Source organism: Carassius gibelio, chromosome B9 (genome assembly GCF_023724105.1).
Source record: "Carassius gibelio isolate Cgi1373 ecotype wild population from Czech Republic chromosome B9, carGib1.2-hapl.c, whole genome shotgun sequence".
NCBI classification, from domain to species: domain Eukaryota; kingdom Metazoa; phylum Chordata; class Actinopteri; order Cypriniformes; family Cyprinidae; genus Carassius; species Carassius gibelio.
The window spans coordinates 7697234-8273949 of record NC_068404.1 but is presented as its reverse complement, the minus strand read 5'-3'; the positions used below and the strand labels follow the sequence as shown (position 1 = coordinate 8273949).

Genomic DNA, 576716 nt, shown 5'->3' with positions numbered 1-576716 from the left:
CAGAAAGTATGAATCATTGACATAAACAGACTTTTTTTCTCTCATAAACGAGTGTCCAAAGACAGTAAAGTCTTGTCAGTGAAGCATGTAAACACATAATATATTGTCCTTAAGCGCAGATACATGAGATGCACACATCTTCAAAGCTCCTTATCAAATCAGCTTTCCAATTTTTGCAACAGACATCACTGTAATAATATTAGCGAGAGACTTTACGAGAGGCTTTATTTAACTATGCCATTTACAATAAGCACCACTGGCTTCACTGTATGCATGTGTCTGTGAGGGTAATAAATTAGGCATAAAAATTGCTTATTGCAGGTTCATGACATAAAGTGTAGAAAATTGGGTGTTATCGGATTAGACAAGACCTACAGTAATAGCAGCGGCCTTGGACAGAGAACACACAAGTAAATACATGATAAAGCAGAGCCAAAATCAAGGTTATGCTTCCTATGATTCATTTAGCTCTATTGACTGATTGGATTTGTGAAAACATGCTGTATGATTTAAATGAGATGATCCCTCAGCAAATGGCTGTATGTATATATATCATTTTTTAAGCAGTCATTGTAGAGACATGATACAACGGTAAAATAATGGTTTCATGGTTTCATTTGTGTTGTGTTATATAAATTGACACCTGAGTTATTTTTTTTTAAACAACGTAACTGCCATAGCAGTGACTATTCATTCTCAGAAAAAACGAAAAGAAAAAAAGTTACAAAAGCTGTCACTGGTTTGGTACCATTTCAAAAGGTAAAATTCTTTACCTAATAGCCTAAATGGTATGACTGCTTTTGTGCCCACCTTTTTTTTTTTTTTTTTTTTTTTTGGAGAGTGCTTGTCAGTTTCATTTACGATACACATTACTGTCAGTGGTCCATGAGTAATCTATCACAGGCCAAAAGCTGGGAACTAGCTTGTTAGCCTTGAACATGTACAATGTAAACAGTCCTGTTTGGAGTGACAGGAGGGAAGCTTTTGTTAAGACTGCATTAGATCACAACAACACTTTTGTCAGTGTCCAAACCTGGCTCAACTTCAGAGAAAGAGGAACTCACAGCACAGATGATCAGACAAAATATGAGATCAGAGGCAAAGCAGTCATCGCAAACAGATTCAAGTCACATGGTCTCATTGAGATAAATGGTTGAAGTTTTGAGCCTAGCAGCTTGAATCATAAATCTATTGTCCATGTGATGCTTTGATGCTCTACGACAAACAACCTTGACTTAAAGGGGATCACGAGGCTGTTTTTACAGGATTGTAGTCTGGAGGAAAGACAATGCTAAGACACTTTGATAGACTTGTCATGTGATGGCTGTGGTAGCAGTAATCACTGCTGGAGAATAAAAAAGTAAAACTAAACAGAACTAAATCCAAACCTGACAAGAACAACTATATGCTTTCATAATTACAAACATAATTATTATTTTTACATCATTATTATAAGTAACATAATTATTTTTTTTTTTGCATATTTTCTTAGTTCAAGGCACCACAAATTGAGATAACACATTTTTTCAATAGTAGCCACAAAGAAGACAAAATCCAAAATCCAGCCTGACAATTAACAAATCAAATGTGGTATGCCAAATCGACGTCCATCACTAATTTTCTGCTATGCTTGAGTGAGTGGAAATGATAACAAAAACAATGTTTTAGGAAATGTCCACCCGCAGAGCCTCGTCTCACTTGTACGTTTTCTACCCTTCTCCTGCTGTGCTATTGAGGCTTTATTTGAGCGGGATAAGCACTCCACTGCTTTCCCACAACTCTCTGTTTGAATTTCCCAACATGCAGCAGGCTCATAACCATAAAGAGCTCCTTTCAAAAATGGAGAATACACATGTGTGACAGTGTGACGTTCTGGGCTGTATATATATATATATAGGAAGAAGGGAATCAAAAGACATTCACTCACTTGGGCAAAAGTGAGATAAAAAGAGCAAAAACATGTATAGACTTTTAATGAGTTATAATTTCACTTCAAAACAAATCTATCCTTAAATCAATAATGGAGAGAGAATAGGAAATGACAGGAGGAAATGTGAAAACAGTAGCCCAAATGAGCTCCGCGGGTGGAGGTTTCAAATCATGTCTCTCTAAGCTTTCTTACTGTGCACTCATGCCATTGACGTTTTATTCCCATTTATTCTGCCTGGGCCCCGGTTGTCTTATACATGCTCTTTTCTCACACACACAGCCTTCCTGTAACCTCATCACACCCCATTTGGGCTTGGTAAAAGCTTTGGGCTTTATCTGGCCACATTGATTTACAATGTTTACAACTGGCTTTCTTCAGTGTGAGCAGAGAGAAGCTGAGAGAATTGTAGTCTGGAAAAATGGCAAATTCTTTTATTTCCCAGGTAAGGTAGCCACACGCTTAAATGCGACAAACGCAAAGTATTGTAGTGCTTCAAAACGTGCACTTTTATAAATCCAAAACAGACTAAAATTTAAAAGAACCGTTCACTAAACATTGCTGAGTGTAATTTATTCATCCTCAAGTCATTCCAAATCCATAAGACTTTTGTTCATCTTCGAATCACAAATGAAGATATTTTTATTGAAACCTGTGAGATTTATGCCGCTCAACTGCAAGTCCATTCCACCAAAACGTTGACATTACAAACTATTCATAAAGATATTGAAAATGTAATCCATATGAAACTTCTGAAAAGAACTGCAAAGTAAAAAGATACTTTACTTGATGTACAGATGTAATTTAGACTTTTATACACATACAAACTTTGATCAATTCACAAATAGGGCACATTAAATATGGTGAATGGAAGCTCAAATGCTCCAGTTTGATTTGCGAGAACCAATGATTTGTTGTTTCGTGTCAAACAAGCATGTTTGAGCTTCCACAAGAACCAGTGAGATTTGTTTTTGCCAACCCAGGCTCATTGGAAATGCGTGCCTCTAAATACATTTCTGCAGACCCACTATTATGTAGCTTACTGCACAAGTGAAATGTCAAATGTGTATTGCTGTGTTTTTATTGCGTTTCTTTAGGTACGTATTGCGGTGTCTTAAAATTCAAATATCCGATGAGTGTCACTTAAAGTTAATGCTCTATCTTGTTGGAAATATCCCCTACACCAAACCCATCCCTGAAACCTACCAGATAGTTTTTCAACATAATATTCCTAAAGTAATTATGGAAAAATGTGGCTTTATTAATCGAAACTGTGGACCTGCAAATCATACTTTGTGTGAAAAGGAATAGGAATAAAAGTTGTGGGCGTTTTACTCCCTCTAGTATTCATTTCAACTTCCAACTGCAGCGATAAGTCCATTTTTTTAGTTTTGCAGAAATGTGCATTGATCATGTTTATAAGATCAATGTTCTTTCAATGAATAAGGACATTTTCATAGTTGGGTTTATATTTAAATGTTTGCCTAATTTACTGGAGCTCTGTTGTAGTTCTCCAATTAACCCTTGCATTTTGGGGATTTTTATTCAACACAGTTACAAAATGTATGTTAAAATAGTCTACTCAGCAGATGTTTACTTCCTCCCAATTACAAGCAATATAAACAGCATATATGGATGATATATGCCTTTTTCATTTGCTAGATCACATTTATATTTAAAGTGCTACAACCTTGTGCAGGAATGGCAGGGGCAGAAACACAATACTCCCACTCTCACAGACTCTCTCTCACACCGTTAATGCCGCATTCTAGAGCTCCATCCATATTTTAACTTTCCCTTACTCTATTGTGAATTGACTGACATTCACCAGCATAACTCGTGTACACAGTTTGCACATTGCTTGACCCCTCCCCCATTAAAAACAGTTGTTTATAGGCCACATTTGACACCAAAAAAAAAAAAAAAACAGGAACAAAGGGTTTACACCTTTACACTTTTTTTTTTTTTTTTTTACTATCCACCTAAGTATTGACGTACTTCCTTATAATGTGTTAAACATCTGTTTCACTTAGCCAGTAGGTAAAGAGTGTATGATGTGGTGGGAGCACACACAGAACAGTCACAGAGTGGTGGAACTATGATGTCACGTCGTTGGTTAAAACCCGGAAGTGAGTAAGGATTTTAGCACTTCCAGTTCCATCTTCCCAGAGTCAATGGGTTTCCTGAATAGGAGTTTGGTTAAATCTCCTAAAATAAAGTCTGTGGTTCACACAAGCTTAAGATACTTTCATGTTTTATTTTACGACATAAAACACACCAGTTACATTTATTTTTTAAAACTGTTTTTTGTATTATTATTATTATTATTATTACGTTTTGCATATGGATATTTTTCTTACAAAAACACATTGATACACTACAGAAGGCCTTTGTTCAGCCCCTGGAGCCATGTGACACTTTTTAATGGATGGTACTTTTTATTTAACTTCTTTTGGACTGATGCATTGAAACACCCTGCTGAGTGCCATGAAACATCTTTAAAGATCATAGACAATTTTTATATGACTCTGACTGGATTCGTCCGAAAGAAGAAAGTCATATACACCTAGGATGACTTGGGATGTGTAATTTATAGGCTAATTTATATTTTTGGGTGAATTAACCCTTTAAAATGGTTTCTGTACAACATTTTATACTGTAAATGTGGCCCCCGGTGCCTGGATTATGGTCAAAACAAATTTCTTGCAGGTATTTTTTTATGCTTGAACCACGTTTTATGACACCCCCTAATTACACAAAGTACTCCAGTCTTTCTGTGGTCCAAGGTAAACTAGCCTGTAAAATCTACACAGTGAACGCAAAACTACGGAATCACAAAACAACTAGTACTAGCAGAATGTGCTTTACCAGAAATCTGAAACATTATAGTTTGAAAATGTGTGAAAAATAAGGTGGATAGCCCCGTCAAGCCCCACCCTAGCGTGGCTACTGAGCACTGCACAGCATGTTATGATAGTAGAGATGTGGGTCAGCTCTGGGGCACGTCCAATCTTACATAAGCAGCCATTGTGCCACACAGCCACACAATCACACTCATGAACCCATTAACACCAGTGAGAGCGTGTGAGCTTTATTTTTTCTGTATAAGACATGGCAAGATCAGTGGCTCACTCTGTATTGTGTTGCACTCTTTCACAATGAAGGACTCTCACTAAAACGTCCATGATTAGAGAGATTACATACACATTTAAAACAATATGTGCAGAACATAAGGCTATCATATTAGTACATCTTGCTTAAGATCCTTAAGAAAGAGAAAAAAAATATCCCCATGAATGCACATATGTTCAGATGAGTAGTCAAACATGCATAAATGCATCCATTAATTGCTTCTGTACTGTCACTTGAGTCTTGTGTTTACCCACCCCACTATCAGATATTGAAAAACACTGGGAGAAAGAGAGAGAGAAGCAAAAGAAAATGAAAGAGACTTCCTTGTCGATGAAAGTTGCACAACTACCTTAAGAATGTAGTAAACAAGACAATTTCCTTGGTTTCATCAGACCATTGTCACTGCGATCACAACAACATTAATCACATGCAGAGACAAATAACAAATGATTCAGAAACTTGTTATTGGAGTGTGTTGTTGATTAAAAAGGTATCAGAATGCAACCACATATTTACTCCCTCATGAACAACCCTCAATGGAATCTTTGGACATTTTATTTATTTATTTATTATTTCTATTTTTTTGCACTGATTTTAAATGACAGTCAAAACCCATATACAATCTTAAGTAGCACAGTCATATTTCTAGCAATAGCCAAACCATACGTGGTATGGGTCAAAATTATCTATTCTTTTATTCTTTTATGCCAAAAATCATTAGGATATTAAGTAAAGATCATGTTCCATTAATATATTTTGTCAATTTTGTATTGTAAATATATAAAAACTTAATTTTTGATAAATTATATGCGTGGCTAAGGACCTTAGTGATTTTCTCAATATATATATATATATATATATATTTTTTTTTTATATATATATATATTTTTTTTTTTTTGCAACCTCAGATTCCAGATTTTCAAATAGTTGTACAGTATCTTGGCCAAATTGTATCCTAACAAAGCATACATCAATGGAATACTGTAAATAATAACAAAACCCTGGTTTTGTGGACATGGGTCATACATACATATGCACATCGATTTAAAAAAGTGTGCATTGGATACGAGTTGGCATTTGTATTGTGATGCATCGTTTTTAACATATTTGCATCCATTAAGAAATTATTCACTTATACCTAATTATTAGTGGATGCTCTATACTTTAATTATTTAGAAAGTGACCAACTAAACTCCAAGTCACTTGTGTGTGTTTACGGCATTAATGTACAAAGTACAGGGTCTGTTAAGAAGAAAATAAAATGATAACCATCATAAATATGTTATAGCTCATGCTCATATAGCTATTTTTTTTTCCTTCACAGTAATATTGCCCCATGCCTACAGTTGTTGACCCTTGTACTAGTCCACTACTGGCAAAAAAGTTTAAAATATACACATGATGCATAACAGGTAACCCAGTGCTTTCTGGGGCAGATGAACCTGTTTATCACTTTGGTTTGCCTTGACTACAATTCCGAGGAGCTGTTTGAATGAAGAACATTTCAGAAAAAAAGTTAAAAGATAAATAGGGATGGGTTAGTGGTTCAGCTTGATGTGATAATGGCTTTTGTAAATGGGTGGATGTGGTTGTGGGTCATCCGTTATTGTTTCTGTGCTGGACTGGGCGTGTGAGAGAGATCGGAGTCTGGACATAGCCCCCCGGAAACAGCAAACATTCCCACTTATCACAGTCAGGCCTGGGAAAGAGCCACAGGCTGCGGCCAGGCGTAAACAAGCAGGAAAGAAGGAGCCACTGAAGAAGAGAGAGGCCACATTCCATGACTTGTCTGAGCAAAGAGAAAGAAAGCGAGAGAGAGTTAGTGAGTGATTATTGGTTAATTCCAACATATTTTCTCAAAGAATTTCCTGTAAACTCCCAGAGAGTCAACATGTTTGTGAGACACATGAGGCTGTAAGCTGACACAGAATTTCATCTGAATTTGTGACTCATGGACGATGCCTTATCAGCCTGATTGATTTCAGATGTCTAGTCATTTTTTTTTGTCCTTTAAACCAATTATCCCGTGTTTGTTTTTGTGGTTGTTCTCTGCAGCTGGCTGGTTTTATGTTTAGGAGAGAGTGGGATAAGATCAGAGCTGTGTCACCCCTAATCTAGCAAACTTTGCATAATATTTATAAAATACCATATATTTGGAAAGGCCCACTCATATACAGCTGACTGCAATTCAGTGTTTTTTTTTTTATGCATATGAAATCAAAAAACCAAATGAGTTTCATTTCATAGAAAATGTATGCAGCTCTACATTTCATTTGTAAAAGGAATGTATATGTTTGGGTGTGTGTTATAATGTAAAGGTTTGGGATTGGCAAATACTTATTAGTGTTTTTTTTAATTAAGCCTCTTATGATTACAGGAATGCATTTATATGAGCAAAAATACAGTAATTTCCTATTCAGATATATTTAAAAAATTAATATATTAATTTAATGTCAAAGCTGAATTTTTAGCATCATTACTCTAGTCTTAAGTGTCCCATGATTCTTCAGAAGTCATTCTAATATGCTGATCTGATAGAAATATTTTAAATAATAACACTAATAATAATAATAATTATTATTTATTTAATAATATAATTCCACTTTTTAGAGGAAAATCATATTACTATGTAATAGATGCTAAATTCTTATTGGACAGTTTAAATGAAATATATAGCACAGTTTACTCCTCCGCTCTACACTATGTGCCCTGTTTCACCCCTTTTCAACTGTGCACGCTGTCATACACACAAGCACATGAAGTCCATGTTGTTTATATGATAAAGCAGGTGAGCTGTGGGGCGGGTCAAATCTAAACCCCGCCCTCCCTGCTGCTACTGCTACTGTGAGTTCTGGGAAAACAACAAAGGCAAAAGAGGAAAACGAGAGGGGGGGGGAGGGGGACCATGAGCTCACCCCCTGAATACTGGCCAAGTTGATGGTGAGTCATCCCAGGTGTGCTCAGGTGTTTGTGTTTGTCTGTTTTCAGTCTCATGAGCTCTTTGTAAGCCTCAAGCTGTCTTTGTTCATCGCATGCTTGTATGGAGCAACCCTATTACTCTGTCTGACCTATCAGCATCTGTTTGCCAGACAGACAGAAAGAATAAAGCAAAGAGTGAAAAAGGGTGTCTTTGATAGGACATCTGTCTGCCTGGCGAGTTTCTGCAGGTCAGATCTGGAGAGACAGAGAAAAAGCGCGAGAGGGAGGGTGGGAGAGGACTAATCCTTCTGCTGAGTCTGCCTTCACAATATCAGCAGAAATATATATATATATATATAATCCAGTGCTTACGCAATGCTGAAAGTTCAACATGAATCAGCTGAGAAACACTTGGCGTCTCACCTCAGCCTCGCCATTACTTTCAGTACACCAGCACACTTACTGAGCAACTCATTACTTTCATATATCTCACAGAAGAATGAAAATGCAGTTCTCTAATTCAATGAAAAATTTCATGGGCAAAAATAAAACGTCCATTGTCTATTGTCAAGAGATTATGTGACTTTTTGACCAAGCAGTTCAACACAGTGAATCCGTATGAATAACTTGAATCTGTGGCTAAATTAATAAATCTTTGCTCTCAAACAAAATTCCCGGTCTTGTGGAATCCTATAGAAATGCCTGGATTTCATCTGTGTAAATTCGCTGAACAAGCAATATGTGATGACAGTATTTTTCAGCACGTTTAAAAGTGTGATTGTTGCAACCCGATCTTAATTCATTCATATTTTACGAGGTCGCTAATTCAAATAAATTTGTACGACCATACCTGTACGAATTCATGCGTTTTGTGAAAAATCGGAAGTATTTTATGAGTTGGCAGATTCGTAGGAAATCGTATGAAAGACCACCCCTAACCTCACCCCTAAACCTATAAACCTAAACCTAAGTGAAGTCGCATGAATTAGTCACCTCATAAAATATGTACAAATTGGTTGTGAGACACATAAGCGTCGATTGTTGATTTAAAAATTTCATACAAAAATGATTGCACTTTATTTTACAGTACGTGTACTTACATGTACTTATACTGTACTTACAGTATTTATCTAAGAAAGTTCTAGTAATACAAGTTAACTGCATGGGGTAAGGTTAGGTTTAGGGATAGGTTCAGGGTTAGTACCTAGTTATTACATAGTTATTGTAATTACTATAATAAGTACATAGTATGTACATGAGGGTCAGGACTGTAAAATAAAGTGCTACCGATTTTTTTCTCTTGTTTAAATGTTTAGCCTGTGAATTTAAATATCTTTTAATCAAGTTAGCATTTCGCTGACACAGTAGCTGAATTTAAGTCAATTGTAACACTAGTTACTTTTCAGTATTCTTAAAGATTTAATATAGCTTAAACATTTATAACTATGGGTCTTAGTTTAAAATTGATTCAGGACCAATCTGAGAGCAACTCTGAGCGAGGAAAAGACAAACTTTTATTTTAGTGAGGAGGCGGGGCTGACCCTGTTGCTAGCGATGACACAGTCTTTTGAAGACTGTGATTGGTTGGTCGTCCAAGAAGTAAATAAAATAGCGCTTTTAAGAGTAGTAAACAGTTTAAGCCCTATAAGCCTTTATTTAAATAAATAAATAAATAAATATGCTGTGCTGTAATTGTTTGTGTTATCAATTTGGTTATAGAAGGTTATGACAGACCCAAATCATCACTGCTGCTTAGTTGCATTTTTATAGTTGCTAAATATGTTAATGTAGTTAGTGCAGTGATTACTTCCATTTCTGGCACTATGGCTTTTCTGCGTGGTGTTGGAGATGTTAGCGTGTCTCTAATAAGATCAGTCACGAGCATAATCCCTGTGTGATCTAATAGCATCCTATTAACTCACTGTCATGCATTGTGCAACACATTTCTTCTCCCTCATGTTTCGTCCATTTTCACCACTGCTAAAGAAACTCTTAAACCTTAAGTCCTTGTCCATACTCCTAACAATTTTGGACCTCTATTAAGGGTTTAAGATGCTTTCTGAATTACTTTTTTCGTTACTAGGATATTTTCTTTACTATAATCTTTTTATGAGGAAAATAATTTCCTAAGAATTCCTAAGAATTTTCTAAGAATTTCCGAGAATTTTGTTACTTGGAGCAACTTTTAGCACTAAGATTTTTAATGAGTTCATGCCCAGAGCTCTTCTGACTAAAATTTCAGGCTGTGAAAACAATAATTTGACCTGTTTCTGCAGTATGTAAGATAAAACAGCAGTGTACACCTATATTTCACACATATGCACAGTGGAAAACACATTCATACACTCAGAAACCTTGATTTCTTCTGCACCATTGGGTCTTCCAGCTCATCAAGTCCCTCCAAGGTACAGTGCAGTATATATGATATGTGGTCATTTAGGGACCACGTCTAACCAAATAATATCTATTTAATATGTTGCACTTTAGCATGTCTCAAACACTTAACATGATTAGTTTAACCCTCAGATGGCTTGTACTCTCTCTCTCTCATTATTAAAGCTCATTAAGCCCCTCAGTAGATCAGTATGCTACAGCAGTATCAGTGCAAGTTTCAATATAACCTGCATAGGGATATAATATGCAACTAAAAATGACTCTAGATCAGCACTGTTACTCTAATGAGTTTTATAGATTTGACCTCAGTACAATCAGGAGCCCTGCTTTAAAAGGGTTTTCATTCAAGGGGCTTTTCTCTTCCATGGAAAAGAAAAAGTGTGTCTCTGATCATTTTAGGAGAGATTTTCAACTAACTAACTATCTATCTATCTATCTATCTATCTATCTATCTATCTATCTATCTATCTATCTATCTATCTATCTATCTATCTATCTACCTACCTAAATAATTGCGTGGTAGATCTCAAAAACACTTTAAACACATATAAAAACACGGGTGAAAGAATAATGGCCATATAAAATGAAAAGTAAATATTAAAGCAATCATAGTTTAACTGATTTAATTGTCCCAATACAATTATATAATGTATATTGACATTTTTAAGGATATCCTCACTACTTTTCTGGGCCATGAACATATCAGTTGCATTGCTGTCTATGGAGAGTCAGAAAGCTCTCGGATTTCATTAAAAATATCTTAATTTGTATTCTCAATGGAGGTCTTACGGGTTTGAAACGACACGAGGGTGAGTAATTAATGACAGAATTTTCATTTTCGGAAGAACTGTCCCTTTAAGTGCAAAATGAGAATAGTTTATTGCCACAACACTACAGTGTATCACTCTGTTATGTGTGGTGTGTCCACTTGTAAATCTTAAACCAGGGATTTAAATGTTTTTGTATTTAAAAAAAAGAAAGAAAGAAAAAAAAAAAAAAAAACACTGGCACAGTGTTGCCGTATTTATAGTAAACACTGTCGGCTCTCCAACATCAAGCCTGAGTAGCCATTCTCCCATCTGCAATATGATTTTAATCACCCATTACTTTTTATTATTTAATATGATCAATTAGTGTGTTTAATTGGTCCAAACGAACTGTTTTTAGCTGATGAGGGCTGTGATGGATGAGGGGATTGTCAGCAAATTAAGGAAAGCTGTTTCTCTCAGGGACTTTCTCCCTACTCTCATTCAGGCCTCCCGGGTCTTTCCTGGTCTCAATCATATACACACACAGTATCTCCAAAAAAGTGAGTCTGAATTGCCCGGTTGTTCCCGTCAGTCTAATCGCTTACTGATTCTGACATTGTGCAGACATCGGTGGGAAACTACCAGGATTCACGTAAGCAGAGAGAGCTTTAAATGAGACATGAGTCAAAGTGCTGCTCAAAGCTGGCTTGATTATGCATAAATCTGTCTAATCGGTCAGGACATGCTGACCGAACATATCAGGGAGTCTTGACACAGAAAGCCAGCCCGTCTCAACTCAGTGGGATCCCAGGAACCCCTGCATCTGCTGAGGAAGGCCAGAGGGAAGGATCCCAGACCTGTTTATTTTGATCATTTTGTCGCCCGTCCCAAACCTCCACACTGTTGGCACTGACCAGGCTGTGCAGTACCATCTTACCCCAAGACTTCATTACCATTTTAATTAGCAGGGGCTTGAGAATTAATAATCCTTCATCATATGGCTTTGGGCATTAGAATTCATAATCCCTTTAGTCAGTTATGTATTCTGGGTCAGACAGTAGATCAGACCATTGTGAGTGTCTTCATGAACTATTTGTTTAGTCTGCGTTTAATTGACCGCACAGACTCCTTGAACGTTACATCACTTAGGTAGAATGGATTCCGAGTGTTTGTGTGTGACATGTCTGGGATGTTGCTCATCTGCTGTCTGGCCGAGCCGTGTCAAGTCGTGTCATTTGTAAGCTATGAAACAATTATGAGCAGAGACGCTGGGTTTCTTAATGTTACTTTTTTTATTGCATGTGGCTATTCAGAATCAATACAGTTCTAAAGCAATGCTAATTACACAAAGTTTAAATTATCATTTCTAAGTAGCATCACAATGCAAAGAATATGAAATATATACAATGGAAGACACAGGAAAAAAAATAAAATAAAATCGCACAGGCATTGACGTATTCAAGCTTTCCATACTGAGAAACAGCATTCACAAAAGAACACTGCTGAAATTACTGTTAGGATTCAACAGCAAAAAAGAACAATAAGGAAAAAAAGAAAAAGAAAAGAAAAAACACTTTTCCATTTAAAAGTTGGCAGAAAAAAGGAGTACAGCAAAAAAACGTTAAGGTTTTAAATATATTAACACAGTATTTATACATTTGGTTCCTTTCTGTAAACTAATCTTTAAAAAAATGTAAATATATTGCATATGCCGTTTGTGAATTTGTACCTATTTTTGCAATATCAAGTATTATTCACTGAATTTTTTTTTATTTTTATATCATAGCGTTATCAAATATCCTCGAAGTGGCATTTATCATACAGTGTACATACTTTTACAAACGTACTGAAGAATTAGAAAAGAAAAGCGCCAGGCCAGAGTTCAGCCTTTGGCAAGTACCTTCATTAGTGCTTTAGTTGTTTCGGGGGAATTCATTCAAACACATACCATATTTATATATCTATATACAAAAAGACATAAGTTATCATCTTTAACTTAAAAACATCAGTTGCAATCTCTTTATACACTATGTACAGCTTTCTAGGCAAACGTTTTTCATATACTTAAGTCAAGTTGTGTGTGTTATGTTGTACTTTGTTTTCGCTTGCTTGCGTACGACTCTGCCTCTATTGGTGGATGTGTAGGCCGCGTGTTTGGTCTCCTGCGGAGATCACCACAATACTCTACATTCAAAAGTGTCTTGTGTTACAATCTAAGGAGTTTGTAAGTGCAAGACAAAGCATTGGTTCTGACGAGTCTATCCCTGTCTGACGGTAGGGAGCAGCATTAATGGTGTCAGGCCTTCTGAGACGTCCCTGAATCTATCACTCTCTCTTGAGCTGACGGGTACGGGTGTAAGGCGAAGGGAAGCCTGTGTGTTCAGAGCAGTGAGAGAGGGGCAAGTCAGCAGAGGCTTCTGGGTTGTTAAAGACAGTGAGTTAAAGTGTGCTAGCATGCCTAGGCTTGAGGTGAGGAACTCCTCTCTCTGACCTGAGGCGCACGACATCATTCATCTAGCGTACCGTAAGGGTTGTGTGTTAATCGCGTGTGGCTTCGTTCCAGAACTGATAACTCCTCTGCTCTGGATGCCTGCTTTGCATATGTGCGGGGTGGTGGGCAGGCGGCCACCCGTGCGGTCCTTTACCAGCTCCGATAAATAGTATTATATTAAAATCCTTTAAATATCTGTGTAGAATGCAAAATAACATTAATAGATCTTTGAATGCAACGCGAGACTTTTCTCCGCTGCAGCACAAGACATTCAGGTAGCATGGCAAACAGTAATCTTTGATACTTTCGTGAGTGTATGCAGGTCCTCCAGAAAACACTGTTTGACAGTACAGTCAGTAAGGCTTTGGATTGGTGGGTTTTTTCCGTTTTGTTAAGTTTTTTTTTTTTTTTTTAAGAAAACATTCACTTGTAAAAATAAATTAATTTCTCAATATATATTCTTTTTGTAAGTCATGACCTGGCTCGTTCTGAGGTAGGTTTTTTTTTTTTGTCTTTTCTGATTTCCAATTGTTGAGTGAATTTCTGAAATGCCACCACTGTGCAGTGTTGCGAACACATGCGCGCATGTGCGGATCGGATGTCTCTCCTCGTGTTTGGTTCACAGGTTTTCGGGGAGGGTTTGAGGGACACCGGCCACTCCAAGTCCAGAGCTCGTAACAAAACCAGTGAAAAAAAGGTCCATAACACAAAAACTGAGGGAAGGGATTGTAGTGAGTAACAGATGGACACGAAATCCCGCCTATGTGTCTTTGAGTTATCGTCATGCCTCGCGCTGTGGTCAAGTGTCCGTGTTGCTTTGACGACAGCCATTCAAATGGATTCGGGAGGTCAAGGGTCAGCAAAGAGCTGAAGAAGAAGCAGCAGCATCAACGTGGTCCATCTGTCCACATGAGCGCCTCCTCTTCTCCTCTCGATGGAGATGAAGGAGCTTTAATGAAGAGACTGGCTCTGTTTAGTCTGCAAGACATAAGAGAGAGAGAGAGAAAGAAGCACATTAATGCGATGTCTATAAATATCCAGACAGAGAAAGCACACGAACCAATAAAACACAATGTTCCTTGAGATCAACACGGTCATGCTGCTGTCACATACCACAACAGCCTTCTATGGGCATTCACTAATGTTTCTGCATTTTTCTGCAATACTATTATATTCCTCTGTGCCTTGTCTGGAAAATCGTTCCTTTTTCACAGAGCGGTGTGTGTTTTTCCATGACCATCCGTATGTGATTTATACATGAGGAATGAAGCAGACTAGTGGGGGGATAAAAGGTCACACGCTCCCCCTCTCTCATTCTCTCCTTTACCAAGTAAGGAATGTGCGCTCTTTTGCTACGAGCAACAGAAGTGGCAGGTGCTCAGAGACAGACGAGGGGAACACTCGCTGACATTTAGCACTTATGCAGCTGACGGAAAGAGCACAAAAATACAACACATTCACTACCAGGCCACACAGCTTTAAATGTTCAGCAACATCCATGTAAGATGTCATTTAATATTTCAATATTTAAATGTTGAATTTCTCGCTCTAAAGATGCAGTTCCAACATGGGACTTTATAGACAGGTTTCTCCTGGCGAACTCTACATGAGACATTAGTGAGACTGAAACAATAGTTTGTGTGCACACATACAATTATTAAAACATCTATACAATTCTTGCCAGTGTAAGAATCCATCTGTGTGAATGGTCTCATAAAAAATAAAAATTTTGAAATGTAAATATCAAAGTGTCATTTGACAGTTTGCTTCTCTCTTGCTGCTGTCTGGGTTCTGTTTACAAGACTAGATGGCTATCCTGACCTCTCACCCGTTGTACTTGTTTGTGAGGTTTCATTTGCAAGTAGGCCTCACACTGGGCGGAAGTCTCTGCAAACACAAACCCCTCATGGGCCTGTACTCTAGCGCCGCCCCCCTCTGTGCTCCTCCTCCTGCTTTTCATCCGCCTAGAACAAGAGGTGTTTTCACAGAGCGAGACTCACTCTCACACACACTTAACAAACCCTTGATTCACGGCCTTCGGCTATACAGCACGCCATAATCGCTCCCATTATCTGGACTGCCCGCACACATTCCCAACACTTCCGCATGTGAGCCCGATATCACAACATCCACTCCAACGGGGATGGAAGCAATTCCCATGACCGTCAGAATGGCTGTATTCGCTCACGTAGAGCTGGGTAAAGTCAGGGAGGAGGGGCCAGCGAGAGGTCAAGCGTTTCACGGTCGTAAAGAGCCTCATCTTTTCCTGCTCTTTGATACCTCCCTCTGTGTGCTATTACGAGGTATTACTCTTCCAGTTAAGTGCTGACAGAACTGTTTGCCCATGGCCAACTAGTGAGGACAGAGAAAAAGTTCAATACAGCAGCATCTTGAAGATCTCTAATCCGTTAAATAGCAGAAGATATTATTTCACCACATGCATGTGACGTCATTTACAATGGCCCTGAACTAATGTGGTTCAAATGAAGGAGATGTGACCATGTTCAGGAAACATATACCACAATAATGCATCGGTACTATGGTGGTTAATCAGCAAGTTACATTGTTGAATGGGAAATGCACCCCTGCATAGGTTGGGTCCTATTCTTTATTTATTTATTTGTTAATTTACTGTGTTACATTATGTTATAAAGTCAGAAGCTACACTTTAATATCTGTACTATTACCTACATTTTTTAGGCCTAATGGAGGCTGTAATGCATGTCTAGCTTCTAGTAGCCCATGAATGGATAATGACATTATATGACCTAACCTACTTTACTGTCACCAATGAGTGCTTCAGAGACACCAACTCTAAAACAACGGCACCATATTGACTACAGAAACATCAGTGTAACCTCTAACATGACAGCGCAGTGGAAACCTTGATGTGAACTTGAGCCTGGCTGCTCGTATCCATACTATGACATTACCATGTCGGGTGGTCTGCTTCCGTCATGTGTATAAATAGACTCAAAACAGACAAGAGATCTCTTTCCCTCTCTCGCTGATTCTCACATTCACACTGATGCCACGGGGCTGGAGTCATGTGAGACGGTGTGTGTGTGTGTGTGTGTGGAGGTCAGAGAGGCAGCTTGAATTTCACACAGCTAATTAAGCAAGAGGAAGCTTGGCAATTCCATGGATGTCCCATTCTGATCCGGAAAGGCAGAAAAAAAATGCACCAATGAACGAGGGGAAAGAAAGAAAGAGCCATGAGGTCATGGGACAAGCACTCAACAAAGATTCAGACAGATGAATGAGCAGTGGGAGGAACTGGATATATTTCATCCGTCTTTTTCTTAAACTTTGATCCAGCTTTATTCAGTGTGTCCTACAGTAATCAACAGCACCACATAAAAAAAAAATATATAAATATATATATATATATATATATATATATATATATATATATATATATATATATATATATATATATATATATATATATATATATATAATTTTTTTTTTACTTGAGCTATGCTATATTATAGCCGAACAGTGTTATCTTAGCATAAACTATATCATAGTTTTTTCTTAATATTTAGTTTTTACTGTTAATAATTTCATTTTTAATAATTTCTAAATACATTTATTTTCAGCTTTTCAGATGTATATATATACATATATATATATTATTATTATTTATTTTTTTTTCAGTTGTAGGCTTAGTAATTTTAGTACTTTGACTTACACTTATTTTTTCATTAGTTGACAATGCAACATTTCTAAACTTTGTCCAAGTTTTTTTTTTTTTTTCTCCTTTTAATAATTGTATTTTATTTTAAATTAACAATGACAATACAGAGTTAAATTGATGAACAAATGACTTATCTGAGCTGGTTGTTTTAACAAAAGAAAAAAAAAAAGATACAATTGCTCAACTGAATGAACTGATTTATATTAAGTAATGACACTGTTTAATTAAAATTACTCAAATTAAGTATCAATATCAAATCATTACTAAAATTTAATAAAAATAATAAATAAATAAATAAATAAATAAAAAAAATCCAAAAAACAGAATTCTGCAGGATATGCAGAATACTGCTTGATCTTACAGCTGAATGAGTATATAAAAATCAAATCAACAAATATAAAAGCTAAATGTAAATATGCTCAAATTCTATTTTCAGTAAGAGCAGATGGAAACCAGAAGTAGGAGGTCTTGTTGGACCCTCTGACCTCAAATTCCCTCCCCCATCTCTCTCCCTCTTGTTTTGTCTCTCAGAGTGATCTCTTAACTTCTAAACATCTTCAGATCTACATAGCTGAGTGCAACATATTGCTTCCTAAACACATTTATGACATTGAATCTTTCCGATGTCTGTGTGAGAAATCGATGCAGGTATTTAAAGCAGCTGAAATCCGGACCCCGCTGGTTCAAGTCAACAGCCTGTGAACCCGCTGCCCCCATACCCCAAAAACTATCCCCACTCCACACACATTTGTCCCACGACTCATTTTTTATTTATTTCACAAAGGTTAAATTTAGCCCCCTGTAGCCAGGCCGGGAACAGTCTGGCGTTCTCACACACATAAAACACACAACTGTTCTCACACACCAGGCATACAGTAGTGAGGAAAGCAGCTGAGTGACTGACCGTACTGTAAACATGTGCTAGTGTTACTAATTTATTTATCTACGCCAGTCTCATATATCATAGATGGGGGGTATCAGTTTTAACCCGTGGGGTAGAAATAATGTTTCTGCTCATCTTCACTCTCCCACTAGGGATGTTCACACTGTCAGCAATTTGCAGTCATTCATTTTTAGTGAGAGTTAAAGGTAGCAAGTAACACACAAAATAAAATGTAAGGCATTCACTCATTTAAACGTGTCTGTCTGTGTTACAACAAAGTATGTGGACTACTGTACGAGTTAAGGAACGATTTGTAAACACATCTATGACGGATTCTCAGCTCAATGCCAACCTGCAACAGTCTGGACATCGGATCATCAGCTATGGGAAGAGAGGCAGAGAGATGTCTGGGCAAAACGTTATACTGTATGCGTGGTGTGATGATCTTCTTGTGTAAATGTCACAGTCTAATCTCATAACACTACAGCCAACTAAGCCAACACAAATCGCCAGCCATGAATAAGAAAGTGTGTGCATAAGGATGTGTGAGCTCAGCAGATCTCACAGTCATTCCCTTTTAAACAAATCCAAAGAGCAGTAGCAAAGATAATGCCCAAGGAGCCATTTAAATTCATTTGATGACAGTAAAGCATCACTATATATTCTGCTCCCCTGCCACACACACACACACACACACTCAGATCACTTAGCTCAGCAGGGGAGAAAAGGAGTATTCATTCAGAATCAGGCCCCATGCCATGCAATTATTCCCACACATGGCATGTGCTCTTAAAGAGCATCCTATGCTGATTTCAAATGATATTTTCCAGCCACATCCCATTCATTGCCATCATTATACAGATGTTAAGTGTATAGGACGTTAACAAAGTACTGTATGTTACATTTTATATACTTTACATGCATATATGGAAATGGTGGATGGTGCTGAATATACTGTGTCCTTTAATCCAGGAAGTCAAGAACAAAGGTACAGAAAGTACAGTTATCTTTTCTACAGATACATTCCATCCCAAGAAAAACAGAAGGGGTACAAGATGAAGGTAACATTTGTGAGAAAAAACCTCAAAAACATAAAAAGTTAATTGTTTTAGTGGTGATTATTATGTATTGGGGTATTTTTATATTAAAATAAAATGACAGCAGTACAACAGATATTACTGTCATAGGATGTTTTTTTTTTTTTTCCCATATTGGAGGAGTAGGTATTTGTCATAGGATTGCAAAATAATAATAATAATAATAATAAATTAAAAACAAATATATATATATATATTTTTTTTTTTGATATTGTGAAAATCACCTATGTGTGTGTGTGCGCATGTATGCTGTTTACTTGGTCACCAAATAAAGCTTCTCAACAATGTCTAATCTGTGGCAGCATGTAATCCGCCTTATCTGTGCTGCTAAATGTAGGGAGCAGTGAGAGCATTTAACAGAACATCTTGGATGAGTTTAACACTATAAAATCTGTTACAATAGCAGGTACTTACAGAGTCAACAACAACAAGACTGAGAGGTGAAGGAGGACATGAAGAGAGAGAAAGAACTGGGCTGCAGATTCAGAGTGATGATTGGTGAACGACAAAGAAAGCAAGAAATTAAAAGAATCCCTCAAATATGAAAATAATGAGAGGAGAAGTTAAACCCCAGAAAGACAGAATGATGTTGGGCTAGGATTCAATGGAATAGGTGTGCGTTGTGATGGGGGATGGTCGTCTGAGTCTGTTCTCTAGAAATAAAAGCAGGACAATTGATAGACACAATTTCTCTTTCACTGCTGCACTTTTCAATTCAATCAAGTCTATCAAAGCAGAAAGGGGCGGGCTCGGTGTGTCTGCAACAAAAGAGAGATTTCACTTCTATTTCAAGCTTGTGCCAAATGTTTTCACTGGCTATCTGACTGTATCTCCTGTATCTCTCTCTGAGCTGTTGTGTGGGGCAGCAGATGGTTGCTAATCATTAGTGTATTGTCAGGGCTCTGATGGGCCTGATAACCACTGTGCACTGCTTGGAATGGCAGGTGCACGACCCTGGCCCCCACCATCTGCTGGCCCAGCCCCTCACACACAATCTTCTCAGGGGGGAGGCTTCTCTGGAAGTCCACTCGCAGACACACTTATCTCTCTGAGATGAGTTCTTGGGATGTCCTAATTGTAAAAATTTTAATAAAACGTTGTTTGCTCTCCCCTCTAGTGCTATTATTATGTAGGAAGAAATGGAAAGAATACAATCTAAGGAAAAGCTTCAATGCCCAAAGCGCTCTCAATGCTTATCTCTATAGCCCTCTATATGCAAGGCCAGGTCAGAGGTAACCAATTTGACAAATTTTAACGTTCAATGACTCAGTGAGGATGCAGATATTAAAAAAAACACACAAAAAAAAATAAATAAAAAAAAAATACTGAACTAAATACACCAGAGCGTGACAAAAACCAATCAGTCCTAGCAAAATGAGGCTTCGTCATACACCAGAGTCAAACATCCGGCACACTATGTAAATATGTAGTCGTGTTTGTCAAAGTATGCGTCTGCGTCCCATTCACAAACGTACTATTCAAATCAGTGTGTAAATGTGACGGGAGGAGGGAAGGAGTGGAATGTGGCATTACAGACGCTGGCGTAGTAAACAGAGCGCAGCCTATCCGTGCTCTCGACTCATGCTCAATGGATCCCGGGCTGGTGCAAGTTCCTATCGGCAAGACTATCAGGCCATTCTACACAAATACGAGCTCTGTTCTGTCTCTGTGGCTCATCTTTTGTTTTGGTGGAATGTTGTCAGTGGCCAATCACAGGGCAGGATGGCTGAGCTCTTGCAAGTATGTGTCGATGTTTATGTGAGTGTTCTTTGTGGTCTCCTCCCACTGTTCTAGGGCTTCCGTGGCCTCTGGCTACGCATTTCTGCTCTGTCCACTTGTGGAGGTAAACAGAGAACTGCAGAAACACCTGCTCCACCAGCACAAATTCTCTCACACACACCCTTAAGATCATAACTGAGCTTCTGATGTTGTCTATTTGCTTTCTGTGGTGTGTGCTTCTGCTTCTAGACTCTTTTGTGAAGTGTCATTCATCAGACAAGTCGCTCTGTTCTTCAAGTGCAATCTTTCACCTAGATATTTTGTCTCAGTAAAATGTAGAGTTCTCTTTTTAACACTTATACATAATGCAATCCCACTTATATAAAAAGTGACGCTCAACAAGAACCACACCTCCTATCTTGCATCTCATTTCAATGCGCGAGTCTACATGAGTCTATATCGGTCTATCAGCCCACATGTTTGTCTCTGAGCTACACAAACAACTTTGTTTTTCAAGTCGTGCCGAAAAACAAAAGGTGGGTCGTTCCTTTAAAGAAACCTGGCAGGTCAGAAAAACAAGCCGACGTTAACCTCACTGAACGACCTTTGCACACGTTCTGCATTCCAGCCCTGAAACCCTCGACCTGCAAACTGATAAACAACTGACTCACTTGTTTTTATCTGAGCTACTGTTCACTCAAGTATGACACAATGACTAATTCTGATTCAGAGAACAAGTCTAGGTATGATGCAAATATTGGGAACGATTTCTCTTTGCTGGATTATTGAAATGCGGATATGAGCTCGCTCTTTCTCTTTTACATTTACATCCTCTTAACCTCACCCCATCCCAAAGAGTCATCACGCTATTGTCAGCAAAACGAACATTTCAACTAATAAGCAATCCAGTACAGAGGAATAAACCCTTTAACCATGCTGTTTTCATCCTAAACACTTTGCAGGCACAGATGAAACGATCAGTCTCTATGAATAAAAACTGCGCCACAGCTTTTAAAGAGGCTTCTCCATCATTCTGACACTCAAGTTGCTCAATTAGCTCTCTAACATAAGAGGGAAATCTGTCATGTGCCACCTTCATCTGGTGCACGGGTAATATGCTGTTGTTATTTTAGCAAAACAAACGGTCATGTCATATTTTGGCACATTAATACAGCATAATAATCATTCTAAATAAACAATTCAGAACATAGTAATATGAAAGGAATGACTGTAAATATTAACTAATGAAGGTAGTGAGCTTGCACATCACCAGTTATTAAATTTACAAAGCTTACCTTTTACTGTTGTTGCCGTCTCCTTGAACCCAAGGCTGGCATACGGACTGGCGTGTATTCCATTGATGCCCTCTTTACAGCAGCTGGCAGCTTTGAACCGGACAAGAGCATCACAGCTGGCAAGTCCTCCATCCATCAAGTTTAAGGCAATGTAGTTAAGTCCATTCTGAAAGCCAGCCGACGTCTCCCTGCACATGGGACTGTTATACTCTTCATCCGATCCTTCGCTGCTCCTCACAGAAACGGACACGTTCTCCACAGAGGCCGAACCATGCCGCCTGGCGTCGTGTGCGAATGAGGGAAAAACTGGTGTTACGGTGGTGGTTGAGGAGAATGTCTCTGAACTGTGCCGCCTGCGCCCCTGGGGGTCGGCACGAATCACCTTGGCCCCCCGGTCAGGGTCCACCAAGGCCAGAGTGGTGCCATGCAGCAAAAAAGCCTCAACGGCAGGGACTTCTACAGCCTCTTCCACGGTCAGCCTCTGCATGCAGGAGGAAGGGCTGATGGTCTGCCCACCTTCTGAGAGCTGTGAGACAGGCTGCGGAGGGGAAGTGGGCACGCCGAACGTCATCTCTGTGTAATCGTCTTTAGCTTTGTCGACCGGGCCTACCGGTTCCACCTGTGCAGTGAGGTGGTACCTCTCATCTTCCTCGGGGTGGGCGGGGCAGGATGTGAGTTCAGGAAGGGGCTCCAAACGATTAGATGGAGCAGTGTTTCCAGATTTGGGCGACTGCGAACTCACATCAATGTTCATATAATCGGAGATGGGGGACGTCCTGTGATCGGCGCAGGATCCGAGGGATGAGGCTGGGCTCTCGGAGGAAACAGTGGAGGGGGGAGTGCAACTTTCAGCAACATGTCCAAAGTCTATGTTTATGTACTCGCCAGGGCTTTTTGGCTCGGAGGGGAGGGGATGCTCATTCATGCTAGGTAATGTCCGGCACGTGTCAAGGGAGAGGCGGGTTGGCCGGTTGATCCTGTGCCGGAGGATGAGGCCGTCTGTGCGGCTTTGTCTTAGAGGAGATGGGGATGCTGTTTTTACGGACTCCTCTATTATCCTGTGACTTTGAGGATTCATGACCACATACTGATCATTGTCTGCATCCTTTAGCATTTGCTGGGGCTTATGACAGCGGGGCAAAGAGTTAAACGAGTGAAGCTGTCGGAGACAGGGAGACTGCTCTAAACCCACAGGGCTCAGGTAGTAGTCTGGTGGCGTGACCGAATCTGCAGGCGACATGTTGAGGTACTCACCATTCATCAGTTTCCCATCTGAGCTGTCTATGGAGAACTTAGAGCCGCACAGCATCCTCATGTAGCCGCTGTCATCCAGAGAACAGCTGCTGGGGGAATTGGTTTTGTAACCATTAGCTATAGTGAGGGGGTGCATCCTGGGGTTGATTATCTGCTTCGGAGCAGAAACGCACATTGGGCTCATAGGCATGTAGTTGTCAGTCTTCCCCCCTTGTGGAGCCACACCTGGCGTCATTGGCATGTAGCCATCGTCGCCCAGATTACTGCTGGAACTTTTCAGTAATGATCCGATTTCAATGTCCCCGTAATCCTCGGGGTATGTGACTTTTGGGGATGCGGTCTCAGAGCTACGCCCCGAATGGCCTCCAGTTGTGTTAGTTGCTCTCATGAGCGTGTACTCGTCCAGTGAACCTGAGGACACTTGTGATGGCACCCTCTTCTGGTAAGGCATGGTGAGAGAGTGGGTCCTCTTCCTGTAGGCATTCTCCAGATCTCCTCTGCTTTCCTCAACTGCTGCCTGGATGCTTTTCCGTCCACAGCTATTGGGCCTCTCCATGATCATGTATCCGTACATGTCACTGGGTGGGGTGTCAGTGAGTGACTCAGGTGTGTAGCTTCGGTTCGCTGCTAAAAGGTGCCGCATATCACCGGGGCTGGAGCCGCACTCATCACAGGAGATGAAACCGGCATCGCTGGGGGACCCCGGGATGGAAGCGGTGCAGCTGGAGGGGCGAGGGCCACCTTCTATGTTATTGCCACAGGACATGCTGACAGGGCTTGCAGCCGAGGGAGGGGAGTGAGACACAGGCATGCACATGGATTTACTGTGCTGCAGGGATGAAGCCTCAAATGTTCTGCATGGGCGAGCTGTCACTGTGTTGGAGCGGTTCAAATGAGTCCTTTTCACACCTGGGCTGATAGGGCTGCCGTCGCCCTCGCTCGCCGTGCGAATCCTACAAGACGTCAGTTTCGTCACGGGAGACGTCGCTGCCATGCTGTCGGTGCGCGAGCGCCGCTGCAGCCCGGTTTGACTCGGCGGGAGGTTGTTAAAGTGCCGCCTGGTGGGCACTGAGATCGGGTTGCTACCTGAGGACTGGCTTTTGCTGCGCGGGCGGAACTCAGACATCTCTTTCATGGCTTTCATCGCCTCCAAAATAGTCTCGTGAATGTTTTGCGCCACCACCGAGTCGTCCGCCTGCATCCACAACTCGCCGGGTCCGATCGACGCGGACCGGCCCACCTCGATGAAAAAGAAGCTGTCCGAGTGTCCGCATCGGCGGATGTTCATCAGCTGTAAAATCACCGACGCCGCCTCCGTGTTGAGTTTCACGAAGCTGATCGTACGGCTGGATAAACACAGCCTGTGAACGCCAGTTAAGTTCCTGCTCTGTCCGAGTCCTTTAGATTTCAGATTGACCTGCCAAACCTCCTTGTAAGTGGCGGAGACGGGCGTTATCACGCCGTAGCTCGCCTCATCAAACCCGACGAGGGATGACGCCGAATTATTCGCGGAGCCGTCGCTCACTTTCCCCTCGTTCATTAAATCCGTTAAGACCGTGTACCAGTCCTCCTGTTCCTGTTCATTTTCGGCGGCCACGGCAAAATACTCGTCCTTGGTATAAAGGGCGATCAGGTGTTTGTGTTTGGCATCGGCTCTCTTGTTGATGTTCAGGCACGAGTCCAAAGGTATAACCCGTTTAGCAGCCGACTTGTTTTTCCATTTCTTCTCGCTCTCGTAATACTCCAACCGGGCGCGACAGCCCTCGCTCGGCTCCCTCAGCACAAAAAACCGCTTGTGTCCGTGCTTCTGCTTCTTCAGATAGCCGCATTTCTTAACGTGGTTGTTGGTGTTCACGGTCATATTTGAAATCAGCTGTCCTCCCGTCGGCGGCGGACTCGCCATTCTCATATAAACTGTGAAGAAAAACTCTCACTTTTCCTTAACTTGTGCTGTCAGTCCGTTTTAATCCTGTCAGACTCTCTTATGGACCCGGCTCGGAGTGCGCGTTCGCTGCGTGGAGCGGTTTAACAGTAAATAACACATATCCCTAAGTGACTGGAGTGAAGAGGAAAAACAACATGTGACGTCCTACACATCCCAGCTTTGGTTACAAAAAAAAAAAAAAAATAGCAAGAAAAAATACGCACACACAGAAACGAGGCGGTGCAACCTTAGGGGGAAGGCGTACCTGTGAATGCGCCCCCTTTAACAGCTCATTGGGCTCATTGGTGGAAATATCTGACTGACAGAAAAGCGAACCAATCACGTTCTACTCATATTCGTTGCTCCGCCCCCACTGGAGCGACTGAAGCTACGGGAGAATTGTCAGAGGATCTCAACCCTCTGTGAGCGCTGCTCGGAAAGCCGCTCTGTTTTACGGTTTTACATTTTACAAATAGGGAATAACGTGACAGTGAATAGTCTATGGTTAAAATATTCTTGTGTCGTTTTAGGGAACAAACTGGGGGTGGTTAAAACAACCAGTAAGTAGCCTACTGACAGGGGCGCAACTTTTTCTATATTTTGTTATTTGTCATTTAATTACATCGTTTTGTATTCATTTCTGTTATGATTTTGTAAAGTCACGATGTTCATATGTGTGTTCTTCGGATGAAGATTTTGCCTAAAACTTAAATAGCAAATGTACGTCCTGCCTTTTTTTTTTTTTTTTTTTTTTTTTTTTTAAATTTTAAAGCTATTTGGAAATTTAACATAAGCCACTCCCTTTTTTAATTATAGGCTAATACTGTGAATATTATTTTGTACAATTTACTATTGAAAGATCAACCCAGATCACGTCAGAAGCATCATCTCTGCTCTGACGCATCATTCAATTTATAAGCAATGCGCGTGCATCCCTATATTCTGTTGATCTCGTTATATTAACGCATTAGGTGCAATTCGAATCATTTAACCGTGAGACTATTAAAAATAATAATTAAAAAATAATAATATACATATATGGTTTTTGGTGCATCTTCGTTATGTAAAGCAACCGGTGCTCTGTATTTACAAAGTCTGAGTGCGTCTTGTGTTACGCGACTGCCTCTAGCGTTTCCGAATATATTATGTGTGCGTGTGCATTTGTCTTGTGTTTGTCTTCCACTGTAAGATTCTTTCCGGTCATTGCCTTTTCCTCACACTCCTCCTTCACAGTGTAATGTACAATACCCCTCCTACACTGCAAGCGAGCGATGCGACGAAAGACGCTCCCGATATGATGAATGAACTGCAAACACTGCATGCGCACGATAAAGTTAGATTATAGTGCGAGCGGTGTAGTTGGACGCTTCGGCGTCGCTCAGAGCATATCTCATGGTGTATTTATATAACATAAATGAAGCATTTAAACCCAGAATAGAAGGATGTCAGCGAAGCTGTGTTAGTTTGGAAACAGCCGAGCATCAATTCTGCTCTAGTTTCTGGTGGGTATCAGTGATGACGCTGCGATGCAGGTCTGCTGAGGATTGAGTACGTCAGTGACTGGCTGTGTACGTAAAAAGAGAGATGCTTACTACTCTCAGATGAACTCAACTGTACAGTCTGGCTGTGCGTTACCCAATAAGAGCACACACCTCCGGGGGAAAAAATGCAAATGAGACTATAATTCATTTTTTAAAGGAATTTCTCCACCATGTCTTTTTTTTGTTGACTGAAATGCATTGATATATAGGCTAACACATCGTGAATGTGCTCTTAACTTTCACAATGAAAAGACAAAATGTGTGGAGTTCTTAATATGTATATGATCTATATTAAATAACCTGTGTATTTTATATAAGCCCATTATGTATGTTATAAATAAAACTAGCTTGTACTGTCTTCTACACATCATTAAAGTAAACCTTAATATGGGCAGTGTGTTTGTCTCGTCTAATTAATTCTTGATTGTCATTTCACAAATGGTCTCATGTTTATGGCCTTGAAAAAGGTCCCAGAGGAATTCAAGACCTTTCCTTCCTCACGTGTAGTTTTTGCTGTCTCAGCTTTCTAGATCGCCTCCTTATTCGGTGGCAATGTCTGTATCCGTATCCGTATGGGTCAATCAGGGCAACAATCCACAGATTTTACCGGAATGACTGTAAATGAAATCAAAATACCTTATTTACTGTTTCTGTCGTCTGTGAATAACTCAATTCAATAGCTCAGTTGTGGACTAAGAGTCACTGGCCCAGTAACGTAATTAATGTCACTGATTTTCAAACTGTCACCCTCAATAATCAGCAAATGATAAGCTTGAGAGAAGCAGGTATGTATGTCATGTGAGACCTGCTAGAATCAATTGAGAATTCTATTATAATTAGAACCCTATACCCCATTTGTGCAATGCAAAGCAGCTGTGTTCACTGTTAATAAACAAAGCCGGCAGCTCAATATAGTCATATTTTGGGTTATATTTATCTCCAGTTATCTGAATTAAAGGTTTTTGTTGCAGACATTTATTGCATTTATGGTTAACATATTTTAAATTAACTAAGACAATACACGTAAATATGCACTTAAGCACTAATTAAGTGGGACAAAAATATCTTTTAAAATGAATTATTATACCGTTAAACTTAAATCCATTTTATTGTAAATCCCATGCTATGAAATGGCCAAAAACATTTAGTTCACATTTTCTTTTAAAGTATATTATTTTCCTAATAAGTACTCTTTTTTTAAAGCATGCTAAAGTGTACTGTAGTTATTTTTCACAAGGATAGACTGGTAATATAGCCAAAGTCTGGCTCAAACAGCCTCTGATGAATAAAAATGTTTCTTTTAGTTTCTAAGATCCAATGTTCCTTAGTGTTTGCAGTAACTTGAGAAGAACCCCTGATGGGTTCAGTGTTGAAAGAATTTGAAGCCTAACTTGGCAGGCAGGCAGGCCATTGTGAACAATAGCGGCACTTGTCACATTCATTTGTCTGTTATTAAGTGGGAAACGTGCCTACACAGTTCTGCAATAATAAGGCACTGGACAAATGTAGAAGAGGAGGAAACATTCAAAATGTAAAACATACAGTATAATGGGATCAAATGGATGTTTTTAAATGACAAGATGTATGAAGTATGGAGCATAAACACTTCTTCTGGCAATACCCTGAGTGACACGATGACCTGAGGTGGAGGAGCACACATAATGCTTTCCCTGCCTCCTTCTCTCCAGCCCTGTCTGTTTGTGTGGGAAGATGAGAGAATGTGTGTGTGTTTATGTGTGTGTTTATCCATAAAGTCTTCTGGAGTAAAATGCAAATCAAGGCTTCATAAAACTCTGAATTATGCATGTTCACAAACATGCAAAGCAGGTTATGTTTAAAGATACACAAGCACGTGCAAACATGCTTACCTAAAGACTTCCCATTCACGGGGTCATGGTATGCAGCAATAGCAGCAACCTGGACTTTGAGGGTGGAGGGAGACAGCCTTCGCTCCAGCCCTTGCTGCAGAAAGGAAAGCACGACCACACTCAGCCATCTTCGGGGGTCTTCTTGGCGAGAAAAACACCACGCGACGAACAGGTTCCACTTAAAGGCGTAAGCGTGTCTCGTAGACGGTGCTCTTGCCGAAGTGATGGTGTGCACTACCTCCTGGGGCAGGTCACCTAGAACCTCCACATCCCATCCAGGGACCAGACATGGAGTTTCCAAAGGTCTGGACGTGGGTACCAAACGTTGCCCCGTCTCTGAGACAGTAGATACTTCCTCATTGGTTCGTTTAGTTTACATTCGAAGTAAATTGGTCTATTGAAGTGATATCCCAGATATGTGTGTGTTTATCCATAAAGTCTTCTGGAGTAAAATGCAAATCAAAGCTTCATAAAATTCTGAATTATGCATGTTCACAAACATGCAAAGCAGGTTATGTTTAAAGATAAACAAGCACGTGCAAACACACACACGCAAGCACACAAACACACACACACATTTTCGACATAAGGCCCATCTCAGGTCCATCTGCTGTTACTGATCCTTTCAGGTTCATTTTTAAAGCATGCATATGTTTCAGCATGAAATGTATACACTTTGATCCGTTAATTTACTACTTAATTAAATGGCCATCAAATTCTTATTTACGAGGGTGTAAAGTTGATTGTTCCTGACTATTGCCATGAGACTCTCTTTTCTATTTACAATTAAACTACATTTATAACATAACCGAAACACTAAAATTGTAAGTGAAACATATGACAATGTTGAGTTCTGGGAACATGCATAAATATTTCGATAATTTTATAGGATGCACCATGTAATCAATTCAATTCAAGTTGTATATACTTGAATAGTGCTTGTTATGATACAAGTCATTGCAAAGCAACTTTACAGAAAATTAAGTTTATACAATACTTAATACTAGCTTACTTGACTGTCAATTTATGTATATATCATAAATGTATGGAAAAATCAATTAAAGATGTAATCAAACAGATGATGACAGCAATTATTTGGTAGTTCTGTATGCTGTTTCAGCGTTAGCATCATCTGAGGTCCTCTGAGGGGTAGGCATCATCTCTTCTCAAGTATTCTGTATCCAGAGTTAAGCTTGTGTAAATCCTAATTACCACGGGATGTCAATCTTGTGACTGAAACAAATAGAGAATTAATAATCATAGCTGCTGTTCCGACCAAGCAAAATTGATTTGTTTAACACAACCTAAGGAATAATAATGTGTAATTATTAGTAATAATTTGTTCAGATATAACTGCAGTCCAAGATTATCAGATGCATTACTTGAATCTGATTTTGTAACATGGGAAATATGGTTTTCAAAAGGCAAAATAACACCCAGATTTTTAACTGTAGAGGAAGTAACAGTACATCCGTCTAGTTCCAAATTGTAATCTGTGCACTGTTTTTTGGTTCAATAAGTAATATCTCTCTTTTATCCGAATTTAATAGGAGAAAATTATTGGTCATCCTATCTTTAATTTTTTTTAACATACTCTGTTAGCTTAGATAAATTAGAAGTTTCATCTGGTCTTGTTGAGATATATAGTTGAGTATCATCAACGTAACAGTGGAAACTATTTCCATTTTTTTCAAATAATATTACCAAGGGGCAACATGTATATTGAAATTATCAGAGGACCTAGAACAGGTCCTTGTGGCACTCCATATTTTACTGGTGATAATTAAAATGACTCCCCATTTAAATAAACAAAGTGGTAGCGATCAGACTGGTAGGATCTAAACCATCTTAGAGCCTGCCCTTGAATACCTGTATAGTTTTATAAATTAATCTATGAGTATATCATGATCTATAGTGACGAATGCAGCACTAAGATCAAGTAAAACTAGCAATGAGATGCAGCCTTGATCTGACACAAGAAGCCAATAATTTGTCATTTTAACAATCGCAGTTTCTGTGTTATTGGTGTGGCCTGAAACCTTACTGAAATTCTTCATAATACATAATATATATATATATATATATATATATATATATATATATATATATATATATTTTTTTTTTTTTTTTTTTTTTTTTTTTTTTTAATTTGCAGGAAGGAGCACAATTGAGCAGACATTACATTTAAAAAAAAATTAGACAAAAATGGAAGATTTGAAATGGGTCTGTAATTTGCCAGTTCATTAGGATCTAGTTGTGGTTTCTTAATAGGAGGCTTAATAACTGCCAGCTTGAATGGTTTTGGGATGTGACCTAAAGATAATGATGAGTTAATAATATTGAGAAGCGGTTCTTCTGCTACAAGTAACAACTCTTTCATTAATTTAGTGGGTACAGGATCTAACAGGCATATTGTTGGTTTAGTTGCAGTCATAAGTTTATTTAATCGTTCCTGTTTTATAGTTGTAAAGCACTGCAGTTTAACTTCGGGTGCAATGAATAAAGTATTAGACACTGTAGAATCTACATTTGCTATTGTGTTTCTAATGTTATCTGGTTTATCCGTGAAGAAATTCATAAAGTCATTACTATTAAACTGTGAGGAAATATTCAGATTGAGTGATGTCTGGTTATTTGTTAATCTAGCCACTGTGCTAAATAAAAACCTTGGATTGTTTTGGTCATTTTTATATTAGACCCTGTCTGTAGCTGGGTGTACTTTTTTTTTCCCACATAATTAAAAAAACTTCCATGTTTTTCTCCATTTGCACTCAACACTATGAGTTTCTTTCCTGAGAGAGTGAGTCTCACTGTTGTACCACGGCGCAGTATTTTTCAATTTGATGGGGGCAACAGTTTCTAATGTATTAGAGAAGATAGTGCCCATGTTGCTAGTCATTTCGTCTAGCTCATGTGTATTTATGGGTACTCAGAGGAAGATTATTTGTGAATCTAACTTTGATGGCTGGAACAATAGTTTTGCCCGGACGATAACACGAAGCCACATAGTTAATATCAGTAAAACACAGCATGCACGATTAAAGGATACACTTTGAGGTATGGAATGAGGGTATGCAGGGGGGCCGGGAAGGAATTAACCTCCTGGCCCTCTAAGGAACCTAACGATGAGGTCATGCAGTTTTAGCATCATATGTTTTCTTCTTTTGTTGTGTTTCTTGGTTCTTCCTTTGATGGTGGGACTTATAACTCAGAAATTGCTAGTAAACTGTACAAAAATGGCAAAGATTGTATTAAAAGTGAAATTTTAAAATATAAATCCTGAAATAGCATTTTCTTGTAAAACACACTCCAATAATCTCCATACAATCTCCATGAATATTTTTATTTTTATTCTATGATATCTCATAATGTCCCGTATAGCAGTGTTCATTCAGAAGCTCTTCTCTGACCTCAGACCACAGATATTGATAAAAGATAAACATGAATAGATTCATCTTTTTGATGGATTGCTGTTGGATTGTCCCATGTCAGGACCACATAACTCTAATACTAAGCATTTCCATGATTTGACTATTGGACAAGCCCACAAGCATTTGCATTCAGTCATTTATGCATTTAGCAGACGCTTTTATCCAAGTGACAATTCAGACTATAATTATTTTTTTTACCAGTATGTCAGTTAACAGTTCATTTAAAATGTGCTTTTATTTGATTATTTTCCTCTAATGTGAATGCGTTGTACATATTCCACCAGTCTTAGAGAGAGAGAGAGAGAGAGAGAGAGAGAGAGAAGAACAAGGTCACAACCATTTGACACAACCCTGTTTCTTGACATTTAAATTTGGCAAACACTTTTATCCAAATATAAAAATGTACTGTATATTGTATTCAACAAATTGGAATCGAACCTATGACATTCCTTCACACTATGGGCCATGAGCTACTGTAAATGAATGCACAACGATCCAAATACGTTTCAAAATCCCCATTAATAAATGTCCAGTTAATTGTTAAAAATGTGAAAATTTGTAATCTACAATGATCTTGAATGAATGAATAAATATAAAACAATTGATCAGTCCATAAGGTATTTTGTCAAAAATTGACATTTTACAGGTTTTCATTTACAGATTTACATTTATGCATTTGGGACACTTTTATCCAAAGCAGCTTACAATGCATTGAGGGTATACAATCTATAAGTTCATGCATTCCCCAGGAATCAAACCCATGACCTTGGCATTGATAGTGCCATGCTTTGCTTGGAGAGTTACAGGATATATCCAAATTACTCCACATGCACCCATTCTCCCCAAAATAAGCTTTTAAATTATTTAGCTTCTTTTCCAGTTTTTTTTTTTTTTTCTTTCTTCTTTTTCTTCTCATCAGGCCATATCCGGCTACGCATTATGGCGAAAACAACAAAAAGCTCAATTCATGATCATGTAATATGAATTTGATTCAATTACACAGCTGTTAAAGCATTCAGTATCTGTCCTCTCTCATCAGACATTCTTTCAGTGGCATCAATATTCATGCCCATTACAGAGACACGCAATTCTAGAGATGTATAGGTTTAATAACCATGATGAATTCTGTTAGAGGTCATTTGTGTTGTTTAGGGGAAATACGGAACAGAAAAAAAACAACAACAGAAAAAAAGCTTTTTAGTTAGATTTTTCCATTTAATATTGATGCATAGTGTTAAAATGTTTTTGTTCCTATGTCTTAAATATTGTAGCTGAATATTGTTCTACAAGATTGACTGTGTATTTATTTATTTAAACATTTTTGGGGTCCCAAAGAAAGATTCTTTTGGTGAAAATAATAAAATCAAATACAAATACTTTTTTTTATTATTAATTTGTTCCCCCATTTACTTGTTATTGGAGCTTACATGGTTAAACAGAAGGCAATTTAAAGGGGTCATATGATGTGATTTCAGTTTTTCCACTCTCTTTAGAGTGTTACAAGCTCTTTCTGCATAATGAAGATCTGTAAAGTTGCAAAGACTAAAGTCTCAAATCCAAATAGATATTCTTTTTAAAAGTTTAGACTCTGCCACGCTGCACAGAGTATGTTAGATGAGGAGAAAGACTATCCTGTGTCGGGAAAGCAAGACCTTTAACTCGCAGGCAGTACCAGAAATATTTTCTTCTAAATAAAAGCTGTTTCTGTCAAGAAACTCTGCATCACTGGTTTGTGTGCACGTTTCTCTGTCTGTGTGATGCGAAAGCCTGAGTGACAGACAACCTTTAAAACTCTGGCGGAAGAATTATGTTCACCATATATAATCAATGAATGGTAAACATGTGACTTTAAGTGCCAATGATGCATTAAATGTTGCCCAAATCTGCACTAATATAAAGATCAATTGATGGAGTAATATTATGTGCGCAAAAAGGGTTATTGAGAATAATGGGATATGGAAATAATTTTTTTCAAATAAATTCCTCCAAGCGCATCAAAAAAGTGATGTGACTTTGTGCTATGGGACGGCAAATCCTGAATAACCAATGGACTGATCTCACTCCACAACATCTAAATGTTGTTATGATCATTCGGAAATGGCAGAGCAAAGTCTTTCATCAAATTTTTTTCTGTAAAATTGCTTCCCAGAACTGTTAAACGACTGCATTCCCAAACACCAGCATCCACCTCCGAAAGCAATAACCACATCCATTGTGTTTCGTCTGCTCGTTCTGAGGTGCAAGTAATTTATTATATATGAAAATGATTCAATTCAGTAGCTTCTCCTACTTTTCTTAGTGTTGCATAGTGCCAGTATATCAGGAAGTGACCATTTTGTTAGCTTTGACTTGTTGGATTAAATTTTTGTTTGTTCGCAAATGTTTTGTGCGATATTCCAATTTTGAGCATAAGTTATATTCGCATCTTTGGATGGAAACCTCCTCTCCCATGTTGCTTGCTCCTGTTGAACTTGAACTGCGTGTGAGAGCGTGAAGTCGCTGCAAAGCACGGAAAGAGGAGGAGGGCTTGAAAGCATTTTCTACAGTAGCACACATCAACCATACAAGTTTATTATACTTATTTTTAATATAGTGTTTTGTCATTTTCTGTGTTAATTTATCAAATAAAATTATTATTGAAAAAACTCTTACTGGGGTGCGTTTCCCAAAACCATAGTTTTCAATTTCCCATTGCCAACCAATAAACTGCTAACAGGCTAGCAACTGTGGTTTTGGGAAACAAACCCCTGGTGGGGGGGGGGGGGGGGGCAGTGGGGTGGCCAGTGTCATTTTAGGGGTAGCCGTACACCCCCCCCCCCCCAAATGCACCACTGCATAGAGGACCTACAATAACGTACAGTATTTGAAAAATAATGTGTTTTTTTGAACATTAAAGCATCTCAACATATTCTATTACACCAAATACACAAAAATAATGATATTTATCATATCATTTGACCCCTTTAATATGATATACACCAATATTTCTCTTGTTTTTGTTGAATATAGTAAAGTTTGGCAGTAAAAGTTTGGAAGATACAGTGCTCCACAGTTTTACATTCATAGTATCAGGGCAGTCCCATCCTTTTTTTTTTTTTTTTTTTTTTTTTGTAGTTGGTGTTGAAAGAGATTGAACTCTGATTCCATCTCAACTTTCTTCCTTGTTTGTGGGGGTGGATCTGTGCACCTGCCTCTCTCCTCCACACAGTCCCACATCCTCTTCCGCCTCTGCATCCCACTCAGTCCAGGGATGACGAGTGGATGAATCATTCAGTCAGCCAGAGAAAGCAACGAGAGAGTTGGAGTAAAGCAGAGATCATTGATTTCAATCGTCAGACTTAATCTCAGCACAGCACAGATACACATGCTGTTTTTGGGCTGTTTGCATGAGTGGGAGGATGTGCGTGTGTGTCTTATAGAGACAGGAAGTAAAGGATGAAAAAGAGAAAGAAGGAAATGTGAAAGGGCCGGAAGTCAATGAAAGTTAATATGGCAGCCTGCACGTTATGTCACTGATGATAAGATTGTTGACACCATTTAGTGAGATGATTAATATGAAATATAATATCTGGAAAATACACATCGTTCATGATTATTAAGTCCAAAGTTCTACAAAGGACTTTCTCATCGATAAACAATCGTGTATTGAATGTTAATTTGGTGGCCAGAGGTAATTTCTGTGAAGTAATAGAATGGCATTTGGGGTTAAACAAACATTGTTCGCTATTATTCTCCCTGTGTCCTTTGCCTGCAATTATCTTCCTTTTCCCAAGAGGTCTTCATGGCAATGAAAGCGATAGATCAAAAGCATCGATGTGGGAGTCACATGTCCAAAGACAATGCATAATTATGAAAAATGACAAAGGGCGACTTGGTCGAGCCCACGTATGTAGGGCTCTGGCACATTTATTTATTTTTTTGGCCTGTACGTGTATACTTTAAATAAATGCTTTGTGTATGTACACATTAAATAGGTCATAAACTGCATTTTTTTGTACTGTTCTCTGAAGTCCACTTATAATGTTATCAAGATTTAAAAAAATAATTTAATTTAGATAATTTAATACAATTTTGAAGTAAAGTAAATGCCCACTGCTATGATTGGATAATAGTTGTGTATGTTTGACAGTCCTCAAAGATGAATGCTGTTGTGATTTAGGTCAAAAACATATAAAGACCTCAATACTTATCAAACGATATGAAAGTAGAGCAATAGAGCAATAGAGATCACGTAATGAAAACATTACTCACTTGTATTACTGTTGAATCCAATATAATTAGCACATCGTCTTTTAGTTTCAATGTTTTTGAAAATCCTATATATATATATATATATATATATATATATATATATATATATATATATATATATATATATATATATATATATTATTGTTGGTTCATGTTAGTTCACATTGCATTAATCAATGTTAACATTATTAAGACACTCAGGCAAACATCTGACACATCTCTCAATAAACCCTCAGGGACAATTTGCTATAAGAATGATTTGTGTCCGCTTATACAGAGTGATTTATTTGCATATGTTGTCTTTGTTGTTTTAACACCTCAATCACGAAAGGAATTATGCAAATAACATAACGACACGAACACACCCAAATCAAGCATTTTGTGCTGAAAGCAATTTACGCACAACAATTCCCTACCTTACATGAGTTCTGATTGTTGGAACTGTTTACAAATGCATAGATTATCCGGTTTTTACAGGCTTATTAAAAGTGCAGTATTGCTGTGTATTTTCAATGTAATATTTCCTGATTTACCTGAATTGCAGATTTACCCTTGTTTAATACAGTGTAGGAGTCTTAATGACATCAAGAAGCAGTTAAAATATTGTAGAGCAGGTGTATTGTTATTGTTATTTGCAACCAGGGAAGTGGAATAATGGAACAGTTTTAAGGAATACAGTGAAGTAAAAAATCTACCAAACAAACTAAATAAAGAAATACAGTTCTGTAGTGATGTAAAAAATTTAATTACCTGACATAATCCATTTTTTTTCATATTTAATTTACACGTACAGATTGAAAACCCTGTTGTATAATAAAGGAATGAAGGGGGGCCAGGAGACAGGGGACAGGGTATAGGACCTTGTTAAAGGACCTGCCCTCATCTAGATTTCATGCTTAGCTTGTCTCATAAATAAAACGAACACCAGACATAAATAAAACACATTCAACATGAAATTTCTTTAAGATAGGCCTCGTGGGTTTGGGTGAATCTGTTGCTTGACATTTCAGTGGTAATTTCTTTCACTTTAAAGCGGTGGTTGACATAATTAGACACTTGTGCCATCTCCAAGTGATTTGTTTGTTAATGCGTATACAAAATTGTATTTATAACCAACTGAATAAAATAAAATAAATATATATAAATGTATAGTTCAGTCAAAAAAACTCTAGATAATGCTGGCTGGCGGATATTAATGTAACTGATGATTTTCACAGCTTGAAATGATTTGGCACAAGCTGATTGGTTCATGTTGCATATGCGGCCAATGAGCTTACAGTTTTACATTTAAATGACTGGTTAGCAATCACTTGAGCATTTGCAGTGTGCTTTCGGAGTTCCTCTGAAACCCTTTACCTTCCCCAGCTCCAACTCTACAGATTTGCTACTTCATACTTTAAACGTTCTGAGGTGTGCAATTTTTTTCTGGGAAACGCACAGTGAACGTAGTTCCAGGCAGCTCTCCTGACCGCATTACAGTTCCATATGACTTCGCTTATAGTAAAGCTGTAATAACTGAAATAAAAGGACTAAAAAAACAACAATATGACAGATGATTTTCCGAATGTAAATACACATGAAATTTCTCCATAGTGAGATAATAACAGCGCTTTTAATAACAGATACTGCTGCAGCCTATTCACACAAGCTCTCTCTCTCTCTTTCTCTTTCTCTTTCTCTGTATGTCTTTGTCTCTATTGCTCTCTTTCTAATAACTTCATAAATAACTGCATTAGAATGCAATCAACGGCTCAAGGCTCCATTAACAGCTTTAAAATTACATTTTGGAACTAGCGAAAGAGGCGTTGGATGAGAAATAAATAAATAAATAAATAATCCTACTCACAATAGAGATTTAAGTACAAAAATGGGATGGATCCCTTTAAATCATCTGATCGATGTCATGAGGCGTGGTAACTATAGTATAAGTAGAATAATTGACTCCGGGCTTTTGAATTATTAAAAAAGAATGCACACCTGAGGTGTAACAGCCACATCACCACCTCGGGTGTGCATTATTTTTCTAATAATTCAATGACCTGTCGTCAATTATTCCTTACTTATTACATGCCACATGAATCAAAGGTAATAGTAAACATTTAGTCAGAAATTTACAAGTTTTATTAATGAGTCCAACAAATAGAGAAGAAGAATCAAATTATTCACTGTTTGATGGAGTTGTAAATAAATCTTGCAAATTTCATGACAAAAATGACCCATTCTCTGTGCTAGAGTCTGTATGGTTTTGTATAAAATGGATCTGTTGAGAAGTGGAGACCTGAGGTTGAGGTAAATATGGATGAAACCATCTCTGGATCTACAGTAGTGTTTCGTACACTGGCCCGGATTTCAGTATCCTCTATAAGGACACACTAACTCATCTTCTTGCATCTACTCACACAGCACATTCAGTATAGTATTCTAATAAGGGTAAGGGTTATTTTCTATATTTCACCTTTAGCGTGTTCGTAGTGGGAAAAAAATTATAAACCTAATGACTCATAATTCAAGAGGTGGAGCAAGTGTGATGCTGGACTATATTGATCATGTGAATATGGGTCGGCACTGATGCAATGGGGCCACCGCAATGAACGAGGGCCAACGTTTGCATCTAGCTGAGTAGGTGGAAGTCAAGCAGGTTGGATGAAACAGACTGCTACAAAAAACAGTAAATATGTCACTCTTCCATTGTTTTTGCTCATCATGACGTGGCAAGATAAACCAGCTTATATAATTTCTATACAAAGAACTTTTTTATGGAAGCATATGAGTGGCAAAATTCATTTTGAAATGTAATTTGCAAAATGGCAATGCAATATGTAAAATGGCAAAGCATTTGTTTATTTTAATTAACATTTTCCTATCTATCTATCTATCTATCTATCTATCTATCTATCTATCTATCTATCTATCTATCTATCTATCTATCTATCTATCTATCTATCTATCTATCTATCTTAGTGACATGCTAATCATGCTAGTAACATGCTAATCATGCTAGTAACATGCTTATCATGCTAGAAACAGGCTAGCGACATGCTAGTCACTTGCTAATCATGATATCAATATGTTAGTCATTTGTTAATCATGCAAGCGACATGCTAGTCACTTGCTAGTCAAGTGCTAGCAACATGTAAGTAACATGCTAATCATACTAGAAACAGGCTAATCACTTGCTAATCTTGCTAGCAATGTGCTAACAACATGCTAATCATGCTAGAAACAGGTTAGTCACTTGTTAGGTTACTCAGGTTACTCACGGCCCCTTTAAAAACGCGGAGATTAACTTTTATTTCTGTTCTCCCTCTGGCATGGTATGCAGGTGGCGTCACTGTGTCGCAGAAAAATAGGCTACCTAATATGCATTAAGCATTGAGCAAGATAGTAGGCTGCATAAGTGGGAAATTCACTTCTTTTGACTCTTGCCGTGGGCCTGTGAATGTCTAAACATTTTAAGTGTGAACACGGTCGTATTGGTGGCTGTTCTTACCCATCGTACCGAGGGTCAGTCAATTGTGCTGCAGATATCTGCCCGCTGTTGTTTTGCTGCTGTGTGGCGGCTCGTTACGGCAACCAGTGTGTTGCTGTGGAGACCGGAGAAGCTGTGCTGTGCAGGCCCATGGCAGAGCGTGTCATTCTTGTCCTTAGAGTGAGACAATGTTCCATGTTTAGTGGAAGGGATGACGAGGAGGTTTTTGAATGGGTAGAGGAGATTAAGAGTAATTTAAGGGCTCGAAATTTATCAGCAAGGGATGAGGCACTGTTTATTCTTGACCATCTAGGGGGATCTGCCAGAAGTGAACTTAAGTTTAGATCAAGGGAGGAAAGGGAGGATCCTGAAAAAGTGTTTTCTGTTTTAAAGGAGTTATATGGGTGTGCACGCTCGTATATTTCTCTTCAGAAGCAGTTTTTTTTCCTGTAAACAAGAAGAGGGGGAGTCCTTGCAAGACTTCTCACATGCCCTTTTTGCTTTGATGGAGAAGGTAGTACAATGCGCTCCAGACGGCGTACCTAACTCTTCTACTTTACTTAGGGATCAGTTCGTAGAACACGTGATCGATAACAGCTTATGCCGTGAGCTTAAGCGCCATGTCCGGCTCCATCCACAGTCTACCATTTTGGATGTAAGGAAAGAGGCAATTAGGTGGGTTGATGAGGGTTTCCACCCTGATACACGGGAAAGAAGTTACTCTGTTCCATCTCTCGCTACTCAGTATAGAGTCCAAGGAAATAGTTTACCCTCCCGTGGTCAAGAGAATCGGTCGGAGTTGGCTGAATTGAAAGAGATGTTGAGGGCCCAACAAGAGCAGTTAACTCAACTCACCCAAGGTCTACAGCAACTACTGTCGCAGCATGCTTTTACTCAATCTAGGTGAGTTAACACTATAATTTGCAGACGTTGTAACCAACCAGGTCATATTGCCCGAAATTGTGTTTTGGACTTTCGTAGATCTACCAAGCAGCAGGTATCTTTGTCACAGCCAGGTAGCTCTCTGCATCCTAGTAGGCCGGCGGAAAACTTCAACCCCCTGAATTGATGAGCCACACTTCAGGAGGGGTAGCAGTCGGCTCCCAGCCCTCTGAATCAGGTGGGAACCCGGCCCTTTGTAAATTATTAGGTAGCTGTCCTTCTGTCACTATTACCATGGGGGGGTGGAGGTTCCCTGTTTATTGGACACTGGGTCGATGGGGACCACTATATCAGAGAGGTTCTTTCTCCAAAATTATGAGCCTATGGGTAAAGAGAAGTTGCTTGGTTGTGGGTGGCTACAATTGCGGGCTGCAAATGGCTTAGATATACCTTATCTGGGTTATTTGTAGTTGGATTTTGTTGTTCTCGGAAAGAAAATCCAGAATAAGGGGGTACTGGTGGTGAAAGACCTGTCCCACTCTTCTTTGCCGGGTGGGTTACCGGGGTTGTTGGGCATGAACGTTATTCAGGAGTGCTATAGGGAGTTTTTTAGTCAACATGGACATACGCTTTTTGACCTTCCAACCGTGAAAGAGACTCCTGCATGGCTTTCTGCCCTGCAGAATTGTAAGAAAAATGAAACTGATGCCGATGAGACTACTGAACGATTGGCTAGGGTTGGGGGCAGAGAAACTGTGCGAATCCCTGCCAATTCATTGCGATTCTTGCCCGTTACTTTTCCTTGCCTGTAGGCCCTTCACCTGTGTTGCTGTTTGAGCCTTTGGGGAAAGAGAGTTCGCTCCCTGCTGGCCTTGGCCTCGGTATCATTGGTACCAATTGTCCGAGGGTTGGCCTTTGTACCTATATTTAATGTAGGGGAACAGGACGCCTAACTGCAGCCTCATGTTGCGGTGGGAACATTGTGTAAAGTCGAGACCGTTTCACAGTCAGAGGGGTGTGATGTTGTTGTACCATCAGAGGAACCATTCTTCCACCGAGCTACTATTGCATCCCAGGCAGTTGAAGTAGATAAAATGGAGGAAAAAGATGGATTTGTCTCAATTGCCTCAGGATGAGCAGGCTCAAGTTAAGTCCCTTTTGTATGCATATAGATCTGTTTTTCGGCTTATGAGGGTGACTTGGGCTGTACTAAGCTCATTACCCATGAGATTCCTCTGCTCGATACTGACCCAATACGGCAAAGGTATCGGCGTTTGCCCCTTCAGACTATGAGGTAGTTAAGCAGCATATTTACCAATTACTGCAGAGTCAGGTGATCAGAGAGAGTTCTAGTCCCTATGCCTCTCCGATTGTAGTCGTGAGGAAAAAGGATGGTCAGATTCGTCTTTGCATTGATTATAGGCAGTTGAATAGTAAGACACAGAAGGATGCTTTTCCTCTGCCCCGGATCGAGGAGTTCTTGTATGCCCTGTGTGGAGCCCAGTGGTTTTTCACATTGGACCTTGCAAGTGGCTACAACCATTTTCCGGTGGCAGAGGGAGATAAGTGTAAGACCGCCTTTTGCACACCCTTTGGGTTATTTGAGTTCAATTGAATGCCCTTTGGGTTGTGCAATGCACCTAGTACCTTTCAACGGCTTATGGAGCGCATGTTCGGTGACCAAAGGTTCCAGACGTTGTTGCTTTATTTAGACGACATTATCGTTTTCTCATCTACCATTGTACAGCACTTGGAGAGGTTGGAAATGGTCTTCATCCGACTTCAGCAAGAGGGACTTAAGGCCAAGTTAGAAAAATGCTGCTTTTTCCAGCAAGAAGTGGGCTACCTGGGCCATCTAGTGTCTAAAGATGGGATGTCTACTGATCCTGCTAAGATCAGCACAGTTGCAGAGTGGAAGCATCCAACTAATGTGACTGAACTGCAGTCGTTTTTAGGGTTCGCAAGTTATTATAGGCGTTTTGTCGAGGGATTTGCCCAGTTGGCTTCCCCGTTACATCGGCTGGTTGCAAGCTTGGTAGGGACGAAGAAGAAGAGGGGTTCGGGGAAGTCAATTGCAAGCTGTTGGACTGAGGAGTGTGAGCAGGGGTTTCAGACTTTAAAGTAGCAATTGGTGTCTGCTCCTGTTTTGCGTATGCAGATTTCTCCCTCCCATTTGTGTTGGATATTGATGCTAGCCACTCTGGGTTAGGGGCAGTGCTTGGGCAGGAGAGGGATGGTAAGGTGAGGCCAGTAGCATATGCTAGCAGGGGTCTCAGACCCACTGAAAGGAATATGCAAAATTATAGCTCCATGAAATTAGAGCTATTGGCATTAAAATGGGCTCTAACTGAAAAGTTCAGGGATTATCTTTTAGGGCAGAAGTGCTTGGTTTATACCGATAATAATCCCTTGAGCTATTTGAAGACGGCCAAACTCGGTGCTTTGGAGCAACGCTGGGCTTCCCAGCTAGCCGCGTTTGACTTTGATATTCGGTATGGCCCTGGCCGTGCCAACGGTAATGCAGATGCATTGTATAGGCAGTACACTGTGACACCTTCTCCACAGCAAGAGTGTGGAACTGCTCTGCCGGCCACTCTGGTAGAATTGCTGGACAAGGGAAGGCCTGTAGAGGCAGTACAGAGCGCAATTTCTGTTTTTTCTACAACATCGAAAGTAGATTTACGACGGGCACAGGAGCAGGATGCAGTCATTGGTCCAGCTCTTACGTTTTTTTCTTCTAAAGTGTATCCAACGAAGGAACAACGTCAGTCTATGTCTAAAGGATGTTGGTTTGGGTTATATAATTGCATGATGGTGTGATTTGAGGTGGTTTGAATTTAATTTTATTTTCTCATTCCCAAATGCTAACTTATCCCATGGGATATTGATATTGACTGTCGTGTCCAAGATCCGATTTTACAGGTGACCATTGTATAACATCAGTATTTATTTATTCATTTATTTTTGTGTGAATGTAATTGTACTTTTGCATTGTTCCCTCAATTGGTGTGATTTTATAATATATATTTTCTTATCTCCGAGCATCAAATAAATATTGTACACATCTCTGCTTGTACTTTCCATTTGTTTGGAAACCCTGAGGTTGGGAGCGTGTATAAAATACGTTTACCTCTTAGGTGGCATTAGCCGCTGCTCACACTAACAACATGCTAGTAACATGTTAATTAAGCTAGAAACATGCTGGTCACTTGTTAATCATACTTAAACATGCTAATCATGTCAGCAATATGCGAGTAAAAGGTTAATTATGCTAGTAACATGTGATTAACATTTATCTAACCTCAATTTTCAAACTTCAGGTTTTTACAACTGCCTTTAACTCTCAGGCCAGCCTAGGCTTTCTCAAGCAACCTTTTTTTTAAATCTAGTATGGATTGTTCTTATTTTAAAATAGCTTGTTTATATTAATTTAATAATTTTACAATTAATTATTATATTTTCACCAACTCTTCAGCCCCCTGCCGTTTCCTCATAAACTCACAGTTGTTCATAGCCTTTCAAAGAAGGTTAATAATCATGCCATTGCTGCCTACATTTTTTAACATTGGGAGAGATGCCCTAGAATGCTGTCACAGCTGGCCAAGGAGGCAAACAGGCAGATTCAAACAAGCAGGTAAGTTTATTAAAGCAAGTGAGGAGAATCTTCCAACATAGAAATCAAAACTGAGCTGATCAACGGAAGCAGAGTAAACAGTCTTATTTGAGCTGGAACTTCTAGTCCTTCAATAGATAGTAGAGGGACCCAGGACTGACAGGCAGGCATGGGACCCGTTAAGAATCTTGTAACCTTTGAGACAAGCCGACGAGTGAAAGTGGTGAGTGTATTTTTGAATGGTGTGGTAATGGATGCAGGTGTCCCTGATTAATAATCAGGTGATTGTGAATGGGTGTAGGAAGCTGGTTTGGCTGGTGAGGCAGGTGATTCCGTGATATTACCCCCTGCCCCATGGGGGTCACCCGATGCCCGAGACTGAAGGCGAGGACAACCACGATCCCTGGAAACAGGGCGGTCAGGGTGGGCCTGGTGGAGGTCGTTAGGAGGGATGGGTCCATTATGTCATCTCTGTCTGCCCACGATCTCTCCTCAGGACAGTACCTCTCCCAGTCTATGAGGTATTGAATTCAGAAGATGAGGAACTCTTTGAATCTGTAGATGGTTTAATTTGAGACAAAATCAGATGAAGGAGGGGGTACCTCATGCTTTGTGGGAGGAGGGAGAAGAGGATTAGTGAATGGTTTTAGCAGGGAAATGTGGAAGGTGGGTGAGATCCGGTAATAGTCAGGAAGGTGAAAATGGTAAGTGACTTTGTTGATGCGCCATGCTATGGGAAAAGGATCTATGTCTGGGTACTCAGCTTCCTACTGGGCAGCCGGAGGTGAATGTCCCTGGTGGACAACCAGTCGAGGTCCCTGACAGAAACTATGTCTTCCAGAAGACCAAAGTTCCTGAATACGTGTTGGAAGAGGGCTTTTGCCATTTCCGGGGCAGAAGGTACTCTTTGTAGTGGGATTAATTTGCAAGGTTTGGAGAACTGGTCGACGAATATTAGGATGGTCGTGATGGTAAGTGTCCACAAAGTGGAAGCAGGCTAAAGAACAGAGCCCAGCTGGCCTGCCTAGGGTTAAGACACTTGACTTCTCTGAGGTACTGCAAGTTTTTGTGGTCTGCGATCACCTGAAATGGATGCTGGGCACCCTCTAGCCAATGCTGCCCCTCTTCCAAGGCAAACTTGATGGCCAGCAACTCCCGATCCCCCATGTTGTAGTTCTGTTCCTCCGGGGATAGTTTCTGTGAGAAGTATGTGCATAGATAGAGTGCTGGGGGTTTACTCTTCCACTGGGACAGAACGGCACCCACTCCCAGGGTTGCCGCATCCACCTCGACCACAAAGTGGAGATTGGGGTCTGGAATTGCAGTCCCCGGGAACCTCTGCATCTCTTTTACCGTAGTGCGTTTTGGCCAGTTCCGTACCACATCCACATTCCTCTGGTCTGAAACCAGCCGACGCGTGACTGTGGTGAGTTTGTTTTTGAATGGTGTGGTAAGTGGATGAAGGTATCCATAATTAATAATCAGGTGATTGTGAATGGGTGTAGGAGGATGGTTTGGATGTTGAGGCAGGTGATTTTGTGACAAATGCCACCTAGAGTCATCTCTCTAGGTTTTAAGTAATCTTTTCTCTAAAATCAGTTGACTCAAGGACAAGCAGCAAGGCTTTAATTTAATATATCACACTGCATAAACATATATTCAAGAGGAAATATTCAAGATAATCACCTTTTCTGCATGTCTGAACACAGTACTGTTGTCAGTCCTGTGTCTCTGTGATTTGTGCTTTTTCCATTATTGTGCCTTCCCTGCCCAGGATTTCTCCCTCAATGTCCATATTTGGTTTTCCTGTTCCTGTTGCCATTTTAGTTCCATTAGTTTCAGATATGTCCCATTTAATCTCCTTGTTAATTCCTTGATAAATCCCATAATTTAAACTGTGTGTGTTTCCATGTCCAACATTGGAATTGTTTGTCTCACCCCAGTGCTAAGTGTGCTTTCCTGGTGTTCTGGTCATTAAAATTCTGCTATTATTGGAATCTCCTACATCTCTGTGTCTTCAGCACAGTAGGCACGTGTGACACTGGTCTTCATTTGCCTCTGAGATTATCAAAGATGTAAAAATATGAAAAGGTGATTGTAAAACACACCCATTGTTATATGGTGCTGCTGCTGGCGTAACATGACCAGACCTGAAGCTCTAATTGTGCTACTCTGTCAGACTGGCCCCTGTTGTGATCTCAAGAGGGAACTGAGTCTCCGTAATGATGACTGGGATTCCATCCACACTGATATCTCTTCTTTACCTTCTTTTCTCCCTCTCTCCCTCATGACTTAGTGGAGTTCATCCTAGGTCAGGCATAGGTGTCCAATCTTCCTGCCTTTTTACTTTCTACTCCGACTGCTCTATTTTCTTCCTATTTTATGTCTTTGCATGTGATGACCTGGGGCATTCTAAAAAAAAAAAAGAAAAAAAAAAAATTGGAAAAAATATCATCAATGTGAGACTTAAAAAACTGAGAATAACCAAATGTTATTATAAAAGAGTTGCATGTGACCAAATAATTAAAATGCACACCTAGGTTTTAAACAAAACATAAATAATTACTGAATACAATTTGACTATTATACATATTTATTTCAGTACTAAATAACTAAAACTTAAACTGAAATAAAACTAAGTTAAATAGAAATACAAAAAGATAAGAACAATACGAAAAAATAAAAATAACAATATGACATGGAATACTGCATACTGAGTAATAAAAATGCTATTTCAAAATAATAATAAATACTGCAGTATATAAATAATAGTACAGTATATTAATAATACTAACACTGAACTGTTTAAAATAAATCAATAAGTTAATAATTAATTGATTATTAATCATTGTTTCATTGATTTAAAAAATCAAATAAAAAATACAAAATAAACATATTAACAATTTTGAAGGAATGTACAGTTTCAATAATACATTTTCTAACTTCTTAGAAACCCATCATAACCTAGAAGATTTTAAAAGGCTTAAATAGGTGTCTTCAATTAATAATTACTGGATCCTAAACTTCTATTTCGGATGGATGGATTCAATGATATCACCAAAGGATATGTGTAACTTGCTTTTGTGAATTTCCTGAATGTAAGGGTTGCATCAGCAGCATCCCCGTTAAACTCACAGAGAAACTTACTCTTACAGTGTTTATTTAAATGATCTTTTGCACATGATGGTGTGAGTAACTGTACTTTCACTTGTTTTTAACTAAACATAAGTGAATTCATCATTCAGATATGAGCTTCAGATTTGTGCAAGTTATATCATGTCCTTCTGAAACACTGAAATCCTCCACAGACTCACCCTTTCATTTCAAGACACTAAAAAATGCATCTGAACAATGGCATTTTTAGCCAGTGAAGAAAGTAAATGTCTGGACACGACAGTAGACAGTAGCCATGTTTAGCAGACATATACACATAAACACTTGCTTATTTGACATCACAGATTTGCCAAATAAACCCTGAATACTGTTTTTGGTGTAAAAATAGATGGAAAAATAGACGGGTATCATTTTTCAGAGTGTACTTAGGTTCATCCCTCAAAAATAGGTACAGAGAAAACATATACAGGGAAACATGATGGCACAGTGTTTTGGTGGCTCATATTTGTGGGTAGTTTCTCAGACAGTGGCACTTCTGGTTTGGCATAATTACCCCCTTTGGCCTGGGCAATGACTACTGTGCCCCCGTTGTGGGCACTAACTGGTCTTGCAGGGCGCAATGAGTTCTTACAGTTAGATTGCTGAGGATTAAACTAATAAATGAAAAAGACACAAAGAACAGGACTGTGACAAACCCTCAGCAACAACAACAACAATCCCTCATAGTCTGTCATGGTTTTCTGCAGATGCTATGCCAAAATGGCAGAAATGTGAGAGCACTTAGGATGTAATTATATATTTTTAACAGACACGAGCCCTCTTCATTTCAGCTTTTTCTGGAGCATTTTTTATTTTTATTTTTTCATCTCACTTAGGTCAAGTGAGGATATTTCCACCTCTCAGAGAGTCATATTCCTGTAACAAATCTCACAGCACTATAGTCAGCCATTTATGGGGCAACAAATCTGGAGGGTCTTTGTGTATTTTGTGTGTTTGAAAGAACAGGAAGAAGATGACTAGACATAGTAATATGATAAGAGGAAGAACAGGGCTAAATAATGCATTATGAGTTATTAAACAAAATGAATGGGTTGTTAATTAATGTATAGATGAATCACCTGTAATGCCGCTGGGTAAAGACATAGGGCCTTCTGTCACCTAACTCAACATGCTGTGCTATATATCATGCCATCTTCTCTCTCCCTCTTATGCAGTATGCATTACAGAACATGAATAATGGATTATGAAATGCATAATTTCAATATATCATTATTTTTCTGTAGTGCCACAGGTTAGGCTATAACATTTTAGGAACCCAGAACCATCACCTTATTTTAAATTATTATAAGATAAATTATTATCTTACTATATATTTTAAGCATATTTTATTTGAATAATACATGTATTTATCACCCCCTGAGCATTAACCATTATTAAGTGTGATTGCTAAAAATATTGTAGCCTATAAACCTCAACAAGCTTCATTATTTAAGGTCTCATTCATGTCGGTAGCATTGCAGAATGCTACATTCTCCCTGAACGGTTCAGTGTTTTTAAACAAAACATTTTAAAATAATTCAGTTTTTTGAAAGAATTGGTTGAGAGAATTAATCATATAGACAGACATTTTTTCATAACTGAAGGATTCTTTGTTTTTGAACAAACAGGTTGAGTAAATGATTCAATGACTCCTTTATAAAAATAGTTACATTTTCAATCCTGAAAGAATTAGTCATCAGTTGAAAAAGTGATTTAGAGAATGATTTGTTTTATGAGAAGGATACATAAAGATAGCAACTGCATCTGAAATCTCTGAGTAGGTACTTCTTATAAATAAGTAATTACTTTGCCACTGTTTAAAAAAAAAATCTTCTCCCATTGCCTTATGGGATAGTAAAGTGTCCACTGGATGCACACTTCGGAGCAGTAAGTCATCCTGGTGCTTTTTGCTCACTGTTATATGAATACTGAGAATTCAGCCATACTACTTTTTCACATGCTTTTTTTTGTTAATACATACTACATGTAGCCTACTTGACAACAGAATAGTAGCGGTCTGATACACGCAATTACAGATGTAGGTAGACACTTGCTTTGTTCGTGAATGGTGTTTTTCAGCAAATACGCTCATTAAATTATTCAGTGATTCATTGATAAAAAAAGTCCACTGTTTTGTTTATGTTTGATTTTTTTTTTTTTTTTTTTTTTTTTACAAAATAGTCGGCAGAATGATTCAAATGAATCATTCACATATATGCTAGCTGGCGAAATGATGTAACCTGATGCAAAGCCCTCACCATTAATATACAGTCAACAGCCTGCATGGAAGGAGCATACAGTAAAGCATACAGTTAAAAGGTCTTAGTGTTATTGAATTGTCATATCAGTATTCATGGAAGGCAGCGCAACCAATCAGATTTCAGAACTAGAACTAGTGCCATTTTTATGCCAATGGTTTATTCATATCTCTAATCCTTCATATAAGTGATAGAATAAGGCAAGGTTTGCCTCAGCAAGCTCAAATAATAAGTATCCTTCACCAGATATTTGGCAGTGCAGTATAATGAAGTGAATGTTGGCAGGTCATCGTGTAAATGGTAATCTAATGGGTTTGGTGAGCATGTAGACTTTACACAGTCACTTCAACTAACTGATGAATCAAAATAATGTGGATCATAACCCTTCATCTAATTTGAATTGAGTCCTATTCAAGCAAATAATTTGAAAAATGAGCACATTGACTTTCATGTATTATTAGTGTTAATATCAGTGCCACAGCTGACTTTGATAGTCTGTTTAACTGCTGCTGGAGATATAACCTGCACATTATGCAGTTTCAGTCATATGAGGTGTTTGGCTATTAAGATGGTCATTAATACATAATGTTGTCTCTGGTCATAAAAGGCTGCTCTCATTCTTGCCCTCTCAGCCTCTGGCCTTAAATATTAATGCCCTACATATGCTGCCTGGCACGTGGAGCATTATTAGCTTTATATCGCAGGAACAAAGGTTGGGCCTGAGAAAGCGGCACTGGACATGTGGCTTTATAATACTGCTGGATGAGCTGTGGAGGGGTTTTGCATTACAATGTACAGAAAAGCTCTGCTCCCTTTTGTGGAATAATAGAAGTGGTAGTTTTGTACAATTATCACTCGCTTTCTTCATCATAAATCCATTCTTCAAAAGTGGGAGAGCTTTTCCTCTGTATTATTGATCTCTATAAAGAAGCATCTAGTGTCTATTGTAGCTTTTCCTTTAATGATTCTTAGAACACTCATATTCTTTTAAAGCAGATCTTTTACATGCTCACTTTCTGGTAGACTAGTATCCATGCTTTGTTCAGCTGTTCTATGACTCTGAGTGGAGCTTTGCTAGACGGTGGGGGAGGAAGGTACGAGATCTGCCTATAGGGTGAGACCATGTGGGGGAAGATATGGGACTCCCTGATTACTTCGTGGTGAGTCCTCTGGCCATTGGAATGGTATAAATGGAAGCACAGCTGACGGTGGGACCCTGGACTGGCGCTCTTCTACAAAATGGCCTGAGTGAAATTGGGACTAGTCTATCCCTTTTGTTTTCAAGCTGTAAAATCTTCATGGATTTATGTATATTTACGCAAGATTCCTGTAGTGTGTTGATTTCGTTTTTGCCCTGAAATTAATTAGGGACAGATTATTAAATTTTATATGGAGATGCATGTGTTTTCAAAAAGGTGTATTAGATCCAATTTAATATGAGTTTTAAGGCATCATGAATCTCTTTGGAGGCAGAGTCTGCTCCATTTCAGGCATATTTTAAGGCAGAATAGCATATATTCTTGGCAAAGAAGGTAATTGCAGAATGCACTGTGGCAGATAACCCCCCCACCCCCCCCAAAACCCCACCCTTATTAACTTATTTCTAATTGTAATTACATTTCACAGCATTACTGTATTTCTGTATCTTTGATCAAATAAATGCAGCCTTGGTGAACATAAGAGACATCAAAAACAGTAAAAAAATAAAAATAAATAAATAATAATAATAATATAAAAATCACATTTTCCCAAAATGTGTTTGCAGCATATACATTTTTTTATTGTTGGAGTCTCAGGTCATTAGTTTAGCAACATGCAAATGCTGTTGAAATCAATCCAGTAGTGCATCGTTGGGGACACAACTCCATTGCTTTACTATGAGCACTGCTTGTTTGATAACAGCTGCTGCCTATATATGATGCTCCAAATTGATCACTTAAAAGGTAGCTGCCTATGTACCCAGTAGAAAACAATGCAATTTACTAGATTTTGGAAAAGGGTAATGATATGTTCATTATTAATGTGATTAAATATAGCAGTTCAGACACCTTACTTAAAGCTCGCCAAACTTTATTTCAACTTTATTACAACTTTATTCATGAAAGACAGATTTTTGATGGTAGACGTTCGATGGTAGGCAAAATCACTCAGGAATACAGGCACAAACCAGCCCACATGCAGCCCACTCCCATGAATTCCCATTCTTTGCCAGCCAATCGCAGAGACAATGTCCTGCTTCAAGGCATGTGTGCCACTAATATTATTTTAAATGAGACGTCATGTGAATATCAGGCTATATTTAGAAGCTGCGTGAGTGTACAGAGCACCCATATTTGGCAGAGTGCTAAAGACCAGATCTGAGTTTGTGTGTGGGAGAGAGGTCTTAGTCTTTTCCCCAGGCCAAAGTTTCTGGGAAGGGTTCCAGACGAGGAGATCAGGAGATGGAAAGAGAGGCCTGAGGAACCTGAGACCCTCTATGGGAGCGCTGCATGTGGCAAAACATCTTCCCACACTATTCTTGGGGTCTGTTCCTGATGTTTATGCACAGCATCTACAAAAACACATACCAAGGCACATGGTGCATATACACACACACAGTAGTTCACAGGCTACATCTCTGAGATTAAGAGACTTTTTAATCTCATTTAGGGTCATATGAGTTATAATCTACAACTTCAAGATTTCTGACAATGCCAACAGGTTTCCTGTAAATGTGCACCCATTGTGTTTAAGCATTCAGACACACCGCCCAGCGGGTCATGTCCTCTCCCGTTTGTCAAATGCAAGTATATTTTTAGTGTCTGGTGCTAAGCAGTGAAACCTTCCAGGAATCCATCTGGGTGCTGGCAAGAATCGGACTTCAATGTTTATGCTTCTGGGTTTTTGCCAACACAGTGGACCTGAGAGAACTTTTGGGACACCTGAACCAAACTCTAAGACGTTTGCCTTTTGCTGACCCCTATCATTCATCTCTACCTCTAAAGAGCTTCTGACACAACCTTATAATCCTTGATCCATGTGTATGCAATCAATTATTAATCGTCTTCACTTGTCTCTGCATAATTGATCATGACAACTGACGAATCTTAAATGGAATTTTGAGGTTTGCATGCATCGCAGAGAGATCTTTATGAAGACAATATTAAGTATTGATGTTCACGTGTTTTGAACCCCCTGGCACTTTACTTGTTGACTTGTCATCAATCAAAATTAGTTGATGTGAGCCATGGATTTAGTGCGGAACATTACACATACTGCCCTGGAGCGAGATGTTATCATATTACCAAGAAGCATTAAAATACCTGGTATCAAGAACAATCTTAAACATGTATAAACATACATAGTCCATTCAGGCCATCTGTAATAGATCCACCATATAAAGTTCTCAACAAAGCACGGATTTTATTTTTCTTTGGTCTAGTTGCAACCTTAATTCAAGGTTTTAAGGTTTCAACTGGAGGGGTTTTGCAGTGATGCCATTAAAGAACCATTCTGTGTTCCCCAGAGCACCTTCAAGTGGACAGTTTTTAAAAGAACCAGGCTCTCTTATAGTGATTCACATTTTAATAATCTGAAGATTTGTTGTTTTCCCAAACCTTTGTGCAATGGAAAATGTCTATGTATGTAGGCTGCTTTAACAGTTTTGGCATATATTTCTAGTCATAGTTAGTTTTTTGGGAAACCGATTTTCCAGACCTAGATATGCACTAGTGAAAAGTTGATCAGTGATTCATTCAGCAGTTTCATTTAAGTAAATTTTGCTGTAACACTTTACAATAAAGGTAAATGAATAATCATGTACTAATACCTGAATTAATACTTATTCTACATGAACTCACTTTGTCATTAACATTGGATGACACAGGATTAGCTTGTCATTAGTTTGTACGTTCACTGATCCTCCTTATCAAATGTAGGATAAGAAAAAATAAACACTAAGAAATGATTGTAGAAGTTCAAAATCTTATTTGTGTTGTTCTCTTTCCAGTCAAACTCGACATACTTCAACTTATTCAAGTTCAAGTTCAAGTCTGCTTTATTGTCAATTTCCACATGTACAGTACATACATACAGAGAATCGAAATTGCGTTACTCTCAGACCCCGGTGCATACAGATAACATTAACATTAAAGCCTAAAAAAATAACTAGATCAAATATAAAATGTAGATACAATTATACAATAAGGGAATTATAAAAAAAGACATATAATAAAAATAAAAGTTAAAAATAAGGTTAAATAAAGCAGCGCAAGGTAAATGACAGATATAGTGCAAATCAATGAAGTGAACAACAGTGCAGTTAAAAGATTTAATAAGATAAAAATCACTTATTAAAAATATCTTAAGTCTGATTAAAGTGACAAGTGACAAGTGACCAAGAGCAGTTATTTAACTGATTGATGAGGTAGTTCCATGCCGAATGAGGTAGTGAGCGGTGAGTGAGCAGACCAATGCTGCACAAGTGACTCGTGCATGTCATCATATAATTAGTGGGGGGGGGGGGGGTTCATAGTTCAGTGGTGCCTGGGGAAGAAGAGGGGAGGGGGGGCAGGTTCGGGAGGGAGTTCAGCTTCCTGACAGCCTGGTGGATGAAGTTGTCCTTCAGTCTGCTGGTTCTGGCCTGGAGACTCCGCAGTCTCCTCCCTGATGGCAGCAGGCTGAAGAAGCTGTGTGATGGGTGGGTGGGATCACCTGTGATGCAGAGGGCTTTGCGGGTGAGACAAGTTCCATAAATGTCCTGGAGGGAGGGTAGAGAGACACCAATGATCTTCTCAGCTGCTCTTACTATGCGTTGTAGAGTCTTTCGGCAGGACGCGTTGCAGGCGCCATACCACACAGTGATGCAGCTCGACAGGATGCTCTCGATGGTGCCTCTGTAGAATGTGTACATGATGGGGGGTGGGGCTCTGGCTCTCCTCAGTTTGCGGAGGAAGTAGAGACGCTGTTGTGATTTCTTGGCCAGTGCTGCGGTGTTTTCAGTCCAGGAGAGGTCCTCTGTGATGTGCACACTCAGGAACTTGGTGCTGCTCACTCTCTCCACAGTCGCACCGTTGATGCTCAGAGGAACGTGCTGAGTGTGTGCTCTCCTGAAGTCTACAACAATCTCCTTCGTCTTCTCCACATTCAGAGAGAGATTGTTGTCACTGCACCACCCAGCCAGGCGGCTCACCTCACTCCTGTAGTTTGTCTCATCTTTGTTGCTAATGAGACCCACCACCGTCGTGTCATCTGCAAACTTAATGAAGAGGTTGGAGCTGTGTGACGGTGTGCAGTCATGGGTCAGCAGAGTGAAGAGGAGGGGGCTCAGCACACATCCTTGGGGGCCCCAGTGTTCAGTTATACACAGTTAAATAAAACGATTAAAACTCACAAATAACATTTGATGAAGAATAATTTCCAAAAAAAAAAAAAAAAGGCTGCAAACATGCACTAAGGTCAGGGGAGTGTTTGCTGGCTATGAGTACAGATAAAATAATGCATACAGTACATACAGACATACACACATCATCCATCAATCATATAACTGTCTTGTCTTGTCTTGTCACTGCAGCTAACTAAAAGAATAAAAATATCATCTGACAGAGTGGATCAAAGCTGTAAATTGGCTGGTCAGTGTAAATTGGTTTTTCAAATTATGATTACTTTCTTTTACCAATTAAATATTTGCTTGGTTATGACTAAAGATGAATTTGTTGTAGATCATCAGACATTGATGTTATGCTGCCTTGGAATGTGGTCTGAAATGTAAAAAGGCTCCTTTAAGCTAAAACAGTGAGTGATAGGTCAATGAAGGGCTGACTAACTGACAAGGCAGCTGCCTTTGGTTTCAGACGCGTCCTGGGTGTGCCCCAGCTTTCAAGCTGTTTCCCAGCAGGCAACACCAATCGGTAGGTAATTAAAGGTGAGCTGTTAACTACAGCACAGGTTAGAACAGAAAGTGCACAAGGCCTGAGCGGGAAAAGCAAAGGTGTAACATGACATTTAGTATACAGTACTTTAACAGAATGTGCATTACTGAACTCTTGCATAATGCATTGAATGTCTGCGGTGTGGACATAATAAGGACACATAAGTTATCAACAGCTGTCATCTGCCTTGTCAGCCAGGCCTCGTGAGAAATGACAAGTAACATTTCCTCATCTTTAACCCTTTCACACTCACATGCACACGTTTGCACACACGTGGTCATGCACATAAAGATGAAATATGTAACCACATGATGACCAGCTACATACTCTCTGAGCAACACTGTGTGCCTTTTACCATGTAGGTCATATGGAAATAACTGAACTTTAAACTGAAGAATGACTTCCTTGTTCCACATCCAGTACATGTACAACTTTTACATTTTAAAGTACTGCTATTTTAATAAGAGTGCATACCGGGAAGCGACACACTCCTTTGGAGAAAATGGAGAAAAGAGTAGCAATTATGTGAACAATAAAAAGGAGATGGCTGCCAACTTCCAAATAAATCATGATTTATAATATAATATTAACACTTTAGTAAAGGGACCAATTATCACTATTACCTAGTTGCTTATTAGCATGCCTACTATTTGCATAGTGACTGTAAATCACTCATTGCTTGAGCATATTCTACATCCGTAATCCTAAACAATACCTAAATTTAATACCTACCTTACTAAATATTAAAAAGCAGCAAATAAGGAGTTTATTGAGGCAAAATTCATAGTTAACGATTTGTTATTAGTGATAACTGGACGTTAAAATAAGGTGTGACCAATAAAATAATAAAATTAAATTAAATAATTAAAAAATGTGGGCGAAATATTTATTTAACTCTATAAAGCCTATGGTATAATATTTTATAACTGTTTAAATGTAATTTTACAAGCTATCAAAATTAGATATTTCAGAATTTTAGTAATTCATCTCATATATCTGGCCATATAAACATTTTTGCTCCGTTTGGGACTCTAAACCTGGAGATTTTTTCCTCTTTGAGTATGAGTTCAATATTTTGCTGCATCATTGTATAAAACATAACATACTTCTATATCAAAAATACTACTTAGCAAAAACACATGCATTTTATTTTCTGAAAGAATAGAATAAACTGTTCTATGGCCAATAATAATAACAAAAATGTGACTATTTTTATATTTATAAAATGTACAGGGTTAAGAATGATTTAACACAGGTAATGTATCTGCCAACCTGGCCACAGATTAAACACACAGACACATACTCTCATACACATCGCCCACTGTCAATTCCCACTTTTCTCTCCAGCCTGTTGAAGCCCACACCAGTGGTAAAGCTTAAAGAAATTTCTTTCCCAGGTGTAGCTCATGGTTTATTTTGTAGCTAGTCTTTCTGGCTGGTTCATTCTCATGACATTGTCTGGGCCCTCGGGGTCTGTTTGGTTCTCCGGTGTGTCTCAGGAGGGGCTGAGCAGTGAAGTGTGGAGGTAAGGACAGGAATGATTAGGACAGACTGTGTATGTCAGTGTTGGGGTGAGGAAATGATCTGGTCAGGCAAGCGAGACCTTGAGGGTCAGTCGCTCCCTCCTTCACTCAGCCTTGTTATTCACACATACCATCACACTGCTCTGAGTCACTGGCTTTTCTCATCACGTGTAAGGCTAGGCATTCCTTCACCATAAGGCTTCTTAATTTGCCGTTCACATCTTTTGATGTTCAGGAATTTCCAGAAAATGGAAAAAGACCCTAGTTTTTGATATGCATTCCTTCACGCAGTTATCTTCACAGTTATGACAAACAGTAGGTCATCAGTTGAGCATCTCAATGATAAAGTAGTGTGCTTAACATGGATTTTAAACTCTTAAAAGCATGTATTAAAAAAAAAAAAAAAACATTAATATATTTAATATTAATGAAATAATATGTGACTTAAGTGTATTTAAAGAGAACTGTTTATGATTGTTTTGTTGTTGTTGTTTTTTTACTGAAGATTAATTTGAAAGCATGCATTTTGTAATAATGTCAAATATTTTTTTTATGTTTTAAATTATGTTTTTATAATATTTTGTTGAGTTATAAAGAAATACATTCATTTTGATGTGTTGACTGACTAAAGCATGTTTAAAATATTTTTTTAATAATAATTTTAATTATAGTGTGTTATTTGATATTACATTTATAAAAGTGAAGAAAAAAGTGTTTTAAATGTACTAAATTGCAACATCATAACAAACATGTAATTATAAGTTTATATTTCTATACATGATATGCAAGTTTGATTGGAAATTACATTACATTTATACTTTAGTTGACTACAAATGTAGGTAACACTTTATTTTGATAGTCCACTTTAGACATTCTACTAGCAGTAAGTAACTTTGCAACTACATGTCAACTAGCAGTTAGTAGAGTATTAGTAGACTGTCTGCTTAATATCGTCTAACACTTTCTTTGTCAACTTATTGTCAACTAATACTAAGCCTAAACCTACCCTAACAGTCTACTTTGAGAGTTAGTTGACATGTAGTTGCAAATTTCTGAGATTTAGTTGATATGTAGTCGACATGTAGTTACAAAGTTACTTACAGTCAGTAGAATGTCTAAAGTGGACTATCAAAATAAAGTGTAACCCAAATGTATCATTCATCAGTACAATAGAACATACAATAGAATACATACAATAGTTACACAGTGAAAAATCTTAAATATAAAATTTATACAGAACATTATCCATTCATCAACATTGCCATTAACTCTAAAATGCAATGCAATGCAATTCTAAATGCTGGTTAAACACCTGTAAAATAAATGAATAAATAAATATGGAAAAATTTATTCAATTTAAACATTGTTCCTTCTTTTTACAGATTTTTTTTGTTTTTTTTTAATGTGTGGTTTCAAGACTTTTACAAGTGCATAATAATAATACTGTAATAAACAGTAATTTTACAGTAATAAACGAACCTACTGAACTATTAAAATCTTACCTTTATAATACATTGGAAATGTAGAATCACAATTTTTCCACAAGCTGAAATAAATTGCAATATAGAAGGTAAACAGTGGCATATTCACAAACAAAGTGTAACATAGAACCCTTATAAACTAAAAAGCCCTTCTGGTAGATGTCATTAGTATACCATTGACAGCAACTCGGAGTGTATGTGTAGCCTGAAAAAAATTACAAGTAACATATATCACAACGATTTCCTTATATTACAGTACAGTAGATGTTTTTACTGCAAAATTGGCTGCATAGTAATTAGTCACACAACATTTACGGCTCAGGTGATTGACTCAAAAACAGATGTCTCCATAACTGAGAGCCCCAAGAGCAAAGGTGTTTGATTTTAAATCACACTCTACTGTGAAGTCCTGCGTCAGTCAAGCATGTCATTGAGAGGAATGGGAATGCTAATGGATCAGTATCTCTTTATAGACCTCATTGGGTAAATGTAGTATGTTTGAGATGATATTTATTCTACATATCTGTTTACCTACAAAACAGACAATATTAAAGGTCAAAACTACTTGCTGTGACTGTTCAGGGTTACATTTTTTCAGTGCTCCTGTGATCTGTCATTTACAGAATGTTTAAAGCATAAGCAATTATGGGCCTGGCTGTGTCTGGATGCCCATTACAAAATGTATTATGCTTAAGCCTAATGGGTCTCTCTCAATGCCTCCGATCAAACAGGATAATGAGGGCCATCAGCAGAGCAGACCTGCAGCGGTACAAACATGTCTCAACGGGACTTTTCACATTTGCCCGTCTAAAAAGCCATAACACGGCAGGCAGGCTTGGTAAGATTTGGCAGAGCCTTTAACTATGCAGTAAACAATACGATCTGGCCCTTAGGGTGTTGATTCACTCGGCCAATTAGTGCTGGCATAAGTTTCCTTGAAAGATAGAAAGAGAGGGAGAAAGAGAGAGAATGAGAAGAGGTGATAGGTGGCACTGTATGGTGATTTGCACCAGAAACTGAAGGGTGAAATTAGACCTTTTTCTTACTGTTTAATGCGTGTCACATGAGCTTAAACTTCAGATACAGTACTGCTCATTAGAATTGTATTTCTTATTTTTTAAAATAGGTTTATTTTGCTTCAACCTACATTTTTTTTTTTGCAAATCTCCAAAACCATAGCTATTCATACAATTCACTGCAGCTGAAATGAAGAGTGGTGACAGTAAAACACTTATTTTATTGCTTTTCACACAAATTATCATTAAGGGGTAAGATACTATGCTACTACTATGTTATGACATCAAAACACTTTTACAATGCACTTTCTGATGTATGATTTGTAGAATAATACATTTTGTCATAGTCAGATCCATATACATATTTCTTAAATAGTAAACTTGCTCAGTAGCCCACCCAGTACAACATTGCACTTGTGATAAGAAGTGCTAAAATAGCTAAATTCTTACAGAAGTATATAAATATCCATAAATACAATTAAAATAAATAAATATAATTTTTTTCCTACTGTACATAATAATTTTGTGATGCCTAAATTCACTTGTACCATTTAAAATAAATGATTTTAGCTTTTACATTTATATAGATTCATTCCTTCATTACTTCTTTACTTCATTCATCCAAAATAGTATTTTGATATACCTTTTACTGGTTAACAGCCAGAATTAAATATTGGTGCATTCCTAGTAATATTAATAGTAACACATTAATTATTTTTTTAATCTCTTGTCTTTTAAAATAAAGCAAATAAATAAATAAAGCAAGACAGTACACCTAATATGCCATGTATTAATAGACATGTGACATACTGGTTATTTTACATTTGCCAATCACATTGCACATCCAGTCAGATTCCCAAGTAAGAACTTTGCGTTTTACAAGATGGAAGTAACTTGGATGGTACAAACAGCTGAAGCATTAAGAGAGGAAACAGATGATTCTAAAAACAGTGACATGTCCACCCCCTTCTGTGAAGACATGAACAAGGTTGTTATTGTATCTCAGGGCAGCCGTTTACTTAGGGACAGCATATCAGAGACACAGGCAACGTCTCTCTTTGCCTCTCTACCCCACCCCTATCATTTGCATACATTTCCATCCTGCTGCAAGATCTCCACCACGCCATGAGGACAGAGTGTCTATAAGAGAAAGCTAGAGGCTCCAAGAAGGGGAGCTGGAGGAAGACATGTATGGATTTGATAAGGGTAATATATGTGCACGTAAATAGATTTACATGTAACAGTTGAATTAGAAGTGGGATCAATCATCGTCACTGGCTCATGGGAGGCTAAAGAGAAGTGGAGGGGAACAGCTGTGGAGGGAGGACAGGATATTGGAGGACAAGGAGGAGGGGAGAGGTGTTCAGTATGCATCAGTGCCCCCATGTCCCTCCTCTGTGTCTGCCTCATAAAAGGAGCCGAGGAGCCCGATAACTGTCGGCCATCAGACATGCTTGTTTTACTGGTGATTTAGAGCTGTGTGCAGTGTCTTTGATTCTACGGTGAGATCTAAAGCAAATTCAATAGCAAAAATAATTACTGTTTTCAAACAGGTTTTCTGTTTCGTTTGGTGAAATTACAGTATGTATTATGCAATGTTGAATTTCTTGATAATATTATGATTATTTTTCTGAATGGAAATTATGCACTGCAACACATTTATTTTATTTTATAATTTTTTTTATAATTTTTCTTTTTTTTTTATTCCACTGTAAAGGCATAATAGATGATGTTGGGCAAAATATCCCAGCTGCTATTTAATATAGCTACTATGAAAGTGCATAACTATATACACTGTCAAACACAACAACAACAAAAAAAGTATTATTATTATTATTATTATTATTATTATTATTATTATTATTATTATTATTATTATTATTATTATTATTATTATTATTATGTTTTAAAGCCATAAATTAGCTTTATGGGACAAACAGGGTACAATAAATTTCAGTTTGTTGATTAATGACTTAAATGACATATATATATATATATATATATATGTAGAAAATATTGCATAAATCATGTAGACCAGACATTTTTTTATGTCAAAATATGATAAGGGCCTTCATTTATATTAGTCATTTATAGTATTTATAGTATACGGTTAATTTTTACTGTATACAAAATTTGTCTTCTGTATACAAAATTTGTCTTCGAACTTGTTTTACTGCTTTGAGGTCAAAGTAAATTAATAATGGGTCTATATAATATGGATTTTTTTTTATTATTTGTATTAAGTGCATCTCTTTTTATACATATAGAGTGTTGTTAGACTATGAACCTAAACAATCATGAGAAACATTGTCAGTTCCAATGTCAAATCCAATGCGTTGTATAAGGATTTTCACAATTCATAATTTCGAAGCAGTTTTACAGTTAACTTACACAGATAAAAACATTGTTTTTTTTTTCTGTTTTGTTCTGTTACGTGTCCTTTTTTTTTTTTTTTTTTTTTTTTTTTTTACAGACACCTTAGAACCCTCTTGATGTTCCCTGTTTTGGGGTCTCTGGACCCTAGTTTAAAAGCCTCTGATATTGGTCTTTTATGGTTATTTTCTGTTTATTGGAAAGTAATATGGGTTTGGAACTTTGGAATAACGCAAGCAATAATGCTTTTCCGTTATGTATGGGAAATACATGCAGAAATGAGCACACAAGCACATACATCATATGCATGTTCACATTACAGATGGTTGTATATTCATGGTTCCCACTTAAAAATCAAAATTAGTACAGATATTTGCATATGATTTATCTTAGTCATGGCTGTTTTCAGGGTGTGTGTGCTTAAAAGAGACATTTAAATGCATTTGTACTGCATGATTTTGACTGTGAAGAATGGGACCCATAAAAAACAGACAGAGACACAAACATGCATATATTTATGTCTGTGACTGGTCATTTTTTGTGACTGAAATAAATCAAAAAAGAACAACGCCACAAAATCAGCCAGCACGGCATATGAATTATGGAGTCATCCGGTTCAAGGTCCAGCAGGATCATTACAGACACATCCTGTCCTCTTCTGTTCGTCTGAAGGTTAAAGTCTCAAATAAAGGCACAGACAAACAAGCAGCTTTCAAAAGAAGTGATGAATGAACTGAGGCTTTTTACATTGGGAGAAGCTCAATAATTGCTACATTTTCCTGATAGCTATTATTAAAAAATAAAGTTTATTCCAGGCCGCATAATCTCCCGAAAGCATATCTTGGTACCCAAAATCAAATCAAAATCCAAAAACACAAAAGAAGAAGAAGAAGAAGCAGAAGGAGGAGGAGGAGAATTTATATTTAGCATGTAGAAAATGAAACCAATTTTTGGTTTTTCAAATCAAAATCCAAAAACACAGAAGAAGAAGAAGAAGAAGAAGAAGAAGAAGAAGAAGAAGAAGAAGAAGAAGAAGCATAAGGAGGAGGAGAATTTATATTTAGCATGAAGAAAATTAAACCAATTTTTGGACCCTTGTTGATAATTTTATTATTACATTATTTTCATGACAATTAAACATATTCTCCAACCCAACTTTAAGCTTCTTTAAGCATATTAAGCAATATGATTTATTGTTCCTTTCACTTGATTTTATCTTGAAATATGACCTGGACATGATTTTGACAGATTTGAGATCGACCCACCATCAGTTTGTACATTAATTCTGTGTTTTCTTAAAAAAAAAAAAAAAAAAAAAAAAAAAACACAAATGTATTTAAAAAAATCCAATCCTGCACCTGGAGGACCATTGTCCAGCCAAGTTTACCTCCAACCTGCTCAAACACAGCAGCCTGGAGGTTTCTGAAAATCCTAAAGACCCTTGCTGTATCTGAAATGTAATACTTGTCCACTATATAGTATACCAAAAGAGTAGCATACCCAGAATCCTATTATTTACTAAACAGCAGGTGGAAATTATTCTGAAGTGTGCATTCCCATGAGGCCAGGGTATATGAATGGCAGTGAAATGATCCAACTGACACTGGTAGGTCACATGATAAAAACAACATGGTGAATGTAATACGTATTCAATTTATACTTAACATATTGTACTTTTAAAAACATACTTTTTTAACAGTAACAAAGTAGATTCAAATTCAAAGGTAGTACACAAATTTAGTCGCACTGCTTATTTAACTGGTTTAGATGTGTTTAATCACATTTGAAGCTAAACTCCAGGAGCGGCCTGGACCCCTGTAGCATAACATTATTAATATTGTTTCACTGGGAGCTTTAACTGTGAACCCACTCACACTTTCTATCTCCATTTCTTTCTGATCTGTGGAAAGTGGAGGATTAGAGCGGTCACTTTGATCTCTCTGTTTGTGGAAAAAGAGATTCCAGTTATAATCTTAACCTGCGCATTAGTCCAGTCACTTCCACAGGGACACCAGCGGCACTTCATGTTATGGTGGGAGAGTATGTATGTGTGCTTGCACATACATAAATATACAGTATGTGAGGCGACATACAGCATATATGTGTTTGACAGCAAATATGCTAAGAAGAGGTGAGGTAATGAGGGTTTCGTTGTACATTTGTGTCTGGATGATGAGGAGGAGGAGATGGTGGTATAATGGTTGTTGGAGGTAAGTGACAGTCTGAGAAGTTGAACTTTAATGAGGCCTCAGCCTTGTCTCACAAACACACACACTTAAGACACTCCCTCCGTCTAATGCAGTCGTGCCCTTCTGAGTGATCAAATTTAGGGCTCAAATGAACTTGTCACCCATACTGTATTTAAATACACACACTTATGAATGAGTCCCCACATGTTTAAGTGAAGAAGACTTGTCTTATTAACAACTAGATGACTAAATTAAACCACCCCCCATTCCTAAGCCACTCCCTCCACAGATCCCAAACCCCATGGCAATGTGTAAAACTATTCATAGACAGATTCAAAGGTTTAAGTTTTCTGATTGACTAAAGGTGGCGTACCACAAGTCAACTCGAAACAACATGATTTTGGTAGCGGATGTCATGCCTGCTGACTATTTTTTGCTGAAATCTCACCCTCCGCTGTTGGAGGTCTGTCACACTCACTGATTTAGAATGGAAGAGGAGTGACAGACTAAACGACTGCCTGTGACATTTCTCTCCAGCTCCCTGTCATGGATTGCAGAGGCCCATCCTGGCAGCAAATCAATGTGAAGCTTGCTGAAATAAGAATGCTACTGCACCAACATGAACCAAACAGACTCAATTAGGGTGCGATTCATAGAGTACCTTCACCCTGTGAATGTGTATTTGCTGTGGAAGGTAGCCTACTGTATGTTTATGCAAATCATTGAGAAATATTTACAATCAATAAATGCTGAATCACCTGACAGTCATCTACTGTGCCGAAGAGTGGTTATAATATTGGCAGTTATGTTTTAACTAATTAAAAATGGGAGAAGAGTATTTGGTCACAACAAAACATGAACCATTACTAACCAATCTCATAATTTGCTGCTTATTAGTAGTTAGTAAGGTAGTTGTTAAGTTTAGATATTGTATAGGAGTAAAGATGTAGAATATAGTCACGCAAAATGTGTGTATTATACGTACTAATAAACAGCCAATATGTTATTTGAAAAGTATGTCTTAACTAATATCGGATCTGTGTTGTTTGTAGTTTACCCACACCTGATTATTATATCTTGTTTGCTAATTTGCGCTGCTCTTGGTTGGTAATTATGGAAATGATCTGGTAGCATGTGCATTGTCAGTAGATCATCTACAGAAATGTCCACTCCCATTGACACTTTCATGGGATTGCGGTCTCACACTAATTTGCCCTGATTACTAATTCATGGCCTAGGTGTCTAAAAACATTACATGAATATATAGTTTCCATAAAGTGTACTTAATTTCACAAGGTTTTAACTTCCATTAAATCTGACAATGTAACTTTTTTTTATATATATATATATAATGAAAAGTCCTGTTTTAAAGTAGCATGTTATTTATTAAAGTAGTGTTTAGAAAAGTATTCCATTGAAGCAAAGATATGTGGTGTTCAGAGTGTGTGTGTGCATGCATTTTAGATGATATGTGTGTGTGCAGAGGTGTGAAAATGGCAGCTGTGGTCCTTTGACAGAAGACGTCACAGCTCATTTGACATGACAGGTGACTCCAGGGTCAGAAGTTCACGTCCTAAAACACCACACAGCACTAACGTATGAGTGAGCCAGCTGACCACATACCTGTTCTCCTGCCACACTTCGGAAAATACATTCCTCCACTATCCAGTTACCTGACACATTTATTTGTCTCTCTCAATGATGATATGCTAACGTAACTTCCACACATAATAGGGCACAGGCTCGGCCTCGGCCTCTCTGTGCTAAATAAAGGGCCATATTTCCAAGAATGAGTGGCTCTGTGTGTAAAACAAATTGTGTGTTTGAAGGGGTGTAGATTTTAAACTGGGGTAAAAGTTTAAAGAAATTTTGTATATGACAGCTATCCATCCAACTCATGATGTCCCGCCAAGGAGTGTATATAAGCGTTAACCTCATGAAAATAATATCCCTTTCCTTTCAAAAGTTATTGTATTGTATGTAAATAAATAAATAAATTAATTGATTAATTAATCTGTATGATGTTTGAACAGCTACATAATTTAAATAATATATCATTTTGCATTACAGTAATGAAAAATTATTTATATTTGATCTATGCTTATATAATATAATTCATATAATATTTTTACAAATATTTTAAATGAGTTTTTTTCATTTTAGTTTTAAGTGCTTTTGTCATTTTATTCTTTTTTTATTTGTATTAAGCTACAATATATTTTAAGGTTTATTATTATTACTATTATTATTATTATTATTATTATTTATTTTATTTTATTTTTTTTATTAATTCCAGGTAGTTGTTAGGGTAGCGTCTGTTATTTATTTATATATATACATATTAGTCTTCAGTGCTTTTGTCATTTAAAAAAATATCTCGTTATTTGTAATTTTCATTTATGCTTTACCCTCTAATATATATATATATATATATATATATATATATATATATATATATATATATATATATATATATATATATATATTTTATTTTGTTTCATTAATTAATATTTAAATAAAACTGTTTTGTTGAATAGAATAGAATAGAATAGAATAGAATAGAATAGAATAGAATAGAATAGAATAGAATAGAATAGAATAGAATAGAATAATTGGCTATTTCTCTCTTTTGGATTCAAGGGGAAGAGTCACCCGGCCTGAATTCATTGGATTCTATACTGCAGCGCATGACTCACAATGAAGGCCTTGGGCAGTACATGACCATCTCCTGTGTCCTCTCTTTCTCTCTCCTTCTGTCTGTCTCTCATGTGAGAGGTTTATATAAGGCTGAAAGCGAGGAGAGGGGGAGAGAGCGCTATCTATGTTCTGCTGATGAGAGATGGGCTAGAATCTGAGGAATCTGACACTCTGTGAAGCGGCTCTTTCCTCTCTCTCCTGTCATGCCCTTCTGACTGAGAGCATGTGAGGTTCCTCTCACCTCTGGAGGATTATTTTCAAACCACAGCCTGAGTTATACAGGATGTCAACACAAGCTCTCAGCATGGAGAGAGAGAGCAAATGTATCTCATTCAACCAGAATACCCTGCACTGCCAGATGCACATTCATCAGCCCACAAACAGACATCATTATCAGAGCTAAATATAAATAAATAAATAAATAAAAATAAAATAATTTACAATTGGTATTCTTGTATTGTTTTCTTGTAAAAACAAACAAACAAAAAAATCTTAAACAAAAAAGACATTTGATCAGCACAGCAAATTTTAAATATGAACTTATGAAGTGAATGTGATCATTGTGTGTAGGTTTGCCCATAAGAGGCTTAGTATGAATAAGTACTGTACTTTTAACTGGCCTTAAAACATATCCTTCAAAAAAAAAAAAAAAAACATAAAACAAACAGAATCTGGATTAGATCTAGTAGAAAAACATTTCCACAAGCGTTCACAGCTTCGTACTGAGATGGTGCAGTGATTGACAGCTCTGTGTGTGAGTTTGGCAGCATTGCAGAATGTGTTCCTGCACTGCAGTCAGCAGAGCTGTTGTGAGTCTGTTGGACCACTACTACAGAATAAAGCCCTTACACCCTTTCTTTTCGCTCCCCATTCAGGATGAATATTTATCACGCCTTTGTGTTTTTAATTTATTTATTTTTATGTAACTGTAATGAATTCAGTTGTATATTCTTCATGTGGAGGGTACCTGCCCAGGATCGTCCATGGGCTCGCATTGAAGAATAAGGAGTGGGTTGGTTTTCACTAATACATACTGTTGTATGTCAGTATCTCTGATAAAAGCAAAATTCCTTGTGATATCTGTAACTTGCATATAGAGTGAAGTTCAAAAGTTGGAAATGCTTATTATTATTAATATTTTTTATTTTTTTATTTTTTTTATTAAAATTAAAATCTGAGTAGAAAAAAAAATGAATGTTACATTTTTAAATATCTTAGTGTTAATGCACCCCCTTAACTTTAAATTAGATTTTTGGACCCCATATATTTAATAAGCTTCAGATTCAGCAAGTTTATTGTAATAGAGGCACAGAGTAAAGGCTATCATGCGATGAAAAGCTTAATTTGCAGTTCACAAAAGAAAAGAAAAAATAAATAAATAAAACAACCCCTAGGCAAACAAAAAGTTAAAATACATATGTACAACAAATACCTAATAAAGCATGTCATATATGTTATAAAATTACAACAAAATGTAAAAATAGAAATGAAAATAAATGAAACAGACAACTTAAGATTTGATCAGATTGGTGTTGAACAACCCAAAGAGCCAATTCCACAAAGAGGCCCACGATAACAAGACAACGTCATAAATCTGTCCACGATACCCAGGGCCACAAGGCTTAAGTGAGCCTTACAAACTAGCAGCTTTGAGCAGCTCACAGCATTAAAATAAAAGAACACTTATTGATTGTTTCCACTCAAGAAGGAATTTGTCAAATTTGGGGCCAGTCACCAAGATCAAAGGTCAAAGCAAAGCATATCATGACCATCACATGAGGAGAATCATTAGTAGAGACTGCGTTGGGTGGTTTCCGCCCACCTAGAAGACAAAGATCAGACTGAGATTCCTTCTAAACCCTTTTGACCTTTGGTCTTCACAAATAACATGTCCTCAAGTTCACAGAATGGCACAGAAATCGCCTTTGTATATATGTACCAAAATGATGCTTAGAGGACTTCAGTGAATAACTCGATGTCAGTGGTGGCGAATGTCGGTCCTGAAGAGCCGCAGCACTGCAGAGTTTGACTTCAACCCTGATCAAACATACCTGAACATGCTAATCAAGGTCTGAAGGGTTATTAGAAAGCTACAGGCAGGTGAATTTGAATTAGGGTTGGAGCTGAACTCTGCAGAGCTAGGGCTCTCCAGGAACATAGTATACCACCCCAGCTCTATATCATTTATGTAACCCACACATTTGACTATCATGTCCTAATCACTTATTGTGTATGTATTTTGAATAACTATTGAATGTTTTATAGGATTATATTCATTTTGGGTGTGTATTTAGAATTTTCATGCAGTAAACATTTCTATGAATCAATCAATCAATTCAAGTTAATGATTTAAACCGCCGATCTTGTTACTGTGCTTATAAATCTTTTTTTTTTTTTTTTCACTACATTTTGGATATTAATATCCATTCAGAGTTGATGTTGTACTGTATAGGCCGTTTTTAAAGGGACCATAAGTATTTGGACAACTGACTCAAAAGCTATTGCACGGACAGGCGTGGGCTATTCTTTTGTTATTTTTACATCAGTTAAGCAGGTGAAAGGTCTGGAGTTGATCCTATGCGTGACAATTGCATTTGAAGCTGTTGTTGTGAACCCACATCATGTGGTCAAAGGATCTCTCCATGCAGGTGAAACAGACAATTGCTAGGCTTCAAAAGCAAAACAAACCCATCAGAGAGATAGCAGGGACACTGGGAGTGGCAAAAGTTTGACACATACTCAAAAATAAAAGTGCATAAGGATATACTGTCTGCCCAGATTCAGTCAAATGCACCAAAGTTGATTGGATGACGCTTCACAGAACAAAGGGACGATGATCCAAACCATACAGTAAAAGCAACCCAGTAGTTTCTGAAGGTAAAACATGGAATATTCTGCAAAGGCCAAGTCAATGGCCTGATCTTAACCCGATTGAGCATGGACATAACTTGCTGAAGACAAAACTTAAGGCAGAAAATCCAACAAACAAATGACAACTGAAGAGGAAATCCAGTTTCAGAGTTACAGGTTTAAGATTAAGACTTAAAATGGCAAGCAAAGGATTCTCAACAAAATATAAAACATATATATATATATATATATATATATATATATATATATATATATATATATATATATATATATATATATATATATATATATATATTTGTCCAATTACATCTGAGCTCCTGAAAATGGGGGGACTGTGTATAAAATGTAAACTTAAGTGAGTCCATCTAAATGGACCGTTCAATCACTGGCTCACTCAATTCATTCAAAAACTGACACTGTGTTGCTATGCACTGAATGTCATGCTTATGGACTGTCTTTGTGTTCCTGTCTTGTATTTTGCTCTCCATGTCCTAGTTTCTCTCTTGTTTTTGATCATGCCCATATTTGCTTGTTCCTGTGCCCATTGAGTTTCATTTGATTCACCTGTGCTCCCCTAATTATCCTTGTTATACCTTAGTTAAGCCCATTGTTTCCTGTGTCTAGTGTCTAACGTAATTTTTTGTCTCCTGCAGTCCATTTGTTCCCTGCTTTTTGAGTTTAAGTCTGTTTAAGTTTTTTTTTTTTTTTTCACGTCTCCTTGTCTTCCCTCTCCTCAGGACTGTGACATTATGTCAGGGGAATATCTTAAAAATTGTAATCAGGTAGTTTAATACAAAGTCCCTCCTTTCAACAAGTGCAGTCTGCTCTGATTGGCCAACTGACCCAGTGCATTGTGATTGGCCGAACACTGCAAGCACTTGTCAGAAATGTAACACCCCTTTCCATAATCACGAGCTTTATCTTTCAAAATAAATGTAAAGACAGTTAATAATGTCTTTAGTTTTACCATCAGTTAAAGCCGAAAGAGGAACAGACACAGTGATGAAGCTCGTATGTGTTTGCAGTACACAAGCCAAGGACGGTTAAGACAGCTCACTCCACTGTGTGACCCTGTCTCTCTCTCTCTCTCTCTCTCTCACACACACACACACACACACACACAGACATATAGGCTTTCGCCTATATACTGTACACACTGCATCTCCCTGACATGACTGCTTCAACACTAAAACCATGGCTTCTTTCTTTGCGTGAACATTTGGATGGCATTAAGCACATATTTCCACATAGTGACGTAGACCTGTGGGGGCATGTTTAAACGAGCTGTTTTTGGGGGGCGTGGCAGAGTCTTAACTTTGATAAAGAATATCTCTTTGGATTTGAGAGTCTTTGCATCTTCACAGATGTTCTGTAACACTCCAAAGAGAAAGGAAAATTTTAAATAGAATTATATGACCCCTTTAATATAAAGGGGATGGTAAGGGAGGGAGTGGTGGTTTTACCAAGGCAATGTTTTTTGTCATTTTTTTCAACTGGGGATGCCATCCCCCAGCATCCCCCTCAATTCGAGCCCTGGACCTATTATTGTTGTACGGTACATGATGGGATATGAGATTTTAGCAATAAAACTTGCTGCTAGATGATTTTAGAGATCAGCGGCGGCTTGTGGATTTTAAAATAGAGGAGGCAGACTAATTTAACTATTTAAAAGTGGCTTTTTGGTGGCTTTTAGTCAGAAAACATAAAGAAAATGACACACATACAGCAAGATAATATAAATTCACTTACCTGTCCTATCACTTGAAACAAACATCCATCCCTTCTTAAGAGTCTGTGTTAAAAGAGAGCTGCCTGTTGTGCTATTTAATTGGGCCTATTAGTTCTAGCTCCCTTTATTTTTAATTTGTATATATACTGTTTGAATGACAGCTTGGAAAATCAAATATTGGATCAAATATTCAATATCACTACTTCAGTACTTGGTAAATTTTAAGCCCAGCCGCAGCGGGAGACGTTAAAAATAATAGCACGTAATTCATGTCTCTATGATGATTGGTTGATATACCAGAAGGGAGGCTCGCCTCCTCTATGACGTTTCTTTTCTCAGCACTCCTCAGCGCTGAAAGTGAGCACTCAAAGGAGGCATGAGAGCTCATCTCCCCCTCCCCCTCTCTATCACTTAGCGGTTGTATTTACATCAGTAGATTCAGCATATTCGCGATAGAAAAGCGTCGCTTTCATGTTATGATATAACAACTGTAAAATTACAAACAAAAAATCATACATTCTGAGACATAAACTGAAATGAATTGTGAATTTTACAAACCTGATTCCAAAAAAGTTGGGACACTGTACAAATTGTGAGTAAAAAAGGAATGGAATAATTTACAAATATTTTTTTTTTCTCTCTCGGCCAAGGCAAATTTAAAATGGACTGTGGTAAAGTAGAAAACTGTGGACAGACGAATCAAAATTTGAAGTTCTTTTTGGAAAAATGGGATGCCATGTCATTCGGACTAAAGAAGACAAGGACAACCCAAGTTGTTCTCAGTGCTCAGTTCAGAAGCCTGCATCTCTGATGGTATGGGGTTGCATGAGTGCGTGTGGCATGGGCAGCTTACACATCTGGAAAGGCACCATCAATGCTGAAAGGTATATCAAGTTCTAGAACAGCATATGCTCCCATCCAGACATCGTCCCTTTCAGGGAAGACCTTGCATTTTCCAACATGATAATGCCAGACCACATACTGCATCAATTACAACATCATGAATGTGTAGAAGAAGGATCCAGGTACTGAAATGGCCTGCCTGCAGTCCAGGTCTTTCACCCATGGAAAACATTTGGTGCATCATAAAGAGAAAGATGCGACAAAAAAAAAAACCTAAGACAGTTGAGCAACTAGAAGCGCCAAAAAAAATATTCCTAAACTTGAGCAACTTGTCTCCTCAGTCCCCAGACGTTTGCAGATTGTTATAAAAAGAAGAGTGGTAAACATGGCCTTGTCCCAACTTTTTTGAGATGTGTTGGTTCCATGAAATTTTAAATCAACTTAATTTTCCATTAAAATTATACATTTTCTCAGTTTAGACATTTGATATGTTATCTATGTTGTATTCTGAATAAATTACTCAAATTTGAAACTTCCATATCATTGCATTCTGTTTTTATTCACAATTGGTTCAGTGTCCCAGATTTTTGTAATAGGGTTTGTATTAACATTAAATCGTCCTCATTTTCACTTCAACATTTTGGGGAAGCTGTGCCTCCCGCCTCCCCCGACGAGCTGCCACTGTTAGAAATGAGATCCAAAAATTCCATATAAACATGACGCAAATGAACCCACAATGTTTATCAATTCAGATGTTTCTATAATTATCCTTTCGTCGCAGTTGTTTAGGCATTTAGCTAATGGCACACCGAGACCTGTGTGTGAAGTGGTTTTGCCACTGTGTGCCGCAGCTGTGGTTCACTCTGAACACCTTGTGCCTGGCAGTGAGGTGTGACTGTAATCAGAAGAGGCCATAAACACCTCATCTGTTGACATCAGCAACACAGCGTGTCTGAACACGCCAATCCGCCTCACGCTACACAAACACAGGCTGAGACCATAACACTCCACCCAATGCAGGGGCCTCGTTACCTTTGCCAGTTTAGGGACCATAATACAACATATAAGTGAAAAACAGCAGCTCCCACAACACACCATTACTTCAAACACACACAAGCCAAAACAGAGCCACCGAGAGACCAAAACAACCAGGCATTCATGCTAAAACAAAGCAGCGTCCAACTGAAAACTTAAACGCCTCTTGTGATGTGACTCACTCAGTTCAACATGCAGAATTCAAAGCCAAAGTCACCTTTCCAGGAAGAGAGAGAGAGTTTTCTGTAAATGGGAGACGGGTCAGCTTTGCACCCTTACACACTGCTGGGTGTGAAATGGAGGCACCAAAACTGAGCACATGCTCACAGCCAGTCCAAAGTCATTACTGCTAGTTCATCCATCTTGTTTTCTCACTGAAGGCGCATTTGTCACTCTCAGAGGGAGACGAGCGAGCCTCACACCATGCAAGCTCTCATGGGTTGATTTATTGGTTCAGAACAATGACTTCCTATTTGGCTAGTGATCAGTCATGTAATAGGCAGTTGTTCAACTTCTTTGTTAAATTTTTTTTCTCTTGTTGCGATGATGAGAGACAGACTCTTAGATAAGGCTGGACTGGGTCTGTCAGCTTTGTGGTATGATGGATGAAACACTCTGTTTTCTAAAGCTAACCCATGAGCCACACAGGTCAGAGCAGCATGACGGTGATGCACACAATCAGAAAGACGACGCTCTAGTCTGCTGTGTGTCCTATAATATGATGACATTGGTGCACATGCACAAACATCGGATGAACTGGAACGGTGAGGTGTGAGCCAGACCCCATCACCCAATATCATGCCTGAGCTCACTCATGTTCTTGTGGCTGAATGGGAGCGAATCCTGCATCCATGTTACCACATATTGGAAAACCTTCCTAGAGTTGTGGATTTGAAAGGAAGACCAACACTCTCAGTGCCAGTTGTTTTTAATTTAAATGCATGTGCTGTGCTTTGGCTAGTGAGTTGCTTTGGATAAAAACATCTGCTGAATGAATAAAGGTAAATGTTTGGATGTACTACATTTGGGCACCCGCCCACACTGCCAAAAGCACCAAAAGTTGGTTAAATGACCGTAGTGTTGGTGTGCTTGACTGCCCAGCAAACTCACCAGACCTGAACCCCATAGAGAATCTATGGGCTATTGTCAAGAGGGAAATGAGAAGCAAGAGACTATGCAAGTAGTAGTGGTAGTTGTAGTATAAATTAAATAATAATAATAATAATAATAATATATATATATATATATATATATATATATATATATATATATATATATATATATATATATATATATATATATATATATATATATATATATGTATGTATGTATATATATGTATATATCACAATTAACCACTTGGTGCAAATCAGTCATGTGAAAGAAACAATGCACTTAGGAGACCTATTATGCAGAAATCACATTTGAACACAGTTGTGTGGCCCCAGTGTGTAAAAACCAAAAAAAAATCCACTCATTCATTATATATATATATATATATATATATATATATATATATATATATATATATATATATATATATATATATATATATATAATCCCAATAAATTATTAACTGATGATTTCAGATTTCTCCCTTACTATGTGTCATCGTAGGGAAAAAAAGTCCCACCCATTAGTGACGCTTTCTGCACAAACAAAGCCCTGATTGAAAGGAGCAGTTTGCCATTACTGTTGTCTTGCTGTAGCTGTGTAAGATATACAATATCCAAACCCGATTCCAAAAAAGTTGGGAAACGGTACAAATTGTGAGTAAAAAAGGAATGGAATATTTTACAAATCTTAAAAATTTTATTCACAATTGAATATTGATAACATATCAAATGTTAAAAGTGAAAAAAGGTAGTGGAGTAATATCAGAAAGGAGTTTCTCAGAGAAAAATTGCAAAGAGTTTGAAGTTATCATGATCTACAGTGCATAATATAATGCAAAGATTCAGAGAATCTGGAACAATCTCTGTGCGTAAAGGTCAAGGCTGGAAAACCATACTGGATGCCTGTGATCTTTGGGCCCTTAGACGGCACTGCATCACATACAGGAATGTTACTGTAATGGAAATCACAACATGAGCTCAGGAATACTTCCAGAAAACACTGTCAGTGAACACAATGAGTGCGTGTGGCATGGGCAGCTTACAGATCTGGAAAGGTACCATCAATGCTGAAAGGTATATCCAAGTTCTAGAACAACATATGCTCCCATCCAGACGTCGTCTCTTTCAGGGAAGACCTTGCATTTTCCATCATGACAATGCCAGACCACATACTGCATCAATTACAACACCATGGCTGCGTAGAAGAAGGATCCGGATACTGAAATGGCCAGCCTGCAGTCCAGTTTTTTCACTCATAGAAAACACCTGGCGCATCATAAAGAGAAAGATGTGTCAAAGAAGACCTAAGACAGTTGATCAACTAGAAGCCTGTATGAGACAAGAATGGGGCAACATTCCTATTCCTAAACTTGAGCAACTTGTCTCCTCAGTCCCCAGACGTTTTCAGACTGGTATAAAAAGATGAGGGGATGTCACACAGTGGTAAACATGGCCTTGTCCCAACTTTTTCCAGTTATGATGGTTACTGTGGTTAAATTGCATTTTTGAAGGAAATGTTCCGGAAAAATCGGTAAAGTCCTCTGTGTTTTGGAATCAATAGCAATGTGTTGTGCATGAACATCAGCTCCAGACTAAGTAAGTATCACAGATTTTGTTTTCAGAATTGCCTTTCTGAAAGAGATTCACGGCACTCTATGAGGCTAATGTTGTTTAAACTACCATTGTCTGTGTTCACTGATGCTGCCTTCACGTGCTACCAGAACAATTATAAATAGGAATGTGGTAGAAAAAAAATATAAAAGCAATTTGAAGTCAACCACTTGAATTTTCCTAGCTCATATTCACAAGTGGGACTTCTAAAGTTTGTGACAGCACGCGATGGTACCATCCCAGACCAGCTATGTCATTATTTCTATTGTGCAGTGCTCCTGAGTCTGTGTAATTCATGAACATGAATTTATTATGCTGAGTACAATCAACTTTTAAACTGATTCCAGTTCCAATATATATGGCTGAACATCGCTACTGAGAGTTTCTGACTTTTTCAGTGTGTGAGATTGTCCTATTTTGCTTTTGCAGGCTCTTGAAGCTCCACACTCTTCTGAAAAGGAGGCCAGAGCACCAACTCATTTGCATTTAAAGGGACAAACACAAAAATATCCAAACCCTAAAAGAGGCCATTTTAACAAGCTATAAAAATATGCATAATAATTGCTTATTTTGAGCTTAAAGCTGCAGTAGGTAACTTTTGTAAATATATATATATATTTTTTTACATATTTGTTAAACCTGTCATTATGTCCTGACAGTAGAATATGAGACAGATAATCTGTGAAAAAAATCAAGCTCCTCCCAGTGGTCCTATTGCCATTTGCAGTTACGGACCGCTCCCGGTAAGAAATCAACCAATCAGAGCTGTGGTCCGTAACTTTGTTTGTGTTCAAAATGTAGAAAAATGTATATAATAAGCGAGTAAACCATGAATCCATTTTCCAAACTTGCTTGTCCTGAATCACTAGGGTGCACCTATAATAAGTGTTTATATTCTGGCTATTTTAGATTGCTTCGGGGGTACCGCGGCGGAGTAACCCAGTAACTTTGTGATTCTTCATAGACATAAACAGAGAGAAGAAGTTCCGGCTACGATTTTCTTCGGCAAGAAGCAAGCAGTTCTGTTTATTAACCGCTAGAGCGTCAAAAGTTCCCTACCCCAGCATTAAGCTTCACATACAAACTGTGGGAACATCACAGACTTATGTTAGATCTTGTAAAAAAAGGGGCATAGCATGTCACCTTTAAACCAATTTTCACATATATACATTTAAAAAACAAAACATTTATGCTTGTTATAGTACTTGTCTGCTATCTTCTGGTCTGAACATAAGCAGTGGCAGCTGGAACTATAACTCTGGCTCTGTCAACCAGTTCTTTGTTTTCCATCTTGAAACCAATGACAGATTTACTTTAAGAATCCTCCTGAATGACTAACCAATAGCACATGCATGCTGCTTTTCTCCTTGACATTCTGGCCTGATCCTGGAATGCACCAACACCAGCCTTTCAGCCTTGTAGATGCAAAATACATGAGCATACTCAAACAAATTAATGTAAGGGAAAGTTTGCTGCTACAGCAATAAAATGAACCTTATCATAACATCGCATTTGAATGCCGTAAGCATGTTTCAGTCACGTGTTCAGTCAGTTCACGTGAAGTTCTCAGAACTAAAAATAATGCTGTGTGGGCCAAAGACACATGTGGGCGAAATGCACAACAAAACTCAGTTTCTTGGCATTGTAGATGAAAAAATGTTGAGGTCTGGATATGACCATCGTGGTCAGCTGTGAAGCTTTTGATGGAAAAGCTTTTCTTTTTTTGTATCCCATTTCTACCCTAAAAGCTCCTTTGGAGACATTGAGGGACAGCTGGTTGTTGGAAGAGTGTCGAGCCAGCATGTGTTTTTGATTTGTGTAAGCACATTTACTGATCCCCCACCACCCCCCACCCCCTGTCGGCATTCAGCTCCCGGGTAGCTTGTTCATCGTGCGTCCTCCTTTGAGAGCGTGAGGCATGTTCGCTGCCCGTGGTTCAAGGGGAAGTAAAGATTAGGGGAGGAAATGTACAACATTCATTTATCCTGTTGAAGGATTGTAGGTGACTCTCTGCTCCCATGAGACAGCTTGGTAAGAGAGACAGACATACTGGACGAATGCTGATACAAACACCTACATCAACCTCACGTTTCTGATTTTGTAAATCATAAAAAATATTAAAGCGATAGTTTACCCCAAAATGAACATTTTATCATCATGTACCTACTCATTTGCCATTCTGACCCTGTATTATATTCTTTCTTTCATGCAAAACATGTTAGGCAGAATGTGCAGCTCTGTGTAGCTCTTTTCCATGCAACTAAATGCCCCAACATCAGTGATAAGGGTAACGCATTACAAATAATCCGATTATTTTCTTCAAGTAATGTAGAGTCGTGTTTCTCTTAAATTTGCAATGAAATATCTGAGTTACTTTGTTTTCCCATTTATTCATTAACATCTGTCTTGTCCCCATGTTGAGAGAAACTGGGAGTGAGGTGCAGAGGCAGAGGTACTTCCTTCAGCCTGAGGCTTATTCATTTCACTTTTGGGGCAAGATTTACCGTATGCACCAGCCCAAACCGTCTTTTGGCATTAAACTAGCACTGCCAGGATTTACTAAAGATGCGCAGTAACAAATTGGCACTGAAAAGGTGCGGACACAGTTATTTTTGTGCCTGATCTTATTGAATACGCATTTTTGTTCACTTTCAGACAAAAAAAAATGTATTTTAGGAGAGTATTTAAATATATCATGCAATGTGATTTACTAACATTTATGATCGTCAAATTACTGGTGTTTGCGCCATTATTTTAAGCCCCCCCAAAAAAGTGCCTGTGTCGTACGTAGATGAGCATCGACTCTGCTTATTTGCGACTACTCTAATTTGTGATGTGCGTGGTATATTGCATTGTTCCATATGCAAATGAAAGATAATGTCTGTGTTCTTTCATTTGTGCAATGTCAGTTAACCACCCACAGAAATTATACATGAATAATAATAATAATAATAATATGTATTAATTATAATATGTAAATATTTCTTGTGCACTTTCTTCTTAATAATAAAATAAAGGCAACAAAAATGACAGGGGGGAGAAAACAGCAGTTAAGAAAGCATCTGATCATAGAGGTGTGGATATGTTTGGACTAGCTTTGCAATTTAGCACTCCAAGTCATGTTTATTTATAAAGCATGTTATAGATTGCTTCTAAGCAAGCTGCTTTAGCTTATTAAACCTAAAAAAGCTTTTCAGTTTTGATTTCACTTAGAATTCCAACTTCAGTTTTTACAATAAAGCAGCTCTCCCTTGTTCTCTTGACTTGTGAATCTTACTTTGACGGACTGAACAGAAGAAGTGAACTGGAGAAGATTTCCACATCAAAAAGGTGGAACAACAAAGCCTCACCTACCTTTGCATGATGGACATGAACCAGTGGTAGTTTGCAGGTGTTTAACAGTTCACAAAATCCAAATTATTATCATAATTTTTTTTTTTTTTTTAATGATGCCAAATCAGTTTTTGGTTGAAGTGTTTCAAGACCTTTAAGTGGATGGTGATTTTAATATCAGTTCTAATGTGTCTTCATATATATTCAGGCTTCCCAGGTTGAAAGTGGTCACATGACACATTAAATACAATCCCATTTGGGTTCAGTGACATACCTGATCAATCTCAAATATCCCAATTTTTTTTTATTTTACAGTGACTCGTCAGCAAGCTGACATTAAAGTATGCCTCAAACTAATGGATTCAGTTGACTTCATTTAAATCCTGCCTTACTTTTTTCTTTTCTTTTTTATCACATTATGAAAGAAAAAAATGTATCCCTATTTCTGTTGCATTGGGATTTTAGGTATAACTAAAATAGAATAAAATAACAGCTGTATAGATAGCTATTAATGATACTTTTTTTTTTTTTTTTGTAAGGAATGCCTTTAAACATCATCAATGAGACAATGTTACTTTACTAAGAAATGTAATGTTCTTGCTGATTTTTCTTTCTGCTTTTGTTTCACTGAAAAAGAATGGTGTGTCATAAAGGTGCTTAAATGATTAAAATGTTCATTTTCAGGTGAACTATCACTTTAATGAAAACTGGGAGGAGCATGTTCATATAATTCTGTCAATCTGAGGACTAATGGGAAACTACATCCTCTAAATTTCTTACTGTATGGCTGTATCTCTCAAGGGCTACAAATCGTGTCGCACCTCAGGCCCGTTCATTATAGACAGCACACCAGACCTGTCTAGCCTTTCCCACTTCTAATGCATTATGTATTGAAGTGAACTCTTAAATAATTGAATAGCTGTCATGTTTGCACCACACACAAACATGCAGACAATGGGATTTAATGTATAAGCAAGTATAATGTACACTCCCTGACACATGCAATGGTCTACAAACATATGTCTACTGGAATATCACATGAACCAGTATTTCATTTTTTTTTTTTTATCAGGTGAGCCACAGCTCATGTTGTATTTTTTGCCGTTCTTAAATGCTCCACCGATTATTGAGTAAAAGCTTGATTTGTGTTTGTTATTTTCCAACCTTGAGAAAAATGAGCCAATGGGAACATACATTAATTAATTCAGCACACACAAAATTAAAACAACTGTATTATCATAACAGAATACATTTGCTGTGGCCATCTTACACTGCTCTCAGCACAGCTGGTGGTGCAGGACCTCTCAAAGTCACCAGGAAACGAGCTTTTAAAGCCCCAGAGAAAGTACCACACATCTGATTACAAATGCAAGCCAGCATTAGAGCAAAATACACCATAATGCCAGCATTACACACTAGTGAATTAGATACAAAGGGGAGGAAGGTATGGATACAGACTAATGCTAATCACCATGTTTGGAAGGTTCTCCAGGCGGAGGGAAAAAAATAATCATTATAAATGATCATCTAGTGACTGTGGTAATCCTTTGGATGTCTGTCGCTGCTGCTACAGACTTATTGGATTTGTCCCTCTTGCTCAATTTAAGCCCCTATTAGAAATAATGAGCCTTTAGCCGCTAATAAATTGTGCGCCTTTACCCCTGACTCAAGCATTCAGAGAGAAATAGATTTGTGTTTGATGGCTCATCTCTTTTCATGATCTCTTCGGTTTCCACTTTCTTTCTTTCTTTCTTTCTTTCTTTCTTTCTTTCTTTCTTTCTTTCTTTCTTTCTTTCTTTCTCCCAGAGTCCTGTGATAATAGCGTGTTAATTGACATGTACCAAAGTAATTCTATGGTATTCGTTGAAGTACTTTGGAGAACAAGTACATTAGTATGGCAATCATTCAGTATTAAGGTATACAGAAAATACATGGTGTTATCATCTCTGCTCTTGTCTTGTATATATATATATATATATATATATATATATATATATATATATATATATATATATATATATATATATATATATATATATATATGTGTGTGTGTGTGTGTGTGTGTGTGTGTGTGTGTGTGTGTGTGTGTGTGTGTGTGTGTGTGTGTGTGTGTGTAACTGTGGGTAATGGAGCTGAGTGTACAAAGATAGAATGTTGGAGATGGTGGAAGGCGCTCAGCTGAAGTTGAAGGATGATGGTGCTGGGGATGTGAATTAAAATACAGCGATAAAGTAAACGTGAAGTATTATCACATCACTTCCTGTGTATGCAGACATCTGGTATTAGCCAGGTTAATTTAGCATACAGAAAAAACACATCAAAGGCTACAGAGAATCCAGGGGAAAAAGATACAGTTCATCATTCAAACAGTAAAATGCATAAGTGTTTGGGGGTTGCCTATACTGTGGAGCACAAATGCCCCCAAAAGGATAGTAAAACCTAAAATAACCCATATTGTCGGGAGCATCTAACAGCACCCATGAGGAAAATGGCTTCGCAAAGATACTAAACAATGCTTTAATGAACATGTAAAAATGCAGGACATTTCTGAAATGGTTATTTTGGAGTGGGGGGTGAAATAATATAATTTAATAAATCAAATGATCTAAAAGGTGTTTCAAAAAGTGTTTTTAAACTAGGGCTGTCACAACACCGGTATTTCAATACATGATTGTAATGGTCGAAAGAATTCAAGATGACTATATTATTCAAAATATCTTTAGAAAATTTTATGTCAAAATCCTCTTTGGCTTTAGTTTAGTTTGTGTTTTCTCTTTTTTGACCAATAAATCACACTCAAAATATGAGTATACATAGATGGAGAAATAGTTTGTAAACATAACTGTCCAAAAGTGTACAAAAATAACTTACACAATTTCCTGCAGTCTGGGACATTTGATCTGTCTTTTTTTGTGGAATCTAAAAAAAATAAAAAAATGAACTAATTTAACAAGCTCTCATTTGCATGTCAACTCCTCGAACAGCATTTTGTGTGGCAGTGGTAGCTACAAACTGCTTTGCAGCTATCGGCATTGGATTATTTACAATGTTATAATATTTGAATAATTATGATTATTTTCTTTTTTCCATATTATGGTTATTGTTAATATTGTGGTATAATATAACTTTTTGAAAAGAATCTACACTCAGCTACATCACAAGTGTTCACTTAAAGGATGAATGCAAGGGCTAATGGCAGCATTTGGGACAGGCCTTGATCAGTGTTTCCCAGTGCTGTGTGTTTATACCAAGAGTGAGTTCACGCCATAAGGATGTTGACCCTAATGTCTGGGTCAGAGGTCAGAGGTCATCAGTGCTCTGATCCATTTATAAACAGACAGAGAGGAAATCTCCAATTCCTGACCATTACTCTCATCACCCTGCTCTTTGACTTGGCCTCAAACTCTTTACCATGCCCAGTTGATGACAACAGTTCTGTTATATAGATTACTTTTTTACATATATATATATATATATATATATATATATATATGAATATGAATATGTATACGAAAGCTATATATATATATATATATATATATATATATATATATATATATATATATATATATATATATATATATATATATATATATATATATAGCTTTCGGATGAAAGCAAATTTTGCATGTCATTCGGAAATCAAGGTGCCAGAGTCTGGAGGAAGACTGGGGAGAAGGAAATGCCAAAATGCCAGAAGTCCAGTGTGAAGTACCCACAGTCAGTGATGGTCTGGGGTGCCATGTCAGCTGCTGGTGTTGGTCCACTGTGTTTTATCAAGGGCAGGGTCAATGCAGCTAGCTATCAGGAGATTTTGGAGCACTTCATGCTTCCTACTGCTGAAAAGCTTTATGGAGATGAATATTTCTTTTTCAACACGACCTGGCACCTGCTCGCAGTGCCAAAACCACTGGTAAATGGTTTACTGACCATGGTATTACTGTGCTCAATTGTCCTGCCAACTCTCCTGACCTGATCCCCATAGAGAATCTGTGGGATATTGTGAAGAGAAAGTTGAGAGATGCAAGACCCAACACTCTGGATGAGCTAAAGGCAGCTATCGAAGCATCCTGGGCCTCCATAACACCTCAGCAGTGCCACAGGCTGATTGCCTCCATGCCACGCCGCATTGAAGCAGTCATTTCTGCAAAAGGTTCCCGACCAAGTATTGAGTGCATAACTGAACATAATTTTTTGAAGGTTGACTTTTTTGTATTAAAAACACTTTTCTTTTATTGGTCGGATGAAATATGCTTATTTTTTGAGATAGGAATTTTGGGTTTTCATGAGCTGTATGCCAAAATCATCAGTATTAAAACAATAAAAGACCTGAAATATTTCAGTTGGTGTGCAATGAATTTAAAATATATGAAAGTTAAATTTTTATCATTACATTATGGAAAATAATGAACTTTTATCACAATATGCTAATTTTTTGAGAAGGACCTGTATATATATGTTACCTTTTATGTCATTTGTTTCAAACTTAGTACTGAATGTACAATATTGATATAAAAAGCAAAGAGAAAAAAAAAAACTATAATTTCATTTAATAATATTAACATCATTAAATGCATTACACCTTGCATTAAAGCAGGGTTTCCCAAACTAGGCTTAATGTTAGAACTGCAGTGGGTTTGTGAGTTGATAAAAAGCTAAACATTAATTAAACACAAAAAATAGAAATTACCTACATGCCAATGTGACTATTAAAAGACACTGAACTGTAAATATGTGAATGTGTTGTTAAATTAAATACTCACTTCCTCAGGTATATTTTAAGAAAATATTTAATGTCAAAGTGGTTTGGGTTGACAAAACTGTTTGGGAGTCCATTTAAAAGAATAATTAATTGTCACGCCCCTGGACTGTTTTGTTGTGTTTCATGTCCCAGTTTCTCCCCAGATTGATTAGTTTGATTGTTCATTTGATTCCATGTTTGTCTCCTTAGTTCCCTTGTTATCCTGGGTTTAAAAACCCCAGTCCACTGTGCCAGTGTTTGTCGGGTTCTTGAATGTCTTCCATGCAGTGTTGTAGTCGAGACCAGCTCATTCGAGTCCGAGTCCAGATCGAGTCCAGAGAGGGTCGAGTCCGAGTCAAGACCGAGTTCAGAAAGGGTCGAGTCCGAGTCAAGACCGAGTTCAGAAAGGGTCGAGTCCGAGTCAAGACCGAGTTCAGAAAGGGTCGAGTCCGAGTCAAGACCGAGACCAGAGAGATTGGGTCTGAGACAAGACCTAAAGAAATCTTCAAGAGTATGTAAAATGTATGATGGAAACAATAAAGGATAAAAGGGCCACATAGTATGTGGTGTAAAGGTAATTTTATTAGTATTATGAAGTGTTACTTGTCAATATTAAGTGCTCATTTTCACATAACATCGTTGTACCACTATACACATCCATATAACCTTTCTAGTACACATAATATTACTGTACGACTCTATATTGTAATTCTACATAACACTTCTAGTACAAGTAACATTACTGTACCACTATACCTGTAAATGTTCAACTGTAACAGCTTTTACATAACTTTTAACCTTGAAGCTTAACTAATGACTGCTAATATCCTTACAATGTATTGGATTATGTGCACTTTAGATGTTGTGAAGATTACAGATGGGCATAATTACTTTTCAAAAAAATAAGTGAGGACACCATCCAGCTACCCAACCAAGCACGATGTGGTCTCATGATCAATCCACCCCGACTAAAAACACTCTACTGGTGCAGAGGAAGCCGGGACTGACAACAGTTACCATTTTATCACTTTCTGTAACAGCAACGGATAATCTAATGCTAATTTCCCTGGATGGTGCGTTTTAATGCAGGGTAAAATACACACTAGTCGAAGTTTTTTTAGTTACGGAGGCAGGAGGGTAACTTAAGGCCGGTGACACACTGGCTGCGTGGCGTCTCTACTGCGTGCCAGAAACGTGGTGGCTGCTTCGCGTTTTCTGTGTCTTTACACACCAGAAGCGTGTCTGACGCGGCGCTTGGCGCGCTGCTGCGGCTGTAGGTGACATAGAGGGAGGCCGCCAAAAAACCAGGCTCTTTATTTTTTTTATTACAATATCAAATTAATTTTTTTATTTTTTAACACACCTACTGATAAGACACCGTCAACAGTATTGACGGCAAAATAGAGTATGTTTGACAGGTGCAATATTTGAAAATCGACCATTATTAATTTATTTTTAAAATTACATTTATATCTGAATTTATGTCAACCTATAGACTTTCAAATATCAAAATGTCATGAATTAATATGTATTTGTGTACAAAATGACATATAAACATATTTTCCTAGTATATTTTGCCTGGAAACGCTTCCAACATGCACGCGTGTCGCGTGAAAAATAGGCGTCGGTTCTATTTCTAGCATGCACGGGTTTTCCGCGCGTCTCACGCAGGCAGTCTGCAAGATCTAACCTGTTAACATGGGAGCCGAATTAAAAACAGACACGCCACGCAGCTGAGGCGCTTGCGCCACACATCCAGTGTGTTGCTGGCCTAACGTCTCACGTCAAAAGAAAATCACCAGTCATTGGATGTGTCAATCATACATCAATTTAAATAAACATTAACATACAGTAATAATCATGAAATATTTGGATTGGGACTCGAGTGGACTCGGGCATAAGTCCGATTCCTAATATGTTCGAGTCCGAGTCAATACCGAGTCAAAATGCACACGAGTCCATGACAAGACCGAGACCATTAAAATACGGTCTCGAGACCGAGTCCAAGACCGAGTCCGAGTCTCGAGTACTCAACACTGCTTCCATGTGCTGTATGTCCACCATTTGGGTTATAAAAGACTCTTATTTTGTGAATTCATCGTCTCCTCGTTCCTGGCTTCCTTGACTCCTTGTGAAATCTGACATTTCATTGTGTGAATAATGTGTAATCATGTAATCCATAAAAAAGTAACTAATCTGATTATGAGTGTGTGTGTTCATCTGTCCATTGTGTGAGGAGGATTCCAAAGATTGACTCACAACTCTGAGTCCAGTTTTTAATGAATTGTCCTATCTGTAAGCCACTCCTCTCAAACACAGATGAGTCAGTGGCAGTCAAGTGTCAGTTGCATCATGGGGAATGGAACTCAGATATCTTTAGGTTTCAACACCAGAGAAACATTGGAAGAACCCAAGCACACTTCGGTTTAATGGTAGGGTACCTGTAACACTAATTCCAGTCATCCTGAGAGGATAGCCAAAGCCATGTTATTCCATTTCCTAAATCCAAACAAAGCAAAATGTCCCTAAGCTTTCAACCCCAATCACAATGAAGACAAAAATGATAATTTTCTGGTTGTCATACTCACATTAAGTTACAATTTTCATCTGCTCAAACAGAACGTTAACGTCATCTTGTGCTTCAGCTAAGTATATCTGGCTAAAACTAGCTAATGCTAGCATTAAAGTTAGTGAGTCCATACTAATGTACAAACCAATTAGTCCCGTTTACATTGTGATCTGTATTTTTACATATATATATATATGTCCCTCCATGTCACATTTAAGTCCCACTTAGGTCCATCTGTGTCCCAAATTTATCAGAAACATCTTGGAAGAAGGTTTTCACTGACAGCTGTCATTGTAAGACGGTGAGCAACTGTTTGTTTTTCCAAGTGAGCAACACTAACAAAGGGGGGACGGGCTTAACAATAGGTCAAATGAGATTATGTGGGAAACGTTTATTAATGTCTTTTAATATTATATTACACATGAGATGGATTCGTTTGTACTCTGTACTGTACTCTGTACAGTCTGCACTGTAAAATTTCTGCATCCAAAATATCCAAGTCCAGGCGAGTCAGTCTAAGTCCAAGTTCATTCACAACTACAGTCCGAGCCCGAGTCCAAGTACCCCAACTCTGCTTTCCCATATGAAGCAGAATAGTTGCTTTTGCTTTGATCCTTGACCTGCTTTAGGCTCTACTCCGTGACCTGACCCTGGAAATGATAATGAGGTCACAGTCGGGGCAAGGCTGAGCACCAGATGAACAACAACCAAGGTTGTCTTGATGGATGGTAACCTTGAGAGAGCCTCAAGTAACATTAGCATGCACCCTGCCAAATACAGGTCATCTTCCAGAGCAGATCTGCAGAAATTCTGAATATTTCTACAAAAGTCTTGGGGTCAGTCCATAGTGCATTCCATTTCAATGCAGACATGCAGTGTTTCAATTGAAGCTCCATACAAACCATTGTGAATCTTGCAGCAATGTACAAGCTACAGTTGAGCACACCATGTAGAGGACAACTAATGCACACGTCTAGACAGATTGTGTTCTTCCCAGTTCATCTGTCTCACTGTTGTAAGTGTGTGTTTGTATGCATGCTGGTACATGTGCATCTGCTTCCAAACATTTGGTTAAGCATGGGCACCCTAACCATCTGATGGTAGTGGCATAACAGGAGGCTCAAGCAGACTCTCACACATTGAATATCAAATATCAACAAGTCAGAATGGAGGACGCAGCTTATAGGACGGCAGATGCTGACGGTCTAGAAAGCTAAATCTATAGCCATGCCAGACATTAAAGTGATAGTCACCATAACATTTAGATTACTAAACCTCATGACACTTCAAAACACTGTGACTTTCTTTATCCTGTCAGACATTTTGAATGAGGCAAGTGACATTCTGATTTCATTTCCCATTTTCATTTTATATCTATTGTTTGTACCTAGTACGTACAGTTTGTCAGATGGGTAGTCCAAACTTCAGCTATAAGGTAACAAATTACACGGCAGCAATACAGAAAAAGACATATGTAGGATAAAGTGTCAAATTATATTATATTATAATAGTTTGATTACATTAAATGAACTCAAAACACTAGTTCAATTCCGGAACAAAAGATTTATGATAATTTACCCTCCCCTGTCTTCCAAGATGTTCATGTCTTTCTTTCTTCAGTTGAAACGAAATTAAGGTTTTTGTATAAAACATTCCAGGATTTTTCTCCATATAGTGGACTTCTATGGTAGCCAATGGGTTAAAGGTCCAAATTGTAGTTTTTAGTGTAGTTTTAAAGGGCTCTACATGATCCCAGCAAAATTAGTGGTCAGTTTAAAAAAAAAAAAAAAAAATTAAAAATTAACCACAAATACTCGTCTTGCACTAGCTTGACCTCACGCATTATGATTTTCCGTTGGAAAGGTCATGCGTAACAGGTGGAAGAACTAACCCAGTCCGAAACATAAATAATATGGAAAAAATAATTATTCCATCTGATACATATACATGCTGTACAACAGTCATTTACAGCACAGATGGAACAGAAGAACAGACTCACACTATCATATCAACAAATATATCATGTTATATATAAAATTTTACATGTTAGACATGAAAGAACATGAAACGATGAGCTGAAAATGAATTTGTATTCTGACCCAATTCCGAGGGCGGTTGTAAGAAACAGAAGGACCAAGAGCAAAGGAACACACTATACGAGAGCATCAGTGGCAGCAATCCTACTAGACGCCCACTTTCTTTTCCTTTCCTCTCCCACACACACTCTGTTCCTGTGACGTCCACTCAAATCCCCCACACGTCTGCGTGGGCGCCTGCTCCCCCATTCATCCGCACTCCTCCGCTTCACACACTGTTCTCATCCCTGCACATCCTCCTCTCCAGCCTCTCAATGGTTTCCATGAGCAGAAGTGTCACATGCTTTGGGCTTAGAGTTGGAAGAGGAAAGCGCACCATGTTTGGTGGCATAAATGCCCTTCATAAAATGTTTTGATTCTCTAAAGTCAGAGATTTTGTTGTGTAAGCCACATTTCATGCACTTCGGTTCATGTTTGGATTGGGTTGCGATAACAAGGATTCAGGATCCAGAGGTGCTCCCATCTTTCATCAGTGTCCTAATGTTACCTCAAGCTGATCTACCAGGCTTCGATTTCAACTGGCCGCTTTCCAGGAGTTACAGCCTTTTCTGAAGCTCACTCATAATCCTATCAAAACACGCATCATACTTTCCATGGAGACCAGCTTGTTTCTCGGGACAATGTCTCCTGTGGTATTATGGTCACACAATGTTAAGGATTATTGCACCATCACTCATTAATAGCTGTAATTAATGTTGAAGAAAGAGCAACACACTACACATGGCCTTTTTTTGCCCATTACTGAGACTTGGGCTCAACTGTAACATGTAATAATGAGAAATTTCCACTGACTTGACTCTAATGCTGCCTTCACGTGATCCTGCTCCCCACTTCTGAAATCTAATTACTGGTATGTCACATTTAAGTGCTTTATTCTAGCATATTTCTTGGGGAAAACCTGCTTTGACACAGAATCACTGCCATATACTAGCTATACAATACAAAGGAATGTTGTTTACAGTCACATTCAATAGAGAAAAACTCAGGCTAGCAGACTCTCTTCAGTACATTTACACTATTAATATAGTCAGCTTGCTGATAATAATGGAGTTTTGGATAAATACAAGCTATTTACTTTGTTTAATGTGATACAGATATGACCAAAACAACAAGGTGACCATTTAAACTCCTCCATGTTGAAAGGTAATGACTTTTCTCAAATCCAAATTATCTTTTTTTCTGAATCGTAATTACAATGTGAGGAAGTTCATGTGCAATTTCTGTATTTATAATAATCCCAATCGCATGTAAAGGCAGCATAAAGCACATTCACATTTATCCTTTTTTTTATTACCATCGAACCTTTTCAAACATTGTTTGTCCCTGTTTGCGTAATTGAAAATCTCCTCATTTAACCTCTGCTGGTATGCAAAGATGCAGAAGGAGAGTTTTCTAGTTTTCTGCACACATTAACATATTCAATGGACGCTGAAGAGGCAAGGACTGGTGATTGTGATCTCATTAATATGGATGCCAGAGTTCTACCTTTCTAGAGTTCTACCTTCAGTAGAAAACAAACCCTGCGTGCTGTGTGGATGGACATATTTGTAAGTTGGTAGCTGGACTTGTGTGGGTGGACTAACAGTTTTCTTTCAGCTCACGTGCTGTCAGTGTGTGACTAAAAGTTATGAAATTCATGTGGCAGTATGAAGAATATATTTTCATTAAAATAAAAGGCTGAAAAACTACCTAAGGACACAAAAGTAGGATGTAGAAAGCATTGTTTAATAGGAAATATGTGTATATTTGCTTTAGAGTTGAGTATGATTGTTTGTAATTACCGTAATGCACCACATATTCTCTTTACTTTAATCTACAGCACTTGTGCACTACAAGCACAGGTAGGCCTACACATTACATTATCAGAATTGTACAAGGGGTGCTATTGTGGGCAAATCGAAGCGAGCTAGAATTTATGTCTATTAAACAAAATGGCAGAAATGTGTCTATTTAGGACCTAGAATTTTTCATATTTTCTTTATATTATTTAATAGTGTTTCTTAATTTCAGTCTTTCCCCCCCTTTTTATTTCTTTTTTGCTCATTCCCAGGTTAAATTTGGATTTTGAATACCAGATTTGGGATTGTGGCCCCCGCTGTAAACTCTCAGTCTCTAAAGTAAACTCTAAAGTCAACTAACCCCTGCTCTTTGTTTAAGAGGCGGCTCATAAGAAGGAAACTTATGACCTTCTCCTCTGTCTGCTAGTTTCGGCTGCTCTTTGCTCCTCTCTGTTGCTCTTCCCTTGTGGTAGTATATTATATCTTCTATTCATAACAACTCAAAGACGAGCGGGTTATTGTTATGATTTCGGAATGTAACCACTGAAAAGTCATGACACATTACACCTGGGCCAACAGCCCCACCCTGCCCTGAAACCTGTTTACTTTAATATGTGTGTGTGTGTGTGTGTGTGTGTGTTTGCATGTGTGTAAATCTAAACCATGCCTTCTCTTGCCACACCTTGCTTCATTCCTATCTAGAGAGCAATAAATCAACAGGAATTTGTTGGAATCAAAGATCAGGGTAATTTGTTTTCTTTCCCATGCTTTTATATAATTATTTACATCATAGTACTATCTGTACAGCATTTACGCAACCAGTTCAAATGAGACAGCACACTGTAGATAAACACATTAACAGCGGTTAATTTTGCATATTGCAAAAGGTTAAGGTGGCCACACATTTTTTTCCCCTGAATACTGTGTGTCCTTGCCAGGATTTCTAAATTGTCTAAAATGGTTTTGTTTTTCTAATGACATTCTCTCTGTGGTCCTAATACATTATATGTACACATCTTTGCATTGCTTTGACCATTTTCTGTTGTTCCCACCTACTTGCATGCAACAATTGGCTGATTATGTACAATCCAAAATGTCTGTGTCAAGTCAGAGTCCAAGTCCTACTGAGTCTAAGTTCGTATAGTTTCAGTCCAGGTCCGAGTACCCCAGCTCTAATAATAAGCCTCTTATATTGATATTTTTTTCTCAAACCATTTGCCTTTGGCCAGATCATGCCATTAGCTTAGCGACATGCTAACAGCAAACTCAAAGTGCATTTTGAATGAAAGCTCTCTTGATTTGATGAATAGATTCGCAAATCAGTTACTTCAGAGTTTTTATTTCAGTTGGGATGCTATAGGATTCAAGGGCACCTAAGTAAGCAGCAGGGGAGCTCAGTAGGCTTTGAATATATATCAGTTGCACTTGTTCTGACTTGATGTCATCATATTTCACCTTTATAAGGAGGTGTGAGTCTGACTCTCTTGTGTGTTATTGCAGTAAGCAGTAGGGATCTTGAGACACAGCTCTGGTATATCTCACATCCCAGGTCACACACTCGATTGCTGTGCTTGATGTCAAATAGTGTACTTATAAAGTTATATTTTATAACTGTGCTATTTGTCACCCCCTAATTTAAAGACATGCCTGTCAGGTGTTAGCAGGATGGATAGAGGTTTTGATAGCATGTTATACCAAGTGCTGATCTTTGCATTTTAATTCTATTTATTTTGAGTTTTTCTGATGTTAATCGGGCATTTCTTATGTTGATGCGTCACGTAGAAATGACATTTCATCTATTGACATGCTTTCTTGCTGCAGGATTTATTGACATTATACAAATGTCAATTCTGCTAACAAAACAACCCAGTTGTCAAAGCCAATGTGCTGACACACATGACTTTTACACTGACTGTGTCTTCTGTTTGCATGAGCATGAAGTTACGTTTGCTTTGTGTGTCTTCTAACAACCTCTGAGAAAGAATAAAAAGAAAATGAAAAATGTTTTGTCGTTATTTAATTCATGTGCCCTTTTAAAATTTGAATACAATTATTAATCTTGTTGTTCAAATATATTAAGCAATAGAATATTTTTTTACAGGCCGCAGTCCAATCGTCATAAAGCCACTTCAGAGTGATCTGAAGGTTGTTTAATCAGCCAGATAGATGTGAAGCAGTCTTGGTCAATTCAGATTCATTTTTTCTCTCTCCGTTTTTTTTTTTTTTTTTTTGTATTTTCATGTTGGAAAAAAAAAATCTATTATTTTGTATATTTGTTAATTATATTAGCTGGCTTTTGGTATTTCTTTCTTAACAATTTTTTTATTAATAAAAGATAAATTAACAACAACAAAAACAACTAAAACAAACAAACAAAACAATTACTTCAGATGTTACATGAATTAATTTGTAATAGTGTTTATAGTGTATAGTGTATAATAGTGTAACACATCCCAGTATAATGAACATGTGCTTGATCAAAAACAATCATAATCAAAAATATTGTAAAAATAATAATAATAATTAAATTAAAAAAATTGTATATTGCTGCAAGGTTTCGAACTCAAGAAAGGGATCTGTCAAGCAAAATATTTCATCAGATTTTTTATTAAAAAGCAATATAATTTTTTTTTTTTTTGGCAACAGTGTGCTGCTTGTTTTCACATTAATCATTTCAAATATCTTACACTACACTACTGGATAAACAAAAAAATACTAATATTATTATTGGTGATATACTCTATGTTCACATATCTATGCTAAATCTGATGTACTATTACTTGATAAAAGGAGGCCTTGTAATAAAGGTCAATTATCAGTATATCCATGGCAACTACAGGATGTATTATGTGCACTCTAACCTTGCGTGGAGTTTGGCATATACATTTAAATCCCTGGCAATTTTAAAAACATGCGAGCCTTTGAAATTCGATCATGTTGTGATTTGCCATTGCTTTGTATTACCATCCTATGATACACGTTAATTCCTAGAAAGTCTAGACGACACCGATGGTGGGGGGGCACCATCACCTCACCCCCCGTGATGCACTTATGTGACCTTGTGTCAAGCTGCCCTTCCCAGCGTCCCAGCTGTGAGGTGCAACTAAGAAGTTGAAGTGCTATGCAGCATTGAACCCAGTGACATTTCTATCAGATCAGACTGTAATTTCATCCCCATGTGTCCTGAACTTTCATTGCTCACCAGCAGATTTGTGGAATGTGTGTGTGTGTGTGTGTGTGTGTGTGTGTGTTTATGTATGAGAGGGTAATCCCTGGTCAGAAAAACTCAAGTGGCTAGGTTCTGACCCGGAAGATGAGCCTTTCGTTTGATTTGGACTGATCAAAGATCACAGCCTCTCCAATCTGTCACACTGTGTTCACTTCAGAGGTCTGCTGGGATTTTACATATATATATACTGTAAGAGTACACACACTGAATGAGAAAAAAAACCTCATTCATCTTGGTACTGTAGCTTTACACAAGTACGCACAGTAATCACCAATGATTTGTGAGACTTTCTGAGACAAAACCCTCTCAACATGGGACTCATGAATATTTAACAATTTTAATTAATTCAACGGATATTAATGCATACCGCACAAGACGCAATTACTAAGTACACACTTTTCAGTTCACACAGCGGGAGATGCTCTTTAATAGTGTGTGTGCAGCAAGAAAGTTCAGTTTGTTTGTAAGTGTTGTGGGTTCAGCTGTAAAGGCCGTGAACCCATTGGCTGATGTTGTTACGAGGCTGAAAGGGGTTAGAGATCTATTCAACCTGTCCAATCTATCATTGACTTCACTACCAAGCCAAAGAAAATTGTGCTGCATACACAAACATTTATTGAGATATATAACACTCAGTGGGTTGCTTTCTGGATGCTTATTTTTATACAGAATGTGATTGTCTTACTTTGGATTCAAAATGAGTTCAACATGGGTTCAAATGTAGTAGATCATACTCAAAAACAGTGATCGACTTCTTGTAATGGTTACAACAAGCACAACACTGGGCAGAAGCCATTTTATCCAAAGCATCAAAATCTATCGATTAAAGATATTGTGATCTAACTTCTGTCTCGAATTACTCATCCTCATGTTGTTTTAAACCACTGATGTCACATGGACTATTTCAATAATGTCTCTACTACCTTTTAGGGTCTTGAACTTGTCAGTTTGCATTATTGCCTATGCAGAGTCAGAAAGCTCTTGGATTTCATCAAAAATATCTTAATTTGTGTTATGAAGATGAACGAAGGTCTTACGGGTGAAGAACAACATGAGGGTGGGGAATTAGAGACTTTTAACAGAAGTATCATGTCTGTCCTTTGGCTGTGTGAATCACTTTTTCCATAAGATGTGCTGAGTGTTGACAAAGCAATGAGTGGGTTACAGTACTATGTTAAAAAGACCTGCACAAGCTCCAAAATTGACAGTAAATACAACTTATTTGACTAGTTATCAAAAGAACGACAGTCCTATGGATATTTTCAGGACCATTACTCCAGTCATTCCAGTCGGTCATTAAATCATTCTAATTTACTGCTCAAGAAACATTTATTATTTATATCTTACTGATCCCAAGCTATAACATTGTATAGTACGTGTCGTTTACTCTCCATTTGCCCGGTATTTCTGCATAAATTAAATTATTTAAAATAACAACATAAAAACATGAAAACTACCCCAATAAAAACGGATTGTGGATTATGGATCTGCAAGGCCCCTTGCCATACATCTTTGACCAACTTGGTCGACCAGCTTCATTAGAAAACAATGCTGGTTTGTCGTTTTGTAGATGAACACTACAGTATCCCGCTCCACCAGCTGGACCAGTGCCAAACCAGCTTTAACCAGCATAAACCAGCCTGTTGGTCTTTTCAGCACGTGTGCTGGAGGAAGGTTTCTTTCTGGGTATTGCCAACAGCAGAGTTATTTGGCAGACTGAGAGCTGTTTGGCACATACACGTAGCATGTTCCAATAGCTATGGGAGCAATCTTCCAGTCCTGGAACAGCGTGCTCATGCCGAGCTCAAATACCTTGACTGAACCTGGCACTCCTCTGATATGAGACAAAGAGAGAGCTTGTAGGGATACTCTATTTCTGTGACTTGCACACCAGGAAGATGAAAGTCAATAACAATACGTTAAAGAACAAAAGAAAGAAAATCACTTGAGTATTCAGTTGTTCTGAGAGAATGTTTCATAGAATTAACAGACGGGAAGATGAGGAGAAAGAGACGTTGAAGATGATTTATTCTATGGCTAATGCTACACCTGATTAATAATTCAACACAACCAAGTTATCCAGCCATTCCAAATTTCACACATGCGGCTATAGAATCGCTACACATCAACAATGGACCAGAGGCTGTGTGACACTAATGTCTGGATGCTAAATGAAAGGTAGCCTTTAAAACCATTTACAGACCTATTCCGTACACCAGTCACAGAAATCCACAGCTTTAACATGAGAGCATGCTGTAGTGTTATGAGAGCAGGTTGATAGAAAACTGCCATGACACATCCATGTGCACATCATTGTCCTGCAGGATGACCTTGCTTTACAGATTCAGTGCACACACATTCAGTGAATGTTTTGTATCTGGCCGTATAACTGTGATTTGCAGTTGTGGCTAGCACACGCTAGGGGCCATGTGGTCAGAGGGTTATAGAAGGACACGTTCAGTCAGTATAAACTGACCTTGTGTCCACCCGCCCCTAGTAACAGAGCTTAAATTAGTGGAGTCATGCATATACAGACAAATGCACAGGGTCCAATCAACTTCAATGTCACGGGCGTTCACAATTAATTATAATATTCTAATTTGGTGCTCAAGAAACATGTTTTTATTATATTTTATTAATTTGTAATGTAACAATATTGAAAGTTGAGTTCGAAATATCCACGTTTATTTGTCAGTAAAAGTCTGCTGGATGATGTCGGCAGAGTTACTACTTTTTGTATTGCAGATCAATGAATAGGTGACGCCTAGTGCATTGTAGGTGCATTGTAGCTCAATTAAATGTCAAGTCTTTTTTTTTCATTTTCTTCTTAGCGTATAGAATCAATTTCAAACTAATTTATAAGGTAATTTATTAAAAGCCCACCTTGCCAGCAGAGAATTATCCATTAAAATACACATATTTTACCTCAGTGAGATTAATTCTTACTATCGAATTCCAAACTCTGTATTACATTGCAGTACCTTATAAAATTACCTGCCAACTGGCGAAAAAGATGTTTACGCACCAACGCCAGTTTTTTTCTCACATTTGGCAGCCAGTGCGCATTAGTTTTGGACCCCGTCTGGACCCTTTCACTCATATTACACAACTTGAATACTACCTACTTTATAGCTAAACATTTAATTCCATTGCAACTGTCATGCTACTCCCAGACAAGCACTGTATAATGATGGCAATGCTAAAAATGAAGTGTGCACGACACGACTAGCATCATATTTCAGCATCATACACATGATAGTCCAAACCAAACAGATGTTTTTAGCAGAGAAACTGAGATACAAGCTGTAAAGGCACAGCCATATTCTGGAAAAGGGGTGGGAAGCAGCCCTTTCATTTGCATTTAAAGAGACATGCACAAAAATAGTGTGTTTCTGCTTCCACTCAAAATATGTATTTTCAAAATTATATAATACATGATCTGTTGAGTATTTTAAGTATAGATTTAAATAAGCTGATTAAGTTTACAGAAACATTACAGTATGACAATATACATCCAAACAATATAAATCCACCTAAAAGGACACTTCAGAGTTATAACTATCATGGCCGCCATATTGGAAGGAGGTTCCAAATTGAAATGCTCAAAACTGGCTAAGTCTTTCCCAATGGAGAAAATGAAAGGCTTTTTAGTTCCAGAAACTGCACTCTATTGCTTTATAGAGCTTAGATTGTGCCACAGAGCCACTGTTTTTGAGGGAATCAATCCACAAAATGTTTTGTACAGTTTGGCATGGTCGCAATTGTAGAAAATACACACATTTGAGAATAGCCTACAACAATGTTATGGCATAAACACACATTTTGAGAATGTCTTAATAACTGAGGGGATGGAAAAGCTATGGAACAAATCAGATAGTATTCATTTGACATATAGATGGTTGGTGCTGATGTATGTTGGTGTCCATGCCCACAGCAGTCGCAGGCAGTGCCAACAAGCTTCAGGCTACAGCAGACCAAGACTTACCTCAGACTTCCCTCATGACTAACAGCTCCATGAGCATAGGGCAGCAGAAACAGCTCTTTGTTTGGAAGAATGGAGTAACCTTAGGAAAAAAGGAGAAGAGTGTGGAGTGTTGAGACATGCCCTTTGTGCGCTCTTGGCAAAAGATAAGCGGGGGGAAAGAGGAACATGCTGCGAATCCATAGAATGAACATTCATGGCACAGAAACATCATATCAGATAGACCTGCTGTAACACAAGGCTACAGAAGTGCCCAGAGCTTATCAAATGCACAGCAGCACTACCAGAACAAATACAGCCTTAACCAAGGATAGGATATGATTTATTCACAGCATGCAATAATCTGAACAGAACAGTCCTAGTGGAAAACTGATAATTATACATAACAGCCACTACAAAAAAGGGACAAGTTGCAGCTTTACAGATCAAAATAGGATTTTACGCACAGCACATTAATAAATAGGCTCCTACAAAAGAAACACAACCAGTGACAACTAAAGTTTCAGTGGAGGGGGATTTCAGTTCATTTGTGCCCTGTTCCACAACTTTTAACAATACATATAATTGTTTTATAATTTAAAGGAACCGTTCTCCCAAAACTGACAATTCCACCAATTGCTTACTAAAGCTGACTTTTTTCTGTGGAACAAAAACAAAGATATTTTATGTTAAAATATTTATAATTTATATATTTCCATACAATGTGTCAATTTTACTTTTGGGGTAAACTCTCCCTTTAAGGAGGTATTATAAAAAAAGCATTTTCACAGGCCAAAACATAATAAACAAGATATAAAGTGAGCCATTACATTTGGTGAAGTATTATTAGCTTTAACAATATATTTAACATAGGCTGTATATATATATATATATATATATATATATATATATATATATATATATATAATTATTATTATTATTATTATTATATTATTATTATTATTATTTTATGTATGTGCTGCTGTTTTCCCTCCAAAATAATGTAACTTCCAGTTAGCTGATGTCATTAAGCAAATATCTTAAAGCAATATTAGTAAAGATAAAGGTCATGCCCTCAAGAGGACATTGAATAATTTGGCACAGGGCTAAACCCTTTGAAAAGTAATACTGAGAACACAGCACACAATACCTTGATTAGCAATTATACAATATATTAAACGATATTCTAAAAATAATAATCATTGTGCTTGAAAACATTGTGTTTAGATAAAGGACAAAATGGCCAGTTCTTCCGTGTATGCAAGATATGACATAAAACACAGTCAATAATTTGCAATGATTAAAAGTTGTGAATATTTTATCCAACATATTAACCGTTTCCCAAAATGACCTTGAACTGAATATTCGCCAATGCTTCCCTTTCTTGGTCATGTGACCACGTTCATTCAGCTCATTGGCCAGTCACAATCATTTGGTCTTTACTTTTCTTTCTATCTCTCTTCTTCTCTAACAAGCTTTCTAATAAGAGCATGAATCCACAGTTTGGTTCTAATGTTTTTTGTTTTTGTTTTTGTTTTTTGCTCAGTACAGTCTCCTTGAAAAACTGATCCAATCTGATCCATGGCATGTCTATCTCCATTCCTGGAGGTGACAGCACAGACCCCTCACCTCAATTTACTGCCATCCTCTTTTGCAGCGTGTTCCCTTTGACCGATAGAGTTTCACAACTCTACTCAGCTGCTCCTCTCACCCCATAAACACCCACACTCAGATCACTGTGTGCTCAAGGTCATTTTGAAGTGGGACAAGAACTTAAACATATAGCCAAAATAAGATGAGCACAGATCATCTGACATTATATGCATTCCAGTATGTGCATAATGTATAAAGTTGATAAAGATGTTGCAAGAGGTATCGTGAAACTCTTCTAACTAGTTTACGTCACACAAAGGTCAAAGGTCCTCCATTTATACACGTCATTTTAACAACAGCCCATGACTGAATGGGGTAAAAGGCTATGTTTGTCTAACTGCAAACAGAGGGCGAGAAAGAGAATAGGATTTCTATAAAAACAGATGAAGAGATGAAAGAAAAGGTTATCTCTTCTCGTACTCATTGATCTGTGTGCACGGCCCAGAGCCTAAGCGCTCTCACACACCACTTTACACGTATGCTGATAACCCCCCAAAAAACTGAGAACAAGCTCACAGTGGAGCAGATTTGCTAAAAAGTAGCAGACTTCAGTCCTGTCCCCTAATGCAGTCATGCATTCAGACCAGAGGGAGTGTTTTCAAATCTGAGTCAATAATTATGAGCAAGCAAACATGTGGGAACTTAGATATTATCCTTAAACATTTCTAGGAAAACTAACAAGGAAAGCTTTGAAAAAAATGACCTTTCGTGACAGTGTCAGACTGGAGGCCTTTGTTGAAAAAGGTTGTTGTTTTTTCCTCAGCAGAAGGGCACAAATTTCCTATTAATGAAAATGTGAAGTGAGCAAGGTAGTTTCTCATAGTATGAAACAAATATTCTTGGAAATCCAGTTTTAGGCGCACACTTATTGTATCTGGTAGCAATCCTGTCATACAGGGTGAAACATTCTGCATGAGGGATACACGTGTTGTTTTGTGACTCATACTGACTTTTATCATTGGCATGACTTGTTATGAGTACATCGAGGAGGACAGCTGTGTTATCGAGGGTTATCTGAACCCCCATAACTGGTTCAAAATGAATTTGGAAGCTGTAAAGCAATGCAAATATTTGTACTTTTCAGAATAAATCATTTTTAGCCTTGTTTTGTAATAAGATATGCACTCGTAATATGACTGCCAGTTTATGTACAAGTGGATATCATATATTTTGCAATATGATATGCATTTGTACACAAACTGACAGTCACCACTGATAAGCTACTACTAAATATTGTGGAAACTTAAATTCTGTAAAGTTGCTTTGCACTGATTTGTATCGTAAAAAGCGCTACACAAATACACTTGAATTGAATTGAACAGGAGGAATGAGCCTTGTGAGAAACTGAGTGAACTTAGATCGCCCTCTCCAGGCCAATGTAAGTAAGAACATGCATGAACATTACAGTTTGTAATTAGCTGTAGTCAGAAGAAAACCCATAATAAAAGACCTGAAAAGTAATCTTTTATTATTATTATTAATATAGAAATTGTCAAGTTAAATATCTTCCCAACTAAGTCTACTGAAATTATTGCAATTATTATATTTCATATCTTAATTTTGACAACTCTAAAAAATTCATTTGTTCAATTGTTTTCCTTCAAGCTTGCAGCTCCTTGAGGGTCCTCGGATGGCAGACACCAGTCAACAGACAACAGACAAAATCAATACTGACACAACTAACTAACTAACTAACTAACTACCTAACTACCTAACTAACTAACTGACTAACTCACTAACTAAATAGGCTGGCAAGTATGTCAATTGAAATAATGCTATAATCAAAGAAAATATAAATAATAAATGAAACACTTAAACTTCAAGTTAAAGTACTAAAATTACAAAAATTAGACTTGAAGTAAACTAAAGGTCGTTATAAATATATAAAAAAAACTAAATTAAAATGAGCAGAAAAATAAAAGCTAATTCAAAATATTAATAAATACTACAATAGTATATAATAATATATAATAGTACCCCCCCCCCCCCCCCCCCCCAATATATATATATATATATAAAAGCGGTTCGGTCCAAAAAACACTGTCATATAAAATCATGATGTTTGGGACACCTAGAGGGTTGAGTAAATAATGGCAAAATTATGATTTTAGCTATATATATATATATATTCATCACACATTTATACAAACATTTTATTGTATGACAGTATAGGGTGGGGGCATCACTGAAATCATGTGACACTGAAAAAATTATATATATATATTCACAAATTGCTATCAATGTCTGTATTATTCAACATTTTCAAAAACAAGAGCCGTTAATACTTAATGGGCACATCAATGCACAGAGATACAGCGTGTGCGAGATCAGTGACATTAAAGTATGGATATCTGGGCTCACATCCGTGACTGAATCAAGGCACTTTCCAATTTAAACACAACTAACTATTTACTTGGCTAAAGCAGTAGTACAATTTGAAGCTGGAAGGTCAACTATGGGCAAGGTTTTGTAGCAAGCAGTGTAGATTGCATAGTCAAGTATTATCAGTGTAAAATGAAATAATAATAAAAAGAAAAGATCAATAAGTAACAAATCGACTGTGTAAGGGGGACATGTGCAGGTTCTTTGGTCTGGTATCTGAGGGACTGAGACAAAAGAAACTCAGGACATATAACAGAATCCATAGGCAATGTTTAAATGAGCAATGCTTGCTTGAGAAACAGACCCTAAATTCTGGATAACCTCTTGAAGTTTGACATAGATGTGGTTGAAATCAAGTCAGGTGAGTTTGCTGATGTGTTCAAGTCAATAGAGTGATAAAAGAGTCAACGAACAAGGTGTAATAAGCTTGAATTCCTGCCAAAATAAGTTTAAAAGCAACTGACTTACTAGTGCACTTGCTCAACATCTGATGTCTGGTTATATTTATTAGAGCTATAAACAGATACTGAAGGGACTGTATATGTCTATGTGAGAATGGAAACGAAGTTAAATGTCATCATGGGAAAACAGAGACTGAATCTGTGCCATTAAACAAGAGTAATGACAATATTTCTGCACCAAAATGGACCAGGCACAGCCGCAAGCACATATGAACAAGCTTAAACATCTAAACATAGATTCATAAGTGGACATTTTCAGTCCAGAGGCCACATTCTAAAGCACAAAAAAAAAAAAAAAACCTTGCTGATTATTACAGTTTATGTGCCATGATGGTTTTCTGCAGTGGTTAACACAGAGAAATCATTGTAGAAAGGAAAGGCCCTTTGGTGCTTAAATTCTTATCGCATACGTTTTCATAAATAATTAAGCATAACAAAATCAATGGCATTTACCTGAAGAGATTATGGCGACAGAGTGTTAAGTAACTAAATAGAGCACTATATTTACAACAAAGCTTGATCTTTGCTTTTCCTACATCATACTAAGAGGGTGCTGATAAACTTACTGACATGAAGTAGGAAAAAATGAAATATCCAATTCTATAATGTTAGTGTTGCTTGATTATACATTTTAGAGAGAAATAAACAAGGTGTGAGCATCTGATATTGTTGAGTGGCATGATAAATAAAGCTGAAAAAAAAAAAAAAAAAATAAAACCAAGAAGGCCTGGACAGGATAACATCCGATCCATATGGATTCTTGCTGAAGATGGTTACCTGCTTACTAATACATAAACTCAGTGCAAGTGTAAACAAGTGTCATTCATTAGACACAATGGAACAATGTTAGTTAAGCGCTCTGTATGAGGCACATGTGCTATAGTAGATCTTGAGGTTCCATTGCTATAAATGATGAGACGGATATTTTTCTGTGGATTCTTGAAGTTTTTCCGTGGCTTTTCACAGAAGTAGCACCATAACATTTGTTGTTTGTTCGTAAAACTGGGACATGAAGAGCAGACGCAGCGCTGAGGCTCTATACCCTCTTCATGCACACTTGACACCTGCTGATGTTATTTCGTAGACTCCCAGCCTTTAGCGTTGTAGGGACAGGTTTGCTGTAATCACAATACACAAGAGAACAGGACACATTTTTACATATTTTTCATAAGGTTATGGAATTCTGAGTTTTTATCTCTTTTTAGTGGCACCTAATTGTGCAGAGCACAACACAAAAAGTATTTGTCTTTATTTGAAATGTAATTTTAAATCAATGAAATCATATATCGTTATTTTCATTGTTGTGGAAAAGGGCAATAATAGGCTGTTGATCTGTTTAACATTTGAAGGGTAATATTCTAAAACTGCACAGTTTATATGAAAAAAATGAATATTATTAAAAAATATACACATAGATGGAATCATTTTTCGGACCTTTTTTTTTTATTTATTATTATTGCATATTGTTGCTATGCATATTGCAATTGTTGTTTACTTTATAAAAGAAATTGTAGGCCTAAAATGGAACATATAACATAAAACTAGCCAACTATATATTAGCAGTCTCTCAGTTGAGCATAAGAATAAGAAAAACTTTTTTGTTCTTCTAATCTTTTTAAGATGACCTGGTGATTGTTTACATTAAGTGGGATGACTTATTAATGCCTTATACAGCAGTGATGCATAAACACAATACAAAGGCTCCAAAATCACCCAGAAATTAGTGGGCCCTCTTGTGGTAAGAGAGAGGATTTATTGTAGCTTTATAGTACTCCATGAGTGTGGCATATATAGTGCATTCATAAAAATAAATAAAAGGCCAAATGCAAAGCAAATATTTGCACCGCATTACTCGCTCTAGTTCACTCGTGGGATGTTTTCTGCATCACTGACACAAATAAAAACATACAAGCAATAAAAAAAATATATATTCTGTCTGTCAACTGGACGTGTCAATAAGCTCTTCACTGATTGGCTTGCGTACTAAAGTATAATATGAATTTTCAACTTGATTTAAATTGCGTCACCCAATTCGCAAATTTGCATTTATTCGCGTGTTCGCGTGCATTGACTTTGCATGCAATCTACTCAAATAAACTCTACACACAAATAATTCAATTTGCTTTTGGTGTGAATACACCATAACAGTTAATGAATGCATGTAAATGAATAAAAAGTCTGTTAAAGCTTACCTAAACATTTCGTTGTCCTCTATGGTGGCTAACCAGAAGCTGTAGGAGTTAGCGTAATAGTTGCATGTGCCGCGACCGTGACACTCGATGAAGGGAGCCGAGCGGAACTCTTCCAGACAAGAACCCGGAGAGGCCAGAGCCTGACCTGAGCCCTCAGCACCAGCACTGGTGTGCTGTTACACACAGAGACAGATCTTTACACACCAGTCACAGGTTCATATTTTCATATAGTCCTCATTGAAAAATAAGAAAGCAAACAGATTTGGCTTCCAGGCAGTGATTATTTGGTGATATAGTAATGACCTTAGTGTGTGGTTGACAGGGTTAAACATCCTGTACTTTAGTTTGTAAAATCACTTTAGTTTGAAACTGATTTTACAGTAATAAAGCTGACTATCACATATTGCCATTCCAATTTTATTTGAATACATTGTGCAGTCCTAAAAATGCTTCTTTATTCTCCTCACCATGACGAAAGAGTATCCAATCCAGAGAGAATCCCAACCTCGAGGGCAGGCTGGAATCTGGATGCTCTGACTGTGCAGAGCTATCACCATAGCAGGAGCCTCACAAACTGCACATCTGTCACAGGAAAACATGCATGCACATGAGAAGGACGAGGAATTCTTACTCACCGAAATATCAAACGATTCATAAAATATCGCAAACCTGCTGATGAAGGGTTTGATGCTTTCACCGGTAACAGGGGCCATGCTCATGGGCATGGGTTCGGGAGAGGTGAGCCAGTACGAATAGTCATTACGAGAAGCGAAGTTACATACATTGTTGATGTTGCAGAAGAGGAAAGGCATTGGGCTGAACTTCCTTAGGCAGCTACCAGCTGTACCTGTTGGGTAAAGAGCAGAACATCAGGGATTGAGTAACTTTGATTAATGTTTCAGAATAAATACATGATCTGTGTGGCTGTCGTGCTAACCTAGGTCTTGTCCATGTGACCTCTCGTTGCCCTGGACATAAAGCAGCGAATATCCATCATAGATTGGCGTCGTTCCATCTGGACAATCTGGAACATCAACACTCTGACTGTGGCGGGTTACAAGGAAGCCGTGATCCATTGAGGCAGGGCCAGGAGGGCCGATGCCACCTGGGAAACCACTAGGACCTGGAGGTCCAGGGTACCCTCTGGGGCCTACAAAAAAGAGATTTTAGGGAATCAAATAGGGATTTGGCAAGCATAAGCAATCTTATGAATGAAAGGAATTTCAATTCTGCTGAAATTTGCTGAACTTTTCTGCTGTCTGGGATTGGCTCTTAATATTTGATGTGTCCGTGCACCTACCAGAGGGTCCAGTTTGTCCAGGCTCTCCTTTGGCCCCAGGATGTCCATTATAGCCAGGTGTTCCATCGGATCCTTTCATACCCTGAAGTCCCATCACACCTAGGAGGGAGGTTGTGTGTTAGATGTCAAATGACTCTTTTCATAAACTTGTAAGTTCAGATATTTGAAATACTCACCCTGTTGTCCTTTCGGTCCAGGGATGCCTTGAATTCCAACTAGACCTGGGGGACCCTGAGGTCCTGGAACACCAGGATCTCCCTTTATGAATGTGTGTGGCCCAGGGGGTCCAGGGGGGCCTTCGCTACCTTAAATTTAAAAAATGTAAGCATAAATTTAGTACAATGTTTACAATGAATTATAGCATTCACACCTGAACTGTCCATTATTTTTGTGAAGATGTTTCCCCATATACTCAAGCTCAAATAAGGATTTGAAGAAGCAGTTTGGTGGATACACAAAATGTGTTCTGATATTTTGTGTGTGTATATGCAAAATATTTTGTGTGTTCAGATGCAAAAGCCTCTAAGTGCCATTTGAAATTTTCTTCTAGAATTAGCATTTTTGATCAGGTACCTATGTTTATGTTAATTTACTTAATTTAAATGGCAATGAAAAGAACCTATGCACTGCATTTAAAGTAAAATTACTGAACTTACACATAAGAGGCTGAAAAAATGCTAATTGTAGAAGAACATTTTGATTCTTGTTTCTGGTTTTTGTTTATGAACTCTTCATGTATAAATAAATAAATATATATATATATAAATATATATATATATATATATTTCTGGCTGATGACCCTGCAGCTGACCCATGGGCACTGGAGGAGGTGCGACAGGCAGCAATGCCCAGTAACATCTTCCTGTGCAATTACTATATATATGTGTGTGTGTGTGTGTGTATGTGTGTGTGTGTGTGTGTGCCTGTCTGTGTATATGTATATGTACAGAGTTACAAATTCAAAGTAAAAGGGTATGAAATATGAACATGAATAAGTATGAATAAATGTAATATTTAATAATAATGGTTAAACAATAGTAATATTAAATTATTTGATATCTTTAATGATTGTATTATTATTATTGTTGTTGTTTTGTTATAGTTGTAATGTACTGTAAAACAAAGCAATGAATTTAAATGATGCTACCAATGTGATAATATCTATACCAGTTGAAATGTTTTTTTAAATGTGGATAGACACTTATGATAATATTCAAAAGAAATCTGAGTTCAAGTTTTTGTTCATACCTTTGAGACCTGGGAATCCTCTATCACCTCCATCACCCTTAGGACCGATCACTCCTTGCTCACCCTTTGTACCTGGAATGACACAGAGGCACTCGATCTACCATCTCTATTGAGCGTTGTTTTGTTTAGATTCGTTTTTTGACACTTTAAAAAAAAGCACACAGAAATGCACTGTAATATTCTGTCAAGTTAAATTTTATTTGGAGTCTTACCAGGGAAACCAGGAACACCCTGTGGTCCCATCTCACCCTTTTGCCCATTATAACCAGGCAATCCAGGCTCACCCTACAGAGCACAACTGTATTAAATGACCCCATATCATTGTTAAGGGCACACATTTTATTTTTGAGGATGAAGCCTTGACAAACTCACAGGAGTACCAGTGAAACCTTTGTCTCCTTTAAACCCTTGAGAGCCCTGTGGGCCAGGGAAACCAATATCTCCCTTTTCTCCTTTAGCTCCAGCACTGCCAGGTACGCCAGGTGGGCCTGGTTCACCAGTCACACCTGTGGGAAAAATGTGATGTGAGTGTAAGCTGACACAGGCCACATTCAGCAGAAGAGAGATATTATGTGACAGAATGTCCTGTTTGGTGAGGTGTTAAGGCTTCACCTCGTTCTCCTGGGTGTCCCTGACCTCCCCGGTCTCCTTTAGGCCCCTCCATGGATGATCCTGGAAGTCCTCTCTCTCCAGGCCGCCCTTGGTCCCCTGGGAATCCAGGCAGACCCTTCTCACCTTTAATTCCAGGAATACCTGGACTCCCAGGAATGCCAGGTAAACCAGGGTTGCCTTTGTCACCTGTGTGGTGATGAGAAGTATTGATTTAATTTAGTTACTTTTCTCTAAAATATAATTAGATTATACATTGAAAATAATGAACCAAAAATGTAATTTTAAGTAGACCTCCTAATGCTCCACAACCTAATTATTGGGGATATGTGATTCTGACCTTTGTTGCCTGGTTCTCCATGGGCTCCTGGCAAACCTGTACCTGGTTTACCTGAAGAAGAGAAATCATTGTTCGTCTTAGATCACTGTGTGCATGTACAAATTGGTGCATGAAAATGGCATACATGTTTTCACAAATGAAGGGAGAACTGAAACAAAATATATGAATAAAATGAGTTATTCTTGCCTTATAAACGTATAAACGTGAAATGCATGTTGTGCATATAAAAACAAAAAGGTATGCAGCAATTACCGAATTTGATATTAAAAAAAGAGTCTTTTAATAGCCCAAGATATGTGCACTACTCTAAAGCATGTTAAATTAACAGCATTTTCTTTTTTGAGCTACCTTTCACTTAAAGGAGCTACATAATCTTACCAGGTTCTCCTCTCTCTCCTGACAATCCAGGAATGCCATCTACCCCTGGTTCGCCTTTCTCCCCAGGCTGACCTGGTGGACCCTGTAGACCAGGCTCACCTAATCAAAAAAACAAACAAAAAAATCATTAGGATTTTCACCACTAAATGGCATACACATTTTAACAAACAAATCATGATTCATCTGTTATTTGAGTACTTATAAATGTATTCACAGTTCACAAATGTAGGAAGAACTAAAACCAAACCTTTCTTTTAAAAATTGTACTTATTTTCAACACTAAATGATCATGGCCTATTTTAAATTAATTTAGTGCACATGTTTTGTTTTTCTCAGAAGGATTCTAATGTACTGAAAAAGTTTACATGTGTCTAGTGACCTTGCTGAAAAATCAAGCATAAACCAACGTGGATTCCAATCCGGTCCAAACTGATTTATGTTGGTTAGTGCTGGTCCAGAGCTGGTTTATGCTGGTATAGTAGTGGTCCAGGCTGGTTTATGTTAGTATAGTGCTGGTCTAGGCATATTCATGCTGTTATCAAGCAAAATGGAGCTGGTGATGCTGGTTCTCCAGCACTGTCTTGCATGGTTACGTGTCAGTAGTGTTTTAGGGACAAACATTGTTTTTGCTTGAATATTTCTCTATTTATCAAAAAATTATGCAAATGAAACATAACATAAGGTTAAAACATATGATTTAATAAATTATAACATATTTTTGATTATATAATAATATGATATTTGTATATGATATATATGAATTATATTTTGATTATATGATACATTTATTAGGTCCGTTTTCTGAAAGTAGAACTGATATTTTTAATTTAATGTAAGTTCTGGGAGTGGTTGTTTTTAAAGACTTTCATACTTATTTGGGAAGTCACATTCTGTATGTCACAATCCAGCTGTCAGTCAAAAGGGCAAAAAGGGTACACAGTAAAAAGTATGTCAGTGCAGACAGATCCATGAAGTTTTATAATATGTTAAATAGTGATAGCATGCACTTTTAACCATTGTTGAAACTGAATTAAATCAACCAAAGGCAATGGCCAAGTGCCCAACTATAGGAACACTAATCACCATAATGGTAACATATTTCAGCAACCTTTGAATATGAACCATAAGAAAGGAATAAAGCCAAACCAGTTTGTAATAAGTGAATATGGTAAACATGTTTTAAGAGTTAGTTGGGGTTCATCATCCTCTGGTGATATTTTTATATCATCTAAGTCTGTGTGGCTATATGTCAGTTGTAGTTGTTGTGTTTCTACTGACCTGTTCACTTTTTTTGATCTTACTGTTTCACTTATCCTCAGTGATTCTGCTTGTTAACTGCAGGTGTCATCACTAATGCTCCATCATCATTTGTAGATTGAACCTAATTTATTTCACTAACTACAACACTACCTCAGTGCTTCATAAGTTTTATTGTGGTCTTGCTGGGATCATACCAGGACCCAAAAGACAATAAATGCTGGCCACCAGCACCAGAATCCCAAGCTAGTCCCAGCATGCAAAACATCATGCTGGTCCACCAGCACACCTGCTTACCATGCTGTGGACCAGCAAACCAGCATGTAAAACATACCTTATTATGGTGACCAGCAATGCTGGACTTTCAGCAGGGGACATTAAAAGTGTGCCTTAAATAAATCTTAAGGAGAATGTCAGTTTGACTCACCTGGACGTCCTTGAAACCCAGGATCTCCTGGAGACCCCGGCAACCCACTGACACCTTTCTCACCTGGTTTCCCTGGACTGCCTGCTCAGAAAAAATAATAATACAAATATGATTGGTATTACAATAAAATATCACTGGCTGGTACACAAGTATATGTCAATGTCATTTGGATAAGACACTGTAATCATCTTGCCTGGGTAACCAATCAATCCTATGTCTCCTTTAGGTCCTTGAGTTCCAGGAGTCCCTGGGATGCCCATTGTACCTTTCTGTCCCTTCTCTCCAGGTTCACCAGGGAAACCAGGGGCACCCACATCTCCCTGTAAGTAAGAGATATAGGCTATATTAACACTGTCAGTTTTTGGGATTGACAACTGCATTTACATTCAGGTCCCACAGGAACATACAGCTGCATTTGGAATTCTGTCTGAATGAGCATGCAACGGGAGTCAAGCCCATATTCCTTACCAGAAACCATAGTGACAATGAACAAAGTAATGTCAAAGATGTTTATACTAATACAACAAAACAAACCTTCACTCCAGGGGGACCAGGGATGCCTATTCCGGCTGCACCAGGGTCTCCTTTATCTCCTTTGGGGCCATCAGAACCCTTAAATCCAGGGTGACCCGGTGACCCACCAACACCTTTAATTCCTTTTGGCCCCATTGAACCTAAAGAACCACAAAATGTTTACTGATGAACACATATAATGTTCATCAAACGACATAAAAACAACATTACCAGACTTTTTCACATTCAATTTAAACTATAGCTTAATGTAAAAACCATGGTTAAAAATAAATCATTAAATATAACAAAACTGCTTCACTGATTAATAATATTAGAAAAATCGTACTGTGAAAAGTCATGTGATGCAACCAACACACAGGTATATAATACAGGAAATTATACCTGGCAGACCTATTTTTCAAAAACATAAACACAAAGTTAACCCACATGCAGAAATAGAGAGCATTATATTTACCTGGGTATCCCATGTCTCCTCTCTGACCTGGGTCTCCAGGTTCTCCAGTTTGTCCTGGCTCCCCAGGGACTCCAGTGTCTCCTTTATCCCCTGCAGTGAAGCCACAGTAATCAAATAATGCCCTCATTATAACATTATTGAATCATGTTCATGGTGCCAAGATGGCGGCTCATTAGTCTGTTGGTGTTTGTGCAATGTCATTTCATTTTTTATTTTCACCTAAATGGACTGTTGTTTACTGACTATATTTAAACATATATGAACTTGATTTTCAGTGCTAAAATCACTTTAATCCGATCCCTATTCTTTCAGCGTGGATTCGTTTGTGTGGACTTTTAACATTCTACTTTGCTTGTCTGGAATTCGGAATTTCTAACGACTATTCTGTTGCATCATACTCAAGCACTGGATCCAAGACTGGTTGGAAGGGAGAGTACCGCTACGGTCATGGGAGTTCTGTGTTTGCTGCAGGTGTTCACGGGACTGAGCTTTGGTAACAGCGGCATCGCACCTCTTGCAGCTTTTAGTTCAAGTCCATTGGTAGGGGTTTGTTTGCTGTTGCGGTGACTTTATCGGTTTGGTGGGACAAGTTTGTAGAGGTTTTTGCCAGCTGTCGTGTGGGAAAGGTCCCTGAAGGATTGTTGGCATACACTGCCTTGTTTTCCAGCCTTTTCAGAGATCTACTTCGGAGGATAATGTGGTGTTTAATTATTGCATGCACGCCCGTAGCGGGTCTACTTAACTGGTTGCCTTACCAAGTGCACATCAGAGACAGTTGGTCTCTAACCAGGGAAGAGAACAACTGTATTAAATATTCTCCCTGTGTGGGTCCGACTATAAGAAATGATGTAGCAAGTAAATCAGTTAGACGAAAGAGCTTCATAGTTCTTATGCTACTTATATCCTACTAATAGAGGTTCCCCAACTTTTACTACTTCAACTGAACTAAAATCCAGATCAGGCTTGGGTTTTATCCATGTAAACATCCATGGTTTATTACCTAAATTGGATATGGTCCATATCTGGGCAAGAAACACAAATGCAGAAAAATAATAATAATAATAATACAAAAACCCCACACATTTCATTGTTGTTGGTTTATTAGTAATTTAAATAGTAATTTAGTAATATCAATACAGTGCACTCTAAATTTGATCAAAATATTATTTTTCAAGTAGTCTATGCATGACTTCCAGGGTGTTTCCATTTAACATGTTTCTTTGGAATTATATTAATTGTGAAAAGTGCTTTAGAGGTATCTTAATGTAATGTTTTTTTTTTTTTATCTTAATTTGATGTTTAATGTTTTAAATGTCATATGTGTATTTGTATAACTTGGCTGCATATCTTGGTCAGGTCACCCTTTGTAAAAAAGTTAAAAAATAATAATAATAATCTCAGTGGGGTTCTCTCCTGGTTAAATAAATATAGCACCTGCTTAGGATCATGTACAATCTTTTGGGCTTTATGTTTTAGAAATTCCTTTTAGCCTTTTGACATTTGCATATAAATCATAGACATGGCCTCATATTCTACATTTGTATGGGTGCAAAATTGCCAAAAGTCAGGGCATGTCAAAACTTCTCCAGGTCCTCAAAACACCTTTAGACCTCAGAGGGTTAACAACAACTATACTGTTAAATCTAACCTGGCATTCCATCTTTTCCTGGCATTCCATCTTTTCCTGGCATTCCAGGGTCTCCAGGTGTTCCAGGAAACCCCTTTTCTCCAGAAGGACCGGGATCACCTGATATTTAAGATTAAAATACAAAGACTAATAAGTTTATAGTTCACTGAATTTCAACATAAATTAGCACCATTTTTGATGATGATCAGCCACCAATGAAAGCCAACAATCCAGAGCTGTCAGTTTCCTTCAAACTCCAACAAAGATTCATGTTATTTTATTGTATCTGTTTAGATCATCTTCAGAACATAGGACCATTAGTTTAGGTTCTGAAACCTCTATGACAAACCCCTCTTTCTCTCTGTACCTATGTCTCCGATGTCTCCTTTCTCCCCTTTCATGTGTTCCATGTCAACATCACTCATGTTTCCAGGTGGCCCCTGTAGACCCTGCTCTCCTCTCTCACCCTTGGGACCTGGATCGCCAAACACTCCCCTGACCCCAATCAAACCAGGGTCACCTGAAATAGACAGAACATCATCATTAAGATTTAGCGAATGCAACTCTGAATGTGCCTCCGTCATAATAAGATAAAAGTTTATTTGCAGTCCAAATAATAATACCATATTTTCCGGACTATAAGTCACACTTTTTTTCATAGTTTGGCTGGTCCTGTGACTTATAGTCAGGTGCGACTTATTTATCAAAATTAATTTGACATGAACCGAGAGAAATGAACCAAGAGAAAACATTACCGTGTACAGCCGCGAGAGGCTATAGATGGTAATGTTTTCTCTTGATTCTTGGTTCTAAATAAATGCGACATTTAGTCCAGTGCGACTTATATATGTTTTTTTCCTCGTCATGACATATTTTTGTACTGATGTGACTTATACTCAGGTGCGACTTATAGTCCGAAAAATATGGTAATTGTTTTAAATGTGTGTTCTATTACCTTTTGGTCCAGGTTCTCCAGGGTTTCCAACAGGGCCTAAAGGTCCAGGGGGTCCTGACATTCCCATTATTCCAATTTCTCCTTTTAGACCTGAAAAAAACAACAACAACAACATTAAAATTTGAATCATCTTATAGGTATACAAGCATGCGCAAGGAGAATGCCAGGAATAATGGGTGCTCACCACGTTCACCAGGGAAGCCATCTCTTCCTGGAGGTCCTTGTTCCCCAGGCAAACCCCTAGATCCTGATACACCTGGGACACCAGGGCTACCCCTGTCTCCTGGAGGGCCAGGCATGTCTAAACCAGGTAGGCCTTTATAACCTTTCTCACCCTTTATACCGATCCGACCTAAGACATCATCAAAGCTTGTTTCAAACCATGGATCATGTGAACATCTAGGCAGGTATATGAACATACTGTACATCTTTTTGGGTGCTGATTAATAGGAAAACTCACCAAGGGGTCCAGGGTCTCCAGGTGGCCCCATTGGTCCAGGTGGTCCAGGTTCTCCAGGCCCTGGAGGACCCGGCGGCCCCGCTGCACCACGAGCTCCAGGTGGTCCAGGATTACCTGCAAATTCAAAATAATTTTATGTTATTACACACACTGAACTCATCTCATTTGATTTCATGGAAACCATTTCTCCAACACTATCTTCCAGTTTGAGGTGAAAACACTTGAGGCATTTGAAAACATTGTCTGACACCTTCCTGAAAAGATTAGATCCTTCTGTCTGAACTGGCCCTCATAAAAACTGCACCTCATTGGTTAAATCCTACCTTGCAGGCAAATTTATAAAAAACCAAAAAATAAAATAAAAACACAGTTATGCCTTTCAAGACCCCACCGCAGGTCGTCCTGACCTGCCGGACAGGAAGAGGAAAGGGCAAAGTCTCTTAACAGCCAGACCACCCCATATAACTCCAGTTCAGTTCTGGGTGCCGAGGACAATCTGTTTGTTGTAAATGCTGGGCCCGTTAATGCACCCATACAACAAGCTGCTGTGATAGCCGGCAAAATAAATCACAAACATTTACACAAAGAAGGCATACAGAGAGGTTTTGGGGATAATTAAATAAGGTTATTCACTTAAATTAATTCGAAAACCCCACATTTCAGTGGCATGGTCCCCACCTTAGTTCAAAGCAAGGATGCACACGTCCTGCACAGGGCAAAAGGAGCCATGGAACAGTTCCTCCAACACAGAGCGAGTCAGGTTTCTACATTCGTTACTTCCTCGTCCCCCTCCTCGATCTCAGACACCTGAACTGCGCCCTCATGAAACAGTCGTTCAGAATGACTACACTGAAACAGATCCTCTCGAAAATACGGCCACTTTCTGTCAATCCACATTGCCCCCATCACAGACAATTCTTGAGAGCTGCCTTCAAGGGAGAGGCTTATCATCACGTGGTCCTTTTCTTTGGACTGTCTCTGGCTCCTCACACTTTAACGAAGTGCATGGACATGGAATGTCCTCTCTGAGGCAGGTGCACTCTTAACTACAGTACCTCGACAACTGGCTTGTCCTAGCCTAGACAGATGCAGAGCTGCTATCTCAGAGACACGTATGTATCAATGTAGACCAGGCCTGTGTAACAGCTCTGGCCCCTTGGAAAAACTCTCCGTGGATAGAGCAGGGTGTGGCCCTGGGGATAGTATGCAGGAGGAAGACAGATGTTTCCAACATGTTTTGGGGAGCTCTGTGCTATGGCAAACTTACTTTTGGCCATTGGTAAAAAGCAGAGGAAGAGCTACACATCAACTGCCTGGAAATGCTGGCCCTTCAGATCTTCTTGATGGACATAACGGGATACTATGTTCTGGTCCGCTTGGACAGCATGACTGTGGTGTCCTACATAAATCACTAGGGAGGGCTCTCCTTGAAGCCCCTCTTCATTCTGGCAGAGCACCTCTTGGAATGGGCTCAGCTCAACTTGGGTTTAGAAGTTGGAATAAAGAAATAAAATAAGTACTCTGTGACATCTTAAAATCTCAGCACTCTAAATAGGCATAGGCTCATTTTTAGCCTATAAATAGACCAACGCACCAATAAAAACAAGTCACTAGCAGCTGACATTTTAATAAAATAATAATTCCAACATTCGTGTAAATACTCTGTCCACATTATGCATTTAAGACTCAATTAATATTTAGTTATCATTTAAAAAACCTTTACTCACAGAGAATAGGCTAAGCCTACATGTTTTTGTGGAGGAAAATGATTGCATCCACTACAGGGGTGGATCTACCGGGGTGGCAATTGCAATTTTTTACAAAGTATTAATATACTGTAATATTTGTTGTTGTTGCTATAAAAACAGACCCAAAGCCATCAATAGCCTTTAAAATGACTTAAAATGTATTATATAAAAAACAATGAGGCAATAATGATTGGTTAATAATAACACTGTTAAAATACATAATATAGGCAAACACAAAATAAACAATTTATGTACATGCTATTACAAATGCCTGCAACGGGAGCCAAATGCCATGTAAAATCCTTGTTTAGGCTACTGATCAAACATTTAATTCAAATATTCACTTAATCTTTCATTTTTGACCACCTTGTTGCTATAGATCACACAGCCTTTATAATTTCTTCAACAAAAAACATGCAAATCATAACCCTTACAAAAATAAACCATTGTTTTATCACAGTAAAACTGCTTCCTTTTGCATGATTTCTTAATGCTTGAGACTATTAAATAAATTAGAGTCATAATAAAGCTATAGCCATAGGTAAATGTTGAGAGCTACAATTGTAATTTATAAATAATACAATTTATTCATTTATTCATTTACTTTTCTATTTGATTAAAGGTCTATTTTCACCCCTATATAGTAGGTGTTTTTTTTTTCAATCATCATATTTGAGGAAGGGGGGCACAACAATACAGTCCTGCTTAGGGCACCCATTTGAAGGTGTTGTTATACACGTCTCTGGGAATGTGTGCTCTACTACACACACACACACACACACACCCACACTGAAGCACACATGGTGTTTTCAGCTCTTCACTATATTGATGCATGATGTAGGCTACACATGTGCACGCCAGCGCGCTATGAGAGGATTTCACCATTTCATTTGATAAAACTATCATCATTCGTTCGTATCGTATATACAGACTGACAGAAACGGCAATGTCTTTATGACAACCTGTCAAAATAAAATTTCGGGCATAACTTGAAGAAATTCAAACAGAAATATAGTACTATTGCACAGTAGAGTATGCTATACGTCAAGTAGACCTATTAGCCAATAATAATACTAATAGTTTATTAAAAAACACAGAAACTCTGTCTACAACCCACCAAAATAAAAGTTTGCTCTAACTTACTAAATTATATAAGAAATTGCACAGTAAAATATACTTAAGTGGGTTCAGCGTGTTCCTGTGCTCACTAATGTTGTGTCATTATTCACTCATTATTTTCATTATAAACATGGAACTTTTCCACACCTCAGACTTTGCTTTAGTTGCTGGTGCAACCAAAACGTAATCGCCAGAGGCAAGCCTCCATTACACTTACTCAGCATCCATTTTCGCATCTTTCTCACGCTAATCAAAACACATCACATGACCGCTCGTTTACCTCGCAAACCGGAGCGCAAGCCCGAGCCCGCGTAAGATTATATAAATTAAGCCCAAACCCGACCAAACCTGTCGGATCCCGTCGGGTCCCGTCGGGTTCGGGCAAATATCTTCAGCTCTAAAATGAACCATGAAGCAGCATGTTGTCATAGAAAAATGTCCCCACAGAGGAGTGGATGTACCATCTGTAGATTGTTCAGAAATTCTGGGAGATTTAAAAATATATATATATTTACAAAAAAAATTGTTACTTTTCATTTACAAAAAAGCAAGGAGTAGGATCAACAAGCAAGACTGGAACAAAATTTGAGTTGACTTACTTAAATGAACTTTTACTTAACATACTAATTTATTCAGAAGCACCTGTACATCCATCCCCACACCCAGTTACACTTACACTTACAAACACACACACACCCACACACAGAGACAAATCATGTTGGCTCTCATGTATATTTTGGTTATTTTATATTTGATTTGTTAGCTGTAATTATGTTATTTGTTTGCATAATTATAAAAATAAAAAAAGGAAGAAATTCTACGAGATCTTTGGCAAGGCAGAGGTCGACCTCTTCGCCTCAGAAGACAGCTCTCATATCCGACTCATTATTCAAAGGACAGGGAAATTTTGGCCCATGATGCATTGGCAAATCTCCTCCTTTACACTTTTCCCCCAAATGCACTGATCCCACAGGTAATCAGGCAGGTCAGGGAACAAGAACATAAGGTTCTCCTGATGGCCCAGCTCTGGTGAAACCAGCACTGTTTCTCAGAACTGTCTCAGCTGCTCGTAGCCCATTCCTCTGAGCAGGGATCTCCTCTCTCAGGTAAACAGGACAATTTGGCACCCCCAGTCCAAGCTGTGGGCTCTGCACCTCTGGCCTATGGGTGGGAGCCTGCAAACCTCACCAGGCATAATCTAAACACTATTTCTCAGGCTAAAAGAAACCTAGATGCCCCTTAAATAGTCTGTTTTCTCTGCCTGATGCTCAACCTGTGGTAAAGACCCAACCTCCTACGACATATCACTGATTTTGTCCTTCCTGCAAGAACTGCTTGGATAAGGGAAACTCCAACTGGTGGGCAGGAACAAATTAGTTGTCTGTTTCTTGAAGGTGTCCAGCAGACTAAATCCACTTCACCCCCTCACTGTCCCTACTGCCCACTGTTCTCTCTTTGAGCTGCTACAGTCTAGTGACCTTTTGTCCCTGTCCCTCTTCACTCTTTGTATTTTGTCCAAGCCTATGTCATTACAAAAATTAACTGCTACAATGCTCTATGTTCCTTCAAGCATGCTTAACACAACCTATGCAATGTATTCAGAACATGACTAGTCTTCAGTCAGTGGCCCTTCACACCTTTTCCCATTGCTTTAGAGAACTATTCAACTTGTTTTCCACCTTGTTTGTCAGCATCCATACAAGAGTGGAAGTTCACCAGACTTCGTTTGCATTATCTGCAATGACTGTGTGGTATTGAAAATCCCACGGAAATCCATGGTTTGAAACATCCTTCTCACCCAATGTTTGTTTGAAGTGCTTTCTTTAAAAAAGAATTGTAGTGCCAAATTTTTTTATGCCCAAATCTTCCCAGAAGATTAAACTGCTCACGGTTTAGGCTGAAATGAGATGGGACCTAGGGGAATCTTCCCTAGTTCTTTAACTTATTTAATTTAACCACGTTTCCCCAGAGAGTTTTTTTTTTTTTTTTTTTTTTGTAAAGCCACAACAATTATTTTTCTTCTTTGGGCAATCCATCAGTAAAACCAACAGGATATTTTTCAAATGCTCAGATGTTTAAACTCTTTTGTTCACTACTTCAAAACTCAATTCCAATTAACAAAATTGTTTTTTAAAAGTTCCTAAGTGAGCTCAAAAAGTACTTTCAGATTACATGTTAAATAATCTATTCAAAAGTATTACGTGAAGCTAACACAGTAAATGTACCTTTGATTCCCTGTAGTCCAGGTGGCCCAGTACGTCCCTCAGTTCCAGGAACCCCTGGCATTCCAGGATATCCTTTTTCCCCTGGAAATCCTGGAACTCCTTGCTGACCTATGGCACCTTTAGGACCAGGAAGACCCCTGCCAGGTTCACCCTGTATATGATACATTTCGGGTGAGTGAAAAGGTGATATCATTTCTTATCATTTTCTATACAACCATAATACATGAAAAGGTCTAAATGACATCCGCCATCATACTTTTTGCCCAGGTGTCCCTGCACGACCAGGAAAGCCATCCTGACCTGGTCGACCAGGCTCTCCTGGAATCCCAGCAGGACCAGGAATGCCAGAGTGTCCTAGAAGAGGGAAATGGACAGTTAAAAAGATGACAGAGTTTAGATTAGATAAATGAAACATAATTTGTCTCCCATTTATGCAAATGTAATTCTCACAGTCAGCCAGAATAAAGACTAACATTTCAATTCATAGAAGCCTAGGATCTTTGCAACTATAGCTGTTTTATCAATTATGAAATCTTAGGTTTAATAGATAAATGTGCAGAGTATTAGTGCATTTCACCTTAAAACTAAAGTTGACACTTATAGACAATATATACGGCACTTGCCTTTTGGTCCTGGGGGCCCAGGAGGGCCCATTCCTGACTGTCCAGGGTCACCTTTGTCTCCCGGGATTCCTTGATGTCCACGGTCACCTGGGAAACCTATGTCACCTGAGTGATAAAGTGAAAGAGTCGTCAGTACAACCAGCTCTGCATCACAGCACAGTCAATTTTTGAGCCGGAATACATTGGTATAACCTGAATTTACCTTGAAGTCCAGGTCTGCCAGTCTCTCCACGAGGTCCTGGGGCACCCTGAGGTCCAGGTAAACGTATAATTTTACCAGCATCACCTTTAGGTCCTACAAAGATATTTGAGATTGTGATTGTTTTAAGGAGCAGAACAATGACAACCAGTGGATAAGCAAATTTTTAGTCTAAATCACTGACCTGGTAACCCTGGCTTTCCTGGTGCACCAGGGAAACCTGCTGAGCCTTTTTCACCAGGTTCACCTGGCTGACCTATGCCTGAAGCACCTGGGGGACCTCTCTCACCCGGAGGACCAGGAAGTCCACGATCTCCATCCAGGCCACGATCACCCTTAATACCAAATCTAGCCTAATCCCAGAAAAAAGCAAATACTCCATGGTTAATAAAACACTGCAGCATAGACTCAGGGATTCAGATCACTGTAAATTAGATGTAAAAGTGGATACAGCTGATTTGTCACCTTGGAAAGATAAGGTTCTATCTGCATTCTGAGCAATTTTGAGATACTGAGCTTCAAAGTTTTTGCATTCTATATAACAAAACTTATATGGGGAACACGTTTATTTAAAACATGATCCCTAAAATGTATTCTAAATGTATACTATCAAAATCCTTTCAAATCTGTAAATGTGTATTTCTGGAGTGGGTCAATTGCAGACAGAACCTTCTAATTAAAAAAAATTAATATTATGGAATTAGGGAAATAAGAAACAAACGGTTTGCTTATAATTTGTTTTAAAACATAAAATGAGTTATATAACAAGAGAAAGTTAAGTTTAATTTTTTTTTATGAAATGTATTTCATATTTTATCTTGTTCCTGTTAAGCATAAACAAGGCAATGCTAAATATTTTGTCCAGTGAAGGCAGGCAATATGGTGGGTAATTTAACACGTTATTGCAGGAACCATTTAAGTTTAAGTTTCCTTTAGTTTAGAATTTACAAAATTAAGCCTTAAAAGTCAAAAAGTCAACAATTTAACTGATTGGGACTTTACAACAATAAACATTAGCATGTTATTTCAGCCATACTGATGTCTAGAGATAAAGCCATTTAACCTGTCCCACTTTCTGTAGAATAAAGTCCTGGTCGGATGTATTACAGTAGCTGCTGTATGTCTAAAATAAATTTAAGACTAAAAAACTGACGAACAGATAAACTTTGCTTCAGCAAAGATGTCTAACAAAGTTTAATAAATATAGAAAAAAATTTCACTGACATTATATATATATAATCAAAATCTTTCACATTTAAAATGTTAAAATTACTTTAACTATGCAACAACTCAGTGTATACCAACAATGTAAAATGTAACTTCATCGCACATAGTGAAGTATACACTTTAATCCAGTGTGCCATAGCGTGGAGTTTATTGATACATAGTACATATACCTCAGTGCAAGTACACAGGATGGTTCAAGGTTAAAACATATACATAACTTTCCCTCGTATGACAATGACATACTGAAATAAAGCAAATAGACTACAAAACCTGGACCTATCCTCTTAAAGGGATAGTTCACCCAAAAAACTAAATTATGTCATTAATAACTCACCCTCATGTCGTTCCAAACCCGTGAGACCTCCGTTTATCTTCGGAACACAGTTTAAGATATTTTAGATTTAGTCCGAGAGCTCTCAGTCCCTCCATTGAAGCTGTGTGCACGGTATACTGTCCATGTCCAGAAAGGTAAGAAAAACATCATCAAAGTAGTCCATGTGACATCAGAGGGTCAGTTAGTCAGCATCGAAAATACATTTTGGTCCAAAAATAGCAAAAACTACGAATTTATTCAGCATTGTCTTCTCTTTCATGTCTGTTGTGAGAGAGTTCAAACCAAAGCAGTTTTGTGATATCCGGTTGAAACGGTTTGCGTCTCCAATACGCATGAATCCACAAATGACTTAAACTGTTAACTTTTTTATTGTGGCTGACACTCCCTCTGAGTTAAAACAAACCAAATTCCCAGAGTAATTAATGTACTCAAACAGTACACTGACTGAACTGCTGTGCAGAGAGAACTGAAGATGAACAGCGAGCCGAGCCAGATTACGAACAATAGACTGACAAATTATCGAGTCAAGAACCGTTTATGTCAGACGCGTTCGATTCGTGAACCGAGGAGCCGATGATACTGCGCATGTGTTTTTACGAACTGATTCTGTGCTAATGTTATGAGCCCAGGTAAACCGAAGGCTTGCATCTAGGGCAATTATCGCCAATGACGCCATTACGTTGAGCGTGTCAGCCACATTAAAAAAGTTAACAGCTTAAGTGATTTTTGGATTAATGCGTATTGGAGATGTGAACTGTTTAAAGCGATTCAGTTCGATTTGGTGAATTGGTTCAAAAAGGTCCGGTTTCATCGAATGATTCATTCGTGAACCGGATATCACAAACTGTTTTGTTTTGAGCTCTCTCTCACAACAGACACAGAAGAGAAGATGATGATGAATAAAGTCGTAGTTTTTGTTATTTTTGGACCACAATGTATTTTCGATGCTTCAAAAATTCTAACTGACCCTCTGATGTCACATGGACTACTTTGATGATGTTTTTCTTACCTTTCTGGACATGGACAGTATACTGTACACACAGCTTCAATGGAGGGACTGAGAGCTCTCGGACTAAATCTAAAATATCTTAAACTGTGTTCCGAAGATAAACGGAGGTCTCACGGGTTTGGAATGACATGAGGGTGAGTTATTAATGACATAATTTAGATTTTTGGGTGAACGATCCCTTTAATAACACTGCTGGCTAGTGTGGTGTCTAACTGAAAATAATTCATCAATAGCTACAGCAAAACACACAAAAAGACTCTAATTCCTTGGAATATGGGCTGCTGTCATTGACAAGATCATAAATAAAATAGTCAGTCATGAGGTTTCTAATAAACATTGCATTGTGTTAAATTATTTAGTCCTCTCTTCACTGATTTTGCATTTTTCTGCGCTCTCTTCTGCAATCGTGGCACTGTCTGGCGACATGAGAAAGAAAGCTGATCCTGATTGGTCCTTGTGTGTTCATTTAAAGTGCTGATTGGCTCACATAGGTAAAACCTTATAGAACCAAGTTAGAGTTCGACTATGTAGATAAAATGTAAAAGTCCCAAAATTTACACAACTTAAAAACGAAACATCACATAATGTTAATACGTTTGACCAGAATATGAATATGTGAATAACTCAATTTTGACAACAAAAAAAAAAAATGTCTGAGAGAACCTTATAATACTGAGGTGACAATTTGTCAAGACTGTTTTGTTGGATCTTTCAGACTTTGTACTCACAGGCTCTCCCTTTGGTCCAGGTTGCCCTGGCCGGCCATCTTTTCCTGGTAACCCATCAACACCTGGAAACCCTCTGTCTCCAGTAGTACCAGGTAAACCCTTATCTCCTTTCAGCCCTGGAGCCACATAGACATCACCAGGCTCACCGTGAGCACCAGGAGCACCCATTAAACCTGGAGAGCCATTTTGACCCTAAAGATGAAGGAAAAGCAAAAAGAAATTGTCAAATTTATATTGACAGGATTCTGTAGTGTTTACATCCACATTTACAGTGGTCACCAAAGGTGCCGTAATGGAGGGGAAGATTAGGACGATTTCAAGGGCCTGACAAGTTAGATGGGGCCGAAAATGATTTCTACCAAGGTCAATATGCTCTCCATGGGGTCCAGAAATCATGGCAGCACTCCTGGTGAGTACAGTGCATTACTGATGCATATGTATCCAAGGTGTCACAAAAAAACCCTGCAATACTAAGTGATAAATGTTTAATTAGGATGGGAAATCTACATACAGGAACTCCATCAGGCCCAGGTGGTCCTGTCACACCCTTCTCTCCTTTACTCCCTGCTTGTCCAGGATAACCTAAAATGAAAACATCCAGCGTGATGCATAATCTCAGAAAGAACAAACATACCAAAACAAAGCCTTGTTCATTGCTTCTCACCTTGCTGACCCTTTGGCCCTGGAGGACCAGGCAAACCAGGTTGCCCAGAAACAGTGCACTCAGTGCATGTGTCACCTTTAACACCTGAAAGAGCAGAAAAACGTAAATTTTGATTAAACCAAAACTAGAGTAAACTAATGGATGATTGAATGACCTCCTCACCTTTCTGTCCTATCTCTCCTTGCAACCCAAGAGGTCCAGGAGGGCCTTGAGCTCCTTTTTCAATGTCACAGTCTTCATCTAAAATAGAAATAACCACGCCAGTGACATTTTTTGTGTGGAATGATAATACAGCATGACAAAAAAAGTTATTTTTGTTTAAGAGGTTCTTACTGAGCGGTCCTGGTTTTCCAGGGGGGCCAGGTCGTCCATCAGCTCCTTTTGGACCTTCAAGAGACAGTCCATCATCTCCTTTGTCTCCCTTCTGGCCAATCTCTCCAGGACGGCCAGGAAGTCCAGGAGAACCGGGAATATACCGGCCTGCAGTAAACCATGATCATGAAGAAAAAGGATCATTTTTGTAAACTACAATATTATACCGACCTAATTCTAGCAGTTAATCAGAGTGTGCTTTTCTCACCTGGGGGACCAGGATTTCCACGTTCTCCTGGATTACCTGATTAATGAAGAAAACAGATGAACAAATAAAGGCACCGCAGAATTTGAAGGGCAGCCGGATACTGACAAGACATTATTCAGACATCACCTGTCTCTCCTTCTGCTCCAGGGGGGCCAGGAGGGCCAGGAGGGCCAGGAAGACCACCACCCTGTAAGTAAATATTATAATTACCCATTACCAGTCCATAAGATTGTTCTCAAATCTGTGCGGAAGTAGTGTGTGGCTTTGATAGTCTTCAGTAGAGTTTCAATACAGCAGGCATTATCTGGAGCTGGATAACAACTTACATATCCTGGTGGTCCTCTTTCTCCTTTGTCCCCCTAACACGAACAAACGTCATAATAGAAATAAATGAAAAAATATATATAATAATTATGTCTAGAGGCACATCATGACCCTTCAAGAAGTAGTTACATACCTTAAAGCCACCATGTCCAGGAGTACCAGGGAAGCCCCGATCCCCCTATCACAATCAAAGAGATTCAAAAAGAATCTGATTAAAGTATTAGTCAAATTAAGAGAGTATGACTAACTACATCAAAACTGAACAAAATCACATTGCTGATGAGATCGGAAGTCACTATCCAAGATCACCATACCTTCTCTCCATTCTGTCCATCTTTCCCTGGTTTGCCCTTTGAAAACATAAAGTGAAGTTCTGATTTCACATTATATAAATACTATCATATGATGAGATAGTAGGTCAACAATCGTTACTGATAAAAAACAAGATGTACTAAAAGACACTTTATGGCTTAAATGAACACAGATTATTAACCTTGAAATAGTGCACAAAGTGAATGAGTGACATTGATAATGTGGCTCGTTGTACAGAGGTTAAAGATGCTCTATGAAGATGATCATCAGGTTTTATGCAAACTTGTGGAGCTCACTTACGATTGGCCCTGGTGGTCCTGGTTCACCTTTGATTCCATATTGATATGGTGAACAAATACCCTTGGAAATGAGTGCAAAGGCAAAATTAATTATTTTTGCTATCCACTTTTTTACATATAGTTTCAAAGCAGCTATTATTAGCCAAAATCAGAAAGTCAAAGATTCAAACAAAGGTTATATGTTGCTGGCAGGTCAGACTATATTATCATTATTAATAGTAGTAGTAGTAGTTATTACAGACTTGTATGATGTTATAATATATTTTAATATATACAAAATGTATCCCATATTTTTCAGACTATAAGTCACACCTAAGTATAAGTCGCACCTATCTGTACCTATTCTGTACAATGTGGTTCTATTTATATTTGAGTCCACATTTTTGTCCTGCCACTTACCATATCGCCTTTCTCTCCTTGAGAGCCTGTTTCACCCTAGAAAATATGCAAGACACATGGACACTGAACAATGTGACTTAGATAAAAGAAATGTAGCCCTCACATATCTGGACATTTAAAACACACATACAAGTACTGATGATACCATACCGGTGGTCCAGGAACATAAATTGTTGTGCCAGGGCCTTCATGTCCCTCTGATGTCCCTGGTGGACCGGGAGGACCGGTTAAACCTTTTTCTCCCTGAAAAAAGAAAAAAAAGAAAAAGAATGTTTTTATAATTAGTGAGGCTAAACCTAAACCTTTGATCCTCATTCTTATTGTTTTTATCATATTGTCAGCTTCCAGACATGTTCAATAGCAGGAAGTACTTAGATATAGTTTATTACTTTATGTTTGCCTGGCTGCTGTAGGTTCTTATTCCAGATGTTTTTTTTATTTTTTATTTTTAACCCTTGGTTCCTCACCTTTTGTCCTTTCTCACCCTCAAACGTCAGCTTGTCACCCTACAACAAGGACAGTTAAGACAGAGTCTGGTCATTTTACTACGTCTAGACCCAGATGTTATCAGATTTTCTAAAGATTTCAGATGAGTGGAACAGTTACCGGCTCTCCTTTTTGGCCATGTTCACCAGGCAGTCCCTTCAAAGAAAAATTGCATGGTGTGAGATTCAGGAGCAAGGTCACTGATGTTAGTTAGTTGTGCTATAGGCTACACTTTGTTTTAGATATTTTAACATCAGACTTACAGGAGGTCCCATTGGTCCAGGTGGGCCGAATGGCCCTTGTTGTCCGGGATTACCTTTTAGTCCCTAAAAAAATGAGAGAATAAGATTTTAGAGAATAAGAGTTTGGAAACAATAGAATGAAACATGTTAACATATAAAGACAAGATAAGAAGATTTAAATAGTAAATTTTCAACATTAACACAAAGAGGTGCATTAAAATCCTTACTGGTGAACCAGATTGTCCTGGCAAGCCCCTGTCTCCTTTCTGAGGGATGGGTACTCCGATAACACCACCTGGATCTCCCTATGAGAGGAAAATATGAGCGCACACAAACTTCACTACAACATTTTAAAAAAAATCATGTGTTTCTGCTTCAAAGACTGCCAAGTGTAATTAAAAGCCAATGGGGAATTGTTTTAAGAAGACACCATACTTGTGGGAAAATCACTGTAACATATGGCCATTCATGACTTATTGCAAAACTAAGTTTGAATGTGCTCCATACCTTTACTCCCTTCAAACCTGGAATACCCTGTGAAAGATTCAGAACAATATTTGTTAAACTGAGAATCTTTTGTTGGACTGGATTAAAAGCATACAGTGATTTCTAAAACATGATGTTACACATGACATAAAACTACTCGTACCGGTGGTCCCTCCACTCCCGGAAACCCTGGAACTCCGTCAAAACCACGCTCCCCCTGCAAAACACAAATTAAGAAATCCTCTATTCAACCCCACTCAGGATATTCTGAGTAATTTAAGACTGTTGAAGTAGAGGCACATCCCAATAGGGTCAAGTTGCCTTTTAAGGATCAAAAAATTCATTAAAAAAACAACAAACAGGGTGTACCTTTGTTCCATTGCAGCCTGGGATTCCTTGAGGTCCTGGTGCACCTTCTAGACCTGGAAGACCCTGCAGAAAAAATCAAAGCAATAGCAGAAACATACAAAGATGCAGAAAGTTTATGTTTTTCCTAAAATGTATTAATGATGATCAATTTTCTTTGAAAATAAATTCTACTTACTGGAATACCTGGATGTCCTGGGAAACCAGCCACACCAGGTGGGCCCTACAAGAAGAAAAATCTCTATGATGAATAATGCTGTAACAGTTAACTGTATACAGTATACAGTGTTATAGCGTTGCTTTTAAGTAAAATTATTTTTTTTATTTTATTTAGCTGCCTTAAAAATATGACTATATTGTAACATAAGATATTTATTTAGCATTTATGGACACTTACTCTGTTTCCTTTAAGTCCTGGAGCTCCTGGCTGCCCTGAATCTCCCTGGGGGAACACAGAAAAACATATTGAAAGAACACTGAATTCATGTTTGCTTTTGCTCAATTGCATTTGCTAACTACTAGGTCATTACTTAGTCAGTCACTGTGCTGTTATAACTGTACATAAATATAGGGTTATGTATAGCTATAACAGCACAGTGTTTGTCACCATTTGTATAATGGTTGGTACCCTCATGCACGGGGCCCTGTTGCACCCCCCTCCGCAGGATGGCCATGGCTGCCGCTGTTGGTTTTTGCTGTAGTTGTAGATTATTGCTGCTGCTGCTGCAAAGCAAGTACAGGAACTTGCTGGCAATATGGTGCTGAGAGTATTTCAGACATACTGCAGCTGCACAAGTAGCGTATAGAATAACCCTTAACAGATCTATACAAGTGGAGCTGGGGAAGGTGGAGGGTTTCAGAGGAACTGCTCTAGTGAATGCTAACCAGCTATTTAAATGTAAAGCAGTAAACTAATTGGCTGCAAATGCAACATGAACCAACTATCTTGAGCCAAGTAGTTTAATGCTTTGAATATCATCAGTTTGCTTAAATGACCCATCGGCCTGTTTCACGACAAGGCTTACCATTTATTAACTTGTCATTTGTTATAAATGTACTAAATGCTTAACTTTTGTTTACAAATGTTCAAGATAAGTGTTGTTCATCGTTTCTTCAATGTAGTTTATGAAGTCACTTCTTCGGGTAATGTTTTGTACTTAGCTGGACTAATGTGTCCTTCTAAAAAAATAAAATACAATAGCTGGTTCCACACATACTGTGTGAGGTGAGGAGTTTTAATTTTTCCATTATGTAGGAGAGACACACACACACACACACACACACACACACACAGACTCAAAATGTGACATTTTGGATAGCCAATTGTCTTTTAAAATGACTTCAAAATCAGTATAATACTTTACCTTTAGTCCCATTGGCCCTGAGGGGCCCTCAGGCCCTGGTAATCCAGGAAATCCCACAAGCCCCATCATACCAGGGAGCCCAACCTCACCCTAATAAGGATGAACAAAAGAGGATGAATTAAAATAAATTAGTGTTATACACGTTTTCTTTATTAAGCTGCATTTTTTCACAAAGTAAATTCCATATGCATCCCCATAGAAATTCACTGATGATCTTACAGGACAGAGCATGTGCTGTTAACAGAACCAAACCACTAGATGGCGCAATAGATCCTTCTAGGTAAGATTGGTGCTCTGACATTAGGAAAAACCCACTCGATCCCAATTCTAATATTTCCCATCACAACCCAAACCCAGCCCCCAACAGCAATCAGAGCAAAAAATACTCACCTTCGCTCCTTTAACACCACTGCAGTCACATCCACCACATGAAGACCCTGAGCATCCACCCTGCAAGCAGAAAGTCACTGTGAAGTTCCGCACTCAACCACTAGGAGGCGGTAAACACATAATATTGGCATCAGAAAAAGGTTCAGAAGAGTACACGTTTTTCAAAAACAGGACGAGAGCTTTGGACCACATTATGGGTGATGTACGGGTGACATCAGACCAATAAGACAAAACCGGTGTAATATACTTATGATAAGAAATTAACATGACAAATTATTAACAGTTTGCATATATGAACGATTTATGATGTATACTTTAAAAAATTTAAATAAGATAGTTAGAGCTTAAATTTGTGACTCTCACAGTAAAAGGTTTTATTAAATAAGATATGTAAGATATTTTTGCCTAAAAATCCACATACCACATACATTATTTACAGACAGAGAACCAGTCTACATAGATCTCACTCAGCAAAAAACATTTCGTTAACATTTCAGTTAGATGTAGACCCAGGTTGCTCTTTTTGTGGTGATCCTAATGAAACTGCACTTGATATTTTGGGGGGATTTTAAAGGGGCAACATGCACAACAACACCAGTGCAAATAACGCAGTTAACCATTACGGTAGTCTGGATAATTTATTCCTGCACACGCGTAGTGTTGGGAGAAAAACGAATTGACAATTCCAACATTACTAACTTGCCTACATCAGTAGCTGAAAATGACCTCATTTGCTTTCAAAACAGTGTAGCTTTTCCAGAACAATCAACTCTTTCCAACGATTACTGGTGTGAGTGACGCAACCAAGAGCCACTGTAAACTGTAAATTTGTGCAAGCAGCTTCTGAACGAGCAGACGTAAACAAACAAACAACCTTATTAGCTTTCTTTCCAATGTAGCGCTTTGAAGACCAGTTCATTCTGGTGAGTTGTTTTGTTCTAAGCACTTCTCTCTTTTCATTGGAAAGTCTGATTCATTCTACTTAATCGGTTTCGTCCTAAACGATTATCTCTATGGGAAGCACTTGAAGGTTTGATTCTTTCTAATATATCACTTTGTTCGGAGGGTTCCTGTAAAAATATTTATAAAACATTTAAAGATTCAGTTCAATTGTCCTGATATTTTACAGTTAGTTGTGTAGATATAAGTTAAAAGAATGGTTAATAATGTAACATCACAGCAGATATTTCTTCTGCTTCATTTGTTACATGGAAAAGGAAGGTCAAGGCAAGCCAACTGTTTTACAAGTATGTACTGTGTAGTATGTTCAGTATACTCATATACATGTATCCCTCACATTTTAGCAAATTAAATAGATCATCCTTGTGTTCCAAGCAGGAATATTGTTTAAATCTCTTGGGTGAGGCGAGACAAGCTATGGTTCCCTAATTATTCATCCCAAAAGAGAGAGGTCCCATGAATTTTAGCAATTAGAACTGATGTATGCAGAAAATCTTCATACTGTACCATACACAATATGGTGCATACATATGTACATTACATGTTTATTTTACCATGAAGATAAAACAGGTAGTTGGCATGCATACAGATTGTTTGGTCTATCCTGAAAGATGACAGATACCATAGAGAAGGGCCTGTAAATTTAAACAGGGGCATCAAGCCAAGAATTGAACAGACCTGTTCTGCTGTTAAGACTCAGATAAGGGCCTCTAAAGTCCTACTAGATATCACTGGATGGACAGCTGGTCTAAGCATGATACTGGATCCTGGGAACCCTTTTCTTCCATCCATGCATCACTCTATCACTGCAGCCATTCTCTTGCTCACGTGTGAGGCAGGCAGCCAAATGTCTGCACATCTGGAGAAGCAGGCCTGGCGAGGACTAGCACCAGCTGCCGGGGTCGGCCTGAGACCGCGCTGCCCCCGCCCGTGAGCCCTCCTAAAGGCCTAACTAAATCACCATGTGTGTGCGGAGGACCATGAGAATCACTGTTTTCAGTCTCAAATATCGCCTCCGGGCTGACCCACCCTGGCCATTTCTACAAAAGCCCGCCATCCCTGGAGTGTCATTCCCGTATGTGAACAAGCCGATCTCTGGCTACGATGTTAGATCTAACATCCCTAATGCGATCTCAGTGCCAATGAGAGACATTCTTCCAGCAATTCACAGACAAAAGTGTATACAGTACTTTTCTGCAAGGGAACTGAATGTCTTGTAAGGAACCCCCCCCCCCCCCCTCCACACACACACACACACACACACACACATATACACACACACTGTCACTCCTGTTTTAACATAGTCCTGACCTACTTCTTAACAGTCACTCAGTAACACTAAAAGTAAAACAAGTAGGCACTTTCCAGTAACACTTTGGCATTTCAGGACTTTTTAAATAATTTTTAAGAGACACAAATGCTATGTTTTTGTCATCAACACTAAAAGTAGGTCATTTAAGTATGTGCCATCTTGACTGTATCCAATCCTATTTCTACATTTTTACATAGTCTGTTAACAAATATAAACAATTAAATATGTTTTTTTTTTAAATGAATTGTTTATTTCATTTAAATATATTTAAAATAATTGACAACACCATTCAAAAGTTTGTGGTCATTAGAATTTATTTTTTTACAAAATGAATACATTTATGGGTGCATTAAACTAATCAAAAGTGACAATAACAATGTATCATTTGATACATATTGCCATTTCTATTAATTAAAGATTTCAGGCAAATATGTGCAGCGAATCCGAATATTAGAATGATTTCTGAAGGATCATGTGACATTGAAGAGTAATTATGTTGAAAATTCAGGTTTGCATCACAGGAATAATTTACATTGTATATTACATCATATATTCAAACAGAAAGCAGTTATTTTAAATTATACTTTTTTGACCATATTACTGTTTTTACTTTGTTTTTGATTAAGTAAATGTATCCTTGGCAAGCAAAAAAGAACAGATTTTTAACAGTATGTCCAACCAGTTTCAAGAATGTAAACTTGAGTTTACAACCAGCAGATCTCTAAAGGCCAAAGTCGGATCTGTTGAGGATCAGACATTCCAGTTTCTCCAACGCATGACTGAGGTCAGATCCCACCCCTGCCGACATGCATGAGCAGTGTGATCTCTGTACATGTGTATACATTGCTTTATCTTTTTAATGTATGCTTTAGCACTCAGAGATCCTGCGATGGCTATCATCTGCTTCAGACCACAGTATATCTGCAGCCTGGATCAGCAGAGCAGGAGAACTGCTTTAAAATGGGACTTTTGTTTTTCCTTCCCGGGTCAGTCTTGCATCCCAACAAACCCAAACATGACATGAGCAGAATAATAGCAAAAACAGTCAAGAGTGCTGATAAAACTCTTTAAAAATGTAATGCTTTTTATAGAGTCGTTGCTTTAAAAGGCATTATCGTGAGATTTTGTGTTTGGGCTGTGATACATAAACCGTCCCTCTGCTGGTTTTGTCTAGGGTGTCTCTGCATTGCTCTCAGAACAAACAACCCGTGAAAGTGAGAAAAATCAATCAGGCATGAAAACACAAAGACACAACTTGTCCTCACCTTTGTCTCTGTGATGGTCTCTGGTACAAAAAGCGAGATATTTGACACCATCCGTGTGAAAGGAGGCTGTTTCATAAACCCTAATGTAGTTTCTTTGGCTTTTAGAATTGATTTGCTAATATTTTGGATGGAACGACTTCAATAATTGGTTTCAGGCTTCGAAAGATTGTATAATAAACATGTATAGACATTTGCTTCTAAATGAGCCATGATTTTTAGGCTCTGTGAGAATAATAAATAAACGTTGGACTGACTTGTTTTCCACGAATGTATGGAAACAAATGATTAATCGATGGAAACAAACTGTTTTGAATTGCTTGTTTTGTTGTGTGTGCCAGTTTCCATTTCTAACATTTGATTTTCGTCTCTTGCCTCCCTTGAGATTGTTGTTCACATGAATGTGGTGTGAATGTTTGGGATGCAATGGGGAAATACAGATACAGCGAAATATAAATAGCATTATGTTTGACTAATTACTCCATCAATGGGACGCTAGCCACCTGTGCTGCTAAAATAAATTATTTTCTTATTTAGCATTTTGTTTTGTTTTCCAGTGCAAATATCTAAAGATTCAAGAGACAAGTCAAAAGACATGGGATATGAGATATGATGTCTTGTTTTCTGAAAAATGTATCAAAATGAAGTGAGTTTAAACTTAAAACAAGAAAACATATCTACCAATTGGGTAATGCAAAGCACAAATTCTGAGTATAGGTCACCAAACTTGACTGTATGTCACTTCACTTTAAGAAAAATACACTTAATTCAAAGGGAAAACGTTTATTTTTCTGAGACATTCACAGATTTCATTTTTTTTTTTCTTGTTCGAAGCGTAAGTTATTTGGTAGTCCTCCCCAACCCCCCACCATAACATTTTGCTACATTGTTTGTAAAAAAAAAATTCATACACCTTGTTACACTTGTGATGTCCCCATTCAGAAAATGCTTCAAGAAACTGCTTATAAATCTCTCCATATGCTATATTATTACCATGTTGTCTTTAATCTTTTTATCAGCATGTTTACTTTAAATTTGCACAGGTTTCTATGTATTTACAGTTATTTATGTATTGTTTTCTTTTGAAACTGATTGGTTTGAGGAGCTTATGCATATCAATGTTAAGTGAATATTGCCAATATTAAAGAGGAGCTTTCTCTCAGATAAATGATGACTACTACTACCAAAAAGAAATACAATACCTGTGCTAATTGAAAGAAAACATGAAAAAAAAAAAAGGTTGACTCAAAGTTTTGGTGATGGCATAATGAGAGAACACCTTATGTAAAGAGTTTTCAGCACAGCACAAGAGTTGAGAAAGACATTTTTAGTACTGGAAAGCAAGACGAAATCCCTGTTTATGTTCTTAACCATTCCGGAAATCAGCCAGAATGGGTGAAACAGATGAATAAATGATGTTTCATATATTTTAAACTAAACAAAAAAAAAACAAAAAAAACAAACAGCATGTGTACGTGATCTTTAGAGTCTTAAGACATCTTCTGAGAGTTACTTTAAAATCATTAGATCTTAAAAAAGATCAAGGTGAAAGAGGAGTGGGAAGTACAGCACGTTTTTAATTAAAAACTGCAAATAGTCAAACATATTTTGAAATGAATGTCTAAATCCCTGAGGTACAAACAGTTTGGGTGGATTCTTTCGGTTTGGCTTCCCTCCATGTGTATTTCAGCACTGAGAAGCCAGTACAGACTTTCTTTCACTTAAACAGTTTGGAAGACAGATGTAATGTATAATGTATGTAAGAATGAGAGAGAGAAACACCCTGTGTCATCAGTGTGTCAGACTGGCCTTTCTCTTCGACAGGATACAGCAGTGGAAAGAAGGAAGACTGATGCCAGCTGTCTAGTAAAACTAACAGTTAGTGTATAAAATAATTCACGTCATATACATTGTGTAAAAGAGAGAACATTTCTTGTTAATCACATCTGGCGGCTTGACACATGAATCTCAGATATAACCTGAAAGGTCAGCAAATGCTATTTACTAAGGCATTAATTGGGATCACACAGTTATAACAAGTTAACATTATTTTATGATTTATCAAAACATCTTGTGCCTAGGCAGAAGCATCACATGAATCTAGCCTTGGGAAAAACTTAAAAAAAGCAATTCTTCAAAGTAACTGCATACTGCCTAAAAGCTACAGGCCACAACAGCATGATTCATTAAAGATATATCTGGGATCAGCTTGCTCTCCTAAAACAGTGGCCGGGGCACAGTAGGGGGCCTTGGAAATCTTTATTATTTAATTCAGTTAAGTTCCCCTTCAGGAACTCGAGCTGCATCAAAACGCTATGGGAATGCCTTCAGCGTGACCATGCTCAGAATCACGTGTGTGATCAGTCCAATGGGTGGGCAATTCTGTCATTCTGTGTGTCAGTCCCTATCTGTTTGTGCGTCTTATTTAGTGTTGTCTGTCTCTCACTTAAACATGCAAAAGTCATACGATAACAAATTACATTTGGAAGAGAGCAGACAGCGTTTCAGGTTGTGTGCTCCTCTGTGCCCATGCTACATTACAGATGGGGATACAGTACATACAGTCTGTGTGTTGTCTGCTTGTGAACAAGGCAAGCAGAGTCTGCTCTCTAGGGAGCTAACTGCCTGCATTTTCAGTGTACACTTCGCTCCCGGAAGGCTCTCTGTGAGGAGGGAGCTTTCACCATGTTCCCATGATTTACACCAATGTTAAACTGAAATGCAGACAGTGCCAAAGCATGAGAGAGCATTAGCCTGACAGTCACAGACAGAATTTTTATTTATTTATTTTTTTTTTACATGTAAGGGCACTTTCTTGAAGATTGCCTGATTACTTTGGTGACCAATCGGGTGGGGGTGGTTTATCTTAAGAGAATCAAGCGTATTGTTGTTTTTTTTTGTTTTCTGAAACAAAAGCTTTCCTGTTGGTGCCCGGCCAAATGTAACATTCAGTCCCTTTTGCTGCTCATATCTGTAAAGCTTATTGGTGCTTCCTTCCTTTACAGATAGAAATGCACTGACAGACATACTGCGATAAACCTGTTAAACTTCATATGTTCAATAAACTGACATTTTCAGAAGGATTTGAGAATGTCCGGTCTTTATCTCAAACACACCATAACAGTGCAACAAAATCAGGCTTACAGCATGACATTCCTTTCAACAGACCTCTGATTACAGTTGCCATATGGAGCTCATTAAGATAGTGTTACCACATTAAACACCGCTCTGCTAAAGATGTCATTAGCAAGTCAAATCTAAGTGCAACAAATAAGGTTTAAGGTGGCAACGGAGGCTGTAAGACACTCAAACTGCCCATAAAAGTAACAGTCAGGGTTTAGAGGGTGAGAAACTAGGCCATACTCCTAATATGGAGAAGAACAGAGCTGATCATCAAGCATTTCTGTTATGAGAAGTGGATTAGGCTGGAATGATGTTTCTTTTCTTTTGAATTAAAGAAGAAAAAATGGGTGGTTTGTGTGTCAGTCCTTTTTAGTTCATATGTGTTTGTTCCAGTTCACATTTGAGTTTCACATAACTTCATATTGACACAAATTGGTTTAAAGGGTTACACTTGATGTTACAGTGTAATTACACATTTAAGTACTGAGTAATATTAATTAACTACATGTACTTACTATACAGTTAGGGTTATAATTAGGGTGTGGCTTAGGTTTACTTGCATGTATTAATGCATAATTTATTATTATTATTATTATTATTATTATTATTATTATTATTATTATTATTATTATTATTATATTAAGTACATATAACTTATAGTTTATGTAAAAAAAAAAAAAAAACAATAACTGCCTTGATGAGTACAGTTTACTTTACTGTGTTTGAAATGTTTCAGAAAGGATAAGTGAGACATGTTACATGTTACATGTTACACTTACAGGAATTTGGTAGATGCTTTCATCCAATGCAGTTTATGTTGCATTCAATATAAGATGGAAATAAAATGATTGATTTAATGATGTTCATTATGTATACAGAATTAACATATTCTACATATTGCAAAATATGCAAATGCCCATAAATATTGGTGAGCTCTAAATCATTCACGGTGCTTCATGGGACTGGGTAGATGCTAAAGAGTTGTTTTTTGATTCAATTTGCTTGTTTTTGTTCTCTGGTTGGCTCCACTGCTAAACATGATTAAAAAAGAATTTAAGCTTAAACAATGCAAGCTAAAAAAAAAAATATATATATATATATATATATATATATATATATATATATATATATATATATATATATATATATATATATATATATATATATATATATATATATATATATATATATATCTACCACGTATTAACAAGCTTGTATCTCACAATAAGTCTACAAATGTTTATAAGTTATCATTCAAAGTCAATTCCCCTATATAGAAATTTAATGGGATTTTTACTACAACAAGAATTATTATACATACATACATGAATAGTATAATATTTGAAACATTAGTCTATTATGGCTCATATGGTATGATAAGGAACAATATGGAGCTGAAGCAGCTTGCATTATAAATGCCCAGAGGATGCTTCCTACCACTACTTCCACTTTGCTCAATGCAGGACCCTAACATCCTATATTAACAGGAAACATTACTTTCCTGGCCAATCCTGATTCATTACAAGAGCATATTTGTCTCAGCACTTGACAAAAGACTCTAATCTGGCTCTACTACCGCAGCCAAGACTACAGCCAGTGAGGAAAAGGTCTCTCCAGCAAAGGAGAATAGAAGGAAATCTGGTGATTCAGCATTGGGATCATCCCATTTTTGGATGAAATCACTATACCTTATTTATGGCATTGTTTTAATGCTGCTTAATAACATCTGTGCACATCTACACTGTGATCCTCTCCCAGCATTACAGCGGCGCAGTCAGATAGGACATTTCTCACAGTCGCCAACATTTTACACTCACACAGCTATTCAGTGTCCCATTGTTATCACACGTACACATTGACACGCCACTGAAAGCGTCTGAGGCCATAGGCTAAGCATTCCTTCATCAGAGAGTCCACACGCATTGTCCTACACATGCCTGGAATCTCCCTAAGGAGACTGGAAATGACCTCATTATTTAACAATGACAATGCTCCATTGTATGTTTTTGTACATGGTTTATACTGGAACGATGCATGAATCATACTACTGTATCATCTTCATAATTTAAACAAAATCACAAAGAATTACCACGATAACGGAATACAGTTGTCAGCAATGAACAGATTTAACAGATTAGGTATATGCCGGTATCAAATTTTCATGTTGCGATTAATTGCTAATGCTTTTATGACGTTATCACGATATTGAAATTTAGTTTAAAAAAGTGGCCATAATACAGTGTAACAGGTTTAATACTTTTTTTTCTTATAACAAACATAACTATGCAATAAAACAATACATAAAAATATATAAAATTAAGTTTTACACAGATTAAAGTGCAAAAGAACTATAAAGACCAATAGGTATCACTTTACAATAAGATCTCATTAGTTAATCTAAGTTAATTCATTAACAATCACAATGAGAAACATTTACATTTGCTACAGAAGTTATTAATCTTTGTAAAAAAAAAAAATACTTAGCTCATTAAATGACATAGTTGGAACTTTTGATTTTAACAACATGTTATATATTGGAATACCCTAAGATTAATGATTGTTCAGAAGAATTTTTCATTGGCAGTTTATGTTTAAGTGCCCCTATTATGTGTAATGAAAGGTTCATATTTTCATTTTGGGAGTCCCCAACACCAGGTTGACATGCATGCAAGGTCAAAAAACACTTTCATTGTCTTAAAATATGCCTTTATTTTTTCCTTTTTTGCTCAATGACTCCCAAACGATTCGTTTAACAATACATTTTTCCAAACTCCTCCTTTGTGACACTAAACTGCGGTGATTGACCTGATGACCCAGTCTGTCGTGATTGGTCTAGTGCATGCAGCGCAGGTCAATATTTTAAAGGTATTTTGCATGCTACAGTAGGATTCACAGTACATGACGGCAAGTTTTTAAAAGAATTTCTCCACTTTCAGAATAAAAATATCCTGATAACTTACTCACCCCCATGTCATCCAAGAATTTCATGTCTCCCTTTCTTCAGTCGCAAATAATTTATAAGTCACAACTCATTTAACGACACAATCAGTCATTTTATAGAAAAATAAATTAATAAAAATGATACACTTTTTGCTCATCTAGTCTAGCTCTGCAATGCGCATGCATACTCTGTCTACAACACTTCAAGACAGGGTATGTCTTAAAACGCCCAACACTTTTCTCTTCCAAATTCAAAATCGTCCTACTTCTTTGTTAAAAAGATTTTTTTTTTTTTTTTGGAAAGACTTTATTTGCTTTATTTATGGGGTTTCCAGGGTAACGGCTGCATTTTCTGCAGTTTAGCGCCATCTGCTGTCAGAAAGTCAATGTGCTTTCATTCAGCGCGTCTCTAACGTGTGCTTCTCATGCATGCTTCTTTACATCAGAGCACACACGTGTCTTTTAAGCAGCATACAGCGGTGATGGTCATTTTTACCAGTTGATGGGAAAACTATTCTTAAAATGTATTCCAAATTTGGAATAATTTGTAATATATAATTATTAAGAATTGTCCATGATAACATATTTATTTGCATGTGATAGTGGTCTGATGTGGTCACTGCAACCACAGATTCAATAATATTTCTTTATATAATAATATATATATATAAAATATAATATATTTATATAACATTAACATTTATTCATTTAGCAGACGCTTTTATCCAAAGCGACTTACAAATGACAACAATAGAAGCATTCAGGTCAACAAGAGAAGAACAACAGTATACAAGTGCCATGACAAGTCTCAGTTATAATAATGTTGGTTTATAAATAAAAATACATTTGTCTATTTATTGTTCATGTTAATTCACTTTGCAACTAATCAGATATAACTTTTGATTTTAAAGGTAGGGTAGGTGATTTCAGAGGTGCTATAGCAATAGCAAGCTAGCTTTGAAAGCATAAATCCCAACCCTCCATGCAAATCACTCTCCAAAGCCACACCTCCTCCAATAACACATTAAGAGATTCTGTTGGTGGAAGGTTGAATGCAACACTGTCAGATTACCTAATGTTTCATTTAAAAACATGACAAAACGTTACAGTACAAAGCACTTAAAATTACAATGATAATACCATCCATTCTGGCTCTGTCTGTAATAGCATGATGTAATCCAATGATGCGTTATGATATCTGTATGAACAGGTTTCATGGAGATATGCAAATACATATGTTGACAGGAAGTTAGGATAGCCTATCATAATCCTCGGACCAAGGGATATGAGTGAACAAACATTTTATGGTCCTACGCCTTTCACAGAAGACATAAATACATATAGACCACTTAACTTTGTGAGTGGTATCACAATGTGAAGAGACTCTCAACCAGCATATCAAAATAGGTTTTTGAACCAAATCACCCACCCTGCCTTTAAAAATGTATTAGTAAATGTTGAAAATAACATTAAGATGAACTGAATAGATAAAAGAATATTTGATATGCACTGAATAACATCAGCAATATTTAAACTGTTCATATTTCAGAGACTGAAGAAGCTCATTCATGATATCAATACTCGTGGGCGGGTCCCGTCTCATGTTTTATGGAGGGGCCCCACAGAATTACCATACGCCACTGCAGTCTGTGTTTTTTGGTTACATGCCTATGCTGCACATAAGCATGTACCGTATATGTCGTAATGAAAACAGCAGGAATTCATGGCAACCACAAAAACATTGACTTTCTAACACACTCCAGATGTTCTGCAGTTTTGAGCATTTGGCTCACTCATGCTCCTCAGTGCTAAGTGGAATTAAAAACACACTTTAATTGCTTGAGGCCAAGGCTGACAAGAACGGTAATTATATCAGCTCACCTTTCTTCACTTCTTTCTGTTTTCACATGACTCTGGTCAGACCAAAGGGTTAGATGTGACATTAGTTTATTGTAGGTCATCTTGAGTGAAGCAAACCATTACTCTGAAGATCACAGATTAAACCTGCAAGTCACATCCAGCAGTGCATGACTCCATATTAATTTAGGGCAGAGTTATTTTAGCATTATTTATACTATTATATTATTTATTCATATTTGACATTTTTATATTTTCAGTTTGTTTAAATTGTGCTTTAATTTTTAGTAGTTTCTTTTTAGTAGTACATTTTTATTTTATTTAATTGTTAGTTTTAGCAGTATTCTGAATTTATTTCACTTAAACTGCAACATTTCATTCATTTCTTCATTAGTTTCAGGCAACAGGCAAAGTTTTTCATTAAATAATTCAATTTATTTTTTTATTTTTAATTAATCCAAATAATATTAATTCGTTTTAGTCTAATTTCAGTTTGAAATATCAACACTGGTTCTTTATTATGTATGCAAATTGTGTTGTAGCCATCAGAAAAGAGAAAATCTGAGAGCTCTTAATTCTAAATGGGAAAAAAGCCACATCCATCAGCTTTGCCAAAAAGAGGACACTCAATGGAGCTTGTCACGACTCTATTAGGACACAATCCAGTGCTCTAAAAAGTGACAAGACTGCAAAAGCTGTCAACGGCTACAGCCATGTCAAAAAAAAACAAACAATAAAAGTGTATCTCTGAGAGGCGTAGACCATTTCTCATCACATTCTTGCATGTCTGAGCATTCATACTGGAGATAAAACATCTTGCTTATTAACATATAATCAGCAACACATTCCATCTCATAGTCAAGAATATTCTGAAGAACATTCTGGGGAGATGCAGGGGAGGATTGTTAAAAACATGACTTTCAGCCTCACAATATCCTGTTCCAGCCTAGTCAGATTTTCAGCTGTCGCCTGACCTCTGAAGGGCAACGTCCAGCCTGGGATCTATTTATCCAACATCTACAGGTTAACCTGTCAGTACACTGACCCTTAACCATGGCCTTTACAGCTCTGATGTTGACTTCCTTCAGCGTGGCAGGATTTATGTGTTTGTAAGACTTCAGCTCTCTACAAAATTTAATTTCATGTATTTACTTATTAAGAGTATTTTAACAAAGGCTGTTTCATGCATTGCATGTATTCTTCGTTTTATGTCCAATTTTTATATTATTAATTTATTAAAAACAAAACAATACTCATTATATACCAAAATGTAACCACAAATATAATTACATTAATTTAAAATAGCTATTTTAATCTATGTGCGTGTGTATTTTTATGCTTATTAGAGAATTACGTCTTTATTATGTCAGTAAGAAATAATGTTCAACTGGCAGAGCATGGTGCTAGTAATGTCAAGGTCATGGATTTGACTCCCAAGGACCCACAAAAATAAATAAATAAAATGTGTACCTTTATGGCACAGTAAGTTGCTTTAGGTAAAATACGGTTAATTTCTGCAAAATTATATTTTGTTGCTTCTTGCACATACTATTCAGCTGAAACAGATGAACATGAATCTGGCAACATGTTATTTATTATGTCTCCAGTCAGTGGAAAAAGATTCATAAAAATATTAAGTCTCTGTTAACTGATAATCTGTTGTGTGAAACAGAAATAAAAGTTGTTCTTGTTTAACAGCCTCTTGTGTTCATTTTTATAGGTATGTTATGCAAAAGTGTACGTAGATGCATGTGTTTCCAATAAACCTGTGCTGAATTTTATTTTTATTTTTTCTTTGTAGAACCGTTCAGTGAACCACAACTCCCTCTTACCGCCTCCTCAGTCTCATCTGCTGTGTGGCCAGCGATGTGTAGGAGGCCAGCCAGGTCCACAGAAAGGAAGGAACTCCCACACTATTGCTCCAGCCATGGAGGGGTTTCCCTGCCTTAAGAGGATGGTTATTGTTATTTTCTTCTGTCTACAAGCTATCAACAATGAGTAATAGCAGTCTGTCGCAAATACAGCTACACGCTCATGCATGCAAACGCAGACAATCAGATTCTGCTTGTTTGAAGTGTCAAGCTTTAACTGAAACCACATGATGCACAATGAGCCAGTTGAATTTGCCAGTGATTTAGCATTTAAGACTTCTGCACACTGATTAAAACTCATGCATAGCCCATATTATTAGCCAAGCAAGATGTGAATAAAAGTGCCTTGAAGTCTGTTTGCGTGCAAAATAGAGACTGTTAAAAAGGAGACGGACAAAAAAAAAAAAAAAAAAACTTAAATCCAAGATCCATATAATATGTAACATTTTTTTTTTTTTTTGGATTACAATTTTTGCGAAACACAAAAGTGTTTGTTTGAACTGGATTGCAAGATGAGGATTGCAAAAAACTATTATGGTGCTTATTTTAGAAGCTACTCTTATAGACCTCACCCACCGATCTGTAAGGGACAGCGGATTTCCAAAAAAAGTTCACCCATAAATGTCATGTAATTCCAAACCTGTATGAATTTCAAGAATGAAGATATTAAAAGAAGATAAAATTAAATGTCTGTGTTTTGTTTACATACAAGTCAGTGGGCTTCAATGCTGTTTGGTTTCCATTGTTCTTAAAAATTTAGTTTGTTTCACAGAAGAAAGAAAGTCACTCGTGAGGGTGATTAAATAATGATACTCTTTGTGTCTCTACCTGCTGGATGTTCTGACTTGATCAAAGAATACTTCAAAGTTTGTGCACTACTGATAGGATCATTATCAGATCCCTCAGTAACCCACAAGAATCATAATGTTGCACTCTTGTCAAACATCTCATGTTTTGCATGGATATGTGAGATCTTTGAAGATACTGCTTTATTTAAGTGTTTATGAGAGAGCTTTAGTAGGCTCAAATTTGGAGTCATGCCTATGATATTCTGTTGTTACAGCCCACTGAACAGAAATTGTTCCAAACAGTAGGAGAAAACTCCAAAACAGCTCAACATGTCCTTTCTCCAAGTATGAATACTACTCAAAACCCCCTTCTATTAACTGACACTTTGTTTGTCATAAACATCAATGAGATAAATTGGACATGACCTCATTTTATAATGAAACTACATGTATATGATAACAATAATTCCTGCTAATGCAATAATCGATGGCATATGGATGTTTGGAGGTGCTCCATATTTTGCTACGATTCAAAGAGAGGGTAGTAAATGTGATCTCATTTACTGTACTAAATATTTTCCTTGTTCCTGTGGGAAAGTGCAAGATTCTGAGAAAACTCACAGCGAGATCCCACTGGAGCAAGATCACAGGTCAGACTCTAAAAACGGGAGTAAATGCCTGAAGAGTGAGAAGAGAGAAAGGTATGGACAGGGAGAACAAAGCTAAGAAAAGACATGCATTCAGAGACAGGCTTCTGTGTTTAATCTGGCTGTAATAAACCTTGTAGAGCTGCTCTAAATAGAATCGTGTTCCTAAACGGGTGAGAAGATTTAGCAGGGCATCTGGCTGTTTTCTTCACTGAATAAGGCGGCCATCTAAAGTACAGGATTGGAGAAGAGCTGTCAATAATTTAAAATATTTAATTGTGTTTAAACTCATAATGTAAGGTAATGCATAAAAAAAATACATATTAAGAATAAATGCTTCTTAATACACTTATAAAGTTCAATAGCTGTGTTCAGTGTAAGATTGCAATGCCTACATTCACAAACATGACAAATGCACATGCCACACTCTTCATGTACTACAGTAACTCACTTTTTGAAGAGAAACATCTTGACCTTGTTAACTCAGGAATGGGAATCACCAAAAATATCCTATTCTCTTTTTCCACAGGTAGGGCACAACAGAGAACTGAAGTTAAGAATGTCTTGACTTCCTTAGTCAAATGCCACGACTTTCCCTCAGATCATGCATAAGCTAACAATAAACCTACATTGTTTTAGAGGCAGGAAATCTCTATACTTGATGTCCTGAACAGATCAGGAAGGACTGGGATGGAACATCAGGTCATTATGTTTTTTGGAGGAGAAGCAGTTGTTCTGCTCTATATTTAGGGCTGGATGTCAGACGGGCTTCAGGTTTGATAATTAAAATAACATCTGTGTCTCGTTTCAGTCTGGTACGTTTCCAACTGGTTCAAAATTCCAGCTTCTGAGTTCAGAGGTTGCTTCCACTACATCCTCAAAAGTGCAAAACAGAGCGGGTGTCAGAAGTCACCAGAAGTTTATTTCCAGCAGATTAAAAGGTGCATTTAAAAGAAAATGACAAATAAAGCTAAAGCTACATGGAACAGTGGGTGATAAGACAATGTTGTTTCAGTTTTAAAAAAAGAGGATTTTTATCAGATGCATAAAACGAAATAGTTCACAGGGAAGGGTCAACTCTTATTTTAGTTTCAGCCCCCTCAAAACATTCCAGAATATGGCTGATTTGACTTAATATCAAACTTTAATAAAATACTGCATGATTCATGTTCATCTGTTTCAGTTATAAACTGAATGCATTTCTAACAGCACCTATTTTAGATACATTTTGGATAAATGTTGCCACAGGCACGTTTTTCTAATAAGCCTGGGATGTACTCGAAATGGACTCTTTTGACCTGGCCAGTAAGAAGACATGACCTAGAAAAACTTTTTTGGTATGGTCAAGCACTTACATGTTGTAAAAATCTAGTTCAAATCCAATGTTTGTGAGAAAATTATGGTATTTTAGCGTAATGTTACTACACACTCACCATGTGGATCATGTGTTCAAGTTACATGTGTTAAACCATCAACACTGTAAACAAACTCTCTATGCTGAAAAACAATGGGTGGAGCCAGCAATTATTACAATCAAGACCAGACCCAACAGGCAAAGTATAGACCGACTCAGAGGAAGAAATTACATCTGTTTATCTGTCCTCGTGTTTATCACGTTTTATCATGTTGTTCTTCCTTGAATCAAGCTGGAGTGCCAGGCACAGTGCTTTGTCAGTGATTTTAGTGCAGATAAAGGGAGATGATGTCACGGCAATTAAAATCTTATCTGAAATCCCCCAAACAGAAACATGACAATATACAAAAGTATTACTGCTTAAAAGCCAGAAAAGGACACCCACAGGTCCTGAGTTTATGTGCATGCAGTATGGACCTCCATGCGAAACGTGCATGAACCCACCCCTACTGGTCAATTGAACAATAGAGGGATCAAACAGCATTTGAAACACTGCATTCAGAGCGCTGGACAGAGAAGCTGTCACTGACAATAGTTATCTGTTCTCCAAAAAATTGCACAGAAGCCTGTGGGGCCTACTTATAAATGCTCTCCAGATAAAGTGAAGCGAGGTTTCTGTGTCTCTCTGTTGCTTGGAATCACATGAATTCTGAATTGTTTTAATCATAAACTGTATATTATCAGGCTTTGGTGGCTTGTTCTGCCTGCAGCTTGTTCATCTGATATTTAACAGTGATGACAACACGACATTCTTCCTAATGAAGTCAACAGACACCTCCTTGTCTGATGCTCTCCGCAAACACTCCTGTGGCAGAGCTGGCATGAATTTTGGGCTAACGTGGTTCACGTGGCACTGTGAAAGGCCAAAATAGCATGCTGGCATCTAAATCATGGTTCTCCAGCAACAAATTGTGCTCATGTACTATATACCTATGAGAAAGTGCATGTGTTATTTTGAGGCAAAAACAGCAGGTTAAAGATGCAAACTAGGGTACAGAGATTAAACTAGTGCAACCAATTAGCCTAAACATGCACCGATCACAGCTTATCTGACAGTAACCCAAAAGAAAATACTATTTTTAATAATCATATGATATTTTTTTAATTAATAATGACTGTTTATATATATAATGATGTCTAAATCTCTGAGGCTAGTAATGAAATTGGAAAACATGCAGATTTATCCCTTTTTACCACTGTGCATGATTGTAAACTCATACATTTTGATGTTTAAATCACATAAACAGCTCCATATATGTGGTAAATAGTAAACTTGCTTTGTAGCCCACCTGGTACAGCACTGCACTTAACGTGGAGTGTTTTCAGTCCCATGAAACATGGGCAATCATAAATTAACTCAAAGTCTTGTATGTGCAAGCTAAACTCATACATTTGTGGATGTGGAGGAAGACGAAACTTGAAATTCACTATAGCATCTATAAAGACATCCTTCATGCTTTTAATGTGAAACTAGCCACAGCTAGACCGAACTTCTTCTCAAACCTTATAAACAGTAACTTAAATAACACTCGTACTCTTTTTGCCACTGTTGAGAGACTGGCAAACCCCTCAAGTCAGATTCCCAATGATATGCTATCAGACAGCAAATGCAATGAGTTTGCGTCTTTCTTTTCTGAGAAGATCATAAATATCAGGAAGGCAATTAGCACATACTCAAGTAATGCAGAGATCAGACAGATTCGGCCAAAATATCAAAAAGATACTATGTCTATTTTTGAAACAATTGATAGCAAAATTCTGAAAGACATAGTGCAGCAACTAGAATCGTCAACCTGTTGTCTTAACACACTTCCCACATTTTTTTTCAAAAGTGTGCTTGACTGCTTAAAAGCAGATCTCTTAGAAGTGATGAATGCCTCACTTCTTTCTGGGACATTTCCAAACTCCCTAAAAACTGCAGTTGTAAAGCCCCTCCTGAAAAAGACCAATCTTAATAACACAATTTTGAGCAATTTTAGACCAATATCTAATCTTCCTTTAATAGGCAAAATTATAGAAAAGGTAGTTTTTAATCAGCTGAACAAATACTTAAACTCATGGATACCTGGACAATTTTCAATCTGGTTTCCGACCGCATCACAGCACAGAGACAGCACTCATTAAGATAATAAATGATATTCGCTTAAATTGTGACTCTGGCAAAATATCGGTGCTGGTATTGCTAGATCTCAGTGCTGCGTTTGACACTGTCGATCATAACATACTACTAGAGAGACGCTTTCTGGGATGGTACTCAAATGGTTCAGGTCATACTTAAAAAGGAGAGATCATTATGTGAGTATAGGAGAGCATAAGTCTAAGTGGACGTCCATGACATGCGGAGTCCCACAAGGGTCAATTCTTGCACCGCTCTTGTTTAGCCTGTATATGCTTCCACTAAGTCAAATAATGAGAAAGAACCAAATTGCCTACCACAGCTATGCTGATGATACCCAGATTTACCTAGCCTTATCTCCAAATGACTACAGCCCCACTGACTCCCTCTGCCAATGCATTGATGAAATTAATAGTTGGATGTGCCAGAACTTTCTTCAGTTAAACAAGGAAATTAGATTTAGATGTTTTGTTTCCAGTCAAGACTTGGAGAAACTTGTTCATGCCTTTATCACCAGCAGGGTGGACTATTGTAATGGGCTCCTCACTGGCCTTTCCAAAAAGACTATTAGACAGTTGCAGCTCATCCAGAACGCTGCTGCCAGGATTCTGACTAGAACCAGAAAATCTGAGCATATCACACCAGTCATCAGGTCCTTACACTGGCTTCCAGTTACATTTAGGATTGATTTTAAAGTACTTTTACTCGTATAAGTCACTAAATGACCTAGGACCAAAATATATTGCAGATATGCTCACTGAATATAAACCTAACAGATCACTCAGATCACTAGGATCAAGTCAGTTAGAAATACCAAGGGTTCACACAAAACAAGGAGAGTCCACCTTTAGTTACTATGCCGCCCGCAGTTGGAATCAGCTTCCAGAAGAGATCAGATGTGCTAAAACACTAGTCACATTAAATCTAGACTCAAAACGCATCTTTTTAGCTATGCATTTATTGAATGAGCACTGTGCAATGTCCGAACTGATTGCACTATATTTTCACTGTTTTATTTTATTTAATTTTTTATGTAAAATCATTTTCTAACTGTTTTAAATGTTTTAATCATTTTAAAACATTTTAAATTGCTTGTTTTATTTTTGTTATTATTTTTCTTCATGATTATTTTACTTTCTTTTATGTAAAGCACTTTGAATTACCGTTGTGTACGAAATGTGCTATATAAATAAACTTGCCTTGCCTTGCCTTGCCTAAACTCACATGGTTGGTAGAGCAAATGTTTTAATTTCATGTTTCCTTTAGGTTTATGGTAGTTTGGGCTTTTGTAGGTGGTATGTTATTTTCAAATGCGATACAGCATTAATCTTTTATTTGATTTCTGAACTGCCTTGATATGAACAACAAACAGCGTAATAAAATGTTGCCACATCTGTTTCGGATAAAACTGAATGCTCTTAACATTCTTAACACCGCTGACTTAACATTTCAAGTGTAAAGAATGTGCAAGAATCCAAGTAATCTAACTTTACAGAATGTCCAAATATTCCTCTAATGAGCCTGGGTTGGAAAATGCTTCTATTTTTTTATTATTATTATATTCACATTATAAAACTTTAAATAAAATGTTTAATTGAAAGTTTTCAATTAAACATTTGATAAGTTATATAAAATAAGATTTATAAACAAATCCAGATTTATTATTATTTTATTTTTATTTTTTTATGTAGTCTCATCCATGAAGTATTGTTCTTAAAGGCATATGGTAATTTTCCTTTTAGCAGAACTATTCCTTTAAATCTGACCTGATTTTGGTTAGGGTCTGGTCAGACAGCTGCACATTGATTTTCAAGGGTCTTAGGAAGGGAAGAGAAAATGTATAAAATGGCCAATCTGTTAGAGGGTCTGGACATATGCTGAAAAGGCCTATAAAGACTCCTTAATGACAAATGTAACAACCTGTTCACTCCCACTATCTTTTTCTATGATTTATGACCTAGAGTAAAGTTGCTCCTGACCAGTCCGAACTTTTTACTGAATGTTTTGAGATCCACTAAGACAGCTGCATAAACAAACCACTCAGAACAACACAAACTCCTAACAATTTTGATGATTCGGATACATGGTGAGAAACAGAAGGCCCAGTCTTTCACAAAAGAAGAGGTCACCATGTCAGACAGAAGTAAAGTATACTTATATTAGAGCACTTGAGACAAAATAAGGACTACCTGACATTTGCACTTTCAAGGCTCATTTGTGACTTTCATGTAGAAATTTGCTTTGGTAGTGCAACATTGCAGTTTAGTATGCCAAAATATACATTTACTGTATGCTATATCTTGCTTTGATTGATTGATTGATTGATTGATTGATTGATTGACTGATTGAACCATCTGCCCTACAGCTTTTGTGTAGGTACAGTATTTTCACGTCCTGTCGTGCCCTGGCCACCAAGTGTTTCAGGACAGCCAAGAACGATGCCACTTTTTGTAACAAATTAATTAAGATGCATGATATCCTGTTTATAATACTAATAACACATGCATCTTATCTGAGTCATCCTCCATTCCTCTTGATTGACAAGGGCAGATGGTTCTCTCATGCATTATTAAGGATGGCTGAGTCCCAGTTACCGAGACCAAACGATCCGCTATGGGTATTGCCCAGGCTCCAGCCCACATTCCTGCAGAGAAAGCCTGGGATCTGGGACTCCCTATGTGCGATGACTTTCCCCCTTGTTCCAGTGTGAGACAATTAATACCTCAGGGCTCGGACAATGTGAAATAAACAGGATTTACTACAGCAAAAGGGAACCAACTGTCTTCAGGCACAGATTCAGTGGAAAATTTGAGAGATTAGAGAGTAAATTCCAATCGCCTGGTAGTGCCATGTGAAGCAGACAACTTCACAGAGCATTTACCAATCTGGGGTGTGGCTCCTAGATAATTATGAGGGTATGAGGATAAATCAATGCCATGATTATAACCGCTTCACACATTTTCTGGGAAATGAACCCATGACCTTGGCATTGCTAGGGTAATGCTTAAATATTTGAGCTACAGGAAGACTGTTGTGCTTGTATTTTTCTAATCATAAGCCAGCAATAGAGTAGAATAAGGAACTGCAGTACTCCTTCCATTAAGCCATGACAAATTTGTATATGCCTTCTTCTGTGTGCAGTATTAGAAAATACACCACTCATGATCATTTTACAGGTAAAACTTAATGTAATGACAAAACTTGATGCACCTGTGGGCAGCAGATCAATAGGTTAAGGAAGGTGTTTTCCCAGACCACCCATAAAATAATACCCTTACAGCCCATTAAACTGCATTTTAAAAGTTGTGTGTGTGCGGTCAGATTGTTGTAATGCAAGTAAAAAATTTATTTTATACTTCACTAACATAAAAACATGGTCAGTGGTAATAAAATACACTTTCCTTCAAACAACACATTGCTGAGATGATTCTATACTGAATATTCCAAAACAATGATTACCATAATGACCTCTGTGGTTTACCCATATGCCTCTTCCAGTCTTGTTAAGTAGGGTTCATGAACCTTTTATCAGGTCTATATCAGACATCAGATGAAGGTTGTCCCAGGCCCTATCACTAAGGTCTTGGGCTAAGAGGGACAATCAATGGAAATTCTGTCCCAGGCTCTGTGAACTTAAGCTATAGCCCTCTGAAAGGGTCAGGGTTCTTCAGTTAAGCTTGGGACTTTAGCTGGCTATTACTCAAATGGATTTTTTTTTTTAATAAAGGATGCAAATAATATGAAAATCAATCAGTCTGAACTGTGTTTGTAATTTCAGGGCCATTTCTAAATAGTCAGTGAGTTTAAGGTGAAAATGATTGCCAAACTGGAATGGTATGATATCTGATGTTTGTGGTTTCAGTTTAATAGTTTAAGGCTTTTTCATTCACGAAAAAGCTACGCCAAATGCCATAATTGGAACAATTTCATAAAAGACTTGGAAACTGTTCCCACAAGAGTTGTGGGAACTTTGGATAGAGAAAATTATTAAATCTTTATAAAGTTCTCACAAAATTTGACCAAATAATTTTTATTTTTATGTCTAACTTGTCATTTGTACAGAGCCTAAACATGACAGGCTGGAAAGAGAAAAACTAGATATAATGGTCATGAATGTTACATTTGTTTACACATTTATTCCCTTTGTTTTAATCATGGTGACTATCTAACTAAATTAAAATGAGGGAACAAATTAATATGTCAAGACCATGATGTAACTCAAACATGGGAACAAATTATTAAATAAAGAAATAATTCTTAATTAATGGCAGCAGTATCTTTTTTTCTCAGCAATTTCTGTATTTGTATTTTAAATTTGAATTTGCATGACTTGTCCAAGCATGTAAATGACATAAAGTGGAAACCCTTATGCTAAATTCTAGCCAACAATTTGAAGACAATTACATATATATATATATCAAATACTCAGTACCCTATTAAAAAGTGTTTCTTGGGGCTGTCTGGCTGGAAAAAGTAGCACATGCAAGTGCTTTATGAGACTATGGGTTATTTTCTAAAGAGATGAAAACAAATAAAACGGGTAACGAAAAAGGAACAGGGATTCAGCAAGATAAACAACTGAAACTGTTGCTTCCTCTCCACTCGCATTCCATCCACCCTCTCGGGAGATACTAGAACAGTCTGATCTGGCGTAGGAGGAACAGTGTGTAAGCCTAGTGAGGTCTGACATGTTTTTCCCTCCAGTTGGTCCTCGTCCATCCTCCTTCTCCCCACTCACTCTCTCTCACACCCATCACTACATGTGCGGTTTCCAAGAATTGGACAGACAACCCACACACGAGACTCTCATGGGCGGAATCGAGGGGTTGTGCAGGCTTGAGATATACACACTGCACAGAAGTCACTTGAGGAATTTCTTTCACTCTCAGATGGTTTGATAAGACCGATTAAAGCACACAAACTGAGGTGGATTAACTATAAAGTATATAGGGATATTTACACACATCAAAAGTGTTATGATGCTTGAAGACCAGGTATACTTTAGAAAACAGTTTAGCATGTAATTCTTTCAAAGTAGAGTCCACTGACTGTAATCACGGATTTATGCATTCGGCACATGCGCACTACCTTCGTTTTTTTTTTTTTTTTTGAGTGCTCAAATCATTCGCACAGACACAAAAATTGGGATACGTGCAGACTATGTGTGTGGAACCAGCAGGAAATGACAGTGTGTCATGCAGACTGTTGGACTGTTGTGTTTTAGTCCATGTCTTATATTTACAAAATTTAAAATTTACAGACTTTCTATTCTGTAAAATTTACTAAACATATTGATGACTTGTCCTGCACTATACAGATTTTTGTCCAATCAAACGAAGACTGTCTAAAAAGAGAACTTCCCACTTAAAGGGTTAGTTCACCCCAGAAAAATTCCTCATTTCGTTCCAGACCCATAAGCCATTTGTTCATCTTCTTAACACAAATTAAAATATTTTTGATGAAATCCAAGATCTTTCTGACCCTGCATAGACAGCAATGGAACTGCCACATTCAAGACTCAGAAAGATAAATACATTGTTAAATTCATTGTTAAAATAGTCCATGTGACATTACTGATTATACCATAATGTTATAAAGCTACAAGAAAACTTTTGTATGAGATTGCAGCAATGCATGCATGTATTGAGAAGGCGTTCTGGTCTGCCGTAAACTTTTGTAAATGTAAATGTGATATGCACATCCAGTCATATAACAATATCACTGATCAAGGGCAGTCCAAAGAAATGTTACGAGTCCTTGGATTTATCTTTAGGGGTGTACTGGGTGCATGCTGTGGTTTTGGTTGTGAAGTTCACTTAGAGATTACACTACAATCAGATAAGTTTACTGAGTTCACCTTCATTTACTTTGGCTGTTTCTGCACTGCATTCAAGTGGAGAATCTAATCTGTCCTACCGTCCTAATGAAGTGAGTTAACTAAAGGAAGTGCACTTGGGGCAGTCCCACTAATCTGATATCAACTGGAGACATGTGAGACCATGCTAACCTTATAAGAGTCACAACTGATAAACAAGCTTGGAAAAACTGAAATTCATCCATATCACTGGCCTTCCATTAATGCACAAATATAGATGAGGAAGAAGGCGTTTTTTGTGCCACTGAAACAGACGGACAAGCATTGACAATATAAAGAAACATTTGTTTGTTAGGAATATTCTTCACCCCTTCTATTCGCAAGAAACTGCTGAAAGAGTGACATCCCTTTACAGGATTCCCATGACTTTTCCAGTTGTTTGTAATTGCTGGATTTTTATTTTATTTTAATTTTTTTTTAGATTGCACTCACTAATAAAACATATTTTAAGAAAGAAACACAAAGTTTTATTTACTTCGAGATGCCTTCAATGAGCATGGAAACCCCGTCTCCAAAACAAGCCAACAACAACAAATGGTAACACCTTTTGGTGTTTGTCTCACAAGCAAAAACATGATTGTTCTCAGGGTTATTGTTGTTGTCTCTGTATAAACAGTGTTCCCAAGCCTGAATTTTACACCACTCACAAATGGCATCAATTACAATCTAAGGCTGAGGTGACAGAGAGAGGCAGCTGTGGTTGGCATATAACTGGTGTTGCACTAAAAGGTGCTGAGAGATTACAGATAAAGTGTCAATATCTGGAGTTTAAAGTCTAGCTTTGTGATATTGCAGTTTAAATCAAACTAGCATGTCATGTGATAATCCATCAACAAATTCCATTGGAATACAGTTGGAAGGCATGTTCGGGTATTTTAGAGCATTTTTGCTTGTAATTTGCAATGAGGAAACAGTTATTCTTCATACAGATATACTCCAGCAAATATCTGCAGTATCGATAATTTATTAATCCAACAAATGCCAGTATGCATTCAGAAATTCCGCAAAATCACCAGATGTAACAGTTTTGTTAATTCATCATTGTCACAATAAATCATCCTGCTATGTCTTATCACCCAGACACCTGTCTCTTCCCGAACCCTCGCTCTGCACGTGCTTCCCACTGAGAGCTGTCCACAGCCACTCCCCCAGTAATAACACACGTCCAGTATAGCGCTCTCAGATTAAAGCATCTTAATCTTAACGCAACTACGTATGTATGGGGGAAAACTTTGGCTTGGGTAAATACTGCAGTGGAACTCATTCATAAATTATACTGATTTTTTTTAGATGAGCAGTAAAATGCCTTTAACAAAAAGAATACAAAGTCCAGATGGTCAAGAATAAGTTTACAAAAGTTTGTGTTAACTATAGCAGTGTGCACACAAGCGTACAACACACAGAAGCCAAGTTTGTCTGCTGTTTCCCACAGTCTAGCCAAAGAAAAAGTTAGATTCAGACAAACATGGTTTCCTGAGGCAAGACAGAGTGACACATTCTGCTTGTATTTTATAGTACAACAGTGAAATACTTAAAAAATGCGCCATTTCAGGACAGGTTCTCCATAAGTGTCACAAACAGATCAAATGCAGGTGTTACTGGTGTAACGTCCATGTCTTTTTGAATATTAGGACTGTCCCCAGCTGGTGGAACGACCTGCCCATCTCAATCCAAGCAGCTGGGTCTTTAGCCATTTTCAAAAAACTTTTAAAGACACATCTTTTTCGCCATCACCTGACCAATAAATACAAGCATTTACCTATTCTATTCTGTTTTATTCTATTATATTCTGTCTAATTTATTTATATAAAAAACCTTGCCATGTGCACTGTGCTAGACTAACATGAGACTTGTCACAGCACTTGTATATTGTTGCTCTCCCTTTGGTCTGATTGCGGTAACACTTTAGAATAACGTTCCATTAGTTAATGTTAGTTAACTACTTTCGTTAACATGAACTAAGCAAGAACAATCCTTCTACAGCATTTATAAGTCTTAGTTCATGTTAATTTCAACATTTACTAATGCATTATTTAAATCAAAAGTTGTGCTTGTTAACATTAGTTAATGCACTGTGAATTACCATGAACTAACAATGAATAACTGTATTTTCATTAACTAACATTAACGAAGATGAATAAATACAGTAATAAATGTATTATTCATTGTTTGTTCATGTTAATTAATACATTAACTAACATTAACTAATGGAACCTTATTCTAAAGTGTTACCCTGATTGCTTTTACTTTGTAAGTCACTTTGGATAAAATGTAAATGTATTTATGTAATTCTGTTGTGTTCTATATTACTGTTATTCATTATTATTATTATTATTATTATTATTATTATTATTATTAATAACAGCAGTACTGGAAACCTATTATTTCCAGTACTATTATTATATATATATATATTGTCATTATTTTATCTAAAACAATCATGCTAATACTTTGAAATTGAACTGAGAGGGTGGGGTAGGGGTGAAGGAGTAATACAACCCTCAGACAAGACCAAGAGGAGTGGCAAATATAAACTGTTTAGAAAAGTCACAGCACAAATTCACTTCATGACAACACATCAAGATACTAAGTAAGATTTTCGGAAACAATCTCTTCAAATTCGAAGCAATCTGTATTAAACTGTACTAATGAAACAACCAAACCAGCAAAAGCGCATGAATCTACCGAACTACCAAAACAATTCTTGTGCTATAAATTGTGTGAATATACATAATGCCTTTGACAATTATGTACTAGAGACCAATATTCATTACAGCATTTAGGTTGGCTATTCATATAGTTCTGTTTGCAGTTTGGTTTGCTGTTTGCTATTTCAAATCTAACGACAGATTTGACGTTATACACTTAAGTTATATCCCAGCCTTGAACTAAGTCGAGTGGAAATATTATAACGTGAAATCTAAAGTGGAACTTGAGCGCGCGCAAGTTATACGCACTTTTCTGTGCGCTCGATTTAAGACATAACGGTATACTCATGTCCAAACCGACGACATTACTAATAAAACACACATAACTTAACATAACTTAGTTTTTAGTTGGACTTACCTTAGCTGTACTCTGGTCTATACTCAAAGAGACTGTGAGAAGAAAAACGGTGACACATGGAAGCCGCATCTTTAAACATACGAATAATGTCCAAAAGGACACGCTGCTGACGGATTCTTCTCCCTTTCAAGCAATTCTTGCCGCTCTTCTTCCCGAGCTTGAACTATACGTTTGTGTGCATCTTTGCTCGAAACGTTATGTGGCTGTTGTTGAAAGTAATGTCTTGTAGAAGTGCCCACCACACCCCCTGTCATGAACACGACCACCCATCTACGCACCAACATAACCCTGTTTTGAACAACTATCACTCGCGTTTAGGCATTGCTAGGTGAAGCTAAGTTTTAAGGAGTTCAGTAATTCCCTTAAAACAGCTTTGGCAAGGTGGATTTTAGGCGAGACAACCAACTTTCCCTAAGCGCGAACGCATCGGAATTGAGCGCGTGCAACTGAAGCGTGAGATCTGAGGTAAACTTCTGCCGTCACTTCACTTTCAGTTGGACAAGAGGTAGTTTACGACTAAATATATCAAGCTTAAATGTGTGGTATTGTAACTAAAAGAGTTTAAATAATAAGAAAATCTATTTCGTGGAGTTATTTGACACATTAACAAGTCGTACCAAAGGGTAGCTGTGTTTTTAGAACATGTTAGCTAGTTTTTTTTTTTTTTTTTTTATCAAGTCTAAAACGCTTTTCTAAAATACGAATAGCTATACTCGTTTGACCACCTTGATTTAGTGTATTTGCTACTGGTCCATGATGGTCTATATGCTAAAGACAGGTTGCACCAGATGGAAAGCAGCTGGCGCATGTTCCAGTGGATCTATTAACAAGGAACATGAGATTTACAAAGATACCAGTACTTATAATATGCTCTAAATATGAACTAAGGATCCACTGCTGTTCAAATGGGCTTAGAACAGTGAGAATTAACTAGTAACTTAAAGCTCATAAATCTGTAACTTTCAGATCACGGAGTATGCAGTAACAGGATACTGGAATTGGGCAGAAGGAGAGATTGCATCTGTTTTCTGGCTCACATGGAGGGTGAGAACCATCTACAAAACTGGAACACATTTAGGTAAAGTCTGTTGTTTCTTTGTGTTGTAAAAGCATGTGTTTTCCCATTGCACACATTAATTCACTTTCACATTGCAGGTGTTTTCTGTTGTGCATTGCTGTCCTTATCCTTACGACCGAGGTCAACGCAGTAAGTGTGTTTTTAATTTTAAGTGTTCAATATTAAGTGCAGAATGTGGTGTCGTATTTGAGCCTCATTTTTGGTGCAGCACACTGAATGAGCTCCTCGGATGAGTGGGAGTGTCCTTGTTTCTATTACAAGTTTCTCGTGTGCAATTCACAAATGTTTTGCCATTTAGAGATTGTTTGCAGTGTGCATGTTCCTTTCATTAAAAGCATGTTTTGTTTTCATTCCATTGTTATAAATCTGAATGGTAAATAAATAAATATGGTGTAAAGTCCCACATTAATTAGGTATGGTGGTTAGTGGTAATATAACCCACTAACATCCCACTGTAAGAGACCAAACACTGGCCTGATTTTTGGAGAAAATGTGTTCAGAGTCTGTAAGTGGTTATGACAGTATTTGTGTACACATCTGCTTAAATTATTTATTTATTTATTTATTTAAATGTATTACATTTTTTTTTTACCAATGATTTCTCCTAATGCTGGTGTTAATTTGGAAAGCTGTTAGTTTGATATGAATAATGCTTCCTTGGGGTGAACACTTCATTAACTGGATTCAAGTTACTGGGATCTCTATAAATGTAATGTTAAAAAGCAACTCTCTAAGAAGACAGGGTTGTTAAAAGCCATGATGAAACAGAAATATAGCGACAGACATTTATTTCCAAATTGTAATGTATATCCGAGTATTTTGGATTTGTGAAAAAGAAAACTTGTAGGATGGAACTTTTTAATCATCATTCATCAGTTATTGATTGAATGTTGAGATGTGGCCATTGCAGATAAACGCAAGCTTGCAGGGTTTAAAGGAATAGTTCAGCCAATAATGAAAATTAGTTTAGGTTTTTTTTTTTCTTCATCAGAACAGATGTAGCATTACATCACTTGCTCATCAATGGATCCTCTGCAGTGAATGGGTGCCGTCAGAAAGAGAGTCCAAAAAGCTGATTAAAAAAATCACAAATCCAAAAGTAATCCACACAAAAGACTCCAATCCATCAATTAATGTCTTGTGAAGAGATGTGTTTGTAATAAACAAATCCATTATTAGGACTTTTTTTTTCTTCAAACTGTTTCTTTAACTTCTCTATCTGTGACAATGTTGTCTGAATCGGGAGAGAAATGTGCACAGCTCAGGCACTGTTTACAAGCAAAAGCAGTTTTAAACTAATTTGTTGATGGATTATGATATGAGAGGATAACAGGGGATGGATATTGTCACAGCCACACCTTCTACACTCCCGGAATCGGACACTTACGCCACACCCACTCGTCCCCAATCACCCGAATTCTGAACTCCTGTGCATCATCACCAGAACCACATATAAAGCCATCAGTCACCATCACTCATCGTCTGGTCTTGCACCGATCTCCTCACTTGCCTGAACGCCATTATTAAACCTACCTGAACTCTTGAACCCTCTTCATCCTCGTCAGTCTTCCTGTCCCCATCGTCTGTGTCTGAGCACCATCTGGATCACCGTTCACCATAAGGGAAGTTGTGTTGTCACCGTTCTATCCACGTGTCAAGATTCACCTGTGTCTGAAACCTCTGATTCACATTAAACTTCCTAATCACTGAATCCTCTGTGTCCTCGTCTGTGTCTGACAGAAGACCAGACTGCATGCAGAGCTCTTCGGACACGGGCGAGGACCGCACCGCGGATCCCTTCACGCAACTGGTTCACGCTGTACGGTCCTCACTGATGCAACAAACTCCCCCTTCTTCACCGGCTGTCAACAACTCAAACACCGCTACAACTCCGGTCACTTCTTCAGTTGCCCCTGCGAGTCCCATGGCCAAACCAGCGGCATACAGCGGCACGGCGGAGGATTGAAGCGGGTTCCTGCTACAGTGTTCCCTCTATATGGAATCCAACTCTCATTTATTCACCTCCAAACGCAGTCGAGTAGCCTTCATCATCAACCTACTCTCAGGTAAGGCCCTCCAATGGGCTGAATCTCTCTGGGACTCGAACTCACCTGCCCTTGGATCCGTCACCAACTTCTGTTCCCAGTTAAAATCCGTCTTTGGCCATCAAACTTCTGCATTGTCTGTCCATGACCAATTATTTACCATCCACCAACAGAGAGATGAATCTGTGAGTGATTATGCCATACGCTTCCGTACTCTCGCTTACATAAGCGGCTGGAATGAAACTGCCTTAATTACAGCATATCGCCACGGATTGAATGACAAGATACAAAGTTTGATAGTTGTGTACGAAGACTCACTAGGACTAGAGAATCTCATTCAGAAATCCATTCGAGTTGCCCAGAGACTCACTGCCTGTCATCCGCTCACTCCCGCTGTACTTCCTCCGCCCGCTATACCATCTGTCGCTCCTCCAGCACCTGAACCCATGCAAGTGGACTCTCACCATCTGTCCGCATCGGAACGTCAGCGGAGGATCAACGCTGGGCTATGTCTCTATTGTGGGGGAGATGGACACCTCTTACCATCCTGTCCAGTTCGACCTCCACGCCCAGCGGTGAGTACCATCCATATACCTCCTCAAACTGCTCATCTAACTAAGACCTGGGTTACTCTAAGACACCTTTGCTCTTCTGTTTCGGTACAAGCCCTCATCGACTCCGGTTCGGCGGGGAACTTCATCAACCAGCAAACCTTAACTCGTCTCAACGCCAAACATCACCGAAGCCCTGTCGAACTCAAAGTTACCACCATACAGGGAAAGCCGCTGGGCAAGGGTCGTGTCCACTATTTCTCCCCCACAATCATCCTCCGCGTGGGACTCCTGCACGAAGAAGACATCACGTTCATGGTGCTGGAGGAATCCACCGCAGACATCATCCTGGGGCGCCCCTGGCTTAACCTCCACCAACCTCACATCCATTGGCCCACTGGCGAGATCCTGAAATGGGGAATGTCCTGCCATCATACCTGCATCACTCCTCCAGCTAAAATCCCCAAGGTCAGTCCTCCCTTAAGGAAGTCTTCCCTATCGGTCCAGTCCACATCAGTGGAGAGCCCCGACACGAAGATGGATCATATCATCCCTCCTGAATATCGGGCATTCCAGGATGTGTTCAGTAAGCGGTTGGCAACGAAGCTACCACCTCATAGGCCATGGGACTGCGCCATTGACCTCCTGCCTGGAGCTACCCTTCCTAAAGGACGAATCTATCCCCTGTCCATCCCGGAGCAGAAGGCCATGGAGGAGTATATACAGGAAGCCCTCGCTCAGGAGTTCATCCGACCATCTACTTCCCCTGCCGCTTCCAGCTTCTTCTTCGTGGCCAAGAAGGACGGAGGCTTGAGGCCGTGCATCGATTATCGCCACCTCAATTCACAAACCGTCAAATTCAGTTATCCTCTTCCCCTGGTCCCAGCGGCGTTGGAACAACTACGCGGAGCCAGGATCTTCACGAAACTGGACTTGAGGAGCGCCTACAACCTAATCCGCATCCGGAAGGGGGACGAATGGAAGACCGCTTTCATCACTCCTTCCGGGCACTATGAATACCGGGTCATGCCGTATGGGTTATCCAACAGTCCATCCGTCTTCCAAAACTACATGAATGAAGTCTTCAGAGATTACCTTAACAAGTTCGTCATTGTCTACATCGACGACATCCTCATCTACTCCACATCCAAGCAAGAACATATCCATCATGTCACCCTCGTACTCCGAAAACTCCGGGAACACCACCTTTACCTCAAATCCGAAAAATGTGAGTTCCATACGCCCTCAGTCCAGTTCCTAGGTTACATCATCGACCCATGTGGCGTGAAGATGGACCAGGGGAAGGTGGACGCCATCACACACTGGCCTCAACCCGGCTCCATAAAAGAACTTCAACGCTTCCTGGGCTTTGCCAACTTTTATCGAAGATTCATCAAGGACTACAGTTTACTCAGCTCCCCTCTAACTTCTCTCCTCCAGAACCGGCCCAAGTCTCTGTCCTGGAACCCAGAGGCCACTGAAGCTTTCCACCTGCTCAAACAAGCCTTCAAGACTGCTCCAATCCTCGTCCACCCTGATCCCAGCCACCAGTTCATCGTGGAAGTGGACGCCTCATCCACCGGGGTCGGAGCAGTCCTCTCCCAGCGGCAGGGGAATCCACCACGACTCCATCCATGTGCCTTCTTCTCGAAGAAGCTATCCCCGGCGGAGCAAAATTATGACATCGGTAACCGTGAACTACTGGCCATTAAGCTGGCTCTGGAAGAATGGCGTCACTGGCTGGAGGGAGCCCAGTTCCCTTTCGAGGTGGTAACCGACCACCGGAACCTGGAATACCTCTGTGAAGCCAAAAGACTGAATCATCGCCAAGCTAGATGGGCCTTGTTCTTCACGAGATTCAACTTCAAGGTCACCTATCGCCCTGGCTCCCAGAACAATAGAGCCGACGCCCTCTCCCGTCTTCATCAAACAGATCCCGAACCCGAATCTCCAGAACCAATCCTCCCTCCAGCCATGATAGTTAGTCCTATCCAGTTGAGTATTGATCATCTGATTGCACAGGAAAACCTTCAACACCCTGCTCCGCCGGGAGGTCCAGAAGGGAAACTCTTCGTCCCCCCTCAACATCAGATTACCCTCCCGGACTTAGCTCACACCTCTCCGGGCTCTGGACACCCAGGCAGGAGGCGGACCCTCTCGCGCCTACAACAGCGTTACTGGTGGCCATCGATGGCTCTGGATGCGGTCCGCTACCTCAAAGGATGCTCCGTCTGCGCCATAGCAGACACCCCTAGAAGACTCCCGGAAGGTAAACTGGTGCCTCTGCCCATTCCTGAACGTCCATGGACCCATATCGGCATTGATTTCATGACTGACCTCCCTCTCTCTCAAGGCTACACCTGTGTACTGGTAGTGGTCGACAGGTTTTCAAAATCATGTAAACTCATCCCTCTCAAAGGACTCCCCACTGCGTTCGAAGCGGCAGAGGCACTATTCCACAACGTCTTCCGTCACTTTGGCATCCCAGAAGATATCGTCTCCGACAGAGGCCCCCAATTCATCTCTAGAGTCTGGTCAGCTTTCTTCCGTCTTCTAGGGGTGTCCGTCAGTCTCTCCTTGGGATACCATCCTCAGACCAACGGCCAGACGGAGCGTAAGATTCAGGAGCTGGGGAGGTTCCTGAGGATTTACTGCCACCGTAACCAGGACTGTTGGAGCCAGTACCTACCCTGGGCCGAATACGCTCAGAACTCCCTCCAGCAATCTACCACCGGGCTCACCCCCTTCCAATGTGTCCTTGGATACCAACCTCCGCTCTTCCCATGGTCAGGTGAGCCCTCGCAGGTCCCAGCGGTAGATCACTGGTTCCGACAGAGCGAGAGGGTCTGGGACTCGGCTCACGTGCATCTCCAGCGGGCAGTGCGGAGGCATAAGGAGCAAGCGGACGCTCGTCGAGGACCCACGCCGCAATACCAACCTGGACAACAAGTCTGGCTCTCGACGAGGAACATCCGCCTCCGACTGCCCTGCCGTAAGCTGAGTCCCCGATACATCGGACCATTCACTATTGAATGGCAACTGAACGAAGTGACCTATAGACTCCAACTCCCTGCACAGTACCGTATCTCACCTTCATTCCATGTCTCACTCCTCAAACCCTTCACTGAACCTTTGTCTCCTCCATCCACAGAACCTGGTGATGATGCCGTACCTCCTCCTCCGGCCATCGAAGACGACAACGACATCTTCCGGGTGAGAGCTATCCTCGACTCTCGACGACGGGGTCCTCAACTGGAGTACCTTGTGGACTGGGAAAACTACGGCCCGGAGGAGCGTTGCTGGGTTAATCTTAACGACATCCTGGACCCCAGCCTTCTCACTGACTTTCATCAAGACCATCCAGACCGCCCCGCTCCCCGTGGCCGAGGTAGACCCCGTCGTCGCACAAGATCCCAGCCGTCAGGAGCCGCCCGTGGAGGAGGGGGTACTGTCACAGCCACACCTTCTACACTCCCGGAATCGGACACTTACGCCACACCCACTCGTCCCCAATCACCCGAATTCTGAACTCCTGTGCATCATCACCAGAACCACATATAAAGCCATCAGTCACCATCACTCATCGTCTGGTCTTGCACCGATCTCCTCACTTGCCTGAACGCCATTATTAAACCTACCTGAACTCTTGAACCCTCTTCATCCTCGTCAGTCTTCCTGTCCCCATCGTCTGTGTCTGAGCACCATCTGGATCACCGTTCACCATAAGGGAAGTTGTGTTGTCACCGTTCTATCCACGTGTCAAGATTCACCTGTGTCTGAAACCTCTGATTCACATTAAACTACCTAATCACTGAATCCTCTGTGTCCTCGTCTGTGTCTGACAGATATGTTAATTTGAGGAAACATTATGGATTATGTACAGTTTAATAGTTAAAATACCTCAACAAAACGCCTTTGTACCTTACAAACACACAGCTCTTCACATCATAAGATGTTAATTGATGGACTTGAGAAGTGTGGATTACATGTGGATTATTGTGATGTTAGATTTTAGGTTATTCAATAGATCATCATAAATACTGTTATTGTGTTTTGTACAGATCAATGGCTGCCACTGGACAGAACAGTAGTAGGTTTACCTTTGGACAGCAGTCTCTACATGTATGTGTAATGATGCTTGTGTGAGCACCTCTTACAGTCTGAGGATGATTTCAACATGAGAACATCCTCTTTTCCTGTTCCACATGCTGATATGTGTCTCTGGCAACCCCCCATCACCAGCAGCAAACAAGTTCAAAAGAGCTGATACTTTGCCAGGTGCCTGTAAAAGCTCCTTCAGCTGAAACTTCATTCTTTTCACTGTAGATCTAGCTGTGGTATGCACTTGGCACCTTGTTATTTTGAAGAAGATCGCATGCTGTATAAGGTGATTTTATAATAATATTTGGACTCACTCAGTTTAAAAGACAAGTATGCAATCATTCAGTCATTCTCATGATATTCTGCTTTGGTTTGCGCTCAAGTTTCAGTGTGGTCCATTCCAAGGTTGTCTACTGATACAAATATCCATTTTGATATGGCAGTTTGCACTTAAAGAGGTCTTAATGCAGTCAAAGAAAAGGTTTTCCCAAGTTTGACATAGTTTTAACAACACAGCAAACTGAAAACTATAAATGAGTTGTCAATAATTGTATACAGCCATGTGAATAGAGAATGCAGTAACGAAACTTTTGGAAGAAAGTATAAAAGTTCAATCAACATTTATATATTTATCATTTGTTCACATTATTCAAAGGCACTTTTGTATAGCTCTTAGAAAATATGAATACAAAATTGGAAGTATATTTTCAGATACTATTTTCAGATTTAAAATTTTAGTTTTATTAAATGATCTTTCAATTCAAATGTCATACATACACGCACATACATAAGGTGTGTGTGTGTTTCAAATCATAAAGTAAAACATATAAAGACTGAAGTGTTGCCTAATTTAATGAACAAAATCATCCGAAAATACTATGAAAAAATACTTTGATGTACTTTTACAGCATGTGTTTTGCACAAGACCCTGTGAAGTGTTTCTGCCAGAGGCTCTTTCTAAAACAAGGTATTAATATCATATGCAAGTTTTTTTCAGAGCTAAACTGATTTCACTAAATAAAAGAAGAAAAAGCCTTCTTGTCTAAAGCTTTATCAGATTTATGCCTCCATTATCAAAAACCTGTGACAGCAGTAGGCTGAGGCTGTGTATTATGCTGGTACAAGGAGTGTAGTGATTTCAGGTTTCATGCAGGCCAAGCTATTTTTAGACAGGCAATGATCCGGCCTGCAGGGTATGGTCATCGTAGGTGACCTCACTTTGGTAGCAAATACTATGTATAATCCTCCACACAGTTTTGCACTTTTTGAAAGTTTCCCAAAAGTTTGAATTCAATCTAATCTACGTGGTCATACCTATAAACACGCTCAGTCTCTGGCTTTGAGCCTCTTGCAAACCAGAGCAAAATGCACAAATGCCTAAATTTGTCTTAAATGTGTTTGAGAGACGGATATTAATATTTACATGTAGAACAGAGGCCAGCTGGTATGAAGTGGTGCAGGTAAAACAGGTGCAAATACAGTTGGAACTGGTTGCACATGTATCTGCATTTAGCTCTGTATGCAGTTCATCTTGCAAACACATATAAAAGCAGAAATTGCTTAATGCATTGATTTAATTACAGCTCTGACATGATATATCTCTGCTCAGGTCTGTTATATCTAGCTATTTTACAGCATGCAATAACCTTAAATATGTTTTATGGTTATGTCTTAGTGTCACCATGGAGATTAAGCACTTATTTGACCCCTTAGGTCTGATGGAAATGCTTTTAGAATATATTTTTGGAAAGGAATGGAAAACTTTGATTATCCTAGCACTTTTTTGTTGTTGTTGCATGTGTGGGAAGGTTTTGCAATATTATCTTCATCCCTTGAGGTTGATTACTGGCTCTTGTTGTCTGACCTATATTTGGATAGAAAATCAAAGAAAGTGAAATAACTGGTGCATAAAAATGTTCCAAGTGTTATAATGATATACTAGTTTATTTTGCAATAGAGCATTTTAACAATAATTGCATAAAAAAATATATTGTATGAACTGCATGTATATCAGCAGTGTCCTTGGAAATTCCATCGACCACATAAGAGAACAGGAAATGGATATGGTCACAGGGTGGTTCCTGAGGTTGTGCACGAGGATAAGAGTGCACGTGAAGTAAGTGCATTCTATACCCGTTTGAACGGGTGGAGCAGCACCACCACACAAAAGATGTCTGTTGGTGATAAGAACAGGAAAAATGCTGCTACATCGCCTGCCAAAATAATCTGTTCGGTCAAAAAAGCAGAACAATTGGGGGGAAATCTATTGTGTTCGATTAGAGGGATCAAGGCAGGATGTGAAATTGTTCCGAGGGGAAGACCTATGCTGAGGAGCTCTCAGCCCGAGCGACAATCTGCAAGTAGCACTACAAGTAGCTCAGCCTTTGACATTTTTGGGATGTGTTGGTTTTGTAACGGATGTATATTCTTTAGATCTACACAGTGTTTTTGTCTGTGTTGGTATGTAGTTGGCCTTAACTGAAGGGGTAGTTCCCACAAATGAGTTGGAGTGGCTCCACCCATGTCCTGTGTCAAATAGCGACCCTCATGACCTTAGGCTGATATGAAGTTTGTGTCTCGTGTGAACTTTTCTCAAAGCCGGGAAGGAGCACCATGCAAAAAAAAACAGTAAAATACACTTTACATTTTTAGAAAAAGGAACCAAAAAAAAAAAGTAATTTAATCTTCATTTAATGCAAGTCAGGAGACTTGTTGGTATTGAGTAGTTTAGCTTTGTTCAAGCCATATGTGCCAAATCCATAAGTAATATTTTAATATTAATCTTTTCTGTCTCAAATAACCTAAATGACTGACATTTTGCTGACATAAAAATATCTTCTGATTGGCTGTGATTGTGTCACGTTGCACAACATTTTTGTCTTCAGTTCGGAAATTACTTGCCAGAGATTACTTGCCACTGGAAATGTAGTAAAGTAAAACTAAACTAGTGAAAGTAACACTTCACTAAAATAAAATCTTGTGAGAGAAAAAAACTGCTAAATTACATTGAAGCATTTGCTGGTTAGGTATGTTTTGAAGCATGGCTGCTGGTTTCAGCTGGTCATGAGCTGGTTTAAGCTGTTCAAGTGCTAACCTAATGCTGTTTTTTTTTTTTTTTCAACAAGGTGTGCAATTGTAGAGTTCTTCAAGTCTACTTTATTTTTTACTTTATTTACTTAGAGTTCACTTTTATGATTGTTTCTTAACATTAAATTACATTTTATGGTTTTATTTGCATTTAAGTTTTTATTTGCATTTAAATCTTCACTTTATTTAAATTAAGTGTCAGAAAACAACATCAAGTTCATATTTAAATATATTGTATGTACATAATCTGAATGAATGAATGAATAAGCAAACTTTTAAACTCTTTCCTGTCTTTCATGGATCACAAACGGTTAATTAAAGTAACCAAAGTTAAATCATAAAGCAGAGGTCAATTCTGAAATGCCCTTATTACATCACTTTTAAAAGTGCAGCTGTCTTAAAAATGTTAGTATTATTTTTATTACCACTTTTTCATTTCCGTCTTATTATCATCTTCCTGTTTTATCAGAATGGCAAATGTCTTGTAATCTCTGATTGCAACATTATGACATTGCCTGGAAACGAGTGTGTTGAAACACAAATGATCTCAATTGATTGTTAAACTCTTCAAATACTGGATGATTAATTCCCTCATAGAGCCTAAATATTTACTATATCCTCTTTGCTTGTGACTTTTCTGTGCATGTGTGCCCATCCAGAATGCTTAAACATCTCATGAGAAAACATCCTTGTTTTAGTGTAATGCTATGAGCTTGTCACATTGAGCAGAGAATATGGACTTTTGACAATCTAAATGTTCCTGCCTCAGTGACTCAGTGTTTCTACAGCACTTGCCTGTGTAGTGTAGTTCCAAGTAAACACTTGAAATTTAAATGTAATTAACTAGCTACTGAGAATGAAGCAATAACACACTAATGGCTGTGTGTTACAGTGATTTTCCACAAGTAAGGGGTATTGGTTGACTCAATATGATGCAGAGGGCCTCAAAACCTTATAACTTGAACCAAATACCTGCAACAGTAGTAGTTAAATAGCTTAATTTTACTTTGTTTTGGGATATCATACAAAGTAGCATCTAGACACATTAGTTTAGCAATATTACTCTAGAAAGTATGCAGTTACAGTGAATATCATATTCATATTTCATTTCGTATTTTCATTATGTAATATTTTAGTATTTAATATTTTTTCAATTTCTGCACTGATGGGTGTCTGTTAATGGTTCATAAAATCCCCTTACTGCATTAGTTAACTTGAATAGCTCTAAGGTAAACTTTGGCATCATTCATGTGATCACATGCTGGTGTAACACAGGTGGCATTTCACTGAGCATAGTTTGCTACATATTGTACTCATAAAAGCAATGTAGTTTTTGGAAAGGAAACAAAGTAACTGCTGCGGACTGGTCTTCCTGATCCATTGTGCCCACTAGCACTTTAAAAATCCCCTTACTGTTCCAAATTTTAAAGATGTTAAAAAAAACTCAGCTTTAGGGTGAAAAATACGAGAGAAATGAGGTCTGTGGCACTGAAAGGACACTTACATCTTATTCCATAGATAACGTTTGGGTTATGTATTTTAACCCTCATTCCCTGAAGGAAGGAAGGGAGATGTCACGTCAGATGACCGACGAATTGGGATCTCACTTAGAGAGACCAATCCACTTTGAGTGTAAACTAATCGAGCCAATGCACATTGGCATGCAATAACTGCATCCAGCTGCCACTGATCACAGCGTTGCCTTAAGTAGGCAGCAGGTGCAGCACATATTCAAGTTTTCCCTGAGGAGCCGAGCCAGTGGCCTGAGGAGCCGAGCCAGTGGCGGTAGAGTGGCCCTCTACCGGTTCTCACTGATTCATCGAGTGAGGTCCTGGCCACGTCTGGCTGTGGAGGGGATGGAGGAGCTTGACAGGGTCTATGATATAGACTCTGCGGTTTTAGAAAGCTGACCCAAAGCTGGGGCCTTTCAGTGCTGCTACCCATTTGACGTGAGAACCAGCTGCCCGGTTGTACTAACCAGGAATGTGAATGGCACAAAGTGACCTCAGATGCTTCGGACTCCACAGTGGGGGTCAAACCCGCTGAGATCCTCACTGCCATGCCCACCTCTGGACTTGGCCATGGAGCCATTGTTGAAGTGGTCTCATATGAAGCAGCTCCAGTGTTGTGACTGCCACTGCATCTGCCATATGCCCCGGGGCCTCTAAAAAGGTTTCATTGGGACCGTGACCTGCACTTGAACACTTGAACCCGAAGGCTCAACTGGCTGAGGTGCAGGAGCACCAAGTCCCCATATTCACACAACTGATCCTGAGACTGAGTTAGTATGAGCAAGTGGAAAAGGTAGTTGAGAATTGGAATTGCCTGTTCTATCAGGGGAACAAGGGCTGCCTCTACAACTTTCGCGAAGACACAGGCGACAGGGACAGCCCAGAGGGCAGGACTTCATACCGATATGATCGCTGCAAACCAATCTCAGGGGGCGATGCATCCAAAGATGTGTTCCTGCATCAATGTCTTGAAAGGTAACCTGTATACTGGACTGGCTCTATCACATCCTTTACCAGTAGGACTGCAATCTTTGCACACACCACACCCAGACACCACACAATCTGGAACAGCAGGCCCACCATCTGGACAGAGTAGGGGCAGCGAGGTGGAATGCTGGGACCCGAAAAAGGGTCTGAGTGTGCAGTGCAACACTTACCTGGTTCCACGGTTTGGCAGAGGGTGTGTGAGTAGGGCCTTTGACAGCCCTTTGAACCACTCGCTGCTGCCCGCTGATGAGAGAGGAGGATGAATGTGGTTCGGTGTTGATCACCCGTCCCAATGCCTCTTGCTCTTCCACACATCGCCAGGTTCACTGGGGCCTGGAGGGGTGGGAAAGCCTGCCTAAACCTGGCTCTACGGTGCAGCTTGCTTGAGGCTGCTGTGGATGTGACACAGGGGGCTGCCCTCGGCGATGAGCACGCTGGGGCAATGTGGATGGGTGGAGGCAGCAGCTGCCAGGTGGAAGGTCAGACCACCTCAGTCTGATCAGTTGCGGTTTGGAGCTCTTTTAGAACTTTTGGATCATTACCACCCTTGTGCAGCTCCCTCAGTGCTTTAGCCTGAAGAACCCGCAGTAACGACGTGGTGTGTAAGGTGAGGACAGCTTCTCTGCAGGCTGTATAAACATCACTGGCCAGATGAGTACCTACAGACCTGGGAGGGGAGGCACAACTTGGTACTAGGACACAACTGCATTCCAACCGACCACTTCACCGCGGAGACCCCATATACCCCCTAGCTGCACCACCGTCGAGGGCGATTAGGGAGGATGAATCTGTAAATCGTAAAGGTGACGTCCATGACCTGGTGAGCTCCTCATGAACCTCCTGAAAGAAAGGCAAGGACTACCCCAAAGAAACAATCATCCAACCTCGAGGGTTTGGGACATGGTACGCAGTACGCTCCATTGGCAGTTCAACTGGTTGCAGAGTGCGAGAGAAACGCTGGTCCCCTAAGGATTGGTTCCCTGGAGGGTTTGCCACCACTGTTACCCTCAGACCACAAACGCCACCTCAGCATGCTAAATGACTAGGCATGTGAGGCAGCGATCATGACCATCACTCAGCACCATGGAACAACTGCATCCAGAAATGCTTGAGTGATATGTTGTCTATAGTAAGACCCACATTGTCTTTACAAAGACGTAAAGTTGAGTTTGCCAAACAACGTCTTCCTTAAAAAGATGAACCTGTGAATGCTCTTTTAGGGAAAAGCTCTTTTAGTGTGCTGAGGTGCATTGGGGAGATGGCCGCCCACAACACAAACAGGGGGTAGTGAAGCCTGATGTTTGCAAACCACTCGACATAGGAATCCAAAACCACTGAAGCACCATACCGCCAACACGAAGAGCTCTCAAAGAGTGCGCTGAACACATTCAGTCTTCTTTTCCAAGTAGAGTAGTCAGGAGAAGAATGATGTGCCTACTTATGCTCACGCTGTGATCAGTGGAAGCTGGATGCAATAATTGCGTTCCAATGTGCATTGGCTCATTTAGTTTACACTCGAAGTGGATTGGTCTTTCTAAGCGAAATCACAATTCGGTCATTCGATGTGACGTTGAGAGTCCAACCACAGTTTATCAGGACTTATTTACATCCGTCTCATTATTCCATGTATGTGGGACTTTATCTATATTAAAGATTACTGTGAAAGGAGATGTGGGCAGCTCTGAAAAATGACATACTTGTTTCTAAAGTCGACACACTCGTTTCATTGATAAATGCCTGTCTGTTGATGTTCTAGTTGTTCAGTTTTACAATAGCTCTCTGTGACTTTTTCGACTTTTGATTGATTTGAACTTGGATTCCTTGTTGTGTTTATCTTCTTCACACATGTCCTTTCCCTCTTTTCATGTTGACTGGTCATTTATTTATAATTGCTGACCCAAGGCTCTACATTTTTCATTTTACCTTAAAGGTATTTATAGATATTTATAGATATTAGATATTTAATGTAATATTCCCTCTAATGAATAAGCTGAATTTTCAGCATCATTACTCCAGTCCTCAGTGTCACATTATCCTTTAGAAATCATCATAATGTTTATGCTAATTTGTTGCTCAAGAAATAAGAAATCAAAAGTAAAAAAGCTGCATGAACATTCTTCAAAATAATTACTCTGCATTCAACAGAAATATAACAGCATGCCTGCTTAGATTCACACATGGTTGAATAACGGAGTTTTTGTTTTGGGTGAACTGTGCCTTTAAATGGTTGATGTGAACTGCTTTTTGAATGTGTCATAGACACAGACATTCCTTTTTAAGGTAAGATATTTGAACTAATTTCAGCAAGTTCCTGATTGCAGCAGTTATATAACCAGAATACTTCATGTTTGTCACAAACCCCTCATCTTCAGTGTGCTGTATAATAGACCTGAGGACATCTTACTCATTCCTTGCACCCAAGGAGTTTAGACAAAGGCATGTGGAGACTTCACAATGCTAAATAGTCCGGATGTCCATTGCTGTTCTCTCATTTCCTTTTATAGCCTGCTTGCTCCTCTGTCTTCATTTGTGATTTATCTGAAGTCTCTCTCTCTCTCTCTCTCTCTCTCTCTCTCTCTCTCTCTCTCTCTCTCTCTCTCTCTCTCTCTCTCTCTCTCTCTCTCTTTCTATTTTGCCTGTGCAAAGCTGATCATGTTGCTTGTCTTTAGAGAGGCATGTTACATGTCTCCTCTTAAGAGTCTTATTAATGTCCCCAAAAAAATTTATCTTCGGAATTGGCAACAGCGTGGAACCTCAAAAGTGTCTGATCTGCAACACGTGGAATAGAGCATATTTAAAACATCAAGAATCGTTTCTGAATTGTGTATCTAAACCACACACTCAGCACAGCAAAAAGCATCTATTGTGTAGGTGTTTTATTTAACACAGGCTAATTACAAAAACATGGTTCTATCTACATTTTTTAGACTTATTTTCACATGGTTTCTTGCACAATACACATATGTTATGACCTCTTTTAAATATTTGTACCATAGTGCATGATTTGTAAAGTAATACATTTTGACATTTACATCACATAATCAGATCCATGTATATGTCTTTTCTGACATAGTAAAGTTGCTCGGTAGCTCACCTGGTACAGCATTGCACTTTTGATGTGGAATAGTTTGGGCAACCTATGAAACATGAGTCACAAAAAGAGCTCAAAGATTTGTATAAGCAATATATAATGTCATCGTTGGTTTAGCAAATATATCATGTTTGTTAACACTATCAGTTAGATTTGTGTAGTGTAGGTATCTTGTTCTTTTCAAATGCAATACAGCATTAAATGTTTAGCAGCAATCATTGGACATATCATTTCTGAATTGCCTGGATACATTCAAAAGTACAAAGAAATTGGTTCATAGGGCCACAATGCGGAAAACATTTATGGAATTGGATAATCCAGACATAAAAAATGTATTTACTGTATAATGCCGAATGTCACAGAATTTGGAATATTGGATGGATACATAAAAGTAAGTCAGTACACTTAAATCAAAACACGTTATGGACTAGCTTCTTAGAATTTTAAGGTGCAAAAATTCAATTTAAATATGAATCATTCAAGTTCTAAGTGTCTATGAATAGTGCAGAAGCTTGATTATACCCCCAGTACATCCAAGATGCAGGTGACTTTGTTGCTTTTTTCACTCTCAAAGCTATGATTCACATTCTCTTCCATTATATGACTGACAGACTACAACAGTTTGAGTAAAAAAATCGTTGTTTGTGTTCTACTGAAGAAACAAAGTCACCTGCATCTTGGATGCCCCTTGGGGTATTTTTTGGGTGAACTATCCCAATGTTCACTGTTCAGTATTATGTCTGGCTAAGACTAAGGCTGTGTTCAGTAGCAAGCATTGTCATTACTGCATACTATATACAGTGAGGTCATGTGATATTACATGATACATTGCATTTTTAATTTAGCAATTGACTTGATCAAGAAAATTTTACAGTCTATGCTTTATGATGGCTTCACATGGGGCTCATAACATAAATAAAATAAAACAAAATGTAATCATACATAAGTACAGATCATGTCTGTGAGCAGACATTTATACTGCTGGCAAATTAACAATTCTTCCACAATCTGTAAGTTTTCAGAGTCCTAAAGCTTGGCAGCTTTTCTAATTTGTATCTTCCTGTGATATCCCAGTCCTGTCCACACTACCCTTCCCCTTTTCCCATTTCATTCCCCCAGCGCTCTGTCAATCTGTCTCTATCAACCCTTCTTTAATCCATCTGTAATTCTTTGAAGGATTCCTATGGAATTTATACTCCAGAGTGGTTCTAATTGTCACTCCGTACAACAACCGGAACAAAAACAAATCAGTTTTCCATTTTCTCTGCTAATCTCACTATAGGTGTTTTTTTTGTTTTGTTTTTCTGTTTCTCATGCATTTTCCTGCTAGGGAATGAATGGATATAACACATCTGGAAACCATTTTTTCTAATATTTCTAAACAAGGGCAATATCTTCAAAGGATACAGTCCTCTCACTGCAGCAACATAGGTGGAGTGTTTATTGTGATCGATAGCATCACTTTAGCAACACTTTTGGGGTAAATTTAACTAATAATGTCTTACATTTACTTGCCACTGCATATTAAGCTAAACTAAACAAGTTTAACCACAATATGTTATTTTCACGAATTGTTTGATTTCTTTTACATGTTCACTCTTCCATATACGACATGAGCTGAGTGACCGTTTGGTTTCTTTCCAAAGGTTTTCTTGTATTCTCTACTAAATGAATCCATTAGCAGCTCCTCTTCAGTTCATTTTGGATGAAACTGGGTTACCAGAAACTTCCCTTAGGAGCTAAGTCTTAAAACTTGCATTTCCTGTGTACGGACCCACAGCTGTTCACATGAGAGGGCCAAAGGAATGTCCATAGTTTCCATCTGCTGGCATTTTTTTTTCAGCACTTATTCACTTTTGTCAGATGACAGAGTCCAGCCGTTATACCCCTCAGTCTATGAATTATAAAGTTATTGCTTGCTACTCTCTTTCACACATACATACACAGAGACTCTGTTAATGGAATTGTTCACTCACTTCTTCTGTGGAACACAAATTATGAACAATGTTCATGTTGCTCTTTCATACAGCAAAAGCATGCAATACATATATATATATTAGGGCTTGCATAGACTAGTCGAGTAGTTAAGTGATCGACTACTTCAACCACTAGTTGCTGTTGGAAACAATCGACTACTCGAGCATGCCCTGATGCTTACAAAGAGTTTGCAAGTACGACGTGAATTTTAAGATTACAATATTTCTTGTAGCTGTTACTTTCTATGACCTTATTTATGTTGCATGTAAAATTAAAATATGTATATAGGGGTGTGTCTGAAGCCGAATACCTTATTCCGAATGGCACGGATAATGACTTCAAAAATGAATAACAAACAAGGAATAATTCTGCCTGAATACTCGGCTGAAGCTGGCACAGTCCGGAGTTTGCTAGATAACAGATGAGCAGGGGATCAGCGCAGTATTATACAGACACCGCTAAAGTTACGAGTGTGAGGTGAATCAATGTAAACTTTAGGAATGTAAAGGTTTTGCGAATTCGCTGATAAATGCTCAAAATCTGAGGCAAATTGGTCCCCATCACAGTAGGAGTTATCGAAGAACGATTATCACTGACGCCAGTTCAATATTTGACATGCTAAATATATAGACCTGTCGGCGCTTCAAAATCCTTTTGTGTGCATTGAGTTCTTACTGAACATTAATCGGCGAAGACCTACAGCCAATGAGAGAGCAAGATACAGGGCAGAGGGAGGTGTCATTTTGTCAAAATTCTGTTACCTTCAAGTTCTTCCAAACCTACATGAGCTGCTTTCTTCTGCTAAAAGCAAAATAAGATATTATGAAGAATGTAGGTAAGCAAACAGTTGCTTTTTCCCTTTTGATTTCCTTTGTCTGGTTTTGAGATGATGGTCCTGTTCCATTAAATTCATAAAAAAAATATTATCTCCATTTGCGTGTGCCTGTATATGCAGTTTCGTTTTGAGTTTGTGTTATGTGGATATTAGGTACCTGGCATGGACTGGGTTTTTTGTGAAGAATAATTACATCAATGCAATCAGTCATTGTAGACATAACACATGAGCACACACACCCACATAAACATGAATGCACTTTGACTGACTCTGATCCTCTCCTTTATACTCTTTTTTTCCCCTTATGGTTTATGCTTACTCAGAGCACAGTGGTAGGGGCAGTCTATACTTCCAAGCATCCTTAGCTCCCTGTCTTTGTCCCTGGCTAGATGGGAAGGTGGCTGTTGTCAGACTCCTTGTGCAAACAAAAATCTCACTGGGTTATTACAATTAATGGCAAAATGAATGTTTGGAAATGTAAACTGATATTTCGTACTGTCACACTACAGCAAAAGATAGAAATAACTGACTTAAAAACAATGTTAGTTGGTGAAATTACTAGTGCTCTAATAATTTTGGCCACCACTTGTGTACATTACAACTTGCAGTTCCACAAAAGGCTGTGAGTAGCTGCATAATTGAACTTGACTGTGCTAGTCATAAAGATATAACTCTGTAGACTCTACAGACATGTTCTCCATTATTATTTTGTGTAGCCTATATGACATATTTGTTCTGCACATTGCCCTTAGTGGTACCTTCCTTGATTGAAGCAATTGATAAAAAAATAAATAGTAATAATAATAAATCTTTGCATCTTGAGTGGCCAACACTGGTGCACGCAGACTAACCTCACATCATATGCACTTTATTATAAACACAAGCACGCAGGTCCAGTCATGATAATTTGTTTGTGTGGTCAATACCTATTACACAGCCTCATCCATTTTGTTACACAAGAACATTTGTGAATCAGCAGGAGGCTGTGGTGAATTCTTGAACTTTACAGCCCAGCTGCTGCATGCACTCCCTCAGAAATGTCAAACCGCTCAGTCCTTCTGAGCTCCCACTGACCTGTGTGAGGGTCACACTCAAACACACACACACACACACACACACACACACATACATACAGGTCACATTCCTCTCTCATAGCAACTCATTATAAAGTCATTTAATTGGCAGGTGGTATGTCTAGCTCAGTCCGTCAGGCTTCCCCTGAACATGGCCACTTTGGGTCTTTTGGGTCCTCAGTGCAGTGATGATATCGTTTAAAACGGCAAAGGATCTACAATAAATTGTTTATAGTCATAATAACAACAAAACATTGTGCTTTTGTAAAATATAGAAAATAAACAGGGTGCGCTCTCTGCCATATCGGTCTCTGTCACCTCTCTTTACAAACATAAATAAAACATCCTGAATCTCAGCGAATACTTGCCTCAAAGACATGAGAAATATATGCCCAATAGAAAGCTTGAAATTTCTAATTTTAAATGAACTAAGTCACATCCAAAATAAATATTCTCTGTTAAAGTAATCTATATGAAACAAACGCAATGTCCAGTCTTTCCCGTTTAAACTCATTGGGACCTATCATACACCTGGCGCAATGTGACGGTCATTTAAATATAAATGTGCATTAAAGAAAATACTGTATGCAAAGTAAAAATCTGAGTAAAAAAAAAATCCTGAAAACGATCAAGATTTTAAGACTTTTGCCCACAAACTCATAACAGTAGCTCTTGTCTTTTATCATCTTTCTAATCTGTATCTCAAGTCGAGATGAGAGCACAGTTAAGGTGAAAGGTCAACAGAGGGTAAAAAGTCAGTGCTCAGAAAGCTTTAAAGTGATCTGAGATTCTTTAGGGTCACTGTTCAAGCAGACAGCTGACTGGTAAAAAGTTGTATTCAGTTACAAAACATTTCCCTTCAATCAATGACGGGGTACAGCTCCAATTCACATCTGACAGAGTTTAAAGCCAGAAGTGGCTTCATATATGCTCAGACATCAAACATAAGCCCTCATCATCATCCACAGCTTTGCATGTGAAAGATTGTGTTTATACCTCACCTCAGTGTTGTTTTATGTCTATAAACTGAGATTCCATTTCAATGTCTTCCATCATTTTGAGACCTTATGAACACAACAGCTGTTAAATTTTCCCATTAGCCATTAAAAAATTTTTAAATATTTAATATGTAATATTTTACCTTTACAGTAATTTTCAGTAGCTTTAGTTCAAATGGATTTTGCAATGTAGTGATTTTACAGGGATATGTTTTTACAGGGATGCTAGGAAATCCAAATAGCAGGACACATTCTGTCACACACTTAAAACTGTTGTTCTAATTTTTTTATAATTTTGCTACATTAGTGGAAATACTCTATAATTCATATGATTTCTAATAGACAGAAAATGACCAAAAAAAAGTACAGTGGTGATGCCATGGTACAGTGATGGTATCATTTGGCAATACCTTTGTTATACTGTATACCTTGCTACTTGAAATAAAAAACATACCCATGGAACTGGATATTTATACATTATTTCAAGAATATAATGTCCAAAGAAACCGATAATGCTATTCTTGGTGACTTTTTCTTAATGGGAGCTTGATGTGTAAAACATTGCACATACTGAAAAAGAACAAATTGCACTTTAAATGTCTGAGGGAAAATGAAAAACAACTAAGCGTTCGGTTCTGGCTGCTTCCAACCTAGATTTGTTAACAGAAAGGATGTCCCAATTCCCCTTTACGAGGCTGTCATCTGGGAACAGCCATTACCATATTTTTTTCAAACTGCAACCCCTACAGTATTTTGCAATGTTTGCAGAGGAAAGGAATTTTTGTGTTTTATTTGTAATTATTGTTTTGGTTAGAATTTTGGCTAATGGTTCCCAAAAAAAAAAAAAATCTGGAGTGTGTTCCCCATGCTTTGACTTACTTACATTAACTCGCTGCTTAAAGGGTAAGTTCACCCAAACATGAAAATTATGTCATTAATGACTCACATCGTTTCAAACACATAAGACCTCCGTTCATCTTCTGAACACAGTTTAAGATATTTTAGATTTAGTCCGAGAGCTTTCTGTCCCTCCATTGAAGCTGTATGTAGTGTATACTGTCCATGTCCAGAAAGGTAAGAAAAACATCATCAAAGTAGTCCATGCGACATCAGAGGGTCAGTTCGAATTTGTTGAAGCATCAAAAATACATTTTGGTCCAAAAATAACAAAAACTACGACTTTATTGAGCATTGTCTTCTCTTCTGGGTCTGTTGTGAGCATGAATCATTTGATTTAACCGGTTCATCTTGAACCAGTTCACCAAATCGAACTGAATCGTTTTAAATGGATTGCGTCTCCAATAAGCATTAATCCACAAATTACTTAAGCTGTTAACTTTTTTTAACTTGGCTGATGCTCCCTCTGAGTTAAAACAAACCAATATCCCAGAGTAATTCATGCACTCAAACAGTACACTGACTGAACTGCTGTGAAGAGAGAACTGAAGATGAACACCGAGCCGAGCCAGATAACGAATGAAAGATTGACTCATTCATGAGTCAAGAACCGTTTCTGTCAGACGATTCGTGAACCGAGGAGCTGATGATACTGCGTATGCGTGATTCAGCGTAAAGCAGACTGACACATAGGGCGTCTGAACTGAACTGATTCTTTTGGTGACTGATTCTGAACTGATTCTGTGCAAGTGTCATGAGCACAGGTAAACCGAAGGCTTGAATCAAGGGCAATCATTGCAAATGACGCCATTACGTTGAGCGAAAAAGAACCGGTGAACCGTTTTTTTTTTTTTCAACCGGTTTATTGAATCGAACTGTCAGAAAGAACCGTTTTGCGATAATTTTTTACATTTTGTTAGTGTTTATATTCGTAATTCTGCGCTAAGTGCAAATCAACAATTATTTCATTAACAGCATTCATTTTGAAGCAGGTAATGATTTAAACGGTGGTTAAATTAATTATTAACATTTTACATGCAAACAATATGTTCATAAAGAAATTGACTATATTTTGTCATGAATCAGTTACTTGTGTCGTCAGTGCGAAGCAGACAAACCCACCTAATCAGTTTGAATATATCGCTTATCCTGCCCAAAAAGACCCTAAACATGACAGAAAACACCTGAAATAAAAAATTATTTACATAAAACATAAAAAATAATCCAAATCAGGTTTTAATTTTAGAGTAGGTCAGCGGTATGCATGTGACTCAGTGCTCTCTGCTGGTGGGGATTAGTAAAATGGCGGATTGAACACTTCTGGTGGGTTCACTGCCAGTTGGCAGTTTTGAACGCGATGAGCGATCCAGACATATATAGATCAGTGGTCCCTTGCAGCCTTCATTCATCCATGATATATTAACTACCATGACTGAATCAGTATAAATCAAGAACATATTGTATTTGTTTATTTCCTTGTGTTTTTGATCAGTCTTCAAGCCAATTTCACTGACCAGAGGAAAGGGCCTGAATCATCTGGATCCTTGTGCGTACCAGACACCTGTTCAGTGGTTTGGCTAAGGCTGGACAACAGTGTGGAAATGCTTGTGGAAATTATGGTTTTGTGGTTAACCACAGAGAGATATGACTGGTTAATTATGAACAGTATGAGTCATGTTATCGTTGTGTATACAGGCAAATACTGACATCCATAAATGGATGTTTCTTACTCTTTATCGTAATATTGCATTCCTGCCATGTGGCCACACAGTTATGTAAACAGATTGTGCTTAAGTCTTAACAATATCATCAGGGTGTCTAGTAAACACCACAAATGGTGATGTCCAACAAGACACATCAAACCAAATCATGTCTCATTGTTTGGACCACCCAGTGGAACCGCTTGCACTTTAACCACACAACTGATATTAATTTAAAATGATGCTTTCAAAAAAAGTGTCTTGAAGGGGCACTTATTAAAGTTTATGTTATGCCAGTTGATATACAGCATAATGCAAAAGTAATAGTTACCATTTATCAAAATGTTTGAAGAAGGAGCAGTGAACACTCACTCTGTAGTCAAAACAAGGCCATATGGAGCTTGGAGGAGAGGACGGTTGTGTCTCAAGGAGGAAAAGGACACAGATCACTGTTATCTTACTCTTTTCTGTTTATAAGACACATTAATCTCTCTGACACTAAAGGAACTTCATAAAATCTAGGCATAGAGAATTTATAGACTAAACAAGGGTTTCTACGTACTGTCAAATTACCACCCTTTTGAAATAGTGTGCTTAATTGTTATTATTGTGCTCTTCTACTGTTCACCTAATAACACTTAATATAAGCTTTAACTATAATACGTTCAATTAATTGCAATTAACATCCAATTGTCAGAAAACACTGTTCATTTCACACTTGATTAATTATTTTTAAACTAATAATCTCATAATAAATATTCTTTATACAGTGTGCTAAATTGTTGTATGTACTTCAGAATCTCTCTATAGCAACATTTAATAAAAAGGAACACAGGGTTATTTGTTACGTCGTTATTTGCTGCATGTGTTAAAATTCAGCTATTAACAGATAAAGTCTGAGAGACTTTGATTATATGTAATTTGGGCATAATTGTTGAAAGATCATTGCAGATGAATGCAGATAGTTTCAGGCTGAAGTCAGGGCTCTGGAATGGAGCATAGACTTCTCTCTGTCTTTTATTTAAGGAGGCTTAAAATGTCTTTGAATGAATGGAGCCTATTGAACATTCAACTTCCTACTACATAACAACAAGATGCCTTTGAAATATGTACCATAAATATGTCTGGCAATTAAAAAACTCTACATAACATGTACAAGCACATAACATGTTTTCACACTGCAGCTGAGTTCTGTATGGTTTGTTTGAAATAGGCATTTCTACAGAATATAAAGAGAGACTTAAAGGTGAAGTGGCCGGTGGTTGGGTTTTGACTAATTTTGAACCAAGTGTGTGCATGATTTCTCTGCACTGTTTTTTATGAATGTGGCTTTTTGAACCAAGTGTGTGCATGATTTCTCTGCACTGTTTTCTATGAATGTGGCTTTGAGCTTCATAGTTAGACAATTGCCAGTTCTGTCCTCATTTATCTATGCCTTTGTTGTTTAGTTTCATTATTGCTTTTGTGGCCAGTGTCGTCTGGGACATGTCTGACCTGTGCAGTAACAAATCTGTGTCTGTAAAAAATCTGCAGTTACAAATCTGTTTTTGTCTGGTATTGTTTTTCTTTTCTTTTTTATTCATAGCCAAAGGCTTAAGAAACAGACTCCTGACCTTCCTGTGAGAAATGAACAGACTGCACACTCTGACTGTGTGCTTTCTAACATGTGGGCTTGAGTTTTGCCCAAAGTACATTTAAACATTAGAATGTCACTTTTTTCCCCACTTTTTGGGAAATAAATGTATTTATTGTTCACTTTTTATCACACTTTCAATTGTAAAGGGATTTAATTGTGGATTATTTATTTTATTTAGTTTAAAAGTAAAGTGTTTACTTTGTGTTTCTACAAAAATATTAAGCAGTACAACTTTTTTTCAACATTGATAAAAATAATAAATGATTATTGAGCAGCAAATCAGCATTTTAGACTGATTTCTGAAAGATCATGTGAGCCTGAAGACTGTATTGTATGATTTGTGTTTTATTTTTTATATATTTTTTATTTATTTATTTTTGTAATTGTTTTTTGATGCATATAAAGTAAGCCAAAAGGGGTCCAGTGTTTTGTAACCAAACATTATTCAAAATATCTTCTTATGTGCTCCAACAGAGGAAAAACATACAGGTTTAGAATGGCATGAGGGTGAATAAAAGATGATAGCAGTTCACGATCCAACCACAATGTAGAAATAACTCTCAGCTCCTGTCATAGTATTGGCATTGCATGACCGGATGAAAGGAAACTGAGCTACTGTGAGCAAGTCTTTTCTGTCATAATTTAGAGTTGTTACTCATTACCCTTTGTCCTCTAGTGGTTTGATTTGGAAAACCTCGAACCTCCATGCATAAAAACACAAGTCAGAGTGCATACTCCAGACCTTTTTCACGGGCCTGTGTGCGGAGTGGACAAATGTTAATCAGATGATCTTTGTCTCAGGCTTGTTGGGAAATGTTTTTTCCAGGTAGCAGTGGAAAAGGTCATTTTTTGTGGGGAAAGCGTGGGGTGGAACAGGATAGAACACAATACTCCTCTCATCATCTGCTGTAATCATCAACTATTTAGCAATAAGCTGAAACTGGCCAGTCTTACACTCATTGTTTAGGCTGCCACGACGTTTGTGCTACTGTTTAGTTCTACATCTTTCCCACCTCCCAGAAAACAATGCTTCCCTATGGAGTCATCTGCATGCATTGTTTCAAGACTTACAGTGCTCAGAGAAGACCATTAATACAAGTAAAGCCACCATTTGTTTGATATGAAGTCTTCTTAATATTTTATATTTTTGAGAAATATTGAGTATTTAAATGTTTAATTTGATTATAAATCTGGGCTCTGCAGTATGAATATTTGAAAGGAAGGAAATCCAACTTTATTTTCGTCTGTTAGGGGATCATGAATCCGTCTGAGGTCTCATTTAAAAGAATTCTTTGTGACTTGAGGCAGGAGGCTCAATGTGGCCTTTGTTGCTTCCAAAGCTTCTCATATCAGACGAACAAGACAAAATGTCTCTGAATCACTTTGTCTCACAGCAAGGAAAAAAGCAGACAGTTTTGGCTTGAACTTAAATGTTTCATAGACACACAGGACTGTTTCAGCAATCTTTGGGATCAGTGTGTAGGTGTGAGCAGACATGCAGCCATCATAGATGGAGACCCTCTGATAAATAAGGTCCCCCGTCACATTTTTTTTTTTTTTAAATAAGTAATGTATTCATTAGTTCAGTAGTGTTCATTTGCAGACCCTCTAAACTGAATTCTTGCAGTTAATGCATGTCACAAGTTATAAATTAACTTTTCTTTACAACAAAATGCTTTAGTCAGCAATAAGTTCAAGCTATATAGTCCAGCTAAGTCATGTTTTAAATGTGGAGCACTTAAATGTGGAGCACTCCTTGTGCATATACAAATCTCACTGGATTATTACAATTCATGGCAGAATGAATGTTTGGAAACAACTGTTATTTCCTGTTTACACACTACAGCAAAAACAAATAACTGCCTTTTTTTTTATAATAATGGGCACACATTTTGCACAGTACTGTAGATATTTGAAATAACACATTCATCTCATATAGCATCCCTTGCATGTTCTTCAATGACACTAATGTTCACTGTTTAGATTTTAGTTAAAAATATTGTACATTTATATAAATATTGACATAGTGTGGTATTGGGTTAGGCAATAAAACCTATACATAAGTATCAAAAATAATGTGATTAATGTGATTTATACATAACAGAAAGAAAATCTGTTAGTTTTAATAAAAACAAACCATCAATCACTTATTTTCTTCCAAAATAAAAATGCAAGATACTGTAAGTGGTTGATGGATATTTGAATGCGATTGTAGGTAGTTGAGTAGTTTGGCCTTATAAAACCTCATTACATTCTCATAAGTATTTTTGAAAATGATCTTCTAAATGCCCTGCATAAAAAAAGGAAGACAAAAAATGAAGGATGGCTTGCTGAGTGGCATGGTTTGACCATGAGTCATGAGAGTGTCTGGAACATGATGGGGATTCACATCAAGCTGCCACATTAGAAAAACTGAAAGCATTGTGAGAGCCTCTAGCCCTACATAACAACTTTCAGCATTCTTGTCTGTTATGTACAATGCTAAATATGCTATAAATCAAATGCACTTCATCATTTCACACGGCATAACATCTGTTGGCACCGAATAAGCACATAACCCAACTGTGCCATCTTACCATTGTCTTTTTATCTCTCTTTCTCAGGGAGTGAAGAAGAGTGGTGGACCATGTGGGGGGAGAGACTGCAGTGGTGGGTGTCAGTGTTTTCCTGAGAAGGGTGCAAGGGTAAGTTTCATCCTAGCCAGAGACAATTTATTAGATACATGCCACTTCCTCAATCCTCAATACAACTACTGTACATAAGGAAAACCCGTAACGGCCAAGATGGCGGTTGGATGCACATGTCCCGCCCCTCCCGCTGGAAAGCCAATCATCTGCTTTTAACAGTCAAGCCGGGAAACATTTAAGCCTATCGTCTGGTTCCACTGACGTATGCGCATAGTTCAGGAACACGCATGCGTAGTAAAAGTATAACCTGTGGGGAAAAGGCGTTTTAAATCTTATTTTGGGGCAAAGTCATCAACATTTTTCAGCAATTTTTATTATATTTTACTGCTGTTTCTATACATGCAGTTTTTATGTCCCGGTGACCAGTGAAAGTGCAGTTCTGACTCTATGCCCATTCATTTACTGTAGATAGGAGCTGGTCTTGTTAGCCTGAAATAGCTGCCCGGAGGAATTGCCAAGATGGCGTCCGAGTGGCACGACTTGCTTAAAAGGACTTTGTCCTAGCCTATCTCAGCATCTTTATCTCTTCTATTCTACTGTGATGAATTTGAATACACTGCCATTTATCCACAATGCAAAACATAGAATTAGTGGAAATTCTTAAAGAAATACACTATTTTTTGTTCTAATCTTACAGCATGAAATAAATCAAATCCAATATGTGATCATGGACCACAAAACCAGTCTTAAGTGTCATTTTTTTTTTCGAAATTGAGATTTATATAAAATCTGAACGTTGAATAAATAAGTTTTCCATTGATGTATGGTTTCTTAAGAACCGACAATATTTGGCAGAGATACAACAATTTGAAAATCTGGAGTCAGACCATGCAGAAAAATTTAAATGATCACCTTTAATTTTGTCCAAATTGAGTTCTTAGCAATGCATATTACTAATCAAAAATTAAGTTTTGATATATTTAATATTGTAAATTTACAAAATATCTTCATGGAACATGATCTTTACTTAATATCCCAATGATTTTTGGCATGAGCGAAAAATCAATAATTTCACTTTTTTTTATGGCTATTACTGTCACAGTCTTCAGCTGGTGGGCCCAGGATGGCCACCATATGACACTGTCTTTCTTTGAACACATGTCTTATGTTGTGTTTGTTTGGTGCCATGTGCTCTCTCCTGTCTATTGTCTGACCCCGCCCATCTTGTTACCTCATTATTGTTTTAGTTGCTCCACCTATGTTTCTCTCTTTCTTCTGGACTCCATTCCCCTAAACTCCACTCACCTGTTCTCTTGTTACCTTATTCTCTGATTTAATTTGTCCCAGCTGTTTACCTGATTGCCTCTTCTTTATAAGCTCCCTGTGTTTTCTGTTCCGGGCTTGTTTGTCTCACATATGTGCCGGTTCGTGCCTTTGATGTCTGTCTGCTCTGTGCTCAGTTTATGTCTCATTGTAAGCATGAAATGTTGCTCTGGTTCAGTGTGTTTTTGTTTATTTTGGTATTTATAAATAAAGACTCCTCATCTGCCTGCACTTGAATCTTCGCCTATTACGATCCGTGACTATTACGACAAATATACCCCATCGACTTAAGACTGGTTTTGTGGTCCAGGGTTACATATTTCAATGGACAGGTGATAAATTATATTGGTATTTGCTTGTACAACACTTCCAAACAAACATTTTTTTTCTATAAAGATATACAATAAGTAGGTAACACATTAGAATAGGGTTCCATTAGTTAATGTTAGTTAACTACTTTAGTTAACATGATGTAAGCAAGAACAATCCTTCTACAGCATTTATTTATCTTAGTTAATGTTAATTTCAACATTGACTAATCCATTATTCAGATCAAAAATTGTACTTGTTAAGCTTGTTAAGGAAAAATTGACAACAGGCCGTTGAATTATTAGAAAAACGCGGAGTGGCCCTTACACCTCGGGTGTGCATTATTTTTCTATAAATTTTTCTATAAATAATTATTTTCTATGCAGTTATTAACTTCATTAATAACTGCATAGAAAATCGCTATTGTGAGTAAGATTATTTATTCCGCGTCTCATCAAATGCCTCTTTTCCTAGCTCCATAACGTCATTATAAAGTTGGTAATGGAGGCTTGAGCCGTTGATAGCATTCTAATGCAGTTATAAATTAAGTTATTAGAAAGAGAGCAAGAGCGAAGAGACACACACACACACACACAGAGAGAGAGAGAGAGAGAGAGAGAGAGAGAGAGCTTGTGTGAATTAGGCTAACTTACCTCTGTGCGTCTCAAAACATTCTTCTGCTGAAGCGTCTGTTATTACCTTGCTAGTGGTAAAAATGTCATGTGTAGCCTTTAAAGGGTTAGTTCATTGAAAAATCAAAATTTTGTCATTAATAACTTACCCTCATGTCGTTCCAAACCCCGTGAGACCTCCGTTTATCTTCGGAACACAGTTTAAGATATTTTGGATTTAGTCCGAGAGCTCTCAGTCCCTTCATTGAAATTGTGTGCACCTGTTTCTGGACACTGTCCATGTCCAGAAAGGTAAGAAAAACATAATCAAAGTAGTCCATGTGACATCAGAGGGTCAGTTAGAATTTTTTGAAGCATCGAAAATACATTTTGGTCCAAAAATAGCAAAAACTACAACTTTATTCATCATTGTCTTTTCTTCCGTGTCTGTTGTGAGAGTTCAAAACAAATCAATTTGTGATATCCGGTTCGCGAACGAATCATTCGATGTAACCGGATCTTTTTGAACCAGTTCACCAAATCGAACTGAATTGAACTGAAATATTGGTTCGCGTCTCCAATACGCATTAATCCACAAATGACTTAAGCTGTTAACTTTTTCAATGTTACTTTTTCCCGGAGTAATTCATTTACTCAAACAGTACACTGACTGAACTGCTGTGAAGAGAGAACTGAAGATGAACACCGAGCCGAGCCAGATAATGAACAAAAGATTGACTCATCGGTTCTCGGATCACTATTAGTTCTTTCGGACAGTTCGATTCAATAAACCGTTTGAAGAAAATGGTTCACCGGTTCTTTTGTGCTCTACGTAATGGCGTCATTGGCGATGATTGCCCTTCATTCAAGCCTTCGGTTTACCTGGGCTTATAAAATTATCACAGAATCAGTTCAGAATCAATCATCAAAAGAATCAGTTCGGTTCAGATGCTTTGTGTGTCGGTTTGCTTCATGCTGAATCACACATGCGCAATATCATCAGCTCCTCGGTTCTCGAATTGGACGCGTCTGACAGAAATGGGATATTGGATTGTTTTAATGTCAGCCACATTTAAAGAGTTAACAGCTTAAGTCATTTGTGGATTAATGTGTATTGGAGACGCAAACCATTTAAAACGATTCAGTTCATTTTGGTGAACTGGTTCAAAAAGATGCGGTTACATTGAATGATCGTTCACGAACCGGATATCACAAACTGATGTGTTTTAAACTCTCTCACAACAGACACAGAAGAGAAAACAATGATGAATAAAGTTGTAGTTTTTGCTATTTTTGGACCAAAATGTATTTTCGATGCTTCAAAAAATTCTAACTGACCCTCTGATGTCAGATGGACTACCTTGATGATGTTTTTATTACCTTTCTGGACATGGACAGTATACCGTTTCAATGGAGGGACTGAGAGCTCTCAGATTAAATCTAAAATATCTTAAACTGTGTTCTGAAGATAATCTGAGGTCTTATGGGTTTGGAACGACATGAGGGTGAGTTATTAATGACATAATTTAGATTTTTCGACGAACTAACCCTTTAAGCTGCTACACTATATAGGCTAACTGATAAAATCGTCAGTGCAGAGATGACAACACCTTTTTGTGCAAACTGTGTGACTGTTATTACAGTTGACAATGTGAAGTGATATCGAACTGTAATGCAGTCAAGTAAGCTGCCAAGAAGTACGTTCACCATGTGTTTCCCTGAAAATAATTGCACACCTCAGAACGTTCGTCAGCCAATCAGAATCTGTGCACTGTGAATTAGCATGAACTTACAATGAATAACTGTATTTTTGAGCCTGTCCTCCAACAAAAAACGACCATACAGGTCGTTTGTGCAAGCACCTTATTACGACCTATATTCACGTTTTAAAGTTAAGTGCCCTCTAGCGGGCGTAAAAATAATGACAGTATCGCGTTGCGTCTGTCGTCATGAATTGACGTATAACATCATTACCAATCAAAACGCACGTTTATTTAAATGCAATGTGTGGGCGTTTTACAACGATCTAACAGTATTTCCCACATATTTTACTAGGTGGCTTTTTCGTTCAAATGACCACACCTAACCCCACTCCTAAACCTAACCCTCATTTATGCTAAATTATGATTTCTTGAGCATATACATTTTCATGCACATCTGTTCCCTGGGATCGAACCCACGATAGCATGATTACATATCAAGGTATAACGCAATAATCTACTGAGCTACACGAAATGCAAACCAGAGGGCAAATAAAAGAGTACAAAACATTAATATGAAAACGACCCTTTGCCGATAGGGGTGCAATTGTAATATACGCTCTGATGGGTCGTATTTCAGGGATTTGGACAAACGACCTATACAAGCGTATTAGTTGGAGGACAGGTTGGTATTTTCATTAACTAATATTAACAAAAATTAATAAATACAGTAATAAATGTATTGTTCACTGTTTGTTCATGTTAATTAATATGATAACTAACATTAACTAATGGAACCTTATTCTAAAGTGTTCTAAAGTAAGTGTATTGAACTTGAAATATCATTAGTTTTTAAGTATCACGATTAATCGTTTTCAGTTACATAATATATGTATGTGTACTGTGTATATTTATTATGTTTATATAAATACATACACATATAGTAAATATTTTGAAAAAAAATATATTTTGTATTAATGTGCATATTTATATTCTCCAAGTGTATTAAGCTCATATTGAACTAATTACACACTGAGCCTAAAGTACAAAAAAAAAAGTAGGATGGCTTTATTTTTTTATTTTTCATTTAAAATATTTTACAGTACAGTCCAGATTGAATTGTAGGTTCTTGACAGAGCTTTACAAGATGTGTTTGCTTGTTCACCATATCTGAGACCTTTCGTCTTCTGCCGTAAAAGTAAAACTCCTTAGGGAGGGTGGGAGAGAGAGGAAATACATTCCTTAGCAAACCATAGGATATGAAGGTCCTTGTGAGTATGACTTGAGATGTCAGTTCAGTGGACTTTTTCCGTGCACTGTACAGGATCAGGAAAAAGGGTTTTATTGTTCTGTTGAGTCATATAATAAGGGCCAAGGCTGCTAAAGTTATAAGGCACTCATTCCAGAAGACATTTTTCCTTTTGTTAAACAAAAATGAAAACATAGAAGGGAAGGAATCGCAGACAAACACTCCCTGTTTGTATTTCTGACGTACATGTATAGTCATATTTCTGTTCAGTTTGACATTCTGTTATATGTAAGTCAGCTTTTTACTGGTGATTCATAGTTTTAATACACAACAGGATTTACGTTGTTATATCAATCACATGGTTGAAATGCTTTGTGCTGTTAGTTATATACAGGGACTAAACATAAAGCCAAATTGAAAATAAGATGCCCTTTAATGCAACTTTGATTCTGCACCTCAGTGTTGTGGGTGCAAACTCAGCACAAGAAAATAAAATGTATTCCATACAAAAGTACTGTTTAGAAATTTTTTTTTAGTTGTTTCCACAATCTGTCAGCATCTTGCTTTAGCACTTTTTCCACTCTTTGTATAGTACACAGTTTGATGTATGTGCTCATGAATGATGTTTTGTAAAAACAACCTCACAGATGTCTGGACACAGTTCATATCTCCCACTGGGTCCCTTGTGACCTTCTGCTGTCCGGCCTTGACATGTGAGGTCAACAGGAAATAAACGTGAAATTAATTTGTAAGATAATGACAGGTCCATTTGTTAGCAATATTTAAGTTGAGAGATGTATTTTTGGCCAGAGGAACTGTGGATGTTAAATTATTATTTACTGGCTTAATAAAACAGTCTTAAATGTTAATTTTTATTAAATGAAATAATACAACTGCAATAGGTTGATGATTTAGATTTATGTAAAGGAGTATTTTTCAAATGAACCTTAAAGAATCATCCAGTGGTTCAAAGTAAATACACTGTCTTGTCTAATTTTATGTATGTAATTGTACTGGCACTATGCATATGGATGGGATACCATTATTGGTATGAGTTGTGACTTAATGGGAAACATTTTTTTATATACTTTAGTGAACATGAGTGACAGAAGGTTAGTACATTAACTGTGTCACTATGTTGAATAAATGACACGTATACCGGATACTGTATATAGCTTATTTTAGCAGGAACCGTAATACAATGCGTATCATCACATAATTTCTTGGCTCTTATAATAGTTTGACGTTGGTGGAAAAGAGGCAGAGTTCTTCTTGCCTGTCTTTTTTTGGATGTGGGTAAAATGCATATTCTCTAAAAATGGATCTGTGTTTCATGTAAATAAATTGTGCATCCTGCATCTCCGTTCATAGACTTCCGTGTGTCTGTGTGAGAGAGGATGCAGTAGAGCTCCTGTATCCAGTATGTGTCTTGCTGGAGCGATCCGTTGACACGATTGTTTGCTCTCATTGTGTGTTATTCTAGTCCATGCCTTTACTCTTTACAGTTACAATGGATTGAAAATGAAGACTATGAATTCATTCAGGCTGCAAGAAACAAGCATTATTATTATTTTGTGATCAAATGTATTAGTAGGCCTATGGAAGTTTTCTCACAAGTCCATAATAATTCTAAATGCCATCTTCATTTCCTCATGCCTCCGTACTGAAAGAGACTTTTCTTGTTATTCAGCTCAAAGCATTTTTTTCCCCCTTTAAATATCACAATCTTCCACTCGCCCGTGCCCTTTCCATATTCAGCTGTGGAGTCTTGGAAAAAGTAGTTTATGTTTTAAAGAGCACACATAGACAAACAAAAGAAGCATTATAGGCAGGAAGAAGTACAAGATGAAACTTAATACAGAGATTTAATTTTCTTATTGGGTGGGTGGTATTTGTGTGATCTAAACAACTGTTGCTGCGTCCCAAATGACATTAAAATTAAATACTGTGCTCTTATAAATTAGATATTCATTCACTATGTACTAAACCATGTAGTGTATGAATTATTTAAGGTTATTTAATCTATCTATCTATCTATCTATCTATCTATCTATCTATCTACACCAGCCTTATAAACTTCAGACCTTGAATCTCTCTTTTAAAATGCACAAGAATGCAAACTACATATGGCCACAATAACTTTCCGACTTGAAGGGTTTTTCCAACTTTCAGAAAAACAGACTGGCCAAAACCTTGTTAGTACCAACTGTATAAGGAGTAAATTGTTGTTTCGCTGTAAACACAGACCCTGACAACTTCACTGAAAAAGTGCCTATAACAAATTCCAAATGGTGAATGCTTATCCTGACCGCTCCTTCCTTCCTTTCAGAAACTGATATGAGTTTTTGCATCTTTGATGATTAGTCTCCTTTAAGGACATGTAACGTATTGTTTTGGACAAACGTTCCTATCCTGCCTTGACAAACATTCCTTATATTTATATTTCAGTGTCAAAGAAGAAAATGTTAGGGCCAGAATAGTTTCTTGGGACAGATCTGTGCAATTTCCTTTAAACAACACAATATACTAGAATGCAAAAAAAAAAAAGAAGAAGAAAGAAACTGACCTTGAGTTGTAACTCTATTTACAATGCTTTTGTCAAATGTGACATAAGGGACTGGTAAATACTGTAATGACGTTCACAGTAGACTAGTAAACCCTATTTTACAGCTACATACTTGCATATCTGTGGTCTATTTAGACTATATGATAAAGATGCCCCTGTTTTACTAAAGACTTTGGCTTTTTGTGTTAGTCTCAACACAGGATTTAGACCAGCAGTTTCCACTCAATAGGCAGTCTAAACAGTGATCTAACTGTAATCACCATGAGTGACTTGAAAGGAAACAAGCTGAAGACAGCTGAAAAGATGCACGTGATGTTTGACGTATGTTCAAAACATCTGTCTGCCTGTCTCAGACAGGTACATTTCCTGTAGAGGAAGTCTTGCTTTGGAGTGATTCCCAGTCAGTCAGTCTTATCTTAAACATCTTCCTAAATTGCTTATCTGTCTACACTGTGAAGAACACAGAGCATTGTTGCTTGGGTGCGAGTGTGCCAAAAAAAGATCGAGATATATCATACCAAGATTCTACATCTCTCAGATCAGGGTCCAGAATTAACATTTTGCGATGCCTGACAATGCTGACCAACTTTGTGTGTGTGTGTGTGTGTGTGTGTGTGAAATTTGATCTCTGCAAGATATTCCACAATAAACTGTGAGTGGCATTATTATAAAATGGAAGAGTTTAGGAATGACTGCAATTAGACATGAAGTGAAAGACCATTTGAAGTCACAAAACGGAAACCAGGGCGCAATTATCTGTAAAGGTCACCAAAGCTCTGCTGATTTCATAGCTGAGGAGTTCCAAAGTTCGCCTGGCATTACAATATCTGTGCAGTGGGAGACTTGTGGAATGTATTTCCATGGCCAAGCAGCAGCATGCTAGCTTCAGATCATGAAGTACAGTAGGAGTGGTGTAAAGCATGCTGCCACTGGACACTGGAGCAGTGGAAACCTATTGGAGCAACGAACCACGGATGTTTACCTGTCTGACTGAATTGTGTCAACTGTAAAGTTTGATGGAGGATAATAGTATAAGGTTGTTTTTTAAAGAATGGTCTATCTAAGATTTCCTTCCAGTGAAGGGAAATCTTAATTCTCCAGCATACAGTAAAATTTGGACAAGGGTGAAGGATAATTTCCCCATTATGACAGTCATTCATTTTCTTTCTCTTTTGGGGAGTTTACAATAATCTATTTCTGGACAGGAAGGAGCATATCAGTCTCTCATGACTTCATAGTGAATAGAATCAGATCATGTTATGCCTCTCTCTCTCTCTCTCTACTCAGAGCCTTTCCGCCCACAGGAACATTTCCCATACATGTATGACACACACCAAGACCTCTCACACATGTTCTGACGCACACATGTTCTGCTTCCATGCACACTTACATATGTCACACTTAAATGTCACTGTGATAAACACACCATGGAATGGACACCACTTGCATTTCTAAGAAATGTTCAAACACACAGGCCAAAAAATGGAGTGCTGTAATTTATTAGAAGACCACACACGAGAATCAGAGATAGTGGTACTAAAGAAGCAATTATGTGATGTTCTGTGTTTAGTCATTCAACCGTATATAATTTTCAGCTGTCAAATGGAATATCACCACAATTTCAACACAGTACATTTTTAGAACTGTATGTGTAGAAATCTGAGGTGGCTAATATATATATATATATGCAGGGAGAAAATGTATATGCTAATACAGTAAAAGCTGCTGAGAAATCAGCTTTGCTATCACATTCACAACATTACTGTTACTATTATATTTTATCAAATCAAGTAAATGAAATAAAACTAGTAAAATGTCTAGTCAGATATCCATGCATGTAAACACCTGTTGAGTTCAGTTACGAATTAATTGGGTGAAAAAAGTTGAAATGCCTGAATGAAGTGTTTGCCAATTCAGAATGGACTTGCTGCCAAATGATTTTATAGATAATCTGAGCTGAAAATTAGTATTTAGTGTGAACAGGCTTTAAAATGGATTTAGGAAAAAGTATGCTGGTTGTTCAGCAGCACTGTCCATATGTTCCGTATCAAATCCCCCCTGATCCCCTCAATGATGGCTGTGAGCTGGTAACGCTCAATTCACATTTTTTCGTGACAGCTTGCTGATGATACTGGCATCTGAAAGCTACAAATGATACAGTGTATGGAGTGAAATCACAGAGTAATCTATGGATTAGTTTGGTGGCCAAATCAGCAATGGATCTTATCCCTCAATTGACTCTTGTGTTTGAGACACAGTGATTTCCTTTAGTGCACCCATGTTTGGAGCTTTGCCCAGGCTGGCCAGTTGTTCAGCTGGTGAGCAGTGTTTTAGCACAGCTGGGACTGAAGTGGGTGGTAGAAGCATGCTAAGCTATGCACTAAACCAGCTACTGGATGAACAATCAACATGTCTTTTTTGATTCTAGGTAAAGCTTGTGCGAGTTTAACATTTGGTTTGTTTTTCATTGAATGTTAGGATTAGGATGACACTAGTTTAAAAAAAAAAAAAATATTGGTATAACTGGGCTGGAAATGATAGCAATGACTCATCACTGATGTGAGTTTGGGTGTGGGACTACCTGTTTACTCAAGCAGTCATGCATTTCTTTATTTATAAATGTAGTAGTTTAATCTACATATTCTGGAAAGACAGAAATCACATACTTTGTGATGTTATTCACATTATAAACATTCATCACCAATATTGCATAGAGTACATGCACTCTTAAAAATGAAGGTTCCAAAATGGTGTTTTGGCCTTGATGCCATAGAAGAACCATTTTTCATTCCAAAAGAACCTTTCAGTGAACAGTTTGTAAAATAACCATTTTAAAGAACACTTTTCAACTATAAAGAACCTGATCTGCATTTTAAAGGATCCATGGATGTTCAATGATCTTCATAGAACCATAGATGCCTATAAAGAACTTGCATTAAACTTTCAATATTACTTTAAGTTACGTATATTTGACTTAAAATACCTATTGTGGAAAAAAGTAACACAAATTTTGCCACCCAGACTCATTAAACATGTAGCACCGTAGCTATAATCAGTCCAAAGATGAAAACAACATGTTACCTAAAGTGACATAAACATTTCATGGTTTCCTCAGTGGAAACCTAATATTTCCAGTTCAAGAGTTGTTTGCTTTTATAAACCAGGGCTCTGAATCCCAAGGGCATGTCAGTTAGGATATGAAAGGTAAAGGGTCTGTAATGTTATTGATCATCTGGTTGAAGTGGTTTGGTTCTTCCCAAAGCACAAGTCCCCAGTCTCATTCTCACTTGCATCACAGCTGGATCCTGTCTGCACTCATGTGCTGAGCCTCAGAGGGCTCATTCCTGAAACTTGAGGCAATGCCGCAGGTGTCTCTGGCTACAAGCGCCTCCTCAAAAAGTGGGGGGCCCAGCTAGACCTCCCAATACATGTGAACCACAGACGTCTCATGCGTTCACATAGACAAGCATAAAATGTTTAAACAAATGGCATCTGGAAAACAAAATGAAACAAAACCATTTGGAGAAAAATATTTTAGCCGCAGTTCAGTGTTTACATGCTGCAGTGTTTAATGTAATATCTTTCATGTCTTGTTTCTTCCGTCCTGTATTGAAATACTTAATCCAGTGTGACGCACGTGCGACAGCACGTGGGTCAGAGACCAAAAGAAGATCTGGACCAATTACAGCCAAATCTAAACACATTAAAAGCATAACAAACACAGGATCCCAGTGTAGCTGTGCTGTGCAGAATGCATACTCTGAGCCCAAGCCAGTTATCAGGAGAATGTCAAATAATTTATCATGGCTGAAGAGTGTCAGTGATATATTTTCTTTCTTTCTTTCTTTCTTTTTAAATAGTACTGTTGACAAGTGGTTCCCCAAATACAGTCTACATAAGTTGGTTTGTGTGTTGATGCTGCTGTTTATTTATGGTCAGTTTGGTTGTGCACCCACTGCTTGCCCCGGGCTCTGTCCTGTCAGGATGTTGTTTTAAGGACCAGGTCCAAGAGAAACAGAGTGGATCACTGGGATGCTTAACTTGACTACTCTTTGTGTTTTAACCTGAAATATTAAATCAATTAAATATAATTTATACAACACACTAAGTTTGGAGTCAGATGTGACAAAAAATATATATAAAAAGTAAAATAAATAAAAAGCAGGTGTGTGCATGTGGTTTAAAATGATTGTATTTACATTTTTCATCTGAAGGCCAACTTTGCAAAGGCCATACAAAGTAAATATACTCATTTTCAGACTAATGCATTATTTGTTAGCTCTTGGTTCTGAGGTTAAGAGGAGGTGTTTGAAAATGGAGCAGGGGACTTTGGTTCAGTTTTAATGGTACAACACCTGTGGCACTTTATTTAGTCACCTATTTGAGAGAAGGCAGCTGCTTTCAGCTTCATTGAAAGTGCCACTCTGCATAAACTTTGTGACCCAAAGAGTAATTGGCCATTTATTTCATAACTGCCATTTTATGAAGCTACACCAAGTGGCATTCATTTGATTTTGTTTACTAGGATTTAAAAGATAAAATAATCAATGTTGTGTTAAAATAAAATGATGTAAAATGTATTTTTGTAGGCCTGCAGTTTGTGCAGTGTTTGTCAAGATTTAAGGCGGGTGTACACAGTGCGAATTCGGATGGACAGAAGATCGTATGTCCACGCACACGTCATGAGTGAGTTTATCTGAAAATCGTACAGGTGAAGTGATATACGACACGATTTTACGACCTGCCAATTTCCAAAGCAATCGCACAAAGTTGATAGACATTTTCGACTTGAAGTAGCGCTGCACAGAATGATCACTGTATGACATTAAATTAAAGCGAGAGCGATAAGAGAGCACACGGATCCAATGCATTCGAATTGCTCTCACGGTACTTTGATGTCATACAGGGGATCATTCTGTGCAGCGTTGCTTCAAGTCGAACGCTCCTAATATAACTGCTCTCCCTCTCTCATAACTGCATATAAAATATTGATACGATGACTGTTTCCTACACATACAGGTTCTTTTTCAGCAACAGGAAACCAGGACTTCACCCTAGTGTGTATGTGTGTGTGTGTGTGTGTTCTTGTATATGTTTTATAAATATCTCACATATGTGTTACAATGTAAACATGGTTTATGAGGGCAATTCCTGTGCCCTCATAAACCAAATGGCTTAAAAAAAACAGTATTTACTTGAAAATTTAAACATGCATTTTTCCGTTATGGATACAGGTAGTGTATGTGGATAGAATATACAGTATAGAAAACCGTTACGTCTATGGAGAGTCCCCGTAAACTACATATGCGTGTGTGTGAGAGAGAGAGAGAGAGAGGGGGAAAAAGCATGGTACACATTGCTAGAAACGTCACACAGCGCTCGCTGTTCCTGTCAGAGTTCAGCGAGTTTATCCTCCTGGTCAACATTAGCCGTGGCACTGCCATCTTCGTCTTTCTTCTTCTGTGGTTTTCCTAATTTGTTATTGGTCAACTTCAGATAGATCAACAAATAGGCTCATTAAACGGCACACGTCATGAATTCAAACCGATGGTTCACAAACTTTTTAGACATGTTTAAAAATTATTGGGAGGTCGGGAAGTGCTCGCTAGCCACTCTGCTCGACTCGTAATTCCTTGCAAATGATAAGAGCTGTGACCATACGAGCATACACGATTTCCACACAATTGAAAAAAACTCGTACAACAGCAAAAATCACACCGTGTACGCCCGCCTAGTAGAGCATGTTCATTGGTAATGTGATGACCTTCCTGTATACCTTTTATTACTTTTATAGGCCACCTGTGTGAACCAGAGCTGAACTGAGACTTTACACCAACATTAGCCACTTTTTCACAGTTGGGTCAGTATGAGCAAGTGCAGGGCAAATAGGCTCAGACCTGTAGCACTGAGGCAAAAATAGCACTTCGTTTCCACCGTCGGGCCAGAAGCTACACTGCGCTTCACTAAAACCCGCCCTTTTTCTGAGGTGTATCTTTATCATTTCACTTGTAACCCATCATTTCACCAACAAAGAGAAGTTATCAGTAAACTAATAAGAAGTCACTGGAACTAGCTGGATCACAAAACATACATAATAAATGTAGCTGTTTGTTGCACGCTTTGTTAAATATTTAAATCCAAAAGCATCAATGTTTTACCATGTGATACACTGATCATAATGAATTCATTTATCAGGATTGAAAATTACTCTCACAGAAATAAAGCGTTATGACCATAGCCTGCTTATCCAGTTGAGTCTGTGTTTATTTGTAGTCATAGTATATACATCACATTTAGAAAGAATGATCATTTCTATATTTTTGTAAAAGCTCCCGAACAAAAAAACATTCTATTTTTATGACATAAGCTACATGGAGCTAAACTTTCAAGACGAGACTTATAGAGATAAAACTCTATTATCTAGAGATAATATTTTAAAGATAAATTATGTTACTTAATAAATACACAATTGTGATAAAGAATAAAAAGCTGACGTCTAATTTCTTCAAGTGGTCGCATATGGTAACGTTAATGACTAGTGTGCAAAGTCTTTTGCATCGTTTATAAAAATTTCTGCCTTGTATGGTGATTATAATCCACATTGGATCCAGTTATTTCAAGTTAACTTAATGTAAAAAGTTTTTAATGCTGGTGTTATAGCTGCTTTATGAAATGATCCGCAGCGCTGACGATCTCCAGATGTAGAGAAACTCCCCCTTTGTCCATAACCAATCCTCTAGCTCCCGCTGGCCTGCTTTGGCCCAAGGTCTTCATTGGGCCAAAAAACCTGGGTCCTGGCCCAGAGGAAGCGCCAACGAGGCAGGATCAAGCCCCAGACGTGACAGTGGAAATGCTAATGGCCCTGGCATGGCTTTGTTTGCTTGTTTGCTATTGACACTTGGTTTAATACTTTGTATCTAATGCAAAATGGCATCTATTACATTTATAGTGTGATAAAAATTTACAAATGCTTTTTGGGACACTGTAAATGTTTTGCTTAAACATGGTATCAGACAAAGATGACACTTTAAATTTTGACATTATCAGACACCCACTTAGTGTCTCTCTCTCTTTATCTCTCCACCATCCTGTTTAGATTCCTACCTTCCTTAGGGGAGATATCTGTTACTAAACCAACAGAATGAACCATGGCAACCGCACTAGTCATTTAGCCCAGTCAGCAACACTGTGTAAATACTGTGGGGAAAAAAAACAGAGAGCGCCTATGAAAGAAGGGACCCGGTGATATGTGTTGCATCTGTGTGAAGCAGCTCTAGAGCCTCACGTGTATTTGGACTATCGCTTTTTCAAGGACCGGAGATATTTCATTGTGAAGATTAGTCATAGACTAAATAAAATCAGCTCCAGTGGGTGGTTAAATGAACTGCATCCCCCAACCGGTTGCACGGTCTCCAAATATACCTCCAGAGGAACATGAAACATTTAGTGACATGAAGCAACTGTAGTGTTTAACATAGAACCCATTAATACATTATCTCTATGTCAGAACACCATATATGGAAGTTTTGCCCTAACTCTTATTTGAAAATTCACATAGAGTTGGTGAATTCGAGAATATGTCTACAATTCAGGGGGTTATGGGGAGGTTTACTGTCCCACATACACCTGTGTTCATGTTATTCAGCTAGGCCTTTGTGAATATGATAAAAGATTTGGATAAAAGATTTGGATAAAATGTGCTATTGAACACACCGCTTTGTTGGAAAAATATGAACTTAGATGATAGTTAATTAACCAAAGATAAAATTTCAGCAAAGATTGACTGAAGCTTAAAGTTTCAAGGATTAGAATGTATTAAATATGCAAGTAAACATTCCAAAATTAAAAAAGGAATGCCAGAAATGTCCGTCTTATCAATCAACTGCCCCAAAATCCTTCTCAACTGCTCGATAATCATGAAGTACCTGCTCAAAAACATTATTCCCCATTATTTAATATATCTATACAAATGGCCTCACATTTTCAACCAAGTTCCAGCTGCAGTCGGTTGTCAAAGTTTGCAATACATTTGTGTGGGACAAGCACCCTCAAGATTCTGTGCACCATTTTCACTTCATACTCCAGTCCTGTAGGTGTCAGAAAAGAACTACTTACAGGAGTTTGCCAAATGCCAATAGTGAACATTTCCACCAACTACGAGAGTGTTGGATGGACTTTTTCACTTTCTGGCAAACTATACCTTTAATAGTGAAAGGAGACACAAACCTCTTTGAAGCTTTTATTCATTTGAACCAATTGCTTCGCAAAATGTTACATTGTTTCGAAGTCCTCGAAATGCCACACTGATGACGCCTGCAGGTCAAAACTGTGTAAATGCAACACAAACATGAAAAATACTTCTTTTACAAACTATAGCAATTTTTTATTGAAAGTATTAAAATTTAAATGCAATTAAAATCATCAAATACCAATAAATGTCTGTGTGACGTTATTTTACCCCTTTCCCTGCTAGCATTTTATTTTAAACAACCACTTACATGTGATCGCTTGTCTCTGTTTCTTCTTCAACATATTTTAAACAAACAGTCAATGCTCAGTTAATACCGAACACTCTCTTAAAAAAAAAAAAAAAACTGTTAATATTCAATGCATAAGAAGATGCACTGTAGCGCCCCCTACCATACACCGGTGAAAACACAGAAAGACGTAAAATGCTGTCATTTGCGAAGAAAGAGTTCATTTATAGGGTTTGATTTGTTTGAGAAGGTAAAAACCATAGACACCAGTTCAGTGGTTTGCTGCTTCATCGCAATGATTTAGATCAACCCCAATAGGGAACCACTTCATTTTGAAACATTTTTGTTGCAGTTTAGATGTAACAAAGCCTCGTTTACTAAAATCTCAATTCTGGTTTAATCACAAGTGTTTAAAACACACTCTGAACCACTGGTTCAAAACAAATGATTAGCAAAGGTTTTGAAACACGACTTTGAAAGCACCTACCACTAATATTTAAATACCATTATTATCATGTCTAAATATTTGTTTGATTTTTGTATTTATTTTTGTACTTCATTACTGTATAAAATAAAACCTGCTCACAGTATTGATCAATCAAAACTTGATAAATGCTCTGATAAAAGGACTGTCTGTGAGCTGTAGTCCGTGGCATAAGTTCAATAAAAACATGAAGCACAAGGTTCAGTTCAGTCCATGACCATTCATAACTCTATATTTGCCCGTTAACCTTTGGCCTAAAGCTCAGTAGAGACTCAATTGGAATCAGATCCAGGAGGATTTTCCCATCACGCAAGCACAGTGACATGCACGTTCTGGTGCTAAGAATGTTTATTTTATATGGAAAAGTCATGTTTTTGGCCTTATTTCCCATCGGTTTCTTTTTTTCTTTTTCTTTTTTCTTTTTTGTAAGAGGGCTTTCCTGAATGCTCCCCATGGAGATTAAGCATTTAGACCAGATTGATATTTATGGTCTTTTTGCACAGCAGCCATTAATAGTGTAGATGGTTTCCATTTCTGTTTTGTTTCAAAAAATAAATAAATAAATAGCAAATACTATATTAGCCCTCTGAATGACACATAGACAGCATCAGTAAAATATGTAAACGTGAAACCTTCAGTGCACTGTGAATTCAGAAAGTCGTGGGAACAGAGTTTAAATTGAGTGGTTTTATTTTGAAACTCACTGGACCCCTGAGAGCCCAGCATGACTGTATATGGATCTGAGTGTGTGTATAATTTTATACAGTTATTGGCATGGCGCTGATGGTGCATATGCAAACATAGATGAACATGGAGGTCTGGACTTCCTCACACTCCTTTTCTCCAACTTACTCTCTCGCTCTCTCTCTCTCTTTTTCGCTAAGTCTGCCTTTGTGTCTGTGTTTACTGGCACCCATTAGTGGAAGTTGAGAGAATGAAGCTCACATTTACCTTTTAAAGCCAAAGACAGTGTGCTAGCCAGAGCTCTGGGTAGGTACAGACAGGTCTCTCTCGAATACAGATCTTTATGAAATGTATCCCTTTCATCATGCTGAACTATTTTTTACCCTCAGCCAAAATGTCTAACCAAAGTATTGTACCTGATTCGTTGAGTCACTTAGACATCTCCTCATTGTCATGACATCACTAGCATGTTTCACATTACATGACGTGCCCACTGTTTACTTAGTATGGATGTGCACATCACCAATGACGTTATTCCCTATTAGTTGTCTCTCAGCCTAGATATCAGTGTATAGTATCCAAATGACACAAGACTAATTGAGATGTCAAACAAACGAATAGAAGTTTAAACATCAGTCCCAAGTCATTATGCACACACTAGGATTTGCATCTTGTACGTGCCAAGTCTTCTGGCATCACTCTCACTCTTGCATAAATACATCCATGGTTGTGCCTTCCCAATGATGGAAAACTGCAAGGTTTGGTGATAGGTACTCAATAACGGTTAGGTTTAGACCTCACACTGCCAATGTTCACTCTAGCCATGAAATATTGATGCTTTTTCTGTACAGACAAAAAAAAAACTTTGTAAAAGACAAAAAAAAAAAGTTAGTGACTGTATAGCAGTGCCGCCCATTTAAATAGAAGACCAAATGTTGGTCGATGAGAAGGGGCTTGAAGTTGATTAGTGGCAGAAAAAAAATAATTAATTTTAAATAATTCCTTAACATTCTCATTATCAAGACCACACCATAATTTCATTACATGATTCACAGTTGCAGTAAATTATTCATTATTTCTTAGTTGTTGTTCCTCTTCCGGAACTCAAGCTGCGTCGCGAACATTTGCGGAACACCTCCAGTGTGACATCTCTGAATAACGTGTGTAATCCATCCAATGGATGGGCGAGACATCATAGGCGGGTGACATCAGAGACCAGGAAGCATAAAAGCACGAACAGTGAAGCCGGCAGTCAGCCTTCTATTTTGAGCAAGTGCTCTGTGTGTGTATCAGTCGCTATCTGTTTGTGAGTCTTATTTAGTGTCGTTTGTCCACTGATAAACTCAATTGTCAAAACTTCAATCAAGAGAAGTTTTGGACTAGAGCAGGCAGTGTTTAGGCTGTGTGTTTTCTCTGCCAGGTTGGTTGTGCTTGTGGGTTTTGCTTTCGGATCCGCTGGAAGGAATGTAGACGGGCAAGTCCCTATCTTCTTCCTTAACCACCAGATCCAGCGCCCGCTATCGGGGGTTTGGAAGCCCGTGTTTAAGGTACTTTCCCCCCGATGAGAGGGCGCCACATGTTGCCCGCCTTTCTCTGAGGAGTTTGATGTGAAAGGCGTTGATGAGCTAGCCAGTTGCACAAGAATGCGATCTTGCTGTTGCGGTTGTGCCACTGCTGACGCACGGTGGCGAACGGGATCGCGGGAATCCCACATGATCTGGCGAATGGGTTAGAAAGGGCTTGTCCTATCTCCACCCGTGTTCACTAGATCTAGAGCTCGTTCTCAAGGCTTGGAATCCCACACTGCGGTTTTTTCGCCCTCTGAGACAGAGCTCGCTGTAGCATTCATCTTTCTCTGAGGGGATTGATGTTGTTTGTGTGACTGAGTGGCACAAAAAAAACAAAACAAAAAAAACAGAGAGGAATAGATATGCGTGCTGATGAGGCAATACGTGTATTACATTGTTTCATTTGATGTGAGTTTTTCTACACCAGACCGTGTTGAATACATTTAATTCTGAGGAATAAAACAACATATTTATCTGACTATGTGAAGTTAGATGTACAGGGCTCTAGGGATGAAATTTCTTGTGTGAGAACACGTGTTCACCTCTCTTCCTCTCAAGAGGTTGAGACAGTCAGGGGGTGCTGGGTGGAGCAGTCCCAACCGTGTTGCAGCCCCTCGTTCCGGGGGTGTCACTTTTGTACTCCACAAACTCTAGAGTCAGAAGGCTTCTAGTGGAAAACGGTTCTGCGGGTGGTCATTTTCGCTGGATAGCCTTCATCATAACGTCCTGACGCCTAAGGCCCAGGAAGTTTTGAGGGCATCTCCCTCTGGAGAAGAGCAGTGTTACACGGTGCCCGTCTCTCCTCAGTGCCCTCAGAAGATCATTCTGCCAACCCTGCCGGTGTTCCAGGGTGCAGCGATCTCTGGCGAGTGCTTCTCTCAGTTACCGCCTGGAAATGTAGCGGTGCTAAGAGGCTCGCAACCTCCTGGGAGATTTCCAGAGCAGCGAGTTCGGCTGTCTCCTGCCAGTGCGCTGCTTCAGAGCACCAAGGTAACTGCTCTGATGACACCAGAGATCAGTCTTGAAAGGCTGATTCCCTTAGTAGACTGTTTGGCAGCATGAAAACTGCTGCCAAATGTGCCTCAGTGGGTACTGCACACTGTAGTGAGAGGCCACAGAATCCAGTTCTGTTGGGCCCCAAGCAGGCTCTGGTAATGGAACAGAAGTAGACTCTCTCTGAGGATGGGGGCCATTGAGGTGGTCCCTCCTTGTGTTGCAGAGTACAGGTCCTACAGTCAGTACTTCACTGTTCCGAGGAAGGATGAGGTATTGTGTCCTTTTTTAGATATGCGCTTTTTGAACCACTCAGACAGGGGACTGAAGTTCAGCACCCTTGCACAGGCCAAGTCCAAAGACTGGGGTGTGTCACAATATATCAAAAAGATGCACTTATCTCCATCCTTCTTCATCAGAAGTTCCTGAGGTTTGCTTTTGGGGGCAAAAGCATTACAATATGGATCTTCCACTTGCCTTGCACTCTCACCCCACACTTTCACGACTCAACCACATTGACGATTGGTTAATATTAGCTCAATCAGAGCAGATGACGTTTTGGCATCGAGGTGTCATTCTCGCTCACATTAAAAGAGCTGGGGTTAAGACTTAACGCCAGGAAAAGTGTGCTTTCTCCAGTACAGGGAACCACTTATCTGGGCGTGGTGTGGGATTCGACCACGATGCAGGCACATATGTCATCTGCTCGGATCGAATCGATCCTAACTGCAGTCGCGAGAGTGAGAGAAGGCCGGTCACTCACTGTCAAGCAGTCTCAGAGATTGCTGGGTCTGATGGCAGCTGCGTCCTACGTGAACACTATTGGCCTTCTGTACATAAGACCCCTACAGTGGTGGCTCATTGTAGTGAGAGGCCACAGAATCCAGTTCTGTTGGGCCCCAAGCAGGCTCTCGTAATGGAACAGAAGTAAGCCCCTTTCACACTGCACGTCGGACCCGCAATATTCCCGTAACATTGCCTGGTCGCCTTCTGTGTGAAAGCAACCACGTCCCGGAATTGATTACCGAATTGAACCCGGGTCAGGGACCTAGTAACATTGCGGTAATCGATCCTGAACGAGCGCTGTGTGAACAAAAGCCAGATCTAATTCCGTATCGAAATGATGACGCGCGACTCTTTTACCGGCTGTTTTGAAGGAAGATCAACATTCGCGACGAAAACATATGTGCAAACTGTAATGAAGCACAGATCAGTTAGTTCCTCACTTTCCGCGCTGACGCCGAGATCGTTTGCTTGCTTCAGTTAAAGTATAACGTGCCAAGCTTTGTCGACTCGTACATTACACGTCACGCGCTGATGTCACGTGTCGTTACGGGATCTTCAAGGGTTGTGTGTGAAAGCACGCACATATACCGGGTCATCACTGGCAGTGTGAAAGTGCCAAATCTAGCGATCAGGGAACAATTACAGGAACACTTTACCCCTGTTTTTGCCGGAATGGCAGTGTGAAAGGGGCTGTAGACTCAAAAAGCAGCTCGGGTTTCTGAAGGTTGAGTTTCCCAGTGAGTAGTTCAGCTTAGCAAAAACAAATATTAGAGGGAATATTACAGCACCCAACCCTGCCCTGCGAGACCCTCTGCACCTGCTCGAGTGATTCACGTCCAGAAAATGATGATGATGTCACATGTAATCTCAAGATGGGTAGTATATTTCTTTTCAGTTAATTCTCTTCTAGTTCTGCTCTAGAGAATTTTTGAAAACAAAAAACAAGGATAGACACCTGGAGGGTCATCTTCCCATACTCTTGTATTGTAATCAGGAAAAGTGACTCATCTAACCCTTGTCTGTTGCAGATGTTCTTAGTATAAAAACATCAAAAAAATGTGTTAGCATGTAAATCAGTTAGTCTTCCATTCCCATCTTGGGTGATTTTAAAGAAATGCTTCAGTTTAATATAATAAGCTAGATGCTATTTCCGTCTCCATGCTGACTGCAGTAATGTAATGCAATTTTTTATAAAATTCTGTGGGTAAAGGCAATGACAACAATGTTGTCCAGTTGTAAGTCTGTGTATGATGTGAAGGGGTGTAAGGAAGAAGCACAACTCCTTTGAGGTTTTAGGCCTCAGAGAGCTCTTCTGACTAATATAGATCTGGGCCCGGTTTCCCGATGACGCTCACTCTTAGCGCGCTAAGAAGACCTCGAAAGATATATCTTACCAAAGTTGTTTATGTTCCTAAGTGTGTTCCCCGAAGTGTCCCTTAGGAAGCTTCTTATATGCTGGGGAAGCAACGTAGAAAAGGGCACCAAGCCTCTCGTCAGAGGAAGTTGAAGTTTTGCTGGACGTTGCCACCAGGTCGGAGATCACACCCCTATGGTCCACTATAACCTGCACGTTTATGGCCGCGTGTCCCTTTCGCGATGAGTAGCCTACGCCTGATCAATCACTGATGAATTGGCGATAGGGATGAGTGTGCCAGGATGTAAACCCCCGGCATGGCGCAGAAGGGCGTTGGTGACAGTGTGGACGCACCTCTACACCGAGATCTTGATTAGGCCGTAGCTCTCTCCCACGACCTCGATGAATCTCTCTGTAACAAAAAAAAAAAAACGTAGCTCTGGGCATCAGGGCTTAAAACAAAATTCCGCCGCGTTAGCCTGGCATAAGCGCAGGTCTGTGATGGTCAAGCAGCTCCATAATGAGTTGTCTTGGGAGGCAATTTTTTTTTTAATATAGCCACGTCAGGCAAAATGTCAGAAGGCCTTAAGTTTTGCAGAATAAAAAATTTGACATGGACTAAATGACTCCGCATCCGGCTCCTACTTTGATTCAATACAAGGACACGTTGGATCGCTGCTATGGTCGCTTACTGGACACAAACATGATTACCCATTTATAGATCTTAGCCATTTAGAGCCAAATTGTTTGCCAGATTTTAATTATCAAAAAATTGATTGCCAATTCGCTTTAATTACATTATGAAAAAGCCTAGGCTAATTACCACCACATAAAGTCAACTTCATAAATAGGCCTGTATCCATTGCAAACATAATTTATTATGAGTCTTAAAAAATAACATAAAATCATTGTTGAGCCACAACATTGTCAACATACCATAGTTTGACTTGTACTGCGCTGTGCTGATTTCTAAAGACGGCTGTACATTAGCGTCATGAGCTCAAACAATGCTAAGAGAGAGCTTACGAATGGTCCAGACCAACCTTACGAAAGTGTGACTTACAGAAGATATACTTAGCGTACGAACGTGTCGGGAATCGTGCCATAAGGTTAAGAGAGAGGTTAAGGAATAGGTTAAGAACTACTTAGCGATAAGAACGTTTTGGGGAACCGGGCCCTGCTCACTACTGCTTGGATTTCTGCCGGATACACAGTCATACAAGTGGGTGAGCAAACTCCGAATTATCATGGGTTGTTGATGTGTGTTGAAAACCTGTGGAAAAATCCACTAAAGACTTTTCTTCTATCACCATTCAATACGAATGGAAAGGCACAAGGAAACAAGGAGTTCTTGAATATCCACTCACAAGAGGAACGTAGGAGACACATGAACACAGACGTTCAGAACCGACAAATACAAACTGAAAGGACTGGGGCTTTTAAACACAGGATACGTGTGGAAGAATGAGACATACGGGGAATCAAATTAACAATCAACATGAGGAAGAAACTGGGTCACAGGAGCTGTGTTTATACCAGGCATTAACATGCAATCACCGTGAGCCGATCAAGCAGATCATCAACTGACTTTTCTATGTGGATAAATGATCAGATCTGTCTTTCCCACGCAATATTTAAATTAGGGCCGGGACTCGATTAAAAAAATGTATCTAATTAATTAGAGGCTTTGTAATTAATTATTCGAAATTAATCGCATTTTAATTGCATATAAATATTTGACCTGAGAACAGTGAGAAGTAATTTTTTTCACATGGATTTATAGTATACCATTGAATAATGACTGAATATATAAGCTTAAGCAAAAAAATATTGTTTATTTTTGTTCAACCAAGTCTACCAGACCAGTGCAATTTTTGCCATTAAGTGTAGCAATAACATATTTGGAAACAATTTAGAAATAGTACATTTCAGAAATTCAGGAAGCTTATAGGTGCTGGAACCTTCTGTAAAGTGTTTTTTTTTTTTTTAAGTAAAACACAATACTGTCAATTACATTCAGAACATTGGAAACCCTGACTATTAGAAAACATCTCTCTGTTGCTTCAGAGGCCATAACATACTAAGTCCAACTCTCAATAACCTTGGCCAAAACAATAAAGAGTTTAACATAAACTGTTGCACCAACAAAATAATACATAGTTCAACATAAAGTGTAAAGTCCACCCTAGCTGCTACGTATATGTTTTGCGTTGAGGTGATACTTGAGGTTCGATCATGTGCTGCGGTGATATGCGAAGTTGCGAACGCTAGTTGGTGCTCCAGTATAATCGGTCCGCCGAAACTCATCCAGTGAGAAACGTGCCGCGGTGCAAAAATAAGTTATTAAAAATGCGGGATTTTTTTTTTTCTGTAATTAATTAATCTTAGTTAACGCGTTATTTTTTGTGTAATTAATTACTCTCAATTAACACGTTAAAGTCACGGCCCTAATTTAAATAAGTCTGCAGAGAATGGCCCAGTGCAAAGTCAATCTGAAGTGGTGAGTTTTCTTTTGAAAAGCATTTTCCATCACAGGAAATTTTACAAATCAAAAATAAGTGTAGGAGTCCAACTAGTGCTCCACATGGGAGTTCTCCGGCAGTTCTCTTCAGACAGGTCGCGAGAGAGGGGGCAAGGTTTTGCGTGACATCCTGGCTGGATTGCCACGATGGCTGGATTGCATTTACATAACACTGAGATCTGATCACAGTGCATCTTCGACTACCTCTGGACCAGGACATGATGATCAGATCATTGTGTATGTGGACAACATCCGAATACGGGACGCATGTTAATGCCAAATGTAAACGCAGACAGGAAGCAAAAACACACACACCCTTCTGATAGACATTCAAATACACCTTAAGCAACTAATTAAGATCTTCAGTATCACTTAAAAATTACAGGCAGGTGTGTTTGATTAGGGTTGTAGCTACACTTTGCAGGACAGTCGATGACCAGGAGCAGGGTTGGGCACCCCTGGTTTAGAATGTAATCCTGATGTTTAGGCATTTGTCTTGGCTTCCTGCCTTTACTCACAGTGTTTCCTGTTTCCTGAGTCAACTTCTCAGACTAGAGCTACTGTTTGATTCAGAAACACGAGATCAGACTCTGAGATCATATGCACCTCTGAAAGTCTGCATTTAGTTGATTGAAATACAGTTAAAGCAATGAGATTGTGAAATATTGTTAAAGTTAACCTACAATTATTTGTTCCTAAACAGTATTACTCCAGTCTTCAATGTCACTTGATCCTTCAGAAATCATTCTGCTAAGCTGATTTGTGCAAATGAAAGAGCTCTTAATATTGTCAATGTTGAAAACAGTAATACAATCAGTGTTGAAACTTTGATGTATATTTTTTTTTTCAAAATAACAGCATTTATTTTAAAAACATCTTTTTAACATTATAAATATCTTTACTGGCACTTATGATCAATTTAATGCTTCAATTCTGAATAAAAGAAAAAAAAAATAACAAAATCTTACTAACCCCAAACTTTTTCATAGCATATAGAAAGTAGGAGAAATACAGTATTCTTTCTTCATTTTCTACTATTTCATATTTCTCACAACTAAGAAAAGCATCTGTTTTCAGACCATTGTAAACATCTGCTCTAAATTCACTGCAGTGGGCCTGTAAAGTCTAGATTCATATTTCATACTATGAGGAGCAGAGCAGAAGAAAGGCCCAGAACATTATCAGGGACAGCTCACATGGTCTACTCCACCAGGTCCAGCTGTTTTCTCTCTTGCGTGATTATTGGTACACAATGTCAATCACAAATCGGTTTTGGAGGGCTGAAGGTTCAAGGATTCACTTTTATCTCCAAACATATATTTTGTCTATAAGCAAGTATTGTTCTGCTAGGGATCTTCCTTAGTTACAGACAAACATTAACATAAATGAGTGCCGCTAAACTGATTGCTATCCCTCTTTCTCAACTCTTCCGTGTCTCCTGTTTTGCAGATTTTTGGATGATGAGGTAATGGAGGAGTTGAGGAGACACTTAACACTTTTAAATGTGGCATTACTGTCACGCTCAGTGAAGAGAGGAGGGGGTTGCATAGGAAGATGGGAAATATGGAAAGTTCAAGAAGTTCAAGATTGACTTTTGTTAAGGCCAACAGGATCAGCAGATTTAGAAACAGATTTTAAACTAATTTAGCTTGGAGAGACATGCAGTGAGTGAAATGAGTGAAAAACAAAAGGCAGGACATTACTGCGAAGAGAATGTGATGGTGTGAGGCAGCAGCAGAGGGTGAGAGAAACAGGAAGTGACCTGTATGTTTTATGGCTCCACTCTGAACTGGAGAACCCTGGGAGAGTTTAACTCTCAACTGGCACACCCAGGACCTGTCAGTGATTAAAATAAGGGCTAATCGCTCATTTCCTTTGCTCACAAATGTACACTTTTGTCTGTTTGTATTTTTCTAAATGCATTAAAGGCTATTCAGCCCCAATCTCTGCTTCCTTCATGTTAGACATTTAGCTTTTGCCCTAATTGCCTTTATTACAGTTTTAAGACTTGTTGTTGCCTGTTTCTGACTCTTGTCTATCTGCATTCTTCTGTGTAAAAAATAAAAATAATAATAATAATAATAATACAATTTAAAAACTAACATTTTGAAGAATAATCTGTCTTATATAATGGAAGTTAATGGGGATTGGAGCTATCAAGCTTTAAATATATGTGTGTGTGTGTGTGTGTGTGTGTGTATTAGGGGTGGCATGATTCAACTTTTTCATGGTTCGGTTTGTTTCACGGTTTTAGTCACGGTTTTCGGTACAGTTCGGTATGTGCTATGTTTATGGAAAAACTACACTTTCCACAAAAAAAAAAAAAAAAAGAAGAAGAAGATTATTCTATCCAACAACAAGTAACAGCACAAATAAATACAATAGAGTAAAGATACAAACAATAAACAGTGATTTTTCTTTTCTTTTCTTTTTTTGTCAGGTCTAGCATAGGTTTTTAGGTACAGAAAATAAATAAATCAAATGTAAAACAGCATTGCACATTGGACTATATAAATTAAAGATAATTCTTTATTAAAGTTACAAAAGTTTTTTAATCAAGAGCAGTGAGTGGTTTCTTTGTTGTTGCTGTTTGAATAATATAGAGACTGTCACTTTAAGAGAATGCACTGCTACAGTAGGCCTACGTTTAGCCAACTATGTTGCGTCCTCTGGCTCTATAATGTTTAAACTGACAAAGCTTAAATTAGTTTAGTTTAAATACATATTAACGTGTGATGTTCAGGTCATAAGGCATTTACATTGAACAAGAGCGAATGATTTGTCTAGGTATACAATTTTTTTAACACTATTGTTGTAATGTCTGGGAATCCAGAATGTGCATCCATCAACAGAAACATATACAGTATTAGTTGAACCCAGTTTGTTTTACGTGCTACAAATGCTTTGTCAGATTTAAAATTCCAAATCTTCTGAAGTTATGCAATAGTTTTTTTTTTTTTTTTTGTGATGGATAGACTTAAGGTTATTAAGTTTATTCACTTAAGATCATAAATTCACTTTTAAAAAAATCTTTGAAATAAACTGCCAAATTGAAATATGATACCTTTAGATGTGTCATACCAGATTTGAAGTCAAAACCGAATTCAGTTTAGGTTCATCACATAAAGCTCTTTTTTTTTAAAGAAAGAGTTACTATTTTAAAATGGTCACACTTTAATATAAGGTCAAATTCTTGTTAGCAATCCATTAACTTCAACTTTTGCCTCAATAAACTCCCAAGTTTCTGCTTATTAATAGTAAGATAATTGTTAAGCTTAGGCATTGGCTAGGATTAGTGACATAGAATATGGTCGTGCAGAATACAGTGTCTCACAGAAGTGAGTACACCCCTCACGTTTTTGTGAATATTATATCTTATCATGTGACTGAAGACTCAACACTGAAGAAATGACACTTTGCTACAATGTAAAGTAGTGAATTTACAGCTTGCATAACGGTGCAAAGGGTTAAGGCAGTGCTGAAAAATAATGGTGGCCACACAATATATTGACACTTTTGGGCCAAATTTTGACATTTTCACTTGAGGGGTTTACTCACTTTTGTGGCCAGCAGTTTAGATAATGGCTGTGTGTTTAGTTATTTTGAGGGGACAACAAATTTACACTGTTATACAAGCTGTACACCCACTACTTTACATTGTAGCAAAGTGTCATTTCTTTAGTGTTGTCACGTGGAAAGATATAATCAAATATTTACAAAAATGTGAGGGGTTTACTCACTTCTGTGAGATACTGTATCTTTTCTGTCTCATCATACTAGTGCAGATGCTAATGATGAGTGAACAGCACTCATCATTAGCATCTGCACTAGTATGATGATGAGACAGAAAAGATATGAGACATAATGCAATCAGCAGGGTTGAAGGACATTTCATCTCTTTTTTTCAAGCAGATGCGCATCTGCAAAAGCAATGGCAGATGATCAAAGTGAACAAATAAAAGAAACGCTTCAGAGACCCTGAGAGAACAAAACTCCACCTTGAGGTGGAGTTAATCAGAGACATGGGCTTAATCTGACTGTGGTTATGCAGGTGCTTGGAAGGTTACGGCTCCACACGCTTCTACGCATTCACACTAATCTGTGATTGATAAGACTTGGGCCAAAAACCTTTTCATCCGAGTGCATTTGCTCTGTGGTGTGCCAAGAATTCAAATCAGATTTAAATACTGCAGACTGCTAGCGCTCATGCTTGTCTATCATCATGACTGGCTCTTCATTTAGTGTACATGTTATAAAGACTGTGGCCAATTCTATTACTAACAAAGCCTCATGAGCCATGACACTCATGACTGTTCAAAGGTTTGAGGTTGGTATGATTTTTATTTTACACCAAGTGTAATCTTTGATGACCAGTTGACTTGCAAAGACCAGAGTCCCAAAACTGCTAGATTTTGCAGGTTTGCATTGCACAACCTCAGAAAGATCAGATCCTTTCTAACGGAGCATGCTGCACAACTCCTTGTCCAGGCCCTTGCCTTTTCTAGGCTGGACTACTGCAATGCTCTTCGGGCTGGATTTCCATCATGCACAGTCAAACCTTTACAGATTATTCAGAATGCAGCGGCACGACTGGTCTTTTAAAAGCCAAAAAAAAAGCCCATGTTACACCTCTCATTATCTCTCTGCACTGGCTGCTGGTTACGGCTTGCATAAAGTTCAAGACATTGATGCTTGCATAAAGATCAGCCTCAGCACCTGCCACGCCTCAGGGTACCATCACAGAAAGGCTCAAAATCACTTTCCAGAACATTTGCCTTTACTGTTCCTGGCTGGTGGTATGATGTTCCAACCCCTATCCAGAATGCTGATTCCCTGACAATTTTCAAGCGACAGCTGAAAACTCATCTCTTTTTTCACTCTCTGACTTCATCCTAAAAACAATTTTTTCTTTCATCTTTCTCTGTCTAGCTTGTACTGATTTGAGCAGTGCTTGAAACTTGGTATGACAAGAACTGCCTGTGTTGATTTGCCTCTTTAAGATCGCTTGATGTACAGTATTCCCCAATTGTAAGCCGCTTTGGATAAAAGTGTCTGCTAAATGAATAAATATAAAGGTTGTCTAAAGCACAGCAGGTTGGATTGATACTGTTGAGCAGAACAGAAAATATGAGTCAGGAAATCAGGAAGACACATAGCAGGGGACGGGACATGAAGGCCAGCAGGGAATTGGCCTGGTCACTTGTGTTGGCCCAGGAAATAACAAATTTCATGTATTTGATCTTTGTTACCGTAAAAGCAGGAAATTAATGATCTTTGTTACCTTAAAATGCAGGAATGTGATCATTTTGCATGTGTGGAAAAATGGGAGGAAGAGAATCTGTAAAACAGCTGGATAGCGGCCATGGATTAACATTATCTTTAGAAAACCTTGTTATATTTTCAATGGTTGAAATAGAAAAGGCTGTGCCTTATGTGTAGACTAAACCCAGATAGGGTAATGCTTTATTTTGGTAAAAACTACCAACAGATCACGTATTCACCCAAAGAGCGTTTCAAGGATATGTTGGGGTAAAAACATGCACTGGAGGGCATCTCACAGGATGTTTGTATCTACTCTCAAAAATAACGTGATTTTCTGGGTCTTTGCTAGATTGTTGCCAGGCATTTGCTAAGGAAATTTGGGTGATTACTGAAATGTTGCTACAACATGTCAAAACAAACCGTAGACTGTTTGGCAATTCATATTTAATGGGCCATATATTGGTGTATTTTGGAAATGTGCATAATATATTTGGCAGAAGGGGCGAGGGTACTTGTGGCTTTTAAGAAAGGAGAGATTTGCTGGATAATACAACTGCTGAATAATGAGCAGCTTAAATCACTATGGCCTATTCCATGCCTCTGTTTTCATACATTGTTTTGCACAATGATCGTCATTTCTGACTCGGATTGTGGAGTTGTGGAGGCTCAGTAGACTTTCCAAATTATTAATTTACTATTTGAAGGACAGGCAGTATACAGTGTTGTCTAATATTTAGTAAACAGCTTCACACTCGCTCAGCATTAACGGTAGCCAGAACCTTGTCTGTGAAGTCAGAGGTCAAAATACTTGACTTCCAGAGCTACAAAACACATCACGCTCATGGTTCACCTTTGTTTGATTGATTAGGACCTTTAGACCTCTATGTTTCACCCGGCCCTCTTCATAAAAACCTAAAACTATACGTTTTGTTCTTGGCTGTAATCTGGCACCTTAGTTTTTAGTTAATCACTTTTAGTCCTGTACTCTCCATCTGTCTGAATAAGTGTAATTTATGGATGAACAGGTGGGACATGTCCCAGCCACTTTTTTGCCAAGGATGGCCTCTGTTAAAATGGCTTCCAAACCATGCACATCATTTATCATCATTATGCCTCTCATAACCCAGATGCCTCTCTTAACCTGGGATGTTGTTTCACGCTTTGTTGACGTAGATGTGCTCTGTGTGAATTGCATCCAGTACATGGTACTTTCTTTGATCAGATGGAGTGCATCTTTCATGTAATTCTCCTTCACTCTTAACAGGATCTCAGATCAGTTGGCTGACAGTGGATTAGGAGCAGGGGGTTTTTGTGTGCACTAGACAGCAGGGCGTCTGTTTATCAATCTGTCCCATCATAGTAGAACTTGGTTTGTTCACTGGATTTAAGTTCTTACCATGCAAATCTCTAGACATAAACACAAACACAAGCCTGTTTCACTGTCCTTTTCCTTGAGAGACTGCACTGAGAAGTTTCATTTTATCAGCATTAGTTGATTTTGGTTACAAAGATAACAGATCCTCACAACAGGGCAGAATTGATACACATCTAATATCACACGTACAGCATGTACAAATGGCTTTTTTATATATAGTTAGAAGATTTGTGTAGCTACATCAGGGTGATGATTGAATGATGCATGTTTTGGCTTATCAGTGAGTTCAGATCAAGTCAAGGAACAGCAAATAATTAAACCTAAAAAAACTCATATGTTTGATTCACAACTTGTCATGCACTAAAAATATATGTTCAATGTGGTGTTGAGAGCACTGGATGGCGCCATAGAGCTTTAAAAATGGTAAGCGGAGTTTGCCATCTAGTGGTCATGTTTTAAAATGTAAAAAACAAAACAAATGGTTGGATAATGTTGAATATACTCGTTTAGTGCCTATTCAGAAGTGTGCCGTGTACACTGTAACATAGCTGGTTGGAGCTAAACTCTGCAGAACAGTTTTAACACGAGTATTATAACTTGTGTTGCTCATGTTCCTTGTGATTGATTACTGTAAAGGCACTGACTTTTATCTTATTCAAATCTGTATGTCATTTAAACTAATTTGTAAATTTCTGTATGTGAACTGCAGGGAATGCCTGGTCCCCTTGGTCCCCAGGGGCCCTCAGGCCCTAACGGTCGACAGGGAGACCCTGGTCTCCAGGGCCCTAAAGGAGAGAAAGGAGACCATGGCAGAGGAGGCGTTATGGGTCCAAAAGGAAGTGTGGTGAGTCTTCTGTCTTGCTCCCTGCTTCTGCTGTTATGTTATGATAAGACTTAAAACAGTAGGTTTAGATGGAATTGAAGCTGCCTTTTCATTATCTCCAGCATTTATGTATGATTGACAAGCTTTTGCTTCCTAATGGCAGTTGCATTGAACTTTCAGATCGTCGTGAAGCAGCTGTTACCTTCTGCTTATTCACCTTGATAAAATGAATGAATGATGAATGTTTGAATTATATATCCACACAAAATAAATGACCACGACCGTGACCATGATTATGAAATATATTTCAGACATAATCATTCAAATGCATTTTACAGAAATGTAAAAGTATTATGAGAATAACATTTTATTTGATGTTTTGAATTTATTTTAAATTGCAATATTACCTTATATTCTTAGTGTTGATTAGATTTTGTAACTGGCTGTATTTAATAAGATTCAATGTGATGGTCACATTAGGTCTAGCCACATAAGTTTAAATCGTTCAGTAGCAGAAATAATACACACAATGTTTCAGATTTTGAAGCCTCCTTGTACCATATAATTCTCTTTAAAACAATCTCAGGAGTAGTTCTGAGAGTGGGTTAAAGAGTAAACCTTTGCATGAAATGAGATGAAAAGCTGTTGTGTTTGTGGCTTTCTTTAGGGAATGGAGGGTTATCCAGGGTTTAATGGAGCAGATGGTGTTCCGGTGAGTGTCATTTTGTTTATATCCACAGTAATACGTTTAACGCTGTCATTAGGCATAAATCAAGCAGAGTTTTACTAAACGGCAACAAGAGAAATATGATAAAAGACACCAAAGTTTAATAAACAGCTACATTTATTTAAACTAATCATGGGAATAAACAAACCTACCATCCAGTAATGTAATTCAGATATCATAAATACCTTTCCTCAGTTTTGGATTGTTTGCCTAGTGGGAAAACCTGAAGGTATACCTGGATATGTTGGTCAAGTCTTTGTTTCTGATCTCTCATCAGGGCCATCCTGGGCCGCCTGGGCCTCGTGGAAAACCAGGAGCTGACGGTTGTAACGGGACCCGGGGAGAATCAGGAACACCAGGCCTTCCAGGATTCGATGGTGGACCTGGAATATCAGTACGAGTGTTCATTTACACACAGCTTATCTAACCCATAATGCTTTTATTTTCTCTCTCAATCAGTTCGTCTCTGTGCACTTGCCTATCTCTAAATGTAATATTCTCTAGGGCCGGCCAGGAATGAAGGGAGATAAGGGTGACCCTTTAGATCTGTGGGTCTATATGCAAAGATTCAGGGTAAGAGGAACTAAACGTTTCACCAGAGGATACAGAAACCAGTTTTAGTGTAACTTAACCCTTTATTACGTTTACATTTACTATAAATTGAGTAAATGGATTTAAATGCATAATTCTCTGACATACTACAGGGAGATCCAGGAGATCCAGGTCTTCCAGGATTTGATGTAAGTTTGATTTTCATCAGAACTGAAACAGAACCATCAAAGATGAAGGGGAAAGGTTTTCTAAAATATTTCATTGCACCCTTACAGGGACCAACTGGTAACCCAGGGTACAGAGGAATGCCAGGATTTCAAGGTCCTTTGGTGAGTTAGTCACACACACAATAAATTAACAGGGATAATAAAAGTTATATTTATAATTAGAGCTGCTTTAATTAGGGCTGTCAGTGTAACTCGTCAATTTGGTGTGATTATTTATGGAAAAGATAATGTGTTAAAAAATGTTATGCAGTTGCTGATAAACATGATGCAGGATGACGACTGTGTGATGCAGCATATAGAAAACAGTTATATGCCCCTAAAGTTCAGGACATAAGGACAAAAAATGGGGTTTTGTCTTATATTTATTTCATATGGTAAAATTTACTAATATCACACAAAGAGAATGTTATTTTCCCAAATATCAAATATTGTTTTTAATTGTTTCTTTGCAATGATTTAAAAATAAACTTGAAACACTGAACTGTATTTAATCAAAACTTCTTCTTCCTTATTATTATCTTTCTTTAGGGTCCTCCTGGCGTTAAAGGTGTTAAAGGACAAAAGGTAAGTAAAACAACATGTTTTGCTTGATTTTATTATAAAAATGTACTTTTGCGTTTAAGACAGCATACATTGGTTATTCAACTTCTCCCAATTTGATGTTAATGTGTTGTGTCTGTACAGGGTGAAAGCAGTAAAAAAATTAAAGGAATGAAAGGAGAATTGGTGAGACAAATTTGTAGCATCTTATTTCAGACTAATATCACGGTCTATAATCTGCACTGTTAACAGATATGCTAACAGTTTTATATAACAGTTTATATAACAGTTGCTAATTTTATATCCGCACCACAGGGGGAGGATGGAGAGCAGGGCCCACCGGGACCTTACCCCCAAATCGGCACAAAATTGCAGGCAAGAAGAATATTTATGAGTTTATGAGAATATTGCAAGGAGAGCACATTACATGTCTGCTGTCATTTTCATCTCTCTCATTTGTTTTTAACAGGGTAAAAAAGGCTTGAAAGGTTTTAAAGGTGAAAAAGGAGAGGAGGTAGGTGGCTTTTTTTTTTGACAAAAAAAAAAAACATTTTACAGTCTTACAGAGGGTATTATTATTCTTTTTTCAGATTTTAATGGTTAGATAAAATATGTTATTGAAATGTAATCATGAGTTATCATTCAAGTAGATAAGAGTCAATCGAAAATAGCTGATAATGTCGCCACTGAGTGAACCTGCAGGGACTTTGGCACTATCTTGATAGTAATATTTTGTATTTCAGGGGTATTTATCTACCAAAGGAGAGACTGGTGTGTCAGGGTTTCCAGGACACCGGGTATGATTGATTAAGAGCTGAAATTCCTTCATTAACCCCCCACAATCACAATGTATTAACCAGATAGGTCTTTAACAAGCACATCAGAGAACGGACATTTACCTTTTTTGCTTTTTTTTCTAATCTGATCGTTTTTGCATATGCACACATATATTTCACATTTTTATCTAAATTATTTAACCAATTTTTTAATAATTACAGGGGAACCCAGGACGAAATGGCTTTCCTGGACCTATGGTATGTCATTTTGATCTTTTTCGCAGTAGTTCTTTGGTATTTGTGCATTTGTGTGGACTTGAGCATTTCTTGAAGTCTCTCTCCATTCCTACAGGGAGAGACTGGACTTCCAGGTTTCCCAGGAAGTTCCGGCCGCAAAGTATGAATCCATTCCTGATTTAGCGCTGGTTTATCGTGTCACACCTTACCATTCAATATGCATCAAACGTTGTATGACCTAAATGCATATCATTCAACAGGGAGACAGAGGAGAACCTGGAGAACTGATCGTTCCTTTCAATGATACTGGAGGTACTCAAAATAATGCAAAAAAGGATTATAGCTGTTTAATATCTGCCTTTTAGTAGTCCTAATCCAACTTTCAATAAACAGTGCAGTTTCTCATTTCTTTTTTTTTTTACTTTGTGTCTCTTTCTCTTGTTTATGTAGTGGGTCCTCCAGGACCTCCGGGAGAGCGTGGCCCAATCGGAAGATATGGTCCTAAGGGTGCTAAAGGAATGCCGGGGCCCCCAGGCCCCCCTCCCACTGAACAACAAACAGGTGTTTTTTCAATCTAAAATGGAAATTCTGTCATTATCTGTTGGTGGAAACTTGTATGTCTTCTGTCTGTAAAATCACACAAGAAGTTTAGACGAGAAATGCTGCTGTTTGCCATGCTTTGCATTCAATGAAACAGCTTGGATATCATTCCCATTGTGAGGCAAAATTATAAATGGTATATTGTGAAAAGGTTTTGCCCTTTGTCAGAACTCTCAATTTGATTCACACTTTTCAGTTTCACGAGTTTAACATGCATTTGGGAATGCAATGTGTGCCAGTCATGCTTTTTTATGTTTGCATAATTTCTAACAGTTTCCCAATTTAATTTTGACCTTAATCAAAAAAAAATTTAAACTCACTGCCCTTAATCTTTTGCCAGTTTGTCCCTGTAGTATTGAAATTTTTTTTATATTGATGTCATTTAAGTTATCATATCGAAGTTAGAAATGATCTTGATAACACTAGTTCACACTAAGGAGTAAACTTGCTGTATCACGATAAGTGACATGGCACATCGACATCAAACTTCAAACTCATGTTTTTGACAGGTCTGAGATTAAAATTTTATAAGATTTTTATAGCACATGAGTCATATGGAGTTCTTTTATGGTAATTTTATGATGCTGCTTCTGACGTTTTTGGAGCTTGACAGCCCATGGTCTCTGTATCCCTTTTTTGTATCGTTAAAAGGAACTGTGTAAACACCTATTTTTGTTCATCCACAGATGAATGAATGTCATATGGGGTTGGCATTTATATTATAATCAGAAATGTTTTGAATGAACCTTTTTAACTATTTTGAACACATTTTCAAATACGTATGGGCTTAGACGTTACTTTATCCAAGCTCTGTCACTGATATGATTGGTTCTCTGATTCACAGTGGATTTGTGGGGTCCAGAGGGACCACAGGGATCAAAGGGAGCCAAAGGTGAGACTGGAGAACCTGGTAATCCTGCCACTGGGCCGGGGCTACCTGGCCTTGATGGGAAGCCTGGATTACCTGGACCACCTGGACCCAAGGGATCACGTAAGTGGGAATTTTTGCTTTAACATTTTCCCATAATTCTTTGATGCCTATAAATTAATTTATTCGAAACAGAAAAGCTTTGTAACAATTCAAAACTCATTATTATCAACTTGAATCAATTTAATGAATCCTTTCTGAATAGAGAATTTGATCCTGAAAGAAGTATTAAAGATTATTAATGTCTTGATACAGTGGAAGAATTCTTCAAAGGCGCACCAGGACCACGTGGACGTCCAGGAAATGCAGGGAAAAAAGGACAGAAGGGTAAGATCAGTGCTGAAGTTATTAAGCTGCTGGGGTTATTTGGATGTCATGGTGTTAAAAAAAAATATTATGAATGAATGAACAAGATTGTTTCACGTTCTGCATGATATTTTGGGAACCTTATTTATTTTAGAGCATAATGAAGAGTTCTTCTCTTCTCTGTTGTTGTCATGTGTTGTCTTTGTTAATCCAGCTATACCGGTGATGATTTGTATTATTTTATCAGGTGACCATGGTCTATGTGAATGCGATGTAAGATCCCCACCTGGTCCTCCGGGTCCTCCTGGTGAAACTGGGGACTTTGGCATGGCAGGCGAGTGGGGTCAGGTGGGTGATCAAGGAGAGCCGGGGACCAGAGGTGTGGACGGTGCACCTGTAAGTAGACACACACCATGACTTCATGCCTTGTTGACAAGTTCTCCCAAAATTTGTCATTGTTTACTCACCCTCAAGTTGTTATAAACCTATATGTCTTTTTTGGTACTGGTATGTTGGTAAACAAACAGTTGACGGTTAGGGCTGGGTACCGAACTTAGATACCTTTATGGTATCGAACGAAAAACTTCGATACTATGAGTATCGAAAAATAATTTATCTTACGGTGTCAAATTTCGGTTCCAAAAGCCAAGCGGCCGTTTTTTTTTTTTTTTGCTGAGCGGCTGTGTCTGTGTGAGCTTGTAGCATACATGCATGTAAGGACCCAAATTCGCCGTGATTGGCTGTCCACCACCACGTGACGTGACGGGGAGGATTTCTGAAGATACTCACAGTCACACAACACAACTGTAGTTGTTTTTTCTAAAAACGTTACCAGCTACACTTTATAAAAGTGGATGCCGAGTCAGCAAAGTGCAACATATGCGATAAGAGTATTGCAACCAAAGCCGGTGTTAATGAAGCATTTGTTTGGATGAGTGTTTTGCCCTCCCTCCCTGTTTAGTTTGGTCTACTCGATGCGTATCTTGAAACATGCCCCCTTTCACGTCGTCTAAAAAACAGAGAGAGACAGATTTATCCGGTACAGCGAATTTCTCTAAGCAGCAGGCCACTGTATACGTTCACTTAAAACATAACCGACTGTGTTTACGAGAATACTTGCAGAGACCATTATTTTGATTTAATTGTGTATGTATGTGTTAATTCAGAAGTTACGATACTCGAAAGATGAATTCATTCTCTGTACGCGCATTGTCTGAAATGCTGCTCACAGCGCGTGCTTTGAATGAGTGAGCACAAGCTCCGAACGCGCACGAATTGTTTAAAATGCTTGAATCAGCAATATTTAGAAACAAATGCAAAAACGATCGGCCATGATCTGTTTCACCCCTGCAAGCGAGTGAACAACTCAAATCAAGATAGGAATTTTACATCACTATTCACAATAGCACATCGGACTGGAAAACACAATAGCCCCGGGACGTCAGGATAGCGATTTTAAGAGCCCTGCACCTCAGATCTATCAAGTATGTGAAACACTGGTTTCGTTAAACAAAATAAATGATTATTTTAAAAGATTGACTCAAAAGAATCATCGGTTCACTAATTGGATCATGAACTTTTATTACCGAGCCAAAGATTATCTATTATTAAACATCTTGAATGAATAAAGACGTCAAGTTAATCTGTAAAGCACATAAAGTTATCGTTTGAGTTTATAAACTTCTATTTCATGCATGATTGATATGGATCTGCTAACTGAATGCAAAGTGTGAGTTCTAGAAGAATGTTTGTGTCTTGATGAGCATGTATCCCTCACTAGGAGTCGCTAAATGAACAGCTGCTGTTCTTTTTTTTCTTCTTTTTTAGGATCAGTTGCCCTATTGGTTAAAATCACCAAACTGTTCACTTAAATATTAAATTAATGACATAAAAACAGGGGTGTTTGCATTATGATGTGGTGGGCTGCTGTGGGCCAGAAAGTCCAGGGCAACTTTTTGGTCCCAGTCCGCCCCTGAATGGTGCACCCCTATCCAAAAAGCACAACAAGTTGTATTAATAATGTTATCCTGAGTGTGAAGTGTTACCAGAATTTGTTTTAATTAAGGTGAAAAATAAAAGTGTTGTGTTTAATGTATTTGTGCTGATGTTGAAATGGATTTTAAAATATATGGTATCGAAAAAAGTATCGTTAGGAACCGGTATAGAAACTGAGGTATCGAAATTGGCACCGGATCGAAAGATTTTGAACAATACCCAGCCCTATTGACGGTAGTCATTTACTTGGAAGGTTACCAGCAACTGTTTGTTTAATCTGTCCCTTGAGTCATTTTGACCCGAAACTGATTTTCAAAAATATTCCTAAAACGGTCTGTTTATTGTTCCAGTCCAAGATTTCTTTACTTTTGTCCCAATTGCACTATACATACACACACACACACACACACACACACACACAAACACAAAAACTGAGTGGATTCAAGAGTTTAATTGGGTGCAATAAAAAAAAATAACAGAAGTGTCCCTAGTGGGTAATTTTGACCCATATAGGAATGAATGTAATTCATGAGAAAACTTTTTATTACTTATATATATATTATACAAAATCTGAGACAATCCTGTAAACATTTATACCCAAACAAAGAGACTACAGAATATCCCAATGCAGAAAACATTCACGTACACCCACAAACACACACATGCTACATAGGATCCTAAAGGCCCCTCTAGTAGCTGTAAAAAATCTGTTGGATTTTGATAAAACAGAACTGAATTTTTGTGAAATAATGTACAAAAACTGCTTATTTGCTTATATATATATTTTTTTAAATGTACAGAATAAAATGTAATTATAATTAAAACCACCAAAAAATAATAGAAAAACCTACATGACGATTTAGGGAAAAAAAGGAAAAAAGGATAATTATAAGACATCTGGACCAAAATAAAATCTTCTTTTTTTTTCATTTTTAGCTTTCTGGTCATTTCGACCGAGGAAAGACATTTTTATTATAGATTTGGGAGGGACGGGTGAGGCTTAAAAACATTCTTCAAAATATTTTATTTTGTTTTCATCAGAAGAAACAAGTTTACAACTTGAGACGGAGTAAATGATGGCAGTTTCATTTCCTGGGTGAACTATTCCTTTAAGATCACCTGATATACATGCATTTGCATTGGCAAATCTTTCAATTTTACAGGGTTTCCCTGGTGCAAGAGGATCACCTGGACCTAAAGGCAGAAAAGGAGAGCTGAGATTAGCTACTCAGAAAGGTGCAATAATCTTCCATTACATGTTAGGTACGAGAGTAGATATACATTTTAATACTTTGCCTGCACTTGTGAAATACAGGACAACCTGGTGACCCAGGGGACCCAGGTGCTAAAGGCTTTCAAGGAGTGCAAGGAAGGACTGGGCTTGATGGACAAGATGGGGAATCAGGTTTTCAAGGACCTCCTGTAAGTCTTTATCTGATCACTCAAAAAACAGCTCTGATTAAAAAAAAAAAAAAAACTAAATAGATATTGATCAAGTGATGCCAGCTTTAATTAAACTGCAGTTGTAATTCATAATTATCAACATGCTCATTTTCCTTCAGGGAGAAGGTCCCGTAGGTGAGCCTGGAGACAAGGGATACCAAGGTCAGGACGGTCCTCCAGGTCTAATAGGTGAAAGAGGACAGCCTGGTCAAGTTTTTGGAGCAACTAAAGGTCTAAGGGGCCTTCCTGGAGACGAAGGACAAGTTGGTATTGATGGAGAAGAAGGGATACCTGGTGTTCCAGGTGTGTAACAGTATCACTGATATACTATTAGAGTTCTTGTTGATATTCTAAATTTGATTTATTTTTTACATGTTCTGTTTTCACATTGATTTTAGTTTCAGTAATTGTATAGTGTTTTGTCATTTTTAGCACAGTTTATAATGTATGGTTTTATTAATTTAATGTATTTGAGTTATTTTAAAAGATAAACTAAAATAAGCTGAAAAAAGATTTATTTTATTTAGTATTTATATCAAAAAAAAAAAATTATGGTTTTAGTTTAAGTTAACGGTGTTAACCCTGGTGTTTAAAAATAAGAAAAAACAAGATTTATTTTAATCGTATACCTTTCTTTTATTATTTTAATTCATGATTATCTTGCATGTGTTTTACAGGAGACTGTAGTCCACAAGGAGACGATCAGTGGAGTATTCCAGGTAAAGATCTCACTCCTGCCTTAGTGCTTCAACACATAGCTGTTATTCCAATATTTTTCGTCAATAACCGTGCTTGGGCATTATTAACCTAGTCATCTAATTAAGTTTTCTTGCAAGTTGAAGAAACTACAAGCATGCAATGTAGTAGGTTATATTGGCAGTTAAGTGAGTTACATTTGAGAACATGTCTCTGACATGCAGTGGTCTTCCTTATCTAACACACTCTATTTAACTTATTAGTAGAGACTTCAAGACCTGAAGTGGGTCAGAATAGATAGAACAAGAGATGCATGTCAGATCTGCGTCATGTTCAGCAGCAGCAGTTTATAAAGGATCAGCAGCCAGTCTGTTAATCAAAGATCAAAAGAGAAAAGAGGAAATCAATTGTAGCTTTAAAGACTCATCTATATTTGTGACCCTGGACCACAAAACCGGGAATTTCTTGAAATTGAGATTTATAAAACACCTGTAAGCTGGATAAATAAGCTTTCCATTGATGTATGGCTATTAGGATCAGACAATATTTGACTGAGATACAACTATTTGAAAATCTGGAATCTGAGGGTGCAAAAAAAAAAAAATTCACCTTTAAAGTTGTGTAAATGAAGTTCTTAGCAATGCATATTACTAATCAAAAATGAAGTTTTTATATATTTACGGTAGGAAATTTGATTTTGTGTTTTGTGCTCCAGGATCATATTTAATTTAGAATGTATTCAATTTCTGTATATTCCCTACTTCCTGAAGGGTACAGGTAAATATAACATTAATTATAATGGGTTTATGTGAAGATTGTTTTAAGTTCACTTAAAATGTAAGTCTAATAAATGTTCAAATTGATAGCTCTTGTAATGTTGAATGGCTATAATCAATGGTTAAATATTAGGAGAAAAAAAATTAATAGAGACTTCAGTAGAATTGGTATCAGTGGTACTGGTCATAAAAAGATGCCATTATACAAATATTTAAAAAATGTATGTTGTTTCTATATTAATTTTAAATTTGAATGTGAAATAATTGCAAAGTCATTTTAAAAAACTTAAATGTTAGGTGGGTATTTTGCGGTCATTTTCAGAAAATTGTGCAATTAACTAGTAAATCTTTTAATCGATTGACACTTTTTGCCTAAATCGGCTGGTTTTTAATAGATTTTAGTTTTTTACAGAATCAGCTGGTTTTAGCTGGATTAAGCAGGTTAACTTTTGTTTTGTTTTGGGCTAAATCGTTCTAGCTTTGAAAATTATTAAACTAAAACTTAAAATATTTCAAATGTAATACTACCTTCAAACTTAAAACTTCTTCAAACTTTCTGCCTAGGCTTTCTCAAACCAGATAAAAATGTATCTACAATCTGTGCTCCTCTAGTTAGATTATTACAGCTCTTCAGCAAGTAACTTAGCCTGAACCGCTTAATTCACAGACTCTATTAAAACTTCAGCATTAGTTGTGATATCTAATTTATTATTAAGATCATTACAGATATCTGGTTCTAGTATGTGTTATTTCAGTTTGCTCCATACAGAGCAACATTTTAGATCGAAAATGATTTTGATGGAACAGGCTATTTAAAACTGTTAAATTGTGTTTTTGTGTTTTCCTTCATGTTAATCTTATTACAGTGGAATGTATTGGTGATCCCGGGCCCCCTGGAGAGAGAGGGCCGCCTGGACTTCCAGGGTTAGATGGATTTCCCGGTAATGGATGTAATCTTGTAAAATGTTATTATTGTAAAATATCCAGTAATTCTTAATATTGTACAATACCAAGTAATTCATTTATTTCTGGTCTCATTATGGCTGCCCATATATGTATGTTCTAGGACTGCAAGGTGATAAAGGCTCATCAGGTCTTTTTGGAGAACCTGGAGCCAAAGGAGAGAAAGGAGATCAAGCAATAGTAGGCCCACCTGGACCAAGAGGTAAGCACTGGGAAGCCTGTGCCTTTCTTTATATTTTATTGAATTATTCTTGTGTATACTTCTGTCTGTCTCCTTTTCTCAGCTCTGATCATTTGATTTCGACCACATAGGTTTTGCTGGACCTCGGGGCGACTTTGGAATTCCTGGTACCAAAGGTGTGGAAGGAGCACCTGGCCTTTCTGGTAAACCAGGTTTGGATGGATTTTTAGGGGAAAAGGGTGAACATGGTGAAGTTTTAGGAGCTTCTCCTGGTGCTGCTGGAGACCCAGGACTGCCTGGACAGAGGGGTGACACTGGTCCTCGAGGAGACCCAGGACCTCAAGGACACCAAGGTGAGATACCCACCTGTTTAACCCATAGTGACGGATACATGCTGAATCTATAGAGCCAGCAGACTTTGTAAAACTATTTCAAACTTTCAGGCAAGTTTCAAAGCTTGTCTTAGCAAACATTTATTTTTTAGTTTCTTCCTACCACATATAAAGGTCATAGTTAAAAAAATGCTTTGAGAGTGTCAGTAAAACAAATGCAATCTATGGTCTATTGTTATTACTATTTTATTTTTTATTTTTTTTGGTGGATATGTGGATAATTTCTGTGATTTGTAAAATTCTATTTAAACATGTATGCCACCACATGCATCTTTTTTGCCACTTCTCCAACCAGAAGCTCAGAAGTGACAGTCTGTCTATGAATAAGATGAATCTATTGTTCTTGAGACTCACTAAAGGATGCAATGTCACACAGGTTTGGAGGGAATGCCAGGTATGATTGGCCTTAAGGGTGAAAGTGGCCCTTCAGGTCTTCAAGGAGAGACAGGAACACCTGGACCACCAGGAACATTTGGCTTTCCTGGGCAGCCTGGTCAAGTAGGACCTCCCGGACCACCTGGAACAACCGGAGAGCCAGGTAACTCAACTGATACTGAAAACCTAGGTTAAAAATATTACCTAGTGTACTAAACTCTTATTAGGGGCTTTTAGACCGGGTGGTTAAAGGAACTTATTATAAGATGTTGCCACTTAGGTGAATTACATTTCCCCCTAGGGCCATTTTTCTGGTTGCATTCACATTGCCAGTAAGAAATCTTAAGTGACTTAAGCCGGCCAACAGTAACATAACTTAAACTGCATTCAACAATCCTCAAACAATCCAATGCTGGTGTTTTGTATGTTATGCGTTCAACCAGTAAACATACAATAGTTTCTAATGTGCTGGCTTAGAACCTAATTTGAAGTAGGAGATACATGTTCCTACAACTAAACTGACTCCCAGTTCCTGAGGTGCACATGCCAGAAAGACCAAAAATCAGCTACTTCTTCCATTCCTCTGGTGTGAATTAGTGGTCGAACGATATGTGTTTTTTTACTGCAGATGCCGATATTTTGGAAAGCAGGGAGGGGGTAGCCGATATAAAGCCGTTATGATTTTATTTATTTTTATTTATTTATTTTATTATTATTATTAATATTTAAGAAATTTTAAATCATTTGACAGTGGATTAAAAAGTAAATGTGTAAAATAAACATGTTTATACTTTAGATTACAGTATTTTTCACAAATAAATAAATATTGAATACAAATATGCTTAAAAAGAAAATAAAAACACTGTAACCAACAGGGCACTCAATATTCTGGGAAGTTTGTGTGCACTGGGAATCATATCATATCATATACAGCACACAGTGAAAATGACATGAATATGACAGTGGGCAAATGCATAAAGCACAGCATAATTTGAAATTATGAGTTTAAAGTTTAAATTCAATTCACACGGACCGACCGTCACACACAGAACACCTGATCATGCTGAATACACACTTCACAAGATCTCACAGCTGGATTCGAGTAAGTTTGCAAGGTTTGTGAAATGAAATGTTCATTAGTCATTCAAAGATTTGTTTAAATTATATAAATGTGTATTTGTTTAATGCCTCAAACACATCGGCCAAACAGAAAAACTTATCGGCCACTGAATGTCCCTATTGCATGATTTTTCTTTACTCTCTGGTCCAACTCGACAATATAAATCAAATGGTTATGATTAGTAAGGAATTTCATGGATTCTATGGTCTTTAGGATCACAAGCATAAATTAATTCAAGTGTGTCCAAACATTTGACTGGTGGTGCATATAATACATTACATTTGATTTAAGTGGAATGAAGCAAAATGTATTTTTCCCCACAATTCTTTAATATTCTGGGTCTCTGTAGGTCCAAGTGGAGAAAGTGGAGATCAGGGAGACCCAGGCCTTCCTGGGCCCAGAGGAGAGAAGGGTGTCACTGGAGAACCAGGAAGTGTTGGTCTACAAGGAAACATTGGGCCACCTGGAAATCCAGGACAAGAGGGGCCATCTGGTATACATGGTCTTCCTGGGTTAAAAGGTCAGTTGCCTTTTCTATATGTTATGTAATGTTGATATGTTATATTCCTTTGATAATTGGTGCGTTTTGCATAACAAAGAGCATGCAAGAAGCATATACACTACATTGGCAAAAGTATTAAACAGGTTTGACTACTTTAGTCATTTCCATTTGAACAAATCTAAATGTTTAAGAATGTAATGATATTCTAGGGAATTGTTTGCTTCTAATTTTATAGCAACAATTTGGATAGGACCATTTTCTATTCTAACATGACAATGCCTCTCTGTATAAGGGAAAATTCAATAAGAAATGACTAGTTTAGTCAATGTAAAAGCAATTGACTGGTCTGCAGAAAGCCAAGTCCTGATCCCAGCTAAACTTTAAATGCAGATCATGAGCCAAAAACTCATCAACAAACACCAATGACTTGTACATAAGGGTACAGTCATTTTAGACACTTCCGAACTTTTGGAAGTAAAAATGTTAAATACATGAATTGTTTCCATCTTTGTTACCACAGTTTTGAAAGTGCCTGTTTCTGTCCTAAAGAAGGGGTGTCCCAATACTTTTTATATAGTAGTGTATATTGTGTACTTTATATTGCAATATAGTAGTGTATAGTTATTGAGCAATAGTTTGATCATTGATGGTGCTTAAATTGAATATTATATATGGAATTAATCGAGTGCCGCAATGTTTCTTAATAATAAAGGTTCCAAAGGTGGTCAGGGCATGATGGGTTTCCCTGGAATGCCTGGTGAGCATGGTCTGAAGGGCTTTTCGGGAAAGAAAGGAACAACAGGTGATCCAGGACAACAAGGGGTTAAAGGACTCCCTGGCACTCCAGGTCAAAAAGGTGAATGAGGAGCATGATTCTACATCATACACAATAATAATCTAATGTTGCCATGGTCATATCATACATAGTTTTGCATTATCATTTTCTCTTCTATTCAATGTTTTTTTTTTTCATTTAATATTGTTTTTTTAGCATTCCCATCTTTTATGTAACACATACATAAAACAGTTTGATGTACAGTAGTGCTGCACAATACTTAGATTACACTGAAAGTTTTTGCAACTTGTATTTAGGAGCTTGCACTAAGGAGCAGCTTTTGCGTCGATTCCTTGTGAGATGATTATCTCTATATATAGTAACTTTCATTGTAGTCTTTTACTTATTGTATACTTGGCGGGTTTTGAATGTCTTGTCAATGCTTGTTCTGAAGGTGACAGAGGGTTGGTGGGGGCTCCAGGTGAAAAGCCAATCATACATATAACACCGAGTATGAAAGTGGACATGAAGGGAGCTAAAGGTGACCATGGAAAAATGGGAGATTCAGGCTTCACTGGTGCCAGAGGTAACTACACTCATACTGATTTACTACTCAAGGGCACAAAGAAAAGCATATTTCATATCCACTGCAGAAGTAATAAGAGCTCTGAATGTTAATCAGAATTTGTTCATATGGCGATTATTTAAATTTCTGCATATGGTCAGTGTGGAATCACAAGAACTTTTTTAATGGTAATTGAACAAAATGATTCTTTTCAGACAGACACCTATAGCTTTTCTTTCAACTTGTCTTTGGCCAGGTACAAAAGGTCTTCCAGGTGTTCCAGGAATGGAGGGTAAAGATGGACATCCGGGTATGCCCAGTTATGTAAAAGGTACTACAGGTTTTCCCGGAGCAGAAGGCTCTCAAGGGCAAAAGGGAATGCCAGGGCATAAAGGAATGTCTGGAATTGAAGGTTTTCCTGGAATGCCTGGACTCAGGGTATGACAATGAGCTCCATCTCCCTCTGAAAACCATTTATGATTTAAAATATTGCACAGTATGTTTTGAAAGCTGTGCGTTTAGTCATTGTGGCCCATTGTGTTTCAATCGCAGGGCGATAAAGGCAAGCCTGGTGCTTATGGACAGACTGGAGAATCTGGAATCAAGGGGATAAAAGGTGCTCATAAATAAACTTCTGAAAGGCACCATGCAATTCTGAATGTATGACTTTCTCATACTCTTTAAATAAACGGCCAAAATGGTTAATGTAAGAATCTTTTATTTAAGGTGAATTTGGTCCTACCATCAGTCTTCCAGGATCAACAGGACTGAGAGGCGAAACTGGCTTTCCTGGACCTTTTGGTAAGAAAATGGTAGCACTTTATTTTACAGTCCTGTTCCTCATGTACATACTATTTACTTATTATAGTAATTACAATAACTATGTAATAACTAGGTAGTAACCCTGAACCTACCCCTAAACCTAACCCTACCCCATGTAGTTACCTTGTATTACCAGAACTTTCTTTGATAAATACAATGTAAGTACACTATAAGTACATGTAAGTACACGTACTGTAAAATAAAGTGCAACCGAAATTTCTATATTCTATAGCGCAAACAGTATAATGATATTTTAATGTCCCTAATGAGTTTGACTTCTTTAATGAGTTTTTAATGTACATTTGTTAGGTGAAAAGGGGCTCATAGGTAACACTGGAGACAGAGGGAGTCCTGGTTTTGATGGCATTGAAGGGATGAAAGGCTATCCAGGAGAACCTGGAAAACTTGGACTACCAGGTACAAGAGTCTTGACCATTATTCTTTGTTTTTAACAAATTCATTGTTAATAAAATGGTTTAAACTGGATAATTTCATTTTTTTTTTTTAATCAGGCTCTGATGGCCTACAAGGTTTCCAGGGAACCCAGGGTCAGAAAGGCTGGCCTGGCGTGCCTGGACAGGCAGGAACCCCTGGAAACCAAGGACACCCAGGACAAAAAGGTCTGTTGTTCCAATTGTCATATTTAATGAAACCATACCAACGCAGATTTGCCTTGTGTGTACATTTTAAATATTCTTTTTCTGTAAAGATGCTTTAAAACGTTGTGCATTGTAAATTATCATTGTCTAGTCGCTTGACTTGCAAAACACTAAAAAAGCTGTTTGATCGCTATATAATGTTGCCTGGCTTATATTTCCTGTAGGATTCCCTGGTCTTAAAGGCATTTTTGGATTGAATGGCTTAAAAGGTCAAAAGGGTATCAAGGGTGTTGCAGGTACCTCTAGAGCACAGGACTGCTCCTATTATACACATTTTTGACTTCACTTATAAATAATAATTGTTAATTGTTGTTGTTATTCTTGTTATTATACCATGTACATGTAGAATTGACATTGTTGATATGATGGTATGCAATGACAGCTTTGGTATGTTTCGTCCCCTGCAAGGTTCTGACAACTGGGGTCCTTCTGGTGAGCCAGGAACAAAAGGAGAGAGAGGAGAGACCGGCATCCCCAGCACAGAGCCTGGTGTCCCCGGAGAGTGGGGATCCAAGGGTTTCATTGGAGATCCAGGTAGCTCAAAATGCAAAATCTCATATTCTGAAACTGGAGATTGTGTATTTAATGCAGCTATGCATCAGTTCTACACTGACACTGCTGTTTTTACAGGTAATAAAGGTGAATCTGGGCATCCTGGTGTACCAGGGCCTCAGGGTCAACAAGGATTCTCTGATATAAAAGGATCGCAAGGCGACTCTGGCTTTCCAGGCCCAAAGGGACTTCCAGGTGAAGGACTAGTTCCTATATATTTACAATAAACACTATTAATGAGTACTAGAGACAGTATAAGGAGGAGGAGGTGGAATACTTGAGTGGATTTTGGCTCTCATTTATTGACAACCATTTGAAATAATATTTAGCAGGTTGAACATGTTTTTTTTGTAAATGACTGAAGTAAATATTTAGTGCCACTTTGCCTCGCAGAAATAGCTTATTTCTGAATCAACAAGCTTTCTTGAAAATGAATTATGAGAATGTTCCATCCTGTCTGAAACCCGTTGCTGTTATCATTTAGGTTCCCCTGGTCTCAAAGGGATCCCAGGTGACCCTTCTCCATTTGGAGCAAAAGGAGAGATTGGAAATGCAGGCGATTTTGGATTGACTGGAGAAAAAGGATTCCAGGGGGACACAGGACAAAAAGGACCATCTGGGGAACCTGGAGTGTCTGGTAGAAAAGGTAGATTATGAAATATGATCTCATTGCATTGGCGAAAATCAAAATGTAAGACCAGTAGTCATTATGTCAAGACAATTACACCATGCACTTTCTCACCTTCTCACATGAAATCACATTAGTTGAGCAAGGTTAAGACTTTGTTCCAGTATGAGCCTTATTTGAAAAATACATGTAATGAGGTAAAAATGCTTTGTTTCATTTCAAGGTGAAAGTGGAGACTCAGGAATGATGGGATACCCAGGAAGGCATGGTTTGGAAGGCAATAGGGGCCCTGTTGGACCTAAAGGAGATACCGGACCCCCAGGTGAGTTGAAATGATTTGTTGGCATAACCCTTTTAACCTCAAATACAACATATCTTTATATTTAAAATCAGAAGTGTGTGTAATTGTGTAATTTTATATCCCAGCTTAATATAGAAAAATAACTATTTTTCATTCATATATTTTATTTTTTCTGACCTGCATTTTTTTAAAGAGTGACAGTGCTTGACCAGTAGATCTAAATGTGTTGGCTGCAATGGGATCTGGATCTAGATTTTAGCATGTCTTATTAATTCAGATCAGATTTGATGTCAGAAACATCTGTTGCAATGTCCGAAATGATTTTGCACTTCATCCATTCTCTCTACCTTGTTGCTTCAGGTTTTCCTGGCTCACCTGGTGCTAAAGGACTTCCACCGGTTCCACAGAAACTACCAGGTGAGAGAGGACCACCTGGCCCAATGGGTATTCAAGGACCAGATGGACGGAGTGGAAACCTAGGTCCTGATGGACCTCCTGGTGATCCAGGTAGGAGAAATAAAAGCCTAAATTTTAAACAAATATATCCATGAATATTGCTGTGCTCCAGAATCATTGTGTAAATGTTTTGTTATCTGTTAACAGGGTTTTTGGGTCCAAAGGGTGAAAAAGGCATGCCAGGTGTCCCTGGAATACCAGGAAATCCAGGCTTCCGTGGAGAAACTGGACAAATGGGCCACCCTGGTCTACAAGGGGAGGAAGGTAAGTCGTGTGTTTGTATAAGGGGAATCAGGATTAGTAGATTAAGGATTGTTGATGACTGGTCACCAATGAAATGTGGCCATTTCATTTTTAAATCTTTTCGGCAACTGGCAATGTAAAGGAGAATTTGTTGGCTGGCATGTAAATAGGTTTCTTCGCTCACAAGTTCATCTTAATTGGTAGGGACGCGAGGGGGCCCTGGTTTACCTGGTCCTAATGGAATGCCTGGCCGCAGTGTCAATGTTGGCTACCTGCTGGTGAAGCACAGTCAATCTGAGCAGATCCCCATGTGCCCTGTGGGTATGTCCAAGTTATGGGACGGTTACAGTCTTCTGTACTTCGAGGGACAGGAGAAGGCCCACAACCAAGATCTTGGTAAGTGCAGCTGGCAAAGTACTAAAATCTATCACAAGAGGTACAGTTATTGCATGTCTGACACCACTATTATTTGCATAAATTTAGATCCAGAATCTGAATGTTGAATTTCCTAACAATGTTCAGAGTAGCTTATGAAATTGAACTGTATGTGATAACTGAAATGTGTTGTCTAAAGTGTTGCAAAAGTTACTCGCCAGAAGTAACCCATTACAGATACTCATTTCTTAAAATGGAATCACATTACTTTGTAAAAAGAAAAATAAATCACAATACTGTTTTTACTTTTCGTTACATTTTCCAAAACTCCTTCATGTTTTGTCATTCAGGTCTAGCCGGGTCATGTCTCCCCCGATTTAACACCATGCCCTTCCTGTACTGCAATCCTGGAGACGTGTGCTACTATGCCAGCCGCAATGACAAATCCTATTGGCTGTCCACCACCGCACCAATTCCCATGATGCCCGTAGAGGAGTCTGAAATAAAACCATACATCAGCCGCTGCTCGGTGTGTGAAGCTCCATCTGTGGCCATCGCCATACACAGTCAAGATATAACAATCCCACAGTGCCCACTAGGCTGGAGAAGTCTCTGGATTGGCTACTCCTTCCTTATGGTGAGACTTCCATTTCTAAAATGTTACGCCTCCATCTTTTTAGCAGTCCTCTAACTCATCCTGTCCCTCCCTCGCAGCACACGGCAGCTGGAGATGAAGGTGGCGGTCAGTCTCTGGTGTCTCCAGGCTCCTGTCTAGAAGATTTCCGCACTACTCCCTTCATAGAGTGTAACGGGGCCAAGGGTACGTGCCACTACTTCGCCAACAAGCAAAGTTTCTGGTTGACATCTATCGAGCAGACCTTCCAGAGTTCCCCTTCCTCTGAGACACTGAAAGCCGGTCAGCTGTTGGCACGCATCAGCCGCTGCCAAGTGTGTATGAAGAACCTGTGAGCTGTAACCTGTGAACAACTTTGACACTATTGCAGCGAAGCAGCATCGTACTAAACACCAGCAGAACGAGCCATGCCAATACTTCATTCCAAACGTCAACCGGATGGCAACGTCACAAGTGAAATTACTTCATGTATTTAATGTATCACATATGACGGCCTCAGATTCCCTCTTCAACACTACTGTGTGCCTTATGACTGAAGATATGTACATGTGCAGAGCCAGAGATGCATTCAAGTATAGCTCTTTACTTTTATATATATAAAATGGTGCTTATTTTCTAACTTATTACCTCAGCATTATCAGACCTAAGTTAATATTACCAAAAACATACAGTTGAACCAAAGAAGCCCATGGTTTTGCACTTCTCCACTCTTCTGTGTTATGAGTAGCACTCCTTGAAAGGCAGGGTTGGGAATCAAGAACCGGTTCTTATTAAAAACAATTTTTTTTCTTTTTAAAGGCAGTATCTATTTACACTAAATGCATATAGCAGACTTCGTATTTACTCTCAGTACACTTAGCACAACTCTTCTTCCCAGCTAACAGGGAATGTTGGCAAGGTTCTCTCAAAGTTATGAAAACCATTCTTCTAGTAACATTGTTTTTTGGTTTCTGCACTTCGTGATTAGTTCTGTTAATGATTCTGGATGGTCTGCATTCACCATAATAAAATATCCCAAGCCGATCAGTGTTAATCTAGTTTTCTGACATCTGTGCATATAAATCAACTTTCTATTGTTTTATGTGATTAAATACAAACACACACATGCACGAAGCTTTGCAGACGTGGAGCATGACACATCTCATAAAAATGTAATTTGAAGCACGACTGTTGGTTTAATAAATATAACAAAGATTTACAAAGACCGCTCAATAGAATCTTGTTCTGAAAGGAGCTCATCATTTGACAACAGGGTTTTTGAGGATAGTGATTGCAATAAGAATTGGTTTCCAATCATTGTCAATTCTATCTTCTTTAAAAATGACTAAAAGAATCGTTAACAGAACCACTGAGTTCTGAATCTGAATCGTTTAATTCCAGACGATTCTCATCCGTATAGAACAGCCCTGACATCTATTAGGATCAACGGCACACTGATTAACTGTTTGGCTACTTTAAATACCGTGCTTTCTGTTAATATTTGAACTATTATATAAATATAATCTCACCAGACTTATACTAACACCATCTTCTGCTGCCTGTACATTATTTTTGCATTGTGTTTGTTTTTTTGTTGTGCTATATCTGAACAGCTTAGAATCAAGTATTACCCACATATTGTGTAATGTTGTCGCCTGACACTATTACTATTAGGTGGAGACAAAGAGTAGGGTGTTCATTTGGTATTTTGTTTCATAAAGGTCATAAACTCTTGAGACTTGAAGCTTTTAACTAGAGTTTTGTTCAGTCAGGAGGCTCTGGATTCTGGTTTGTTTGAGATGAACCCTCTCTTGGTTACCCCACTTGCACTGATTTTCTCTGAGGTTTACAGGACACATGTTCAGTCATCAGAAGACTTAAGTTCAATCTTTCTCCCTATTTCACATGCTCAAGCAGGCTTAAACGTGGTCAAGCTATTTTGTACTTTGAGCAGCTTTGGCCATTTTCAGTGCACATAACTCAAGTATTATTGTCCTGAAGCCCATAAACCACTAACCTGTCTTTGACACAATTAAAAAGAACCAAAAAAAAAAAAAGATTATAATTCAAAACACTTTTTGTATTGAAAACAAGTCACTGCTTTTTTTTTTTTATCGAATGTACTTTAAATGTAATTATGTGGAATATCTGAAGACATTGATTTTGACTTGTAGTGTTGAATAAACGAACAATAAAAGCTTTTTGTTTGTCACATTTGTGTCATCTCTCATTTTAATATCTGAACAATATCTACTTTGTAAAAAGGTTGGGGTGCAGTCTTTCTTTTTTTCTTTCAGAAATTAATATTTGTACTCATCAAGGAAGCAATTATTGAAATGTGATAGCAAAGACATTTAAAATGTTCCAAAAGATTTATATTTTAAATCAATTATCTTCTTTTAATGAATTAAAAACAGGTCAGGTTTCACAAAAACACAACAATACTAAGCATATTAGCATATTTACGTATAAGCATAAAAATCTGCATATATGAATGATACCTGAAGGACCATGTGACAATGAAGACTGGAATAATGATGCTGAAAATTCATCTCGCAGGAATAAAATTACCTTTAAAGGGATAGTTCACCCAAAAATGAAAAGTCTGTCATTAATTATCACCCTTGTGTCGTTCCAAACCCGTAAGACCTTATTTCATCTTCTGAACACAAATTAAGATATTTTTTATGTAATCTGAGAAATTTCTGATCCTCCATAGACAGAAACAATATTACCGCAATAAATGCACAGAAATGAGGCAAGGTCATCAGAGTACCCCAGAACCAAATCAACCTAACGAGCATTGTTTATGTTCAGCACGTGTGCACCATCTACTGGACGTAAACAGCGCTAATTACCTTGATTACGTTATGGGGTACTCTCCAAAATGGCAGTCACTCCAGGAGAAGAATTACTGAATAAATTATTTTTTGCGCACAAAAAGTATTCTCATAGCTTCGTAGAATTACAGTTGAACCCCTGATGTCACATGGACTACCAATGTCCTAGCTACGATTCTGTGTTGGTCGTGGTAATATCCTTGCTGTCTAGGGAGGGTCAGAGAGCTCTCGGATTTCATCAAAAATATCTTAATTTGTGTTCTGAAGATGAACTAAAATTTTGGGTTTATAACAACATGAGGGTCATTAAATGACAGAATAATTGGGTTAACTATCCTTTTAAATATTTTAAAACGGTTATTTTAAAATGCAATACTATTTGCATAAGAGAGTACTTAATTTTTTTTTTACAAATCCCAAAACTTAGTAGTGTACTTAATAAAGCTACTGCACACAAACCACAGACTAACCCGTTTATTCCAAACTTTGGGAATTTTTAATTTTCTCAAATTAGAATAAGTGAGGCAGTATAAGAAAATATTCATGTGATTTCCACAAAATATAAATGTACACCAGATGTAATAAAAAAAAAATTAAAGAAAAAAAAAATCAGAGATATGTTCATTTCATTTTTCAATGCATTTTTTTTTTTTTTTTACACAAAATTAAAACAGAAAATAAATCAGCTATTCTGCATGATTATCAAGTGCTTCTATCTTTTAATTCCCCCCAAAAAGTTTTTAATACTGTTCTGGAGAAAAAATGAAAGAAAAAAAAATACATATGTAAATAGCTGTAGTTTACATGAATTCTAGTTTTAGGTCTGATTTTGATCCATTCCTCCTTTGGCACGAATTGATAACAATTCTCACGTCTCCTATGTTTGTCCAGCTCTAAGCACAACATCCTGCTTTAGTCCTTTTTGCCTCCATTGGCATCTCCAGGTCCACAGTGGCGCTCTCTCCCTCGCTCCTTTTCTTCAGGATGGAGGGCAGAACCAGTTCAAAGAGGGTTTCAAACAAAGCGTCCACATTATAACCCGTTTTAGCGCTTGTCTCAAAGCACATCTTCTCTGCCGGCAGACAGGCCTTCTCCTCCAGGCCTTTGTAGCGAAGCACGCGGCCGTACAGGGCCATGGCGTCCTCTCTGCTGACCTGTTTGTGCTGAAGCGGAGTGGCGGGAGGAGTCGGACATGTGACCACAGGCTGGGGTTCGTCTCCTCGCGCGCTCTCTGTGTCTGGTTCTTGAGCGTGAGTGTCGGTAAGGTCTGCTTTGTTACCCACAATGGCAAATATGCAGTCAGAGTTGGCAGTGTCAGTCAGGGACAGGAAGCGGTTTTCCAGCTCAACCAGGCTTTGCCAGTTGGTAACGTCATAGGTGAGGATAACTGCAGCCGCGCCACGGCAGTACATGGAGCCCAGGCCATGAAACTGCTCTCGACCTGAACAAAACAGAAAACACAAGCAGGAGTGTAAAGCACAGGCATGAAGTACTGTTCTTCAGTGTAGATTTGGAGAATTTGCACTTTATTTGAGCTCCGTTTCAACTGAATGCTTCTACATGACTTTTCTAAGACAAAATCATAAAAAATCCACACTATTGGATGTTTTGACTACATCATTGCTTTCCGAGAAAGAGAAGAAAATGGTGGCCTGAGCGGCTTCAACATGTTGTGCGTCAAAGATGATAACACCTAATACATAATGCACACAAGCATAAATTTGTTCTTCACTTGATGAACTGACAGGTGACTTTAACTTCGCTCAACTTCTCTTGTTTAAAAGATTAAGGCAGTTATCCAAGTTTAATGATTCGTTCCCAAATAAAGTGATGGCCAAAATAATTAGAACACATGAAAGATCTGAAAATATTGACCTTTTATTGCCTCCAAAAAATTATTTCAATTCAAAATGTTCATGGAACACACAGATGGTTGCTCTGAGCACAACAAATATCAGATGAAGTGTCGTACTGTTTTTATGCACTATTGACTTTAATATGTGGTTATAACAGGACATCTCTCTGGGATAATGTCAATATATTTCCTGAGAACTTCAACATTAATGTTATCCCATGCCTTCCGCAACTCAAGCCAAAGGCTTTCCTTTGAATGTACAATAGATCTGTCCAGTTTATTTTCCAACTCACCACAAATATGGGGTTTAGATCCGGACTTTGAGGGGCTCAGTCCATTATTTTCTGAATTCCAGCACATTCCTTCCTTCACAGGTAGTTCCGGCAATAGTTTGTTTTATTGGTATTGTAATGGCCAATTCAACAAAAACAACTGAAATCTCTTAAATATGCCAAGTGTACACACACACTAACAGTTTTCAGGATATTAGTTTCAGTTTGACTGAACTTGGTGTGCATTTGAGAGTTGCCAAGAAACAATGATTAAACATGAACAAAACCTGCTGTACAATATTTTGTGTTTTAAGGGTACTTCGGTGAGAAAAGTTCAGTTTTACTGTACTTGTAACAGCCCTGCTGATGGTGATTCACTCAACAGAATTAAACACAAGTGACCTGAATATTTCTAAGAGGCCAAATCTACTTATGAAAGACAATGCAGAGTTAAATAATGAAAACAAACCTTGTTTCACTTTCTCCTTTAAAAAGAAAGCCAAAGGTTTTTGGTCATGATACAGAGAGCTGTAACAGCAGAAATACAAGAGTTCATTGTTGTAGAAATATGTAGTAGTCTTCAACTAGCTTGGCTTCTGCTGTCTGTGTCTGAAGGCTGAGAGAGAAACAAAGCTCTCTTCATTTGTGCCTCTTGCATTATAAAAATTAGTACTTATAAAGGCTCAGTTTAATTTTACAATACTTGCATAACAATAATAAAAAAAAGTTTAAGGAATCAAATTAAGGAATTCAGTTTACATTACCCATTGGCATTAAAATCTTCATTGTACATTTAAAAAAAAAAAAAAAAAAGTAACTTTAGCAACTCACCCTTCCCCAGTGAAACTAAAAAGTGGTTTGTTTGAGACTTCCTGATGTCAGAAAGATACATACATTTCTCAGATGCTCTTATCCAAAGATATCCAAGGCATACATTTTATCTTCCATGAATTCCCTGCTATTCAACCCCATTAACTTGCGTTGCTAGCAGCATGCTAAGCTGTCTGAGCTGCAGGAACAACAACAATAGCCACTCAGACATGGTGAGCTAATACAGAGGAAGTAAGCTTTACTATTATTACCCATCACCAGATGAACTAATGATAAGAATAAAATGGGTTAAAGTTCATGTAGCACCTGCTGCTCTGCAGATCCTTCAGAAGAATGCAAACATTACAAATAACTGACTAAACATCTCTGAACATTTCAGCATGATCTCAGTCTGAATGTCATATTTGCTGCTTTTGACACTTTCAATCATCAGATCCTTGTGTCTGCCCTCTCATCACTGGGCATCACAGGGATTTCACTTTGCTGATTTGAATCTTATCTCACTGCTAGGTCTTTCAGGGTGGCTTGGGGAGTGGAGGTAACCCGAGCACATCCACTTATCACTGGGGTTCCTCAGGGATCAGTTCTTGGACCCCTCCTCTTCTCCATATACACTACATCACTGGTTCCCATCATACAGGCACATGGTTTCTCCAACCATTGCTATCCTGATGACACACATCTTTCATTTCAACCAGATGATCCAACAGTAGCTTCATAGATCTCAGGCTGTCTGGTGGACATCTCGGCAAGGATGAAAGAACATCACTTACAGCTCAAAAAAAAAAAAAAAAAAAAAAAACAACTCGGCTGTTAAACACCTTTCTTCCTACAGCAGTCAGGCTGCTAAATCAGAGTTTGTGAAATTATAGTGGTGGTTTATATATATGGATCCTCATCAAGCCTGCATTTATTTGATCAAAAAATAATAATAATAATAATAATATTGTGATATATTATTACAATTTAAAATAATTGTTTTTAAATTTATTATACTTTAAATTATCATTTATTTCTGTGATGCAAGGCTGAATTTTTAGGATCATTATCACATGATCCTTTAGAAATCATTCTAATATAATGATTCATTATCAAAGTTGGAAACAGTTCTGCCGCTTAATATTTGTGATATGTAACATGTGATACCTTTTTAGGATAATTTGATGAATACAAAGTAAAAAAAAAAAAAAAAAAAAAAAAAAAAAAAAAGAAGCTATGTTTTTAAAATATAAATATTTTGTAATAACAATATACACTACTGGTCAGTAATTTGGAGTCAGTTTTCTTTCTTTTTTTTTTAAATAAAATCAATACTTTTATTCAGCAAGGATGTGTTAAATTGATAAATTGAAAGTGATACTAAAGAAAATATATTATTAGAATATATATTATTAGATTTTTTTTTTTTTTGAATAAATGCAGTTCTTTTTAACCTTTTATTCATCAAATATATTAGACAGCAGAACTGTTTCCAACAATCATAATAAATCAGAATATTAGAATTATTTCTAAATGATCATGTGATAGACTGGATGTTACATGTGACACTGAAGGCTGGAGGAATGATGCTGAAAATTCAGCTTTGCATCACAGGAATACATTTTTTTTTTTTTTTACAGTATATTCAAATAGAAAACTATTATTTTAAGTTGTAATAATATTTCAAAATATTACTGTTTTTTTCAGTATTTTTGATCAAATAAATGCAGGCTTGATGAGCAGAAGAAACCTCTTTCAAAAACATTAAAAATATTAATGTTTCCAAACTTTTGGTCTGTACTGTAATATATATATATATATATATATATATATATATATATATATACACATACACGGAGTATTTTAAATAATTTTGCTAGAGTATTTATGTTTTAGTATTTCTAAATCATTTTTACTGAAATATCTGTTTTTTATAATGCACTGAACTGTAAGCTGTTGATGTGTAAAACACAATTTCATTACTATGCAACACATAGTAATGACAAATAAAGCATCAATCAATCAATCAATATCACTTGTCACTCTATATCTCCCAATGATATGTCTTATTTGAATGCTTAGTTTTATGCTCAAAGCTATGCAGTTTGTATTGTTTGGAACAAAACAATGTATGATTGAGAGATTTAAGAGAGGGACAAATAAATGTTACTCAAAAGCTTTAAGTATCATATTTGATGCATAAATGATTATGCAGTACGTAATTATTTAGGAAAATAATAAAGTAATCCTACATTTCTTCAGTCCAGAAAATCTTTAAAGATGAATAACACTATGAAAGTTAAAAATATTCTAACATTATAAGATTAATTTGAGATTTCACAGCAAAAAGGCATGTTTACTATGACCCGAAGGGGGAATTTTAAGATTATACTAGCAAATTTATTGCTAAAAAAAACTATCAATCAGAGGGCAGAAGGCATATAGAAGTTTTGATCAAGTTGATAATTTAAAGGGGCCTTCAAAAATGTATAAAGTGGGCTTTTTTTTTTTTTGTAAGGTTAAAGGCATAGTGTAACATGAAAATGAACTAACAAAAAATTAAGGGAATTTTGACATCTGATTTTCCTCATATGGTGACACGACATGCTCAGTACTTCTTTCTAGGTAATTCAGGTCTTTCCACTAAACCCAAACAGGATCACATTTGAAATTGAGAATAAAAAGCTTCAAAACATCTTAATTTAACTGTGAACATTCCTCCTAGACCACCACCCATGAGAACAACTGTATGTGTGACCAGTAAAACCATGAGTTTCCACACACACACACTCACCCGCCCACACAAACACACAGATTCAACACACACTCATCTGACTTGCACACAAGCATGTGACTTTTTGCCTGTAAAGAGACAGCAAACAGCTCTACATGAGGTCATCGGTCATCTGAACAGAATAATATTACACAGGAAATGACTGAAAAAGGACATCCTTTTTACATTACACAGATAGATATAATATAATACTATAATATACTTATTACCTATCTGTAATATATAGATTGCTATGTCCTGTGTCATTTAACTTTGGGTTATTATCCAAGAGTCCAAAAGGCTTGTTAAATAATTGCCTTTAATGGGTGAAGTTTTCAAACATTGACCAAAAGCATTCATCTTCAGGTTTACTCATTTAAATAAAAGGAAGGTGAATTGCGCATATTAAGTAAAATTTATATGACATCCTTTATATATTTAAAAATTCTGCATATTTTGAAGTAGGTCAAATTATGTGAACTTCAACCATGACAGGACCAGTTCTTAAATATACCATCTGAATAAGGAACAAAAAGTGCTGACATTAACAAAATAACCAAAAAATAAAAAATCATTGTGAGTTAGCAGTTCTTAACTATAAATATTATTTTTTATTTTATTTTATAAAAGCTTCAAATATGAAGCAGTGCATTTAGGAAAACACACAAAAATAATTATAAAACAGATATATTGTCACTTTTATCGCACATGGCCTTTAACATAGTTATAAGATAAGCTGACTTGATATTCTTTTTACATACAGCTTTTGAAAAACATACTGTAATAACCTGTCGTTGTATTTTGTGGTCTGTTGTACTAAAGTAGCCCACCTGCAGTGTCCCATATGGAAATGTTGTAGGGTCCCCACTGTTTGAGGAAGAACGCCCCTCCGACTGTGCTGATAGTGTCCTTAAACCTCCTCTCCGTGTATCTGTGGAGGAGAGAAGTCTTCCCCACGTTCATGTCCCCCAGAATGACGATTTTCACGTCGGGTTTCTTGGTCCTTGAGGCCTGAGACATGTCTCCAAACACATGCCACTCACGCAAACTCAACTCTTACATGCAAGATCGCCATATAAACAATCCAGCTAACTTATCGGTCTCCGCGCTTTAAAAGCATGCTCTTATTACCTCCAGTCTGACGATCTCCGTACAAAGTTTGTCGAAATAAACCCCAGTCGGGTGTGTTAGAAAATTCAATAGTAATTGTTCCCTAGTGTATCTGGTAACGACGCCGATTTTCTAACTACAGAACTTTCAAGTCGGGTTTAACACTAACAGTAGTGCTGTCCGATTCGTCAACGAATCATTACATGAATCATTTGAGTCAAATCTTTTCTATGAATAGTTTAAGATTCGATCAGGAACTGAGTCACTCCGAGCTACTTTTGAGCTAAAAACTAATATAACGTCGTTTTTTACATTAACTGTATTATTGTTGAATGTAAATATTATAGTTATGACTTTGTTTATTTATTTATTTATCTATCAATTGAATGATGACTGCAACTGGGACACGATAAATATGCTAATTAATAAAAACGTACACTTTAAAAGGTTTATTTGAACATTTAGGAGTAAGTTGGGTTGTCAGAGATATAATATAATACAATAACTTATGATAATGACGTGTGACTAGAAATCACTATTTTGAATTTTTAAGTGAATCGTTCAAAAGTATCGACTCGCGGAAATGAATCAGGCTTCTTATCAAACGGCGGTGGGCGGGGTACATTTACTTGAGCGCTAACGTCACAGGAAGTAAACAGTAAAGGCGGGGCTAAATAAATTTCGCTGTTATTCCTTTTTAATGGCATTGTAACCAGTCTTCGCTACAGTGGGTACCATAGTTGTGTGTTTATTTCATGTCAAATATGGACGGAATTTTGCTTATGTCATCACGCATAAGCGACAAAGCAGAGCGTCAGCGGAAGTCTGATGAATATAGCGGGAGGACAGGACATGTCTACTGTGTGTAACAAAGATCTATAATCAGAATAAATTCTGAACTTTCTCCTGTTATCTGACTGGATACTGCAGCCAATCCCCAACATAGAGCTCCACATCTCTCTCTCTCCTCCTGAGCAGTGCTTGTTTACCCGAGAACTTGATGAATCTTCTCAAACGTACTGCCTTCATCTTCTCTGAACAGACACCGAGTCTGGCGCTTGGTAAGATCTGAGTATATCAAACTAATGTAATGCATGGACTGAAATGTGCTCTTGTTGGAGTGAAACTGTAACCAGTCCTGTTTTGCAACAGTGTTGCTGTGTGATGAAGGTAGATGCAGAGTTGAGTGGAACATGGTATGCACACAGTGGGGTACAGATTCTCCCAAACTTCTTTAATTAACTGAGTGCCTTTTTAATGTAATTAGCGTAACATTTTGAGTGAACTCTTGTCGTTTGTGTAATCAAGTATGCTTGAGGAACATTTAAAAGGTATTCACGTGTCTTGTCATCATTAAGCATGTTATATTGATTTCCATTTAGGATTGTTTTGTCAGTATTAAACTGAATCGCATGTTCTGGAAGTCATGGACCGCACTGTGTTTTGTAATTTATTTATCAGTTTTGTGATTTGACTCAAACTCTCAAGCGTAACTCTTGTTTCCAAACAATGGGCACGATAAGCTGAGCTTACAAAGTGAAGAAGTTGTTTCCTAAATCTGTTCTTGGATGTAGATATTCTCAAAGCTTTTTGACTTTTTTCTTCGCCGAGCCGTGTAGCGCACGGTTGTGGTGACGTAGAACACAACATCGCGGTGACGTTCTCTCTGTTGTTGGCGCGGTAAACACTGGCGAAGTTCTAAGCAGCTTTGCATAAAGCAGCCCTGGTCTGTTAATCTCTGCGATTCGGCGAGGCCTTTGTCGCTATGCGCTCGGAAACCGCGTGAAGCGTCGTCGAAACGAGGCCTAGCTCTCGCCGATTGATCGATGCGAAGCCGACTCGGATCGCTTCGACCATCATGTTAGTGAACGCAACGCGCGGTTTCCTGTGGTCGGACATGGAGACCCGAGCGCTGTTGAATATCTGGGGCGAGCACGACGTGCAGACGGCGCTGGACGGTAACTTTAGGAACAGCCACGTTTACCGAGACGTCGCGAACCGTTTGTGCGAACTGGGCTTCGATAGGACACCAGACCAGTGCAGAATACGGGTTAAGAGCTTAAAGAGGCAGTATTTTCAAGCGAAGGAGGGATCCAGGAAAAATGGGCAGTACCACAAGATGTGCAAGTTCTACGATGAGATGGAGAGGATACTGAGCAACAGATCCTTATTAGAGAGGCAGGATATCGATAGTGTTGCTGTTGGGGGAGATGAAACGATGGATGAAGATGCTGAGAGTACTGAACTCTTGCAGGAGGCTCACATGGATGGCAGTGGTGAATGCTCCTTTATGGAGCACCCGGTCAAAACTGAGTACCCACCCTGCCCCATTCCAGTGACAGTGGGAGGAATGAGTATGTCAACAACTTCTGATCTGTCAGAAAGCAACAATCTGCCATCTTTAGCAATATCGGTCTGGTTTCCCATATGTATGTGTGTGCTTGTTAATATTCATGTGTTTTTCTCTCAAAGGTTCATTTCCAACCAAACAGATCAGCCTGACCAAGACCAACCCACCGGCAAGCTCGTCCAGCAGGCCACGGAGAAGCAAGAAGCGCTTCGCGAACATGTCGCTGGAGAAGCTGATGGAGAAGTTCCTGGAGCAGAGCATGGAAGCAGAAGACAACTTCTACAGACTCGAGCAGCAGCGTCTTCAGGCTGAGGATAAGCGCAGAGAGGAGGAGCATTCCAGAGAGCTGCAGATGCTACAGATGTTGGGCCAGATATTTAATGGCATTCGCACACCCTCTACTGCACCGCAGGCCACTCCGCAGCCTTCATGTATCCCCCAGACTAACCCCGCCGTACCCCTCACGCGCCCCACTTTTGGGAATCGTAACCATCCTCCTGCCTTGACCGAGTTTGTCAGCCGCAGCCAGCCAGCCGGCCCAGGTCTGCTCATGGAAGAGAGTGACGCTCAATGTTCGTGTAGAGTTGCCATTTATTTCGAACTAGCATTTGTCACACATTCATAAAGTGGAGATAAACACAACGTTTTCTTGCTGAAGTCCCATGAAAAAAAAGTTCACCCAAATATGGAAATTCTGCTGTTATTATTATCATTATTTTGGTGGAACACAGAGATTTGATCGAATTTTAAAGAAGGTATATTTTGGTCCTTGTACATTGGGCTCATTCGTTTTTTGATTTACATTTATACATTAGGCAGACATTTTTATCCAAATGTCTCCAATCGCATTTGAAGAACAACTTTTAATTTTTACTAGCGCTTGGGAATCTCTGAGAATCAAACCCAGGACCTTGGCATTGCTGCTAGCACCACAATCTATAGGAAAGATTCTTTATTAAATATTTAAAGAAGAAAAATTAAATAAACTGCTTGATTATTAGATTTAAATATGTGTCCAGACATGACACGCCCCCTTTTCATCGATTGGTCAACCATTGATGAGTCCGTGGCATCAACAGAATAATAATCACACACTGCTGTAGTTGTACAGATTTTTAAAGGGGTACCGGTAATTGCAACTAGAGACTATTTTGTCTCTTTCTCTCCTCAAAAAATGTTTTGACCTAATATTACCCGAACACTCAAGGTATTTATGTGCATTCGACCTCATCGCATAAAGTCAGATAAATTTTTAATAAATGAAATAATCATTCTTTTCTACTTTTGTCTTCTCTTAATATTACTTTAAAAAGGAATGAACTCGATGTACACTTATCTATTTTCCATACAATGACAATGCTATATAAAGGCTCCAAAACCATAAAAGTGGTCCATAAAGCCATATGTAGAAGTATTATAGCTTTATGTGGCATAAACTAATATTTTTCATCATTTTTCAATGATAATCCTCCCTAGTGCTTAAGCTCTGAAATGCTGTTTGCGTTCACATTCAGACTTCAAAATAGATATAGAATAAAAGATTGATTCTGTAAAAAGGGAAGTGAGAATTTGAATCTACAGCAAAGAGACAGATTCAAGCTTAAATGGCTTCAGAGGACTCCGATATAGAGGACAAGTTGTATGGGCTTATCATTCTTTTATGATAATTTTGGGCCATATGGATCTTCAAAGATTGTCTATGAACCGTTGGATGGAAAAGAACTGAAAGCAACAACAAAATTTGAATTGACATGAGCAAATTATGTGAAAATGACAGAATTTTCATTTTGGTTGAAACTGATTTTCTTTTTTCTTTTTTTTTGCAAAGTACAGACCTTTTAAAATGACTAGTCTAATCCCAATGCATGGAACTGAAGTAAGTTGGTCTGGTTGTGATGAATTTAATTATCGTTACTATACTCTTGTCTCAGTCATAGAGCGCTCTTTCTCTCTGGGAACGGCAGCGGTGGACAATGTCATTCCTCTTGTAAGAAACACAATTCCTCCACTTACGTCCAAAAAACACAAGGGTCAGGACGGACGCATTGGAATCATTGGAGGATGTCAAGAGTAAGTGCTGCACAGATCTTTCTCAGGGCTATACACTTACGAAATGACTGTAAGCAGCTGTGGTGAAGCTTCAGTGGGCTCTGCACATGCATGGCCGACTAATCGGATTTAACCTTTTTAAAAATGAGATATTTGGGGGAAATGATCAGACTTTATAGTAGGTAGCCTTAACTACTTTGTACTAATATTAAATAACAATAAATGCTTAAGAATTTATTATTATTTTTTTTTAATATAGTTTTTATGTTTCCTTTCACTTTTTCACTTTTAACCACATACCATCAAGGCATGCTCTGCCACAACAGTGTTTTTATAAATGGTTACTTTTTATTCTGTCTGTATGTAAATTTGCTTGGTGACGCTTATATTTTTGCACTTCTTGTAAGGTACACAGGAGCACCTTTCTTTTCAGCTATCTCGGCTTTAAAAGTAGTAAGTATTCTGTTGAAAATTCACTTTTTTTTCTCATCTGCATTTTGTCTTTGCATACTACAGTGAATAGTGAAGTGGATTTTAACTCATATTAATCAAAGATCTTGAACAAAATATATTATGCAGCATTACTATTATGTTTTTAGCATTGGTAATAATAAGTAATGTTTCTTGAGCACCACATCAACATATTAAAATGATTGGATAAATGGTTCGCTTACCCCAAAATCAAACTTCTGTCATGAATTACTCGCCCTCATGTCGTTCTAAATCTAAGACCTTTGTTCATCTTCAAAACGCAAACTAAGATATTTTTGATGGAATCTGAGAGCTTTCTAACCCTCTGTAGACAGCAACCACTGCAATGTAATGTTCCAATCACCTTCTAGTCATCCTGTCTGTTTTCCAGGGAGCCGATCTGTCTCATGTGTTCTGCACCAAAGACGCAGCTCCAGTCATCAAGTCCTACAGTCCTGAACTCATCGTCCATCCAGTGCTGTAAGCTGGAACTCGCATTAGACAATCCATAATTGCAAGTGAATTTTATCAAATATCTCCGGTGGCCAAAAGAAGAGTTTCTGACAAGTAATTTTGTATGGATCTCCAGGGATATTTGATTCAGTCCTTTTTACCAGCTGAATCACGTTGGGTTTATTGTCATGTCGAGAGAGATTTGAGCATGATGGTGCTGTTTCTCCAGAGACAGTCCCAATGCTGTGGAGGAGATGGAGAAATGGCTGCCCAGGCTTCACAGTCTGGTTGTGGGACCAGGTCTGGGGAGGGAGGAGATGCTTCTGAAGAATGCTAAGGCAAGAGAAATGATACCATACAAAAACTTCTTTAATAAAGTCAATAATCCCCCCGGTTTCACAGACAAGGTTTAAGATTAGTCCCAGACTAAAGTGTAAGTCTGTGCAGTTTTGACTGAAAGAAACTCAGACAGTTCACAGACTGATCTTAAAATACATCAGTGCCTTTGTTTTGTCTCAAGATGCAAGTAAGTAATGTTTTTTTTCTCATTGAACTATGGCCTAATCCTGGTTTAGTCTAAACCCTGTCTGTGGAACCAGGCCAATATGAAACACAAATGGCATTAATATATTATCTTTAAAAAAGGTAAATTCCATCTGATTCCCTTTCATAGTACCAACTATTTTATTGACGTTTGATTTTCAAAAACGTGGAAAAGAATTAGGTGTGTCTAAATTAAGAATGTTTATTTATTTATTTTTTTTTTTGGTCAAATGCATTTCTAAAGAGCTCAGTAATTTTGTGTATTTTCACATCTATGTTTCTGTGGGTTTAAATGAATTAACGTTCGGCATATGCTTTCTTTTAGGAGATTATTGAGAGGTCAAAGCTCAGAGGAATTCCAATCATCATCGATGCTGTAAGTACTGTTTTCACTGACACTTTTGTTGTTGCTGAACAATGTGTTTTCTTACTGAGCCGATAGATGTAGTGTACAGATGGAGAACTGGGTCAGAGCTCAGAAATGGCTTTTTATATGATATAGTGTTAGTGATCTGTTGCATAATGTCTGGAATGATGTAAAAGCATGACCTTGAACCAACAACAATGTTTTTCTGAATTAGCAGGCTAGGAATTTGCTGGATAAAATACTCACTTAGTGTATGTATACACTGCACATTACAGGATGGGCTTTGGTTAGTCGCAAAAGAACCCTCAGTCATTCAAGGATATCAGAGAGGAATCCTCACACCCAACTTTATGGAGTTTACCCGTCTGTACGAGGCCATGGTGAGTTTTGAATCTATTAATATCCTCCTCTATGTCTATGCAGCTGAGCAAGATCCTTTTGTTTGTAATATCGAAGGCTCTTTTTACATCTGGCTTTGTCATTCATCTCATCTTATCAGACTATACGATACTTTGCCTGGTATTGTATGCAGCTCAGATCTGTTTCATATGCTCACTTGTGATCAGATCACCTGACATAGATGTTATTGCTATGTATAAACTGAGCCTTTGTTTTTACAACATTGCTTTCAGTGCATGCCCGGTTCCAGAATCGGATAACAGAGGTGCTTCTGAAATTAGTGAGGGAGCTTTAGTAAGGTGCAGATGTAATGAACCTAAGGAACAGCTCCTAAGCACCACCATAACAAGAATAACAATATGCACTCAATAGATTATACGTTTTGCAAGTCATTACCAGCATTTCTAAAGATGCGTTATTACAGTTTCAGCGGAGGGTGCTTATCACCTCAAGTAACTCGGTAAACTGGGCCTGTTTCACTGTTATGCTCTTTCTACACCGGGGGGTTCAATCCTGTTCCTGGAGGACCAATGTCCTGCAGAGTTTAACTCTAGCCAGCTCCAACAGCTGGAACCTTGATTAACTGGTTCAGGTGTGTTTAATTGTGGTTGGAGCTAAACACTGCAGGGACACTGGCCTTTTAAGAACAGATTTGGACACCCCTGTTCTAGACCACTGGTTCTCATCCAGGGACTGGTGGCCACTAGGGCGCCTCAGCAAACTTCCAGGGAGCCCTAAATAAGTCTTAAAGTCAGGGTTGTTAAGAGTTTGAACATTTCTGATTTGCATGGGAAGTTAAGATTAAGAATTAAGAATTTTGGAAATTGTCCAAGTTGGAATTTCCAGGAATTAAAGAGAATGAATCTTACAAACCGTATAATACACAAACAGAAATATAAAATGTCAGTTGGTGCACATGGTATTGTTCTGTAGAATAAGATTAGAAAAAAGCTTGTAAAAAACACCAATGAAATGCCATGCACAGATATTTAAATAGTTACCTGGAATGGTAAAAAAAAATATTTTACAATTGTTGCTGGACAAATTAAGAAAACTAGGCTAGGTATACAGAGTAACACTCCACATTTAAGCATACTAAATTAAACCATAACCTAAAACTGATGCACTATGCACTTTACACTTTGTGCTTATGCACTGTTATCAACCAAGTAGTGTATGAAATATTTAAGGTGTTTATCATTAATAATCGGAGTCTGATAGCCCCTTCCCCTTCGCTATGTAATTAAAGCAGTGACATTTGAGTGCATAAAGTGTCCAGCCTTCCACACTTAAGTTGTTAAATTGCAACATCCGGGTGTGTAAAGTGCACTTTTTGTTTTTATAATTTTCAGTATGAACACACTACATGCACTATTTATAGTACAGAACATCATTGAATAGTGCATAAGTACAGGATTTGGGACACACCTTACGTTCTTGTATGAACAGAAAACTGGCTAGCATTACATTTGAGCTAGGTTTAGCATATGTCATTTTCTGGCTAGCTAGCTGCTGTATAAACACATTTTGATTTAGAATTTGTTGAACTTTAATAGATCAAATATATTTACCCTGGTACTATCATCAAAACATACTTGACTGCTCAGATGCAGAAGTTTTGACTTCAGCAGTCCTGCTGTAGTCTGCAGATTCTAGAAATTATTTGTGCATGTGAGGAATGAGCAGAGTAGAAATTCAACAGAATTTGCATTTAATCTGGTAGTTTTAAACAAAGCTATGCTGCATTTTTTTTTTTTTTTTTAAGATTAGTTCCCTTATCTGCAATTTTGCCATTTCCAGTTTATTTCCTTGAATTCTTATATATTCCTGTTCATTTCCATAAATACCCAATGATTTGCTTAAACAATAATAAAAATAACTTTACCGACACCCAATACATACAATTTCAGTATACATACTAAAACAAACTTTGATTTCAGCATCATGAACCTCTGGACAGCACGGACCACAAGAGAAGTGCTCAGCAGCTCAGCATCGCCATGGGCCACCTTACCTTGGTTTTGAAGGGGGAGGAGGACATTATTACTGACGGAAAGAACAGTTAGTGGTGTTCTTCACACGTTCAGACTTCATGAGGTTCCAGTGCACCGTTTTCTGTCTCTAACGTGTTGCTTGTCTTCCTGCTCTCAGTGCTGAGCTGTAGTCAAGAGGGCAGTGGGCGGCGCTGTGCGGGACAGGGAGATCTACTCTCCGGTTCATTAGGAGTCTTCGCCCACTGGGCGTTCAGCTCACCTCCAGATGCAATTAAAGGGTAAGCTGCTCCATAATCAGTAGTTGTTTGATGCTTCATTGCACATCACTTTCAGTTTAATAATAAATGTTGCTTTTTCCAGCATGAATCCCTCGCTGGTGGCTGCATTCGGTGCTACGTCTCTGACAAGGCAGTGTAATCGCCAGGCCTTCCACAAACACAGCAGATCCACCAGCACCTCTGACATGATCCAGGAGATAAGCAGCGCTTTCAAGAAGCTGTTTGAAAGCTAAACTACATGCGTGTCTATTCTTTTTCATGGTCATTATTAAGACTAAAGGTGTGCGTCACAATGCTACTCCTATTAAATAAAAGCGAAGTACGTTGTTGAGCACCTTTTTTCCTTTTTATTTTGAAGTGCCTCTTTGTAGTTTCAACTACTTCTCCACCTTCATGTGTGTGGTGGCCCTCTCTGAACGTCATACCTTATTTTAACATCTGTGTCTTTAGATGTGTGTGTGTGTTATGTTTGCGAGTGTTTAGATTTGGATCTGGTAACCCACCAAGAGATAACACTGTCCCTTTATGAATGAATTGCTGTCTTAACTACTAGCTGCAATTTATTGATTGGTCTGCTTGAAAATGTTCACTTTCAAGTATTCAAACAAATGCTCTACCTTTATAGTGGATGTTCTCCTTACATTAAGCTGTCTAACACCTTATTTTCCGTCAGTAACTCACAATCCCTGTTTAGTATGTGGGACAAATTACAAATAATTGAAAGTGGCTGTCACTTTTAGATATAGTTTGCTATCCTACGTATTAAACTAACATGAACATTTTATTTAAAACTGTTTCTGTTTTGTATTATTCACTCTGTGTAAATATTGTTTTGTTACTAAATGTACTTTAAATATTTGTTACTTTAAATATTGGATTGTTACTGTAATATTATTCAATTTTAGAAGTAGTTACATAACCAGTGATGACACCGAGACATGAGAAACATGTCTATAGAAATCTTGTGTCTACTTTTAAATGAACTAATTCAAATCGAAAACGAATATTCTCTGATTATGTAATCTGAGAACATAATTTATGTAATTTATTCTTACCTACATTAATTAACGTTATTTTATGCTATTATACGGATTTTGCTAGTTGGGCTTTTCCTGAACATCTTGCCAAACTGAAATGTATAATTTAACTTAACCTTTTTTTTTTTTTTTTGGCTGTTATTCCGAGTATTTCTATTTGCTAACCAAATTATAAAAATGTTTAAGTATTACAGTTGTTTTAAAGCTAAAAGGCTAAACTATTCTATGTTTGAAGCAAGAATAAAGAGTTTAATTTCTATTAAGGTTTATAGAAATTTTAAAATGTAGCCTAATTAGGGATTTTAATAATTAAGTTAATTTTCAGACAGAGTAATTAGTAATTTAAATGCAATATTGATGATTTAATTAATAATCCTAATTATTTTTTGTAAGCAACTTACCCAGCACTGCACACAACTAATAATAGCTGTATTTCCAACTGATTTTAATGATTTAATTTTAGATTATTTGTCTAATAGTGTGTGTGTGTATATATATATATATATATATATATATATATATATATATATATATATATACTGTAATATTATTACTTAAATTTTGTTAGTAAGTAGTTACACAACTAGAAACCAGGGAAAGTAATATTATTACTGTAATGTGTTACTAGTAACTTAAGTCACTGCCCAACACTAATAATAGTTAAACATCCCAGAGCTAATAAAAGAAGCAGTCGCCCTTTTTTTCACCAAAATAGAATAACATCATAACCATGTTGCATAGAATCAGATATAAGACTATTTAAAACATGTATACTTCCTCACATGACGGTCTTGTTTTGTTATTGCGCCACGGTCAGATGTCGCTTGTGCGCATGCGTGACTCCATCCTCCGGATCCTCCAGTACGTCTCCGCTTCTGATTACGGGGGCTTTTTTAGTGAGCATGCGAAGTCTAGATTCCAGTCTGAAATGATCCGTTTCTGGTTTTGTGCTGCGTTTATTTCGTAGTAGGCATGCGCAGTCTCGGTCTCAAGTGATCCGTCTCGGGATTTGGTCGGGCGTAGCTCCAGTCCTGACTCTCAACTGATCCGTTTTGGGTTTTGTAGGGACTTGCGTGAACTTTGGTTCCTTCGGCGCGCGCGCAAGTCTGATGTGCGTATCATCTCGCCTCCCATTTGTAAGCGCTTTGTTTGTTTGGGCGGTGCACTTAACACGAGCAGACATCGTGAAGGCCACCATTTTTGTAAGGATTTTTATTTCCACGTATCTACAAGAGCGAGGGTTTGTGTTTTTCACTCATGTCGGTGGGCCTGGAGTCTGGGTTTTCCAGCGAGGAGGTGCTGAGTATCCGCTTCCCTCTTCACCGCGCGTGCAGAGATGGAGACGTGGGCGCGCTGTGCTCGCTCCTGCAGTGCAGCGCAGATCAGCTGGCCGTGGAGGACTCTTTCTACGGGTGGACTCCTCTACACTGGGCTGCACACTTCGGCCAGGTACCAAATCACATTCATTTATGAGCAGCATTTATCATTGTAACCTGGATACAGTGTGCACAACAATGCATACTTGATTAAACTATTGTTTGTTACTCCTCTTGATAAAATGCAATGTATTGCATATTTCGTTTCTTCATGCATTGTAAAGTAATTCGTGAATGATACTCAAGCCGCATCAGAAGATAATGGGATCGTGCAAAAATGTCATCTGACAACGTTAGTTGAACGTTGCGCACGCGTTCAGCAATTATCTGCAGACAGTTTGGCTTGATCATTCATTTCGTTTCAGTTTTTTTCTTCTTATTATTTTTTTTTAACCTAGCCTGTCTTGTGATTATTAATGCGTGTTGATTTTAAAAGAACAAAACCTAAACTAAGACAATTATGAATTTTACGAGTCCGTTTTCATTGGATTGGATTAGTAGGCTACTTGGAGGGGAAGGAAATGCAGTTGTATTGATGTGAAATGATTAAATAATTGTTATTATCAACAGAACTAATATAATACGTCTAGGTTAAATGCAACAAATGAGTGTTACACTTTTTAGTGACTTAGTTAATAGCTCTCAGTGATTCAAATTTGTGTTGGATTTGATTTAATAATGTAATGCACATTTAATGCTAATCGAACAAATATATTGCATATAATTTATTCATTTGTATTAACGTTGTTTTGTGTTATTCAGATGTTGTCATCAGAATAACCGGTTTTAGAAGCATAATGAGATGCAACAACAAAGTAATCTTATTTCGTTTAATATTGGACACAGAAACATACTTTTCAACCGCGTTCACTCATTCATGAGTGCTTTTGATTTGCTAAAATAACATCTTCTGAGTGCTTTTCCCAGATTTCGAGCTGCACGCGTGTTCATAATTTTGACAGTGTTTATCATTTAGTTATTTTTAGTGTGTTTTTGTATTGACACCTGTGGGTGTAGTCTGTTCACAGGTAATGAGGTTGAACTTCAGGTTTCCCTCACTTTCTAAAGAGCTACATTATCTGTTATGTAGCTGATGTTGTATTCTCCGATGTCTTGAGGTTACCCAACCAGATGAAGAATGAGAGTCAGCCGGCTTGATATAAACACCAACCCGTAGGTTTATTTTTAGAAATGAATTACTGAAAAGGGAAAGCATTTTCTCCATTGCTCCACAGCATGCATGCATGGACTTGCATTTTAGACTTTCAGACTTAAAGGGAAATTCCTAAGTGTCCGTGTGTGATCAACAGGGTATTAAATCAAACTTTTTCCAGTTTAATTATAATACTGAATCTGATATACCTTATACAAACAAAAACAAGTCATGAGGAAGTCATACATCTCTCTCGCTTTCTGTGCGTTGTTGGCTTTATCTGGATGGATGTAATGTCTCCCATAGCATGGGAGTGTCTAGAGAAGAAGGGATGGTTTGTTGAGTACATGATTAACAGGAAGAGTTCGAGTGAAATTTGAGATTTTGCAGGAACGATCATCAAGGAATGTTGCAACAACAGTAACCATCTTAGATGCACTAAATGCTTCCATTATGTTTTATTACCCAAGAACATTAGACCAATATTTAGCCCAGCTGGATGAATAACAAGTGTAGTAAAACCCTTTCAGCTGAGAAGAAATAATGGACCCTTTTATGGACTGTGATGACACATTTCCAGTTATTGATGTAAATCTAGAGATTGTAAAGATTTCTATATTTTTTGTTTAAAAATGTATGCACGTTTCTAACATTCTGCCAGAAGAACAAATTGTTAACACTGCTAAATTTGCACAGTGGCAAATATGACCCCTTTCTTTCTTCTGACCTATATAATCAATCTCTCTCTCTCTCTCTCTCTCTCTCTCTCTCTCTCTCTCTCTCTCTCTCTCTCTCTCTCTCTCTCTCTCATTTCTCTTGGTTCATGTCAAATTAATTTTGATAAATAAGTCGCACCTGACTATAAGTCGCAGGACCAGCCAAACTATGAAAAAAAAGTGCGACTTATAGTACGGAAAATACGGTATATATTAAAATACACAGAGCAGGATTGCAGAGCAGAAAAAAGGACTTTACTAGGACTCTACAATTTTATATATATATATATATATATATATATATATATATATATATATATATATATATATATATATATATATATATATATATATATTGTTGCTGCAAATGAAATATAACGTGTGAATAACATTAATATTTTTCATCAGGTTAGATATTGATTATTTATCACTCAAACGTTGGTCGCGTATATCCGCCATGATTTGACTTGCTGACTTGACCAATAAGCAATTGGCTCTTTTATTCAGAAGGCGGGGCTTCCTGCGATTGAGCGGACATATTGAGCGTTGCATTTTTCCCCATTCAAAACTATACATGTGACATGTCTTGGGTATTCTATAGTCGTTGCTGTTGACAAATATGATGCAGGGCAACATCTCCATAAATGCAGTTATGCCCTAAAATTAAAGATATTGGGGCAAAAAATGCCCAGAATGAGTTTGTGTCTCTAATTTTATATCACAAGAGATTTTTTGTTTAAGGCAAGAAGTTGATATTGTGTTATATTACTGATATGTTTCTCAAATTGTCATCTTTTATGTTCCATAGTTTGTTATGCCGTTTGAGCCTAAATGTTTATGTGTAATAAATTTCATGTTGAAAAACACTATACTTTCTCATTTAACAAAAAATAGCTTTAAATAATCTTTTTGGGGAATTTCCACAGTCAAATTCATTTTGCGATTAATTAATCGAAACGTAATTAATTAGATGAAAAATTGTATGTATGTTGTAGTTTGTGTTCACCACTATTGAAGTTTATCCATCCATCCATATTCACTTTTAAATATATATAAAAAAAAGAAAGAAAGAAAAATAAATAAAACAGAAATGGTTTTATTTCATTAATTTGTCTACATTTCATTTGCTATAATTAAAATTGTATTCTAAATAAGCATTTATGCGTTGTATTTTATATATCGGAATTAGGCTTGCAATCCTGCTCTGAATATTGATATTGGCATCAGCCATTGAAAAGCCGTATCAGCTGAGCTCTTACTAAAGGCACTGTGTCCTCTCCTGTCTCCCAGCTGGAGTGTGTAATGCGTCTGATGCAGGTGGGATGTGGTGTGAACTCTGTGACCTCTCGGTTTGCCCAGACTCCTGCTCATATTGCTGCCTTCGGGGGTCATCCTCAGTGCTTGCTCTGGCTGCTGCAGGCAGGAGCTGATATAAACCGACAGGTAAGACATCACTGCATTATAAGATTATGTATGAGACACCTTTTTGAAGGCGAACATGCAGAACTATTTACAGGTAAAAGTGAAAAAACATGAAGTTATGTAAGTAAACATTTGGTAAAGATGAGGAAGAACTTGGAAATAACACAAAGCATTGATTAGCAATGTCACAGCTGGCCGCATGACTGTTTTTCAGCAGCTTTGAATGTGATTCTTCTGATCAGAAATCTGACTTTGTTCTTTCCATTTTATATTTGTACCACTTTTGCCACACTTGTAATCATAGCGCTATGCTGTTTCAGCTACATACTATTATCTTATATAGAATTATAGAGAATATAGAAATCCCCATCAGCAGCATATTTCTGATTCTTCATGTATTCTCCGCCTCCACCATTCACTGGTGCACAGAAATTAGATTACTAGGCCATTGTTACATAACCAGTGATGTGTTCTCCAAATATAGACTAGTTTCTCATCCCTGCTGGCTCAGGCAGATCAACATGAATGATTTCAGGGCATCGCCTGTCCCGTCGACTGATCTCTTACCCAGTCTTGTCTTGTACTGCTCGGAGGAATGTAACTGGAGTGAAAAGCTGCCGAGCATCAGTCTGACCCAAAAACAAAACACCATTTTAAAGTTCAAGTTTCAAACTGAACGTGAACTTACCTGGGTAAAAACTGAAACTGGCTTTGTGCTTACAGGCCCCAGCTGGTGCTTTAGATTCTCTGTCTGTTTTGTAGGACTATGTTGGAGAAACCCCCCTCCACAAAGCGGCCCGTGCTGGCAGCCTCGACTGCATTAACATGCTCCTGGTCCAGGGAGCCAAGGCAGAGTAAGTCTTCTCCAACTGCTGCTCTCTCTAACTGTATCTCTCTCTGTCCCTTGCATCAACCCCACGGGTGCTTCAGTTAAGAAGGGCTCCATCAAAACCAAAAATTGATTCTCTTGATTATAAGGGGTTTTATTTCTTCCACTACAAGATAATATGGTAAACAAAAGACATTAGTGAATTCTAGTGAGACCGTTTTGAACCGTCTGAGATTTTCCTGCCCTTCTCTATGAAAACAGATGAGAACCCTATTGTCCTGTGTGGCAGAAATCTGACTGGTTTTCAATCTCACATTTTTACCTGATTTTAAAACCTGCAAAATTTCTAATGTTTATTTTTAACTGTTAAGTTAAAAACAAGTTTATGATCTTATGTAGGAATATTTTGAGGATAAAACATTTTAATAGAATGCACATTTTTAAATTATACTAGATTACATTTTTATTCAGAAAATATATTGATGAACATTTTAAAAAATGGTTTTCCTGAAATAATTTTAGAATATGTATTATAGTAAGTTGAAAGGCTTTATATTGCTTTTACTGTTATTTTAGTTTTTTATGATAACATTTTTTGAATGTTGACTCTAGCCAAATGTTTTAATTATTGTAAATCTTATATTGAAAGGATATTGATTGAATTGTTTAATGCAGTTTAATAGTTTTTGCCACGAATATACCAATGCTGCCTTAATGAATTAATGACAGATTTAAGCCATGAAACAAGGCTGCTACAATGTTGAATAAATGGATGTTTAAGTACAAAAAGTTGTACACATCTGGATGAAAAGAGGCATGTTGTTATTATATGGCTATTACTGCACACTTATATCCTTATAATATTTTTAAATGACTATTTTTTTAAAAGATATTTTAATGTACATAAATTGGTTCATCCTAACAGGGTAACAAAATATTATGGACATTATCACGAACTAACAATGAACAGCATTTGTGCAGCAATTATTAATTTTAATTATTAAGTTAATGTTCAGAAATGTGTTATTGTTCAATGTTAAGTTGTTTGTTGATAGTACATTATGAATAATTATACAGTTTGAAATGTTAATTTAGTACATATTTACACTTTAGGAACATTAAAATGTATTATTACGGAGTGTCTATTTACACTAAGTTGGCAGACTACCTTATTGGCAGAGGCTATTTAAACTAACTCCACCCACCAATATATGATTGGGTTAGTCGACACTAGAAACTACGATTGCGAAACCTCAGTTCCTGTTACGTTGGTGGTAAAGCGTGGACTTTTTACGCAATCAACCCGAGTTTGAACCTGCATTTTGCTGAACTTATTTTCCCTCCCTTTTCAAAGCTTTTATCACATCAGAAAGTCATTTATTTTCCCAGCAATGTGGCATCCATTCAATATTTTTTTTATTCAAATGATAACTTGCACTCAATACATTATTATTGCTTACTGTTTTATAAAGTACTGCAATACTGTAAATAGCATCTATCGTTATTTACTGGTAATCATAATGCAAATAACTTCTTCCAAATAATAAAGGCTGTTCTTGTATTGTTCATTGTTAGATCGTGATACCTGATGAACTGAACCCTATTCAATGTTGAACTTATGTTCTTTATGTCATCGAAGTTAAAAATGTGATTTTGAAAAGTGACCTAATACAATCCATTTTGAAATGAATTTTGATGGAGCTCTTCTGAAATCTGTGACCAGATTTGGTCTTACCGGCTTAATTTTGCCTAAATGTGAAATGTATTCTGAATTCAGTAATTTGATCATCTCTATCATGTCTTCTATAATCCCCTGTGAAGTGCGGAGGTAATATCCTTTTTTTTTTCCTTCACTTTTTTGATTTGAAATGTGTTTGCCTTTTCAAGGATGTGAGCTGTTGCACATTTCCTCATAGCTCAAAAGCAAACAACTATTGTTATTTTAAATTGTCTTTGGTTGCTAAGGTTTTTTTCCTTATTGGGAGATAAGATGAAATGAAGTGTGAGAGACCCCATGGTTTTCTGGGGGAAATTGAGCTCCATTCAAAATGTCTCTGCAGTGTCATTTTATGGCTAGCTATAACATTTTTATTGCATTAAAAAATATATATATCTAAGTTATTTCTAGCATTCTAAATCTGTATTCTAGCTAAACATTATTCTGTCTGAAGTTGAGCCAAATTTAATGCAAGAACAGCTCTGTTAGATTTTGCAAAGAAAATAACATAGTCCTGCTCCTAAAGTTTCCAGTAAAGTTTAATGTATGCCTGCCAGAACACACCTTTTTAATAATCTTGAAACCTTGAGCTGCTTCATAGTTGTGTTTTAATTAGGTTTGGAGCTAAATTCTGTAGAAAACTTTTCCTTAAAGGGATAGTTCACCTTCAGTTGCTGCCAGTCCCCATTGGTCCCAAATGACTTGCATATTTTTTTTTTCTCCATACTATGGTAGTCAACTTAAGGTGAACTATCCCTTTAAGGACAGTTGTATGACTTTCATATGCAATATACATGTGTATATCCACTTGACAAACTCTTCTCCAACACTCATTTAGATTTAGGCTGGTATTGCTATGGGTTGACCAGCTACAGTAACACAGATTTTGTTACAAAACATGCTATTGACTGCAGAGTGATTCTGATGGAAGCTCATGCATTATTAATGCTGATTATTTTGCCAGCAGTTCTCCAGGGTGTTGCAACAAGGCGTAATGATACAAGTGTAAGCTCCTGTGTGTTGTGAGTTGTCAGCGCACACATACAGTGGTGCAGGAGTTTTCTTGTTGCTCATTCTGGAGAAATGACTTTCACCATTTCATATCTCTTGACAATGACAAATGCCACGTGGGTATTTTTAATAATGATGGAGGATATACTGAATAACTGGAAATGATTTGATGTTCCACAGAGACACAAACCTCTTACATTAGTGACTAGAACACTATTGAACATTTTGGATCAGTTTGTATTATTTAACATGTAATTTTAAACTTAGAATTCAAGATCATGAAATATGTAGTTAGTAATTAATTTGTTTTGTTATGCTTTTTAAATGTATCTTCTATGCTCAGCCATCATTTGACTGAGGTCAAACAAAATCCTGCTTTGGAAAGCAGAGGTCTGGTGTGTTTTGTGGAACAGCAAGTACAGTGAAGGGCTTGCTAGTGTTTCTTGCAGGCTTTTGGTCTGAAGAACGCACTGCAACTGCAAATTCACTCCGGATGTTCTCCTCTTCTGAATGCCATATGGTTGTGGTCAGCACAACAAACATGAATATCATTTGTACTGTTAAGGCCTTCAATTAAAAGTGGTGACACTTTACAAAAAAACTAAGTTGTTATCATAAGTTGCATTTTGTATCTTGAACCAAAAAAAAAAAGATTTGTTATATTACAAATTTATTAATCAATGTTAATGATCATTTTTAGAGCTACATTTATTAATGTCTAGGGCTGTCACTTTTAGTTCGAAAATTGATTGCACAATCAATCGGACCAACCAAAAAAAGTTTCGAAAATGAAAATAGGGAAGCGATTTTAACCAAATATGTACACTATTCATTTAAAAATAATTAAACAATTAAAAACATAGATGTAACAAAACTCACAAACAAGCAGGAAAAGAAAAGAAAAAATTCAGAAAGTGCAGTATGCCTTGCAAAAGCTAGACAATAGGCTAGAGAAAATACCAGCAATTTTACGCGCCTATAAGACCCAGTGATGTCGAAAGCGACCTCTCTGCGTTCACACCAAATGCGAATAGAGCGTCTGGCGCGAATGATTTCAATGTTAAGTCATTGTAAAGACGCGTTTACGTGCGTCTGGAGGTCTCGCTGCGCGGTAGACGCGAATTTGCCTCATTCGCGCATCTAGTTACAGGATATTCTGAGTTATGAAAAGGACCATTGCAAGCTGACAGCGAACGGCTTTTGTGGTGGAAAATTGGCAGTAATACCCCCACCTTGCGCAGCTGTACCTGAGTGTCCCTGGGACATCAGTGCGGTCGGAGCGCGTCTTCTTTTTGAACAGTTGTTTGAAATGGATTGAATCATTATTTTAAATAATCTTGGAGATTTTTGAATTGCCTAAATCATAAATGCAGCTGGGTTGAAGCCTGCAGTGATGTATTTCTTTTGTTATGGCAGCCGTCCCCTCTGCATTTATATATTTTCGAGAATGTTGCACTCCTGTTGCTGTTTGTTATTCTGCACGAAACTTCATGCCAATAAATAAGAAATATTGCTGACTTGTGCGTTTCCAGCACTCTCTTTACGTTCGTCCGTTATTTGACGTTGAAAAAGGAAATGTCTTTTTTTTTGTAGACATGGAAAATCGATTTTACAATCGATTCAATGAACACTTGTCTTAAAAATCGAAAATGATTTTTTCACAAAAGTGACAGCCCTAGTAATGTCTGTCATTCATAAATAAATATCATTATATTTAACTTGAAATGTAAAAAAATTGTGTTTGTATATTAATCATCATGCACATTAATAAATGCTGTTCTTTCATTTGTTAGTTCAGGACAACTAGTTAACTAGTATTAACAAATTGAATCATAATGTAAAATACATTTCACATACATTTTACAATAAAACTATTAAGATTGCTACATTGCTTGAAAAGTTGCTACATTGTATAAATAAAAAACAATTACAGTTATGTGTCAAATTTACAGTATACAAAAGACTAGAAGGCTGCATTTTGAGAATTTCCTTACACTCCCAGTCAGTAAAAAATACTGAAAAAACAAACAAACAAACAAAAAAAACTATGTAAACCCACTTCTGCATTTAAAGGGTTACTCCACCCTAAAATGAATATTTTGTCAATAATCACTAATCCCAATGTCGTTCCAAACCCGTTAAAGCTCAGTTCCTCTTCGGAACACAATTTAAGATATTTTGGATAAAATCTGGAGGCTTGAGAGTATCCCATAGACTGCCAAGTAAATAAGTGTCAAGGTCCAGAAAAGTTATGAAAAATCACCTTTTTTTTTTTAAGTGAAGAAAACAAAAATAATAACTTTATTCAATAATTCCTTTGTTAACACTTTCTTCTCTCACTCCATATCACAGTTCTACATAAGCTGTGTGTCATCCGCACCACAAGGATGCGCTGTTTCTACGTGTATTTACCTTTGATTTGAAATAACAGCGCATCCTTGTGGCGGGGAAGACACGGAAGAGCATATGCAGCACTGTGATATGGAGTGAGACAAAGGAAAGCATTGACAAAGTTTTCTTCACTTAAAAAAAGTCTTCCTATTGCTTCATATAACCCAGATTGTAGGTCTGATGTCAGATGGAGTATTCTTTCTGACGACGACTTTTCATATGGACCTTGACACTGTTATTTACTTGTCAGTCTATGGGACACTCTCAAGCCTCCAGGTTTTCATCCAAAATATCTTAAATTGTGTTACAAAGACGAACTGAGCTTTTACGGGTTTAGAACGACATTGGGATTAGTGATTGTTGACAAAATATTCATTTTGGGGTGGAGTAACCCTTTAAGAAATTCCTCAGTTCAAGGTTAGCACAAAGTTTATATTATTCTTAGTATATTATTTTTATTCCAATTGACATGCCGATTAAAATTTTTACTTGTGTATATGATACGTAAGAGAGAACTTGTTTTAGCATTTTATCTGGTACTTGAATTAAAAACGCTATGGCCTTGGGTTAAAGAAGAAGACCGAGACCCTCAGACAAGAGTTTCAGAATGTTGTCCAAGTCAAACAGGCACCAGAGAGAGAAAAAAATCGCCTCAAAGTCTTAAAGGACGCTGTGGTCAAACACCTATTTGTCCCAGTGGTATATATGAAGGTTTTATTTTCGGAAACAAATCTGTGATATAAGTTATATTATAAATGACAAACATTGTATTGCTTTATCCATGAGTAACATATGGCATTCAAAGGAGAAACATTTTGTTCTTGGGGAACTAGCTTTTTTGTTTTTTAAATGTTCAATTTCTATTAGTGCATGTTGTGTTTGGGGCTTATTGGAAATGCTTTTGAGATAATGATGAAATGTGCATTCAGCAACCACACAAATAGGATTGTTGATGTTTGTTTTTATGGCAGTATGAACAATGTTTTAAAGTCTTACAGTGGTAGCGGCACTGAAGCCCCAGTCAGTATAAAAGCCAGTGACAGCTACAGTGTGTCAGATTTATCCTTTCAGAAGAGAAGGTTTAACATTAGGATTTTTATTATATAGGCCTAGTTAGGAGATTGAAAGGATCGAGGGTTTTGGGTTTTTATTTTATATTTAAAAAAACTGATTTAAACGTTTGCCTTGACTCCTAGAAAAAAATTATTATTCCTCTGTTAAAAATTTATTTTTGTAAAAAAAAAAAAATACTAAATAAAAATACTACAAAAAAAAGAAAAAAGATCTTCATGGGGAAAAAAATGCCAAACTGGATGTTTTATCGGTTTCCTCCCTACATATTTCTAGTGTTTACTTTAATTGATTTCTTGAGATCCGAATCCAGCTGATACTTCTCCTTCTAGGAACACACCAGCCACCAATGAAAATATTCTCTTGACAGCACCATTTTCCTACCTTTAAAAGTTGGCAAAGAGCAGCATTTCATTGTGATGTCCAGAAATGATATTCCTTCAAGATCTGTTGGACCAAAACTAAAATAATTTAAATGACATGAAGACATAGGAGCTTAAGGGCTTATATTCAGCTTAATGTTTTAAATGCCCTCTGTAAATTTCCTGAAGACATGAAGAAAGTCAAGATGGATCCCTTTTGAATCCTGAATGCCTTGGAATCAGATCGACGGTCATTGGATGTATCCACCTCTGAATATGTTTTTCTTTTTCCTATTGGACATCTCCAGACGGATCACTCATTCTTGTTCATGGCTCAGTGGAAAGACTTTCCTCTGTTTTAACTTGATGGACGAACACACTACATACAATCTCTCATTGAAGTCTTGATTATTTCTTCACTGAAATGTCTTCAATAATTTCATCCTCACCAGAAATGTCCACTCCTCGTCGTCTACCAAGTAAATAAGTTCTTTGAAGTTCTTTGAAGAAATGTGCTTCATCACATTTTCTTTCCTCTGTTTTTCCTCGGGACTTGGTTTAACATAAACCTCAATCAGTTCACTTTGTTCAGCTTCTCATGCTCTTTACCAGTGATGTACACAGCTTCAAGTGTACATTTTGTCTTTTGTCTTTCTTTATCACCTAGTGGAGAGATTTTAGATAAAACATCCAGTTGAAATTATCCAAAGTGCTTTATAAATTATTTAAATGTCCTTAATGTAGTGTGAATTTAACTTAAGTAACTGAACTTATATAACTCATTCAAGCACCAAAAGTATGCTGTCTTAAGAATATGATATTGCAGCCATTGCCTTGACTCAACTCTGACATGATGAATCTGGCTAAAGCAAATAGAGTTGAATTTTATAATTTCTTGTCCCTTCATTAAAGTAAAATAAATGGGGAAAATAATCTGTTTACAGTTTACTATAAACCGTTCAAAAACATTGATCCTATTGCACAGACTCTTATCATTTTTTGTTTCTTCTCTTCTATCGTCATTCTCCCAAAGCCCTCGATCCATAAGTCTGGCTGTACTTATGTGGTTCATGAGTGTGGTTCAGGTAGCATAATAATAAAGGAGAACAGGGTAAAGCATAGGCTTCTGCACTAGAATCTTAACCATATGAATAGCATTACTAGTATTTTGTTTTTACCTGTCTGCATCTTTTATTCTGAGACTTTGTTCATAGAGACGAACTGTTTGTATTTACAATGTCGCCTGTAGAATTTACCCTTTGATATATGATTAGCCTATGATAAAACATGTTCTTTTTTGAATCATCTGTCACCTTTGTCCTTATGAAAGTGGCATGATGACAAAAGAAATGGAGATTGCATTTTGTTAACTGTTACGGCAAAATTCTAGAGAACGTCTACACATCTCAATGTTTTTGCAGCTATTGAATTCGAAATGACTTGACTTTTTCAAGTAATCCTAGAAAAGGGGGAGAGCATTCCAAATAGACACTGCTGACTCACTCCAAGTTCCCTCAACGAAACTGCACTGTTGTGGCATTAGGAGTGTTCTCACTATCGCTCCCTTCAGTATCAACACACTGGCAAACTGTTGAGGTATTTCATGCGGTGATTGGTTTTACTGATAGGACATTTTATACCTAGAACTTTCAAAAGACAACGTTGTTTTGTTTGTTTGTTTTTAAATTTTTAGATCTAGTTTTTTGTTTTTGACCTGCATGCTTTGCTTATTGTGCCCTTAAATCAATGCAGTTGAAGTATATTAATTTAATTTTTAATCTAAATGTTTGTTTTTGTTTTTGTAGACTAACCATAGGACGTATCTGTAGGACAGGTCTAATCAGTCCCTTCTTAGTCTCGTCCAGAGTAAGCATGGTTTGATGCTCAGGAAGTTATGCGTTAGGGCTCAACCAATGGAAAATAAATTATGAAGCGAAAATAGAGAGTAGCAAAGCATATCAGGAATGAAGAAACAAAATGAATGCTTCCCTTTCAATATTTAAATACAAATTTCACTAATTTGCCAAAGTGAAATTGCCATTTGTCACAGTTTGATATTTGTTCATACAGTATTGAACACAGAAATTACCAGGAAACAGTGGCTAACCTGGCAGGTCTAACGTGTGTATATATATAAAAATATATGACTTTCATTGTTAGAATATTGTCCAGATTTCCAAACTGAGAAAGTTAAAGGGATAGTTCACCCAAATATTCAATCTGTCATTAATAACCCACCATGTCCTTCCAAGCCCTTTTGGCTTTTGTTCATCTTCGAAACACTAATGCAGCCATTTTAGTGAAATTGGATATTTCTGTCCCACCACTGAAAGTCAATTCCACCAAAACATTTAATGATTTAAAAAGATCCTAAAGAGATTTGTGAAGTTTTCCGAAGAGACACATTTGCTGTACTTGATTAACATATTTATTTTATCTCTTTATTCACTTATAAACAACATTTATCAATGCACATACATAAAGAACATCCATTATGGTAAATGGAAGCTCATCCGTACATGCTTGATGCATGAGAATATAGCTTGTGCGTCAAGCGTGCACACTTGAGCTTCTGTTTCCCATGCCATTTGATGCATGTTTGTTGAGCATCAGGGTTTTGGTCTAATGGTCATTTAATGGAGGAACAGAAATATCTCGGGTTTCATCATTTGTGTTTTGAAAATAAAACAAGATTTGTAATTTGAGGGTGAACTATTTTTGAGTGAACTAACCATTTAATGTGCATTTTTTTTATATAATATTTTTGTGAAATGTATTCCAATCCAGACATTTAACAAAATGGCGTTTAAAATTAAAAAAGGACGAGAAGAGCCATTAACCAATTGTGTTCCGAATATGAACAAAGCTTTTACGTGTTTCTAGCGACATTGGGGGTAAGTTATTAATGACAAAAGTTTTATTTTAGGGTTGAGTATCACTTTAAGTCGCTGGAGTATATTTGTAGCAATAGTCAAAAATACATTGTATAGGTCAAAATTATAAATTTTTCTTTTATGCCAAAAATCATTAAGATATTAAGTAAAGATCATGTTCCATGAAATTATTTTAATAAATTATATAAATATATCAAAATGTAAATTTTTATTAGTAAAATGGATTACTAAGAATTTCATTCGGACAACTTTAAAGGCGATTTTCTCAGTATTTTCTACCATGTAAATAAATAATATTAAGTTATCAAAATCTTGAAAAAACATAAGCAGTATTGTGCTCTCAGGCACTGGGGCATGTCCGCTGGCAGTGCTGAAACCACGTCCACTCAAGGAAAGTCTGCCGCCCCTCTCATCTGTCAAATACAGCTAATGCTACAACCCAAATTAATGCTCCCTCAAAACAGCCAACTGTTTTGTAAATGATCCCAACCAGGGCTTATATTCATTTATGTGAAAAAGGCATAGCTAGCTAGCAAACTGTAGCCATTGTGTTGCTAAGTCCTCGGTTTTCCCACAGAATTGGGCTAACATTATAATTTAACATTGTTGCCGTGGGTTGAAGCACCCCCAATAACGTGATATTATCGGTGCGTTTAAGTCCTCCTGGGAAGTTCGTGTACACAAGGTGGGAAGTCGTGCTTGCGACGGCATGGGCGTTCAAGTCACTTTCGTCGGAGCAAGATAAAGGAGTACTTTCTCTTAATTAATAACACAAAAATACACCAATTTTCTTAAACTCTTGTTCTAGAAAATGGAGTACAAAGAAATGTGCATTAGGTACACTTTGTTTTTTAATGTTGTAAATTAATTAATGAAGCCACTGCCAACTTTATTGTTACAAGTTGCATTGTTATATTATAATGCCATCATATTATGCGTCGTTGATTAACTTGCTGTGCTGTAAATAGAAAAGCCTGACAATATCACAGCTAAATACTTTTAAGTATTGTATATTCCGCCATGTTAATCACTGACACGCCCCCAACTTGTACAGATCGAGGCTTAAAGTAAATCCCGAGCTCCCCACTGGCATTTACGATATTGTGGTGGCGTTCATGTGCATTCAACGCGTAAATAAGATCTATACAAGATGACTTGAACGACCATTAGCCCCTGGAAAACTCGCCTTGAAACGCAAGTGGGCTAGTTTTGAGTAGAAATTAAGCTGGTCTTGTTGCGAAAACCTGACTTAAAGCGTGAGGTTTAGGCTAGCGCTACATATTAAAAAGCATAAACAAAACACGTTTCTCTTAACAGCAGATTACTTAAAAAAACGTATATTCTGTACAAACCACTGGTCTACTTCTAACACACTTCTAATTTAATTTAATTTAGATTATTATTATTAATAATAATAATGAGAATTAACATGCAAATGTTTAACTCAAGTAGCATTAACTAAATATAAATCAAGGCAAATTAGTAACAGCATAGGTTTTCCGGTACATGTATCTTTTACGTTTACATAAACTGAAATGATCTCTAATTAAAGGTGCTAGAAATCTGATCTAACTCTGTGGACAATATATAAACAAAACCATTTTCAGTAAATCTGGCATTCTAATTTCAACTGACATCGTAGTTTTAGCCATCTAATATATCAGGGACATTACACATGCAAGAATATTACACATACTGTTACTGGTATTTTGAGTAATACATTATCTGTAATATACACAATTATCAAGTTGTTTGCTGTTGCAATTGCAAAAAAAATTAAAAATGAAATTCAACCAAGGTAAAACAAGCCATTTCATTAGATACCTAATACAAACTTAATTTATCATTCTTTATCATTCATTCTTTATCATTCAAGTAATGTTTACCAAGATTAGTTGAAATAGAGTTGTAATATAATTTATAATTTCAATACCTACTATTGTTATTGGTACATATATTTCATAAGCATACAGATCATAAGCAGAAAATCAAACAGTGAACAAAATTATCTTATACACACACCTATACGCAATAGGCTATACACCGATAGGCTGTTAATCAGTTGTCCATATGATCATTGTGTTTGTTTTGATAATGATTTCAGATTTCTTGCACCTAAGAGGTTCATTCTGAATTGAGAGACCTGCCAGGATGGACACGTACCTTAACGTTTGTAGAAATGTCATTTTGACAACAGAACATCCAAGAAGCATTCATATTTTTCTTCAGATTTGGGTGGGAATAAGTGGGGAGGGTCTGTTCAATAAAAAATGTTTTTTACATTATTTGTTGGAAATTGTATTATTTTTAGATGTTTGATTTTAAACATGTTTTATGTGTTGGAATGAATGTGTGTATGGACTGTGGTTTAGTTTAGTTAAAAACTTGTCTGAATGATTATTGTGATATATTTATATATATAAAATTTTAAATAATGAATCTGTGAATGAACAAACCTTTTCCTAAAGCCACAAGCAAACCCCTTACTTGATAAATGTCACTCAATGGTAGCGCATACAGGAAATAACTTCAATTGCATAGTGTATTTAATGATTGTTAAAAAATAATGATTAGCTTATGTAGCTAGCACAAATTTCACACAGATTCAGATTCATGAAAATGAGACTTAAAGTGACTGCCAGCATTTTTCTTCCTCTTTCCAATCAGAATTCCAAGGTTTTGCACCCAAGTGTCATGCTCACATTGAATTGCTTGTACCTTAGACATTTATGTAGAGACTTAAAACTTCAAGCAAAGATTCCCAGCGCCCGAATACAACTTCTTCCCTACTATCATTGTTTTCATAAAACGGTAGGCAAAAAGTTCACGGATAACTTACTTCGATGTGCACATCTGATGGACACTTTACTGTCCCGTGAAGCCACATGAGAAGTGTTGAGAATGGAAGAGATTGTAGCATTTCATTCACACCTGGCCTATATAGAACATATCTTTAGAGCATCAAGTATATTCCCAGATAAATATGGGATTTTGATAAGTATACTCTAAAAAAATAGCGCTAAATAGCACTAAAAGTGGTTCTTTGGCTCGTAATCATAGAGGAACCACTTTTAGCACCTAAATCGTTAAAGAACTATATCATAATCACCCCAAATAACCACTAAATAACCATTTCAGGTTCTTGTAGGTGCTATATAGCACTTAAATTGGTTCCCTATGATTACAAGCCAAAGAACCACTTAGCGGTGCTATGTAGCACCCGAACTACCACAAAGAAAAGCTGAAGAAATATTTTTGTGTGTGTGTACCCATGTGCTTATAATGGGAAGATTTCAAACTCTGCAGCTCTAATTTGGAGAGAGATAACTTGGATTATTTTTCTTTTCTATTTTTCATTGAACTGCTTTTAAAGTTGTACAACAGCCAGATGCTGTTTGCGGATGCCATTGAAATGAATGATACCACAATTTTTTCAGTTCTCTTATATAACTGCAATATTTTTCAGCATAAGCACTAAAATAGATCTATCAAAAACAAATGGTCATGCTGATTTAGAGGAACACTGGCTTGCTGTTCTGTTCTGAATTCAGTTTTTTCGATGTTACATGTAATAAGAGTGGAGCAAAAGCTGGCAGTACTTTAAAACCCATACTGATACATTTGTTATAACAGAGAACATAACACAAAAAAAAAAAAAAGTGATTAAAACTACTCAACACATTATTGGTGTCTGTTAGAAATTATTTTGGATTATCTGAGGTTCGTCTGTGTGTATTTACTGTATCGCGCTGCCGAGAGTCACATTTCTGTATTCTCACTGCATTCAGGGTAGATGTGTTAGCAGAATCTCCAGGGGTAAGTGTAAACGCTCTTATTTTGCCCTAGATTTTGTTCATTCATGTATTCTGTTTTCTTCACTGCAATAGAAAATGACTGGTGATGGCAAATACACACTCTCAGTCTTTATTTCATTTAAAATGTTAAACAGCTGTGCATCTCACATTACCCATTAATGTGTTATAGTATTAATGTTCACCATTCGATCATATCCTTCTCTTAAAGAAGCCAGGATGCTGTTCTATTAACTGCACTTCACCACCACTTTTTTTAATAATTTTTTTTTATCTTTGATTGTTTAAAGAAGAATTTCCTGATCAGGTCTTGTTTTGCCTTATCGCTTCTGAGATGTCCTCTTTCAACCATGAAAATGAAGATTGTGCCAGCATAAAACCTATTGAGGATATGAGTCTCTCTTTACAAAAAAAAAAGGAAGAGATCAGAAGATCGGCGTGGTGTTTCCTTCATCTCACAGCTGTGGTCCAGCCACTCTTATTACAGAATGAAGAAGTCCTCTTTGAACTATCTGCATTCTTCTATCTACAGTTATTTGCTTCTTATTGCCACTGCTTTTACCATGTTTATTCTGGTGTGGCATTCTTTTACTTTTGGCACATTCAGATTTTAACTTATAGCATTATTTCACTTTTAAAAAATATGACACGTTTTTATTTAAATAATCATCTGTCCAGTTCATTCTTGGGAAAATCATTTGGCAGTGCCAAACCACTTTTCATTTGCCAGTCAATATTGCCACAGGAAAATATTTACCCTTGACTGGTGTAATTGAAATGTTTTTTTATTCTTAATATCATGTTCTTTGTGTGTGTGTTTTAATGATTTTTCATTTTCTATTGCAGTCGAGACATCTCTACATTATACATTTCTGTAAATACAGGTGCATCTCAATAAATTTGAATGTCATGGAAAAGTTTGTTTATTTCAGTAATTCAACTCAAATTGTGAAACTCATATTAAATAAATTCACTGCACGTAGACTGAAGTAGTTAAAGTCTTTGGTTTTTTTTTAATTGTGATGATTTTGCACATTTAACCAAAACCCACCAATTCACTATCTCAACAAATTGTAGATGTACTCAATACTTGGTAGGGGCTCCTTTTGCTTTCATTACTGCCTCAATTCGGCGGGCATGGAGGTGATCAGTTTGTGGCACTGCTAAGGTGGTATGGAAGCCCAGATTTCTTTGACAGTGGCATTTAGCTCATCTGCATTTTTTTTGGTCTCTTGTTTTCCTCTTGACAGTGCCCCATAGATTCTTTATGGGGTCTCTGGTGAGTTTACTGGCCAGTCAAGCACACCAACCCCATGGTCATTTAACTGACTTTTGGTGCTTTTGGCAGTGTGGACAGGTGCCAAATCCTGCTGGAAAATGAAATCAGCATCTTCAAAAAGCTGTTCAGCTGAAGGAAGCATGAAGTGCTCCAAAATGTCTTGGTAAACGGGTGAAGTGACATTGGTTTTCAGAAAACACAATGGACCAACACCAGCAGATGACATTGCACCCCAAATCATCACAGACTGTGGAAACTTAACATCGGACTTCAAGCAACTTGGGGTATGATCTTCTCCACCCTTCCTCCAGACTCTAGGACCTTGGTTTCCAAATTAAGACACCTCTGACATCGTCTGTGGTTCAGGAGTGGCTTAACAAGAGGAATTCGACAACTGTAGCCAAATTCCTTGACACATCTGTATGTCTTGACCCCAGCCTCAGTCCATTCCTTGTGAAGTTCACTCAAATTCTTGAATCCAGTTTGCTTGATAATCCTCATAAGGCTGCGGTTCTCTCGGTTGGTCGTGCATCTTTTTCTTCCACACTATTTCCTTCCACTCAACCTTCTGTTAACATGCTTGGATACAGCACTCTGTGAACAGCCAGCTTCTTTGGCAATGAACATTTGTGGCTTACTCTCTTTACCTAACCTCCAGGGTGTCAATGATTGTCTTCTGGACAACGGTCAGATCAACAGTCTTCTCCATGATTCTGCAGCCTAGTGAACCAAACTGTTTTGAGTTGATTAGCTAATTGGCATGTTACAATATTCTAATTTGTTGAGATTGAGATTTGTTGTGAATTGGTGGGATTTGTTAAATGTGAGCCAAATTTAAGATCACAGTTTAAAGAACCAAAGACTTAAACTACTTCAGTCTGCTCTGAATTTATTTAATATACGAGCTTCACAATTTGAGTTGAATTACTAAAATAATTTAACTTTTCCATGACATTCTATTTTACTGGGATGCACCTGTAGATGTTTTCAGTGATTTTATCCAGGTGTTTTTTTTTTTGTTTGTTTGTTTTTTTTTTTTTTTACTTTTTTTCTAAAATGTCCAAATAAATTAGGGTTTGAAATACAGAAAGGGAAGTGTGGGTGCGTGTGTGTTTGCATATGTGCATGAGTGGTTTACAAACACTTGCCTTAGACCAGCAGTGTTAATGCACTATTTTTATCATTGCGCAGCATGAGGAACGCTAGTGGACTGACCGCTGCTGACCTAGCCCATGCCCAGGGCTTTCAAGAGTGTGCCCAACTGCTTTCCAATGCCCAGAACAAGCAGCTCAATCAGCTTAACGGGTTCTCAGCCAATGGCTCTGTGTGCTTTGGGGACCGCAAGCTAAACCAAGAGCGTGGCATCCTTAATGGGGTTCCCAGCCGAAAAAGGTCTCTTGATTGCATGGAGTCTAATCTAATTAAAAAGGCCAGAACAGATGGTACGTCTTGACTGAATGTTTAAAGTTTGATTTTAAAGACATTTGTATGATGAAGTTGGGTTTCTAACGTTAAGGTGTCATTGCAGATCTCGGTTATCAGCCGATGAATGGAGTAAATGGATCCAATGGAGAGGACCAGATGGAGAACATGCACATGGAGTTTGGCCAAGCGCTGAGTACCCCAGGTGGGAACTGTCTGCTAAATGGACCCTTGTCTTTAGGGTCCAATGGCTACATCAGTCCAAAGCAGGACCAGGGGGTTCGAATGGAGAGCTCGTCCTCTCCAGTCCTCAGAGAGTCGGAGATCTTCACCGTGACCTCCATGCAGATACCATGCCGTTGCACTAACTCCTATGCCTATTTGTAGGAGAATTTGCCTTGGCTGCATTTAAGCACTTTTGGTGATGCTTGTCTGGAAGGGAAAATAATTTAATTTGGCATACATCATATATATATATATATATAAAACATCTGATCATACGTTGTTCACACCCCATCCTTTTAACTTTTGGCAGTATGCACATTGTTTTAAACTAAAATGGAGAAGGACTTTTAAATGGTTGGAGCAAATGTTAAGTTTTGTTTTGCACAATAACTTCCCTGAATGCCATTTACATTTTTAATTGTTATTCTGATGCATTCCAGAAGCAAGGCAAACTTTACCTTTACGTTCTCTCTAAGGAACTTGCATGATGTTATGAGGCTGTTTTTATGCCCTGATATCTGTACTTGGAAAGTATGTCTTAGTATGACTTATTGCTCAGCTTTGCCTCTGATTTGTATATGCCCCGCCAAATTCCTGACCTCGGGTTTTGTCGGGTTTAGGCTGTTGGTTAATACTTTTGATACGAGAAGCCCATATCATGTCCCTGTTAAGTAGCAAAACATTATATAATTATTATATATTTCCATGTTGAAAATATAAAATATTGTGCATTTTTTTTTCCTTTTTTTATTTCTTCAACATTAAATCCACTTGTTCTGCCAAAGCATATGTTATCATGAATGTATAAAGTGCATTTACAGACCTTCGCTGTGCAGCTTTCATACGTATGCTCTTGTAAGGAAGTCTAGTTGCTATTCAGTCACTTCTTTAACCTTTTTAACTATATTAGGTTGTGGTTGTTTTCTCTCTGTTGCTGTTTTTGCAAAGTCTGATGAAGAGGATCTTGTTAGATTTATCACTGCATATAGAATAACACATGTTTGTCGGTTCAGAATTACAAGGGACATCTTACTAGAAGTACTCATTTAAATACCGACAATGTGGGACACATAGACATATTGTTCATGGAAAGTTACAAAGGACGTCTAAGATGGATATAAATGTAATTTCTATACACATTAAATGCTCTCATTTAACAATCAACACTGACTCTTGAATTTGTACATATGAATAGATTGTAAGAACATATTAGCCAAACAAAAACCACTTGCTAGCGTTAATTTGATACTGTTTTTGTCTATTCTAATGTGGCACACATGTGTCCTCTATTGGTTTGCACCTTCAGTAACCTCTGGACTATTTTGCTGCCTCCACATATAACAGAAATGAGATTAAGAATTAAGCCCTGTTGTTTAAATCAAAGTAATATTAATTTATAAGGCTTAATGTTTAATGTGGAAGCTAATGTAGGACAGTGTGTCAGTGCTATGTTTTTGTAGAGCTGAGTAATATCATGGCTTGAAGCAGGACTTCAATCTCGAGTTCAAATGTTCAGATATATTTGTGTTATGTAAGCTGAACGGAATGGGTGATTTTCAAGCCCCAAAAATTATATGAACAATGTAGACCTGTTGAAAATTGTTGTGCAAAACAAAAACATTCATTTAAGAATGAAGAAGCAATCTTAATATTTCTTGAATGAATTATAATTCATGTGTTCTCTTCGACAGCAGGACTCCCATTAAACGGACATTGCCATCCTGTGCAGCACCTCAGTGGAGGTGACCTGATGCATGTGAACGTAAATGGAAATGCAACCAAGGTTGAGAGTGGTGGTCATATTGGGAATATGGGTGTCTCCTCACATCCTGAGTGCTTTGACAATGGCCTTCATTTTGGTCATCATAATGGCTTCGGGGATACGGCTGAGAACATGGAGGACGCCAGCAGTCAGATAGAGCACCGCAAGTCAGTCAGTGTAGAGGAGCAGTATGACCACATCACCTTCGACACCATGCACCTCTATCATGGGTGTTAGGACGTCCCATCCAGACTCCTATGCTTTTATATATCCATATAGAATGTGCTGAATTGCTTTGAGTCCATGTCCTTTTAAATGGACACTGTATTTGTATGTGTGTGGTTTAAAAAAAAGTGCAATGTTTTCTAATTTGGGTCATTTAACTGAGTTGGAGAATCCGCAGGCTGTTAATTTTTTCATGCATTATTTGTAAGGACACGTATTGTATTAATTGTGCCTACATATTGACATCTCTTTCTTACATTGTAGTTAGAGCTGTGTGTAAATAAAAAGGGTGTTGAATTGACTGAATCATTTGTATGGTTTTCTAACCTCACAACCTACACCTTATTTATATTTTGTCTTGTAGAGTGTATAAAGTAGTGTGTAATAAGGAACGAGTTTTTAATGGTTTTAGTATTTTGTAGTCCAAACATTTTAGACTACTGTGCTCTCTTTACAGTTTATAAAGTCCCAATATCTGCCTTCCCTCCTGATTATTATCGAATACATGATTGCGAAAGTGACTAAAAACGGAACTCATAGCTGTTATGAAATCGCCTTCACGACAGAGTACGTCGTTTATTGCATTTCCCGCGCTTAACCACTAGGAGGGTGATGGCTGTCGTGACCTCATTCCTCCCACAGAAACGTCACCGGGCCTGTTCCTCCGACTAAGACTGTACCAACGGCCTGGCAAATAGGTGGATTTCTGCTATTAACGTAGCCAGAGACTAACTTCAGGCAAATTATTAAATGATTTATATTAAGACATAAATATTCCAAATGAACTGCTAAAACATTAAGCATTTAAAAAGAAAACACAAAATGTATTTAAATACATCTTGTAATGCTGTGTTCACACCAAACGCGAATAGAGCGTCTGGCGCGAATGATTTCAATGTTAAGTCAATGCAAAGGCGCGTTTACGCGCGTCTGGAGGTCTCGCGGCGCGAATGGGGCGTTAAGCGCGGCGCGGAAGACGCGAATTCGCCTCATTCGCGCGTCTAGTTCGCGCGAATGACGCGAATTGACGCGCGAATAGAGCGCTTCGCGCGAATGGTGCTTTTTGTGCATTTAGCGTTTGACGCGAATTCGCGTCTGCCGCCCGAGTTGAAAAATTTGAACTTTGGCGTCAATTCGCGCCGCGTTAACCAATCAGGAGCCTGCTAGGAGTCACTCATTCAACAGTATGTTCCTGCAGCCTCCGGTTGTGCAGGAATACCCTTCTCCACTCATTCAACAAGGAGGAACGACAGATGTTGTCAGTGAGCAGTCAACCGGTGCTATATGACAAAAGTTCATATTTCTATAGAGACTGGAATAAAAATGACCTATATATATATATAAAACATATTAATAGATAAATTGAATATAGGCCAAAGATAAGAAACGTTTCATTTTACCCCAAACGAATTATATTTTATCTTGAACCACTACAGACACATCAGAGCCAGCGGCAAATGTCAGAAGATCTAGCCGAGGTAAGGCTACTCTCGGCGGATACATGATGACGGAGCTCCCGCTGATCGCATGGAGCTCATCTCCGTGATCGGCGAAACACATTTTTTAAATAGACGCTGTCATTATAAATAAACCGCATATTTGAGTTTAAAACAACTACATTCTCGCCTGAAATACTTTTAAAACTACATTTCATGACACAATAACAGTAATATTTTGAAAATTATCCGAATAAAAATGGCGGTTGAAAATGCTGCGTGAACTCAGCTGGCAGAAGCCCCCCCATGACGCGAATTCGCGTCTGTTGTGAAGTTAATTTCACGCGCGAATGAAGCGAATTACTCGCGCGAATGAAGCGAATGATCTCAAAATGGTCAAGCGGCAAACTAGGCGAGGTAGACGCGAATTTGACGCTCTATTCGCGTTTGGTGTGAACACAGCATAAGAAGTATTTGTATTTCCAGTCGCAAACACTCCCCTGTGTGGGACAGATGGTATAATCCAGTCTCGTGAAAAGACGTCTTGGACTCAAAAAGGATTATTAATCATCAGTGTTCTGACATACAGTTACCTTAACATTTGTTATTAGGCTCTACAAATAACCCCTGACGATTTTTTTTTGGTGTAGTTAAAGATGTCTACTCCAGCTAGAAGGCGACTAATGCGAGATTTTAAGCGGTGAGTAGCTGTTAAATGATAGATGTGGTTGTTTTGGTGGAATAGCTTGCTAGCTAACGTTAGTTAGCTTCATAGCACCCAGTTAGGTTGCCGATTATTAAACGTACTGTAAACTATTAAAAAACGTCATTTAATGTTGTGCTTATCCCTTTGAGTCTGTCGTTAGCATCACATTGGCTGTTTACACTGTATTCTTAGAAACTAATTAACGTGTATATTAGCTTATGAGCTAACCGTTGGCTAGCTAGTGTAAGCCGGTTAGTGAAGTTATGATTATGATTAAGTGTGATTTTATTACTACTAACTTACTATTTAGCCAATGTTTTTGTATTTCTAGTATTTTTATTAGGTAACGTAACCAGAATCCACACTTAATCGTGTGATATTCTAGGTGTTTCCTCTAATCAGTGAATGTGATTGAAACTGATGTACAGTGTGTGTTTGATTGAGTGTGATGTTCTGGTCCCCCAGACTCCAGGAGGACCCTCCAGCCGGGGTCAGTGGAGCTCCTTCAGAGAACAACATCATGGTGTGGAACGCGGTTATATTCGGGTGAGGACAGAGAGAATCGGTCATGGAAAACATCCAGATATGAGGGGATTATAAAAGATTTTGGGGTCAAAACATTTGATAATAAATTCATACTTTGTTAGCAAAGACATATTAAATACATTGTTTTATGGTGTCACTGTTATTGCAAATAAATGCTATCTTTTGAACTTTCTATTCATCAGAGAATCCTGGAAAAGGATTTATCACAATTTCCACAAATATTAAGCTGCTCAACTGTTTTCAATAATGATAATAATAATAATACATGTTTCTTGAGCAGCATATTAGAATGATTTCATAAAAATCATGTGACCCTGGAACTGGAATGATGCTGAAAATTCAGTTTAGCTTTACAGAAATAAATTGCATATAAATTACAAAACACAATATAATTTGTCCTATAAATAATGCATTTTATAAATGTATTATTTTTAGTATTTATATATTTGTGTGTGTATATATCTCATGGTTAACGTACTGTACCTGAATGTTCCATGTCAGCGTCCTCCTACCTTTGACCTTAATGTTGCGTTTCTCGTTTTTACATGCAGTCCAGAGGGAACGCCTTTTGAAGATGGTAGGTGTCTGTCTGCTGACCTTTCCAGCATGATTAAATGCATGTGTGAAGAAAATGAGTAAAAGGTGTTTCTTTGTCAGAAATTACAGATACAATGTTGTTTTTATTCTGCACACAAGGTACCTTCAAACTCACAGTTGAGTTCACAGAGGAATATCCAAACAAGCCCCCAACTGTGCGATTTGTTTCGAAGATGTTTCATCCAAATGGTGTGTGTGATACTTCCTGATTGTCTCTGATTAGAAGCTTTGTCAAAGGGAAACTGACCCTGATTCTCTAATATGCTTTCAACAGTCTACTTCTGTAGTACATTCCCACACAGAATCTGCTACTGTTACATTCAGTCAATTAGTCTATTAATAGTAGTAGGTTGTTGTTGTTGTTGCTAAAATTAGTTTTAGATTTAGCAAAAATATTTAATACACTTTATGCTTGATTGTATATTTCTTTGACAGTAACTGTCTTCATACACTAAGATGTTCAAAGCATCAGTTACTGTATTTTCTGTAATCTGTTGGTCTGGGAGGGATTGTTGTTTTGGTTTCTACATACTGAAAGTTTTTAATTTTATCATGAGTCATGCATGTATTCTTGATTCTTCTTGCTGTATTTCACAGTGTATGCTGATGGCAGTATCTGCCTAGATATTCTTCAGAATCGGTGGAGTCCAACTTATGATGTTTCTTCTATTCTGACATCAATTCAAGTATGTTAAATCAACTGTTTTATAGTCCTTGTAATATTAAACAAATTGCTTCACGTATCCTGTGGACACTATTGAATCTGGCAATCGCACACACTCACACTTTTGTTATACTCTTGAGGCCTTAATTTTGATTTCTCTTTCTTTACAGTCCCTTCTAGATGAGCCAAATCCCAACAGCCCCGCAAACAGCCAGGCAGCACAACTGTATCAAGAAAACAAACGGGAATATGAGAAACGGGTGTCAGCTATTGTAGAGCAGAGCTGGAGGGACAGTTGACCACATTCTCTCTGAAATGTTGTTTTCCTTTTGTTTGGGGATAGTTTTTCAAATCTCCATTTTTAAGTTTTCATGCACTTTACTCATGCAAGATGTGATTTTTGTTTTATTTCTCTCCCACATTTTTGCCTGGACTGATTTCTAACCCTCATTATGATCAGCGAAAGTGGTTAATATGCCTGGCGAATAACGCTTGAATAATTGTGCATATGGCGTGAACATGCAGTGATTTTTTTTCTTTTTTGCTAAATGCATAAGCATCTTTAAAAAAGCATTATGATTGAGTCAATCAAGGCAGTCTAATCTGGATTCTTGACTCGCTGAGAGACAGAAGTCATAGTGGTGTTGATGAAAATGTTTTTGGTGCTTTGTCAATTTTAATATCATGGATCCATCTCACTCAAAAAGCAGTTAAAAGTGTACACTTAATTTTGGTTTTGCTTCCATTCTTCTGGATTAGCATTCGCTATGTTGATTCAGTCACGACTCTTCTTGGCACTGCCAGAGGAGGGTTGGCATGCTACCACACCAGTGGTGATGAGCATCTCTAGATGCACTGGAAACACATCTAAGAAGTTGGTAGACAGGCATGAGAGTTTATATAAATTATCAAATTATGCTGAAAGAAAAAATAGCAATATGGTTTGGAGTATAAAATATATATTTAGTGGTGGGGGAAAAAAATTGAGATTTGCTGGAATTACACAAAGTTAAAAAATATCCTCCCAAATCCTACAGAGATACACGTTAACTGCAGTTACTTAATGTTTTCGTGGCTTGCATCACTATTCCAATCAGTCGAGTGAAATAATGTGTTCAGGTCTTTTTCCAAGCCCTTGATCTTTACAGACGTATGCCCCGTTACATGCATGAATGCCTGAGTGTGTCCTTGCCTCTATTAATCTCTTGTATATACAAAAACACATCTAAATTTTGTGTACAGATTTTGCACTGGTTGGCAATCTCATTTTCCAGCACTTGTAAGAACTTAATTAAAAGGTGAAACTACATTTGTGAGTTATGTAACTGATACTTTACACCAATTTACTAAAACATAAGAATCTTCACTCATTCCGTTTAATGTTTTTGAATTTAATGCAGTTTTAATGCAAGTTAGGTGAAACGGGGTCACAAAATTTTATTCGGACCATTCTAGAAACATGAAAAGTAAATAATGCAACGTAGTACATATCCAAAACAAATTTCTGGTTCACACATTTGGAATGTACTTTAAAGGAACAGTTAACCCCAAAATAAAAATGTCCTGAAATTATTTTCATTCTCAGGCTATCCGAGATGCGGATGAGTTTTGTTTCTATCTCAAACAGTTTAAAGAAAGTTAGCATTACATCACTGGCTAACCAATGTTTGCTCTGCAGTGAATGGGTGCCATCAGAATGGGAGTCCAAACAGCTGGTAAAAACATCACAATAAGCCACACAAAACCAGTCCATCAATTAACATAATGTTAAGTAAAAAGCTGTTTGTAAGAAACAAATCCAACAAGGGATTTTCACTTCTCGCTAAAACTTTTATGTAATCCATTTTTTTTTTTAAATCCTTGCCCCGTCGTCCTCTCACATCAAAATTCATCAACGCATTTGTTTAGAACTGGGTTTTTCATTTTTATTTTGCCTTTAAGCAACAATTTGAAGAGAAAATATTTAATTGATTAATTTATTACAAACAACACCCATTTTTTCACTTCTCAAAATGTTCATTGATGGACTGGAGTCATATGGATTACTGTGATGTTTTCATCAGCCGTTTGGACTCTTCTGACGGCACCCGTTCACTGCAGAGGATCCACTGGTGAATAAATGATGTGATGCTAAACTTCTCCAAACCTGTTGTGATGAAGAAACAAACTCATTTCTTATTAGCATGAGACAGCTCTCCATCAAGCATGGTTTATTATACACGAAAATATGTACAGTTATGCAAGGCATAAATACAAAACTGATAGTTGAAAATGCATTACACTGTCTGGTAGTTGGATGAACAGAATACTTCCAATGCTGTAGAACACTGATAACTTGAGAAGCTAAGTGAACCTATTAAATATATAACTACTAACAAATGACCAACTCTAGTCTTTAACAACATCACAGACCCTGGCCTCTCTCAAAACTGGATACTACAGTCCTGAATAGAACAATGGCAACCAGCTACACCTGACACTACCTGTTGTATGCTCGCTCTTTCTTAGACCTCTCTAATGCTTTGTCCATTGTCTTCTCATTGTCTCCTCTGCACTTCGGACAGTACCATTTTCCCTTGGGCTTATGGTGCAGGCCAACACAGGAGAAGTGAAACCACTCAATAGTGCATTCATCATTATCACAACCTATCATCTCTCCATAAGACACTTGCTCGCACAGACAATAAGTGGGTTCATTGGGATCGATAGGCAGGTCTGTCGGCGACGGCTCCCTGTCCTGCTTGCTTTTCGACCTCTTCTTCTTCTTTGATGACGTGGATGAGGTCTTAACCTTCTTTTCTTTTGACACACCTGAACCAACCTCCTCATTAAGCTCCATGCCATAATTGGAGTTTTCCCGGTTCTCCGAACCATTTTTCTGCCTTCGTGAACGCTTTCCACCAGATTTATCTACTGAAGCCGGGGTCTCATCTCGTCTCCGATCTGCACTCGGCTTACTGACCGAGAGCATCGAAGCAGAGACCGGTGTCATAGTTACAGATGCATTGGCACTGGGGATGCTGCCCACTGACACGGTGCTCTCCGGCGAGTCCTGGCATGCCTGGAAAAGCTCACTCTGCCAGTCAAGCTGCCGACTGCGATTCTCCACCATTTCCACCATTTGGCCTGCGATCTGGATCTTTTCATCCCCGAGTTCTTCTGTGCGGATCAAAGAGCGCTGGATGCAGTGAAGCAGACGCCGCCTCTGCACGGGATCTGATTCTTGTTTGTGCTTTTCATAAGCCTCGTCCAGTTCATTGAGGACCTCTGTAAGATCAACGCCTTTGAATTAATGCAACGCAATGATAATGGCACAATGTTTACTGTTACTGTATGTCAGTCTATACACTTTTATCATTAAAACCTCCATTGAAAAAAATCAGTGTTCAAAGCATTGTAGTCTCAAGACAAGACACCCCAAATGAATAAGACACTTTTCTTTTTGGTTTTGAAGTTGTTGTTGTTGTTGTTTTTTTGCACCAATAAATTACTTACAGGTGTGCGAGGCTGACTGTTGATTAAATATACACACGTGGAATTATCGAAGTAAACATGTCTAGTTTTGCATACATTTCTAGAACCAAATTCTAAATTGGAAAAACATTTTTTTAACAGAAGTGATTCTGGATTTCTCTTTTCAGCACTAACTTACCAAAAACCCTGGAGGGGATCTTGTTTTCTACATAAAACGTGTAATTACAAGGTGAATTGTATAAGCACGCCTCTGTAAAACCTGAATACAACTCTAAAGTTTTGGAATATGTAAGTGCCAATTATACAGAGATTTCTGGCTCAGTGAAAAAGAGAAAAAAAAAAGAAAGAAAAGAAAACATGGCCTTAAAATAATAGTACTTGAAATCTACACATGCAATTATATCACGTGTAATCAAATAAATGCTTACATGTTTATTTCATATGCTTTCTTTCCACTAGTCTTATTAAAGAAAACATGTTATGGAAGTAAAATATCCCAAATCATAAAACTGACCAAAGCATGGATTAAAAACAATGGTTTTGGCTGTAGCTTATTTCCTGTTAATGTTAGAGGTTTTATATACAGCAGGCATATTCGCTGACCATATGATACGTGTAAGTTTTGTCTTTATAACATTTTAAGGACTATTTACTCAACACTAACACAACTGTGAATTCAAGCTACACAATTATTCTAACAGCGCTGTAGAAGCTGCAAGACTCCGCACTCCACCCAAACGGAATATGTGTAGTGATTTCACAGAAACCTCTACAAATTTAGGATATGTATCGCTCTATATTTGCTCAGCTTTGCAGCTTTGACCTCTCAATCGCGCTTCGCGGGGAAACTTGCAAGTTTCACGTGCTAACGGTTAGCCGCTAGCCAGCTAACGTAGCTAGTGTGACACTAACAGCCATTGCAGAAACAATGCAGTGCTTTTTTCTCTCACACTTCTGCTACATGTGAGAGTCTGAAAGCTTTCACCTTGGTAACTGGCGTCAATTTCCTTCATGAGAGACACACATCTTTGTAGGTCCAGCGGCAAAGTCTCGACCAGCTCCAGATACTCCTCAACATAGTTCACAACACGAGAAGACTCTCCGTTTGAAGAAGGGTTCAACATCTTTTCACACGCATTTAAGAGGTTGGCAGAGCAATATAAATACGTTTTTTTTTAATAGTTATATATTTTCATCAAAAATAAACGTCTGGGCTGTAAGAAAAGTTACTCGGGTAAAAGTGTTGTAGTGAGTTGTACAGGACCAGTGACGCTTCTATGGCGGAGACCGAGCTTCTGAATATTAATTGCCTCGCAGTGACGTTGCTCCACAATCTTCTAACAGAGTGTCTCGGTAGAACGCAGAAGCTAATTAATATTCATGAGCGAATTGTGAAACGTTTGCCACAGGGTCGAGTAACGAAGTTGCACTTTGAAGACGCTTGGTGGCGTTTGTTAGCAAGACTTCAACAGTTGCTTCAGACAAGTTGCAAATGAAAGTGACTTACATTTTGTTTTATTCTTGAGGTTAGTGGAATTTGGGATGCAGTTAATGAAATTACAGAAAAAAATTTATCTCTAAATTAGTTGGTTGAGCTCATATTCCAATTATTTGTGTTTGGAGGGTGCAGAGAGTTATAGTGTCTTATATTACTGTATTATTGTAGGAAATTATGTGAACTGGGACTTGTAGCACTCAATGCTCTATTATTATAATTATTATTATATATTTTTACAGATCGACTGCATAATATTATCGTTAATAATTTTTATTGTTATATTATGTTTGCTCGACAGCAAAATCTCAATGCATCCTTACAGCGTCTTCTGCATACAGTACATCAAATGAGGTATAACATAGCAAATTTGTTATTTTGCTAATCTGCCATTTCAGCTTTATTATATTAGATATTTAAAATCGTAAAGCACAATAATGCATTCAGAGTAAGCCCAACTCACTGTCAATCTAAACACCTGTAGATGCCTGCAGTTTTTAATGTGTCATTTTAATAATGTCCTTTCTAAATATCCTTTAGCCACTGTGATAATTGTCATCTTGTGCTAAAAGGGTAGTTATGTTCTTCTGTCTACACCGAGAATGCCCTGCAGGGGTCACTTATGTTAAGGCAATGAAGCTCTTAATGTTGTTTATCCTCAGCTGTGTTGTTTACTGGCACATCATGTAGATATTATTTTCTCTCCAGTGTATCATTGTGGATTCCTTCTTTCAGTTAGAGCCCCGAAGAGAAATCCTCATGAGTTATCCTATATTTTTAACAGTTGTGAATGACCTTTGAAAATGGTGGAAGAAGTTCTTTGTACATCTGTGCTATTAGCAGAAAAAAATGTCAGATGACTGAAATGTCATAATGTGCAAATGAGAGGGGAAATGAGTGTCAAGTTCTCCAGAGGCAGGCCAGCGCAGTCCAGTGTCCTTGTCTTGCGTACTCTGACCCGAGTGGTGTCGTAAAGAATTACCTCGTACGCATTTCAGCGTCACTGGAGAATTCAGAGTTTGGACAAATTAGGTTACTTTCCACATTAACATTAAATGTCAAGAATGGAGGTGTACTCGTAAGTGAGGTTTTGCCTAGACACTCTCGAGCTTTTTCTGGATTGTTCTCTTTATAAAGACATTCAAAATCTGGGTTGCACTTTATTTTACAGTATGTGTACTTACATGTACTTATAGTGTACTTGTAGTGTAGTTAGTACCTAGTTATTACATAGTTATTGTGATTACAATAATAAGTACATAGTATGTACATGAGGAACAGGACTGTAAAATAAAGTGCTACCAGTACAGATAGATAGATATATGTATGGTAACTATTTATTTGATGGTGTCCTTAGTGCATGTTACTTGTACATACTCTAGTAATAACAATATATTATGCATAATTATCTTAAACCAAACCCTAACCATATAGTATGTAGATTAATGTTACTCAGTACTTAAATGTGTAATTACACTGTAACAAAGACACTGTATGTACAGTATGTAGAGAGAGATAGAGATGTGTGTATGTGTGTGTGTGTGTGTAAACCTCGTTTTCAATTTACTAATAGATCTGCATATGCTATAAATATGCAGTCCTTTTCATGCAGTTCATCAGTTCATCATCATATATATATATATATATATATATATATATATATATATATATATATATATATATATATATATATATATATATATATATATTATATTCTCTTTTAGCAAACTTTTGTTGTGGTTTCCTTATTGTCATATACTTGTATTTATTTAATGTTTTTTGTTTGTTTGTTTGTTTACAAGGTGTACTTTTCACTTTTGGATTAATAGTCTTGCAGTTTTATAAGAGTTTTTATCTGTCAAATGATCAGCATCACTTTTCCTGATAAATCTATTAAAATCACAACTTTATATTGCATTTATGTTGTACTGTTTTTAGACTTATAATTCAGTGTTTTATGTAATTTGAATGTTTTTATGCTTAATTGTTTTACTTTATTTGTTAAATCTTAGCAATATGTAACATGCTGTCAAATGATTTCAGAATATTTGTTCCTGTTGTGTATGAATGGATCCAGCTTTCTCATGACGCAAATCTTTTGTTCAGGCCCTTTCAGTATAAACAAACCTAGGCTTGTCTTCGGTGAATCTCATGACCCTCCAGAAAGTCACATTATCCTGGACTGCAGTCATTGCTAGCTTACTTTCCTAAGTACTGTAACACAATCTCTTCAGTTTTGTAGGATAATATGCCACCATGCTCATGGTTCAGACTCAGCTGAATTGGTTTTCAGACAGTGGGTTAGAAATGTTAGGACTGCTGAGTGACTTCCTGAATGAGTTCATCAAGTTAACTAGTTAATAAGTGCTGATGGTGAGCTACCCGGTGAGAAATGCTGCTACCTGACCTCACTCTGAACAGATATAATCTCTCATTCGCAAACACACAATAATGGCTTTGTAATTTATTGCGTAAGTGCAAAAAATGAAATCACATCAGATTACCATAAATAAAGGGAAAAAGAAGACCTGAATAGTTTTTGGTACTGTGTTTTATCATGCATCTCAGTTAAACTGCTCGTTTTACAATTGCCCCCAAAGGCCTTTGGACACATAAGTCACACTTAAAGCTTTACAAAGGTCACTGCATTGACAAAATATCAACCCAAGCTGCATTTATACAAAAGTAAGATAGCACAAGCAAAATGTTTAAACTATTTTTTGTTGACTCAGAGGCCAAATTAAAAATTTTAATTGCATCTTCAATTAAGAGGGGAAAAAAGAAAGCAAAAAGGAAACCTTTTAATGCCCTCTGTTGCTGTAATTCTTCAGATGCTCTGTTAAAATGTCAGCAGTTCTCAGGTAAACACACTCCTTCGATTCACTTTCTTATCATGCCGTTTTTGTTGTCCACATCCTGATTATCCTCTGTATTTCTTCACCTCTTTGGGGGAGTTTCTTACTTCATTCTGAGACAAAACGTTATTCCTATAGGGGCCCAGACATATTTGGAGAATTAGAAAAGAATTTAAATGGGGAAAGCTCATAAGACTTAAAAGGATAGTTCACCCAAAAAAAAAAAAAAAAAAGATTCTGTCATTAAATACTCGTTCCTCTTCAGAAAACAAATTAAGGTATTTTTGATGAAATCCTAGAGCTTAATGACCCTCCATAAACAGCAACACAACTGACACATTCAAAGAACATCAACAAAATAGTCAAGTGACATCAGAGGTTCAACCATAATTTTACGTTGTGGGCAAAAAACTAAAATAACTTTATTCAGCAATATATATATATATATATATATATATATATATATATATATATATATATATATATATATATATATATATATATATATATATATATATTGCTGAATAAAGTTATTTTAGTTTTTTTTAAGATCTAATTTAGCAGTTTTTGCCTTGATTTGATAGGACAGTAGTGAGACAGGAAGCAAGGTTGGAGAGAGAGGTGGGGGCGGGATCAATGGGGGTGTCCCCACCAAAGCTGAGACCAAACGTACGCCCATGCCTGAAGTGCAGTGGTGCTACATGTCGGTGCTCTGCCCTCGAGGCTATGGGCGTCAACTGTGTTCAACAAATCTTCTCCGCATTACCTTAGCGCCATTTTGGAGAGTATCAGGACGCATGCGTGTGCTTTGACCTGCATGTGCTGCTGATGAACACGCACCTCGATTACCTTCAGGAATGCACTACACGCATTACGTCATTATAATCTTCAAAATCGTGAAGATTTTGAAACCGTGACTACTTGTACGCACCATTACTAAAACATCTGTCACTGATAGAAGCTACAGTCATAGCTCTTAATTCAAATGATGAGAAACTTTAGATGAACAGTATCTTAACACGCTGTTGTGTGTGTGTAGTCTTTTACTATATATGTGTGTGAGAGCCTGCATATTTAATGACACCAGAGAGAAAAAAAAAAAGAAGTTTTTACACAAAGCATTGTCTCCACATGTATGTTGAGTTAATCGTTATGATTTTGACTTTTAATGGCCTTTAGTTAATTCTTGAAATTATATGTTTTCCCCACATCTATCTACACTCCACACCTCATAATTGCAAAGCAAAAAAATTGATTTTAAATTTAGTATATATTTATATATTGGTCAAAAATCTCTTGAGAGAGCTAATGTCTTTTAACTAATGGTCCCAATCCAACTTGACTGAGCTTGAGAGGAACATGATTTATACTGACTCACTTATGAAATCAGTTCTCAGTTTCTTTTCATCTACGGTGTACTCACTTTGATTAAGATGAAGTGTGCTCTTGTGCTGAACCGAGCCCGACTCGGAGGAGTATGTGGCCACACAGCTGAGCTCACTGATGGTGACATTGTCCAGCAGATATACTCGACTCTCCACAGTAAAAAACCTGCCATGCTTCTCGATAGAGCTGACATTGGAGGAAAAGTTCAGGGCAGGTTCCCAGTGAAGAGTGGGTGCTGTCTTTTGTGTGTATGTGGCCCGACAGACAGCAATCCTTTGATAAATGTCACTGTCCAGCTGGGTGGAAAGTTGGGGAACTAAAAACAAAAAACCTATAATTATTTATTTTATTTTATTTATAATATTTTTTTGTACAGTGAACTGGATTCATCACTGGTTCATGATTACAGTGTAAGTTTGAGAGAGATATCTAACATATGATGTAAACCTGTTTTTGTAAATATAAACATTTTCAGTTTTTCAATAGTTTTAAAATAGATCATGTTTGTACTCACCGCTCACAGACACATTTACAGCATAGCTTCCTCCTGTATATGAAAGATCACAATAATAAAATCCTTCATCTTCTCTTGAAATCCTGGGAATGACTAAATAAACTCCATCTGAGGTGTTTAACAGCCTCTTTCCATCTTTACATGTGTCGTCCAGCTCGCGTGCCAAACCAAGCCAACATTTTCTCCCTTGCAGGCTGATGTTCCACACAATATAAATAAGTTCATTCCATTTGATGTCAGTGACATTACCACACTGTAAAGTCACAATGCTGCCTGGAATAAAGGTCTGCTCTTTGAAATCTGCAGAAAAATAAATTAATGTACAAAATGCAATTAAATATTGTATTAGAGTACAATTGGGTATTATGACACATTTTGTCTTTTTTTTTCCTATACACTAAACTTATATCTCCCTGCCATACGAGACTAGTGTTATCCATTGGGTCTTTTCCTTTAGTCTTAAAATAGTTACAACTCAGCAGCTCTATTCTGACAGTTCACTATATAATTATTTTTAAAGCATTAGAAACACAGAAACCTTGCTTATATAATATTGATCCTATAAAATTCTATAAACAGTTTTACAAGTAATGTTTTCTCAAGATTAAGCACTTGCTTTCACTGACCATTGTTAATTATTGTATACAAGTTTTATTTTTATTTTTCTAAACTATTCATGAAAAAGTGCAGTGTATTTACCTAAACAAATAAAGTATATGTTTCCTGACCTGTCAGCTGTTTAATCGCGTCTTTATTCTGTCGAGATGCAGTGTCTTGATATCCTGGGACAGTTAGTAGCACAGAGTGTTAGTGACAGGTTAATGTGAGGCTCAACAGTTCACTTCTGTTACTCAAACATAAGTGTGAGATAATGAAGATTTAGCAGATATAAACGAAATGAAGAAAATACAGTATATTTGAACACTTATACTACACATAAAATGAATGAATGTTATTCCAGTGTAGCAAAAAATTTCCAGTGGCATCTGTAAACAAAAGATGCTAGACCAGAAAGCCAAAACATTAAAGTACAGCTCTAAAGAGTATCATTAAAAAACACTTATCTTTCAACAATATACCATGAACAAACATTATATAATGCTTAACAGATCTTTAGATAAGATTTATTTAAATAGCTAGAAACACAAGATAATGTACTTATTAATGTTTACTAATAAACTTATTGAACAATACCTAATGATTAGCGGTTTGTTATGTAAATTGAAAATGTGATCAAACTTTCAGTTCATATGATCATGCATTTCTTGAAAATTAAAGGGGGCAGTTTGATTAAGCTAAGGGAGCACGGTTCAGTCTGTTTATACCGTACATTATTTTGATTACGAACACGTACTTTCTTGAAAAACTGATTTTGTCCTGTTGGTGTGTAATTCAAAGAAATATCCGTTTAATGTTATGCAGTATACAATGTAAGCGTTGAGGCAACAAAAACATGTTTTGAACCCAAATTACTATGTGTTTTGTGTCTTTAGCAAGCATTTAGCAAAATTTAACTACCCACCATTTACAAAAACATTGTTAAAGCTGCTGAAACTCCAGTGCACATAAAGAAACTAAATCATTAGTAAACATTTATGAATTATGAATAGTTTTTACTTTAGATTGGGTACTGCAAAACATGAACAAATAATTATTAAATGATTTGTTAAGATGTGTAACTAGGGTGAATTCGGGTCATTTGAGACACTTTTGCCATTGCGATGACTGCTTATAAAGGTACTTATGATTAGTCAGTGTTTAGAAACATTTACAAATGATGAATAGTTTCCACTTCAAAAACATGAACAAATAATTAATCAGTGATTTGTTAAGATGTGAAAATAGTCTACACAACAAATAAAGACCATATGACCTTTACAGACTGTGATTATGAGTTAATGAATAATATTTTAACATGAATAGTTTGTGAGGTGCTTATATTATATTTGTAAATGAAATAAAAAGCTGAACTGAAGTTTAATGACATTTGTTAGCAATCAAAAGTGCATAAACAAATAAGCTTTTTAATCATTGTATAATTTTAGTTAAAGTCATTTGTAGATTTCTTTTTAAATGTGCGTGATCATATGAATTGAAAGTTTAATGACATGTAAGGATTTGCAAGGTTTTATTAATGAAAGTTATTTTAAAATGTTACCAATTATAGATATTTACACTAACCTTTTGTTTGATTTCCTGCCACAAAGATGCTTAGGAGAACGACCACCATCACTGTCTTATTGTTCACCATCGCTGCAAATCACTGGCCAGATTCTCTTCTCTTACCTTTAAATATACTCTTTCCCTTGTGTTCTCCTTCTGTTGTTACCTTCAGCAGAAAAGCTGTTGTAGACTCTCTTTTTTTATCATTTCTTAATCTTCTCCCACATGATAATTCTGACTTCCTGTCTTGTAAACCACGGCTGTTATGTGAGAGCATTTGTGAAAAATGTGTTTGTTAAGCTGGCACAATGATGAAACTAACGTGACAATGTAATTGACGAAAGTGCTGTTTTGATCAGTTCAATTTATAGTATAAAAAAAATTATAATAAATTCTTTGCAAATTTTATTTAAATGTTAAAATTAACTTTATTACCCTTTGCCGTGACACTTTAAATATGTAGGTGCATCCAAATATAGTGCTGCAAATCATCTGCAAACTGACTGGCCATGATTTGGAACAAGTTTTTACAAGCTAAAATACAAATCAGAGCAAAAACAAAGCCATCACATTAAAGGATCTGTGTGAAGAGCTCAGAAACAGGATCGTTTTGAGAGCTGGGGAGGAAGAATAATGTCTGATGTATTGAAGGTCCCCAAGAGAACAGCGGCTTCCATAATTCTTAAATGGAAGAAGTTTAAAACGGTCCAACGGTAAGCACCATAAGCCTAAAGCTGGGCACTCAGTGTGTGATTTTAATAGTCCTTCGCAATTGTTGGTTGTTGTCAGACTGAACATGATGACAGTGTCACACTGTGGGATCTCAGATGTCTTTAATTCTGCAGTACAGCAAGATGTGAAAAGTATTCAACTGTTTTATTTTCTAAATGCACTGTATTTCCTCTGCTCGAATCCCAGTCTGCTTCCCAGAGCTCTGCTTTTATCTTAACCAGAGGAATGTGGGCTCGTACGCTATCAGTTAGTAAACATCACACTGTTTTTAGCTCTCACTCCTACCCCTTCTCTGTTTGTCTAGGCCGGTCAGACTGACCACTGGGGGTTGTGGCCGTCATTGCAGTTGCGTCAGAAATGACCAGGTCCTACAGTGACACGAGAGAGCAATCAATACAAACGCCTTGACACCGGCTCACCTCCTAATGTCCATTTAAAAGAAAGAGCAGTGGTAGGCTTTCAAACTGGCGTCAGCGGATGTGTGTCTAGCCTCAGTGTGAGATCTACAAATGCATTTTTTCATGATCCATGAGTCAGGTCTGTGAGTGCTGGGATGATGTAAGGTGATGACGAAGATGTGTGACAGTACTGCCGACGCTGGTATATGTGTATGTCTCTGGAGGTTAAAATAAAACTCGAGGTGTTCAGCCCCAGTCCGGTTTGAAAGGTATGTGTGGATGCAGATTTGACGTTTTAAACCGTTAATTCTGTTTCTTGTGTGTGAGTGTGTGTACTTCATTTGTTTTGGGGCAAATATACACCCTGAAGTGAGATAAATGTAGCAACATCCCATTTAGTGTCGTCATTTAAAAACCAGATTCATACACACACTCAACAAAAAGTTTCAGTTAGTTAATATTAGGTGCTGTGCACTTACAGTACTTTTACAGGCTTGTTATTATAGCCTAATGTGCATTAATACTTTTCATTTATTTGCCAATATGCATTCATAAATTACCTAATGTGAATTTATACATCTTATAATGTTAAAAATATGTAATTATATATAAAAATAAGTAATATATATATATATATATACATTTACATTACATTTATTCATTTACCAGTGTGGAGGGAAGTGTTGATGATGTGAGTGAGTGCAGGTACAACTGCAGGAGAAATGGCTTGAAGGAGATGAGATGGAATAGGATCAAGCGGGCAAGTTGTAGGGTGATTAGAAAGGATGAGTTTTGACACTTCTGCCTCAGAGAGTGAAGAGAAGGATGTAAATGAGTGTAAGTTTGCTGGTGATATGAGCTTGACTGATTGTGGTGTGGAAAATTGTGCATTAATGTGTTTAATTTTATTAATGAAAAACGTTGCAAAGTCGTCAGCTATTAGAGATGAAGCAGGAGGAAGAGGAGGAGGACAAAGAAGTGAGGAAAATGTTTTAAAAAGCATGCGAGAGTTAGATGAATTGTTAATTTTGTTATGGTAGTATGTCATTTTAGCAGTGGAGACATTAGCAGAGAAAGAAGATAGGAGTGACTGATACACAATAAGATCAGTAGTATTTTTGGACTTTCAGAAGCTCTAAGCTTAGAACTGTGTTCGCGTAGAACATCAGATAACCAAGGGGCAGAAGGGGTGTTACGGGCTGGCCCGGAAGATTAGGGACAAACAGTGTCTAAACAAGATGTAAGAGTGGAGCAGAAAGTATCAGTAGCACTGTTAGCATCCAAAGAAGCAAACAGTTTAGGGGAAGGAAGTGAAGATGAAACCATTGCAGATAGCCAGGAGGGTGAAAATGTGCTTAGGTTACGTCGAAAGATGACATGTGGAGGGGTAAGTGATGTGTCAGGGATCATGTTGAGGTTAAGAGTGAGGAGGAAGTGATCCGACGTGTGCAGTGGTGTAACCAGAACATGATCAGTAGAGAAGATTTGTGTATAAATAAGGTCCAGCTGGTTGCTTGATTTGTGAGTAGCAGTAGTTGACACTCGGTTGAGATCAAAAGAGGCAAGCAGAGTGTGGAAATCGTCAAACAGAGGTTTATCTAGATGAATGTTGAAATCTCCAAGCATAACTAGGGGAGGACCATCCTCAGAAAAGTTTGAGAGCAACACATCTAATTCATCCAAAAAGTTACCCAGTGGTCCTGGGGGTCGATAGACAACTAAAAAATGTATTTTAAAAGGGTAGGTAACAGTAACTGAATGAGATTCAAAGGAGCTGTTGATACCCAAAGATTGTAAAGGATTAAATTTCCAATCATTAGAGATGAGCAGACCAGTACCTCCACGTCTTCCAGTCAAACGGGGAGAGTGGGAAAATGAGAAATTATTGGAGAGTGCTGCAGGTGTAGCAGTGTCCTCTGGTTTGATCCAGGTCTCTGTTAGGGCCATGAGATTAAGCTTTGAATGACTAATAATAGAATTAAGGAAATCGGTTTTGTTTACAGCAGACTGGCAATTCCAGAGACCAATAGGAAAAGAAAGTAGTGTATTAGCAGACATAGGCAAAGTATGCAGGTTGTTAAGATTGCGCTGTCTACATTGTGTGTTGCATGGTTTACGAGTGGTAATGATAGTAGGGATCTGGAAACACATAGTAAGATTTGGTTATAAGCAAAAAACAACTGAAACAGAATGTAATGATAATAATATTATGTATAATCGCTGCGGTTCCCATTTAAATTTACTGTCAAAATTAAATAAATTAATAAATTAATGGAATGGTATTGACATGCACAAGGCCAAACACAAAACACCATCAGGGTAATATACATGACACGCAAAAACAATAAACATCAAATAACAGGAAATGTAACACTTAACACTGTAATGTACATTCAATAAGGATAATCTTAATAAAACTTCACAAAACATTTATAGTATGTGGTAAAGTATTTGTATATGGGAATGTAACTTACAGTTAACCAAATAATAGGTTTCCACTGAAATCACAAAGATTTACAGTGTAGCTTTATGTAATCACAACTATATGAATGTTTTATTCTCATTTAGATAGTTGTGTGCGTGTGCATCTGTGTGTGTGTGTGTGTGTGTGCACAGAAACCCTTGGCCATTTAACAGTGATTCATGACTTATGATGAGCCAGTAATTGTCAGTTTAGTGAGGTTCAAGGAAGGGCTAACAAAAGCATCATTATTTTCATGCCACATTCATGGGAATGGCTCATCGGGTTGTGACGCTTGTGTGCGTGTGTGCACTGTTCACACACATACAAACACAAATAATAAGGTCTTGTGCCATCATGGTGTCTCTTACTGGTTCATTTCTCTCATGATAAGCCTCGCTGCAGGGTCCTGTGCATGTGCGTGTTTCATCTGTCTTGCGTAAATGTCACAGTGTGTGTGTGTGTGTCATCAGATGGGGCGGCCTACTGCGACCGCACTGTGTGCGTCCAGATGTTTGAGAGATGAGGGTGTTAAGTCAACATATCAGCTCACTTGTGTGCTCGTTTGTCGTGTGAGGTCTCTGGGGTTGGTGTTCGGTCATAGACCCATTTTGCTGGTGTGTGTGTGAGTGTGTGTGAGAGAGAGAGAGAGAGATAAGAAGTGTGTATGACAGGAGCCAGCAGCCCTGGACAGGGTGACCCCATCAGGAGGAGGGTTAAATATTTATACCAGGCTTCACTGTGAAGATTCACTCTGCCCAGAGGAGAATACCAGGAAAACCGTCACGTCTAATGCATTTCACATCACTGCTGGATCTGTGTGTCTGTGTCTGTGTGTGTGTGTGAGAGAGAGAGAGAGAGATGAAGAGAACATGAGAATGAGACAGCGGTTTGGACAGAGATGATGTTCTGCCCACAGAAAATGTGATTTGCATGTGCGTGTGTGGTTGTTTATGAGTGTGTGGGGGGATGAGAGAGACTGTTTTGTATGTTAAATGTTTAATTTTATTATCACTGGATGTTGTTTTTCCTATTAAACAGATATGAAGAAAAAAACTGGGGTAGGATTTCTTTAGAACCAGTTATCACTCAGAGATTAACATTCACACAGAATTACAAACAATAGGCAAGTAACATTTATTTAAACATGAAATTCTAAGGTAGTAAGACTGATATAGTATTTTCTTGTAAAACATACTAATCTTTAACATTATATTTGTTTTATTTACAACTTTGAAAATCATTCTGTTTAAAATGAATAATAAACTAACAATGTAACGGTTAATTAAAGGTTGGTGTTATTTAACAATGTTTTAGTTAAAAATATATAATATAATATAATATAATATAATATAATATAATATAATATAATATAATATAATATAATATAATATAATATAACATAATATAATATAATATAATATAATATAATATAATATAATATAATATAATATAATATAATATAATAAACATTTTTATTTTTATATGAGATTTTATATTTACAGATGGAAATTTACAAATTATCTTCATTGAACATGATCTTTATTTAATGTTCTAATGATTTTTGGCATAAAAGAAAAATAAATAATTTTGACAATGCATTTTTAGCTATTGCTACAAATATACCCCAGCGACTTAAGACTGGTTTTGTGCTCCAGGGGCACAAATGTCAAATCAAATCAAGTGATTTTTATTCTCATTTAACCACATACACAAATTCACTCCAATTTTGTTAATCACATCAGGCGGTTTAAGGTTGCCAAATATTAACCTGACCTTGAACTTGACAAATTAATATAATGTTTGCTGTCACAAGTAGGCATTTATTTATAGCATTTTATAACTGTTGCACTAGGTTTGTGCCAACATCTAACATCTTTAGCAGACATCTAACCTGTGGTAAAACTACTATACTGCACAGCCTTGAGCGGATTATCAATACAATTCAGTTTATTAGATGTTAATAATCCTTGAAGCGTATCTGTTGCCATAAAAGAGACTTAGACATGGTGCATTAGAATCAAACTTCCTGTGTGAAATCATACAGAGCACTTGTGCTTGACTATTGGTTTTGTGCGACAGCTCTGATAGCATCTGACATGCATCTGGATGCATGTAGGGTATTTCAGTCATATGAGAAATGTACATGCACATACTGTTTAGAATGATTCATAATTTGTCTGTTTTTGAAGCAGGTCATTCTTGCATAATGTACAGTGTAATGGTTTCTCGTCTTGTGGGTGTTGGCACATGCAGGCCCTACGTCTTTGACTTTAAAGTCGTATGTACATTTGTTCATGTGTTGTCGAGAGCTCGAGCTGCTGTCCGCATTTTGTCATATGAGTGAACCACAGATAGAAACTGCACAGTGCGTATGTGAGCCACCTCTTAAAATACCCACAGCACACTTCCGTTGCCACACACAGGGGCCTTGCATTCAGCACATGTGGTTCTGGTAATGAATAATAGGAGGCTGTTTTTGTTGTTGAAGATATTTATTTGGGTTGGAGATTAATACTTTCTGCTAGCACTTGTATGGCTACTTACATGGCCAAGCATCAGAAAGGTGACTTTGAACATCTCTATAATTACAAACTCCAAGCAATGGAGTACCTGCCTTGTATCGACGGTTCAAGCGGCTGCTGCTGGTGTAATAATGTGGGGGGTGTATTCTTGGCACTTTTGGCCCCTTAGTACCAATTGAGCATTGTTTAAACAAAAACTTTAACTGCATAGTCCCAAACTATGTGCAGAATTATTAATATAAGCTAATTATTAACATAAGATAAGTGACCATTTTGATCTTCCCCTAATAATTTATAGCATAAAAACATTGTAGTCTCTTTATACAGGTGGGAGGTTTATACTGTGTGTATTTTCTTTTACAGGTTTGGGGACTAAAGCATGTGGCACATGTTATGGCGTCTGTTTAATTTGGATGCTTCTACCAGATTCATTTTGTGCCAAATGTTTGATTGGAAACAGCTTTTGATGTCAACAACAGAAGATATGGGGAACCTTTTTCTTCACTGTTAACATTTGGTGAGCCTTTTTATTTTTTGCTATTCTGTTCTGTGCACATACGATCATTTCCCCTGCTGTTTTTCTCCTCAGAACAGACCTGTGTCCCACCACTTGAGACCTACTTTGATAGATTACCTCAGACAAGGTTCCCTTTTCCTGTTTCTCTTTCTCGTTTCTTTTCTTCATGAGCTCTGTCTTTTGTTACTCTAGCAGCGCGCTGACGTATTTCCTCCACCCCGATGCAGCCTAACCGTGCATCTGTGATTGTTTCTCTAAAAGTATTTTGAGTAAGAGCGATGGAAAGGGTGCTCATTTGTGTGTGCGTACTTTCACGTGTGGATAAGATAGATGGGAAGGAAAAGGGAATTAAAGAGTGGGAGGAATAACATTTCTTTGCAGTCTGCGATATGGAAAGTCTCCTTGTCTTGCAGGTGCATTGTAGAGATAAGAGGAAGAAAAGGAGGAAGAGAGAGAGAGAGGGAAACCGCATGTGTGCAGCACATGAAACATCCAACTGAAAGAGGTTGAAAAGGAGAAAATAATCAGACATTACACAACACTTCCTGAGTTTCCCTCTGTGCAGGAATGAAAGCCTGGAAATTCCACGGTGAGCGTAACGGACAGATATGTTAGCAATCATGTCCCAAAATCCAAAAAGAGACTTTATTCCACTGCCGTTTAACACGTGTGGCAGAGCAATCCTGCTCTGCACCGAAACGCAAGAGGACATGTTACATCACAGCCCTGTCCTCATGCCTCACTGACTCACATTTGCCACTTGATGGCAACTGTTGCTTCAACTCAACCGAGCTGAGTTATAACTAGCTTGATTAAGGTATTTATGTCGAGAGCTCAGAAGGAAAGGCCTTAAGAGCATGGCTTGTCCTCTGTCCCATTGAAGATAGTAGATCTCTTCCAAAACCTAGTGATCTGCCTAGGTAGTATTTTCAGACATAAGCCCGCTCCTGACATGAAGACTGCTCTAACAGGCAGGTCATATTAATTCTGGGTGGCGTACACAAGACGACTGTAGGAATGTGTTGTCTGCTAAACATTTTTGATGCTGCTTTCATATATTTTGAAATACAGTTATGATATAAAAATATTCATATGCTGAAGTACGTTTTTTTGTTCTGCCTAGCAAATTCAAAGACAGCACTGCTGTGAATGCATCACAGATGAGGCAAACCCAGAATGCATTGCAGCAAGTGCATTAAATTCAAACAAAATGAGATCAAGGCGAGAGGTGTTCCAATTAACAGGGTTCTTACAAAGTGTTCATTGCTCCCTTCACTTCACTTGAAAAAAAAAATGTGTTCATTCATAAGACCCACTACAATTAAGTTGCGCATATAAGAGGAGTTTAAGGTTAAATCACATAATATATAATCACATAATATACTTCTGTAAATAAATGTAATATAAATTACTATATATATTTGACAATGACATTTTTGCTAAATATTTGTAGGCCTACTGTAAATGTTCATAAGTAATAAAATATTGCATTGTGTTATTAGCTTAGAAGTCCATTGTGCTTTGCATAAGGAACACAATTTGTATAACAGACCAAGTTGTTATCTGTGTAGAGCAGTTTTCGGTTGAGGATTTCAGTTTGGAAAATGCAGAAGGAAGCTGCCTATGCACTGTAAGAAAGAAAACTAAATCCATAGAAAGACAGACAATGTCCTAGCAGAAAATTACCAGTAGCTTTATGTGGTAAACTGCATGAAAACAGATCAAAAATGTCTTTCATCAGAAAGATTTGGCTAACTATCTTTCTTGGTGTAATTAACTGCTGCATTTGAATAAAAGGTTGTCCGCTTGTTCTTTGTATGTGCTTTATGATTGATCTGCAGACTAGTGCACTCATCTGAGTTGTACATTCAGTGAGTTCCCAGGGCTTACTGGATTTGAGATGTCTGAGTCCTGTCAGTTTTCATTTACACAGACATGAAGACGCGTCCCTTCAGAGATGAATCATGTCTGTTTGTTTGAGGGTTGGATCTATATTAGCATGCCGTCTTCTTGACTCACCGCCTGCTCTGCACATGCCATGCCTACAAACACTTGTTCCTTAAATTTAAACCATGAGTTTCAGTAAGACTTCTAACAGTTCAATAAAACAACAAAGACTTCCCTTTCCAGATTATTTGACCTGGATTTTGAGATAAAATGTGACTTCCACGAAACCTGTAAATTACACCGCTGCAGTCCTTACCAGCACAGCAACCCACAGCCCACAGCTAATGATGCCCAGCTGCTTCCTCCTTTCTTTGCACGTTAAGTGTGAACTATTATCTTTTGTCTTCTTTCCCATCGCTGTAACAGTGCACACCTGTGCTAAATGCAGTTGTTTTTGTTTCTATTTAGCGATTGTGTATTTGTTCACTTGAAGAAAAATATATGTATAACACCTTACTATGGGCATTGTGTTCGGTTAGATTAGTGGGTGCATCTCCCTTTAACATGCCCAGATCACATATAAAAAATAAAATACATTTAGATGCTGCATGGAAACCATTAACATTTGTAGGATAAAAAAAAAAAAAATTCATATGTGTTTGACAGTGTAGCACAGTTATCCCCAAATTCTCATTGCAATAATGTGTTTTCCAATTTGTATTTTTTTATTTTAATTATTTATTAAATATAAATCCGTTGAAGTTGAATGCAGTCCAAACAATACCACTGTCGTATACATTTAATTGTCATGAAAATATAAAGGATTCTGCCACCATTTACTCAACCTCACGTTGTTCCAAACCTGAATGACTTTCGGTCAAATATAAAATGAGATAGAATATGTGATATAAAATAGATTTTTTTTTGTGAAGTGTCTAATTTGTGTGTGTGTGTGTGTGTATCTATACAATTAAAGTACTTTTTTCAATTCAAAATGATTTTTCTTCCCACTTTTCTTCAAAATATCCTCTTTCCTGCAGAATTAATTGGCTAATATAGGTTTGGCATGACACGAGGGTTAGTAAATGATGACAAAATGTACATTTTTGTGTGAACTATCCATATTATTACCAATGACTATTAATTCTAATAGTTTTAAAAAGGCTTATTTATTTATGTATGCATGCATGTATGCAAAATATGACCCAGACAAGTTTTTGACAAGTTGCATGAGATTTCACACACTTGTAGATGTGGTCTTTTATGTCTCTCATTTATATTTCAGCTTACCACGTATCTGTGTTTGGCAGGTGACTTCAGCATAGCATTCTGTCTTTTTATCTGCACTCAGGTATGTGTGTTTGTGTGTGTGTGTGTGTGTGTGTGGCCTCTACACTGACACTCTCACCATTGGAGCCAAAATGCCAGAGCCCCTGTTAATCTTATCATCACAAGTAAGTCTCTTAACTTCAGTCCTGATAATCTTATTATACAGAGCATCGAGGGAGATTCCCTTTTTTGGGAAGCGACAGGTGCACACTGAAGGAGGCATTATTGATCAATTACAGTCCTCTTTTCAATTAAAACAACTATGCAGCCAGTAAATGACTAGAGTGAAATGTGACAGATGCTTTTCTTTTGTAAGTGTATCTGCTGCTGTGGCTCTGACAGATCAGGCAGAGGAGGGGTGGCTAAGACGGAGCGCTCGCAGTGACATCAGGCTTTATCTGCTCACAGCTCTCTGACGCCAGCCCAGCCAGTTCTCACGTGTCGAGGAGAGGAGATGATTAACACCGGCTGCTTTATTGCGTGCACACTTACGCACAAACGCTCACACATAGTCAGACATGCTGATGCAAACAAACACACCTCTGCTGGATGCAGCATCTCTGAGTCCGGGACGACAGACAGCACCACACCAAATTATATTAAATCAAGAACAGCAGACTTATTCAAGCAATTAATTTTATTTACATGAAAAGGGATAACCCACAAGAAAAAAATTTAATCTCTTAATAAAAAAATGTATTAATGGCTTAATTGCTTTTCCTAGGCAGTGATGAGATTAAAATGAAAATGCCTTCTGCTTTTGTCATATTTCTCATGAAAATTATACATGTATACCGTTTAAACATATGGATCGTTAGTGTTTGTTTGTTTTTGAAATGAAAGACTGAATAGAAATACAGTAAAAACAGTATAATACTGTTAGATTAATTTATTCCTGTGATGATAAAGTTGAAGCATCATTACTCACATGACACTATGCTGATCTGCTCCAGTATAAAACAGTTGTGCTGCTGAATATTTCTTTTGTGAAAACCTTTCCTTTTTTCCAGTACTCAATACAAAATTCTAAAGAACAGCGTATACCTGAAATTGAAATATTTAGTAACATCATAAATACCATAACTTTCACTTTTGGTCTTTTAAATGCAAAACAAACAAATATAAAAATAAACTCACTGACCTCAGATTTTCTAGAGATTCCTTTGGAATCTGATTCAAATTTTGTCAGATTTGCCAGAAAACCATTCAGCATAAATACATATGTAACCAAGTAACCGTTTCTACTCCATTTGAAGGTAATATTTTCCTCATTAAGAACTAATGGTAAATAATATCTTCCTATTTGTTTAAAACCTCATATCAGCTAACAAATTCATTAAATTGTTGCTTTAAGGAAAAACACCTGAGACAAAGTTGGCTATTAAATTGACTATTGATGTGAAGAAGCTATAACATTTTCCACTGTTTAATTTACCTATGATATTTTCCTTGAATGTGCCATATGGAGCACTTCATCAGCTGACTCATCTGAAAGGTGTCGTCTCAGCTCATTTACCACTGTTACCCTCTCTCTGTCCCATCCTTTCCTCCTTCAGGTCACCCCCCTGTGCTTTAGAAATGACCTCACAAAACACGTGGATGAGTTAAAGCATCCCACTGCACTTTCCTCAGAAAATGTAATACAAATGCATTATATTAACTCTCCAGCACACTGAGTGCATCCAAATAGGAAGTAGCGAGGGTGTTGAAAGGTCACGGTTTCACAATACTTCACAAACAACTGTTGAAGCTGTGAAGAATGAAGAATGTATGCATGCCTAAATGGTTCCCGCTTTTAAAAGGAAACACTTTGACATTAGACAGAAAGCTGGCTGCTCCATTACTTTTGACCTTGTTTAGTCAAATGCCAGAGAGTTCCTTGGAAGATGAAATGTCCTTTAAATGCCCTAAAGGCAGATAGATTGATTTCCAGAGAGACTTAGCTGTGATTCATGTCTTTAGTTGGGCTCTGCTCTTGTGTTTGAAGGCCAGACCTCTCGAAGCTGTCAGGCCTGCGTGTCAGCTTATCAATCACTGCTCATAATCTTCTCAAAGATGCATTGATTATGAGGTCAGAGACTCGCTCTCCGTGACCCTCACAGCTGGAAGTTATTTTAGCCTGTACCTCAGGGTCTTTAAATGGGTTTTCAGGGTTGAAGAATGTTAGTCAAAATGGTGTCAGTTCACCATCTGTGAGCTTTAGAGAGACTTCCTCTGCATGATAACGTGCTACTGTTGTACACGGAATGAGAAGTTAAAGAGAAACTTCTTAAAAAATAACATAAAATAAAATAAATAAATCAACCTGACCAACCCTAAAATTCTGAATAATTAAAATTATAAGTTGAAAAGGGGTTCTTTGGCTTGTAACAATAGCAAAACCCTTTTTAGTGCTAAATAGAACCCTTTTTATAAGATTCCATAAAGAACCATGCTTTGAAAATGCTATGTAGGACCTTATTGGTGTTATAAATAACCTTTTTAAAGGGGGGGGGGGGGTGACATGCTATTTCATGCATACTGAGTTTTTTACACTGTTAAAGAGTTGGATTCCCATGCTAAACATCGACAAAGTTTCAAAAATTAAGTTGTACGTTGGTTTGTCACAAGTTTCTGAAAGTTTTTTTCGAGTATGGCTCTGTGTGACGTTAAATGGAGCGGAATTTCCTTATATGGGTGCTAAGGCACTTCTGCCGGAAGAGCGCGCGCTCCCGTATAGCAGAGCAGAGACATTCACTGTCAAGACAACCCTGCACAGATTACCAAAAAAAAAAGCATTAAGGGACCAGTGGATGGAGTTTATTTTTACAGAGCATTAACGGAGTTGTGCAAGTGCTTGTGTTTGTTCCCCTGCATTTTGAAGATGCTTGTTTTACAAACAAGGCCCAGTTTGACGATGGATTTGCGTATCGTTTATTTCTTAAGGATAATGCAGTCCCAACGAAAAAGGGTCACGATCGTGTGTTGGAACCGCAGGCGGTGAGTAAAACTGCTTCAAATATCTCTGTGTTGTTACGGCGCGTAAGCACATCAAGTAAACATTATGCGATGTTGTCATCAAACTGCACTTTCCACATGTACAGCTTAAAAAAAAAAAAAAAAAAAGACGACATAAAGTGGAACTTAGTCATTTTCCAAAACCGCTAAGCAAATATATACAGTTTCAGTAAATACCGCATAGAGTCGTCGTTGCTGCTGCTGCTCTTGTTCAATTTCAGACTCTGGATCTGTGTCACAGCTTCCAAACGCTCTCAACGCAAAAGCCTACTGCCGCTCGTGATTCTTTAGCTCCGCCCACACGTCACGCCTCCAGCCGCTCGTGTTTTTCCAGGAAAGATTGGTACAGACTATCTTTCTCTTATGAATATAATAAAACTAAAGACTTTTTGGAGTTATGAAGGATGCAGTACTACTCTATATGTACTCAAGATTAACAGGATATTGAGTGAAAATGGGCATTTCACCCCCCCTTTAATAATATTTTATTTTCATTAGTATTAGTATATTAACATATTTGTATCATTAATAATATTATCTGCATATGTTATTTATTAATATTGTTTTTACTCCTCTATCTGTATTACAATATCCTGCGTGTCTGTTGGTGTTTTACATTAAAACAACAACAACAACAACGTGACAATTATATCGTTTTATTTTTTAATGACATGTGAATTTGTACTAAAAATGACTGTGCTCTAACAACAGCTATTGGCAGAATACATCAATAAAAGACAATTGACATTGAACATAAATACATATTTTAAAGAAGTAAAACAAAATAGAAACTGGAAATAGTGAAATGAAGAAATACTGTATCCTCATAATCCTCTATGATGCCTGTAAGTCCATCATTTTGTGTATTTTGGTGTGATTGAGTGGCCGTAGGATGTGACAGCATCTCAAATACACAAATACACAAGTTCAGAGTTACAATGTGTCTCCTTCCATTTTTTTTTACATAAATTAAATATTAACTTATGGGTGAAGAGGTGAGACGTATCCTTAACTGACCAGGTCTGGTCACACTTATATGTGCTAAACTGAAAAGAGAAAAAGACATGATTTGTAAGAAACCAGTTACTGTCTGAAAGTAAAACATTATAGACATTTTAAGAAAGAAATCATTTACCTGTTGAGAGTGTGTCGAGGGTCTGTAGTTGGATCACTGAGCTCCAGAAACTCAGTAATGAAGTGCTTTGACAGTTACAGATTTGATAAACAAAAGGGCGAGAATAAAGAACCCTAAACTCTTTCTGAAAGAACTATTTCTTCATTATTCATGATACTAAATAGAACTGGTTCTACATGGAAAGAACCATGTTTTCTTTAAGTGTATGCTCATGTGTACAATATGCAGTATTTAGTTGGTCCATAGTAAATGAAGCCTGGCCCTATGATATTCATCAGGTCTTTCCCTCAGGACACCGCTGACGTCAGTCATGCCGTATTTCTCTGCTCAATGACTTTATTTACAAAATTTCTACATGTTGCATTTAGGAAAAATAGAAGGCTCTCTTGCATTTCCCAGCAGAGGGAAAGAGGCAGACGGTTGTTCGAGCTGGCAGTGCTGAGCTCATTCTGTTAAACTTTCTTAAGCTTTTTTCCACTGGCCAGACTCCTCATAAATGTTTGCTTTATTTGGTGTCACTCTGTTATATATGGTCTTCAGTGTGGAGTGTTAGAGCAGACTGACAGTAACCCAGCCTATCCTTATGAGTGTCACTCAGTGTCAAAGCATGTTTGTACTGAATGCTGAAAGTACCTGCTGTTATCAGAACTGTAGCTTCTCTACTACAACAGCCTCTCCAAATCTCCTCTTTTTCTGGCTCTGGCCTATTAATCTTGGGTGCTTTCCCATTTTTTTTGTTTATTGCGTAACAGGTATGCTAGGATAAACCCAGTCACTGAAGACACACTTAGGTATGTTGGAATACCTTTACTGCTTTACCTTCATGTCACACTGAGTTAATAATATATCCTTATAAAACATTAATACAATTCACAGACATAATTTCCGTTGAGGGCCTGAAAAGCACTATGAAAATGTCAGACAGAATTTGTGCTCGTTCGCTGAGCTGTTGTCGGTACAGTCACATTTAATATACATTTATTATTCTTAAACATAAAACATAGACTGCAGCTGTGTCCTACACATAGCGCTCATCATATAAACGTATAGTATTAACAACTCACAATTGATTTTAATATAAATTTATTTGATTGCACTGTTTCTATTAATCCTGTATTAATGAAACGGAATTTGTTCAACCCAAAATTAATTATTTGCTATTAATTTATGTACTCTAAGGCCACCCAAGATGGAGAAATTTAGTATTATATCCCCTCCTCACCAGAGGATCCTCTGCAGTGAATGGGTGCCGTCAGAATCCATGACTACACACCATCAATAATGTCTTGTGAAGCGTAACACTGCATATTTGTAATAACCAAACCCATCAAGACATTTTTAACTTCAAACCTTTAAGTACGAATCATTTATGCATAATATTGTTTTCTCCAGTAAAAAAATGTATAAAATAAAATAACTTTGTCTGAATCAGAAGAGAAATATGCAAAGAGTGTTTGCACTGTTTACAAGCTAAAAGTGTACAAACTGTTCTTATATATTGGTGGGTTTTGATATAAGAGAAGGATGAAGAAAATGTTATTATGGATTATGGACTCATAATTTGGTCAGAAGTGATGGTTTAAAGTGAAAACATCTAAATAATGGATTTGTTCCTGCTTTTCACTTCACAAGACATTAATTGGTGGATTGGAGTCATGTGGATTATTTGTGGATTATTGTGATGATTTTCATCAGCTGTTTGGATTCTAATTCTGACGGCACCCATTCACTGCAGAGGATCCATTGGTGAGTAAGTATTTTGGAGAAATGATTGTCAAGCTAAATTTCTCCAAATCTTTTCTAATGGAGAAAGAAACTCATTTGCATCTTGAATGGCCTGAAGGTGAGTAAATGTTAAGCAAAATTAAAATATTTGGGTGAACTGTTCCTTTAAAAGCTTCACAATAACCATGCTTTAACAAAATACTTGTTTTTAATCTCAATCATATACTTATTTGCATATTGTTTGAACAGAACAGCAATTGGTTCAAATGTATTTAATAGTAGCCTGTCCTTATTCTGTTTCAAGTTGTTGCTGTCCTTTCACCCATGGCAACATTTTATTATGTTGATAGTGTGTATATATGTGTGTGTTTGTGTGTGTGTGTGAGAGAGAGAGAGAGAGAGAGAGAGAGAGAGAGTGAGTGGCCTCAAGTGTGTCTGTGGTCTCTGGCTGACGTAAATTCATCACAACTGCTTTGTTTGTGTGGTCTGAACTTTAACTGGCTGAGCAAAACAACTAATGCATTAAGCTGTCTGTTTCTGAGCCCATGTGTAGCGCCGGCTGCTTATCTCATGCCTTCAACCTTGTGCACTTCGGTTGCAAAAGGCAAATTGTTGCAAATTTTGTGACATGATGTTCTTGGGAAAATGCTTGGAGAGAGGCTGTTCCTACTGTGTGGGTGTGATTGCGTGTGTGTGGTTGGATCATCCAGTTTGTCTTTTATTCAGTGCGTCACATGGTGCACGGCCTGGTGCTTATGACTGTGTTTCTATGAAGGGAGGGAGAAGGATAGTGTTGTTCTTTGTTCTGCATCATTAGCACCATCCTGCATGCAAAAGCACTGGATTCAATTAGGGATGCGTTAGTCTCGCATAGCCAGACCTTCAGACTGAAGGTCTGAAATTCATGTTGATCTTGATGAGTGCTCATCGTCACAGTTGTAAACTTGGTGGCTTTCTTATTTCGTGAGGGGGTTAGGTACCACAGCATCTTTGTTTCCAGGTGGAACGTTAAAGAACATGACACACACGTCTCCTGGAAATCCTGTATAATTCTACCAATCCGACGACGACTTCGACACTCCTGAAGTGTTTCCACTTTTGTGACCCATATGCATCAGACGTTTAGCCAACGGTCCGTGGGCATGACGTCTGAGGCTGAGACTAGGGATGCATTAAGTCGGTCAACACTCAGTGCATCATACTTTCTGTTTGCTTATTGTATTTTGCAGCTGCACTCTTCAAATTTCAGTGTGATACAGCAAAGTGAATATTGCATAGGCCTCATTTCTGCTAAGGTGAAAGTCACAGTTGGAGGGCACGAGGAAATCACTGAGCCTTGATGTGATCGACCAGCTTCATTGATTGTCTCAGGAGAAAAACTTTCCACTTGAGCAATCCTGTGCCTTCTAATGGACCATTCTGGCTGTGTTTCTGTTTCACAAATGGCATTTTATGTGCATGTGTGTCTGAGTATGTATTTCTGTGCACAGAGCCATATTCATGGCAACAGCTGCTCAGTTTTATGCATAATTATGCATAAAATCTGGTAATGTTCGCACACAGCTTGGTTATAAAAAAAACTATGAAAATTGCATCTTGTAGCCAAAATTACTTGCTCACATTGAGCATAAGTTAGTGAACCTGGGCTGTGTGAATGGAAATGATCTGGATTAACTGATTCATTAGGATTTGATGGATGAACTTGTGTGTTCTGATTCGAGTTCATCCATCAAATCTTAATGGTTTATTAAATAACTAGATGCCAACTGTAATAAGACCTTCCTATGGTCGTTTGTCATATGTGCTTTAGTCACTTTCACTACAGTTGCAGGTGGTTTTCACATCTACATAGAGAATAAAAAAATGGAACTGAAATAAGTCAAATCTATTTCATATTGAAAATATATTTTCTTAAAGGTGATCAAACACACACAGTTTCACCCAATCTCATGTTAATCTTGAGTATCTATAAAGTATTACTTGCATGTATTCTTCATATCTCCAAACCGTCTCTGCTAAAAAATATATTTATAAAAAAAGTTTTGTCATATTTATAAAAGAAATATACAGCTTTACCATTCTCTCTGGAAACAGCCAAGCTCACGGAGGCAGGTTGTGGGCGGAGCTAAAGAGTGACGAGCACTTGACCGCAGATTGCCAACAAAACACAGACAATTGATGCAGTTTCACTTACTGTCTTACTTGTTTATAAAACGTCATCAATCAACAAACACACTTGCGAAACCTCATTGCTGCCCCGAAAAAACAAACTGCATCCACTGTTTACATAACGCTGGGTTCTTTGGGAAGCTGAACATAAGCTATCTTTTCCTTACAACCAAAAACACACTTCTTTGGAGATATTCTTCCTGAGGGAGATCTATGCAGCACTGCTGAATGAAGCACGTTGATGGTGCGCTATTTTTCTTTCGCTCTGGTTGATGTGTGCGCGTGCGCGCTCTTCTGGCGGAAATGCCCATATAAGGAATTCCACCCTTCATTACGTAATGAAGAGCCACGGTTGAAAAAACTTTCAGTACATTGAAAGAAACCCAGAAGTGTGTATTAAATATTTTCCTAAATTATCACTGAGGAAGTATATATTTCAATAATTTAACAATACATTTGCATATTTACATTGTGATATCCCTTTATGGTCACATCAGCATGCAGGTAAACAAATGCATTTTTTTTAAATAATTTTTTTATTGAACCTGGGCTTCATATATATATATATATATATATATATATATATATATATATATATATATATATATATATATATATATATATATATATATATATATACAGATAACAAAAATGTTTTGTATTTTAATGTATATTTACAAATATATTAGAAAATATTTTTGGTTAGTTGGTTGTTGTTTTCTTGCTGTATAGGCTGTAAATTGTTGCATGAACAGAATGATTCGGGAGTCACACTTGTTAATAAATGCGGTTGTCAATGGCACACACTGACTCTGTGGACATAGTGTGTGTTGATCTGTCCACTTTGAGTAGTGTGTAATGAGCCTGCGAGTGAGAGCCAGCACATGCGTCTTGTGACTGACGCACTGCGCTGACATCACTCCGCATCTCACCATCTGACCCAAACACAGACGACTGAGAGAAGAGACAGGGCCAGAAAAACAAGCGCTTTCTGAAGAACAGAATGACACTGGGAATGAAATGAGAAGTAGAGGACAGATAATGAAAGAACACAGTGTATGGACCAAGAAAAAGAGTCACACAGGAAGACAACCTTCCTCAATAAAGATATAATCAAAAATAGCAAAAACTAACACAAAGATTGTGGTTTTAGGAAGAATACGTTTTAACAAACAGAATTTTGAGTCATCTGACATAAATCATTCAAAAATGGTTGATAATTGAATTGGTGCCTGATGCTCATATAAGGAAATGTTGCTTTAAACTGACATTTCTGAAATCATCTGCCCACATTAAATCAATTATTACCAAAATGTCAAAGCTGCTGGAACATTCTACAACAATGCATCGTAAAAATACTTGTCCTGTTTAGTTTTTGCATAAGTTATTAACTTTTTAAACAAATAAGATATACTAAATACATATTACACCAGGATTTGAACCTATATGCACATCTTATGTTTAAATATATTATTTATTTATTTATTTGTATTAATATAAAATATGATGTATTCATTAATTCATAAATGAATGAACAAATAAAAAAAAACATTTAATTCATTCATTAATTTATTTATTTGTAAAAAAATGAATAACATGTAATACTAATATAACATATTAATTTGATTAATTCATAAGTAAATAAATACTTCAATTAATTGGGATGTGATATTACACATGGGTTTCAAAATCTATAGTTAAATATAATCCAATATAAAAGCTACTCATTCATTCATTCGTAGTTAAGAAAAAAAAATCAAAGAAATAAATACATTTTAATATAAAACATGTTGTAAATCTATAAATTCATGAATAAAATATGTGTTTGTTAGTTTGTTTGCAGTCCTGACTCATTTAAAGGACATTTGACCTTTTAAGCTTCATCCAATGAGAGTTAACCTCAGCTTTTTTAAATACACGCATTGACAGTCAAATATCACCCCATACTCACCGTTCGAGCAGTGGGTGTGCTGGTTCACCTCATGTAGGCAGAAAAAGCCTAGTTACAAGAAAAAGGGAGTGTTGCGGAGCTGTTACATGAGTGCAAAAGGTCATTTTATGTTTTGGGGGTTTCTTTTCTCACAGACAGTGACATCCATAGAGAGTGAGATGTACTGACACATTACAAGAGAAAAAAAAGGGAATACACTAGAGATTTATCTAACCTGACACCCTTCTGCCCTCCAGCTCTTTATTTCGCTCTGGTTGTTTGGACTGGAAGGTCACCCTGCCCAGGTAACCCAATCCCGCTCGTCCTGCGTCACGCCGCTCTCAGTCTGGCCCAGTGACGTCTGCCGCACACCTCTGGTTGCCTGGCGTCGCCGGCTCGTTTTCACCATGTGAATGGAGACAGATGTCGGCAGATGACCAGCAGCCAACAGCTCTGGGTCATAAGCCGGAGGGTAAATGCTCAATTATTGAGAGAGACTGAGAGAATGATGTCTGTAAGAGAGAGGGTGACAGATAAGAGGACAGACAGAGGCAGTGAATGACAGGAAGGATGAGACAAACAGCATTGTGCTGATGTCCACCTTCACTTCACCAGCCCATCTGTCAGTACTGCCTTCTCAAATCAGCCATTTACAACACACACATTTAGTATACAGCTGAGTGCATACACACGTCAGCTGCACAAATATGACAAATAAGGGATAATGTACAGTCAGCTGGTCATACTTACAAAATATGCCTGACACAGATTAAATGGTCAAATAAATGGGTCTTGATTGTTTTATTTTAAGTCAGCAGGGGCGTCATCCACTTATTATGTATTATATTTATTTATATTATCGTAGTTTTCCAAAAATGTGTTTACTATATCATGAAAAATCTCGATTCTCAAATAAGTGTGAGTATATGCATGGAAGTAGCCTAATGTTTGTGTAAATCTATAAAATCTGTCTTTTTTATTTTTCTTCAAAGTTTTACGATGGAACGCCATTCTTTGCAAGCAAACACAACAATTTGCAAGAAGAAAGCAAAGGGTTTTTTTTTTTTTTTGAGAAAACGCAGGTTTCTTGGGGGAGTTTCTTGTGTTTCTCAACACAAAAGAATGAGAAACAAATGCACAGATATGTTTTGTAAAAGAGCTCAAAAGTTCTGCTAAAAAACTGCAAACATTTCATAAGAAAAAGCTAAAGATTCTCTCTGGGGAATACAAACTTTTCTGTGAGTGAATGCAAAGTTTCATGGCGAACAAAGGTTTTGTGAGAGAATGCAAAAGTTTTGTGAGTGAATGGAAAGTTTGTCAGGGGAACAAGTTTTGAGACAGAACACATTCAAATATAATTGAATGAAATATGAATATTCTCAAAGTTTCCCCATTACCATGTCCTTTTAGGGGCTCTGTAAATATCTGTGAAATCGATATGAATACTGTTTTAACATTGTATTTGAAAACAGTTTTTTTAACCTTTATTAGTACCAATGCATAATTGCATGATCAATTTTTTACTTTTCATTTAAATTAATATTAAAATTGACTTTTGTTTGAAAAATAATAAAATCATGATTTTAAAACACTTAAGAGTGATATTTTTATGTTAAGATCAATCTCAGCTGTATTAATATTTCAGGATCAATCTAGTCAACCCTGTATTTGACAAAAGAGTGCAGCCATTGACCAATCACAGTCCAATAAAGTTATGAATGTTGTCCAGGGAGCTGTGAGTCAGCTATCGCAAGACCTTCCTATTGGTCCAAAAATGTTGTGGACCATTTTTTGATGCCAAACAAAAAAGTCCTCTTAGACCTTGTGAACTGTAGCAACAAAATCCAGAATAAAACTCATTAAACACCTCAATAGTTACCTCAAAATAAATATCTTAGTGAACGGAAGACTCTAGATCATTTCCAAGCTCAGGGTGATGAGAGACAATGAGGGAGAGAAAGTCTCTCGCAGGATTTATCTCTTTGGCAGAGGAGCAGGCTATTTCTTGGAAGAGGAACAAGGGTTTGTGGGAAGAGGGAGTGCAGGAAAGTGAGTAATACAGCTTTGAATGAGAAGACATATTTCATTAATATATCACTTGTATTATATGCAGACATCTTCCCCACATTGGGAGTAAAGTACTGTCTTAACTACAACTGTCTTCTGAACTCATCCTGTGGATGCGTCTGCTGCATGGCTGGACTTCATGCTGCTTTACTTCTAGTAAATGTATGCACTCTTTCCTTCACGTATAGCCTAATTTCCCCAAGAAATGAAGGGCTTCACCATACCCTGTTTGAGGTTTAGCAGCACTTCTGAATTCAGTAGTCCCAAGGGTAGCTGCACTACTTTGCGTTCGTTGCGTTTGTGTGGTAAACCACTTAATAAGTTATTGCTCCTAAATCTGGAAAATGTAAGAAAGTCCAGTGCCACAGTGTCATTACGTTAACTGTGTCAGATACCGTTTACACCGTGTTTCCCGTGTTCCCTCCACTGGTCCACTGCTGTCTGTGACGCAAGCGAAAACGTGCTTTCCATTTCCTCCTAACTCTGAAGCTCCTCCTACTTCCTGTGAATGTGACCCTTAGGAGTGATCGAGACTTCCTGACTTCGGTCTCAACAGACCTTTTTCTATGAAGTGACATTTCCCAGCATACCCTCTTTCCAGAGCACTCTTAAGCGTACGGGAATACATTAGACAATCTCTGTGCCATTACATTCAGTTAGCAGTGTTTAGTAAACAAGATTAAAATGAGTGCTAGATTTAGTCTTTTAATTTGTTTGCTAAATCGACTTCTACCTGTTAATTATGTCAAGGAAAGAGTAATTGTGCCATGAGATGTTAGTGAGCAATATTAAACATGGGTTTTGAGGTCTATAATACCTGAGGTGAATTATCTGTTAGCATTAGCATTAGCATTCCCTGAAGAGTGTGTGGTTTGGATGCTGCGATCTTTGCTCAAAGACAGCAAACAGAGAAAAACTGTGTTCAAGCTGGAATCGCAGTAATTATCATAATCCTTCTAAAATGCTGGAACTCATCGTGTCTCATATCTTGTAAAGTAGGAGTTTTTTTGAGAGCTCTGACTGCTCAAACATCATGTGTAGAAACAGTCAACATGGTCCTGTCTTTAGCAGGAAAAATGTAAATAAGCAGTTATCTGGTAATATTTCTGTTTAATATTTCATATAATTGAGTGTTTTTAATGTCTTGATAGTGTAAGAATAATTTGAAAAAATACAAGAGACATGCAATAGTTTAAAAGGGTTGGTTCACCCAAAAATGAAAATTCTCAGCCTCTTGTCGTTACAAACCTGTTATACCTTCGTTCATCTTTGGAACACAAATAAAGATATTTTTGATGAAATCCTGACCCTGCACATAGCAAGGCAGCGTTTAAGGCCAAGAAAGGTAATAAGGACATCGTTAAAATGGTCCATGTGACATCATTGGTTCAACTGTAATTTTATGAACCTACTAAAATACTTTTACCGTTTTGCATAATGACTTTTACTTGTTGTAATGTGCTTTCATATATTTATGATGCAAATTACACAGATTCATTTTCATTTTATGAATTCATTTCTGAAACCGACCTGCAGTCCCCACGAGGGAAAAAATATGAAACATTTTCTGTAAGGGGTAGGTTTAAGGTTAGGGGATAGAAAATATAGTTTGGTCAGTATAGAAGTAATAGAAGTCTATGGAAAGTCCCCATAGTTCACAGATACAAATGTGTGTGTGTGTGTGTGTGTGTGTGTGTGTGTGTATTTATCTACCCTCACATGGCAAAGACTGCACAACAGGTGTCCCTCACCTAGCGTCCCCTCCTACGCCTCACAAACAGACCGAGACATCCTCTAATCCATGCTGAGCTGTTTTTTTAACTGACACTTTCAACTCCAAACACACACACACTCACACACACACTCGCACGCACAAATTCACATATACTCAAATACTATTTTTCTGTGCAGGTACAAAAACATATCACTCCACCACAATGTGCAAAAACGAATCCAATTTAGCAACTGGTTTGTATTTAAATAGTGAATAACACACTCTCACACACACATAAATATGCATAAGAATGTTTTGCCAAAGTTCCCTATAAAAAAGGTTGTTTTTTTTGTTTTGTTTTTTTACTACAAACCTGTATGAGTTTCTTTCCTCTGTTGAACACAAAAGAAGATATTCTGTAAGAATATTGCTGATAGGCATTGACTTCAGTAATGTGTTTTCTGTGCATGCATTCATCCTATATATCACATATACGCATATTTGAGAGATGATCATAAGATCAAATTTAGGACGGTTTCTGCGCAACATTTTATAAACGAGGCCTTCGATAACTTAAAAACACATTTTCTTCTAAAGTAACAAAACCAACGTTTTTATTTTTTATTTGGAGAGAATCTTGCCTGAACGTTAGCCAAAGTTCTGGAAACATTCCCTGTTAGTTGAGAAGATGCATGTGTTATGCAGGCTTTGGTTCGACTACAGATTTCGCCCCTGGCAGAGGCAAACATGTCAAGAGACTCTAGAGCCCTAGGACAGTGGACGAGGATGACTAAATGAAAAAACAAAATCACATGGAAAGAACAGTACATGCTGTCAGATGGATACAGAAGGAGAATGGTGCGTCAGAGCATCAGGGCAAGGGAGAGCCTTCTGGAGGGGTTGTGTAAGCCCATTAGACTAAGTGAGGTAAATCCAGCACTGCACGTGCGTTTGGCAAGAGCGGCCCGCAGAAACAACCCACCCACCCTTACACCCCGAGCACGCTCCAGCAGCAGAGACCTAGAGATTAAACATACCTGGAGACAAAACAAACAGCACACAGGACAGGAGGCAGAGGGGCCGAGCTCGAGGAAAAGCCCCAGATAGAAGAGGAAACATAAGAAGATGAAGGGCAGAGGGCAGAGATGTCGTACGAGATCTTCCTCTAACAATAAACTTAATACCCACATATAATCGGTTGAAGGCTGTACTCTTTCCAAGCGGTTTCTTTCACATTTGTATTCCAAGACAAATAAGAAACAGTGCAAAGAAAATGTAAGTAAAACAGCAATGATGCAAGCAGACATAATGTTAATAAATAATGAAGCAGAACTCTGCAGGGATGGTGTATTTTTTGAGGCTAAAAATTGGAAATGAGTTAATAAATTAGCACTACCCATAAATCTGCTTTTTTTTATGAGATTTTGGTTAAATAAAAGATGGTTAAATAAAGTCTGTATAAATAAAAACAGAAGGGTTGTCAAAGCTTTCTCAAACATTCTCGAAACGTTCTCACAAGGTTATGAACTCTTCCAATAATGTTTCTTGAAAGTCTGGTGTTTAATAATGTATTTTCCCCTTTTAACCCATAAATGTGTAACATTCATCTAACATTTTTTTAATGCAACTACTTCTACAGAGGACATTCAGAATTAACATTCCCATAATCTTTGCAAAATTATTAAATTTAATGTTCCCTTAATTCACGTAACAAATTCATAATTTAATGAATACTTTGGCAAAGCTTTTCTTTGTGCATGTTTTTACCTGTTTAGGACAATGATGGTGATGTTTAAAATGAAGTCATGTGACTATGGTGTAGTTTGTTTATTGCCTGCCCTCTTACTTCAAATTAATACATTTACATTAAAAAATAATACAAATAGTGTTCATTCTCCTTAATCAGGAAGAACAAAACATGCAAGAATCATCAAGAATCCAAAAGGCAATGGAATAATGCTATGGGGTTTTTTGTCAAGAGAACCAAGGTGATTAATTTCTACAGAAATACATCATGACTGTAGTGATCCAGAGCGATGTTGACCAATCACATCAGAGGACCAGAGCTGTATAAAATTAAATCTGAGTAGTGCTTCAAAAGGATGAAAAAAGATAACAGATGCAGTGTATGTGTGTGTATGTGTGTGAGAAAACAAAACAGCAGGCTCTTTTTGCTTTTGAGGTAGCAGAGGCTATCAGAAAACTGGACACCTGTGGCTCTGTCAGCAGCAGCTGTCTTCTTGTTTAACCTTGCTTGAAGGCTGGATTTGATCTGTGTGTGTGTGTGTGTGTGTGTGTGTGTGTGTGTGTGTGTGTGTGTGTGTGTGTGTGTGTGTGTGTGTGTGTGTGTGTGTGTGTGTGTGTGTGTGTGTGTGCGTGTGTGTGTGTGTTTGTGTGTGTGCGTGTGCTTCCCAGGTGGGAAAGAGAGTTGAGCTTTAGATGTTTCATATTTTCTCTGTCACACACAGTATATGTGACACATGCTATTAATATATACTGAAGTCATACCATCTACCTCATTTCTCTGCACTCATACGTCTTTGTGTTGACTCACTGGGCCTCTGAGAGACAGCCGTCTACTCTGACATATTTATTTAGCTGTTATTTAAAATCACCTCCTACACATTTAATCAAAACCCAGTGGCCTGCATATTAAATTCATTCATTTCATAGAAATATCATCCTGTGAATGATCTCCTGCTCTGTCTCACATATACACCCCCACACTCCCTCTGTCTGCCTCTCAGTCAGTTTACAATAATTACTGTGGATCTGTCTGGATTCGTCCGTCTAATAGACAGGCCCACAATGAATAATGATTTTTTTTTAATTATTTTTATATTATTGATATATTTGTACAGGTAATTCTAATTCTCGGCCTTTGACTCAGTTTTCAATTTTTTGGACACTTTCTGCAAAACACAACACACAATTCTCTGTGTAACACACAAAATAATCAACAGTGTTTGCAAACGTTTGCTTTTGAGATGTGTTTGTGATATTTTGAATGCAATGCTTCATTTTGAAAGAGCATTTTGCATATTTTGTGTGCAATTCTTGGATTTGTGTGTAAAGTAAAAAAAAAAAAAAAAGAGGCAAAGTTCTGAAGAAATGTGTGTAAGCCATTGAAAAAAACCTGTACTACTACTACTACAAATAATAATAATAATATTTCCCATTTGGATTTATTAGGGTAATTTAAATAAATTATTCATTTAATAAAACAAACAATCAAGTAAATAAATATGAGCTATTTTTTATTCTTCTTATTTTTGTTGTTATGCTTGAAAGGTTAGTTTAATGTCATCCTAGGTGTATATGACTTATTTCTGTCAGACTCAGTGGAGAGATCAAAACAAAAAAATGGTCCCTTATCAGAAAACAAGGATTTGTAAAGAATAATATCAGAGGATTTCGATATGTATAAGCCAAGAGGAGAATGGGTTTCCTTTGCTAAAGTAAGGAAACTTTGCTTCCTTTGCTCCTGTTAATAAATGTTGGTTTTTATGAGACTCACTGGTGCATGCACAACACTGACCTCATACGTCATGCTCCCGGGAACTGCGTCCGTGTACAACAGTGAGCACAAGCTAGATTAAAGTGATTGTTATGTTTAGAATATGGATAATTTTTTTAATACAAAAATGCATTGATTCGCTACAGGAGGCCTTTGTTCACTACCCGGAGCTGTGTGAGACACTTCTTTTAATGGATGCACTTTTTATTAAACTTCTCATGGACTGATGCAGTGCAACACCCACTGAGGACCATCAAACAGCTTTAAAGATCAAAAATATTTTTTAAATAACTCTGACTGGATTCATATGAAAGAATAAATTCATACACAGCTAGGATGACTTTAGAGTGAGTAATTTATGGCTTAATTTTCATTTTTGGGCGAATCAACCAATTATAATAATAATTATAATTATTAAATTTTTTCAACTTTAAGCTTATCAACTTAAAAATATACATTAATTAAAAAAATGACTAATTTAATATTTAAATATTAAACAAACAATTAGCTCTGAAATAAGAACAAAACATATTATTGTTAATATTATTGTTAGAGGAAGGCTATTAAAATAAGAAGAAAAAACAAAATATTGTAACATTAAATTATATAGTTATTTTATGACAGCATAAATTAATGTCTAATCAATACTTAACTTCTTGTTTCAGTAGGAACTACGTTAATATGGGAAATAAAATGCTCATTAAGTGTTTTCTCTGGATCTTTTATATATAACATTTACATGTTCATCTGAATTTCACAGCTTTGAATGTGCTTTATTAAAAAAAATTGAAAAAAGTTCTACGTACATAAAACCAGTAGTTGCATAACGAAACCAAATGTTTTGACCTCTTTATCTCTCTGTCAGCCTGTCTGTGTTCCCTTCATTCTCTGCTCTCTCTCTCTCTCTCTCTCTCTCTCTCTCTCTCATCCTCACCATAGTTCATGTTTCTAAATCCTTTTTAGCTTTTACCCTAATTTTCTCTTTTTTCTCCATTACTCTCTGTATCACCCTTTCTCTCTGCCTCCCTTTTTTTCCTTAGGGACAAAGGATTGTCTAACAGCAATGACGCACATAGGGCTTTTGTGCAGAAAGCCATTTGAGCAAACATATTCGTGTGTCTAAAAACGGGAGGAGAGAGCGAGAGAGAGAGAGATACATGAACTGTACGTAAACATGAGCCATGCGTGCATGTGAAGGCATGCCAGCTAATAAACACTAATAAAGGCTGGCTGTGAGGTACATCTCATCTCACCTCAGCAGGTGTGAACGAGCTCCTTACACTAATCTCCCTATAACGTTACGCATGTTATGACTCAAATATCACAGTACGGTGATTCAGAGGCTCTTGAATAAGGTTTGAGAAGCGTCTCACTGCTGTTCTCATCAGAAGAGATGACATATCTCTGAATCACATGTGTCCTCCTCTGGATCTTGTGAGTGGCTGCTTAGAAGTGATGTAAAATCTGCCCTGTGATAATATCACATGCGTTAGGGAGCTTTACACCACGTGAGCACACCTCATGATTGTCCTTTACGACACTGCCGTATTTACAGGAAACCTTGCAAGCTGCGAAACAGTTGACAGAGCAGTTCTAAGAGTCTTTAATGTTTGTTGTCTAAACTCAGAGGGGAAGTTCTTAGAAAAGACATGACTGATGATTTGACGTGTCCAGGATTTTTGTAGACTTGCCAGCAGTAGGGCTTCATCACAGTGTTGGGAAGCTACTTTGAAACCTTAGCTTGTGAAGCTACAAGATAAGCTTTAGCAGAGTTAAATCCAAAAAAAAAAAAAACATTTTGATACACTATACTGTTCAAAAGTCTGGGATTGGCCTGTTTGTTTATCTCAGTTTTCTTATCTGTATAGCCACGATGTGACAAATATGTCGTGATAGACCACTACTTGTTGGAAAAGCTGCACTAGCAGTTAAACTAGCTAATGTCAAGCTACTGAAAAATGAGCAGCATCAATACTTTTAAGTTGTTACTCCCCAACACTGAACACATTCGGCCAACCCTGTGTGTGATTTACTGACCCACTGCAAATGTGCATTTTGATGTCAGTCATCTACAGAATGCCATCTACCAGAAATATTTACAACAACACAGCTGAACACATTTGCTGCATATTGCAGATCATCAAAACTAACATGCTTGGTGATATTAGGGAGCTTATCAAAAGGAAGTGCATAGCAGCATAGCTTGAGATATATACGTCAAGGTATTGATTCATTGAGAGGGTGATCCATAAATATTTGGAGCTGCTGCTCATTTGGCTGATGGCTCATTGATTAGCACAGCAGAGATGATTGAGTTACAGGAAAGGACCATTTGTTTGCCAGACGTACCCTGCAGATTCCAGCACTGCTTTGCTTCATGAACTTTGAACTCTGAGCTATTAGCCAGATACATAAGGTTCTGTCCTCCAAACAAGCACTTCCTCTGTCTGTGTTTGTTTGTGTGCGTTATGTGTTTTCATTAATGGTGAGCGTTCAGATCCGAGGGTAGAAGCTCCGGATAGTCACTACTGTTGTTTGTAAAAAGACTTCTTTGAAAATGAATCTTTGACGTACGAACTCACGAGGTGGGGATGTAGCGGCCAAAATCAACAGATAGTGGGAAAAACAAATTCAACAATCAGTCAAAGAAGAAAAGCTTCTCTATTATCTCTTTCGTGCCCTCTTTTTTCTCTTCATCATTCTCACAATATTGGATCACAACAACACTATAACAAGCAACTAGCCGCACATAGACACATTTTTGACTATTGCCATGAAGTCTGATCCCGTTTTCAGCATTTTTGGGCTTGCTTGGACTGAAAGATCTGGCTAACCAACGTGAAAAGCAATTAGTTATAGTTCGTGTGGCTTAATAGCACCAGCAAATCACATTTAAACTGCCATTTTCAGTCAGCTATTTCCCTTATTTGTGGGGTAAATGCATGAGATGGTCAGTGAACGGACTGTGGGTGGTACTGAGGATGAGAATAACAAGAGACCAACCAGATTTAAACATGTTTAGTTTTAGCCAAGCAGGCTAGCAGATTGTGAGCGCAGGAAAGACTCAATGTTTGGACATTGTTCAATTTTTAGTTATGTACAGTGGCTGCATGATCATGAAGATCATAGTAACAGAGAAAAACAATGATTTATAGTATTCTGACATCAGTATGTGAAGTAAGAGGTGTGTAAATCAGTGGAACTTGTATTTCAGTATATCTATGATTGGCATTAGTGGTCGCTGTGGTTGTATCTCCTAAAAAACACACATAAGTTGTGGCGGTAACACTTTAGAATAAGGTTCCATTAGTTAATGTTAGTTAATGTATTAATTAACATGAACAAACAATGAATAATACATTTATTACTGTATTTATTCATCTTCGTTAATGTTAGTTAATGAAAATACAGTTATTCATTGTTAGTTCATGGTAATTCACAGTGCATTAACTAATGTTAACAAGCACAACTTTTGATTTAAATAATGCATTAGTAAATGTTGAAATTAACATGAACTAAGACTTATAAATGCTGTAGAAGGATTGTTCTTGCTTAGTTCATGTTAACGAAAGTAGTTAACTAACATTAACTAATGGAACCTTATTCTAAAGTGTTACCGTTGTGGCAAATTCCATCTCAAACTCTGAAATCCTTTCTAACCCCATTATAATACACCAGTGCAAAATATGAAAGGCTTTTTGATGTCACGTGCCAACAAAGGTTTGATATTTTGCCCCTCCTAACAGTTTTGCTACGATAAGACTTTAAACACGTTGATACCTTTCATAATAGCCCTGTAGATTAGCGGCTGAATATGAGAGTAATTAATCATGCTGTGGTGATATATGACGTACAGAGCAAGGAATTTGCAAACAATGGGGTGGTACTGCAAAAAGCTCCTTTCAAAAGCAAATGCAATGGCATTAGTTTCACAAACAATGCAATCTGAACAACTTACAGAGTTTACCATGCACGTTTATTATGCAGGTATGAAAAGAAAAGACGAGAGCCTTCATTCTTTAGTGACACAAAAAGTGAAGGTAAATAGCGTGTGGCTGGATAATGACATGGCAACATGACTTGGACAGCAGGCTAATTCTATGGATTTGAGTAAACAGTGATTGTTTTGTGTGCCATCATGTCTGTTTTGATTGGGAGAGATGTTTGCAGAGCAGTATGGAGGGTCAAAAGTGGTTAAACATCACAGGAGCACAGCTAAAACACTTTTTTGGACAGTTAAAGTAAGTTATTACGATTAGTGAAAACACTATACAGTGTTTGTGACAGGCTGTTTGTTTAATTCAGGCTTCTCTCGCTCTCTCATAAACACATGCATCCACACATCCTCTTGGGCTAAAACCTTGACTGTGACGTCACAATGAAATGGCCAGTTGTACTATGAATCATTGCTCATGCCAATAGCCTTTCCCAGCTGTTGAAGAGACATCTGTGTATGTTTTTCTTCATGTTGTTGAGGGTTTTTTTTTCTTCAGATGAATGAAAAATTAAAGATGAGGTAGGCCTATATTTATCTTCCTCATCTTTATGTGGCATGGACACAGACCACCTGCAAAAATATGCAAAAAAGAAAAAAAAACGGCCTCAGTATGTATTTGCATTTTATGTATTTTTAGTTATCGATCTGTCACAGAAAAAAACAACAACACTCATTCCCATTTTCATGCATATTTGAAATACATAGCAGAAATAACGAAAAATATAAAAATGTCAGGTCAAGTTTTACAAAATTATACATAATACAAGGTGTTAAATCCATAAGCATCCCTATGATAAACATATTTTAGCACTTAGCATTTTTATATATTTTTAATTTTTTTTGACTATATTGTAAAACTTAATTTCTCATTCAAATTTTAGCAGTTATGTTTAACAACTCACTTATTAAACTCAAATTACGTGACCGTCCAAGTTGATGGTCCATTAATATTTATATATATATTTATTTATTTATTTATTTATTTACCTTAAAACTATCCATAATAATATGATTGTGCCAAAAGGTTCCAAGAAAATGTGCATTATTTTAGCATTGATGGCACAAGGAGTTATTGTAAATGGTGTCATTTAGCACCGGGTTTTATATGTGTAATTAGTTGTAATAACTTGTGTTTTAGACTAATAAAATATGTCTGAGAGCTCATTAGTGTGCTGTCTTAATTATGAATTATGGAGCTGGCTTGAATGAGCCCTTGCAGGGAAAATGCAATCATTTGTGTTTTAGCTAATAAGATATATCTCATTCTTATGCTGCACAGCTCGATAATGCATCTTAATGTGCATTTTGTATTCCTTTAATTTGGTGCAGAATACTTTACATGTCAGATCATGGAATTAAAAAGGTTTGGAAACAGCATTTAATGCGAAAGGGCACAGTTTCTCTGAAAAAGATTTGAGAAATGATATTATAAGAGTGCAATGACCTAAATGTCTGTTCGGATTAAATTACACAAGGTTAAGAGTCTAGAGCAGAGCCCAGGTGGCATCATGTTACAGGTTACATAACAAATAGGATCATATCAAAGTCAGATTACATTCAAAGCAGAGAGATATGCAAACAGGTGGGGTTAAAGTCATCTGCAATGCAAACGGCACGCTGCAATTTCGTTGCTAGCGTGTGACCTTTAGGGTTGTGCAGGAACGGTGCTTTAGGTACAGTCAGGTGAAAGTATATGACATTTGAACAGAGGTGGGTAGAGTACCCAAAAACTTTACTCAAGTAAAAGTAAAAGTAATTCTAGAAATATTTACTCAAGTAAAAGTAAAAGTGCTAGTCTTGAATAGTTACTTGAGTAAGAGTAAAAGAGTATCGGATAAAAAATCTACTCAAGTAGTTAGTTACTAGTTACTTTGGGTCATATATACGGAGCCTATTTTTATTTAGATAAATAGATAAAATGTATGTAATGTATGTGTGTGTGTATAAATGTATATATTTCATCAGCCTTTACTCCAATGTATGTAATTTATTATAAAACCCTGTCTGTTTACTTAAGTAACAAATATAGGTGTCATGCCATAACATATTTTTAATACGACTGACTTTATATTAAATGTGAATTTAACATTGAAAGTTAATGTGATATAAATATTGCTACTAATCTTTCATTGTTCAGAAAGAGAGCAAATAACATCTACATGATTAAAGATCATTTTCACTGAATGTCTAGATTTCAATCACTCTCAGAAACTCCCATTAAAATCGCTGAAACTGTTAACACTGTGAAATCAATATCTTAATTATAGATTCGTACACACATCTGCACTTTGTTGTTTCTGACGAGAGAATTCGCCAGAAAGAGGTCTCCATTCAGTGAGCGAGTGAAGGAAGCACCGGCATTTTAGCGATGACTCATCTGAACACCTCTGATTGGCCTGATTGCATTCAAAAGCTCAACAGAATCTTGTGTGATTGGTTATAATGCGCAGCACTGTAAAAACGCGTCTGTCTCTGGCTCAGCGCCAGCAAGCGATCAAAGATCTGAATTTAGCAGCTGATATGACTTGTTGAACGTACTCGCACCGGTGTGATTGTTTTAAAACTAATAAAATCTTAATCGGCTATTTTTTTGTCTTTTGGAAGCTGCATTCAACTTGACTCCCCTCTGTTATAAGCCACACACTTACAACAAACTAATGTTACAGTGGTATCGTGTACTGTAATCGAATGTAGCCCAAGTTATTACCTGTTAAACAGTAGACAGCACACGTGGTGTTCATCTAATAAGGATCTCCATCGCAAGCAAATAATAGCTTTTGTAGATTTGCTTTCAATTCAGTGCAGTTCCATAGCCCCGTTTTCAGCGCTGCTGATATTCTTAAACGTTACAACTCTCTGAGTGAACCGCTTCAGACGCTCAGCGCGTGCGGCAGGGAACTGAACGACTCATTCAAACTGATTCATGAACAAATTCACTCGTTTGCCAATTGGTTTGATCAAGCCTTTGAACAGAATTGACTCAAAAGAATGAATCATTCGCGAATGGGCATCGCTCATTTCCCAGAGAAAAGTAGACGGCGTGTTTGGAATAAACTGAAGCATTTATAACATTTATTGCATGAAGATAAAGTAACGAGAGGGGCGTCGGCCACAGTAACGAAGTAAAAGTACAGATTTTTCCCAAAAAATTTACTCAAGTAAGAGTATAAAGTACCCATCTTTAGATATACTCCGAAAAGTATTAGTTACCCCGAAAAATTACTCAAGTAAATGTAACGAAGTAAATGTAACTCGTTACTACCCACCTCTGCATTTGAATCAGTTGATTTCTTTGCATCGTGTTTGCATTCCTCCAAGATTAACCAGCAGCGTGGGATGACCTGCCTTTTTTTTTTTTACCTCCGTCTGTGGAGGAGGTGTCATGTTTTGTTGCCTCCCCCATCAGCTGACTTTTCTTTCCCTTTTCTATTCTTCTATGCTTTGTCATGTCTGCACTGCATAAAATGATCTTATTTGTTTAGTTTTTTCTTCTTTTCCAGTAGTAGTAACTATTGAAATTTTCGGTGTCGATAAGCAAAATGACAAATAACCCAGTAAACAATTACCGTCTTTCAACGTTGAAATATGGTTGTAAATAAGTCGGTCCGCCTGGGACTGGTTTACAACGTGATTTCAACTAAGGAGTGGCTGGACTGTTTGACTACGTGTTTTCAACTGATCGCGTTTTCAGCTAGATAATCTGTTATACATGCTAAAACAACAGAGAAAGCAAATTACCAAACCATGTTCATTATTATCTTAAATAAATGTAAAGAGTTTTACATATTCCGTAAAAGTTAAACAACTGCGATTGAGGTGCAATGAGGATTCATCCATTGCTATAATTAACACACCCCACGAGGTGGCGGTAATGCGCCATTAAAGATAGTTGACAACCACCATTAAAACGAAAGAAGAAGAAGCAGCGCGTGAATGTGGCGCGAAAAAAGCCCAGCGCCAACCGCCAGATTCCAGAAAGCTCTTCACGACTCAGAAAGCAGCTGTGTAAAGTAAGTAGCTATGACAAAATAATTAGATATGATAGCAAAATAAGTGTAACGTTGAAAACGTTTAGCTTATTTCAACCAAACCTGACTTTTTTTTTTTTATTATTGTGAACGTAATTACAGTAGTTAGCTAGACATTCGGCTACCCTGAGTGTCCATAGCCACACCACACGGATCGACAGTTAGCTAATAAATTACCCAAATGCGGATATTAATAAGCCATTAAAGTTTAACTGTTGGTGATTATTTTGTAATTTAGTTATGTTATATCGAGGTAGATAGCCAGATTAATTAATTTTAGCTTTGTTTATGCTATAATCTTCCTTTAAAACATTACCTCAGCTAGGTTGCCCAACTTAACTGATAGAATTTAGCTGTACGGCTAAGTGTTTAGTTTTGTGTTTTTCTTCAAGCTAGCAAGCACAAAACCTCATTGTTAACTAGATGGTGAAGTTCAAGATTGAGAATGAGACGTCACGCGTTTCACTCCGCGAAGGCGCCGCCATTTTAGAGTCCTGCAACGGGTCGGGTAACGGCACGTTACCCTTATAAAAGTGGATAAAACGGGTGGTGACATTCCTAAAATTCACGGGCGATGATGCGGGCGGATAATGAACTCCTTGCAGACGGGTAACCTTAGTAGCAGATGAAAAATATGTGCTTGAAGAGCTCTTTTCCAAAACGCCATTGTCATATCATTTTTGCTCCATCAACGTGTCATGCCAAATCCTGCGCTGTGTCTGAAATCGTTCACTCATTCACTAATCCCTATATAGTGTATGGCAGTTGAGTTCACTATACCTATCAGGAAGGAGTGAACAAATTAATAAGTGAACGGATTCGGACAGTGATGTAACGTATAGCCTACACTGCGCGTGAGACTTGGAGCTGTTGCTTATATTACATGTAACCTTACCTAATTAAAAAAAATAATACTAATAGCAATAATACTCAATTACTTTATATTGCAGTTATACATACCTCCGCGTCAGCTTTGTGGTTTCATCGATGGTATATAATATATAAATTTTTTTTTTTGTAATGCTTTCATAATCATTAAATGCGTACTGATCAATAAATAACGTACTGAGAACAAAAATAAACACGTTCATAATTATGTATTTATTATTTTTAGTATCTTGACACTCTTTCAAGCAGCGTTTTGAGCTCAGATAAGATGGTTGAGCGTCCTCAGGCGACCGTTAATTTTACATCAGAATACACTTGGTGCTGAACTTTGTGGGGGCGGGTCTCCAAAAATTGACCTGTGCAGGACTTTGGTTGCCATGGTTGTGACAGAGCAGCTTGATATGCCTTTGCATTTTCTCTACAGTACACACTCTAAAAAAAATATTCAGTGGCTTAGAAAATATCTCAGTAATAATTAACTTTATAAAATTAAGAAAATCTCTGAATATAATTTACTTGATTGTTTGAGTTGAAAATATAATTTTTTCTAAAAATAAGTTGTACAAAAAAAAAATCACTAAAATAATTTTGTATATTTGACTAACCAATTATTTATATAATTTATATATTTGTGAAATTTCTATCAAAATATTTGAGAATGGAGAATTAAACTGATCTCAAGAACCACAAATATTACTTAATATTATTACAAGAAAGATATCCTTCCAAAACGTTGGCAGTCCTTGAGAGAATCCAGGATTACATTTAAATTGAAGCAAGCATCATGATGTCTGCACATAAATGTACCTCCTATAATTAGCAAACACTATAAAACTTGCTTAATAATGTTTTAAAAATCAAATCAATTTAAAAAATGTACAATGTCAACATACACTTATATTACTATTGCAGATATGACATACTTAAGAAGTTGGAGAAAAAGAAAAGCAGAAGTTAATGCCATTGCTCAGTTGGATAGTGATGACAACCTTGAAATTAATTCGCTACCAAGTGATAGAAGTGATGGTGATGGACTTCAAGAAGTTGTACAAGATAATGAATCCGATTATGGATACACAGAGCATGTAGAATCCTCTGACTCTGAGCCTGAAATCCTGAGTTTACACCCTGACAGTGATACACCAGATATTGGCTGTGATTTAAGGACTTGGTCAACAAGTAATTCAGTCACTCAAACGTCATTGAATGAGCTACTAGGCATCCTACGTAGACATGGGCACCAGCTGCCAAAGGATGCACGCACCCTCCTTTCAACCCCCAAAACCGTTGAATGTCTTTCTAGATGTAATGGGCAGTACATTTATTATGGTTTAGAACAAGGCATTAAACTAAAGATTGCACAGTGCCAATCCTTTTCACAAAACCTTGTTGAGTTGTGTGTGAACATTGATGGCGTACCACTTTTTAAATCAAACAGTGTTCAATTTTGGCCCATATTGGCACAGTTTCACACTTTTGATCCTTTCATTGTTGCACTTTTCTGTGGAACAGCAAAGCCAAGTCCTTTGGATGATTTTGTCAAAGACCTTTTGGAAGAGTTTCAGCATCTCAAAGCTGTTGGGATGGAGTATGAAGGTCAACTTTATGCTATCACCCTTAAGGCCTTTATATGTGATGCACCAGCAAGATCATTTTTAAAGTGCGTAAAAAACCACAATGGGTACTCCAGCTGTGAAAGATGTTTGGCCAAAGGATCGTGGGAAGGTAGAGTAGTTTTTAACAGTCATGAGAGCTTTAGAGCAAGAACAGACGAGGAGTTCAGTCAAGTACTGTATGAAGATCACCAGACTATAAAAAGCCCACTTATTGATGCAGGCATACCTTGCGTGAGCTCTTTTGTGTTAGACTATATGCATTTGATTTGTTTAGGAGTAGTAAAACGTGTTCTAGTCTTTTTGTCTCGGGGTCCAAAAGTGTGCCGGCTATCTGCAAGACAAAAAGATGAGATCTCAGAAAAACTAAACAAGCTGAATGGATCCATGCCAAGTGAGTTTGCAAGGCAGCCCAGGGGTTTGAGGGAACTGGATAGATGGAAAGCAACTGAATTTCGACAGTTTGTTTTATATACTGGACCAAATGTTCTTCGAAATGTAGTTTCACATGAAGTGTATACTCACTTTTTGACATTGACAGTGGCTCTGTCAATCCTGCTGAGCTCTGATGAGAACACAAGACGTTCATATATTGCATATGCTGAGGAGCTTCTAAAATACTTTGTTGAAAGGTGTGATGACCTTTATGGAAAAACATTTGCAGTCTACAATGTGCACTGCCTGTTGCATCTGCATGAAGATGCTTCTCGCTTCAACTGTTCACTAAATGACATCTCATGTTTCCCATTCGAAAATCATCTGCAAGTAATAAAAAAATTGGTCAAAAATAGCCACAATCCAATTGCTCAAGTAACAAAGCGGATAAGTGAGATCGAAAATGCAAAGAAAGGCATCAACAAGCCTCAAGAGACAAGGTCATGTTTTTATATATCAACCAAAGATAAAGACCACTGCTTTATGCTTCACAATGAAAATTTTGCATTTGTGAAGGAAAAAAGGCAAGATGGAACTTTGGTATGTGATGTGCTGAGCCAAAAGGACACAAGAGACTTTTTTAAGAAGCCATGTGAGTCAAGGCTATTGAATATAGTCTATGTTCAAAGAAAACGGACAAAGACAAAGTTATTGCAAACCAAAGACCTTTACCGGAAAGTTGTTTGTCTCCCTTGTGAACAAGGGCATGTCCTTTTTCCTCTCCTCCATGGAATGGAGCACAGGAAATGAACATAAATAACGTATGTAATATTTACTATTATTAAAAATAGTAGTGCACTGTGTAGTTCTAAATTAAATTATCTAATTGTGTTTCAGGCAATGGTATACGCACGGGCTGTTTGGGTGGAGAATGGGAAGCAGATGGAAGGAGTTTTGCCATTGAACTGGATTGACACAGAGACCAAAGTGGTGCGATGGCCTCTAAAAAACGTGTCTGTGGCACATAAGCACCTTTTACAACCAGAAGAGGACTGGTTAAGCTTTGAATTTGTAAAAGTCAAAGTGACATCAGGTGAAAAAAACAAATATTTTGAATGTTATTTCTGGCTTTTTTTTTATTTTAATTTAATAATTTGTTACAATCCTATAATACTCGAATACGTATTACTATTGTTAGTAGTGTTTTTTTTTATTCTTGATTTTTAGTAAGCCGACAGGAGTGTGAAAAATATAATTACACCTCAGCTCAAACCGAAGAGGAGGACACAGTCAGTCAAAAGAGAATGAAGAAAAGAAGGAAATTTGAAGATTATGTTCAAGGTAATTTATTTGGTCCTATTTAAGGACATGCATTAAACAATGAGCATATAATGTAAACAATCACATATCATAAGTGACAAATATAATATTGGCAGGGTCAGATTTGTCTCCTGAGGAGGATGAGTCATTGCCAGACAAGAAAAAGGGTGAGTACAGTTTAAGTTGTTTGTGTAAACTGTATTAGTATTCATCATTATCTGACCATGATTAATTTCATTGTGCATGTTCTTGTCTAGAGGATACAGTGTTGCTTCCGGTTCCTCCGCCAAAAATTAAGGGTGAGTAAAATAGCTGGGCTGGTCCAGTGGTATAATTCAGTAATCAAACTTCAGGAAATGGATGGCAATATGAGTTTTCTGTCATTTTAAGTTGCTGTACTGCTTCTGGTTTTGGAATTCCTTTTAACCACAGGACAAAATGCAATGCTGCTCGAGTTACCTGCACCCCCAGAACTGGCTAACACCACCATTAGACAACCAGAGAGTCCTGCATCTTCAGACAGTAATTTCCTTTTTTTAATTTTTTTATTCTACTTGTTCACAATGCTGATGGAATATAAAGTATTTTTAAGCCTGGGTTCAAAACAAAGTGTTTCAACCATTTCTGTTCCTTTTTCAGTTTCTGGATGTTCTTGTCCAACGCATCACCGTTCGCCCACAAGGTCTGAATCATTAGAAGCATTTAGTCCAGAGTCAGACAGTAAGTCAGTAAAACAAATTTTTTTTAATTGGCTAGTACATTTTTTTTTTATTGCATTCTTCATAGTTGTCATTTCTCCTACCTCACTCATTGACATTATTGCAGGAGCAAAAAAAAAAAAAACACACATTTCATTGAGCTTTAACGCAGGTTTTTTTTTTTGTTGTTGTTAAGGGTCTAGGCGTTCTCGCACACCTCAGCGTGGAGTTCAAAAGCAATCACAGTTCGGGAGCAGAAAAGGTCGGGCATCCTCATCCAGTGAGTCCTTAATCATTTGCATTCTTCATAGTTGTCAATTCTCCTACCTCACTTATTGACATTATTGCAGGAGCAAAAAAAAAAAAAACACACATTTCATTGAGCTTTAACGCAGGTTTTTTTTTTTTTTGTTGTTAAGGGTCTAGGCGTTCTCGCACACCTCAGCGTGGAGTTCAAAAGCAATCACAGTTCGGGAGCAGAAAAGGTCGGGCATCCTCATCCAGTGAGTCCTTAATCATTTGCATTCTTCATAGTTGTCAATTCTCCTACCTCACTTATTGACATTATTGTAGGAGCAGGTGTCTTTTAAAAACGATTTCAATGAGCTTCAATGCTGTTTTTATTTAATAAATTTTTCTTTAAGGATCTATAGGGTCTCGCACACCTCAGCGTGGAGTTCGAAAGCAATCACAGTCCGGGAGCAGAAAGAGTCGGGAGTCCTCATCCAGTGAGTCCATGATTAATTTCATTCTTCATAGTTGTCAATTCTCCTACCTCACTTAGTGACATTATTGCAGGAGCAGCTGTCTTTAAAAAATGATTTTAATGAGCTTCAATGCTGTGTTTTATGTAATAAAAAATTTTTAGGATCTAGGCGTTCTCGCACACCTCAGCGTGGAGTTCGAGAGCAATCACAGTCCGGGAGCAGAAAAGGTCGGGCATCCTCATCCAGTGAGTCCTTAATCAGTTGCATTCTTCATAGTTGTCAATTCTCCTACCTTATTGACATTATTGCAGGAGTAGCTGTCTTTAAATTTTAATCAGCTTCAATTTTTTTTTTTCAGGATCTAGGCGTTCTCGCACACCTCAGCATGGAGTTCAGATGCCATCAGAGTCCGAGAGAGGCTTATTCCCCATGTCTCAAGCTAGTACGTCCATAGTCAATATTTATTATTGTATGATTCTTTAGTAATCATAAAGTAAAAAAAATAATTAATGTATTTTCTTCCACAGAATACCAGAAGTCAGTGCTTGGAAAGCTTGTAGAAATTCTTGATGAGATAAAAAGAGTCGGAAGGCACTATGAGCCACTGAATTCTGCTGTCCATGTTGCTAGGCTAGAAACCTTTGAAGATTTTGCAGAAGAAGAGGCACGTCTCAAGGAACGCAACCTCTGGGAACAAAGGGTATGATTTCTACAGAAATTGGACTAAACTGTGTCAATAAGACTAGACTTCCAAGTCTCCAAAAAGTCTAAATTATCTATAATGTGCAAAAAATATGCTTTTTGCAGAATCTGTTAACATGCACACAGCTTTATAGGATGTTATTGTATGGATGAGTCAACATGAGTAGTTCCCATTTAAGCTCAATCTGGCAACAATCAGATTGTTATTTACAAACTATATTTACAACACCATTGGTTTATTCATAATGTATTGAGTGGCTTTTCATGTGTCATGTACAGGTGTCCCAGCTCTCAAAGGTGGGAGGGAGGAATAACAAAGACTGCGTCCATAAAGTAATGGACAGGTATTAAACAACTTTCTCATGCTCAGAAAATAGAATGTAATTATGCAGTTAATTACAGTTAATTATTATGCAGTTAATTAGCTCCGGACCGAGACTCGAACTCGCAACCCCCCGGACTCCCAATCAAAAGGTTGTGAGTTCTAGCCTCGGGCCGGCAGGAATTGTAGGTGGGGGGGAGTGCATGTACAGTTCTCTCTCCACCTTCAATACCACGACTTAGGCACCCTTGAGCAAGGCATCAAACCCCCAACTGCTCCCCGGGCGCCGCAGCATAAATGATGAACACTGCTCTGGCTGTGTGTTCACAGTGTGTGTGTGTGTGTGTGTTCACTGCTCTGTGTGTGTGCACTTCGGATGGGTTAAATGCAGAGCACGAATTCTGAGTATGGGTCACCATACTTGGCTGAATGTCACTTCACTTTTTTTTCACTTTAGTAAAATTTTTACTCCTTGTCTGCTCTGTTTGCCCTCCTCTTAGCACGTAGAAAAGCATAAATGCAGAAAGGGATGATTCATTAGGAATAATGCAAGCAGAAAGGAATATTTGTAGAATGTAGGCGTTGACCTCACTATGATTTTCTGCATGTTTTCTCAGGCTTTTCACCAACAGCCTAATGGCTGCTTTCAACATGAAGGGGCGGGGTCGCAGTGAGAAAAAAGCCTTCCAGGATACCGTTCATTACTCTGTGGTAAAAGGTAACTGCATTTTTCATGTTTATACAGGTGCTTCTCAAATTAGAATAGTGGAAAAGTTTATTCATTTTAGGAATTTAACTTAAATGGTCCAATATGTAAATTTCTTCACCGCTAGGGGTTGCTAACCTCTTACAAGACACACGCGACACGAGTCCTGGAATATAAAGGAATATTGACAATTCTACCGAAATAGATGGAAGTGTTGTATTACTACTCACAGGTCAGTTTATTAGACGAATGAAACTTGCAGCGCTGTTTCACTTGGTCAAACCATTACACGATCAAACTTCGTTTGTCTGTATGAGACTAGCAGTAATTTCAACATTATAATTACATACAGATCCTATACTAACATTTCATCTTGTAAACTATATAACATTGATTAGTTTTATGTACATTTTCTTACCTGTCTAATAAAGTACATTTAAGAGCAGTGTCAAGTAGAAGTTCGTCTCGGACGTAGAGATCTCAAACACCACGCTGATGTTGATCCACGTTTTAGTTTAGTTTTTTTAATCCAAAGTCTGCTTGCCATGGTCCATAATGTTTGAACGAAAGAACAAGCGTGCAGATAGACATTTTGAACTACAGTTGTCCACGTCTGTCAACTTGGTTACAATCAGAGGCCTTTGCTTACTATCCTGTTGTTAAGTGATGACGTAAGAAGCGCTGTTTCCGGGTCCAAGCCTCAACTTGAGAATACGACCTCAGCAGCTGTTTTTGAGCACTATTTTTTCATATTAATAATTTAAGCTAAACGCTTTCAAACTTACGGTATACACTACAGTCTCCATGCTCACAGTATCCCAAACACAAATAATTTTTATATATATTTTTTATATTTATATTTTCATTGTCTGGCTATCTGGGACTTTGATATGGAGTTAAAGGTTAAGATTAACTTTTTTCACTAGTATTCTATCACATTGTGAGTTTATATTAGCACCTTTTGTTGTTTTCTCGTGGTAACTGAGAGCGTTTGGACACGGAAGCGCTGCTACGTCATGTCAGACTTAACAAGCGAATACAGCGGAAACCAGGGAGAACGCGGATATTACGTCAGTGACGGGCGACAAGTGAAGAAAATATCTGGGACGGACAATTATTTAATTGAAAATTTTATCTGAAATTAAAAATCTCTGGGGACTTTTGGGATATTGTAAGTACACAACTGCAGGAAATATAACACTGTTCAAGTGATTTGGGAATATTTTATTACAAAATTCCTACATATTTGACCTTTTAATATTTGAAACTTATTTATTATATAGACTCATTACATGCAAAGTGATTACATGCAAAGAGATTTCAAGCCTTAATTTGTTGTAATTTAGATTATGGCTTATGAAACCCCCAAATTCAAAATCTCAGAAAATTTTAATAAAACATCAAAATTGATAAGAAAAGGGATTTTAAATTCAGAAATGTTGGCTCTCTGAAAAAATAATCATGCATATGTACTAGGTTTTCTAAACAGAATTTATTTTATTTTTATGTATTAGAACAAAACTGTGTGGTGTCTATATTAAGGCACTGGGCATTTCAAATATTTTTGAAATCGTGCTTATTTTCTAAATTACTTATTTCCAATTTAATTTTCTGATTTCCCATGGGCCCCCTCTCACTAGTTCTCTTGGTCCCCCCATTTTTTTAAATCCTGGAATCGCCTCTGCTGATTACATATGCATGATTATACTTTTCAGAGGGCCAACATTTCAGTATTTTCTATCTTTTTTTTTATGTAATATTATAATTTTCTGAGATTTTGAAATTGGGGGTTTCATAAGCTGGAAGCCAATAATCATAAAAATTATAACAAAGGTTCACTTGGCATGTAATGAGTCTATAATAATACATTAGTTTCACCTGTTAAGTTGAATTCCTGAAATTAACTTTTTAATGACATTTCTAATTTGAGAAGCACCTGTGTATATATGTAATTTAGCTTACCAATTGTATTTCTTTTGGGAAGGTATGCAAATCATGCAATTGATAATGTAAATACAATGTGTAGTAGGGGCCTTAATGATGTAAGACATGGTTTATTCATGCACCATCTAATATATTTTCTTTTGCAGCCGCAGTAATGAAGTGGAGTAAAACCGCCACAGAAGTGGAAATCAGGGCTGCCATGGCTGAGACACTTAAACATGCTCCAGGGAGAGCTGGAGGTGGAGGTCGCAAAGTTTGAACTTTTAGTGTACATTTTCTTTCTTAGAGTTGTTTTGTTGACTCTTGGAAAGTGAACTGTGTTGGTTACTGGACCCCGACCTATGTTTACTGGACTGACTCTTATGTGAAATATCTGTGTTGGTTACTGGACCGACCTATGTTAATTGCACTACTCTAATGTGAAATCTGTGTTGGTTACCGACTGTTTGCACTATTTAAAATGTGCTGTTTTAATTAATAAAGTGATTATATGCTAACCCTTTAAAGCTTTGTTTCATTCATATGTTAATATGAAATGTTATTTGGAATGTTAATGTGGACTTGAGAATTGACAACAATAGGCATTTAGTAAATGTTAAAGATCTACCTGTTTTCAACGTTGAAAAGTAGGACAAATTTGACGTCTTTTCAATTTTCATTTTCAACCTTCAGTGGACCATTATTAGACGTTGAAGATTGACCTGTTTTCAACGTTGAAAAGTAGAACAAATTTGACGTCTTTTCAATTTTCATTTTCAACCTTCAGTGGACCGTAATTAGACGTTGAAGGTTTACGTTTATTCAACGTCTAATAGACGACTTTTTGCTAGCTGGGAAGTCTTGTTTTCTGAATTTAAGTGGGTTTACATATAAAGGACTAATTTGCCCCCAAAATTTTACATTTGCTTAACATTTGCATCCATGATGTAGATGAGTTTGTTTCTTCATTAAACAGATTTGGAGAAATTTAGCATTACATCACTTGCTCACCGATGGATCCTCTGCAGTGAATGGGTGCCGTCAGAATGAGAGTCCAAACAGATGATAAAAATATTATTATTAAATATTGTGTTCCTGTAGCTTAACTGGTAGAGTACTGTGCTAGCAAGCAAGCAAGCGCACGGTTGGGGGTTCGATTCCCCGGGAACACATGATATGTAAAAATTGATAGCCTGAATGCACTGTAAGTCGCTTTGGATTAAAAGCGTCTGCTAAATGCATAATTTTAATTTATTTTAAATATTATAAGTAATCCACACAACACCATCCATTAATTAACATCTTTTGAAGTGAAAATCTGTATGTTTTTAAGAAATCCTTTCTTAAGGCAATTTAACCATAAATCATTGCTTCTGGTCAAAATTTGAGTCCATAATCCATAATAATGTTTTCTCCAGTGAAAAAGTCTATCTAATGTTGTCGTCTCACTTCAAAATCCACACATTTTTTACAACTGTTTTGGACTGTTTTCAATTGTAAATGGTGCTTGATCCATGCATATTTCTCTCCTGATTCAGATTAGATTTTATGGATAGAGAACTTGTATTTTAGTCAGAACCAAGCATTTGAAGTTAAAAACAAACTTAATGATCAATTTGTTTATTAAAAACATGCAGCGTGTGTATTGCTTAAATTTCTTGTGAACTATTGTGATGTTATCAGCTGTTTGCACTCACCTTCTGACGGCACCCATTCATTGCAGAGGATCCATTGGTGAGCAAGTAATGTAAAGCTAAATTGTCATTTTTTGGGTTGAACTATCTCTTTACAGCCAGAAAAAAAAGAAGGAGAAATGTAACTTATTTTCCTTCTGAATTTATTTTATTTTTATTACCCCTGTAGATTTTTTTATGTGTTTCATGCTTAAACTCTCTTAATTTTGATGAATATTTCAGAAAACAAGACTCAAGGTTTTTTGCTTTAAGAATGTTTGCACAGAAAAACACAATAAAATGGAAAAATATGATTTATTTATTTATTTTTATTTATTTTTATTTATTCTTTTGCAGTGGCAGCTCACCAGTCTCTTTGTTTACTCAGATTGTTTATTCTCAAAGTCTATTCCAGTTCCACCGTGACTCAGAAAACTTTCTGACACCACTATAAGCACGGAGCGGAAAAGTTTGTGTTGTTGAATGTGTTGAATGTCTCACCACCAAAACCAAGAAACTCCTCCAGAGGCTTTCATCGTCTTTTGCGTGGGCAGCACATTCCCTGTTTCTGAAAGGTCACATTTGAGGGAGACCCCTCATTAATGTCACGGGGTAAAAATACTATACTGGGCTTTCTTTTCAGAGATATCAAAATCAAACGGAGTCGCCAATCTTCAACTCGTGTTAAGAAAGAAATGTAGGTGCTTTCCGCAACCCACCAGTCTCTAAATTGTGTATTCGCGTAGAGTGAGCCAGATATTGCACAGAAATATATAAGAAATACAAACAGATTTATTTCAAAACACAGGCGATGGCAAAAATGTGATTCAAAAGAGACATTTTGCGTAAGAGACAGTATTAGGAAAGAAGTCAACATTTCTTTTTTTTTGCTAAATTGCAAGCAGCATTGTCTGATCTATGAATTATGGCTGGATTGAATGAGCTCTTAATCTGAAACATATTTTTTGTCTGGAAGATAATCTTCATCATCTGCTTCACAGATGAATTGAGGTCACCGAAAGTAAAACATTACACCTATTGATAATAAGTTTAATGCCACGTTTCATTCCATGACAAACAAGTATGTGTTTTACAATCCTGTTGTTCAAACTGTCATCTATGTTATGATGTATTGCTACCACCATATTAGCCTCGTGCGTCTGTTTGAGTGTTGACGCACCAATTACCAGCCGATCTTTATCTGTATCAGCCATTTCAAACGACTTAATTCCTCTGCGGGGTTGCCTCAGGCATAAATAAATGTGTGTGTGTGTGTGTGTGTGTGTGCATGTGTGTGTGTGTGTGTGTGCATGAACGAGACTGTGTGTCCAAAGGGAGGGGTTTGCTTGTGCATGCACATATTTTGTTTGCAAATGTAAGATCTCTGAGAAATGCTAATGCCGATGCGGTATACACTCTCTGTGGACATTAAGCATTGTCATATGGATCAGTGTTGTGCATACACAATGAATGATGCACCCCTCCCTCTCTTATTGAGCTGCAGAGCAGATTACTCACAACCTTGGTTTTCTGAAGGAGACTTGAATCTTGCAAAATAGCCCTGCAAGCAGTGTTTTCTAAGAAGAGAATTATGCATTACAATCACTGCAGGTTGCATATTTCCTTGCAAAATGATTTCAAATGCACTGAGGTTTTTGAATATTTCATTTCAAAAGATATCAAGTATGACTGCATACTTTATTTTATGTAATTTGTAGGATTGTGTGTAGCTGAAAAAGTCAACCCTGTTCATTTTAGGAGGTTAAAATACCTTATAAAGTCTTAGTAATGACAAAATGCAATATACGAAATAAAGAATGCATAGCCAGACTGCACAGAGATGCATTTCTATACATATTAAGCACGGGCGTAATTTCCTATGGGGACAGGGGGGACATGTCCCCCCCACTTTTCAAAATCCCGTTCGTGTCCCCCCCACTTTCAAATTAGTTTATGATTTTTTTTAACCGCGCGCCGTCATCGTCATGGAGGAGCAGGACCGAGCAGAACAGACCTGCCTGTCTGTGTGGATGCGCGCGTCCGCATATCGGCAGGGACGTCTCGTGCACACTCTGAATAGTGTAAGCGCACTGAAAGTTCTACTGAGCAGCCGGTATCGCTGTCAGTCATGAAACGCCAGCAACAGATGACTTTAATGTCTTCATGGATGAAAAAAAGAAAAGGAGATGTGAGTTGGTTGATTCAGTAAATTAGCTCAGGTCAGGGTAATCAAAATGTCTGTCTACTTATGTTTTTACATTCTATGGTCTACACACTGATCTATAATATAGATAGATCAGTTGGTCTTCACCTGTTGATGAGCTAACATTAACATACACTGTTGCTAGGTAACTTCAGACCGTTAGCTAGCTAACCTAAACATTTAATGTTGCCTAGAACATTCTGTGTCCACTTTAAACAGCAGCGTTTTCTGTCAGCAATGTATGACAAGCAGACTCTGGCTGCTGTTACAGGCTACTCAACTCATTATACTCAGATGCAGAAATAAAATAAGTCTTAATAATAAATGTTTTCTAAACTTGAGTTATTGTTCACTTGAGTTATTGTTCACTTGAGTTATTGTTCACTTACAATATTTGTTCATTTAAAATGGAAGTTAATTAGTAAAAATTGATTTACTTGTTCAAAGAAAAGGCTTAATGTCAAGCTATTCTGAGTTAGCCTATATTTTATATAGTGTTATGGTTATGTGGTGAGCCTGAGTATAGTTTTACACATCAGCCCAGTCTAGTCTGTAAAGTTATTGATACGCAGTCAGGGTTTTTTTTACACATTAATCTGAAAATGAATGTGGCACACCCAGTTTTTAAAATGTACATCCAGAGGCTCTTTTCTGGCTATGTGGACTCAATATGATCATAACTCAGCTGTTTTCATATCAGAGCACAGATGAGGTGGAGCTGCTTCAGAACAGAGAGGTTGAGATAGGGAGAAGTAGCTCAGAGTTGCAGGTATGTGCTTTGTAAAGGGTCAGGTAATTAATTTTAATCATGTCATGTCAGAAACAGGCTAGCACATTTTCGTATTTCATAGGTGAGACAGGGAAAATTTTTAGTGAACGTTTTTTACTTCATAAAATTATTCTCTCAAGTCTTGGGTACTTAACAATAAATAAAGTAAGACATCTTTTTCTTCCACATAGTAGCCTATTATTCTTTTTGGCAGAATTTATCATTATAAACAACGTAATTATTTCCTGGATTTTGTATCACCATGGTCCCTAACTGTATGTAAATGGAGGAAATGGGATTCAAATCGAAAAAATGTTTTCCCATTTTGTGTCCCCCCCACTTTTCAAACCAAAGTTACACCCTTGATATTAAGTAATACTTTACAAGAATTTTTCATTTGTTAACATTTGTTAACTACAAAATAACAATGAAAAAGACATATATACATAATAATACATGTAATGCATTATTATAATCTAATGTTGCATCTGTTATTAATGTTTAGTGGTTCTGAGCATGAACTAACAATGAACAGTTGTTTTTTTGTTAATGCGGTACAAATCTGCAAACAGTAGTTAATGCCCTAAATAACATAATAGGTTTTTACACCATTTATTAACCTTGTTAATTTAATTCAGTTCATGTTAGTTCAAAGTGCATTAATGTTAACAAATACAACTTTTGATATTTTTATAAATGCATATATTATCAAGAACTAAGATTAATAAATGCTGCATAAGTTGTATTCATTGTTAACTCGTGTTAATTTATTAAACTTTATTATAAAGTGTTCCTGCATATACTAGTTTTGGTAATGCACATATTTTTTTGAGTGGGTCAGGCTTTACATTAAGGTGATGGTTGTTTATTATACAGCATTAATAAATAACTCTGGATAAAAGTCCTTGCTAAATGACAACTTGCTATTTACTTTCTTACTAAATGCCCATCAGAACATGATATTTAAGCTATGTATTTACATGTGTAACGACAGATGAAAAGTGAAAAACAATTACATTCGACCCCTATATACATCCAATGACAAATTAATCAAAACTCCCTATTAAAATTTCAAAATTACCCTGCTAACAATAAAGGTTCTTTATTGGAATCAATGGTTCTATGAAGAATCTTTCAAATGCAGAAAAGTTCTTTATAGTCAAAAAAAGGTTCTTTTGGGAACCACAAAATGGTCACAGCAGAGAAAACACTTTTTTTTTTTTTAAGAGTGTAAAGAAATAACAGAAGTGCCATATGGATGTAGATGTGTGTAAAAGTTGCCCACATGTTTCTTTTAGGGGTTAATGTATACTGAGAATTCAGATGAACCCAAAACAAACATGCATTCTCATTCTCAGCACGATCATAATTCATTCTTTGTATTCCTCAAGTAACACAAGCATGTCAAGGAAGCTGACAGCTCAGGGAGTGCGCATGCCTTCCAGCAGGTGGAGCAGAGCCTGCGAGCCTCCATCACATCGACAGCTTGAGATCGGCGACACTTCTCCGCCACTGGCGTCATCGTCCTCATCTCCGAGCAACCCCTCCATCAGCACTGGCGTCACCGCACGACGAGCCGCACCGTTGCTCGGCAACTTCTGCCTTGTGCGCTCGCGCCCCGCTCCGTGCTCTGACGCGAGTGTGACGTTAATGAGGCGGGTATCAGTTTGTTATGGCAAGAGGAGGAGAGGCGGAGTCCGTCATCACAGCACGAGCCTGTAGCGCTCGCCTCGCGCCAGCACAACTGCTCAAGAGCGGAGCCGCACCTTGTACATATTAGCGCGCTCCGTCAAAGTGTGTATCGCTGTACATAGAAAACAGAGTAAAAAACAACAAGTTTTCCCCTTCAAGATTCGCATAAGGAATGACTTGTAAATGCAGATTTAAAAAAGCATTTGTACTGTGGAAGGCGGTGGAATTTATTCGTGTGTTAAAGGTAAGAGTACCTTCGCTTTTAATATTTCCCATAACAAAACAGATATACACTTCTTCATTAGCCCATATAGCCTGCCTAGATTTGTTTTTGTTTATTTATTTTTAATTTGACATTTCAAGGACATTTCTGGACGTTGCGCGCTGGTTTTACCTGTAAGCCCATTGTGCATTTAGTCCGAAGTTTCTTGCTAGAATTTGAGTGACTGTTACAATGACATTAACTTGCTTTTAAGTGAGTTAAAATGTGTTATATGTCAGTACCTCTTAAGATAAAATGTATAAATATAGTTATTCAATTATTTAGCCTGTAAAGTAATCATATGGCTACTGTTTTGTGAAGGTTGTGACGCGATCGAGTTGTAAGAATTATTGTTAATAATGAATATTTATAATAATCATTTTAAATTTGTCGCTCAGGTTAGTAGTCGTGCGCATTTATAACGAACAATTTCTTGTTTATGCAGATCAGTTAAAGTTCACACTCAAAGCCGGCATCATGGTGATAATGACGAACAGCCGCGCGAGCTCTCAGTCGAGCTGTGCCCAGGCCAGGCCTCTGCAGGTCGGCTTCTATGAGATCATCAGAACCCTCGGCAAGGGAAACTTCGCTGTGGTCAAACTAGCCAGACATAAAGTCACGAAAACACAGGTAAGTCTCCTGCCAAATATTTTGATTTTTTTCTTTTTTTGCATTAAAAAGGTTATATATTTTGTCTTTTGATATTTCCCTACAAATTGGTTAATGATAATGTATATTCAGCTGCATTTCTAAATGTGCATTTTGTTGTGTTTTCATGCAGGTTGCAATTAAAATAATTGATAAAACAAGACTAAACTCGGCCAACTTGGAGAAAATCTACAGGGAGGTTCAGATTATGAAGCTGCTCAATCACCCTCACATCATAAAGCTCTATCAGGTAAGTTAAAGGATTTGTAAAATTAATAATGATGCTATAATTGCAAAAGCTTCCCTGTTAATTTCAGTTAAACTGAGGGAGTGTTGTGTATTTTAGCGTGAATGGTGAGTGTGGTTTAATGCTGAGTGAGTGTCTAAGTGTTGGTCAGGCAAATGGTGCGGTGATCTTCTCTCGAAGTACATCTGGATAGTGTGCAATGAAGTTACTTTCTTCCTTGCATTCAGCTTCTGCATAGCAACTCTCCACTGCATTACATCTGTTTTGTCAGGCTGCTGGTTTTATTGAATTAAAAATATATTATATCTTACAAAAAACAAAGTAATTACAGAAGTATAAAAAGTTTTGAAGGCAACAACTGCACGGTTTCTCTAACAATGGAGCTTTATATATGCAATTTGGATGTTTTGAAATGATTTGTTGGCTTTTTAAATGGCATTGTTTATTAAATATAAGATTTTAAAATTAGACTAATCTGTGTCCAAAATATGTGTTTTTGTCTCTGAATGAAAGACACAAAAAGAGTGTGTTGGACATAAGGACACAGGGTCTAAATCTCCAACTTAATTAGCGCTGGTGAAAGTCAAATGCAATGTGTCTGCAGAGTCACGTGAAGCTAGCCAGAGGAAAAATCTCTAAGTACAATCTGGTTTTATCCCTGGGATTGTTTTGTCCCCATAGTTTGGCTCGTGCATCCATGCAAACAGTGGCAGGCTAATACAGGGTGCTAATATGTCAGCACATTCTTTCTTTCATAGCCTGTACAATTTAAGTTTGTTTTGTTCAGAGATTAGTATTTTGCAGATTACACTGAGAACTGAGGTTGCAAGAAACTAAAATCCTTGGGAATAACATCACACCTCACTTCTTTGGATCTGACCTCTCACATTTGTTAGAGACACAAGTTTTTGGGAAGTGAGCAGCAGTGTTGTATAGTTTGATATGAGCTTGATGTGCCATTCCTTGAGCGTAGACTTTCATATTAATCAATTAAAACATATCCTAATGTCCTCCAACATATAAGATGAGGACTGCAGCATCAGGAAGAATCCTTCACGAAGCCGTCCTGGATTTTCAGCTTCCAGTTTGATCCCAGTCTAGTGTCAGATAACCTCAAATGTACCTCTCCTTTCACAACTGAAGCCCTGTTTATTTAAACCAAAAAGCCCTTGAGATGAAAAATGTAGAACTAGTGACCTGTGACCTCTCATGATAAACCGTTTCTGTTCTCATGCACCTTGTACAAACAGTCCTTTTATTGCCTTTAGCTTCTCATTAACTTCAGAGACACTGTATTCAGAACTATCAATAGTTTCCTTCACTCATCTCCCCCTGCGTTCGTGATGGAGGGAGCGACTCTGTGGGCTGAACAGGATGGGGTTTCTAAGGAAGCTATGACATCATTGGCACCTCTGGGTTGACTCTAAAGGCTGAAGTCTTTGGAACCTGGGTTTATCTAAAGATAAAGACCCTTTTCCTGCTGTTGTGTAGCCTGACTACGTGGGTCACGGCACGCTGTTACACATTGACCTGAAATATCTTTAATCTTGAGCACTTATATGGACGATTACACAGGTTTTCTCAGCAGGACAAAAAGATGACAGCATAGAAACTGTTGTGCAACCCTTTCTGGTAGCGCAACATGCAGCGTTTAGTATTTCTCCCTCAGGCCTCTGCCGGGAACTTATGGGACATTCCCATAAAGGGCGAGGACATCATACACCCTCTCTTTCATAATTTCTTACGCTATTAATTGTTGAATTACAGTTTCTTTTGTGTCACTGGATGCCTTTGTGCTTAAACTAGGTCTAGTGTGTGAACATGTTTTATGGTTCAAAAGAAACAGGTTAGTGAAGATAAAGTTTCAGCTGTCGTTAGCTGTTTCAGTGGCACTGATGGGTCAGACAGCAGGCATCTGAAAAAGACATGCGTATGTGTGTGTGTGTGTGTGTGTGTGTGTGTGTGTGTGACACTTCAAGAAATGCTTTGGTATACTCTTCTGCAATGGTACATACCGTTACAAACTAAACTGTCATGCGATGAACACCAAAAACTATGATAGAAGTTGACAGAAAGAGGAAGTTGGCTTGTTGCTGCATAAAATGTACATTGACATGTCTGAGACTTATATTACAATTGAAATGAATGTATAATAAAACATATTTAGTAGATTTTGTATGTAAATATCACTGCATTATTAAACAATTTTAAATGGTTCTATATTTTATAAATTAATTTCTAATATTCACTGCATCTCTAGTATTACTTCATCAAAGCAAAAGAAATAGCAAAATTGGATAATTTGATAATGTGATTAATTTATAATTTTTTTAATTTCATAATGCTTTTTGTCTTTACAGGTCATGGAGACCAAAGACATGCTGTACATCGTAACAGAGTATGCAAAAAATGGAGAAATGTTTGGTAAGTGGAAACACTTTTGTAAATGAATGACTAATGTATCTGTGAAAAGACAGGCATCTTTTGCTTTTGATGTCTGTGGCTCTCCCAAAACCTCTTGTCCAGTTGTTGTGGATAATGAGGTCTGACGGGGAGAGAATTATTCAGATTAACACAGCCGTCAGAGCAGTGAGACAGTGAGCGAGCACAGAGCGAGACAGGTGTTGGATTTTCAAGCTTTATGTAACTATGTAAAAGGGATAAGCTGCTCTACCTCTGCTTGTCCTCACCACCTAGGGATTCAAACAGTATAACATATCTGTCTTTCACCTGTCATATACTCAGCCTTTAAATAAAACAATGGCAGTCTCCCCAGATAAACCGTAGGCTTGGCTCTGTCTTTATATGGTGTTTTTAAGGCGATGTCTCCTCCCTTCCTAAGCCGTCCTCTTTTTTACAGACTATCTGACGTCCAACGGAAGGATGAGTGAAAACGAGGCTCGTAAGAAGTTTTGGCAGATTCTGACGGCAGTGGACTACTGCCATCGGCACCACATAGTCCACAGAGACCTCAAAACTGAAAACCTGCTGCTAGATGCCAACATGAACATCAAGCTGGCAGGTGAGCAAAGAAGATAAGCACGTATCGATAAACACTTCCCATAGCCAGACTACGAGTGTCCTAAAAAGAAAGTAATTACAGAATTCACAGTTAGGATCAGTAATAAAATGAAGTAATCAAACCAGTCTGATTCTCACAAGTCATTCATTATAGTGTTTTATATAAGGATTGTATACCATTTACATGCAGTTTTATGAGTAATCAGACTTTTTATCCACAAATAATTCAATTATCTTCCATTTCTTTCAGATTTTGGATTTGGAAACTTCTATAATGCCGGAGAGCCTCTTTCCACTTGGTGTGGGAGCCCACCATACGCTGCCCCCGAGGTCTTTGAGGGAAAGGAGTATGAGGGGCCACAGTTAGACATATGGGTATGTTTATCATTATGATTCTCACCTGATGTCTTACACAGCTGCTGAAAATGAAATTATAATTATAAGCTGTTCATATTAGCTAACAATGTGCATATTGAATATAATAAAGAACATTATTGTTTGCTGCCTTGCATCACTGGGATAAATGCAAATCTAATACATTCTGCAAATATGTCTCTTTCACAGAGTCTAGGTGTTGTTCTGTATGTGTTGGTGTGCGGGTCCCTTCCCTTTGATGGGGACAGTCTTCCAGCTCTGAAACAGAGAGTGACAGAGGGCCGCTTCAGAATACCATTCTTCATGTCACAAGGTACAGCTCTTCGCTCCCTCTTTTCACACACAATGCTACATCCTCACAAGAAAACGATTTTTGACTGAGATCTCCTTGTCTCCTTGTCCAGACTGTGAAAATCTGATTCGTAAGATGCTGGTTGTCGACCCAGCCAAGCGGATCAGCATGGCTCAGATTAAGCAGCACCGCTGGATGCTTGCGGATCCAAGTGCGCCCCATCAGACCCTTTCCCTGTCCCTCACTGACTACAACTCCAACCTGGGAGACTACAGTGAACCTGTCTTGGGCATCATGCAGACCCTCGGCATTGACAGACAGAGGACTGTGGAGGTGAGAAAAGGGGTGCATACAGAGGAGAGGCGTGTTACAAACAGTACAGGGTTAGTTGTTTCCAGCAGGGAAGGGCGTGTTTACCAGAGCAAGGGTAAATGTTGTTCGAAGGACATAAGTTGTCAATTTGTCACCCCAGAATAAAAACAACACCCTATCCAGCTTCCCATGGCTTTAAATATGTCTTTCTGTTGGCACATAAATGATAAACAAAGTAGCATCTGTTTTGAAAGCTGCCATACTGTGTTGCATTTAGCTTTTGGTAATTTCCCTTAAGAAGTTAATTCTTGACACAGGCTGCCTGCGTTTCATTACACCTATTTAAGTGACTGCTCAGTATGGTCACTGTGTCTAAAACTGTTTTTTGATTGCTTTCCACAGTCTCTCCAGAACAGTAGCTACAACCACTTCTCAGCAATCTATTACCTGCTGCTAGAAAGAGTGAAAGAGCACCGAAGCCAACAGCTGAGCCGCCAATGCGGGGCCTGGAATCAGAGGTCGAGGACGGCGTCCGATTCCTCCACCCCGGAGGTGAGTGTCGAAGTGAGGCCAAGACAGTCTTCTGTTTGAGATAAAATCTCCCTGTGCTAACTCAGCTCTTCCTCTGTCCATCTCACTTTCAAGGTGATCATGGAGTCGTCTGACAGCTTCAGAACCTCAGCATTCCCTGTCGCCACCAAGGTGAACACTCCTGTCCATTCAGAGCTGGAATGTGAACAAGGAGCCCTGTTTCAGGTCAGTACTTCCCTTGAGCTTGACGCAATCCCTCTCTGGACTACGGGTGGGGAACTTGAGGTCCACTGTTCTCCAGAGATTTGCTCTAATCCTGATTAAACTCACCTGAACTAGCTTGTTTGGGTAGATTTAGAGCTAAAATCTGCAAGACAGTGGACCTCGAGGACAAGAATTGTCCACCCCTGCTCTAGACCCCTCTCTTCCTAGTTGCTCAGTAAATAGACTCCCTGTCCTGTTTCATATTGCAGATATGCAGTGCACCCCCAATCCCCCTCCTCCATTAGAGACATGCAGTGGCTAATGTGAATGCCTCCCTCCCTTCCTCAGCGCGTTGTGTGCCCGGTGGAGGCCAGCCTGAACGGGATCCTGTGGAACCGATCCATCTCCCCCAACAGCCTGCTGGAGACCACAATAAGTGAGGAGGTGCGACCTCATGACCTTGACGAGGAAGAGGGGATGCTGCAGGTCCAGCTGCCCCATTTGCCCAGCACCGCCTCCCGAAGGCACACGCTTGCAGAGGTCTCCGCTCGATTCCACCAGTGCAATCCACCTTGTAAGTGAAATGTTAATATTAAGGTAAAATTATGGTCTTAATGCAAGGATCTGGTTGATAATTACACGTCATCCTCTCTCAGGTATTGTGGTTAGCCCCTCGGACGGTGCTTCTTCCGACAGCTGTCTGAAGTCCTCCTCGAACTCCAACCAGGCTCTCTCCATGGCTGTAGGGGATCTTTCATCACTGCTTGCCTCCAATATTGCCCCGGAGGCATCAGCCCCTGCTGGGATGCCCCTCACTCTTTCCTCCAACCTCCTCTTGCAGAACCAAGGCAGTATGCTTGCAGCCAGCTTCCAAGAGGGGCGCAGGGCTTCAGACACCTCCCTAACACAAGGTGAGATTCATTAAATTAAAAATGTATGTTAAAGCACATGTGCTAGCTTTATAGAATCACATGGCTAAGTAGTTTCTAACCGGTCTGTGATTATTTCTGTAGGGCTGAAGGCGTTCAGACAGCAGCTGAGGAAGAACACCCGTGCGAAAGGCCTGCTGGGGTTGAACAAGATCAAAGGTCTGGCACGACAAGTGTGCCCTCCGACCTCATGCTCCAGAGGCAGTCGGGGATCTCTCAGCCCAACTATGTGCACTCCCTCAAGCCTCCAGAGCTCCAGCGGCCCCCGTGAACGTCGCAGCATGCTGGAGGAAGTTCTGCACCAGCAAAGGTGAGAAGAAATCCATAGATATCTCAGATTGCTGAAGATTGGAATCAGTCCCAGCACTGTTCCTGGTGCCACCCCAGTGCTCCACAATTTAGAATTCTTCCTAATCAAACACACCTGATTTAGCTCATTACTAGAGACTCATAGAAAAAGGAGACATTCAAAATGTGAAAAGTTGGAACAGAATTGGTACATTTTTTGAATACACCTAAACTCTGTTGTTCTTCCATCATACAGGATGCTGCAGATCCAGCACCAGCCTCAGCCTCAAGTCCAGTCTCAGCAGCCCGTGCTCTTCCTCTCACAGTCCCACCCCTCATCTCCTCCCTCCAGCAATCTCTTCGCCCCCGCCACCCTGTTTTCCAACCCACCGACTCAACCTATTCTCCCTCCATGCCAGCAGACCCCCATCACCTTTCAGCACAAACTGTGGCAGCAGCAGCAGCAGCAGTCTCTTGACTCCTCATCCTTGTCTCCCGTGGCATCTGCTGCCCATCTTCTTGAGGCTCGTCTGCACATCAGCCAGCGGCCACATCTCCAACCTCAGTCCCCACAGCATCTGCATATCCAGCCCACCATCCCATCCCAGGGGCCTTTCTCCCTCTTGCCCCAGCAGGGCAGTTGGAGCCTGAGCACCAGCATCGAGTCTGGACCTGATGTCCAGGAGCTGATCTATGCTGGTCAAAAGCAGCAACTCAGCAGCTGTGTCATGGTCAAGTAAAGAAGGCTTTGAAGACTTTGAAGAAGGTCACAGTGGTGCTGACTGCTTCCACCACTCTCACTCCAGAGTTCGCCAATGGTGTTTAGTGTCAGAACTTGAAAGCATTTCATTATGATAATGCTCTCAATAGTTTTCTAATGCAAAGGAGAGACACTCTCTGGACACACAATTCCACGATTGTGTCTATATGTGTTGGAATGACCAGAGAAAATAAGAAGAAGCAATAACCAACGTCTTCATTGAGTCCATGACCCTTGCCAGGTGCTCCTGTCCACACAGCAATAAAGGATGGATTGCTGAACAAGGAACTGAATAGTGTGTTTTCATCCATTTGCGAGTGGGTCCACTCATACATAAAACCGGCCTCCACAATCGCAAATGATTATGTCAGAGACACTTTTTTTTATCCTCGATACAAGTATGAAAATAAGACGGCGATGTCTTCCTTATAGATTTTTCCAATGATTTCCTTTCAGATCTTTTTATTTTGTGTTTTACATCTCCAGAGAAGACCAAAGTTGATTGTTTTTTTTTTTTGCCTCTTTGATTTCTTTCCTAGATGTTCTTGAAACAAAATGCAGTATCTGACTTAACCATACTTCCGAGACTAAGAAAAAAAACTGTCATTTCACCTGTGCTGTGAAAATGTGCGCAAACTAGCCACACTATGCCTCTGATGATGTGTGTGCAATGAAGAGGCGCCTTAGCATGAGGGGAACGTCAAGACAAACGAGAGTAAGCTAGATACTGTATAAGCACAAGAGGTACTGCATAGTGTTTATTAGACCAGGTCTTTGGGTTTTCACTGTCTGTGACGATGATTTTAATGCTGCTTCATGTTAGGTCACATATAGACAAAAGACACTAGACAATTATGATCATACAAATGTGCACCTACCAATGACTTTGAAATTAGGAGACATTGTCCAGCCAAGCCGTTCAGTTTTGGTCCATCAAGACTCCTCTTCCATCAGTTCGCTACCTCCTCAAAAACTGATCTTTCACCTCAAAAGGCTCTATCTCAACACACACTGTATGAGAATAAGTTAGGCCCATTACAATGTCTTGAACCCATGAATGGTGTAAATTAGCTTTTTTTTTTTACACTGAACAAAGAATATTAGTATAGTGCAATATTTCACATTGAAATGTAGAACCAGGAGAGGAAGCTGTTTTTAGGAATGCAAAAGGTACTTCATATCTGATAATGCTATTTTATTCTTTCTTTTATAGAGCATGTTTGTAATGATTGTATGTACGAGATGATTTGAATGATGTATTCTGCATGAGCATGGGAAATAAGAGGCTGGCCATTTTGTACAGCTTGTTGACACGGGTTGCCTTTGCATCCAGGCTGGCTTTGTAGAATGGCAGAAATAGAAAAATTACAGGAAAAGCCAAAGAGAGAGCGCAGGGAAGATCAAGACAAAACGTAATTTTTTTCTATAGATGTCAAGGTGGTAAAAAGCTCTCCTTTCATTAAAGTGTAGCACGTTTAAATATCCCAAAAGCAGTCATACTGCTCAGATGTAAAAAGGTAGCTGCCTCCTCTAGTTAACAAATATTTGATAAGCAATTGTTTTTCCTTTCTCAGAAACTCCATGCATTTGCATACTCGTATAGTTTTTCTTGATTCAAATGCAGATGCAGACACACATAGCTGAAGATGTCTTGTAGCAATAGTGTTGAATTTTATAGATATGTTTTTTTAGCTTACAATCTAGGTGCTAGAAGTAGATTTCAGAAGTGTTTCTGGGTTTGTGTGCAATTTATATGAAATAATAGTGTGTTACCATTGTTGAAGCTCCATTTGCTTGAAGCACTGTTTTTATAGCTGTAAGTTATCCTGTTGCATGTCTGTCTTTTGTGAATTTGAGATATTTGTGCAATGGTTTTTAGTGGATTAGAAAAAAAATCTATACTGTGTTTCCAGATTGGGTCATAAAACGACAGTGTTTGAAACCAGTGCAGGTATAGATGCTGAAGGTGATGTAAGAAACAGTGTTAACATCCTTTCCTTTTTCACCCACCACTAAACTCGTGCCTTTGTCTGAACAAATCCAGTGGTGGTGATTTTTTTTTTTTTTTTTTTCAATTTTAGGATGTCAGAAGAATGCAGAGTTGTGTTATCTTATGATTTTTGTTGGTTTTGTTAAACACCCCATTTTATACTTCCATTTCATTTGCTGTTTGACAATTATGCACTTTATGATGACAGTTGCTTTTGAAAACAGTGTTTGTTTCCACTGCAGGTATAGACGAGTCTGTAGTTACTTTTGAAACACTATGTTTCGAAGCTAAACTGTTCTGTTCAGATTTTTTTATTATTATTATTTTTTATTATTATTTTGGTTATATTTCCCTGATGTGCTTGCTTGCTGTATGTGTGATTGTACATGGCTGTGTGAAAGTATATGAGAGATTAAGTTTTATTTATGTGGCTATTTATTTGAATAAAAAAAATCATTTCTTGAAATTAATGTCTGTGTTCCATTTGTTTTAATGGAATTTCACTTTACTATTAAAGGTCTACATTTAAAACATCATATAGTTACTTAAAAGTATGAAACAGTGTTATTGAATAACTGATAATAAGCATGTTTCCTCAAAACAAAATGCAGATTTTTCCTTTGAAGACATTTATCATATTAAAAGATTACCAGGATTATCTAAACACGATTATTTAACTACAAAGTAGCATGTACAAAATGCTATATACATATACCTTAATCCTGTTTTTTTTTTTTTTTTTTTTAAGAGTCAAATATCTAATATAACAATAATAGTAATAATAATAATAATCTTTAAAGTTTTTTGTATTAATTTTTATTACATTTTTTAAGCAAAAATCAATGAAATTAACTATTTTCTTGTGGTGTAAGAATAATCAGTACTTCATTCAATATCTTCTCTGAGTATTTATTTAGTTTTAATGGAATTATTATTATTAGCATTTTTCTTCAACAACAACAAAACATTTATTTTAAAAAGTTACAGGAAACTAAATTTTGTGGCATAAGAAATATATAATAATTAATTCAAGATGTATTCTCTGAAAACTCAGTTCACTCATTCACTCATTCAGTTTTGCTACTCAAGTGATTCTTAAGTATTTATGTTATTTTAAAGGAAACAACAAAATACTGCTTTGAGAAAGGTTTTTTTTTTTTTTTTCCAGTGGTACAATGTTTAACACAACATTTATTTCAAGACCGTAAACAACTCAGAAACCCGAGCAACCAGTAGAAACATAACAATTATCGTGAAACACATCTGTCTGTAATATATAATCTAATGTGACAGTTTCTGCGGAGAGGATCACAGGTACAGTGGAGGACAGAGCGCATGTAAACACATTCCAGCATGTGTGTGCTCATCGCTCCAGCTGTAAGCTAGCGGGTGGCTCTGTGCCCAGAGAGCTCGCATTGATCTGCGCTGGGAATACCATGCTCATACATGCAGCTCCAAAGCCAGTGGTCCATGCCAATCATTCTGACTGGATGCCCTGCTCCATCTCTTCAGCTCAAACGCCTGCTCACAGCATGTCAAAACCTCTGTCACACAGACACTGATTGATGGAAGCTCCCTTAAATATCTTTGTGAGTATATCCAGATCTCTCTGAAATCATAGCTATACTGCCTGCAGAAAAGGGGCCTGAAGAAAAACATCAGTTACCAGGAACAGGCATTCGTTCACTACTTTTCATGCTTCATCATTTCAGAAATGTAAAATGTAAATATAAAATGTCATAATATTATCTTGAAATGCTATGAACATTAAAATGTACACCTGCTATACTATATATTTGAATATAGTATATTTTATTCAATCTAATATGTAATATAATTTATTGTATAAATTATACAATATCCTCTATTCTTGTTTTATTTATTTTTCTTTCATTTTTGTCTTTTTTTGAGACACACAATTAGTTTAACCAATATGTAGACTAAAACTTTTTGTGTGTGTGTGTGTGTGTGTATGATGCTGCCTGTCAAAAGTCTATATTAATTTTGCTAATACTTTATTTTAAATTCAAATTCTCACTATTAACAAATCATTAACTATTTTGCCTCAGTAAACCCCTAATTTGCTGCTTATTAATAGTTAATAAGGTAGTTGTTAAATTTAAGTATTGGGTAGATTAGAGATGTAGAATATTGTCATAAAGAATATGTGCTTTATAAGTACTAATAAACAGCAAGTATGGTAATAATAGGCATACTAATAAGCAACTTTAATAGTGTTATTATTTATATTTTCCCACGTTTTAAAATAATAGTAACGTCATCTATGAAATAACACAAATGGAAGAATGGTATTTAAGTTGTGACCAAATAATGTTAAACAAATCATACTGTTCCCTTTCAGTCAGTCACATTCAACGTTATGTCAGTGACTGAACGAAATTGGGGATCTCGCTAGAGACGCGAATCGCCTTCGAGTGTTAACAAAACAAGCCAATGACTATTGGCATGTGAGATTTGCATCGTGCACCCCGCCCCGAAGCGCAGGTATAAAAGGAGATCGCTTGCAGTTGCACATTCAGCTTTTCGCTTCGGAGCCAAGCCTTCAGCTTCCTGATCAGAGTTGTCAAGACAGCCTTTTGACAAGTGTTGGTGTTATGGCGCCTCAGAGGGGTATGCCAGTGCTGCTGCTTTTTCTCAGCATGCTGCAGCTTCCCATTCTGCAGTCACGCTGCAACTCCTCCTGGGAGCTTCAAGACTTCGTTGTTCTTTCAAATTAAAAGAGCAAATTCTAAAAGAGCTCCACGGGTGATGGATGTGGTCGCTTCCTTGCTCTATCTGATGGTCATGATCGCTGCATCTCATGCCTGGGCCTCGATTGCGCTGAGGCAGCGTTCATGGAGGAGTCATGCTCTCCTTGTGGGACCATGACCATTGCGATGTTGCGTTCAAGGCTCCTCTTTATCAAATGAAGAGGAGTCCCCCTCCCCATGCCCGTTCTAGTTCCTGGTGCCAGTTCCACACCGTGGCCGTGAAGGCTGCTGCTGAGGCTGGGCTGGAGTGGAGTTTGAGTCAGCAGGAGGGCACCCTTGGCGATGAGCAGGCAGAGGGGCTACTGCCGGCGGCTGTGTGACAGCCGCAGCGGCCGCCGAGGCAGGATGTGCCTGATTGCCTGATTGGCAGAGGTGGCCTGTCCATCAGCTCCGTAAGCCTTGGCTGTCAGTGTGGACGAGAACTTACAGGCCCTGCACGGGAGGTGTGGATTACCCCACCAGGCGACAGTACTTTGCGGGCAAAGCTGCATCGCAATAGCGCTGCATCGCGGAATCTCCACATACCCCTTAGCCGCCCCACTGTCGAGGGTAGTGAGGACAGAGAAGGCACTAGATCTGTTTCGGGGCAGGAAAAGATGCTCTCCAGGACCTAGTGACCTCCTCATGCACTTCCGGGAAGAATGGGAGCGGGGGTGGCTGCAGACGATCACCATGCAGCACCCCCAAGTACCAATCATCCAGCCTTGAATGTTCGGGAGATGGAGGCACTTTCCATGGAAACCTGACGCTGGCCTTGGCTCTGCGTTCTCATGTGCCCCGGGTACGTCGGTTGTTCCCTTATAGTTCCACTTGTTCAGTTTCTGAGGGCCTGGCTAGTGCTCCCCAGACCATCTCGCTGGCTCTCAAGAACCATCAGACTCGGCTATGCGATTCAGTTTGCCCGGCATCCTCCCAAGTTCAGGGGCATATGGTTCACCTTTGTGCTGGACCATTTTGTGAGTGGAAATCGTGGTCGTGCTGGCGAAGGATCTGATAGAGCCGGTGCCTCCAGCCAATATGAAGTCAGGGTTTTTCAGCCCGTACTTCATTGTACCAAAAAAAGGCGGTGGGTTATGGCCAATCCTGGACCTGCGAGTTCTGAACCGAGCCCTTCACAAGCTCCCGTTGAGGATGTTAACGCAGAAATGTATCCTTCAATGCGTTCGTCCACAAGATTGGTTCTCAGTGTTAGACCTAAAGGACGCATACTTTTTAATGTCTCGATTCTCCCCCAACACAGGCAGTTTCTCGCTTTGCGTTCGTGGGGCGGGCATATCAGTACAAGGTCCTCCCATTCGGCCTGTCCCTGCCGCCTCATGTCTTCACCAAGGTCATGGAGGGAGCCCTCGTTCCCTTGGGGGTAGCAGGCATTCACATTCTCAACTACTTCGACGACTGGCTCATATTAGCCCAGTCCAGAGCTCAGTTGTGCGAACACAGCAGGGGCGTAGCAAGCTTTTCAAAAGTGTGGGGGATGGATTTGGTTTGTTTATAAACAATAAAAATTATGAACACATTGACAGAAGGGTACAAAATGCAGGGCTTAAAGTTCTCTGGCACTGTGTGGGATTTCTGGCTAGCAGCGTTTGGCTGGGAAAAAAATAATCCTACATTAAAAAAAAAAAAAAAAAAAAAAAAAAAAAAGAAATCAGAAAAGGGGAGAAATAAAACGCAAAATCAGAAAAGGGGAGAAAAAAACGCCCACACAAAGCTTTTTCTCTGGTGGTATAAATAATGTAACAATTTACTGTTTTTAAACATTAAAATAATATACACTTTTATTTCATAGTTCTTCAACAGGTATGCAAACAATATCCCAATAATAGCAATTAGCATTAGTCTAAAAAACGAAATATAATACCGAAAACACTCGACATGTCAACAAAATGATTAACAGAACATCTTCCCAAACACATATCAAGCTTATTTAAAAACCTCTAAAGCATAAACACTCATTCAAAGTACCTGGAAAAGGGAGATGTAAATAACCATAAGTTCCCGCCTCCTCAGCACGAGCTGACCAATTACACCCCAAGAGAGGCGGGACTTAAGGCAGAACAGCCAATCATCAGCCGGTCACACTCAAAGCAGGTGTCAAGTTTGAGAGGGAGGGGGGAGGAGGCAGCCGCGGCGAGCGCAGACACAGAGCGGTCAGAGAAACGGAGGAACGACTGTAGTAAGGCGTTTGTGCAAAACTGCGGAAAACTGCAGAAAATGTGCGGGTGTCGAACCCTCTCACCGGGAAAAGTGTGGGTGTTAAAACCCCCACATCCCCCACGGGTGCGACGCCCCTGGAACACAGGGATGTGGTACTCAACCACCACAGCCGGTTGGGGCTTCGGGTGAACTAGGAAAATAGCAAACTCTCCCCTGTGCAGAGGATCTCTTTTTTCAGGGTGTCGAGTTGGACTCAGTCGACCTGACAGTACATCTCACGACAGAGCACGCTCAGTCGATGCTGAACTGCCTGGAGTCATTTCAGGACAGGAAGGCAATTCCACTGAAACAGTTTCAGAGGATCCTGTGGCATATGGCATCCGCTGCCACTGTCAAGTAGGGGTGGTTAATCTGTCTGATTTCCCGATTCGATTCGATTACGATTATTGAAGTCCCGATTCGATTACAGTCGATTTTCGATTATTAACGATTCTCGATTAACGATTATTGATTTTCCATTTCACAACAGTAAGTAGTAAACAAACTGTGTAAATCATTACTAATAAATGGTAGAAACAAACCGAATGCATGTAGCGGTTGGGATTTTCAGTTTACTACATGCAGCAGACACTCTGATTCCATGTATGGGGCACATATATATTATTCATATGACACACAAACACAAGTAGACAAGACCTTTTTAGTTCAAAATCTATGCCCCGTGTCACATCGCCTCTGCTTCTGCTGTGAGCAGCGCGGCCAGATCTGCCTCGCGCACGCGCCGAGTGTGCACAGCTCGGACTACTGTCAGGGTCATTGCGACTCCCCACCTTGCCTCCTAACTGTCCTATGAATACTTCGACCTCGTCTAACATACCCAGAGGCATTAGACAAAGTTTCCACTACAATACTGTCACCGCGATTGCGGAGAGGTGCGGTCAGAAGACAAATATACATGTCTAGCGCGGAAAAAATCTCCCGCTTCGTCCCCGCAACACTAACACGCCTGCTAATTTCGCAATGAACACTCCGACCCCTGCAAACATTGTTCACACCTCTGACATTTGGCAAAGGACCATTTACATTGGGCAAAGGATTCACCGTTTGTGCTTGGTGTACTTTCACTTTCAATATCACCGTCATCTTCTGGATACAGATATTCCCCTTCAGAATCAGTGTCCGCGAATAGAAGTCCCAACACTTCATTGCGGGTTTATTGAAGCCTTATTGATGCCATTAGATAATAATAAAAATAATAATGATAATAATAATAATCTAATGCCAATACTCGCTGACGTTGACAACATTGGTAAGATAAAACGGCTCACTCTCACAGTAGCTCCGCTTTTTTTTCGCACTGATTCAATGCGCTCTCGAATATTTTGTTAAGGAGCATTACGTTTTTTTGAGTCAGAGATATAGTATTACATGTCTGCTCTCTGGTGCAGCAGAGGTCGCGTGAAATTTGACACCCTATTTGACAAAATCGGCCGTTTTATTCAGTGCCGCATCTTGTCGAGTAAACTCGACCATGGCGCCAAGAGGGTTAGAGCTCCTGCCATGAAAACCAAAATAAATCCACACGCTTGCTTTGAGCCCAGATGGAGCTGGGTGGTTCGGTTGGTTGCTCGCTCCTGGTTTTTCCATTTTACACACCTGTTCTGGCTTCTTGCTAACTGGAACTGGGCGCGTTCGTGACGTTCAACTCCCGGTATAATTTTTTTTTACAAAATAAAATAGTGCAAAAAAAAAAATAAAAAAATCGATTTTTGAAAATTTAATAATCGATTCATACTCGTCCATAACATACTCGCGATTAATCAATAATCGATTTTTTTCACCACCCCTACTGTCAAGCTGCTCGAGTTGCTTCATATGAGACCGCTTCAGCATTGGCTTCACGATTGAGTCCCGAGATGGGCATGGCAACTTGGCAAGCACCGAGTCTTGGTTACCCCATCCTGCCACCAAACCTTCAGCCCGTGGACAGACCTTGCTTTTCTACGGGGAGGGGTTCTCCTAGTGCAAGTGTTCAGGCATGTTGTTGTTTTAATAGATGCATCTGCCATCAGCTTTGGTACCATGTGCAACGGGCATGCAGCATCAGGCACCTGGACAGGGCCTCACCTGCAGTGGCATATCAATTGCATCGAGTTGCTGGCAGTATGGCTTGCTTTGCGCCACTTCAGATCGAGGCTACGCAACAAGCACATACTGGTCTGTATGGACAACAATGTGACCATTGCATACATTAACCACCAGGGTGGTCTAAGCTCCCATCGCATGTCGCAACTCGCCCGCCATCTCCTCCTTTGGGGTCAGAAGCATCTGAGGTCACTTCGTGCCATTGACGTCAATCTTGCAGCCGAAGGGCTCTCATGACAGACCGGCGTCTCCACCCTGAGACCCTCCAGCTGATCTGGAGACACTTCGGGGATGCTCAGGTAAACCTGCCTCCCCGGACACATCCCACTGCCACCTGGGGACCCTTGGCATGGATGCACTGGCACACAGCTGGCCTCGGGGTCTACGCAAGTATGTGTTTCCCCCAGTGAGCCTTCTCACACAGACTCTGTGCAAGGACAGGGAGGATGAGGAGCAGGTCCTCTTAGTAGTAGCCATACTGGCCCAGTCAGACTTGGTTCCCAGAACTGATGCTCCTCGTGACAGTCCCTCCTTGGCGTATTCCTCTGAGGAAGGATCTCCTTTCTCAGAGAGGGGGCACCCTCTGGCACCCGCACCCAGACCTGTGGAATCTCCACGTGTGGTCTCTGGACAGGACACGGAGGTTCTAAATGGTTTACCTCCAGCGGTAGTAAACGGCATCACTTCAACTAGAACGCCCTCCATGAGGTTCATCGATTGGTGTTCTTCCCACCGGGAAGACCCCCGTAGATGCCCGATCGCAGTTGTGTTCTCCTTTCTGCAAGATGGGCCGGAGCGAAAGCTGTTTCCCTCCTCTCTTAAAGTGTATGTTGCTGCTATTGCTGCACATCACCATGCAGTAGACGGCAAGTCTGTTGGGAAGCACGATCTGATCATCAGGTTCCTTAGGGGGTTAGGAGGCTGAAACCTCCACGCCCTGACCTGGTACCCTCTTGGGATTTCCCCTTGTATTGGTCCTGATGGCCTTGAAGCAGGAGCCCTTCTAGCCTCTGTAGTCAGTAGAGCTTAAGTCTCTGTCACTGAAGACAGCGCTCCTCACTGCATTGGCTTCGGTCAAGAGGGTTGGGGACCTGCAGGCATTTTTGGTCGATGATACGTGCCTTGAATTCGGGCCGGCCGACTCTTACGTTGTCCTGAGACCCCAGCCTGGATAAGTGCCCATGCCTTTCAGGGATCAGGAGGCAGAACCAGCAATCGCTTTGCTCTTTCCCTTTCGTGCCTTGCACATTTACGTGGACTGCACACAGAGCTTCAGGACCTCCAAGGACCAGCTCTTTGTCTAATTCGGAGTACAGCAGAAGGGAAAGGCTGTCTCCGAACAAAGACTTGCCCACTGGATAGTGGAGGCTATAGTCTTAGCATATCAGGCCCATTGCTTACCTTGCCCCCTTGGAGTGAAAGCACACTCTACAAGAGCTGTGGCTTCCTCCTGGGCTTTGGCACGGGGCGCCTCGATATCAGACATCTGTAGGGCTGCCGGCTGGGCGACACCTAACATGTTTGTGAGATTCTATTATGTCTGTGTAGAGCCTGTGTCCTCTAGTCTACTAGCCTCAGATGGCCTGTAATTCTGGACTGGCTCGGTGTCAATCACGCATGCTGCGCCATTCCCCTCTATGGACCGGATACTTGCTCTTAAGTGCTTCTCAGTTCATTTTCCCTCTTGGTGAACCCTGTTTAAGTTCCTAAAGGTAGAACTTCCTTCACGGTGAGCCCGTGTCTTTCCTTGGCAGAGATTTCTCTGCCGTCTCTGCTGTGTAGTGATCTCACCCCAGGTGGGCCGAGTCTTCCACAGGGACTTCCATATGTAGCACTGCCCTATGGTCAGCCCATATGTGTAATTTCCACATTACCTACTATGCGCTGGATGTCGTTCCATGGCGTTCCCCGACTTGGGTACGCTTTCACAGTGTTATCCAATTCTCACTGTACGGAACAGCAGTGCGGGTTCCTCTGCCTAAGCCCTGTCATATCTTCCACCCCAACTGGTGTGGGGGGATTTGCTGGCTTTTGCAGGGCACTGGGGGGGGTCAGTAATAGTGGCGTTTTCCATACGGATCCCAATTTCTTCAGTCACTGACGTAACGCTGAATGTGACTGACTGAAAGGGAGCGTCTCAGTTACGTATATGTATATGTTCCCTGAAGGAGGGAACGGAGACGTTACTTTCCGTCGCCATAGTTGCCGATGTATGGCCGAGGCACACTGTCTTGGCTCCTCAACGAAAACCTGAATTTGCGACTGCACGTGATGTCCTTTTATACCCCGGGTGGGGTGCACGATGCAAATCTCGCACACCAAAATTCATAGGCTTGTTTTGTTAACACTCAAAGACAATTTGTCTCTCTAGCGTGATCCCCAATTTCGTCAGTCACTTACGTAATGTCTTCATTCCATCCTTCATGGGAACGAGGGTTACATACGCAATCGAGATGATCTCATTTCTAGTCATTTCAGCCTTACAAATGAACAGGGTTTTGAAGACATGAGAAACAAATTTATTCAAGTGTGTCTTTATGGCATTCATTGGAGGAACATTCAAGCAGGTGTAGCATTTGAAAACTATAAGTATTTGTGATGATGTATAATAATTTGTTTCTCTTGAGAGGTAAAGAAAAAGGCTTTCATATTTGAGCAGTTCAGTGGTTTTACTCTTTGAAGAATAATCCAAGTGAGGAATATATTAAACACTTGACATGTGTCTTAGTGACGTTCAATAGCATATGATGAGTATCAGATTAAATTTGGCCGTTTTTAATGAAGCAGCATGTGGATGTAATGACACTATATGGGTTATAGGGTGCAATAGTTGTGTTTATGGTAGGATTGTCAGAGGTATTTTGGTACTGCACTGCTCTGTCTTTCCCTTTTGGGACATGCCGTGGCCGAGATTGTAAGTTGAGATAAGAGCCAAAGAGGAGTTGAATCTGTCAGAGGTCATGTAGTGCAGTGCTGGGAGACTAACATCTACTGGAGCAGCTAGCAGCTCTTGATTTGGGGGCTGGGGGCGAGTTAGGACGATTTTGCAGATTCCTAGAGAGGGTGACCCCCGGAACATGATTAACTGAGGGATACGGAACGCAATCTATGCGTTATCCCAGGAAAGCAGGGTCCTGAGTAAATATCCTGTCCAGGGGGCTCAAGAAACCATAGTGGTGCCCATGCAGCTGAGTGTACATTTTCCCATGGCAACTTAGCAAAAAAAACAAAATAAAGCATGAAATTTTGATTTGATTTAAATGAAAAAAAAGAGACAGTGAGTGCTACATAAGAAATTTGGGACAGCAATCAAACTAAGTTTCACTTTCATAATAAAGATATTTGAGATAAGAAAGCCATGACTGACATACAAACATCATAGCTGTCATGAAGGTTAACACTAGTATATTTATTTTCATCATAAAATCAGTAAACAGTGACCATGTTCTGTGGCAGATTTAAAAATTGTAAATAGTTTTTTCTGATAAATGTGATACATGTAAGCACATAGCACATGTTTTGAGTGTAAACATTTCTGGGTGTATTGAAGAGGAATAAAAAAATAAAAAAAACACAAGGTCTGTCCATTCTGTTCCCTAAAGGCCCAGTTCACAACAAGAATGATAACTATAAGGAAAAAATAAGTATATTTAGCATCAGTGGACCAATGGATGATAAAGTTTTGTTTATTATAAGTGTGCCCATGCATAGTTTTTCATTTGCTGCTTTAAAAGCTTGAACTTTTTAATGTCGATTTAGAGTCAGTTCTGATTTTTTGTCAATTTTCAATAGTAATAATGTAGTGTTGTGGTGTTAAAAGTTCTATTCTCATAAAATTAGAAAAATTGTAAACCTATCGCTTTGTTTTCATTATAGTTATAAAATTTAGGTCATAGAAAACATTAAGGGCAGACCGTTTGTAAATGCTTCTGAAATGTTAAAATGTCAAGTTTTCTTGTGATTAGAAATGTATTTAAAGCTGAGTAAAACATTTCCTAAACGTTCTACTAATAAAATTTTTACCCAACATATTAAAGGGGGGGGGGGGGGGTGAAATGCTCGTTTTCACTCAATATCCTGTTAATCTTGAGTACCTATAGAGTAGTACTGCATCCTTCATATCTCCAAAAAGTCTTTAGTTTTATTATATTCATAAGAGAAAGATAGTCTGTACTGTTTATCCCAGAAAAACACGAGCGGTTGGAGGCGTGACGTGTGGGCGGAACGAAAGAATCACGAGCACGAGTAGGATTTTTGAGAGCATCTGGAAACTGTGACATTACCATGAGGAAAAAAACATCATCTAAAACAAACCATGGCGAACAGTCAGATTCAGCCGTATATTTATGATCCAGAATCAGATCCAGAGGCTGAAATTTAACAAGAGCAGCAGCAGCAACGACTACAGCAGGCGGTTTTGGAAAATGACTAAGTTCCACTTTATGTCATTTTTTTTTTTTTTTAAGGTGCACATGTGGAAAGTGCAGTTTGATGATAACATCGCATGTTGTTTACTTGACGTTCTTACAACACAGTTAACAACACAGAGATATTTGAAGCAGTTTTACTGACCGCCTGCGGTTCCAACACACGATCGTGACCCTTTTTCGTTGGGACTGCATCATCCTCAAAAAATAAACGATATGCAAATCCGGCGTCAAACTGGCCTCGTTTGTAAAACAAGCATCTTCAAAATGCAGGGAACAAACAAAAACACTTGCACATCTCCTTTGATGCTCTGTAAAAATAAACTCCATCCACTGGTCCCTTAATGCTGTTTTTTTTTTGTTTTTTTTGGTAATCTGTGCAGGGTTGTCTTGCCCTGGCAACCAAAAACACACTTCTTTTGTGACATTTCGGTCTCTCGCTCTGATCAGTGAATGTCTCTGCTCTGCTCTACGGGAGCGCGCGCTCTTCCGGGAGAAGTGCCCTTAAGACCCATATAAGGAAATTCCGCTCCATCTAACGTCACACAGACTCATACTCGAAAAAAACTTTCCGAAACTTGTGACAAACCGGAAGGAGTATTTTTGTTCCTTCGAACATACAACTTAATTTTTTAAACTTTGTCCATGTTTAGCATGGGAATCCAACTCTTTAACAGTGTAAAAAAACTCAGTATGCATGAAATAGCATTTCACCCCCCCCCCCCCCCCCCCCTTAATGTTATTTGAACATTATTTTTAATGTTCTTAAAAAGTCCAGTTCCTCTTCATGCTCTTTGCTTCAGATCAGAGGGCTCTCTTTGAGGAGGGAACCCGCTCTTGGGGGTTGGAAGCTCGCGTTGCGCAGAACCTGATTTTACCAAGTGAGACATGTTCCTAGGACAACATCTTTGTTGTCCCTGGAACAACATTGTGATTAACCAATCAGATTTGGAGAACCAGTTTATAGATTTTGTGAAGTTTATGCTTAAAATCACTGTTTGGGGCTTGTACATCAGTGTCATTCATCTATCATTTCCTCTGATTTTAGAGATTACTCATGGTTAAGGTTAGGTTTAGGTGTAGGGATATGGTCAAGAATACATTTTTGGAGTAAAATGTTGTTCCAGGATCAACAAAATATGTTGACCTAGGAACACATCTAACTCAGCAAAATCAGGATGTGCCTCACGTTGCAGTACTTTCTCCCCTGTGAGAGAGCACGATGCGCTGCCTGTCGAAGGCGCCGATGAGCTAGCCAGTTGCACAAGCATCAGTTGCACAAAGACTGAGGTTTGCTTTTGGGGGTAAAAGCTTACCAATATGGATCTTCCTCTGGCCTTGCACTCTCACCCCACACTTTAACGACTCAATCACATTGGTGATTGGTTGATATTAGCTCAATCAGAGCAGATGACAAGAGATGAAAGAGCTGGGGTTAAGACTTAATGCCAAGACAATTGTGCTTTCTCTGATACAGAGAATCACTTATCTGGGCGTGGTGTGGGATTCGACCACGATGCAGGCACGTATTTCACCTGCTCGGATCAAGTCAATCCTCACTGCAGTGACGAGAGTGAGAGAAGGCCGGTCACTCACTGTCAAGCAGTCTCTGAGATTGCTGGGTCTGATGGCAGCTGCGTCCTACGTGAACACTATTGGCCTGCTGTACATGAGACCCCTACAGTGGTGGCTCAAAACCTTGGGGTTCTCCCCAAGGGGAAACCCACTTTGCATGCTAATTGTCACGCGGCGGTGCCTACATACCTTAGACATGTAGAGAAAACATTGGTTCTTGTCTCAAGGCCCAGTGCTGGGACATCCTTGTCGTCGCATAATGCTAGTGACGGATGGACCCTCACCGGCTGGGGTGTGGTCATGAGTGGCCACCCTGCCTTCTCACTGATAGCAGTCCACATTCCTGGGCATCTCAATATGGGAGCAGACATCCTGTTGAGGCAGGAGCCGAGGCCCGGGGAATTATGTGAAGGAGGTGATGAAGCAGAGTTGGAGAGGTTGGCCAGACTTGGGTGGACCTGTTTGCAATTCGAGAGACATCGGACTGTCCCCTCTGGCTTCCTCTGACTCATCCAGCTCCACTGGGGCTGGACGCCATGGTACAAACATGGCTGAGGCTTCATCTCTAATTTTTTCCCCGATTGCTCTGCTCCCGGGAGTTCTGGAGAGAGTGCACTGGGGGGTCCGGCTGCTGTTAGTAGCCTCGTTTTGGCCGGGCCAGGTATGGTTCCTGGGCCTGATTTCTCTTTTTGACGGCACTAAATGGGAGGTTCCCGTCAGGAGCGATCTCCTCTCGCAGGCGGAGGGTGCACCCCCGCATGGATCTTAGATGCTGTAGGTGTGGTCTCTGAGGAGGCACAACTCTTAGCTTCCGGTCTCTCAACCGAGGTTGTTGAGACCATTCTCCAATCCAGAGCTCCCTCAATGAGGAAACTGTAGTGCTTGAAGTGGAAGCTTTTCACTTGCAGGATCTCCGCAGGGTTGACCCACTCCACCCTGAAGGTCTACGTGGCGGCCATGGCAGCCTACCCCTCCCCTCTCGGTGGCCAGTCAGTGGGCAGAAACCATCTGGTTACATGTTTCCTCCATGGTGCACTAAGGCTGAGGCCTCCGGCCAGAAGAAGCTTATGCTAAGCAGCGATCAGGATTCTATCCTAAGCCTCGAGTCCTCTGATCTCCACTCTCCTAGGGGTCAAGACTCTGGAGTTAGGCCATTGGGCGGGTTGTCCCTGATTACTGTCAGGCTCCTGTCTCCTTCTCTTGCTTTAGCTGTGCTCTTCCACACTAGGCAGAGATTTGAAAGTCTGACGGCTTTGACATTCTCATTCCCCAAAGCATTCTCCACGCAGTTCGAGTTCCTGAAGAGGAACGTCTAAGGTTACGTATGTAACCCTGGTTCCTCGAAGGAACGAGACACTGCATCGCAGTGCCACACTTCTGGCATCTCTGGCCGGTGCTTGCTTCAACCTTTGAGCCTGCTCATGCTTTTTTCACCGCTCATGCTTTTATGCTTCCTGGTCTCTGACGTCACCCACCTATGACGTCTCGCCCATCCATTAGACTGATTACACATGTTATTCAGAGATGTCACGCTGGAGGCGTTCCTCAAAGCGCTCTAGACACAGTGTCTCGTTCCTTCAAGGAACCAGGGTTACATACCTAACCTTAGACGTTTTCTTGTCAGCATTAGAATGTTATTTCAAGGTTACAAAAACATTCCTCACAACATTTAAAAGGTTAGAAAGTTGTTAGTAGTTAGTAGGTTAGTGGAACGTTGAAAAGTATTCTCTCAATGTTATGAGAACATATTGTTTAAATTAAGTCCACAAACATTTTTTCCCAACATTTATATGACACTTCAAAAATGTTAGTGTAGGTTGTGAGTATGTTCCCTGTTAGCTGGCTTCGTCTTTGGTGTGAACGTACCTTCACAGCATAGGCTAAAATGTAGCAACCTGTTTTCAATGAAAAATGAATATTATTTATTTGCTGGAATTTTACCACTTAAAGGTGCAGTAGGGAACTTTTGCAAAAAAATATTTTTTACATATTTATTAAACCTGTCATTATGTCCTGACAGTAGAATATGAGACAAATAATCTGTGAAAAAAATCAAGCTCCTATGGCTCCTCCCAGTTGTCCTATTGCCATTTGCAGTTACAGACCGCTCCCGGTAAGAAATCAACCAATCAGAGCTGCGGTCCGTAACTTTGTTTGTGTTCAAAATGTATATAATAATCGAGTACACCATGAATCCATTTTCCAAACCGTGTTTTTGGCTTCTCCTGAATCACTAGGGTGCACCTATAATAAGTGTTTATATTCTGACTATTTTAGATTGCTTCGGGGGTACCGCGGCGGAGTAACCCAGTACCTTTGTGATTCTTCATAGACATAAACAGAGAGAAGTAGTTCCGGCTACAATGTTCTTCCGCAAGAAGCAAGCAGTTCTGTTTATTAACCGCTAGAGCATCAAAAGTTCCCTTCCGCAGCTTTAAAAAAATGTTAATATGTTTGGGACACATCAGGTTAGAAAGAAAGAGTGCGACTTGCTTCTCTGACAAAAGTTCAAGAAACAACCAGATGATCAGATCATTGTGATTGAACCAAATAGCTTTGTTCAATACTTCATAATCTTCTTGTCATAAGCTGCACAGCGCGGCCTATGCTGTTGGCATCAATCACATCAACAACAGGTCTGATCTAGCAAAAATCCAGGTTTTTTGTGATGATTTTGGTGTGATGGACATTTCCAATAATTTCTAATTTCCAATAAACTTCTAGCTGTGAATAACAATCACTCTCTGGAGACTAGATCTGGCAGTAGTGTACATTTTGAACAATCAGAGCACACAAACCACTTTGAACAGAGTTGTGAAACAGTGAGGGGTATAACCTTTGTGATAATAAAGTCATTATGAGACCATTCCCATTTACTCTATTGCATAACTTTTCCTTACAGTCCACCGTGACACTCCTGGAGATTATTAAAGGAGAATGTGTGGTTCACAGGTTGAGAAAAGCTTTGCGTCACTAACCAGAAACAGCCTCTACTGGGTTGGGTCTAATAGTGAGTTTCTCAGAAAGGCAGCTTTACTTTCTAAGAGATTTGAAGTTTGCATGACATTTGCATTGTAATTGTCAAATTCATTTTCACCACAGGAATTTACAAGTCAATAGTGCTTTTATTATGATTATGTATTTAGAAAGCTGCCTTGGTAAATAAAAAGCATTCTAATTAAATTCTCTACGTGGAATGTGGTTTTGGTGACAGGAAATATGTGAAATCTTGTCTCACTGCAGGACCATTGAAATGGTTTATCATTACCAATGATACACATTTTCCCTTATACAGTCATGATATTTGAATCCCAAATATATTGATATTGATGACAAAAAAAAACTGTGCATCAACTATCTGTGGAAAACAGGACCAAAATGAACTGTTAAAAATTAGACCAATTAAAACAATTGCTGTGCAATGAACTCTTCTATGTCATGCTATTGATCTGTATTATGTGCCTTCTCTGTAATGTTAGTAAATGACCCAGACTTTGATCCCAGGATTGGGAGAGAGAGAGAGAGAGAGAGAGAGAGAGAGAGAGGCTAAATCAGTGCACAGCTGCTTAGTGAACTCAGCATGAAAGGCCTGTAATGGAATGCTCAGTCAGACGCCAATGCCTCCTGTACAATATTAACTGGGGCTCAATGTGCGTCATTCAGCAAACAGCTGACCCTGGGAGCACTGGAGCAAGTGAGAACCTCTTACCCTTTCTCTCTTATTACTTTCATTTTAATATCTTGCCTACTTGCCTCTTCCCTCAAAATGAAATTTGTGACAGTAATTAATAACAATACTCCTACTGCTCCAGTTAATATTGATGATGATGATGTTCAGTGTTTGGGGTAACGCATTACAAGTAACGCGAATTACATAATCAGATTATTCTTTTCAAGTAACTAGTAAAGTAGTGCATTACTTTTAAATTTACAAGAGCCAGTTACTTTGTTTTCCAGTTTATGGACTTACAAGTCTCCTGTCCCCATACTGGGAGAAATCAATATATATAATAAAAAGCATTATATTCAAATGACGATTGATTTCTGCCAACAAATTTATCCACGTGTGATCATTCGTACGATGAGATTGGCGGCATAAGAATGTTTCATGAATCACACGTGAACTCTGTCGTTAGTTGATTTGTGCGCACAGATCTGCGGTCATTTCTACATTAGATTGATAAATGAGGGCCAATATGCATACATAATTCAAATTGAATAATCTAATGATTTAATAGTAAGGTTTACACTACAATAAAAGCAGCCTTGCATTTTGTTGATTGTCCCACAGCGGGCTGTGGAGTAAGGGAGGTGTGTGAGAGCCAGCACTCTGTTTCCCATTCCCATGGAGGACGTGCAGATCAGGTTTCCTGTCACGTGTCAGAGTTGAGGCTGACACAGGAGAGTGCTACGTGACCAGCACTGCATTGTGTCATGTTGTGATGACAAAACACTCCACCGCCCAAGTAGGCTTGACCTGTTTCTCTCCCACTTCAGCACAGTGTCATATAATTGAGTAAACTACATAATATGTTTTAAATCATTAATTCAGTTACAAAATAATGACATGCATTCAGTTTGCTAATGAAAAAAGTTCTATATTTGCTAAGGAAAGCACACACATATTTAATACATTATTATGAGAATACAGCATTAAATCGACTTTGCAAAAAGTGGCTTTAGAAGTCAATAAATTGTATTTCCATACTATTGAACTAAAGCATACAAATGGTCTGAAAAAAGTTTTTCAAGCAGTATACTTTATCCAATTAATAATTTGTCTTTCAATTAAATTTAGCATTATTTGTTTTATTTTTCAAGGAAGTATTAAGTTTAAATTAAGTTTATCTCCAGATCACGCCTCCCCACACTGGTGCTGCGAATCTGGTAATGACGCCATTAGTAGGGGTAAAAGATGCACATGAAGCAGTCGTGGGATATCTAAAAGATATAGGGATGTATTATAGGATTTTTTATTTATTTATTTATTTATTTATTTGATTGCATAAACCATATAATAGTCCATGCTGCACACTCCGATACGGTAGGTGGCAGTATGCGCATGATAAGTTATGATTCCAATCCGCGATTAAACTACACCAGTAGGTACACCAGTAACTGGTTCACAGTAAAATTCGTATAAAAGTTATTTAAATATCCTGACTGGCACACTGCACAATTAAATGTAAACCCTTAAGTCAGATGCCCTTATGTTTGCTCTTCACAGAAAAGTTGTTAACCCCTGACATTACCCATATGGTATTTCAAAGACCAGCTCTTTTTACAGTAAACCGGGTATGGATAATTGCATTCATCCCACGTTGCTCCTTTACACTTAAGAAAGATTAAGAAAATCAGTCTGACACCGTGGTATAATGAGCAAATTTAGACCTTAAATTGAGCAGTCCGGAAAATGGAGCGCAGCTGGAGGACAACAAAACTAAAGGTATTTCACATTGCATGGCGGGAAAGAAACCTATCCTACAGAAGAGCATTAAAAACTGCTAGATCTGATTACTTTTTGTCTCTTTTTAAAAGAAAACAAACATAACCCAAGGTATTTATTCAATACAGTGGCTAAATTAACAAAAAAATAAAGCATCAACAGGTGTTGATATTTCCCAACAGCACAACAGTACTGAGTTTATGATACTATAAGAGATAAATCGTGTCACATCAGATGATTGAGAGTGCACTATAGATCCCCTGTGGAAAAAATCCACTCATTCTCTAATATCGGAGAGGAAGAATTGTATAAACTTCTTCAATCATCTAAACCAACAACATGTGTGTTAGACCCTATTCCATCTAAGCTCCTAAAAGAGTTGCTTCCGGAAGTCATCTTCTTAGATAAAAATGGTATCTGTGAGGATTTCCAGTCAGGATTTAGACCATATCATAGTACTGAGACTGCTCTTATTAGAGTAAAAAATAACCTGCTCTTATCTTCTGATTGTGGTTGTATCTGTCTATTAGTGCTACTGGTTCTTAGCATTGCATTCAAGGCTACTGACCACAACATTCTTTTGTATAGACTAGAAAACTTTGTTGGCATTAATAAAAGTGCAATAGCAATGGTTCAAATTGTACTTATCTGACCGCCATCAGTTCGTAGCAGTGAATGAAGAGGTATCATATCGATCACAAGTGCAGCATGGAGTACATCAAGACAAGTAAATTTTCACACTTTGTATGTTACCCTTGGGAGATCAGGAAACACAGTGTTAGCTTTCACTGTAATGCTAATGATACTCAGCTCTATATTTCTTCGAGGCCCAGCGAAACATACCAATTTGATGAGAAATTTCTTACTGATAAATAAAAAATAAAAAAACAGAGGTGTTAATTATCAGACCTAAAACCTCTGTTTGTAATAACCTAGAACACTGTGTAAGACTTCATGGCTGCTCTATCAGTTCATCGTCATCAGTTAGGAACCTAAGTGTGCTATTTGATATGAATCTTTCCTTTGAAATCCACATTTCTAGCATTTGTAAAATTGCATTTTTCCATCTCAAAAATATACCTAAATTATGACCTACAGTATGTTCTCAATGTCAAATGCAGAAATTTTTATGCGTTCATTGCCCCTAAGGTTAGATTATTATAACTCTTTATTGGGTGGTTGTTCTGCATGCTAAATAAACAAATTCCAGCTGGTACAAAACGCAGCAGCTAGAGTTCTTAAAACCAGAAAGTATGACAATATCAGCCCAGTTCTGTCAACACTGCACTGGCTTCCTATTAAACATTGTAGAGATTTTAAAATCTACTGAGCCTGGTTTATCCCAAGGTTTTTCTCCAGTCTGTCACCGATGGAGTTTCGGTTCCTTGCCGCTGTCACCTCTGGCTTGCTTAGTTGGGGATGCTTAACTTCCAGGGCATCACCGACTTGATTGCACAGATACTGTTTAAACTGAACTGAGCTGGATGATGAAATCACTGAATTTAATGAACTGCCTTTAACTGAATATTGAATGTTTACTATTGTCTTTTTGCATTATTGACACTATTTTCCTGTTTAATACTGTAAAGCTGTGAAGCAATCTGTATTGTTTGAAGTGCTATATAAATAAAGGTGAATTGACTTGTTGTATTTGCTATAATTACAAGATTCCTTCTTGGAAAATGCATTCATGTCCTTGTAGAACTTGTAATTACCATCTGTAATCTGTGAATTCTACTGAGAGCTTCTACTTGTACAACGTGACCACTGCACCTGACTGCTGCAGATTAATTTATGCGTTGATGGTGTTGCCACAGAAACGCACAGTTCCCGGTCCAAGGACATGAACAGCTCTAAAAAGAACATGGTGTAAATGCAACATATGATCTTGAATATTTGACAACAGCACTATCTAACCGACTTTATAATGCCTTGACAAGCTGACAAGACAGACTCCAGTAAGAATCCTCAGCATTGATCAAACAAGTCCACATCTAACCCAACTTGAGTGGGAATCGTCTTGAAAGAAAATTTTGTAACGGATGAACTGACCGACCTCATGCCTTCTATGTCCAATGTTTTGTTTCATACTGATTTATGCCCTGCACCTGGACTAGGTGTATGAAAAGCACTGTATATTTTATTCAGCAGGTAACGCTCAACCTCGGAAAAAGTGAATTTGCACCTATAATTCAGTAGTACCAATTTTGTGAACTCAGAGTTGAATGCTGTTTATTGTGATTCTGAGATTCTGTTTTATGTTAGTTTGTTAAATTAGTTTTTTCATGTTTTATGGGGAAATGTTCAGATTGAAAATTCATGTTTTGTTGTCTTTATTTTATAAATTAGTACATTGAACTTAAATATAGATTTAATAACTGCAAATGTATTTATGTTTTAGGTTAAGTAAACAGACATATTCATAAACAAGTTAATTAAAAATTATTTACTTCAGTATTTCAATAAAGCTAGTACACGTAAAATTGCTTTATATATTTTTCATTATGTATCAATCTATAGCCATGGGCCATATTGCAGTCTTCCAATATTTTTTTTTTTTGTTTCATAACGGAACAGAAAACAAAACGTCCAAAAATGATACATGATAATGGCAATATTTCTGTACATTTGACTGTGAAGTGTCTTGTAAATTTATGGCCTCCTTCTGAGAAACTCTGCCATGGGAGACTGGATTTGCAATCGTGCTTCACTGAACGTGTCAAATGGCTTCCTCAGCGGAAAAAAGGAACAGGCCGAAGACACGTCACGTCACGCTCATCTAACTTTGGCTGTGTGTCAAATGCATAGTCCAGAATGTTTACATAAGAGATAAACAACTGTGTAGCCAGTGGAAGGGAAACGACCTCATTGCCTCCAATGATTTTGGGTCAGACAGACATGATAGCGTGCGGTGTCTGTTGCTGAGCCCTGGATTTTTATTCTGCCTCGTTTGCACTGGCTGTCACCTCTGTTTGTGCCGCCTGCAGCAAAGCACTGTGGGGACCTGTGATGTCATCCATGTGTGAGTGCACTTAAGGCCTTCCAACACCGAGCTATTAAAATTCAAAAGGCTGTGCGAGACAGTGTCATATCTCAGAGGAATGAACTCCTGTCTGTCCATGAGAAACTTGATAAACACAACTGCTTACTGTCAATAAACTGCATTTGTTTATGTAATCGAGAAACCCACCGATGACGCAGACAGAAAACCGTTTATTTTCATACTTGAAGATGTTTCCTTTTTTTTATCAAACTATAAAAAACTACTAAAACAGAGTACAGGCTATAGAAGATGGATTGAGACATGGTGACTGAATAGAAATGGAAATACACAAAAAAGCTTCACTCCAATGAAAAAAAAAAAAAATTGTCTAAAAAAGTACTTTAAAGCCTTTTGAACGGCTTTAAAATCTTTTTTAGACAATTCTAACTACATGGGCATTACCCTGCATCAATTTTTCATAATTAATCCATATTTTCACTAAAATTATTATGCTGCTGCATGCATAGCTAAGTTATCATGGAATTTTTTTTTAGAATTGAACATATTTTAATTAAGTATTCTGTTCTGTTTATTTTCATATTCCTAAACAACTCACATGAGGGTGATGGTGACTTAAACCACCATTTAAAAGTTTAGGGTCGGTAAGATTCCCTAATCTTGTTGAAAGAAGTCTCTTATGCTCAAGGCTGCATTTATTTTATTTTTTTGTGAAAATATATTTTTTTTTTTTCAAAACTCTTTGATTAACAAAAATGTCACAAACACCATCAGTAATAGGCTTATTTCAGTTTCAAAGTCAATCACAAATAGGTACACAACAGCAAATAATAATAATAATAATAAAAATTCCACTGGAATAGAGGTAATGTTGACACTGGCTATTAACTTCATGAATGCTGAACATAATTTAGAAGAAGATCTCACATGTGACATAGGCCTACACACTGAAATAGTCATCTCTATGTATCATTCCCTATTCTGAACTGCTGTATTGCACTAAAATCCGTCTGCCTCTAACTATAGTCTCGTGTGGAATAAGTTCTGAATTTAGGAGACAGAAAAATCCCCAGGGTGTAAAGACATCGAGGCTGTTTTCCCTGAATAACGCCCATCTAATGCAGTTAGCCTCTCCCCGCAGAGAAGAAAAACTCCTAATAATCCATTTGCGTCAGCAACTTCGGAAAAGCGCTTTTGTGTTGATTCATACACATTTCACTAATGATGAAAGATTGTCCCGCCGCTGAATGGAAGGAGCATTGTTAGCCGCTAATCGCAATCTGCGTAATTACGAATAATCACCGCAATGAAGGTTTCATTAGAAACCGATTCATCAACTGCTTTGGCACCTTTTCTCAGTCAGATATCCAGAAGATAATAATGCTTTTAGGCAATGCAACCATTGACATTTACAAATAGTATGTGATTATGGAGATTTCAGAGCAGTTATGCATTATTACAAAAATGTGGCTTAAAATATGTTGATGTTGACGTAGTTTTGAAGCGTTCGCATGAGTCCAAGGTTAAGGGCTTCATACCTCATGTCAATTCAAGGGCGCCCTCCTCTGGTCCAGATCTCTCACACACATCTGATGTCGTGGAAAACACAATGGCATTAAGAAATACAGACATTTAGTGACATTATTGTTAATAATATTTAAAGCAAGTAATGCAGCACAGTCTGTAAACCTCATTATGATTATGATCTGTTCGTTTATACAATGAAATCAAGTGTGAGGGTCAACAAAGCCAGCTAAGACATTAGCCTTCAGGGGGGCTGGTTCCCAAATGAGCTCAAACGTTTGTAATACAATAACAGTACGCTTTGGAAGTGCAAGGTTATTAACCGCCTCTCCAGAATGCTCTCTCTTCTCACAGTCACAGGGTCAATTACTCACTCGAATGAGCCACAAACGCCTCTCTGCAGACCCTCGGATCCAAATACACTATAGGGAAATGTACAATAACTCACACATGATTCAACCCTTTAGTGTGGATCCTAAAGTTCTTGTGCACAAATAAGTTTCTAAAACTAAAAAAAGCAGAGCATTAGTGATGCCAAGATCTTGGGAATGAATAATACAGATTATTTTTATACGCAGAGTCCAATATTAAATGTGCAGAATCAGTTTTGACATTACCTGTGGTCATTATTCTACAAGAATAAACGCAAACTGCATTATGAATGTTATGTCTAGGCCTATGATAATGATCATAATAATCATCATCACAATGCATGTTTTATTACAATAAAAATTGTTTTTTGTAGTGTTTATAGTTATTTTTCTTCTTACATATGCCATTATATTTTTACAAAATCGTTTTGCAGTCTATATATATTATTCATATTAAATCGATTTTTATCTACAGTTTTTCTCAAAGCAAAATCATATTTTATCTCTTAGTTTTGGCGTATGGACAAGATATGCATTTCCTTTTAGAATTAATCGTTGTTGATTGAAATTGTTGTGTACACGTTGTTTATTTTGATTTTTTTCTAATTAAAACAGAAGTAATTATGCAAACGATATATTTCAAAAAGACACATTTTGTGATGCCTTACTGATTTCCAGAGCCAAGCCACAGTCCAAATTTCAGAAAACAGAGGACATAAATCTGCTGCAGCTAAAAATGCAGAGCTCATAGACACAAAAACAGGCATTTTTAGAATCAAAAAGTGAAAAGGTGGAAAGCCAAACACATGTTTCTCCTCTCTGCCTCAGGCTGCGCTCTGAGCTCTGGCTGTGACGTCAGTTCATCATCAAAAGCACACAGCGACTCCTCTTTCCTTCTTTTCACTCTACCCTCCAGTCACTCTAACTGTCTAGTTCTCTGACTCTTTCAACAGCCTCTTTTATTCTTCAGTCCTCTGATAACCTTTTCATTTCGACTCTCAGAGCCACTTCTTTCTGCTTTTATAGAGCTTTTCTTCTCTCTCTTTCTCGCTGCACAGTGATATTTCATACCTCGTTTGCCATATGAAGAAGCAGCTGAAGGCTGAGTGGAGGACGGGGAGGGCGGAAGCCTGGAGTGGGGCTAATGGGATGTCATTTCCATGATTTATTATGGCATTCAGAGGAATGACGCAAAAGACTCAAATTGAAACCAAAGCTGTTTTTGCTTACGTCATGTCTACCCAACCATCAACCCTCCCAGCAACTTCCCCATTACGATTTCAAGCACAATCACCACTTTCTCCTGCTTTTCAGAATCTAGTAGCTCCTCTCAATGCCTCGTATTATGTGGCGTTCTGGCCAGAGCGCTCTCTGGAGGGCCCGAGTACAGCTAAAACACATCAGCCTTTATTAAACATTGACGTTCCCAGCAGGAGAATGTGGATGCATCTGTGTTTCTCTGCTAATAAATGTAGGTATGTTTGCGTATTGGACTTGCTTGTTTGTGTACATGTGCAAATGTATTCCAGTCTCCACAGGTTTGACAGCTTTGGAATGGACAGGTCTGTCAAAACTTCTGAAGGAACCAGTGTCCAGTGCTTAAAGTAGTTGTGTGTGCTTTATTTAAAGTACCAGTGAAGGGTTGACAGATGTCACATATAAAAATAAATAAATAAAAGGTCTAAGAAATAAAGTGACCCCAGTTATTATGCTTTGGGTAGGAGGTTGTATTCTCAAAACAAGGCTAAAGAATTATAAAAGATAAAATATTACCAATATCCTACAAAATGAAAGATGCAGTTGATGTTAATTTGTCATGAATAAAATAGTTCAAGATAAAATATTTCAATATTATTAAATAAAAACAATAAAAGTGCCACTGAATTATAAAGAATCTACATTTTTTTATTTGAGTTTACTTTTTAATAAAGGGTTAAGCTTTACGTTTAAGAAGGTATTATGTATTATGTATGTAGATATTATTAATTTGACATTATAAATAACTGGGGGTCAGGTATTTTTAAAGGGGGGGGTGAAATGCTATTTCATGCATACTGAGTTTTTTACACTGTTAAAGAGTTGGATTCCCATGCTAAACATGGACAAAGTTTCAAAAATTAAGTTGTATGTTTGAAGGAGTATTTTTGTTCGCAAAATACTCCTTCCGGTTTGTCACAAGTTTCGGCAAGTTTTTTTCGAGTATGGCTCTGTGTGACGTTAGATGGAGCGGAATTTCCTTATATGGGTCCTAAGGCACTTCTGCCGGAAAAGCGCGTGCTCCGTATAGCAGAGCACTGAGAGCACAGACAATCACTGATCAGAGCGAGAGCGTCGCGAAATGTCACAAAAGAAGTGTGTTTTTGGTTGCCAGGGCAAGACAACCCTGCACAGATTACCCAAAAGAGAAACAGCATTAAGGGACCAGTGGATGGAGTTTATTTTTACAGAGCATCAACGGAGTTGTGCAAGTGTTTGTGTTTGTTCCCTGCATTTCGAAGATGCTTGTTCACAAGGACCAGTTTGACGACGGATTTGCGTATCATTTATTTCTTAAGGATGATGCAATCCCAAGGAAAAAGGGTCACGATCGTGTGTTGGAACCGCAGGCGGTGAGTAAAACTGCTTAAAATATCTCTGCCTCCTTGTTAGTGCGTCCCCTCCCATGCCGGAGACCCGGGTTCGAGCCCCGCTCGGAGCGAGTCGTTGCTGCTGCTGCTGCTTTCGTTCCGTTTCAGCCTCGGGATCTGATTCTGGATCATAAATAAACGGCTGAATCTGACTGTAAGCCATGCTTTGTTTTGGATGATGGGTTTTCCCTCACGGTAATGTCACAGCTTCCAAACGCTCTCAACGCAAAAGCCTACTGGCGCTCGTGATTCTTTAGCTCCGCCCACACGTCACGCCTCCAGCCGCTCGTGTTTTTCCGGGAAAAATCGGTAAAGACTATCTTTCTCTTATGAATATAATAAAACTAAAGACTTTTTGGAGATATGAAGGATGCAGTACTACTCTATAGGTACTCAAGATTAACAGGATAATGAGTGAAAATGAGCATTTCACCCCCCCCCCCCCCCCCTTTTAAGGAAAAAAAAGGTTGGAACCGCTGTCAAACTGTGCCTAGGCATTATGATTTCTTAATAATAATAATAATTCCTTACATTTATATAGCGCTTTTCTAGACACTCAAAGCGCTTACATAGTCAGGGGGTATCTCCTCATCCACCACCAGTGTGCAGCATCCACCTGGATGATGCGACGGCAGCCATATTGCGCCAGAACGCCCACCACACACCAGCTTACTGGTGGAGAGGAGACAGAGTGATGAAGCCAATCAGCGGATATGGGGATTGTTAGGAGGCCATGATGGTCAGAGGCCAATGGGCGAATTTAGCCAGGATGCCGAGGTCACACCTCTACTCTTTTCGAAAGACATCCTGGGATTTTTAATGACCACAGAGAGTCAGGACCTCGGTTTAACGTCTCATCCGAAGGACGGTGCTTGTTGACAGTATAGTGTCCCCATCACTACACTGGGGCACTAGGACCCACACAGACCACAGGGTGAGCACCCCCTGCTGGCCTCACTAGCACCTCTTCCAGCAGCAACCTAGTTTTCTCAGGAGGTCTCCCATCCAGGTACTGACCAGGCTCAGCCCTGCTTAGCTTCAGTGGGAAACCGGTCTTGGGCTACAGGGTGATATGGCTGCTGGCTGTAAAGCAGTTCTTTACAGATTTAAAGAGGGGGGGGGGGGAGGAAATTTAATTTGACATTGATTAGTTGGCCTGCATATTAAAGAAATGTTCCTTCAGTAATGTTTAAAAACATCTTGCGCTTCATGAATTTGTCTGAATGAATGTCCAGAGTAAGATCTTTCAAATAAAGAAGTTTTGATTTGTTTACAATTTTCTAGTCACTAAATAATTTCCATGGTTTTAATGACTATTTACTTTACTATTTACTTATTACTTAATTATTCTTAAATGTGTACATTAGCAATAACAGAGTAATTTTGTCCAAAATGATAATATGTGAAATTATCTCTCTTTCCCTCTCTCTCTCTCTCTCTATATATATATATATATATCATGAAAATTGCATGTTATTTTTTGATTACTGTCCTGAATAAGCAATATTTCACATAACAGAAGTTTACATATACTCCGCAAGACAAAATAATAACTGAATGTATCAAATTTAACCCATTCAATAGTTTTATTGAAACATAAAACTATAAGTGTTATTTTCTGGATGATCCACAAGGTTTTTATATTTTGCAGTTGTTCACGAGTCCCTTGTTGTTGTCCCTTTTTGTCTTAATAGACAAATGTTAAAGTGCATTTCACTTGTTCTCTCTGACCATAAGTGAACTAAGTTTAGACTGAAAGCCCCAATCCCTCATGCAGTGTCACAGCTGTCATTATGGGAAATTGAGAAGAACAGAAACCAATAGACTGAAGGACGTTGGCAGGGACGTTTTTGCAATAAAGTTTTGGAGGTTGTCCAGCAGTCTGGGTTTAAAGAGGGCTGAACACCAACTGATTCAGACTTTTGAACACACACACACACACACACACACATACATTCCTTAACGCTCTTGTCTGAGGAGATTGAAAAACAAAATAATGAGTTTGACTGACCACGGCCTGAGGCTGAAAACCACTACATGTTCTTGGCAGTGTAAATCCTGTTATACAAGTTTTTCTTTAAAACACACCAAAATACAAATCATGACAGACAGAGCAAAGGCAATGTTTCAATTTCAGGGAGTTGTGTGGAAAAATGAAAAAATGCAGCCGCAGCAGTGACTTACTCCAATCAACAGTAAACATTTGCATTTGAGTTCTGACTCCTTTTAACACATTGTTGGCTCCTTTTTATGCTACACTAGACTGTACGTTTTTTGTTGTGGTTGTTGTGTTTAAAGGGTTACTCCACCCTGAATTGGAACACAATTTGAGATATTTCGGATGAGATTGAAACTGAACATGCAGATGTCCTTTTTCTTTTGTGCACGCAGTAGGGATGTGTACATCGATGCTGCAGTATCGATATATCGATACTCATAAGCTTCTATTTTGGTATCGATATTTTCTGCAAAGTATCGATACTTAATTATATTTATAATTTCTTTATAACTAATAATGTTCTAAGCAGTGTGTGCAGGCCAATCGGGATGGTGTGTATATGATATAAAAAGAAAAGGTCTCGCGGACGTGGTGGTATGACGTTAACACCGATTGGTCTGCGGCTGCACGCAGTGCAATGTGCCATTCACCATCACAACACGGCATGCACGGTCGCGACTTGCGTGAAAGTTAACTGCAGTACCGCCGCTCCCTATATGCAGAATACACAGTCTGCGTAGGGCACCAAATCCCAGAGGGGGCACCATCCCAGTTGCTCAAAAAAAAAAAATCCTCATTCTCCCATCCGCGCTCGCGACCACTCGCACCTCATGTTTGCGGCTGAATGTTCATAATTAATGGATGGATATGCTTGAGTTAAGGGCTTACATGGGCTCAAACACAAATTTGAAGCTCAGTAGCATTTGAGGAGAAAGACTTGCAGTCATAAAACAATTGTAATGTGTTCATTTAGGTGTCAGCTACAATGCACACCTTATACATTTTTAATATATATTAAAATAAATTATAAAACATTTAGGTAAAAATTATACCCGTTTATCACTTTCAAGCACATTCCTGTGAAAGGTTTTTTTTATTTATTTTTCTCAGGTTCCCTTACGAAAATTACACATGGTTTTAACAATAACACCACAAATCATCGTTCTTGTAGCCATGGTAACTGCAAAGTTTTATATATATATATATATATATATATATATATATATATATATATATATATATATATGTCTCCTGCCCATCCTTAGCACGCAGACCCGAGAGGTCTCTCTCTCTCACATATATAGAGCTAGCGTAATCAAACATATTGGGATCTAATTTAATGAAACGCAAATAACGATAGTTGTATGTCGCCACCTACTGGAGTAACCGTGTAATCAACAGAAAGAGCAGCCTGACTGGAGCGTGTCACTTCAGAGAAGACTGAAAAGAAAGTCATTCGAGAAAGGAATGTGTAATCTTGGCTCTGGATAATAATCTCGATATGAATGTTGCTTTTGGTGGCAGTGACGGAGAATGACGCAGAAGCCCTCATGAGTCACTCACCGGAGATAACAGGACTGTGTGAGTGAGCGGAGATCTGCACAGCACATGTAATGAGTGGAAATGATGCTGTTAAACAGACTGGAGCGCTCGTGATGTTTTTGTTGGAGCAGGACTTTCCAGGCATGTCTCCTGCCAGAGCTGTCGGGTCTTTCTGCCTCATTAAGCTGCACTGCGGTGGGATTGTGTGCTGAGAGGACTCTTACCAACACCGTGGCTGTGAAATTCTAAAATTGCTATGAAATGCTGTTCGGTAATGGAAGCCTGAACAAAAATTAATCATCTGAGAGCCCAATGCTTAATTTAATTTGTCCATGCGATTTGATTTATTCAGAAATAAACTATCCTGTAAATAATATCTATATATAATTTTATAATAATAATAATCAATATGATTTAATAATAATTTAATTTTAATATTTTATTATTATATTTTATATAGGATATATATTAGGTATTAATATAAACTATACACTAAGTTGCAAATTTTGGTTAGATTAAAAACAACAGCATTTATTTAAAAAAAGAAATCTCCTGAAATCACCTTGTAGAAACCTTTACTGTCATTTTTGATCAATTTATTACATCCTTGCTAAATAAAAGTATTTTGTATATATATGAACCCAATTTTCGCTGTATTTTAACCTTTATGTTTATCCTTTCCTTTATTTTAGCTTGAAAGACTGTATTGATTTATCTTTTTCTATTAATTTGGATATTCTGCCAGTCAAATCACGTGCAACAATAGCTCACCACAGAGACACAGATCTGAAGCAAATATTCCAGCTTGTCCACAATGCATAGCCATCAGTTAATTCAGTAGAGCAGCACAAAACAGAAAGTGCAAACTCAATCCTGTTAAACCACCAACAAAGGGACAAAGAAAAGAAATTGGTTTTATTTTAGAAAGGTTTCCTGTCACAGTTAGTTGTAAAAGTGATTTGTTCATTAAATAATTGAAGTTCAGGTCTAAATTAGCAGTGATGTGCGTTTGTATTATTGATTGAGGGTCCTATACGACAGCAAAGGCAGATTTCCCATAACAGCAGAGGCCCAGTGCCAGGAAGCTTCAAAGGAAAAATGAATGACGTTACTGATGGTGAATGGAGATGGATTGGAGACTTGACCAGAGGAAGAAAAGTTTCCAAAACAACCTCCGTGCCCTCATGCAGGCCTGTGCAAGTTCATGCAGAGCACATTTTCAGAGCACATTTTATCTGTGAGCTAAATATGGGCAAAAAGTGTCAAATACTGCTATTAAACATCAGTACTTTTCTCTAAAGCTTTGCATATGCTGATTTATTGGGCTGCTAATATCACAATATTGAAGATGCAATGCTGCGTAAAAAGCATATTCATAATTTCAGACATTTTAATACTGCATTAAATATTCCACTGATATAAATCACTGGAAATGAACTGCCAAGACAAATATTGAGCTCTCATACAGTCCAGCAGCAGTCAGAGACCACATTATTAAATCTAGATGTTACGTGTTAATCTTCATAACCCCAGCAGGCGGCGCTATTTGTCAGGTTTAAAGAGTTAACAGAGGCTGTGTATGGAGACTTTTGTAGTACTTTTTTCATAATAAAAGGGTATGTGTTTTTAATATATCCGTGCCCATTATGAAGCATACTGATTTCTTTTAATATGTTCAAATGACTATTGGTGACCATTGAGTAGTTTTCAGCATGCATCCTAAATTATAATAATGCCACAACTTTCCACATAAACTAAACTCAAACGTGTAACTGATCTTTTTTTTTTTTTCAACTGAGGCAGATACCAGTAATTGTGCTGCAGCATCATTAATTTGTGTTCATTCATATAATTTATACTTAGTAAAGATTAAACTGATTTGGTGCATTTTATGTCTTTGATATTACAGGTGCATCTCTATAAATTCAACTAAAATTATAAAATGTGTGTATTAAATGTAATGCACACAGACTGAAGTAGTTTCTTTGGTACTTTTAACTGTGATGATTTTAGCTCACATTTAACAAATGTCATAACCCACCAATTCACAGTCTCTGTACTTGTTATCTATTACAAAATATTACTTACCTATAAGACCTTAATGGTTTAGCTCCTGCATACCTAACTAGTCTTCTACCACGCTACAAACCATCACACTCTCTAAGGTCACAAAATGCTGGACTTTTGCTAGTACCTATAGGATAGCAAAGTCCTCAAAAGGAGGTAGAGCTTTATTGCATTTGGAATAGCCTTCTTGATAATGTCCAGGTTCAGACACACTCTTTAAATCTAGATTAAAGACAAATCTCTTTGGCCAAGCATTCAAATAATGTTGAACTGCAGTTATATCTGATCAAATGTGCAGTATTATTCTTTAGCTAATTAATTTTACTTGGTTGGAACAGCAGCTATGCTAATTTTGTCTCTATTCGTTGTTTTTTGACATGGGATGGACATCCTGTGGTAAGCAGGATTTACACAAGCTTCAGTCTGGATCCATAACACCTGAGAAGATGATGCCAACCCTTAAACAACATACAGAACTACCAAATTTTACTAGAAGTTTGATTGCATTATAATAATTGTTGTTAATAGTGTTCATAATTTATATATATAAACTTTAAAACATTTTCACTATTGTTTGGGGGAGACTGATGACAAACTGTAATTCACATCAGCCTGAATAAAATGTTCTGATCTATTGACCTGAAAGACCGATGTAGTGACAACAATCATTACAACCAATATCCCTTCCGGAAAAGAAGTCTTTATTTGTAACTCTCACTTATTACAGCAAAAAAGATTCAAGGAAAAGCAAATCAAATGAGTAAAGACATTCTGAGCCAGAGACTCCAGAAACCATGAACAGGAGTGCAAACTAATGCACCTTCACACATTCATTTACTTCACATTAACTCATATACAAACAATCTTATTCATTCTCTAGCAGTTAAAGTTTTGATTTACAAGAGGTCAGACGAAAAGAACATAGAAAAATGCAACAATCAAATTTGCTTAACACAGAGTGATGTGTTTAAAGCAAGTCCAAACTACTATTATTTATTTACACTGAATATCCGGTCTTGCAACAATACAAGAAAAATCACAAGTCATCTTGTAGGGGTGCAGTTTGCTTTGCAAAACACACTTAGTATTTGCTTTGACAATTACTATCAACCAACCTGCAAAACTCCTCACACGCTCCAGAGATAATTGTGCCAAAAAGCAGAGCATGACTCCTGAAAGTCGAAGTTTCTATGCCTGTCGTAATCTATTGCAGTCACTAGGTGGTGATGAAGCTGTAGCTTAAACAAGAGAGCACCTGAATCCAGCACATAAACTAAACTAAATCAAACTGCATGCAGAGTTATTAAAAGAATAAAATGACATTCTTTTAAATATATACACCATAATCAAATCAAATCTGCAAAGTAAACAAAACTGCAAATGGTGTTTGACTGATCTGTGATATAACTTCACTATGCTGATTGGCTAACAAAACAGCTCTCTCTTCTTTAGAGATAAAAGAAGAACATGCTGTAAACAGAGGGAAAAAAATGTACATGTAAATCTATATTGACTGGCTCTTATAAAAGCATATATGGAGCATACCACTTGCAGAGAAATAAATGTAAAAACTGTGAAAAGGACACTCCAGCATCGTGATTTCCCACTCTTGGTTGTTCACTGATCTTCTGACAGCGAGCATTCGGACAGCGAGCGCTCCCTCCTCTCACGAGTGGCCACGTAGTTCAGCAGGTCAATGGCTGTCACCACCCCAAACACCATCTGCCTCATCTTTGGGGATCCATTGCTCATGTCTGGAAGACAAGAACTGCAATTCAGACGGAGGAGTGGACCATCCACTGCAGTGACACCATGCTTTTACTGTACTTCATCTGAGGTGCAGGGTTATCATCATTAACTAAACCTAAAAACAGCAGTGAATAGTAATAGGGATATTTTATAAGAGGGTGCTTCTTTTTTTATTTTGGTACGGAGTAAAGAAAATGTAATAATTTAAAGGGAGTGCGTTCTCTAAAAGTACATTTTAGGGAGCACAGAATTAGCTGCGTTAGCAACTTTTTAATAATTTTCTTTTGTCCGGTTTTTTTTTTTTACAAAAGAAATGCTTAAAGGTGGAACAACTCTGCTCCCAAACACTGAAATATAGAAATAAGTTTGACTGTACTTTGTGATCACGGTTATAAAAAACTAGGAAAGAATGTGACTTGTATCTTAGTCTTGTTTTCCAGTCCAAATCTCTAAAGATTATTGAATCTAGATACATTTACTTGGGAAACAAAATGACATGAAATGAGAACGGCTTCATTTAAATGGACAAGTTATTTTCATACCCCACTGATATATAGATGTTCTTATTTTAATCATAAACTCAGTTTCAAGACTCAATCTCTTTATTTTACACCTCAAGTAAATATATATTGATTCAAGGACGTTTAGATATTTGTATTGGTAAACAAAAATACTGGAAAATCTAATTTCTTTTCATGAATTGAACTATGAATTTAAGACCTCTTAAGCGCTTCAGAATCACTGTTTAATGTTTAAGTTGAAGAACTAAAATGACAAACTATATAAATCTACATAGCCGTGAATTTTTTTTTTTATATATATTATATATATCAAAAACCATAATAGTATAATAACGATGCTACAACAGCACTAATGGGGTCGAAATAATTGGTGTTACAGATGCCAAAAAAAGTGCAAAAATAATTTTTTCAAAGCAGCCCCGTATTTTTATCTAAATGTTTGTTAATTGTCATTTGAAAAAGCTAAGCTGACTGTAGTGTTGTTCTAGCACTTGGCCGAGTTTTCCACAGCAGCAGGTGTAATGTCCTTGAACAGGTACACAATGTAGGCGATTTCTTTGCAACAAACAGCAACAGAAGGGGAGCAGTGATCCGGAGTTCAGGATTTGGTGCCATACTGCATTTAGCTCCATGAATAAGACTGTTGTTTCTGAACAGTGCTGCATTTTCTGTGGTAAGACTTTTGTACACTTTGTACAATACCTGTTAATTCGGTCACATGAAGTAGAGGCTTTGAAAATCCTTTCCATTCCTTACACCAATAGTTTTGCTGTAGGTCCCACCTTTTAAAGTGCCAACCTAAATGCATTGCTAAATATAATCTGTATTTACTGTAGTCTGGATCAAATTTAGTTTGAGGGCATGTTGGCATCTTTTTAAAGGTGTAACAGAGAGTCAAATGACTTACACTGAATCTGTTCATGCACAACAAGGGCGAAATGGTCCGTCTCGAGGATACGTGAGAGTTTGCCCAGGTTATCAGTTAGGCGCACCTACAAAGAGAGAAACAATATGACTATTGAGCGATCACATTTCATCTGTCAGTGCAGCTTAAGTAGCACTGTGTGTACTGATATTGTCTTTGACATGTACAATTAACATGTTATTATTCCGCTATTATTTGCTTCTCCGTCCAAGCTTCAGAAATCCAAACAGCAGGAGTCTTTATTACAGACAACAACAGCATGCACTGGATTATGATGCCTCAAGGTTTATTTGAACATGTCGTGTGCATACTTTTTCTCGGTCCTTCTGTTGCATGTACAGTATGACAGAAAGGGGGTGTGTCTGTGTTTGCATGCCCACCTGTTTAAACTGTTTGTAGAGAACTTTGTTTATAGGATCGGATGGCCTGACCTTCCCAGCCAGAACGGACGCGAGCATGTTCCCCAACGTGACCATGCCCAGAATCTGCCTACAGGGAGAAAACCAGACACCAGACTGAGCCACACTGTACTCCACTCACCATCTGTCTTATCATTTAGGTATTTTTAGGTTAATGACATGACAGTCTTTTTTTCTATTCCGATCTTTTAGGTCTCAATCTCGGTCCTGGAAGTCCCCAGCACTGTGCATTATGGAAATCTCTCTTATCAGACAGTCTTGGAGCTTCTACTAATTTGCTGATGATACAAATCAGGGACATTAAGCTAATTCAAAATAACTAATAAATCAAAACAAACAAAGATACAACATTTTTGACCATGACCTCTATGATGACATTTTTCAGTATGTAAGTCGCTTTGGATAAAAGCATCTGCTAAATGAATAAATATAAATGTAAATATAAATACCTATATTACACAAAGCGTTGGGTTTCTATGTTTTATGGGGACATTCAAAAGGCCTAATGGTTTTTATATAGTACAAACTGTAGTTTCTAGTCCCTTTACCATAACTCTAACACAAAACTTTCGTAACATAAATTCTGTAAGAATGCTTGTTTCCTCATAGGGACAAAAAATATCCCTGCAAAGTCAAAATTTACTGGTATTATTATATAAATAAAAAAAAAAAAAAAAGGAATACCAGGTACACGTACACACACACACCCACACACACACACTAATACATATTTAAAATGAAAAATTAGGTGGGGCAGAAAATGCTGGAAAGTTACAATTAAAAAAAAAGTTGAAAAGCATAAATTGTCATTCTGATTGAGATGGTCAACACTGAAAAAAGATGCCTGTCTAATATCAGTTTCAGTGGTGTAGATAGTAAGGCGCTTGCTTTTTGTCGCGATCGACACGAGTTCGAATCCACCTTTTGGCGAAATCATTATTTACAGCGTAAATAGCATCTATGGCTAAGAATATATATTATTTGCACTAAGTGTAAATAGAATGTAATTGCCATTTTCAGGGTAAACAGCATCTATTATTTACAGTGTAAATAGCCATGCCTAAATAAAATCGAAGTAGTTCAGCATTAGGTTTAAAAAAATTTTACTATTGTGTGACAATATCAGTGAGAAACCTAAATATAGATATTTTGACCTTTTTAAAATGTTTTCATGTGTCAGATGAACTGCACACACAATTTTTTAAAGACACATATTTAAAGGATTTTTCCTTCTCATTGATTGACATCCTTATCAGTGTATTCATAATGTCTCAACTGAACCCATTTTTACGTAGCACTGAATATGCATTAATTTTGACACTTCATAGATTTAAGCGATTTGCACTGATACATGATCTCCTCGAGGACATGGGACTAAAATCTTCAGAGGTCTTGAGAAAATGGTCAAGTTCTAGTAAAACAGGTTTCTGGATGAATGACCTACCCGGCCTCGTCCACCACTGGGGCTTGGTCAAAAGCCTTCTCTTTCAGGATCTGAATGGTCTTCTTAATGGACACTAAAGGCAGCACAGTCAGTGGGGCAGAGAGCCGGAGCTCCTGTAGGGTCAGATTCCACCACCTACAGAGAGACGAGCGAGCGGGTGGAGGGGGAGGAGAATAAAGACTCACGGTAAGAAGACACACAGACAGTAATTTGGGAAAGTGATCATGTCTCTACATTTAGAAGCTGAACTGTAGCTGTAATGCAGACTAGTGTTGTAACCGATGCATAGAGTGTCTATATTTGCACAGGATATCAGTGTGTAAATAACAAGGGTGCTTTCAAAGAAAACGTGCGTATGTGGGTATGTATTTACGCTCACCATGGCTTGTTGACTACAAGATCCTCCTCACGCAGGAAGCCCTTTTCACACATCCACTTGTCACTAAGAAATTTAGACCTGAGGGTGAGGAGAACAAAAAATTTGTTTTAGAAGGCACATTAACATAAAGCTTAATACATACAATTTAATATAGAAAGGAAGGATAGATGTTTGAAATGCATGCCACAGTGCCCTTACATGATCTCACAGTGTCACATATTTACATTTCCAAGTAGCTTTTCAGTGCACTGCGTCATGGGAAACGGAATTTGCATACTATGCACCGTACCGTACACATACTCCATTCATTGAGGAATTAGTGTTTGGGAAATCAACTAAAACAGATATTTTTTTATTTTTATTAACTTTTCATTAATTCACCTTTCTTTATTTTTATTATAGTTCAAAGCAAGATATAAGTTAGCTTAACATTTAATATGTCAACGGTTTTATTATAGAAAAGTTAGATGACTTTACTGTCAAATGTTGCCATTTTGATTTACAATTTATGCGACTCCAATTCATTTGTTTAAATGTAATGAGATAAAAAACATTAACGGAGCGATTTTTGGCATATAAGGCATTTGATTTAGAGAGAATGCTTGCCTATTTTACCAAACATATTATTAGCAAATTGTTCAGACGTATTGCAATTAATTGTAGTTCTTTTCCTATCATTATTCTGTAAAATCCCTTTTAAATCCTGGGCCAGCTGCCACTGATCGCAGTGAGAGTATAAATAGACAGCAGGTGCACGCATACTCAGTTTTTTTTGTTTTTTTTTGCTGTCATAAACCATCCTGCTAGCTCCTTATTCCTCCCAACCTCGACGATGGGGCAACCCAGTCCATATGGACAACACTGAAACCATTGCATACATCAGCTGAGTGGCAAGGTGGTCTGCACTCCCATCGCATGTCACAACTCGCTCACCACCTCCTCCTACATTGGAGTCAGACATTCTCGAGGTCGCTTCAGGCCATTCACAATCTGGGTCTGTTCAACCGTGCAGCTGACGAGCTGTCAATAGCTGCGCTCCCGGGAGAATGGGATCTGTAGGGGTGTTTTAAATGGTTTTTGCAACATAATCTATAATGTCAAATCGCACATCGTTAAAACAACAATTACGATATTATCGCAGACGATATATAATCGCGCACCCCTACATGGAGGGAAAGTCAGTAGGGAAGCATGACCTGACTACCAGGTTCCTTGGGCTGCAAAAAAGTTGAAAACTCCCCTTCCTCCCTCTATACCCTCTTTGGGACCTGCTTTGGTGCTCAGAGTGCTATAGCAGGGCCCATTGCAGTCAGTCAGCCTTTGCAGTCAGTCAGTCTTAAGTTTTTTTTCAATGAATACTCTGCTCCTGGTTGCATTGACCTCCATCAAGAGGTTAGGGGTGTATATGAGTGAAAGTACAAAAGTACTTGATTTTATGTACAATTAAAAAAGTACTGATAGATAGATTTAGAAATTTTAATTTAAAATAATTAAGTTGCATTACATCTGAGATAACTGGTAGAGGGCTGTGTGTCATGTAGCAACCTAAGTGTTTCCCATACATGTATTCTCCACGGTATAGCTTTTAGCCCATGTTTCCTCAAGACCGTTATAATCACCTCTAAATCTTCCATATGGCCCTAAACAGTCATCAGTAGGTGTAAGTGGTCCGAAACCTTGTTTGGGAAGGATGGGGCTTCCGCAATATTCCTGTTCCGTGAAGAACAGGTACGTATTCCCACTGTTATCCTATCTCACTGTTGCGCTTTGGTAGGGATCCAAATTTCCATTCCCTCCTTCAGGGAACATGGGTTACATACGTAACCAAGACGTTATTTTTAGTGGACATTTATCGGTTTAATCTTATTAAACATCAGCGTTACGGATTATTTCAATTTCATTTTTATATATCGAACATTTATACAACTTAAGTTGTACGATTAACTTAGTTTAGCTACGTTTAATATTTTGAGAAGCTACACATACAAAAGAGCTTCTCAACACTGGTAGTACAGAAGCATCCAATTCCAAACATACCGGCAGTCTAGTTTAAAGTCTAAAACATCACATTAGTATTGTTGTTGCTTAATCTACCAGGCAACACAAAACACACATTTAGAGCACAGCTAAGCGCACTACAATGTTGGGAACACAGAAACCTACATGTAGTTGCGGATGGAGTCGGGGAGAATCACCACACAGCGCTGGCCCTCCTCCAGCTCTTTGGCTGCATGCACTGCTGCAGCCATGGCTGTGCCTGAACTACCACCTACAAAGAGTGACAGACAACAGGGTTTAGATACACACTTTATTTGACACATCTGAATCGAGAGAGATGTGCTGCAAGTCGCATACCACACAGAAGACCCTCCTCTCTGATAAGCATACGAGACATGGTAAAGGACTCTTCATCATTGGACTTGTACCAACTATCCACCACCTGAGACACAGTAAACGTAGTAAAAATTGAACTGATATTGTCCTACGTTGGCTGGAATGAAGTGTGTTTAAACCATCTATTATTTGCCATTTTCCTTAAAAGAAATTGTTTACACAGTATCATGACTACATATAGTGCAGACAGCAAACAGAAACAGGAAAACACTCATGACAGTCAGTTTAGCAATTACAGCTGATAACATGATTACACAAATAAACAGAAAACAAAATGAACATTTATAACCATCTCCTAAAAACAGCTCAAACTATAGTTTTTAAGTAATAAAATTATAATAGTATACCAAGTACACTAAAACATCGCTGTTCTCAATGCACCTTAAACATTTTCTTTCTCACTGTGGCTTTTTATTTTTTATTAAGGGTAAAACGTCTATGCACTACAAGATCTAAATATCTGGAAAAGACAAGACATACATCATCTCTAGGCAGCTTGTGTAATTACAAAAGGCATATTTTTGAATGATTCTGCTTTAAAACTATGCATACTGCCTAGTGCTGGGCGGTATACCAATTCATACCAAAAACCGGTGTATATTTTCATTATGATATTAATTTTTAAATATACCGCCATACCGATGTATTTAATTACTCAAAGTTCAGAACGAAGGTTATGCTGCGCCGTGGTGCTGTGTTTCAGATGGAAACAGCAGTGCTCTGGTGTTACGTTATAACGCCTGTTTCACACAGTCCGTCTGCAGTGCGCATTGCGTATATTTTTTTATGCACCAATGTTAACAGATTCCAGCATTCATACTGCACAAGGTTGCAGTCAGTCAGTGCGTTCAAGGAGCAGTGTGTCTGAAGCAGTGCAGCGACCGTTTACTACCGAGTCTATTTTTGCTGTGCTACAGGCACATGAACATGGAAATTAACATGGATTGACACGGAAATGCAGTCATTTTACAATAAACGTAAAGCTGTTTCACACACACACACACAACACATTTTTGGCTAGGTTTAAAACAAGAAAAAGTGCACTTTTAGATAAACAAGGAAAACAATTATATTTATATATATATATATATATTTATATATATATATATATATATATATATATATATATATATATATATATATATATATATATATATATATATATATATTTATATTTTTTTTACATGATATGAAATCTAAACAATGAACATATGTTGTGTTTGTGGACTAAACAGTAGCGGACTGCAAACACGTCCTGTGTGAAAGCACAATACACTGCAGACAGAGTTTGTGTGAAACAGGCATTAAAGGGAAGATTGATGCTGCAGAAGTAGTAGAACATGACACAGAAGAACTTGTGCCAAAAAGAGGAACCATTTTATGCAAGTGCTGTCGGACTTAAAGCACGTCGTGGAATATCAACCAGCAGAAAATGCATTGTACACCCTATTATGCATGAAAATAAACCGGGAAACCGGCATAGTTTAGAAAAAAAAAAAAACGTGATATAGATTTTTGTTCAAACCACCCAGCACTAATACTGCCCAATTTTAATATGATGATAGAACCAGTACGCTACCATTACAGAGACATGTCAATTACAGAACATAAAATTTAAGATTGGTCATGGCGATAGGGTCAACTGCCATTAGTCAACATAAAACACCTACTGCACCAATGCAAACTTACAGATCTGTCCAGAACAGTGGGGATGAAGTCATATCCGATGCCCTCAACCTCATATTGGGTCTTATCAGTCTTATTCAGCTCCTCTGGCTCAGCAAGGATAGAGCCCTCAGGGTCCACTCCAACTATCTGATGTGAAAAATAAAAAAAATAAAAATAATAATAATAATAATAATAAATTCAACGTCTCCAACATAGTAATTATTCAGAATTCAAAATGAAAAACAACACTTTAAAGACTTAAAGTAGTTACTCATAAGAAATAGTAATGCAAGATTACTAAAGTTAATTGACAGGTGTATGAGAAATTATATACTGATCACAGTGGCTCATCACCTTGATATTAGGACATTTCTCCTTCAGCTTGCGAGCGATGCCCGTGATGGTGCCACCAGTGCCAGCTCCGGCTACCAGCATGTCTATTTTACCTACAGAGAAGGAAAAATAGACATTAATCAGAAGCAGTTATTCTTGACCTTCTGGCCAATATTCAAATGCCTATTCAAACTGTCAAGCTTTATATAAAAAAGAAAAAAAAAAGAAAAAGAAAAACACGTTTAATGTTGGACATTTGATGAGCTTTCATAAAAAGCATCCAAGTTACTGAAAATAGAGAGGCGAAGGTTTAATTTTGACAAAACCACACAGGTTTTAATTTACCATCACACTGCTCCAGAATCTCCTCTGCAGTGGTGTCATAGTGGGCAAGGGGGTTGCTGGGATTGCGGTACTGGTCCAGAATATGAGCGTTAGGAATCTCGTTCTTCAAACGCCAGGCTACCCCCACATGAGACTCAGGAGAGTCAAATCGGGCTGAGGTAGGGGTACGAACAATCTCGGCACCGAGAGCACGGAGCACATCCACCTGGGAGCATGTGAGGACACAAAACACATGACACATTCATACACACCACAAATATTAGGTGGAACACAGCCACACCTTATTTATCTTTATTATCTCACCTTTTCCATGCTCATCTTCTCAGGCATGACTATGATGCAGCGATAACCTTTGACTGCTGCTGCCAAAGCGAGACCGATCCCTGAAAACACACATGACAATACACTTCCCTGATCAGTAAGTTTTAGATATTGAATAACACTTAGCACACTGTATTTGAACAGTCATGCTTTGATTTTGGTGCACGACTAGTTGACTATCACATTAAAACTGGTCCTCCAGCATTCCAGTGCCTGAATTAAACTAAATGGAACAAAGGTTCTTCCACAAGGCACGGTTAAAAACATTAGGTGCCTGCTTTCAAAAGAAATCCTAAAATGAGAATAATCGTTATAATGGCTAATGGTGCAGCCACACACCTGTGTTTCCTGACGTGGGCTCAATGATGGTGTCTCCAGGTTTCAGGATGCCGTCTCTCTCCGCATCCTCTACCATTCGCAGACTGATTCTGTCCTTCACGCTACCACCGGCGTTGAAGAACTCACATTTAGCCACTAGACAGACAAAAATACAAAAAAGAAAAAGAAAATAAAAAAGCCTTAGAAATCTATCTTTTCCATTTGCACATGTTATCAATTACACATCATCAACTTGCTCGTTTAGATTATAAACACACTGGTCAAGGAAGAGAAAAAAAAAAGTGGAATAAAGTCATTTTGTGCACAAAAAGTATTCTCATAGCTTCTTAACATTAGGGTTAAACCACTGATGTCCATTGTTGGGAAGGTTATAGTTAACATATAGTTTATAATGTAATAGTTTACAGATTACAAGTCACCCTATTTAAAATATAAAAAGTAGTGCAAATATTTCAATTAAAGTAATGATTATATTTGATTACTTTTCTAAATTTCTAACAAAATGTGTTTTCAATGGTTAATCCTTTTCAAACATTTAAACCTTACAGTAGGACTCTCAACACTGACTCTCAAAATTCTTCATTCTTCAATCAAGATTAGAATAAATTAATTTTATAAGCCACACAAAGATTAAATCAAGATTTAAAAATCATAACAAAAAAAAAAATAGCAAATTAATAAAAGTGGTATTCAGTATTCAACCCCCTTTGCAATCGTTAACATTTTCACAAGTAACTGTAATTTAAGTACACATTTTTTCCTCAGTAACTGTAACAGATTAGTTACATTTATTTTGGGTAACACTTTTTTTTTTAAGGTGTCCATGTTACACGTTACATGCACTAACTATTATAAAAACAATTAATCATGCATAATTACATGCAAGTAACCCTAAAACAACCCTAATCCTAACCCTAATCTTATAGTAATTACATGTAGTTAATTAATATTACTCTTTATTTAAATGTATAATTAGCCCAACAAGGACACCTTAGAATAAAGTGTAACCTTATTTTGTAATCAAATTACATTAACACTGTTACAAGTAACTAGTTACTCCCCAACACTGCTGATGTCACATGGACTATTTTGTCCTTACTACATTTCTTGGCCTTGAACATTGTAGTACCCTTGCAGTCTATGCAGGCTCAGAAAACTCTTGGATTTCATCAAAAATATTTTTATCTGTGTTCTTAACATGAACAAAGGTCTTATGGGTTTGGAACGACATTAAGGAGAGTAATTTATGACAGAATATTCACTTTTGGGTGAACTTTCCCTTTAAACTAATGGAAGCCACATACTGTACAACTAGACCATCATAATGGCACAGCCACACATGCAAATATGTGAAAAGCACACCTAATCAGATGCAGTTAGTCAGGTTATTCCACGTCTGTAATGCCAAAACTGATCGGCTGAACTGGTCGAAGGGTAATCTTGTTCACATGAAATCGCTAGACGTATTGAATCCACATTATAAAGCTCATTAAAGCATTTTGACTCAAAAGGCTTTGACTTCCACACAATAACACGTTCAAACAAAGCTTGTTAAAAGAAAGAGGGGCTTAACAGTCCTGCTACACTTTTGACCCATGCGGCTAAACTCGTTCACCTTTGACAAAATGAAAGACTGCAGCCATTTTGTGAGCATGGTTTTGTTGTTGTTTCAGTTTTGGTCTTTGAGCGGTTATCTAGCCTTACGACAAAAGTGGAAGCAAAACAGGCAAACAAAAAATACAGTCATATTAGGTATCTTTTCAGAAACTTACCTTTTTTATTCTATCAGGCATTCTTTATCCATTTAGCATCAAACAAACAATAAATTGTTCACAGAGAAAAATCTGATCAGATTTAAAAAAAAAATAAATAAATAATAATAATACTGCATCCCAGCAGGTAGCGATATGCACTAAGATCGTAAATCACCAATAAAACAAAACAAGCATTTTACATTTTATACACCTCATGACTTTTACACAGATTTGCAGAATGAATCCTGAAATTCCCCAAATTCCTTAAAGTCAAAGCCAGTCTGCAGATTTTGGGCAGTCGGAGAGAAGCGCACAATCCTTCCAGTTGAATAGTCTGGTAGAGTGTGATCTTTAGTTAATAATGCCCAGTAATTATCTGAAACCATTTAGTCAGCAAGTATTACACATCTCTTTTTACACAGTTTTTCACCTACAAGGGAAGTAGGCATATTTGGATACAGCTCAAATAAAAAAAAATACATAAATTAAAAGGTGCTAACTAAGAAAGTGCATGTGAATAAATAAATACATAAAACACTGAAAATGTCTGAATGCAGTGCGTCTCAGTAGGGTCAGTCTGGAAACGCTCAATCCTTCACGTCCTCACTCAGCTGAGGAGGAAACCTAACACCTGCGTTGCTCGTTCCAGAACACAGCCCCTTACTTCCCAACACAGACACACGTGCCAACACATGCACTTCTGAGGCTGCCCTTAAATGATCATGTGATTTTCATGTCCTCACACGGCACGACAAAAAAAAAGAAAAAAAAGCATGAAACCAGGTGTGAAGACACCCCTCCCCCCATCACACACACACACACCTATAAGGTACAGGTACTTACAAAGCTCACACTTGAGGCCTGAAGCTTTAGGAATCTTGTTCATGCGGACCAGTGGGGTCTCTCCAATCCTGCTTAAAATGTTGGGAAGGATATTGGGTGTCTTTGTTCTGTGAAGGAGCAAATTAAGTGGTTACACACAACCACAAACACACATTAGAGTAACATCCACCATCAACAAACCACAACGGAACTGAATGAGCTGAATCACAGTGACTCTGCAGACTCTGGCATTGCTTTGAGTTAAGATAAGGGTGTGGTAATTCACGTTTACATTTCTAGAGGAGTCATTCTTTCTCAAAGGACACTGCTGTTAAACAAAAGTTACTTGCAAGGCCATGGAAGTTACTTTCAAAAACAACAACAACTAAAAAAAAAAACATCTGATATTATAATATCAGGAGCATAGATTAACATAATACAGCTGATAAGAAGTCTGTAACAGAGTTAGAGCCTGTTGAGTAAAATCTACCAATATGTCAAGCAAAAGAAAACGGCAATGTAACTTACATTATCGTTTCTGTAATGCTTTCCCTTAAATTAATCCATAGCATTTCCTTTTTTGAATTAGAATCATGCTGTCTAGCATTATCAAAGATTAAAACACTGACAAATATGAATTCTGATGAAAGCGTGTCGATATCTTACCTTTGGAAGTGCTTGTGGGGCGACTCTGTATTTGGGTCACCAAGTTTCCAGGTGCATCTGCTGGGCAAATCTGGCCGAATCCATTTCCTCTCCATGCCGCCCTCAGATCCGTTCTCAATGTGCTCAGCAGTCACACTCTGCACATGGTGACCGTTGCTTTCATTCACACTTAACTTGTGCCCAGCCTTCCCATTCAAAACAGCATCTCCGTTGAAGCCAGGTTCTCCATGTGCAGCATTTGTGAGGACTTTGGCAGCGTGTGGGCAGACGGGGCCAGTCCCAGCTGACTCTGAACTAGATGGTACTGATGGCATGGTTCACCTGTGAGAGGAAACATTTTAACCGTCATTCACCAGGTTTTTCTTTGTACAGTACTACAAACACCCAGTAAACAGATATAAACATTGCTAGGAAGAATTACGCAACCCCTCCATCATAAATGTGGGCGTATCGCTCGCTCTAAATGTTTATTCAGTCCATTATGTTAAAATACTGTTCTCATGTTCTTATGCAACACTGACAGATCACAACATGCCTCAGAGGAAGCCAAACTAGACTTTAAAGTAGCATGGAAGTCTCCAACACAACCTAAAAGATAATATTCCTAGAACATTCCTTCCTTTTTTAAAAGGTAAACAACAATTTTGACAAACATAGACGTCAAAATACCATCTTAATCTATGATAACACAATGTGTGCAAAACCCTTAACTTCTTGGTAACAGCATTAGATAAGAACTATTAGATTAGACCCATAAAGCTCTCCAATCTCAAACACGGAGATCAAACAAGCGCGCTTATTATTAAACCAACTTCATTCAGGTCAAAGCAGATGAAAGTCGATCCCTAATAAAACCAAAAAATAAATAATTAATTTTAAAAAACGATTTGGATCTAGGTGAACTGGAAACAGTGTCTGCCAGTGACTTTTCTTTCAGATCCAGCAGAAGTTGTTTTAGGAGATGTTGAATGTCTCTTGTTCATGTTCATACCTCACGCTCTTGTAAATTTGAGAGGAAGTGACTATAATGCAATGAACCGTAAACTGAAACACAACACCAACAAAGCCTTTCAGCCAAAAGTAAACTTTAGGATGGAGCATTTTTGAAGAGTAATGAAAAAAAAAATCCAAGCATTTTGCGTCATTTCACTGGAATCTGGGATGTTTTGAATGTAGCTTTAACCATTAACTACGTTAAACATGAATAAAATAAAATTCCTAGATTAGCAAAACATCCATTAAGCTCTCATCTGACAACATCATTAGTAACATAATCAGAGCAGTCATACATGCATCGAGAGAAGAAAAAAAAGCATTTAGCAATAACAGACAAAGTGGAATAAGAAACTTCTGCTTTCTGCTCGCAAGGGGGGTGAGACTTTCCAGACAACTGAGATTACACAAAGATAGTTTAGTCTGTACAGGGGAATTCAGTCTTTCAAACCCTGTTTAGTCATGATATTTTAAGTTACACAACAACACTGAAACAGTATACCACGAGCGTAAAGCTTCACAAAATATTCTCAAACTGAAGAAAATGTTTGACAAAAAAAAAAAAAAAAAAAAATGGTGGTTATATACAGGATGCCTCGAGAAATCTCTGCGACTTAACTCATACCGAGGATTCTAAACATGTTTTTATTAATATTATTATTAATTTCATTTTCGCCTACATTTACACACTCTTCGACAGCCGTCGACATTTCAGAAAAAGCAAGGACAGTTGTGATGGGCTTTAAAAGCCAGTCATCCGGCTTAAACAGAAGAGCGATGATAATGGTTGATATTAAATGACTCAAAATAATTCTTCACAGCAGGTGCATGTAACTTACATGTTAGTATTGTTTAACACGTGAGAGCGTCATGTTAACGACAGAACAGAAGTAAAGTAAGATGACGCAATCGCGTGGCTATTGGCTTCATTGTGCTCGCGCCGATCGTGATGCTGTGACGCAGGGTTCGGTTTCATCATGCTCGCGCCGCATTCACATCACTAAGGACAGACGTAGAATATATATATAACGTTTTATCAATATATATAATAAAATATATGTATAAAACTCTGGCAAAATACAAGCGATTAAGATGTGTTCCTCATCTACAAACATCCGTGTGTATTAGCGGTGGCAGATTGATGCTCTTATCGTGTCTTTAGCATTCTTAATAAAAGGGTTGTGTTAAGGGTTTCGCGATTAGAATACGAAGGACAGTTTTCACTCACCTGACTATCAAATACAGAGGAACTGTGGAGCAGCTGAGGTTGGATTACTCAGATGACCTATCCGTATGTGAAAAGAAGTCGGTTTGCCAGCTGCTCACATGCGTTAAAGAGTCACGCCTGCGTCCAATCAGGTGTCAGCATACCTTGTTGGGATCGAGCGCTGATTTGCTGCGGCGGGGGCGTCTGTTCTGTTCTCTTAACCAATAGAATGTCGACTTTCAGTCGTGCCTTCGTCCGCAGACAACGCTGTTCTGCTGTGAGCGCGAGGGAGTGGATGTCATCACTCAGACCGCTTATGATTGTGATAAACGTAACTTCGGAAAACAATATACATTTTATGATGAGCATAAAAGCTTTGATTATTTGTTAGAAGCTCAAGAACAAACTGGTCGAAGACACAGTACGATGAAAAACAAAGTAACGTTTGGAGGCGACGTTAACATAATAAGAGAGCAATTTAGATTACGTTACAGATAAATAATATATCTTTAACGCAATATTGTTATCTGATGTTTTACATGCAATATTAATACACAATGTTTTGGTTTAAACTGTGTCTTTTTTATCGGAATCTTAAAGAATACCTACAAATTAGATTATTGCAAAAATACCGGTAATATATAATAGCTTTAATTACCTTTTTTGTTATTGTTAGAAGCCAGTGGATAAAGATACGCATATTTCAGAAACAATTTAGATTGATTTTTAGTTGTACTTATTTCTACAAGTAAAATTGTACATAATATTTTAATTTGCAAGTTTAGAATAAATGGTTTTGAGTCGTGAGATTAAGTTCAAATGATGACATGATTCAAAGATGTTTTATTACACCTCCTGAGAAAGAAAACATTTGAAAAGCCTAGTACTTAAATTGTCCTTAAATGATCTTTACACATGTATCTCATTGTAGGACTAAGTTACCCAATCACTGACATGTTAGTTATATGGTATAATAAAAAAAAAAAAACACACTTGTTACAAACGGTCCTAAATTAACCAAGACATTGGTTGTGTGACCCGATGTTAGGTTTACATTGCCCTTCCCTGCTATTAAAATAGCTTTAGCAAAATGTTTAGTCACCTATAGGGATTACATAGATTTTTGAGAGCAGCATGATCATTTCTACAAAATGAAAAACATTAAATCACTAGGTAAGAAAATCCAGAAACGTACTTAATGCTGCTTTCACTGATGTCACCATATAAAACAACAGCATATAATAGAATATGAGTATAATGTGACTACTTGAAGGCAGTGAATTGATCAAGGAATCTTTATTGAAAAGCAAACAAATCTCGCATAAAAAGGTCAGAGGACAAAGAAGTCAGGGAGGAAATAAATTCAACATTTATCACATTTCATCAGGAGAGACTAGGGTAGGACTTGGGGTTTGAATGTTGGTTTGAAGAAAGAAGGACATTTTAAAAGCGTCCAGAGCGTTCTCTATCTCTTGACCTCCGTCTCTCTCGGTCTCTTCCTCCACCTCCTCCTCCTCCTCCTCCACCACCGCCACCGCCTCCTCCTCTATTACGCTCTCTAGAGCGAGAGCGGCGCTCACGGGAACGTGAACGAGAGCGATGCCTGCTAAAGAGAGAGAATACATTTGCTAACGAGTCAAAACCAGTCCATTATACAGTACCTCTTTAAAAAAAAAAAAGTAGTGTATATAAATGATGCTGTCACTTGTTTCACAAAAGAAACTGCTCAAATGTGTGTAAGATTAACCATTTGCACAGATTTAGTACGCTCTATAATAAGATCTTTAAAACATAATAATAAATCAAGAACATATAGAGGCCTAGTGACAGCAATGTGAGAATTACAGACTCTGTTCTGTAACAATCTTTATTCTTTTGAGGAGTTTTAAATCCGACAGACCTCTTCCTCCTGCGGCCGTACAGTTCTCTTCTGAGTTCCCTTGAGATTGGCTTCAGGTGCATGAAGTTGCAGAAGCCTCCTCGAGTGCACTCTCTGCAGGAACACACAAGTACTGCAATCAGTCACAGTGAAGCCAGTGGAAGCAGGTTTAAGAAAACACCTTCAGAATCAACAAATCGTGCAATGGGACAGTTGAAGGACTCCGGTTTAGGCTCCAGGTCTCAGTAAACAACAATCAGAAGAGGAGAGGGAAGTACACATTTATCTGTGGGAATGCAGCTTTAGGCCGGTGACACACTAGCTGAGTGGCGTCTCTGCTGCGTGTCAGAAGCGTGGCGGCTGCCTCGCGTTTTCTGTGTCTTTACACACCAGAAGTGTGCCTGGCGATGGCGCGCTGCTGTAGGTGACATAGAGGGAAGCCTTCGACAGACCAGGCTCTTGTCTTCATGACAACAATATCAACTTTTTTTTTTTTTACACACCTACACCTACTGATAAAGGACACCGTCAACAGTATAGACTATGTTTGACAGGTGCAATATTTAAAAATCGATAATTATTTATATCTGAATTTATGTCAACCTATAGACTTTCAAATATCAAAATCTCATGATTATATATGTATTTGTGTACAAAATGACATATAAACATATAATTACATTTCCTAGTATATTTTGCTCGTGTCGCGTGAAAAATAGGCATCGGTTCTATTTCTAGCATGCACGCGTTTTCCCTGAGATGCGAGTATAATGCAGGCAGTCTGCAAGCTCTAACCTGTTAACATGGGAGCCGAATTAAAAACAGACACGCCACGCAGATGATACGCTTGCGCCACGCATCCAGTGTGTCGCCAGCCTCAGAGGGAGTTGTGTGTTCCTGTAAAAGGGAACTCTGTTGCTCCGATTATTATCCGAGTCCCTTACCCCATTTCATACTGTCGACAACAGGCCTCTCTGAAATCAGTGACAGGTGAGAGCTCAGCATGGATGGGCTGACCATTAAACCAGCGGTTGTTCAAGTTAATCACCGCTTTCTCTGCATCTTCCTCACGGCGGAACTACACACACACACAAGCAAAAATACACATCAATTTTCATAATAATATCATCTGGATATCACCTTGGTAATGCTAGCAAAACAAAACACCACATAAAAGAGTAAAAATTTAGATATATACATTGAACTGGTCAATTCTGGGTTTGAAATTCTAATTTTATTACAAGTTCAACAGTTTTAAGCAGTAAATTAAAAATGATGATGCAAACTCTCTCACCTTCACATAGACATTTCCCACCAAGTGATCTCCTAAATTATCACACACGTTCATCTCCTCAACCTCTCCATATTTCTCTTCCATTTCAGTGAAGACTTCCTGTAAACAAAAAAATGTAAGTGATATTGGAGCATAAAATCTGCAAGTTATTTTTATTTTTAGACTAAACATAACTTGATGTTTAAAACAGGGCCAAACTGTATCATATAGATCTAGCCCCATCATTGTGAAATCAACTGTGATATACATACACCTCCTTTCAACAGTTTGGAGTTAATACGATATTTCTAAAGTGACGTGACATTCAGCCACAATATGGTGACCCATACTCAGAATTCATGCTCTGTATTTAACCCATCCAAAATGCACACACACAGCAGTGAATATTCATATTAGAAATTTTGATTCTATTCTATAATAGAAAAAGACTTTAGTCTGAACTTTGAACTCAAGCTTGGAAAATACTGTTTTCAAAAACAATTGTGCCATTGTTTCTCTGAGTGTGTGAGCTCTGTAATGGCTGGAATCATAATTTAGGTTGTTTTAGGCGTGACCCGTCATCCACATCTCCCCAAAACATTCTAAAACAGTCCGCCTACCTCGAAGAACTCATCATAATGTTCCTGCATCTCCACATCACTGACAGCGTCTGATGAACGAGAGAAGACACATGCAGTCAGTTACAGTAATCACTGCAGTGACTCCTGGATGCTCTTTGTTTCTGTGTAAATGCATTTGAGCGAGACTTACTGATGCCATCCGCAGACTGGGCTGTGTTCTGTGGGTTCCGGTAAATGTTCAACAGAGCAATGGTCTGAAACACAAATCCAATGCGAATTACAATTCAGATCTTATAGAAAGGTTACACATTGGTACATTATTAGAGGATCTCTGGTGTACCTGACTGAACGTGGGCTTGTTATGGAGTCTCGAGCATCGGTCTCCATGGCGACACGCTCCGATTTTAAAGTAGAAAGAGCAGTTGACCCTGATGAAGACAAGAGAGGATCAACACACACACACGCTCTGACTGTTCACACGCGCGCGCGCGCCGGTTTGTTTGGATTGCAGTTCACACGACTTTTTCCTTTCCATTATATTAAAATAAAAAAACAACGAGAAATCAAACGTAGATAATTTAACAATAATTATTATAACTGAAATATAAAACCGCTGAGTTTTTGTAGTGGACCTTAAATACGGTTGATGGATCGAACAACGACCAACACAATGAATGAAACACAATGGAGACACGGAGAAGCTGAGGCTAACCACAGAAAATAAAAATAAACATGTAATATAACAAGTATTCAGTATATGATAGCTTTGCGGCGTCATGTAGATGTTTAGCAGCATTATTATTGTTTTTCTAGACGCGAGGCTGGCAAACAGGTCAGAGATGACCACGCGAGGCGTGAGACTGAAAATACTAATGATCTTAAAGTCTACCCATTATCACCGGTTTTTAAAAATGGATACGAATGATGAGAATAATCGAATGCACACGATATTTCGTGAAAATGTCTGTTAACGTGACTTACTTGTCTTTTTCTGTACCGAAAATCGACGCCAAGTATTCGGCCATTTTGAAAAAAGAAAGACGGAGGGAAGTTTTTCTTCTACTGGAGAAGAAGCGCTGAGAGGAGCGCGGAGGGAGCGCGTGGCGCCGCCTAGTGGGTGACGCGCGACCTGCAGGGTACAAGAACTCAAACCTGTACCTACATGTTTGAGCTGAAGGGGGGGGCAGGGTTTCATATTTTTTTAAGCATCCCTGGGCGCCGCCATTGGCTGGCGGACCCCCACCTGCTGTTAGCATTCCATTGACTCACATTCATTTCGGCGTCACTTTAGCAAATGACTTTACATCTGAGATGTTCAAAGACTGCATTTGTCCTTTTATTATTTCTAAAGAAACACAAAAATGTATGAAAGGCCCTATTACCTTGTATATTACGTTGTGGCCCCTTAGAAGCAGTTTTAGTAAAAATAGGCTAACGATTGTGTCATAACCTGCGACTCTGTCGCACAGTAGAGAAATTGCCATATGGACAGGAGGAGAAGCTCAAAGGCAATCTTTTACTGTTTATGAGGCAATCGGGGGGACGTGGGATAAAATTATTCAACAACGTCTGCAAGATTTGAATTATTCAACAACGTCTGCAAGATTCGGTGGGTGATTCAAATTTCTCTTGGCACAGCGATTAGAAGACTTACAATTGTCAGACACAGTGCTCACGTCACATCTACGTCATCAAGCTCAGTTTTATGGCGGGTACTCCGTGCCAAAATCAAACATCCGAACGACCGACCGACCGATCGAATGTCTATCCGAACGTCTTGAACTTTCAAACGGCTGACCCTTGTGACGACCTGACGTGACGTCAGCGTCTTGTCATTTGCAGCTTTTTAACCACACAAGTATACAAGCTGATGTGTAAAGGCTATAAATGGACATGATGTTATACCTAAAATAATACTCAACCATTTGCACTTCCCTGAATTGTAGGTTAAGTGATGAACTGACCAAATTACCACCTGTAGGCTATATCATGACTTTCTGTGTATTTCATGACTCTAATGTTTCAAACACCAGACTCACCTATTGTAACTGTATAGGCTACAGTGGTAGGCTTTTAATTAATGTTGTTGTATTTTTCCTTTTTTATTTTTTTATTTGTCAAACTGATTAATTGTATATTGTCTATGTTGTTTTACAAGTAAGAGTTAAAACTTATAAGATAAAGGGGTTTTTAATTTCAAAGTCTTCAATGCCATGGACCATCTTGTCATTAGTTGGCCATTGACTTTTCATGGTAATAACACATTGAGAAAGACAGTTAATATTATCCAATATAATCTACTGCCTAGGCTACTTTGTTCATTTTTACCATGATTTCATCTTCATTCTGAAATTTACTTTGCTGACTCCGCTGACTCTTGGGCTACAAGACAGTGAGTTCCTCTAACATAAGATGTTGATGTTTTTTTTTTACTCTGATGAACTCTGATATATAAATTCTGTCATAGAGAGAGGTCATGTAAACAGTAAACACTGTTTCTAACATGCATTTTCACTCTCTTGTGTTCTCATTTTGTAAACATATGATTAAATAAAGTGCTAAAGGGGCATAAAGGGGCGTTTTCTTATGTAGTAAATGCATCTTGATTTAAGAATGTTTCGATATTTTGAATGGATAAAAGGCTAAGTAAGAAAATCATTTTTTTTAAGTAGGCCTATATTCATTTATTGCACATTTTTTTTAATGTAACATCGGAGATGCAGAGCACATTAGTAAGGCAACTGTATCAGGGCAGGAAGCAAAGTGTGCAATTGCTCTCACGCTCTTTTGGAGAGTTTTTGTGTTGTTTCCTGAACACAAACCAGTGAGATCCATCAAAGAGGAGATTCACAGATTGCAGGTCAGTGGTTGAGAAATCGGTTTAAATTAGGATAATCTGATAAATGATGTTAACTTGATGACATCTTGTTGTGACCTCTGAAAGTAATAATTATAATTTGTTTTATGATTTCCAGTGTGGTTGGATGCATCGATGACACACATAATCCCATCATCGCACCTTCCGAAAATGAACCAGATACTGGATGCCTGGATTAATAGGAGGATGCCAGATCGAAGGGTAGAGATATATAAGGACCGCATCTGTTAAATGAAAACAAATTATTCACAATGTATTTGGTCATTTTTATTTACTACAAATACAAAAGCAAAATTACAAAAGCCATTTTAATATTCTTCCAATATTTAGTGGTGGGACAGGTTCAACCTCTGTTAGAAGTCAAATGTGAAAACCTTCTGGAATGTTTCTATATATACACAAAGTGAAACTTGTGACCTGTAAATGCAGTTTAAAATATGTATAAAATGTTGACCCTTAAGACCGATTTATGCATCTCTGTTTTGTTTTTGTATTGTTTTGTGAGGTGAATAAAATTTGTCATTTGTTAATAAGTGTTATGTTATGCTGAGAATAAGGGTTTCTGTTTTGGGGGTCACCTGTGAATGAATTGTAGAGCACCTCTTAGTGGTCCAATTACAGGATATTTCAGGGGGAAAAATCTACTACAATATTAATTATTGTTACTGAAAATGTTATAACATACAAAATAAAAAATACTTTTCTAACAAATGTGACAAGTTGAAAAAACTGTCATTTTAAGAACCTTTTTTGTTGATACTTCAGGATTTAGCATTAAGCTTTGTATTATTAGAAAACCTGTAGACCTCCTTCATGTCCCCCTGAGACAAGAGACTTCCTGAAATTAAGTCTGGGTTACATTACACTCTTAAGGGTATCATAAAGTAGACATGTAGGCCGGCTTTGTATTTGAAATGCCAATATGTCTGATAAATGGTAAGCATATTTTATTTAGCCTATATAATTCATTTCCTATTATTTTTATCTTTAGGTAAAGCAGATGGGATACTGATTGCAGTTTTTGCTGCATTTGAATACGCTACAGTGTATTTCTATTCAATAAGATCTATTCCCGATTTAATGGGAGATGGAGAAAAATTATGTGGAATATCGTGCTTTTCCAAAATAACCGTTTAAGCATGTCAGGTTTGTCAATAATATTTAGCCTCTGCTATATTTAACTTTAATGATACACCATACAGTCATGCCCACAAATATTGGCACCCATGGCAAATATGATCAAAAAAGGCTGTGAAAATTAATCTGCATTGTTAATCCTTTTGAATTTTTATTTTAAAAATTCACAACAATGTATCCTTTCATTGGATAATAAGAATTTAAAACGGAGGGGAAATATCATTATGAAATTAATGTTTTTCTCAAATACTCGTTGGACACAATTATTGGCACCCGTAGAAATTCTTATGAGTAAAATATCTCTGAAGTATATTCCCATTCATATTCACAATTTTGAGCACTCCAGCATGATTATAAACATGAAATTATCCAGCCATTGCTTCCTGTTTCACAGAAATATAAAGTGGAGGGAAAACAAAGCCCAAATGCCCTTAATCATCCATCACAATCAGAAAAACCAAAGAATATATTTCTGATGTGCAGCAAAAGATAATTGAGCTTCACAAATTGGTGAAGTGGCTTAAAGAAAAGAGCTAGAGCAGTAACAATTCCCATTTCCACCATCAGGACAATAATTAAGAATTTCCAATCAACAGAAAATGTTAGAAAACTGCCTGAAAGAGGACGTGTGTCTATATCGTCCTAATGCATGGTGAGGAGGTCAGTTTGAGTGGCTAAAGACTCTCCAAGGATCACAGCTGGAGAATTGCAGAAAATAGTTGAGTTTCTGGTTCAGAAAACCTTTAAAAATATTGTCAAACAGAACCTACATCAACACATGTTGTTTGGGAGGGTTTCAAGAAACATTCTCCTAGCTCATCCAAAAACAAACTAAAGCATATTCAGTTATCAGACACGACTGGAACTTCAAATGGGACTGGCTTCTATGATCAGATGAAACTAAAAATGAGCTTTTTAGCAGCAAACACTCAAGATGGGTTTGGTGAAAACAGGGATAAAAAGTACCCCATGTGTACAATGAAATATACAGCTGTATTTTTGATGTTGTGGGCCTATATTTCTGCTGGAGGTCCTGGACATCTTGTTTAGACACATGGCATCATGGATTCTATTAAATACCAACAGATAAAAAATCAAAAAGTGACTGACTCTGTTAGAAATCTTATAATGGGCCATGTTTGGATCATTCAACCGTAAAATAATCCAAACACAAACCTCAAAAACAACACCGAAATGGGTCACTGAGCTCAAAACCAAGCTTCTGCTATAGCCATTCCAGTCCTCTGACCTGAACCCTAGAGAAAATGAGAGGAGTGAACTGAAGAGGAGAAGCTGGGAATCTGAAGGGCTGGAGTGATTCTGGATGAAGGAATGGTCTCTGATCTCTTGTGAGGTGTTCTGTAATCTCATCAGGCATTATAGGAGACAGTTTTGAGCTGTTAAACTGGCAAATGGAGGTTTAAAAGAGAAAAACATTTATTTCATAATGATATTTCCCCCCATTTTAAATTCTTATTATTCAATGAAAGGATAATTTTTTGTGAATTGTTCAAATAAAACATCAAAAGGATTAACAATGCAGATTAATTTTCACAGCCTTATTTGATCATATTTGCCAAGGGTGCCAATATTTGTGGGCATGACTGTACATAACTTTCTAAATCACTTTCTAAATCAGTCATTAATTTCAGTAATCAAATGTGGACTAGTTAGAGGATACAACCGAAGAATAAGTTATATTAAAAAAAAAACCGTGTTACAACGTGTCTTCACACGTAAACAACACGTTGGGAAGACGATCAGTTACTCGCGCTTCCGACCGGTCGCCATGGGAACACGTTAACAACACTTAAGCACATGTAGGAACGTGTTACATATGATTTTATTTAAATATTTCAGCAACAAGTTTTACTTGCTTGGAAACTGTGTCATGCGCACAATTTTTCTCCCCATAAAGAAAATCTGTGGAATAATTTGAACATTTTAATCCGAAACAAATCAGTTTTCATGGCTAAGTGGTATGATAGAGGTATTGTTTTTGTTTTGGATTTATTTAGAAATGATGGCAGCATATTGGAATATGAAGAATTTATGACTTTGTATAATTTTCCTCTTCCTGCTAGAACTTTCAATTCTGTCATCAAAGCTTTGTCTCCAAGTTATGTGCATTTATTTAAAACACACCTTTTCTTTAAAAACGAACGTGTCGGCGTTTTGTTCGAAAAAACACTGTTTCACACACTAATATGTGCGTTGCACACACGTGTAAGCGCGTATGTGCATGCATGCGTTCATATTTGCACGTAACGTTAGCGTTATGTGTATGGGTGCGTGTGCATGCATACATAGTTTTCTGTGTGTATGTAAGTGCATGGACATCTCTCTATCTCTCTCTCAGTGTGTGTGTGTGTGTGTGTGTGTGTATGTGTGTGCGTGTGTGTGCATGCGAATGTGTGCATGTATGTGTATGTATGTTTGTGTAAGTGCATGCATGTGTGCATGTTTATGTGTGTTTGTGTGTGCTACTGCTAATGTGTGCATGTGTAACGTTATATCTCTGTGTGTGTGTGTATATCTGTTTGTGTGTATCTGTGTGCATGTGTATCTGTTTGTGTATGTGTGCATGTGTGTATCTTATACAGTGTATGATGTGTATGCAAATGTGTCTGTGTACGCGCTTGCGTGACTTTGTACATGCATGCATTTATGTCTATATCTTTATATTTGCGTGTGTGTGTTTAGGTGCATGTATGTGTGTGTGATTGTGTGTATGCAAATGTAAGTAACTGCAGGCTTTATTTTTATTATTTTATTGTATTATTATTATAGTTATTTATTTATTACATTATTATATATTTATATATTATTTTTACAAATTTTCTCTTACTAATAAATTGCTTCATAATGTAAAGTATTTTTATGTACATATATTGTGAGTTTGTAACACATGTTGCTTTTTTTTCAGTGTGGCTTACTCCAGTTATCTATGAAGAAGCAAATGGGCCATCTACATCAAACACAACACCATCTCAGAGGGGCCGGGCCGTGGTCGCAGCTTTAGCTGTACAATAAGTACATGGGGGGACTTGACACCTCCAACAAGATGCTCAGAACAAAGTCGGTGCCCTATAAAACAAGTCATATGTGACCATTTTCCAGCACTTCCTGGACATTGCAGTGACCAACAGCTTCATTTTACACAAAGAGCTGTGTGCAATCCACCAAGATAAGCTCATGACACGGCAAAACTTTCAGGAGCTGCTAACTGCTCCGCTCACAGATGTTCCCCTGGATGTCCGGCTGAGAGAGAGATGCGGTCATCTGCCTGTTCCTGTGAGTGATAATCAAGACCTTTCACAGAGTTGCATACGATGCAAAAGGAGCACCCCATGGAAGTGGCAGGAATGTGATGTGGGACTATGCTTGCAGTTAGACAGGAACTGCTTCAGAGAGCACCACATTTAAATTTACATTTAAAAAATGCCTGGAGAACTGGAGTACAACAAATGGCTCCTGAGTGAAAACTGTGCAATCCAGTGTCTCAAAAAGACTTGTATATATGTATTATAGTTCCTTTTTCAAGATTGAGGCATTAGATTCTTTCGATTATGATTTTTTCTAAATAAAAAACAGTAACATTTCTTCCTGTTTTTAAATTTTTTTTGTCTATTTAAATTCTATTTACTAACTCATTAACACAAAATAATGTACAATAACTGTAATTTCCGGAAAGCCTATAATTTTGGGGGAAAAATGACACCTTACACTTGAAGATACCACATTATGTTCTAATTTTATACTCATAAAAACAAAATGAGTGAAAATGGCCAATTTTAGCTTTAGGTTCTAAAGGGTTAATGAGAGAAAAACTATTTTGCCCAACCTTTTATTGGATGGAGTTAGTATTCTTGATAAAAATGTAATTGTAAACTTAGAAAGTTATTGTTACATTACACTGTTTACACATCCCCTCGACTGTATTCACTGGAAGAAAGCGTGGTTACTCCCTGAGAAATATTGTATGTCCAATAAAATAAGAGAGGTACACTTTAAGATTCTTCATAATGTTTACCCAACTAACTCACAAATTTGCTCTTTTGTTGATATCTCTGACCTTTGTGTATTCTTTAAAGTTGAGAAAGAAACTTTGTTTCATTTATTCTACCACTGTAATCAGGTTAAGCCTCTTTGGCAGAGCTTGGGTCTTTGTCTTTCTCATTTTGTCAAATGTGATTTAAACTTTTCATTGAAGGATATGTTCCTCTATTTTTCTGGGAGTGACTGTGCTATTTATAGTGTTGTTAATTTCTTTGTGTTGCATTGTACATTTTTTATTCACAAAAACAAATTTCTCAAGACTTTGCCTAGACTTGAGGCCTTTATTGCTGAGATTCCCCTTGTTGTTAAATCTCTTAAACTTATTGATAATAGTGGGTCAGCCTTTTGAAAGTTCAAGACGTTCGGATAGACGTTCGGTCGGTCGTTCGGATGTTTGATTTTGGCACGGAGAACCCGCCATATGATTTTGGCATGGAGTACCCGCCATAGCCGCGCAGTTTGAACGGAGCTCCGACACGTGACCGTGACGTCTGACGTCTCATATCTTACGTCTGACGCCTGAATACTATGGGATTTTGGCCAGACGGCTGGCGAGCGTATACACGTTAGTTCTCCTCTCAGTTTGCTTAGTGAGTAGCAGAAATTGCATAAGATATACTTCCATAGAAAAAGTGCTGGCGCGCTCGTGAGACTCAGAAATCTCCATCTCTCATCCATAAGGCAAATCTCTGCTCTCTACCCAACAAAACGGACGAACAACTTCTGCGCTCTCGGACAAATAAGGATTTCTCACACTCTGCTGCTCTGTGTTTCACGGAAACTTGGCTGAATGACACCATACCGGACAGCGCGCTCCATCTGCCGAGCTTTTTCAGCTGTTTAGAGCGGATCGCGAATCAGAATCAACGGGGAAATTGCGCGGCGGAGGGACATGCTTTTACATCAATGAACGGTGGTGTACAGATGTAACTGTGTTAAAGAAGATGTGCTGCTCAAATCTCGAAACACTCTTCATTAACTGCAAGCCGTTCTATTCGCCGCGGGAGTTTCTTTCTGTTCATTTTGGTTAGTGTTTACATCTCTCTGCAGGCGCATGTGTGCTCAGCTTTACAAAAACTTGCTGTTCAGATCACAGAGACAGAACAACAACACCCGGACTCTGTTTTAATCATTCTTGGGGACTCTAATAAAGCCAATCTCTCCCTTGAACTTCTAAAATACAGACAGCATGTTACATGTCCCACCAGAGACAGTAATACATTGAATCACTGTTACACCACAATAAAGGATGCATATCACTCTGTTCCACGAGCAGCTTTGGGACCTTCTGATCACCTTCTGGTTCATCTTATACCGACCTACAGGCAGAAACTTTAATGACTTTAATGACTCTCCAGACCACTAGGGAGCGCTGTCTACTAGCACGTGTAATTACTCTCCCAACCATTGGTGGGCACCCAATGCACCTTAAAGGTCCCATGACATGAAATTTTCACTTTCTGAAGTTTTTTAACATTAGTATGAGTTCCCCTAGCCTGTATATGGTCCCCAAGTTTCTAGAAATAGTAATCGGTGTAAATCAAGATTTTGCTATCTTTCTCTGCCTTTGAGAAAATGGAAGCTCAAACGGGCTGATCTTGAATCTCCTCGTTGTGACGTTTTAAAGAGACATGTTACCTCCCCCTTCTCTGCTTTGTCCGCCCAGATAAATATTTCCCGTTCATGAGAAAATGAGCTAAGGAAGTAGGAACACGCGCGCTTTTAATGGCTTTTAAAAAAATGGCTTTTAAGCGAGCGAGGCATAATAATTGCTCAGTAATTGGATGTAGAGACGAACACCGCAGCCTTTTTTTAGTTCCGTCATCCAAGCCCCAGAAGAACCAGTGGATTGATTTTATTTTCTTTGGAAATGCGCCAACACAAATCCCGAAAGCTTTGCATGTCTGCGGCAAACATTTCACCGACGACTGTTTCCTCAACTTGGGTCAGCACAGAGCTGGGCTTGCTAAACGTCTGAAACTAAAGTCTGGATCAGTACCAACTCTCTTTGGCTCAACTGACATTACACACCCCAGCCAAGTAAGTCAACTAATGATATATATAAGCATGTTGCTTTACTGTTAATGGTTACCTAGCTTGTTATACGTAGAATGTGGCTGTAACATCATATATGCAGCTAACGTTATGCAGTTACTTGCGCTAATGTAAAGGTAGACAGCATCAAGTACGTGTGTGAATAAACACAATGTAACGGGAGTGTTGTACACATCTTTGTTATTTGGGTAACCGTTTTCCTGTTAGTTATAGGGCGCACACGATAGCCGCATTTTAAGATCGTAGAGCTTGATGTAATTGTAATAAGATAAATTACAGATGTTACAGATCTCTGTACTAGAACATCGAGGCACAAACAAAGTTTTTCTCCCATGTTATCTCCAGTTTAAAACTCTAACACAGCAATTAAAACCCATTTTAAAATTAATTATCAGCACGTGAGAGAGAAGCAATAATTCGATTTTTTTGTTAACAAAAAAATACAAATTTTATTTGTAGAGCTGTACACAATGCACAAATCTGTATAAGTCTGTTTCAGATGTATACCACAATATAATTATATATGTAATATATACAAAGTAATAAATTGAGTATTAATTTGACCTTGTTGTCTCTATACAGGCCAGCACATCAAATGCTTGCTTTCAGCTGCCTCTCTCAAGGGATGTTGCCTGCCAGACAGACCACCTGGAAACACACACTGTAGGCACACAGCTATGCTTAAAGACTCTGCAACCCAAAATTAAAAGTGAAGGTATGTACCTGCCACCTGAAAATGCGTTTAGTTTTGATTAGTAGGTTTTCTAGCATTTTTCCCCTTTGCTTTCATTATGTGTTGTCATTAGACTTTGCTTAGTAAAATTAATTTGGGATGCAGGTGTCCAGGCAACTTTCTCCTGCAAAGATTTTGGTGTTGAGATGTCCAATGCAGATCCTCTGTGCCTGTCATCGACACCTTTAAAGAGACCACCCAAAAGACCTCGTTTAGACCTTGATGAACTGCTCGAGGACAATCCATTGGAGGGCAGCTCTTTAGTGGAAGCTTCAAGGGGACATGATTCCACTTATGATCCTGCAGACTCCATCCCAGCTTCGTTATACTCTAGTCTACAGTCGTAAGTTACTGAGTGTTTAAATATATGTGTGGCTCACATTCTAACATAAAGGATTAGTCTCAGTGAGACTGTTGTTGTTTATAGCATTCATGATTTTTTTTTAATGTGAATAATAATTATTAAACCAGTTGAAAACAGGGTGATGCTTCACAGTTCAGTCCAGACGTAAGCTCAATCTGTTTAACTAAAAATGTGTTTCCCTTTCTCTGTGTTTTGATATAGAGAAGATTCATCCACTCCCACCCACAACAGCAAAAAGTACATAGTGTACGAGAACTGCATCATGGACTTGTTTAATTTATGTCCGGTCTGCACGCGGGCATGTGAAGTGAGGACCCAAACGCTGGGGACATTCTTGTCTGTGAAGCAGCTGTGCCCCCATTGCACATTTTCAAGACAATGGAATAGCCAGCCTATCCTTGGTAGCATGCCAGCTGGAAATCTGAACCTTTCTGTCGCCATTTACCTGAGTGGTGCATCTTTCATACAAATCAAAAAGGTAAATTATGTGCAACTGTATTTTTTTTTTTTTTATGAATTACTTCAATTAAACTCAAATTACAATTTTATTTATCCACCCATATTAACAGGTCTTCAATACAATGAAGCTACAGTTGTTTCGGTATAAAACATTTCGCCGCCATGCCAGAGCTTTCATTGAACCCGCAGTTATTCACCACTGGAAAGTCACACAGGATGTGAATCTGCAGAGGCTAAGTCAGGAGAAAAAAGTTATACTTGGTGGTGACATGAGAGCTGACTCTCCAGGTATTGATATTTTACTGAAATTGTGTAGTTTATACATGGGTTACATATTGTTTGAAGTTAAAAGCAGTGAACTAAATAAAATGCCAGACATTATACCAAAGTATTGAATGGTGTTGATTACTAATGTCAGTATTTGCACAAAAAAAAACAACAACAACAGGGTACTCTGCAAAATATGGGAGTTATACAATGATGGATCTAAATACTAACACCATTGTGGACATTCAGTTGGTTCAGGTGAGTTGTCAAAAATATGTTTTAAAGTGGTTTTTGGTTGCAATTTGAAAATCAAAGTCTATAATGCATTTTCAATTAATATATTGTTTTTCTGTGTTAACAGAGCAGTGAGGTTGGTGGTAGCTGCCACATGGAAAAAGAGGGCCTGACAAGGAGTCTGGCATTACTGGAGTCACGTGGCGTCAACCTTGATTGGATTGTTACTGATCGTCATCCACAAGTACAGAAATTCCTTAGGGAGAGAAAAATAACCCATTACTATGATGTCTGGCACATCGCAAAAGGTATGTCAGTGCCAATATGGAGCTGCTTGATGTCCATAGTCCATTATATTATACAAAATCTACCAGATAATCACAAGTGTTTGTGACACCCGTGTCACAGCGGGTTCTTATGGGTTAACTAAGTGGAATGTATTTTGCTTTCATTGTAGGACTTTCAAAGAAACTGGAAGTGATCAGTAAGCAGAAAGACTGTGAGATACTCAAAAAGTGGATGAAAAGCATCAACAATCACATATACTGGACTGCAGCTAGCTCAACATCCGAGCGAGAGAGAATTGCAAAGTGGAACTCAATCCTGAACCATGTTCGAGATGTCCATACACATGAGGATCCTCTTTACCCTATGTGCGAGCATGCAATCCGCAAGACAACTGACAAGAGTAAATGGCTCCAAGCAGGTATTTCATCAATATACGGGCTAAATGTCAAAAAAATAAATGGACAACTACACAAAGTTATTTAGTCACATTGAGAAATTTACCAGAGATCAGCGTTGTAATATTCTGTACTAAATTTGTTTTCTAATATATTTTCTAATTGTCTGCAGATTCTCAAGTTTTCAACAAGTTGGAGAAGTTGCTAACAAACAAAAGAATGCTGAGGGATGTTGCAAAACTGAGCCCCCACCACCAGACTTCATCGTTGAAGTCTTTCCATTCCGTCATCCTTCGTTTTGCCCCAAAAAATGTTGTCTTTACCTTTATTGGAATGCTGTGCAGGTAGAATAAAGTTTGTTTACTTAGATAATTTAGGCTATAATTCCAAAAAGTATTGTCAATATTAAAACGTTTTGTCTTGTATTTCTAGGCTCTACCTGGCTGCCATGCATTATAATGAAAATGCAGACAGACCACAAGCAGAAACGGAGGAAGGTGTACCCCGCTTCAAAATGTCTTTTGCAAAGGGTAGGAAGGGAGAGTGCATAGCTAAACCTGAAAAGACACAGCTGACCTTTGGTAAGGGTTCAAATCAATTCAAACAACACATATTTTGGAATTCTCAAATGTATTTATTAATAAAAATTAAAATAAAAAATAATTAAATAAATAAATAAAACATGTAAAAACAAAACGCAACCAATTAAAACGAAAACTGTTTGTGCTTGTGTTTTATGATACAGGTTATGTTGCTGACATGATGGACCTAATTTTTGAGGAAGTCTTTGTCAACCCTACACCATACACTGAATCGCTGTTGGCCATCCCTGTCCCAGAGGACCTATCAGCGCAGTATGAGAAGCCGGACAAGGACAAGCTCATTGCCAGCTTCATGTCAAGGTTCAAACGGGGGGCAGTTTAAACCCAACGTAGTGTCCTTCCTCTTCAGGAAACACTGAGCGGATGTGCAGGACCACACTAGCTGGAATAATGACCTGGATTCTGCGTCCCAGGAGGCCCCAGCTCACAAATGAGCGATAGGAGAGATACCTGTAGCGACTGAACATAAGTGATTATTTAGTTTTGCAGAGATGTATCATTGTTTCTATTATGTTTGCATCTTCAATGCTTGTTTTTTGTTTTTGTTTTTTTATAGTTTATTTTTCCTCTGATGTGAAGAAATCTTGACACTGTCTATAATATAGAATGAAAATTAGGCACAGTGTTTGTTGGTGGAATAAAAAGTCAAGACTCAAGGCAAGACTTTTATTCTTTTATTAACTTAAGTAACAAAGCACAACTTACTAATAGTCAGCTCTATATTTGGCCAGCATTCTGCAAAGAGTAGACATTGAGGCAGACAGACTCCAATCCAGGATGGTCAACCATACATGTAAGCTGTTCTTCGACCTCCCTTAGTCTTCTAGTAACCTAATTACAATTAGAAAAGATAAGTGTCATTTTTAGGCACAATTAGTTGTCAAATGAAGAGACAAAGTAGTTTCCAACTTAGTGGTGAGAATGCTACCTGTGGTATCTCCAAGCAGCAAATATTCCCAGCTTCTGTGGGGATGGTAGCACAATTTACACAACGGCACCTGTACAAAAAGGTACATGTAATAATGGCTGAGGTCTGACTAATAGAGTGGTGAGTGTGTATGTATTTAAATATATATATATAAAGGTGTTGAGTAGACTTAACTCTTGAGTTGATTAGTTTTGTAACATGACTTCAATATATGAGGACATGGAGAACTTTGTCATTAAAAAATAAGCCACATTAAAGTCTTCTCTTAACCTGTTAACCTGACCCACCATTATGGGACTCACAGCTGAAAGTGCTCTACCTAACTTGTAATAGTTTCCTACTTCAGTGTGTTACAAACATAATTGTGGTGCCTTTAGAAAGAAGACCCTTTGGGCTACACCTTTTATCAACCAGTTTTGATAAAGCTCAAAAATATTAAAAGTTTTAGACACTTAAGTGCCTTGATTTTTTTTACCACTCTTAAATATTTTTTCAATATATGAGGACATGGAGAATTTTACATTAAAAAATAAGCCACATTAAAGTCTTCTCTTAACTACAAATATCACTGATATAGATGCTAATACAGCTTTTAAACAATCAACATGAAAAAGCAACAGTAGGTTAGCGTTAGCTACATGATAATAGCTGTAAGCCATCCGAATAAAGTACCGTATCCAGACATAATATTTTAAACTAACCATTCGGAAATTTCCTGCTGGAGCCGCTGAGTTGCAACTTGTTCATCCGTTGCTTCTCCATCTGGATCAGATTTTGGATCAAACTGAAAAGCTTGAACGACTGCTTTTCTTCATGCCATTGCAATATACCCAACGTAAACATGCACGGTACTCTTGAGGCAATATGGTCAAGGCCACACCCACCCTTCACCTTGCACCGCCTTTCTCCTCCTCAATAGCATTTAAAGCTACAGACACCGAAACAGCCCGTCTGAAGGAAGCTCATTCTGGGACTGGATTGTAGTGACTATAATTCTGCACCGAAGCTGAATTTTTAAAAAAAGGTTTCAGATACAATACTAGGGACCACTAAGGCCTATATTAAAACCTACAAAAAGTAGCATGTCATGGGACCTTTAATGAGAGAATTCTCTAGGCCACTAGGTGGCACTAACGGCCATGAACTCTTTAATTAAAACTGCTCATGAAGTTAATGTGTTTCACCTGTACTTTGACCTATTTAAGTTTGGCAGTTTCATTGTGCTGTGTTCAGTCTTGAGCCTACCCAGTATGTATTACCTGTGTTGTAGACCTGTTAAGTTTCATTTTCCTGTTACCTATTGGACTACCTTCTGTTTTGTGCTGTAAAGCTGTAGCTGATAATTTGTTTATATTTTACTACTGACCAAGTAAAGACTGCCTGCATTTGAGTTACCTGAGCCTCTGAGTTTGTTCTTCCTTCTGCACATGGGTCTTCTAGGAAACTGTTCTTCCCAGTAGACCAGAGGTAGAGAATTAGCTTTCCCTGACTGGGACCCCCGGGTTCGAGACCCACCTCAGACACCTCATGCCAGTTCTTCCTGACAGCAAGACTGAACCATGGAAGTAGACCTAGCAGAAGAAGAGACTCCTCCCTCCAAGTGGAACGGATACTATCTGAGCTCTCTAGCCAAGCTGCGGCCATTCTTAAGCATGAATGAATCCTAACTGAGATTCTGCAGCGTCTGAGACTTCAATCCAATCTCAAGCCTCTACAGACCCACAGACCCAGTCCATACCTCAAATCGCTCCAGTTCTGCCAGCCCAGTCCCAAAGTTATGCTCCACCACCTGGTCCCTGCTGGAGCCTAGACTTCCAGCCCCTTAGAGGTATGATGGGAACCCAGAGAGTTGTCGGGATTCATTACCCAGTGTACACTTGCTTTCCAACTGCAGCCTAACAGTTCCCTACAGAGAACATCAGAGTGGCTTATATGACAACCCTTCTTGTGGGTAAGGCACTGGATTGGGCTACAGCTCTCTGGGAGAGGAGGTCTCCTCTCACGTCTAACTGTGATCTCTGCATAGCTGAGATGAGGAAGGTCTTCCACCACCCTGTTAGTGGAGCAGAGGTTTATCATCGACTTCTTCAACTTGCACAAGGAACCCGCAGAGTTTGCTAACAAGTTCCGCACCCTGGCTACAGGGAGTGAGTGGGATCAGCGAGCCCTGAAAGCTGCATTCCATCGTGCTCTATCACGTAAGTTAAAGGATGAGCTGGCCTACAGAGACCCAGCCCCTGATTTGGAGTCTCTAATTGATGTTGCCATCAGACTGGACAACCGCATTCGAGATCGTCAAAGTGAACGTTGTCATGAGACTCGACTACCCGTGATCCACACCCCCACTGGTTTTGTGGAACCTTCCTCACTGATTGGGTGTCCTGCGGAGCCAGTGCAGCTGGGAAGAACCCGGTTATCACAGGCTGAGAGGGAGACCTTATGATTGTGCCATTGAACTGCATCCTGGCACTTGTCCACCTCGAGGGAGGCTATTCTCTTTGTCTGCCCCAGAAAGAGCCGCTATGGAGGAATATATCAACAAGGCTGTTGACAGTGGATTCATCCGCCCTTCAACCTCACCGGCAGGTGCTGGGTTTTTCTTTGTGGGAAAGAAGGATGTCAGTCTCCGTCCATGTATTGACTACCGGGGTTTAAATCTTATCACAGTAAAGAATCGTTACCCACTGCCATTGATGACCTCCGCCTTTGAACTTCTACAAGGTGCCACAATATTCACCAAACTGGATCTTAGGAATGCCTACCACCTGGTAAGGATCCGTGCCGGGGATGAGTGGAAGACGGCGTTCAACACCCCAACCGGCCATTATGAGTATCAGGTAATGCCCTTTGGTCTAGTCAATGCCCCAGCCGTCCTCCAGGCATTCATTAATGATGTTCTACAAGAGATGCTAAACAAATTTGTATTTGTTTATCTAGATGACATCTTAATCTTCTCCCGTTGTTACCAAGATCATGTCCAGCATGTCCGGCAGGTTTTGTCCTCAACTGTTAAGAAACAAGCTCTTTGTGAAGATTGAGAAAAGTGAGTTCCATGTATCAACTGTCTCCTTCCTTGGGTTCATTGTCTCCAATGGCAGCATTCAGATGGATCCTAGCAAGACCCAAGCAGTTCTGAACTGGCCTCGGCCTTGCTCTGTCGAACAGGTACAGCGTTTTCGTGGTTTTGCAAATTTTTATAGGATATTTATAAGAAATTTTAGCTCTATTGCAGAACCCCTTACAGCCCTTACCAAGAAGACCTCAAAGCCATTTCAATGGACTGAAGGGGCTTATCGGGCATTTGAGCTGCTCAAGCACTGCTTCACCTCTGCACCCATCCTGACTCTCCCTGATCCAGATTTGCCTTTTGTAGTAGAAGTGGATGCATCAGATGCGTAAGAGTGGGAGCTGTTTTGTCTCAAAAGGCCAAGAGGGACAATAAGCTTAATCCTTGTGCCTTTTTCACGTCAACTCACCCAAGCAGAAAAGAACTATGATATAGGTAACCGAGAGTTGCTGGCGGTGAAGCTGGCACTGCAGGAATGGAGACACTGGCTAGAGGGGGCTAAACACCCATTTGTCATTTGGACAGATCACCAGAACCTCACATACATCCGGGAGGCTAAGAGGCTGAATCCACGCCTGGCCCGATGGGCTGTCTTTTTTAACCGCTTTGAGTTCATTCTCTCTTACCGACCTGGCTCAAAGAACTCCAAGCCTGATGCCCTTTCTAGACAGTTTGACATGCCAGATGTGGAGGACAGACCTGAGTCCATCACTCCCAGCTCCAAGGTGGTGGCAGGGGTTCAGTGGGGAATAGAAGTGGCAGTAAGGAAGGCTCAACAACAACAGCCTGACCCAGGTAATGGCCCCCCAGGCTGCCTTTTTGTTCCTAATGTTGTAATGATGCATTGGGGACATGCATCTCTTCTTTCGGGTCACCCTGGAGTTGCAAGGACTTTGAAGCGCATCCAGACACTGTTTTGGTGGCCCAGTATGCAGGTGGATGTCCGAAAATTTGTATCTGGCTGTTCTGTATGCACCCAGGGAAGTCGTGGCCTAATGGTTAGAGGGTTGGACTCCCAATCGAAGGGTTGTGGGTTCTAGTCTTGGGCCGGACGGAATTGTGGGTGGGGGGACTGCATGTACAGTTCTCTCTCCACCTTCAATACCACGACTTAGGTGCCCTTGAGCAAGGCATCGAACCCCCAACTGCTCCCCGGGCGCCGCAGCATAAATGGCTGCCCACTGCTCCGGGTGTGTGCTCACAGTGTGTGTGTTTGTGTTCACTGCTCTGTGTGTGTGCATTTCGGATGGGTTAAATGCAGAGCACAAATTCTGAGTATGGGTCACCATACTTGGCTGAATTTCACTTCACTTTCACTTTCAGAATAAGGAACCTAAAGCCCACACTCAAGGTCTACTTCATCCTTTAACCATCCCAAGACGTCCATGGTCCCATATCTCCTTGGACTTTGTTACTGGACTTCCTAAATCACAAGGTAACACAGTCATCTTGGTGACTGGTAGACAGATTCTCAAAAGCATGTCATCTGATACCTCTGCCTAAGATCCCCACAGCTTGTCAGACCTCATGATGCAGCACGTCTTCAGGATCCACGGGTTTCCTTAAGACATGGTCTCTGATCAGGGGTCACAATTTAATTCTGGATTTTGGAAAGCTTTTGGCCATCTTATTGGAGCATCCATCAGTCTGTCTTCTGGATTCTTTTAAGATCCTTAGGAAGATCAACCCTGTGTCCTACCAGCTACTCTTACCAAGGTCTATGCGCATCCACCCCACTTTTCACATTTCACGTTTGAAACCTGTTGTCTGCTCTCTGTCCACAGCCAAGAAGCCCCCCCATTACCCAAAGTCGTTGGTGGGCAGCCAGTGTATATGGTCCGTCGACTGCTAGATTCACGTGGAAGGGTACAATACCTAGTGGGCTGGGAGGGTTATGGCCCAGAAGAGCAGTCCTGGGTGCCAGCTAAAGACATCCAAGATCCAAACCTGATCAGAGAGTTCCACCGCCACGACTCCAACCATAGCCAACGGAACGTCGGGAGCTGTTCCTGAGAGATGGGCTACTGTAAGACTCCTCCTGTAATGACTCTCCAGACCACTAGGGAGCGCTGTCTGCTACCACGTGCAATTACTCTCCCAACCATTGTTGGGCACCCCCTGCACCTTAATGAGAGAACTCTCCAGGCCACTAGGTGGCACTAACGGCAGTGAACTCTTTAATTAAGACTGCTCATTAAGTTAATGTGTTCCACCTGTACTTTGACCTATTTAAGTTTGGCAGTTTCATTGTGCTGTGTTCAGTCTTGAGCCTACCCAGTATGTATTACCTGTGTTGTAGACCTGTTAAGTTTCATTTTCCAGTTACCTATTGGACTACCTTCTGTTTTGTGCTGTAAAGCTGTAGCTGATATTTTGTTTATATTTTACTACTGACCAAGTAAAGACTGCCTGCCTTTGAGTTACCTGAGCCTCTGAGTTTGCTCTTCTTTCTGCACATGGGTCTTCTAAGAAACTGTTCTTCCCAGTAGACCAGAGGTAGAGAACTAGCTTTCCCTGACTGGGAGACCCGGGTTCGAGACCCACCTCAGACACCTCATGCCAGTTCTTCCTGACAGGTTCACTGCAGTGTGGAAAAGTCTAAAGAAGATCACCAATTACAATACACCACCCCCCAGCACTGTGGAGAATCAACGTATGGCAGACGATCTGAACGAGTTTTACTGCAGGTTTTAAAGAACACCCATCACCTGCCCTGAACACCTCCCCACACAACCATTTACAACTCCTGCAGCCCATCCTGATCACCTCTCCAATCAACCGCTCTCACCATTCACAACTCCTGCAACCAACCCTGAATGCCTCTCCAAACAACCGTTCACACCATTCACAACTCTTGCAACCCGCCCTGAACACCTCTCCAATCAAGCACTCTCACCATTCACACCTGCATCCCCCCCTCCCTCTCCCCCACACCTGCAATACAGATCAGCGAGGGTGCGGTGCGCCAGGTCTTCCGGAAGCAGAAAAGGAAAAAAGCACCAGGCCCAGATCGTGTTACACCAGCCTGTCTGAAATCCTGTGCTGACCAGCTGGCCCCCATCTTTCACACAGATCTTCAACAGATCGCTGGAACTGTGCGAAGTCCCTTCATGCTTCAAACAATCCACCATCATCCCCATCCCAAAGAAATCCAAAATTACAGGACTAAATGACTACAGGCCTGTGGCTCTAACATCTGTAGTCATGAAGTCATTTGAAAAACTGGTGCTGGCCCACCTGAAGGACATCACTGGACCCTTGCTAGATCCTCTTCAGTTTGGCTACAGAGCAAGCAGGTCTGTGGACAATGCAGTAAACATCAGACTGCATTATGTTTTGCAACACCTAGACAGACCGGGGACTTATGTGAGGATCCTGTTTGTGGACTTCAGCTTTAACACGATCATACCAAACCTCCTCCTGGCCAAATTAACTCAGCTTTCCGTGCCCACCTCCATCTGTCAGTGGATCAACAGCTTCCTGACAGACAGGCAGCAGCCAGTGAGGCTGGGTAAATACACATCCAGCATCCGTACAATCAGCATCGGAGCTCCCCAGGGCTGTGTTATCTCCCCACTGCTCTTCTCCCTGTACACTAATGATTGCACATCCAAGGACCCTTCTGTCAAGCTCCTGAAATTTGCAGATGACACCACACTCATCGGCCTCATTCAGGACAGTGACGAGTCTGCTTAAAGACAGGAGGTTAAAGAGCTGGCTGTCTGGTGCACTCTCAACAACCTGGAGCTTAACACGCTCAAAACAGTGGAGATGATCGTGGACTTCAGGAGAAACCCCCCTGCACTCACCGTCATGAACAGCACTGCGACTACAGTGGAGTCATTCAGATTCCTGGGAACCACTATCTCTCAGGACCTGAAGTGGGACATTCCCATTGACTCCATTGTGAAAGAGGCCCAGCAGAGGTTGTACTTCCTTCGCCAGCTGAGGAAGTTTATCCTGCCACAGGAGCTGCTGAAACAGTTCTACTCCACCATCATCAAATCCATCCTCTGCACTTCAGTAACTGGTTCAGCTCAGCTTTTAAATCGGACCTCAGAAAGCTACAGAGGGTAGTCCGGACTGCTGAGCGAATCATCGGTACAACCCTCCCATCTATTCAAGAACTGTACTTATCCAGAGTGAGCAAAAGGGCTGGCAAAATCACTCTGGACCCCTCACATCCAGCACACTCCCTCTTTGAACTGTTGCCATCTGGTCACGCTACAGAGCTCTGAACACCAGAACGACCAGACACAGGAACAGTTTCTTCCCTCAGGCAATCCATCTAATGAACAATTGATAAAAACTGTGGAACACACTACACTATTTATATTTATATACACATACACTTATTTATCTAACACACATACTTAGCATACCCTTAAATTGTTTGCACATAATATACATGTACATACATAAATGCTCATTGTAATATACCTGCCCTATATTGTCAATTTGTATATTGTCATTCCTTACCCACCTATTTATTTATTATTATATTTTTTTTATTCCTTATTGTGTTTTTTGTTCTGTCGCTGTTACGTTGCACTGCGGAGCTTCTGTCACAAAAACAAATTCCTCGTATGTGTGAACATAACTGGCAACAAAGCTCATTCTGATTCTGATTTTTCTGTTGCTTTGAAATGGGTACCATGCTTAATGCATTGTCTAATAGACTATGGTAATTTTTAATCAATAGATTTTTATCAATTAGTCAATAAATACATGTGCACTGTACATATAACAAAAGAAGCTGGAATCCTGAAACATAGTAATGGAAAGTAATTGTATTAGCATACATTTAGAGATTTTTATTTTATTTTTTTTGTGTGTGTGTTTTACACAAAATAACGTGCAAAAGACTTTAGTTTCACAACTGAGACTAGGCCATAATAAGTTTTATTCAATTCAATAATAGCAATTTATGCTATTATTTTGACATAATGTGGGTCTTTGAGATTTTTTTTTCTCTTGCACTGAATTAACAACAAATGATATTTGTGCTCTAGAAAAGTGTAACAACTGCATAAGTATGCAAAAATACAAAACCACAGAACAAAGCTCTCCCGTCCAAAAACATGTGAAGCTCATCATTACATGTGCAAAATCACACAGAACAGGATGAGTGCAAGCTGCATAGGTAAAGGAAATGGAAACCACAAGTATAAGAATGAACATGATTGAAGAGCACAAAGAGAGAGTGACAAAAATAAGTGTTCAGTCGAGAGATTTGGATGGAGACTGTAAGGATTAGACTGAATTAATTTATTTTTTGAGAACATCTGTGACATACCTGGCTTGTATTTACAATGGATTCCGCATACCTGAGAAAGAGCGCTTTGACCCTTTACATGTTGGTAGTTTTCATCCTGCATGTGAGCATTGATACACAAGGTGTAAAAGGTGAGTTCATAGTATGTATGATGTCCAAGACAAAATCAACTATTGACAACATTCAACTGAAAAAAATTAAACAAAATGTGGATGCGGAAGGTATTATTCAGTTAAAAGATGCAAGTGGAACTGCATAGATAATACATTAAATTATATTTTGCAGAATCAAATGGAATTTAAGGTGCCATAACAATGGTTTGTTTAAAACCACATATTATTTTCGATTTAAAGTTACATTTTTGCAGACATCACTGCAAAACAATTATTTTATTTGTACCATTCACTGCAGTCTTAAAATATTTTTCAGGCAAATTCTTTACAGTTGAGCTATTTCAACCTCTGAGTGCAGAAAAAAACGTTGAAGTGAAAACTCACTGATAGAAAGAAATGATCAGTTCCATAGCATTTTAATGATGTTGTAACTGTTTTTCATTGTGTTTATACTGTACATTTGCTGCAATGTTATATATTTTAGGTCAAGCCCCCACATGTCCTCTCTTGAAAGTTCATAGAGGGACTGTCCATAAAGCCTTCATAAACAGGCCTTTCAAGATCTCCTGCAATCTGACATATTGTGATGAACAGACAGTGAATGTGACATGGACTAAACAAAACATGAGAGAATGGATTCCAATATCTGGAGCAGATCAAATATCAACATCACAAAACTATTCATCATCCGATCCAAATATGTTGACTTCATATTTAACTTTCACAAATATATCAAAGCATCATGAAGGCTCTTACAGATGTGAACTAAACTTACCAGACTTCTCTATGAATAGCCATCATATAAATGTTTCTGTCTCAGGTAAATATTTTTTATTTCCATGTAAACAAAAATCATTATGTTAGGCTGAAGCCATCAGAGCCATCAACAAGATATGGTAATTGTATGAACCTTTAAAGTGATTTTTAAACCATTCTCATGCAGTTTTTGAACTTTTACAGATAACATCACCGAATATGAAAGTAAGAGCAGATTCAATTCTAATCAAACACTGACATGCATGTTCTTCTTTCAATTCATTAAAAAAAATTGCCCTATATACATATGGTTGCGGTTACAGCTGAAATGGATGGGGTGGAATAAGTGATTAATTTTTAGGATTTTTTTTTTTTCTCATATTTTCTCAGTGACAATAGAAAGAGACAACACTGATAGCAGCTCTGGTACATATCCATGGTGGCTGCCGTATCTCTCCATCTGTTTGGGTGTGCTGATTCTGGTTCTTATAGTAATGCTGATCTCAATACTGTGTATTAATGGAAGTACAAGTAAGTCATTGTGTCGTTTTCCATTATTTTGAGATATTTACATTACACTATGGGCCTAAATTTGTCGTTTTATTGATTATTGTCAGGTTCGAGAAGAAAGAATGCACAGAGATCAAAGGTTCAGGTATGTTTTTATAAAAGACTGATTAGTGTAAAATATATGTACTGTACATTTTTTATTAATTAATGTGACACTTAAAATATTATTGAGTTTTTGAACTTGAATTGAGGTAGCAGATGCAGAATTGTACCTTGATTTATGATTAATGAATGTATGGCATGAAAATTATTTTGAAAGAAGTTTGATTAACTTTAACTTTTGTATAAACTACCCATAAAATTTTAACAAATGAAAATATATATACAAATTACATAAATAATTAGTATTTGACAATGGCGTCTGGTGGAAATTTTTCTAGGTAGGGTGCCATGTCCAAAAACACCCTAGTATGATTTATTCCAGTATAACAATGGTGAAATATTAGACTTAAAACATTTGAAATAAAGATCATTGTCTTACCAAATTATTTTCCATAATTCACAATTTATTTATACAGTGAAAGTGCAAAAACTTTGAGGAAGAAATAAAAGTCACATTTATTTTTCTGTAACTACAAGTCAAGCTGAAATACCAAACAGGATCATATAGAGTTGCCTGTATGTATGTATAAATATATACAGATCCATTCAGGATTATTAAACAGAGCAAAACACAAATTAAAAAGCAAATAAAACCATTCTGAAGGTGAACACTTCCTCTCAGAGTGAGTGTTGATGCTGTTTAAACACCACTGACTATTGCAAACTATAAAATCACGCTTCTTCACTTACCGGACATGTGACCTTATACTTAAATGTGTATAATATTATGTAACAATTATAATGATAAAATAGTTGTTCTAGACATAATAATTCATAACTGCCATAAGTAGTAACTTACATAAGTTCCATGTTATGAGATAACTTACTGTAACGTTGCATCTACAAATGCAAGCGATCCAATCATGTAATGTGACAAAAGACAATAGAACCCGCTAATAACATCGCACCGGATCCCAGTGTGTTAAATTCTCTTCCAATAACGCTTTGGATAAACATATCTGATTATTGGGTTCTGCTGTCTTTTGTCGTGTCATGCTGCTTTGAATATTACATATATTATCAAACTTTATTATATTTTAGAAAACTCCAATTGGTATTCTATTTAGAATTTATTATATGAAAATGATTGATTACTGATTACTAATATGATGTACTTACTTTGTACGTTATGTAAATAATTTGTTTGCATTTGAGGGTCACATCACCTGACAGCTGCACCCCAAAACACACACACACATTCTTCAAATGGCTGCTACACCCCTGGTAACTACCCTCCCTTTCACACTTTTGTGGTGTGTCGTCCTATCACTCTTATGAAGAAACCACTCAGGGTGTTTGAAATGTTTGTTAAATTAAATTTAAATTTAATATCATCATCTTGGTCCAAGAACACATCATTTCCCACAATGCTCTAATCGACCTAAAACAGAATTAAGCAAGAGTATCTTGGGTAACTTGAAAAAAAAAACAGCTAAAATTATATTTTCTGTTATATTTTGATGTCTGACTGTTTAATTTCTTTTAATCGAGCACATTCTGCATTTCAATTCAATTCAAATTCCAACTCTTAAATTGTAAAAAAAGCCAAATCTTTGCAAAATTCTGTATTTTGCATATCCAAATGTAGAGTACTGTATTAATGATTATGTTGTTATGTCTGCAGTATACAGCAACATCTGTCTGGTCGTCATCAAGCCCCATTGTTCTGAAGCGTGATGACTTAGTCTGTGGCCAAGAACTACAGAAGCACTCTCGTGACAGCAACTCATGCAGTTTAACATTACAATCTGGACAGTCTACATCACACGTGTCAGATTGTAGTGATGATCCTTTGTCTGAGAGGAAAGATAGCAGGTCAAGTCAGGTTGTATATGCATCTCTGCATCACCTCGCACCAAAACCATCATCTACCACATCTCGTGAGACACAGGAGGAGTTTTCAGAGTATGCATCTATCCGGGTCTTCTGATTTTCTGTCTGCATAACCAGCAGACACAGTTAAACAACATTTTCAAGTCTCCAGACTTAAATACTGAGGCAGTTTGTCCAACCGTACAATACTGTTAATCTGTTCTTTCTAACTGGAAGCAGGAGATGTATTCATGTTTCACTTTCCTTATTACATCACGGAAAAGCATTGCTGTGAGTTGAGTGAGGTTTCTGTAAGTGAAACTCACACCACTTATCACATGTGTCTGATGCAACACTCCCATATCCTGGAGACTAGTCTTAGTGTTATAAACTAAAACTTAAAAATAATGTTTCCAAGACTAGAGATAGATTTTTTCAGTACTGTTGATGTTACAGCCAAATTAGTTATTGCTAGTAAAGAAGCTGAGAAGGTTAACTCATACTTGGGATAGTAATAGATTATAAATTAAAATTAGGTGGAAAATGCAAATCTTGTTTGTCAAAGCACACAAGTGATTATATTTACTTATATATTAAGTATTTTTGATGTGGACAAATTTATACAGATAATGTTTTACAGATATTTTATTAGAATTTGTACATTTTGTATGCAAGTTCTTTCTAGATACAGAGCCTGTAAGATCTTGCAGATCTTTTCTTTCAAATGCAGTTTTGATCATAAACGCTTATTTGAAATACATCAATATGGGTGCATTTAACATTTTTACATGCCATACCTTAAACACATGAGGAATGGTATATTGCTTATCCCTGGGTTTGTGGATGTGTATGTTGTGATCTTTTATATTATATTTCGTTTGTTTATCATTGTTGATTCCACAGAAATTCCCCTGTGAACGGACGACAAAGAGTACTAAGAAAATGAAAAAATTCATAGTTACAATAATAACAGCTGTGTTTATTGTACAACCTTATTCTGATTTTCAGTTTAGAACCATTTGAGCCATGCACAATTCTTTTTCGAGCAGTCAATGCAATTTGGGAAAGAAATCAATTAAGCTTATTTTAAAGTAAGTGTGTGTGTGTGTGCTCTTGTTTTTGTGACATATCAGGACACAACTCTGTATAATGACGTGGGTATCACACAAGTATTACAAGGAGAGGGTGACTTATGAGGACATAACCACATAACCTGTTTTCAAAACGCTTATAAATCATACAGAATGAGTTTTTTTGAGAAAGTAAAAATGCACAAAGTTTCCTGTGAGGGTTAGGGTTAGGTGTAGGGCCATAGAATATACAGTTTGTACAGTATAAAAACCATTACGCCTATGGGATACCCCCATTTTTCACAAAAACAAACGTGTGTGTGTGTGATTGCTGCTACACTTATTTTGTAATTAAATGTTGTCATGCCATGACATATAATATCTACTCCACAACACTGTGAAGGATGATGGACCATTGCAAAGGGAGTCAAGGTTTTGACAAGCCACAGTGAAGCCGATAAGTCAAAGAGCCAAGGTGGAGCTATGGGCTTTGAAGACTGCCATGAAGCTTCAAACACTGATGCTGAGGTGGAGCTCTACGTTGATGGGAGTTTCTCTGTGGGCCCGGATTATGGCTTTATGTTTGTGGAGGGTGTGGGCTCATGTGAGTGTGAGTGGCATTGATTATGCTCCTCCATCTCACCCTCAGTGAAAGAGAAACCACTCTGTGAGAGCAATAGCTTAGCAAAATACCAAAACCTCCCTCGAGGACCATCAACAGGGAGCAAGCTGTTTAAAATTTTCTTCAAATCCAAAAAAATAAAACAATTATTTGTCTTATTTGACTGGAAATCCTACTTTTGTTGAGCTTGTTGAGCCCTAAGAACAATCTAACAATGTTAACACATCCCTTGACAGAACTGAAAAACACCTAAAACCATTGAGGCATAAACTACTTAGACTAGTTTTGAAAGTTAATCTAATTTTCTATTTTTAATCTTTTTAATGTCAGTTACATAAAAATGTAAATTGCTCTTAATTAATTTAGCCTAATTGGTTAACTATTAGTTGGTCAGACAGGCTTGGGGGGGGGGGTTAAATGCTATTTCATGCATACTGAGTTTTTTACACTGTTACAGAGTTGGATTCCCATGCTAAACATTAAGAGAAATAGCATTAAGGGACCAGTGGATGGAGTTTATTTTTACAGAGCATCAACGGAGTTGTGCAAGTGTTTGTGTTTGTTCCCTGCATTTCGAAGATGCTTGTTTTACAAACAAGGCCCAGTTTGACACCGGATTTGCACATCGTTTATTTCTTAAGGATGATGCAATCCCAACGAAAAAGGGTCACGATCGTGTGTTGGAACCGCAGGCGGTGAGTAAAACTGCTTCAAATATCTCTGTGTTGTTAACTTCTCTATCGGCGTGTAAGCACATCAAGTAAACAACATGCGATGTTGTCATCAAACTGCACTTTCCACATGTACAGCTTAAAAAAAAAAAAAAAAAAAAAAAAAAAAAAAAAAAAGACGACAAAGTGGAACTTAGTCATTTTCCAGAACCGCTAAGCAAATATATACAGTTTCAGTACATACCACATAGAGACGTCGTTGCTGATGCTGCTCTTGTTAAATTTCAGCCTCTGGATCTGATTCTGGATCATAAATAAACGTCTGAATCTGACTGTAAGCCATGGTTTGTTTGGGATGATGCTTTTTTCCTCAAGGTAATGTCACAGCTTCCACATGCTCTCAACACAAAAGCCTACGCTTGTGATTCTTTAGCTCCGCCCACACGTCACGCCTCCAGCCGGTCGTGTTTTTCGGGGAAAAATCGGTACAGACTATCTTTCTCTTATGAATATAATAAAACTAAAGACTTTTTGGAGTTATGAAGGATGCAGTACTACTCTATAGGTACTCAAGATTAACAGGATATTGAGTGTAAACGAGCATTTCACCCCCCCCTTTTAATATAGTGGCTGTGTTTATACAGCTGGCCCCAGGAGATGGAGCTATTGCTCTAAATATTGCTTCAGTCTACTAAGAGTAACAAGTTTGAAGTCCTTCGCAACATGATACTGAAGGCTCAGAATACTTTCATTGTTTAACAAAACTGTTCAGATATGACTCACATGTTCACAGAGGTTGACTGTATCTTTGAATAAATAACATTCTATTTACACTTTGTGAAATTATTGAAATATAATATCATCTTATCATCTTATAATATCAGGCCTGTTTAAAGCTATGCATACTCAGAAATAAAGGTAAGCTGTTGTTGATGCAGTACCTTTTCTTTTACTATGGACTTTTAAGTGATCAATATCCACCCTTTAGATACAAAAATTAAATATCTACTTAATTCATATAAATGGAAATATAGAAAGAAATGTGAAATGCTTCTATTAAGGACACATTTAAATAAAGCTAATAAATAAATCATGACCAAAGCAAATCAAATAAGTCAGTTCAATAAATACATGTGTAATGTACACATAATGAAAATGCTGAAGCGCTGAAATAGCTAGACCACTGGTCCTTTACAGCAGAGTGGAAAAGTCCTATAGACAAAAAAAGTCAGGACAGAAAGTGTGCATGTCACGTTAGAATTTAGAGTTATTAATATGTTTTTGTCATGGTTGGTACACTACCAGTCAAAATGTTTGTAATGTTTTTTGAAGAATTCTCTTCTGCTCGCTAACATACAGTAATATTGTGAAATATTTGTATTTAAACTAACTACTTTCTATTTGAATATATTTTAAAATGTAATTTATTCCAAAAAATGATAAATAAAAAAAGACACTCATGTCCAAAGTCATGTGAAGCTTACTACATGTGCAAAAACACACAATGAGTGCATGTTACGTAGATAAAGGAAATAGAAACCAAATGAGAGGACTGAGCAGTCGTGTGTTCAGTGTGTGGTTTGGATGGTGACAGTAAGGATTAGACTGGATTCATTCGTATTTTGAGATCATCTGTTGTGTCCCTGGCTTGTATTTAAGATGAATTTGCTATATTTGAGGAAGACGACTTTGTTCCTCGCTTTCATCCTGTATGTGAGCATTGATTCACAAGGTGTACAAGGTGAGTTCATTGCATGTATGATGTCAAAGACAAAATCAACTACTGATGCTGTAATTTCCATTCACTTGTTCTGGCATAATCAACTGAATTTGATTTTATATATTTAATTCGATTTTTGTAAAACGGTTCATTTCCATAGCATTGTCTCATTTGAACATAATATTTTTTTTATTTTCACAAACATTACTGTTTACTATTGTTGTGTTTATACATTTACTGCAATAAGGTCAAGCCCCCACATGTGAATGTGACATGGACTAAACAAAACATGAGAGAATGGATTCCAATATCTGGAGCAGATCAAATATCAACATCACAAAACTATTCATCATCCAATCCAAATATGTTGACTTCATATTTAACTTTCACAAATATATCAAAGCATCATGAAGGCTCTTACAGATGTGAACTAAACTTACCAGACTTCTCTATGAATAGCCATCATATAAATGTTTCTGTCTCAGGTAAAGATTTTTTTATTTCCATGTTAACAAAAATCATTATGTTAGGCTGAAACCATCAGAACAAGATATGGTAATTATATGAACCTTTAAAGTGATTTTTAAACCATTCTAATGCAGTTTTTGAACTTTTACAGATAACATCACGGAATATGAAAGTAAGGGCAGATTCAATTCTAATCAAACACTGACATGCATGTTCTTCTATATACAGTACATGGTTGCTGTTACAGCTTAACATTGCTTCTCCTTTTTTATACATTACGCTGTTTTTATTTATTTTTTTTTATTTTTTTTAGTGACAATAGAAAGAGAAAACACTGATAACTCTGGTTCATATCCATGGTGGCTGCCGTATCTCTCCATCTGTTTGGGTGTGCTGATTCTGGTTATTATAGTAATGCTGATCTTGATCCTGTGTATTAGTGGAAGTAAAAGTAAGTCATTGTGTCATTTTTAATTGAGTTGATGTTTACATTTTGGCATGATCCTGACTTACTGTATACTGAATTATCATTTTTAGATTCAAGAAAAAAGAAAGCACAGAGAGCACAGGTTCAGGTATGTTTTTAACTCTTACTGTGCCATTTCCAACAGAACTTAATGTCTAAACACAGTGCATTAAAATCATATTTAAAAGTTAAGATCAAGGTTATATAAATACGTTTTTTTTTTCAGAGCATTAATTGAAATATTAACTTTGATTAAACTATCAACTCTGCCTCATCTTTTCATGTGGTTTTATTAACAAAGTTCGGGAGAAGCACGATCAGATAATCATCCAATTTGGTACAGGTTCATCTCGTTTAGCTAATAATCTTAAATAGCACGCAAGCGTATATATATCCAGTCTTCCTACCTCCTGTCCCACGACAGTTTTTCGGCAACCCTCCTCCACCCCAACTCCTCACTTCTAATCTATTTATCCCAAATTAGGGATAGGGGGGGTTATTTGGGTTCGGGCTATGCTCCGGGCCCGGACCCCTCCCCCAGGACAGCACGCCAAAATATGCCTACTATTTGCCTTCAGATTAGATGTAAGGGTGAACTCGTGAAACAGCTTCAGGTTAAAGGCCACAGACAGCAATTTAATTCACAGACCAATGAATGAAAGAATAAATATATTACATAGTGCTAGTGTTGTAAGGGCTGTAAGAGTAGTTATTAATAACATGTACACATTATAATCAAAATCAGTAACTCATTATATTGACCATATCATACAGATCTGAAGGGTAATGAATGTCTGTGTGCAGTACTCAGAAGAAACCGTTACTGTGTTTGATGACCACACAACTGGCTCTACATTAGTGCCTGAACAGTCTGCACTGCATGTGCCACATGATGATCTTTAGCCTATATACTGCATGAGAGATGACTGCTTGAGCCAGGTTGTATGTACTAGACTGTAGCCAATATTTCATGAATATTTTCAATATCATAGCTCAAAAATGATTCAAAGATTAGATCAAATCAAATTAATCTCATACAGATTCAAACTTGCATTAGTAAAGATACTAAAACCATAGCAGTGACAGCCAGCCTTATCAGATTGTTTTTTTTCTTCCTGGTTATGGTTTAATGAAAAGCATTGAGTCTACTCATATCTACATTTCCAGCAGAATAGTTAGTAGTTAACTTATTAATATAGAGTTTAACAATATGAAGTGGCTTAAAAGTCCCAGAACATTGTTTTTTTTTTTTTTTTTTTTTTTTTTATTGCAATTGAGTAAATTCCTTCTGTCATTTTGATTCAAATTCCAGCTCATAAATTGTAAAGAGCCAATTCCAAAATGTTGAACTTTGCTCAAACATGCATATAACACTAACAATTGTCTTCTTGTGTTTATAGTATACAGATCTTGTGAAGCAGGATGAATATGTCTGTGTGCAGTACTCTGTGGCCCATGACCACACATCCGGCTGAACACCTGAAGAGTCTGCACTGAATGTGTTAGGTGGAGGTGATGAATGATACTTTATCCTGCACGAGAGATGACTGCTTTAGCTGAGTTATATAAGCGTCTCTGCATTGCTTCATACGAACACCAATGTCCCCACTGACCTGAAGCTTATGTAATTTTGCAATAATATACATTTCTATACAATATACAAATATACAAATGTACAATAAAAGTTTTTCAAAGGCTTATATTTAAGAGAGACTCATTTTCCATGTTGTTTGGAGCTTGATCACACCTATTATGAGTTCAGACAAATGAAAACACACAAAAAAATTGCTTTTGATATTCTCCAGACATGCTATATACCGGGACAATTTATTAGGAAATGCAATGACATTCCGGATGATTCACCCTAACTATAAACTAACACTTGATAAAAACCAGTAGATGAAGCCATGCATCTAAATACTGATCCAGCGTTGCCAACTCTGGCGTGACACTCGCGCTTGGACTTCAGCGTGAGATTGATGCTGAAAGCGTGAGTGTCACGCCAGATGCGGGAGATGGCAACCCTGGCTGATTTTGTCTACCAAGAATAACCCTTTGACAAGATTTTGACTTTGAATATAAATGCATTGTAACTTAAAATAAATACAGTTATGTTTAGTTTTTGTCCATTTTCCTGAGCACTTTATAAGATAAGCATTTCCTAGCAATGAAGCATGTTTCTGTGTGAGTTGTGTTCAGAAGTCTCAGTTATTTAGTGTCGCCCAGTTCCCTCTGAAACTCTTTACAAATGCTGGTAAGTGTACGATGCATAGCATTTAAAAATCTGTTCAGGTTTTAAAAGTTGTGTAGTGTATTTTGACCTTAAACCTGGCATTTGTCAGACTGGAGGAGGCCAGCAGAGTCACAAGGCCAAAACAAATGCATATCAAATAAGTGTCAAATGAAGCTAAACAGAATTTGGGCTGTTAGGCACAGCTACACACAATCTTCTTAGCCTACTCTATCATCACATGAACAACTTGCTGACTTTTTTTTTCTCAGCTGAACAAAGCTGTACCAGCCATCTGACAGGAGAACAGGTTTAGATCTTTTAATCTGGAATTCTACAGTGGAAAATGAGTTCGATTTGGAAAGTGCTGAAACACATTTTTTCCTGGAACACAGATACAAAAATGTCCTTGCCAATGTTCTTGTCAGAATGTCTGAAGCGCTGCGAGGAACCAAAATAATGTGTTCATTATTATAACTGACATAATATTAAAGGGTTAGTTCACCCAAAAATCAAAATTATGTCATTAATAACTCACCCTCATGTTGTTCCAAACCAGTAAGACGTCCGTTTATCTTCAGAACACAGTTTAAGATATTTTTTATTTTAGTCTGAGAGCTCTTAGTCCCTCCATTGAAGCTGTGTGTACAGTATACTGTCCATGTTCAGAAATGTAAGAAAAACATCATCAAAGTAATCCATGTGACATCAGAGGGTCAGTTCGAATTTTTTGATGCATCGAAAATACATTTTAGTCGAAAAATAGCAAAAACTACGACTTTATTCAGCATTGTCTTCCGGGTCTGTTGTGAGGGCTTTGACTGCAGTGTATGATATCTGGTTCACGAATGAATCACTTGATGTAACCGGATCTTCTTGAGCCAGTTCACCAAATCGAACTGAATCGTTTTAAACTGGTTGCATAATCATTAATCCACAAATGACTTAAGCTGTTCACTTTTTTAATGTGGCTGACACTCCCTCTGAGTTCAAACAAACCAATATCCCGGAGTAATTCATTTACTCAAACAGTACACTGACTGAACTGCTGTGCAGAGAGAACTGACGATGAACACCGTGCAGAGCCAGATAACGACCAACAGACTGACTCGTTCATGAGTCAAGAACCGGTTGCATCAGTTTTCGGATCACCAGTAGTTCTTTTGAACAGTTTGATTCAATAAATCGGTTGAAGAAAGCGGTTCACCGGTTCTTTGGTTTGTTTTAACTCAGAGGGAGTGTCAGCTTAACCCTAACACCGTATTCTGGACAAATGTGGGCAAAATAATTTTGATTTATTTTAAAAAAATACTTCCCTTGATCTGAGCGGTACAAGACTTGGTTACTTTTCCTAAGTTGTCCTCCTGAACACACACACATTTTTTTGACTCAATTCTACAATGTTAAGTGGGTGAAAAAAAAAACTTCTTAATCTTGTATTTGGGTCAAAAATGGGCACCCATAGAAATGAATGGGAAAAACTAATTTAGAGCATTCTTGTTTTTTTGTAAAAATAAATTAATAGATCCAATACAATGCATATCTAACATACACAAAAATGAAGGGCTGATCCTGTACAACATTCTCATCATGGCAAAAACTCACACTCATACACACACACACACAAACAATGCATTCAATGAGCCTATGACACAGCTGGGCTAATGTCTGACCATGTTTTTTGGTATGATCCAATCATCCACCTGGCTCATCACCCTCTCTATCTCTCTCTCTCTCACACACGCGCGCGCGCACACACACACACACACACACACACACACTCACACACACTCACAGACACACACACACACACACACACACCCACTCACACACAGACACACACACACACACAGACACACACACACACAATGATCTACATTAGAGCATAATTTACATAGAAAATATGGTACTTTTTGAGGTAAATAAATTCAAAAATGTAAAAATAATTTTAAAAAAGCACCATAAATAGATAGACAAAACTTTATCGAAGACAGTGATATAACATTTATAATAAATAAAAAATAGGATCACACCTGAGTCCTCTGTGCCCACAATTGTCCAAAATTACAGGATTAAGGGCTATAAAGTGAATACGGTTTGAGGGTTAAGTCATTTTTGGATTAAAGCGTACTGGAGATGTGAACCATTTCAAACGATTCAGTTCAATTTGGTGAACTGGTTGAAGAAGATCCGGTTACATCGAGTGATTCATTCGCGAACCGGATATCATTGAACTGTTGTGTTTTGAACTCTCTCACAACAGACATGGAAGAGAAGACAATGCTGAATAAAGTCATAGTTTTTGCTATTTTTGGACCAAAATGTATTTTCGATGCTTCAAAAAATTCTAACTGACCCTCTGATGTCACATGGACTACTTTGATGATGTTTTTCTTACCTTTCTGAACATGGACAGTATACCGTACACACAGCTTCAATGGAGGGACAGGAAGCTCTCAGACTAAATCTAAAATATCTTAAACTGTGTTCAGAAGATGAACGGAGGTCTCACGGGTTTGGAAAGACATGAGGGTGAGTTATTAATGACACAATCTTGATTTTTGGGTGAACTAACCCTTTAACACTTAGGCATTCAGAGTTTTATGTGAAGCAAGGACATAAAATAAGTTTCCCTTACAGTAAATTTAAGTAATCCCACATTTATCAAGAATACTGAAAACTGAATAATAAATAAAATAATTGCATGTACTGGACTTCATTTTTTTTCTATCATGTCTTTGCCAGCAAATTTGCCTCTGAGTTAAATCGGTTCTGCATGTGATGAAGTGCTAGGTTTGTAAAATATTTTAAAAAGAATTCTGTGACATCTATTAATTTTTCTTTGCCCTTAACAATTCAGTAAAAAGCATCAATAAACCATTGGAACAGGGATCCTCATATCTGGCCCACGAGTTCCACTTTCCTGCTAAGTTTAGCTCTAACCCTAATCAAACATACCTGAGCATCCTTATCAATGTCTTCAGGATAATTAGAAAAGCACAGGTAGGTGAGTTTGATCAAGGTTGAAGCTAAACTCTGCAGTGCATTGGCCCTCCAGGACAAGATTTGAGAAACCCTGCATAGGAATAAACTTCTACATGACAAAGTGACGTTGTGACATTTAATTGAACAGAATTTGACATATTTCATAATAGATTCAATAATGAAAGAAAAAATGTGCAGAAATGCACTATATATTTTATACAAGTCAATATCATTTACAATTTCCAGCTCGAAGCACAACAAAACAAAACAACTTTATTTCATACTTTACTGAATAGAAAGAACGAATTCATTCAAGTGTGGCCTATGCTCTCACATCCTCATATGTCGAATCGTTTAACATGCATATGAAATCTTTGACTTTTTGACTTTATCATCATTACACTGGATTGCGCATGTGCATCAATACAAAGATCAAAGCAACATGATTTCCCAGTAATGAAAGCAGCTGATCCACAGTATCTATCAGCATTTATTTCCACACCAGACTGCAGATAATGCATTTCCACTGATATAGTGAATGCATTGACAAGCAGGTCAAGACCTCTTTTCCCACCATTGCTCTGGGAGAGAAGAGCTTAAACTAAATTGTTCTAGTTAGTCTCCATACCTCTAGTTCAGTACTGTGAAAAACAACTGTATAGTGCTCAGTCTACCTCGCTAGACATCCATCCACCTTTAAAATGAAGGAAGAAATCAAAATCAAGATTATAAATTATAAAGGAATACATTTAATCACCATATAAGTATCAGAAATCCAAAACATATGATAGAATGCTTTTTTTGTTTCAATAGATTTTACTTATTCACAATGGTTATTAAATAATGAAGTTTTCTTGCACTTTCTTTGAGTGAACAGCTAGGTTTATTTTAATTTTATGTTTTTCATAGAATTCAAGAAGTTAAGAATTTTTAGATGTTTCATTGTCCTTTTAAATTTAGGGCTTCTATTGGGTATTAAAACATACAAAGGCTGAGTTTAATCTCCCCTCTGTTACGAGATAAAATGCCTTCTGCGACCTCTATATTTTAGTGATGAATTCAAATGTAGCATCTTTCTTCATGCAAAAAAGATGTGTCAATGGTTTCTTTGGCTGGAAAAGCAGGGAACACAATGACAGGAGATTTTCATCTTCAGTATATCTGTATTGTAAAGAGAACTGAAGTTTGTCATCTGTCTCAATCAAAACTATTGAGACCGGCACAGATCTAACTGTAACATCAAGTATTTAAACATACACACAACAAATACAAACTTGAATGGTTTCTCATATCAGTAGGTCAGGTCTGGAGAATGTGTGTTGAAGGAAGTACAGGTCATCAGAGTTAAGCAGAAATAGGTCACAGGAAGAGGCTCATGTGCCTACATTTAACTGTCTGTCTCTCTCTCTGCTCGGCTTCTTCTCTGAACCTGATGCTCTTCAGGATCTGCTCATGAAGAACAACACAAACATACACAAAATATCAGGATTCATTTATTGCAGATCATGCACACATATATGATACAATGACACTTTTTCTGTAATGATGTATTGAGTGGCTTTAAGTAAAGCTAAAGAAAACATAATTTTCTTCTAAATAAGCAATTTTGTTTTAAAATGACAGCATTAAAGAGGTAGTTTGGTTGCAGTGGATGATGAAAGTCATAGAAAAGGAAAATATATCACAGAAAAAAAAACTCTAAATATCACTAATTATTATTTTTTTAATAGGCCACTTAAGAACAGTGAAGCTGCTTATTTATTTAGAGATATATTTATAAAAAGTAAGGTTTTTAATTATTATGCTTTCAAAACTGTACTATTTTAGAGCACAGATTGGACAATAAAATGAACTGTGTGAATGTTTCAAGATGTCAAACGTTGCGTGGTGAGGTGGTTATCTTAATGGTGACAGGAATTTGTATCTTTTTAAATATTAGTATATTACTTTGTGTGATCTTGGCTGTTCTGGATTGTTCTTGTTAATCTTTTAGATTGCTTTCTAAATACTCACCATCTTTACGGAGGACACACTTCCACAAACAGAAACAGAGGCAGAGGACTAGAAGAAATGCTACAGTAGTCACAGAGATCAGGATAGCGAGCGCAGTGCCAACTGGTGAGAGAAACACAGTAAACCTTAGAGTGCAACACTCATTTTAGAGCATTTGTTACCTTTTCACTTTGGACCACTTCTGAAACTTTTATCATTGGACGTTTATTAAACTTTGGGCACTATTGATGTTATGGGTCTGATTTTAATTTTTTTCTTCATGTTAGTGTTACGTGACATATAGCCAAGTATGGTGACCCATACTCAGAAATGTGCTCTGCATTTAACCCATCCCAAGCGCATACACACACAGCAGTGAACACACACACAGCAGTGAACACACACACAGCAGTGAACACACACACAGCAGTGAACACACACACACTGTGAACACACACACACTGTGAACACACACACGGAGCAGTAGGCAGCCATATATGCTGCAGCGCCCGGGGAGCAGTTGGGGGTTTGGTGCCTTGCTCAAGGGCACCTAAGTCTTGGTATTGCCGGCTCGAGACTCGAACCCACAATGTTAGGGTTAGGAGTCAAACTCTAACCACTAGGCCACGACTTCCCATATATGGAGGTGTTGGGGTGATATAAATAATTGAATCATATTTGCACCATGCTTGCATCATTTATTTTTGACATTTTTTGAACACCATATAATTTTTATTCACTTTGATTTCAGGTTTTCTTTCTTTTTTTTTTTTTTTTTTTTACAGAATTCTCAAGAAAATACTCTATGTTGTGCATAGTTTCCATTAACTGATGTCAAATTGTAAAAGTATTCAGATATTATTTACTAGATTTGTGTATTTAGGATAGATTGCATGCTAACTATGACTTTAGTCTAAGCAAGACAAATCTGCCAGTTTATTCAAAAAATATTGATGATTTTGAGATGGTGGAAAATGACTCCATTCTCCATGATCCATGTTTGTACACCGGACAAATAAACTCGCCAGTGTAGAAAGTGTGAAAAGTTAACCCTCCAACTGGGTTTATTTTCTAAGATTCACTGGGCCAAAGTGCATAGTTGAAGAAACACTGTTACTGCTATAACAACTATTTCTCTAGATTCAAATAGAGAACATACAGGGAACATACAGTATGTGCAAAGTAACTATACATTACAAACAGAGACAAACAAAAACCAGGGAATGCATTTAATGCATTCAAACACTGCCATGCAATATCAGGCCGCAAAGCTCGTTGTGATCACAAATCTCTTTCCATTCTTTACAGAAAATAGTTTTGGCTTTAAGGATTAGTTTTCCTGAGCATCAGTCTGCTTTCTGTTAGAGAATGTAGAGATGAAGATAGAGCGAGGGCCAGGAAAAACACTAAATGATGAGCCCCAAATCCTGACATACCAGAGTTGTGCTGCATGTCACACTATAAACCACACTTCATACATAACACTGAAATTACAACCGTAAAAGTATTAGACATGTCATGAGAAAAGTATGAGATGCAGTGCCAGGATTTATCAAGATTTCATATTTCACTGTAACTTGGTTTGGTTTTACCAAGCATCACACTGATAATTACTGTATGACATATAATATCACACCAAGGACAAGATGATCACATTTTGTACATTTTGTTAAATCATTATAATTGTCTCCCTTTGGTCCACTTGTAATGTTATTAAAGGGCTTCATGAAACACAACCATATTTCAATTTGTCTAATAATTAAGATGACACAAAGATGTTTCACTGCTCAGAGTGTGTGTTCACAGTGTGTGTGTGTGTTCACTGCTGTGTGTGTGCACTTTGGATGGGTTAAACACAGAGCACGAATTCTGACTATGAGTCACCATACTGTGTCGCGTCACATCACGTCATCTCACTTTTTTTTCCCTAGCTGTGCCTTTAAGACTCTCTTTAATTGACCTCATCATTTCCTATTCTAGCGTCAAAAATAAAAATAGTTTTAAATTAGTGTTGGGGAAAGTTACTTCTAAATGTAATACTAATTGCAATACATAGTTAATTTCTATGGAAAGGTACGTATTACGTTGCTTTAGTGTTACTTTTTATAACATGGACTTGGCTTGCTTATACAGGATGGTATTTTCAATGGTATTCACAATGCTCAGTGAACCTATTTACCTCAAACCAATCAAGGAAAAATGACATTATTTTATGCAATATAAACCTTCGTAATCAAAGTGCATAATAAAACAGTGCACACTTACTTTTAGTGTTCATGGAAACAGCAATGGCAGTCTCCAGTCCTTTATGATGAACGAGACATTTGACAGAGACGTCCTTCAGGAGTCCAGCCTGGATGGTCAAGGTGCTGATGACCAGAGTCGTCCCGTCACTCTGCTGGACAGAGGTGGTCACAGGTGGACCAATGGTCCGGTTATTCCCCTCCACATTCCACACTATTTCAGCCTGTGGTCGGGCCACGGCAGTACAGTTAGCTTCGATCACTCCCGGAGACGTGGTCTTGTAGCTTACTTGAGGTTTGGGCAGGACTGTAAATGAGTGGAATTTGGAACGTTTTATTTAGTCAGAAAACACAGCTACATGTGAATGTCCATCAGTGGAGGAAGATGAATCCAGAGTGTCAGGGTGATAACTAACATAGACCATAATTAGAAATGCCCCCCAAGTATTTGCTATTCATAATGCTGCTTTGTTTGTTGTAGAATTATAAAAAGTTTTCAACCTTACATTTTTAGACTTGTCTGCCTCAGCCTAAAAGCGATCATCAACGTCAAAATGATTGAGACCAATCAAATAAAAAAAGGTGGGATTTACTGTTCACAGAAGTCAAGCTTGAATTCTTGTGCTGCACTTCAGGATTGAATAAGTGTGAGATAAGAGGCTAAACATTTCATATTCGACAACTGTTTTATAGTAAAAATGTTAAAAGACCAACAGCAACATTCAGTCATACTCAACTTTATTGTCAAATTTATATACAATTATAACTCCCCTCCCAGTCCTTCAAAAAAATGTCTCCCCCAGCCCCTGATATAAAAATCATGGCCCTGACAGCATTACCAGCACTGGTCATTGATTGGAGCCATGCTAACCAGCCAAACTTTGACCTCTTGATCCTAACACATAATCATGCATTGACTCTACTGAATGACATTGTGTTGGCTTGAAAAGCAAGAGTTGGCTTTGTAAATGCCATGCCATCTCTGAGTGTTTGCAGCCCACATATTTTCATCAGTAGTTCAAAGCTACAGAGATGCCCATTCAAACCACAGCATTGGCCCAAACAGAGGTATACACTTGGCATTCCAACAGAGGACAAGCATTTCACATTCTTACAAAACCATGACCCCTACAGAACTATTCAAGATTGCTATGAATAACAGATGAGTGAATATGATTAAACATAATGCAGACCTAAAAAATGTTGTTTTGGATCCCACTGACATTCTTGTATGAACAAATCATTCAAAATATAGTGATGCAGGTTTGGAACGACATAATGACAGAATTTTTTAGCCTTTTGAGCTAAACTATCCCTTTGGGTATCCGTTGGTGGTTCGGACAAATGCAACAGTACAGAACAACGAGTCACGAAGTGAACATCAATCTGAGAGAGACAAGGCAGGAGAACGAGAGCAGCACAAAGAGAGGAGCACTGTGTTAGTGGAACAGTGACACAGTCATTCACTTTGGCCACAGTCTGAATAAATTATAGATCTCACAGTCTCACCCTCCAACAATCAGTTTCTTTCATATCACTCTCTTTCTCTCTGTCGGTTGTCCTCATTTTTCTCCAGGCCTGTGTGTGTGTTTATCCTGGCCCTGCCCTCTCTACCACTCTGTGCTACAGTCCTACCAGCTGCATACACTGAACCGGATTTATGTTTCACTCTAGAGTCTGAAAATCAGCAGTCGCCATAAACAAATATCAACAAGGTCCATCTTGACCATTAGAGTGGGGACTGTTTTCTGGGATGGGTTTTAATGGTCCTTTTAGTTGAACAATTTAAAAAGAACCAAATTCAAGAACAAATTCAAAAGTATATAAATGGATTTACTTTAATAAACGTAAATAAGAACACTGAAAAAATATAGATTTTCTACTTTTATTAAAAAATATACAGACTTTCTCTCTTATTCGTAACACAATATGGCAAAATGTTTCTTGGCATAAATTATTTACTTTATTTTGATAGTCTACATTCTGACACAATCCCTTATTTTATGTGTGGTTGCACTTTATTTTACAGTACGTGTACTAACATGTACTTATAGTGTACTTACAGTGTATTTATCTAAGAAAGTTCTGGTAATACAAGGTAACTACTTGGGGTAGGGTAGGGTTAGGTTTAGGGGTAGGTTCAGGGTTAGTACCTAGTTATTACATAGTTATTGTAATTACTATAATAAGTACATAGTATGTACATGAGGAACAGGACTGTAAAATAAAGTGCTACCGTATGTGTACTTATGTACTCTGTAAGAAAGAACTGGATAATCCAAGGTAACTACATGGTTTAAGGCTAGGTTTAGGGGTCGGTTCAGGGTTATTAGCCAGTTATTGTAATCAATTACTATAATAAGTACATAGTGTGTACATGTGTTACTGAGATTCCACTAACTTATATAACTGTGATTAAATGTCAACTTACTTTCAATACAGTATCAGTAGACTGTTAGGTTAGGTTTAGGGTTAGGGTTGGTAGAATAAGTTGATATATATTTGCAAACTTACTTATAGTCAGTTAATGTCTGTTGGGGGCCATCAAAATAAAGTGTCAGCAGATATTAAGCAGAGAGTTTATTAATATTCTAATGACTGCTAGTCAACATGTAATCGGAAATGTTCTTATGTCTAAAGTGGACTATTGAAATAAATCGTTTTGATTCAGCATATTTTCAATTCAAAACAGCGACATTTGGCAAAGAAGTTGAGTAGTTTGCAACACTGGATACCAGGCAACTGTTGGCTGTGAACCAGTGCCGATCCTAGACTTCTGGGAGCCTGGTTATCAACAAATGAATAAAAAAAATCTTGAATGGCGTTCATGTAAAAGGCTTGAGAAACAGTGTCTCTTCAACGACTCGGTACGCTTTCAACACGTTTTTTAATGCTTGAGCAAGACTGTACTACATTCATGATTTCACTGATTTTTACGTAGAAAGCACAACAGCGCACCACATTAAAATTAATTATTATTTATGTTTTCATAACCGCTGGCCAAATTAAAAAACTAAACTAAAATGAAATCATCTTTGAGAGCTAGTGGGCCTCCTGGTGTTTCGAAGGCCCTACGCAGCTTGCGTGTTTTGCGTACAGGGAGGATCAGCGCTGCTAACAACAAACAGAGCAAGCATCAAGAATATCAAATATTGGCCCTGAATATCATCATCAGCCAACATGACAAATATCAGAATCATCCAGCTTATTAAGATTACACTGTAACTGTGGGCTAAAGCCTTGAGGGACTTACCAAATATAGTGAGGCAGCTTACGGCGCTCTTAGTGCCGTCTGGATACGTGTGGAACTCACAGGTGTAGCAGGCCTCATCTTCAGCTCGGACCGGCCAGAACGTGAGCTGCGTGTCAGACAGGGAGGGGCTCAGGCTCGCGCGGTCCACAAACTCTTCTTCAATCACTGGGTCACTCTGCTTTGCAAAAGATGCAACTTCACGGGATTCTGCTTTATTCACAATCTTCTTCCATAGCACCTGCTTGACTTTCTCCGGCAGACCGTACCGACAGCCCAGAGAGGCTTGTTTACCACCCACTGCAGTCTTATTGCCCTCTGAGATCACCGATGCTGTAAATCAATGAAAATAAGTCACTACTATACCAACAGTAGCATGGTAACACTTATATGTAACTTATATACATAATCATAAATACATTATATACAGTATAGTGTATTTTAAACTATATATACATATTTTGTTACTTATTAGCATACTATTATACACTCTTTTAAAATGGGGTTTTGCCACAGAAGAAGAACCTTTCAGTGAACAGATTTTAAAAGAACCATTTTTGACAATCTGGAGAACTTTTTTTTCCCACTATAAAGAACTTTTTGTTCAACTGAAAGATTCAATGGATGTTAAATATTCTTCATGGAACAACACAAACCAATAAAGAATCTTATTTCTTAAGGGTGTATGTCACTAGATGAACTATTTTATTATCTGCCTTTAACTAAAGGAGAAACAGGCTTTGGGAGTGGAGTTAAAAAGAGGTCTCAGTGAGACCAGGATTAGATATGTTCACTGTCAATCCATAACAATAGATGCCTAAGGAGCATCCAGAATACAATCCCCACACGATCAATTATGTGTTAAAGAGACGGAAGGACAGTAGTCTCTAGAAATGAGTGACAGGTGCACAGAAACCATGAGATGTTGAGACCAGCTGGATCTTTGCCTGACCAAGCAGCTTTTTCTTATCTACATTCACACTCTCTTCCAGAATCCACAACACAAGTATGCAACATCCAAAACCACAACTATGCTGATGTGGTTTATTGTTCCCACAGCCTTATCTTATACGTAAGAGCCAAAGACAAGAACCTGATGATACGTGTTGTTATCAGTGTTATCCGTTATTATCAGTGTTTCAAAGCATATCTTAAAAAACGAAGTATTCATTAAAGTACGACTTGTCTTTCTAATGCAGGTAGCCTACATTTAAATATCAAATAAGATAGAGTGCAAGCTCTCAGATTTCATCAAAGATATCTTACTTTGTGTTCTGAAAATGAACGAAGGTCTTACGGGTTTGGCACGACATGAGGATGAGTAATTAATGACAGAATTTTAATTTTGGGGCGAACTATCCCTTTAAATTTAAGCTCAATGTCAAAATGGAAGTCTCCTCTAAATACATGTTGTCTAAAACTGACCTGTGACAGTAAGGCAGGTTTGTCCTTCCCTCGAGCCTTTGGGATAAAGATCAAAGATGCAGGTGTAGCAGCCCTCATCTCTGTAGCTGACCCGTTTGATGGTGATGGCACTGGCATCTCGTGGGGAAGGAGCTAGCTCCACATGCTGCTGGCCGCTCACACTGTCTTTTTCACCCGGCTGGTAAGTGATTAACGTCTGGTTCTGCACATCCAGCCAGCGGATCTGATGAACCGATTCTCCTCTGGCCTTGACAAGCGTACAGCTCAGAATGAAGGGCTGCTCAACCGGGGCCTCCACGCGTATCGGAGCTGAAACCCTGCCTGAGACACAGCAATACTGAAACCAACCGAAACACACTTACACACAGAACAAGAGATTACTACAGTCACACACCTTGCAGTCTGGACACCATTACCACAGACACACAGATCTGTAGACATCTTGGCAAGGAGACCACAAACATTTTAGTCTAGTGGAAAGAAAATACAACATTTCAGTAACCATTGCACCAAATTGTAAGATGTAGGTGTAAAATTAAAAGTCCACAGTTTTATCTATCTTAAGAAGTGTGTACCCTTTATATTGAGAGGGCATTTAACGGTCCAGCTCAGTCTTGTGGGATGACAATGAAGACAATGATTTCTGTCAGTTAGGGATATTTCCAACATCTTACTGAAGGGCTGCCATCTGTGTTTACATATTACAGACATTATAGAAAACACACACACACACACACACACACATACATATACATGTATATACACTGAAAATCTTAAAATGAGTTTGTAAAGATTATAAATTGTGCTTGTATACAAATTTCTTTACCAGACTTCATTTTTATTTTTAATCTGGATTGGAAAGAAAGAAAAACAAGTGACCAGTATCAAACTAAATGCAATATAAAACTTCTCCCTTTGCATATTTCATATTTTTGATGACTTCACTATTTTTCCAAATGAATAAAGTATATTTGTGTTCAGATTTCATCAATAAGTGTATAATTACATATTTCAGAGAGCATCAATGATTTGCGTTTGAGCAGTTTAATCCATAACTTCACCACAACAATGATATTAAGTTAATTTAAACTAATATATTTTTATTTAAAATTTGATTTATTTGTTTTAAGTGGCCAAATATATTCTACAAGGAATATATAAATAGCTAATAAATCTTTGATAAAGAGTATTTTCTGTGTTAAATTTAGTTAAATAACAGCTGATTTATTTAATATATAAGACAATATATTTTTCCGTAATAGCATATGCAAAAATATGATAGTGATGATCTAAAGATAGTAAATATTAGACCTTGATAAACTGATCATTAATAAACTGACCATTTATCAATAGGCTACTCAAACAGTAGAAATATCAGTTCATCTGAGAGTGGCAAATGAGATGCAAAACGAGTCTAAAGTTAGGACGGAAGTAATCTATGATGTGCTACAGATAAGTGTAAGTAATTAATAATATATTTTGACATACCTCCATGTGGTGTAGATGCCTCTGCCCTCAGCTGTACATGCACAACACTCTCTTCAACACACTGAACCAGCTGGACTGTAAACGGCCCTTTCTCCACCCATCACTGAATCACTGCATATACCGAGTCAAGCACACGGTGGCTCCGTCTCACAACTCACTCAGCTGCCTACTTAGACAGCACTGTCAGATATCATACGCCTCTCAGCTCACACACACACACACACACACACACGCACACACACACACACACACACACACACACACACACACACACACACACACACACACACACACACACACACACACACACACACACAGACAGACACAGACAGACACACACACACATTTGTTTTTGTGGAAACTGGGTTCATCCCATAGGCGTAATGGTTTGTACACTGTAGAAACTGTATATTCTATGGCCCTACACCAACTCTACACCTAACTCTAACCCTCAGGGAACTCTGTGCATTTTTACTTTCTCAAGGAAACGATTTATAAGCGTTTTTCTTATGTCCTCATAAGTCACCCTCTCCTTGTAAAAGCTGTCATTATACAGAGTTGTGTCCTGATATGTCACAAAAATTTGCCCACACACACACACACACACACACACACACACACAGAGAGAGATAACTGACTCAAATGGCAACAATATGAATGCCAATATAAAACTAAAAACCTATCTTATCAAATTATCTGTATATAATTATATTTTCAAATTATCTGTATATAACATTATATTATTAAGATTTTAAAAAATGGAAAAGAGACCCCCTGTTTTATAGTGTACAATGCTATATCTTAGTTTGTGCTGCTTTTCACATTTAAGCTTGGCCTAAACCACCATATTCATGTATTAAATAACAAACTTTTCTGCCAGATACATAAATACAAACTTAAGAAATATTTGTGCAAAGACACTCAGAGACACTCACAATGTTCTCAGTCTGACCTCTAGTGTTCAACATGGGACTCACAAACATATCCTCAATACATAAATGAACGATAGTGACAAGAAAAACAAATATCACAAATTGTATCTAGTGTCTAAATAATATTTGTTTTGACTATATAGCCTAACTATATATATAATGGTGTTATATAATAATAAATAATGTCAAGAAATAAGAAGCATCTGTAAAATACTGTACAATTATGAGAGGATATACTAGTTAATTTACCACACCTTCATAAATTAAAAACATAAAAGTAACCACACTGACCCCTATTCTTCTTAAGTGATGTAAGTGAGATCAAAATTAAAAAGCATGAGCCAAATTTGCTGCACAGTGGCAGTCTTGACCACAACACACCACAGATGTCACAAACGTTCGGGGCTCATCTATCCCACTCAAGATAGAAACAAGTTGACATTTAACCTGCACACATTTAGTACGCACATATTTTTACGCACATACTGGTTAGAAAGAGGTCAGTAAACCACTGTTGCTACAGCTACTTTTCAGCTATAGATAGATCACCACAGAGCCACTTCTGCAAGCTGGTGGACAGATTAGAGTCTTTTTTAAGACCCCTACGCTTGCTCTTGTGACAGTGAGAGGAAACCTTAACCTGAGGTCATCGAAGATTATTTGCAACTTCACTCTCAGTGGTGAGCAAAGGTTAATGTACAATAACCACACTTAACAAATAAGACCAACAATAGATATAATCAAAAAAGTGTTATCATTAAAGAATACTTATATACATTATATTTATGTCACAGATAAATAGAACATTAATAGAGCGCAGCAGGGATGATGGATTGTTTATGAAGATTTTTTGTTGAATGCCTGAAATTAGACCTGTGGTTATAACAGAAGCCCAAGATATGTTCTATTCGACAACATAACATACATCAGTGATACCTCACACATGATTTTATTTTAAGCTTTAAAGTGTCTTGAAAAAGACAGGTGCTTGCAAGTGCCTAAAAGGGACTACAGAGGTCATTCGGGACATTAAAGTTGTCACACCGAACAGGAAAGCTCATCTAGTTCACTTTTACAGCCTCGCTGTGTTGATAATCACACTCTTGCAAGGTATTCCAACTCAAAAAGTCCAAGAAAATGTTTTCTTTTTAAAATAAAAAAGGGAAAGAGCTGTCAGAGTTGAAGTCCTGTGACCATGGCTCATTTATAGTTTAGCTTTTTAATTTCTTCTGATTGTATATAGCCTTCATAAAAGTTGACACCTTATCCTAAAGCCATTGAAAAAGATCCTGCTCGTGGACAGAATCAGGGTGATGCAGACTTCCAGGCTGGCCAACAAAACCATGTCAACATCAGTGGAAAACAGAGGTGGTTTATTTGCTGTAGCAGCATCCTGGGTTTTTACCTCCTTGCTAATTAAAGGTTCTTTATCAGGTTTTATTATCTGGCATCCTTCTGCCCACCTGTGACCTTTTATTTCCGTGAATTATGACTTATCTTATCGACACAGATGGGTTCAGCTGCAAAACAGAGCAAATGCAAAGTACATTATGAGTAGGTAGTAGCATGAGAAATGGTTCTGTTTTCATTTTTTACTTATTTAAATTAAATAGTATCCTTAAAAGGCAACACAGTTACTACACCAACAACTGTAGAGAATGACTCTTTTTCAGTTTTTAGAACAATCACTATAAGTTTCAGAAGTTCTGATGGAGTTGTTCAGGATTTAACTGAGTATCTTGAATTTTGATCGTAGAGATAATAGCTTCAGACCCAATTTCAGTCAACTTGAAATGTGTATGATTTCTGTGAACACAATGTTACATTTTAGTCTATTCCTAACACAAAGCTTAAGCCAGAAAACAGTATTTCTACAGCACATGATGGTCATAGGGACCAAACATCTGAATAATAGTGATTTTGGGACATAACCACACCAGTTCACATTTAATTGCATTATATGGAAAAGAGCAGCCAGGACATTACAATAAATTTCTTTTATGCTTCATGAAAAGAAAGTTCCATGGCATGAGGGTGAATAAATGACAACAACATTTTAATTTTTGATCTGTATGGTAAATATAAAAGAGGAAATGTATTAATTACGATCACACTATAACCTGAAGTGAAGCAACACTTTTTTCTACATTTGAAGATGAAAATAGTGGCTACACTTAAGAGGATTGCAAGCGCTGAGCACACAGGTATGCAATCATAGCAGTTTCAGTAACACCGGGCTCTACAGAGAAAACTAAAACAGAAATCATATTCATGAGCTGTAACAAGATATACGTACAGCTTTTTAGGAAGTCCAGTACATTGTAGTCAAGTAGATTCTGTTTTTTGTTCCTGTGAAGGTCATATAACAAAGAAACATTAGATTTTTATTATATTACATTTTTGGTGTGGTACAAAATTGTGTGACATCAACAAAGGCTAATAGTAGATTAGAAATATTACTCGACTAGTCAATAAGAAATAATGCAGTGTTATAAATACTTACCTTGTGCTCCTCCTTATCTTCTAATAATGTTACCGTGTCATTCTGGCTTTGCAAAAAAAAATAATAATAATAATATAACAAATTAATATATATATATATGTATATCACCCCATTAAAATGTTTCTCAGCTCATCCATAAGAGGGAAGTGACATCATTTACAGCTGGACAATAGTGTATGTGAAAGCATTTGTCCTGTATGTTTCCTGAAAAAGGCCTGTTGTTATTTGTGTAGCAGAATGTGCTGTCCATGTGAAACGCAGTGAATGTAAACATACCTGATGATGTAAATGTTGTGGTGTACATTTAGCTTTTTGTTTCAGCCGTTGAGTCTTCAGATGAGAAAACAAAAGATCACCTGACAGAATACGATGATCGTATTTATACTGATCAATTTTTGCTAGAGATATTACGCTACCATGCTATTGATCATAAGACAAATGACCTTGAGTTAAGCATAAAACAGAGGAGTGAGTTTTCATCTTTTACATCTTCAGTGTTGAGCGTATCATTCTTCATTATTTGCAGTCCAGTCCTCTTGCTGTAAACCCTTGATACATGTTCTCTTAGGTTTATCTTAGCCAGTAAGATTGTGTGATTGATCTGTTGATTGTGTGGCATTTCCATTCGATTGAATTAATGGAAGTCTCCAGTGAATGTTTTTGGAAAAAAGAGGAAACATTACAGTCCATCATTTTAATATAGCTATATATGGGGGAATTTAATTTCCGGGGGAAATTAAAACTGTAGGATGGAACTTGGAGGCTTGCAAGACAGTATATAGTTAAATGGTTATATTTGATTAAGCTTTATTATTTCTTGTGTATTTTCCGCACAAGAAATGTTTCTATTAAACTTGAGCTGTCGCGACACATGCTTAACCACTTCCTTTCAAGACTTCTGCTGAACAGAAATATAGGCCATCTGAAAAAAAAAAAAAGAAAAAAAAAACATTCTCAGGACTAAAGCTGTGTCATACTTAAATCAGTCTTTACCTAACAAATATCTTACACATATCTTTAAAGGCAGTCCGTGATCCTCCCCAACTACTTATGATCATTGCCTTCCCTAAAGCTGTTTGTCACAACATTAGGTTATTATTAGATATTAGAGGCTTAAAATAATCCTGCATCCGTTCACATGCACTCTTAAAAATGCAGGTTCCAGACGGGGGTTTCAGTGTCACCGATGCACCGTTTTTGTCAGTGAACAGATCTTCAAAGAACTATTCTTATTAATGATCAGAAAAGAACCTTGTGTGCAATGGAAAGACTCCATGGATGTTAAAGGTTCTTCATGGAACTATCAGTGCCAATAAAGAACTTTTATTTTTAAATAATGTGATGTGTATGTGAAGCAGTGTCTCTGCAACAGTGCACCCAGATTCACCATTAAATCACTGTTCTGTTACCGGGTAACGCATTAACCTATGAACACTGGCTACTTTTTTAAAAACAGCATATCTGGATACTAGCATAATGGCTGGTCTTAAAGATTAATGTTAGCTAATATACTTTATGAGGGCTATCTTGAAAGAACATGTAACAGTAGCTGCCTTAAAATGAACATACATAAGATTATAACTCTCACCCAAAGCCAGCTTCATGCGAGTAAAGAAGATGATGAACTGATCATTTCTCATCCCCGCTGAAATCCACCATAAGTACATGTGTCTGACATTAAAGCTAAGTTGTCAGATGCTTCCGGTCTTTAGAAAAGTGTGCTTTAGAACTTCCTGCTGGCAGACAGTGCTACAGAATTGGGGTGGAATTACTTTATGCACCCTTTCTCTGTGTTTCTTTTTCTCCCAACATCAAGGAACTGTAGGAGTTTTTGGACTTGAAGTTTTTTTCATACTGACCTCTACCGAGCTGATGGTAAAAGTGCAGAGGAAGAGTTAATTGCTTAAATCTGCTCAAAGATGTCAAAACGTTTTTATTATTATTTTTATTATTATTATTATGTTTATATAAAATTGTATGATTGCTATTAATACAAGCTAAATGCATAAACGTATATGCAGTTTGCAAACGTAAGTCATTTGTAATTGTAAAATTTATAGAGCCAGGTCAATGTCCTTCTAATAACACAACAAAGTTTATAGTTAGAGAGTAGTATCAGTATCTACCTTGTGGTCTTGAAGGAAATGCACAACTTCCTGTGCCTAAGCAGTGCATCAACTGTCAGAAACCGAACATGTATCTTATCTTTAAAGAAATGGGTACATTTGTTTTCACCCATTTGAAACTGAAATGATATAAACAGACACTGTATTAGTTTTCCAGGTCAGAGCTATTTGCATACCTGTGACGTATAAGAAATTAGTGAAAATAATAGAGAGCAGACCTGTCACAGAAGAGCAGATCACACACACACACACACACATATCATTTAGATTGATCTATAAGCTGTTTTCCCTGAGGGGCACAACAAAATTGCGCAAATCTCAAATCTTTCATGTTTTGCTTACTAACTTGACTTGACATTTGGTCCTTGCAATGTATAAGCACACCCACATTATAAGGAGTAGAGGAAGCAGAATGACCACTGTGAGAACACACACACATGAAAATGAGCATGTCTTCATGTCATGCACTGGAAGGCAAATGAAAACCACAAAACACAGGAAATACAACTGAAATACAAGCAGTCTGTTGTCTGACCGCTTTACACCGAATCACTCTCTCCATCCCTCTCTCTTATTTCTTATTCTGTCTGACAGACAGGTAAGAAACTCTTGGTACAGACCGCACTTTCCCAGCAGTTTGCAGTTTGTGGTTGTAGCTTCAGTATTTTTCACCGCGGCGTACAAACCATATTGAGCTTGTTGGAACAATGGGAAGTTGTTTATGTTGTGACCAAAGGTAGGTCATCTGAATAGCTTGATATCAGCCTAATGTACTGAGACCATGTAATAGTGCTAATGGGTTTTTGGGGACATAAAACGTAGCCTAATCTAATATATCTACATTGCTTATTATTTCAGTCATTTATTTTATTTATTTATTTATTATACAAATGTTTCTGAAATGGAAAATTGTGTTAGACTTTATATACTTTACATGCTTTACATATTTTCTATCCGCAGAAAGAAGAAACCTGAAAACACTGGTAAGCAAATTCTTCATCTGATGTACTCTTTAAAAAAAAAGCATGTTGCATCTAATGCAGCGCTTTAATAATGAACTGTTTTCTTAGATGTTTTAGTAGACTTTTGGACTTTTCAAGCATGAGTTCAGTTTTATGTCAACGTTCCTTTGGCTCTCACTAAATGCTTCTCTGTGTGCACTTCTGTATCTGACAGTTTTGTGATGATGTAGGCCTATATTTAATTAAAGATATGATAATCATTTTATACAGTGAATGGATACACTGTTCAGTGACATTTACATTTATGTTTTATTGAGCAGATAATGGCAATCAGAGAGAAACAGCAACAGACACAAAGGTAAGAATACAAACCACTCATAATGTTTTAATCTGAGTTTTATCAATTATTTAACTATGAAACCATTTGACTAAAATAAATAAAAAACACAATTAAAGAGAATGAATGTTTTTCCAGTGCTGATGTTCAGGTTCACACTCCTGATAACATCTCGCTAAAACAGGAAGGCATTAGTTAAGATCTAATGACAGTTTCATCACAGGTATTTTTGGCTTTCAAAGTTGTTCCATCTTAAAACAAAAACGGTTGATGTGTTTGCTAGTTTTGCATTTTGGGGCATCATAATGTCTGCTCTGAATGAGTCTCTTTACTGTAATATTCAAATGATAAACATGTAGTCACGCTGGTTTTTCCTGTTTCTCCAAATGATGCTCTCAGTGAGACAGAAATAGAATCCAGGCAGGAAAGTGTGTCAAAGCAAATGACCTTCAACTTTAAGATGCTGGTAAATGCATTTAGAGGACAACTGGATTAACTCTATTCTTTTTGTGCGTGTGTGTAATCACATTTGCAGTTACTTGCCAGTCTTGCCTCATTCATTACGAAGACTCTGACATCAAGACATAGTCATGCAGGATGTGTCGTTCACTTACATAATGATTCATTCATTTTGCTGATCATTTTGTGCTGCACTGTTAAAGTGAATAATAGTCTGTGTGTGTGTGTATGTGTGTGTGTGCGTATAGGTTATGTATGAATGTATATGACCATACTTCTCGGAAAGGTTAAATGGTTAACTAAAAAAAAAAAAAAAAATGTTTAAAGCTTTTTCCATTCAAGCATTATATTGTCATTAAGCACTGAAATTAAAGGCGCTTTACTGTCCAGACAGTCATTTACAGTAACTGACAATATTTTGTATCAAGGCTCTTGCGAAAGAAAGTGGTTTGACAATAACGTCATTTCTAATGGTCTAAAATAAAGTGCGTTTACAGATAACCAAGCAATGTCTATAATTCTTATTTCTTTGTTAAAAAAGTTCATTTTATCATTTTAAATACTCTACATCTTGTTATTGGTCATCTAAAGTTTTTGTTTTTCCAAGATTGGTCATAACTTTTTAAAAGTCATTTACCTAAAATTGTATATTTGATGTGTATTTCTTGGTTTAAAATAAATAAATTGTGTAACAATTACTGCAAAAGCTTTTTTATTATTTTTATTACTTTATATATTGCTTTAGAATTAGTCATTTTAGTCATGACTTTTAAAGTCAGTTTCATAAATACATAAATAAAATATAGATTAAATGCTTATTTATTTTTTTAAATGAAGAAGCCTTTTTTATTCATAATATTTTGTTATATTATTTCCTGTTAGTTATTTCAATTCTTCTTTAAGACTGAGCTCTTTTTAAGACAGTTTTAAAAATTGATCTTTTGAATCTCAGTGCTAAATTAATAATTAGTTGTTTTTAAAACAGTCTTATTAACTAACACAATGACTGTGCTTCCGCAAACTGCTCTGAATCTATAACCACAAGGCTACACCATCTTGATTTGATCTGCCTCTTGGACACGTTAGCATGATGAAAAACACTATACAACAACAACACAAAGAAAATCATGCATTGAAATAAAAATGATGTGTTTGTATGGTTCAGTTTGATTCTTGTTCAAAGTGTACAGATTCTCTGATAGTAGTCCATTGTTATACACACATATGTTTTTTTAACATTTGTTGTCTATCTGACCCCCAGGCAGAAGATGTGCTGTATGCCTCCATTGACCATGCTAACATCAGTCCACACAGACCTGCTCGAGACAACGTGGTGGAGGACGACTGTGATTATGCTGTTGTAAGGCTCCCTCAACACACAGCAGACACGTCCAAGCACAAAAGCAACGAGGACAGTTCAGATGATTATGTGCTCATGGGCTGAGCGCGGAGATGCTCCTGTGGCTGAAATCTGCACATTCAGCTGGAATGGACACCTGAGATACTCAAGCACAACTTTAAAGGCTCGTCAGCTTTTGTATAGTTTGCAGTGATATTCAGCTTTCTCAAATTTTTATTTATTTTTATAATTTGTTTATTTTTGGCCTGTTTTTGCCACTGCATTTTAAAAGCATGAAGTAAAATATCTTAAAGACTTTTAATGCAATTTAAGTAATTACTACCTTCATCTACATGCACAGTGAATAAAAGTGCATATGTGACCCTGGACCAAAAAAAAAAAAAAAACAGTCTTAAGTGTCAATTTTTCAAAATTGATACGTCACATGAAAGCTAAATAAACAGGCTTTCCATGGTTGTGTGGTTTATTAGGAACAGAAAATATCTATTTGCAAAAAAATCTAAATATTGAGAAAATCATCTTTAAAATTGTCCAAATTAAGTCCTTAACAATGCATATTACTAATCAAATATTCAGTTTTGATATATTTACAGTAGGTAATTTACAAAACATCTTCATGGAACATTATCTTTACTTAATATCTTAATGATTTTTGGCATAAAAGAAAATCTGTATTTTGACCCATTTAATGTTTTTTTTTTTTTTTGGCTATTGCTACAAATATATCCCAGTGACTTAAGTGTGCTCCAGGGTCACAAATTATGTCTGTCTTCCTGTAAGTATGTATGTATGTATGTGTGCTATATAACTGATAATAGTGATTTCTGTAATGAAAATCAAGAGAGATTTATATTTTTCCAGTGATGAGATAAAAACTAAAGCCCTGGAGAATAGTAATCAGTAGGTGACAAAGAACAACGTCATTTGTTTTACATTGTTGTATGAAACAGAAGAATTGTAATTATGTTTTAATCACTTCAGAGATGCATCTGGCATCTTAAAGTATTTTGGTCTTTCTGTCCTCCAAAATAAAATTCCAGTATCATCATGTTGGATAACAAGTGAAAACAATAAAACCATATACATTCAGACAAAAGTCAATTATATAATTATGTAAAAGAATAAAATATAAGATATAATTATATAATACAATAAAGGAAAATGAAATATTCACATGGAGTTCATACGTGGTAATATTATAATAGTAATAGTTTCATTAATATTGTGTGCATAAATGTTTTACAGTTTAAATAAATTAATAATAATAATAAAAACTGAAGAATGTTTATTAGCAGAAGATTCTGTCAACTTGCCCCACTATTAACAATAATAATAATAATAATAATGTTTTATTTATAAAGTGCCTTTCCCAAGCCCAAGGTTGATATTGAGCCAACATGTGTTAATTTATTTTGATTCTCTTTTTTCTTTTTGTTTTACTTTGCACATGCTTTACACCCCTGTTAAAGGAATACTTCTAAAAAAAAAAAAATTACTGAAGTTTTTTTTTTCTTCACCAGAACAGATTTGGAGAAATGTAGCATTATATTACTCACCAATGATCCTCTGCAGTGAATGGGTGCCGTCAGAATGAGAGTCCAAACAGCTGATAAAACATCAGAAGTAATCCACATGACTCCAGTGCATCAGTTAACGTCCCGTGAAGTGAAAAGCTGTGCGTTTGTAATAAACAAACACATCAAGATGTTTTTAACTTTAAACCATCACTTCTGGCTAAAATACAACACCTCTAGCCATACTATTACTTTCTCCAGTGAAAAAGTCACCTCTCCTGAATCAGAAGAGAAATATGTACAGATCAAGCACTGGTTACAAGCAAAATCATTATGAAACAGTTGTGGGTGGATTTTTTTATGGATCTTATTATGGACGATGGATAATTAAGAAGCAACGGTTTAAAGTTAAAAACACATTCATGGATACAGTATGTTTTTAACATGCAGCTTTTCAATTCATAAGATGTTGATAGCTGAACTGGAGTCCATCAATGTTTTTATCAGCTGTTTGAACTCTTAATTCTGAGGGCAACTATTCATATGGTGTTTCGATCAGATTATGCTACCAAAAAACAAACACTAGATGGAGCAATATGCTTTGCATGTTGAATGCTATGCAGAGTGTGATGGCAGAGGATGAGAACAAAGGTACAACGCTTTATGATCTAAATTTGGATTGAATGAAAATTAACACTGTCATAGTTCTTGGGGGAATCCCACAGTCAAATCAAAGCCCCAAAAGAAAAATCGATGACATCCCACCAGTTTCAGTTTCTGCAGGAGTCTCTGTGTGATAGCTGAGGGCGTACCTGATCTTTCCTTTCCAGTGACAAGAATTCAGCTACCCCTAAGTTTCCACATTGTTCCCCTAAACACTGAATCACACTGAATGAAGGGGACAATGTGAGGTTTCATCTCTAGAGGACAAGTGACTAAGATTCAAAGGGTCTGTATCCCCACAGCTTGACGACAATTCTCACACAGTTATTATAATGAAAAACCCAGCACAGTCTCCTCGAGGCGGCATCTGTTTGAAGCAGGTACAAGTCACATACACTGACCACTTGAGAAGGGCCGTTTTGTTCAGATACAATCAACACTGCTGACGAATATGAAAGAAAGCTGAGAGTAGTTGATTTAATCCCTCTACAGCTAAGTCATTTTGGACTGAGAAAAAAAAAAAAAAACTTGTGTTAATGGCACTTAATACTGACTGGAGACCATAATTATATTGTAATTTATGAAATCATTTGTGAAATGAATGTACCATTTTAATTTCAATAATGTTTTTTTTTTTTTTTTTTTTTTAAGTGCTCCTATTATGGATTTTTTAAAATGACCTTCATGCGGTGTGTAACACAGCTCTAAGTGAATAAAAACGTCCTGCAGAGTTTTCAATCTGAAAGTGCACCGTGTCTAAAGTTATTGTCTCTCAAGAGAAAGAGTCGTTGAAATGAGTCACTTTTAGATGAAATGAACGAGATGAAACATTAGCACACTGCCCGCCCACTTTGTTGATCTTTTTGCGTTGGTCTTAAAGAAAATGCTAATTAATTATTTGCCACTATAAATGCCGCTTTTGGAGCGGTAAAATAGCGGTTTCCCCGGTAACACTGTACACAAAGCAGCACTGCGCTCACAAACGCTGCTTTATCAAGTCAGGCATGATGAAATGAAAATGAGAACAATCAAACCAGTTTAGCATCACGCAAAGGAGGGGTTTGGAAAAATTAACCAAGCAAGTAAGGTAAAAATAAATGCATACTATAAGACAATGAAAGTGTTTTTGACCTTGCATGCATGTCAACCAGTTGTTGGGGCTCCTAAAACCAAAATACGAACATTTCATTACCCATAATAGGGGCCTTTAATATTTGGAGTTTTGAGGGGCATTTTCATCCTAAACGAACAATACCAGAGGGTTAAGAAGAGTTTATGTATTAAACTCAAAGACCAAACTATAAGGCCATACAATACTGAAAAGTACAATAATAAAGTTTATTTACATATTTCTAATTATGTGCAATGTACAATAGGTTCTCTACATTGTTAGTATTTATCAAGGAAAACATTGTTTGCGGCTGGGTTTTGTTTCTTTTAACACTCTGATATAAATAATTATGTACAAATTTGATTAGTTCTGATGACTAATATCGAACCAGGCCCGTTTTCTACAAATCTACATATTAGTGATATCGCTGACGCTGAAGTTGTCCCAGTTATTCCTGCTCACACACTAGAGAAACGTTCCTTTGTCATCGCCTTTCATCTTTTGAGTCAGTGTGACTTTTGCTTCTCAGTCAGGCGCCGTTTGCTTCGGGGATGCTCTCTTGAGATGACTATTTTTCCACTAGTATTTTTTTTCATGTGTAATTTTGACCACAGACATATCTTTGCCCTCAGCTCTCTTCTGGTATCCTGATTCATCATGAAAAGCGAGTGTGTCTCAGGCGTTGAAGAGCTCAGCTGAGGAGTTGTAGATGGAGTTGACTCTCTGTATGTAACTTGCATAGGGTTCCACCTCTTCAACATCAGCGGGCTTCATACACACAGACATACGCTTCAGTGAGCCACACAGAACAATGGATGCACACCGTATCATTGAAATAGTGAATAATGGAGTTTGGTGTTGTTTTAAAAACAGGGCTTGATAAAGACTTCTTACCTGGGGTGGTTTGTCTTCAGCTGCTGTCGAGATTTTGGATTTGCAGCAAAGCTTCTTCAGTGCACTACAAAGACAATGCAAAGACCAACGGATAACGATAAGATATTTGTCAGTTAATTAGTCATCATATAGCATGCAAAGTAATTCAGTTCAATAGCGGTGAATCAAGGCAGTAAAGCACCCCACCTTAAGTCGCTAAGCTTTCTGCTGAGAATGTAAACCATGGCCAGAGATACAAGAATAAAACAAAGAGATCCGACTGATATGGCAATAATTATCAATGGAGAAAAGTCATTTTCTTGTGTTCTGTTTGATAGATCTGAAAAGAGAGAGGATTTGTTTACTATGTAATATAATACATTTAACAATGTAACAAAATTACATTAGTCAAATAGAATATGAAGAAAGTCTGTAATATTGACAAAACCAGTCAGCGTGTTTCTTAAAATACTGGCAATTTTAACCTTGTGGACATTTGGAAACTAACTCCTTTAAAACACTTTTCACACTCTGATTAGTTTATTTGTCTATTATAATGTCAACAGTGTCTATACATGCATATAATTCTGTCTCAGGATCATTTCCATCACTTCTCAAAGGTATTGTGTAAAACACCTTCATTATTATTATTATTATTATCATTATTATTGATTTGTATTTTTTACGCATTGCACCGTCTCATGTGTCACCTCAAACCCTTCACTGACAGCGGTCTCATTGTGAAAATTGTGAAAGTGAAAATTTGTATTAATAATTTGTATATAATAATATGGAAGCGTTTTATCATTATCTCTCTCTTTAGTTTAGATCATCAGTTGCAATAATTGCAATCAAATGCACTAATTAAAATTTTTATGATGTATATTTATAGTATAAGACCCAGGTGGAAAACAATAAAATATATAAATATAATTAACATTATGGATTAAAAAAATAATATTAAATAAAAAGAGTCTCATAGGATTTTTTTTTAATTTCATTTTTTATATCAGCCCCTATAGGAAATAAAAGTGCCTGTAGATAGATAAACAGCTAAACAGAATGTACTTGCACTTTTGAAATCAGTTCTCAGTTTCTTTTCATCTACGGTGTACTCACTTTGATTAAGATGAAGTGTGCTCTTGTGCTGAACCGAGCCGGACTCGGAGGAGTATGTGGCCACACAGGTGAGCTCACTGATGGTGACATTGTCCGGCAGATATACTCGACTCTCCACAGTAAAAAACCTGCCATGCTTCTCGATAGAGCTGACATTGGAGGAAAAGTTCAGGGCAGGTTCCCAGTGAAGAGTGGGTGCTGTCTTTTGTGTGTAGTTGGCCCGACAGACAGCAATCCTTTGATTAATGTCACTGTCCAGCTGGGTGGAAAGTTGGGGAACTAAAAACAAAAAACTTTAATTTAGCATTATAATACAGTATGGTTTCATTTTAAGTTCTAAATACTATTTGTGTGTGTGTGTGTACCTGGTATTTATCACGTTGTGGGGACCAAATGTCCTCACAAGGATAGTAATACCAGTACATTTTGACCTTGTCGGGAAATTTTTTAGGTCCTCATGTGGAAACAAGCTTATGGAATCATGCAGAATGATGTTTTTTGAAAACCTAAAACTGCAGAAAGTTTCCTGTGAGAGGTAGGTTTAGGTGGATGGTTGGTGTAGGGCCAAAGAAAATATGGTTTGTACAGTAGAAAAAAGAAAAAAAAAAGAACGCCTATGAATGTCCCCATAAAGCATGGAAACACAATGTGTGTGTGTGTGTGTGTGTGTGTGTGCTTGCAACGAACTGAAGAGATATAACACTAAAACAGACGCACTAGTCTATAACTAAATAAAAGTAACATCAGATTGTTTACTTATACGCAATTTGTGATTCAAACTACAGTTTCACAGTTTTTCAATAGTTTTAAAATAGATTATGTTTGTACTCACCGCTCACAGACACATTTACAGCATAGCTTCCTGTTTTATATGAAAGATCACAAGAATAAAATCCTTCATCTTCTCTTGAAATCCTGGGAATGACTAAATAAACTCCATCTGAGGTGTTTAACAGCCTCTTTCCATCTTTACATGTGTCGTCCAGCTCGGGTGCCAAACCAAGCCAACATGTTCTCCCTTGCAGGCTGATGTTCCACACAATATAAATAAGTTCATTCCATTTGATATCAGTGACATTACCACACTGTAAAGTCACACTGCTGCCTGGAATAAAGGTCCGCTCTTTGAAATCTGCAGGAATAAATAAATGTACACAATTGCATTTGACACAGAGTTAAATTATGAAAATATAATTCAAATAAAATAAAATGTGGCTGTTATAAGAATAGGTGTGAGACATTTTGTAGTTTTTTCTATATACAATATAATAACCTCACTGCCATGCCACACTAGTTTTAATCTTTGGTGTTTGATTTACTTCTTTAACACTTAAAACTAAACAGCAGCTCTATTCTGACAATAGATTTAAAACAATTGGTTCTTTTCATATATATATAAACCTCTAAACAGTATGGTAAATAATCATAGCATGAGATCAAGGGCTTGCTTTTAGTGACTACTGGTTAAAAATTTATTTTATAATAGTTTTTGTTCTTATTTTATACTCTATTCATGAAAAATGGCTGTGTATTTACATAAACAAATAAAGTGTATGTTTTCTGACCTGTCAGCTGTTTAATCGCATCTTTATTCTGTCGAGATGCAGTGTCTTGATCTCCTGGGACAGTTAATAGCACAGAGTGTTAGTGACAGGTTAATGTGAGGCTCAACACATTGAAACACAATCATTCACTCCAGTGAGATTTCCAGTTCATTTCCATTACACAAAAGTGTTAGATATTAAAGTTTTAGTAGTAGCTTCCATTACATTTACTGGTCAAAATGTCTTGTTAATGTAAGTCATAGTGTAAAGTTTTGCCCAAATATTAGACAAAGATTTATTTTAGCTTGAGAAGAATGCACCCTGATTCTGAAGAAAATGGAGTTTGAACACCTGGCCTAAAGCAACGGCACCACACCACACCACCTACCACACTGAACAGCATTATTGTCAACACAAATGTCATTTAGTTCCATGCCAACTGCTCTAAGGTCTTGTTCTAGATTTACAGTTTCTTTTCAGATACGACTGTCAGCCTCAAAAACCTCAACAACTCATATCCCCCTAAGAATCCCCCCAGAGAGGAAGAGCGCTTCGTCATGGCATGTCCTCTCGAAATAGCAACAAACACAAAACCATCACATGCACGTGAGAGAACAGGTTTCTCATCCACCTTGAATATCCTTGCAGTCTAAGTGGAAAAGTATAGAAATAGATTTTCCACACATGAGCGACTAGGCCATAAAGACTTACTTGACACTTTCAATATACTTGGACTAATTTAAACAATGCCAAGGTTTGAACCATAAAACTAACATTACTTTTTAAGCATTTTAGCACACTATGAAATTCCATTACAAATAGACAGTAGACCAAAAGTGTCAATACCAGACGAAGATGATGTTAAATCAGAAGGCCAAATCATCCACGTACAAAGAGTAGTACTAAGACTATCTTAGAGAACTGAAGAGAATACGATATTAAAACGTATTTGAACTCACCTTTCGTCTGACTTCTTGCCATAAAGATACTTAGGAGGACAATCACCGTCAAAGTCCAACTCGCCATCGCTACAAATCTTCGGTCAGACTTCTCTTCTCTGACCTTTAAATGTCCTTTATCTCTATACTCACAGGTTATTCGCCCTTCTATGTACTTGAAGTAAAAGTATTTTCAAAGCATCATTTTCAAAAGCGATCCTGAAATGTCATGTTTTCTTTTTTCCCGTACTATCAATTTAGATTTAGACCGACTCGATCCAGATCTTGAGGATAAATTAACGCATACTGATTTGTGGAGTTTCAAATGTTTTTCACATCTGCTTATTGCTCTATCGAACTTCACTCATTCTCTTTCACTTGTCTGAGTTCTCCTCCTTTTGTTTCCTTCAGCAGTGTGACGCTGTTGTGCACTCCTCCATTTTTTTTTTATAATTTCATATCTTCTCCCACATGAAAATGCTGACTTCCTGTCTTGGTAACCACGGCTGTCATGTGAGAGCGCTTTCTTAGTGCATGAAGACTGCAGTTTAGCAGTGTTTGATGTGTTGATAGCAATACTTACTGGTTGATTTTATTTTTTAGATGGTAGAGTGATGAGACTATTGTGGCCTATAACCCTAATCTCCAAATCTATGAACAAGGCTGTTTTGATCGTTTTTATCCGTTCTTTACTAGGTTCGAAAAATGTCAAGTAGGGGATCAACAGAAAGTCAATTGCACAAAATAAAGGTCAATAAGGACACTTTTACCCTAAAGCGGTACATTTTTGAAAATGACAGTCTGGTTATACATTATTAGGTTAATTACACAGCTACAGCTTAAGAAATATACTTAACCAAATACCTAAGTGGACTTGTAATACTAATCTGAGTTTAAATTATTTTATGGTCATAATGTCCACCAATCAACAGACCAAACGTTCCAATAATAGCATGGGGTTTATTGAAAGTGGAGTTCTGATTATTTGTGTACATGATGCAGAATTTTTGGAACCAGTTTGAACTTTTTGCAAATGTTAAAATATCTGTGATCACCAGTTCAGTTATGAACTATATTCTCAACACAAATAAATACAATTATAATTATAATTTTTATCAAACACTACTTCTGTAAAACTGGCAATTATGAATTATTATGTCTAGAATAATTATTTTATAATTGTTAAATAATTATTTACATGGATTAGTCATAGAAAACCTACAGTTTTTTCCTTCTGACATCAGTCAGTCAGTTGATTTGTTAGGATATATGCATACATTCATTATTCATGCGTGATGATTGAGTGGAGGGCAATGGCGTTTTCATTACCGATATCAACGTTTTGTTCGACTCATGCGATGTGGGGTGGGGGGCGAAATGTAACAGTAGTATGTAAATGTCAGAGAAAGCATAAAGACTATTATAGGTTATCTTACCAATTTCGGTAAGAAAAATAGCCCATTTCAACAAAGAAAACAAACGGTTTAGCAATGACAGTATTAAAAATGGCTTTGTGTGCACCTGTGTCTCTCACCATTTCTTGTTCTTTTTGAGACATCCAAGGTTTTGTGATTATGATAAAATGAGTATACAAGCCCTCCAAGGCCATTTTTGTTTATAACTATCTGTAGTTAAACTTTTGAGATGCATAAAATGGCACCGATTTGTGTTAAAATAAGAGAGTGAAAAGATCTAGTGAAGCAAGAGACCTTAAAATAGTGCTGGTGTGTTGCAGTGGCCAACATTGAAATATCCAGTGTATTTTGCACAAAATTCTTAGATTTTTCAATACAATCTAAAAACAGTATTCCAGATACCAATGTGATAAATCAAGAAAAACAATAAAAAAATAATAATGGAAGAGTATTAATATATATATATATATATATATATATATATATATATATATATATATATATATATATATATATACATTTGTGTCATAAATTTTGGCTGTTTTACAATTAAATTCAATGGGGTCCAAAACAACATTGGGAAAAAAATATATTTTTCAAAAATATATATTATAAATAGATTTTTTAATTTAACATAATGTGTAAAAGTAAATAAATACTGGACTTTACTCGTTCCAGTATTTTTTCATATTTCAGTATTTAATTTTGCCAATTCTCAAGTTTCGGCATAGAATTATGTAAGTGAATTTCAGTTGCTGGAAAATGTTTGCATGATAAATTGGTTATGAAAAGTAGCACAGTCAGTTCATTCTTGTGCAGATGTTGTGCATAGTTCAGACAGATGCAGTCACATAGGATGTGGTTAGTCGTGCCCCTCTCCAATCACATATGGATGTTAGCCGTTGTCAGATCAAATGTGTGTTGGCGTGGTGAGATGTCTGATGAAGCGCTACAGATTAGAAAAAGCAAATACTGTTTGCAACCTGCAATGCAATCAGAAATGACCTTTTTCTGCTGACATATAACAAAACCTTCATTAGCAACAACACCTTCCACTCACATAAACACTTTACACTTCTTCATAGCTCTTTGTTTACCTCTCTGCTGATTTTACTGCATTAACTTAAAAAAAAAAAAAAAAAAAAAAAAAAAAAACTGAAGATCTTGTGAGGCCAGTGTACACAATGAAAGAAATATATACTTATTAGTGGGGTTATTAGTTTGAGAATGAGTTGGCAGCAGCTGGCTGAGGGGGTTCAAGTGGGAATCATTTTAAAGGAAAATAATGTGTGACCAATAAGCCTTTATGTACTTCAGTGTGGTTTTCCTCATCTCAGACCTAAATGAACAACTGTGGTCTTCTAGGGTCTTCTATGTGTCAGTGTGGTCGTTTTTAGTTGAGCTTGGTTTTGATTGCCACACAAGATACAATGGAATAGTATGTGTAATCAAAACAAGATTAGTGCCGGAGATGTATTAGGTTGTACACACAATACTTTATGAAAAAATAAAAAATTCTGTCTGACTGCCATAATACCGTACGAGTGGGAGCAACTCACATCTGTACACTCTGAGGAACTTTCCCAGAAATCACCTGTGCTACAGTGGGCCAGAGGAAAAATGCATTGCTCAGAGGCTGCTCTCTTACAGTTCACATTCATATTTAAATAACCTCGTCCAAAGCTTCCAAATGGGGGTTTTCACAGTGATTCAACAGAAGAACCATTTTAGGATCCCCAAATAACCTTTCAGTGATTAGTTACTAAAAGAACCATTTCCTAAGTCTTTGCACACAGCGCTTACTTCCAAGGTTGTTCTAAACCCCTCTTTATAAAACGGATAGTTCCACTCCTTGATTCTGATTGGATGAGCGGTGTTCGAAATTGTTGTAAATTACTCTACAAACGTATGCCTTTGAACTAATTACATCAGTATTGCCGCAGCTCCATATGTTTTTCAGAAAAATAACTTTGTAAAATGCTGAGTATTGACATATTTCTGCGGTTGAATCAAGATACCTTCTGATGTTCATTCATGTTTATTTAGTAAAGTGGAAGATATGATTGGTTCACATGCTGCTTCTGTCAAGGTAAAGAGCCTGAAAAAGCCTAGTACCAAAGCCAAAGCTGGGGTTTGTGGTGCCCTTGTCCAAGTTGTAGCCATGGGCTCTGTTTGAAATAATGAAAATATCACAAAAAAATTAAATAAACATTGTTTGATTTATCTTTGTTTTAAGTATTTTAAGTTTGTAGGTGCTCAGGTACAGAAACCGAATAATGAAATGTAAAATAGCATTGCAAAGTCCTCACTGTAGAAATGAAATAAAGATTAACAGTAAGGACTCTGACAGCAGCAGGGGCAGTTTCTGCAAGGGTAACGCACCAAAGTGTGAAAAGGAGGGATTTTTTCACATTCAACCAGTGTTACATTTTGATGGATGACACCTGTACAGAGGTGAAGACGATTAGGACTCAGTGATATAAAGGAGTTTTCAGTATGGTTACATGTCTGGCAAGTGTTTTATAAAGTGAGGAAGCATGTTTTTATAGGAGTTTGCAATAGTCAGTGGTGTTTTAAACAGCATCAACAATCACTGAGAGGAAGTGTTCACTGATATGTTGAGCTGCCTTCAGATCCCCACATTCGATACATTCAGAATGGTTTTATTTACTTTTTTTAATTTGTGTTTTGCTCTGTTTAATGATTCTGAATATTTATACATACAGACAACTACGTGTGGTCCTGTTTGGTATTGCAGCTTGAATTGTAGTTTATAGAAAATGATCTAAAAAAAAAAAAAGTTTTTCTCCAAATCTTTGCTGTTGTGCTGTATATATAAATTGTGACTTTATTATTTTTTTTTATCTTAAAAAATTATTACAGAAAAACATGTTCCATGAGAAGCATCCTCAAACTTAATCTTGAACTTGGTCAAACAATTATCTTAATTTTAAATGTTTTAATCTTAATATTTTTTCTTTTTGTTATACTGGAATAAATCATACCAGGTTGTATACTAAAATTATTATACATGGCGCACTACCTAGAACATTTTTCTTTTATGCTATCCTCTGGCAGTAGGTTGAAACTGCTAGTGGGGGCCCCACACTGTCGTAGGCCCCTATAATTATCACTACGTTTCACCCAACTACAGACGGCCCTGGGTATTACACACTAAAGAGGCCAAAAAGGGTAGAAACTAATTCAGAAAAATCACTGAAATAACATTACTGGGCTAGTTTTGCATAGCAAGTGGGGTGTTTTTATTTATTTTTTATTTTTTGGCAACCCTGTCCCCGTTAAAGAAACTCATGCAGAAGAAATCTTGATGTGTGTAGGGGGAATATTATTTACAAGTTTTCTGTTTCAGGTATAGTAAAGTATGTTCATTGAGTTATGCGGTTTAATATTGTTTCTTATACAGTCAAACTTCCGCTTTGTTAAAACTGGTCTGGTTTAAGAGAGTATCCTACTGAGAGATAAGCTCAAATATAACTACATAAAAAAGTTAATCAAGACAAACTTTAAGTTGGCTTGAGAAAAGCCTGACCAGAAAGTTTGAAATAGTTTGAAAAGTCTAAAAAGTAAAACAAAAAAAAAGTTTAAGCAGTTTAAAAAGTTGAAAGTTACATTTTAAGTCAAGTTAAAAAAAGTTTTTTATTTGCTATGTGGTTGCTAGGGTACCCGATGGGGTTGCTAAGGCGTTGCTATGGGGTTTCTAAGGTAACTGGGTTGGTTGCTAGGGTACCTAGGATGGTTTCTAGGGTGTTGTTATGCAGTTGCTACTTGCTAGGGCACCGGAATGGTTGCTAAGGTGTTGCTAGGGTACCCCAAAGTGGTTGCTAGGGTGTTGCTATGCGGTTGCCAGGGTACCCGGAGTGGTTGCTAGGGTGTTACTATGCAGTTTCTAGGGTACTCAGGATGGTTGCTATGCTGTTGAGATGCGGTTGCTAGGGTACCGGGAGGGTTGCTAGGGTGTTGATATATGGTTGCTAGGGTACCCGGAGTGGTTGCTAAGGTGTGACAGCAGGTGGCTCTTATGGACCAGCAGCGATATAGCGTTTTCTTGCTTACTGCTGAAAACAAAGCAGCGCTGCACTTATAAAATACAATCCGCCTACTTCCATAATGCATTATACAAAGGCAAGATGAAAAGAAAATACCATCTAAATTTTTCTGAAGACAGTCAATGCCCCTCACATACAGTTACATAAAACCCCCACCCCCAAATGTATGGCAAATCATTTAAAATTGTAAATTTTGTATCATCAGCATCATTATATTTTTAACTAGCTCAGGGTGCATTATGTCATGTCCCTAGGGGTAATATATGTATAGATGCAAACAATGGCCTTCAGCTGGTCCTAAATGAACTGTAATCCACAGCTCCTTGGGAAAGATTGCTTTATTATCAAAACCAAAATGTTCAGCCCTGAATTCTGATATATAATGAATATTCTGAATATATAATAATGTGAGCTCAAAGGTGTATGTTTATAGAGTAATTTACAAAGGCTTTGAACGTGGCTTAACTGATCAGACTCTAGGACCAGAACTATCTATAATATAAGAAATGACACACTTGTGATTTAGAGGCAGGGTTATGAAACCTGCTCCGAAGAAGTGTGTTTGCAGTGTTAACCCTGCACCACGGTTCCCAATGTGTAGAGGCTGCAAAAATAAGAGGATGCAAAACTCATTATGTAAACAGGTCGTGCTGCAGTCGTCAATGACACTGCAAATATGCAAATAAGAACGTTAACCCGGGGTTTTAGAAAGTACAGTGTGAAACGTTAGTTTATGAAAACCCAGGATTGATTGTTAACCATGGGGAAATTATGAGCAGTGTGAAACGAGAATATAGATAACATCGGATTCCATTTCTCTCAAAGGAGAATTTCAAATAATGAAAGTGCGGAGAATATTTAATTTATCTGAAATACCCTTTTCTCTTCCTTTTGTTCAATATAACGATTCCATGAATGTTAAATGGAGATTCTTCATAGATCCACTGAAGCCAATGAAGAACCACTGTTTTAAGACTGTATCATCTTCTAGTTCTATAATGAATAATACGTTAAATGAACATAGCATTGAGATTAATGTGGATTGCAGCTATGATCATTTGGTCCTGGAAGAATTTGAGGAGAAAAAAAATAAAAAAAATAATATATATATATATATATATATATATATATATATATATATATATATATATATATTTTTATTTTTATTTTTTTTTTTTTCGGACTAAAAGTCGCACTGGACTATAAAGTCGCATTTATTTAGAACCAATAACCGAGAGAAAGCATTACCGTCTACAGCCACGAGAGGGCACTCTATGCTGCTCAGTGTAGGCTACAGGAGCACTGAGCAGTGTAGAGCGCCCTCTGACGGCTGTAGACGGTAATGTTTTCTCTGTTCATTTGTCTTAGTTCATTTCTCTTGGTTCATGTCAAATAAATTTTGATAAATAGGTCGCACCTGACTATAAGTCGCAGGACCGGCCAAACTATGAAAAAAGTGCGACTTATAGTCTGGAAAATACGGTATATATATTACTTGAATAAAGGACTTTTAAATGCAAACTTTGACATATTGACAACTTTCATTACCTATGTTTTTGGAAACATGGGACGTATTCTGAAGCCGGAGTTTGAATTCTCAAACATGGGGCATTAATATGCTTTATTACATTTAATATGATGTGTTAAATGTTTGTTGGTAACTGCTCTTTTTTACTCTGAACACCCACACAAACACATGTAATGTGTGAAAACTTAAGATCGCAAGCCACAGATAAACAATCCACTAAAATGTTACTGTGAAGGCCGTGTCATTTACGGCAAATCAGATGTTCTGCGGCGAAATGCAGTGTAATGGAGGAGCATGAGGTACTTTCGGTTGTCGTGCGAATGTGTGAGCATGTATCTCACCACCTCTTTGCTTCTCTGCTTAGCACGAGAACAGACAAGTGCCGCCATTGGAGTTAACATCAGTGGTTGGAAGCACTGGCAGGCTAACCTAACCACATGCTGTTAAAAAAAACCACCACAAGTTTATAGTTCTCACACCAGTGATTAATCTAAAATTGTGTCATAATAATAAGTCATTGAATTCATTATGTTTGAGGATGTGTTCGTAAATTGACGGTGTGCCTATAAATACACAGAGGAGATTAATGTATTACCTCATCTATGGATATGATATAATACATTATTAAATATATCCTAAATACTATAGAATTAAAAGAGATCTCAACAATGTCACAAACTGTTCTCTGCTATAAACATGCTAACACATTACTATTACAGCAAACAGAAAGGTTCAAATCTCCTGAACTATATGACAAACAAGCGGAGGAATAAAAGTTTCCTCTCGATCAAGATATACAGTATAGACTACAAAGGTTAGCAACTTCAGTATGATTCAGACAGCATGGTTTAAGACTCATATGCAGACAGAGTTGAACTTCAGTTAACAAAAATACTACAGTAGGAAGTCACAAAAACACACTTCACACACATCAAGAGGACAGGACCAATAGCAAAAGTCAATAGTAATAAAAAAAAACAACAGTGAAAGAGAATAATACAAGAATTTCATAGTAGTCAAAACTTCCCAAAGCTACATGATACACAAGCTATTTTGCAAAGCGGAAGTAAGCTATTTTCTGTGAATGTGCAAGTGTTCTCATTCATTAAAGCAAATCAAGGACTCAATATGATTTGGCGTCCTCTGTTGACTAGAAACGTGGACTGCAAGCTCAGTTTTGTGTGTGTGTGTGTGTGTGTGTGTGTGTTTTAACTGAGATATCACACCTAAGGTGAAAGAATCATATCTAAAACTGAGAGTTTAGAATGACATTTTGTACTATAAATAGATTAGATGTCATATTTAATATCAGCATGATTTCAAGCAAGGCTGCTGATATTCACTGCACGACTGTGAATGTGAAGTTGCATATATTATAACATATTATGTTAATTATATTACAAAATAGCATTCGGAACAATCTTTGTAGTTTATAGATGTTCATAAACTCGTATGTGACCGTCTTAAAATCCAGATGTCCAATAACAGAAAATTTTTTTCTCATCAAGTAGTTATATTCACTAATATGCAATAAATGACTAGGCCTACCTTATTCCAGTTAGTACTGTAACACCATGTCATTGCTGTTTAATAAGGCTATGTTTTAAAATCTAATGAAATACTACAAAACATTAAATTACATAAAATAACTTGTGTGAATACATTGTATGTATACTTAGACCTATACGTATATCATGAAGATATAGGATTTAAACAATTTACATAAGGTAATATTGATATTATGGTTTAAAGTGTCAAATGTTTTAAGATAAATCACCTGAAATCTGAGACAGCTTTAAATGAGATATTTTAAGGTTATGTTCGGAGACTGTGGGATATACAGTTTACCTCAGCATCTCTGCAAGCTTGTGTCACGTCGGCCTCCAAACGTCTGTCTACATCCACGTGTTCATATCAATCTTGTGTTGTAATGAATACAAAGTTTTGGACCGGAAAACAACAACTTTTGGAAATGAATGACGGTTTGGAGGACGTCATGGGTTTGTTTTGAACGCCCTCTGGCGGTGCGACAGCGGTAGTGACGTGGTCGGATGTTTACGATCTCCATGGCAACAACTGTCCCAATCGCTCCCAAATAAAACACGCACCAGTTGAACGCAGACATGAGCGTCTCTGTGACTCGCACCTTTCAGAAGAAAAATGAGGGCAGTAGGGGATTCAGACCACAGAGGACCTATGATTATCTGTACGGTGAGTTACAGCTGCAAACCAATGGCCTGTTTGACCATTAATATATTCGGATGTTATAAAAGAGTCCATATTGTGTTGTTTATTATTTAAAAACTCTGATGTGTTGAACTGTGGGTGTTGGTTCTGCTTTAGACCCTGTGTACACATTGTCAGCTGATGTGGATCACGCCAGGGAAAACTTTCGTGCTCATGCCTCGGTGGATCGAGTGGTAAGTTGATAGACCCATCAAAGAAAGCAACTACAAACACTGCACAGTTCACCGTGTGCTAATAATGTTTCAGATTTTGCAGATTTATGTGGATACTGAGTCCTTGAACTTTGTGCTGCTACTTCCATGTAAACACTGGAGACAATGTTGTTTTCCACTGCGAACTTAAGTTCATGTTTGATGAACTCTGACTTTTTTGATTGGGCAGAGAGAAAACACACTGACCCAAAACAGGACTCACAGTAGCCTGTATGTAACTCATTCTGGCTGAATTAAAACAAGTACTTGTCACAGAAATGATTTACTCAAAAAAGGGAATATAAAATTACATAATTACTTCTATAGTCTTTGAAATAGCCAAATTGGCAGATTTACTGGCAAAATGTATGTTAAACTAAAATATACTTGTATGTAATTTATTTGAATATAACTGATATCTCATATCTGTACCAATGAAGTTGCAATTAAGTATATAACTTTAAATAAAAACGCACTAAAGTTAAAATTATAATCTTTACATGCTTTAGAATGTTACTCAAAACAGAATCATTCGTGTATAATCATGACAAAATATTATCAAAACATAATAAATTAATATAAACACTATGCACAGTTTTTAGTCCACATGTAGCATGGTTCCAAGTTATTAATGTATTTTTCTAAGTAAGTAAAAAAACGTGATACTTGCAATTAATTATTTTTTTTTTACACATGGAATGAAAAAAGAAGATTGCAAATATATCAGCATTCAAGTACCATTTTAAGAGAAAAAAAAGTCTTATGCTGGTTAAATAGGTCTGTAATTGTTTAGTTTGCAAATGACTAAAATGCTGCAACTCTGAGGTGCTAAATTGCTTTAGGTAATTGAAAGATAATGGAGTACCCTGCTGACACTGAAGTGGTTATTTTGAGTTATTACGTGTTGCTCTGAAATACTTGATTCTGATACTCGCATTCTGCTCACTAAACAGTGAGCTATATTGTTCCTGGCAGCCTGTATCCACACTGTGCTGGTTTCTTGTCTCTCAAATCACAACACTCTCACACTATTTCAGCTCAAATCCAAATTTCAGGTGCATTCATTTATTAATCTTGTTTGTTACTCTCTCAGGCAACGTACAGCCAGTCGTTATCACATCATGAATTCTCTTTTGTGTATGACAGTCTGGCCATCAGTGAGAAATACAATACAATTATTTAGAGCTGAAAATGTGACTCTTTTATCTCATGGCCAGCACAATACCCTTTGTATCCTCTGGGTATTGCTAGTGAACACAAAAACTTTTTTTGAAAATGTATTTGAAAATAATTAATGGCACTAATGTCATTCAAATTTTGAATGATGGTGTTTTTGAATGATGTATTAAAAAATATAAAAAATGGAAATAACCATTAACATTTTTGTTTCATTCTTAACACATCAGAAACCTTAAACGACTCGTATCATGGGGAATGAAAATGCCTCTGATCTTTGGAAATAAAAGTTTATTGAATGAAAGCTTTCTGTAATTTTATGTACTCACAACATCTTTCCCAGGAACCAAACAAATCCTTTTATTGATTATAAAGTGGAGAGATGTTTTGTTCTGTACTTAAACATTATAAATGCACCCAAAAAAAAAAAAAAAAACAGTATGCTATGACCTTGTAAGAGTACAAACAGTTGTGTTGTGTCTCTGTCAGCGGAAGGTTCCAGAATTTAACTCCATGTTTAGTAATCTGCCACATCACCCTCGTTTCACCTTACGCCTCGAAGCCACCGAGCCTGTGCCTGTGTTCATCGATCGACGCTGGCGAGGCTTGGCCGAGCAGAAGAGACAGGCCCTGCAGCAGCTGACGGGGTAACAAATGATTTACATGATGAAAATAAATCTATTTTTATTACCATACCTTTTTTGCATTGTGCATTTTTGTGATATTAAGCATTTAATAAACACATTTCCCACAGATAGTATTATCCACTGAATGATTGAGCTGTTTTCTTTTTCTTTTTTTTTCTTTTTTGAGTTATTTAATTTTTGTGGATTCTTTTTGGATATTTGAATGTTTTCTATGTTATTTTGCAGTGCACAAAATTTATATATACTACTGTTCAAAAGTTTGGGGTCAGTAAGGTTTTTTGATGTTTTTGAAAGGAGTCTCTTACTCTCTGAACCTTGCAAGGTTGAAAAGAAAATGCAGTCAACAGTAAAATTGTGAATTACTACAATATAAGCAACTGTTTTGTATAATTGCAAAGCTGAAATTTTAAGTAGCTAAATAATTATAATATGCTGATTTGGTGCTCAAGAAACATTTTGATGAATGTTGAAAACATTTGAGCTGTATAATATTTTCGTGGACACCGTTATGTTTTTTTTTTTTTCAGGATTCTTTGATGAAAAGAAAATTCTAAATAACAGCATTTATTTAAAATAGTGGTCTTTTGTACCATAAATGTCCTTACTGTCACTTTAGATCAGTACAGTGCATCCTTGCTGATTAAATGTATTAATTTAACTTTTGAGTGATAGTGTATGCTGTATATGCCAATATTGTTAATCCTGAATCATTTTGTGTCTGTGAAAGGGTTGTGTCTCAAACACATAGACCAAACGACACAGATGTGACGGGAATGGACCGCTGGAAGTTTTTCAAACGGTAGGATATAGAGAAAAGTGAATGTGAATGACAATAGCTAAACAAAAGCTGTTATTTTTTTAACAGGTAAAGTGAACAAATAAGAATAATGTTTTTCTCTTTCACTTTCCATTTTCCTTTCTCTCAGTCCTCTCATTCCTTTTGCTCAACAGATTCCTCCTGATGTTGTATTTGCTTTGCCAAAGTAAGTCAAATGGTGCTTGACACTTCACCTGCAGCTTCTATCAGAGTTAAAATCTGGACTTTCTCACTATCTTTCTATACATCTGTCTTGACACTAATTTTTCTCACAGATCTGACCTCCTTTCTGCTTCTGATGGAGATGAAAAACGGTCCCCTACTCCGTTCCAGCGGAGCGTGGGAGTTCAGACTGATTATCGGGAGAGTGAGACACAAACAGACCCCTTCACTCCAGACTATGCGGTTCGTCCAGGGACAGCCCCCCCTGAGCTGCTCACACTGGCCACACTCACATGGGGTAAACAGCACTTAATATAATAATCATAAATAATACGTGTCTCTCACCAGTGCCTAATCTAATCTAATACAGACTGACACTGAGACAATGTCGCAAAAACCTTTGCATGTGAAACTTCAAGCATTTGCTGTCTTGGGACTAACAGTGGTTGTTTTCAGGCCGTGGGCTGCCTGCAGGGCTGGCAGAAGTAGAGATGATTGAGAGGGCAAGACTGAAGAGAGCTTGGGAGGCAACTCTGCCCCCGCTGAATGACCTCTCTCAGCTGGACAAGAGAAGAAGGATGATGGAGGAGATGGAGAGGAAGGAGTGGGCATTCAGAGAGAACGAGATAGAGAAGTGAGCACTGCTTATAGGAATAGTTTTCTGAGTTTGATTCATTTATGCAGTTCACTCACACATTATTCACAGTGGTTGGATATTTGGCAAAAAAAAAAAAAAAAAAATTCCAAGTGGCTGTGCAGAATGTCTCCTCTGCCATGTTGCCATCAAATATTTTTTTTTTACTTGCTACAGTAAACAAAAGCTTACAACACTTGCCCCATCTCCAAAGTCTTCTGATTGGTCTTCTACGTTTTGGAAATGGTTTGGATGAGCAGTGCTGTGCATAAAAGTTGAAATTATTTTAACTTGACACAACATCATGTACGAGATACTGAGAGTGACGGGAGACACAAGCATAACAGACATACATGTCCATCTAGAGAATGTTTACATAGAAAACAATGGAAAAGTAGTGCAATGGAATGGATAAACGCATTCTGTCTGAACAGCCCCTTAAGAGTCTAAAGAAGTCGGCTACTCATAAATTTACTGCTACAAGCACAAACACATTCGTGTTGACTGTTGATGTTCTTCGTGTGTTTTGTTAGGCTGCAGGAGGCACGGCTGACCCTGCTGGTGCAGCTTCTGCGTCAGAGGGAGGAGAAGCAGGAGGAGGTCAAGATGGATCGACTGGATGTGAGCTTTTCCCAGAACCAGCAAGAGAAGGAGGCGCACATTAAGAAGATACGCAATGAATACATCATTTGTGAGGCCACAGTCAGATATACCATCTATCATACTTAAGTTGCACTTAAAAGGACCCATTTTGTTTGTGGCAGTAATGGTGAAATCACAACTGACGTTTTGTGGCTTTTAGAAAAGCGTGTTTTTGCTTTTAGACCAAATACTGTATGCTACAAGGATGTGATTTTACCATATTTGTACAAATTTCCATGCTTTGACCTGAAAAAGGTGCGTTTTTCCATGCATAATAATAACGTAGCTTCTGATAGCGTTGCATGAGTTATCAGGGTCATCTAGTGGTTGTGTAGTAAACATAATATAAGTAATAAAATCATTATTATTAAATGGGGAAAAATAAGCTTCTGTAGCTGATCATATGCTAGTAAAATATGAAACATTAACAGAATAACCTTTAACATATATAAACATTTCAAACCTTTCTCTTCAGACCAAAAATGTAGATGAATCACTTTACCACATTTACACACAGAAAGGAAACCATGAATTACAGCCTTCTACAAAAAATTCTGTGAGGCATGAGTAAAAGCCATCATTCCCACAAAACTACGAATTCAAATCTTCAGCCAAATGAATCATATAATGAATTAAGAGCTGTCAGGACATCTGTTTTTAAACCAGATCACGTTTAAGTCGTTTTATTATTCTGATTTATGAAATAATAAGCATGTATAACCTGACATCATTTTATTGATCATTGTCCTGTTTCTCACAGCATTGCGGAAGCTTCTGGCTAAACGGAGGAATGTGGAGGGAAAGCTGCAGAGACGTGATATTATAAAAGATTACTCAGATTATGGGTTTCAGACATACGCACCTCGGTCACGGATTGGTCAGATCCCGGACCGAAATTCCGACCGCAACGTGGTCAAGAGTCACTTTCTCAGCACGTATGAAGGTCTGCTTCTGTTTACAGATGTTGTTTTCCTTGCGACAATTCAGGAAACTGTAAAGTTTATAGTCTTTTTTTAAATTGAATGCACATAACATTTTTATTCTATTATACTATTTAAATGTCTTTCTTTGTTTGATATATTCTGATATTCTTTATTTGTTTACTTTTTTATTTGTAAATGTTATCCATAAAACTCAATTACCCTATTGTACTTCTTCTGAAATCAGAGTTTATTGAGGAGAGTTTATTCAGCGCGTGTGAATAACATTGTCATACCACTTAAAAAATATAAAAATAAAAAGTTGATAAATGTGGATAATTTTATAAAAGTACACAAATCCAGTGTTTATATAGTAATTTTAGTCAGTCCTGAAAACAAAAAAAACAAAACTTTTTAAACTTGTAAAATAAAAATAAACGTTTGACAGCTAATTGCATTACATATTTTTTATTTTATTTTAATAATTATTATTTTACAAAGCACTGCACATGACATGCAAAAAATAAAAATGAATTAATTAATTGTGTGCACAATTTACTAATTTGTTCTCACACGATTTAGTCTACAATTTTTTATCGTGCATGCCATGTGAGGGACTCCATATAACTTTTTTATATTATAGATACAATTTTTATATTCTGAATCAGATCATTCTGGTTATTAATCAAAGATTGATTTTTCTTAGCAATTACAATAATGTCTAAAACCTAGTGATCAGAGAAATGAGGTTTAAAAATTGCTTCAGATCAGAATATCATAGATATTTAGGTGCATTTTTTTTGTTGTTGATGTTTGAGAAAATGTATGTTATTTAGTTTAAAATAAGTTATTTTAGCTGAATTTTGAATCACTAGGGATGTGCTGAAGGCCTGCAGTGACATCTCTGTGTTTCTCAGGGCTGTTAGAACTGGAGACAGGTCTTTCTCCTTCTGTCATGGAGCCTCGAATCAAAGTGCCAAGACCTAAAGTGACTAAAGGCTTCATCTCACGCTCAGCCCGCAGAGAACTAGAGCTCATGAAGACTCATCAGGTAATGAGCAGCTGGCTGGAGGTGTATGAAGTGACAGATATCCCCCTGAACTCTCCTTTCCCACTAGGCTCTGAAGGAGGAAAAGGGCCGTGTGGTGGAAAAGAAGCCTTTGCGGTTCCTCTTTAAGAGGGAAAAACCTGCTCCACGACCTCCAACCCCTGCGGTGGAAGATCCCCCACAGGTACAACTCCACATAAATGCTGTAGACTATTCAGGTTTTCCTTCTTAGATCTGGCTTTTGATGAGAAAGTATGCAGGTTGCAAGTCTGGTGTTACATTTTAAGCATATAGAAGTTATTATGAAAGATGTAAAGATGCATGTTAAGTGGGTCAAAAAGCACTCTGAAGTTCAGCTAATTACATTAAATATAAAGTTAAACTGTTATGCATTTTTATTTAATTACACTTAGTATGCAATTTCTCAAATATGATTTTAAATCATACTATTTCTGTAATAATTACTCTTTTCCTAAGTGTATTTTTTTTTTCACAAAAGTAAGACTGTGCTCAAAAGTCCTAAAAGAAGCACTTCTCTAAAGAGATCTGAGGATACTACTACAGTATATGATACACTGACTTTCCTTGACCATTTATTTTTGTGATTACTTTTGTATGATGCATCTAGAGATATGACTCTGAGATATCGATGTAATGTTTATAACAGGGAGATGAGGAAAAGGAACTGGCCGTTATCTTTCTGCAGAAAGTGCTGAGAGGAAGATCCACACAGAATCAGGTACGGCTCAGCGGGCGGAGCGTGGTTTTCTAACTGACGGCTCGTATAGTCATCGATGTGACTAGATAATGATGTCTGATGGTTGGCAGATGTTCGAGGGCAAAGAGAAACGGTTGGAACTGATCCAGGAGCTGCGCACCACCCACGCACTGCAGAAGGAGGAACAGGACAAGAAGGAGGTGGAAAAACAGGTCAAACTCGCCCTGCAGAGACAGAGAGACATCCAGTCTGAAAAAGTAAGACCGGAGATGTATGTTTATGATATGAAAATAAGCACCTGCTGTAGCATGTGAACTCTGACTGCTGGAACTACACACTTATCTCAGTACAATCAAAATACAGTTTTTTTTAGGCAGCTGTGCTTTGGCATGTGCCGCAGATCTTTTCTGGGCTTCTCAGCATGGGTCACATTTTCCTGTTTTGAAATGAAACTATGAAAACATTTTCTTTCCCTTTTCATTTTTAGAATTCAAAACCTTCTCCCAGTGAGAAATAATAGAAAATAATGAAAGCTACGTTTAACTCAGTCACTGGTCATTTGATACAGATACAGTTTAATCGTAAAGGTTTGTGGAGCAGATTTTATTATTAAAGGAATAGTCACACAAAATTGAAAATCTGCTGAAAATGTACTCACCTTTAGGCCATCGGAGATGTAGATTAGTTTGATTCTCCATTCAGACAGATGCAGAGAAATTTGGCATTATGTCATTTATGCAGTGAATGGGTGCCGTCAGAAAGCGAGTTCAATCATTTGATAAAAACATCACAATAATCCACTCGATTCTAGTCCTTCAATTATCATCTTTTGAATTTAAAAGCTGGATTTCTGTAAAAAATAAAATAAAATGTTAAATCCATCAAGGCATTTTTACTGTAAAAGGTCACTGTAGCCAAAATGTGAGTCGCTAATCCATAAATCAAATTTTAAAAAAGTCCATCACATACACAAATGTATTTATTATTATTTATTTTTTTACTGTTTTCACTTGTAAACAGTGCTTGTTCTCTGAATATTTCTCGTGTGATTCAGACAAGACGCCTTTTTCACTTCAGAAATCAGTATTATGGACAGAAGACTCAAATTTTAGCCAGAACCAATGGTTTGAAGTTTTGAATCTCTTTAATATTTGTTTCATATTAACATACATTAATTGATGGACTGTCTTGTGGATTACTGTGATGAGTTTATCAGCTGTTTTCACTCTATTCTGATGGCACCCATTCACTGCAGAGGATTCTCTGGTGAGCAAGTGATTGCAATGCTAAACTTTTCATTTTGAGGTATACTATTTGATAATTATTTGATCACTTGTAAAAGCATAGCATACATTTCAATTAAAAGGAGGAATTTTATTAAGGATTTTAAATACACAAACAAATAAAAATAATCTATTTAATGTTAAAGAAAAAAAAACATAAAATACATTATTGCCTTTGAACAAAAACAGAAAAAAAAAAAAAACAGAAAAAAATATATATATATATATATATATATATATATATATATATATATATATATATATATATATATATATATGTTATGAGCCTATGTGTGGTCTAAAATAATAATCATAATTTAAAAAAAAGTAACCGAACGAGACAATGTAAGGATGAACTATGATGAGCTAGGATATCTCATGTACTAAACTGATTAAATTCTTTTTCTTCACTGTCTTTCTCTCAGGTGTCTCAGATTGAGTCCTCTATATCTGGGCTGTCTGGAGGAGTGATAGTGGACATGCTGGACTTTCTCTCTAAAGAGCTGCTCCGGCTGCAGGAGGAGAGGCGGATCCATGCCTTCACCCTATTGGCTGAGAGAAACCGTCGTATCCGTGAGGCTGAGGAGAGTGGAAGACGGCAGATCGAGGAAAGGAGACGCAGAGAGGAGGATGAGATATTTAAACAGGTCACTAGAACATCCATTCACAATAAATACTGTATGCTCCTAGTTCTACCTAACAAAACCATAAACTACCATTCAAAAGTTTGGGGAATTATTTTGTAAAATTTGGCTGTTTATGAAGCAAGGAATGCGATAAATTGACCAAAAGTGACAGTAAATATCACAAAAGATTTTGATTTTAAATAAATGCTGATCTTTTTCATTTTTTGTTCATCAAATAATCATGAAAAAGGTGTCGGTTTCCACAAAAATATTAGGCAGCACAAGTGTTTTCATCATCAATAATAATAAGAAATGTTTCTTGAGCTGCAGATCAGCATATTAGAATGATTTCTGAAGGATGATGGGTCTGAAAATTCAGCTTTGTCATATCAGAAATGTAACGTTTTGAAACATTCATACAGAAACCCTTTTAAATTGTAATAATATATTTTTACTGTAATTTTGATCAAATAGACATAGCCTTGGTTAGCATAAGAGACTTTTCAAATTCTGTACAAAATAAAAAAATGACCTCTAACTCCTGAACATTAGAGTATGTTACTGAAAGTAAATGGTTTATTTTCTCTGCTAAAGCAAATTGCCATAGAATTCTTCAATGTCACGACCCAATCAAAATGTGTGTCCCAGTCATATTGTGTTATATAATTTACTCTTGTACTACAACCAGCATCTTTGCATCTTTTCAGTCTGAGATCTCATGTCTATCTGTATATCATTTGGTATCAGGTGGTCAAGATGCATCAGGACACAGTAGACATGTACCTGGAGGATGTGATCCTGGGCTCCATTAACCAGACAGCTGATGCTCAGGCCAGAGAGGAGATTCACCGCACGGCTGAGGAGCTGAACAACATCACCTATGCCATGGAGGAGACGTACGTTCTTGGTCACGGATGCTGTGACATCCAGCTGAACCAGTTTTGAAGACCTCACAACTAGATTGCTTATTGTTGACCATGAACCACAAACTAGATATTTCAGCAAGGTCAAACTATTTTAAATGATCAAAATAAAACACTTCACTGAATTCTCCTGAGGAAAAGGGATAAAATATATAAATGCACCTTTAGATTTCAATATGTAGAAAAGATTCCCTCAGCCCTGTCCTGACATTCTAAGGCTGCATGTTTCTCGCTGATAGTTGTTTACGTCAGAGGTTTTATTAAATTCAAGATCATTTTTGAGCTACCAAGTGAATAGACCCAAACAGTGTGAATGCATTCTGTTATTATAACCTTTTCATAATTTCCTTGAATAATTTGTATAAAGACAGGCCATATAAAATAAAGACCTTGATAAAATAAAATAATATAAAATAAAATAAAATAAAATAAAATGATGCATGTAAGGTGCACATTAGATGACTCTCTTTGGCTTTCAGGAGGTCTTGAAATTAAAATATTCAAAGCCATGCTTAGATTTATCTACAGAACAACTTCCACCCATTGTGCTCTGCCTGTTTAAAAACTCTGCAACATATGAACTTTCTTATCCTGCAAGGTAAAATACAGAGAAGCACAGTCACAGCTTAGGGAAAAATAATCTGTGTCTATATATATACTTTCCCTCAATAAATAATAAATTATGGATGTCAGATTTGGCAGCACACCCATAGGAAGTCACTAGAATCAGATGCTGTGTTTTTGCAGGCATATCACTAATCTGATGACCATTGTATGAGCCAGTTATGAAGAGTATTGTTACTGTATGTGTCCTTCAGCGAGGCTGCCAGCACAGGCTGTAGTAAAGCATTTCCTTTATCACAAAGCAAATCGAGCTGTTATGTCTTTCTCGCTCTGTGTATACGTGCAGGAGGAACAGTCAGCAGTCTGAAGAGATCGTGGCAGAACTCGTCTACAGATTCCTCATTCCTGAGGTCCAGAAGACTGCTGTCAGAGAAAGAGGTGAGTTATTCAATCAGGCAGATAATCAGTAAAAAACCAAGATATTACAGGACAAGCCAAGTTAGACCTTAATGTTATTATCTACGTAACCTTGTGCCATTTAAAAGAAAGTGCTGTTTTTCTTTGGAGTGCAAAGAGATATAAGGAGCAGAATGCACCACCTTGCTCTTCTAGATACAATGAAAAGAGATGCTTACTAAGATCGTCAAGCTCTAAAGGACAAAAAAAAAAGCTTATGCTGTATAATATATATATATATATATATATATATATATATATATATATATATATATATATATATATATGTATAAAATGTGTGTGTGTGTGTGTATACTGTATATATACAGTATATGTATGTGTATATACAGTATTTATATATAATTACTATACGATAATATTAATATGAAACTATCAATTTAATAACAAATATAAAAAAATATATCTGATTAATTATTTAAAAAAGTGCAATCATGTGAGGGTGAGTAGAATTGGGCCAGCAGGAAACAAAAAATCACAAGTCTTGGGGTTTAAGTCTTTAAACTGGTATTGAAATATTACATTTAGCATTTCACCTTCAAGTGACATAAGGATAAGCAGGTGATAACACTGCCTATTTTTCCATTACTGAGACATTAAGTGTCATAAAAGCTGGTCGTGCATGAAAGCATGCGTTTCTGAGGTTGCAGACCACACAAACATGGAGAACAAAGACTTATTCAAAAATGAACAGTTTTTTAAGGCTAGTTCAATGTTCGGTTTAGATTTATAGTGACATTGCAAACATCTTTCTGCTCTATGTAGTGCACTCTATTGATGTCTTAAAAGATTTGAAAAGCCTCTTGCAGGTCTTTTCACTGCTAAAAACTGTCACATTACCAGTATGCCCTATTTGTTAAGCTTGACATTTTAATGACCTGTGGTTTTGACATGTGTTTGTATCACAGTGGGAGTCATGTGGCCTGTGTATTTAATGAATTATCCTCACTATTTGCCACAGTCTGTTTTTAATTCCCTATTTCCCCATTATTAGCCTCTGTGTAACAAAGACCCTGTATATGCACTCACAACTCTGTCTCCTCTCTACAGCTTGTTCAGGTGACAGTAACCGCATGACTTTCTACATACAGCAAAATTGAAATTAATGATTTGTTGGGGATATTTCACCAAAAATTTCTTTCTTTGAATCATTTACTCTCTCCATGTTTTACAATGCTGTATGATGTTTATTTCTTCTGTGAAAGTGATCACTAATGAACAAGTCTAAATATAAAAATAAGTGGAAAAATACATTGAAAGCAGCCACAGTTATCAGTCTCCCATTAAAATCCTGGCAGCTATGAGTTATTTAATTAGTCTTTTGATAATATTGTTTAAACAGAAAAAACAAATGCCATTATATATATATATATATATATATATATATATATATATATATATATATATATATATATATATATATATATATATATATATATATTAATAATTTGGCACCTTTCATCAAGTGACAGCTTTAACTCAACTCTAGGTGGCACTATATTAAATATCTTTTTGTTTTTGCTAACCTAACTGTGTAGCTTAGAAACAAAGCAGATTTTTATCTGAATCCTAAGTGCCCCAAGTCTCCATGCATATCAGTTTTCATAAGGATTTATTTCATTTTTCCATTTGGACGTGTTTTTATTCAGGTTGTCTTGTCTCTCAGAACAGACATATGACTCAGCATTGTCCCACCAATTGAAAAGCACTTGAAAAATGTACTATTTGCTCATTTTCTTTTAGTTCGTCAGAGCCAGAGAAGGCATCTGGAAGCAGCTCGTTCGATCATCAGTAGCAGCTCTGGATCTTCTGCAATCTCCCAGCTCCCATCTCCCTCAGACAGAGCCTCTTCTGCAGTCCTGAATGACATACTCAGCCAAGTAGAGGACGCTGTTCCCAGAACTGTGACCCCAAGAGACCCTGGACCAGCACAAAACAATCTGACCAGTGATCCAACATCAGCAGATGCTCCCGACGGGAACGGAAAACATGCAGATTGAGCCCATGAGCAGTAAAACAAAACATTAAATTCTTGACCTTTACATAGTCATAATAACTCACTTGATTTGTCCTACCGTACTCATAGAGACAGAAAGAGTGAATGAACTTTGAAAGAACAGTACAAAGTTAATGGTTACGCAATAAAACCAGTAAGTGCCACTTTTTATCATTAATAATGATCAACATCAAAGTCTGTAATTAATTGGAAATGAAAGCACAGCTTAAAAGCAAAGGCTTTCAGACATCTTCATTTTCATTTGTAAGAGAAAAACTCAATAAAAGACCCTCATCTGGAACAATTTCCAGTATAGGCTCTAACATAGTCTGGGTGGCTTTTTCTCTGAGCATTAGGTCCAATAGATCCTGTCTGAGAAATGGGCTGTATCTCCTAAAAAGATAGACAGAATGATAAGGGAGATTTAGGTGGCCTATACGCTGTTCCTCCAAGCTCGAATGAGGATCTGTAGATCTTATGTTCCTTATTAAATCGCTTATTCAAGTGTTTGTGAACCTAACCAAAACTCGTTCACATTTACATGAAAGCTCAAATTTCAATCCTACAGTCTGTCTTCTGACTACCCGTGTGAATCATCCATATAATCCGCTTTGCATAACACCCTGCATTTAACTGAACATGCACAAATACGTTTAGCATTCTTTAGTGTGAGTTGGAGGCTCTGTCTCACAGTTTTGTTGTTGTTGTAGTTTTTTGGCAGTAAAAAAAGAGTTGCATGCTATTATAATTCCAGCCAGTGTCTAAATGTAGTGTGAAGATGACTATAAAAGGTAAAAGTGGAAATGTGTACTTTCTGTGAACAAAGGTGTTCAGTTTGTGACCATAAATCTCAAAACACAATTATAATTTTTCAAGAATGAGGATTTGCAGTTCATTAGCAATTTAAGTTGCGTTGGAAATTTAGCGAAAAACGCTGATTTCGCCTATTAAATTATTTAGTTTAGCCTGTGATTAGCCTAGTTTTGGCCAGTTTTAAAACACAGAAGTGAGTCTTCTTTAGAAGAATTTACTTTTGGGTTATGACTGTGTGATTTATGTTGTAGAGCTTAAACTAAAGATCAACAAAGTTATAAGTAGTCTGTGTTTTAATTAATTAAGGCTAAATTACTGGTATGCTATACGTTTAATTGATCAAAACATCGCTGGCTTACAAACACTGCAAGCTAACTGTTACCTATTAGCCTGCTGCTGCAGCAGTAGTTGCATAATTTTCTATAAACAAATTGCATAATGCTCCATTTAGTTCGCCCCGTCTGTGATTGGTTGTGTCTTTTATTCCCCTTCCCTCTCGACTTCGACGGTCTGCTCTTTTGGCTGATCAGGAAACTCGGAAAACAAGCGAATGCATTCGCGTCTATAGCGAGAGCACATGTTTTCTCTCTTTTCCGTCAAGTGTGTCCTTCCCAGGACATCTGTAACCAGGAAGTAAAGTCTCTGGGGCGGCTGTAACTCACAATGCGTTGTTTAGGATCGGGACAGTAAATGCAAAACGGATCGTGTCATGATTGACGTCGGAGCTCGGTGAACTTGGTCATGTTGAGGCATTACGTGAATGTCGTGCTGATATGAAATGGTAAGTGCGTTTGTTTTCATTTAGCTACTGAACTAATTTAGTTCGCGGGACCGTGACGCAACTGTTGAACGTGTATTACGAATACATAATACCGCTTGCGAACCATAGGAATGAATGTCAGTCTGCACAATGTGTGTTTGTCGTGATTTAAAGATACTGTCCTGTCTCGAAATGCAGTTAAAGAGACGGCCAAAGCAATTAATAAACTCCTGCTGTCCGTTTAACATGCTACGAGCAGTCATTCATCAGTTGTGTATATTCACCGCGATGCATACTGTACATTCTGTGACACTTGTGCAGGACTTGACTGTTGTAGATCAAATCAGTCCAGCTGTCTGCGCAGTTGCTTAACTTTAACCCGGTGCCACCGTTGTATTGTGTTCTATTCTGAGCCATTGAGCATAATCAGTTATCACAGCAAGGTTTTTATTTATGTATTTTATTTTTTTAGCTCATTCAGTCGCAGCAATGGACCCTTGTGAGTCCAGGGTCACATATATGCTCGTAATGTAAAGCTTCTGAGATGTTAATGAACTTATTTACAGCAGATGCATATGTGTACTGTACTTTGTTTTATTTTTATTTTCCTCATTGAATAAGAATAAATCTATAAAGAGGAAATGTATTGGCTAAATGCATTCATAACCCAGTGTCCGGGGTGTTAAAATCACACTAATATATATATATATATATATATATATATATATATATATATATATATATATATATATATATATATAATTATTATTATTATTTTTTAATTATTATTATTATTATTATTATTTTTTGCTGTGTTTATCATTAAAACCACACACATTTCTCTTTCGCTTATGAATGCAGTGGCCAATCAGAGGCGTTTAGATAGGCTCTGCTAAAAATGCCAGAGTTTAGTTCAGTGAGCCTGCCAGAGGAGGCCTCTTTCAAAGAAACGATTGTCTTAAAAAGGAATAATGATAATAATTGCCACTGGAAATCAATTCCTGAAGGCAAGTAATGGAGCAGTTTGTTTCTGACCCTGACCTTTTGTTGGCAGAAAAACTTTGCAGTACACTGATTAGTGTAATGCATTTTACATTCAGTCCAATACAGATTGAATGCAAGCAGTGTTAATTTTGACACGAAATTTTAATTTAGTTTTAATCTTAGTCTTTTGACTATAATTCTTTTTAGTTTTAGTCAAGTTTTAGTCATCTGATTTGTTTTAATTTTAGTCTTATTTTAGTCGACTAAAATTGCTTGGTATTTTAGTCGACTAAAATAAGACTAAAATCAATAACAGATTTACTAGACAATTTTTACAGCTGGTATAGGAAACAAACTTAACCAAAATATATAAAACACAAATTCAACTTTATTTCAACACAACTGTGTCTTTATTTCGTTTCAAAAGCTTTTATGCAGCAACAAACACTGTCATGATAATGTAAACAATAACGTTAGGTCCAGGACCTTAAAGCTTACAGCTGAGCTGAACAATAAGTGCATACATTTAAAGTAAATATTTAATAAGTTGGCAGCTAGGTGGATAAAAAAAAAGTAACAAGATTTTATAAGGTATTCATTTGTCTAGCAATATTGTATGTTTTAAATACTACAATATTGCTAGATTTGTATGTATAATGATAGGATGTGAACATTCATGTTTCACATGACTAATATAGAAAATATTTGTGATATTGTCAACAAGTAGAACATTATAAAATATACTAAACATTAGTATTAATCAAATGTATTTATCATGATATTACGTATTAGTATTGTGCTCTCATCTAACTTGAAGAAGGGGCTATTTTACAGTACTTTTCAGTTCGTAATATTTAATGCTACAACATCTACGCACTGCAGTCTTCCAATTTTGCTTAGCTCAATAAACAAAAGAACATCGTTGTGAAATTACATTTGAGAAAATGTCCGGGTGGCTCGTCTGTAAATGTCTTTTCAAATTGGTTGTGTTCTTGCCACGAATGAGCTCACCGCGTGCTTTACAGTTGTTTTGTTTTGTTCATCGTCAAACGTGAAGTGAGCTGTGGACATTTTGTCGCTCTTTTCGACATCACCTCTTCGAATGCCGACTTCCCGGGAGCTCATTTAAAAACTGAAAACCTTCGCTTCACGTCTCAATAAGTCAGGCTCTGATTGGTTCTCTTCTCTCATGCAGTCTGTTCCGTTTTGCCGGTTCTTTTGCTCATTCCTCGCATCTCTCCCGTCTGCTGATTTGATTTTCGTCACAGTCTATTTTCGTCTCGTCCTTTATTCGTTGACGATAATGTCAATCAATTTAGTCATAGTTTTAGTCTCCATCAGTGCCTTCTATTTTAGTTTTTGTTTCGTTTTCGTCCGCAAAAATATATTCGTGACGAAAATAATGACGAAAATATTTAGTCAACGAAATTAACACTGAATGCAAGAACATTTAATATGATTTTTTTTTTTTAAGACTTTCCTTCTCTTCAATTTAAGTTCACCAAGTGTGGGTCTCCATTATTTCTTGTGAAACCTGCATCACAGAAGGTTTAATTAAACAAAAAGTCAATATTGGCTAGTTTGTTTCAGTTAGTCTAAATATCCGAGGAATGCTTTGTGCAGTTTGTACTGCTGGCCTGTCTCTAATGTGTTGACCTAGTTGCTGCCAGCTAAACATGAGCTGCTGCTCAAATGCAGCTCTGTCTGTGTAGTTTGGACATTCACTAATGTTGCTTTTTCTGTAGGGAAATATAACATTACTGAAATTACCTTTCATTAAAATAAATTATTGTATAAATCAATTAAGTCTCTTAATGAATGCAAATGATGATACACAATAAATACACATCTCAAAGAACCAGAAGGACGAACCAATAAGATGTTGCATTACAGTTTAACTATGGTACTTCTATTTGTCAAAATGTATTGTGGAGATAAACTATCTTGCATTCTCAGCACAATAATGGTTTATCAAGTGATATTGAGAGAAGAAAGATTTGAAGAGATGTAATTGCATTTTCAAATTTTCAATAAGACTGTAAACCTCTGCAATTGATTTAGCCTGCAGTGCACAGACTGCAGTTATCTGTAATCTAGTATAGTCATAGTAAGATATGCAAAATGAGTTGTGAATGGTTGTGAAGTGTTTTTTTTTTTTTACAGTGATTATGCATCGAATATAATAAATAAAACTAATAAACAAGTAATCAAGATGACTACAGTCCACCAATTAATGCCTTGTGAAGTGAAAAGATTGTTTGTTTCTAAGGAACAAATCCATCATTAATGGATTTTTAACTTCAAACTGTTGCTTCTGGCCAAAATAAGAGTCCATAATACTTAATAATGAATTTTGTGTTAAATTTCTCCAAATCTGTTCCGATGAAGAAACAAACTCATAATCTGAGGATGAGTACATTTTTAGAAAATATAATTTATGCATGAACTTCTCCTGCTATTTCTGTCAGCAAATCCTAGTGAGACAAATTATGCCTGATGTGTAAGGACCTTTTTAAGGACCAGTTTAATCCAAGTTTTAAAGGTATATGGAGGATGAAATCAGTGAATTACAATGCATCATCACATGCACACTTAATGACATGACTAAGTGCAATAGCAACTTGTGGCGAGTGGGGCGGGGCCGAGAGGCGCGGGAACGAGGAGTGAGGCCAGGTGTAGTGATTGGAGATGAGCTGCACCTGCGCCCCACCGCCAGTATCGAGTCCCACGTAGGAGATGGAAGGATATAAAACTGGAGCGACTATAGTGAAGGACGAGAGAGGACCAGGCCTGGGACATTATTTTATGTGTTTGCTTTTTATTTATGCGCACCAGTCGGCCGTGAGGGGCTGGTGCGCCGTTTTGTATTTATTTTTGAATTATTAAAGTGTTTTGATTGTGCGCCTCCTTCTTCCCGATGATTACGAAGGTTATATCATTACACAACTTTTTTTTATATATATAAAGAAGCTGGATGTCAGTGCAGGCTATTAATGTTGTCCCAATGTGAGTGAATGTTCTCTATATTCTGTCTTCCTGTCTCTCTCTCCCCTTCCCCTCCCCAACAAAAGAATTTCAATAGGTTTGACTGCTGGTTATATAACTGCACTTATTTTTGACCTTCCTGGTCATTTTACAGTATCCCAGGCAGCTTTTTTTTAATGGCAAAGTCTTGGAATGAGCATATTATACACTTAAATAGAACAGTTCATATTCCCTGTAATAGTTTTTCCTAAACCCCCAAAATTATTAACAACAATTATTAGCATGCTGTCCATGCACTGTGTGTTATTTTCCAGTGACATAGTAGGAAGACGGATCAATAGAGCATTATGTGCAAATAAACTAAATGTATGTACACAGCTGAGGACAAGATAAGCTAACATCCCAGTTCCATGTGTTCATTAATTGTTAGTTAAGCACAGAAATGTGTAAACCCTGACCTAAATGGTGAACCTATGATCATAAAAGAGCTAACAACTAGGACAGGTGTACCTTTTTTTTTTTTTTTTTATGTTACCCATTATCTTGATGAATTTAAGATTTGGAGAAGAATAGCAGGTTTTCTGAGCTGTTGTTCCAAAATCGAATTTCACAATGCAAATCCTAAACAGTCCAGAGGGTAATGGGTCTGGAGTGTTGTTAATCACATGGGAAAGTGAACCGTGAAAGCTAGGGGCGTTGCTAATGCAGAGAACGAGCAGATAAGAGGCAGGGTAATTGGTGCAGTCGGGGAAGAATTCAGCATTTGAGAGCTTTCTCTCCTCTCTGACAAACCTGTACTCCGTTTGTATGTAGGCATTAGATAACACTCTCAGAAAATAGTGCATTACTTAACCAGCAGGTTATAGCTCTTTGGACCCAGAGAGTGAACTCGGTCCGACCTTCCAGAGTTCATCTGCGTCAACTGTCAGCATTAAGGTCCTTAAACACTTTAATCTGCACCAGTCTCCGTAAAATGGGTCACTATTCTGTCTAGTGGCCTTTCTTTGGTCATGTGGTGTGGAAGTAAATATACGTGCAGCGCAATTAAGAATGAACCCTGAGGTGCTGTAGTCGAGGCTGAATGAATGGCAGTTAGGCTGTGTGATATCAGTAAGATGTTAGGAAAGGATTAAGAATTCTAGTTACAGTTTTCAAGATAATAGCTGAAGAGAAGGAAAAATGCATCCCGTCATTATAAACCTGCCTGAAGAATGTTGAAGCTGCTCTTTTTTTTTTTTTAAGTAGCCTGTGCAACTATTGCACAATATTGCAAGTCTTCTGAAGCCTTACCATAGCTTTGAGTGCTGAAAAAATAAAAACGAAGTATTTTCGTTATTCATCTCTCTTTTAAATTGCCGGTCTCAAATCTCAATGTGAGTTGTTTTTTTTTGTTTGTTTGTTTTTTTGAGTGAACTGTCCCTTTAAAACTGTGTTGTGTTGGTAGATGGGAATTTCTTTCATGAAAAATCTTTTAGGAATTGTATTTTATTCAACACAACATGTTGTCAGATGTTCTGTGCTATTTCATTAAACATTTATTTCTGTCACGTAAAGCTGAATTTTCAGCATCATCATCACTCCAGTCTTCAGTCAAATGACCCTTTAAAAGTCATTATAATATTCTGATTTACTGCTCAAAAAAAAAAAAAAAAAAACATAATTTAGGCCATTTGAAACAGACATTTTTGTAACATTATTATTATTATTATTATAAGTTGCTAAGACATTCATGTGCTAAATTAATAAATATAAATGTTAACTGTTTACACACAACAGAGAACAGAATCATTAAAGTTAAATGTAAATAATAAAATAAGCCACTTGTAACAATATATTGTATGATAAAAATATAGGTAAAGAAGACTGAATAAGTGGTTTTTGTTATTCAACATCAACTCTGTTCCCTTGAAGTGCTTTTCCCCTCGTGCACAGCGAGAGAAAAAAATCCTAAAGGGACCTTCTTCTTCCTCTGAATAGGCACATAGACTGTTGTGCTGCAGTTACTTCAGTATTGTGGCTTCGAGCGGGAGTCTGACTTGACCAATGCTTAGTGGTCCCACGTGGATACCATGGCAACACGTAATTTCAGCTTGCTTGGCATTGCTGTGTGTGTATGCACCGTGTTCTCTCAAAAGCTTATTTAGGATAAAGGTCTTGCCCTGGAGGACACGCTCTAGATTTCTGCTCTACACGGATCATGCAAAGGGTACGTTTCCTGAACTCTGAACACCTGCTCTGCTTTACAATCACATTCACAGCCTGCTCATAAATAACTGTCTAATGGTTATGTGATGATTGATACATGATTCATTCACTGTGATTTTATTACTGGAGCTTTCAGACAGCTCGGTAGTAAAAGGTGGCTTAGATTTAGTCATTTTTGTGAACCATGGATGTGATATTAGTAAGTTGAATACACTGCTGAAATTGTCCCATTGCATTGTGTTATTAGATTTTTTTTTTTTTTTCAAAATCATTTAACATAACTGTATTTCTTCTCTCAAATGAAAAGAGAATTCATTAAATTAGTATTTCCATGACGTTTGAATTGTTTTAAAGATTATGTATGATTGCAATCAGCCTCTCTCTTGCTTTCTCTGCGTGTTTTCCTTTTAGAACCAGTTCAGATAGAGCATTAATATGTATTTAAATAATGCATGCTGGTATTAAATATTTTAATAAATGATTATAACAATTTAAATATTAAAATTGCATAAAGATGTTGCACAGGTGTATGTGTGTGTGTGTGTGTGTGTGGGATATTCTGTACTCTAGAGTGAGTGTGTGTGTGTGTACGGTATATATATATATATATATATATATATATATATATATATATATATATATATATATGTATATGTATATATATATATACATATATATATATATATATGTATATGTATATATATATATACGCACACACACACACACACATGTAAAGTGCTACAAAAATATAATATGCAGTGGTGTGACAAATGCAAAGTGACACGAAGTTGCTTTGTGTGAAATGAGTTGACCAAGGCAATTTACAATATTCCCATTCTGTACTGAGGCAGTGCAAATATTATGTCTCTGGATATTGTGTGCTGGAGGCAGATTCTGTAGTTGTGCAAATATTATAAGGATGTGCAAAAGGTTAAGATTAAAGCAGGAGCCGGTATTAACAGCAGTACAGTGCAGTACAGTATGAGGTAATTATCCTGATTGTCCTCATAGCGCTGTATGTTTAATGGTAATTTTCCATCCACCTATTTCTTGTTTGGAGTCATAGTAAATTAATCTGTAGTAGTTTAGTGAATGCAGACTAATTTTGGATGTTCAGTAGCCTTTGCTTTTCAGTTTTAGGAAGTCCTCTCTATTTGATCTCGTTATGAAGAGAGACGTCATTGGTGGTAATGAGAGGATGTGTGTGATATAGTGACGTGTGCCCTTTGTTGCAGTGCTTACTTCAGCTCAGGATGAGTAAAGAATTGGAGGAGCTTTCTCCCCTGGACGACTCGGGACACGGTGACGGCTCTGAGGAAGAAACCGAGGAGGATGATGAGCCCAAAATTTGTCAAGTATGCGGCGACAAATCCACAGGCTACCACTTTAACGCCATGACCTGTGAGGGCTGCAAGGGCTTCTTCAGGTCAGTGAGCAAACTGATTGGATGTGTTTTATTGTTTTTGTCTTGTTTTGTCGGGACACACATCATCACAGTATGATGAGGGGCGTAACATTTCCATCACACGCTTGAGGCATCCGTCCAATCACAATACACTGGATAGGTAGCCAATCAGAGCACACCTTGCTTTTATGACCGATGAGCTTTGTAGAAATCGATGCATTTCAGAAAGGTCAGGCATAGAGGAAAAACAAGAATGTATATTATGTGGAAAATAATGTTTTTTTTTTAACCTTAAACTGCATAAACACATTTCATTATACAAAATACACAAAATAATGTTCTGTTTAGCAACATTATCTCTTTAAAAACTGCTAAATCATTGCAATTTTGATTGTTGTGAGTTCCATATATTTTTTTGAAAGCAGCCCTTGAAACAGAAAGTAATTATAGAGTACAGTAGACCATCTGAATTGGTGGCCAGCCCACACGCTTCACAACACGTCGTCTGTGAACACCTGCAGTCACACGGTAATTGTTTGTTTCCCAGGGTGCTTTCAGCATTTTTAAAAACATGGGAATTATATTGGTTTATATACAAAATATGTGAATATTCAAATGCTTTTTAAAGAAAGCAGTGTTAGCCTCTATTGACATTGTTGCTCTTTTGAATCATTATTGCCATATACATACAAATACTGTAATTAATAGACCGCAGGGTCTGGTTTTAAATCGATAGCTCACACAAAAATAATAAAAGTTGTTTTTATTGTTATTATTATTTATTCACCCTCATGTCTTTGCAATGTTTATACTATATAAGATATTTTTGAAGTGTTGTTTCGGACCTCCTCGACTCTCATTGTGTTGACTACAACAGCCAAAACTTTCTAAAACGTAATATTTTTATTAGCTCTTTTAAACAACATCATAAAGGTTTGTAAAGACATGAGAGTGAGTAAATAATGATAGACATTTCATTTTTGGGTGAACTAACACTTCAAAAGGGATATTTAAAATGAAAGGGTCAAGAAATGCCTTCTTAGTGCACTCCTCTGATTATTTGTGAACTAACATTTGACCTGTGTTATATTTATTTTGTGGTATGATAGTTAACCCTAGTAAAAGTGTAGATGCTAAAGCGCATACCTTAGTCTTTTTGATGCGACTGACCCAAGTTTTGAATCCATCTTTTGCCAAACTTTTATATCACATCGGAAAGGCAATTATTTTCAATAAAAATTAAGAAAATAATCAAGAAGTTGAACATAATGTATCGGGTAGTGTTATGGTCTGTGTATAATTTATACTCAATATGTTATTGCATACTGTTTTATAATGTACTATTATACTGAGGTGCACTTTTTGCAATAGGTAGTATAAATAGATGAAAATCCTGCTATTTTAACATAGTGTAAATAGAATCTAATTGCTATTTGCATGTAGTGTAAATAGCCTCTTTTGCTAAGAAAATATGCTGTTTTCACTTAGTGTAAATAAAATCCATTGCTATTTTCACTAATTGCAAATAGCCGCTGCCAAACTTTATTTGGAGAATCACTTGTGCACACCGTGCACATTTCTTAAAATGTGTTTTAATGCTACTATTGATATTGATTGTATGATTTTTTTAAATAATGTCTGTCTTCTAATGTAAGATATTTAAAGTGTACCTAAAGTATAATTACAATAGTTTCACTTTAGCACAATCGGATATACTTCAGATATACTTCTATAGTTAGTTACTTCCTCACAATTAAAGTGCATTAAGTACAAAATTAATCGTTCTGATTTAGCAGATATTGGCAGATATTTTATAAAGTATGTAAATATATTTGTAGTATACTTTGCATGAAATACACCGGTACAGTCATGCTCTTATCTTGCAGTTTCTTACTTTTTTCTGCAATCAGTAAGATTGACTCTATACGTGTGTGTTTGTTTGTAAGGCGCGCCATGAAGCGCCCCGCACAGCTCTGTTGCCCGTTTCAGAACGCCTGCGTCATCACTAAGAGCAACAGGAGACAGTGCCAGTCCTGCAGACTCCAGAAATGCCTCTCCATCGGCATGAAGAGGGAACGTAAGTTTGATTGAGCTACACTTTCCGTGTTCCCGAATCCTCAAGAAAGCAGAGCTCAAGGCAGTGTGATATAAGACACAAATGTTTGATTAATGGTTACATTCAATAGCCTAATGATAATAATTAGAGTGATGAATGGATCTTCAACCAAGTCAGTTGTTGAAGATTTGAATTAGTCTGTAGACTGCGCATCTTATCAAACAATAAGACCGCTTGCAGCATATAAACTGTGTGTTCACCAGCATGAAACATGTTTCAATTTGTTCTACTCTGCAGATTTTTACCATGTCACTTATCACAACCCAGTCACCCTTCACTTATTTTCTAGCATGTGTAATACAATAAGCATGTTTAATGTATAAATAAATGCTGTTCAAAAATGAATACTTTCATTCAGTAAGGATGCATTTAATTGGTCAGAAGTTTTAAATAAATACTGTTCTTTCAGGCTTTGTATTCATCAAAGAACTACGGTTTCCACAAAAATACTGGGCAGCACAACTATTTTCAACATTGATAATAATACGATTTCTGAAGGATCATGTGACACTGAAGACTGGAATAATGATGCTGAACATTCAGCTTTGCATTAAAGGAATAAATTACATATAAAAATATATTCAAATAGAAAATGGTTTAAATTTCGTAATGTTACAATTATTAGTGTATTTTTTTTTATACCTAATTGTGTATAAAAATGTGCTTGTGTAACCTTCAGTTCAGTTCATGCGGTTGTTTTCTTCAGTGATCATGTCGGATGAGGCCGTGGAGAAGCGGAGGATGCAGATCAGGAGGAAGAGGATGCAGGAGGAGCCTGTAACACTCTCCTCTCAACAGGAAACTGTCATACAGGAGCTGCTCACTGCACATCACAAGACCTTCGACATGACCTGCACCAACTTTATTCAGTTCCGGGTAACATATTTACTTAATTCTGATTTGAGAGTCAGACAAAAGTGTCTACTGAATGAAATCTTGTTTTTCATCAGAGGCTTTATCTCCGCAGCCTTTAGATCCCGATCAGAAATCTATTTCTGAGGACGGTCTAGAACCACACAGTGGCAGGGTCTTTCAAGCCACCGTGCACAAAACACTGTCTGAAGATGCACTGCCACAGAACATCAGCTTTACCTCGCCCTCCACCCCTTCCTCCACCTTTCAGAGTCCTGAGACTAAAGAGCGGAAGCAGCATAAAAGTGTCATTTTCACTACTCTGCCACATTTTACAGACCTCACCACGCACATGATCAAGAATATAATCAACTTCAGCAAAACGCTCACAATGTTCAGGTGAATACTGGCTCTTCCATCTGAATTAAAGCTTCATCACTGGTGGTCTGTTAGATTCTAATGGAGGTGTTGTGTTTTGGATGGCAGGGCTCTGATCATAGAGGACCAGATCGCGCTGCTGAAAGGAGCCACCTTTGAGATCATTCTGATCCACTTCAACATGTTCTTTAATGAGGTGACGGGCATCTGGGAGTGCGGCCCGCTGCAGTACTGCCTGGATGACGCCATGAGAGGTGAGGGGCTTCGTAGATCTCCTTTAACCTCAAGGTCACTATTAGAAAGATTTTTATTATTCAACAGGGATGCATTAAATTGGTCATAAGTGACATTTATAATGTTACAGTTGCAACAAAATAATTTTATTTCAAATAAATGTTCTCTTGATTCCTCATCTTGACTTGTTTGAGATGAATCCTGTTCAGTATGGATAAATGTAAAATATAAATATATATATATATTAGGGGTGCAACGGTTCATAAAATGCATGGTTCGGTTCGATACTACACAGTGGTGTCTTGGTTCAGTTCAGTACATTTGTAGGAAATTAATTTTATAGTAGACCTGTTTTAAAAGACCTTTTTTAACCCAGGAGAAGATGCCCCCCCAATTGGGGACACAAGACACACATAGGCAAAAAAAAGAATACAACCATAAAAAAAAAAAAAAAAACGGGATAAAATTAATAAAACAGTTAAATAAATTGTAAAAAACCTTTAAAATTTGTAGTGTTTTTATATTTTGTGATCTCATATTAGAAAGGGTTTTAGAATATATTTAGTGTCTTTTGATTTTTTTTTTTTAATTGTGAATATAAAATAGTAATTAACAGATAATGTAAAAATGTTAATCAGAAAACGATGGGTTTTGAAACAATATTAAAATAGCATGAGGTTTTCTAAGTTAAGAGCTTTGTTCAGTTATGTAAAATGTAGCCTTGAGATGTTCCTTGATGCAGAACACAAGATCCAACTCCAAGTCTTCTAGATTATGTAGCCTGAGGCAAGCATGCATTTCCATCCCCACACACAGCACTAGGGTTAGATGACCTATTACTACTAACCAAAGGTTTCCATGGTTTCTCATGGTTTTGTGTTCCTGTAAATAAGTGGTGTGTCATTCTGGAGTCTCCTCATCAGACTTTTGTAATGCGCAGTTATCATTCATTGTACTCCGTGAACAGCGCAAGTACAATACAGTGTAGAGCTTAAGAGGAAGAAAGCCATGTGACCATGACCAAACAAAGCAGGAGATAAAGCCCAACCACTTTGATGAAGGACGGAAAAGGTATCTGCCACAGGCATAACCCTCCAGTTAAGAGGAGGAAGGGGAAGAGGGGAAGACTGCAGGAGAAACCCCCCATAGTGCTAGAGAGGTGTTGGGAGCACAGTGGGACAGAAGAATAATGAGCGAGATGGAGGCAGAGCTAATAACATCTCAGAGAGAAAATGAACTGAGTAGCCAGGCTTTCTTTAAAATGATACTGTGAAGTTCTCAGGAAGCACTTCCTGCCTTAGTATGTGTCAGTCTGCGTTTATTGGCATTACTTTAAATGGGATTGTGTCAGTTCAACTTTTTACTTCTTTTTTTACTTCAAATATAAGACCTATTTTAAAGGTTTATATAAAGGTTTATATATATATGCAGAGACTATGGACGCTTGTTTCTACCAAGAAATTAAAAAAAATATATATATATATATTTAATTGCAACTTTTTTCCTTTTTTCTTTACTTTTATATATTAATTCTGAGTATATTGTTCACAATTTTTTTTTTTTTTTTTTTAGCAGAATAAAAAATAAAGGTCATTTGACTTTTTATCCCACAATTACTTTATATTTATCAAAAAAAAAATTTTTTTTTAATTGGCAAACCACAAAAAAAAGAAGGTAATTGCGACTTTTTATCTCAGAGTTTGGACTATTTTTCATGCAATTGCAAGTTTGTATTTACTAATTCTGACATGTCTTAGAATTGCGAGGTTATATCCTAAATTCTGTATTTATATCTTGCTAATTCCAGGTTTATATCCCACAATTTTGACTTTAGTGCAAAAAAAAAATTCAGAACTGCGAGATCAAAAAGACGCAATTACTGCAGAAACAAGCTCCAAATAAAAAAGAGAGATTCCCCTGTTTTGAGCATCACCAGAGCAACATCAGCAGTATGTTTTTGGGACAGGACTGTCTGGCCCAGTTGGACTGCAGACGGGAAAGTGGAAAACCAGTTTGAAAACAGTCATTACCTTTGCTGCTAGTGGACATGACACACTTCAGCATTAATCCTTTCACACAGCCTAAGTCTGAAATGTTTTAAGTGCCACGCTGTAAAAATGTGTCAGTGAACCGAGAGAGTTCAGGCAGATGAAATGCAGTGAAACTGGTTAAAGAAACCTGTGTGAAAGACATGTCACTAGCCAAGCATGACATCTGATCCATTGCTCATGTTTCTGTAACTTAGAAGTAAGGCTTTAACGGTATACATACTTTTTTTTTTTTTGGTACGGTACGCAAGTGTATTAAGCCAATCATTCTTTTATTTTTTTCAGGAAATTCAGACATGAAATGCCGTTTTGGTGCTCTTTGATGTACATGAGACCGATCGTTATATGAATGCCTCTCGTGAGAGCGCGTGATCATCCCTTCATCTTTAGCTTTAATGCAAATGAAACATGAATGAACACCTCATGTAATCACTCAATCAGTGTTTCAACCGCGGAGAGACGTCAGTAAAACAGCTTGTGAACAAAATGTCACGTAGCATTTAATTTACCTCAGGCAAGTCACCAATGTCTACAGCTCGTTATTTGCCAGAGAAAGGAAGACTAAGAGCATTTTGAGAAATAATGGCCTATTTCACTTTATTATATCTTACTTTACCTGATAGTGACGTCTTGATTATTTAATGAAGGTTTTGTTAAAAAAAAAAAAAAAAAAAAAAATTTATGAATCAAGTTATGGCAGCTGTTGTGTAAATTATTGCATTTCAACAACAAATAAAAATTGTATAATTTAGAGGTTAATTCAAAAACTGCATTATGTGCAATTTACATGCTTGCATACACATTTTTAATTTGAGTGTTGATTACTATACGTAAAAATAAATAGCGACTGAATGGTGGGCTCTTGTAAAGTAAAAGTGCTCCCTATAGCTTAAGATGAGGTAGATTTTTATCTCTAAGACAGTTTTAATTGTAATTGATTTTATTTCAAGAAAATGCAATTCGTTCAGTAAAACATTATTTAATAATAAAAAAACAAAGTTAATTTTTTTCCCCTCCTGCAAACCGAAAAAACACGTCAAAACAGAGCTATGTATCTTAACCTCATGTTTGTGTAGCGTTCCACACCTGCTTAGCAGTATAAAACTGCATTTTCAAAGCTTCTACTGTATTATGAGTATTTCAATAAGAACCCTTATGTGGCATAATTAAAGCCTGTGGTGGCATTATTAAAAGCTCCAGTCCATCCTTGATTTTTTTTTATTTTGATCTGCTTTTCAAGGCTAAGTTTCCATAGCAGCTGGAGAAGTGTCTTTTCATTATATATTGACTAATTACTCTCTATCTCCAGTTTCTTAGAGGCAGCTGTTAAAGCTTTAAAATGAACTCTGAATTCAATGTCATATTGTATGTCATCACCCTGACAACTCATTTCATACAGCTGTCATTCACAATAGCTCTTCTGTTTAATGAACCCTTGCATTGTTTTATGAATCCTTGCTTTACCGTGTCGACGTGTGGTAGCCATCACCGGGAAATGTCACAAACAAAGTAACATCTCCGGTGCTTCTAGTCTTCAGTCAAGATTAAATGGAGATCAAATGAAAACATTTGCGTGAATAAAGGCTGCAGTTTACATGTCTGAATTCAGAAATTAATTTAGAGCCAGCATGAATATTTTCAATCTAATTCTTACAAAATAGAAAATTATTTGAGCTTTGCACACTGACTATATTAATACTTATCAGATGTGACTTTTCTTTTCTTTATATATATATAAAACTAAAACTAACTTTAAAAAAATATTTTTGTGATTTCATCACAATCTTCTAAAACATCAAAGCTGAAAATATTTTTTTTTACAAATTCTAACAACAATTGAAAGATTTAGTCATTTAGCAGATGCTTTTCCAAAGCAACTTACAAATGAGGACAAATCTTCATTTCAATTTATGTTTTAAACTAAAGTTTGATGTGAGTTTTTTTTTTTTAGTTTTAGTTTTTAGTGTTTTAAATTTACTATTTAATCTTTTTTTATTATTTGAATTCAAGTTAAAATTTTAAACAAAATTTTGTTTCGATTTATTTAAATTTTTTTAAAGTTATATATAGCTTTAATTTATTTCTATTTAAGGTTTACACATTTTCCTGTTGAAGTTTTTATGAACGGAATATTTTCCATTTTTAAACTAAATCAATTTTCAATTAGTTGCAAAGACAATATTTACACGTTTTAAGTTTCATCTACATTTACTAATTTCAGGTTTCGTTTTGTATCAACGAAAACGATTCTCCTCTTAAAATCGAAACATTAATAAATTCATCTAGTGTAATGTTTCACCTTGCAGTAGGTATCCTGTTTTTTTACCCTTCATCCTTTCCCATGTTTTGACATGTTTCCCTTCGTTCCTCCCTCACTGTTCAGCCGGCTTCCAGCGCCATCTTCTGGACCATATGATGAATTTCCATTACGCTCTGCGCAAGCTGCACTTACATGAAGAGGAGTATGTGCTGATGCAGGCCATCTCGCTCTTCTCACCAGGTACTTCAGATGATGTTCAACACACACATCCAACACACACAGCCAGCTGTTTCACCTCTCACACACGCGCATGTGTGTGTGTGTGTGTTTCATCCCCAGATCGCCCCGGCGTGACACATCACAGCATCATCGACCGCAACCAGGAAATAGTAGCACTCACCCTGAAGACCTACATTGAGGCCAAGCGGTCCGAGCCAAATAAACAGTAAGAACTCTTTATTTCTGTCTTACTAAGGGGGTAAAAAATCTTTGATTGCACTTTCATTTGAACCTTCTCCACCTGCAAGTCTGCTGTACCCAAAGATCATGTCATGCCTGACCGAGATGAGGAGCATGAATGAAGAGTATACAAAACAAATGCTGAAAATCCAGGACATTCAGCCTGATGTGTCTCCGCTTTTACTGGAAATAATCAGCAAAGACAGCTAAGCCTTCACTGAGCAGACGAGACTCTCGCTAGGACGGAAATCCAGTCAAAACCAGCGAGGACGAGGACTGTGTCTACTGATAATGAGCTACTGAACTGTCTGCAGCACACAGGGATTGTGAAATTGTATTTTTATAATTGTGCTACTACATGTATCTGTGTTCCAGGAATCTTTTCACAAGAGAACTATTTCTTTAGTTCATAACCGGATGTAGGATGACTCGTATTATCTCTAGGATTCACTGCGTGGATGAAGCTTGAAATGTGGGGTGCGATGGAGATTCGACTCCCTTTTCCCCCGTCTGCAGTGTGTCGAGAGGAGACGCTGGAAGAGAACACTATCACGGCTGCACACGGATACAACGACAATGTGATGCATATTAGTCCATTTGTGTTAGTAGTCTGTCTCTTGACAAAGCTGTTTATTTATTGTTCGTTTTTAAATGCTAAATAGTTTTATAAGTGAACCGCTGCGAAGTAGGCTATATGTTGTGTTCAGGTGATGTAAAAAAATATACATATATAATATCAGTGCCAATGTCCGATGTGAATAGCTGTATTTGATTCAAACCTTTTCAAGACTAGAATGTAAACGTTAGGAATCTCAGAAAGAACGTGTTCAGGGCTTAGTTTACTCTACCTATTTAAAAACATGCTTTGCATAATCATTTTTAAGAACAATCATTAGCCATAATTATTGCCATCACAAATAATGTATAATACTGCTATTTAAATTATACTAATGAGTTTTTTTTTTTTTTGCATTATGGAAATGAGAAAAACATTATGCAAAATATCTGTTTTTTTTTGTTTGTTTGTTTTTTGTGTATTGTTACAGTTTTCTTCACAATTATTTTCCATTACATAAATGAGAATGGGATTGTTTTTGCATTTCAGAAATGAGAAAATAGGCTTTTTATGCTAAATATCTTTTTTGTTTTGTTCATTTTCATAATTATTTTTAATTACAGTAATGAAAAAAATAGGCTTACATTTATGCAAAATGGGTGTTTTATTTTCGGACCTGGATAAGTTGTTGTCAGATTTTGTGAGATCGACTGATTTGTTGCTGAGTATGTGCTAGCTAGTCATGTCTGCTGTGAATGTTTTATATTAGTAACATAGCTTACAGAATTTGTGCAACATATGAATATGAATCTGAAGAATCAGACAAGCTGCAAAAGTTCATCACATTGACACTTTCTTGAGAAGTGATTGCCTTTTAAAATGCTTCACTCAGCAGTGAGCGTAACCTTTTTTTCACTTAGTAAATTCAGGGTTTAAAGCAGATTTACAGAGTACACGTCAGAATAGCTTTTAAAGGTATTTTTTACCTTTTCTGGTTCGTTTTGTAAGTAAAGCTAAAAAGGCTAACCGTGACAATCAAGGTAAAGATTATATTGTGTTATATTTGGATGTGACCTGACAATGTAGAGCAGATGTTGAGGGTCCAAACTAGGAGTGCAGTATTTTTAGGAAAGGACCCTTTCACATATTTGACTCAAATACAAGCAGAGTATTCAGATTTCAGGTGTCTCTATAAAGCACAGACTCATTTACAATGCCTTCATGTCGGCATGCTGTGTAGATTAAGCATTTATTTCATCCTGTCTGCAATATGATGTCATGAAACGAGTCATTTCTACACAGCGCACTCAGGTTTTCTGTTATTTTCGAAGTAAGACCCAGTATGAGACCCTCTCAGGAAAATAAAATGTACAATTGAATGAGAACGTGTGCAGAATCTTTTACTATGTAACTGTGTCTATTTTCTTAAAAAGTGTAGTTAAATAGTAAACAAAAGAAAGAAAGCTGCTTTTATTTGATCACAAATAAATCTGAAATAAACATGAATGAACATCAGAAGGTATCTTGTTTCAGTGGTGAAAATGCACACCATTTTTCAAGGCCACAATGTTATTCTATTCTCCTCTCTGGGTGGTTTGTCAGATTCTGTGTTATGATTGGTCAGATCACCTGTCAATCAAACTCCGCCAACAAAGGTTGACCTTATAGACTTTCGAACAGTAGTATAAGACAGATGCCTTTATCCCAAAGCAACTTTAAAGTGTTTTATCTGAACCCAGGCACTTAACGAGAATCACCTTTAAAGATCTTAGGAATGAAGAGTGATGAAAAAGATTTTGTTGCACTTTAAAAAAATTGAGATTGGGGAGATTTTGAGTTGGGAAAAGAAAGACACGTGACAAAGCAGGGTCATTTCCAAGCTATCCTACTCTTTATTTAATGCAAATTACAGTACCAGGTAACTAGTCTCTGAATCCAAGTCACACCAAGGACCAAAACGGACATATTTACAAGGAGAGGAGACATTTAGCATACCTTCACAGAAAAAGAATATATTTAAAATAAAATAAAATTTTCAGTCACAAACAGAGGCATTCAAGTAATATTAATGTTATAGAGGTTGTATTTTTTTTTTTTTTTCGTTTTAAACCAAGACAACTTTTTTTCCCAATAAATGTACGTAATGCAATAGTCTGTATTCAGCCCACAGTCCTTAAAACACTTGTTTGTTTTTTGGTAATTGTTTTTCACCCTTGTGTCTTTACATTTTTACTCTAACTTGAGTCACGAGAAGTGGTCACACCATTCGTGGAAAGCAACACATCTATGAACGCGTATCTTACAAGCAAGCTTTACATCGAGGGTCCGACGGGTGCTACGTGACATCTCTACTGCGTACTGCCAGCTGGCCCACGAGCGGAAACACAAAGAAATCATTATTATTGCCCCCGGGATGTCGCAGTAACATCACAACACGCTCAGAGTTGGTTCACTTTGGTAGTGGAACGAGTGTTAGGACATACATTGTGATGGGCTCCACAGGAACAGGGCTTCCTCCACACACAAAAACACCTTTGTGCCAAAAAAAATAGAGGAAAAACATCTACAGCGAATGTGGTTTCGGCTGTCAGTCATTCAGACAGTCAGCACCTGCAGAGGGTCACAGGAAGGGGCGTGGTCTGTCTCGTGTGTAGACAGGAAGGATATGGAAGCAAAGGCACTCCAAACTATAGATACACTATACATTACTAGTTATAGTTACAATAATATAGCTGGCACCTAGTGTACAGATAAGACTGAACTATATGGCTGGAGAAAGCTCCTTGTCTACAGTATCCAACAAACAGCTCATGTCTGCCCTGATCTTTTAAATCTGCTTTTCAGGTTTTACTTTGATCCGTTTTCATTGAATCCCTCGTCTTTGTTTTCGCTCCTTAACAGTTCTCAGGTCAGCATATTTATGTACATAGCAGAACACTCACTCACTCGCTCACAAATGATACAAAAAATCAAAACAGAAGTAAAAGCCAGAATTTGGTGAGGAGCAACTGTGCTGTACTGTATATACACGTCTGCCGTTTGCCTATTAAGACATTTTGGGAAAGAAAAAAGTACTCTTTTTTTTTTTTTGCAAGTTACGTTGAGACAGTAGTGGTTAAAACAACGCAGCCATTGCGAATAAAGCGCAAACACAGTCTCTGTGAGGTCTGCGCCACATCGATGCGCTTCATCATGTGTTCTTTACGTTTAACTATGTGGATAAGAACAATGGATCTGAGCGTTGCGACACTGACAATAAATAACGAGAGCAAATCAGGACAGAAGGTGAATATCTAATTCTACCAGGCTAACTGAAAACAGCAGAGAAGAGCGAGACGCTTGCTCCAGCAGACTCTTACACATACTGTATCATTTCGATTCTGAACCCATGATGCTAGATATAGATCTATATATAACTATATATATATTTATTTTACATAATGCGAAGTAACTGTGTATGTATATATCATACAAGAACACAGAGATGGAGACAGCACGTCTCACCTGTCAATCAAAATGTCTGCCCCTCCCCTACAGCCCGCCCATTTTATAAAACAAGATAAAACCGATTCTGCCGACTTAAAACTCCTGTAACAGAGTATTCCTCTGTTGTCTTTGTGGTTGGAACATGCGGCTTTTATATGTATACCTCTTGTACTGTGCCTTGTGTTTTTAGATACGATTAGATACAGTATTCTTGTAGTTTTGAATGCTTGTATCAATTTCACCCAATACATATATGCATATACAAGCTATATGTATATATATATATATATGTGTGTGTGTGTGTGTGTGTGTGTGTGTGTGTGTGTGTGTGTGTGTGTGTGTACTGTATACAAGAGGTGCTCCCAACCAAATTCAAGCCATGCACTATTAAAGGCCCAGGACGGTAAAAAGGGACAGAAGGTGTAGCTAGAGACGTCAAGGTGAGTGAAGGGGAGCCCAGATGTGAACGGAAGTGGATGGATCTGGCTACCGGATTGCTTACATAACAAGATTGTCCTCTGAGAATGAAAAAAAAAAAAAGTTTTGGCTGGTCATGGACCAGGTTTTATGGTTAAACAATACTCCCCCCCTCACTGCTCTCTCTCTTTTTCTCTGTCGCAGTCGTTCTCGTGAATTACGCCCGACGAGGCATTTCCACACAAGTCATTTTGATCTCTTTCTGAACTTCGTAAAAAAAACTAAAAAGATGTAAATGAAGGTTGTCTCTTGCAGTCTGAATACAAGTGGTGGTTATGTGACTCAATTCCTGCCCATTAAGCTGGTGAGCAGTGGGGTGGGCGTGGCCTCTGAGGCAGGGTCAGGTCTGATTGGCTGGGACTCTCAGGTTGAGGTGTTGGAGGCGGAGGCAGAGGCTGCAGTTGTGGTCTGACTGCGATCTCCAATATTGGCATCTGGACACAAAGACAAAACATTTTATGTTATAAAGTCATGCTCATTTTTTAGTATTATGTAAATACTAATATAATATTAATTATTAGTAATTTAAGTACTTGTTTAATTCTTTAGTACAAACCTTTTCAATATATGAGAGTAAGTTTCCAACATTTCAATTTTTTAAGTTAAATTTTTAGTCTTATATTTACATTTTATTAAATATAAGCTTTAGTGAAAACAAAAACTAAATGTATTTGAATTATTTTTCTTTAGTAACAACACTGTAAGCTACTCCAATATATCCTTTAAAAAAAATTCAAATTTCCCTGTAAAAATACTTTAAAACCTTTTTTGCTAATGAAGTTAAATATAGATTAGGGAAATATGTTATTAGTTTTGATGGATAGTTAACCCACATGACATGATTAGATTTACATGTTTCTTCAAAATGGTATAAAAGTTTATCAAAACCAATATAAAGCCAAAACGAGTGATTTAAATTTGTATTCACTGTGTACATTTGATACATAATTGAATAAAAATGTACTTGATACAACAGAGGTTCTAGCTTCTGATTGGTCGATACAGTAATAGCTATGACACAAAACCCCATGTTCAAAATATAAAGATGAGCAAAAAGGGTCTGAAAGAAAGGCTGACCTGAAGTGGCAGAGGCGTTGGTGGGGGTGGAAGCTCCTGCCTGGTTACGTGCATGAGCAGGAATTAGGATAGAGGCCAGGGATGGGTTACTGGACAGCTCTGAGTCAAGTCAAACAAACAACACCAAAAGCTGACTACCTTGCATTTGACAGAACGTTTCTTCATAAGAGCACATGCCAAGTAAGGCCTTACCTTGAGTTGTGAAGTTGAATAAGGATGGTTTCTCACGCCCGTTAGGAAGTTTAACATTGGGATCCCGCAGCTCATCAAAGAAGGAGTGAGCGCAGGCCTCTAGCGGGGTCAGCCGAGCGGTCGGGGTGTACTCCAACAGCCGCGAGCACAACGCAATGGCCTCAGGAGGCGTGCGTGGCCGAAACACCTGCCGAGACAATTCAGAAGTTTACTAAGACTCTCTTAGTCAAGTGTATCTTTGTAGTATGAATAAACTCTAACACATTTTCAGTGTCTGTGTTACACGTCACATGTACTTACTATTACCACAACAATAAATAACCATATTTTTCGGACTATAAGTCACACCTGAGTATAAGTCGCATCAGTCCAAAAACACGTCATGACAAGGAAAAAACATATATAAGTCGCACTGGACTATAAGTCGCATTTATTTAGAACCAAGAACCGAGAGAAAACATTACCGTCTACAGCCACGAGAGGGCGCTCTATGTCTTCAGTGTAGACTACAGGAGTATTGAGCAGCATAGAGCGCCCCCTCACGGCTGTAGAGGGTAATGTTTTCTATTGGTTCATTTCTCTTAGTTCATTTCTCTTGGTTCATGTCAAATTAATTTTGATAAATAAGTCGCACCTGACTATAAGTTGCAGGACCAGCCAAACTATGAAAAGGAGTGCGACTTATAGTCTGGAAAATACGGTATGCAGAATTACGTGCAAGTAACCCTAAGCCAAATCCTAACTATATATTAAGTATATGTAGCTAATTAATAGTCAGATAAAGTCTAACCAAATTATGCATAAATACATGATTAAAAAGTGTGCATTCAGACCTTTTTTGAAAGAATAACCACATTATGACACTATTGCATAAGCTTTCTTCGTTCTATCTGAACGATCACTCGTTCATATGCACATGATTTCGCGATTAATAAAGTCATGACATGTCTGTAGCTAGCTATGGATGTTTTTGGAATCATTCATAGAATCTGAGTCATCTATGAATCACTTCGGAAATTATCTCACGTAGGCTACACATTTAGGATGATTATATGCATGTTATTTTACAGACGAGGCTCAAGGTTGACATTATAACAGCCTGTCTTGAACAGGGTGACATGGTGTCCTGTAATGGGCTGCTAAAGAAGCTGTAGACTTTCTCCTGGTTTATTAAGGACGAAATGCTCACATGGTTTTGGTAGCTTTACGTCTTTAAGGTGTTTGAAGTGCAAGAAGTGCAGTAATTGAAACAAGACTTGTTTATATCTGGCTCAAGCTCTGGTTTACAGGAAGCGGAAGAAAGGGAAGGTTTGAGTCATATGCATTGGGGCATATCCTGTGCAGAAGGTAAGAGTGTGTTGAAGGGAGGGGTCTGATTGGAGGATAAGACCAAACACACCCTGCAGCTCAGCTGTATAATTCAGACAATGACCACCAGAGGGCGCATGAGAAGTCCTGCTACTATACATGTGGACTACAGTGGAGTGAGTATAATGGTCAGACAAAAATATCAGTTTGAGATCTGCATCACAGTTTTCAAGAATGAAACGTTTTTTTTAAAGCAATAAATACAATCATTTTGTTTGTGTACACTTCCCTTTCTAATCATACCGAAGAAAAGTACTAAGACTCATTACCAGTTATAACATGTCCATCTGTAACAGTTCATTTGTCCTTCAGATTTGATTTCAAATGAATCAGCAAGTTCAGTTTGATGTGCATGCAAACATTTTCATTTGCAAGGCATAACATACCCAACTGTTCAAGGGTTTGGGGTCAGTAGGATTTTGTCATATTTATGAAAGAAATCTTTCATGCTGACAGAAGTGCCATTTTATTCGATGTTATCTATTTGAATATATTTTAAAATATAATTTATTCCTGTGATTTCAAAGCTGAATTAATCCAGCATCATTAATCCAGTCTTCAGTGTCACATGATCCTTCAGAAATCACTCTAATATTCTGCTCAAGAAACATTTCAGATTATTATAAATGTTCTAACATTTTGTAGAAACAATGATATATTTTTTTCAGGACTGGATAAATAAAAAGTTGAAAAGAACAGCATTTATTTAAAACAACAATTAATGCACCCATGCTGAATAAAACTATGAACTGCTTTTAAAAACATCTTACTGACCCAAACTATTGAAAAGTACTGGTTACCACAATCCAAAAACCACAGAGTGAACAACAACTGTGAAAATGTGTAATGAAGTCAGCATGCAATGTAGAGCATGTCTGATGAGGTCATTCAATTCAAATGGACATGAGGATGTGACATCACTGACCGACATCAGCTCTGTTCCAAAACCTAAGCATGCAGCCGCCTTCTTATAACGCAAAGCACACAGATACTGAGTAAGATAAGCAGTTTTCAAACTATTTTTATTGATCAGTTTTATTTAGTATTGAATAAACCACAGTCATATTTATAGTACATGTAACAAACATAACGTTTATAATTCCTCTTTCCATTTCAGATTTTTTTTTTCACCTTCTCCTTTCTAGATCAGGCTATCTTAGGAGGCAGCATAATTAGTCCGCCTACCTTTTTTGAACCAGACTTCCTATGTAGGCAGCTCACTAGGACTGGGAACAGACTGTAAGGTCACTTGGCTAAGCATTACAACAGAGCTCAGAAAGAAGACGTCTACATACAGTACAGACAATCCTGACTCTAATGTTCCTTCTCACATCATCCAGTTGAGAAGTACGTGTCAAAGAGCACTAAATGAAACGCAGTCGGCGAGGCCTGTGTGGTGCAGACGTCTGGGTGATGTTAATGGAGTCAGGACAATGAGTCGAGCGGACGGCTGGAGGTGGAGGGCGGCTGTGCTAGAAGTAGTAAAACAGTTGTCTTGTACCTGTTTACTCACCTTAGTCCATGGGTGGGCCTTAATCTGCGGGAACTTGAACTCGGTGTAGTTTGGGTTCATTTCCCGAATCTGCTCCCGTGTGGGGGTGCCCAGCACCTGAGACCACAAACACACACAAACACACTCAACATAAATAGCTGTTTGTGAACTGAAGTTTCTGAAAAATGACTGAAATGCTGTGTGATGCATTGTTTGTTAAAAAGAAGTATAGTTTTAAATACTTTTAAAAAGAGCACTTATCATGATAATAAATACTTATTACCCCATAATTTACTCTCCCTCAAGCCATCCTAGGTGTATACAACCTTTTTATTTCAGACAAATAAGATCAGCGTTATATTAAAAATGTCCTGGCTCTTCCAAGCTTTATAATGGCAGTAAATGGGTGTCGAAAATTTAAACCCCCAAAAACTACATCCATCCATCATAAAAAGTGCTCCACACAGCCCAGGAGTTAATAAAGGCCTTATGAAGTGAAACAAAGCACTTAAGTACGAATTAGTGATGGCCGGATCAGGTTTTTTGTGCCCTTGATCAAATCCCAGTCATTGAATATTGAGTACCTGCCGATACCGAGTCCTGATCTGATTCTTGTAAATTCCTACAGGAATGTATGCTTAGTGCAATATCTACAGAGTTGTGCAGAGAGTAAAATAAATATATGCATGATGTATGTTTGTGTATCTTACAAGATACACTCTCTATGTATATACATATATGCACACATTGTAAACAGAATATGTTGTAAACAGACTTTGTGGCCACAATTATGAATATGGGACTACTGATATAAACTTCTTGTGTTTTAATATGTACAATAAGCAGAATAATTGCAACAAAAAGTGGAGAAATGGTCAGAAAGAATGAAGCTCGTACTATCAACAAAACATAACGTGTTATTACAACGAAATCTCTGAAAGTCTGAAGGCTGATACAAGTTAACAATAAATGAATGAGTGATCGTTACAAAAGTGCACATAAAATACACTGAACAAGGAAGCTCAAACATGTGTGACAAGCTAGAACAGACCTCGAATGGAACGCACAGGATTGTGGGATATCAAAGGCAGCGTAAACAAAACTTGGTTCTCACCAGACTAGTGTATTCTCACCAGGGTTTTCCATCTGCTGGAACACCTCTCTCTTGTGAATACACCGCTTCACTTCAGAAAGCCTCTATTAACCCCCCGCAGCCATGTGGAGCACTTTTTAAGATGGATGGATGCACTTTTTTTGGCTTAAAATCTCAACCCCCATTCACTGCCATAATAAAGCTTAATTTTCATTTTTGGGTGAACTACCCCTTTCAGTATGTATTATACCAACCCTTTTCAGTATATCCTATCAGTATAATATATATAATTTCACATTTACTTCTAGTGTTGTTCAAATTTACTGATGAATATACTAACAGGCATTCACGGTAAACTAAAATATACTTTGATGTCATTTCTATTGAAACTTCCATTGAATGTACTAGCAAGAGTGATAAGTTTTAAGATAGTTCACCTTACAAAACTGTTACTAAAAACCCATAAATCATGTTAACAGTCTTGCATGAAATTCTCAATCTAACTCAACCAACTGTTACGCAGCAATTGTTGCTGTTCCTACAGACTCATGCACACACCGTGAGATTAAATCACAGTTTTACAGAAGTGGTGGCGGTGGTGTTGGCGGCAGTACCTTGATGATTTCCACCAGCTGATCCACTCCACTGTCCCCGGGGAAAATGGGCTGTCCCAGCAACAGTTCTGCCAGCACGCAGCCAGCTGACCACACGTCTGCAGTGAAAGCAGGTCAGAGAGATGCTGATTAGCCAGAGGTCATCCTAAACTCACTGTACGGCCTTGCAAAATCACCAACAACACATCAAACTAAAAAAGCACAAAATAGTGGTCTACATGAGTGAAAAATCCACCAGTTCATGAAAGATCCTTCAGCTTCATAATCTTTTTTATAGAGCCTATTTTCTGAAAGAATGGTCAAATGATTTGACTTTTCATTGGTTGATAGAATATTTAGAGATCAAGGTGGCCACTATCATGTAAAACCAATTTAATCTCAGTCAATAAAAATGTGAAAGGAGATAAATAAATAAATAAACATAACTAAAGCAACTAAAATTACATCAACAAGAGTTTAGTCAAAATATATAGATCAAAATGCAAATGTGAATTATTCAGACTGTAGATAATTACTGATAGTCCCAGAATTACGCTGGTATTTGGCCTAGCTGATATATATCAGTGCATTTTCTTGTGCAAAAGGAGCACAATCAGTTGTTTTGAACGTGTATTTCACATCTTTAAAGTACAGTAGATTTTTTTAAACTGTATTTGCAGATAATATCAATTAATAAATCAAAAGGCAAAATCAAAAGTGTACTTAAAGAGTTCCCTTTCATGTATGTTTCTTAACACACTTAAAAAATGCACTGTGTAATGTTACATTTTTAAAAATCAATATTTTGTTGAGTTTTATGTGTTATCTAATACACTGAAGCACAGGTAAAATACTCAGTTTAATAACTTTAGTTTATAAACATGCATCATTAATTCTGAAATTATTGTTATTATGATTAAAATTAAAGATAAACTTGAGACCTGATGAAGTGTGCCAAAAAAACGAACTAAAAACTAAATAATGTTGCTAACTGCATTTGTTATAAATCCAAAATACAAAAATGTTTTATTCAAATGCAAATAACATGCAATTAAGTGTCCGGAAACATTTTATTTACTTAATAACACTTTTAAAAAATGCTTCAGTACACTTTTGTCATGAATTTGCATATTTATCATGATAAGAGGTGATAGCAACATAACAGAGGAATAGTTTTTTTTTAAGAAGAAATGATTTGCATGGCAGAACGATTAAAGCCCATGTACCTATGCTGGAGGTGTAGTCGGTTGCTCCAAAGATGAGTTCGGGAGCTCTGTAGTACCGTGAGCATATGTAGGAGACATTGGGCTCCCCACGTACTAACTGCTTAGCACTGCGAACAAAAAGACAGATTGATCAGTCTCTGATCACACACATCACCATTTCATTAACTATTCTGTCTTGTAGAGTTTATTGGCAGGATAACCCCCTAAAAGTCACCTAAATGAGCTTAGAGATCTAAAGTGACCAGAGAGCTAAAGGTGATTTCTTTGTTTCAATGGCAAGCAAGTTGCTAACATTTTTAAAGCATCTCAAGGCCGCTTGCAATGTACATGAAGACTGCTGCTAATATGTGTCCTCATTCAAGGAAAATGTACATTATGTTTTTGTATAAGTCCTCAGTATAAGGTATTCATTAACAAGAGGCAAAATCGCACGTCCTAGTTTTCAGTAGCAAGGCAAAGGAGAAATGGATACCCGAATATCACGTCACCTTAAATCTTCACTAGTATTCTTAGGCAGGACAATGTGAAAATCAGGCTAAATGAAAAGGCTGAGGTCAGCACAGATATCTCTGAGCAGAGCGAAGCCATCTGGAGGCCTCTGGCGAGGTGTAAATACGGGATTATCGGGTTAAATGCAGTAAAGTGTTGCTTTCAGTTCACAGATCCACTGGGGCCGCACTAGACCTTTGAAAGGTTATCAGAAAACCATTGTCTCCTATGAATTGGCTATCAAGAGATTGCCAACTGACCTGCCAAAGTCACAGAGTTTGAGCACGGCTGTGTCTGGGTCCAGCAAAAGATTCTGCGGTTTGATGTCCCGATGGCAGATCCCAAAGGAATGGATGTAGGCCAGACTCCTGAAGAGCTGGTACATGTACAGCTGGGAAGTAGATATACACCAGTCGTGAGGTTAGTAAAGCAGTCAATAAAAACAGGTCACAAAAAAGGTACCCTAAAAATGCATAAAAATGTTGTTTCAAATCCAAATGACTTTCTTTTGTCCATGGAACACAAAAAGTGAATTTCTGAACAATATAATGCTTTGTTGCATATAATGAAAGTGCAACAAAGTGGGGACCGGTGTAATCAAGACTGAAAATGATTTAAAAACCACCGCAATACATTTTAAGGGTCATAAAAGTTGTCTATTTGACTATTCTGAAGTGATATGGCACCTATGACATTAATGGCATTTTATCATATCCAGTTGTCCATTTTTTGAGCTTTGACAGAGGGGAAGATTATCAGAGAATAATGATTTTTGATCTGTTCATTACCAAGACTTGGAATATAGTTCATGACTAATATGGAGTACTTTTATGCTTCTCTTATGGTGGAGAGTCCTTAGTCTAAATTCACATTCATTATATGCAATTTTTGTTTTGGGGAATAACTAGAATATTGTATATTCTTCATCAAAATTGTCAAGGAGTCACAAAATCCAATTAATTTACCTGATGTTTTCAGGTTTAGAAATCACACGTTGAAGGGATAGTCTGTCATTAATTCCTCACCCTCATGTCATTCCAAACCCGTAAGAAACCCGTTCATTTTCAGAACACAAATTAAGTTATTTCTATGCTTTGAAAGCAGAGATGATGTCATCACACAGGAAGAGGGGGAAGAAATGCCAACACACACTCGGCTGACCCATAAACTCACCAGTGGGAACAAAACCTAAGGCTTTCATTCAGGATGTACACAAACACACATTAGGAAGCATTAGGAACGATCCGCACCTTCACATAAACCATGGGAAGGGTCTGCTTAGCGCGGCTATAGTGTCTCGCCACTCTGTAGACGGTCTCAGGGACGTAGTCCAGAACCAAATTCAGATACACCTCATCCTTCTGTGGACAGAGAACAAGAAAGAAAATACTTCAAGTCAGAGAGCTAAAAGTGTCAGGCTTTATAGCACATACGTACATAACTTCAGTGAATCTATATATAAAACCAGCTCAGGATAATGACTCTGAGTCAATGTCTATACTAAAAATGTCCCATACTCCCCATTCCTCAATATATCTCCATGACTGAACAACCAGCTTGCGAACCGTAAAAAAAAAAAGCTGCAACAGAAAAACAGCTCATTCCCTGGCATGACGTCATTGTGGACGTTGACTGCCATGCATTGTGTAAAACCGTGCCTGAAAGCGAACGATGATTGTGCCCATCATTTTTACATAACACACATGCTCAGACATTGTAGTCATATCCTCCTGAAGAACTAAAGAAAGGGAAGAGCTCAATAGGGTGGCCTACAGGGCCACTCTGCCCCCACGTCTGATGTCACATCCTGTCTATTATGTTCTTCTTCCTTCCTCCACAGGTTTAGCTGTAAGAGAGTCTATTTCTGCTGGATCTGACATTCCTGAGCTCATTTACTTGAGTCAAACCAAACAACTCTACTACACCTGTCAAGATACTTAAATATAAGAAGAAGATATTCAAATATATATATATATATATATAGGGATTATTTCACCCAAAAATACAAATTCTAACATTATCCTTTTGGTTTTACGCATATAACTTTATTTTGTTGATTAAATGAAATATAAACCATTTTATAAACCATATAACCATTTTAGCCAGGAATTTTTTAATGTATTTATTTAATTTTTGACAGCCTCTTTTTCCATTATGTAAACCAGCACTCCAAAATTTTTGCGATGTATCTTCTTTGGTGTTTCACTAGAGCAAGAAATGTTTTAAAGGAAGGTGAATTAACAATAAAATTTGGTAAATTTATTAATATCTGGGTCAAATCTGAAAAAATATTTCTAGTAACGCAAGTAGTAAAATAAATAAATCTTGAAAATAAATAAATAGAAGTTACTCTGATAAAAGCATGGAGATGCTTTAATATGAGATGCATCAATATGAAACATATAACGATATATAAAAGATATAAAATATACAAGATATGAAATATAAAAGTATTATTTGAAATAAACAAAAAATAAAATAAACATCTGTCACCATCTACATAATTTTCATGGCATATAAAATTCCTCTGTTGAAAAATAAAGAAAAAATAAAACATTGGTACCATTGGTAATGTGGTAATATATGTATATATATTTTTCGAGTTCTACACTGTTTTGACATCTACATTTTTCACTTATATAACATTGTTTTGTTGAATAAATGAAAAATAAATCATAAAAGTACCATAATTTGGCCATAGTAGTCATTTTAGCTTGGCTTTTTTGTCTTTGTGTGTCTTGTGTTTCATGACAGCGTGAAAATCATAAGGTTTAGAGCAACTAAATAATGACAAGTTTAATTTTTATAACGTATTCCTTTATCAAAATCTGCATTAAATCTGAAAAAATAATTACAAGCATCAATAAATTAATTAACTATAAAAAATATAAGTATATATACTTATACAAGTTCCAAGCGACAAACTATTCAGTGACTGCTGTTCTTCACGAACCTGTCAGTGCCACTGTTTCTCTCGTACAGAGTCGTTTATCTTTCTCCGCTTTGACTCTGACTTGATTGATAAGTAATCTCTAATAACAGATGTTAGATTTTCTAAAAAAAAAAAATGTTGGGAGAAAAAAACCCCAAACCAACCCCTGACTGTGCTGTGCAGCTAAAATTAGTGATAGCGATGACTCACACTCCACCTCACTACAGCATCAGCATCACTTCCTCAATTACAGCCGATCGGAGGGGCTCTGAGATGCTCCCATCAGATTACAGAGCCATGTGATTGGCTGCAGCTCTGTGGCCACATGACACTTGTGAGCGTGTGATTGGGTGATCAGTAGTCAATGTCTCCCTCAGTGAGCGAGCCACAGGTAGAGACTCATCTGTCCCCAGGCCCTGCTTTTACAGTCTCTTCCACAAACAGCTCCCGTCAGAGCCAAACGCACAGGGAGGTGACCCTATATGCACTAATCTCAGGGTGTAAAATTCCAGTAAAACTAGTAAAGCTGAAAATTCTAACTGAAGATAAATTCTAGTGCGTCTAGTGGAACTCCAGACTGGTTTGGAAAACAGTGGAATAAAAAAATATATGAATATGATATATGAATCTGATTCCACTTAACGATTCTGTTTCTTTAGTGAGCCAACTAATGATTGTTCTAGTCCTAAATTCTTGAGAAGTGGGTTGTAAAGACTAAACGTAACAGTGCTATTACTGTTAACTTATTCGATTGCTATTTTTATGACCTTTTCTCACCGATTGGTTCATTAGACTGATCAAACTGAAAATTCAGTAAACAGGGAATCAAGACAGCTTCGTCTGATTCAATACATGGAACATGTTCATAAGAGCTTTGCGAATAAATCTATTTAAAAAAAATACAGAAGTCTATATGTATGTAGCATATTCAAGAGTCCTTCTCTCTCTACCACTCTCTCTCTTCCTATTTGTGTCTGAGTCGTCTATGTAGATGTATTTTTTGACTCATCCGTGCCGGTCTTGTGTGGCTCCACTGTGGGGAAAAATCAGCGGGCACTAAGTATGGCAGAGAGATCATAGGTACCAACGGCTGGCTGGTGGTTGTCAAGGCCCAGCAATTTCCTCATGTGTCAGTACCTCTCGAAATACTCTGTAACACCATTCATAAATGGACGGTTTTAATATGTTCTGTCGGTTAAGCTCAAAGTCTCCAGCTCAATCAGCTGAATGTGCTAACATATACACACTAATACCACACACACACACACACATTTCTGTTTTAAAACCTAGTGACCTGCTATGTAGGCGGCATTTTAAAGCATATAACGCACTCCAGACATAAAAGCTATTTCAAAATGCCAGTTTTTTTAGAATAGACTTTAAAGTTTTCAAGTACACAATTGCACATTTAGTTCATTTAAACACTTCGTATTTACAAGGGAAGGACTTTGTCACTAATACATCTTGCAAGGAAAACACAGCTATATAACCTCATTGTCATTGAGACAAAATTATATTATTAATAAAAAATCCTGCTAAATAACCTGTAATGTTATAAAAATATTACATACCTTAAAAACTTGAATAAATAGTAAAACAATTCTAGCAAAAATATCAAAGTAACAAAAAAAAAAAAAAAAATGCACAAAGAACTTTTATGGAGATTTTTCCATCTATAGGTTTTTCCCTTTTCTTTGTAAATTAAGTGTGCACACTATTGATGAAAAACACAATCACTACTTATTAGTCAGATGTCCTTATGGATAAAGGCACAGACATCTAAACAAGGTCATATCTACAGATGAAACTTTGTTTGTAGAAGCATGTTTTAAATTTGAACTAGCACCTCGTGACTACACCACGTTATGTACGAGAAGCTACAAAACACACAGGCGCAAGTGGAATGTACAAAACATGGTGACATTAATTAAATATAATGCGCAATATATTGCGTCACCAAAAATTATTGGGGTCATGTACATATATTGTGCAATAAGTCTATATATCGATTATTGCGACAGGCCTAACTGTCAGACCCTGCAAATGAGGTTCTAATTCACTAAGGATGCTGCTTTCAAAGTCTACAGTGTGTGGTCTGAACAGCAAGTCTGCTCACTATGTTTTGGAACAGAGCCTGTGACTGTAGTGAGAGTCATCTGAAGGGGTCTGGCGTCAGGCTCCAGAGCTGAGTACTGTCCACATTGTACAACAACACTTCTACTAATCGTGCCACTTAGCAGAAGTGGAAGTTGTTTGGAGAGAGAGAGCAGAACAGGTCCAGACATGACGCCACCTCATCTATGTCGAACAGTCTCTTTTCAAGCCTGATTTTAATCTCTTTCTCTCTCTCCAGGCCTACGTCATCCTCTTTTCTCGATCTTTGTGTTTTATCTCTCCATGAGATGCTCTGGGCTCTGATTTCATGGTGGTTTACACTAGACAAAAAAACACAGAGCAGCTGCTAAAATTACAGTATAGGGAGAAGCTAGACAGTCCACAGGCTGACCGCTGGGCGCTGTGAAGGTAGAAATGTGTGGGGACTGAGCTGAAACATTTATGGTGCTGATGGAGGTTTACAGCATAGAAAGCTTCATTGATCTTGATGGCAGTGATTTAGCTGCATTGCTTCAGTTTTGTCTGGTGTAGATGCATTGTAACGTTTGTTTACACTAAGAATGATAACTTTATTAGTGTCCACACCAACAAATGATAATGTTTTCTTTATTATAAGCGCATGCTGCAGTTTTGTCCTCTGGAAGATGCGATCTGAGGGTCTGATTTATCAAATGCACCAAACCTTGGTTCCACTTTCGAGTACTTAGATTTGTGCACATAACATTTTCCCAGAAGCAGTCGTCTATGTTGTTTACTATGAAGTCACTTTTGTTATTGTTTGTTCGGGGAGGACTTACAGACCACAATATCAGTGTGATCTTGTGTTACTTCCTTATCACTTCTCGCGTGCATTTGGTTATGCGGCAACTGAATGCTAGGGTTGGCTAATGATGCTTTTGATAAAACGCAGCAGTTCAGCACAGCTAGTGGCAGAGAAACTACACACTGCACCTTTAAGCTCAGAAAAGAGAAAGCATTTAATATTTAAAAAAATTGACACCTTTCACCTTTAACATAAAAGTCATGATGGTCAAATGTCAAGGGTTTCTTCTCAGTGAGAGGACTGTTGCCATATCATTAGCATCATAGACACAACTGTCTGTCTCCACATTCTTCATCTCTCTCTTTTCTCTTCCTTTCAGGCCTAGAGTTTTTTTTTTATTATTTTGTGGTCCTGTTCTCCATGCACTCCCTGTCAGCCTTTACCCCGGTGCTCTGTGATTCTGGGTTACAGAGAGGCCAGGCATGCATGAGCGGAAACCAGCTACTGACGTTTCGAAAGCATGTTTCTCAGAGAAGAAAAAAACGGTGGTCAGGTGTTTTTGCAAAGTCACGGCGTGTGGGCGAGAGGTCGAGAGGGTATATGTGATAAAAACGAGACCAAGAGAGACAGAGAGGTACGTAGATGTGTGGTTGGAGGTCAGGCCTTGCTGTAGCGTTGACTTTTTTTAGTATTTATGTGTGTGCGTCTCTTAATATCTCAGTCAGAGATATCTGTGTCAGGTCTATATATGCCTAGCAGATAAAGCAGATAATCACATGGGCATAGGTTCTCAGAGTGGATTTCTGCCGGGTCAGCATCTGGACGCCATTAGACTACATTAGAGATTAACAAACACAGAGAGGCATGGGCCAAATAGTTCATAAATCTCTTAATATTATTAATTTATTGATTTTCTTTCTTAAAGCTATTTGACTACATTAAATATATAAACCTTACCATTAAAAACTTGACAATGAAGACTGGAATTTTAATGTTGAACATTCAGCTTTGACATCACAGAATAAATTACATTCTAAAATATATTATTTTGATAATATTTCTTAATATTGCTGTTCTTACTTTATTTTTGAACAAATAATTGTCTGAGACGTCTTTCAAAACATTTAAAAATCTTTCTGAGCCCAGTCTTTTGAACGGTAGTGTTTGTTTTGATATTCATGTATTTTAATTATCTATATCTCTTATGTATTTCTATGTATATATTTAGTAATATAGCCATGCATGCTAATAAATCGACACATGTTGTTACAAAAATATATATACAGTTTAAACTCATTTGCAAACGTGAATAGAACTTACTAACATGAAAAACATTTTGTTAGTTTAAATCAGAATTGGATTTAGATTTTGGAACATCTCTGAACTCTCAAATGCATAGCTAAATAAAAATCACTCTAAAATTATTGCAACAAGATGTTGCTTAATTTTAGTTCAACAGCAAGTTTGAAGTATACTGTGAATATTTACTGTATATTCACAGTGTCCTGGTATGGCACTGAAAAGGACCGCACAAAAACACACCGTGAGATAGAAAAGAAGATGAAGTGATACACTTGCCTTATCTCCACTGGAGTAGAAGAAGTAACGCAGACGCACAATATTGCAGTGGTCCAGTTTTCTCATGATCTGAAGCTCCCGGTTCTGCAAGAAAACACAAACAAGAATACAGTTTGACTGAAGCTAATAATATGTTCAGCTGTGCATAGACTAGTACTCTGAGCTCAGTTTACCACCTTTTACCATGTTTATATCCCCCACACTCATTACAGAAATAGTGTAAAAACTCCAAAGGTGCCATATGGGCTCACTGATGTCCCTTTGAAGCCTTGTGATCCAGCAAAAACTATACATTTGGAAGTAAATTCCTTTTATTCATTCATTTTTTCCAACACTAAACTGCTGAAAAAAAAAAAAAACTATGATAATGGCGGATACATGTTAAGTGCAATTCAAATAAAACACACACACACAGCAACCAATAAAGTCCTTGAGAGTTCCCCGTCTAGAGGACTTGGGTCAGTTTCTGACCCACATCTGACCAGAATAATAGACCAAAATAGAGCAACTGGAATGGCCCGTAACCATAACAACCAGAGTCATCTGGCAGCTTCCATGAGAGAAACTGGCTAATCGACGATTTTATTTAAAGCACCACCCACATGGTGTGCGTCTGAGAGAGATGCTTCCTCTACTTCCAATGAGAGCAGCAGAAGGTGACAGCAGGGCATTAACTACATGAAGACTTCATATCTGATACAACTTCAAGACCTTTGAGGATTTGTTTAGTCAAGGCCACGCTCACGAAACAGCAGGGCAAATACATTAAATGTCTGTTTGGTTGCATGGTGAAGCGTTTGTATAAAACTAAGTCCACTTCTGGGTTAAAATGGTCACTTTGGTATGGTGGCGATTAGTATGAAAGGAATCTGTACAGACTGCTTCACATGCCATCATTTCAATCAATGCTTGGTCACAATAATTATACAATAGTGCATTTATTATAGATCTTTCTCTCTGTATACATTGGCTTTGCACAGCAGCCTGAATCCTTCACATCTCTTGAAATGCATTTATCAGACAAATCCATGCACATTTTAAAAACATTACTGTGTGAAACAAATGCTTTAGTCTTACAGTATAAATGCAGTCTATTTGACCTGCTGCTGTGTATTACTGACTAGAAAAAGATCGCTTGGTCGAATTATTTCATTTATTTTAGTTCTTCAATATTGTTTGCTTTAATAAGCACTTGACAAAAAAAACTGAAGCAATATGTATATGATTGGGAAATATGTGAAAGCATGTACTAATTAAATAGTAAATGTATATTAATATTTACTACAGAAAATGTAAAGTTGTGCATTTAGGATTGGTTTCTGCTGTAGTATAGTAATTCTGAAATTACTGAATATACTGAAGTTTTGGTATCCTGACAATGAAGTTGTGAAAAGTCACCTGCGGGGACAGAGGGAGGGGTGTGGAATCAAACTTGGGTTTGTGTGTGTGTGTAGAGACTCTGTTAGCCTGTAACTCAATCACAATCACACGGTGGGTGGTAATTTGTGAATACACTATTCTCTGCCAACTCTGCATACAGTCACTCTCATCAGGGAGCACTACACAAATACATCGCTTTGCTTCAGAAAGCCTTTATTAACTCCCAGATCCGTATGGAGCACTTTTTATGATGGATGGATGCACTTTTTTGGGCTTCAAAAGCTCAACCGCCATTCACTGCCATTATAAAGCTTGGAAGAGCTGGAACATGGTTCATTTAAACATTGTATTTATCTGAAAGAAGTAAGTCATATACACTAAGGATGGCTTGAGGTTGAGTAAATCAGTGTAATTTTTATTTCTTGGTGAACTATCACTTTAACAGTTACTCTTTCTTGTGATCATTTGGTGAAAATCTGGTCTCAAACATTTATCAGATTGAATGTACTTGCTTACAATGGCTGTGAGCTTAAAGTGATGGTTTCTCTCATTAAAATTTAACAATTTTATGTTATTTTACAGAATATACATGAATACTGAAATAAACATGTTCAAAAGGCTGAAAAATATTCTTAGAATAAGCAAAAATTTAATATTTTAGCAACTGTTCATTGCGCAGCCCACTAAAACAGTTATAGTTGGTTGGAATTGGTATATATTTATAGTTATAATTTTTAAGGAGAAAGCAAATAGTACCTTCGCTTCATGCACACAGCCAAGTACACAACCACTTTCATGGAAACTGATCGATTCCTCTGAAAAGCCCCCATTACATCACTTCAGCTGCACTATTACATCACACAAGCATTTGCGTAACCTAAAAGCAGCAGTGTTGATTACTGGCTTCAGCTGACAAAATCAGTAGATTGATGCATGCATATAACAAATAATACACGTATCCACTGAATTCAAAGTAAGAAGTTTGTGTGACACCGAATATTGAGACTGTTCTTGCATACTAATGTCATGTATATATGTGTGTGTTTATTGCAGGGTAAAGGTCATACAGATAAACACTCCTACAGATACTGACACACTTCACACGTACAGATCCTCTCTCGGACAAACAAGAAAGGGAGCAAACTCCACTGAAGAGAAAGGTGGAAAAGACTGACAGATATAACCAGGGTTGCTAAGTCTCACACATTTGGCTCTCACTCTGCACATGTAAATCTCACGCCAAACTAGCAACTGCTTGAAATAGTTAATTTGAAACCTTCCGTGGTATTGTAAGCTCATGTTTGAGCTGCTTGAATACATGTTCTTATTAATAAATTAATTTTTTCTTCATTTTTTAGCATTTGCAGTGTAATAAAAATGTCTTTGTCCATGAAAGTAAAACACTTTTTTAAGTAAAGGTTATTGTAACCGGTATTTTTCCAATTCATTTTATGGTCATGACATGAGAAACAAAATTTCAAGAAGCAGTAAACCTAGTTGTCTTTGCTTACCTGCTACTGAAATTGTTTTGGGCCCCTCTAGGCCTGAAGGCCCCTAGAATTGTTCCCACTTGCCACCATATTAACGACAGTAGTCCTGGAACCAATGGGTCTCATTCATGAAACACGAGCAGAACGAATTTTTGTGTAAATCGCGTGTAAAGTAGTTTTGGCGTAAATTTTCGGATTCATTAAAACGTTCGTATTTTCCAAATGTTAGTTGGTACGAAAGAAATCTACACCTGCTCCCAGCCACGCGTAAATAGTGCGTTTAACGTCTGAACGTTTTGCTCATTAATACGGCTGCATTTTAATTCACCTTAATCGGGTACATATTTACACAGCATTTTGAAAAAAATATATTATATATATTAATTACATACGGTTTTTCTTTTAACTTTTATTATGAGAGCCAGTAATAGGATCTGTAATATGCTGCCAAACTTCCTTTTTTAGGACCTGATACGCCGCTTGAAAATTAAATGGCGTTTTGAATGAACTTCTGATAATAAAACTTCAATTTCTGCAGCTGAGAAATGTTTGTTTTTCAGTCGCTTTTGAGAAGACATGTTGAAATCCTTCGTTTGGTGTCATAATATGATGCTCACATATAGTTGTCAGTCGGATTTAATGGGAGGGATTTATGGTAATTGAGAGTGAGCGTGCACGCGCGTCCCATTTACGACTGATTGAAATTCATTAACACACACACACATTTCACTATCACATCTGACGTTTACGAAGATTTTGTGAATCAGGAGAAGAGTTTTCGGGAAGTTCTCTTTACGCGCAAATCACTCAGATATTTACTCGTATATTTACGAATGTTTCATGAATGAGACCCACTGAGTGTAGACTTTGCTGTTTCATCTGGAGCAAAAGTGTGACCCACTGGCCTTTTACTTCAAAATACAGTGAATTTGCCCAAAAGGTATAATCATGCCTGTACCTTTTAGAAGAACCTATCTGTTGGAAATGTGCCAATGATGACTTAAAATGCCGCACTATCACCCTAGAAGACCTGACAAAGTGTCAATGGAAAGGGCACACAGCTTCACAGACAACACACACACACACACCAGTGTGTCGATATCTCTGTCAGGTCACTGTACACACGCTGTCCTTCATATGTGACTCATTCTGTCTCACACATGCCACACTGATGCACTACAGCTCTCTGATGGACATGGCTCATCCACGCTGGTCACTGTCCCAACGAAACAAAGTCAACTTTTTCACACTAGCGGAAATCGCTCGCTGACATGAGTGACCTACATTTCATTTACACCACCATCTGATCTTACAGTCACTCTCAGCATGACTGTATTTATGTGTCTCTGCACAGGAGAGGTGACATCCTTCTCCTGTCAATCATACTTTTTTGCAGCAATATATATAAAAGAGATGATGCCTGTCATCTGTCCCCTTCTTTCTTACTTAAAGTCCACTTCTACTCCAGATGAAACAGCAAAGTCTACACTGATTGGTTCCAGGACTACTGTCGTTAATATGGTGGCAAGTGGGAACAATTCTAGGGGCCTTCAGGCCTAGAGGGGCCCAAAACTATTTCAGTAGCAGGTAAGCAAAGACAACTAGGTTTACTGCTCCTTGAAATTTTGTTTCTCATGTCATCACCAAAAATACCCAACAACCTTTACTTTAAAAAGTGTTTTACTTTTATTATGCAACAAATGCTAAAAAATGAAGAAAAATAATAAATAATTTATTAATAAGAACATGTATTCAAACAGCTCAAACATGAGCTAACAATACCATGGAAGGTTTCAAATTAACTCTAAATCTACTGTACTGTAAAAAAAAAAAAAAAAAAAAAAAAAAAAAATATATATATATATATATATATATATATATATATATATATATATATATATATATATATATATAATAAATATATATATATATATATAATATATATATATGTTCCAAAAATATTTTATAAAATATGTTTTTGTTTAGTTATTTTAGTGCAACCCTATGCCAATGTTGTGGGTTCAACCCATAAGGAGGCGGGACAAGTTGCAGGACGTTTTGTTGATTGCCTAGTATTGCCTCTGTTTTTCCTCCACCAACTGTGAAATTTGATACAAAACACTGCTTCTCATAACTGTATATTGAACATTGGATATTTTCTGAATGATGGGCAAAACTGCTTGTTGAGGAAACTTGTAGCATTGTATCTGGTTAGGAAACAGTATAATACTTAAAGAGCCAGTAAGATGAGAATTCTAAGCTTCCTATCACTGTTTATAAGTCCTGTACATTAGGTTTAAATCCATCCAAGGTTAAAAAACATTGTCATTTTGTCAAAATATCATTTTAAAATTACCTCAATTCTCAGAGATCCCCAAACGGTTCGCACAAAGCTGTTCAAAAGATTCAGTTTCCTTAAACCCCACCTTTTGGTAGCATACTGTGTTCTGATTGGTCAACTAACATAGTCAGTTTTGATTGGTTGTTCCGCACACAACTTCATGGTAAACAATGCGTTAGCATCTGTTTGGGGTGAATTATGTCTTATTCCTCTCATCGCGAAGCAAACAGTAAAAAAAAAAACTTGAACAGTCTCGCTGCTTTTTCTTCTGTGTGGGTGTATTCAAGCCACGCGCTTCAGTTTGAATCTGAACTGTGCGTTCAACGCGGGGGCGTGGTCACATATAACAAAGGGAGACATGAAAAACAGACATCCCGTTGTTTTCATATGGATTACTTTATCACAGAATATCTGTTTTCGGCAGCACTTGTTTAGTTTCAAAGTAGACATGTCAAGTTTCTATAGATATCTCTCTCATGTCTCTTCGTTGAGTATTCACGGAGTTACACTTCATTTTAATGATGTGTTTGTACATGACGATCAGCGCAGAGAAAGGCTGCAGACAGCACACATAGTGATAAGACACTCGGGAGAAAACAGACACATAATTTCATAATCATACTTCGCGTTTATGGCCAAACACTTTGAAAATCCCGCCTTGTACTCACCGAGATTAGAAAAGCAGTCATCAGTAAAATGTTGTGAAAACAACAAGGATTTGTTGTACTGCTCTTGTATGGTGGTAAAAATGAATTTTAGCCATTGGTTCTTCTGATCTTCATTCTTTGGCAGTGAAAATAAAACAAACTTGCCTTTACAATTAAAAACACACTGTCTCCTCGACATGATGATATCACAGCAACCAGAGCGTCTGTGTGGGGGTGGGGCAGGTCAGAGTTCGTTTCTCTCAAGACGGTAGGCGGAGATTATTATGCAAAGTGTTCTAGTGACGTAGATAGAGATGGGCAAAAGATTTGAAATCTATAACGACTAGTTTCAGCGATTCAGAGTCGACTCCTTACTTTAGAAGCCAATAACTTTATAAATCATGTACTTTTTGGTTTAATTACTTTGCACATTGTTTACACTGATGGACAGCTACATCATACACTGTAATACAGGTAATTTTTGATTTCCCATCTGTGTGGCTCTTTAATACACCTGTATGATCATATCAGTATGTCATTCAGCTAAAATGGATTTAAGAGAAAAGAAAAACAATAAGAAATGAGATCAAATATAAGATATTAGAGATGAAAGATAAGAGGGTAGCAGTAACCCTGAAGAATAGAAATAAGGGAGCCGATCAAAGAACAGACGTACAAAAAGAAGAAAAAAATTATTATAAGGATATAGGAAAAGAGAAAAAGTCACTTTAATGAGAGAGTCTGAGCTGTTCTTAAGAAAAGGTTTGAGCTCCAAAGCATTATATTCAGTCAAGAAACTAAGAAGCGGGGAATGCCTCAGTCTTACCTTAAATCGCTTGTCCTGAAGGACCTTCTTAATGGCCACCAGTTCTCCTGAGTCACAGAGCTTGGCCTGATAGACCACGCCAAAAGAGCCATTCCCGATGACCTTGGTGTCGGTGTAGCTGACCTCCTGCGGCCGGTCAGGTCCCTGTCCAGGGGTCGCCACCACTGTGGTCACTTTACTGCCATCTTTATCTCCTGCAGACAGATAAAGAGAGAGTAGGGGGTTAGAGACTGACTGATGTTACAGTACAAAAAGGCAATCGGAAAACACAAGGTCTCAGCAGTAACAAGTTCCCAACCTCATAATCAATTTCTCCAATTTTATATATATATATATATTGTTTTATGCATCTGGCAGATAGTTTTATTCAAAGCATATTGCAAAGTATACTTGATATTTATTAGTTCATGCATTCCTTGGGAATTGAACCCATGACCTTAGTATTGAATTAATTGTATTACATTTAAATAGATAACGTATCAGCACAATAGAAGCATTGAAAACATGCACCGGCCGGTGAACAAATTCTGTACTACTCTATATTTTTCCCTTCTAATAAGCTGTGATTGGATCACTCATTTGAACTGCATCAGTTCAATTCATGAATAAATCATTCACCAAACTTCACCAATCCTCATTCACTTTTATTATGCTATAGAGAGTGATCAAGGTGTTCTTCAAGATCTCTTTTATTCCACAGATTAATGAAAGTCACACTTCTATGGAATAAATGATGACATTTTCCATCCTGTGTGAACCATTCCTTTAATTGAAAAAACAAGGCAGCTTATCTAAATAGCTAACAGAACTGTTCTGTAAATAAGGACCAAACCAAAATCTACCTTGAGCTTATGCATTTTACATTACTTTTTTGGCATAAAAGAAAGTGCATATTTGGCACTTGGGAGGATTACTTCAGCAGGTGACTTAGGATGAAAGTGATTATATTGCTTACAATGCAAACATAGCACGTGAAATATAATCCTAAGCATGATGTGGAGCGGTTTTCAGACTGACTATTCTTTCCTTCAGAGCTGTTATGGGTAATAAACCCAATAAATTAGTGCCAAAGCATAATGCCTTTGGTTTATCTTTGTTTAAAAATTAGGAACAGATTTAAAGTAGTCATAAAAATATTTACTATATGCATTACCTCTTACAATGCAACTTGAGCTCCAAGGACTCTCTGAATATACTATGCAAGGATACAAATGCGTCAATAGATTCTGCTATACAAAAAATATTTAATTATCATTATATAAAATGACTCGTACCATGATTAAATTTAGGTCCCTAGGACAAAATCAAATCATGTGCAAACAGTGATGTATGTATGTGACTGAGGGATCTGGTCCAGTATTTGTGACTACTTGGATCAGCTTCTTCGAGATCCAGTACAAAGTCCCAGTTAGCTCTGTTAAAGGTTAACCGCATGGCCTCCAATTGTCTTGTGCCTCTTCAACCCACTCACACCCACAGAAGCCCCACACAACAGATTCTCCAACGGGCCTCAAATCATGCCTCCGGATCAACTGTTTCCCAAATCTGCAGTTAGTGGCCGATTGTGTTGCAGCACTGTGCTTTTAAAGAACAGAATCCGGCCTAGTGTGCAGCTTATGCCACATTTCCTCCCTTACCACCTGAGACTTTAACAGTCAATGCCAACCACATTTATGTGCCGCCAAGGCTGGGCAAAAACATTGATTTTCTGATTAACTGTGATCTTCGTTTGAATGTTCTGATATCGAGTTTTAAAATCCCAAGATTGAATTTTAGATTTTTAAATCAATGGCTTTTTTCTGCAGATTCTCGTTAATCATTATTTGTAGCATGCCTCTCAATCTACAGCTTTAGCTGAGACAGTAAATCCAGACTGCTGGCCCATGGACAAACAACAAAAACCTAAATACTGTGAATGTCAGCTCGTCTCATTAATATATAAATAAATAAATCTCTCTCTCTTTCTCTCTCTCTCTCTCTATATATATATATATATAGTTCAGCCATGAAAGTCTACTTGCATTCTTGTTTGTTCATTCTCTTCAATGTTCCCAGCCAACTGGATAATACTCATTATTCCTATATAACTATCACATACTCAATAAATGTTATGTCTGCACGATATGCATGTCCTCATCTGAGCCCTCCCCCTCCCCAGCACCACCTGCATAGATCTGCAGCTATATATTTATATAAATGAATGAAGTTCAAAAGAACAGGGACAGCATTTATTTGAAGTAGAAATCTTTTGTAACATTATAAATGCCTTTATGGTCAATTTTACTATACTACTGCATGCTTGGTGTATAAAAGTATACATTTCTTTAGAGTAAAAAAACAAACAAAAACACCAGACTTTTGAACAGTTGTTCATACATGTGTGTGTACATCATAACCCTAAATTAAATACACTTAATCAAGTCAACTTACTTGATTTTTTTTCACTGGTATAAAGAAGAATCTTTGAGTTTCTGTGTATAGCGATAACGTGTAATGGCCAAAAGTATTTAGATATGCCTGAAAGTTAAAATAAAATGAATCCCGAGTGAGTTGCGGTTGTGTAATCAATACAATAATGAATACATATAAAGGATAGCTTGTATTTTGAGTCGAACCAGGAAATCAGTGCCGATACCCATACCCTTTCTCACCATCTCCATGGCAACTGAGTCGTCTCTGAGCCTGAGAGATGTTGTGGCCCACTTGCTAAAAACTCACCCACTCATCTGCACGAATACCCACATGCACACAGAGAGTGTATCAAGGGTGACATTCACACATTCCAAAAATAACACCATAAAATTGCCATGAGCGAATGCCAGCACTACTGGAAATGGAGATCTGCTGGAATGTCTAACGTAGAATTAAAGATCTTGAAGTATGACGATATTCATTACTATGTGAAACTATGCACATGCTATCCATTTAACGTTCTGACTTGAAGTGTTTGCTAAAGTTAAACATGATCTCAGGACAAACATCTTGTCAAACTGGTTCATTGGGCTTTTTTTTATTCAAGACAAGAAACCACTTCAAATATCCATTGCTCTGTTTGAATACAGAGGAAACTAGATTCACTACGCATAACAATTACCAATTCAGTCAGTGCTTTGATACACCAGTACTTGTTACTCCTGTCAAACAGATGATTTACATTTCTTGCAGTTACCTAAAAGCATCTAGATTGCTCTAAGAAGAAGTATATGAGATATGATTTCTGAAAGATCATGTGACACTGTACCCTGGAGTATGATGCTGAAAATTCAGCTTGGCATCACTAGAATAAATTAAATGTTAAAATAAAAATCAGTCATTGTAAATTGTACAGTATTTTTGTTTAGAGGCGATGGTGAGCATAATTAAAAAGTCATTCTTTAATCCAATCTTTTGACTGATCATGTACTGGCAAAATCGTCCCCGCTAAGCAAATGTATTTACATTACAGACCAAAAGTTTGGACACACCTTCTCATTCAAAGAGTTTTCTTTATTTTCATTACACTGAAGGCATCTACTGTACATTACATGTGAATGTAATGTAAATGTAAATCAAGGGCTATTTGACCAATTAGGAGAGTGATGGGGTGCTGCGCCAGATGACCTGGCCTCCACAGTCACCGGACCTGAACCCAATCCAGATGGTTTAGGGGTGAGCTGGACCACAGACAGAAGGCAAAAGGGCCAACAAGTGCTAAGCATCTCTCGGGGAACTCCTTCAAGACTGTTGGAAGACCATTTCAGGTGAATACCTCCTGAATCTCATCAAGAGAAAGCCAAGAGTGTGCAAAGCAGTAATCAAAGCAAAAGGTGGCTACTTTGAAGAACCTACAATATGACATATTTTCAGTTGTTTCACACTTTTTTGTTAAGTATATAATTCCATATATAATTCCACATGTGTTAATTCATAGTTTTGTTGCCTTCAGTGTGACTCTACAATTTTCATAGTCATGAAAATAAAGAAAACTCTTTGAATGAGAAGGTGTGTCCAAACTTTTGGTCTGTACTGTATGAATTTTACCAACTCAATGTCTTTTAAATCACAAAATCTATGAAAATATACACCTTAGTCTTGGTCAAGACTGCAACCAATGAAAGACTATTTCAGCTGGTCAATTAAACAAAAAAGGGCTGAAATGACATGATAAGCCAAGATTGAGGTTTTTGCTTTGTTTCATTTATGCCACATTTAAGCCTGGAAATGCAACAAAGTGATTAACTTAAAATAACACGCTTTAAAATAAACACAATAAATGACCACATGTAAATAAAACAGTCCATGTCATATATTGATTATTCACATAAGAATGTTCACATGAACTCAACATAGTCTGCACTTTCATATATAGTTGATAAAATACATCAATATCTCTTTATATTCCCCTTCAGTTGACAAATGGTACCACCGAAGGGTTAAACATCAGTGGCTGTAAAGTGATCCGTTCAGGCACTTATCCTCTCCTGTTTTCCATTGACGTAAACTCTTTATCACTCCTGGTTGTGGTGAGGCATGTTTAGATGTTACCTCAGAGGTATGTGATGTTCAGTGCGCAAGAGAAGTGAAACTAATTGACACAGAGAGAGGAAGGCCCCATCGAGAGTGAACATGTGTGAACACACACCCAGAGATTCATTTTCGTATGCGCACATACCAGATTACAAACACACAGCAGTTGCGGGCAGAAGTGTAATGTCTGTGAGGAATTGTGGATTACATATATCTCTACTTTGCTCTGAGCATCGTGACCCATGTCTTGACCTGTGCTCACAGTGCTCTGTGACCAGTTACACTTTGCTCTCACTCAGAGTTCAAATACTTTACCAAGCAGTCCGTTTGATCACTACATATCCAGCACGCAATATCTCCAAGTGTTGTCAGATATGAGTTCTTCTGAGACCAGATATGAAGTGAAAAATTATTATTTTTTTATATTAAAGCGTATTGCTCTATTTTAAAGTGTTTGTGTATAATTTCAGTATGTGATTTTTTTTTAAGCTTTTTTTTTTTTAGATTTCATTGCTGTGAAATTTTAAATAAGTAAGTAAAGGATGCAGTGTGCAAAGGTTAAATCTGCAGTTTTAATTTCAACGGCCCCCAGACAGTCAGTCTTTAGCCCCAATCACAGAGAGAGGAGGGTCAGCATGACATGCCTTAACACAGGTAGAAATCTCATTCTTTCACTCATACACACTGCTGATGTGTGGGTTTGATAAAGAACTGGTGACAATTAACTACACACACACACACACACACACACACACACACACAATACTTAGCATTTAATATAAGACTTGAGAGTGTTGTACAAACCTCAGAAGAACAATTCACCACAAACCATCATATGCACATTTTTAAATGAACTCTTATATACCAAACAAACTCCTTCGGGATGACACAAGACTCTATGCTTCACATTAACGGTGCTGATTACCCTGTGTCAGTTTATTTGGAGGTAATGAGCGGCTGGCTGTACATGACCCCTTACATAACTCCTTCATTTGACATGTTTTCAGTGACTTCAGCAGTAGTCTGTTGGCCTTTGTCATCACTCATGACTTCACTACCACTGAGCCAATCAGAGCTCAACATCTCTCACTGAGAGCGCTGGCATGTCTGCATCACTCCACTGCAGCTAATGCTTAATCCTGCTCTATAAATAAACTCTGATCAGGCAGAGAGTGGAAGACAGTGTCTACGTATGGCATGTGACTGAATTCATGATCATGCGTGTCTTTAAATCACTTTACTGTCAATGGTCTGGAGTTCTCCACCTGTTTGCCAGATGACCCAAATCTCACTCTCAGGGTGATCAATTTTACTATCAGTCTCATTCGCACTGCTAGATTTGTGGGCTATACTGGTTCCTGCATTCCTAGAGCTGGTTTCCCAAGTAATCAAAATGCCATGTTGTTGTATTTCAGTAACTCTGTATTTGTATGTTTGTTTTTCGTTAACTTATTGAGTTTTCAGATCGCTGTTGATTTTGCCAATCATGGCACTGCCTTGCTGTAGTTTTTGGATGTTAGTGCCTTCAAAACCCCTCTTTCACTTGACAGAAGTGAGCTGTTGTGACTTCAAGCATGTGACTTTAAGACCAAAAGATTCCGGAGTTTCTTTGTGTGCGTTTCAATTGGTCAATGTTGTTCAAACGGATCAAGATGTGGTAAAATGTTGCAGACTTGCCATTTTATTTAAATGTTTTTTCTCTCTGTTTTCGTTAAGAGCATAGAAGGTTGATTGTATTTCTATGATGTTAGTTATATACCGTTTTATTTTCAAAATGGATTTGTATTATTTTTTTTGTTATTGGGCGAGTCAATGAAAGTAAATTCTTAAGTTGTTTAGTTTTCCTTGATTTATTTTTGATCTGGCACATTAAGTATTTATGTTTTTTATTGTATCTCAACCCTATCAGAAAAAAAAAAAACTATGTTTGTCGTAAAACTGAAAAAACAACAGTGTAACACAGCATCCAAAGACATGCATCCATTTGTTGCATATTCAAACGTAGATGGAAAGCAAGAGCAGTCCTGCTTACTGGGTTTTTTTCTAGGCTTGATTGTGTTTATGGGGTGCAGTCTAACATCTGTTCATGTTTCGTTTTAAAAAAAAAAACAATTTTTCACATAATTTACCTCGATTCCACACCGATCTGTCCCTTCTCTTACAAACGCCTAGATAATTTCCTTTTATCATGAAGCCCCTCCCACAGAAATATGCGATGGGCTGAGATTGGTCCCGGGGGCAGGGTTTATCTGGGTTTTACTGACATAATAGACCCAGGAAGAAGCTTGTTGTAGTCCCTTACCAGCCGTTTTTGTAGGCATTAAACTGCCAGAATTTTAAAAGTTGATGGATATCTCTGTTTGCACTGAACTTTCAGCGCTGCAACTTTGCAGATATTGTTTATGCTCAAAAAGCAACATTACAAAATAACTAAAGTTAAAAAAGTGATATCGCAATTAACCACCCCTTTAAACAGCTCCAAGGACATATTTGAACATGTGCTCCAGCACCAAAATGATACATCCTCTGTGTATGTATTTCTTTTGATTAAATATTTAATGTGCAGCCATTTAAAAAAAAGAAAGCAAGCATGTTGCATATAGTATGAATGTAATCGGGACATGTTACTTTTGTCATGTTGTTGTGTGTCAGTTGCATCACTTCCCTGTCTCTCTTAAATCCTTTCCCCTGGTCTAATGGGATAGGTTAAGTGTCCATAAGGTCATCCTAGAACTTTTCAGTGAATGTTTTAAGAATACTGTGAAATCTTTACACATTGTTTTCCACCTGCTATATAGTGGAGAAGTATACATATTTGGATGCAGCCCTTTATTGGATTCAAGGTACATTAGTTAATGAATTCAATGGGATTCAAATATTGATTAATACCATGATCAATTGTTGTTTAAATTAACGATCAATTAATCGTTAGCCATAATGCTACAAAATGCATCTATTGCAGGCAGCAGTCACTAGCATGACAGGATGTGCAAAAAGCACACACACACATAAACAAAATGCTTTCTCACTTGAATTATTGGCATCTTATTCTGAATAAAATGCTAGTAGCAGGATTATAAAATGAATAGATGTGATTACGATCATTTAATAAAATAAAGATCGCACCAAACGTTTGAGATCATTTTACTTTGGTGACTGTTTTCTGGCACGCTAAATGAGCCTCTTTAAATGTTTTTTTGGTGCACGTTGTTGTATTTTAAAACACAATTGCAATGTTCTACATTAGTTACTACATTTCTATTGCTTTTCATGTTGAGTAACTTTTGTGTTGTATCTATATTTAATGTACTTTAAAAGTGTAAAATTTCATTAAAAGTTTAATTAGTACATTGTGAATGAATGATGATGTATTTATATACCATCACAGTCACTCACAGCCGCTCGCACGTGTTCTGCGCATGAGCCGCACGCAGCCCAACAATAAATCGGTTAACTGACCATGAGCCACCAACATTTAATTGCATCTCTTATCGATAATCGATTAATCGTTTACATCCCTAATTTAAACCCACAGCCTGTTTGATCTTCAGGAACAAAACTGCTCAGCTGGATAAAGTTAAACTTTTCTCAACTTGCACATGATCACAGGACACCCTGCCACCATCATTGAAAATCAATGACTTCCTCTGCTTTGTTGCTACAGAGCATTGCATGTGTTGTAGGCCCCTTATGGCTCTGGTCTGATGTGAGATTTTTGGTTGATGTTTAACAGACAGGCGGTGTCTAACTGCAGGGCAATGACACACAGAAAACCAGCAGGATACAGGACAAACACACACACACACACAAATGCACGCAAAACTTAGATCTGTAACAGCTCACTACTGCCATGCTCCAGAGTGTGCCTCAAAAGTATCTGTATAAACCACACACACAGTATTCAAACCTCTGGCTACCCTGTCTGTCCAGACAATGGCAGATTATTCTTGAACTGTAATATTTCTGTCTGTATCTTTCTTTTTTTTACATAAAACCCACACGCACTACACAATTCAAATTGGCTATCTCAGCTACCAGGGTCATCCAATGGTCACATATCAACACGTGAGAAAAGACAAAGACATACGAATGAGACCGGAAACTGCAGCGGTTCAGGGAAGAGGTCCAGGACACTCCACTACTTCCATGAGCCAAAATCACCATAAAGAACACAAAGCAAAACAGCAGAACCCACAATCAGAACTAAAGGGGAGAAATATTATAACAGTGTTTGTAAGAGTCTCGTATTTTGTTAATTTAACCAAAGTTTGTAAGTTAACCAAAAAATGCTGCAATCTATTGCTCTCTTCAAAAGTTTCAAAAGTCCATAAAGACATAGCAAAAGTAAACAATGAAGGATGCAGTTTAATCAAAATGAAGATATATAATATTTAATTTAAGCTTTTACTATTATATGAACATTGAACAATGATGCCTAACATGAAGCACATCAAACAAGTGCAAGAACAAACCTCATTGGCTGAAATATGCTTGAAATACAAGGAAAAATCTCATTGGTTCCCACTCACACCCAACTATCTTAACTTAACTGTATAATAAACTTATCACTAGCAGACACTTTATCCAAAGCTACTTATGGTGTATGCAAGGTATACAAATATAATTTTGTATACAAATTCTACTTGTTATCTGTGAATCAAACCCATTAGTCTCAGCCATGGGTGTAGGTTTGGTCTCAGCTTTGGTGGCTAGCTAGTTATTTTGCCTACTTACAATCTGACTCTGCTTTATGAAAAAGCTTCTTATGTCCCCTTTCTTCTTCTTGGGTGGCATCTACAAAGTACAAAAAGGGGCAAAAAAAAAAAAAAAAAAAAACAGAATATTAAAATATTTTTACTCTGGCCTTTGTATGTGGCAGAGACAGCCCTTTTAACTTACCGTCGGCGTCGTCAACATGCGCGCGCACACAAACCACCCACTCGCTGCTAGTGCAAGCAAAAAAGTAGTCCCGGCCCGCAGGTGTAGCCTGTCAGATACCCCACCTCCAATCAAATTACGGCGTTTCTTATACTGTCGTCGTCCTGGACGTTAGAATCGATCCAAATAGCAGTGCAAAGATCCAAATGGCAGTACAAAGGAGCTTGCTAAATATTTGTGGGGACAAATTTGTCATCTCAAAATATTGATAGGGAATAGTACCTAGCGTCCCCCCCTAAACCTATGCCCTTCAGACGTCACGTCCACAAGACTGCTGGCTGAACATCTGATGCATACGGCACACTTTTCAGGAGTTTCGAAGTCGTCGGACTGGTTGAATTCTAAAAGATTTCCGGGAGACGTGTTTTACGTTCTTTAGTGTTCCACCTGGAAAAAAAGATGCCGTGGCTCCTAACCTCCTCACGAAAGAAGAAAGCTGACAAGAGCACTTATCAGGATCAACTGAAAGCTGAATTTTCAATAGTATGTGAAAAATAAAGTTTGTGGCATAAAATCTTTCAAATATTTATGAGAGTATTACACACCGGTCTGTTACTGTGGCGACATTCCCACACCCCTAAACATGACTACTTTTTGAGCTACAGGAACATGCTACCATCTAATTGGCTGTTATTATGCCCTATCATACGTTCCTTTCTCTTTCAGAATAAACAACATACTTGATGTTGAAAACCTTTCAAAGAAATAACCTAAAACTTTAAAACAATTGTTATACCATCTGGAATTGCAAATATAGTTATTATTATAATTAAATATCGTTGCCTGTAATAGTGTCACTTTTTATGCTAGTGTTGTTCATATATTTGAGAAAGTCAGTGTGTAAAGGAATGAAAAATATGGAAGGCTTTACGCATGAAGAGTGTAGCTTTGATTGGCAACTCAATCTGAAATTCTCTCAAGCATAAGCAAACATTCCTTCAAGGCACGATAAACTAAATTGCAGCAATCACCATTTTATCCCTGCTGAGGTGTGTAGTAATGCATGTTTGCATGTATGTGTGTGTATAAATCAGCTCTGATCAGATAAGAGAGAAACATGTCAGATTGGGAGTGATCAGGTAAGTGGAATGCAGACTCTGATCTTTTAATAACAGACCGATAAAGTAACAAACTGCTGTACCTCCAACAGAAGACATGCATATCGAGACATGTATTGCAGGTAAACATCATTCAATGCTCTTACCATCAGTAAACTTTGGGAGAAGCTACTTTTAATGTGTAAAGCTTAAAGCAACTCAAATACTAGCTAAACTCCAGTCAAGCTACTGAAAAAGCAGACAGCTTCACTAAAAGCTACTAATGAAAAGCAGCTAACTACAATGAAGCTACACAAGCAGGCGATATCTTTAGAAATACATAACTATCAGATGAATCAGATGATATAATTTATTTTTGCAATTAGTGCAGCATTTATCTGGCACGAAAAATGAGGATCTCAGTTACTGTGGTTAAATGATGAATGACATAACTGATTAAATATAGAGCACTGTTTGCAATGGAAACAATGACATCTACGATGCTTAATGTTGCAAAATTACAACACGGTCCAGAATGTGACGATATTTATGTAATGGGCCAATGCAGACAGTCACAGGCAATGTGTATTGTGAAGACCGACCAACATTTCAATTGTACTTCTGAATAAATTCCATATTGTAAGCATCACTATTACGTTATTTTCATATGACTTTCTAAAAACTCAAAATCAACTGTGGGCAGCAGATTCTATTCCTACTTAGCGCCAAAACTCTGGAATAATCTCCCGAACATTATTAATTTTTTTTTACATATATGCTAAGCGTACAATTAGTGTGCTGTAAATTTCGTCATCCACATAATACACGCACACACGTACGCGGCCCGGTTTATCTGATCAACATTTTCTAAAGACATTGTAACCAACTGTAACTTCTGAGAAGAAATAGCGCAACCACTGGACAAGGATGACACTTTCTAGTGTGCGTACACTAAACATTTGCATTAAACCAGAGGTGTACTACTTTGGGCATCATAGCTGCTTTAGCGTCAGATATTGCCTTTGTGATTTTACCTCAAAGCATCTATTCCTTGTTTTTCCATTCATCTTTTTATTTTTATCCAATGTTTTATAAGAGAAAAACATATTCAACCTCCTAAACAGTCTTTTTTCATTTTGCAAAGAAAATTGCAGAGATCTCAAAATGGGTACCAAAGTTTTCAAGTCATTTAGGGAATTGTGGATGGGGGAAGTGAGAGAGAAAGAGAAAATGTGTGGAATGTTCTGGCCCATAATTTGGGTCGCTGCAGAAAATCTTAGCTGCAAATGCAGATTTTATCAACTGGTCCATCACATTGAGACAAACTGTCCTATCCTCCATTTTAACATGGCTCTTCACATTGCCAACATATTTAGGCCAATGAGAAGAGACATCTCAGCTAAACATGAGGATGTTCTTATGACCCCATGCCAAATGTTAAGAGTTATGGTGTGTACAGAGATAACAAAAGCTAAACAGACAACATACAAGTTCTCAAGTGTCAAGCACTTCCAAATGCTTCCCGTGTAGTTACTCAGACCAAGTAGACCGACCAATAACTTAAGTGCCACTTCTCCCACAACTTGGATTTCACAGAGTCAAGAACTACGAGCAGTTACAGTATAAGCCACAACTCTGATGTGAGTTTAGCAAAATGTAAATCAATAACCTGTTTCTCTATACTGAGGCATGTAACACTGCTGTAAGCTGAATGTTATTGACTTTCAACAGGACAATCTATGCAATAATTAGGTTTCTATATGCAACAGATGTTTCTCTATGATTTCATTCCTCTATGGAGCACTGAAGCACTCAGTTTATTGACGTTTGGGAAACACATTCTGTGATAAGACTAAAACATCAATGATAAGAACATCAATGATGAGAAAAAACATCTCACTTCTCTTTAACCAGAAATCTATGATCAAAGTCAGATCATCTCTTGACGTCACTTTTTATCTCTAGGCAGCAGTAGGAGCCATTTCATCTTTTTCTGTACATGACAGTCAACATTACAGAAAACCTTGACTTGCACTAACACTTTATCTTCCTAGAAAATTCACTGACATCTCCCTGGCGTAGAAACTTGCTCTTAGTGCATTCAACTCTCTTCCAATTCTATTCCATCACCAGCCATTCATGCATGACATACATTAGTGTCATCTCCGAGGATAAACAGCTCTGCTGGGACCAAACCCACACTACACACTTATTGCAGACCCCAAACCTGAACTGAACGTGATTTGGCCACATTTTGTCAAAGACAACCTATTGGTTAAATGGATAGTTCTTACAAAAAAGAACATTCTGTCATCATTTACTGACCCTCATGTCATTATAATCTTGTATTACTTAATTTTTTACATGAAAATAAAACTGGAGATGTTCACTAGCATTCTTAAGTTTAGGGTTAGTAAGATTTTTTTAATGCTTTTGTCAAGTCACACCAAGGTTGCAGTTAGCCCATACGAGAAAAATACACTAAAACTAAAAATATTATTACAACTGAAATCTTTCCATTTATATTGCACATGGCCCTGTGGAATACTTCATTCTGATTGGTCAGTCGTGGAATTCCAAAGTATGTAAAAGCTAACAACACAGGCTCATCCGGGTAACAGCAGTCGGCATTGTACTCTTGCTTGAACTATTTTTTTCTTGGAAGCTTTGTGTGTTAGCTAATTAAATATTAAAACTGGATTCAAAATGGTGTACAATTGTCTATGTCATCCTGGTATCCCGGACTTGCTCTTTAGGATGGAGGACACTGTGATTGGAGCCGTGTTATTGTTGTATCTTGCGGGTTTCACATTAATGGACATGGAATGTTGACATATACGTAAAGCGATTGAAAGAATGAAAAGGAAGACGATTCTCTAATGACAACTGGCAGTGCTACATTTGCTACAAAGTCCAGCACTTCAGCGTCCATCCGTCCATCTATCGCTGTTCTCCATACATGGAAATTAGCTGAAACAATGTTTACAGTATGCTTACATGGTGTTTTAAAATCATGGGTGAGGGCGTTTTCATACACATTTGGCCAATTAATGTCTACTTGGCTCACGATAGTACCAGTTGTCCTGGTTAGACATCACTCCAGAGTAGGAGCTAATTTGGTTCTTGAAAAAAGGCAGTCCGGTACTAAAAGCCACACCCTTGAGCTGCTTATGGCTCCCTCTTCCCCTTTTTCCTTCTCAGCTCCCATCCCCCAACTTTCTCTAAACTCATCTATAGGAAAGCAGTGAGGGGCCCCTGGATGAACATTTCACCTGAAAAGGCTGTGATCCTAAGCAGGTGGCTTAAATGTTGGATAAAAGTGCACATTGCTGGAGTGAAGCTATTGATGATATACTGAATATAAAATATATAAATTCCCCAATATTTTAATGCATTTTTATTGACCTACTACATTTCTTAAAGATGGGTATTTTGCAGAGATTTTTAAAATGTTTTTGAGTGGCAGAAACCTATTAGGAGTTTGTTGTTCCATTTATTTCTGCTAATTTCTATCATGCAGATGCAGAACGCAAAGCAACAAAACCGTCGGCTTTAATAACTGCTATTTCTTTGAAGTCTTTGAAGGCTTGGTGTGTCCCAAATTTAGAATCAATTTGACTACAATGTCTCTTTGGGTAGATTAAAAAAAAATCATCCGTTAAACCTATTTCACAGAACATCCATACAATTATACAGATATACTTTATTTTTCACTATCAACCCTAACTGTGGAGGATAAACATCACTAACTGAGGCCATATGTCATCTGAGGCCTTTACTAGTTTTACAGTATTCTTTACTAGCAACCACTATGTTCTTGTGATTGAAAACAACCAATCAATCACTAAAATGGTAAAAAGAGACAACCAAGAGGACAATGACCAAACATTTAGCTTCATGCTGTAAAATTAACGTGGCGTCTATTTACACAATATGGTCGGTCGGATGGCTTTTAAATGCTAAACAAGGATCTCATTGTCCCTGGACAGCTGCCTTTTCCGAAAAAAAAAAAAAAACTAAGAAGAGGGGGTTGGGGAGGCAGTCTGAAGAATCGCACGTCCCACTTCAGAACCAGCTGCTAAGGCCGACCACTAATGCGGTCTCCTCAGATCAGCTGCCAAGTCACACACATGTGTGCATGCTTGTAAACGAGACAAGCCGTGAGCAAATCTCTTCATGTGCAAAAGAAAAGAACACAACACAACACATACTAAACAGAGTTCCTTCAAAGTTTTGCAAAAGGGTGGCTTCATTGGAAATGCAAAAATGAAGTCACTTAAAAAGTTTTTTTGAGTGTGTGTGTGCGCAGAAAGGGATTTAACTCAGAGATATCAAACTGAGTTCCTGGTCTGAACCTACCTTGAAATACATCCTACCATGTCGTCATCACAGCCTGAAGTACTGCCACGTCCATCTTTTTGAAGAACACACCCTTCTCCTCTCCCTAGGTAATATCTGACTCATGGGTTCCCTCTTCCAAACCTACTAAAACCACAATTTATCGTCAATGAGAGAACCATTTGGTTTCTGTATATGAGTCCAAACAGAAACCCTGTGTAAAACCTGTTGGAGCACATCTGTTGAGACTGACATCAGATGAATGATGACATCATTGCTGGCATGTGGTGCATGGCTTTTCTCGTCTTCAAGATCTCTGCTGCACTTAATATCTGTTACTCAGGTGGCAATGTCACACATCAATAGACTTCCTTAGATAAGACCTTAACAAGAAAACCTTAACAAGAACATGGATCTGCAGCACCTGCTAAGCTTTTTGGTTGAGCCACTAACCTAAAGAGGAATTAACAGAAGACTAATAACATCATGAGCAGCCTTTGTACCATTAGCATGATCATAAACAGAAGCAGCAAACAAGAGACCAATATAAGACCTCGGATGAACAGATTACTGTATATGAATGCAGTGTCAGAGCCTGTGTATCTATAACATAGCATTTACACTCACCATTTTCCCTTTTTACCTTTGAGCAGTCTGTAAAATGGTCCTGTGGGAGCTTGGTATTTAGATTCACTCTCTTGACAGGCTCACCTAAATCCCTAGAGGGATACTCCACCCTAAAATGAACATTTATTGTACACGAAGAAAACAAAAATAGTGACTTTTACACCGTAGCAACATTTTGGAGAACATGAGCTGAACGTGGGTAGCATATGCTCTTCTGTGTTAGCCGCGCCACAAGGATACATATATTTACGCTTTGATTTGAAAGAAAACAGAACATCCATGTGAAAAGGTATTCTCATCGCTTCATAATGTTACGGTTGAACCACTGATGGCAGATGAACTATTCTGATGATGCTTTTCATACTTTTCTGGACCTTGACACTATGTTTTACTTGCAGTCTATGGGACAGTCACAAGCCTCCAGGTTTCCATCCAAAATATCTTAAAGGTCCCCTTCTTCGTGATTCCATGTTTTAAACTTTAGTTAGTGTGTAATGTTGTTGTTAGAGTATAAATAATATCTGTAAAATTCTAAAGCTCAAAGTTCAATGCCAAGCGAGATATTTGATTTAACAGAATTCGCCTACAAAAAACGACCCGTTTGGACTACAGCCCTCTAGTTCCTGTAGTAATAACGTTACTAAAACCGTTTTTTTGACTAACCACCGCCCACATGAATTCACAAACAGGGGGACGTGGCCCTGTTGCGCTCCGACGGAGAAGAAAGAAGAGCTGTTTGTTTTTGTCGCCATGTCGTTGAAACGCTGTTTTTTTCATCTCAGAGTCCAATCACCTTTGTTTGGGCTTCCCAGGAACGCTGTACTTTGAGATTAATGGTTACAATTTATGTTTAACTCTGTTCCCGAAAATTATAATGCACATGTAAAACTATGTGCAGCTCATTTTGCTGAGGACAGTTTGCTGAGGACAACTTTCTCAATCTCAATCAGTTTAATGCTGGATTTGCACAAAGATTATTCTTGAAAGATGGAGCAGTTCCCTCTTTGTCTGGAGAAGGCGTTGTTTATGGACCACAACTGGTAAGTGTATTTTATTATTTAAGTTGGTGCGTTTAACAGTTTCTGTAACTTATTACACAAAGGGCAACGCTGTTTAGCTTTGTTAACTAGATGTTAGGGCTGTGCAAAAAAACGAATGCGGTTTTCATGTGCATCTTGTCAGTAAAAACGCTCCTCCTGTGACTATAAATACATCTCCAGCACGTGCGTTCTAGCCCAATCACGTTACCAGGAGGGCAGCCTGCTCTCAGCTGCTGTCGAATCACAGCACAGGAACCGCTGGCCCAATCAGAACTCGTTAAGTATTTCTGAAGGAGAGGCTTCATTGAACAAGGAAGTCATCAGCCCGTTTTTGTGACAGTGAAAACAGCAGTATACAGATAGGTGAACTGTGTGAAAAATACTGTGTTTTTTTACACGTGAAACATGAACACATGTTATATTGCACATTGTAAACACAATCAAAGCTTCAAAAAAGCGCGTAAAACGGGAGCTTTAAATTGTTTTCCAAAGACGAACGAAGCTTTTACGGGTTTGGAACGACATGGGGGGTAAGTGATTAATGACACAATTTTCATTTGAGTGAAGCATCACTTTAAATCCCACAAAGACTGCTTTAGAAAATTATACTTTCTGGAATTAATGTGTAGTACTTTACAGAAAAAGAACAATCCCTCTGTGCAATTCTGGCCACGTTTTGGTCATCTGAGACATTTTTCTTTTTTTTTTTTTTAATCCTACAAGATTCCTATAATCCTAGGCTAAAATCTGTATTCTTTGATTGATGGTTTGACATGTTCACCCACAGGCAATTAATGGCCGCTGCGATCAAATTTTACCTCCAACTAAATTCTGACAGTGTCAGAAGATTTGGCACTCAGTCCTGCAGTGTGACTTCTACGAAAAGCATCAAACGGTCTCTGACAAGCCATGATCAGAATTAATGTTAAAGATTTCTTCTATCCACTGTAAACTCCGGAGCTCCCAGCCTCTGCTCATAGAATTCGTGATATTTTGCCTTTGCTATGATAAACACTGTTTTCATGTTGGTGTGTAGTGCTGCTTACACTATTCTTCTTAAATATGCTGCTATTGCCACCGTTCATACTTTTCATGATAACCAAAATTTCAGTCTTGCGTGTAATGCAGCTCACAGTCACTGAACATGTATGGGTTGATAATGTAAAACTCCGGACTAGTTTTCTTGCACGCACCCGTTTTAATGTGTCTTGACTGTCAAACAGTCTGACATTAAAGGGATAGTTCAGTTCACCCAAAAATAAAAACTCGGTCTAAGCAAACAGTTGGTAGTTGCCATTGACTTCCATAGTAGGAAAAAAAAAATACTGTGGAAGTCAATGGCAGCCACCAACTGTTTGATTACTAGCAATTTTCATCTTTTATGTTCAACAAAGAAACTCATACAGGTTTGGAACGACACGAGGGTGAGTAAATGATGACAGAATTTTCATCTTTGGGTGAACTATCCCTTAAATGACAACTGAGATCGCACATGACCTGAAAAGTGGAGCGAAAATATTTTTATCACCATCTTGTGGCTGTCATAAAGTCATAAACCCCATCCTCTCCATGTAAATGAATGGGACAAACTAAATAAATTTTCACTTCAAATAAATTTTTCACAAAGACAGTTTCGATCATTTTTGGGAGTTATTGCCACGCTTGCATATGTTCAGGTGTTTGTTTTACTGATTAGTTTGCTTTTAGTAAATTATTTGACGCTATAAAAACGGGGTGTGGCATCATGATTGTGTGCTTGCGATTGGGTCTGAGTTTGGATGGGACTTCGAGACTCGGCTCCAAATGAATCACTATTGCACAGGCTCGGGCTACAAATAGCGTCATTTTTGCAAGATGAAAGCAGCCATACCAAGACAATTCAGTTTCACTTTTCTAAAGTGGAAGGAAGAAGAGATGTGTCAATCTTTTTTTTCCCTTACAGTCTATGGTAAAATCATTTTAAAGTTCAAAATTATTTCTAAATGAGAAGTTAAAGTTAATGTCGTTGATCCTGAATTCACTTGTAGAATTTAACTGATTTTAGTTCGTTTCGTTTTTTAACTTTAGACAAGACAAAAAACTGAATATAATTTTTACCAATTAGCAGTTGTTGTCCTTAACACGAACATTATTATCTGCATATCAGCACTGTTCACATCCTTAATCAAAATCATGAAGACCGAAACCATCCTTTCATAATCAGGCGTTTAACACAAGACGTACAGTTCTCAAAGGAGATGAAGTTAACTTTTAATTAAAGTACTGAACTGCACAGCAGCTTGTTCTTAAGACCATCTACTTTGAATTGTGCAACAGTTCATATTTGTTTATGATATCTGTACTTTGAACAGCTTCCTTGCATCATACTTGGCAATAAGGCACAGTTACTTCCTGCCGATGTTTTCACGAGATTGAGACAAGATCTCCTGTGATGTGTGAGACAAAGGCTAAGCTAATCATATAAGCTGTGAGAACTTTTGTGGCTTTTCTGAATGAATGCAGTTGTCATCAAAGGGAACTGCAGTAAACTTCCTAAAGCACACTGTCAATCAACGGTTCCACGGTGCTGTATACATTTCTGCGACCATAAATGGATTATTGTTTGTTACAGTGTAAAAAATAAACTCAATAAGCACAATGTAAGGGTTACATTTATAGAGCACATTTATAGACACACAAATTTCTTTACAGTGCTAACATTTTTCCTTTTGAAACAGGAAATAAAAGAAAGAAAAAAAGTCCTTTCCTGTTTCAGTAATGTCTAAGCTTCATGTGCGACTTGTTTAACATCCTATACCAATAATCATTCAATACCAATATACCTATATATACAAACACCACTAATGGAAAGGAAAAAAAACATGCCAATACTGCCTACCAAAAGCTGTTATGAGCACTGGAAAAAAAAACACTGATCAAACTCTAAGGTGTAAAGCTAACTGACCAGGACTAGAATTTGTTTAAATCCATATATCTCTGTAGTTATTTTATAACACAATAGTCTTCAAACTTGTTGAAGGGGATAAAATACTCAACTTACTTAACCGCTGCGGAGGCAATGATGCCTCCAGTCTGTAAGTTACTGCTGAATGATACTTGTGATTGCAAAAGACAGTATGGATGTAGACGTGCAAAGATATAAAGAGTTGTGCTGAGGGTGCAGGAAAGTTTCCACACACCCACAGAAGCTTACAGAGCCAGATGATAATGGAGTGGGGTGAAAGGTGACACCCACCTTACCAAATCCACAGAGAGACACTAGAAAGAGTGTTTTATACTGCTACGGGAAGCCACTTTGGACAGCTAAAAACCAGCTCAGAATGAGGCACACTAATCAGGTCAGTTGGGTGAATAAAGATCAATGAAGAACTAAATGTGTGAGCACACAATAAGACTGACAAATAAAGATGACAATTGAGGCATAAAAATAAGAAGCATTTGCTAAAAGTCTGACTAAATGTGTTCCTTGAACTTTGTGAAGTAGTCTATTATTTGATCTCATACCTTGAAGTCAACATGAAATGTTGTTTTTGGGGTTAAAATCATTTCTTAATAGGCCTATTAAATTCGAGTGGTATGACAATTAAAGATAAGACTGTACAGAAATTGAAATCTACTTGCTTATACACACTATATTCAGTCACGCAATGCTGATATTAACATTAACAATTTGAGAATCAAGTATAAACAACAACAATTTGCACAGTTTGATGTGATATGAGCTAATTTAGATTAAGTCACTCAGTTGGTAGTGCCATTTATTGTAAATAACTCAGTTGGTCAGAACAAACGTGGCAGACTTGTTACTTGCTCAGATGACAATATCTGGTGAAAATGCTTATTTGGGTCATGTATTCCAAGATGTAGGCTAGAATCTGTTAGCGCAAAGTACAAAATCCACACTGGTGTGGTGACTGACTGCCACACATAGGCCTAATCCATCCTAAAAACATTATGCCGGAGCACAACCCATGCAGGGAAGATAGTTCCGCACACAGCTGCAATTGCAGGTTTTCAAACAGGGATAGCGACAAAGAGGCAAAACTTTAAGTGAACAATACTACATCACATCTCAAAATAACTAGCTATTGTTGCACTGTGTATGCACAGAATTGTAATGCTGGACATATAGCAATAAGGTATGAGAAAATACACCTGAATGGGCACATTCCCATCTCTATTACTATGACAGAAGAGGGGACAAAAAGACATCTGTCTGAAAACAGATGGCACAACTATAGGACCATAACAACAACATCCATCATATTAAGGCTGCAATGTCGGTTGAGGTAAACTAAAATTAGCTATTTATATGTTACTGATGATTCCTGCTTGTGAACATTTTTGGGTCAAGTGTGTAGTTTTAGGAGATTGGCTAAACAACCACCAACCCGATTTAAGAAGGAAACTTCCAGTGTTTTCAATCTGGCCCCTTAAAAGCACTTTTATTAAAACATTACATAAATTGTATATAATAACTGGTACTTATGCACTGGTAGTTTTAAACAAATATAGAAAAATAATCAATCAATCAATCAATAAAAAGTTCAAGCATTGTACAAAGTACGAAAGGTAATGAAACCGTGAATTAAGGGTGAGCTGGAGTGTGCTGGGTCTGCACAGCTAAATAAATACTCTTTAAAATAATAATATTATGATTAATATAGACATATGACGAGACCATGTGATTTATTTTGTTACAAAGTTGTGTCCAGATCACTGCTTGCTATAACTACTAGGATGAAAGGTATGAACCCTTCTAAAGGGGCACAGGATCAGGACAGTATTTTTAAATACAAGAACAAAATTCAATAATAACTTATTACAATTATGGCTAGTATCTTTATAATTAGTAACTGATACATATTCATTAGTATTTTTTTTTCTTCGCTAATTGTGACAATCCCAAATATTTTCAAATACAAGTAACGTTGCAATGTAGTGACATTTTAAATTTTTACATTATAGAAACTTATTTTAAGGCAAATACTAGCAAAAAACTGTCATAATATATAGTTACAGTCAGAGTTGGGTAGTAATGAGTTACGTTTACATGAGTACATTTTTGGGGTAACTAATACTTTGATTATATTTAAAGATGGGTACATTTACTCTTACTTGAATTAATGCTTTTTTTTTTTTAAATCTGTACTTTTTTTCACTTTGTTACTGTGGGCGACGCTCATCTTGTTACTTTATCTTAATGCAATAAATGTTATAAATGCTTCAGTTTATTTCAAACGCGTCGTCTACTTTTCTCTGGGCAATGAGCGATGCTCATTCGCAAATGGTTCATTCTTTTGAGTCAATTGTTCAAAGGCTTTATCAAACCAGTTGGCAAACGAGTGAACTGGTTCATGAATCAGTTTGAATGATTCGTTCAGTTTCCGGCCGCACACGCTGATCCGTCAATGTGCATTTGGTTCGTTATGTTCAGATGTTCGGTAAATTAGCAGTCATGTGAGGAGTTTTCCCTCTTCTCTGTGTCAGAGGTTATTTATGCATATATAATACATACTTTAAAATATAATTTATTTTGTGTTGCAAATCCGAATTTTCATCAGCTGTTACTCCAGTTTTCAGAGTTATGATCCTTCAAATGATAATTCTAATATATTGATTTATTACCAGTGCTGGAAACAGTTGTGCTGCTTAATATTTTTTGGAACCGGTGACATTTTGGTTAGGATTATGATAAAAAGAACATCATTGATGGTAAATCAACATATTGGCATGATTTCTGAAGGATTATGTGACAATGAAGACTTGAGTAAAGGCTGATGAAATATATATATATTTTTATAAACACACACATACATTACATACATTATATCTATATATCTAAATAAAAATAGGCTCAGTATATATGACCCAAAGTAACTAACTACTTGAGTAGATTTTTTATCCGATACTTTTTTACTCTTACTCAAGTAACAATTCAGACTAGTACTTTTACTTGAGTAAATATTTCTATAAGGACTTTTACTTTTACATGAGTACAGTTTTTGGGTACTCGACCCACCTCTGGTTACAGTAAAACTATACTCATGATGTGTCAATTACATTCACATTACCCATCCTATTAATACCCTATTAATTACTAGTACTTATTTAGTTAGTCATAACTACTGAAATCTAGTATCTTTTCCAGGTTTTATAATGATAATTAGAATAGACACCAGAATCAGTGAATTAAATCTATATTGCAAAACTACTAGTAACATTTAAAACTTTCTAATAAAATGTAACTATAAAGTAGCAATTCTAACTAGCCATTTTATATGAGAAGTGTTAAACATAAAAAATAAATAAGAATTGTTACTAGTGACATCTGTCATAGTTACTAATATCTCAAAAACACATAAAAAATACATACCAATAAAGCTAGAATAGGTGCCAGCAATAACTGGACCACATAGTAGTTGAAGGCAAGCAGCTGATAAAATTATAAAATCTACAATATGTTATCAATACCATTACTGTAATTATTAGTATGGCTATAACTAAATCGATATTAAACAAACAAAAAAAAGTTACTAATTATTGGATTGCTTAATTTTGAAAAATACTAGAAAACATCAAAACATGCTAGTAAATACGAAGGCTGCCATACTGGATGACTTGTAATGAGAAAAGTACCAAATATAAAACAGATGCCAATTTAAAAAAAGAAAATGGTATCATGGCGAGCTGCTGTCAGAGGGTTAACTACAGCCTCAACTCCGTGGCTGTTCATCTCCAGACTCCTTTACACCTTCTTAACATTAAAACGCACAGAAAAAGTTCCCTCGCCACCAACCCTGCCCTGAACCAGTGGCAGTCATCTGCCCGTTTAACCCACGGCGGGGCCCGGTCTCGGCTCAGCTGTGGGGTAAAGCACCGATTTAAAATGGGGCACGTCGTATTTCACCCAAAGGTGACACTCGAATGCACTCAAACCTCAGCTCATGTGCCCGACTCGGTCGATGCGCCACTCTCGCGTATTAAAGCGACCAGACTCGGTCAACAGCACACGTGGCCTCGACAAAACCCTAAAAGCAGATTTCCCGGTGTCCGAAAATCATACTTACTGCTGACTTTCATGCTGCCGAATGCCGACGGCTGCGGCACTGGCTTGCAGCTCTCTGCGAAGGAGGTGGTTCTGGGCCGACCAGACATTTTCCGATCCGAGATCCCACGCGTCTCTCAGAGTAAAATACGCTCGGTTGTCTTGAACGAATCCGTTTCGACCCACGGCAAACAGTCCGCCTCCGACTTAAATAATAAGGAAAACGGTGCGAAAGCAACCCGGCCGTCCGCGATCGGTTTCTTCAGTGAGCTCTCATGCGCTTTCAGATCATTTTCCTCGGGGTCGCTTTTCTGTGACTATCGGTGTCGTCTTCGGGGATGAAACCTCAGAGAAATTCGCTCGTGAATTAAGGCGCTCATGAAATTGGCCTCTTCCCAGTTTCCCTCGAAACAAAAACCCACCGATCCTCGTCTCTTGTTTTCTCTCTGACTGGAACAGAGATTTACACAAACAACACAGTCCGTGTCTAAAATACCCTCACGACGCTGAGAAACTGAAGTGTTTTTTCATCACCATTCAGTATTTTTCATATACTGAGGTGGAGACCCAGCGATTCTGTGGCACCAGCCATGGCGGCTTCCTTGCTCTAACCAACGATACTGAGAATTTCCCAATTGCCCAATTTCAAGACTGCTATCCTCCTCGACCCACTTAACTCCATGCACACGGAGGAACAAATAAGAAATCCAAAATATACACGGGTGATGCAAGAAACGAGCCCAAACGCGCGGTTCCGAAAGGAAACGGTGTTCACAAGCTCAACGGTAATTCAGAAATGTCCTTTTTTTATTTCTTCTCCGTCGGTCTGTGCTCGTTCTCTTTGTCACTCAGACCGACGAACGTAAACTGCGCTGTGTGCGCAAGAGTTGTGATAGAGTTGCACGGGAGCACAGATGGGGTTACGCCACACCGCTGCGTCAAGAATCGGAAAAATGTGAACGCGCAGGAAGGCCTGGGGAGGTCTGAGCCAGCCAATCCGGCAGCGTTTCTTGCGGATGGGCGGGGCGCCGGCGATACACTGAGCCAATCGAATGCTTTTGGTCTCAGAACACATGGCGTAATTTCCCAATCTGTCAGGGTTCTGCAGCCGTAGATGACGCGCTGAAATCGAACGTGGGCGGGCGCGTGGAACGACTGATTGTGAAATCACCCAATAAGCGTAACCGAGGAAAAGAAACGGACCAATCGTGAAGAAGCACCAACGGCGCAGAAGTAACCAGACTGCACTGTTGCTAGTCAGCTGAGCTCCAGTAATCTATTCCGCGCCAGTGTCGTTTTCAAAATCACTCATATCTATTTTTTGATTGATTATAATTACTTAATTAGCGTGTCAGCGTAATGTGTCTACCCACATGAAAAATTACTTAAGTAATTTATAGTATAGTGTTTTTTAACTATACTATACTTGAATTAATTAGTTGTGGTAATATTAAATTTGCTGTGGTAATAATATTATTGTAATTAAAAAAAAAAGACTAATATATTATACAATACACTACAGTTTACTGTAGTAAAAACCAAAGTATTAAAGTATTTAATTCATCAGTTCACGACAGTTTATACTACAGTATTCTGTTAACAAAGTGTTGTAAATACTATAATATACAGTATACACTTATACACGTATAGGCTACACTAAATATGATTCAAAAACACTATAGTATTTACAATAAATTACTATAGTATTTTTAATGTAAGGACTTTTTAGCTGTAAAAAAGTATATTTTCTAAGTTAAATATTTTATTAAAAGAGTATAGTATTAAATGAGATTCAAGCTCAGCCACTTTATGTATTTTAACCTGTATATTTACACAGGATAATGAAAAAGGATACAACAATAATAATAAAAAAGTCATTGCAGTTTCATGTACTTCAAAGTTAGAACTTTAATAGCCTTTCCTTTGCAGCACTATTTTACAATCCTATTTAAAAACAATTCTATCCTGAAAGACAAAATAATTTTCATCTAAATTATACTCCTTTTTTGTCCAGCAAGTATTCTTTGGTCAGCAAGACTGTTGTCTGGCAGTGAATGTGCATCTTGTGCTGAAAGAGAGGGGATGCTGTAACGGCACAATGCTAAGACAGCAGAATTACTGTGATCTTTTACTGCTCTGGTTAAAATACTGCTATGTCATTTACAAGTTTGTCTGGCTTTTAGTTACAAGCAGTTCCATTTTCATATTCATGGAACACCTAAAACATGTTCTGTTCTGTGTCTGACAGTACAGATGTGGGGCAGTTTTAAAGGCTATTAATGGTTTATCAATAGCTGAGTTTTGATTATGAGTTTGGTCATTTCATTATACTTTTTTAGTAAATACTGAATTTGATTAATGACGATCGTACCATGTTGGCTTTGTCCTTTGACCGGTGTACAATCAGCAAAACTATTTACTGGGGCGATGCTAAATAAGTTCTATGCAATTAATTTTTTTTCTTTTTGAATCTGACGGCTTATGCATTAGCAAAGTGTTAGAAGGTTGTTATTTAACTTTTTGCTTTTACAGCAGGGAAGTATAAATATTCAAGTGCAAGGATGATGTACATAACACAATAATGTTTCAGCTAAAAATGATTGCACATTCCTGCAGTGGGCTTGCATAACATTGCATCCAACATAATTGCTTATTTACATTTCATAGATGGGCAGATTCTCCCTTTCCCCCGGGCATCAACATAATTGTGGTTTAGATCGACATTGCAATGTTTCATTTGCAACCATCATACTGTATACATCCTGAATGTTTCACAATGTCTGTGCTACTTTTCTGCTACCACTCTTTTCTGTGATGTGATCTTCCTGCTTTGAGCACATTTTACAATGATGTTTCACAAATAGCCCTACATCTGCAATAGAACAAGTGATGCAAGTAATGCAAGTTGCCGTTTTCTTTTTTCCTTAATGCAAATTCTTCCTTGGGCAAGTTTAGATGCGTGTTTGCACACATGCACAGATGTATACACTGTTGTACACACTTTTATTCACATGCACAAACAATGATAAACACATCTTTCATTCGGTCTCAGTATGCTTATGCAATCATGTTCATGTATTTGTAGATGCTCAATCCTTTCAAAGAGAGATTACATAAAAAAACTTATTCAAAGAGAAAACGTTTACAAGAGGGATACAGAGATAAACACATTCACATACACTAAAATATTTACATAAATGCAATATATGCAAAAAATTATTCAGTTTTTGTTTGAAGAAATAACAGGATGCATGCTGCTCAGGTTCTTCAGTCATATTTCCTCTTTAGAGTTTAAATTAGATAAATTAGGAGATAAACAAATATATAACATCCTTGGTAAACATTATTGTTTATAAAAAATCCACACACACACACACACACACACACACACACACGACTAACCAAAAATAAATACTATAAACAGACTAACTAAACTAAAGCAACGACTGTGTAAAGATGTAGCACAAAAAAAATCATTTTACTATTGCAAAAGAAAGATTTATCAATGGGAAGATATGATTTCTATGATAGGCTTTTTTAAAAGCACAGGACTCCAAGAGCCATTTTAAATGATCAAGGAACATAATAAGAATTCAAAAGCAATACAAAACAAATTAAAAGCTAACTTCACAGCTGTTTGTTTTTATTGTGATCATGCACATTTTGACAGTATTTGCATTGGAGTATGTCCTCCTTATTCAATCTCTCTTTTAAGCTGCACAGTGTTTCTAAATAAATTAATGTAAATAGGATTTAAAAAATCAGTCATATAACCCATGGTTTCGAATTACATTTTTTAAAAGTTTAAAAAGAGTATGGATATTCCTGAAACTATATAATAATAGCTTTATTGAAGAAATAAGTGTAAACAAATACCTTTTTTAACAAACACAGGAAAGACCAAAGTTGGTATTGGCTCACTTTCCCTCTCCACTCACTCAAATGGCTCATTTTCATTAGTTACGTAATCAGAAAAGAGGTACGCAAGACCAACAACCTAATTTTTTTATGACCCAGTACATTATAATTTATGTTTTCATTTACATGATATAAAGTTTATGGCTAAAAATCTCAAAAAAATGTTGTGATCAAGTAAACGGAATATGTATACATCACAATTTCCAAACATATTTTAATAATAATAATAATAAAAAAACACATTATTCCAGATTCAGTTTGACATCTGAAAACCTGAACTAAAAAATTAAAAAATAATAATAAATATTGACCTTGACAGAGTTGTCTCTGTCATATCCTTTCCTATTTTAATGATTTAGTTAAGTAATAATAATAAAAAATATTCTAAACGAATTTTGCCATTAATAAGACTATTGGATATTCTTTACTTTAGACACCACCAAAAAATATAATTACATTTTATTAAACATAAGATTTACATAGAATAGGTGTATTTAAGTGCATTTTTAATGTAAAATACTGGTCAAAAGTTCAGAAAAGGATTTTTTAATTATTTGTTTTATTAATGTATGTGTCTAATTGTTTTCTATTTTAATATATTTTAAAATGTAATTTATTCTTGTGTTGGCAAAGCTGAATTATCAGAAGGCATTACTCCAGTCTTCAGTGTCACATGATCCTTCAGAAATCATTCTAATATACTGATTACAGTAGTACTATTTGAATTCTATTTCCGATAAATACGTTTTAAAATATTTTTCAAATGAATGCAGCCCTGCTGAGCATAAGAGACTTCTTAAAAAAAAAAAGACCAAAACACACACACACACACACACACACACACACACACACAAAAACAGATAGTCTATATCTGAATAATTTAATTAGGTCCAAACAAAACAAAAAGAGCATCATGTCAAATATAACTTGTGGATGTGCAGTCTGTTCAGACAAAGGTTGGTTTAACGTCCACTTTAAAGTTCACAACCGGATGTGCTGAGTGGTAGAAGTCCTCATCCTCGCTGTCAGAGGTCCCTGAGGTGAGGCTGTCTGTAGAGTCGTAGGGATGATGACAGGCCCCGCAGTAGGGCCGCTGGTAGTAAGAGTAGTCCTCTGAGCTGCTGGAGTCAGAGTCTGAGTAGTCATATGGCTCCTCTGAGTTTTTTACCCCCTCTATCAGTCCAGCAGAGGCAGGCTGAGGAACCTGTCCCGTGAAAGGCATTATGGAGCATTTGTGAGAAGAACATTCCCAACTCTCCTGTCCCGAGCCACGTCGTGCCTGTGCCTTTTCATCCCTTCTCCTCCTCCTTCCCTCATGCCACAAGTCAGGTCTTTGAGAGCCATCGGTCCTCCACTTTTCTTGGTCCGTTAGTGATGATGCCCTTCTGCGCCCTGGAGGAACCGAGCCTGGAAAATAGTACGGAGGAGGTCCACCTCTCGAGGAGTGAAAAGGAGGTCTGCGTTTACGCATGAGATAGGGTGAGACGATGGGGAAGAAGTATTGTAGAGGAGATCGGGGTGAAAGTGCCGTGTTCAGTTCACCCGGATTGAGGTCGCGTGATTTGACGGAGCTGCTTACGGCATCCACACTCAGGTCCTGCAAGATCTCCTCTAGCTGCTCATTGGTTACAAAACCCAGTCGTCCTGTTGGTGACATGACAGGAAGCTCAACGGAGGCCGATGGCACTGGAGACTCTACCTGAGGTAAACTACATCGAGCGGGACCTAGTGGAGAGGAACCCTGGGCTGAATAGTCTTGATCTACAGACACATCTAGTGGCTTCTCCGAAATTTCTTTTCCAAGACCTGAGTTTCTACGATTGTTCATGGTTGGAACTGCATCTTCTGTGCTTTCATTCAGACTTACAGCCCGAGAGACCTCATTAGAAGAGACATCTTGAGGAGGTGAATACCTCAGGTGTGATGGTGAAGACAGAGGAACTTCTGAAGCTACTGCACCTTCAGGGGATGTTTGCTGTGAGGTAATGTGAGCATGAAGCGGTGGAGGAGGTACATAGGGAGGTGGAGAGAGAACTCTGGTGGGAGCAACTTCTGAATACTTCATTAGTGTTGGAGAATCAGGAGATACCACTGTGGTTTGGGTGGAGGTGGAGTTGAGGTTCGTGTTGGAGGAGTCCATTTCTACTTCATCCAAGGGGTGGCTAGCAGTCATCAGTTTGAGCAGCTTGTCCTTGGCATTGTTCACTTGTTCCTGTAGGCTATCAATAACGGCATTCTTCTGCAAATATGGAGGACACATGGGAAAAAGGTTTAAAACTTCATCATTATCTAGAACGACTAAGTAGGTGTATGGTTTAGGTGCCAATTTTACAGGATGTGAGATCACAAAGCGATGCCTTGAGGAAACGCAAAACAAAGGACCTAGCCTCATTCGTGGGGTAGTGACGCAAAACACACTGCTATCCACACCCAACGCTGGAATTCATCATCACTCGCTCACACAATCCAGTAAACGCACTGTGGACAAAACTAGTTCCATTGCTTTACTCAGAGCAGTGTAATCAAATTAACTCAGAGATTATGTGTTGGCTTGAAAAAAAAATATTTTAAATCTATCTATGTCTGTCTGTCTGTCTGTCTGTCTGTCTGTCTATCTATCTATCTATCTATCTATCTATCTATCTATCTATCTATCTATCTATCTATCTATCTATCTATCTATCTATCTGTCTGTCTGTCTGTCTGTCTGTCTGTCTGTCTGTCTGTCTGTCTGTCTGTCTGTCTGTCTATCTATCTATCTATCTATCTATCTATCTGTCTCTATCTATCTGTCTGTCTGTCTGTCGGTCTGTCTGTCTGTCTGTCTGTCTATCTATCTGTCTGTCTGTGTCATCTATCTGTCTGTCTGTGTGTCTATCTATCTATCATCTATCTATCTATCTATCTATCTATCTATCTATCTATCTATCTATCTATCTATCTATCTATCTATCTATGTCTATCTATCTATCTATCTATCTATCTATCTATCTATCTATATATATATATCTGTCTGTCTGTCGGTCTGTCTGTCTATGTCATCTATCTGTCTGTCTGTGTCTATCTATCTATCTATCTATCTATCTATCTATCTATCTATCATCTATCTATCTGTCTGTCTGTCTGTCTGTGTCATCTATCTGTCTGTCTGTGTGTCTGTCTGTCTGTCTGTCTGTCTGTCTGTCTGTCTGTCTCTACCTATCTATCTGTCTGTCTGTGTACACACAATATTATGTATTCAGAGTGCTCTACACAATCCCAGCCAAGAAATAAGGGTCTTATCTGGCAAAACGGTCCTCTCATTTTGTAAAAAAAAACAAACAAAAAAAACAACAACAACAAATATATATATATATATATATATACAAAATACTATATATATATATATATATATATATATATATATATATATATATATATATATATATATATATATACCACAAATGTTTGACTACATAATGCGTGAAGTTGCGGACACGCATTGCAGAGCTATAGTGCAAGATGAGCGCATATATATATATATATATATAAATTAGAAAGTGAATGATTATTTAGCTAAATAAGCCGCTTTTCCTCGGCTGGGACTGTGTAGAGCCCTTTGAAGCTGTAACCTTCAACCCATTGGCTCCCATTGAACTCCACTTTCTGGAGAAAAATCCTGGAAGGTTTTCCTCAAAAAACTTTTTTTTTTTTTTCGACTGAAGAAAGAGAGACATAAACATCTTGGATAACATGGGGGTGAGTAAATTAACAAGAATTATTTATTCCAGAAATGAACTAATCATTTAAGACGAAAATAACATCACACGCACATATGAGGTTGTGGATAAGCAAAGTTTACTTTGGGCTTCAGGATAGCACATGTCCCTCTAGGTTTTGTGGTGTGTATGCTATAAATACTAAAAGAAAGTGAAGTGAAAAGCTTTGCCCTGAATAATGAAGATGCAATAATTATCATTACCTCATTGATGAGTCTTTTCATGGAGTCATTTTCTCCAAGTAGATAATAGACCTCATCCTCACTGTACATGGAGTGTGTGGTCTTGCTGGGACTACTGAAGTATTTGGCCATTTGACCGGGGTGAGAGTTTGTCTCCTCTTCAAACTGTCTCCACTGGGTCAGCTGGGGGAGGAATAACAATGATGAAGATGTAGCTACAGCAAGAGTTTTCAATTATATACATTATCAAATATTCATACTGAATTATTTCATTATTGTTCTGATCGATCCACAATGAACTGGTGTGATATTACCCAAAATCCAAACAGTCTTAAAGAGCCAACATTAGCAGTGTCCTCTCCGAATGAACAGGACACATTGTGTAAACACGTTTGACTCATCACCTCATCACTCACATCTCCTGTGCTAGATTTATAAATTTTATGTGTCTCAACATAAGCTTCTAGATTAAGTTAGAAACTCGACTGACTCAGAGTTTGATTGCAAATCACAAGACATTGGCAGTGAATTTACCAGGACGTACTTGAGGAACAAACAGTAGACAATTGATGGCCATTGTGCAGATGAAGATGGCTCCAGACACTACACTGTAGACCACATTGGGCCAGGCGTACAGGTAAAGAGACACAGGTACGGCCACAGCGCTCGACATGGTGACCAGACAGACAGCACCTATGATGGTCATAGACTGGTTTACTGGAGGTAAGCTCACATTGCTTGTCAGGCCGGCAAGATATGTGCCATACAGGAGGAGACTGCCCTGCAAAAGTGCAAAGAGAGTCCGTGTAAGCATTTAAAGTGTAATGTAATTCACTCCTATGTAGGCCAAGCTAAATTTTACCTTAAGCACAGAGAGCAAGATTACCCACAGGTCCGAGTAGAGAGAAGAACAGGAGTCCAACTGGGACAGAGAGTAGAACGCATCCCTTTCTACAACCTGACAAACAAAGAAACAACACAAAATACTTTACATGCCATAAATGATTTGAGCTTGTATCGGTCATCCTTTTAATGGCTCTTCACATCCCTCTATATTAAAACAATGGCTGTGAAGCTAGTGATAAAGAAGGCTTAAAACCGAGCACACAGTGGACTACTTCTATAGTGGTGAATTATTTTGTCCATTTTTGGGGATGACAGATATATGTGAAAGTGCATGTACCTTCACCATAGCACTGATAGAGTTTGAGCACTTGATCGGATCCGTCAGACCCCATGCTGCTAGAACAACTACATCAACTAGGACAAGCAGAGCAACCAAACCCATCAGCTGGATGTCTCTAATGATCTGAAACACAAGAGAACAAAACCCGATGGTGAAGCCAGCGATATCAAGCACAATTCATAGCCTGTTCATGCACAAACATATATCACAGCTCACCACTCTCTTGTCGGGCACACGCTGAGTGAACACTCTGTAGAGCCGCCATGTTTTCCCAAGAATGGGGCCGAACACCAGAGAGCTGCCGATACACAGAGTCCACATCCGCGCCTGAGATGGATATTAAGATGGTACAGAAAAATGATTCACACCATTTAACACGAGAACAGCTTTTACTGTATTTTTCGGTCTATAAGTCGCACCTGAGTATAAGTCGCATCAGTCCAAAAATACGTCATGATGAGGAAAAAAACATATATAAGTCGCACTGGATTATAAGTCACATTTATTTAGATCCAAGAACCAAGAGAAAACATTACCGTCTCCAGCCACGAGAGGGCGCTCTACGTTTATTAGGGATAGGCTAAAGGAGCACTGAGCAGCATAGAGCGCCCTCTGGCGGCTGTAGACGGTAATGTTTTCTCTTGGTTCCTTTCTCTCGGTTCATGTCAAATTAAATTTGAATCAGAATTGCACCTGACTATAAGTCGCAGGACCAGCCAATTATGAAAAAAAGTGTGACTTATAGTCCAGAAAAATGGTAACTACACAAATCATGACACTATTTCTTAAACTAAACTTGGAACCTGTTAAAATCCACAATGAAGACAAAAAAGGGCTCAACAATACAGATGACCTGCTGGGAGAGGTTCAGATGTGTGGGAACTCAAACATTTGTTCATCTCTCATCAATTTAAAATAATTATTTTCTATTTGAATATTTTGTAAAATATTATTTATTCTGGACTGCTTTCGTTATAAGCAGGTACATATAGAAGAGGGTCTTAGTTTTTGAAAATCAACTCCATCAGACTACCTAAATAACTCTGTGTGTGTGTGTGTTTGTTACCTGTAAGACAGCCCTGGACCCTGCTCCTGATAGCAGCGCTCTCTCCTCCACGGCGAATAAGAAGCCGCTGCTGTATGTGAGTACACTTCCACACAGAGTCAGCACATTCAGATTGGGACTGGACATCTTCACTATCCTGTGTCAGAGGTACACAATCAAAATTCAAGCTGCCGGCTAAAAAAGACCACCTGTAAAGCAAGAAACGGGTTCGAAGTCATTTTTCAAGTGTACCTGTTGTTTTTGAAGCGCAGCGTGAAAATGAGGAAGAAGAGCGAAAGCAGAATCCCACAAGAGAGCAGCGTCCAGACTACAGCACGGAGAGCAGGAGACAGCGATGGACTCTGTGCATCCACACCCCACTAGACACAGCCAAACAGCACAATATAATCAATGAATTCACTACTGTGTTTTTCAAGTTTCTTATGCACAGTACGATTGCGTTTATTTGATCAAAAATACAGTAATGACAGTAATATTGTGGATATTATACATGGTCAGTGTCACATGATCCTGCTCCGGAAACATTTATTATTTTTATTCTTATGTTAAAAACAGTTGTGCCGCTTAATATTTTTATGGAAATTGTGATATATTTTTTTTCTGGATTATTTGTTAAATCAAAAGAACAAAATAAGAAAAATAAAAAATAGAGTCGCTTGTGCGAACTGTTTGTGAATGTAATTGTGACTGTCTCTGAGCGAATGCAGTGGTGGATGGGGGTGTGTGAATGTACCGCTGCGAGCGCGCACAGTCTCTGCAGGACGTCCCAGCCCTGCTGGAGGTTCACTCCGGGGTAGATGAAGCAGACGCCAGACTCACAGTGAGAGCTGCAGTTCAGTCCTGCCTCCATCACTGGCCTGAGCTCCATCTCAATTCATACACACATCCTAAAGGACAGAGAACAGACAACTGTTCAACAAACAAGTCACTGATCTTGACCAGCAGTGGCATTTAATATTGTGTTACTATAAATACAGGAAGAAATATTTAAGAATTATAATAAAAAAATGAGAAAACATTGAACACTCAATGTTGTCTAGTCATAAGAATAAGTCAAACACAATGAATGGTGGGTTACACAATGATGTGGAATACCTGCTACTGATTGGTGAAATATGCCATTCTGTGCTCATTGTGCAAAAATTATTTTTCTAAAATTACTGTTTTTAAATATGCTTTTAAATGTGTTTTTATAAAAACATACCACAATATTTTAAAAATACTTTAAGAAAATGTTTTTATAATATTCTATGCATTAAAATATGATAAGATTAATTTTAAGTACACTGTAGAAGACACATGATGGCGCTGTCACAGTGTCTTCAGTCTGTAATACAGTCAAAATTAAATCGAGTTACTATTATACTAGTAATATACATAGTATATACATAGTCAGTGCATCTTAAGTTTGCATTATATGACAAATCTAGAAAAGAAATCTGTTTGCAAACCCAACATTGTGTACACAAATGAAAAACGATTGCTGATTTTTCTTAAGTTTAATTATATTTGAATATCATCTGTGCATCTGTGAGTTCCCAAAAAGAAGCTGTATAAACTTTTGTTTAAAGCATGTTATTTAAGCACGAATTGTGCCTAGATTCAGTTCTGAGCACATTTTTGACATATCAAATGGCCTTTTCTCCGACTCAAACAGTACATTAGAGATCAGTGAACCAAGCACAGAGACAGACGTTCCTCCCACGTGACGGTTAACATTAGAACATAAAAAGTACAGGCTCATTCTCCTCTTCATTACATAATTATACCTCTGATGTTTAAAAACTGTAATCATGTTGATACTCAGTCCATAATGAAAAAAGGAGGGAAAAGCTTAGGCTTGCCTCCACAACACAAAGTTTAAAGAGCAGCAAGCAAGACACTAAAACCACATGGATGCACAGATTCTCACTCACAATACAGCGCTGTGCGTCACATCAGCAAAATAACCGCATGTACGAGCCTGAAAGGGCAAAGCATTACCTGCGCTGTGATCTTCAGAAAGTCTGATGTGTTTGAATGTCTACAGCAACATGTCCCATGTGTGAGTCTGTTTGACGCATGTACACATGAGGAGAATAGTCTGAATTATTATGTATCTGATGTTCAATGCTGTGCTCATCTGTTATTGCATTTACAGTGATAAGCCTGCATTTGAAATGTTTTAAATGTGGGTGTGTGGATCCTCTGTCTAACTGCAAGTGTTTATGTGTTTATGAGCAGGGCATGTGGGTAATTGACACGAAATACATTTTGGAGGTTGACACATCCTTGCTAATTCTTTATAAATATTCTTCATTCAGAAGTTAGGCCCAGTTACTAACTAACTAACTAACTTTGTGTATATATTTATTTGTTAAATTATTTATTAATACTTCTATTCTGTAAATCACACTAATTTTAATAAAAAATAACAAAATATTTATATTTAAGATAAATGCTGTTCTTTTGGACTTTCGATTCATCAAAGAATCTTAAAGAAATGTGTCAGTTCCTCAAAAACACTAAGCAGCACAAAACGTTTGGAGGCCAGTAACATTTTATTTTATTTTATAGAAAGGCATTAATATTTCTTCTCAGTAGGTATTTTTATAAAAGTAACAATAAGACATTTAAAATGTAACAAAATATTTTTATATCAAATAAATGTTTGTTTGTTTTTTACTTTTTAATTATATATATAATAAATTATACGAATAAACGTATAAATACATATAAAATAAATAAAATAAATACATTTTTAAATTAAAATAGAAAACAGTTATTTTATATGGTAAGAAATTTACACAATATAACAGTTTTTACTGTATTTTTAGTCAGTAACATGCAGCCTTAGTAAGCATAAGAGACGTTCTACAAAGAAACATTTACAAAATCTTTTTGACCCCAAACTTTTGAATCATACAGTATATACTGAATATTTGTAATTAAAATGTGAAAGCATCATTTGTCGCACTACAGGACCTGTAGTGGTAAGGTAAGGTAAAAGGTGTTCAAAACGGTGAAAATACAGAAATGGTGACAGTTTACAGAACCTAAGATATACACTTATGAATCTGAGAGAATGTATTTGTGTCAGTATGTTTAAAGTCTGACCTGAAGCCCCACATGAACGTGTGACTGAGCTTCAGAGTGAATGAAGCAGTGACTGCATGAGCTCTGTGAGTCTATCAGAGTGTGACAGCATCTGGTTGAAGACTGTCTGGGGTTGCACATCTCCAAGCACCTCACAGACACACGGTTACTAACAAACAAATGTGTCAGGAAGCAGACAGATACAAACCCTGTGCTGTAACACAGCGGCACTGAAATATGAAGTCAAAGCAGAACTTTTAAAAGAGAAAACTTAGTCATCTAAGAGTCGCCCAACACTCATCACTTTCATATACTGATGCAAACCCAACTAGCATATATCCAACACCAATACGCAATTTCTACATAATAAGAAACAAGAGCTGTAAAGTTAGTTTGCTACAGCTGTGTATTTTAATATGGAGGCATCTTTGTTTCAAGCAACTACACGTGTAATTTAACATGTGATGCAGGTCTAGGCTAGTCTCAGAAGATATGTGAGACTGAGACTTGAGTCCAAGAGGAAAGAATTCTTAGTTGCGACTTTGCAGACTTGAACTAATGAGTCAAGATGAGTCATGGACTGATGAGCCTCAACCTAGCTGCTGTTTAATACAGAGGCAGCGTGCACTTATTAATATGGAAGAATATAAATGTCAACATATCATAAAGTGCATTTGCCACCTATAGGCTACTTGTCTTGCCATAGATCTAATATCACACCAAGTTTATCATATCTTTCTGTGAGCCAGTTGTTGTTGTTAGTTATTACTGTTGTAATTAGTGTTCCTGTAGCTCAATTGGTAGAGCATTGCGCAAGGTTGGGGGTTCGATTCCCCCGGGAACACATGATAGGTAAAAATTGATAGACTGAATGCACTGTATGTCACTTTGGATAAAAGCATCTGCTAAATGCATAAATTAAATTTAATTCAATTAAAATTTAATTTATATTTAATTAATGTTTTCGAATTGATTTAGCCGTATTCAATGAAATAAAATACATATTTTAACTTAGATGTCACCATATGAAGCATGTTTTCAAGCTGTCTGCCAAAGCATTTTTACAACGCAGTTTCCTGGCACTTTAGATTGTGTCTTTAGGTGATCAAGATCATCAAAGCATTAGTTTAGGCATTTCAGTGTTACTTAAATTAAATCTTCTGAGCTAAAACTTGAATTTATGTGTCAATGACTTTGAAAAGGCTATGCATTATAAAGTCAGCTGACTTTATAAAACTTTAATTCCTTTTGCAAATGCACCAGCCAAACCAAATCTGGCATTCACATTGAATCCACATCTTTTTTTTTTTTTTTACATCAGATGAGTTTGAACATGCAAGCCTTACGCCATCAGATTCATGTGACATCTCTTGTCAGGGTGGTTTGGAAATTCCTGTAGTTCCTTCCTAAACTTGTTTTGTCATCTGTCCCAATATAGATCTGTAGTGCACAGTTTCCTGCAGGCACGACCGGCACAGAGAGGCATTTCCGACCATTTTTCACTCTTCAGTGCAGAATGGGTAGATGGTATAGAGACAGAGCAGAGCCTGTCTCATAACTAGCTCACGACTGGTCAGTTAAGGCAGGATAACTAGCACAAAGAGGTCATGTCCGCTTTACTCTTCAACACAAGCTACACATATACACTGTTGTCTTAAAGAAAACACTCTTCTAGGGCTGTGTCAGATTTATTCCCCTTTGAAGTACACTTATCTCTCATGAAGGATTAAACACTGTATTTAGCTGTTTTGTATTTGAAATAAATGCTGATTGTCGTTTTAGTCATCCCAGTAGGCCTAGGATTTATAGGTAAATAACTAGGCTACTCTTTAACCTTTTTATTTTTTTCTCATACTCTAGAATAAAGTAGCTACAGACTTCAGAGAAGTGAATGAGACATTGATGACTGCAGAAAAGCACAGCTAGTGTGTTTGAGGATCATATATGAACAATCCCTCACTCTCTTTTAATCCGTTTAGCAATTTAATCTAAGCCGATCAAGCAGTATAAGAATGCCAGTTATTATTGGTTTACCCCCCTCGACTCAACGCCCACTGAGAAGACGACAATAAACCGCGAAATATAATACTACAATTATATATTAACTGCGTTCGTTTTATAAGGAAACGTAAATTTACTTAGCTTTCTTTGTTTTGTTTTTCTTAAGCATACTACTAACGTCCAAATACATAACTTAAATAAAATAATAAAATAGGCTAGTAATATTAATAGCCTAAGTAACAATATAATCACTATATATATATATATATATATATATATATATATATATATATATATATATATATATATATATATATATATATATATATATATATATATATATATATATATATAATATTTAATGCAGCTGTTTTATTATTATTTAGCCCAATTTAAATTATTATAAATATGTCTGCATCGTTGTGGACTATAACCGTATTTTTTTAAACAAACAAATTTCCAGTTAAATTTAGGTGCAGCATCTGCAACATGAAATCGTTTTAGGGAAACAGATTGAGCAAACCTGTGATCCATGATGTGAATGAAAGGTGCTCCTGTCCCGACATCCTCGAGCGGTCCGGTACAAACATCACAAACGATCATCATCATCATCATCATCACCGCAGCGCAAGAAGTCAGGGGTGATCCGAAGACTCGGTCTGGAGTTTAGAGTTGTTATAATCTGATCCATCAATGATGAACAGCAAACAGTGAATGAACTCCAGAAACACTGAGAGGGAGAGGACTGAGTCAGGCACAGAAAGAGAGGAGGAGGCTGGGAGAGGGAGGGAGAAAACCCATTCTCGAAGTGCACTATAAAAACTGGATACGCTAGGTTGTGCCTAATTACTTTTACTTTGGAATAGGTGTAAGCTACTCTTATGAATGCATGTTTTTTTTTTTTTTTTTTTTTTTTTAATAGGCTGCCTATTTTTGACATTAAAATTGCACTGATTTTGTTACTGGGTTATTTTGTGCAATGCAATGTTTATACATTTTAATGTTATAAAACGAGATTACTACTCAGTATAGCCAACTACTTTTGCACTTTATCCAGCTTAAAAGAAGATAGCAGCTGCAGAGTTAATTGTTTTCTGACTTCTCATAACGTGTGTTAGTTGATTTAACTGGGGGTCTCGTGGGACAGGGCGGCGTGTGGGATAGGGTGGACTCTGCAGTAGCTAATCATAAAAACAAAAAATATCATAATACACTTCAGTGGAAAGAAATACAGTCCTGTTTTTTTCTCACCTGCTCCATTACGCAGTAGTGAGAGCATGCATGGTAGCAAAGCAGACTTTTTTTTCTTTTCTGTCCTATTGTCTTCTTTTTTTTTTTTTTACCAGCAGACTAAGGGGCTTGGTGAGTCGGTGACGCGCAAATATAACGCACAGAAACTCAAAAAGAACCATAAGAGGTTATTACAACTTCACAGGTTTATTGTGTGAGTCTCGTCATGCGTTTAGCTTTTCCTTGGAAAGGAATGAAAAAGAAAAGAAAAA

The 576716-nt window shown here is 37.6% G+C and overlaps 21 protein-coding genes and 2 long non-coding RNA genes across 39 annotated transcripts; 11 read left to right on the top strand and 12 right to left on the bottom strand.

Annotated features, from left to right (window-relative positions):
• Positions 1-12393: 12393 nt before the first annotated feature.
• On the bottom strand, positions 12394-26859 carry LOC127965137 (insulin receptor substrate 2). Its single transcript, XM_052565738.1, has 2 exons — positions 22307-26859; positions 12394-14590 (listed from the first exon to the last, which is right to left on the bottom strand). The coding sequence occupies exons 1-2, from the start codon at positions 25467-25469 to the stop codon at positions 14586-14588; spliced, it is 3168 nt and encodes a 1055-aa protein (XP_052421698.1). The 5' UTR covers positions 25470-26859; the 3' UTR covers positions 12394-14585.
• A 74978-nt stretch (positions 26860-101837) lies between these two features.
• Positions 101838-156949, bottom strand: LOC127965233 (collagen alpha-1(IV) chain). Its single transcript, XM_052565925.1, has 52 exons — positions 156682-156949; positions 129451-129510; positions 129061-129150; positions 128094-128138; positions 127875-127919; positions 127700-127762; positions 127494-127547; positions 127352-127378; positions 127072-127149; positions 126866-126928; positions 126723-126758; positions 126584-126622; positions 126267-126359; positions 126117-126152; positions 125719-125778; positions 125421-125456; positions 125240-125284; positions 125109-125141; positions 124909-124969; positions 124783-124818; positions 124536-124682; positions 124365-124442; positions 124203-124286; positions 124050-124120; positions 123539-123730; positions 120425-120593; positions 120244-120336; positions 120042-120146; positions 119675-119772; positions 119419-119569; positions 114327-114440; positions 114051-114218; positions 113867-113956; positions 113279-113431; positions 112933-113031; positions 111285-111374; positions 110831-110970; positions 110490-110616; positions 110297-110377; positions 108613-108711; positions 108235-108285; positions 107898-108083; positions 107658-107791; positions 107498-107570; positions 107286-107357; positions 106214-106342; positions 106038-106136; positions 105675-105887; positions 105407-105584; positions 105205-105319; positions 104738-104910; positions 101838-103663 (listed from the first exon to the last, which is right to left on the bottom strand). The coding sequence occupies exons 1-52, from the start codon at positions 156748-156750 to the stop codon at positions 103582-103584; spliced, it is 4923 nt and encodes a 1640-aa protein (XP_052421885.1). The 5' UTR covers positions 156751-156949; the 3' UTR covers positions 101838-103581.
• Positions 156950-156996: 47 nt separating this feature from the next.
• Positions 156997-238497, top strand: LOC127965232 (collagen alpha-2(IV) chain). The gene is made up of 48 exons (XM_052565924.1): positions 156997-157146; positions 157648-157759; positions 157837-157888; positions 184852-184932; positions 216847-216981; positions 217628-217672; positions 217965-218081; positions 218192-218260; positions 218392-218427; positions 218515-218568; positions 218995-219030; positions 219151-219192; positions 219322-219381; positions 219476-219520; positions 219750-219803; positions 220005-220040; positions 220135-220179; positions 220280-220331; positions 220470-220580; positions 221464-221610; positions 221803-221874; positions 222101-222249; positions 225012-225084; positions 225164-225270; positions 225411-225594; positions 225969-226010; positions 227630-227704; positions 227830-227928; positions 228039-228260; positions 228676-228837; positions 230144-230314; positions 231009-231152; positions 231526-231657; positions 231893-232074; positions 232189-232252; positions 232363-232437; positions 232768-232875; positions 232971-233078; positions 233282-233353; positions 233526-233651; positions 233748-233864; positions 234154-234315; positions 234521-234619; positions 234959-235105; positions 235202-235318; positions 235502-235693; positions 236023-236309; positions 236387-238497. Exons 2-48 carry the CDS (start codon positions 157719-157721, stop codon positions 236639-236641), a joined length of 5001 nt encoding a protein of 1666 aa, XP_052421884.1. The 5' UTR covers positions 156997-157146; positions 157648-157718; the 3' UTR covers positions 236642-238497.
• LOC127965237 (ras-related protein Rab-20-like) lies at positions 237576-246141 on the bottom strand. The gene is made up of 2 exons (XM_052565930.1): positions 245666-246141; positions 237576-240566 (listed from the first exon to the last, which is right to left on the bottom strand). The coding sequence occupies exons 1-2, from the start codon at positions 245853-245855 to the stop codon at positions 240019-240021; spliced, it is 738 nt and encodes a 245-aa protein (XP_052421890.1). The 5' UTR covers positions 245856-246141; the 3' UTR covers positions 237576-240018.
• Positions 246142-246591: 450 nt separating this feature from the next.
• On the top strand, positions 246592-255640 carry LOC127965234 (ATP-dependent (S)-NAD(P)H-hydrate dehydratase). Of its 4 annotated transcripts, none has more exons than XM_052565928.1 (11): positions 246592-247006; positions 248418-248867; positions 250227-250365; positions 250752-250797; positions 251207-251295; positions 251498-251606; positions 252137-252187; positions 252454-252558; positions 254518-254638; positions 254729-254849; positions 254932-255640. In XM_052565928.1, the coding sequence occupies exons 1-11, from the start codon at positions 246946-246948 to the stop codon at positions 255080-255082; spliced, it is 1443 nt and encodes a 480-aa protein (XP_052421888.1). In that variant the 5' UTR covers positions 246592-246945; the 3' UTR covers positions 255083-255640. The 4 variants fall into 4 exon arrangements, with proteins under 4 accessions (XP_052421888.1, XP_052421889.1, XP_052421887.1 ...); XM_052565927.1 differs by lacking the exon at positions 246592-247006 and adding an exon at positions 247562-248299 and having other exon boundaries at positions 248418-248837; XM_052565926.1 differs by lacking the exon at positions 246592-247006 and adding an exon at positions 247563-248299.
• Positions 255641-256932: 1292 nt separating this feature from the next.
• ankrd10b (ankyrin repeat domain 10b) lies at positions 256933-279854 on the top strand. Of its 2 annotated transcripts, none has more exons than XM_052565047.1 (6): positions 256933-257335; positions 260422-260574; positions 261316-261407; positions 277111-277361; positions 277448-277546; positions 279258-279854. In XM_052565047.1, the coding sequence occupies exons 1-6, from the start codon at positions 257144-257146 to the stop codon at positions 279563-279565; spliced, it is 1095 nt and encodes a 364-aa protein (XP_052421007.1). In that variant the 5' UTR covers positions 256933-257143; the 3' UTR covers positions 279566-279854. The 2 variants fall into 2 exon arrangements, with proteins under 2 accessions (XP_052421007.1, XP_052421008.1); XM_052565048.1 differs by having other exon boundaries at positions 256934-257335; positions 279261-279854.
• A 1666-nt stretch (positions 279855-281520) lies between these two features.
• On the top strand, positions 281521-284811 carry LOC127965230 (ubiquitin-conjugating enzyme E2 A). The gene is made up of 6 exons (XM_052565923.1): positions 281521-281689; positions 282161-282241; positions 282793-282818; positions 282938-283027; positions 283436-283524; positions 283673-284811. Exons 1-6 carry the CDS (start codon positions 281646-281648, stop codon positions 283799-283801), a joined length of 459 nt encoding a protein of 152 aa, XP_052421883.1. The 5' UTR covers positions 281521-281645; the 3' UTR covers positions 283802-284811.
• An 884-nt stretch (positions 284812-285695) lies between these two features.
• On the bottom strand, positions 285696-288301 carry LOC127965229 (inhibitor of growth protein 1). The gene is made up of 2 exons (XM_052565922.1): positions 287962-288301; positions 285696-286769 (listed from the first exon to the last, which is right to left on the bottom strand). The coding sequence occupies exons 1-2, from the start codon at positions 288098-288100 to the stop codon at positions 285982-285984; spliced, it is 927 nt and encodes a 308-aa protein (XP_052421882.1). The 5' UTR covers positions 288101-288301; the 3' UTR covers positions 285696-285981.
• A 2702-nt stretch (positions 288302-291003) lies between these two features.
• Positions 291004-296543, bottom strand: LOC127965326 (uncharacterized). The gene is made up of 5 exons (XM_052566095.1): positions 295408-296543; positions 293955-294008; positions 293227-293526; positions 292750-293028; positions 291004-291458 (listed from the first exon to the last, which is right to left on the bottom strand). The coding sequence occupies exons 1-5, from the start codon at positions 295475-295477 to the stop codon at positions 291430-291432; spliced, it is 732 nt and encodes a 243-aa protein (XP_052422055.1). The 5' UTR covers positions 295478-296543; the 3' UTR covers positions 291004-291429.
• Positions 296544-296640: 97 nt separating this feature from the next.
• On the top strand, positions 296641-306651 carry LOC127965328 (uncharacterized). 2 transcript variants are annotated; one of them, XR_008155275.1, is made up of 3 exons: positions 296641-296788; positions 301869-305363; positions 305555-306651. It is a non-coding gene; the product is annotated as an uncharacterized LOC127965328 (long non-coding RNA). The 2 variants fall into 2 exon arrangements; XR_008155276.1 differs by having other exon boundaries at positions 301869-306216.
• Positions 306652-326446: 19795 nt separating this feature from the next.
• Positions 326447-329982, bottom strand: LOC127965329 (uncharacterized). Its single transcript, XR_008155277.1, has 2 exons — positions 329756-329982; positions 326447-327059 (listed from the first exon to the last, which is right to left on the bottom strand). It is a non-coding gene; the product is annotated as an uncharacterized LOC127965329 (long non-coding RNA).
• Positions 329983-330190: 208 nt separating this feature from the next.
• LOC127965319 (serine/threonine-protein kinase PRP4 homolog) lies at positions 330191-340314 on the top strand. 8 transcript variants are annotated; one of them, XM_052566080.1, is made up of 16 exons: positions 330191-330499; positions 334291-334486; positions 334621-334734; positions 334830-334880; positions 334971-335012; positions 335146-335235; positions 335353-335433; positions 335608-335691; positions 335831-335914; positions 336056-336139; positions 336280-336363; positions 336477-336560; positions 336646-336818; positions 337100-337164; positions 337760-337860; positions 339939-340314. In XM_052566080.1, the coding sequence occupies exons 2-16, from the start codon at positions 334294-334296 to the stop codon at positions 340049-340051; spliced, it is 1443 nt and encodes a 480-aa protein (XP_052422040.1). In that variant the 5' UTR covers positions 330191-330499; positions 334291-334293; the 3' UTR covers positions 340052-340314. The 8 variants fall into 8 exon arrangements, with proteins under 8 accessions (XP_052422040.1, XP_052422041.1, XP_052422039.1 ...); XM_052566081.1 differs by lacking the exon at positions 330191-330499 and adding an exon at positions 334090-334214 and having other exon boundaries at positions 336280-336345; positions 339939-340293; XM_052566079.1 differs by lacking the exon at positions 330191-330499 and adding an exon at positions 334090-334214 and having other exon boundaries at positions 339939-340291.
• A 5795-nt stretch (positions 340315-346109) lies between these two features.
• sik1 (salt-inducible kinase 1) lies at positions 346110-356433 on the top strand. The gene is made up of 14 exons (XM_052566076.1): positions 346110-346352; positions 346816-347000; positions 347152-347268; positions 349626-349689; positions 350126-350287; positions 350537-350661; positions 350851-350974; positions 351066-351286; positions 351668-351817; positions 351911-352021; positions 352349-352574; positions 352657-352911; positions 353014-353239; positions 353474-356433. The coding sequence occupies exons 2-14, from the start codon at positions 346848-346850 to the stop codon at positions 353955-353957; spliced, it is 2418 nt and encodes an 805-aa protein (XP_052422036.1). The 5' UTR covers positions 346110-346352; positions 346816-346847; the 3' UTR covers positions 353958-356433.
• A 31866-nt stretch (positions 356434-388299) lies between these two features.
• cbsb (cystathionine beta-synthase b) lies at positions 388300-404071 on the bottom strand. The gene is made up of 15 exons (XM_052566077.1): positions 403920-404071; positions 401699-402019; positions 401054-401160; positions 398457-398591; positions 398100-398179; positions 397797-398001; positions 397473-397564; positions 397140-397265; positions 395412-395496; positions 395220-395325; positions 393057-393134; positions 392678-392812; positions 391195-391303; positions 390797-390881; positions 388300-389373 (listed from the first exon to the last, which is right to left on the bottom strand). The coding sequence occupies exons 2-15, from the start codon at positions 402010-402012 to the stop codon at positions 389237-389239; spliced, it is 1794 nt and encodes a 597-aa protein (XP_052422037.1). The 5' UTR covers positions 402013-402019; positions 403920-404071; the 3' UTR covers positions 388300-389236.
• Positions 404072-405178: 1107 nt separating this feature from the next.
• Positions 405179-408768, bottom strand: u2af1 (U2 small nuclear RNA auxiliary factor 1). 2 transcript variants are annotated; one of them, XM_052566094.1, is made up of 8 exons: positions 408613-408768; positions 407972-408059; positions 407822-407885; positions 407671-407720; positions 407072-407170; positions 406722-406855; positions 405799-405891; positions 405179-405501 (listed from the first exon to the last, which is right to left on the bottom strand). In XM_052566094.1, the coding sequence occupies exons 1-8, from the start codon at positions 408654-408656 to the stop codon at positions 405342-405344; spliced, it is 732 nt and encodes a 243-aa protein (XP_052422054.1). In that variant the 5' UTR covers positions 408657-408768; the 3' UTR covers positions 405179-405341. The 2 variants fall into 2 exon arrangements, with proteins under 2 accessions (XP_052422054.1, XP_052422053.1); XM_052566093.1 differs by having other exon boundaries at positions 405179-405504; positions 408613-408767.
• Positions 408769-417446: 8678 nt separating this feature from the next.
• On the top strand, positions 417447-421758 carry LOC127965318 (uncharacterized). The gene is made up of 11 exons (XM_052566078.1): positions 417447-417745; positions 418343-418475; positions 418599-418836; positions 419059-419335; positions 419427-419604; positions 419765-419841; positions 419945-420125; positions 420275-420523; positions 420673-420844; positions 420933-421081; positions 421246-421758. The coding sequence occupies exons 3-11, from the start codon at positions 418640-418642 to the stop codon at positions 421422-421424; spliced, it is 1659 nt and encodes a 552-aa protein (XP_052422038.1). The 5' UTR covers positions 417447-417745; positions 418343-418475; positions 418599-418639; the 3' UTR covers positions 421425-421758.
• An 8510-nt stretch (positions 421759-430268) lies between these two features.
• On the top strand, positions 430269-435575 carry LOC127965324 (B- and T-lymphocyte attenuator). Its single transcript, XM_052566092.1, has 6 exons — positions 430269-430503; positions 430970-431305; positions 431446-431466; positions 431632-431772; positions 431859-431896; positions 433538-435575. Exons 1-6 carry the CDS (start codon positions 430410-430412, stop codon positions 433841-433843), a joined length of 936 nt encoding a protein of 311 aa, XP_052422052.1. The 5' UTR covers positions 430269-430409; the 3' UTR covers positions 433844-435575.
• Positions 435576-444079: 8504 nt separating this feature from the next.
• On the bottom strand, positions 444080-459543 carry zgc:113337 (uncharacterized protein LOC503741 homolog). The gene is made up of 14 exons (XM_052566087.1): positions 459379-459543; positions 458234-458712; positions 458067-458120; positions 457791-457832; positions 457584-457636; positions 455579-457093; positions 454356-454521; positions 453443-453555; positions 453262-453337; positions 452868-453188; positions 451446-451775; positions 448215-448499; positions 445971-446072; positions 444080-445403 (listed from the first exon to the last, which is right to left on the bottom strand). The coding sequence occupies exons 9-14, from the start codon at positions 453329-453331 to the stop codon at positions 445345-445347; spliced, it is 1167 nt and encodes a 388-aa protein (XP_052422047.1). The 5' UTR covers positions 453332-453337; positions 453443-453555; positions 454356-454521; positions 455579-457093; positions 457584-457636; positions 457791-457832; positions 458067-458120; positions 458234-458712; positions 459379-459543; the 3' UTR covers positions 444080-445344.
• A 6982-nt stretch (positions 459544-466525) lies between these two features.
• On the bottom strand, positions 466526-471253 carry LOC127965322 (cell surface glycoprotein CD200 receptor 1-A). Of its 3 annotated transcripts, none has more exons than XM_052566088.1 (7): positions 470818-471253; positions 469880-469933; positions 469147-469446; positions 468315-468593; positions 467403-467535; positions 467217-467280; positions 466526-467090 (listed from the first exon to the last, which is right to left on the bottom strand). In XM_052566088.1, exons 1-7 carry the CDS (start codon positions 470882-470884, stop codon positions 466998-467000), a joined length of 990 nt encoding a protein of 329 aa, XP_052422048.1. In that variant the 5' UTR covers positions 470885-471253; the 3' UTR covers positions 466526-466997. The 3 variants fall into 3 exon arrangements, with proteins under 3 accessions (XP_052422048.1, XP_052422049.1, XP_052422051.1); XM_052566089.1 differs by having other exon boundaries at positions 469880-469930; XM_052566091.1 differs by lacking the exon at positions 469880-469933.
• Positions 471254-479879: 8626 nt separating this feature from the next.
• On the top strand, positions 479880-493197 carry cfap91 (cilia and flagella associated protein 91). Its single transcript, XM_052564536.1, has 17 exons — positions 479880-480017; positions 480150-480226; positions 481910-482067; positions 482795-482866; positions 482994-483050; positions 483160-483344; positions 483503-483680; positions 484214-484371; positions 485083-485265; positions 486160-486293; positions 486361-486474; positions 486958-487029; positions 487119-487265; positions 488717-488938; positions 489665-489813; positions 490751-490842; positions 492622-493197. The coding sequence occupies exons 1-17, from the start codon at positions 479930-479932 to the stop codon at positions 492876-492878; spliced, it is 2343 nt and encodes a 780-aa protein (XP_052420496.1). The 5' UTR covers positions 479880-479929; the 3' UTR covers positions 492879-493197.
• Positions 493198-493856: 659 nt separating this feature from the next.
• Positions 493857-512314, top strand: LOC127964367 (nuclear receptor subfamily 1 group I member 2). Its single transcript, XM_052564537.1, has 9 exons — positions 493857-494468; positions 501857-502047; positions 503973-504103; positions 504849-505018; positions 505110-505393; positions 505481-505626; positions 510038-510154; positions 510254-510359; positions 510442-512314. The coding sequence occupies exons 1-9, from the start codon at positions 494466-494468 to the stop codon at positions 510581-510583; spliced, it is 1290 nt and encodes a 429-aa protein (XP_052420497.1). The 5' UTR covers positions 493857-494465; the 3' UTR covers positions 510584-512314.
• A 484-nt stretch (positions 512315-512798) lies between these two features.
• On the bottom strand, positions 512799-560919 carry LOC127964368 (glycogen synthase kinase-3 beta). Of its 2 annotated transcripts, none has more exons than XM_052564538.1 (11): positions 560051-560919; positions 536495-536688; positions 529811-529894; positions 523673-523783; positions 522683-522813; positions 521934-522040; positions 520729-520826; positions 519031-519138; positions 516162-516348; positions 515970-516068; positions 512799-515326 (listed from the first exon to the last, which is right to left on the bottom strand). In XM_052564538.1, the coding sequence occupies exons 1-11, from the start codon at positions 560136-560138 to the stop codon at positions 515256-515258; spliced, it is 1278 nt and encodes a 425-aa protein (XP_052420498.1). In that variant the 5' UTR covers positions 560139-560919; the 3' UTR covers positions 512799-515255. The 2 variants fall into 2 exon arrangements, with proteins under 2 accessions (XP_052420498.1, XP_052420499.1); XM_052564539.1 differs by having other exon boundaries at positions 519043-519138; positions 560051-560916.
• Positions 560920-563860: 2941 nt separating this feature from the next.
• On the bottom strand, positions 563861-575924 carry gpr156 (G protein-coupled receptor 156). The gene is made up of 10 exons (XM_052564758.1): positions 575738-575924; positions 570872-571025; positions 570370-570497; positions 570139-570274; positions 569289-569399; positions 569070-569195; positions 568749-568844; positions 568431-568667; positions 567908-568069; positions 563861-566185 (listed from the first exon to the last, which is right to left on the bottom strand). The coding sequence occupies exons 2-10, from the start codon at positions 571004-571006 to the stop codon at positions 564893-564895; spliced, it is 2424 nt and encodes an 807-aa protein (XP_052420718.1). The 5' UTR covers positions 571007-571025; positions 575738-575924; the 3' UTR covers positions 563861-564892.
• Between the last annotated feature and the right edge of the window lie 792 nt (positions 575925-576716).

Excerpts from the sequence above, each read along its gene's own strand:
- LOC127965137 (XM_052565738.1), bottom strand. The coding sequence starts at position 25,469 with ATGAGAATGGCGAGTCCGCCGCCGACGGGAGGACAGCTGATTTCAAAT.
- LOC127965233 (XM_052565925.1), bottom strand. The coding sequence starts at position 156,750 with ATGCGGCTTCCATGTGTCACCGTTTTTCTTCTCACAGTCTCTTTGAGT. Across the intron at positions 124,287-124,364 it reads AGGAGAGATAGGACAGAAAG|GTGTTAAAGGTGACACATGC; the intron begins GTGAGGAGGTCA and ends CTGCTCTTTCAG. Across the intron at positions 107,358-107,497 it reads GGGTGTTCCTGGTTTCCCTG|GTACAAAGGGTGAGCAAGGA; the intron begins GTAAGACTCCAA and ends GTGTCATTCCAG.
- LOC127965232 (XM_052565924.1), top strand. The coding sequence starts at position 157,719 with ATGGAGGGTGAGAACCATCTACAAAACTGGAACACATTTAG. Across the intron at positions 233,079-233,281 it reads AGGACACCCAGGACAAAAAG|GATTCCCTGGTCTTAAAGGC; the intron begins GTCTGTTGTTCC and ends TATTTCCTGTAG. Across the intron at positions 235,694-236,022 it reads GGCCCACAACCAAGATCTTG|GTCTAGCCGGGTCATGTCTC; the intron begins GTAAGTGCAGCT and ends TTTGTCATTCAG.
- LOC127965237 (XM_052565930.1), bottom strand. The coding sequence starts at position 245,855 with ATGTCTCAGGCCTCAAGGACCAAGAAACCCGACGTGAAAATCGTCATT. Across the intron at positions 240,567-245,665 it reads TTCCATATGGGACACTGCAG|GTCGAGAGCAGTTTCATGGC; the intron begins GTGGGCTACTTT and ends TGTTTTGTTCAG.
- LOC127965234 (XM_052565926.1), top strand. The coding sequence starts at position 247,804 with ATGTTAGTGAACGCAACGCGCGGTTTCCTGTGGTCGGACATGGAGACC. Across the intron at positions 251,296-251,497 it reads CTCATCGTCCATCCAGTGCT|AGACAGTCCCAATGCTGTGG; the intron begins GTAAGCTGGAAC and ends CTGTTTCTCCAG. Across the intron at positions 252,188-252,453 it reads TTCCAATCATCATCGATGCT|GATGGGCTTTGGTTAGTCGC; the intron begins GTAAGTACTGTT and ends TGCACATTACAG.
- ankrd10b (XM_052565047.1), top strand. The coding sequence starts at position 257,144 with ATGTCGGTGGGCCTGGAGTCTGGGTTTTCCAGCGAGGAGGTGCTGAGT. Across the intron at positions 260,575-261,315 it reads GAGCTGATATAAACCGACAG|GACTATGTTGGAGAAACCCC; the intron begins GTAAGACATCAC and ends TCTGTTTTGTAG. Across the intron at positions 277,547-279,257 it reads CCAAGCGCTGAGTACCCCAG|CAGGACTCCCATTAAACGGA; the intron begins GTGGGAACTGTC and ends TCTCTTCGACAG.
- LOC127965230 (XM_052565923.1), top strand. The coding sequence starts at position 281,646 with ATGTCTACTCCAGCTAGAAGGCGACTAATGCGAGATTTTAAGCG. Across the intron at positions 281,690-282,160 it reads CTAATGCGAGATTTTAAGCG|ACTCCAGGAGGACCCTCCAG; the intron begins GTGAGTAGCTGT and ends CTGGTCCCCCAG. Across the intron at positions 283,028-283,435 it reads GAAGATGTTTCATCCAAATG|TGTATGCTGATGGCAGTATC; the intron begins GTGTGTGTGATA and ends TGTATTTCACAG.
- LOC127965229 (XM_052565922.1), bottom strand. The coding sequence starts at position 288,100 with ATGTTGAACCCTTCTTCAAACGGAGAGTCTTCTCGTGTTGTGAACTAT. Across the intron at positions 286,770-287,961 it reads AATTGACGCCAGTTACCAAG|AGGTCCTCAATGAACTGGAC; the intron begins GTGAAAGCTTTC and ends TTGATCTTACAG.
- LOC127965326 (XM_052566095.1), bottom strand. The coding sequence starts at position 295,477 with ATGGTGAACAATAAGACAGTGATGGTGGTCGTTCTCCTAAGCATCTTT. Across the intron at positions 294,009-295,407 it reads GGCAGGAAATCAAACAAAAG|GATATCAAGACACTGCATCT; the intron begins GTTAGTGTAAAT and ends TAACTGTCCCAG. Across the intron at positions 293,029-293,226 it reads TGTAAATGTGTCTGTGAGCG|TTCCCCAACTTTCCACCCAG; the intron begins GTGAGTACAAAC and ends TTTTGTTTTTAG.
- LOC127965319 (XM_052566079.1), top strand. Across the intron at positions 335,434-335,607 it reads ATTTAGTCCAGAGTCAGACA|GGTCTAGGCGTTCTCGCACA; the intron begins GTAAGTCAGTAA and ends GTTGTTGTTAAG. Across the intron at positions 337,165-337,759 it reads GTCCATAAAGTAATGGACAG|GCTTTTCACCAACAGCCTAA; the intron begins GTATTAAACAAC and ends ATGTTTTCTCAG.
- sik1 (XM_052566076.1), top strand. The coding sequence starts at position 346,848 with ATGGTGATAATGACGAACAGCCGCGCGAGCTCTCAGTCGAGCTGTGCC. Across the intron at positions 351,287-351,667 it reads ACAGACAGAGGACTGTGGAG|TCTCTCCAGAACAGTAGCTA; the intron begins GTGAGAAAAGGG and ends TGCTTTCCACAG. Across the intron at positions 352,022-352,348 it reads AACAAGGAGCCCTGTTTCAG|CGCGTTGTGTGCCCGGTGGA; the intron begins GTCAGTACTTCC and ends TCCCTTCCTCAG.
- cbsb (XM_052566077.1), bottom strand. The coding sequence starts at position 402,012 with ATGCCATCAGTACCATCTAGTTCAGAGTCAGCTGGGACTGGCCCCGTC. Across the intron at positions 395,497-397,139 it reads CCACTGTTCTGGACAGATCT|GTGGTGGATAGTTGGTACAA; the intron begins GTAAGTTTGCAT and ends ACTGTGTCTCAG. Across the intron at positions 390,882-391,194 it reads TCTACAAACAGTTTAAACAG|GTGCGCCTAACTGATAACCT; the intron begins GTGGGCATGCAA and ends CTCTCTTTGTAG.
- u2af1 (XM_052566093.1), bottom strand. The coding sequence starts at position 408,656 with ATGGCCGAATACTTGGCGTCGATTTTCGGTACAGAAAAAGACAA. Across the intron at positions 407,171-407,670 it reads ATTATGATGAGTTCTTCGAG|GAAGTCTTCACTGAAATGGA; the intron begins GTAGGCGGACTG and ends TTTTGTTTACAG. Across the intron at positions 405,892-406,721 it reads TGTCGACAGTATGAAATGGG|AGAGTGCACTCGAGGAGGCT; the intron begins GTAAGGGACTCG and ends GTGTTCCTGCAG.
- LOC127965318 (XM_052566078.1), top strand. The coding sequence starts at position 418,640 with ATGTCCAATGCAGATCCTCTGTGCCTGTCATCGACACCTTTAAAGAGA. Across the intron at positions 418,837-419,058 it reads TTATACTCTAGTCTACAGTC|AGAAGATTCATCCACTCCCA; the intron begins GTAAGTTACTGA and ends GTTTTGATATAG. Across the intron at positions 421,082-421,245 it reads AAAGACACAGCTGACCTTTG|GTTATGTTGCTGACATGATG; the intron begins GTAAGGGTTCAA and ends TTTATGATACAG.
- LOC127965324 (XM_052566092.1), top strand. The coding sequence starts at position 430,410 with ATGGATTCCGCATACCTGAGAAAGAGCGCTTTGACCCTTTACATGTTG. Across the intron at positions 430,504-430,969 it reads TGATACACAAGGTGTAAAAG|GTCAAGCCCCCACATGTCCT; the intron begins GTGAGTTCATAG and ends TATATATTTTAG. Across the intron at positions 431,773-431,858 it reads GTGTATTAATGGAAGTACAA|GTTCGAGAAGAAAGAATGCA; the intron begins GTAAGTCATTGT and ends GATTATTGTCAG.
- zgc:113337 (XM_052566087.1), bottom strand. The coding sequence starts at position 453,331 with ATGTTTGTGGTCTCCTTGCCAAGATGTCTACAGATCTGTGTGTCTGTG. Across the intron at positions 446,073-448,214 it reads TGTTTCCATGAACACTAAAA|TTGGCACTGCGCTCGCTATC; the intron begins GTAAGTGTGCAC and ends TTCTCTCACCAG. Across the intron at positions 445,404-445,970 it reads GTGTGTCCTCCGTAAAGATG|ATCCTGAAGAGCATCAGGTT; the intron begins GTGAGTATTTAG and ends CTTCATGAGCAG.
- LOC127965322 (XM_052566088.1), bottom strand. The coding sequence starts at position 470,884 with ATGGCGAGTTGGACTTTGACGGTGATTGTCCTCCTAAGTATCTTTATG. Across the intron at positions 469,447-469,879 it reads TGCGATTAAACAGCTGACAG|ATTTCAAAGAGCGGACCTTT; the intron begins GTCAGAAAACAT and ends TTATTCCTGCAG. Across the intron at positions 468,594-469,146 it reads TGTAAATGTGTCTGTGAGCG|TTCCCCAACTTTCCACCCAG; the intron begins GTGAGTACAAAC and ends TTTTGTTTTTAG.
- cfap91 (XM_052564536.1), top strand. The coding sequence starts at position 479,930 with ATGAGCGTCTCTGTGACTCGCACCTTTCAGAAGAAAAATGAGGGCAGT. Across the intron at positions 480,227-481,909 it reads ATGCCTCGGTGGATCGAGTG|CGGAAGGTTCCAGAATTTAA; the intron begins GTAAGTTGATAG and ends TGTCTCTGTCAG. Across the intron at positions 483,345-483,502 it reads ACTGGCCACACTCACATGGG|GCCGTGGGCTGCCTGCAGGG; the intron begins GTAAACAGCACT and ends GGTTGTTTTCAG.
- LOC127964367 (XM_052564537.1), top strand. Across the intron at positions 505,019-505,109 it reads CCAACTTTATTCAGTTCCGG|CCTTTAGATCCCGATCAGAA; the intron begins GTAACATATTTA and ends TTATCTCCGCAG. Across the intron at positions 510,155-510,253 it reads CATCTCGCTCTTCTCACCAG|ATCGCCCCGGCGTGACACAT; the intron begins GTACTTCAGATG and ends TTTCATCCCCAG.
- LOC127964368 (XM_052564538.1), bottom strand. The coding sequence starts at position 560,138 with ATGTCTGGTCGGCCCAGAACCACCTCCTTCGCAGAGAGCTGCAAGCCA. Across the intron at positions 529,895-536,494 it reads TTCAGGACAAGCGATTTAAG|AACCGGGAGCTTCAGATCAT; the intron begins GTAAGACTGAGG and ends GTTTTCTTGCAG. Across the intron at positions 516,349-519,030 it reads GGACTAAGGTGAGTAAACAG|GTGTTTCGGCCACGCACGCC; the intron begins GTACAAGACAAC and ends TTGTCTCGGCAG.
- gpr156 (XM_052564758.1), bottom strand. The coding sequence starts at position 571,006 with ATGGAGCTCAGGCCAGTGATGGAGGCAGGACTGAACTGCAGCTCTCAC. Across the intron at positions 570,498-570,871 it reads GACTGTGCGCGCTCGCAGCG|TGGGGTGTGGATGCACAGAG; the intron begins GTACATTCACAC and ends GGCTGTGTCTAG. Across the intron at positions 568,668-568,748 it reads TCTTGCTCTCTGTGCTTAAG|GGCAGTCTCCTCCTGTATGG; the intron begins GTAAAATTTAGC and ends GCACTTTTGCAG.